General features: G+C 42.6%; 15 protein-coding genes and 1 long non-coding RNA gene across 119 annotated transcripts; 14 read left to right on the top strand and 2 right to left on the bottom strand.

The window, feature by feature from the left end:
- Positions 1-227: 227 nt before the first annotated feature.
- Positions 228-10,391, top strand: etf1a (eukaryotic translation termination factor 1a). Of its 3 annotated transcripts, none has more exons than XM_020046031.2 (11): positions 228-415; positions 826-939; positions 4,714-4,889; positions 5,076-5,215; positions 5,294-5,432; positions 5,530-5,720; positions 6,601-6,730; positions 6,978-7,181; positions 8,150-8,214; positions 8,326-8,473; positions 9,669-10,391. In XM_020046031.2, exons 2-11 carry the CDS (start codon positions 854-856, stop codon positions 9,749-9,751), a joined length of 1,362 nt encoding a protein of 453 aa, XP_019901590.1. In that variant the 5' UTR covers positions 228-415; positions 826-853; the 3' UTR covers positions 9,752-10,391. The 3 variants fall into 3 exon arrangements, with proteins under 3 accessions (XP_019901590.1, XP_010895771.1, XP_019901591.1); XM_010897469.3 differs by having other exon boundaries at positions 230-415; positions 6,978-7,151; XM_020046032.2 differs by lacking the exon at positions 228-415 and adding an exon at positions 422-709.
- Positions 10,392-11,063: 672 nt separating this feature from the next.
- fbxw11a (F-box and WD repeat domain containing 11a) lies at positions 11,064-26,381 on the top strand. Of its 6 annotated transcripts, none has more exons than XM_029119295.2 (14): positions 11,064-11,212; positions 13,487-13,591; positions 14,867-14,938; positions 15,061-15,283; positions 15,376-15,562; positions 15,653-15,743; positions 16,129-16,266; positions 16,853-16,971; positions 21,575-21,824; positions 22,009-22,127; positions 24,156-24,266; positions 25,359-25,437; positions 25,547-25,738; positions 25,960-26,028. In XM_029119295.2, the coding sequence occupies exons 1-13, from the start codon at positions 11,174-11,176 to the stop codon at positions 25,706-25,708; spliced, it is 1,695 nt and encodes a 564-aa protein (XP_028975128.1). In that variant the 5' UTR covers positions 11,064-11,173; the 3' UTR covers positions 25,709-25,738; positions 25,960-26,028. The 6 variants fall into 6 exon arrangements, with proteins under 6 accessions (XP_028975128.1, XP_012989050.2, XP_028975129.1 ...); XM_029119296.2 differs by lacking the exons at positions 11,064-11,212; positions 13,487-13,591 and adding exons at positions 11,407-11,639; positions 14,661-14,712; XM_013133596.4 differs by lacking the exon at positions 13,487-13,591 and having other exon boundaries at positions 11,066-11,212.
- A 1,890-nt stretch (positions 26,382-28,271) lies between these two features.
- On the bottom strand, positions 28,272-38,710 carry fgf18a (fibroblast growth factor 18a). 4 transcript variants are annotated; one of them, XM_010897476.3, is made up of 5 exons: positions 37,104-38,710; positions 32,762-32,801; positions 32,380-32,560; positions 31,000-31,106; positions 28,272-30,839 (listed from the first exon to the last, which is right to left on the bottom strand). In XM_010897476.3, exons 1-5 carry the CDS (start codon positions 37,133-37,135, stop codon positions 30,570-30,572), a joined length of 630 nt encoding a protein of 209 aa, XP_010895778.1. In that variant the 5' UTR covers positions 37,136-38,710; the 3' UTR covers positions 28,272-30,569. The 4 variants fall into 4 exon arrangements, with proteins under 4 accessions (XP_010895778.1, XP_010895779.1, XP_010895775.1 ...); XM_010897477.3 differs by having other exon boundaries at positions 32,380-32,557; XM_010897473.3 differs by having other exon boundaries at positions 38,452-38,710.
- Positions 38,711-80,808: 42,098 nt separating this feature from the next.
- On the top strand, positions 80,809-89,557 carry si:ch73-233f7.1 (protocadherin). The gene is made up of 4 exons (XM_010897478.5): positions 80,809-83,617; positions 86,842-86,900; positions 87,770-87,885; positions 88,070-89,557. The coding sequence occupies exons 1-4, from the start codon at positions 81,083-81,085 to the stop codon at positions 88,435-88,437; spliced, it is 3,078 nt and encodes a 1,025-aa protein (XP_010895780.4). The 5' UTR covers positions 80,809-81,082; the 3' UTR covers positions 88,438-89,557.
- A 1,940-nt stretch (positions 89,558-91,497) lies between these two features.
- Positions 91,498-105,003, bottom strand: LOC117594395. Of its 2 annotated transcripts, none has more exons than XR_004575690.1 (2): positions 104,931-105,003; positions 91,498-92,339 (listed from the first exon to the last, which is right to left on the bottom strand). It is a non-coding gene; the product is annotated as an uncharacterized LOC117594395 (long non-coding RNA). The 2 variants fall into 2 exon arrangements; XR_004575691.1 differs by lacking the exon at positions 104,931-105,003 and adding an exon at positions 102,033-102,108.
- Positions 93,318-122,888, top strand: LOC105026181 (protocadherin alpha-C2). 13 transcript variants are annotated; one of them, XM_034291735.1, is made up of 3 exons: positions 93,318-95,861; positions 120,546-120,594; positions 121,304-122,888. In XM_034291735.1, exons 1-2 carry the CDS (start codon positions 93,414-93,416, stop codon positions 120,558-120,560), a joined length of 2,463 nt encoding a protein of 820 aa, XP_034147626.1. In that variant the 5' UTR covers positions 93,318-93,413; the 3' UTR covers positions 120,561-120,594; positions 121,304-122,888. The 13 variants fall into 13 exon arrangements, 10 of the variants coding, with proteins under 10 accessions (XP_034147626.1, XP_034147627.1, XP_034147622.1 ...); XM_034291736.1 differs by lacking the exon at positions 120,546-120,594 and adding an exon at positions 119,989-120,024; XM_034291732.1 differs by lacking the exon at positions 93,318-95,861 and adding an exon at positions 97,708-100,791.
- Positions 122,889-134,990: 12,102 nt separating this feature from the next.
- Positions 134,991-325,964, top strand: LOC106024220 (protocadherin alpha-C2). Of its 32 annotated transcripts, none has more exons than XM_029119234.2 (5): positions 134,991-137,498; positions 225,425-225,502; positions 303,397-303,455; positions 310,639-310,727; positions 322,845-325,964. In XM_029119234.2, the coding sequence occupies exons 1-5, from the start codon at positions 135,150-135,152 to the stop codon at positions 323,144-323,146; spliced, it is 2,877 nt and encodes a 958-aa protein (XP_028975067.2). In that variant the 5' UTR covers positions 134,991-135,149; the 3' UTR covers positions 323,147-325,964. The 32 variants fall into 32 exon arrangements, with proteins under 32 accessions (XP_028975067.2, XP_028975055.1, XP_028975060.1 ...); XM_029119222.2 differs by lacking the exon at positions 134,991-137,498 and adding an exon at positions 138,194-140,673; XM_029119227.2 differs by lacking the exon at positions 134,991-137,498 and adding an exon at positions 150,604-153,097.
- On the top strand, positions 142,463-143,621 carry LOC117594420 (protocadherin beta-4-like). The gene has a single exon (XM_034291962.1). The coding sequence runs from the start codon at positions 142,527-142,529 to the stop codon at positions 143,619-143,621; it is 1,095 nt and encodes a 364-aa protein (XP_034147853.1). The 5' UTR covers positions 142,463-142,526.
- Positions 158,969-162,372, top strand: LOC117594419 (protocadherin alpha-13-like). The gene is made up of 2 exons (XM_034291961.1): positions 158,969-161,421; positions 162,355-162,372. Exons 1-2 carry the CDS (start codon positions 159,070-159,072, stop codon positions 162,370-162,372), a joined length of 2,370 nt encoding a protein of 789 aa, XP_034147852.1. The 5' UTR covers positions 158,969-159,069.
- On the top strand, positions 186,534-189,070 carry LOC117594418 (protocadherin alpha-3-like). Its single transcript, XM_034291960.1, has one exon. The coding sequence runs from the start codon at positions 186,689-186,691 to the stop codon at positions 189,068-189,070; it is 2,382 nt and encodes a 793-aa protein (XP_034147851.1). The 5' UTR covers positions 186,534-186,688.
- A 9,009-nt stretch (positions 325,965-334,973) lies between the features above and the next one.
- On the top strand, positions 334,974-548,997 carry LOC106024272 (protocadherin gamma-A3). Of its 50 annotated transcripts, none has more exons than XM_034291822.1 (6): positions 453,278-455,731; positions 511,638-511,691; positions 541,094-541,152; positions 542,432-542,485; positions 544,435-544,532; positions 546,878-548,997. In XM_034291822.1, exons 1-6 carry the CDS (start codon positions 453,293-453,295, stop codon positions 547,177-547,179), a joined length of 3,006 nt encoding a protein of 1,001 aa, XP_034147713.1. In that variant the 5' UTR covers positions 453,278-453,292; the 3' UTR covers positions 547,180-548,997. The 50 variants fall into 50 exon arrangements, with proteins under 50 accessions (XP_034147727.1, XP_034147729.1, XP_034147728.1 ...); XM_034291820.1 differs by lacking the exons at positions 453,278-455,731; positions 511,638-511,691 and adding exons at positions 471,220-473,892; positions 510,176-510,322; XM_034291821.1 differs by lacking the exons at positions 453,278-455,731; positions 511,638-511,691 and adding exons at positions 471,273-473,892; positions 510,176-510,322 and having other exon boundaries at positions 546,881-548,997.
- LOC117594417 (protocadherin gamma-A11-like) lies at positions 344,342-347,364 on the top strand. The gene is made up of 2 exons (XM_034291959.1): positions 344,342-346,810; positions 347,335-347,364. The coding sequence occupies exons 1-2, from the start codon at positions 344,411-344,413 to the stop codon at positions 347,362-347,364; spliced, it is 2,430 nt and encodes an 809-aa protein (XP_034147850.1). The 5' UTR covers positions 344,342-344,410.
- LOC117594405 (protocadherin gamma-A11-like) lies at positions 429,621-432,322 on the top strand. Its single transcript, XM_034291859.1, has one exon. It carries the CDS (start codon positions 429,881-429,883, stop codon positions 431,510-431,512), a length of 1,632 nt encoding a protein of 543 aa, XP_034147750.1. The 5' UTR covers positions 429,621-429,880; the 3' UTR covers positions 431,513-432,322.
- LOC117594416 (protocadherin gamma-A11-like) lies at positions 434,147-437,079 on the top strand. Its single transcript, XM_034291958.1, has 2 exons — positions 434,147-436,846; positions 437,068-437,079. Exons 1-2 carry the CDS (start codon positions 434,408-434,410, stop codon positions 437,077-437,079), a joined length of 2,451 nt encoding a protein of 816 aa, XP_034147849.1. The 5' UTR covers positions 434,147-434,407.
- LOC117594404 (protocadherin gamma-A2-like) lies at positions 445,469-446,874 on the top strand. Its single transcript, XM_034291858.1, has one exon. It carries the CDS (start codon positions 445,639-445,641, stop codon positions 446,782-446,784), a length of 1,146 nt encoding a protein of 381 aa, XP_034147749.1. The 5' UTR covers positions 445,469-445,638; the 3' UTR covers positions 446,785-446,874.
- Positions 512,622-529,476, top strand: LOC114839117 (fat-like cadherin-related tumor suppressor homolog). Its single transcript, XM_029119507.2, has 5 exons — positions 512,622-515,515; positions 519,042-519,081; positions 524,727-525,748; positions 527,335-527,458; positions 528,443-529,476. The coding sequence occupies exons 1-5, from the start codon at positions 513,065-513,067 to the stop codon at positions 529,474-529,476; spliced, it is 4,671 nt and encodes a 1,556-aa protein (XP_028975340.2). The 5' UTR covers positions 512,622-513,064.
- Positions 548,998-561,702: the final 12,705 nt, after the last annotated feature.

The raw sequence follows: 561,702 nt of genomic DNA, 5'->3' as shown, positions 1-561,702 counted from the left end.
ATATATTTAACTACACATACACACACACACACACACACACACACATATATTATGTTATTATGTATATATGTATACACACACACACACACACACACACACACACACACACAAAGCTATATATCCCCGCCCATTTTCGAATAACTATTTCATTACTCCAATCACCGTGCAGATTTCCATGAGGTACTTGGAGTTTTGACCAACCAAAAATGTAACTCACATTGTAATCCGTTTCCAGGAAGTTAGAACAGCCAAAATCACCTCCCACATGTGAGCCCCGTCGTACCCCCGTGGTCTCACCGCGCGAAGTCTTTGGAAGAGAGGAACCGGCAGCAGAGGCAGCGTCATTTCACCGTCGACCGATCCAGCTAGCGCGGCAGCCGTAGCGCAGAGACCGGAGCGGCGTTGCCCGAAGCAGGTGCGGTGTGGTCGGTTGTGTTTGTAGATAAATGGAAGGGTTTGACAGATGTCTAATGTTTACGTTTTCGCGAGGAAGCGATGTAAATAAGGTCAGTTTGCAACACTATTTTGCTGACGATTGATGAATATGGTGGACTCTAGGGCCCAGCTGGGGTACGTAGTAGGCCTAGTTTTTCCGCGCACTTTACTGACACAGCAGCGGGGGTACAGTCTTTTTCCTGCCGGTCGGTCCACCAGTGCCTGGTCAGGTCCCTCTCGGAGACCGGCTTCTAACTAGACAACAGCCCCCCTGGTAACCAAAAACATTGTTCTTAGGCGGTGTCTTGCTAGTTAACTACATATTCTCATTTATGTTGACGGCCGATTCAACGTTAGCCAACTAGCTAGCTGATGTTCTTCTCTTTTAAGTGCTGAAGCGATTACAGCAGCAGGAAAGATGGCGGACGACCCTAACGCGGCGGACAGGAACGTGGAGATATGGAAAATCAAGAAGCTGATTAAAAGCTTGGAAGCTGCCCGTGGGTAAGTGGTTGAATACCGGCGTGGACATAACGTTGAAATGTGTCTGACCGGATGTAGTTATGCCAACGTTTTTTTGTAACAGCTGGATGAGTGAGGCCGAATTTGGGAGTGGTAACATTCGCTATGCTAGCCGGTTAGCTTGCTTAAAGCCAACAGCTAAATAACGTTAGTTCCCACCAACGGAATTCGATTTTGAGTGTTTTTTGTGTTGTAGGTAGATCACTAACTCAATGGAATTTGTGTGTTGATGACTATGTTAGCAAATTAGCTAGAAAAATATTTGCTTTCTGAAAACACCGGCTTCGTGGTGATTGGGATCTTTGATAAAACAGCGGGTTGGTGGGGTTACTGTATCAGTCTGACGCTGTGTTTCCATATGCTGCGTTTGAATCTGCAGTTGGTAGTTAGCTATGTTGGCTTGAGGTCGAGATGTATCGTTAAGCTTGTCTTGTGTTTCGGAGTGGTAGGGTAAAAGCTATGCTCATTTATAGTCGCTTTAGAGACAATTGTGTGTAATTACAATCGCTAGAGGTCATCAAGTAGTTTATATAGAGCATGTTACGTGGCTTACTCGCATGTGTGTATGGGCAAAGTAGCCCTTAACTATTCTAGTTGTTCACTGTCCCTGGAATCAACTGTCTGCTGCTGCATGCATGAACTGCTGACCATTTACCTTTTCAAAAGCCTGTGAGTATAGAGTCAGCGCATGTTGCTGGTTTTAATTTCAAGGGTACAATGTTGAACAGTGGTACTTCATGGGTGTCCTTGGTGTCAAGGCCGGTTTGTTCTGTCTGGCAACAGTTTGCCCCCACCCATAGAGTGGCCAGAGGGAAAGTAATGTTTGGTGACGTGGTGTCAGACTGTCATAATGTTCATCTATGTATGACAGATAAATACAGGTCAGGAAATATAACTGCTGTTTTGTGGAAGCGCATTAATTCCTTTATTTATTTTTTTAGATTGAGAAGTGACTAACAGTGTTATTTACATAAATACAGTGAATGTGTATGTAAGTGTTGTTCCCGTCACTTTTTTCTGTTTCCCCTTTACACAAATCTCTTTACACACAACAATGAACTCCACCATACAACCATCTGAGGACTTCAGTAGTATATGGTCATGAGAGATGTTGAACCCAGGACAAAAGTAAACAATGTTGTATGTCAGACCAGCACATTCTGGAACTTTGGCCTGAAACGCCTTTTTTTGTGGGGGGGGGGGGGGCACCAGAATTAGATTAGTTTATAAATGACCCAAAGTGCATCATGTCAACTCCGTACATGTCTGCCATGCCTGCCACAGAATGCACAAGATACATAGAAAAGATTAAATTTGGTCCATCTTAAATCATGTCCCTTCAGTCTCCCAGCATCAAACTGGTGCAATAACCCCCCTCTATGGCCAGAGGTATCCTACCCAGACATCTATTTCTACATTGAGTCTCTTGTTGGTGCGACAAACTACTCAGCAACTCTTCGGCATAACAAACATTATGAATTTAAGGCGGCTGGTTTATCCTGTTTATGCTGTGGTGGTCTACAAGGCATGCAGGTTTTGGTTTCCCCCCCAAAAAAGGGCCTACTCTGGATGACGTATTAATGGTCTGTGTCGTTGGCAAGAAATCAGGATTTAAAAGTGCTTGAGTGGATGAGTGGAAAGCAAACTGAGCTAGAAGGAGGCATGGACTGTCTAGAAAAGTCAAATCCAGGATGCTTACATCTGGCAGAGTGCTTTGCGTGTTGTACAGCATTGTAGTACATTGTGTTCTGTGGACTTGCTATGTCACAGTGTGTTGGAAAGGGAACATGGCCATGGAGGGGAAAGAATAACCAAGAAAGACCTTGCTAAAACTGCATGGTTCTCAAATGTGACTTACTGCAAACTAAAACGGATGATGATGGACAATAATACAAACACTTCAACTGTAATGCCCCACAACAGCAGTTTCAGTGACAGGTCTTTGTTTAGTATGAAAAAACCCATAGTGAAATGCTCAATTTAGCAAAAATTATTGCAATGAACTAAGCAGCAGTGTTTTTTTTCCACAAAGAAACAAAGTATATATATTTTCCATTAAATGTTTGATTTTCTTAATTTGGTTTCCTTGTGTAACTTTTACACAGAGATCATATGTTTCCTGTAGTTCTTGAACAGGTTTGCACACACTGCAGCAGGGATTTTGGCCCACTCCTCCATTCAGACCTTCTCCAGATCCTTCAGGTTTCGGGGCTGTCGCTGGGCAATACGGGCTTTCAGCTCCCTCCAAAGATTTTCTATTGGGTTCAGGTCTGGAGACTGGCTAGGCCACTCCAGGACCTTGAGATGCTTCTTTCGGAGCCACTCCTTAGTTGCCCTGGCTGTGTGTTTCGGGTCGTTGTCATGCTGGAAGAACCAGCCACAACCCATCTTCAATGCTCTTACTGAGGGAAGGAGGTTGTTGGCCAAGATCTCGCGATACATGGCCCCATCCATCCTCCCCTCAATACGGTGCAGTCGTCCTGTCCCCTTTGCAGAAAAGCATCCCCAAAGAATGATGTTTCCACCTCCATGCTTCATGGTTGGGATGGTGTTCTTGGGGTTGTACTCATCCTTCTTCTTCCTCCAAACACGGAGAGTGGAGTTTAGACCAAAAAGCTTTATTTTTGTCTCATCAGACCACATGACCTTCTCCCATTCCTCCTCTGGTCATTGGCAAACTTCAGACGGGCCTGGACATGCGCTGGCTTGAGCCGGGGGACCTTGCGTGCGCTGCAGGATTTTAATCCATGACGGCGTAGTGTGTTACTAATGGTTTTCTTTGAGTCTGTGGTCCCAGCTCTCAGGTCATTGACCAGGTCCTGCTGTGTAGTTCTGGGCTGATTCCTCACCTTCCTCATGATCATTGATACTCCACGAGGTGAGATCTTACATGGAGCCCCAGGCCGAGGGAGATTGACCGTCATCTTGAACTTCTTCCATTTTCTAATAATTGCACCAACAGTTGTGGCCTTCTCACCAAACTGCTTGCCTGTTGTCCTGTAGCCCATCCCAGCCTTGTGCACGTCTACAATTTTATCCCTGATGTCCTTACACAGCTCTCTGGTCTTGGCCATTGTGGAGAGGTTGGAGTCTGTTTGTTTGAATGTGTGGACAGGTGTCTTTTATACAGGTAACAAGTTCAAACAGGTGCAGTTAATTTAGGGAATGAGTGGCGAACAGGAGGGCTTCTTAAAGAAAAACTAACAGGTCTGTGAGAGCTGGAATTCTTACTGGTTGGTGGGTGATCAAATACTTATGTCATGCAATAAAATGCTAATTAATTATTTAAAAAGAATACAATGTGATTTTCTGGATTTATGTTTTAGATTCCGTCTTTCACAGTTGAAGTGTACCTATGACAAACAAACCTGCTAAATCGGCAGTGTATCAAATACTTGTTCTCCCCACTGTAAATGCTGGGTGATAATTAGTCCCAAAACAGCTTCTGCACCCCCTGATGAGATTTGGAAATTCACTTTTTAGTCTGTCTGACCCAATGGGGGTATATAGTCAGTCAGTCGGGGAGAAGTGTGTCACTTTGGTTAGTGGAAGGACACGTGTCGCCTGCCTGTTTGGTACCGCTACGCGTCACAACCAGTATCTACAACCATGATCTAAATATTGCCAACTTGGGCTATTATTTAATGTACGACTCTACTCATAAGTGTCTAACTGTCTCTCTCTGTCTCTATTTCCCTTTTATCTTTCTGTCTCTTTTTCTTTCTCTCTCTGTCCTCATATCTGTCTTTCTGTTAGCAATGGCACCAGTATGATCTCTCTGATCATTCCCCCTAAGGACCAGATCTCCAGAGTGGCCAAGATGTTGGCTGATGAGTTTGGCACGGCTTCTAACATCAAGAGCAGAGTCAACAGGCTCTCTGTGCTTGGGGCCATCACCTCTGTACAGCAGAGGCTAAAGCTATACAATAAGGGTGAGGATGTTGTGTATTCAAATGGTTCTGTGTGTATGAGGGTACACCTGTGCTAGGGGCCTTAACCTCCTTATAGAGGAGTTCAAGGTGCAACAAGGATGTTTGCCTGTTTCTTGTTTGTTATTCCTTATGAGTCACTAAGTCTTACTGCTGCTGAGTTTGAAGTCTTGTCTCTCTCTCCTGCAGTGCCCCCTAATGGCCTGGTGGTGTACTGTGGAACCATTGTGACCGATGAAGGCAAAGAGAAGAAAGTCAACATAGACTTTGAGCCTTTTAAACCCATCAACACCTCGCTGTACCTCTGTGACAACAAGTTCCACACCGAGGTAGGTGTTCAACACATGTGAATGGCGTGTGTGTGTGTCCTCTATGGTGGTTAGTTTAATGTCTCTCTCTGTTTCCAGGCGCTGACGGCCCTGCTTTCTGATGACAGTAAGTTTGGCTTCATTGTGATAGATGGTAGTGGGGCTCTATTTGGCACGCTCCAGGGGAATACCAGAGAGGTGCTGCACAAGTTTACTGTGGACCTGCCCAAAAAACACGGTACGCTCCATTCAACACACACACACACACACACACACACACACACAAGAGCATGAACATAAGCAATATTGTGACTTTTTCCTATTCAATCTGTCAGGCAGAGGAGGTCAGTCTGCTCTGCGTTTTGCCCGTCTGCGGATGGAGAAGAGACACAACTATGTGAGGAAGGTAGCTGAGACTGCTGTCCAACTCTACGTGTCCAACGATAAGGTCAATGTAGCCGGAATGGTCCTAGCAGGGTCTGCCGACTTCAAGACTGAACTGAGCCAGTCGGACATGTTTGACCCTGTAAGTGTGTGTGTGTTAGGTCTAACTATACAAATGGCCCCATGAGTATAGTAAAACCAGATAAAATTGGACTCATGGGGACCTTTTGCTGGTCCCCATGGAGCAAAAGTCAATTTCCAGCTCAGGACATAGGGTCAAACTTACAATTCATTTTAGGGTTTCTTTATGGTCCAGGCATTGTTGGTTGAGGTTAGGCATAAATGTTACTTAATTGAGGTTAGGTTTAGATTAGGGTTAAGATTAGGGCACGTGTTGCATGCAATTTCTCTCTGTGTGTGGGTGTGTGTGGGTTAGGTCTTACTGAATGAATGGGGACCAAATGTCCCAATGAGTATAGTAAAACCAGAAAAAATGTACTTAATTGGGACTTTTGCCTCAGTCCCCGTGAGGCAAAAGTCAATTTCCGGCTCAGGGTTTAGGTTTAGGGTCAAACTTACAATTGATTTTATAGTTAGAATTGGGGTTTCTTTAAGGTCCAGGCGTTGTTGGTTAAGTTTAGGGTTAAGGTTAGGGTGTGTGTGTGTGTGTGTGTGTGTGTGTGTGTGTGTGTGTGTGTGTGTGTGTGTGTGTGTGTGTGTGTGTGTGTGTGTGTGTGTGTGTGTGTGTGTGTGTGTGTGTGTGTGTGTGTGTGTGTGTGTGTGTGTGTGTGTGTGTGTGTGTGTGTGTGTGTGTGTGTGTGTGTGTGTGTGTGTGTGTGTGTGTGTGTGTGTGTGTGTGTGTGTGTGTGTGTGTGTGTGTGTGTGTGTGTGTGTGTGTGTGTGTGTGTGTGTGTGTGTGTGTGGCTAATCCTTTGTAGAACGGATGCTTTTGGTCAAATTCCTTCCAATGACTTGGTGCTTGAAGTTCCAACCCAATAACCTCTGTCTTCCTGCCTCCTCAGAGGTTACAGGCCAAGATTCTGAAGCTGGTGGACATCTCGTACGGAGGAGAGAATGGTTTCAATCAGGCCATCGAGTTGTCAGCAGAAGTCCTCTCGAATGTCAAGTTCATCCAGGAAAAGAAGCTGATAGGTGTGTGTTTGTGGCACATGTTGAGGTTAGATTTTAGGTTATCCCAGTGAGTGTCTGTCTGTTTTTGTTAGGGTTACTGATTATTGTGTCCTGGTGAATGGGAATGTTGATTAGTATGATTTTGATTGCTTCCCTTTCTCTATCTCCCAATTTCTCACCTCTTTTATTCTCTATCCCCCAATCACTCACCTCTTTTATTCTTGACCCCCCCCCCCCCCCCCCCGCCCCCCTTTGTTCTCCCCCACAGGGCGGTACTTTGATGAGATCAGCCAGGACACAGGGAAGTACTGTTTTGGGGTGGAGGACACACTCAAAGCCCTAGAGATGGGAGCTGTGGAGATACTCATAGTCTATGAGAACCTAGACACCATGCGCTACATCCTCCGTCTGCATGGGGCTGAGAGCATCGAAACAGAGAATGGTATTCATACACGTAGGGCTCGACACCCAGGTACATTAGCCAGTGGCATTACGTTGCTGGGCCAGTGACATCCCGAATGAGGGGAGGGAGACTGGCCCGGGTCAAGATCTGATGGGAACGCGAATGATGCGTGCATAATTTCAAAGCAGGTGGTTTTTATCTTTCCTTTGGGGGGGTTGAGCACGTAGCCTGCCGGTATCCGTGGTTCATACAGACATTAGCGTTTCCAAGGACCTTTAAAGACTTTCCCATGCTTAACTTTGACGTTGCCTACATTTGCAATACTACAAATAAGGCATTTTTTGAGTACCGTGAACTTTGCTTGACTGAATCGCGTGCATGTACCGGTAGACTGGGTGCTCCTGACACTAACATACTAATGAACTTTGTCTGTGTTGTCGCTGTTCTGTCTCACTGTAGAAATGGGGTTATGGGGGGTGTTACATGTGAAATGAGATGGGGACCCCCATCCAGGCTCTTTGTAATGGAACAGGAACACTTTGAACTGACTTCAAGGAACAAATAGCCTGGTGTTGCTTGCTGCACACTGTCTCTCTCCATACTGAGTCAGACAGGACCAGCCTGGAGAGTTTCTTCCTGGACATTTATCATGTGTGTGTGTCCTTTTATGTATGATCAGTGTAATTAACAGCATGATTAACACTGACTGGTCAGCAGGCCTCGGGTTTGCAAAACTGTATCCTCCACGTACACGCTCTCCATGCCTAAAGGCTGGTTTAATGGGGCATGCACACATTCCCTGTGTGCAATTTATCCTCTGGAACCAAGAAGTAGAACAACTAGACAAAGAACGCTAAATACACACCACACAACTACAGGTGTATTTATTCAGCCAAAACTAAATGTTTTGGTTTTACAAGGGGAAAAAAATAGTTCATTTTGCTTGAATTGAACTTCACGTTTTGCATGCAAAACGTGAAGTTTAATGACATTTTAAGTCATGTTTTCTTAAGTCTTCATCTGCCTATGTGTTTCAGATGAGAAGACTCTATATTTAACACCAGAGCAGGAGAAAGACAAGTCCCACTTCACAGACAAGGAGGTAAGACCTGTTCCCTTTCCCTTGTGTACACAGAGTTTACACACACTGTCTGTGATACCGTTCAGGCGGTTGACTTGAAGTAAGTTATTTACTCTCTGTTTGTTTACGTAGACGGGGCAGGACCACGAGCTGATTGAAAGCATGCCTCTGCTGGAATGGTTCGCCAACAATTACAAGAAGTTTGGAGCCACGCTGGAGATCGTCACTGACAAGAGTCAGGAGGGCTCTCAATTTGTCAAGGGCTTTGGAGGCATCGGAGGTGAGTCCACACCAGCCATGTTTTAATGGTGCTAGTAGGCTTGAGGGATATATGGTGCCTTGCAAATGTTATTACTGATTTAAAGATAGTACATTGACCTTTTTGTTCTGTTTGTATAATTTTAAAACCGTTACATTCAATGTATTGTATAATTTCTTGTTGTTGAGACAGTTGATCCCATAGGTAAAGGCCGCAAAAGTGTTTAATGTTGTTAAGAATGTTGGAAAATATTTTTAAGAAAATAAAAAAGAAATATGTCGCTTGCAGTATTTGAAACCTGTGCTGTGGAAGTTTACACAGATTACAGAAATTACCCGACACACTTACCTTACTATTAGTCTCTGCATTCTACAAGTTAGAGACAAATACAGATGCATGGATTAGGAAAAGGAAATGAAATTACATCCAAGCATTTGGATATCTCAGGGAGCAGTTTGGTCAGAGAGTGGAAGCCGCATCTTAACACCCAAGAAAAGCCTGTCGGTCACACCCAAGAAAAGCCTGTCTATCAAAACTCAACATTCCTACAAGACTTGTAAAAGAAGACACAGGGGTCAAGATTCACTTTGATGGAAATAAAGTTAATTATCTGCGAGTGATGTAGTGGTGTGCTAGTAACTCATCAAGAGCTGTGCATAACACTGGCCTCTATGGAAGAAAGCTGTGACTCAAGCTGTAAACACTTGGATTTGGGTGAAGTCCTCCCAAGCTTTGTCAGATTGGTTTCAGAGCAATATGGTTCAAGAACATACTTTGCCTGGTCCACACAAGGACAAGTGCTTTGGGTTGATGTTGTGCTGCTTGATCTTCACCTAAGTCTTGAGCGTCTGTGTGTTCTGGGTCAGATTTCTTTCAAGCATCTGTTTTATTTTCTTTGTTCCCTTCTTAGTTTAGCCAGACAGCCGGCTGTAGGAAGTCTTGATGGTTCTTAACCTCTTCTATTTCACATTGATTGAACCCACTGTGCTCATGGGAATGTTCAATGCTTTAGCATTTTATTATAACCTTCCAAAATGTGGAATTTGCTCACGTGGTGCCAATACTAATGTTTCTGCACTTCAGTGGTTGACATTAGCGATCTACATTTCCTGGTTGTACCGCTATGGTGCATAATTGTCTGAGAAACCTATATTACAGCTTTCAGCCAATCAGCATACAGGATCCAAATGAATTAATTCCCTTCTCTCTTCCTCAGGGATCTTGCGGTACAGGGTGGATTTCCAGGCCATCGATTACCAGGCAGAGGACGACGAGTTTTTCGACTTGGATGACTACTAGGTAGTCTGGGACTGAATTGGGAAGAAAAGGAAGAAAACAAAAAGCGAAAGAATGAAGAAATAACGAAAGAAAAAATGTCACCTCTATTTTGCAGCCAGTGTGAGGGGGGAGTGAAATCGACCACATTTAATTTAAAACACATAAATATACACACATTCTTCCACTAACGCTCACATAGCTGAATGAGGAGTACAATTTTTCTTTCAGTCCAGAGGGAGAAAACCCTTCCTGAATGAATCCCTGCCTTAGAGTGCTGGTTCCTTCCCCCGTTTGGATGGACTTGACTCAAATCAATTTTGTTTCATTTATTTTTCTCCCCTCCATTTTGAAAGAACACAACAGCAAGTTCCCAGCAATCCTCGCTCGCTGACCCTCCAACCCCACACCGCTCTGGTGTGATGAAGACTTTGGACTCACTCCTCGCATATAGAATATATATATTTTTCTTTCTTCCCCTCATCTTGTCCTCGCCCCTTCCCCCTTCAATCCCCCTTTCGAGTTTTATTTTTGTGCATTTTTTTTATTGGTAATTGCTGCTGTTGTATTTTATGAGAGTGGGGGATTTTTTTTACCTGGGTTTCTGTAGAGAAAGGGGGGAAGTATTAAATTTGAACTGCTGAAAACCATTGCTACCTCCTTATACGCTGTGGTCTCAATCCTGTGGATCCTGTGTCTGTCCTTACCTCTCTCTTTGCCAATAAGCACCACCGAGTGAGGTTGTACTGTGTGTGAGTTGTGTTGATGCAGTGATTGCCATGGGTTTATTTCCCATACTGGGCATCCATTTTATTTAATGTGAAAAGGAATGATACTTAACTCTAATCCATAAGGACCTTCAAGTTGCTTTATCACTGCACTCTGTTTGAACAAAAAGGAATACAGGAGACACATTTTATGAATATTTGCTTACACACATTTACTGCATTAATCTTAAACCCAGCTATTCATTCAAAAAAAAGTTACACTAGTTATAGAAGTACTGTGAAATGTGGTCTGCTTGTTTGCTCATCATATCCTTTCCTGTAAAACGTTTATATCGTGAAGTCCTAGTAATCTCTGAGGCAGAGAGGATATGTGGTATTATAAGTGGTGACTGATATAGCTTTGATGTTTTTTCGTTTTTTTTTAGTATGGCAACATCAACCATCTGCCTTTCTTTTGGGGGGATGGACCGGGGAAAGCCTTTGGTAGCACCACAAGCCAATCAATATGGGGCAAGCCCATTAAGACACTCCTCTTGAGCAGAGCTTGGCCAATCAGTGAGTTGGACACATAAGGGAGCCCCACCCCCATCCAGGCCCCTACCAAACACAGCCCTGCCAAGCTGTAGTTGAGCTAAGCGAATGACGTCTCTGCATTTGCAGGCCGCCGACGCAGGGTTGGGTTTCCATTTTCTCAAACGAGTTTCGGGGGAACAATAACATGGAGCCGGAGGTGGAGGACAAAACGTTGGAATTAATGGTAAGATTTGTTGAGCTTCGCTCGATCCTCGGGTATGTAATTGGGCCAGAGAAAGCACCGTAGAGGCTTGAGTAGAAGGCTGAACCAGGTACCAATCAACCAGGACCGACGGTCTGGAGAGGTGGATGGAAAAGGAGGGGGAACTAGTCTAGAAATAGAGGGAGGGCCTGAAAGATCGATCTTTATCATTTGGGAATCCTGTCACTGCGACTGACTAGGTCGTCGATACCTATTTTTCAGAGTGACTCTTCGCAAAATCCAAACTGATTCAGACAGTAATGTAAAATGGACAAAAGATACTGAAAGTCGACCGCTGAAGAAAGAACATTTTCGGGTTAGCGTTTCACTGCGGTGACGCTGCGCCACTCGGCCCAGTGTGTCATTAGCCAACTCGCCTGTTGTGGTGGCTAGCTGGTCTGGACACAACGTATGAGTTACAGTTACCTTCATAAGTGTATATTAGTCACATTGACCGAGTATAATGTTTGCCCACTGCTTAAATCCGAATGTTCATGTCGTTAATATCCGTGCGAGTTCATGTTTATAAAGCTGCGTAGTTGGAAGTGGTCATCAACATTTGTGAATGTCTAACGACGCTGGCTAACTGCTGTAGCTCGCGAGAAAAGAAAAAAATACTAACTAAGCAAGCAAACTACACTGCTCCTGTACTTAGTTGGCGAACTATTGTTAACCTTGGTAGGTCAGATAATCCGCAAGCTGTTGTGGTGCATCGTTTCAATTGACACTCCAGTTAATTTCGACCGCTGACTTTCGTAGCAGGCTATCTTGCTAACGCGCATTACGCATGTGTTGTTGTATTTGGTTTTGTATCTTGTGGTCTTCACTTTTACAGTCAGAGGTCTCTAACTCGTTAGTTAGTTACAGTACGGTGTCATTGGTAGCTGATTAGATGACTACTGTCTGAGCTGAACGTGCCGTCCAGCTAACTAGATGTCTCCCCATACTTGTAGTTTTGTGCTAGTTGTTGGCCGGATATACTTTTTGGTAGAGGACATGTGCCTGTTGGAAGACTGGGTATTGGCTACCGTCAGAATAGTATTAGTGTTAGTTGTTAACTCCTATCAACTCTAAACAAACCTTTTATAATTACGCGACATTAAAATGGTCTGATCCGAAAGTCACCGATTCGTTTCTAGCCTAGCAAGAGCCACCGGACTAGCGGTTTGTTTTGGAAAAGTAAGTCCACCTCGATCAAGACTCGAGCTTCGCGCTGCTGCAATGATGACACTGATTTAACATAAATCGGAAATGAGTAATAATCTCTGTAGGGGATGTTGTGACACCAGGCCCCTCTTAAAATATATGAAATCATTGCTAAACTAACTGGAAGTCATTGTGGGGAATTGACTATTGTCAACACAACTACAAAATGAGGCCTACTAGTATAGATAACCTACTTGCTGAATTGTGCCAATGGCCAAGTACATGTGTGTTGGGTTTGTTCTAAATAATGTTTTGTGTGTGTGTTCGTGTTTGTTGTCCCTTTGTAAATCACTAACCACTTCCATAGTGTGAGGAAAGGCAGAGCAGAGGGCGGGGCATTAGCAAAACACTAAGAGCTGAAAATTGACAAATATGTGTATTGCAGTGTTGCCCCTCCCACTCCTTATCCTGTCCCCCAACTTCATATCTAATATTGCTTAGTGTCTGTCTTGTCTATGCCGTGCGTGTGTGCGTGTGTGCGTGCACGTGTGTGTGCATTTCTGCACTCACTGTGCAAATGTGCCTGTAGCTCTAATACTGGTTTTTCCTCTCACTACCCTCCACCTTTTCTCTTTCCCTTTATCCTCACAAACACTGGTTTGGTTTTTACATCGCTCTCTTCCCAACACGCCTCGCTCTCTTCCCAACACGCCTCGCTCTCTTCCCAACACGCCTCGCTCTCTTCCCAACACGCCTCGCTCTCTTCCCAACACGCCTCGCTCTCTTCCCAACACGCCTCGCTCTCTTCCCAACACGCCTCGCTCTCTTCCCAACACGCCTCGCTCTCTTCCCAACACGCCTCGCTCTCTTCCCAACACTCATTTCTCCTGCTCTTCTCCTCATGGCCTCTGCACCTCCTCATTATCTTTCTCCTCTGTTCTCTCAATCTTGTCTTGATTCTTTCATCTTGTCGTCCTTCCCCACCTTGTCTCATTCCTCTTATCCCCTCTCCTTTTATTTCTCCCCCTCTCCCTCCCTGTTGTTCCCACTCTCTCTCTCTTTCTCTCCCCTCCCTCGATGTCTCTCTCTCTCTCTCTCTCTCTTACACAGTGCTCTGTGCCTCGCTCTCTCTGGCTGGGCTGCTCCTCGGTGGCAGAGAGTTTGTGTGCACTCAGGTGCCTGCAGAGCATCCCCTCCACCCGGGCACACAACCAGGTTCTGCTACTCTCTCCTCTTAATTCTGACCCCCCCCCCACCCTGCCGTGTACTGTGTCCTCCACCCTCCCTGCCAAAAGCAAACTCCTCTGGCATCTTCAGTTGATGTGGGGATCCAGCTAACAGGAGTCTTGTGGTCTCAGGTTGTGTCCCCTCCTAGACGAGGCGTGTCCTTCTGACACCGCAAACCGGAAGTGGAGAAAACCGCCGCGGACAGAGTGGGCGTACATATGAATCACAAGAGCAGGGGGTTTTAACACGCATGGATGCACCTTATCATAGTGAAAGTTTGAACTAGCGTTCAGATGGGCCGTGCCTCCCCCGTGCTACTCGAAAAAGGAAGTGTTTGTGATTCTTGAAGACTAACCACATTGTGTTTTGGGGTGTTATTGACCCATGTTCACTCCACAAGATGTCTTGTTTTGTGATTGGAGTTTTCTAGTGTATTCAGAATAAGCGGAGCTGAGTTGGGCTGCTGCTAGTTGGGGTGGTACGGAGAGATGACGAGCAGGTTGTCTGGGGTGCAGTGCTAGGTTGCCTGGGTGTGTGTGTGTGGGGGGGGGGGGGGCGGAGTTAGGAACTGTCTGCCCTATCTGTTTCAGGGCCTTCATGTGGTATGCTCACTGGCTGACTGTATAGCTGTCTGTCTGTCCATTTGTCTGTTTGCTCTGTACGGCACTGCTGCATGAACACTAGTGTCTGCATCCACCTTGACCCCCTGACCTGTCTGTCTGTGTACCTGTCTGTCTGAGTACCGATCTGCCTGACCTGTTACCATTGGCCTAAAATGATCCACTGCGATATCACTTTCATATTTGCAGATTAAATAAGAGAGATGCTACAGTAGGCCATCTGAAAAGATGCTTTCTGCTCTGGTTCCATTTGGGCTGGGGTGGGGCTGTCGGTGATCTGGGATGGGTCAAATGGAGTGTGCGCCTCACTGGTGCATATCTCTCTCCGTCTCCGTCTGTGTCTGGGCCGGGGTCCATCAGATTAGAGTTTCATTACTGCAGGGTTTCTCTAACAGCCAGCGACAGACCCCCATACTCCTGTTTCATTTCCTGTCCAGACTGAACTTCGCAAGCAGAGGAGATGGAGATCTGCTTCTTATAATACCTAGGGTGTGTGTGCGAGTGTGTGCGTGTGTATGCGTGCTTACACGCATGTCCCATTGTACTCCGCACATTCTGCTACCGTTCTGCTTATCTTTAGACTTGCGCGCACACCCCGAATAACTGTAACCGTTCAACTGCAACCCATGTTGTCTCCGTACAGAACACAGCAGTCATGGAGTCCCAGAACCTGGTAGACGACCTCTCGCCAAAGAAGACCACAGTTCTCACCAAGGTGTGCCATTTGTCGGTTGTCCCTGACAAAGCACTTCAAGACTCGCAGCTGTTGGGAAATGAGCCATTGGAAAGGAACTCGCACGGCTGTGTGTTTAACCCCTCTGTCCTGCTTCCTCTCAGCTCAGTAATGGCCCTTTGATGACGGGCTCCCGCAAGCGCCCGTCAGAGGGGAACTACGACCGGGAGAAGGAGCAGTGTATGGCCCTATTTGACCAGTGGTCTGAGGCGGACCAGGTGGAGTTTGTAGAACACCTTATCTCGCGCATGTGTCACTACCAACACGGTCACATCAACTCTTACCTCAAGCCCATGCTGCAGAGAGACTTCATCACAGCCCTGCCAGGTAACACTGTCTCTCTCTGTCTCTCTCGCGCACACACATTCTGACTCTTTCACACAGTTTGCCTACACAAACACAGCTCTCTGTCTCTCCAGCCCAGGGCCTGGACCACATAGCGGAGAACATCCTGTCGTTCCTGGATGCACGGTCTTTGTGCTCGGCGGAGCTGGTCTGTAAGGAGTGGCAGAGGGTCATCTCAGAGGGCATGCTCTGGAAGAAACTCATAGAACGCATGGTCCGCACAGATCCCCTGTGGAAAGGCTTGTCGGAACGGCACCAATGGTGAAGACCAACCTCACGCATGCACACAATGGAAACTCCAGTTCTAAAGCTTGAGTTCTTATTGGCTTGTTGTTCTGTCCTTCATCTCAGGGAGAAATATCTGTTCAAAAACCGCACAACAGAAGTCCCGCCCAACTCCTACTACCACTCCCTCTACCCCAAGATCATCCAGGACATAGAGGTAGGTCTGTTGTCTCTGTCCACAGACGACCCTTACCCTTATTGGTTTAAGGTTCTGCCTCCGTTGTCACCAGATGAAGTGACTTCTGATTTGGGCCCAAAGGGTCCTTGTCAAACGTAGTGTGCTCTATGGGGAATAGTGTGCTTGAAATAACTGAATGTTGATTGAATGAGCTTGATGGGGAAACAAATTAGATTGATTAATGGGCTTGATGGAGACGATCTATTTTATGTCTGCCACATAACATTAGTATTTCTCCCACTGTATCTTTTTCCTCACACACACACACACACACACACGTACCCATTCCTTGCCTGTTGGTCTGTCTCTCCCTGTTGGCCTGTTCCCACATTCACTGGTCTCTCCCCCCGTCCTCTTTCTGTAGACTATAGAGGCAAACTGGCGGTGTGGTAGACACAACCTGCAGAGGATCCAGTGTCGCTCGGAGAACAGTAAAGGAGTCTACTGCCTCCAGTACGACGATGAGAAGATCATCAGTGGACTTAGAGACAACTCAATAAAGGTGTGTCTGTGTGGCTACTTCAGTGTCTTTGTCCTGAAAAGATTCAGGGATCACCATGTTATTATAGTGTAATACAGACTTTTTCTTTGAAGTGAAACAGCGGCTTGTTTGCCTCTGAGAACAGACATTAATTAAAAGATGAAGGGAGTCATTTTCACCATTTTGTGTGTGTTCCACTCCGGCTGTGTCCTGGCGGGGGGGTGGGGGTGGTTTATCTTGTTGTTTTAGTGAGGGACACTGTCTAACTGATGGGGGCCCAAAGAAAAGGGCTAGCTCGCCCACGTAGAGCACCGCTATATCTCCAGCCCAGCTCCAGTACACAGTGATCCAGCCACACTGCAGGGAAATGGGGCATGAACAATTCTGAGTTACTGCTCATTCTAAACCTGACCCAAATCTGTTCCTGGCTGCCTTCTCTCGCTTTCTCATCATTAGTACCACCAACTCTAATCTACTGTCTCTCTCCCTGTCTGTCTCTCTCCCTGTCTGTCTCTCTCCCTGTCTGTCTCTCTCCCTGTCTGTCTCTCTCCCTGTCTGTCTCTCTCCCTGTCTGTCTCTCTCCCTGTCTGTCTCTCTCTCCCTATAGATCTGGGACAAGCAGTCTCTGGAGTGTCTGAAGATCCTGACTGGTCACACGGGCTCAGTGTTGTGTCTTCAGTACGATGAGAGGGTCATTGTCACCGGCTCCTCGGACTCCACTGTTAGGTAACACACTGACCACCAGAAGGTTTGACCAGGACCCACAGGGTGCTCTTGGACAACTTTGCGCTATGTATTCATTCATACAGTCTAATGATGCTTTGCCCTTCAGGAATGTCCAAGTATTTCCTATATGCCTCCTGCAAACTGATTAGTGGGGTGGGAAAAGTGATATGTTGCATATCCTGATATTTAATTTTGGACAATACGGTTATATTTGCTTGTTTGCTAAACCAGCACCAAATATCTTGTTCCCTGTTGATTTTCTAAATGGGGAGTCGTCTGGTGTTCTGGGCTGTCAATGCTCCCAGAGGACCCGTGACCAGGTTAGGGATGAGGTCAAAAATAATGCTCCGTATAGGAAATAGTGGGATGCAATTTTGTGACCCAATTCCTTAACCTCTCCTGGGACCACTGGCCCTTTCACAGTATTGTTAAAGCCCTCACCAATCTCACCAATGACAGCGTTTTGCTCCTTGAGTTCTCCCCGTTGAATTTATTTCTTGTCATTCCTCAAATTAAGTTGACATCCATTCTACTGGAACCGGTGTTGGCTTGTCTGGCATTCAGCCTATAGCAACGTGTCTTCATTCAGTTTCCACAGAAATGGATCACATCTGTCGAGGGCCAAGCATGCCAAAGATGTTACAGTGGCGAGTCCTTTCCCGACAGTCTTACACATTTGGCCATTGGTGCCAGAGTGATCCGAGTCATCAGAGCTGTAGCTCTTTCCGATTTTTCCGTGTATGCTGATTTCAACAAGAATCAGTTGTAAATTCAGTCTAACACAATATGTGGAGAAAGTGGTGGGGTCTGAACAGTTTCCGATGGTGCTGTATGTATGAACCCAGTCATCCCTTCTGCATCATGTATTTATAGCTTGTTGAGGAGTGCCACCATGCTAGTCAGTGGGCCCAGACATGTCTTTTCCCTGGATACAGGAGCTATCCCTGATCTGTAAATGCCATTCTCTCTTTACTACGCTTCAGATTATAGTTAGAGATCTCTGTAGTGACTCTGATTTGTGAAGAGTGCATTTCTCCAGTGTGAAAGTGGCTTTCGAAGACGGAGCGTTTGCCCACTGAATTTGGTTACAATTCCAATTTTCAGTTCGGTCAAGACCCTGGTGAGGACAACAAGCATTCAGTAGAGCTTCGCTGCGATGGTTTTTGGTTGTACAAACCCACAGTTTAATCAGCTGTCCAGGTCAGTTTAATGTTCTCAGTATCATCTGGCAACCGCTCTGCTGGGCATTCCTGCAGGCGCCATGCTGGTCATATGCTCCCTCAACCTGAGAGATTTGTGGCATTTTGTTGTGTAAGAGCTGCACATGTTACAGTAGTAATGTCATTAGCGCGATGTGCACCTGTGTAAAGATAGTGTCTTGATATGCGACACACCCCTCAGTCTTGACAATGGAGAAATTCTCCATAACAGTGATGTGAACAATTCTGTGCACGGACCTTCAGAGAAATAAGCTCTTTTTGTGTATGGACAATTCTAACCCCTGATAGGGTGGTGGATTTCAGCACAGCCTTCACCATGGACTAACACACTTACAGGTCTGCCCAAAATGCTGTTTCCTGTTGAACCTTGGAGAAAATTGAAAAAAAATGACTGGACAACATGTACACAAAAATACTGTCGTTTTTTTTTTTTTGTGGTCACGCCCCTGGAAATTGTGACCAGCATCCTGTCTTCAAGGTCTTGCGGAGAACAGTGTAATGGACTTGAAGAACACCGCTCTTTATCCTCCCGGATTATGGCTAACCATTTTCCATTTTCAACGTGATCCTTCCCTCTTTTTGTTACCCTGCCCAGACAGAGTGATTCCTTTTTCTTTCCCTCTGACATATCAAGGTCAGTTTTGAGTGAATGCGGGACTTTTTCTGCTATCAAGTTACGTTGTTGGAGAAGAAAGGAAAAAGTACATGGCCAGCTGAGACACGACCAACCAGACCTTCAGGTTGGACTGATTTGGTGACCCAGATGGTCACCTCTTTCTGCAGCTTTTCTTCCAGATCCATGCCTGGCATTTGCAGTGGTCTGTGGGACTCTGTTTTTCAGTGCTAGCCTCATTAATTCGACCTGGCAATGTAGTAATTTCAGACTGTAGCTTGCGAATCCACCCAGGGTCCCAGCAAGAAGAGTACAATGAAGGAGAAAATATCAACTGGAAGCCTGGACTTGCGCTATCTGGATGATTGCACACTTTTGGAGTGCAGAAGTAAACCTGATGCTGGGTTTTACATCCAGCCACCAGTGGAACGCATGTCTCAGATGTCCTGGTGCCAACTCTCCCTGCGGTTGCAGAGGTGAGGTCTGTACTTTTATACCCTGTCGAACCACATTCTTGAAACACAAAATCTATGTGCTGTCTGAAGTTTCCCTTCATGTCTGTTCATTTGTTTCCATCCAAAGTGGATCATCAGAATGAACAGCTTGAGAGCATAAAGGGGGCCTGTTTTGTGGTGCCAACCTTTTTTGGAATAGGTGTCTTCAGTCCTCTTTGTTCTAAAGAAAGATGGTGGATGTGGATTGTGTGTGGACTACAGAAAGGTTAATGCCATTACAGGAAGTGAACCGTAAGGCCTACCAAACATGAATTACATACAAAGTTCTTTGACAGTTGCCTCCATTATAATTCAGATATAGCAGGGCATAAATGGATCCGACCAGCCGGGACATGACTTCCCGCATCACTTACTTCGTGCCTTTGGGTTTGCAGAATGCTCCAGCCGCCATCCCACGGCTGATGGAGACGTGACTGGAAACAATTGTCTTTGACAGACTGCCGGCTGCCGGTTTGACTTGGGAAAAGTGTAATTTCTGCTTGACTGAACTCAACTTCCTGGTTCGTGTAGTCAATGCAGAGGGTATTCATGCCTTTCCAGCCAAGTTGCAGGAGTTTCCGATTCCCACCTCCCTGAAGGCTGCTCAGAATTTATTGGGTGTGGCTGGAAGTACCGCAGGTTTGTTCCTGACTTTTCAATCGTTCAGATTAAAGTGTCGGAGTGCATTTGGAACACTGAAAATGTTTCATCACTTGCCTGTACTTGATCATCCTAGCCTTAATTATCCTTTTATATTGTACATCTATGCAAGTCCAACGTAACTGAGCAGTTGTGACTCAACAAATAGAACCTGAAATGAATGTTTGTTTTTTGCCGGATTAAGTTATTTACAGACTGAACAAGAGCGCCTTGCTGTGGTCTGGGCTGTTGAGAAATGGAGCTATGAATTTTGAGGTCAAAGGTCTTGTGAACCAAGAGAACCACCTGACCCAGAGGGTATACTGGACCCTGAATGGGATGGTGACACCATTTATCTTCTAACACCACTGCAAAAAGCTGAATTCCAGGCAGAAGCAGTAGCTATAGGAACTATTTATTTGGAGGACCATGGCAACTCTGTTTTCCCTTTTTGATGTCTTTTTTTTATAGTAGTAGTAACTAAGTATTCCCAAACCCCTGCATCATAAAAAAACGAAACAACTTGTTTCTCCAGGTTTTGTGGCGCAATGTGGCCCCATTGGGCATTTAGCCTTAACAGTGCACTGCCGCTTTAAGAATTGGATGTGATTGTAAATGCCGCTCACTAGACAGCAGTTTCTGAATATGTACAACTCATTACGGAAAGTTGTATTTCTGTGTGGCTGAACACCCCCAATGAAGTTAGATCATCTCTGTTACTGCTCGACTCCTGGCATCTTTGGTACTGGTTGTGTCTGTGAAGCCCTTTAATTCCCCTGGATTTACTGTCACCATTGCTGTGGAGCTCTTGGCAAATGGAAGAACCAACTAACCAAACAACCGAAGTGTGTGGCGCATGGGCATGCATTTCAACAAGCTGTTGAAGCACTGTTCTTGACCTTTGTCTGAAGGGAGTTTCTGTTTTAATATTAGTTTTTAGGATTCAACTTTGAACCGAATATTAGAGATTTGTGACACGCCCTTTAAGGCTATTTTGGTTGTAGACTCCGCGCACAAAAGCCCCACACGCACAACTGTCAACGATACAGGTTATTGTGAGTCAGCTGACATTCCTGGAATGTGTTTCTTTTATTGTCTATTGCCTTTAAGTGGTTTCTGAGTTGTACCCCAACTTATTGTTAGAGCTGTTCTTGGTACACTACTGTAAATTAAATGTGAAACGTGTTTAAAAGGAAAAGGATCGGTTTCCAAAAGTTTTGTGGGCCGTGTAAAGGAGTTCTGGACGCGTAGTGTTCGTCAGTATGGTTCTCCAACATGTTTATACGCCACTTCTGAAGTGTGTCGTAACAGTGGCTACAGCTGACAGAAGCTCAACCCTCCCATGCTCGTTACTTCACACTCTCTCTGGGAGGTGTCCAAGGAAAATGTGACTTCACCTTCTCGGCGAAGGCTTGATGAGCCCTGCTTGTGTGTGGGTTTGGAGTGTCAGCTTTTCCAGTCTGTGAGCGTATTATCCCCTTCCCTGTCTAACCGCTGAACTCCGTAATAACGTCACAGAGGTGTGATGGGCCCCCGTTCGCTGTGCTTTCGCTAATATTTTCGGGAAATGTTTTTCTCCGGTCTCTCTCCTTGAATCTTACGACAGTCACCGTTTCCCCTCCCTCCCTCCGCCCCAGGGTTTGGGACGTGACCTCGGGTGAGGTGTTGAACACTCTGATCCACCACAACGAGGCCGTGCTCCACCTGCGTTTCTGTAACGGCCTGATGGTGACGTGTTCCAAAGACCGCTCCATCGCCGTGTGGGACATGGCCTCACCCACCGACATCAGCCTTCGCCGGGTCCTGGTGGGGCACCGCGCCGCCGTCAACGTGGTCGACTTCGACGACAAATACATTGTGTCCGCGTCGGGCGACCGCACCATCAAGGTGAGCAGTGCGTGCGAAGGTGGGGGGTGGGGGGGGGGGCTGGGTAGTGTGTGTGTGGGGGGGGGGGGGGGGTTGGGTAGTGTGGGGGGGGGGGGGCGGGTGCCAATGCCTGTACTGTGGTTGGTGTTAGAGTTGCTTCATGGTCATGGAGGTTCATTGTATTTGTCTCTGGCGCTCCCTGCAGGTGTGGAGCACCAGTACGTGTGAGTTTGTGCGCACGCTGAACGGGCATAAGAGAGGCATCGCCTGCCTGCAGTACAGAGACCGGCTGGTGGTCAGCGGCTCCTCAGACAATACCATACGGTAGGAGGTGTGTGTGTCCCCACTGTGTGTGTGTCCCCGCTGTGTGTGTGTCCCCGCTGTGTGTGTGTCCCCGCTGTGTGTGTGTCCCCGCTGTGTGTGTGTCCCCGCTGTGTGTGTGTCCCCGCTGTGTGTGTGTCCCCGCTGTGTGTGTGTCCCCGCTGTGTGTGTGTCCCCGCTGTGTGTGTGTCCCCGCTGTGTGTGTGTCCCCGCTGTGTGTGTGTCCCCGCTGTGTGTGTGTCCCCGCTGTGTGTGTGTCCCCGCTGTGTGTGTGTCCCCCCCCGCTGTGTGTGTGTCCCCCCCCCGCTGTGTGTGTGTCCCCCCCCCCCGCTGTGTGTGTGTCCCCCCCCCGCTGTGTGTGTGTCCCCCCCCCCGCTGTGTGTGTGTCCCCCCCCCCGCTGTGTGTGTGTCCCCCCCCCGCTGTGTGTGTGTCCCCCCCCCGCTGTGTGTGTGTCCCCCCCCCGCTGTGTGTGTGTCCCCCCCCCGCTGTGTGTGTGTCCCCCCCCCGCTGTGTGTGTGTCCCCCCCCCGCTGTGTGTGTGTCCCCCCCCCGCTGTGTGTGTGTCCCCCCCCCCGCTGTGTGTGTGTCCCCCCCCCGCTGTGTGTGTGTCCCCCCCCCCCCTGTGTGTGTGTCCCCCCCCCGCTGTGTGTGTGTCCCCCCCCCCGCTGTGTGTGTGTCCCCCCCCCCGCTGTGTGTGTGTCCCCCCCCCGCTGTGTGTGTGTCCCCCCCCCGCTGTGTGTGTGTCCCCCCCCCGCTGTGTGTGTGTGTGTCCCCCCCCCGCTGTGTGTGTGTCCCCCCCCGCTGTGTGTGTGTCCCCCCCCCCGCTGTGTGTGTGTCCCCCCCCCCGCTGTGTGTGTGTCCCCCCCCCCCTGTGTGTGTGTCCCCCCCCCGCTGTGTGTGTGTCCCCCCCCGCTGTGTGTGTGTCCCCCCCCGCTGTGTGTGTGTCCCCCCCCGCTGTGTGTGTGTCCCCCCCCGCTGTGTGTGTGTCCCCCCCCGCTGTGTGTGTGTCCCCCCCCGCTGTGTGTGTGTCCCCCCCCGCTGTGTGTGTGTCCCCCCCCGCTGTGTGTGTGTCCCCCCCCGCTGTGTGTGTGCCCCCCCCTGCTGTGTGTGTGTCCCCCCCCCGCTGTGTGTGTGTCCCCCCCCCGCTGTGTGTGTGTCCCCCCCCCCGCTGTGTGTGTGTCCCCCCCCCCCGCTGTGTGTGTGTCCCCCCCCCCGCTGTGTGTGTGTCCCCCCCCCGCTGTGTGTGTGTCCCCCCCCGCTGTGTGTGTGTCCCCCCCCGCTGTGTGTGTGTCCCCCCCCGCTGTGTGTGTGTCCCCCCCCGCTGTGTGTGTGTCCCCCCCCGCTGTGTGTGTGTGTCCCCCCCCGCTGTGTGTGTGTCCCCCCCCCGCTGTGTGTGTGTCCCCCCCCCCGCTGTGTGTGTGTCCCCCCCCCCGCTGTGTGTGTGTCCCCCCCCCCGCTGTGTGTGTGTCCCCCCCCCCGCTGTGTGTGTGTCCCCCCCCCCGGTGTGTGTGTGTCCCCCCCCCCGCTGTGTGTGTGTCCCCCCCCCCGCTGTGTGTGTCCCCCCCCCCCCGCTGTGTGTGTGTCCCCCCCCCCGCTGTGTGTGTGTCCCCCCCCCCGCTGTGTGTGTGTCCCCCCCCGCTGTGTGTGTGTCCCCCCCCGCTGTGTGTGTGTCCCCCCCCGCTGTGTGTGTGTCCCCCCCCGCTGTGTGTGTGTCCCCCCCCGCTGTGTGTGTGTCCCCCCCCGCTGTGTGTGTGTCCCCCCCCGCTGTGTGTGTGTCCCCCCCCGCTGTGTGTGTGTGTGTCCCCCCCCGCTGTGTGTGTGTGTGTGTCCCCCCGCTGTGTGTGTGTGTGTGTCCCCCCGCTGTGTGTGTGTGTGTGTCCCCCCCCGCTGTGTGTGTGTGTGTCCCCCCCCGCTGTGTGTGTGTGTGTCCCCCCCCGCTGTGTGTGTGTGTGTCCCCCCCCCGCTGTGTGTGTGTGTCCCCCCCCGCTGTGTGTGTGTGTGTGTGTGTGTTAATCTATTGTTTTTCTCCAGGTTATGGGATATTGAATGTGGAGCATGTTTGCGAGTGTTGGAGGGTCATGAGGAGCTGGTCCGTTGCATTCGCTTCGACAACAAAAGGATTGTCAGTGGAGCTTATGATGGGTGAGACGCACGCACGCACGCGCAATCATATGTGTTCTTTAAAATTCAGGGAAAACAATTTACACTAAGGAAAAATATAAACGCCATGTATAACAATTTCAAAGTCCTGGCAGAATTGCACCTCTTTTATAAGGAACTCCATAGAATGAAATATTAGTTCCTAGTCTATGGATGGAGGCCATGAAAGAATTGGGACATTTTCAGCCTCAGGATTGGTGAACAGACCCTTGTGACCTGGGGCCATTTGTTGTCCTGCTGAGACATGAAGCCACGGAGGTGGATGAATTGGCACATCATTTGGCCTTGATCTCCATTGTGCTTAAATTCTTCAGTTGTCTAAACGCCCTGGTGTTCTCTGCTGTCCGGGTATCTGCTCTCAGACGAACCAGCCGTTAAAGAAGCCAAATCCTCTGTCGGTTGTGCTTTATGGTAGAGAAGTAAACAGTCAATACTCAGGCAACAGCTCTGGGGGACATTCCTGCTGTCAGCATGCCCATTATACACTCCCTTAAAATAAGAGACAGTGGCTCATGTTTACAGTGGCTTGTTATTGTCCACAGCACAGGATGTGTAACGGTCATGCTGTTTAATCAGCTGCTTGAAATGCCCCACCTGTCAGATGGTGGATTATCTTCGATAAAGGCAAATGATCACTAACAGGGATTGAAACGAATGTGTGCCCCAAATGTGAGTGGGTTAAGCCTTTTTGTGCATTTGATAATGGGTTGGACCTTTTACTTCAGCTCCTGAAAAACGGGACGAACACTGGATGTTACATGCCAGGAAGAATTGGCAAATCACCTAAATTCAGACTAAATCTACACCCATCATTCCAAACCTTAATTCTGACCTTAATCCCAAACCTACAAAATCGTACTGTTCCTTTTTGATAGACATTCAAGTGTTACACACACACACAGTTTAATACCACTTAAAAAATTTTTTTTACTTAACCTTCATGCCTAACTCTGATCTTAACCCCATGATGAAGCTTCTAGTTAAAATGAGGAGCAGCAAAGATAAAGATTAGGATGTGGGACCAAATATCCTCGTACTCACACACTGTGCTCCCCATGCTTCCTCTGTCTGAAGTAAGATAAAGGTGTGGGACCTCCAGGCTGCCCTTGACCCCCGAGCCCCAGCCAGCACCTTGTGTCTCCGCACACTGGTGGTGAGTTTCTCCCTCATCTTTCTCTCCCTCATCTTTCTCTCCCTCCTCTGTCTCTCTGTCTCTCCATCAAGGTTTTAATGCGTGCCCTGGCCATGTGTTTTCTTTCCAGGAGCATTCGGGGCGCGTGTTCCGGCTGCAGTTTGACGAGTTCCAGATCATCAGCAGTTCCCATGATGACACTATCCTCATCTGGGACTTCCTGAACGTGTCGACCAATGGACAGTCAGAGGGCCGGTCCCCCTCACGCACCTACACCTACATCTCCAGATAGCAGGTGAAACCTGTAGGTTTTACTAGGAAAGTGAGTACTGGCAATTTAGTACCATTCAGTTATGTTTTTGTTACTTCATCTGATCTGAACCCCAAGTCAAATCTTTTTGTGAATGTGGAGCCTGGCCAAATGTACTCTGTGTGTTTTTCCTTGTTTACTATTATAGGACTCCGATAGTAAAACAAGAACGCACTTGCGCACACACACACACTGGCTGAAACTCTGGTTTTTGATCTCTCTCTCTCCTCCAGGTGGCGCCATCTGCTGCAGCGAGTCCAGGCGGAGCGGAGGTCTGATTGGCTGACGGAGTCTGTGTTACAGAAAGGAGCTCTACTGGTCCTTTTGTTCTTCCTCATCCCTCTGTCCATACCCCGTTCTGACAAGGACTGAACTCGACCACCACACCCTTGAAAAACATGCCGCTACTCTTTCCACTGTAAAACCCTCATCCGCAGTCATATTCTGGCGCTGACTTCAGGTCTTCTATCTACACCGACTGGCCACAGTAAACCTGAGCCTGCTTATCCTTAGCCAACCACTTACTCTAACAAGGCTTAACTTCAGTTCACCTCACCCCCGACCCACCTTACCTGGCTAGACTCTCTCTCTCTCTCTCACACGCGCACGCACGCGCGCGCACGCTTGGATGGATGGACAGACAGAGAATGCCCGGGGGGGGGGGGGGGGGGGGAGAATGAGCGCTGGAGAAAAGAACCCCTACTTGTTTGGATCGTGTGTGTGCATGCGTGTGTGTGTGCGCGCGGACTTTCGAAATGCGGCGTAGAGGAAGAAAGATCGGAGCGTATCGCTCAGCTGCCGTGGTGACAGACTTGCATGTTGAGGTTTGCTGGGGCTAATGTTCGGGCCTCCTCAGCTCTTTTCTTTTGACTTTCTTATGTTTATTTTTTTATTTTTATTGTTTTGTAATTTTATTTCACATTTTGTTCTTCGTTAAATCATACTAAGCCCTCTAGATGTCTCTCTCCTCGCTTTTTAAATCACTCACTTTGTTTCCTCCATCTGTCTGTCCCCGTCCATCCATCACTCTCTGATCATCAATGTGCTTGCTTTGGTTATGAGAGAAGCTGGAACTCTGAGCTCAATGTAGCTGTAAACTCAGTTGTCTTGTCCAAAAAATTGTGTTGTATATTAAAATGATTTTTTTAAAGAGAATATGACATTATTGTGAATAAAGTACTTGACATTGGTGGGGTGTTGAGCCGACTGTAATGTGAATCACTGTGTGTCTTGTCTGTCCCTACTGTCCAGAAACTGTGTGACTCCTTTGACCAAGTAACTGCTAATATGCTTTTTGGCCGCAATGAGACGATTTAAGTCGTTTGTGTGCTATTGAACAGATCAATTCTAGAAGACGCTGATGCACTGCTCCAGAATCTCATTAATTTGAATGGGTAGAGATCTGGTGACTGAGTGGTCATTTTCACTGAAGGTTCTGCCAACTGTGCTGTAACAATCACCTCTTTAGAAATCACCACAACCAACCCTGTGGCAAAAATCATAGGAAAATGGGCATGACTCATTCTAATGCATGATGGGCTGCTAATTTCACACCTTTCAATGTACTGTGTGTTTCTCAAATCAGGTTAGTCCTATATTTGCCTCTTTCTGGTTGCCCTCCTTTACGTCGCTTGTTTGTGAATGTATACTCAATGTTTTTCCACTAGGTGGAGCACTGACCCCTGTTTATCAGCCTGCCAGGGTGGTAAACTCGGCTTAACCGTTCAGTTTACTTGCTTCTAACCCATTGAACCTTGTCCTTGCACATGACCCACTGCTGAACAGGAGAAGCAATCGTGTACAGACAGGAGTCAATCTTCCTAGCAACAACACTGGGTATGGGAGCTGTGATGGGTTTAAAACCTTCAGTGGCTGTTATATATTTCATATACCAGTTTGTGCTGTAGTTTCTGCTGTCACAATGTGTGTTGCTAGGATGTGTCCCAAATGACAACCTATTCCCCATGGGCCCTGGTTCAAAGTGGTGCACTGTGTAGGGAATTGTGTTCTGTTTGGAACACAGACCATCTCTTTTCTCATGGCCGGGATAGCTGAGACATGAGTTAACGTACTGTACAAACAGACCATATCGGTAGCCTTTATCCTTCACCGTTAGTTAGGTGGGTTTAACTTGTTATTGTAAGTCTTTTGGTGTGTGTGTGTGTGTGCGCATGTGAGAGAAGAGGAATGGGTCTATTTTGTAGGATATGTGTGTGTAATTTTAGCATAACGCTGAGTGTGAATAAATTGGTGTCGTATGGATTTGTGTGTGTGCGTGTGTGGGGTGTAAGTGCAGTTGTGTGTATGTGTGAGTCTGTCTGTGAGTTCAGTATGGGTGTGTGTGCTTCCTCTGGGTCTGTGGGATTTTGGCCCATAATTCCTGCAAGCTCTCAGGTCACCGCTCCATTCTCACGCACATATTTGGCATTCTTTCCCCAACATGATTACCATACACCTTCCACTCTGGGTTTGGCTTTGTAGAATATTTCCATCATTCCGAATGGAACTGCAGCGATGTTCCAGAACCCCCCCCCCCACACACACACACACAGTTCGGATTCCTCGCTCTCCTGCCCCTGTCTCGGAATCCTCGGATACAGCCCTTTTTCCCTCTGAGTCAGCTCGGATCTGCCGTCTGTGGATGTGATTGGTTCATTTGGCAGCAACATCTCTTCACTGATCTGTTTTGTGGGGTGGGTTTGAGGGGGTTCCCTTAATATCAAACTTCTGAAACTAAGGAGATTGAGTGACTGTTAGGAGGCCAAAGGAAAGAGGGACGTAGGAGGCTGAAGTATAGAACCCAAGAGGAACAAGTCAAGTGGACTCTTACAGTCACAGCCGTACTGGAGTGACAGTACGGTGAAACCTTGCGGGAGTGCTGAACTGTTGGTGTGGTTACGGCAGGTGTAGGCATGTCATGGGATTGAGCGCAGGAATGACCACTGGGATTCTGCAGCTTTGCAGAAGCATAGCGGGCCTACGGCCTGACATATTGGTTGGTAGAGTAGGAAATATTGTCTTTGTTCAGGAAATTGGGGCATATATGTTGTCATTAATACATTTCCAAAAAAGGAAGCTTTGCCGCCCCAAAGAAAATATAACATCTGAGAAGGGGAAGAACTGACCTGTCCTGGAAAATAATTAGCAAAATGGCAGATGATAAGGAAGCATAAGTAAATATTTTTGAGTGATGGTCACGAAGGGTGATTTAACTGTGTATGGACAGTTTAAATGACACAGGAGACATGATTCTGTAAGATTTACTGACTTTAGAAAGACCGCTGCACACAGATCTGAAATAAATAAGTGAAATAATTTTATAATAACAACAATTATAGTAACAATCATAGTAAGATCGCTATTTTCGTTTTTTTGTCATCTTTATATATATAACTTTTAATAAATTGTTCCCTTTAATATTTTGTGTATGAGACTTTGGTTTACCACTGAATGTCCTGGTAGCAGCATTCTGTATCCATGGATTCGCACAGGAGCATCATCCCCTGGGTCGTTTCTATAGCAATGCTAATATGAAGAGAAGGCAACCTCCCACACGTCATCACCCTCTGGCCCTATAAGAAGAGAGTATTTTGTCCTGGGGGTGGGATTTAGGGAGGTGTCATGTCACTGGTCTCCAGTTGTCTTTGGTGCTTGTTAGATTTGTTTTTTGGTGCAGCTTTTTACATTCCAGTTCTTAAAGCTTCAGTCCTTTGAGTGAGATGTTGGGGGATGTTATAGAGTGCTAACTGAGGCCTCTAGTCTCTCTCCACATTCCCCCTAAACAGCTTCACAAATGGTCTTTGGTACTCTAAACACACACATACACACATATACTGTACATACATTCACATTCTTTCAATTAATTCATTTAACCCGGGCCTCGCAGATTCTCCTTGCCAAACGGCTGAGACAGAGAAGTGTGTCAAAGCAGTGAGTCTGTTCTGCTGGTGTTCCTGTGGCTTGACTCCACCACTAACGTCCTGTGGCTATCCTGTTCCACCACGTGTTGCACCACGCTCTCGCGTGGTTCCTCCGTCCCCCTGCCTGTCCATCCTCTCCCTGTCCTTTCGTCGATTAGTGGGTATAGTCTAGTTCTGGACAGTGCCAGTTAGCTACCGTCCGAGCCTGTGAGACTTAAGCAGTAGCTACATGCTAACACTCAAAATTAGTTCACACGTTTAGTTCCAGGAAAACATGACAAATTTTTTCTTTTAACATATTCGTCAGGTTTACTTTAACACAGTTGTTTGCACTAAACCAGCCATGTGCCTGGTTTTTGTAGGTTTTTCTAAAGCAGAGCTTAACTGGCCAAGTCTAAGAGATAGTGCAATCGAACCATTAAGTTCAAGCTTGGGGATTGAAAGGGAAAAAAAGGCCCACACGAGGTGGAAAGCCTGAAAGCTACTTTTCAAGGCCTTGTTATAGAGTTGGCCAGGTCGACAGGCTAGCTGTGATATCAGAGTTAGGGTTGAGCTAGTTGCCTTCAGTCAGTGGACAGAGGAGCTGGAGCGTGGGGCAGTGACAGCCAGCCAGGCCAAATGTAAAATGAGTTGGTGTAACCGCGGCACTATCCCAGTTAGTTGGCCCACCAGTCAGAGTCCAGAGGACAGTACATATTTTCTCAGTAGTGGGAAGCGTTAGTTTGGGCCTGTCGGTCAAAATTGTGGGTGTAGCACTCGTCCAATATGGAATGACTTCAGATACAGTTGCAGTGGATGGGTCCAATGGCACTAATTGGCCACTTGGCCAGTTAGTTGTTTTAAAGTCCAGAGGAAGGACTTCCATCAGAGGTTAGTCGGTAAGCAGGTACAGCGGGCAGTGGATGGAGGGTTAGAAGTAGCTGCTAGCGGGGTCCGGTGGCACGGACCCTCTTGCTCCTCTTGTTGACAGTTGTAAAGCGGAACGGTGTGGTTTCGGGGTACTCCCCAGGCGGGAAGCGCTTCATAAAGTGGACGTCCTGCTGATTGGGCAATGTGTGGGGGCCTCGGCGAGGCCGCCCCCGCTTAGTGAAGCCCACGTACCAGCCAGAATAGCGTGCCGACATCAGCGCTGTGTAGTGGTTCTCCAGAACCTTCTCCACAAACACGCAATCTTCACTTTTATTACTGGCCTTCTGAGAAAACGGAGGTATGAACACACACAGACAAAGAAAGGAGGGAAGAGAAACAGGTCAGCAATCCATTTGAACCCAGTTATTCTTAACTCAGTTATTCTCAATGAACACTTCAAAACTGCCTATGAGCTGTAATTGTTTGAGGGATCAGTAGTCTCACCTTTCCCACCAGCTTGCCACGGCGATTCATGCACAGGTAGAAGTTGGTCTCTTTGCCGCGGATTCTCACCTGGCTACCAAAGGTGTCAGCCTCCACTACGAGCTGGGCTTGTGAAGGGACAGACAAAGGGACAGACAGACATTAGAGCCACAGACACAGACAGGCCGAGTTGAAAAACGGATTGAATCGACAGAAGACCTACAGCGTCAATTCATCTTACAGACAAATCACAGACAAGGCGAAGGGCATGCCGAAATTTGGGTGAGCAGATGGTTGGAAGTCAGTGAGCACCGTCATTACAAATGGGGCTGGTAAAAAAAGACACACGGACAGCCTGACATGCCACAGCTAGCACAAAGAACAACTAGTAGAGGAATATGTAGAGAGAAGACCACAGGACTGTTGTTTGAACATTGTGAGGTGTGTGTTCATTATTGAACACAGAAAAATCTGATTCAGTGTGTATTATAATCCTTCTCCTGCAATAACACTGCCCTGACTCCATGTCTTCAGAGAGCGCTTGTGCCCGTTTAAAAAATAAATCCCTAAAATGGTTCCTACATGACCTTAGTCAACAAAGGGGTCACAAGAAATCAATATTCCCCCCTCTCTTTCTCCTTTTGACTCTTCCATCCTCTCTCTCTCTCCCCACATTTACACCTCCAGCCCTCCCTTGGTTCCCTGTTCTCCCCCTTTTTCTCTGTTGGCAGTAAAGGGTCTCACAATGCTTGACTGCCTTTGCCCCCCCCCCCCCCCCCCCCCTTACAGAACCATTTGTCTTGAACAGCTCTGCCCCTGGAGCAGCAGCGATGCTGGCTGGAGGTGCTGTGTTTGGGAATAGCATGGTTGTGAATGGGAGGGCTGCTGACATGAACCCCGGTCGTCTACACAGAGGAATATGAACACCCGCGTTAATACTGGCCCTTTTTTTTTCTTGCATTGATCCTCTGTAGTTTAAGAATGGGTTAGGCATCATTGCAGACAGAGAGAGGGGGAAGGGAGGGAGGGATGGGGGAGGGATGGGGGAGGGCGGGCGGGAGAGCCTGCTGTTTTAAACCCGGAGGAGACAACAGGGAGGATGACGAATCAATAGATAGATCGATGGAGGGGATGAGTTTCTAACACTCTACCTGCTATGCCCTTCCCTCGCTCCCCTCTCTTTCTTTTCTCTCTCTCTCCTTCTCTATTTTCTTTCTCTCCCTCTTTCTTTTCTCACCATGTCTCTCTGGTGAATCATTGAGTCAGTAGTCAGTCGATGAGGTCTTTGTGCTCCTGTGACAAGCCCTGTGGCCCCCCGCCAAGGCCCGAGAACTGAGTGAGTGTGTGTGTGTGTCTGTCTGTCTCCATGTGTGTGTGTGTGTGTGTGTGTTTGTGTCTTACCATATTTGTCTCCATCCTCTCCGCGGGCGCTGATGCGTCTTCCCAGCACTTGGACGTGTTTGCCGCTGGTACGGCTATAGAGCTGGTAGACCCGGTGTTGCCGCCGGCTCATAGCGTCTCTCACCCGGGTCTGGTTCTCCACGTGCACGCTGAAGTTAACCCCATCCATGGCGAAGACCTGCTGCGCACACACACAGGGCCAACCGACATCCATAAGCACACGCCAACAGACACTGAACTAGGACCATATTTAAAATACACATGGACTACGTTTCCTGTTGTTCCCCCGTCTTCATGCCTGGGTGAATGATAGGGGAAGGACCACAATGGGCCATCTCAAATGGGCCATCTATGCCTTACTCTGCATACACCTTGTACTCACCTGCAGTGGATTACACATCACCAGCAACATCTGGATACATCTGGAGAGAAACAACATGTTCAGGTTAAAGGGCATCCGCATGTCTCTGAGTGATTCTTTCCTTCCATCTGCCTGGTCTTTCCTACAACACTGAGACATGTTCTAGCACTATCACAGAGCTTCTTTGGTCTTCGGGGGTCAAACAAATTCACAAAGCTCCCTCACCGTTCCATTCTGTTTTAATGGAATGTCACAACCCCGGCCACAGAAAAGAGCCAGCAAGTCACTGGATTCCGAAAATTAAATCATCCTTGCTCTGAGACCAGCTGAACCACCAGCCTTGACCCTTGACCTCGGAAGGGGTTTATCAGCAGCATCATCTTGTGGAGGCATGGAAAGCATTACCTTCTGACATCATTTGTTTTATGCAGTATCTTTAAAAGTAAAGGTTGCTTGTATTTAGCCTTGTGTAGTTAACTGATTGGGACCTCTCTCTGAATTGGTCTTGTTCATAGTTCTCCTTCTGTATTTCGAAAGGATGATGTAAATCGTCAAGATGTAAATCAGTAACCTTCAGTTGACTGAATTATTGGAGCCACCATGCAACCCATTGAGGTTCTGTGGTCTTTCATCTCTGTTCCTGGGTGCCCTCTGTCTGATCATAGCCCAGTCCAGTAGGCCTGTTTCCACTGACAACTGTCCCTTACACTCATTACACTGGCTGTAGATGTTTCCTGTCACTGGCGATGTGTACGACATTCATCCACCTCTGTCTCTAAAGGCACCTGTATTCTACAGGTCCTCTGTCAGAAAAACTGCACACGTCCAATTGCTCTTCAATTTCCCCCTAACTTTGGCCACAGCTCCTCCTCATCCCACCAAGTTTGGCCACACCTCCTCCTTTTCCCCCTAAGGTTGGCCACACATCCTCCTTATCCCCCTAAGGTTGGCCACACCTCCTCCTTATCGACTTAAGGTTAGCCACACCTTCTACTTATCCACCTAAGGTTGGCCACACCTTCTCCTTATTAACCTAAGGTTAGCCACACCCCCCACTTATCTACCTTCGGTTGGCCACACCTCCTCCTTATCGACTTAAGGTTAGCCACACCCCCCACTTATCCACCTAAGGTTGGCCACACCTCCTCCTTATCGACTTAAGGTTAGCCACACCTCCTCCTTCTCCACCTAAGGTTGGCCACACCTTTGGATGAGGAACATTCAACCCCAGGTACAGTATTTGTTACACATTTCAGGATGTCTTCATCTTTCTCTTTGGATTCAAGGAACTAGATATGATTCATTACACTGCTCAGAGCCTCAGACTCTAGCTTTTGTTCTCTCTCTTCCCCTTAAGATCATTCTCTCTCCCACTCTCTGTCTCTTGTGCTCACTTTCTCTCTCCATCTCTCTCTCTCTGGGGGGGTGATTAGTCACAGAACAGGGTGTTGTTGGCCCGGCGACATGCCAGACAGACGTCCAGGGAGAGGTAGAAACGACAGCCCTAGAGCCTCCATGTGTTCCTCCACCAGCGATCCTTCAAAGCCAGAAGCCGGGAAACACTCTGCCCACATCTTTCACTCAAACACCTCTTGACCCCTACATGACTGGACTGTGCCATGGTGGAAGAAGCCAGAAGATGACGTGTGTGTGTGTCCGTGTGTGTGTGTGCATGTGTGTGTGCATGTGTGTGGAGGCTGTCAGCTGAGCAGATGCCAAATGGTGTGGCTGTAGACGGATGTTATGGAGAAGTAGAACACACACACACGTGTTCTCCTCTCTCTCCATCTTCCTCTCTCTCTCCATCTTCCTCTCTCTCTCCTTCTCCCTTTCTCTCCATCTCTCCCTCTCCTCATCTCTCTCCCTCCCTCGCTCTATACACACACTATGGCGGTGAGGCGAACTTAAGTGAAGTGCTGACAAACTGACATTTACATTTAAAATTTCAGTAAATTAGCGAATGCTCTTATCAAGACCGACTTAATATTGAAGTTAATATCTGTTGCTCTGTTTGTCCTGCCAAATCTCTCATCCTAGATCCGTCCTATCAATCTCTCCACTCCCCTGCTCTGTGTGTAGGGACAGAGGGGACTCCCCCACATTGGCATGGCCTCTCACACACACAGATGTGCAGATGTATGCCAGGTGTGTGTATAATGTGTGTGTGTGTGTGCATGTGTGTGTGTGCACCTAACTCTAACTCTGCAGTTGACACCTGGAGTAAAACAAAGACAGATGCACTGTGGGGAGAGTAAAAAGGAGAGAGTGTGTGGGAAAAGAGGAGGTGAAAACGAAAACAGAGATAGAAGCCTGGTACTCCAACTAGGCATACACTGTGGCTGGGTGTCTGTTCCTACTTCCTGAGGCAGAAACTGTTTCACAGACAGAACGAAGAGGATTCTGGCCGCCCATCCACCAATGCATTCTCTTACACATGTACCTCACTCTTCACTCACTCAGGCCACATTCAACAAACCACACCAAACCAAACACACACAAAGCCAAACACACACCAAACCAAACATACACCAAGCCAAACTACTCCAGTACTGATGATCTTTCCCCTCGCTGGTTTATCTTCTCATAGGGACCTCTAATAGATGCAGACACCAGGGGAACCAAAGCTGCATTCTGCCTGCACAGCTCAAAAACTGGTGGTGTCTGGGCATTGTGAGGACTCTCAGCTGTTAAAACATCACTACTGCGGAGGAGAAAGTGCTTCGTTTCTGGATTCTACCTCTCTTCCTAGACCACAGACACACTCGGTACGCCAGCAGCAGACAGAAGAGTTAGAGGAGAGAGGGACAGAGGAGAGAAAGGAGGGACAGAGGAGAGAGGAAGGGAGAGAGGGAAGAAACAGGCAGAGAGGAGAGAGGAGAAAGCGGAGAAAGGGAGAGAGGAGAAAGGGGAGAAAGGGAGAGAGGAGAAAGCGGAGAAAGGGAGAGAGGAGAACGCGGAGAAATTGAGAGAGGAGAACGCGGAGAAATTGAGAGAGGAGAAAATGAGAATAACAAAACTAGAGAGTAAAAGAGAGATGAGAGGGAGGTTTCGTTTTAGAAGAGGTACAGAGGGAAAGCCTGGTTACCCTTTGGACCTTCGCCAAAACAAGCATGAAGCTGACATCATAAACCAGCGTATATGAAGGTCTCCCATGTGAAGGAGACCTTAAGGAATAATGGGCTTCAGGCCGAAGCACCAGCGTGGAGCAGTAGTCTAGGATGTGGGTCCCAGAATTGAGCAGTGGTTGAGTTAGAGGGCCTCCGTGTTGAGCATTGGTTATGGTGGTAGGCCTCATCGTGCAGCAGTAGGCCTCAGAGCGGAGTTGTGGTTTAAAAAGCAGACAAGTAAGTCTCAGTGGTGGTTAAAGTAGTAATAGGCCCCAGTGTGGAGCAGTGGTTAGAGTGGCAGCGGGCTGCTGTATGGAGCAGCGCCACAGTATAGGCCTGGCTGTTGAACTGTGGTCAGAGATGAACTAGGCTCCAGCATGGAGCAGTAGCTCAGAGTCTAGACCATTGAACCTATGTCTGTGTTAGTGTAGAGCAGGAAATAGCCAGGCAAGCTAATATCCTAATGATCGTAGGTGTAACGTGTGTAGGAGGCTGGGGTCTCAGCGAGGGATGGGACATTTAAAGCAGAGACTGGATAGCAGAGGAGAAGATAATGTCAAGGAGGGGTTGGAGAGTTGCATAGAATAGTCTCTTCATCTCAAACTAATTGTTGGCATATTTCCCTCTCCCAAGGAGACGGGGGGGGGGATAAGAAAAAGAAAGCGACAGAGAGAGGAACCACATACTCTGTACAGGTTGTCTGAACTGAGGAATGAGAAGTATCTGGAGAGATGACTGCCATCTGGGAAAAGTATAGCCGACACAAAGAAAGACAAATAAATCCATGGCTTTTAAACAGGACACACCTCAAATAGCCAACCTCAGGCCCTTTCATTCCGTATCCTTTCACATAGCTACAGTCGGCAAGCCTCTCAGCATTTTCCTACTCCATTAGATATTGTTGAAGACAAAGATCCAATGAAAGTTTGTGATAGTGTATATAGTGTATGATTCAATGCAATTGCTGTGTTGTAAGGAGGTCCATTTGAATTGATCAACATCAACAACACCAGCAATAATAAGCAAACCCTGCCCCAATGACCTGAATAAGGGTCCCATCACTACCTGATTTTACTTGAGTTGTTTCTATGGTGACAAATGAGGAAAGATGAGACCTTAAAATATTATCTTAAACAACTGCCTTGACTACATGTTCAGAGACTAAATAAGACAATACAAATGCTAGAGGAATCAAACATATGTTGTCCTAAATTATCAATTACATTCTTGATAAATTAGTTGTTAAACGAACTTACAAGACAGCCAGCGTGGAGAAAAGGGACCGCATCGCTTCCCTTCTCCACTACAGAACTTCGCCCAGAGTCAGTCCCCTTGCTCGATCAGAGCCGGTCCGACAGTCCGGATAGTTCACTTGTGTGTTTATAATCCGCTGTTCTGGATGAAAGGTCAAAGAGTCAGCGGGCACTCCCGTTGGCATCGGCGGTGTGCCCCGGTTCCCCCGGAGGGGGCGGGTATTATGGTGCGGTCAAGGCGGGATGTGGGGCTGAGTGGCCGTGCCACTGGCACCTGAGTGCTACCTCTCAGCTGTCACAGCGGCCCGTGCAGCGTAGAGGGCCGGAACGCCGTGAGAGGTTAGGACATCAAACAGCTGCGCGCCTCCAGGCTGAAGAGGAACAGGTGAAAGCGCGTTCACGTTTCAACGAGACTCCACTTCAATCGACAGCCCCGCCACGTTTCAATTGCGAAACCACTCCAAACTATTTGAATGGTGATGCTTTCTCCTTGTAGTCTTTTGCGTAATCCACGTTGATGCTGTTGTTTTGATGCTACAGTAGAGCTTATAGGCCGACTTTGTCAACTTTTTTGAGAGAATTCCACATTACAGACGAATTTCAATGAGACAGGAACACGGATGGCAAAAGAAGAATGGGAGGCGCGATAGTCCGAACGGACGTTGGAGCACGGGTAAGGTCACTAGTTTCTGCGAGGCAAGGTCAGGCGCTGCGGGAGGCGGAGTACCTGGGTGGGCTGAAAGTGAGGTCGGCGTGTCGAAGGGGGCTCCGCGGGCGCCGGCTGCTGTAGGGCGGGCTCGGTCATGGCTGCGAACCCACGATGGGTCACGAAATATCTGGTGCGGGGGACACCGAACAACAGTGTCCAATAGAGTGGTGGACAGCCCGGAGTGGTCCAGCTCAGAGAGAGATGGAGAGAGTTGAATGAAAGCGAGGAGGGGAAAGGGAGAGAGGGAGGGGGGTTTAGAGAGGATGGGAACAGCTGTGACTGGGTGGCGGACCCAGCCACCCGCGACAGCACGGAAATGACAGCCGCTCTCTGCACCTGATTTCCCGGACTTCCCCAGCCGTCTTAGCCGCTGGTTGCCTGGTTGCTGTTCTCCAAGAACACCGACACAATACCAGCCAAAACACAGGACGATGACATCACCTCTAAAATGTTTAAAGGAAAAAAATGCAATCCGATCTTTTTTGTTTATTTTTTTAAGTAGAAAGTTAGCAGTTTCCCCGAAAAGGCACCAAAGTGTGGATGTCTGAAAGGACTGAGGGTTGCAATCAGGAAGAACTGATCTACTTGTCCTGTTTTTGTAAAGAAATAAAAGTGAAATTGTGCACTTTAAACAGCGTTTACCTAATCACATTGACAGATCGAACCCCGAACCTGCACCGTCTATCCATTCTCTCTCCATGACTTCGTTTTTCATTCAGTTGCGGGAGGAAACAGGAGAAAACAAAAAGAACACAGCTGCGCCTTTCTCCAGCTCCAACGTGTACGTAGGTCCTCGCTTTTTAAAAAATGAAAAGGTTTTCCTTCCAAAAAAAGCTCGTCTTTACCGTGGATGTGAGTGCTGTACGGGAGAGGCGAGTCAGTCGGCAAGCACAAACCTCACTCCAAGAAAAAAAAAAGAAAAAAATGTTTAACAGCCGTGGATCAATCCACCCCTCCCACCCCAACACCAGCCGCCCCCTTCTGCTGCTGCTGCTGCTCTCTCTCTCTCCCTCTCTCTCACTCCCCAGCTCCCCGTTTCCTCCTCTCTCCCCCACTTGCACACACGCACACACACTTATTGGATCAAAATGAGATTAGTCAGTCGCTATGTGATGCCGACCAACTACACTAGCGGCAAAACCGTGTTGCTAATGTCACTATCTGCAACAAAAGTGCTAACGGGAAACCAATCACTGTTGTCATATCTTCTTGCAAGTAGAACAATCTGTAACAGCAACAAAAACGGTTAAATGTGCTGGTTCGCTGCGCTTCCCTCTACAACACCTTGGGGAATAAGGGGTGCGAGTCACTTTTGCCCTCCGATTATTCTATTTTTCGCCTCAGTGAAAAAGAAACCTGACCACTGGCACCTCCACCCAGGACCCATAGGTATGTTTGTGGTGCGGTGGGGGTACACGATTAGCAGAGCATGCCCTCCAAGTGAAGAAATTACCTCTGTGAAAAGTAATGTATTTTGACTCTTGGTTTCATAACTTGTAAGAGGGGAAAATGAAACAGAGATTGAGAGACAGTCCGCTTGAAAAGCGGGAGAGCGGTATGTAAGCATGGGACTCTGATCCAAAACGAACATTTCTCAGGGATTTCGGCAGCAACGCCCGCTCTGCGCTCCCAACCCTCCCTCTCACCGCCACGGAACCGCAGACGGTCAGCCAAGCCAACACAACACTCCTTCCATACCTTTCATACACACACACACACACTCACTTGTGTCTGTTGGAAATAGAAGGGGATTGGCCTAGTACATCAGGGACAAATATCTTGGCTTTGCCTGCAATAGGATTGTCAACTTTATTCTACACACACACACATACACACACATGCACGCACATTCACACACACACGCACACACACACACACTTTTGACAGCGGCTACGTGGCTTTGTTGGGCTGGGTAGGGGTACTGTGGTTGAATGGCTTTTAAGTCATGCTCAATTGAAGAGCTCCTGGGCCTCCTTTCCTACTGGCCCTATTCCCCTCCCTGCACCTGCCTGGCCACAGCCTGCTCTTCCTGTCCAGCTAGCCCGGCCAGGGCAGGAGGGCACTTCTTATAAACCACCTGGCCAACCACAGCCCGCTTGACCACAGGCTCAGACACACACACACACACACAGACACACACAGTAGCTCCAGGTGTTCCACATGGCATCCATTTGCCCCAGCATGCCCCTGATCCTTGGTGTTAGGTCAACACCATCTCCATCCAACTGACTATGAGAACTGCAGAAAGGGCCCTTCAGAACCAGGGACTCGAGGGGAGTTCATTTCGCTGGCTCTTTTTCCTGGCTGATGAATAACCCTACAGTGACATGGTCAACTGAAATAGAAGAGCTAATAAATGTGCTTATTTCTTTACCTTGCATTTTCTACTTTTTCTTTTTTTCCCCCTCCTCTGTCACACAAGTCTTTCTCTCTTCCCCATCAGCCTCTTTATCCCCCTCTCCTTTATCACATCCCTTTCTCCGTCTCTCTCTCTTTTCTCTCTGCAGCGAGGCGATGTATTGATTGGCCATGTCTTTTCCTCTGCAGCTTCTGGCTATTGATCTTCAGCTAAGACGTTTTAAATACACACTCGCGGGCGCGCGGGCGCACACACACTTGTCCTCTCATCCAACTCACATAGATGTATATGTCTCTCTCTCTCTCACACACACACACACACCAATTATGTCCATAAATCTAAATCTCCACCACCAAAACCCACTCGCAGACTTGTCAAACAAAGGGACACACTCCGGCGTTCATTTTGAATATGCCCTTTTTCTCATTTGAATAAACTTGGCATTGATGGACGTCGTGCCTTTGTGTTTCTCTCTCTACTCTTTGAAGTGAATGAGAGTGTGTGTTTGTGCGTCAGTGCGTGGACTTTGTGTGTGTGTGTGTAAGGCACAGTGGCTCCTGCATGCTGAGTTGTTTCAGGTCCTACTTTGCCTCTTCCTCTCCTTTCAGGGATGACGATGATGTCCTGCTAACCAACCATCCAGGTCTGTTGGCTGCTGCCTCCTCTGAGACCCGTCAATATGGCCATTCTGTCTAGCAATTAACATCGATCAGCGCTCGTCAATACTGCCAGAGCCTAGACAAAGACCCAGGGTGCATTGCGTGAGCCTGCCCTTTCTCTATCATACTAGAAGAAATCCCTGAACAGCGCACTCATTATCTAAGGGCATTCTGCCCTGACCCCAAGGTCACTGAGGAGGTTAGAACACTAGAGAGGAGTTTTTTCCTGTCAACGTGACCTGGCCTGAAAAACTCACTGTCCTAAATATAGAGCCTGGAGTATTTCCTTGGCAGATCCTAAGATGATGAAAAATGACTTTTCCTGGCTGAGTTCAGGGGTTAGAGTACATTTGGAGGGTAAATGGTTTAGATTGGAAGGTGAAGTGTTTCATTTGGAAGAGAAGTCTTTGGTTTTTGAAGGCGATGAGTTGAGGATTGTTTTGGTTAGGGTGCAGGTTGGAAAGTGAAACCTAAGGGTTAATCTAGTTTGGTTGATTCCTAGTGGTTGGTGAGTGTACATGAGAGGTATGGATTTAGATGGGACACCTTGAAATTAACTACGATATTACAGTAAAAATGAGGTACCTGAAACAGGCCGCCTACAGTAACCCCCCTGCCCGTGGCAGCGTATCGTAATTGTTTGCAATCGGACCTTTCCCAATCTTATCACAGAGCCTTCTTCCCCATCAGTGCATATACATCATTTTTAAGACATTGTCAGGCCACCTGTCTGTGGTCTCTGGCAACAGAGCTCAACTGGCACAGACATGATATAAAATCACCCTTCAGGGTTGCTAGTTCAAGGGCCCATCTGATCCTCCACAGTTGGTAAAAACACATTGCAATCCAACATGGAGTTGGGAATTTGTTGTTCTTGTATACAGGCTTATACATTTAACTTTCAAAGGCTGTTGGTTAAGAGAGTGGGTTCTCTTTTAGGGGCTTGGGGAGCAGTGGCGTTATTGCTGTGTGTCTGTCTATCCCTGTGTGTGTGTGTGTTTGTGTGTGTGTGTGTGTGTGTGTTTGTGTGTGTGTGTGTGTTTGTGTGTGTGTGTGTGTGTGTTTGTGTGTGTGTGTGTGTGTGTGTGCTTGTTGTACTATTCTTGTGAGGAAAGTCTGGCGAAGTGAGAACATTTGGGCAGTTCTCAATTCACCAATGTTAATGTTAGGGTTAGAGTTATTGTGTGTAGGTGGGTGTTTTCTTGCTTGTGTGCAAGCGGGTGTGTAGGCGTACGCGTGAGTTCGAAAGATCTTCAGACAACTTGGTGTGTGGTTTTTATTAATACCTGAACCTATGGTCAGATGGTGCGATATCGGCCTAACATGAGTTCCCGGGATAGATATCAACGCTCTGTTAATCATGAGCCAAGTCTTAACCGTTCCCCGAAGTGCAAATGTATGAGACACTTAATAAAGCGTCTTTGATGACAGGGGCTCTACTTACGAAACATTTTCATACATTTCACTTGTGGAATGTCTATAACACCGCGGCTTTGAAATGGGAACCTGTTCGCCACTTGTCTGGAAGATCAGAGCTCTGACAGCTGTGACTGTGTGGCACCAGGAATTAATTAACACAGGCCGTTAGTGCAATACTGCGCCGCCAGAGATGAAGAGAAATGAGAAATATTGTTTTTATTAACAGCGATGTTGGTGGCACACGGCCGGGGTCTGGTTCCCCTCCTCTCCTTCAGATTAATCCTGTGAATATTGAACATTTGCGCTCCGCGTCCGGGAATTCGTCGCAGCTGCTGTTGGAAAAGTATCTAAGCACACACCAGCTGAGCACTAGAATAACTTTTCTTTGACACTTTCAAGCTGAAGTGTTTAATGCTTGATTGGAATCGTGTCTGCGGGGTTCTTCTGGCCCAGCCCCAGGTCTTTGGCCCACTCTATTGTCACTGTCGTATCAGACATTGTTTGGCATGAAAATTCAAGGCCTCTTCGTGGTTAGTTTGTGATCTCCCTTCCCACAGTCAGCCGTCCCCTGATACTGAGGCAGTTGTAGGTAGACCTTCCCATATAAGGCCCGATCATGCAGCCCTCAGTGAAATATTAGAGGTATTTAATAGTGAATGAGATATCAGGCTCTGGTATCCGTTGGCTCTCAGATGCTGTAACAGGGAGTTTCAGGGGAAGGCCAGTCGCTGATGGCTTCTGGGTGGATGTACCAAACCGTGTCAGGCTGAACTGGGTTCTTGGACGTAGTCTGTTACTGTGTACGAGGCGCGTGGCTGCTCTATGTGTATAAGGCGTGGACCGGGGTGTGTTTGTGTGAGTGAGTGTGTGTGTGTGTGTGTGTCTGTGACTCGTGGCTCTGCATGTGGTTGTGGGATTGTGTAATGCTTTTGTCTCTCACTCTGTGGTGTGTGTGAGGTTGTAAAGCTGTGTGAGTGTAAGGCTTGTGTGAGTGTGTGTCTGTTCTTCTGCAGTCTGTTAATGGTGATGTGAATAGCAGCTGTGGTTTATGTTGGACACCGATCCTGGTTGTTGTTTTTTCATCTTGTTTCATGTTCTGACTGCGTTGGAATCTATGGGCCTCTACGACCAAGCTTCTCCCCTCTCTCCTCGTCCTTCTCTTGCTCTTTTATTTTTGCGTTCTCTCAACTCTGCCACCGTCTTTCTGCCCTGTGTCATTCTGTCCATTTCTCTGGCTCTCCCTGCCCCCTCAGTCCTGCCACCGGGTAAAGGAGGAACTGTAATGTTTATGAAGCCCTTTAATGTGCTATGTAATTACCCTGGCAACACCTTCCATCATTACTCACGCCAATAAAGAACCTCTGAATTGACAGAGAGATGGGGTGGATATAGCAAACATACTTTCCACCTTCTTTAAATCTAACCCGCTCCTCCATTGTCTTTCCTCTTTCTCTCCATTTGTTCATCTCTCATTGTTTCCTTCATTCTTTCCAGCCACTGCATCTCTTTACCTCCTTCTGCATATCCCCTTCACTTCCTCTCTCTCACCCTCTCTCTCCCTCTCTCTCCCCCTCTCCCCCCCCCCCTCTCTCTCTCTCCCTGTGCCATTCCTTTCTCAGGCTGACTCAAACCAAATGCCCAGCTGGTAGTCAATTGCAGCAGCATTTATTTCTGGAAAAACAAAGGCATTCTTTAGCCTGGTCCAGAGAGACTATTTTCTGGAAGGTTTGTCTGTTTGCTGGAGAATGAAGTATGAATGAAGGTACCAGGCACGACAAATGGAGAGAGAAAGATGGAAAGAGAGGTTGAGAGAAAGAGACAGGAGGGAGGTAGAACTCACAAAAACAGCTTTCCCTTCAGATGAAACTCTGATAGTCCATAGGACAGAGGGCCAAACATACTTTTTCACTTCCTGTGGCATAGTCTAATAACGATGAACCTTTAGGTGTAGGTTATATTTTCATATGACAGCACTTCTATCTGATGTTGATGTGATATTACGGCACTGTATAGGACTGGGTGAAAATGCGCTTTTTTACTGACATTAGTTCCCTATGTTTTGATAATATACACGTTTCATTTATTCTTTCAGGCTGCAAAAAGCTGAATCAACATGACAAGCCAATTAAATTAAGTGTCATTAAAACGTTTTTGAAAATAATAATTTAGTTAATGCTCAGTACACCATTGACATTCCACACAGGTACACATTTGTTTATGAGAAATCTTAAAAAAGAAAGAAATTCAAATAATAATGAAAATGGAATACTCTTGGATTTGAGATGAAATATTTCAATATCCACAGGAAACTGGCCTCCTATGTAAATGAGTACCAAATCATTAAATTAATTGATGATAGCTATATAGATATATTTGGATCATAGATTTATTAAACAAATATCTACATTATAGGTTTAGTTTGACCCTTGAACCTATGAAAATATAAATCTTTGAATAATCACGAAGAAATCTTCTCAACTAAGGTAAATTATTTGTTATAAGCTTCATAATATTATGCATATTAAGTTATGAAACAACTGGAATGCTAATCTCTCCTTTTTGACCCCATCTTGAGGGGTGAAAAGCATGCCCATATTGATACAGAATGGACAGTTTTGGGATACACTATATTATCACATGATATTTTAGTTGTACTATATTTCTCACAGAACAGCATATGGAGTTGCTTTTAGCAAAGCAGGTAGCAGGTTACCAAAGTTTTATAGCAGGGCTGCCAAACCCTGTTCCTGGAGATCTACTGTCCTGTGGGTTTTCTCTCCAACTCTAATATAGCACACCTGATTCTAATAATTAGCTGGATGAAAAGCTTAACTTGGTTAGTCAAAAGTGGGGTTGAACAGAAACCTACAGGAACCCTCCCAGAACAGGGTTGGGTAGCCCTGGGTTTGAATATCTGACCAGGAACCAGAAAGTTGCTACATCAAATTACTGAGAATGCAAGGTGACAAAACAATTGTTATGTTCCTGAACAAAAACTCCCCAGGATGTTGTTCTGAAGGAAAATGTGTAAAATCAGGGTAATGTGGTGAAATCAGGGTAAACAATGCAATGAAAAAAACATTTTCCAATATGGCTGCTATCCACTACCATTGGTTTTAATTGAGTTGGCCTGAGCAGTGTAATAAGGTGTGCCTCAGAAGAAACATCTGATCTTTGACTCTCTGCTCTCCAGAGTTAGTAAATTCTAACAATGTTCCCTAATTTATATATTTTATTTTTTAAAGGTATTTTTCCTTTATTTCCAACAGAAAGGAAAACAGATCAGGAGGAGAGACGTATTAGGAGGACAGAGACGGTCAGGAGGAGAGACAGATCAGGAAGAGAGGCTTGCGGTTGGTGGGTGTCCCTTTGGTTGATGCCTGGCACTGTGGATTGATTTCCTGCCTGTTGGGCCCTGTCCGGGGCCTCCCCCGGGTAGGGCCACAGTGTCGCCGGACCCCCCGTCTCAGTTCCCTAGGTGTTACGCTGCTATATTATTGTGCTTGGGCATATGAGGAATGTACTTTCTAACTTTTCTCAGTCTCCTCCAGTTTTACATTTTAGGAGGAGATGAGGTCCTGGTCCACACCTGCGGAGTACCTGGTTTGGGGGGCCCATTGCTGTCCCTATCCTTGTCCACCTGGTCATAATTTGACCTAGTCTAAAATCAAATAGACTATATTTAGCCCAGAGAAATGTATAAATTATTTCAATTGGACTCTTAATATCTCACCCGGCACAGCCAGAAGAGCCTCTCTAGGTTTCTTCCTCAAATTCGGCCTTCTTAGGGAGTTTTTCCTAGCCACTGAAATCCAACACTACTGTTGTTTGCTCCTTGGGGTTTAAGGCTGGGTGTCTCTGTAAAGCACTTTGTGACAACTGTTGTAAAAAGGGCTTTATAAATACATTTGATTGTTTGATTGAGAGGCATACTAGAAGGTGAGAGTAGGTCAGGAGGAGAGACAGAGCAGGAAGAAAGACATACTAGAAGGTGAGAGTAGGTCAGGAGGAGAGACAGAGCAGGAAGAAAGACATACTAGGAGGTGAGAGCAGGCCAGGAGGAACAGGAGGAGAGACTAGGATGAGAGAGCTTGTAAGGAGGAGAGACGGAGAAGGAGGAGAGATTAGGACGAGAGAGGAGATCAGGAGGAGAGACAGAGCAGGAGGCAATATTAGGACGAGAGAGGAGATCAGGAGGAGAGACAGAGGAGGAGGCGAGATTAGGATGAGAGAGGAAATCAGGAGGAGAGGGCAGGTGGTCAGGATTCCATACTAATGTGTGTAGACAAACAGACCATGTTAATGCATTTAATATTCAAAAACAAATCTCCCTGGCCTTCAACCACGTGTAATACACTGAGTTACAACATGACATTCCAACAAATCTCTTGATGCATCAGCGTACATAGCTGGTCAAGAATTATTTGAAAATGTTCTTAGCAGATGGTCTTATCCAGAACAACTTACAGGAGCAGTTAGTATCAACTGTCTTGCTCAAGGACAAAACAACACATTTTCCATCTTGTTGGCTTGGTGATTTTAGTCAACATTCTTTTGAAGAAAGCAACTTACACATTATCTGAAGTTATTCGGCATCTAACTGAAAATAGTCAATATTTCGAATGTGTTTTGGCTGTTTCAGCAATATTTCAGTTACTAAAAGTCTCGATTCTTTCAAATCTTTTGCACAATTCATTTGAAACAAAACTGACTTAATGGCAACAGCATCATTAGGTAACCTATTTCCTCTGCTAACTTGTAAGGTTAAAGGTCAGAGACGATCATTTAAAATCATGATTGTGAGGGACGAAAGAGAATCACCAGCCTTTTTAAAAATCTGTTGACTTAAATTGTGATACTTCACTACTCAATAAATGTATATACAACAGGCTATTATAGAGGTCAGCAGATAAATCAATATGCTACCAGATTTGGACTAATTAGACTTTTTCAGACTAATTTCTCTTTAAGTTCTGAATTTTGTTTACTATTTGTGACAGTGTTTTATTGATAAAACTGCAGTGGCAGGTTGTGTAGATGTCTGAACAATAAGGGAATAATTGCTAGGATTGCAGTAGGAAAGTGAAACAACTGTTCGTCTTTCCCTGAGGAAGGCTGTAAACCCTAACTGTTCATTGTGGCAGTTCCTCGCACCTCTCAAATTAAAACATTTTGGGTCAAATGTGGAACACGTATCATGGATTTAAGAGTCAGCCAATAGATGGATCCATTCTTGTAATTTTCAATGAGCTTGTGAACATTCCGGTTTGTCATATCATAATTTTATCTGTCTGAAAACATTCTAACATTCATCAAACCTTTCTACCTCCAAATGGACACATTTTAAACTTGCGAAAGTCAACACTCTGGTCTCTTGTCAAAGCTTCTGGCGCTACCTCCACCGTTAATGCTAACCCCAAACGAAGTATCGCCTTAGTATCGTCTTTGCTCATCTGGGGTCTAAAACCCCTCATCCTCCTCTCTCTCTCTCTCTCTCTCTCTCTCTCTGCAAAAGCCCTCGTTTGTAAGACAAATATTATAACAAATTAAGCAGCAAAACAATGGCCGGGCGTCAGCCTGACGTCAGCCTGCATTTCATTAGCAGTGCTAGGCTAACGCGTTCCATATGGAGGAGCAGCCTGCGGCGAATTAGCTAGCCCCCCGCTGCCCGGGCCAGACCACCTCAGCTCAGACGGGCTCAGCTGCCCCAGGCCCCTGCCTCTACTGGCCCCCAGGCGGCCCCCAGACCAACAGGCCCCCACCATTATGTCATCTTTAATTTGGTCTTGTCACACATCACCTGACACCTACCCCGTCATGCCATAACCTTTTGTCCTGTTGGAGCAAAAAAAAAAGACTCTAGAGGTTTTCACTCCTTTTCTCTCTTCTCTTCTTTCTCTCTTTCCTTCATCTGCATCGGTTTTTCCCTCTCTCTTCTTCTGTTTACCCTTTTTCTCTCACTGTCTCAGCCTGTCGGTGACTGTTTCAATGACTTCGGCTTCCTCCTTGCCTCTCCTCACCTCCTTCCATCTCCATACTCCACCTCTGCCCTTTGTTATTTTAAAAGATGAAGAGTTCAGGAAAACAACAGAAAAGAATAGCTTCCGATGGTACCTTCTCCTTCTTTCTTCCACCTATTCCATCTTTACTCCACCACTCCATTCCTCTCTCCTCCATCTCGCCTCTCTTCTGTCACTGGCTCTCTTTTTCCATGACCTGGCTAAGGGGCAAACAGCGCTCTGACAGACTTATGGAATGACAGTGAAATGTAAAAAGTTACAGATGACAGTGAAATGTAAAATGTTACAGATGATAGTGACAGCTTTCTGGAATGGGACAAAAATATAGAATGTGACAATAGGTCTGGAATGGGATGGTGATTGGGAGGAAATCACAATGTGGGGCAAGATTTTGAAGTGTGGCAAGGCTATAGAATGTGACATGACTATGGAATGTGACAGAATTCTGGAATGTGATAAAAGCTTTGAATCTGATGGTGGAGAGAGGGAAAGGTACAGAGAAAAGAGTGACAGCAGAGAGTAACATGAGCAGAAATATGTGGATAGCCTAGAAGAGAAGAATGGGTCTTGATAAAAGATGTGTTGACAGCTGCTGCTGTGTGTGCGTGTGTGTGTGTGTGCATACCTATGTGTGTTTGTGAGTGTGTAGGTGTATACGTGCTTCTATGTGTGTGCATGTGTGTGTCTGATTTGGGGTGTGTGTGTCTTTGTGGGGGGGTGTTGCTTGTGTCTCTGTTAGGCGTCCCTCATCGCTGTTTTCCCCAGGTTTACAGTGTTGGCTGGGCCTGTTGGCTCCAACTGGGGCCTGCGAGCACTGCACTAGGTTGTATGTGTGTGTGTGTGTTTGTGTCTGTGTGTAGCTAATCGGATCTACCAATATAACAGTTAGTGGCAGAGCAGTTTAATAGCACTGAAAATCTAACAAAAACCCTTGTTTCCACTTAATTTGTTGATTTACGTTGTAGAATATGACCAATTTCTCAAAAAGCTCTTTATTCTATTCCAAAAGGAGCATGTCTGCCTTAGCCATCTGACTAGTGATATTGGACTGATACAAACCTTCCTTCCTCATAAAAGAAAGGGCTTTGTTTATACTGAACAGTGTATTAGCCCATGTTTATAGCACATACAGGAGGTTGGGTGATAGTGTGGTGAATTCCATTGTGAATACCACAGTATTAGTGTTTATTAGCATCTACATTAGCTGTCGTGAAAGCAAGTCTTCCAGGGATCCATACAAAACATAAAATGTTCTATACATACTGATGAACTCAGTAGAATGGAGTGTTCAATAACTTGGTGTGTTCAGAAGATTGGAGTGTTCAGTATAATGGAGTGTTCAATTGAGTGAATTGTTCACTAGAGTGGAGTGTTCAGTAGTGTTCGTTTGCGTGGGGTGTTGAGGATGATGGTTTTGAGTATTGTGGAGTTTTCAGTAGCAAAGTGTTCAGTTTTGTTGAGTGTTCAGTAGCATGCTGTTCAGTATTGTTGGGTGTTCAGTAACATGCTGTTCAGTATTGTTGGGTGTTCAGTAACATGGTGTTGAGTATTGTTGGGTGTTCAGTAACATGGTGTTGAGTATTGTTGGGTGTTCAGTAGCATGCTGTTCAGTAATGTTGGGTGTTCAGTAACATGGTGTTCAGTATTGTTGGGTGTTCAGTAACATGGTGTTCAGAATTGTTGGGTGTTCAATATTGTAGAGTGTTCAGTAGCATGGTGTTCAGTAGTGAGAACTATTCAGCGGCGTGGTGCTTTAGGATTGTGGTATTTGTGTGTGTTGGTAATCCGAGGGGTTGTCGGTTCTGCTGGTTGAACGTTTATGGTAATTATTTTCTGGCTTTACCTGACTGCTTGTCGAAATATTCCCACATTCAACATAACACACACACCCACACACAGAGTGTTGTTGTTGGTATAGTATGGTAGATGTGCATGTAACAACACAGTTTCTGAGATCCAATGATGTCAGATTAATTCTGTGGTTTTTCTCACCACCTCTGACTGAGCCAGGAGACAAAACAGCATGTGGTGACAGTGATGGGTGTAACCAGTAGGGGCAGCAGTAAGCTGCATGGGGATGGGGGTTATCGTTCTAACTCCAACCAGAGGGTCACGTGTTCAATTCCCATCCCACTCATATGTATGTGTTTTTATTCTTTCCCAATGGGTTACCTGTACACACAATTACAGTAAAGGAAACATGAACTGGCTTGGACCCAGAACAGCTAATAGGAGCAGGAGCCTATCTCCTGTTTCTGTAGTGGGAGATTTAGCAGATCATCCCTGGACCGGATGCTTGTCCGTCACACTTTACGCTCAGTCTATCTTCATAATGCTGTGTCAAGCAGAGATGCACTGGTTCCTGTTTTAGTGGTTGGGAGGACATGGTGGGGGATCAAAGACCAACCTTCCAATCTCAGTGCTGACTCCCTAATCACAAGGCCTTTGAGTTAATACTTGGAAATGCAGCTGTAAAGGTTCATTCTGGGATTTCGGACCAGTGGTTGTAAAAGTGGCTCTGTTGAGGTAAAAAAAAGTCCCCGGAAATTGTGTTCCAGAGTATGTTGTGTATGTGCCAGTATGTCCTCCATATCAATCAAACTTTCAAACTTTCAAGGATTTCTTGCCTAACTGAAGTATAACACTGATCTTAATAACAGTATCTGCACATATAAACAACAAACACCGATCAACCATAACATTATGACCACCTGCGTTAGCAGCAGATCCTTTAAGTCCTGTAAGCTGCGAGGTGGGGCCTCCATGGATCGGACCTGTTTGTCCAGCACATCCCACAGATGCTCGATTGGATTGAGATCTGGGGAATTTGGAGGCCAAGTGAACACCTTGAACTCATTGTTGTGTTCCTCAAACCATCCTGAACCATTTTTGCTTTGTGGCAGGGCGTATTTTCCTGCTGACAGAGACCAACGCCATCAGGGAATACCATTGAAACGGTGCACATGGTCAACAATGCTCAGGTAGGTGGTACGTGTCAGAGTAACATCCACATAAATGGGAGGACCCAGGGTTTCCCAGCAGAACATTGCCCAAACCATCACACTGCCTATGCCGGCTTGCCTTCTTTCCATAGTGCATCCTGGTGCCATGTGTTCTCCAGGTAAGCAGCATGCACCCGGGCCATCCACGTGATGTAAAAGAAAACTTGATTCATCTGACCAGGCCACTTTCTTCCATTGCTCCGTGGTCCAGTTCTGATGGTCATGTGCCCATTCTGTGCCCATTCAGTACCAGCATTAACTTTTTCAGCAATTTCAGCTACAGTAGCTCGAACCAGAAAAGGCAAACCTTCGCTCCCCACATGAATCAATGTGCCTTGGCTGCCCATGACCCTGTCGCCGGTTCACCGCTTTGCCTTCCTTGGACCACTTTTGATAGGTACTGACCACTGCAGACTGGGAACACCCCACAAGGGCTGCAGTTTTGGAGATGCTCTGACCCAGTCGTCTAGCCATCACGATCTGGCCCTTGTCAAAGTCGCTCAGATCCTTACGTTTGTTAATTCTTCCTGCTTCTAACACATCAACTTTGAGGACAGAATGTTCACTTGCTGCCTACAGGTGCTGGTCATATAATTAGAATATAATCAAAAAGTTGATTTTTTTAAGTAAATCCATTCAAAAAAGTGAAACTTGCATAATGTATATATTCATTCTACACAGACTGATATATTTCAAGTTTTTATTTCTTTTAATTGTGATGATTATAACTGACAACTAATGAAAACCCCAAATTTAGTATCTCAGAATATTTGAATATTGTGAAAAGGTTCAATATTGAAGACACCTTATGCCACACTCTAATCAGCTAATTAACTCAAAACACCTGCAAAGGCCTTTAAATGGTCTCTCAGTCTAGTTCTGTAGGCAACACAATCATGGGGAAGACTGCTGACTTGACAGCTGTCCAAAAGACGACCATTGACACCTTGCACAAGGAGGGCAAGACACAAAAGGTCATTGCTAAAGAGGCTGGCTGTTCACAGAGCTCTGTGTCCAAGCACATTAATAGAGAGGCGAAGGGAAGGAAAATATGTGGTAGAGAAAAAGTGTACAAGCAATAGGGATAACTGCACCCTGGAGTGGATTGTGAAGCAAAACCCATACAAAAATGTGGGGGAGATTCACAAAGAGTGGACTGCAGCTGGAGTCAGTGCTTCAAGAACCACCACGCACAGACGTATGCAAGACATGGGTTTCAGCTGTCGCATTCCTTGTGTCAAGCCACTCCTGAACAAGACACAGCGTCAGAAGCGTCTCGTCTGGGCTAAAAAGGACTGGACTGCTGCTGAGTGGTCCAAAGTTATGTTCTCTGATGAAAGTACATTTTGCATTTCCTTTGGAAATCAAGGTCCCAGAGTCTGGAGGAAGAGAGGAGAGGCACAGAATCCACGTTGCTTGAAGTCCAGTGTAAAGCTTCCACAGTCAATGATCGTTTGGGGTGCCATGTCATCTGCTGGTGTTGGTCCACTGTGTTTTCTGAGGTTCAAGGTGCTGGCCAACTTTATGGAGATGCAGATTTCATTTTCCAACAGGACTTGGCTCCTGCATACAGTGCCAAAGCTACCAGTACCTGGTTTAAGGACTATTGTATCCCTGTTCTTAATTGGCCAGCAAACTCGCCTGACCTTAACCCTATAGAAAATCTATGGGGTATTGTGAAGAGGAAGATGTGATACGTCAGACCCAACAATGTAGAAGAGCTGGAGGCTACTATCAGAGCAACCTGGGCTCTCACAACACCTGAGCAGTGCCACAGACTGATTGACTCCATGCCACGCCGCATTGCTGCAGTAATTCAGGCAAAAGGAGCCCCAACTAAGTATTGAGTGCTGTACATGCTCATACTTTTCATGTTCATACTTTTCAGTTGGCCAACATTTCTAAAAATCAATTTTTTGTATTGGTCTTAAGTAATATTCAAATTTTCAGAGATACTGAATTTGGGATGTTCATTAGTTGTCAGTTATAATCATCACAATTAAAATAAATAAACATTTGAAATACACTCACCTAAAGGATTATTAGGAACACCATACTAATACTGTGTTTGAACCCCTTTCGCCTTCAGAACTGCCTTAATTCTACGTGGCATTGATTCAACAAGGTGCTGAAAGCATTCTTTAGAAATGTTGGCCCATATTGATAGGATAGCATCTTGCAGTTGATGGAGATTTGTGGGATGCACATCCAGGGCACAAAGCTCCCGTTCCACCATATACCAAAGATGCTCTATTGGGTTGAGATCTGGTGACTGTGGGGGCCATTTCAGTACAGTGAACTCATTGTCATGTTCAAGAACCAATTTGAAATGATTCGAGCTTTGTGACATGGTGCATTATCCTGCTGGAAGTAGCCATCAGAGGATGGGTACATGGTGGTCATAAAGGGATGGACATGGTCAGAAACAATGCTCTGGTAGGCTGTGGCATTTAAACAATGCCCAATTGGCACTAAGGGGCCTAAAGTGTGCCAAAAAAACATCCCCTACACCATTACACCACCACCAGCCTGCACAGTGGTAACAAGGCATGATGGATCCATGTTCTCATTCTGTTTACGCCAAATTCTGACTCTACCATCTGAATGTCTCAACAGAAATCGAGACTCATCAGACCAGGCAACATTCTTCCAGTCTTTAACTGTCCATTTTTGGTGAGCTTGTGCAAATTGTAGCCTCTTTTTCCTATTTGTAGTGGAGATGAGTGGTACCCGGTGGGGTCTTCTGCTGTTGTAGCCCATCCGCCTCAAGGTTATGCGTGTTGTGGCTTCACAAATGCTTTGCTGCATACCTCGGTTGTAACTAGTGGTTATTTCTGTCAAAGTTGCTCTTCTATCAGCTTGAATCAGTCGGCCCATTCTCCTCTGACCTCTAGCATCAACAAGGCATTTTTGCCCACAGGACAGCTGCATACTGGATGTTTTGCCCTTTTCACACCATTCTTTGTAAACCCTAGAAATGGTTGTGTGTGAATATCCCAGTAACTGAGCAGACTGTGAAATACTCAGACCGGCTCGCCTGGCACCAACAACCATGCCGCGCTCAAAATTGCTTAAATCACCTTTCTTTCCCATTCTGACATTCAGTTTGGAGTTCAGGAGATTGTCTTGACCAGGACCACACCCCTAAATGCATTGAAGCAACTGCCATGTGATTGGTTGATTAGATAATTGCATTAATGAGAAATTGAACAGGTGTTCCTAATAATCCTTTAGGTGAGTGGAATGAATGAATATAATATACAAGTTCCACTTTTTGAATGGAATTACTGACATAAATCACCTTTTTGATGATATTCTAATTATATGACCAGCACCTGTAATATATCCCACCCACTGACAGGTGCCATGATAAGATTACCAGTGTTATTCACTTCACATGCCAGTGGTCATAATGTTATGGCTGGTCAGTGTATTACACATGAAGAACTAAATTGAACTTTGTTTTTGTTATTTGAAAAAATCCCTGACTGCATATTTAACCTAAACCAATTCCATGTTTTTTCTGTATTTTGCTGTGGTATTGTTTTGATATTGAATATGGTGATAATAGTCCTGGCATTAGAATCAAAGTCAACATTGTGATGTGTGACACACTATCACGCTGATGCTCATATGAACATTAATGAAAGCTGGAGTCATCAGCGTGTTCTGACAGGCGTAACATTGTATGTGCAGTACATACCTTCAAACCATTGGCACACATACCTACATACACGTATACTGAGAAACACACGCACCTTCACCGCAAAAGTCATTTATTGCGCTCCAGCTGGTGTCCCAGCTGCAGTGATGTCATCGCTTGCTGCCACTTTGCTGATTGTGAGTCTTATTGAAAGCAGAGCACTTTGATTCAGCTTCAAAAGTGGTGCAAGAGCACACACACACACACACACACACACACACACGCACACACACACTGACAAACACAGCACAAAACTACACATTACACTCACATACACACACAGCACACACACTGACAGCCAAATGCCACCCCCCCCCCCCACACACACATACACAAACATACTCTTTTTCAAAGATACAATTCACTAGAGAAAAGTGGTTATGCCAAAGTGTTCATATGGGACAGAGCTTTTGTGTCTGGGCTTTTGTGTGTGTCTTTGAACTGTGCTGTGTTTATGTGTTTACTATGTGTGTGTGTGTGTGTGTGTGCGTACAATAAATATGTTTGTGTGTCTATACTGTAGGTTTGTGTCTATTTGTGTGTGTGTGTGTGTGTGTGTGTGTATTTGTATGCTTGAAAGAGAGCCCTGAAGGTCTGTTACAAGAGGAGATAAGAGATACTGTGGGAATATCTCCCATGAGTCCCTCAAACTCAACACTATCCCCAAATACATCTTTCATCTCTTTTACTTTCTCTCTCTCTCTCTCTTACATACACACACACACACACACACGCACACACATGCGCACATGTACAGCAGAGCCAAGTACTTATCACAAATTAAATTCAAGACATACTTCTCTCTTTCTCACTCTTTTACACACACACAAACACACACACACACACACACACACTTGCAAGCCGACGCATGTGGATGACTCCTGCGCAGATGACAGAATCAGTTACAGGACTCTGTTAAAGCACTGCCAGAGTAAAAAACCTGCAGACACATGAGCACAGGCCTGTTTCCCCATGTTCTAGTCCATCTGGAGCAGCCCAAGTCCCCACTCAGTCCTCCCCCTCCCCGGCTCCTCCCCACTCAGTCCTCCCCCTCCCCGGTTCCTCCCCACTCAGTCCTCCCCCTTCCCGGCTCCTCCCCACTCAGTCCTCCCCCTCCCCGGCTCCTCCCAGCTCTGTCCTCACTGCCACTGCCACTAGCATTGTCCTGTGTTCCTGAATTTGTCCCCATTTCCCCATATCCCCCATGTCCCCCTCTCCCCATGTCCCCTACTCCCCATGTCCCCCTCTCCCCATATCCCCCATGTCCCCCACACCCCATGTCCCCCTCTCCCAATGTCCTCCATGTCCCCCACTCCCCATGTCCCCCTCTCCCCATGTCCCCCAGTCCCCATGTCCCCCACTCCCCATGTTCCCCACTCCCCATGTCCCCCTCTCCCCATGTCCCCCAGTCCCCATGTCCCCCACTCCCCATGTCCCCCGGTCCCCATGTCCCCCATGTCCCCATCTCCCCATATCCCCCATGTCCCCCTCTCCCCATGTCCCCCAATCCCCATGTCCCCCATCTCCCCATCTCCCCAAATCCCCCATGTCCCCCTCTCCCCATGTCCCCTACTCCCCATGTCCCCCTCTCCCCATATCCCCCATGTCCCCCACACCCCATGTCCCCCTCTCCCAATGTCCCCCATGTCCCCCTCTCCTCATGTCTCCCATGTCTCCCACTCCCCATGTCCCCATGTCCCCCACTCCCCATGTCCCCCTCTCCCCATGTCCCCCAGTCCCCATGTCCCCCACTCCCCATGTTCCCCACTCCCCATGTCCCCCTCTCCCCATGTCCCCCAGTCCCCATGTCCCCCACTCCCCATGTCCCCCGGTCCCCATGTCCCCCATGTCCCCATCTCCCCATATCCCCCATGTCCCCCTCTCCCCATGTCCCCCAATCCCCATGTCCCCCATCTCCCCATCTCCCCATATCCCCCATGTCCCCCTCTCCCCATGTCCCCTACTCCCCATGTCCCCCTCTCCCCATATCCCCCATGTCCCCCACACCCCATGTCCCCCTCTCCCAATGTCCCCCATGTCCCCCTCTCCTCATGTCTCCCATGTCTCCCACTCCCCATGTCCCCATGTCCCCTTCTTCCCATGTCCCCCTCTCCCCATGTCCCACTCTTCCCATTTCCACCTGGCCCTCTCCTCGTCTCCCCAATACGCCTGCTTCTGTCCCCCTCACCCGCTGTCCTCCAGCCCCTAACCCTTCTGTCCCACTCTCGTGCCTCCCCTCTCTCACTTTCCCATACTCTTCTCTCCCCCAGCCCCTTGTCCCTCTGTTCCCCTGTCTTCCAGCCCCTGCCCACCATCCTCTGTCCCCTTGTCTCTCTGTCCTGTCCCACAACCACCTCTACATCCTTCAGCCATGTCTCTCTTCCCCTCGCTCCTTTTTATATTCCTTTGCCCTGCCTCCCTCCCTCTGCGTTGTATACTCTCGTCTGTTGGCATTTCTTCGGTCTTTCCAGGCTTTGAAGACAATTCAGACTCCTAATAAAAGACAGGTCCCCACCACAACAGAAGGGCCCAGCAGCATTGACTTTGAATAAACAGTTTGCCCCCCCTCCACTCTTCTTTCTCGCTCTCCGTCTATACTTTTTTTACTCATGGCTTGGGGAGAAATATGTGCACTTGCTATGTTTTTTCCATGTGATCACAATGCTCTGGGATAGATTAACAGAAGAGTGGAGGGGGGGGGGGGGACAAGTGCTAAAGAGAGACTGAGGGAGACACAGAGAGAGAGAAAGACAGCAAGAGTGTTTGGGACTTAATAACGGGACAAACATTTCCCTAAACTGTGGTTAAATCAGAAAAAGGTAACTAACGGTGACATTTCTCCTGTCCATATTAAAAAAAGGGATTTTGTTACAATAGGTTTAGTTAAGATTATCCCTAAATTAACCATAAATTAACCCTTATGTTTGGGTTACAATTAGGGTTAGGTTTAAGGTGAGGCTTTATCGGTTTGGTTTAGGGTTAGGCATTACAGCTAGGTTCAGTTTTGGCATAAACGTTAGGCTATTGCTGTTAAGGTTAGGGTTTGATTGTTTCTGTGTATATTCATTTGTGTATATGCATATGTATGAGGGAGAGAGAGAGAGAGGGAGAGAGAGAGAGAGTGGGAGAGAGAGAGTGGTACTTGATGTCCACGGATCTCTGGCAGCAGCACACTTACCTGAACCATCTAACCTTTCTAAGGTCCTATCCTCAGTGTAGCTGAATTAACCAGACAGACACAGACTCTCTGAGAGCTAAAGAGAACAGCCAGTCTGGCAGGACAGAATACACTCCCCAGCCCAGCCCTGTTCAGACTAGACCAGCCGACCGCAACCCACAACCATACCACAACAGCACCGCAACCACCAACAACCTGTCTCTCAATCTGTGCCTTTCCTTCTTCTTCTGTCCCTCTACCCTAACTCTCCCATTCTCCTTATTGTGTACTCTCTCTCTCTCTCTCGTATTTTCCTCCTCTCTCTGGTACTGGCAGGGAGGGTTACCGCAGCCTCAGAGCTCAAAGTAAATAAATGGTCGGTTTTCGGTCTCTTTCTCCTCGAGAAGAATAACAGCGACTGGAGCATATACTTTATATGCGTTTGTGTATGTGTGCATGTTGATGTGTGTGTGTGTGTGTTTGTGTGTGTGTGTGAAGTTGCAAACCACAGGCTTATTGGAGCTATTAGAGTGCCTGCCGAGCAGCCCAGCTTAGTAGCACCAGATGGATAACACACATATATACATTCACATATACACACACACACACACACACATTTAGACACAAATATACACACACACATTTAGACACAAATACATACGCATATACACACACACTAGTAACAAACAGGCAAGCAAACACACACACCTACACACATATAACACACACACACACACACACACACAGAGCATCAGCTCTCCTTCACCTCTGAGCATGATGCCACACCCTTTCTCAGACGATGATGAGGAGTGAGGGAAGAAGAGTGACATGAGAGCACCCCTTCATCTCTGTCAGAGTTAATCCTCCGCTCTTCTCCTCCATGACATCACCTTTCCTGCCACCTCCTCCTCCCAGTGCTCTGTGCGTCAGTCGTCTGCTCTTCTCCCCCTTCTTTCTGTCCATCTCACGTCTCTCCCTCTCTCCCCTCTTTTACAGTTCGGATCTATGAAAGACATTCAGGTTTTCACAATTAACTGTTGGTTTTTCTATGACAAAGCCATTCAGATTGTCATACCAAATGTCTGTCTGTTTCTCTGCCTGTGTGTCTGTCTGTCTGTCTACCTATTTTATAGTTTTTTTCTGCCTGTCTGTCTCACTGTCTGTGTGTGTGTGTATATGGCTCTGAGCATGATGTGAATCCCAGACCATATTATGATGTTTCTTTCGGTTTCTGTCTTGCAATCAGGATCATCCTATCAATATTGCCGTAGCGTTTGAGAGATGCTCCACAGCTTTTGTATACATGTGACCACTAAATTGGAAAGTGGTGCTCATGAGCCAAAAACGGTCCCTGTTTCTTGTCTACCGCATCATCCGTTTTGAGTATGTTGCATCATGCAAAAAAGTGTAATCTTGGACTGCATATTTGAGTGCAATTTTTAGATGTGATCAGATGAACAGAGAAGAGTGATGGCAGAATGTCACCAGACATCAACGGGCACTGACATTCCAATGCTGCCACAGTAGATTGTATTCCTCTAAACGTCTTACCAACATTGTATCCCGTGTCATTCTTCATGGCCGAAAGGTTGTACGGCAGCATTGCAGTAGCGTTCCCGTGGCGTGGATGCGGCTGACAGTGCGTTCTTGGGGTTGCAGTGAAACAAGCATTTAATGACACCCCCACTCACCACAGCAAAAGGGCTTCGCGTCACCAGCGCTAACCCAGGAAATGCTTTGGTTGGCCACCAGTGCTAACCCAGGAAATGCTTTGGTTGGCCACAGGGTAATTGGGACTGTCCCGGGTAATTTGGGCGGAGAGGCATTTTGGCCGGCGCTGCAGTCTTGCACTTGTCTCTCTGGCTGCTGGACAACCACACACTACCACAGAAACAACCAAGGACAGAAGAGGGTATACTAGATAAAGAGAGATGGAAAACGAAGAAGAGAGGAGAACATAGATAATGGATAAGCTGACCGGAGTGAAAGGATGTGGACAGGAGTGAGGAGTGAGAGAAAGAGGGTTAGGGAGTGACTGAAATAGTAGTAAGTAGTGATTGTATGAGGAATGAGGAGTGACAGAAACAGGAGAGCAATGAAAAGAGGAGAGGGCTGAGGAGTAACAGTAAGAGGATTTAGGAGTGACACCATAAGGAGTGAGGAGTGACAGTAAGGAGAGAAGAGAGGCAGTAAGGAGAGTGAGTAGTGACAGTCAGGGGACTGAGCAGTGTCAAGTATCAGTAAGAGGAGTGACAAGTGAAATTAAGGGGAGTGAGAAATTACAGTAAGAGGAGTGAGGAGTTACAGTAAGTGGAGTGTGGATTTACAGTAAGTGGAGTGAGGAGTGATAGTAAAGAGAGTGAGAAGTGAACATGAGAGCAGTGAGGAGTGACAGTAAACAGAATGAGGAATGACAGTAAAGAGAGTGAGGAGTGAATGTGAGAGGAGTTAAGAGTAACAGTAAGGTGAGTGAGGAGTGACAGTAAAGGGAGTGAGGAGTGAATGTGAGAGCAGTGAGGAGTGACAGTAAACAGAGTGAGGAGTGACAGTAAAGAGAGTGAGGAGTGAATGTGAGAGGAGTTAAGAGTAACAGTAAGGTGAGTGAGGAGTGACAGTAAAGGGAGTGAGAAGTGAATGTGAGGAGTGATCATAAAGGGAGTGAGGAGTGACAGTAAAGGAGGTGAGAAGTGAATGTGAGAGGAGTGAGGGGTGACAGAAAGTGGAGTGTGTTGTGTTGGGTATTCCTTTTCCCAGGTTCTTCCTAGCTGAGGCAGATGGAAAATAAGAAATGGGAGCTGGGTAGAAATCCAGCTTACTCAGGTCTTCTGTTCTAGCAGTGTACTCATCTCAATGTGTGTGTGTACTCATCTCAATGTGTGTGTACTCATTGCAATGTGTGTGTGTACTCATCTCAATGTGTGTGTGTACTCATCTCAATGTGTGTGTGTACTCATCTCAATGTGTGTGTGTACTCATCTCAATGTGTGTGTGTACTCATCTCAATGTGTGTGTGTACTCATCTCAATGTGTGTACTCATCTCAATGTGTGTGTGTTTTCTCTGTCTGTCAAAACCTCTTCTTTAGTGGTTCTTACACTAAGTGGGGCAGACAGATGGAAGACCAAAGAGGACTTTGTACTGAAGCCTAGACCACAGGTGTGTGCGTGTGACTAGCTGGGTATCAAGTGTTTGAATGTTACACTGGTGTGTTGTACGTGTGTACAGAATCCTACTGTGTGCATCCATACACTTGTGCCTATGTACGTGCATGTCTCTCTGTGTGTGTGTGTGTGTGTGGGTTTGGGAGGGGGTTGTCGGCGGGTTATTCGATTGTGTAGTTTTTGTGTGAGTGTAGACTGTGTAATGCTTGACAGTGTGTGGATTAGTGGTGTTAGTAGATGTATTCTGCCAGTCCGGGTTTGTGTTTGAGAATGTGTGTTCTGTCTGCGTCTGTGTTTTTCTTTATGCGGACGTGTGTGTTACATGTGTATAATGTCTACGTGTGTGTTACATGTGTGTATTATCCACGTCTGTGTTATGTGTGTAATGTCTACGTGTGTTACATGTGTGTAATGTCTATGTGTGTGTTACATGTGTATAATGTCTACGTGTGTGTTACATGTGTATAATGTCTATGTGTGTGTTACATGTGTGTAATGTCTATGTGTGTGTTACATGTGTATAATGTCTACGTGTGTGTTACATGTGTATAATGTCTATGTGTGTGTTACATGTGTATAATATCTATGTGTGTGTTACATGTGTATAATGTCTATGTGTGTGTTACACTTGTATAATGTCTACGTGTGTGTTACATGTGTATAATGTCTACGTGTGTGTTACATGTGTGTAATGTCTACGTGTGTGTTACATGTGTATAATGTCTACGTGTGTGTTACTTGTGTATAATGTCTACGTGTGTGTTACTTGTGTATAATGTCTACGTGTGTGTTACATGTGTGTAATGTCTATGTGTGTGTTACATGTGTGTAATGTCTACGTGTGTGTTACATGTGTATAATGTCTACGTGTGTGTTACATGTGTATAATGTCTACGTGTGTGTTACATGTGTATAATGTCTATGTGTGTGTTACATGTGTATAATGTCTACGTGTGTGTTACATGTGTGTAATGTCTACGTGTGTGTTACATGTGTATAATGTGTACGTGTATATTATATTTGTTATGTGTATGTGTGTGTTATGTATGTTATGTCTATGTGTGTTATGTGTGTTATGTCTATGTGTGTGTTATGTGTGTAATGTCTATGTGTGTGTTATATATGTTATGTCTATGTGTATGTTATGTATGTTATGTCTATGTGTGTGTTATGTATGTTATGTCTATGTGTGTGTTATGTATGTTATGTCTATGTGTGTGTTATGTATGTTATGTCTAAGTGTGTGTTATGTGTGTAATGTCTATGTGTGTGTTATGTATGTTATGTCTATGTGTATGTTATGTATGTTATGTCTGTGTATGTTATGTATGTTATGTCTATGTGTGTGTTATGTATGTTATGTCTATGTGTGTGTTATGTATGTAATGTCTATGTGTGTGTTATGTATGTTATGTCTATGTGTGTGTTATGTGTGTAATGTCTATGTGTGTGTTATGTATGTTATATCTATGTGTGTATTTTATATGTTATGTTTATGTGTGTGTTATGTTTATTATGTCTCTGTGTGTGTTAAGTATGTTATGTTTATATGTGTGTATTATGTATATTATGTCTATGTGTGTGTTATATATGTTATGTCTATGTATACGTATGTGTGTATGTCTATGTGTGTGTTAAGTCTGTGTCTGTTTTCTGTTTACAGTATGTGTGTGTGTGTGTGTGTGTGTGTGTGTGTGTGGATTATGTCTATGTATGTGTTATGACTGTGTATGTGTTCTTTATATGTGTGTGTTCTTTATATGTGTGTGTGTATCTGTGTGAGTGAGTGTGCTATGTCTGTGTCTGTGTGTGTTCTGGGGTCATCTGCAGGTCTCCGGCCCAGACCAGTTGAGCGGTCTCAGACCTGGGATCCAGGACGTGGCCTTGGGCTGTGACTAAATGAAAAATGAAACTGTGTGTAGCACTGAACTCTAAACATTTGCAAACCTGAGCTCCGCTAAATCCCATCAACACAAAAACACACAGACTGTAAACAGATCTCCCTTAACAACAACACAGCATTGCCTTGTTACTGTTAAAGCTCGATGACCAACACTCCAGAAACAGAATAACAGTGTTTATTTTGTATTTATCAAGCGCCTTCCAAATATGACCCTCTGACATGCTAGTGACATGTGGCCTAAACAGTGTCAGCTCTTGCTGTTTGTGGTCCATAATGGAGACATATGTTTCCCTCTGGCTTTAATTGCATCTTAGGGGTGAATGTGAATAACTTCAGGCAGCCCACCACAACTGAATGGACTCATAGCTTCAATAAACAAAATAGCAAGTGTTGTTGTTTTCGCACCAGATTCTTACGCAACTGCAATATATTTAACGAAACACACATGCAGTATCTGCCTCGAGACACCGTTCACTCAAAATGAGAGGGAGTACTCAGACAGAGAGGGAGGGAGAGAGAGAGAGAAAGAGAGCGGCGGAGGATTAAAATCCCCCCAACAGACCTACCTGAAACCAAGACCTGAGCTTGGTTAGCCCAGGGCTAGTTTTCACCATGTTTGACTACAGCTATTGTTAGCACAACGCTAACCTTTTGGATTAGCACCATGTTCTTGGGTGACATTTTAACTCTGCTCAGCAACATACCTGGCTCACAAGCAGGTCTATCATGGCTCTGGCTGAGCTTAGGTCATCGTGTCGGGGGGGGAGAGAAGGAGAGAAAGAAAGAGGGGGCATCGTAAAAACAAGGGAGAGGGGAGAAGGCTATGAGAGGATCAGATACAAGCATAGAGGATGGAACGTTATAGGGAAGAAGGACAAGAAAGCGAGAGAAAAAGGTGGGTTGTCCTGCACACAGAGAAGGGTGGAAGTACCACTGCCCCTCACAGAACACTCCTTCATCCGTTCATCCCTCCATCAACCCTCTGTCCACCCATCCTCCATCCATCATTTATTCATCCACCCATACAGGCCAACCTCGGATTTTCACTGCTCTCCTCCCATTCTCCTTGTTCGCTCCCTCGCTTTCTCATTCCCTGTCCTCCATAGCTTTAATCTCCGTCCAGACAGGACCAACTGCTGCCAATTAGCATTTCTCTCCCTCCCTTCTCTCTTTCTCTCCCTCTACTCTTTTACCCTCTTTTTCTCTGTGTTTGTTGTGTAAATTTGATTTGGGGGCTCTGGACAGATTCTGGCTGTTTCTCTCTGTCTCTCTTAGCATGGAGAAACCTGCTGGCAATTAAACATTTATGGGACTGGCATGCCACCCACTTTTCTCATCTCACACCGCTGCCCTCTCCCTCAACATCTCTATAACTACCCCTAGCCCTTCCTCCCTATCAGTCTACCTCCATCCCCACTCCCCCCCTCTCTCATTCTACCTCCATCCCCACTCCCCCCCTCTCTCAGTCTACCTCCATCCCCACTCCCCCCCTCTCTCAGTCTACCTCCATCCCCACTCCCCCTCTCTCTCTGTCCCTCTGTCTATCGCTATCCCTCCATCCATTCATCTCTAACCTGGTTTATTCCCTCCTCCCTTTATTGAGCCTCTCCCCCGTTCTCCCCCTTTAACACTTGGTGCCTTACGCTAAGTCACTTTCCCTGTCACCACCTGCTCACAAGGTTTCCTAACCTCTGACCTTTCCTTCTATACTTCCCTGTCCCACCCCTCACTATCTGTTTTTCCTGTCCCTCGTTCTCTCCCTCTCTCTCTCGCCCCCCCCCCCCCCCCCGCACCCCCCCCACCCCTCTGGGTGGAATAGGGAAATGATTAGTGAGAACACATTCAGATTTTCCTTCCATGTGTCGAGCCAATGAAACGCCCGTGTGCCCGCAGCACTAAGGACAGCTGTGCCAGGGAAGAAGTAGTGTGTGTGTGTGTGTGTGTGTGTGTGATGATGATGAGAGGGAGAGTACGGGAAGAGGTACAGTAACAGAGTGTGAGACAATGTACCACCGTTGCATTCGGTGTGGAGTGTGGGTTGTGTGTAGCTGAGGGCACGCACGTCCCCACGGGCTTGTGTTTTCATTTGTGTGTGTTCCGAGAGGAGCTGAGACGATTATTTGTTGTTATTGGTTGTGTTGCCGTGATTTGTGTGGGGGGGGTGGGGGGGGGGTGGTAGTCGTGGGAACTCTAATTCCATCCGCCCAGATGTGTTGTATGGTGCAGTGAAACCAGACCCACACCTTGCCCCCACACTTCACCCCCCCCCCTGCCCAGACCCCAGCAACCCGCCCAGAACCCTGCGTAAAGTCACATGTGGAAACAATTCAGTCGATGCACTGAGAAGGGTAGCCCTCACACACACGCACACACCCACACACACACATTATCTACAACACGATTACACAAACACGCTCCCTTGCTAACGCTTTACACAACCCCCCCACCACCACCACACGCCCTTAGACACACATGCTACTCGCATCGGACCCCTGTTAAGGTGCTTCGCTGCCTGGCGTTTGACACTCTGTTAACTCTGTGGTGTTTCTTAGCCGCCGTCGGGGTGTCTGCACCCTATCACTTACTTATTTGTCCTTTAAGGTGAGGAGGTGGTCAGGTTTACTCGTACGGCGTGTCCGGTAATGTGAGGGCGTAGTTAGGTGTAGCGGTTTTTGGTGTCACACAGGCATCTGAGCCCAGCCGATTCACAACAAATCGACGTATATTTCAGACGTTCGTCTGGGAGGGGGAGAAGTCTATATTTAATTTGAAAACTGGCTACAAGGGGCAATCGTGACTACTATTTCAACAGATGGTTCAGTACAAAGATTGGCAGAAAGTGCTACTCCCAAAGAAATCCCAGATCACACTTGTAGGCGATTTCATGGCCATGTTTTCTGGCTAAGCTCATGCATGGAAAGACATCAAGTCTAACTAAACATATGCAGGCATCATATTACAAGACACTTCTTTGAAATGGAGTTGCTTTTGACAAAAATGAAAACCAGTCAGTTCGTCACCTTGACACGGTTGAAGTAATGGCAGTTTCAGCTACATAGTGAAAAACAAATGTAGATTTTACATTTCGATTAGATTGTGAAACGTCAAAGTTTGATTGTCCTCTCTGGTGATGGTGCATCTCTGAGGGTTTAAGCTGCAGACTGACAAAAAGAATTGTGAGTTTGAGTCCACTTTCAAATTAAGCATAGTTGTACAATTCAAAATGTCTTATTTAATGCCTTTCCTAAACACCAACCTCTAACCATCTGGACTGTGTACCTGAGACCAATATTTCTATCCCTCTTGGGTTTTAACCTCACAACTAATCTCACCCCTGGACAAACATTGAAGACTGACGTCAGACTGTGAGACCTTCTTGCTGCGCCCCCCCCCACTGGTGGTGAGAGTCCTTGTTGTTCTGTAACATTCAGGAACTCCCTAAGAGATGCCCAGAACCCAGCTAGATCAGTCAGAGAGGTTTTCTGAGGTATATGTGTGTGTTTTTGTATACAAGAGAGTCTGCCTTTGAATGTTACGAAATGTGTGTGTGTGGTGGGTGGGGGTGGGGGGGTATGGTGGGGGGGGGGTGTTTTTGATGTAGCCAAAGTGCAGAAACAAGCCCATTTGTGTAATTTAATATTTCACTGGCCTCACATCTGGAGCAGTATGTAAAAATGGAAAATAGAGGGGTGCTCTGGAAGACTGACATGGAGAGCCGGAGAAAGAAAGAGTACAAGAGAGAAAATACACCCTCTTCTCCTGAATACACATTCTTAGCCTTCACTCACACACACACTTTAAAAATGAACAGACTCATGCTCCTCCGGAGACACACTTCTCTACTACACACAAACACGCTTCAAGTACATGAATACACAGTCATTATGCATTCCTTCTCTCTTGCTCTTGCTCTATTCACCGCTCTGTTTTTCTCTCTCTCTCTCTGTCTCACTGGCTTCCTCAAACACGCGCATGGGCGCCCAGTGCTGGGTGAATGGTGCTGCACGTTGGCGTGAGTGTGGAGGTGATCTGTGTTTGATTAGTGTTTGGCTCTCTGACAGCTCTGATGATGACATTCAGCGCTTTGAGCTCTTCTGGCCTGGGCCTACTCCAAACATAACCAGGCACTACACTACACCACACACACACACACACAGGCATGCACAAGCGCATTCATTTACACACACAAACACACCTGCATGTGTGCGTGCACACACACACACACACACACACACACTAGGCCCCACAAATACACAAGCATACAGCCAGGGTAGGAGAGATCATACCTCATGTACATATGGATAGGCAAGCTAGCCTTTACTTCCACAGATGTTCCGAATACAGTACATGGTGTACCTCCACATTACCAAATATTTATCACCTGTCTGTCTACCTGTCTGCCTGCCTGTCTGCTTGTCTATCTGTCTGTCTGTCTCGGTCACAGAATCGGTATGTTATATTTACTAACACATTCTGTTACATACATGGAGGACATTGTTTTTGGGGCCCCTAGCTTGAGGCAAAACATTGAAGTACCCCCCCACACACACCTTAAGGCAGATAGAAATGTTTGTAGTAAAGTTCATTTCCTGCATTTCAACATATTTTGCCAAAGGGCCCAGACACGTTCCTTCAGTTTTAAATATGCATGTCTATTTCTTTTTTCACTGGGCAGACAAACATTCAACTTTACAGGTAATGAATTTGCAATTCAAAATATTTTGCCGTGGGGCGGAGAAAATTGTTAAATACATGTCTAATTTTCACTAATTTTGAAATAGGCGATAAAGAAAAGTATTGAATCTGTACAGAAAATATTCTGTAGTTCAACCCACTTTGCCATGGGGTGAAAGCAAATGTAGTTTTAGGGCAAATTCTACTGAGGTCGCTATTTCCACATTAATATTCTACCTTGGTGAGAATGACTAACAAAGTCATGGTGGTTCCCCAGGAGGTCAGGGTCCTTATGCCCATGCCCAGCGGGCCGGTTCGATTTTCCTCCATTACAACAAGTATGGATAACTGGCTAGACTATCGACTTAAATACTGTTAGCTGACACGGCTATTTGAATGACATAACCATGGAGAAATGGCTGATGCACAGCGTGAGAATGACGTGCTGTATTCTAGTACTCTCAAAAATAAGGTGAGACTCCACTGATTAACCCCAGTAAATACATCACTGGGGGGGGTTGGGGCCTCTATTCGACTTACGCAGCAGCCCGGCCATGCAAGCACATGCACATACACACACAAATACACACACACACACACACTATTCTCTAACTTGTGGGGCTGCTTGCCCAGATCGTGTTAATCCTTTCTGTCCTCCACGCATTTTGCTGCTCCCATCAGCGTCAACGCTGCTTTGATGAACTAACACAGTTGCACACGCACGCGCACACACACACACACACACACACCACACTCCAATCATTATCATTGTGTCAGCTGGAGAAGAGTCAGGGTTTTGTTAGTAATTACAGGGGTTTCAAATAAAAGTTCTCAAGAAGAGAGAATGGATGGATGAAGGAAGATAGAAAGAAAAAGAAAGACAGAAAGACAGAGACAAAGACAGAAGAAAACACAACTGTGTCTGTGACATATTAGTCATTTTTTACCGTAATTGTTTTTCAACCCCATACCAAAAAAAACAGGGCTTTGGGAATGTGCTTTTCAGTGGACTCGTTCCAAGGCTCTTAGTCTTTGTCTGCTGAAGTAAAGGGCAAAGGGTTTCTGGGCGGCGGGTAAGGCTTGAGAAAGCAGTGTACTCATGGAAAGAAAGAGGCCTGTTATGTTGCTAGGCCTGGGGCTGGAGTTAGGGTTGACCCCCAGCGAAGAGGATTGTTTTGTGCCTTCACACTTTGCCGTGTCTGCCATGTTCACGGTGGCACTGTCCCAGGAGATGGGTTTTTGGGAGACAAGCTGCTGACGCACTGATAAGAAAATCCAGATCCTTTTGGTTGATTGATTGATTATTCGACTCACTGATTGAGTGATCGGGTTGTCATCTGTCAGCAGTAGGACGCCCATGTCAGTCAGAAGCATGTCAGAGACCTTTTGACCTCGCCATAGAAATGTACTATGCAAACCCACAGCCTGACAACAGGCAACACACAGTCATCTCCAGCCATGCTTCGCTGTCTCTTGGGGCTCGTAAAACAAAACGCTTGTTAAACCAACCACTGTGAAAAACACTCTGAGGTCAGGATAAGGTTGTCATACACTGTCACATTAAAGAGCGAGAACTCAGAATTCCCCCTCCTCTGCATCCTTTCATTCTGGGAGCGTTTTGTGTTTTAATATTTCTGATCTCTGCATCTGGAGGACTCATCCCTCCCTCTCTCCCTCTCTCCCTCTCTCCCCCTCTCCCCCTCTCCCTCTCTCCCTCTCTCTTGCTTTCATCCTGTTGTTTCCCTGTCTCTCGGGGATTGACAAGTAAACAGAAACGTTCCTTTGAATACACACGAGGAAATAAAAGGATCTCTGCTTCACCTGTTTTGTGCAGAGTCAGACAACCATTTTCATGTGCTACTCGGAACAGAAAGAGAAACAGACAATCTGGTCCACTCAGACTGATGTGTATGAACACCCAGACACACGATGCTGAGGGGAGTCAGTATGACCCGAGTTCCTCCTCCGCTCACTCCCTGGGTTGCCCAATAGGGAGTGTTTGTGTGGTATCCAGGGGCGACCACAGGGGAGGCAGATGCATGGAGGTAGAGCAGCAGCCTTGCTTTCACTCCACTCTGTTTGCGTGCCTGATTGCAGTGTGTGTGTGTGTGTCTGTGTGTGTGTGTCGGTGTGTATCTGTGTGTGTGTGTCGGTGTGTCTGTGTGTTTGTGTGTGTGTCTGTGTGTCTGTTTTTGTGTGTGTGTGTCTGTGTCTGTGTGTGTGTGTCTTTGTGTGTGTGTGTCTGTGTCTGTGTGTGTGTGTCTGTGTCTGTGTGTGTGTGTCTGTGTGTCTGTGTGTGTGTGTCTTTGTGTGTGTGTGTGTGTGTCTGTGTGTCTGTTTTTGTGTGTGTGTGTCTGTGTGTCTGTGTGTGTGTGTCTTTGTGTGTGTGTGTGGAGAGTGTTGTTGTTTAAAGGCTAAATGTTACTGACATGCACACACTGACTCCTGAAGTCTAAAAGTGAAATGCACTCCCTGCTCTCCTCTCCTCTCTCTCCAGAGGCTTTCCCTCTCTCATACTCTTTTTGTTCCTCTCTCTGTCAAACTCCCCTGCTTTTTCTCATCCTCCGTCTGCCCTTTACACTCCCTCTCTTTTTCTCTTTCTCCCGCTGCCTTTTTGTCTGATGGTTTTTGCAGAGGTGTGACTCATTGGGCATAGAGCCATACTGTCAGGTACAGAGGGTAGGGGAAGGTGGGAGGAAAAGGGAGAGGGGTCGGGGGGGGGGCAAAGTGGGGGGTGGACAGAGAAAAGGGGAGGGCGGGAGGGATGACAAAAAGAAGGGGAGGGAGAGGGGGAAAGTTGGAGGGAGAGGGAAGGACAGTGGGGAGAGGAGAGGACAGAGACAAGGGGAGGGAGGGGACAAAGGGGGGAGGGAAAGGGGAGGACAGAGGGAATGGGGAGACTTTGGGGAGGATAGGGCATGAAAGCAGGGAAACAGAGAGAGAGTATCAGAGAGAAAAAGAGAGGGAGTAAAAAGACAAAGACAGAAAGAGAGAAGACGGGATTGCAGGAGGAAAAGGGCACAAAGTGAGGAAAACATAAAAAAGAGGGAAATGAATCATTTCTGCAAGCAGTCCATGAGTCCTCCTTCCTCTACGTTTCCCTTTTCACTGGCTGCTCATGTTCTGGCCACGCGCTGTAAAATGACAGACCGACCAACGTGTTTATGTGCAACCCTGTTCATGTGCAAACCTGTGTTTATGGCTTCTTCTGCTTTAAAGAATCTAATTACCCAGTTTCCCTGGGGGGCAATAAGGTGCCCACTGTAGGCACACACACGTTTGTTTTTCTATCCTTATGGGGACCTGAGAACTAACCCAAGCGTCCTTATAAGAAGCGTCATGCCTAAACTTCACCTAGCCATAACACCTAATCCTGACTGGTAAAGTGGCAAACTCTGTAGATTTTGACACCTGAGTCCAAATGGCATTTTCCTTGTTGGGGACCAGGCAAAAAATCCTGGTGGTGGACACTTTTTCAGGTTTTTCTATCTGTGTAACGACATCTGGCCTCCACACAAACCTGTGCGGGTACATGTGCAGTTAGGCCTGGAAACACACACACACACACGCGCACACACACACACACACACCATGGGGGTTGGGTAAGGGATGGAGGAATTAATCTGGGAATGGCAGTGGGTGGGACTTGATGAATCATAGTGTCTGCCGTCAATCATCTATATCACTAACCCTAAGGCAGGGGTTCTCCACACTCATTTCAGCCTTGGCACATACACACATACAAACACACGCACACACACACACACACACACACCCGATATTATACGCGCGCACACACACACACACACCGACTGTTACAAAATACACAGACGCACACACAATCTTGGCTGAGATTAGGGAGATTCTGATATTTTTCCCTGTGATGTGACATTGTACTGAGTGATTTGCTGTAATGTGCCCTAAAGATTAGGTCAGTCTGAGGACACGCACACACACGCACGCACACACGCATGCACACACACACACACACAGATTTTGAACTGGAACCTGTGTCTTCAGTGATCTGCCAGAGAACACTGGGTCAGTCTGAGCACACACACACACACACACACACACACACATTTTGAACCGGGACCCTGTCACTAGGTCAGTCCCTCCTCCTTCACCTTCCTTCCTCTTATTCCTGCTTGTCTTTCCTGGCGGGGGGGTAATGAAGTACAAATTCCAAGGAATATGATAATGACGAAGACAAGGAGAGTTATGGTTTAAGGTGACGATGAGGACGATCGGAGTGATGATGTAGACAGTTAACGTTGAACAGAGAAGAGCTGTAGCATGTTTGGGTCATGGTTTGAATGGGTACCGTATTTTCGCTGAGCGAGAATGTAGTGAAGGGACCTTTGGCTGTGTTATCCGAGTCCTCACAGGTGCAGCCTAGTGGCCAAAAGCCCCGCTCGATGATGCCACCTTCAGGACAGAAGCCATCATTGACAATGAAAAGTGTCAGGGTAAAACATGTGAACACATTCCGTGGCTTGTTACGACTGAAGTCTTGCCATGGTAAAGCTATCGGTAGCCTGTCAACAAGACATGACAATGATTCTGATGGTAAAGGTTTCCATTCAATAGCTCATAGTTATACACGTGATACTGATAGGCCTGCATTGTCCAGTACCTTTAAATTCACACCTGGACCCCAACGTCCGTTCCACTGCTTTACCTCACGCGTCCCCTGTATTCAGGGACTGGGTTAGACCTAGGAGAGCAGGGGGTGCAATTCAGTGTCAGGTGGAATAGCCCACCAGCTGTACCTTTTATGGTAAGGTTTGAATTCCACTGGTCTAGTAGAAAAGAACCACACCCATACTCTGACCAGACCTTGCCGGACTTTAACACAGAGCAAAGTCAGACCTATAGATCTATAAATTGTTCTATTGGATGTATTTCTGTGATGGTGACGGTAGAGCACGCCTGATCTATTGGGTGTACATCTGTATTGGTGGAAGTCGAAACGTCAAATCAATTGGGTCTATCCCCATGTTGGTGACATGAGTGATATATCTGATCTTATGTACGCACATCCAGCTAGGATCAAATACTCTTGATACATCTTTCTGATTTTGCCCACCTGTTCTATCTGCTTTGTCCTGTCCTCACAGCAGATGTGACAGCTACATCAATAAGGTTTACGTACTACTACTGGGTTGTGTGGTTGCCCTAATGTGCAATCTTCAGATGTGCACACTGTGTATGTGTGTGTGTGTGTGCGTGTGTGTAGTCTGTTTCAACACGTCTGTGTAACTTGGGGGAATCTTATAATGTGGAGCAGGACTATGTGCTCATGTCTGTGTCTGTCAGGCCCCGCTCCACCCTCTCACTCCTTCCCTCTCACTCCTTCCCTCTCACTCCTTCCCTCTCACTCCACCCTCTCACTCCTTCCCTCTCACTCCACCCTCTCACTCCTTCCCTCTCACTCCTTCCCTCTCACTCCTTCCCTCTTGCTCCACCCTCTCACTCCTTCCCTCTCACTCCTTCCCTCTCACTCCACCCTCTCACTCCTTCCCTCTCACTCCTTCCCTCTTGCTCCACCCTCTCACTCCTTCCCTCTCACTCCTTCCCTCTCACTCCACCCTCTCACTCCTTCCCTCTCACTCCTTCCCTCTCACTCCTTCCCTCTCGCTCCTTCCCTCTCACTCCTTCCCTCTCACTCCTTCCCTCTCCTGCTCCCTGTTTTTTTGACAGCTCTAATAAGTTCAGTAGATCAGGTTACTCCACTTTATCCATGCCAACTTCTCCCCGTTTTTTCGGTTCTTTCTATGTCCCCCATTTCTTTATTTTCTCTACCTCTGTTCTCTCACCCTCTTTCTGTCCCCCTTGGCCACTCTCATGTAAATACATACTCTCTCTCACCAACACACACTCTCACCAACACACACTCTCACCAACATGCAGTCTCACACACACAGACACTGTCTCTCCAGTGCTCTCAGGTTGCTGACATTTTCCATTTTTGCGCGTATAAAGTAATAATGATAATATTAGCGGGTGTGACAGAGCTGGGCTCCACGGGCCGACCCTGCCAGGACTCCAAGAACTATCAGCCCTTTTCTGGGGGAATCCGAGACGCAGCATAGACCTGCAGTTTACACAGCTGAGTAGCATGTGGAATAAACTCGGCCTTCTCTCTCTCACGTCCCCCTCCCCTCCCCTCTCCTTTTTCTCCTGTGTTCATTTCATCCTTCTCCAATTCCGGCAGTATCATTCCTCCTCTCGGCCCAGACACAGGGAGCTCGCTACTGTTCACTGTCTTGTCGGTATCTCCTCCACACCCGCCTCACCCTCCCATTTCTCTATTATCTCTCTCTCTCTCTCTCTCTCTCAGTCTCTACCACTCTCTCTTCCGCGTGGATGTTGTGGGGGTCACCTGCTGTGGTGGGATACGGCCAGACAAGGTCTGCTTGTGGTACTGAGGTGAGGAGAAGAGCAGAGCTCCGCCTCTATTATGCATCCTCATCTAGTTTCCTTCCTTCCCTCATTCTTAAAATACATGTCTCTCTCTTCCTCTTCTTTATTCGTCTCTTTCTGTCTGTCTCCTTGTTACAGGTTTTCCCCTCTCCCTGTTTTCTCCTCAACATCTGCTGGAGCAATCAAATGTTATCTCTCCATAGGGACCATGCATGCACACTCCAGGCCACACAAACATACAGTCAAGGTCGGGGGGGGGGTTCTCCCAATATTACAGATAGGTCAATCTGACCCACTCAAAGAGTGAATATTTGTTGACCCTGACCCTCCCCCACCCAAAATGCAACACAAACCTACGCCCTTGACTTGGACACATATAAGCACTCCTACGTCTGTGAGCACATAAAGCAGGGAGACAGTGTCTGAGTTATGCATGAAACGTGTGTCGAACTGTAAGTGAAATAGGTTCTGATTGTGCCTGTATTATTATGTATGCGAGTATCATGCTAGCTTATCAACGCTGCTGAGTTTAATGGTCTCTGTGTCCCTCTACTGGACATAGATCGTAGGCACAACAACATGACGAAAAGAATTCCAGGGCTGCCGGGAAGCTATGGCGACGTACCAGACGCTTTGTAACACAGATTGTAACGCGGAACATTACCACTAAGGGATGTCAACAGACCGGGGCTATTGGAGCTTTCTCTCAGTATGATGTTTGTTCAGCCCAAATCATTTGTTAATAAAGAGTTCGTAGCCGAACTCGGTGGCTGCCCCAGGTCAGTTGCGTTGGAAAGTATTACATGCACTTCAGAACCCACCCTACGATAGGACACAGAAATGCCATTGATTGGTCGTGACCTAAGCCTAATATATATAGCTTATAGAAGGAAAAAACTAAAAAACACAATATACTTTTTCAATTGAAGCCTAAAATCACAGCGCAACAGCTGGTAGTTCTATGAACTTCCTTATGGATATCTGTGACGTATATTCCGTTCACAAACTAAAAGTTCGTCGTGTCTGTTGAGTGTGGAGTAATCCGGTGTCGTAGTCGGCTCTGGCTTAGTTTTGTGGTTGTTTCACGTTTTATTAAAAATGTTTGTCGCAACCCTACCGGGCTGTGGTACGAACCACGGGCCATGTCTAGCGTTTTTCTTCATCAAATATTTGTTGATTAACAACTATTCAGAATAAACATATATTGATTAAATTGGAAGAAGTTAAACTCGCGTTATGAGTTTAACAGACAACGTAACCTGCATTCACACGTCGTATGTTACGACTTAGGCTGTTTGCGAAAACTTATCAGACACTGTTTAACTATAAAAATAATAGTACTATAGTCAACTTAACAAGAAATAAAAACTTAGCAGTAGCCTACAACTCAAATCTTTCTCCGTGCGGTAGTTTATCTCTGCGAACGTCTCAGATCGATATCTCAGTTCACTTCTATTTTAAACAAATATATTGGTCATATCATTTAAAGTTATATTGAATTGGTTTTATTGGTGTAAAATAAATATAAAAAAAGATTAGGATTCTAGTATACAACACAATTATCCCAAACATGGTGCGCTAGGAAAAAAGCCTATTCAGATTCCCAAACTAAACACAATGCTTCTGCTGTAGTTAAACATTTCGAGATTTTTACAAATCAAATATATCCACGACACTTACACTTACAAAAATGCCTGTCGTGTAGCCTACACCTTTATAGTTAAAACTCATTCTGCTGGCGGGGACGACAGGCGCTGGTTTAGCTCAGTGGGTTACTTCTTTGAAAAAGTTAGTTCGTGGTCTGCAGGCCAGAGGTACGACCCCGGGCGCTGTCCTGTGCTTTTTTTTTTTTTAATGGAAGCTTTGCAAACGCGAAATGTTTCACAAAACAAATCCCCACACTTGCAAAAATGCCTGTCGTGTAGCCTACACCTTTATAGTTAAAACTCATTCTGCTGGCGGGGAAGACAGGCGCTGGTTTAGCTCAGTGGGTTACTTCCTCGTAAAAGTTATTTCATGGTCTGCAGGCTAGAAGTACGACCCCGGGCGCTGTCCAGTGCTTTTTTTTTTTATGGAAGCTTTGCAAACGCGAAAGGTTTCCAAACAAATCCCCACACTTGCAAAAATTGCCTGTCGTGTAGCCTACACCTTTATAGTTAAAACTAATTCTGCTGGGATTGACGTCAGTTGCTGGTTTAGCTCAGTGGGTTACTTCTTTGCAAAAGTTATTTCGTGGTCTGCGGGCCAGAGGTGTGACCCCGGGCGCTGTCCAGTGCTTTTTTTTCTTTATGGAAGCTTTGCAAACGCGAAATGTTTCCAAACAAATCCCCACACTTGCAAAAATGCCTGTCGTGTAGCCTACACCTTTATAGTTAAAACTCATTCTGCTGGCTGGGACGACAGGCGCTGGTTTAGCTCAGTGGGTTACTTCCATTTGGCGTAAAAATTATTTCCTGGTCTGCAGGCCGGAGGTACGACCCCGGGCGCTGTCCGGTGCTTTTTCTTACTTTTTATGGAAGTTTTGCAAACGCGACATCTTTCCAAATAAAAATACAAAATGCATGTTGTGTACCCTACGCCTTCATAGTTACAAATAATTCTGCCGACTGATGTAGACATATCTAATGCTGGTTTAACTTAGTGGTTACTCTTTCATTCACAGGCTACTCTTTTATGAGCCGCAGGCTAGAGGTATGACCAGGACGCTGGCCAATGTTTTTATTTTTTATTGAAGCTTTGCAAACGCGGAACATTCTCAAACATCCCGCACTTCAAATATGCGTGTCGTGTAGCCTAAGCCTTTTCTAGTAGAGTTGTTCAGACGGCTGCATTAGCCTACTTTGCAATGGTTTAGCTCAGTGTTTCCCAAACGCGAAAAGTTTCCAAACAACGGTTGATAAACTGCTATTTAGAAATGAACTTTTCACCAAACTGGAATAAATAAAACGCACATCAAGAAAAAATGGCTGTCACAATGTCCACATCTTGAACGCCAAAACTCGTTTTGCTGCATGTTGCTGCAGTCGCTGGTTTAGCTCAGTGGTTACTTCAGTCACAACACCTTAATGATTTGTGGGACCAGAGGTTCAACTCCGATCGCGGCTAGGCTTTTTTTATTTTGTATTATTATTGAAAGGTCAGCCAAAAACAGATAAAGCCTGTGCAATTCCCATTTAACGTGGACATTCCCATTCCCATTTAATTTGTTAGTACTCTCTAAACCAGTTCCACTTTTAATTAACGGAAAATTATGGACACGTTTCAATTGAATCTAGGCCTGTAATCTATTTCGGAATCGACAAATGACGACGTCAATTCAAAGTGGTTTGTTTTGAATCGGCTTATGCTTTGCCATTTTAATTACATACGTTACAAGAAGTTTATTATTTAAAAAAAATATATATTAAGTCGTTGTAGTCTTCATGACCGCGTCCTTTCTATCAGGTAGATGGCGCTCTAGGACTAATAACAGAAGGGAATAACTTGATGTGAGAATAATATAATAATATTAATAATATATAATAATGATCTATAGAGTAAATTTAAAACAATTATACAAACACTATTTTTGCTAAACCTTCTGAATTAAGACAGCAAAGAATTAACAACAGCAATTTACATTTCTGAATTTGATCCACGAAATTTTGGATCAAATTAAACAATAAGAAAAGTAATCATAATCGACAAATGTTGTACTTGCATAGGCTACTTTCTTTCAGTAAACTTTTGTTAGCTGGGAACCTGCAATTAAAGTGCGTCATAGCCTGTTAAACGGAGGTCATTCAGACCAGTCTCTCACCACAGCTCAGCGGTTGCTACCGTTGCTTCAGATGTGAAAGTAAGGAAATGTCCTCATATGGGCCCGGTTATGACTCCTGGACACTGTCCAGTGTTTATGTATGAAAAATCTATTTTTGTTTTATATTCTACATTTCAAACCTTATTTTTTATACATGTATTATTAGCCTAATTAAATGTTCAAATTATTGGTTGTTTTAAAATGTTAGAACGCTACAATGTGGCATTTTTACCATTTCACTTGTATTTTAAACATACATATTTAAGATGGTGATATAAAGTAGTCGTTTTTTGTTGAGCTTTACTGTTTTCGTCTGTCCTGTGATGCAATACCATAATCCGGTAGATGGCGCTCCAGGATCACGAATAAAATATGGATGTGTCAGACCGGGCCTACTAGGATAAACTGGGGTCCCAGTCTCTACATATGGCTTGATCTACTCCATTTCGATTTTCAATTCAGGAACTATTTGAGTTAATGTAGGAGTAGCATTAGAAGACCTTCAGATTTTTCAGTTAATACTATATATTAACTGAAATGTATATTATATTATATATATATACTTTTATATTTACATAGAATAGTTTATAACAAATGGCACACATTACAAAAGTATCTTCAGGTTCATGTCATGTTTTCAAGAGCATAGTTCCAGTAACCGATTTAAGACTGTGCACAGGCTTTGACCTTTGAAGCCATTGCACGTCTTGCCTCTATGTCCACATCGAACCGTGGTGGAGAAGAACAGTTCAACCATTGGCCACTTATCTCTCAGTTTAGTTCATCAAGCTTGTGATTCCCTGACAAGAAATGTTATATGACCCATAAGTAATCGTCCACCTCTCACAGTTTTCTTTCATATCCGTTTCTCGTGCTTTCCGTATGAGTGTGTTTTTGTGTGTGAAAATAAGAGAGAAAAGGAAAGGAAGCATCGAAATGACTTCTATAGGCTCTGCCGGGTCATGGTCAGGTAATTGTTGTTGAGCGTCAGCAAGAGCAGTTCAGAGAAAACGTTCGGACAATGCAGTGGGGGTGCGAGGAGCGACGAAGGGCGGGTGAAACGAGCTTAATGCTCCGTGTAATGCATGTTAATGTAACAGGCACCAGGGGACTGTCGGTACATCCAACGGAGTGCTTTGGGATTATTTATCACAAAACATTTGTTGTATTCTTCTGTTGGGGAACGGTTGATCCCGGATAGCTACACACTAATCCTCCACTCCGTTAATTAAAAAGACGAGGAAACGAATGGAAATGGTGTTTTTTTTCCAGAAATGTAATCATTTCTGAAGAAGCTTAACCATCTGCTAGAGGTTAAGTCTGTGAGCAGATTGTGTTTTCTGGTTATTTAAACCTGCATATTTTACTTTTTTTACGAGAAGACGGGATGGGTGGAGATTTTCTGCGGGTGCGGAAGGGGAGGGGAAAGGATGTCTTTTGCTAAGGGGAAAACTTTTTTTAGTCTTCCTGGCTGTGTTGTCAGCTGAAGTGGAGAAATTTGATCTTGAGCCATGGCGTTTAATTAGAATGCGACTCAAGTCTGGCCGACAGCGCCAAGGGATTCTTTAGTGTGTGGGTATGTGTGTGAGTGTATTTTGATGTCTGTCTGACTGACCAGGATTTATAAGGAAAAGATTAGATTTGAACAAACATGTGCCGCACACTTAAAAGACCCGGGTTGTTCTCTTAGTCTTATCCGAGCTAGAACCGCAAGCTACATAATCTCATAAAGTTATTCCTCCATACTTACATCTGTTGAAATTTCTTAGGATATTTTGGCTTGTCTTTAGTAGGCCTTTAGCAACCTCTGCCTTTTGTTATGTTTTCTCATTATCTACGTAAACTGATCGCATTTATCCCTGTAAATAATAGTAAAATGTGAGTGAAATAGGAATAATCCTAACAATAATTCCTTCCTTTGATTAAACGGTGTGATTATGGTCTTATGAAGTTGCTTTTATGTTGATTGTGTTGATACATGATCAGTTCCGCTTATACAAGAAAAGCCGTTGTAATACGTGTTTGTATCAGACTATCCAATATCAGTACCTCTTTTGATGATTGTCATTATTTTTTGTTTGGAAAATAGATGCTCACAAACAACCTTTAAAATGAAATAACCCATTAAGGATTATTTTTTGTAGAAATCCCAAATTCGCTGTGATGATGAATCAGTGGGGTCATTTGGGTATTACTTTTCAAAGAAGCTATTTGAGGCACTATTTCCAATCCCATCTTGGCCTTGTCGCCAGTAGCTATGAAACACGAAGAGCTTTTTCGTGTCTTTCATATTTTTATTCCCAACGCAGAGTCGTTAGTAAGTGTTTTATTGAAAGGCCTGAAGGACAACGTGCAGAGAAATCTTTAAATCTGCGTCAGATCCGCAGCAAATACATAGAAAATGACACCCTCATTTGAAAAGAAAGTTTGCCCTAAACCCAGTCTCCGCCTGATGTGACGACAGAAAGTTAGACTTCTTTGGCGCACCTAAGGCACGGAGTAATTGCACAAGAGAAAGGGTTAACCGTGCTACAGTAATTATAGTCGCTGCTCTCACGTCGTTCTTCTCCCATACGGTGCTGCGCGCAGCCACGGACCCCTCCTTTTCTTTGACACACACACATACACACACATAGAGAGAGAGAGAGAGGGAGAGAGAGAAAGAGAGAAAGAGAGAGAGAGAGATACAGAAAACACACACACACCCACCAGCACATCTGAAAGAAATGCACTGGAAAATCGGAGCGCGAGCCTCCCCCGCTCACACACTGCTGGTACTGCGCGCGGGGAGCACAACACACATAGCAATTCACTCCTCTCCTTTCAGTTTATATTGTAGTTTTTTTTATCATTCTAAAGCGCAATAATGCATTCTAAGCGTACTTAAGTTTCCTACACCCATTGGAAACAATATGCACGTGCTTTGATGATGTACAATGTCAATGATTGGTAAACCTAGCTGTTTTCACTGTTTTTTAGGCGCGTAGTTGACATGGAGCACATGATGTTGAGCACCCGGTGGACACCGTTAACTGGGATGGTGGTATGCCTCCTGGTGTGCGCGTGTGTGGTGGATCTGGTTTTGGCACAAATTCGATACTCCATTCCCGAGGAGTTAGAGCACGGGGCTTTTGTCGGTAACATTGCGGAGGACCTGGGCTTGGATGTGGCCAAACTCTCCTCCCGTCGATTTAGGATAGTCTCCGGTGCCAAGAAACAGTATTTAGAGGTGAATCTGGAAAACGGTATTTTATTCGTTAACGAGAAGATCGACCGCGAGGAGCTGTGTGAACGGAGTCCGACTTGTTTCTTACACTTGCAAGTGGTGATCGAGAATCCGTTAGAACTATATAGAGTGGAGGTAGAGATTTTGGATGTAAACGACAACTCTCCCAGCTTCCCATGGAGCGAGTTCAATTTGGAGATTACTGAGTCTGCAGCGCCCGGTTCCCGGTTCCCGTTGGAAAGTGCGCAGGATCAGGACGTCGGCACCAACTCGCTCCGTTCATACCAGCTGAGCACCAATAAACACTTTGTGCTGAACATACAGACGCGTAATGACGGGAGCAAGTTTGCTGAGCTCATACTGGAGACCCCGCTGGACCGGGAGCAGCAGAAGACGCATGAGATGGTGCTCACTGCGGTTGACGGTGGGTCGCCCGAGCGCTCTGGAACGGCTCTCATCACAATCACGGTGCTGGATGCTAACGACAACGTGCCCGTTTTTGACCGGTCTGTTTATCGCGCGAGTCTGGTAGAAAACGCACCCAGGGGGACTTTAGTGTTGAAATTAAATGCTACCGATTTGGACGAGGGTGCCAACGGGGAGGTCTCATACGCGTTCAGTGGCCACGCACCGCTCAAAGTGCGTGAGCTATTCAGCGTGGACCAGTACACTGGTGAGATCCGAGTTAAAGGGATTGTGGACTACGAAAAAGCGAGTGTTTATGAGCTTTACGTTCAGGCTAAAGACAGGGGTGCTTCGGCCGTGGCTGTACACAGTAAAGTACTGGTGGATATCTTAGATGTGAATGACAACGCGCCAGAAGTCATCCTGACCTCTGTATCCACACCTGTCCAGGAGGACGCGCCACCGGGTACAGTGATAGCAGTTATAAGCGTCATGGACAGAGACTCAGGTGAGAACGGGAATGTGGACTGCCAAATCCCGAGCAACGTGCCCTTCCAGCTCCACTCATCTTTTAAGAACTACTACACTCTGGTTACTAGTGAGTTTCTAGACAGAGAAGCCGTCTCTGAGTACAACATCACCCTCACGGCCCGGGACCTGGGCTCCCCGTCGCTATCCACTAGGAAAACAATTCTTGTCCAAGTATCTGATATTAACGACAACCCCCCGCGCTTCACCCAGCCATCATACACAGTTTATGTGACCGAGAATAATGCCCCAGGTGCATCCATTTGCTCAGTCACTGCTTTCGACCCCGATTCTAATCAGAACGCTTATCTATCCTACTCGATTCTGGAGGGTCAGATCCAGGGAATGCCCGTGTCCACTTACGTCTCCATCAACTCGGACAATGGAAACATTTACGCGCTGCGATCCTTCGACTACGAGCAGTTAAGGAACTTTCAAATACGGGTTCAGGCGCAGGACGCCGGATTTCCCCCTCTTAGCAGCAATGTCACGGTGAATGTGTTCGTTTTGGACCAGAACGATAACGCTCCAGTCATAGTGTCCCCCTTGCCCAAGAACGGGACCGTGGCGACCGAAGTAGTCCCGAGGTCAGTGGATGCGGGGTACCTAGTGGCCAAGATCACTGCGCTAGACGCAGACGCAGGGCAGAACTCCCGACTCTCTTATCAGGTCCTCCAGGCTACGGACCCGGGGCTGTTCAGTGTCGCCCTCTACACGGGAGAAATCAGGACGATTCGCCGGTTGGTTGATAAGGACGCTACCAGGCAAAGACTTGTCATCCTGGTCAAGGACAATGGCCAGCCACCTCTCTCCGCCACCGTCTCCATCCTCCTCTCGGTGGTCGACAACGTGCCGGAGTCTCTGTCAGATTTCGGCGACCTCACTCTGAGCCCGCCGCCCCCCTCCAACCTTGCTCTCTACTTGATCGTGTCACTGAGCACCATCTCGCTAATCTTCCTGGTGGCTATTATCGTGCTAGCTACAATCAAGTGTTACAAGGACAGAGAGACTCTCAGTGGGTATAACCTCCCCCCCCTTGCCTGCTGCTGCTGCGGGGGATTTCAGCCAGAGCCACCCTCAGAGGTTTTTAAGAAATCTAACCTGAACCTGCAGATCTCCACCGGGGCGAAGGTTCCCACCAACTGCATGGAGGTGAACGGAAATAACGGCACTCTGTCCCAAGCCTACTGCTATAAAGTGTGTTTGACCCCTGAGTCATCTAAAAGTGACTTTATGTTCCTGAAACCGTGCAGCCCCAGCAACACCCCGAGGAACAACGAGGCAAAAGGGGCTGACAACTTGGCTTGGAGCGCTCACAACAGATGCGCGTCGGTGAATAATCACTCCGGAGCCACCACGCCGAATGAGGTAACGTGAGAGTAAATGTGTTGGCATTCATATACAATTCATTTTACCCCGTTCGATTAGCCTCTGTGTGAAATTTGAGTTCGGTTTTTAAAATCAAGTACATGACATTCTAATGAAGGTCAAATCATACATGCCGTCATGATTATGTCTGACTGAACTTGAGCGACACAATAATCACGCCTCAAACATCAGGCGTCAGGCAAACTCCTAATATAAAAACCAACAAATACAGTTACGTTGACATTTCTGTTGTTATTTACATATAATTAACTTAAACGTTAGTGAAATAATTAAAATGTATAGTTTATTTTCAAAGGCTATAGAGAATATTACCAAGTATACCACAGTTACACTGAACATGTTTTGTGGAGCTGTTCTTCTCTCCCCCGCAGAGAACGTCTGCCAGATGTATTGGTTTCACAAAGAAACAGAAAATAATAAACCTTTCACCTTCATCTTTCAGCTTCAATGCTGGTACTTCGTCTTGGCCGTCTATTTTTAGTTATACATCTATTTATGTCATATTTTACCATCTGGTAATTGTTCATTTGTAAATATTTTCGCCGTTGGGTAATTGAGGAATTCCGTTACGTTTTTGTGAGTGTAATTGTGGCAAAATGGTATTGTCTGTTTCTTTCGATACGAGACAGACATTCAGTCTACACCATAAATCAATCCCCAGTTTTTCATTGATTTCTAATATTGTTTTTACAGTGAGTAAGCCTACAAGGTGAACGGCTGACAGACAAGGTGAATCTCTGTACCATGAACTCCACTCATCAGGGGCTGGCTTGCGCCACCGTTCTGGGGACTCGTGCACCTCTTTATTTTGTAACTACGGGTTTGACAGATGACCCCACTAACTATGCCTCAAGGGCATAGACACGGCCGAAGATATATACGGCACACAAAGTGATGCATACGCGAGGGGGTCACGTTCAGTATTAATGAAAAATGACAAAGGGGCAAGGACTGGTTTTTGAAGGAACTGTGCATGTGGGGGGAGGGGGGTGCCAAGGACCTGGCTGGTACGTGGCGCGCCTGTAGATTGCCCCGGCGTTGTCCTCGCCGAATGCGTGAGGAGAGCGATGTGGATCCGTTTTTACTCGGAGTTCTGTCCGCAGGAATAATAAAAGAGAAGGATTAGGAGAGATAGGCATATAGACAACAAGAGAAAGAGAGAAGATGTCGACCCCGCTGTTTTCGGAGTCACTAGATGGGACCAGTAGACCGTTAATGTACGCGCATTGCCCATTGTCATTTCTGTAATCTGATATAGAATGTAGACAAAGGACCACACATTCCCTCGAATACCTCCATGTTCGTATAGACTGAAGACTAAAAATGTCAGTCCAATTCATAGCAGTAACACCTCTGGACATTAAAAAATCCGGTTTCGAGGTCATGATGATTGTTCTGCTCGCAGCAATGTCCCTCTAGGGGCTTGGTGTCCTTGATGACGTTAATTGGTTCCCTTAAATCACCCCTGCGTTCCCCGAGAGTCAATCTTCCACGTGAGTCATATTGAATGGGTCCACAACATGACACTACAAAACCTCAAAGATTTACTAATTAAACAGTAGAATATTTACAGAGCGTACTTGTCAACCAAAACGATTATTTATGGCTTGCACTTTAAGTGTAGCTGGATTTCACCGGGCAGATGAAAATATACATACAGTAAAAGTCAACGGTTGGACACACGTACTCATTTAAGGGTATTTATTTTATTTTATTATTTTCCACATTGCACAATAATAGTGAAGACCTCAAAACTATGAAATAATACATATGGAATCATTTAGGATCCAAAAACTGTTAAACCGATCAAAAGACATAGTAGTAGCCATTCTTTGCCTTGAGGGCAGATTTGCACACTCTGCATTCTCTCAACTAGCTTCAAAAACGTATTAACTCTCTTATTAAGTGCAGTAGAAATGATCATCAAGCACTATGATATCTCCCATGAGGACCACCACAGGAAAGGAAGACCCAAGTAATCAAGCCTCCGTGGTCCAATTGCTGCAAAGAAGCCACTACTGAAGGACACCAAAAAGAAAAGACTTGCTTGGGCAAAGAAACATGAGAAATGGACATTAGACCAGTGTAAATTTGTCCTTTGATCTGATAAATTGAAATGTACGATTTTTGGTTCCTACGGTCTTGGGTGAACGGATGATCTCCGCATGTTGTTCCCACAATGAAGCGTGGAGGAGGAGGTGTGATGGTGTGGGGTTGGTTTGCTGGTGACACTGTCAGTGACTTAGGTAGAATTCAAGCCACATTCAATCTGCATGGTTACAACAGCATGATATGCCATCCCATCTGGTTTGTGCTTAGTGGGAATATTATTTGTTTTTCAACAGAATGTAAATTATACATTTTAGAATAATCTGAATCTAAAGGTTTTTTGTGTTTGGTTAACACTTTTTTGGTTACTACGTTATGTCATATACGTTATTTCATAGTTTTGATATCTTCACTATTATTATACGATGTGGAAAATGGCCAAAATAAAGAAATATCCTAAAATAAGTAGGTGTGTCCAAACATTTCACTGCTGCAGTACATTGAAGGTGAAAAAGTAAAGAGAATTATATAGGCCTTTCATAAAAGTGGTCTGTAAACGTGGTGTGTAACTGATCAGATGAAATGACCCATTTAAGTGAGTAAAGCTGCAAGGACCGCACAACTTATACACCTCAGCAAGACGGTAATTAAAAACATGTTCTCAGAGCATCAGAGCAATGTTAATATAAAAATGATGCCTACATTCCAAAAAACAATTACGTGTATAATTTTCCTAATTTCCTTAGTGGCACAGTTTCCTTTGAAGATTAGAATCGTGTTTTCGATTAGAATCGTGCTGCGTTCTGAAATAACGCCACTTGGGGGCACTCAAGCTCCGTGAAAAATAAAATAGAAATTCACTCGAAATTGCTTGAATCATCTTTAATACAATGTGTGTGTGTGTGTGTGTGTGTGTGTGTGTGTGTGGGGGGGGGGGGGGGGGTGGGGGGGGGGGGGGGGGGGGGGGCGCTTTTGGATGTTTAGACAAATTGTTCAGTAATTATTTTTATCAAAGTCCATCTCTAAAGATATTGAACAATTTCTTCAAGGTGGTCAGAGCATCTGCAGTCTGGCTATGACGGCTGGATGATTTGAGAAAGGTGTTTTTAAAGACAGGACTTGTTTCAACATTATGTTTTCCTGTTTATCAACAGCTCAAGCAACCAAACACTGACTGGACTCTCACAAAAAACCAGAACACCTCTCTGAAAAGGTAACAATCACTTTTTGCTTCACACACAACTACCTCAGCATACCAGTATGTTCCAAATAATGTCTGAATGGACACTGTGATGCAAGTACCGGAGTGTAGCAGTGGGAAAGCTGCTCTTGATGACCATCAGGTCCCTGTTTTCAGCCCGTCGAGAACAGAAGCCTAGTAATGTAGTGGCATACTATGTGCATGGAGTATTCCAGAGACTAACATTCCATAAAGAAGTCCTATTTTTTCCTCTGGATTCAAATGTTCACCTGAATGTCAGAATATTTTGATGAATGATGTGTCCTTGAAAGGTCATCATCTGTTAAGAGGTAGAAAACATGGCTTATTAGTAACACTACAGACCAGAACCTAGGGGAGGTTTACAATAGATGGTCATGTGTAGCTCTACTGCATGGCACCGGCCATGCTAGGGTCGTGGGGTCAATTCCCATAGGGTCTGGTTATAAAATGCACATCTCACTAATACCAAATAATCTGTCCGTGCACTCCGTAAAGACAATCATATAAATCAACTTCTGATAGGCATTAGAAGACACTGATGTGGTCCTCTGTTCAGATGGAGGTGCTGGACGAGCTAAACATCTTCAGACAATCAGAGGCTGCACGATTAATGCATGGACAGGCAGTCACCAGTTGATTGGCTCAGACAAGGGCCTGATGCCTAGTCAATATCTCCTCATGCCTTATATTATCATCAGCCTCAAATTAACAACTAGCTTTTGACTAATAAAATGGGCATTTTCAGTTTAGGTTTAACAACAAAAAAGGGGAAACATCTTGGGAGGCCCATAGAGAGGTTTATTGAACCCTGGCGTAGAACATTATTTGATATAATCTGGATTTCTGTCTTTCCTTTCCAGCTATAACTCCATCAACATGGACGGCACCCTGATGAGGAAAGCCATGCATGCAGACCCAGAGAACTACATGGCCCCCGCGGCTGGCCAGTACTGGACCTGGGGCACCCACATGCGGGGTATGTGAAGCCCTGGACTACGGGCAAACACACACACACACACAACACACGTCTCCCTGGACGAAATAAGCAGAGCTACCACTTCCACAGCATTTGTGTCTGGCCGTAAAATCTGCCTTAGCTTGATTACAGTCATTCTGTACCACAGACCAATGTAACGGGCCTCATTGCTCTCCTTCCACAGACTATAAGATGTCTCCTCCGGCCACAGGCCCTCCTCCTCCTCGCTCCTGGACCCCCCGGTGCACCCCTCCCCCCCCGCCGCCGCCCCAACCACAGCCGCAGCAACTTCCGCCACACCCCCACCCTCACCCCCACCCTCACCCCCACCCTCACCCCCACCCGCCTCCAGACTATCAGCACAATGTGTACATCCCAGGAACGCCGTCCGCCTTGTGCACCCTGAGGCCGGCAGCCGCCCACCACCGCAGCGAGTTGGACGTCCACAACTCCTTCTCCACCTTCGGCAAGAAGAGACGACTCATCCACAACTACGAGCCCCAGGCGGACACGGCGGCGGCCGTCATAAACAATGACCTGTACAATGATTAATGAAAGGGCTCTGAAGGAGGCAGTCGATGAGCGGAGGAATGGGTCAGTGGGTGGGTGAATGGAGGGAATGTGTTTCTTCTGTGGTATGACTGAACGTATGTATAGGAAACACACTACAGGCAGAGAGTTGAATCAGAAGGAGTGAATTCCCTGACTGAATGTGAGCATAGGAAACACACTACAGGCAGAGAGTTGAATCAGAAGGAGTGAATTCCCTGACTGAATGTGAGCATAGGAAACACACTACAGGCAGAGAGTTGAATCAGAAGGAGTGAATTCCCTGACTGAATGTGAGCATAGGAAACACACTACAGGCAGAGAGTTGAATCAGAAGGAGTGAATTCCCTGACTGAATGTGAGCATAGGAAACACACTACAGGCAGAGAGTTGAATCAGAAGGAGTGAATTCCCTGACTGAATGTGAGCATAGGAAACACACTACAGGCAGAGAGTTGAATCAGAAGGAGTGAATTCCCTGACTGAATGTGAGCATAGGAAACACAGTACAGGCAGAGAGTTGAATCAGAAGGAGTGAATTCCCTGACTGAAGGTTTGAAATAAGCATACAAACTATGGAGATAATTAGGGAACCTTGGACTTCTACACACATGAGAGAGGGAGATGGACTCTTATGGAGAAGATGAATGGATGAGCCTAAGTGGAATGATCTTACACCCTTTTTTAATATGTGCTACTTTTGGCCATTGTTCTTTTAGACACATTACTGCTACATGTTTCCCACTGTCTGTTTTTCAATTGATTATGCATTTTATTTTCCAGCCTATTATTATTGTAATTATTATTTTGACAATCAGCCTGGAGCAACATTTTGATGAGAAACTTCCAAATAGCCTAAGATTGGACTGCGCTTTGCACATTGTTATAAATATGAATTCTATTTTTGAATCAAAATAAACACTAATTGCTGGGTTGCGTTCATTCACCTGAAACGGTTAAAAAGATGTGGTTCTGTCTAGATCTTTTGTGAATATGTATGATGAATATACTTGTAGATATGCAAACTGCATTTGCGATCCAGGCGTTCCACAACGGCAAAAAGACCCCCCAACACATATACTGTATATACATTTCTGAGAATAAAGTATTTTTTCTCACATAATTTTCTTCCTCATGTATTAATTATGAAGCTGGCTCGGTTTAGCCTATTAGGCTCATGCCCTTGTCATCACCAGCTATTCCCCAACTGGCCTGAAGAAGGGAACGGTTTAATTCTAAGGATGGATTAAATTGATTGAGACACGTTTTCAAAGTTTAATCAGCTTGAGTCACACATCCACTTTAAAGTTCGGAAATTGTTTTTGGGTGAAAAAGTTCCCCGGCACACTAATGCCAGAACAAGCTTTCTGCCACGGTAAGCTGTTTACCCTGGCGAGGAATAAACATGGTAAAATGCTAACATATGCTAATTGGAGTGCCTGCATTTCCATTCGCCCGCAGAGAATAGTCGAGGTTCATTAACTGAACAAACAGAATATCCCAACGAAATATCATTTTAATTAAAAGACGTCGGGACTGGGAAACCAGCAGCAGACTGGGAGCTTCCATCCCAAATGCCACACCTGGACACGATGCGTCAAACCTTCTGGCCCTTCTCTCTGTGCCCTTTTCATTTCAATATCCCAGGGATATTTTATGAGACGGTTAGTCTATGAGGTGTCCTACACAATTCAAAACATCTTGAAATGAACACTGTCATGTGATTGCAAACCTCATAACCCAACATACATGTTTCACCACCATAGTAAAGCACTAATTATATTTGCTGCTTTGACAAAACATTTCAGTGAATACGAATTCATTGTTGTCCGTCCCTTTTTTTAAGCCACATTGTCATTTTACTGTGTGGAAAGTATTTCTTTAAAGTGTTTTGTTTTAAAAGAAACATTAGTCAAATCATTATCATGGTATTTTATGCCAAGCAGGTTGAATGTAAAACTAAACTTACTCATAGATATAAACTACATGATTTGACAATAAGCATATTTTATATGGACATTCCATTTCTTCTGCCTGTGTGTAGTACTTTTATTTGACCTGTATGAATAGGAAAAAAAACATTTTTAATGAAAGAATACTACAATTATGTTTCAAAAATAAATAAAAAAAAACGTCTTGACCGAGGTGAAAAGGTACCATAATGGGTGAGATTGAAAATAGTGAAGTTAATAAGAAACTGGTCTCCATGGAAGACAATACGGATGATTCTGAATTAAGGTATAATCATCCCTCTGGCTGGGGGAGAAAAAGAGCCATAGACATGGACAGTATAGCAGAGCAGACATTATTTAGGTCAGTTAGATGTCATGCAATTTAATGGGAAACAATATTGCATGTGGACTTTTGGTATCTACTTTATACAGAGGCTTATTTAACATAAACTATAGTCTGGTACTATATCCTAACAGTCTGTTCAATTTCATTGCATGGATTTATCTGCAGCAGAGGCGAGTTACACTGATATATGACCAAAAAGGCACTTTTATCATTATCATTAGCTAAGGACCAAATGACTAGAGTTCATTCATTCAGGAATCCACCCAAACCCTCTCCCTTAGAGCTTACTAAGGCCTAGTCAGGCCTCTTTTCCCATCTCGTTGATTCATGAGTGTCATACTGCCCAGCACAATGTTCCTACCTTCACCTTCCTTTGCCCACACATATTCTGCCCCGAGACAGCATCCCCTTTCCTTTCAATTGATCAATTAAAGTCTTTGAAAGTCTTTGAAAAACAGAGGCCAGCACACGGAAAAGAAAACACTTATACAGGCCTAGAGTCCACGCAAACAAAGAAATGCTCTCATAAACATGCCAACATGGCTCATTATGAGTTAAAACTGGGACAATGAACTGATTAAAATAGGACTAAATGATACTGGGTCTATGGTATCAAAACATACAGAGATTAGACATTAGATTGGTAGTGTAGACACAAAGTCCCACCGCTGTTTCTCCACCAGGAGGCATCACTCAGTCACAAACAGAGGAAGATAATGAAAAGGACCACATGCCGAACATATAAAAAAGCAATTGGAGAGCTTCTTTAGATTTGAAAAGAAACATTTAATGAAGTAAAGTACTCAGTTATCTTGATGTGTTCAACATAATGAAAGGAAAGATCACACAACAAAGGATATTAACATAAACAGAAGCCAAGGATCTCCCCTCAGTATGTAGTCTCTGTGGTCAGTTCATTACATTGGCTCTTAAAGTTATTCACCTCGTTGGACTTTTTCACATAATGTTTTGTTACAACATAAAATCCAAATGGTATTAATTGCCACTGATTAACTTAAAGTAAGGTGAAAAATAAAAACAACAAACTGTTTGAAAATAATGACTGTGGGACATGACCGGAGTGTTGAACCTGAAATAATGTCAAACACCTTGACTGCACATTCATTTAATGACTTCTACACAAACTTAGTTGCCTCAGATCTCATTCAATAATTTTAATAATTTACTAATTATGCAATCAAATATGTTCTGGATTATTTTTGTAATTAATAACAAAAATGATTTCAAATTTATTTCATTTTCTAACACAGTCCAATTTGTGATTACTTCTATGGTTTCTGATGCAGCTGAAATTGTTTAGACTGCCTTTTACAGGTTGCCCAGATGTATTCTTTATTCACTCACTGGTTTTAACACTAAACTGGCACACCTGATTTCAACAGTAAAATAATCATATAGCCTTTGGCTAATATTAGTACATATTAAGGGATAAAACATAAATGTTAAACATTTTGGGTGAGTCAAGAAGTTTGTGAATATGGATGTTGTGTTGGCTGAATGGTCCAGGCAGGTTCCAGACTTGTCTTTGCTGAAGCATATTCATTCCACCAGAGGATTCGCAGCCTTGGCTAGAGAAGACGCCCAATCTGTAGGTAGGTACAGCACACAAAACTCATTTGTAAGGTGAAGTAATACCAACTGCCATTTCAAACATTCTACATGCACTTCATACTGTGTATCCAATTTCTATACACTGTTTTGGAAAGGGTCCAAAATCTAACAATTTACTGCAATGGGATGTTAAGACATACAGGGAAATGAGTGAGGCTTTCCAACTCAGTCAGACGCCCAGGCAGGGAAAGAAGAGCGCAAACTCATTAAACACCAGGTCCAGCATACAACATCATCCATAGCATGAAAGACAGTAAAAAAAAAAGGGGAAACGTTTTAGCTCTGTTATTAGTGACCATTTGGTTCTTGATCACCTTCCTGACTAAGGCCCTTTTTGTTTGGTTACTTAGTTCAGCACCAGGAAGAATGTTGTTTGTTCTAAATATTTTTTATTTCACAATGATGGAGCCTGTGCTCCTGGGAGAGAATACTTAGGAGATGATACTTATGTACATTAGGTATTTCCGTTTCTCATTTTCAATTAATTGCCATTGTCATTATGGGGTATTGTGTGTTAATTAATGGCTAACTAAAGATATAATCAATTATGAATCACTTTACTATCACAATCAAATGTGGAGAAATTGAAGGGGTCTGAACACTAATACCAATAATGTTAATGCTCTTAACCTGTATTGATCAGATAACAATTAGTTTAGTTGATTTTGTCAGTCAAGTCCTGTAATATACTCTTTGAGACTGTTCAGAACCAGAGGGGGACGGAAATCCCCTCCTAATAAATTATATCTAGACCAATATAAAAATCGTACAATTTAACATGTCCTTGAATATGAATGGGAAAAAAGCATCATAAGACTACGCATTCTGTAAGTAGACTACGAACATTCATTTTTACAGCCTGACTCCCGTCCTGCATTAACCACACCATGTCGCTGTTCACCAGTGAATGTCTCAGCTCTGTTCAGAGGAAGCCATTACATTCTCATCCACCCTTGCTATAGGACAGACCTCACAGCTTAAAGAAATATCCCTATACTGCTCTGAACACCTGGCTACTATATATATATATTTATTGTGTAATATCCTCCATGTACTTGCATAACGAGTTTTTTTTTTCTATTTTCTTAATGGAAATCAAAGGCGGAATGCACCCACAGAGACGCTGTTTCTCGGGGCTCTTTGTTTTCTGTGCGTTATGGAGCAAGGCGTTGTCGGTGACGAGGTACTCAATACCAGAGGAGATGGAAAGGGGGTCTGTTGTGGCGAATTTAGCTGCAGATTTGGGACTGGAACTTGCAGGACTGTCTCATCGCGAGGTAAAACTTGATATTTTCCATAGCAAAAAATATCTGGAGTTCAACAAAAAAACTGGCGAGCTTTATATAGTTGAAAAGATGGACAGAGAATATCTCTGTCCAACTAAAACGACATCCTGTTTTCTCAAATTAGACGTTATCATTGAAAACCCATTGAGGATATTTAATATAGAATTGGGAATAACAGACATCAATGATAACGCTCCTCATTTTCGTAGGGACAGAATAGAGCTTCACGTTTCGGAATCGGCAACACCGGGTGAGAGATTCTCCCTACCTAATGCAGTGGATCCGGATGTTGGTATAAATACTGTAAAAAACTATCATCTTAGCGCCAGTGAGCATTTTACTATAGAAATTCAGACTGGGAGCGATGGGACTAAATACGTTGACTTGGTTTTAACAAAGGATTTAGACCGGGAGACGCACTCAGTTCATAATCTAATTTTGACGGCAGTAGATGGAGGGATCACCGCGCGCTCAGGTACAGCTAATATAATCGTTAAGGTTCTGGACACAAATGACAACGCCCCTATGTTTGACCGTCCTGTTTATTCTATTAATATGACAGAGAACTCCTCACCTGGAACGCTGGTATTGGAGATGAACGCCACTGATCAAGACGAAGGGCCGAATGCAGACATTACATATTCATTCACGCTTTACACGTCGGAGAAAACACAAGAAGTATTTGCCCTTAATCCGAAATCAGGAGAAATAACCGTAAAGGGCACTATTGACTATGAAGACATGAAATTTTACGAAATGCACGTTGAAGCTAAGGACAAAGGAGATCCTCCTTTATTAGGCTTGTGTAAAATTGTAGTGCATGTTACAGATATGAACGACAACTATCCAGAAATTGCAGTGAAATCATATAAGAGCACTGTTAATGAAAACATTCCGGTAGGGTCAGTCATAGCGCTGGTAGGCATAAGTGATAGGGACACAGGTGAAAATGGCAAAGTAAGCTTATCAATAAACCAACCCGTGCCATTTATTTTGAACAAGTCATCGGACCTCCTTTATGAGCTCATAGTGTCAGAACCATTAGACAGAGAGAAAGTTCCAGAATTTGACATTACTCTCGTTGTAGCGGATGGAGGAATACCTTCCTTATCTGATAATGAAACAATAAATGTACACTTATTGGACGTGAATGATAACGCACCACTATTCCCCCAGTCATTCTACACTATTTCAGTTGTGGAGAATAACGCACCTGGAGCCTTGCTAAGTTCCCTCACTGCGTTTGATCCAGACCTCCATGAAAACCAGTATTTGGTTTATTTCATCATAGAAAAGGAGATCGTGAACACCTCCATGTCCATGCTGTTCTCCATCAATCCGGAAAACGGCAATCTTTATGCACTGAAGACGTTTGATTATGAGATAGAGAAGGAGTTCCTTTTCCACATTGAAGCCAGAGACTCTGGTATTCCTCCACTCAGTAGTAACGTGACAGTCCACATCATTATTATGGACCAGAATGACAACGCACCTGTCATTGTCTCTCCGTGGCGTGCGCATGGCTCTGTGGTGGAGGAAAAGATCCCCAGATCCACCGAAAAGGGATCCGTGGTCTCCAAGGTGATAGCCATAGACACGGACTCAGTCCAGAACTCTCGTATTACATACCAGTTTCTACAGGTAACTGACGCAACTTTATTCAGTCTGGACCAATACAATGGAGAGATCCGGACTATGAGAATGTTCAGTTACAGAGACCAGCGTTATCAACGGATGGTTGTCATCGCCAAGGACAACGGAGACCCGGCTCTCTCTGCTACAGTTACTATCAAGCTGTCAACAGTGGAGACTGACGTTAAAGCCTTCTCTGACCTGACTGAAGTCCCACTAGAATATGATATCTTCACAGACTTAAACCTGTATTTGGTGATCGGCCTGGGCTCTGTGTCCTTCCTGTTATTGATCACCATACTGGTCACCTGTGTTCTGAAGTGTCAGACAACGAAACCAAGCAAAGCGGCTCCTCCCAGTAGGAACAGTGTGATCAGTGAGAGGAATTCCACCATCGCGGATTCTACTCTGGTCTCCAACGATGCCTACTGGTACAGTCTGTTTCTAGCGGAGACCAGGAAAGGAAAGCTGGTTGTCAGACAGCCGGTGCCAAAGGCCGGTTCCAGATACATCGTGTCCAGTATACCAAGGAGCACAGGCCTGACAGAGACCAGCGAATCAGCAGCTTCAACACTTCAGGTAAGACAAGCATGTTTATTGGCAACCTTAAAAATTATGTTGGCAACACTTTTGTTCAAGGCTTCAACATATAGTTATTAAAGAGTGTCAGGGTAGCCTGGTGAGTAGAGCATCTGACCAATAACTGAAATACTGCTTCAAAGTTTGGTAGATTAAATCCATAAAAGTAAAAATCTATGTTGTTTGTTTCCTGAGCAACCCTAATTGCTTCCAGGTCATTTTAGAAAATGTATATGTATCTGACAAGTCACAGTTAATGGTGGATGAATTTGTTTAATGTAGCAACTTTGTGTCAAAGTATAACATCTATTTTTCCGTAAAGCTAGGACAGCATAAACCATGCATATCTTCTGAAGCCCTACCAATTCAATGAATATCTAGAAAAAGTGAAAATAACATAATTGCAAAGAGGCATACAGCTGCTCATTGTAACTTCTTGATTTGAAGGCTCTCTTTGGTCACCTTGTGTACAAAACCACTTTCTAAAACTAGCAAACACTATTTTCTCTAGTCCTATCTGGAGTAATGTATGGCCTATACTTTCACCATGGTTTTTCACCTCATAATATCTTACAATGGATGACTTGAAACCATTTGAGAGTTTGTTATGCCTTGATGGCTAAGCGACGTTTAGTTTACAAACAGCCTTGACCTTGTAAACACAGAGAAAGAGCAATACCCAAAAGTTTCTGCAGCTTATTTAAAGGGCACAGCCTTCCCCCAATGTGGTAATGTCTATTCTTGGGTCATTCTAGCAGTGCACACTCTATCAAAGACTTATGGTTCGGGGACAAAATACACCCCAGGACCTGTGCCTTATGACTGGGCTGATCCTTTTCTCTGTTCATCTTGATGCTAGCATCACCCATCCTCTGCAACACCTTGTCAACGAGCAGAAGGTGGTACTCCTAAGAGCCACCTGTTGAAATCTGACAGTCCTATATAAACACTGTGACATCTCTCGGGTACAATTTCTTTTGACCAGCATGTCTGTTACTCCACCACTAAAAATACATGGGAAGTTGGGTAAAGGCCAGAATCAACAAGGATACCAAAAAAAAAACATTACACAATGTCCATCACAAAAAGCCAACAAGGAAGAAAGGATGGGTATTAACCTGACTTAGCAGTGTAGCTGGGTTAGCAACAAGCCGTTTAACCATCAGATGCACTCTATTCACATTTTGATCATTTAAATTTAACATTTAGATAATTGAGCAGATGCTGTCATTGATATCAACCAACAGTACTGACATGTTACATTTTCATACATTATATACAGTGATGCCCCTGAATATCAAACCCATATTGTGAATGCCATTCTCTATTAACTCAGCTAACATAAGTGCCATGGATGGTCCACAACCCGCTGGAACAAGATAGATGGAAATATAAGAGATGTGGTTAAAACATCTGACCTTTCCATTAGGCTCATACCCCTAAAAGTCCATTCAGTGTTACCCAGTACTGAAAGTGGATAGCTCCTGGTGCTGAAACATTAACAAGCACATTATTTTGCTCTGCCCTTCCTAAAATGCTAAATTAGTTGCCATTTTAAGATATTTTCGTTTCCTCGTTCACCTTGTTTTTGACCTGCTGCCTCCACAGTAACCAGAACCTAGAAATATAACTGTACAGGTACATTTCAGTGCACAATGCTGGTAAAGATATGTCTCGGTCTGTCTGCTTTTTTTTTTACTGCGGGTCTGAATATAGATTCCACCTGCCGTCACTTACTATCTAGTACTGACGAAATGGGGGAAAGCTCCGTTGTTGCGAAGTTTTCTGTTGATTTGGGTCTGGATGAAGAAATGCTGTGTAAAATGAAGAACAGCCTGATCAGTTACTTAGAGGAACTCGACCATCGCAAATTCAGTTCTGGTCTCCAACGACGTCGACTGGTATTGTCTGTTTCTAGCGCGTACCAGAAAAGGTAAGCAGCTGGTCAGACAGCCTGTTCCAAAGGTCCTTCCCGGTACACTAAGGAGCACAAACTTGATTTTGATTTGGCAGTATTTGCTTTGCAAGTAAAACCTAAATCTCCATCTAATTTAACAAAACATAGCTTTGACGATCAGTGGCCAGATTTCTGTGCGTAAAAGTAATGTGTGGTTAATTTCTTTGCAAACACCAACAAGGGCGGTTAACAAAATAGTATAACATCCTGGAATTACAAATAAAAAAAGGTCGACCTATAGTTAATACTATAAGAATTACACTAATTTACAGATACCTGAAAAGGTTGAAATATAAAGGTGTTTTCTTTTTGTGAAATGCACAGTGTCGCTGCTCACCAATAAAACGCACGGTTCTGTGACGTAATAATCGCCATCACAGTTTGTCACAGTAAAGAAAGCAAATCAATTCATACGGAAAGCTCTCTGGTTCTGAAACCATCACTGTAAAATGAAGACCTAAAATACGTATTGTTACAACGGGCGTGTGGTTTGGCTTCTAATATCACCATCCAAACATGTTGTTTTCAGCATTGCACTGCGCTATAGGATCAAAACAAACAATGGATGCTCAATGTCTCCTTCAATCCTGGAAAAGGTACGTGTTGGTCTCGCTTCTTCTCTCTGCCACCCTTAACACGGTGTCTCCGGTTACCCACTATTCTATTCCGGAGGAAATGGAAGAAGGATCAGTAGTCGCCAATTTAGCAACGGATTTAGGGCTTGATGTCAAATCATTAAGTAGACGGAAAATAAGAGTAGACGTTGTTGGAAATAAGAAGTATTTGCAGATTAACAAGGAAACTGGGGAACTCTACATTTTAGAGAAGATAGACAGAGAATTTCTTTGTCCCAGTAAAACGACGACATGCTTTCTTAAATTAGATGCGTCCATTGAAAATCCAATAAGAATGTTTAACATCGAACTGGAAATTATGGACATCAATGACAATACGCCAAATTTCCGAAGGGACACAATGCACCTGGATGTATCCGAATCTTCTCCAGTTGGAGAAAGATTTTCTTTGAACAATGCGGTTGACCCCGATGTAGGTATGAATTCAGTTAAAACATATCATCTAAGCTCAAGTGATCATTTTGATATAGAAATTCAGGCTGGACGAGACGGGTCAAAGTTTGCTGACTTGATCCTGAAAAAGGCTTTAGACCGAGAGGAGCAAGCCGTCCATAATCTAATACTCACTGCTGTAGATGGTGGAGTCCCATCACGCACAGGCACTGTAAATATCATTGTTCGTGTGTTGGACACAAATGACAACGCCCCTAAATTTGACAAAGAAAGCTACAATATTAACATAATGGAAAACTCTCCAATTGGAAGTCTTGTAGTTAAACTGAATGCAACTGACTCAGACGAAGGAACCAATTCAGAAATAATATATTCATATAGTTTATATACAGCAGAGAAAACGCAAGAAATGTTCAGTTTAAACCCAACTAGCGGTGAAATCAGAGTTAAAGAAATGATTAATTATGAAGATTTTAGAATATATGATATGGAAGTCATTGCAACAGACAACGGAGTCAATTCATTGTCAGGTCAATGTAAATTAACTATTTTAGTGACAGATATGAATGATAATCATCCAGAAATATCTATTAAATCATTTCAAAGTCCTATAAAGGAGGATATAGCAGTAGACACGGTAATAGCAGTGGTTAGTGTAAGTGATAAAGATTCAGGTGATAATGGAAAAGTTGATATTTACATTCAATATAATTTACCCTTTGCGTTAAGAGAATCTTCTCTAGATAATTATTATGAGTTAATAGTTTCAAAACATTTAGACCGCGAGATGGTCCCGGAATATGACATCACTTTTACCGTGACAGACAGAGGTTCACCTCCGCTATCTGACAATGAAACTGTGACTTTGGAACTTCTTGATGTTAACGACAACGTTCCACAGTTCCCTCAGTCGTTCTACAATATACCCGTAATGGAGAATAACGCACCTGGAGCCTTGCTAAGTTCACTCACTGCGTTTGATCCAGACCTCCATGAAAACCAGTATTTGGTTTATTTCATCATAGAAAAGGAGATCGTGAACACCTCCATGTCCATGCTGTTCTCCATCAATCCGGAAAACGGTAATCTTTATGCACTGAAGACGTTTGATTATGAGATAGAGAAGGAGTTCCTTTTCCACATTGAAGCCAGAGACTCTGGTATTCCTCCACTCAGTAGTAACGTGACAGTCCACATCATTATTATGGACCAGAATGACAACGCACCGGTCATTGTCTCTCCGTGGCGCGCGCATGGCTCTGTGGTGGAGGAAAAGATCCCCAGATCCACTGAAAAGGGATCCGTGGTCTCCAAGGTGATAGCCTTAGACACGGACTCAGTCCAGAACTCTCGTATTACATACCAGTTTCTACAGGTAACTGACGCAACTTTATTCAGTCTGGACCAATACAATGGAGAGATCCGGACTATGAGAATGTTCAGTTACAGAGACCAGCGTTATCAACGAATGGTTGTCATCGCCAAGGACAACGGAGACCCTGCTCTCTCTGCTACAGTTACTATCAAGCTGTCAACAGTGGAGACTGACGTTAAAGCCTTCTCTGACCTGACTGAGGTCCCACTAGAATATGATATATTCTCAGACTTAAACCTGTATTTGGTGATCGGCCTGGGCTCTGTGTCCTTCCTGTTATTGATCACCATACTGGTCACCTGTGTTCTGAAGTGTCAGACAACGAAACCAAGCAAAGCGGCTCCTCCCAGTAGGAACAGTGTGATCAGTGAGAGGAACTCGACCATAGCTGATTCTACCCTGGTCTCCAACGATGCCTACTGGTACAGTCTGTTTCTAGCAGAGACCAGGAAAGGAAAGCTGGTAGTCAGGCAGCCTGTGCCAAAGGCCGGTTCCAGATACATCGTCTCCAGTATACCAAGGAGTACGGGACTAACAGAGACCAGTGACTCAGCAGCTTCTACGCTACAGGTAAGAGAAGATGATACATTTTAGATTAGATAACAATATTTTTTGTTATATGATCTCATTCCTCTCCGACATCCGTAGCTTACCCGTGCAAACAATTTCAATGTATTTCATGTAATGAAACATTTCACTGATGATATGAAACATGCCAATTAAATGGCTATTTTATTCAAAGGATATCAATGTCTTGAATTGTATCACTTAGTTTGGGCCAATTATATTATTTACATATATTAAAACCTAATTTCCGCGGTTTTATCAGTGCAACGTGAAGTTATATGGGTCACATAGATACAGGATATCTCAAATGTGAAGTTACAGCTGTGCAAATATGTTTCATACGCAAAGGGTCGCTGTTGATTAGCAAAAAGCATGTATTTCTGACGCCATAATCGCCATGACAGTTCGTCACCATAAGGAAAGCGTTGAATATGCGAAGTGAACAGTTTCTTTGTGCGTGAAAAAATATCATTAAAGGGAATCGTTTTTCTCTACCAATTTTCACTTCAATTTTAAATGGACTAGGATTATAAACCGTTACTATCGTCTCATGCATTTTTCTTATCTGTATTGAATGCGTTGCTCCTATACCAATCCCATGCAAAAATGGAGTCGTACGTAACTGGAAAACCAGTGAAAAGGTACGTCTCTGTCTTGCTTTTTTTCTTTGCTGCCATGTACACTGCCTCCGCTGTTACTCAATATTCTATTGCAGAGGAAATGAAAGAGGGTTCGGTTGTTGCCAATCTTGCAACGGATTTGGGTATTGATGTCAAAACTCTGAGTAAAAGGAAGATGAGGCTAGACATTATAGCCAACAAAAAATATCTAGACGTGAACAAAGAAACGGGAGAACTGTATATTGTAGAGAAGATTGACAGAGAGTATCTTTGTCTTGCGAAGACATCTTGCTATCTCAAAATGGAGGCAATTTTGGAAAACCCATTACGTATTTTTAACATAGAATTAGAAATTTTAGATATGAACGACAATGCGCCACAATTTCGAAGGGATGCAATACATTTAGATATATCGGAGGCCACTCCCATAGGAGAGAGATTCTCACTTAGTAATGCAGTAGACTCTGATGTTGGTGTGAATTCAGTTAAAGCATACTATCTCAGTAAAAGCGATCATTTCAATATTGAAGTTCAGAAAGGAAGAGATGGGTCACAGTTTGCTGATTTGATTTTGAAAAAGGCTTTAGACCGAGAGGAGCAAGCTGTGCATAATCTAATACTCACCGCTGTTGATGGCGGATTACCTACGCACTCCGGCACAGCCAGCATCATTGTTCGCGTGCTTGACACCAATGATAACGCCCCTATGTTTGATAATGATAGCTACAAAATTTATGTAATTGAAAACTCTCCAATTGGCAGTCTTGTTGTTAAACTGAAAGCAACAGACTTAGATGAGGGCACTAATTCAGAACTAATTTATTCATATAGTTTATACACGTCAGAGAAAAGCCAGGACACGTTCAGTTTGAACCCCAGCAATGGAGAAATAACAGTGAAGGAGTTAATAAATTATGAAGACTTCCGGATATATGACATGGAAGTCATAGCAACAGACAAGGGTCCCAATTCACTGTCTGGCCAGTGTAAATTAACTATTTTAGTCACCGATATGAATGACAATCATCCCGAAATCTCCATCAAGTCATTTCAAAGTCCACTCAATGAGGATATAGCAGTAGATACAGTAATAGCAGTTGTTAGTGTTAGTGACAAAGATTCAGGTGACAATGGAATAGTGGATGTTCACATTCCTCACCAATTGCCTTTTACACTAAGGGAGTCTTCAGATAATTATTATGAGTTGGTAATATCAGAACCTCTCGACCGTGAGAAGATCCCAGAATATGACATCACTTTTACCGTAACAGACAGGGGTTCCCCTCCACTATCAGACAACGAAACTGTGACTTTAGAACTGCTAGATGTTAACGACAACGTTCCACAGTTCCCCCAGTCATTCTACACTATACCCGTTATAGAGAATAACGCACCTGGAGCCTTGCTAAGTTCCCTCACTGCGTTTGATCCAGACCTCCATGAAAACCAGTATCTAGTTTATTTCATCATAGAAAAGGAGATCGTGAACACCTCCATGTCCATGCTGTTCTCCATCAATCCGGAGAACGGTAATCTTTACGCACTAAAGACGTTTGACTATGAGATAGAGAAGGAGTTCAGTTTCCACATTGAGGCCAGAGACTCTGGTATTCCTCCACTCAGTAGTAACGTGACAGTCCACATCAATATTGTTGACCAGAACGACAACGCACCGGTCATTGTCTCTCCGTGGCGCGCGCATGGCTCTGTGGTGGAGGAAAAGATCCCCAGATCCACCGAAAAGGGATCCGTGGTCTCCAAGGTGATAGCCTTAGACAAGGACTCTGTCCAGAACTCTCGTATTACATACCAGTTTCTACAGGTAACTGACGCCACTTTATTCAGTCTGGACCAATACAATGGAGAGATCCGGACAATGAGAATGTTCAGTTACAGAGACCAGCGTTATCAACGGATGGTTGTCATCGCCAAGGACAACGGAGACCCGGCTCTCTCTGCTACAGTTACTATCAAGCTGTCAACAGTGGAGACTGACGTTAAAGCCTTCTCTGACCTGACTGAAGTCCCACTAGAATATGATATCTTCTCAGACTTAAACCTGTATTTGGTGATCGGCCTGGGCTCGGTGTCCTTCCTGTTATTGATCACCATATTGGTCACCTGTGTTCTGAAATGTCAGTCAACGAAGCCAAGCAAAGCGGCTCCTCCCAGTAGGAACAGTGTGATTAGCGAAAGGAACTCGACAATTGCGGATTCTACTCTGGTCTCCAACGATGCCTACTGGTACAGTCTGTTTCTAGCGGAGACCAGAAAAGGAAAGCTGGTAGTTAGACAGCCAGTGCCAAAGGCCGGTTCCAGATACTTCGTCTCCAGTTTACCAAGGAGCACAGGCCTGACAGAGACAAGCGACTCAGCAGCCTCTACTCTGCAGGTAAGACTATTCATATCTTATATGGGCTAGCGAAATGGTCGTTAATCGCTTTACCAATCTCCGTCATTTCTAGAAAAGTAGCGCCTTATTTGCAGGGTTACACTTTCATGCATATAGGCCTTCATATCGGTTGCGAACCAAGAAGTAAAACATTCGAACACATCCGGAAAAAAACATTTAGAACTTGTATTTATTTTATTTATTTTAATCAATTGAACTTGCATATATATGGGTTAAATTCAAGGGTGTGCATACTGGAACAATGCGCAAAGTGTCGCTGCTCACTAGTAAAACCAACTTCTTTATGTGATGTAACAGTCGCCATGACAGTCCAAACTGCAAACGTGGACAGCTCCCTAGCCCTGAATACTGCGCCGTAAAAAGATTGTATGAATAAGTCTCAGTATAACGGACGACTTGTATGCTTCTAATTACACCACAAAAGGTACATTATTCTATATTGAATTGTGCACGGACCAAAACAATCAAACGATGGAAGCCCAATTTCTCGTTCAACCTTGGAGAAGGTACGTCTCGGTCTTTATTTTATTTTGTTCCACCATGAACACATTGTCTGCCGTAACCCATTATTCTATTCCCGAAGAAATGGAAGAAGGATCGGTTGTTGCCAATTTAGCCGCGGATTTGGGACTTGACGTAAAGACACTAAGTAAAAGGAAAATGCGTTTAGATGTCATCGCCAACAATAAATATCTGGATGTGAACAAAGAAACAGGAGAGCTATATATTGTAGAGAGGATAGACAGGGAAAATATATGTGCATCTAAAACGACTTGTTTTCTTAAAATGGATGCAACATTAGAGAATCCAATCAGAATATTTAACATCGAACTTGAAATAATGGATATCAACGATAATGCGCCCCATTTTCGAAGAGATTCCATACATTTAGACATTTCCGAATCTGCCCCGGTGGGAGAAAGATTCTCACTGAACAACGCTGTTGACCCTGACGTTAGTACCAATTCAATTAAAACATACTATCTTAGTGAAAGCGACAATTTTGATATTGAAATACAAAGTGGCCGAGACGGGTCTAAATTTACTAACTTGATCCTGAAAAAGACTTTAGACCGAGAGGAACAGGCGGTTCACAATTTAATACTCACCGCTGTGGACGGTGGAGTTCCCACCCGCTCAGGCACAGCCAGCATTATTGTTCGGGTTCTGGACACAAATGACAACGCCCCTAAGTTTGACAAAGATGCTTACAAAATATATATAATGGAAAACACTCCCACTGGAAGTCTTGTGATTCAATTAAATGCAACTGACATAGATGAGGGGTCAAATTCGGAAGTAGTGTATTCATATAGTCTATATACATCCGAGAAAACACAAGACACGTTCAGTTTAAACCCTAACAATGGAGAAATAACTGTAAAAGAAATGATAAATTATGAAGATTTTAAGATTTATGATATGGAAGTTATAGCAACAGATAAAGGGACGAATTCCTTGTCTGGCCATTGTAAATTAACAATTTTAGTCACCGATATGAATGACAATCATCCAGAAATATCAATAAAATCTTTTCAAAGTCCAATCAAGGAAGATATACTCGTAGATACGGTGATAGCTGTTGTTAGTGTCAGTGATAAAGACTCGGGTGAAAACGGGATTGTAAATATTCATATTGCTCATCACTTACCTTTTAAACTAAGAGAATCTTCTGATAACTTTTATGAGTTAGTCGTTTCAGAACCTCTTGACCGTGAGAAAGTCCAAGAGTATGACATCACTTTTACAGTAACAGACAGGGGTTCCCCTCCACTATCAGACAACGAGACAATGACTTTAGAACTACTTGACGTTAACGACAACGTTCCACAGTTCCCCCAGTCGTTCTACACTATACCCGTTATAGAGAATAACGCACCTGGAGCCTTGCTAAGTTCCCTCACTGCGTTTGATCCAGACCTTCATGAAAACCAGTATTTAGTTTATTTCATCATAGAAAAGGAGATCGTGAACACCTCCATGTCCATGCTGTTCTCCATCAATCCGGAGAACGGTAATCTTTATGCACTAAAGACGTTTGACTATGAGATAGAGAAGGAGTTCCTTTTCCACATTGAAGCCAGAGACTCTGGTGTTCCCCCACTAAGTAGTAACGTGACAGTCCACATCATTATTGTGGACCAGAATGACAACGCACCTGTCATTGTCTCTCCTTGGCGCGCGCATGGCTCTGTGGTGGAGGAAAAGATCCCCAGATCCACCGATAAAGGATCTATGGTCTCCAAAGTGATAGCCATAGACAATGACTCTGTCCAGAACTCTCGTATCACATACCAGTTTCTACAGGTTACTGACGCCACTTTATTCAGTCTGGATCAATACAATGGAGAGATCCGGACAATGAGAATGTTCAGTTACAGAGACCAGCGGTATCAACGGATGGTTGTCATCGCCAAGGACAACGGAGACCCTGCTCTCTCTGCTACAGTTACTATCAAGCTGTCAACAGTGGAAACTGACGTTAAAGCCTTCTCTGACCTGACTGAAGTCCCACTAGAATATGACATATTCTCAGACTTAAACCTGTATTTGGTGATCGGCCTGGGCTCGGTGTCCTTCCTGTTATTGATCACCATATTGGTCACCTGTGTTCTGAAGTGTCAGTCAACGAAGCCAAGCAAAGCGGCTCCTCCCAGTAGGAACAGTGTGATCAGTGAGAGGAACTCGACCATAGCTGATTCTACCCTGGTCTCCAACGATGCCTACTGGTACAGTCTGTTTCTAGCGGAGACCAGAAAAGGAAAGTTGGTAGTCAGACAGCCTGTGCCAAAGGCCGGCTCTAGATACATTGTGTCCAGTATACCAAGGAGCACAGGCCTGACAGAGACCAGCGACTCAGCAGCCTCTACTTTGCAGGTAAGACTTAGCGATATATAATTTTACTAAATTAACTGCAATGCACTATAGCTCGGATGTGTCTGTTTCGTTTCCCTTTCAGTGCGTCAACACAGTGGGAGTCATGACCAAAAATTGCAATACACTTCTTTCCTACACTTAATAATTCAACGTGTGTTCAATGCAGCTGGCAGTGCTAAAAATGAATTCTGTTTGACGACTGCCATAGTTACAAATCATATTAAAATAACATATTTTATTATTTTTATAGGATAGCTAGAAATTCAGGTTCGATGTAATGCCTCTTCAAACATGGAGATTACGTTATTGAAGACGTTGTTGTATTACAACCTACTCTGAATTGTACAGTCTGGTACAATACACAAAGAGTCGCTGTTCACCAATAAAACCATTCGCTTTAGAGTTAATAGACGCCATGACAGTTCTTCGTCATAGGGAGAAAAGAGGAGCATCCAGATCTGGACAGCTCCGAGGTGCTGAATTTACCGATTTGCAAGAATATTTTGAACTTCACTGTGATACACTGTTGAAACAGACGCTGTTCTGTTGTTGTTGTTGCTTTTTAAAACGTCGATATTTAAAAACTAAAAACGTTTTGTCTGTATTATGGTATGAATAGCACACCAGCTAACAATGGAATCGCAATTCTGCACCAAGTCTTGGAGAAGGTACGTCTGGGTTTTGTTTATTTTTTCTGTAGCCCAGAACACCGTGGGGGCCGTTACCCATTATTCTATCCCTGAAGAAATGGAGGAAGGCTCCGTTGTGGCTAATCTAGCAGCTGATTTAGGACTGGACGTGAAAACACTGAATAGACGAAAAATGCGAATAGACGTGGTTGCCAATAAGAAATACCTAGATGTGAACACAGAGACTGGAGAATTATACATATTCGAAAAGATGGACAGGGAATATCTTTGTCCCACTAAAATGACAACATCAAATTGTTTCCTAAAATTAGATGTTACAATCGAAAACCCAATAAGAATGTTTAACATTGAACTCGAAATAATGGACATAAATGACAATGCACCTCATTTTAGAAGAGACACAATGCATTTGGATATATCCGAGTCGACCTCCTTGGGTGAAAGATTCTCACTGAATAATGCTGTTGACCCGGACATAGGTACGAATTCTGTAAAAAGCTATCATTTAAGCGAAAGTGAACATTTTGCTATCGAAATACAAACAGGAAGAGACGGATCAAAGTTTGCAGATTTGATTTTGAAAAAAGCTTTAGACCGAGAGGAACAGGCGGTTCATAATCTAATACTCACCGCTGTAGACGGTGGAGTACCCACGCGCTCAGGCACAGCCAGCGTTGTTGTACGTGTGCTGGATATAAATGACAACGCCCCAAAGTTTGACAAAGACAGCTATAAAATAGACATATTAGAAAACTCTCCAATTGGAAGTCGTGTTGTTAATTTGAATGTAACAGATTTAGATGAGGGTACAAATTCTGAGATTGTCTATTCTTTTAGTTTGTATACATCAGAGAAAACGCAAGAAACATTCAGTTTAAACCCCCAAAATGGTGAAATCAGGGTGAAAGAAATGATTAATTATGAAGATTTTAAAATCTATGCTATGGAAGTCATTGCAACAGATAACGGTGTCAATTCATTGTCAGGTCAATGTAAATTAACTATTTTAGTGACAGATATGAATGATAATCATCCCGAAATATCGATTAAATCATTTCAAAGTCCCGTGAAGGAAAATATAGCAATAGACACGGTGATTGCAGTCGTTAGTGTCAGTGATAAAGATTCAGGTGAAAATGGAATAGTTGATCTTCGTATTGACGAAGACATACCCTTTGTATTAAGAGAGTCTTCTGATAACTATTATGAGTTGGTGGTTTCAAAACCTCTCGACCGTGAGAAGGTCCCAGAATATTACATAACCTTTACGGTAACAGACAGGGGTTCCCCTCCGCTATCTGACAACGAAACTAGGACTTTAGAACTACTTGACGTTAACGACAACGTTCCACAGTTCCCCCAGTCATTCTACACTATACCCGTTATAGAGAATAACGCACCTGGAGCCTTGCTAAGTTCCCTCACTGCGTTTGATCCAGACCTTCATGAAAACCAGTATTTAGTTTATTTCATCATAGAAAAAGAGATCGTGAACACCTCCATGTCCATGCTGTTCTCCATCAATCCGGAAAACGGTAATCTTTATGCACTGAAGACGTTTGATTATGAGATAGAGAAGGAGTTCCTTTTCCACATTGAAGCCAGAGACTCTGGTGTTCCTCCACTAAGTAGTAACGTGACAGTCCACATCATTATTGTGGACCAAAATGACAATGCACCTGTCATTGTCTCTCCATGGCGTGCGCATGGCTCTGTGGTGGAGGAAAAGATCCCCAGATCCACTGAAAAGGGATCCGTGGTCTCCAAGGTGATAGCCATTGACACGGACTCAGTCCAGAACTCTCGTATCACATACCAGTTTCTACAGGTTACTGACGCAACTTTATTCAGTCTGGACCAATACAATGGAGAGATCCGGACTATGAGAATGTTCAGTTACAGAGACCAGCGTTATCAACGGATGGTTGTCATCGCCAAGGACAACGGAGACCCGGCTCTCTCTGCTACAGTTACTATCAAGCTGTCAACAGTGGAGACTGACGTTAAAGCCTTCTCTGACCTGACTGAAGTCCCACTAGAATATGACATATTCACAGACTTAAACCTGTATTTGGTGATCGGCCTGGGCTCGGTGTCCTTCCTGTTATTGATCACCATATTGGTCACCTGTGTTCTGAAATGTCAGTCAACGAAGCCAAGCAAAGCGGCTCCTCCCAGTAGGAACAGTGTGATTAGTGAGAGGAATTCCACCATCGCGGATTCTACCCTGGTCTCCAACGATGCCTACTGGTACAGTCTGTTTCTAGCGGAGACCAGAAAAGGAAAGCTTGTAGTCAGACAGCCGGTGCCAAAGGCCGGCTCCAGATACATCGTGTCCAGTATACCAAGGAGCACAGGCCTGACAGAGACCAGCGACTCCGCAGCATCTACTCTACAGGTAAGACAAAATATCTCACTCAACCAAAAGTTGCTTCGAAAATAAGTTCTTTTTTGAAAAGCCAGAGCTCCAAATGAAGGAATGATAAGACAACGTGAATATGAAATGTGAGTAGTTGGGAACATCTATGATTAACTAACCAGACCTAGGCTACTCCTTGTTCCATTATAACTATTTTATTCAGTTAAACGTGTCTGTAAGTTTTAAATTCATAGTTGTCAATGCTGCTAAATGGATGCGCAAAGGGTCGCTGCTCACTAACAAAACGCAGTTTTATTTGACGTAATAGTCGCCATGACAGTCGGTCCCGGTGAAGTCAGCGGAAACAAGTATGAGAACACATCCCTGGTAATGAATCCATCGCAGTTAAATAATTATGTAAAATACATCTAAGTACTCCAGTTGACTCGTTAGGATCATTTAAATCACCAGAAAAAGTTGCCGTATATGTATTTCATTACGCACAGATCAAAACAAACGATGGAGTTTAATTGCCTTATTCAGTCGTGGAAAAGGTACGTCTTTGTCTTTTTCCTTCTCTCTGCGGTACTAAGGGTGTCTTCGGTTACTCACTATTCTATTCCAGAGGAAATGGAAGAAGGCTCGATTGTGGCTAATCTAGCAGCTGATTTAGGGCTGGACGTGAAAACACTGAATCGACGAAGGATGCGGTTAGATGTTATCGCTAATAAGAAATACCTAGAGGTTAACAAAGAAACAGGGGAGCTGTACATTGTAGAGAAGATGGACAGGGAATACCTGTGTAGTACATCAAAAACAGCGTGTTTTCTCAAGATGGATGCTACTTTAGAGAATCCAATAAGAATATTCAACATAGAACTAGAAATCATGGATATTAACGATAATGCACCTGATTTCAGAAGAGATTCGATCCATTTGGACATTTCTGAATCAGCGCCGACGGGAGAAAGATTCTCTTTGAACAATGCTGTTGATCCTGACGTTGGAACGAATTCAATAAAAACATATTATCTAAGTGAAAGCGAGAATTTTGATATCGAAATCCAGAGTGGTCGCGACGGGTATAAATTTACTAATTTGATTCTCAAAAAGGCTTTAGACCGAGAGGAGCACGCAGTCCATAATTTAATACTCACCGCTGTAGATGGAGGAGTGCCTACGCGTTCTGGTACAGCCAGCATCATTGTTCGCGTTCTAGACACGAATGATAACGCGCCTAAATTTGATAAAGAAACCTACAATATCGATATAACGGAAAACTCTCCAATTGGAAGCCTTGTGGTTAAACTGAACGCAAGCGACTCAGATGAAGGGACAAATTCGGAAATCGTATATTCTTTTAGCTTATATACATCAGAGAAAACACAACAGACATTCCATTTAAACCCTTCTACCGGAGAGATCACGGTAAAAGAAATGATAAATTATGAAGATTTCAAGATTTATGACATGGAGGTAATAGCCACGGACAAAGGGCCCAATTCCTTGTCGGGTCAGTGTAAATTAAAAATTTTAGTAACAGACATGAATGACAATCATCCCGAAGTATCCATCAAATCATTTCAAAGTCCACTCAAGGAGGATATAGCAATAGATACAGTAATAGCGGTACTTAGTGTTAATGACAAGGATTCAGGTGACAATGGAATAGTGGATGTTTACATTCCTCACCAAATACCTTTTATACTAAGGAAGTCTTCTGATAACTATTATGAGTTGGTAGTATCAGAACCTCTCGACCGGGAGAAGGTCCCAGAATATGACATCACTTTTACCGTAACAGACAGGGGTACCCCTCCACTATCTGACAACGAAACTATGACATTAGAACTGCTAGACGTTAACGACAACGTTCCACAGTTCCCCCAGTCGTTCTACACTATACCCGTTATAGAGAATAACGCACCTGGAGCCTTGCTAAGTTCCCTCACTGCGTTTGATCCAGACCTCCATGAAAACCAGTATCTAGTTTATTTCATCATCGAAAAGGAGATCGTGAACACCTCCATGTCCATGCTGTTCTCCATCAATCCAGAGAACGGTAATCTTTACGCACTAAAGACGTTTGATTATGAGATAGAGAAGGAGTTCCTTTTCCACATTGAGGCCAGAGACTCTGGTATTCCTCCACTCAGTAGTAACGTGACAGTCCACATCATTATTGTGGACCAGAATGACAACGCACCTGTTATTGTTTCTCCGTGGCGCGCGCATGGCTCTGTGGTGGAGGAAAAAATCCCCAGATCCACTGAAAAAGGATCCATTGTCTCCAAGGTGATAGCCTTAGATACGGACTCGGTCCAGAACTCTCGTATTACATATCAGTTTCTACAGGTTACTGATGCAACTTTATTCAGTCTGGACCAATACAATGGAGAGATCCGGACAATGAGAATGTTCAGTTACAGAGACCAGCGGTATCAACGGATGGTTGTCATCGCCAAGGACAACGGAGACCCTGCTCTCTCTGCTACAGTTACTATCAAGCTGTCAACAGTGGAGACTGACGTTAAAGCCTTCTCTGACCTGACTGAAGTCCCACTAGAATATGACATATTCTCAGACTTAAACCTGTATTTGGTGATCGGCCTGGGCTCTGTGTCCTTCCTGTTACTGATCACCATATTGGTCACCTGTGTTCTGAAGTGTCAGACAACGAAACCAAGCAAAGCGGCTCCTCCCAGTAGGAACAGTGTGATTAGCGAAAGGAACTCGACAATTGCGGATTCTACCCTGGTCTCCAACGATGCCTACTGGTACAGTCTGTTTCTAGCAGAGACCAGGAAAGGAAAGCTGGTAGTCAGACAGCCTGTGCCCAAGGCAGGTTCCAGATACATCGTGTCCAGTATACCAAGGAGCACGGGCCTAACAGAGACCAGTGACTCAGCAGCCTCTACTCTGCAGGTGAGACAGAACTCTTTTTCTGATTTAACCAATTTACGTACAATGGCATGAAGAATCGAGTTCTCTATTACTGTGCGTAAAAGTAGAGCCTTTAAGTTATTGCCGAGTTACAGAGCATGTCAGCATTGTTTGTGAAAAAAACTATAACTAAACTTGAAACAATAAAAAAATCACGTATAACTCTTAATAAAAATAGTTTTTAACTAAATTAAATTCGCCAGAAAAGTATTAATGTCAAGTTGCGCATACTGATGAAATGCGCAAAGTGTCGCTGCTCACCAGTAAAACAAATGAATTTGTGATGTAACAGCCGCCATGACAGTTTGTCACAGTGAAGAACACAAAGCAATGCATGTGGAAACTCCCTGGTTCCTAAACACTTCGCTGTAAAACGATTATCTAAATTACTGCCCAGTACAACGTTCGACTCCTCTGGGCTCTCTTACCACTACCGACACAGAAGGTAACGTTTCTTTTTTACTTACCGCACGAATCAAAACATGAAGGAACGCTGTCCAGTTCAACCTTGGAGAAGGTACGTCTCTGTGTTTTTATTATTATCTACCACCGTGGAAACAGTGTCTGCGGTAACCCATTATTCTATACCCGAAGAAATGGAGGAAGGATCGATCGTTGCGAATTTGGCTACTGATTTGGGACTGGATGTGAAAACACTGAATAAGCGCAAAATGCGTTTGGACGTTGTGGCCAACAAAAAATATCTGGACGTTAATAAAGAAACAGGGGAGCTATTCATATTACAAACAATTGACAGAGAAAATCTTTGCAGCTCTAAAACGAATTGCTTTCTAAAACTGGACGCAACAATTGAAAACCCTTTACGAATGTTCAATATTGAGCTTGAAATATTGGATATAAACGACAATGTACCTTATTTTCGAAGAGACGAAATGCATTTGGATATATCCGAATCAACTGCTGTGGGGGAGCGGTTCTCTTTAAACAATGCAGTGGACCCTGACGTTGGTACAAATTCTGTGAAAACGTACCATCTAAGTGAAAGTGAACATTTCAATATAGAAATTCAGTCCGGACGAGACGGGTCAAAGTTTGCTGATTTGATTCTGAAAAAGGCTTTAGATCGAGAGCAACAAGCAGTCCATAATCTAATACTCACCGCTGTAGACGGTGGAGTCCCTGCGCGTTCAGGTACAGCCAGCATCATTGTTCGTGTGCTGGATATAAATGACAACGCCCCTAAGTTTGATGAAGACCATTACAAAATCGATATTACTGAAAACTCTCCAATTGGAAGTATTGTTATTAAATTGAATGCAACCGATTTAGATGAGGGTGCAAATTCGGAAATAGTGTATTCATACAGCTTGTACACGTCTGAGAAAACACAAGACACTTTCAATTTAAACCCTAACAATGGAGAAATTACAGTAAAAGAAATGATCAATTATGAAGATTTCAGGATTTATCATATGGAAGTAAAAGCAACAGATAAGGGATCAAATTCCTTGTCAGGACAGTGCAAAGTAACTATTTTAGTCACAGATATGAACGACAATCATCCAGAAATATCCATCAAGTCATTTCAAAGTCCAGTCAAGGAGGATATAGCAGTAGACACGGTAATAGCGGTTATAAGTGTTAGTGACAAAGACTCAGGTGAAAATGGAATAGTCGAGATACACATTGATGATAAATTACCTTTTACACTAAAAGAGTCTTCTGATAATTATTATGAGTTGGTATTATCAGAACCTCTCGACCGTGAGAAGGTCCCAGAATATGACATAACCTTCACGATAACAGACAGGGGTTCCCCTCCGCTATCTGACAACGACACTAGGACTTTAGAACTACTTGACGTTAACGACAACGTTCCACAGTTCCCCCAGTCGTTCTACACTATACCCGTTATTGAGAATAACGCACCTGGAGCCTTGCTAAGTTCCCTCACTGCGTTTGATCCAGACCTCCATGAAAACCAGTATCTAGTTTATTTCATCATCGAAAAGGAGATCGTGAACACCTCCATGTCCATGCTGTTCTCCATCAATCCGGAGAACGGTAATCTTTATGCACTGAAGACGTTTGATTATGAGATAGAGAAGGAGTTCCTTTTCCACATTGAAGCCAGAGACTCTGGTATTCCTCCACTCAGTAGTAACGTGACAGTCCACATCATTATTGTGGACCAGAATGACAACGCACCTGTCATTGTTTCTCCGTGGTGCGTGCATGGCTCAGTGGTGGAGGAAAAGATCCCCAGATCCACCGATAAAGGATCCATGGTTTCCAAGGTGATAGCCATAGACACGGACTCAGTCCAGAACTCTCGTATTACATACCAGTTTCTACAGGTAACTGACGCCACTTTATTCAGTCTGGACCAATACAATGGAGAGATCCGGACAATGAGAATGTTCAGTTACAGAGACCAGCGGTATCAACGGATGGTTGTCATCGCCAAGGACAACGGAGACCCGGCTCTCTCTGCTACAGTTACTATCAAGCTGTCAACAGTGGAGACTGATGTTAAAGCCTTCTCTGACCTGACTGAAGTCCCACTAGAATATGATATCTTCTCAGACTTAAACCTGTATTTGGTGATCGGCCTGGGCTCGGTGTCCTTCCTGTTATTGATCACCATATTGGTCACCTGTGTTCTGAAATGTCAGACAACGAAGCCAAGCAAAGCGGCTCCTCCCAGTAGGAACAGTGTGATCAGTGAGAGGAATTCCACCATCGCGGATTCTACCCTGGTCTCCAACGATGCCTACTGGTACAGTCTGTTTCTAGCAGAGACCAGGAAAGGAAAGCTTGTAGTTAGACAGCCAGTGCCAAAGGCCGGCTCCAGATACATCGTGTCCAGTATACCAAGGAGCACAGGCCTGACAGAGACCAGCGAATCAGCAGCCTCTACGCTGCAGGTGAGAGAAGACAAAACACTTTTTTCATAACATCAACGGCCTATTTTCCTACACCAAAATGTGTGATGCGGTTTCATGCTGCCTGAAAAAGGAAGCCCCATGCAGTTACACATAATAAATAAATACGCACGGATTGAAAAAACTCTACTATAGGACTCTATTGTAAATTCATGTCTTGGTGATTTTAGTTCTACAATTTGCACGTAGTGATAGCCTTGTCCATCTACAGCAGGCTTTTAATAGTAGAGTTTACAGAATATAATGCAGTTTTAATAGAGTTTTAATAGACTCTTACTTGCAATTAGGACACCTTTGCACTTCCCTGAAATAATTCTAGCTCTCAAGTGATGAACATTTGAGATACATGACCAGAAAAACCTTGGTTTAAAAGAAGTATTTCACTAGCGTTGAATAGGAACATGAAATCTCTAGAGATTGGCTGGGCTGTTAAAAAGGGCAAGGGGGCTAATCTGTTTTTTTGGCTATTTTTCAATAGGGTTTTTAAAACTTAAACTGGGGGGCGGAAAATACAATTGAGGGGGCTAAGCCCCCTCTTGCCCCTTGGTGGCACCGGGTCTGAGGCAGGGACAGGTTGGGACCTAAAAAGACCGTTAGACTTTGAGCCACACCAGCCTAAGGCTAGCGACATTCATTACCTGGCAGCAAGCACCATGGTAGCTAGCGAACTCTTGTTCATTACCTAGCTAGCTTATATTTATAGCCCGTAGTAGGTAGTAGTAGCAGTAGTCCCCAATCGACTGTGTTCTCCTTTCGCCTTTTGTTAGTGTTTGACCTGTGTCAGGCGCTGCGGCATCCTTGTGTCTATAGTGGGTTACTGTACAGTTCTAGCAATAGCAATAGTACAGCCTTGTCTCCATAGGGGGTCGCTGTACAGACCAGCAGCAGCAGTATAGCACCACTACTGAATTAATCGGTTATTTTTGTTGTTGCATAGGGACTTTACTTTTCTGTGCCGTGGATTCTCAGCCAAAGATTATAATTTTTTTGCCTGTTCTTTCTCTGTACTACTCATTCGTCAAATCGACTTTCCCGTCACAGTCAGCATGTGTTGGCGAAAAGGCGGGCTGGCATTGAGACATCAATCCTTGCCCCAATGAAACGATGTAGGCAGAGCCCAAAAAAAACACAGTTTTATATCAGGCTGGTGGCCCACCAGCCAAAAGGTTAACAGGCTCACTGGGAATTCTAAAACTTTTAGCCCTTCTTTGTGTGGCTTCTCATTATTATAACTTGTATTCACCCTGGTAAAATTTCCAAATCATTTTACAACTCACATACTAGGATATGGTCACATCAGGTTAAACTTGAGAGGAAATGCCTCATATCCCATGAAAACATATAGACTCAGAGTTTGGGTCCTCGGCATGGACTCTGTCCTTGGTAGTGGTAATCATCCTTTTATTCAAAGATAGTGATTACCAAGGTTTTTTGAAACCTTCTTGGCTTGTGTTGAGAAATGGTTCATTATTTAAAGCTGAAGTATGTAAGTTTTTTGCATTAGCACATCGCTATTCTGTTAATCTGGATTGTGGATGAATTCCTACCATATCAGATGGTCCCAGGCCCGCATCTGAAAAACCTCTGTATACAGTAAAATGCTCCTGAGGACAAAAGTGGTCGGCACTCGTAGTGGCGGGAAATGTTATCCGGCACAAAGGAAGTGATTCATTTGACATATTTAACAAAGAGCTGAGGCTGGACAAAATAAGGAAGTGGCTACACTTATTTAGTGTATGAAACAGCGAGAGACGCTAGCCAATTTTATAAAGTTTATAGAAGTTATAGAAGTTCAGAGTGTAACGGTACCTAAAAAAATAAGGTTTGGATCAAAAGAAAGCAAATCTGGTTAAAGAGAGGCTGATAGATGCCATTCGGCAACAACATGGGTGCAGCTGCCTATCCACGATGGATGGAACTCATGGAGCAAAACGCATTTAACTTCAATGGTGATGTGGCAATTCTTCTGTTAAATAAGTAAGTGAGGTTAGCTAAAACGCTAGCTACCTAGCTAACCTAACACTGATGTTCATTGCCCTATTGGTGTTAATGTGGCTAGCTATACAGACAGAGCAGACATGGCTATAGTTGCTGACAGTACGTCCATCCAGTAGACATTGTTCGCAGCTTTTGCCACTACTACCAGCTTCTCATAACGTCAGCTTGCCAGCAAGGACAATGTTAGCTGCCTAGAATAACCTCATACTGTTGTTAGTAATTGGCTATAACTAATAACCAGGCAAAATCGATTGGCCAATTTGGTTAACTAGCTAACTTTCTGTGGATAAAGAGGCGAGCTGCCGTCTGTACATGCTGTTTGCTCTGTAATCGTAAAAACATTACCAGGGCGAGTTTAGACAAGTAGCTGTCTATTCTCACGTTTCCTATGTATGCTACATCAGATACATTTCAGAAGCTCACCGCCTGTAGCCGCCTGTCCCTGATGTCTGCTTTGTTTACTAGCCCAGCTAGTAGTACTGTATTCAGAAAACATTACTAAGGTGAGTGTAGACTAGTAGCTGGCTGTTCTCATGTATGCTTCATCAGATACACTTTGTGTTTATTTAATTATGTTTATTTTTTTAGATGAGCTGAATAAAGTGCACAGATAATGTGTGGGGCTTTAAGAGTGACCTGACATCGCACCATCGACAGCTGAGATTTCTGGGAAAATGAGGCCTAAATGCTTCCTGTTTTGAAAGTTACGTCCTTCGGCTTAAAGCATGTGAACACGGAGCACGGTAGTGACATCTGCTGGTCAGATATAATGGCGGGTTTGATGTTTATATATCCAGTGACTCCCAAGGTGCATGCCATGCCCACAGAGGACAACATGCTTTACTGATGCCTTGTTTCTGTGAGCAGTGACAGAATGTTCCGGTGGTGGGTGTTCCACATTTATTAAAGAAGGGACAGCGCATACTGTCAAGTATCAGTGGCATCCAGTGAAGATGACGACATGACAGAGGAGATTTACTGAACATTATATATCCCAATGTTTAGTTACTAGAACCGTTGTAAGCCTGTTATTGTAGCTGTTTTAGAACTAGTTGCAGGACCCAGGTCCGGTGGCAGTGAGATACGGTGTGGGGAATTCAGTGCTTACAGCAGTTTGTAGGGTTGTATTATAACCAACGTCAATCACTGCATCAGCTAAGCACTTTATCCTTATGTTCATATATATAATATAAATATCACCTCATATGGTGAGCAACAATACACCTTATCTATCTGTATTCATCACTTTCTGTGGTGTAATCTACTGGCGTAACATCTAGATCTTTTGCCTTTTGTTCTCATTTGTATTTGAGTTACTAAGTGGTGTCTTGCAATTGCCATGCTTTTGGCCAAGTAGTCAGTGTAAATGGCAATTCAGCTCACCTGGCTAAAGAAAGGTGAAATAATACACGCACACAGAAATATAATTAATGATCATTTCATTTATACAGTGTGTAAATCTATCATAAGCAGAATGGCCAGCTGTGACGTTTCCGCTCCCCACCACATTACCATTCTAAAAACAGGTCACACGGAGTTGTCAGGGAATCCTCACCACAAGCCCAGTTCCTCACCCTCTGAAATGCGTTCACCCGGTATTTATTCACACGTTCTCCCCCAAGCAACTCGTCAAACAGCTGCACCGCCTGCTGCGAAACAGAGCCTCCGTAATTCGGTCTGACAGGTTGAGTGGCATGTTGCTACGCCGTATAGGGTGCTTCACTGCGCCAACTGTGAATGCATATTCTGCAGGCTTGGAGAGCTGACACGCAGTGACTGAGATGATGCAGCGATGGGGGTGACCCCCTACTGGCAGCAGTATTACTTATGTACGGTTCCGCCTGCTAGAAGGACACAGAAAGCCCACGGGTTGGGGTTTTACATGGCTGCAGAGGCTTTCTACTTCATCTGCTAGGAAGAAAACAGGAAGAGGTTGTTTTGCTACTAGACACTTTGAATGCACACCTTACTGGGCACTGGCAGTTATTAACATCTACATGTTCCGCTGTACGTTATTAATCTTTTACGCATTCATTCCAATGTATATATTTTCCTTAAACAAGGCAGGTTTCTGTGAAAAGGTAAGTATTGGCCAAATACGTGATTGTGTGACCTTGTGTGACCATGCATTGCTAAAACTGTTATTTTCCTAACCAACTCACATTTCTGCTTATAGGCTGACATGCAATCTATCCTGCTATGCTGTCATTTCTGTTTTGGGCTGTGGGCTAATTTATGTTTGAAGACATTTTCCCTGACTTCTGATATTGTTTTTACTACGAAAGTAAGAATACAAATATTTTGGGGCTTTTTATTCAGCCATATGCCGCAACCATGCATACTGGATATACAGAAAGGATTCCACTTCATGTTTTTCTTTGCAATGTCTGTCTTGACCATTGAAATGCTTGTTTCTCTTCTCTCTGTTCTGAAGTATCCTAAGTGAGGGAAGGCCACTGTGCAGCTGGAGGTATGCAGCAGTCTCATTCCCTCGCCCGGAACCCCCTTTTTAATCACCTTACAGGAATGATGTGTTTCTGTTTCTGTGTCTGTTTTTGTTGCTGTGGAGTTCTTCTCTTGCCCTCGTTTTGGTTCCTTCTCGGAGGAGGAGCTAGGCAGTTACTACTGGCCCGTTCCCCATGGTTTGATCCAGACTGAATCTGGCTTGGACCAAACTTTTGCCCCTTTTTAACACATCCAAACAATAGCCTGCTCCTATAACGCCCCCAGGTTCTCAGCTCTGATTACAGCATAGCATTATAATCTATCAACGCTACTGTTCTGATGTTGATATCTAGGTCTTAATATCCTACGTTCCAAATCTACAGGACATTAGGTCTTTCTGCTCTGCCAGAACAGGGACTTTTTGTTTCCTACCAGGGAAACAAACGAATGGCAGTGACTGACTTTAGATAACCTCAGACAAACTAATAAAGCTAATGCTTCTGATCATATTAATATTAACATTAACATCTGTGGTCTATTTGGCAGAAGCTCTGGCTTTAGTGCTAATCCAGATTAAGGAAGGGGGTAGATGAAGGTATGACCTCTCTCCAATGATTGCCTTCTGTTTGGCACACACCTGACCTGACTGCTTCCAGTCAGTGAGCCTTGTGCCTGCACCTGACACTGAGGCTGCACAATGGCAGTAAAACACATAATGAAAGACTGACTGCTGCATCCTACAGTCTCTTACAGTACCCCCCCCCACGCCCCCCCAATCATAGATGCTTTAGACAATATAACGATGCAGTTCAGCTAGTATGCTTTCCTACAAACCTCTGCATGTAATATTAATCTTTGTTCATCTTCAGTCCCTTCACTAATGCAGATCAGGCACATATTATCCTGCACTACAGTCTGTTTGTTGGGTGGATTGAACGGTACTGTTTTTGGTGTGATTGTTTGACTGACTATTAATGTATTCACAACACAATGATCATTGTGATTTCCCGTTCACTATGATGTGAAATGACCTACTTCTTTGTGCAGAGCCGATTGAAATGAAACATGTCACCTAGTTACTTAGCAACCACTGTCCCTGACGCAATCGTGGAGCATGGCATTCATGATAGCCCCCCACTTTCACTACATGTCCCAGAATCCCCCACTATGTCATTCTGCCTGATTCCTTGTCTGACTTACAGAACTTGGCTGCATGACACATGTTAGAGGGAGTCTGGCCAATCACAAGGTTGATTGTCCCGCATCCTTCCCCCTTTCATCTAATTATTTCCTCTCATTCACAGGGATCTACCACCACCGGCAGCAGTTCCTCGTAAAGCCTCATCCCCATTGGTCCACCGAAGTCACATCAGGAGGTACCCCCACTTCAACTGAAGAAAATCATTGTCCTTACTATTCTCAGACCCCGCCCTTAATCGCCCAGCCACAAGTGACATTCAACCTGCACCCTCTTGGCCCCACAAGACCCCTTGCCACTCCAAAGACCTAAAGGACACTATGGTGCAACCCCCTCCCCTGTAAAAAAAACCTATTTCTCGCTAGCCCTAATCAACTGTCGCCTTTCAACATCCATTCAACTCGCATGTTTCTGCATGGATCACTGAAGCACTTCGTGTTTCCCTCAAAACACAGTGAAGAGAGGAGACACTGGAGCTCTTCATGTTTCCCTCAAAACACAGTGAAGAGAGGAGACACTGGAGCTCTTCATGTTTCCCCCAAAACACAGTGAAGAGAGGAGACACTGGAGCTATTCATGTTTCCCCCAAAACACAGTGAAGAGAGGAGACATTGGAGTTCTTCATGTTTCCCCCAAAACACAGTGAAGAGAGGAGACACTGGAGTCCCGGAATGCACAAGGAGAGGTACAACAAGCTTGAGTTAACAACAGCCACTATGAACTTACACAGATGGACATGGGACTGTGGAATGGCCTTCATAGACTGTACCCCCCCCCCCCCCAAAAAAAAGAAAAACCTTGGATGTTACGTTCTCACTTGAGTATTTCTTCTTGCTCTATCAGATTATAGGTGTTCAAATGTATATTCAAACAAGCAGAAAAACAGAAAAAAACAAATATGTCCAATACAAAGCTATAGAGGATGTACTGTAGAGGACCTAAGGGAATCAGTGTTGTGTGATGTGATGTAGTAGCTTCTGTAGTATACCAATACCATATATTATGTGTGACAGAGGATCTAGTTCAGAAAACAATTTCTCAAACAAGATAGAGTGAGGCCTTTTTTTTTTTTTATCAATAATGTATATGTACGTACTATATCAGCCTATTTATTCATTTGCATGGAGATTTCAATTTAAGTGCTTTGTTTGGAATAGTGTTACATTTGATCCAGAATATTCTGGGTGGCTCAAATTATCTACCAAGCACTCAGTGTTCATTCACAGTTTTTTCATAAGTTTCATAAACAGTAATATTATGTATCTAGTGCACCTTTGTTTATTCATATGAGTATACAATTCTGATATGAGTTAATTGCTTTAGAACAGCTGCTTTTCTGCCAGTGTATTACTTTACAATGAATGTATTAATATATCATACATACATTATCATTAGTTTGTTTTGGATAATGCATTTAGACAATGTACAAGTATAGATTCCATGATAGTGTTGGAATGTGTTTCCCCCTCTTCGGTTCTGATGCTTGTTCTCTCCTGGTTCCCTCTGGCCTTTAAGGAGACATGGTGCTAGGAGTGTGGAGTGGGTCTGGAGAACGTTCCAACATTTCACCTACTGGGAGGGAGAGTGTTATTGGGTGACCGAGGAGGAGAAAGGGGGCGTCTGTAAATGTTTTGTATACAAAGAGTGTCTTTCAACTCACACCTCATAAAGTAAACATCTTTAAACTCAAATCTAAATCATGGTCTCTTTTATGTAACCAATACGTTGAAAGTAAGTTGATATATAAAACTTTTTATCAATGAAGGCACAATTATACCTCACTGAAGAAGTCACAATAACAGACACCATTAGGACATTTCACAGAGGCTGCTAGGCTGTGTTTCAAAATGAACACTTCTGTACTGTCATTAGCAGGGCTATTCAATTCCGGTCCTCAAGGGCCGATACATTTCTGGCTTTTATTCTCTACTATTAATATGGGACTGATTCATACCTCTGAGATGCCAGGTAAAGGAAATCAACTTGCAGGTAGAACAAAAAAGCAGAAATGTTTCGGCCCTTCATGACCTGATTTGAATAGCCCTGGTCTTGAGCATATGGCAAGTACTGAATTCATTTTGCAACAATGTCAGATTGAAAGTACATACTTAGCTTACCAGAGTTTATGGAATTAAAGCATGCATCAAAGCACACTTCTTCAGGTATTTTGTCCCCAGTCTTAACTGCACATTTCAAGGTTGCAGAAGGAACTGAGACCCAAGAACTTCATCGGTTGCTCACTTGTCATTCATCATCATTGAAAAAGTGAATGTCAGATGAAGCATCGTTTATATGTACATTATATTTTTGAATAAAAAATAAGTAGAAGAACTTGTCATTTTGCATTTTGAAACACAGCTCTGGTCTGGAGCAGGGGTCAAAGGTCAATGCTCTACGCTTTCTCCATGTACAGATTCAATCCTCCCCTCCTCCATTCCCTAGCTGAGCAGACTGCAAATAGTTCCATCCTGCATGACCTATCCTATCCTATGGTTAGGATAAGTAATTGATTATGTGGCCTTATGTTGAATCAGGCCCTACGGCAAATATAATCTATATATGCAGTAACATGGACATTTCAGTGTAATTCACTGTAGCCAATAAGACTGCAGCAAATAGGATTCTAGTAATAGGATTGTGGTGTCATCACAGAGGTCTCCTCAAAGAAACTTGGTCCTCACAAGTTTTGTTTTAGCTTTTCCCCCTAGAAGAAAAAGGCTATTTCCGCCATAGACGTTAGGTTCATGGTAAAACAAACAATTTGGGTTAGTCTTAGAACAATGATTTGTTTCAGGCTTAGGGTTAGGCAATAGGGTTAGGTAGATATAATATTTACATTAGATAAAAAAATGTGTTACTGGGTTTAAGTTTGGAGTTAAATCAGATAAGGTTAAGGTTAGGATTATGAGATAGGGAAAATAGGGAGCCCTTTTTCTGGGCCCAACTAGGATAGAAACACAGACGAGTGTGTCCTACATGGCCAAGAGGAGCCCCGCAGGCAGAGGGGATACAGAAAAACTTGCTGTGATGGTCCTGTCTTCCCCTAACTGTGTACTACAGTCATTCAGTGAAATCATTGCTGACGGCACTACGACTCAGGACAGCATTCTCCCCACGGCCCCCTGGCCTCCTGCTCAGGACAGCGTTCTCCTCACGGGCCCCCTGGCCTCCTGCTCAGAACAGCGTTCTCCTCAGGGCCCCCCGGCCTCCTGCTGGTGCAAAGTGCTGACAGTAGGGCGTCCCTTTATGTGGGTCATTTTCACTCATTTTACCGGTTGCTTACGGTACATCCATTTATTAATGTCTTCAAAAAGACCTGCAACTGGGAGGAACAGAACTGTGGCTGCTATTAGTAACTCAATCTTTCATTTCTCAGGCAGTACAGGACAAAATCTGAGTTGCTAAGTGTGTGACTGTGTGCGTGCAATTATGTGATGTGCAAGGGAGTGTCTGTCTGTGTTTTCCACATTTGGATGAGTACTGCTCTGATTCTTGTAGTAACAGCTTTTAATGCCCAGTTAGCCAAGGTAGCATGCTCGCTAATCTGCTCTCCCCTGACGGCTGCAGAGGCAATGGTCTCTGCCTCAGCATGAATTAAAACACCACACCTGAGGCCCGCCTTGTGAGGAAAGCTAGTTTAACACTGAATGCTCCAGCTGTTAACATATCTGTGCATTCCAGGTACTTTTTTACATATGAGGAATAAAACATGCAAAATAACCTGCAACCAGTGTCTTCATCCTTTGGGCTTACAGTTAAAATAAGAGCCCCCTAACCAGTGGCATGTAATCGGGGTCTTTTCATATACTGTATATGCCGCATTCATATTTATTTTGTGCTGTTATTGAGACAATGATAATTTCATAGGCTAACATAAAATGAGTGGTCTAAGTAAGAACTAAGAAGCAATGTACATGGAAAGATTGTGATGTGATGCTATGCCAAATGCCTAATTACGGAGGGTATTTAAAATAAGATGAGCAATATCAATCTGAACTCTCGCAAACTGTGTCTCTATACAATGTCATGGTAAACTATTACATTGTTAATAATAGTTTTCATTGTTGTCTTTTTTAACTGTCATAATTGGTTTGATGAGCATAGCTTGAGAAGGTTAACACTGCAATGTTCCACAGCAATCCGGAAACATAACACCTCTTTTTACCCTGACTAGAGGGGACACTCCAGTTCCCCCAGGCCCACAGGGCTGTGATGTTGGCTATGATCCAGTAACATGCTGACAACACACAACCGGGAGCAAAGCTCACAGGCTTGATGCATCATTTATATATATATATATATATATACATATATATATATATATATATATATATATATATATATATATATATATATATATAAACTATTTATTTTCACACTAAAGCACAAACGAGAGAAACGGTGTAAACCGATGTCTTGTGTGAGGCTAGATATGGATTGCAGGGGTAGATTAGGATGGTTGTATACGGTTTAATTTTAATACATGCAAGAAAAGACGTTCCTGACACACAGGCCTGCACTGAAACGATGTATTGAGTTACATCAACACAAATGTATCTTCCCATAGCCAAACAGCTAAAAGCAGATGGAAGAGGAAGGACAGAAGTCTTACATGACCCTTGTAATATAAATGTGGACTAATGAGGAGTCGCAAAAAATATATATTAGATGTGCTTGTCTACACAGCACACACACACACACACACACACACACACACACACAGAGAGAGAGAGAGACACACGAGGCGAAGTGCCAACCCTCCCCCCTCTCGCTTCCTTTCTTCCTCTACGCATGCTTTATTTCAGCACTCTGGACAGCGGTCGGCCTCGGCAAGCTCTGTTGCCACGGCAACGCGCTGCCTGCTGGCAGGGGCTGTCAAGGCAGCCTTCAATTTAGTATTTTGAGAAACCCCTTGGCTTGCCGTACTGCATTCGGGAAACGCACACATCGTCTGAAAATACTTCAGTTAAGAGATTTTACATTCAGCAAACGTTGCGAAAAAATCTGACGTTCACAAGATACAGCTGACATGCGTGTACGTGTGTGTTTTGTGTGCTTGTGTGTTGTGTGGGTGGATGGATGCAGCTTGTCTATCTATAATTATAGTTTAGGGAGTTAAGTCTGTCATGTTTTTGTCATTATTATCTGTTCCGACATGCTGCCATATATCCTACAATAAAACATTTGACAAGAAAGTAAATACCATTCACTGTATGAACTTACTACTGTCAGCCATAGGGTGACGCTGCATACCTTTGCAGTATCAGGAAATGACAGGCGGCGCTATAAACCAAAGGACCTGAGTCAGTGGTGAAATTAAATTAAAAGCATGGAATCTCCGTAAACCTAGGGCTATTTTTCCAAATAAAAGATTACCTATGTATAAACCCAACCAGTCCTGATTTTTCATCAAATTTTCAAACAGCCACATCACAATGCGTTGCAGTTGGTTACACGCGACAATGGCAAAAGGTTCTTGGCATCAATAATCATACCATGGGCAAACTCGCATTACCCGTCTTTCCAATTCTAATGTTCTCTTTGACAAAACCAAACCCCTTGACTGTCTTCATGTTTCATAAATTGAGTTGCAGCCACATTATTCGCTGTTTGGCCATTTGCGTTAACGAGCAAGTATACCTAATAAAGTGGCCGGTGAGTGTATACAACACCGTATTTAGACGCAAACTACTGATTTCTATATCATACACAAACTTCTAATTTTTATTTTGTATTCGTCATTGTACAGTAGCAGTAGTTTTCTACTGATAAAATACTAACGTATTTGCATTATTTTATCCTGCAAAATGATCAAGCAAAATCAATCAAAATCAATCAATAAATATAGAAGAAAATGCACTCCACTACAATGTTAATAAACCAATTTTAGCCGTTTTATTGTTTCTTTACAGCAACAGCCTGATTTACTAATGTTTTGCATTTCTAAATGTTATATGCCAGGATCTATTTTAGCTCATTTTCACTGACACTAGCAACTCAAGCATCTACTAGGCATTTCCAGCATCCATCGGCAGTTGATAGCGCACCTATTGACCGCTATTGATTTAAATCAATTCACAGCTATTTTAAAAAGAAGCAAAAGATGCTTTAAGATATAAACATGCCTGTTATATATTATTTAAGTTATTACTTTCTATACAGTCTGTGTTTGCTCTTAGAGCGAATGTGCGGCGGTTTAGGCTGATATTTTATATGCCCACTATTTATTTTGACCGGAGGTCACACCGGACATTACCGGTTGACAGTTACCCCTTTCTAGACATACAGAAAGGAAAGACAGGTTAGTAGAAAGACATGCGAAATTATTGAATGTTAATATTGTGACGCACTGGATACATTGTTCTCTCAGATCACCCAACAGATATTCAATTGGATTCAGGTCTGGGCTCTGGCTGGGCCGTTCCAAAACTATGTAATCTTCTTCTGGTGAAGCCATGCTTTTGTGGATTTGGATGTGTGCTTTGGGTCGTGTGCTTTGGGTCGAAAGGTGAACTTACTCTTCAGCTTTCTAACGGACGCCTGAAGGTTTTGTGCCAAAATTGCCTGGTATTTGGAACTGTTCATAATTTGCTCCAACCTGACTAAGGCCCCGGTTCCAGCTGAAGAAACAGCCCCAAAGCTGCCACCACCATGCTCTACTGTGGGTATGGTGTTTTTTGGGTGATATGCAGTGTTGTTTTTGCACCAAACATACCTTTTGGAATTATGGCCAAAAAGTTCAACCTTGGTTTAATCAGACCATAACACATTTTCCCACATGCTTTTGGGGGACTTGATGTTTGTTTTTGCAGACGTCAGCAGGGCTTGGATGTTTTTCTTTTGTAAGAAAAGGCTTCCGTCTTGCCACACTACCCCATAGCCCAGACATGGGCAAACTATGGCCCGCGGGCCACATCCGGCCCTTTTTACCTCCCTGTCCGGCCTGTGTGAGGCCAATCATAAATTATAGGGATGCACCAAAAATTTGGGCACCGGATAATTGACACAACCTTTTCTTTCAGTGTTTCGGTTTTCGGCCTTTAGAACATTTATTTTGAAAAGCTTGTAGTACTTACGTATGGCCGGATGGACGTATATGCGTGCGTGAGCTGAGAGTGAAGGTGAACAGCGACAAGTGACGCTAGCCAGGTTACCCTAAAGATGTCGGCTCACGCTAAGAAAAGAAAAGTTGATAACGAATGCCGTGTTTTCAACAAGACAGGGACTGCCAAGTATTTCTTTACAGAAATTAAAGGTAAAGCCGTTTGCTTAATCTGTGGTACACAGGTCGCTGTGTTAAATTATTATAATTTGAATCGCCACAACACGACCAAGCATGAGGATAAATACAGAAATCTGTCTGATGAAGAGAGCGTGTGGGAGTCTGATGCGTTACTAGTAAAACTGCCATGTTAGAAGCACTGCATGCAGAGTTTGAGGTGATTTCAAGATTTGTAAACTCTTGAGAGTGAAATGCACATGGTTTCTTCTCCCTTCAACTGCAGTGTGGATAATGCACCAAGTGATGTTCAGATGGAACTCATTGACCTGCAGTCTGACACACTTCTGGCAGAGCACTTCAGGTCAGTCTCACTGCTGGACTTTTACTCCTCCCTCAAAGAGGAGAACTTTCCACACCTGAGGAGGCATGCTCAGAGGATTCTAGTCCTCTTTGGATCTACCTATGTACGTGAACAGACATTCTCAGTGATGAAGTTCAACAAATCCAAAAAAAGATCCTCTATCACTGATGACCACCTCTCAGCTGTCCTTCGCATAGCCCCCTAAGACATTCAGCCAGATTTCCATGCCCTTGTTCAAGCCCAGAACAGACTGGATTATTCTCACTGAAGAGGTAAATGAGGTGGAAAACATTACAAGTTATTGTTTGTTGTATTGCTGTATTTCTATAAACTTGTTAAGTTGTTTGTTGTTTTTCATTGTTTATGGAGATTAACAAGTTTAAAGAAATATTGCACTGATTCAATAATTGCTTTTGTTTTCTTATTTGACCTTTACACCACAATTTCACATTGCCGAATATAAATATTTACAGAATTGTTTTATTCTTCCGATTATCAGTACCAGCTTTTCAAAATATATAATTTAGTGCATTTTACAATGGAAGAAAGTTGAGCAGAATTAAGTTCATGTTATCGTTGGTGTGGCACTCTGACACAATTCAGGTTTCTCATGTGGCCCCTTGTAAAAATTAATTGCCCACCCCTGCCATAGCCCATTCATATGAAGAATACAGGAGATTGTTGTCACAGGAAGCACACAGCCAGTACTTGCCAGATATTCCTGCAGTTTCTGTCTCTGTTGTGCCATATTTTCTCCCCTTGATGATGACTGTCTTCACTGTGTTCCATGGTATATCTAATGTTTTGGAAATTCATTTGTACCCTTCTCTTGACTGATATCTTTCAACAATGAGATCCCTCTGATGCTTTGGAAGCTCTCCATGGCTTTTGCTCTGAGATGCAACTAAGAAAATGTCGGGAAAATCATACTAGAACAGCAGAATTTTATTTGTGATTAATCAGAGTCACTTTAAATGATGGCAGGTGTGTAATGACTTCTATTTAACATGAGTTTGAATGTGATTGGTTAATTCTGAACACAGCCAGATCCCCAGTTATAAGAGGGTGTGCACACTTATGCAACCAGGTTATTGTAAGTTTTTTTTTTTTTTCATTTTACCCCCTTTGAAGATTTCAGTTTGTTTTTCAATTGAATTGTTCACATTATAGGTCACATTAAAAGTGGAAAAAGTTCTGACCTGATTTATCTTTGTCACATTCTTTTACATCACAAAAACCTGGCATTTTCACAGGGGTGTGTAGACTTTTTATATCCACTATACGCATGGAATGCCGATCCTGGGGTCTGACTGCAATAACCACATAGAAACACACAATAAAAAATGACCAAAAAAAATGTTTATACAGGTCAAGCATGGGCCACCCAACCACTGCAGGCCCTGGTGCAGCCACACCCCCGATAGCTATGCCAGTGGGGACAAATACGTTTCTGCTAATGCCCATGGTTCTGGAATGGGATGGCCAGCAAGCTCATATAGGCGTGATGGTCAGGTATCCACATACTTTTGGCCATATGATGTATGTGCACTATGGTGGACACAACATCTCATTGATTCTGCTAGAGAATAAACACAGAAAATACAGCCTTCAGCCATTTCATTTTAATATTACTTATTACTGTCTATGATGTTTGCTCTTAGTGAAGAACTACTACACACCTCGGTATTTCAATGTGTGTGGCTGATATAACATGACCTGCATGTACATTTTGCATGCACTGTACTTGAATTTCACAACCTCGCCTCCCAAGCTCCACCACAACTCTCATGCGTGACTACACTGGTTGACTCAACATCCTTCTGTTTCTGCTAATAAATATGAACATTCAAGTCAAGGTCTTAAAGATCAAACATTAACATCAGGTTCTGCAGGCGTCACTGTAGATTAAGTTGTGCATGTATGTCATATTCTGTCCTGCTTTTTAGCAGGATCAGACAGCCAGGGAGAAAAGATTAACCATGGAGCTGAGGTGAAATGTCTTTAAAGGTGGATAACTCAAAACAGATTTGTTTGTTATAATGTCTAGCCCATAACTTGAATGTTCATATAATGTTACATGTAATGTTCATATAATGTAACAATGTTACATATAATGTTAGCCAACCTTTCAAGAGATCAACTATTAAGCTAGTTTGTTAGCTAGCTATATCTTCTAATGTCTCATAGCTAGCTAGCTGTAGCACTCAATTTGTCTTTGCATAAAAATAATCTATAACTTCAGGCTTTTCTTGGCTGGTGTCATATCGATGCTAGCTGTGAGTGAGGTGAACCAAGAGTAATGTAGACTATTTGCTAGCTAGCGAACTATCGTTCATATATAACGTTATCATAACTACACCACAACAATTTTAGAAAAACACTCTGATAAGAAAAATATCTACCTCATTCATATGTAAGGGGAGGTAATTAGGTAGAGGTAATGTCAGCTAGGTTACCAGACTCTCCTCAGCCAGAGTTCACAGTACCTAGTAGCAACGGTAGCCTCTACTCTACTACGGCAACCAGACCAGCAACTACCAATATAACGGCAATAGGAAGATATTCAAGAATCTGAATGCCAGCAGCGTCCGGATTCCAGTAGCATTCAGATTATTTTTCATTTAAACGATGGAAATAAAAAAGAATAACAGTGAGATCCTGTGAAACTGAATGTGTATGCATTCAGATAGCAGTTCTGCGCAATAAACATCTTTATCTCAAACAATGACGATACAAATAATAAAAAGACGATGGCTAGGAGGATGGACATTTCATTATTTCGCTTTTATTTTGTTTAATTATAAAGCAATATCTGGACAGATACGCTACTCAGTTCAAGAAGAAGTTAAAGCCGGAACAGCAATTGGGAATTTAGCCAAAGACCTAGGATTCGACACATGGACAATAGCGGATCGGAATCTTCGCATCGTGTCTGGAAGAAAGAAGGACCTTTTCCAGGTTAGCCAAGACGATGGCACGTTGTTAGTGTACCACAGAGTAGATCGAGAAGAACTGTGCGTAAAAATCCTGCCTTGTTTCGTCAACCTGAAAGTGGTGATAGAAAATCCACTAGAAATGCACCAGGTCATAGTAGAGATAATAGATGTAAACGATAACTCTCCAACATTTCCTGAAGAAACGTTTCATTTGGAAATAGGCGAGTCCGCAATGACCGGTACTAGACCGCTATCTCAACTCTTTGCCATATCACATTTTCTCATATCTAGAGAATATTTACGAATACTGGATGTGGAACCACATGGTGTCAGGGCAATACATGGTTACTCTTTTGTAGATAAGGCCCTGCCCATTTCAGGGCGGTTTTGTTCCACACAGAGAGCGGTGCGGACATCAGAAAAAGATGTGTGGTTAGAGTTCGTGAATAACTAGTTTATTTTTTATTATTGGAATCAGTACGGATAAAAATGAGTAATCTTTAGGATTCTATATTTTTATCAAGGATTGTGCACGGTGTTTTGTTTCATGATGCGATACCGAGGACAAAGACACAGATGGGAGTACTGGTGTGTTGCTCTGCGTTTCTCTCTGCTGCTGTGCCTCCGAGAGCAGGTTTCTGCACAGATAAGATATTCAATTCCAGAGGAGGTTACTGAGGGATATATTGTTGGGAATGTTTCTAAAGATTTGGGACTTGACGTTAATACTTTAATGGAAAAGCGGTTTCGTATCGTTTCTGGATCGAATGATGCTCTTTTTCAGGTAAATCAAAACAATGGCGTTTTGTTTGTTGAGAAGAAAGTTGACAGAGAGGAGATTTGTGATGGGAACAACGCATGCTTTATAAACCTCAAAATGGTTCTTGAAAACCCTTTAGAAATCCATTATGTAGGTGTAGAAATTACCGATGTGAATGACAATTATCCTAGCTTCCCAGAGGAGGAGAAAAGACTTGAGATAGCAGAGACTACAATGACTGGAACACGTTTTCAGATGCCAGCAGCCCTTGACCCTGATGTAGGAGTAAATTTCGTCAAAATGAACATTTTCGGTTACAAATACGGGACAGGGCAGATGACAAAATTCCGTTTTTAGTTTTACAGAAATCTTTAGACAGAGAGCAAAAATCCGAGCACAAGTTAGTGTTGACGGCGATAGATGGGGGAAATCCACCAAAATCAGGAACTCTAAATATCACCATCACGGTTCTGGATTCAAACGACAACCACCCAGTGTTCACACAAGAGGTTTACTCGGTGACATTGCATGAAAATGTCAAAATTGGACATATTGTGATTACAGTCAACGCCACTGACATCGATGAAGGCCCAAACGGAGATATTAAATATCACTTCGGTAGTGACTTAAAACCTAAAATATATGATGTATTTTCTTTAGATAGTATGAACGGTGAAATCAGAGTTAAGGGGAATTTGGATTTCGAAGACATTGATGTTTACAAATTAGATGTCAAAGCTTCTGATAAAGGAAATCCTCCACTAACTGTCGAATGTAGAGTAATCGTTAAGATGATAGACGTAAACGATAACCAACCAGAAATAGATGTTACATCGTTAACTAATTTAATTCCCGAAGATTCAAAACCTGGTACTGTTGTTTCTCTCATTAGTGTGTCAGATAAAGACTCGGGTGTTAATGGTAAAGTATTGTGCAGTCTATCAGAAAATTCCCCTTTTGAATTAAAACCTTCATTTCAGGACAACATGTACTCTTTACTGACGAAGGACCGTTTAGACAGAGAACTCGTGTCCCATTATGAGATTACAATAAACGCCACTGACTGTGGTCAACCTCCTTTCTCCACATTCAAATCCATTAGCGTTCAAATATCAGATGTAAACGATAACAGTCCAGAATTCTCCCAAACCTCCATTGAGATGTACTTAGTAGAAAATAACGCTCCAGGTGCGTCTATATTCTCAGTACGAGCCTCTGATAAAGACTTGAATGAAAATGCTGCGATTTCATACCACATCATTAGAGGCGAAGGGTCACATAATGATATGGCTCCTTTCCTGAATATCAATTCTGAAAATGGAGATATTTCAGCCCAAAAAAGCTTTGACTTTGAAACCATGAAAAGGTCTACATTCCAAGTTGTAGCTACTGACTCTGGAACTCCGTCACTAAGCAGCAATGTCACAGTGAACGTGTTCATTCTGGATCAGAACGACAACGCTCCAGTGATCTTGTATCCAGTCAGTACTAACGGTTCCGTTGAAGGTGTGGAGGAGATTCCCCGTAATGTGAACGCAGGCCATTTGGTGACTAAAGTGAGAGCCTATGACGCTGATATTGGGTATAACGGCTGGTTATTATTCTCACTTCAGGAAGTTACTGACCACAGTCTCTTTGCTTTGGACCGTTATACAGGACAGATAAGGACACTTCGGTCATTCACAGAGACAGACGAGGCTGAGCATAAACTGGTCATACTGGTAAAAGACAATGGGAATGTTTCACTTTCAGCAACAGCCACCGTGATTATCAACGCTGTGGAGCCCAAAGAAGCTTTTGCAGCTTCTGATGTTAAAAGTGCAGTAAAAGACGAAGAGGAAAACAGCATTACATTTTATTTGATCATTACTTTGGGATTAGTTTCAGCTCTTTTTCTCATCAGTATCATCGTGTTGATTGCAATGCAGTGCTCCAAAGACCCAGACTATTCCTCCAAGTCCTTACAAGATGTTAATTACGACGGGACACTGTGCCACAGCATCCAGTACAGATCCGGAGACAAACGATACATGTTAGTTGGACCCAGAATGAGTATAGGTTCCACTATAGTCCCGGGCAGCAATGGGAATACTATAGTTTTACCCGATCACAGGAGGAGAGAATCTAGAGAGGTAAGAGCTGTTTGTTCACATACTTTGTCTGTGCATAATCGTGGAGCGCAAAACGTATGGTGCTGAATGTCACGTTTGTGGTTCCTGGTAGGGTTCTGGATCTTTAACTGACTTCCACAGTTCATTATGTTCCTAGTTATCTAACCTATTCATCCTTCTTAATCAATTGCACTCGTTCTGTGGCGGCCAATTTACTGTAATTTCCTATAAATGTTTGTTAACTTATAAAACGCAACCGTTAACAAAACTATCCTTGCTCAAAGTCGAGGATGGTAATAAGAATGTTGGACCATTTGGTGTCAGTATAATACAGAGTGATGGTCTACTCCATTGTAGACCAGTCCCTGCAGTTCTCAGAGTTATTTCTCTCCACATACAGAGAGCGGTGCCTGCCGAACAACGAGGTATGATAGTCAACTATACGCAATTAGAATTTTCGCAGTTGAAACACTGGATTCGTCATGAATGATTTGGAAATGGTCAAGTGAACATTAGGAGCACATTTTTCCGTTAGGGATTGCGTTTATTTTCCTGTTTAAAGATGGGAGACGGGGGACAAAGGCGAATATGCAGGTTGGTTGCGCTGTGTTTATATTTGCTGCTGTGTTTCGGGGACCAGGTTTCCGCACAATTAAGATACTCTGTTTCAGAAGAGGTGAAAGATGGATCCGTTATTGGAAATATTGCAAAGGATTTGAGTCTTGACGTCAGCACTTTAGTGGAAAGGCGATTCCGTATCGTTTCTGGATCTAAAGACGCTCTTTTCCAGGTAAATCAGAACAATGGGATCTTGTATGTTCAGAAGAATATCGACAGAGAGAAGCTATGTGATGATAATAGTGCGTGTTTGCTGAATCTGAAGATTATTGTTGAGAACCCTCTAGAAATACACTATGTTCAATTGGAAATCAAAGATGTCAATGATCATTCACCTATATTCTCAGAAAATGAGCAGCATTTTGAAATATCAGAACATGTCCCCTCGGGAACTCGTTTCCAAATCCCGGCCGCTCGTGATCCGGACATAGGGGTTAACTCTGTACGTTTATACAAATTAAGCAAGAATGATAATTTCGATATCGAAATAAAAGACGAGGAGAAAATTCCATTTTTAATATTACAAAAATCTTTGGATAGGGAGCAAATAAGCAATCATTCACTTATTTTAACAGCAATCGATGGAGGTAATCCGCCAAGATCTGGATCTCTTAACATTACGGTTACTGTTCTGGACGTAAATGACAACAAGCCTGTTTTTAGTCAAGACACATATTCAATAACCTTACAAGAAAACGCCCCAATCGGTACCATAGTTGTTCAAGTACATGCTACTGATCTAGATGAAGGTCTAAATAGTGTTATTGAATATACCCTTGTCAGAAACCTTAAGCGGAAAGTGTATGATGATTTTGAATTGGACAGCATTACTGGGGAAATTCGCGTTAAAGCTCAGCTAGACTTTGAAGACACCGAAATTTACAAATTAAGTGTACAAGCATCGGACAAAGGTCAGCCTCCATGGGCTGATGAATGCCGGGTCATCATAAAAATACTTGATGCTAATGATAACAAACCCGACATCGAGGTAACATCTCTGTATAATATGGTATCTGAAGATTCTAAACCAGGAACTGTAATTTCTCTCATTAGCGTTAATGATAAAGACTCCGGCCTCAACGGTAAAGTGATATGTAGTCTGTCAGGGGATGTGCCTTTTGAGTTAAAACCTTCCTTTCAGGATAACATGTATTCTTTAGTGACCAACCAACGATTAGATCGAGAGTTTGTGTCCCATTATGACGTCACTATAACCGCCACTGACTGTGGTCAGCCTCCTCTTTTCACCTTCAAAAATATGAGTTTCCAAATATCGGATGTGAACGATAACAGCCCAGAATTCTCACAAAACCCCATACAGCTGTACTTATTCGAAAATAATGCTCCCGGTGCGTCCATATTCTCTGTAAGTGCCTCTGATAAAGATCTGAATGAAAATGCTGTGATTTCATACCACATCATTAGAGGTGAAGGGTCACAAAATGATATGTCATCATTCCTGAATATCAATTCTGATACTGGAGATATGTTCGCGCTAAAAAGCTTTGACTTTGAAACCTTGAAAACATTCACATTCCAAGTTGTAGCTACAGACTCTGGAACTCCGCCACTAAGCAGCAACGTAACAGTGAACGTGTTCATTCTGGATCAGAACGACAACGCTCCAGTGATCTTGTATCCAGTCAGCGCAAACGGTTCTGCTGAAGGTGTGGAGGAGATTCCCCGTAATGTGAACGCAGGCCATTTGGTGACTAAAGTTAGAGCCTATGACGCTGATATAGGATATAACGGCTGGTTATTATTTTCACTGCACAAAGTTACTGACCACAGTCTCTTTGCTTTGGACCGCTATACTGGACAGATAAGGACACTTCGGTCTTTCACAGAGACAGACGAGGCTGAGCATAAACTGGTCATACTGGTAAAAGACAATGGTAACGTTTCACTCTCAGCAACAGCCACCGTGATTATCAACACCGTGGAGCCCAAAGAGGCGTTCGCAGCTTCTGATGTCAAAAGTATAGTAGAAGACCAGGAGGAAAACAGCGTTACATTTTATTTAATAATTACTCTGGGATCAGTTTCAGTGCTTTTTCTCATCAGTATCATCGTGTTGACTGTAATGCAGTGCTCCAAAGACCCAGACTATTCCTCCAAGTCCTTACAAGATGTGAATTACGACGGGACACTGTGCCACAGCATCCAGTACAGATCTGGAGACAAACGGTACATGTTAGTGGGACCGAGAATGAGTATAGGTTCCACTATAGACCCGGGCAGCAATGGGAATACTTTAGTGTTACCCGAACACAGGAGAACAACTTCAGGAGAGGTAAGACATAAAAAGGGCTTTGCATTATATTCATTATCGTAGAGCCATGCAATGATTTACTGATTTGTTTGTTACTTTTTTTCTCTCCATAACAAGCAATCACACATATGTCCAATGTGGCAAAAAATGTTGGTACTGACGTCTTGAACTCGAGAATTTCCCGCTCGTCACATGGGATGCTGACCCAGAGGATGAGGGTATTATGACAATTTAGTAAAAAGAGAAGAGACACGCTACTGGGCACATTGATTCTAACAGTTATTTTGCTATGTACTCCCCCAGCCTCTACTTACATTATGATGGTTCTTTGATGGTTACTTAGCTGGAATATCCATCATATACAACTCCGGTAAGAATTAAGAGACCACTGCACCTTTTTCGAAACGGAAGGTTTTGAGTGAGAAACAGAAGGGTTAAAATGAAGAGACCACTGCAAATTGAACGCTTCTGTTCCTCACACAAAACTTTCCTTTTCAACTTTTTTGGAAAAGAAAGAAAAAGGTGCAGCGGTCTCTTAATTTGTTCCGGAGCTGTATTTCTGTTGAATTAAATGCAACACCGTATTGTGCAAAACTGAATCCGCGACCACGTGGTGTCAGTGTAACACAAGGAGACGTTTTAGATTAGGCCCTGCCCTTATCATGCCTTTTAGTTTCACACGTAAATGCAAACTGAACAGCCATCCGAACAAGACCTGCTACGATTTCGGAAATTAAGGATTGGATGCAGTATGGATCGTTAAGAGTTAGTCTACTTGTCATTAAGGCAGTATTTTTTAATTGAAGAGTGTGTTTGTTTCATGTACTGCTCCAACATGGGAGACGGAGGACAAAGGCGCAGATTGGAGTACTGGTGTGTTTTTCTGCGATTCTCTCTGCTACTGTTCTTCGGGGAGCAGGTTTCGGCACAGATAAGGTACTCTATTCCAGAGGAGGTGAAGAAAGGATTCGTTGTGGGAAATGTTGCAAAGGATTTGGGTCTTGACGTTAGTAATCTAGTGGAGAGGCGTTTTCGCATTGTTTCTGAATCTAGTAACGCTCTATTCCAGGTCAATCAGAACAATGGCGTCTTATATGTTCATGACACTATCGACAGAGAGGAGATTTGTGTCGGAAATGTTGCTTGCATGGCAGATCTCAAGATCGTCGTCGAACACCCGTTAGAAGTCCATTACGTAGGAGTAGAGATAATAGATATAAATGACCATTCACCCAGCTTCTCAGAAAAAAATATACACTTACAAATAGCTGAGAATAAAGTACCAGGGGCTCGTTTTGAAATTCAGACGGCGCGTGATTTTGATTCCGGAATAAATTCGGTTCGTTCCTATAAATTAAATCAAAATGAGCATTTCGATTTAGAGCTACGAGATAGCGGGGAAGGGTATAAAATTCCCTTTTTAGTCTTACAAAAAGCTTTAGATAGGGAGCAGAAGACCAAACATGTATTACAGTTGACAGCACTCGATGGGGGAAATCCACCTAGATCTGGTACTTTGACCGTTACTGTCACAGTCCTTGACACAAATGACAATCAACCAGTCTGTAGCCAAGACGTCTACTCAGTGACATTGCAGGAAAATGCTGATATAGGTACAACTATACTTACAATCAACGCAACAGATGCAGACTATGGATCAAATGGAGAAATTGAATATACACTCGGTAGGAATTTGAAAAGAGCGGTGTACGAACTATTTGAACTAGATGGCGTTTCTGGACAAATTCGAGTCAAAGGCCCAGTCGATTTCGAGGAACATGATTTGTATAGGATAAATATAGAGGCGTCTGATAAAGGCCAGCCTCCGCAGACTGTTGATTGTGGAGTGATTATAAAGATAACTGATGTCAACGATAATCACCCATTTATAGGTATAACGTCACTGTCTAACACAGTGTCCGAAGATTCTAAACCAGGAACTGTTATTTCTCTTATCAGTGTGACAGATAAAGATTCCGGTATTAATGGTAAAGTACTTGCTAGTATATCAAAAGACGTCCCATTTGAGTTAAAGACATCATATAAAGAAAACGTTTATTCCATTGTCACAAAGGAGCATTTAGACAGAGAACTCGTGTCCCATTATGACATTACTATAACAGCCACTGACTGTGGTCAGCCACCTCTGTCCACATTCAAAACTCTGATCGTTCATATATCCGATGTGAACGATAACAGTCCAGAATTCTCCCAAAACCCAATTCAGCTGTACATAGCAGAAAATAACACTCCTGGTGCGTTCATATGCTCCGTAAGCGCCTCTGATAAAGATTTGAATGAAAATGCTGTGATTTCATACCAAATCATAAGAAGCGAAGGGTCACAGAATGATATGGCTCCTTTCTTGAATATTAATTCTGATAATGGAGACATTTTCGCTTTAAAAATATTTGATTTTGAAACCCTGAAAACATTTACATTCCAAGTTATGGCTACAGATTCTGGAACCCCGTCAACGAGTAGTAACGTGACAGTGAACGTGTTCCTTCTGGATCAGAACGACAACGCTCCAGTGATCTTGTATCCAGTTAGTACTAACGGATCCGCTGAAGGTGCGGTAGAGATTCCCCGTAATGTGGACGCAGGCCATTTGGTGACGAAACTGAGAGTGTATGACGCTGATATTGGATATAACGGCTGGTTACTATTTTCACTGCAGGAAGTTACTGACCACAGTCTCTTTGCTTTGGACCGCTATACAGGACAGATAAGGACACTTCGGTCATTTACAGAGACAGACGAGGCTGAGCATAAACTGGTCATACTGGTAAAAGACAATGGGAACGTTTCACTCTCAGCAACAGCTACTGTGATTATCAACGCTGTTGAGCCCAAAGAGGCTTTTTCAGTGTCTGATGTTAAAAATGCAATACAAGACGTGGAGGAAAACAGCGCTACATTTTATTTGATTATTACTTTGGGATCGGTCTCGACGCTTTTTCTCATCAGTATTGTTGTCTTGATTCTAATGCAATGCTCCAAAGGTCAAGACTATTCCTCGAAATATTTACAAGATGTGAATTACGACGGAACACTGTGTCACAGCATTCAGTACAGATCCGGAGACAAACGGTACATGTTAGTTGGACCCAGAATGAGTATAGGTTCTACAATAGTCCCGGGCAGCAATGGGAATACTCTAGTGTTACCCGAACACAGAAGAGGTTCAGGAGAGGTAAGAGCTGTTTATATCCATCTGTGCCCTTTAAGTTATATAAAGGTAACTGTTTTGAGGGACGTTTGTCTTTTAATAGCATTTTCTGTTTGTGTTCAAAGTCCAAATAAGCCATATCGGTGTGTATTTCTCTGTCCATGGTGCTGAACCACATGTTCACTTCTTAGGCTTAGCTCTTGTGAGCATTCTCCGCTATTATCTCATTGTCTTATCTGTTCTCTTAGTACGCCGCCGTTTCTACCTCTCCTTCCCCGCTCAAACTAAGCTTTAATGGTTCTTTAATGGTTAGTTCGGTCTGAAATCAGTCAGTTAATCGTTTTTTACGCGAAACGTGTAGGCGACATTGATAACTATTTTCGCTTTAGTGGATACCAGAACCTTGGTCCGCAGGGTGTCAGTGTAATACAAGGAAACTCGCTGGTGTGTTATAGATCAGGCCCCGCCTCGCAGTGGGCTCTTTTATTCCCCGCAGTTGTACGGACATTAAAATAAGACATGCCATGTTAGTCAGAAACACTTTATTCATTTTCGTGGTAAAGCATTATATGTGGTATGGATCACTTGAAGTTCTTCACCTGATAATTGGGATTTCATTTTTTTTTTATTAAGCATTGTGGATTTTTTTCTATTTGAAAATGGGAGACAGAGGACAAAGGCGTAGATGGGAGTACTGGTTTGTTGCACTGCGTTTCTATCTGATGGTGTGCGTTGGAGAGCAGGTTTCAGCACAGATAAGGTACTCTATTCCAGAGGAGGTCAAAGAGGGAACCGCTGTTGGAAATACTGCTAAGGATTTCGGACTTGACATCAGTACTTTAGTGGACAGGCGATTTCGTATCGTTTCTGGATCGAATGATGTTCTTTTCCAGGTAAATCAGAGCAATGGTGTCTTATATGTTAATAAGAAAATCGACAGAGAGGAGCTCTGTGATGACAATAGCGCATGCTTGATTAATCTGAAACTAGTTGTTGAAAACCCACTAGAAATCCATCATGTAGGGGTAGAGGTAACCGACATAAATGACAATTCACCCAGCTTTTCGGAGAAAGAACAACATTTAGAAATAGCTGAATCTACTCTTCCAGGTACGGGTTTCCAGTTACAGGCAGCACGCGATCCCGATTCCGGAATACATTCTGTTCGTTTATATAAATTAAGCCACACTGAATGTTTTGATCTGGAGCTACGGGACACTGGAGAAGAAGGAAAAATACCAATTTTGAAATTAAATAAATTTCTTGATAGGGAACATGAAAGCAAACATAATTTGCTTCTAACGGCCATCGACGGCGGTAACCCACCAAGATCAGGGCATGTCAACATATCAGTTACTGTTCTTGATAATAATGACAATAGACCTGTTTGCAGCCAGGATGTTTATTCTGTTGCAATACAGGAAAACGTTGCTGTTGGAACAGTTGTTGCTAAAGTTAATGCAATCGATTTGGATGACGGTGTTTATTCAGAAATTGTCTATTCATTTGTTAAAAACCTAAAAAAAAAGGTATATGATACTTTTAGCTTAAATTCCAATACTGGTGAAATATCAGTGAAGGATAATATTGATTTTGAAGATTCTGAAGTTTATAGAGCTGACGTGGTGGCATCAGATAAAGGACACCCCCCTATGACGACAGAATGTAGGGTAGTTATCAAAATACAGGATGTAAATGATAATAAACCAGAAATAGAGGTGACATCTCTTTCTAATATGGTCTCAGAAGATTCAGCACCAGGGACTGTTATTTCTCTAATAAGTGTAACAGACAAAGACTCCGGCATTAACGGTAAAGTGTTATGCAGGTTGTCAGAAGATGTACCTTTTGTGTTAAAACCTTCATTTCAAGACAACATGTACTCTTTAGTGACGAATCAACGTTTAGATCGAGAACTCGTGTCGAATTATGATATAATAATAAAAGCCACTGACTGTGGTCAACCCCCACTGTCTGCATTCAAAACTCTGATTGTCCAGATATCAGATGTGAACGACAACAGTCCAGAATTCCCCCAAAACCCGATTCAGCTGTACATAGCAGAAAATAACACTCCGGATGCGTTCATATGCTCCGTAAGCGCCTCTGATAAAGATTTAAATGAAAATTCTGCGATATCATACAGCATAGTAAGAGAAGGGATACAGAATAATGTGATATCTTTCCTGAATATCCACTCTGATAATGGACATATTTCTGCGCTGAAAAGCTTTGACTTTGAAACCTTGAAAACATTTAAATTCCAAGTTGTAGCTACAGACTCTGGAACTCCGTCTCTAAGCAGCAACGTCACAGTGAACGTGTTCATTCTGGATCAGAACGACAACGCTCCAGTGATCTTGTATCCAGTCAGTAGTAACGGTTCGGCTGAAGGTGTGGAGGAGATTCCCCGTAATGTGGACGCAGGATATTTGGTGACTAAAGTTAGAGCCTATGACGCTGATATTGGATATAATGGCTGGTTATTATTTTCAATTCAGAAAGTCACTGACCACAGTCTCTTTGCTTTGGACCGCTATACAGGACAGATAAGGACACTTCGGTCATTCACAGAGACAGACGAGGCTGAGCATAAACTGGTCATACTGGTAAAAGACAATGGAAATGTTTCACTCTCAGCAACAGTTAATGTGATTATCAACGCTGTGGAGCCCAAAGAGGCGTTCGCAGCTACTGATTTTAAAGGTACAGTAAAAGACGAGGAGGAAAACAGCGTTTACATTTTATTTGATCATTACTTTGGGATCAGTTTCAGTGCTTTTTCTCATCAGTATCATCGTGTTGATTGTAATGCAGTGCTCCAAAGATCCAGACCATTCCCCCAAGTCTTTACAAGATGTGAATTACGACGGGACACTGTGCCACAGCATCCAATACAGATCCGGAGACAGGCGGTACATGTTAGTTGGACCCAGAATGAGTATAGGTTCTACTATAGTCCCGGGCAGTAATGGGAATACTCTAGTGTTACCAGAACACGGAAGAAGAGAATCCGGAGAGGTAAGAGCTGTTTTATAATATTAATCTCATCAGTTGCATAAATCAAGTGTGATTAAATTTTTTATTTACCATGTTCGAATGTTTCGGTATTGTCAGTGCATAATTGTATTCCCGTTTGATGAGGGTATCTACTAAGGCACATTTGGACTACATGGGCTAAGATGCATCCTGGGAACGATGTCCCCCTCCCTAGTTCTTAAAGAAGTCCATATTTGTTTAATTTTATTTCCGATCACTAGACATGAGAAACTAAAAATAGTAATTATGTCAGATTGACGGTCACTTAAATTGTTCAAATGTTTTGTGGTTTAAGGCAGTTCTGAAGGCGAAAAGGCGAAATACTGTCAAACACAGTATTAGTATGGTGTTCCTAATAATCTTTTAGGTGAGTGTATACGGGAGAACAAGTATTTGATACACTGCCGATTTTGCAGGTTTTCCCACTTACAAAGCATGTAGAAGTCTGTAATTTTTATCATAGATATTCTTCAGCTGTGAGTGACGGAATCTAAAACCAAAAAACAGAAAATCACATTGTATGATTTTTAAGTAATTCATTTGCACTGTATTGCATGAAATAAGTATTCGATACATCAGAAAAGCAGAACTTAATATTTGGTACAGAAACCTTTGTATGCAATTACAGAGATCATTCCTTTCCTGTAGTTCTTGACCAGGTTTGCACACACTGCAGCAGGGATTTCGGCTCACTCCTCCATACAGACCTTCTCCAGATCCTTCAGGTTTCGGGGCTCTCAATGGGGAATACAGACTTTCAGGTCCCTCCAAAGATTTTCTATTGGGTTCAGGTCTGGAGACTGGCTAGGCCACTCCAGGACCATGAGATGCTTTTTACGGAGCCACTCCTTAGTTGCCCTAGCTGTGTGTTTCGGGTCGTTGTCATGCTGGAAGACCCAGGCACAACCCATCTTCAATGCTCTTACTGAGGGAAGGAGGTGGTTGGCCAAGGTCTCAGCGAACATGGCGCCATCCATACTCTCCCTAATACGATGCAGTCGTCCTGTCCCCTTTGCAGAAAAGCATCCCCAAAGAATAACGTTTCCACCTCCATGCTTCATGGTTGGGATGGTGTTCTTTGGGTTGTACTCATCCTTCTTCTTCCTCCCAACACGGCGAGTGGAGTTTAGACCAAAAAGCTCGATTTTTGTCTCAACAGACCACATGACCATCTCTCATTCCTCCTCTGGATCATCCAGATGGTCATTGGCAAACTTCAGACGGGCCTGGACATGTGTTGGCTTAAGCAGGGGGACCTTGCGTGCGCTGCAGGATTTTTATCCATGACGGTGTAGTGTGTAACTAATGGTTTTCTTTGAGACTGTGGTCCCAGCTCTCTTCAGGTCATTGACCAGGTCCTGCCATGTAGTTCTGGGCTGATCCCTCACCTTCCTCATGATCATTGATGCCCCACAAGGTGAGATCTTGCATGGAGCCCCAGAGCGAGGGAGGTTGACCGTCATCTTGAACTTCTTCCATTTTCTAATACTTGCGCCAATAGTTGTTGCCTTCTCACCAAGCTGCTTGCCTATTGTCATGTAGCCCATCCCAGCCTTGTGCAGGACTACAATTTTATCCCTGATGTCCTTACACAGCTCTCTGGTCTTGGCCATTGTGGAGAGGTTGGAGTCTGTTTGATTGAGTGTGTGGACAGGTGTCTTTTATACAGGTAACGAGTTCAAACAGGTGCTGTCAATACAGGTAATGAGTGGAGAACAGGAGGGCTTCTTAAACAAAAACTAACAGGTCTGTGAGAGCCGGAATTCTTACTGGTTGGTAGGTGATCAAATACTTATGTCATGCAATAAAATGCAAATTAATTATTTAAAAATCATACAATGTGATTTTCTGGATTTTTGTTTTAGATTCTGTCTCTCACAGTTGAAGTGTACCTATAATAAAAAATTGCAGACCTCTACATGCTTTTTAAGTAGGAAACCTGCAAAAATCGCCAGTGTATCAAATACTAGTTCTCCCCACTGTAGATAGATGTAGGGAAGCCATAAGATAATTCATCCACCTGTTCAGAGAGAAAATAAGTTAATGTTTTATTTTTTCTTGTAAAGTAGTATTATGGTTGGTTACTATGTTGGGGGCAAGATCCCACTGGCTAAGCTGCAACTTGATGACTGATTATTTGTTTCTAGCTGGATAAGATGATTGTTTTAGATTTGGACGAAAGTAGCAAATATAGAGTCTTGATTTAAGGGTTAATACAACATTTATTATATAACAGATCTGGGTCGTTCTAGCAGTGCCAGTGAATGCTGCTTGCTCAGGACAGATTCTCAAAAAGAGAATTGGTGAACTTATATAGAGTGGTCATAAAATGGTGTCCTGAACATCTGACATAGATTGATGGGAGAGACACGAGGCCTCCATTCACACGATGAGCACCCCAAGGTATCGATTACATATGGAAAACATATTCCAGTGCTAACATTAGTCACGAGTTGGGCCTCTATGCACAAGATGTCTATGAAATGATACATTGTGTGACATCCTATGGAACTTTCCTCACATCATAGCTGTAATTTAGATACTGTCCAGCCCAGTAGCCCAAACCAAAAAAAGTATTATACTTAAGTATTATTTTGAAACCACTTAAGTTTTACTTTAGTACACTAAATCTTTTTAATAGTATGAAATTCATATTAAGTAATATTATTTTATTTTTAATATCACGTACAAGTAAACCTATGTGTGTTACTATTATTTCATACTTTATTATACACATGATTGGAAATAGCATTTTAGTCCACTTAAAAAAATACCCCTAATTTATATCAAATCTTTGAACCAAAATGCAATATTCAAATTAAGGGGGTTGCCAGATATACATTGGCTTTCAGTTTTATGAAGCACTGAAAACTTTTTGGGGCTATTTTTCGATAGGGTATTTAAAACCTAAACTGGAAGAGGGTGGGCAGAAAATACAACTGAGGAGGCTAAGCCCCCACGTGGCCCACTCGCCCCCTCGTGGCGCCGGGTCTGGCTAAGCATTGCCAACTCCAGACACATTTTGCCATTGTGCCTGTTAACATCACTTTTGCTTTACAGGTAGCCCGCAGCCCTTGATATCGTGCTGTTTTATCTTGTATTTTTTCTTCCACCTATTCAATCTGTTAGCGTAATGTAAGGTATTTATCAGTAAAACGTCTTACGTGTAGCACTACTCGTTTTGAAAATACATGTTGTTTTTTTTTAAACGAATCAAGTGATCAAAACCAGCATTCTGATCCACAGGGTGTCAGTGTAATGCACCGAGACTTACCATTCGCTTGTAGGGTCCGGACGTGCCTGACTCTAGTACGTGTTGGTGCGCACAAACAGAGAGAGCAGTACGGACATCCGAACAAGACCTGTTATGATATATTGTATTCCCTTCTAGCGCTGAATGATAGCCATGGACCATTGTGAGCTGGTCATTTGATCACTAGGAATGCAATTATTTCATTGAGGACTGCGGTTTGTTGTGTGCTTGACAATGGGAGACCGAGGACAAAGGCGCAGATGGGAGTACTGGTGTGTTGCTCTGCGTTTCTCTCTGCTGCTGTGCTTCGGAGAGACGGTTTTTGCACAGATAAGGTACTCTATTCCAGAGGAAGTAAAAGATGGGATCGGTGTTGGAAATGTTGCAAAGGATTTGGGTCTTGACATCAGTACCTTGGCGGAGAGACGGTTTCGTATTGTTTCTGAATCTAACGAGGCTCTTTTCCAGGGTAAATGACAACAATGGGGTCCTGTATGTGTATACGAAAAATCGGACAGAGAGAAGCTTTGTGATAGCAATGGCGCGTGCATGATGTACCTAAAAATCGTTGTTGAAAACCCACTGGAGGTCCATTATATAGGTGTGGAAATCACGGATGTAAATGATAATTCTCCGAAGTTCCTAGTTAAAGAACAGTTTATAGATATTTTTGAAAACACTCGATCAGGCACGTTTCGAACTTCAGGACCGCACGTGATCCAGATTTGGGAATCAATTCCGTTCGTTTATACAAACTTAGTCAAAATTCCCCATTTTGATTTGCAGTTACGAGATAGTGGAGAGGGGGATACAATTCCATTCTTAACCCTCCAGAAGCCTCTTGACAGGGAACAGAACGTAAAACACAACTTGATATTAACTGCAACTGATGGCGGTAATCCTTCGAAGTCTGGAACGCTTGAACGTAACAGTCACGGTTTTGGATACAAATGATAATCATCCGGTATTTAGTCAGGATATTTACAAAGTTTCGTTAGAAGAAAATGCCCCTTTGGGTACAATTGTAATTACAGTTAACGCTACTGATTTAGACGATGGTCCAAATGGAGAAGTTGAGTATAGTCTTGGCAAAACAATGAAGCGTAAAGTCTATAATATTTTTCATCTGGATAATGTTACTGGAGCAATTTCCGTGAAAGACAAAATAGACTTCGAGGAGGACGAGGTTTATACATTAAATATTCAGGCTTCAGACAAGGGGCATCCCCCAACAAGTGTAGACTGTAGAGTTATTGTAAAGATTGTTGATGTCAATGATAATAAACCAGAGATTGACGTGACATCACTGTCTAACACAGTGTCTGAAGATTCAAAACCAGGAACTGTTATTTCTCTCGTCAGTGTTAAAGATAAAGACTCTGGTGTTAATGGAAAAAGTTATGTTAGTCTGTCGGATATTTTCCTTTTGAATTAAAACCATCGTATACAGAAAACGTGTATTCTATAGTCACAAAAGGACGTTTAGATCGGGAACTAGTGTCTTATTATGACATTACTATCAAAGCCATTGACTGTGGTCTGCCTCCTCTCTCCACTTTCACAACTCGGATTGTCCAGATATCAGATGTGAACGATAACAGTCCAGAATTCTCTCAGAATCCTCTTGATCTCTACCTAATGGAAAGTAATGCCCCTGGTGCATCCATATTCTCTGTAAGCGCCTCTGATAAAGACTTAAATGAAAATGCCGCAATTTCATATCACATAATTAGAGAGGGAACACAGAATGATATGACATCTTTCCTGAATATCCATTCTGACAGTGGAGCAATTTTCGCTCTAAAAAGCTTTGACTTTGAAACCTTGAAAACATTCAAATTCCAGGTTGTAGCTACAGACTCTGGAACTCCGTCACTAAGCAGCAACGTAACAGTGAACGTGTTCATTCTGGATCAGAACGACAACGCTCCAGTGATCTTGTATCCAGTCAGTAGTAACGGTTCCGCTGAAGGTGTGGAGGAGATTCCCCGTAATGTGGACGCAGGCCATTTGGTGACTAAAGTGAGAGCCTATGACGCTGATATTGGATATAACGGCTGGTTATTATTCTCACTTCAGGAAGTTACTGACCACAGCCTCTTTGCTTTGGACCGCTATACAGGACAGATAAGGACACTTAGGTCATTTACAGAGACAGACGAGGCTGAGCATAAACTAGTCTTACTGGTAAAAGACAATGGAAATGTTTCACTCTCAGCAACAGCTACTGTGATTATCAACACCGTAGAGCCCAAAGATGCATTTGCAGCTTCTGATGTTAAAAGCGCAGTAAATGAGGAGGAGGAGAACAGCATTACATTTTATTTGATCATTACTTTGGGATCAGTTTCAGTGCTTTTTCTCGCCAGCATCATCGTGTTGATTGCAATGCAGTGCTCTAAAGACCCAGACGATTCCTCCAAGTCCTTACAAGATGTGAATTACGACGGGACACTGTGCCACAGCATCCAATACAGATCTGGAGACAAACGGTACATGTTAGTTGGACCCAGAATGAGTATAGGTTCCACTATAGTCCCAGGAAGCAATGGGAATACTCTAGTGTTACCCGAACGCTGGAGGGGAGAATCTGGAGAGGTAAGACCCTTTAGCAAGCATTTCATTTGGAAAGCCGATTGATAGTATTGTGACTAATCATTTTATGTAATGAAATTCACCCTGATGGTGCCAAATTGGTGTCTAGACTTGTTTTTGGTTTTTAAGTGCTGACCTATGGCCAAATATCATGTTCCAACATTACTTAATAGTGTAATTCCCATTTGTCTGTGCTGTGTGTTGCACTGAACACACAAATGCGGATGCTATCCACTGTTGTGGTGTTGAATTAATGTACCCTTTTTGCAATCGGGGTGTACACTGATCAGCCATAACATTATGAGCACTGACAGTTGAAGTAAATACCACGGATTTGCTCGTTATCATGGCACCTGTCAAAAGTGAATGCTGGTACTGATAGAAAGGTATCACACAGTGCATGGTAATTTGTTGTGTAAGGGGCTGCGTTGCTGCAGACCAGTCATGGTGCCCAGGCTGACCCCTGTCCACTGCCAAAAGCTTCTAGAATGGGCATGTGAGCATCAGAACTGGACCACGGAGCAATGGAAGAAGGTGGCCTGTTCTGATGAATCAAGTTTTCTTTTACATCACATGGATGGCCAGGTGCGTGTCGCTTACCTGGAGAACTCATGGCACCAGGATGCACTATGGGAGGCAAGCCGGTGGAGGCAGTGTGATGCTTTGGGCAATGTTCTGCTGGGAAACCTTGGGTCCTGCCATTCATGTGGATGTAAATTTGACATGTACCACCTACCTGACCATTTTTGCAGACCATCTGCACCCTTTCATGGCAATGGTATTCCCTGATGGCATTGGCCTCTTTCAGCAGGTAGTATGTCCTTTACATCTCTAGTTGTCAGCATCAATTTAGGCCCATTTCCATGCTCTTAATTATAATTTGACGCTAGTCCTGTTGATGACATTAATACAGAAAGGTGTAATAATTTTAGGCTCTATGCAGCCATGTTCTGCGAAACCTCGGTCCGCGTGGTGTCAGTGTAACACAAGGAGACAGACTGCTGTTTGGATAAGGCCCTACCCATCTCTTGGGTTGTTTCCCTCTCCGCAGATGCACGAAGTATGTGGTGCGGACATCTGTTCAATAGGTGATATTTTAGACTGAAACTCTTTTGTTGTTTTTCGATATTGAAGTGTTCGGTTCAATGAGGACTATTACAACGTAATTTCCAACTAGGAACTGTGTTTTATCGTGTAACGATGGAAGGCGGAGGACAAAAGCGCAGACTTGAGTACTGGTGTGTTGCTCTGCGTTTCTCTCTGTTGCTGTATGTCGGCAATGAGGTTTCAGCACAGATAAGATACTCTATTCCAGAAGAGGTAAAACAGGGATACGCCGTTGGAAATATAGCTAAAGATTTAGGACTTGACATCAGTGCTTTGGGGGAGAGAGGGTTTCGTATTGTTTCTGGAGCGGAAGACGCTTTTTTCCAGGTAAATCAAAACAATGGCATCTTATATGTTCATAAAATTATTGATAGAGAGGAGCTCTGCGATGGTGATCGCGCTTGTTTCATAAACCTAAAAATTGTTGTAGAAAACCCGTTGGAAATCCATTATGTAAGTGTAGAAATTACGGATATAAATGATAATTCTCCGATTTTTCCAGAGAAAGAGCAGCAACTGGAAATAGCTGAGCACACCCCTACGGGAACGAGGTTTCAAATCCATGCAGCGCGTGACCCGGATTTAGGGATAAATTCTATTCGGGCTTACAAAGTAACATCAAACGATCATTTTGAAATTGATGTTAGACAAAGCGATGAGGACAAAACACCCTTTTTGGTTTTAAAGACGTCGCTGGACAGGGAACAAAAAATAAAACACAACGTTGTCCTAACAGCGTTAGATGGAGGTATTCCTGAAAGATCAGGAACTCTAAATATTACAATAATTGTCCTTGATATTAACGATAATCGCCCTGTTTTCAAACAGGACACATATAACATTAGGATCCAAGAAAATGTTTCTATAGGGACCGTTGTGATTGTAATAAATGCGACTGATACAGATGAGGGGAGTAATAGTGAAGTTGAATACAGCCTTGGTAAAACCCAAAGAAGTAAAGTATATGATATTTTTGAACTGGTTAGCCTAACTGGAGAGATTCGAGTTAAAGGCGAGGTAGACTTTGAGGATACTGAAATGTATAAACTAGATGTACAGGCTTCAGACAAAGGACAACCCCCTCTGACTGCACAATGTAGAGTGATCATAAAGATAATAGACGTCAACGACAACAAACCACACATCGAAGTGACGTCATTGTCTAATTTAGTTTCAGAAGATTCCAAACCAGGAACCGTTATTTCTCTAATAAGCGTTAGTGACAGGGACTCAGGCATGAACGGAAAAGTATTGTGTAGTCTTGCAGGACACTTACCTTTTGAGCTGAAACCGTCATTTCAAGATAACATGTATTCTTTAGTAACAAAGCAGCATTTAAATCGTGAGCTCGTGTCAGAATATGACATCACGATTACAGCAACTGATTGTGGTGAGCCTCCTCTGTCCACATTAAAAAGTCTTAGCGTCCAGATATCAGATGTGAACGATAACAGCCCAGAATTCTCCCAAAATCCATTTGAACTCTACTTAGTGGAAAATAACGCTCCCGGTGCGTCCATATTCTCTGTAAGCGCCTCTGATAAAGACCTTAATGAAAATGCTGCGATTTCATACCGCATCATAAGAGGTAAGGGATCCCAGAGTGACATGGCATCATTCCTGAATATTAATTCTGATAATGGAGATATTTCAGCACTAAAAAGTTTTGACTTTGAAACCTTGAAAACATTCCAATTCCAAGTTGTAGCTACTGACTCTGGATCTCCGTCACTAAGCAGCAACGTTACAGTGAACGTGTTCATTCTGGATCAAAACGACAACGCTCCAGCGATCTTGTATCCAGTCAGTACTAACGGTTCCGCTGAAGGTGTGGAGGAGATTCCCCGTAATGTGAACGCAGGCCATTTGGTGACTAAAGTGAGAGCCTATGACGCTGATATTGGATATAACGGCTGGTTATTATTCTCACTTCAGGAAGTTACTGACCACAATCTCTTTGCTTTGGACCGCTATACAGGACAGATAAGGACACTTCGGTCTTTCACAGAGACAGACGAGGCTGAGCATAAACTGGTCATACTGGTAAAAGACAATGGGAACGTTTCACTCTCAGCAACAGCTACTGTGATTATCAACGCTGTGGAGCCAAAAGAGGCGTTTGCAGCATCTGATGTTAAAAGCGCAGTAAAAGATGAAGAGGAAAACAGCGTTACATTTTATTTGATCATTACTTTGGGGTCAGTTTCAGCGCTGTTTCTCATCAGTATCATCGTGTTGATTGTAATGCAGTGCTCCAAAGACCCAGAATATTCCTCCAAGTCTTTACAAGATGTGAATTACGACGGGACACTGTGCCACAGCATCCAATACAGATCCGGAGACAAACGGTACATGTTAGTTGGACCCAGAATGAGTATAGGTTCTACTATAGTTCCGGGCAGCAATGGGAATACTTTAGTGTTACCTGAACACAGGCGTCGAGCGTCTGGAGAGGTAAGAGCTATATTTGAAATTCTCCATTGTATCAATATAAACTCACCGAAGTGGTCTTCCGTTTCTGCTTTAGTATGTTGCAATTTCTTGTCTCGTTGTACGGGAGACCGTGAAGTCGTTGAAAGTGTCTCTGTCCAGCCATTAATTGTGCTGAAATACAGTCTCCGCTATTTGTTGCTGACAGCCAAGGATTCTGTGTCCTACATCTACTTTAGTCCTTTAACCAGTTGAGAAGTTCAGTAGAACAGGGTTAATAATAAACATTCAGTCCACATAGTCGCTTGGTTCAATATAAAAATGAGAAAGGGACTATCGTTTGTTTCTTCATTAAACCTCCGTTTGTTTGTAATTATATCCTATCAAACTTTATGATAGTCTGTGTTTGACGTTTTCCGTTTTTTAACAGCAAATTACTGAAACTTTGCTAAAATGTTCAGTTAGATATGGTCATTCATTTCTTTAATGTGTAAAAAAATATTTAACTAATGTAAATCATGTTTTGGAATTGGGAATGTAATACTTCCTTTACCTAACACTTGATCTTCCGTTATTAACGAAAATCAATAATTAAAAAAACAAATCCACGTTCGGAATTTCTTATCGAAAGCACTTAATGTTAAGAGTATAATATCTAGCACATAGTTTTTTTAATGGATACAGTGCCTTTTAAATGTTCATTTGAACATTAGTGACCTGTAACTGAATTACACAAGCTTGTGCTATACGTTTAAGTACTATGCAATCAGACAGGTCTACACAAGGTCAACTCAACATTAAACGAGAATGAGATATCCGCAACTCAGAAATATGCTGAAATTCTGGTTAACATAATGCTCAGAATTATTATCAATGAATTACATCGGTCCCGATGTGTGCTATACAAAAATGCTTTACTATGGATGTCACCATTCCCTTCAAGGTGATGTATCCTGAATCAAACGTTGACATTAGAGTGCACAATTAGAGTGCACAATTCATTGCGTGTTTAGCCAATTTTCGACACACTGGTAAGTATTCCAATGAGCTCCGCCTCTAACAAAAACCAAATGTATAGGCTACATGTCGACGTTTCACAGTTTTGGACATCGCAGTACACCTTCGAATACATTTAGGTAAAGCATGATATCGTACATTACAGTGGAGTTTCGGGCGAAATGTAGCCCTACAGTAGAGGTCAGTACAATACAGTAGAGTTTACTTTGGTGCAGTGTAGTTCAGTACCAAATATACAGGAATAAAAAAATGCACGTTTTGGTTAGCCTGCTGGTCAGATGCTCTAACCATTAGGCCACATATCACCGTCGTAAACAAATAAATAGTTATGCACTAAGGATTAACCAACTGTGCATATTCCGTTTGAGGGCGGCCTGAGTTTTGCAATGGATTCATCAATTCATGCGTCTGACATGTAATTGTGTTGAAGGGATTATTATTTTTTTTTAATCCTGATCCACATGGTGTCAGTGTAACACAGGGAGACCTCTAGACTTTTACGTTCTCTGGGCGGTTTAGTTGCACACTGACATAGCGTGGTACGGACATCCGATCAAGACGTGGTATGATACTCATAAAAATGTTTACTCTTTCTGGCGTTTAATAATTGGGCTCACAATGGATCATTACGAACGACTGGTTTGATCAACAAAATTGACATACGTATTTAATTAAGGACACTGTTTTTGTTTATTTAATTATGGCGCACCGGAGACAAAGACGTAGATGGGAGTATGCGTGTGTTCTGCGTTTTTTTCTGCTGATGTGCTTCGTGGAGCGGGCTTCAGCACAGATAAGGTACTCGATTCCAGAGGAAATCAAAGATGGATCCGTGGTTGGAAATGTTGCTAAGGATTTGGGAATTGATGTCAGTACGTTGGTGGAGAGGCGATTTCGAATCGTTTCTGGAACTAAAGACGCTCTTTTTCAGGTTAATCATAACAATGGCGTGTTGTATGTTCATAAGGAAATCGACAGGGAGGAGCTGTGTAATGGCAATAGCGCCTGTTTGATAAGTCTCAAAGTTGTTGTTGAAAACCCCTTAGAAATTCATTATGTAGGTGTCGAAATAACTGATGTGAATGACCACTCTCCTGTATTTCTTGAAAAGGAGCAGCATTTGGAAATAGCGGAACAAACCATGTTAGGAACACGCTTCCAAATCCAGGCTGCGCGGGATCCAGATGCAGGCTTGAACTCAGTCCGTTTGTATAAATTAAGTCAAAATCATCATTTCGAAATTGAGATTAGAGACGATGAGGACAAAATACCTTTCTTAGTTTTGAAAAAAGCTTTGGACAGGGAAGACAAACCCAAACACAGATTGATTGTTACAGCAGTTGATGGAGGCAGTCCACAAAGATCAGGGACTGTCAATGTGACTATTACAGTGCTTGACTCGAACGATAACCGCCCAGTGTGTAGTCAAGACACATATTCAGTGAGACTACGGGAAAATGCCACACTCGGTACATTGGTTGTAAAGGTAAATGCCACTGATCTAGATGAGGGTTCGAATGGTCAGTTGGAGTATAGTTTAGGTAGAAACATGAAGAATAAGGTATATGAGATTTTTGAACTAGATAGCCTAACTGGAGAGATTCGAGTTAAAGGTGCTGTTGACTTTGAGGACACAGACGTCTATAAACTAGATGTACAGGCTTCAGACAAAGGGCAACCCCCTTTAACTGTGGAATGCAGAGCAATAATAAAGATAATTGATGTTAATGATAACCCACCAGTGATAGAGGTGACATCACTATCCAGTGTGATTTCAGAAGATTCTAAATCAGGAACTGTGATTTCTCTCATTAGTGTGGCGGATAAAGACTCTGGAATTAATGGTAAAGTGTTGTGTAGTATCTCCAATAATGTACCGTTTGATTTAAAACCGTCATACCAAGATAATATGTATTCATTAGTGACAAAACAGCGTTTAGACAGAGAGATAGTGTCAAGCTATGACATCATAATTACAGCAACTGACTGTGGTCATCCTCCTCTGTCCGCATTCAAAACTCTTACCGTCCAGATATCAGATGTGAATGATAACAGTCCAGAATTTTCCCAAAACCCCATTGAGCTTTACTTAGTTGAAAATAACACTCCTGGTGTGTTTATTTTCTCTGTAAGCGCCACTGATAAAGACTCTAATGAAAATGCTGCGATTTCATACCACATAGTAAGAGAAGCGACACAGAATGACATGGCATCTTTTCTGAATATCAATTCTGACAATGGACATATTTCTGCACTAAAAAGCTTTGACTTTGAATCTCTGAAAACATTCCAGTTCCAAGTTGTAGCTACAGACTCTGGAACTCCGTCACTAAGCAGCAACGTTACAGTGAACGTGTTCATTCTGGATCAGAACGACAACGCTCCAGTGATCTTGTATCCAGTCAGTAGTAACGGTTCCGCTGAAGGTGTGGAGGAGATTCCCCGTAATGTGAACGCAGGCCATCTGGTGACTAAAGTGAGAGCCTATGACGCTGATATTGGATATAACGGGTGGTTATTGTTTTCACTGCAGGAAGTTACTGACCACAGCCTCTTTGCTTTGGACCGCTATACTGGACAGATAAGGACACTTCGGTCATTTACAGAGACAGATGAGGCTGAGCATAAACTGGTCATACTGGTAAAAGACAATGGGAACATTTCGCTCTCAGCAACAGCTACTGTGATTATCAACGCTGTGGAGCCCAAAGAGGCGTTTGCAGCTTCTGATGTTAAGAGCGCAGTAAAAGAGGAGGAGGAAAACAGCCTTATATTTTATTTGATTATAACTTTGGGGTCAGTCTCAACACTTTTTATAATCAGTATAATCTTTTTAATTGTAATGCAGTTCTCCAGAGACCCAGACTATTCCACAAAGACTTTACAAGATGTGAATTACGACGGGACACTGTGCCACAGCATCCAATACAGATCTGGAGACAAACGGTACATGTTAGTTGGACCCAGAATGAGTATAGGTTCTACTATAGTCCCGGGAAGCAATGGGAATACTCTAGTGTTACCAGAACACGGAAGGAGAGAATCTGGAGAGGTAAGAGCTAAATACATACAGTACAGACCAAAAGTTTAGACACACCTTCTCATTCAATGTGTTTTCTTTATTTTCATGACTATTTACATTGTAGATTCTCACTGAAGGCATAACAACTATGAATGAACACATATGGAATTATGTACTTAACAAAAAAGTGTGAAATAACTGAAAACATGTCTTATATTTTTGATTCCTCAAAGTAGCCACCCTCTGCTTTTTTGATAGCGCTGCAAACCCTTGGTGTTCTCTGAATGAGCTTCATGAGGTAGTCACCTGAAATGGTTTTCACTTCACAGGTTTGCCTTGTCAGGGTTAATTAGTGGAATTTTTCCCCTTATTAATGGGGTTGGGACCATCAGTTGTGTTGTGCAAAGTCAGGTTGATACACAGCCAACAGCCCTATTGGACAACTGTTAGAATTCATATTATGGCAAGAACCAATCAGCTAAGAAAAGAGAAACGAGTGGCCATCATTACTTTAACAAATGAAGGTCAGTCAGTCCGGAAAGTAGCAGCTACTTGACCATGAAGGCCTGAGTCTCTTCTTAACAGTTGCTCTAGAGATGTGTCTGCTGCTAGAACTCTGTGTGGCATTCAGCTGGACTCTAATCTGAGCTGCTGTTAACCTGCGATTTCTGGGGCTGGTGACTCAGATTAACTTATCCTCAGCAGCAGAGGTGACTCTTGGTCTTCCTCTCCTGGGCCGGTCCTCATGTGAGACAGTTTCGTTGTAGTGCTTGATGGTTTTTGCGACTGCACTTGGGGACACATTCAAAGTTCTCGCAATTTTCCGGACTGACTCACCTGCATTTGTTAAAGTAATGATGGCCACTAGTCTTTTCTTAGCTGATTGGTTCTTGCCATAATATGAATTCTAACAGTTGTCCAATAGGGCTGTCGGCAGTGTATCAACCTGACTTCTGCACAACACAACTGATGGTCCCAACCCCATTAATAAGGGAAATAATTCCACTAATTAACCCTGACAAGGCACACCTGTGAAGTGAAAACCATTTCAGGTGACTACCTCATGAAGCTCATTCAGAGAACACCAAGGGTTTGCAGCACTATCAAAAAAGCAGAGGGTGGCTACTTTGAGGAATCAAAACTAAAATACATGTTTTCAGTTATTTCACACTTTTTTGTTAAGTACATAATTCCATATGTGTTCATTCATAGTTGTTATGCCTTCAGTGAGAATCTACAATGTAAATAGTCATGAAAATAAAGAAAACGCATTGAATGAGAAGGTGTGTCCAAACTTTTGGCCTGTACTGTACAGTATATAGGCCTATATAAAATATCCAGTGGTCTCCATCTTCTCCATAAGAGGTCTTTATTTTTTACCAATTTGGCCTGTTTGGTTGTATTTGCTCTGCATTATGTGTTGTGTGTTGCGTTGTGTAAAATTGCTGAATGTTTGCTGTCCATTAATTATTATGCTAAACACAGTCTGTGTCAAAAACCTAGTAGAAAGCTATCCTACATGCTTAAACGGGTCGGTTTGAATTTATTTTAGCATAACTATTCTTTATTCCCACTCATTAAACTCTCCCTCCTGCAGCTCCTTTTCTCAATTCTAAACTGTTTTGCAAATCATGTATTTTCTGTCCAACCTACATGCACCCCTGTTGAAGGGCAATGATTCTAAGATAATATCGTTATGGAAACCATAACGTTAGTCCACGTGGGGTCAGTACAATACAGCAAGACTGTCTGGTACTTTGGAAATTAGGCCATGCCCCTTTCACACACATACAGTGATTTGAGCGGACATGGAAAATACTGGTTTTATGACAGTGATATAATAATGTTATATTTTTCGTCGTTGATGAATTCGACTCTTCATGGATCATTCCGAGTTGGTCTACTGATAGATTGGATTATTCTTTTCCCTTAAAAATTTTGGTTATTTTACTGTTTCATGATGGGAGACGGAGGACAAAGGCACATATGGGTGGCTCTGTGTTTTTATCTGCTGATTTGCGTCGGAAAGAAGGTTTCAGCACAGTTACGGTACTCAATTCCAGAAGAGGTAAAAGAGGGATCAATTGTAGGAAATGTTGCAAAGGATTTGGGTCTTGATGTCAGTACTTTGGTTGACAGGCGGTTCCGTATCGTTTCTGAATCCATAGACGCTCTTTTCCAGATAAATCTGAACAATGGGGTCTTGTATGTTCGTAAGAATATCGACAGAGAGGAGCTATGTGGTAGTAACAGCGCATGCTTGTTGGACATAAAATGTATTGCTGAAACTCCACTAGAGGTCCACTACGTATCTGTGGAAATAATAGATGTAAATGATCACTTTCCTAGTTTCCCTGAAAAAGATCTGTATCTTGAAATTGCGGAGAACACACTCCCAGGGACGCGATTCGAACTTCAGACAGCGCGAGATCCAGACGTCGGAATTAACTCTGTTCGTATCTATAAATTATTTCACAATGCTCATTTCGAATTGGAAGTGAAAGATAGCGGCGAAGGGGACAAAATACCATTTTTAATTTTACAGAAGCCACTTGACAGAGAGAAAAATATAAAACATAGTTTACTGATGACAGCACTGGATGGAGGGAATCCCGCGAGATCCGGCTCGTTGAATGTTACTATAACAGTTCTTGACGTAAACGATAACCGTCCTGTTTGCAACCAAGATGTATATTCAGTAACATTGTTAGAAAATGCTGAAAATGGAACAATAGTCCTTAGAGTTAATGCGACAGATGCAGACGATGGGCCAAATGGAGAGGTTGAGTATTCCTTGGGTAGAACAAATAAACGCAAAATACATGATACATTTGAACTGGATCAACTTACTGGTGAAATTCGAGTTAAAGGACCCGTTGATTATGAGGACACTGATGTTTACAGGTTAAATGTACAGGCTTCTGATAAAGGACAACCTCATACAAGTGTTGATTGTAGAGTTATTATAAAGATAGCAGATGTAAATGATAATAAACCAGAGATTGATGTGACATCCCTCTCTAACACAGTATCTGAAGATTCAAAACCCGGAACGGTCATATCATTAATTAGTGTAAAAGATAAAGACTCCGGTGTAAATGGTAAAGTAATTTCTACTATATCAGATAATGTCCCGTTTGAGTTGAAACCGTCATATAAGGAAAACGTTTATTCAATCGTCACAAAGGGATTCTTAGACAGAGAACTAGTGCCCCATTATGAAATCAAAATAACAGCAACTGACTGTGGTCAGCCTCCTCTGTCCGCATTCAAAACTCTTACCGTCCAGATATCAGATGTGAATGATAACAGTCCAGAATTTTCCCAAAACCCTATTGAGCTTTACTTAGTTGAAAACAACACTCCTGGTGTGTTTATTTTCTCTGTAAGCGCCACTGATAAAGACTCTAATGAAAATGCTGCGATTTCATACCACATAGTAAGAGAAGCAACACAGAATGACATGGCATCTTTTCTGAATATCAATTCTGACAATGGACATATTTCTGCACTAAAAAGCTTTGACTTTGAATCTCTGAAAACATTCCAGTTCCAAGTTGTAGCTACAGACTCTGGAACTCCGTCTCTAAGCAGCAATGTCACAGTTAACGTGTTCATTCTGGATCAGAACGACAACGCTCCAGTGATCTTGTATCCAATCAGTACTAACGGTTCCGCTGAAGGTGTGGAGGAGATTCCCCGTAATGTGAACGCAGGCCATCTGGTGACTAAAGTTAGAGCCTATGACGCTGATATTGGATATAACGGGTGGTTATTATTTTCAATTCAGGATGTTACTGACCACAGTCTCTTTGCTTTGGACCGCTATACAGGACAGATAAGGACACTTCGGCCTTTAACAGAGACAGACGAGGCTGAGCATAAACTGGTCATACTGGTAAAAGACAATGGGAACGTTTCACTCTCAGCAACAGCTACTGTGATTATCAACGCTGTGGAGCCCAAAGAGGCGTTTGCAGCATCTGATGTTAAAAGCGCAGTAAAAGACGAGGAGGAAAACAGTGTTACATTATATTTGATCATTACTTTGGGGTCAGTTTCAGCGCTGTTTCTCATCAGTATCATCGTGTTGATTGTAATGCAGTGCTCTAAAGACCCAGACTATTCCTCCAAGTCTTTACAAGATGTGAATTACGACGGGACACTGTGCCACAGCATCCAATACAGATCCGGAGACAAGCGGTACATGTTAGTTGGACCCAGAATGAGTATAGGTTCTACTATAGTCCCGGGTAGCAATGGGAATACTTTAGTGTTACCCGACCACAGGAGGGGAGAATCAGGAGAGGTAAGAACTGTTTTTAAACATTTTAACAATTTATGCAGCATCTTATAGGCCACGTAAGTATGCTGTTGATTATCTGATTGTACTTTGTGGTTCAGTCTTTAGCGTACACAATTGTAGGAAGATTGCTGAAATGGTCGCTGTCCAGCTCAGTAGTCCTGAATTTCAAGTCCAAGTCGACCTCTTTTCCATTTTCTCATTCACTGATCATCACGGATAGCTTTTAATCTAGATAGAATATAATGAACTGTTAAAATTGGTATTCAAACCAAAACCCATAACCACAGGGTGTCGGTATTAGAACACTACGGTTTTTTAGTTTAGGCCCTTCCCCTCTTTTGGTTGTTCTATGCATTCAAGTGCAGTACCGACGTATACAAGCTGGAGCTGTTCGATTGGGAATATAATAATATCTCTCCTTTCGACGCTGAAACATTTTATACAATATGACCTGCTACGAGTCGATCAACTGATCGTTCGGATTGCATTTTTTAATTGAGAGCTGTTTTTTTGTTCTGTTTTTAACCATGGTACCCGGAGGACAAAGGCGCAGATGGGAGTACTGGTGGGTTGCTCTATGTTTCTCTCTGCTGCTGTGCTTCGGGAAGAAGGTTTTGGCACAGATAAGGTACTCTATTCCAGAGGAAGTAAAAGAGGGATCAGTTGTTGGAAATGTTGCAAAGGATTTGGGTCTAGACGTCAGTACTTTGGTTGAGAGACGGTTTCGTATTGTTTCGGGATCCGAGGACACGTTTTTCCAGCTAAACCAGAACAATGGCGTTTTGTATGTTCATAAGAGTATCGATAGAGAAGAGACGTGTGGTGGCAATAGCGCTTGTTTGATAAACCTTAAAATAGTTGTTGAAAACCCCTTAGAAATCCATTATGTAGGTGTCGAGATAACAGACATAAATGATAATTTCCCCCGTTTCTCAGACGCCCATTTATATATAAAGGTAGCAGAAAATAAACTTCCAGGGGCTCGTTTTGAACTCCAGACTGCGCGTGATATGGACTCCGGAATAAATGCTGTACGATTGTATACATTGAATCAAAATCAGCACTTTGAATTGGAGCTTCGGGATAGTGGTGAGGGGGACAAGATCCCATTCTTAGTTTTACAGAAAGCTTTAGATAGGGAACAGAAGGCACAACATGAATTACTCTTAACCGCGCTAGATGGGGGCAATCCACCCAAATCAGGGACCCTGAACGTAACAGTTACAGTCTTGGACTCAAATGATAATCAGCCGGTATGTGGTCAGGAGGTCTATTCAGTGATATTAGAAGAGAATTCTGATAAGGGTAGGTTTGTAGTTAGAATTAACGCAACGGATGCAGATGATGGATTAAATGGGGAAATTGAATATACACTCGGCAGAAATCTAAAGCGGAGAGTATATGACATATTTCAGTTGGATAGCATTACTGGAGAAATTCGAGTAAAAGGCCAGGTAGATTATGAAGACAATGATATTTACAGATTAAATGTGCAGGCGTCTGATAAAGGCCATCCACCACTGACTGTCGACTGTAGAGTTATTATTAAGATAGTAGATGTTAATGATAATAAACCAGCGATTGATGTTACATCATTGTCTAACAAAGTGTCTGAAGATTCGAAACCAGGAACTGTAATCTCTCTTATTAGTGTAACAGACAAAGATTCAGATGTTAATGGTAAAGTAATTGCTAGTTTATCCGAAGACGTGCCATTTGAGCTAAAACCTTCATTTCAAGATAATGTATATTCTGTTGTCACAAAGGAGGGTTTAGACAGAGAACTCATGGCACATTATGACATCAGAATAACAGCCACTGACTGTGGTCAGCCTCCTCTGTCCACATTCAAAACTCTGAGTGTCCAGATTTCAGATGTGAACGATAACAGCCCTAAATTCTCCCAAAGCCACCTTGACCTATACCTAGTGGAAAATAACAGTCCTGGTGCATCCATATTCTCTGTAACCGCCTCTGATAAAGATTTAAATGAAAATGCTGTGATTTTATATCACATTATCAGAGAAGGAGCACAAAATGTAATGGCCTCTTTGTTGAGTATCAATTCTGAAAGTGGGGATATTTCTGCACTAAAAAGCTTTGACTTTGAAACCTTGAAAACATTCAAATTCCAGGTTGTAGCTACAGACTCTGGAACTCCGTCTCTAAGCAGCAACGTTACAGTGAACGTGTTCATTCTGGATCAGAACGACAACGCTCCAGTGATTTTGTATCCAGTCAGTACTAACGGTTCTGCTGAGGGTGTGGAGGAGATTCCCCGTAATGTGAACGCAGGCCATCTGGTGACTAAAGTTAGAGCCTATGACGCTGATATTGGATATAACGGCTGGTTATTATTTTCAATTCAGGAAGTTACTGACCACAGTCTCTTTGCTTTGGACCGCTATACTGGACAGATAAGGACACTTCGGTCATTCACAGAGACAGACGAGGCTGAGCATAAACTGGTCATACTAGTAAAAGACAATGGAAACGTTTCACTCTCAGCTACAGCTACAGTGACTATCAAGGTTGTGGAGCCCAAAGAGGCGTTTGCATCTTCTGATGTTAAAAGCGCAGAAAAAGATGAGGAGGAAAACAGCCTTACATTTTATTTGATCATTACTTTGGGATCAGTTTCAGTGCTTTTTTTCATCAGTATCATTATGTTGATATTAATGCAGTGCTCCAAAGACCCAGAATATTCCTCCAAGTCTTTGCAAGATGTGAATTACGACGGGACACTGTGCCACAGCATTCAGTACAGATCCGGAGACAAACGGTACATGTTAGTTGGACCCAGAATGAGTATAGGTTCTACTGTAGTCCCGGGCAGCAATGGGAATACTCTAGTGCTACCTGAACACAGGAGGAGAGAATCTGGAGAGGTAAGAAATATGCCTTTTTGAAATTGTATAAAATTCGCGTGTAGTTTATTATCGGAATCATTTTCAAAATGCCGTCAGAACTATGAGGTGGGTCTTACAAGTATTTTTTTCAACCCACTCTCTTCCCTTTGCGTACATATAACATGGGTTTACACTTCACAATTTCGTGCTATGCATACGCCAAAGCACTTTTGCACGTGCAGTTCAGACGCGATCTCCTCCAATTAAGAACAATGGTGAATAAATGCGATAGCCTATTAAAGGTTTACCTTTACCCTTTTACGTTCTTTCAATAAAAAAGTTAATATACGGCTTTTAAACGATTAGTCACACTTCGGGAAATCCGTGCCTCGATGATGGTGACGTCAAATAGGTTTCAGTTGGTGCGTGTCAATGAAACGATTTTATTGACAACCATTATTATTAATGGGAGGAGATCGCGTCTCAACTGCACGCAAAAAAGGACTTTGGCGTATGCATAGCACGACATTGTGTGAACCCGTGTTATATGTACGCAAAAGGAAGATAGTGGGTTGATTTTTTTACATGGTAAAATATTCTCATTGAATTAAGTGCCTCAGGCAGGTGCAGACTGTGATATCTATAAATGCAAACCGTCGAAGTGATCCTACATTGTCCCATTTATAATTTGTACTTAAAACCAAATCTTCGTTTGCAATCTAGAACTTGTCAGATGGAAGCATATTTTAGATGGAGTATCTTGTGACTGCTGTTCGTGATCAGCTTTTTGTTGACGTGTGCTAGAAGTATGGTTTAGTATAAGTTGTTGCAGTTCTGCTCATGGTGTCGCTGCTCTACAGTGCTAGAAACATGTATTTTGTTTAAATCCCTCCCTATCTTTGTCAGTATATGGGTTGAGAAAACGGGCACCGGCGTATTGGAAGGGAGAAAACCGTTCTCGTTTGAATGGATGTCGTTGACAGCCTTGGCGTTTTGACATTTCTAAATAAAGCGGACTTCAAGTGATGCTGACAAACTAACACGACTAAAATGGTAGACAGACAGAGAAGAATGGCACCTCTCGGAGCAATATTATGGTTTGTATTTCTGCAGTGCTTTTGCGGTGGAGCTTATTGCGAAATGCGTTATTCCATCGCTGAGGAATCGAAGGAAGGTATTTATGTAGGAGACATAGCAAAGGATTTGGGCTTCAACGTGGATAAACTTGCGGAGCGGAGGTTTCGGATTGTATCTGGCAATTACGAAGATATTTTCCAGATCAACCAAGACAATGGCGCGCTTTATGTGAAAAAAAACATCGACAGGGAGGAGCTGTGCGAGAAAAGCGCTGTGTGCTTGATCAACCTAAAAACCATAGCTGAAAATCCTTTGGAAATACATTATGTTGAGGTAGAAATCACAGATATTAATGACCATTCTCCTAATTTCCCGGATGAGGTGAAATATTTGGAAATATCTGAGAGCGTTATGCTCCAGGGTACGCGCTTTCCTCTGGACGCTGCGCGTGACCCTGATGTTGGAGCTAATAGTCTTCGTAGGTACATTCTCAGTCCAAACGAGCACTTTGAGTTAGATGTTAAAAATCGAGGTGATGATAAAATTCCTTTTCTAATATTAAAAAAACCGCTAGACAGAGAGCAGAAGCCAGAGATAGTGTTAACTTTAAATGCATTTGATGGTGGTAAGCCAGTGAGATCTGGTACAGTCAATATAACAATAACTGTGATTGATGTAAATGACAACACACCAATATTTGACCGACAGGTGTATACAGTAACGTTAGAGGAAAATTCTCCCTTAGGAACTTCAGTTTTACGGCTTCACGCGTCTGATTTAGATGATGGCGCAAATGGAGATATTACGTACACATTTGACAACAGCCTAAAAAGCAAAGCTTTTGATTTATTCAAGATAGATTCTTCTACAGGTGAGATAACGGTAAAAGGATTAATAGACTTTGAGGAGCAGAGCGTGTATGAAATTGATGTGCAGGCATCAGACAAAGGCTCAGTAACTTTGACTGGTCACTGCAGTGTAGTCATCAACCTGAAAGATGTAAATGACAACGCACCAAAAATGGACGTTACCTCTCTGTCAAGCCAAGTACCAGAGGACGCTCGACCTGGGACAGCTGTAGCTTTAATAAGCGTGTCTGACATGGACTCTGGTGAAAATGGTTTAGTTGTATGTACAATCTCAGACAACACCCCATTCGAATTAAAACCGTCATTTAAAAAAAATATGTATTCTTTGAACACTAAAAGTAGATTGGATAGAGAGTCCGAGCACGTTTACTCAGTGACTATAACTGCTACGGATAAAGGAGACCCATCACTGTCCTCCTATAAAACCATCACGGTATATATCTCAGATGTTAACGATAACAGCCCAGAGTTCTCACAGAGTCCTTACACTTTTTATATCCCAGAAAACAATGCACCAGGCGCGTATGTGTTTTCCATTAGTGCATCAGATCAAGACAAGGATGAAAACGCGCATGTGTCTTACAATATTTGGAAAGGCGACGGAGTAACAGCTCTTGTTTCCTATCTAAATATAAATTCTGATGATGGTAGCATTTATGCGCTAAAAAGTTTTGACTTTGAAGCGTTAAAAACATTTAATTTCGAAGTTGTAGCTACAGACTCCGGAACTCCGTCACTAAGCAGCAACGTAACAGTGAACGTGTTCATTCTGGATCAGAACGACAACGCTCCAGTGATCTTGTATCCAGTCAGTACAAACGGTTCCGCTGAAGGTGTGGAGGAGATTCCCCGTAATGTGAACGCAGGCCATCTGGTGACTAAAGTGAGAGCCTATGACGCTGATATTGGATATAATGGCTGGTTATTATTTTCAATTCAGGAAGTTACTGACCACAGTCTCTTTGCTTTGGACCGCTATACTGGACAGATAAGGACACTTCGGCCATTCACAGAGACAGACGAGGCTGAGCATAAACTGGTCATACTAGTAAAAGACAATGGGAACGTTTCACTCTCAGCAACAGCTACTGTGATTATCAACGCTGTGGAGCCCAAAGAGGCTTTTGCGGCTTCTGATGTTAAAAGCCCAGTAAAAGACGAAGAGGAGAACAGCATCACATTTTATCTGATAATTACCTTGGGGACAGTTTCCACTCTTTTTCTCGTCAGTATTATCGTGCTGATTGTAATCCAGTGCTCAAAAACCCCAGGCGTTTCTTCAAATTCTTTACAAGATGTGAATTACGACGGGACACTGTGCCACAGCATCCAGTACAGATCTGGAGACAAACGGTACATGTTAGTTGGGCCCAGAATGAGTATAGGTTCTACTATAGTCCCTGGCAGTAATGGAAATACTCTAGTGCAATCCGAACACAAAAGGAGAGAATCTGGAGAGGTAAGAAGGTGTATAAGTTACATGCTGCATACAGCCTGTGATTTTCTTAAACTGTGTAAACCATTTTTTTGTTTATTTTAGTTCTGTTGTCTATCGCAGCTCGTAGGCAATTGCCTTGAATTGAATATTTAAATGTCATTTCAAAACCACATATTTGCTTCTGAATTTGATATGCAGGAAGTATATCTTCAATTTGTCGCTTTGGAGCTCTGAGTTCTATTGCCACATTTTATCGAGCTATGAGTTTTTGTGACTTTATGTACTGGTGCTAGGTCGCTGACAGAGTTGAAACGTTCTGATTTCTTGTGACTGTGCAGGAGGAAAATACAATTAATTAAACTAGGCGCTTTATTGTATCTTATAATAAATCCATACGTTGTTTGAAGATTATATTAGTCTAACGCACAAAAAGTCAACACAGTTTAAGTACATAATTGTTCGTCTGTTTTATGCGAAAGTGGTCACAGTGTCCTGTACACAACCATGCAATGTGTGATGGAATCGCATGGTGTCAGTGGTTAATCAGAATAACGCTCTTGAAGTCTTTCATTGCGTCATGTTTGAGTCCTCCCCCGTGGTTGGTAAGTAATATATCTGCTAGCAGACAACAGTCGTGAGCTGCGAGAAAATAATTTGAACGCTACCAAAAATATTTTTTGTTTAGATTAACAAGCAGTTTTGTTCTTTTGGGAACATAATGGTTAAGGTGTCATTGATGAAAGAGGCATAGGTTGCCGTGTTTTGGATTATTGTTGGACTAAATATCAGAAACATGGAACAAAGAGGAGACGGGGCATGGAAGCGACGGACGCGTTGGATCTTGGTTGCTTTAGTTATCTTTATGAGCACGGCTTCAGCTCAGATAAGATACGCCACTTTTGAAGAACTCAAAGAAGGATCTTTTGTGGGGAATATAGCAAAGGATTTGGGAATAGATATGAATAATTTGAAGGAAAGGGGATTTCGAATCGTGTCTGGCTCAACCGAGCCCCTTTTTCGGGTAAATCAGAAAGACGGCATATTGTATGTAAACCACAAAATAGATAGAGAGGAGGTGTGCGACCGGAGCAGCGTGTGTTTGATCAACCTGAAAACCGTTATAGAGAACCCGCTAGAGATCCATTATGTTACGGTGGAGGTGTTAGATGTAAACGACCATTCGCCCAGCTTTGCGGAAAAAGAAAAACGTTTTGAAATATCGGAGTCTGTTATACCAGGGGCGCGATTTCAGCTTCAACCAGCGAGCGACCCAGATGGTGGCATATACTCTGTCCAACAATATAAACTCAGTCACAATGATCATTTCCGTTTAGAAGTAAAAGACCGCGGAAAAGACGGAAAATTACCTATTCTAAATCTACAAAAACCATTAGATAGAGAAGCTACACAAAGTCATTCATTACTACTCACAGCCATTGATGGAGGAAAGCCTCCCAGGTCTGGAACCATAGAAATAGCGGTGTGTGTGTTAGATGTAAATGATAATATACCTTTTTTCGCAAACGAGTCATACTCCGTGACTATAAATGAAAATACTCCTATTGGCACAACCGTTGTACAGGTTAAAGCTACCGATGTAGACGAGGGTTCAAACGGTGAAGTAGTTTATTCGTTTGGTAGTAACGTGAATAGTAAGGTGCGTAACATTTTTGCTGTTGATACCAATTCAGGTGAAATAATTGTCAAAGAACATATCGACTTTGAAATTGAAGACAGTTATGAGATTGATATACAGGCATCCGATAAAGGATCTGCTCCTTTAACAGCAGACAAAAGCGTAACAGTAAAGATAGTTGACCTGAATGACAATGCACCTGAGATAGAGGTGACATCCTTTTCTAACGCAGTCCCAGAAAATTGTAGACCAGGAACCACTGTAGCACTGATTAGTGTTAATGATTTAGACTCCGGTCTAAATGGGAAAGTTATCTGCTCTCTAAGCGAAAACACTGCATTCACGTTAACGCCGTCTTTACAGGATAACATGTACTCTGTAGTCACCAAGTCACCACTTGATAGAGAAAAACAATTTCAATATGATCTAAGAATAGTAGCCAAGGACGCAGGTCAGCCTTCCTTGTCATCTGTAAAGACTATAAGGGTTGTTGTGTCAGATGTAAATGATAACAGTCCTGATTTTTCACTGAGCCCCTATACTTTCTATGTTACTGAGAATAACGACCCAGGCGCTTCAGTATTTTCAGTGAGTGCGTCAGATCGTGACATAAATGAAAATGCAGTTATTTCATATCATATTCTGAGAGAAGGTGGTGACGGGAACAAATTGGAATCTTTTCTCAACATAAATCCTGAAAATGGAAACATTTTTGCTCTAAAAAGCTTCGACTTTGAAACTTTAAAAACATTCTCATTCCACGTTGTAGCAACAGATTCTGGAACTCCGTCACTAAGTAACAATGTTACAGTGAACGTGTTCATTCTGGATCAGAACGACAACGCTCCAGTGATCTTGTATCCAGCCAGCGCTAACCGTTCTGCTGAAGGTGTGGAGGAGATTCCCCGTAATGTGAACGCAGGCCATCTGGTGACTAAAGTGAGAGCCTATGACGCTGATATTGGATATAACGGCTGGTTATTATTTTCATTACAGGAAGTCACTGACCACAGTCTCTTTGCTTTGGACCGCTATACAGGACAGATAAGGACACTTAGGTCATTCACAGAGACAGACGAGGCTGAGCATAAACTGGTCATACTGGTAAAAGACAACGGGAACGTTTCACTCTCGGCAACAGCTACTGTGATTATCAACGCTGTGGAGCCCAAAGAGGCTTTTGCGGCTTCTGATGTAAAAAGCGCAGTAAAAGACGAGGAGGAAAACGGTGTTACCCTGTATTTGATCATTACTTTGGGGTCAGTTTCAGCACTTTTTCTGCTCAGTATCATCGTGTTGATTATAATGCAGTGCTCCAAAGACCCAGACTATCCCTCCAAGTCTCTACAGGATGTGAATTATGACGGGACACTGTGCCATAGCATTCAATACAGATCTGGAGACAAACGGTACATGTTAGTCGGACCCAGAATGAGTATAGGATCTAGTGTAGTCCCAGCCAGCAATGGGAATACTTTAGTGTTACCCGAACACAGGAGATCTTCGGGAGAGGTAAGACTTTTCAAATTTTCTCCTATTTCACAATTCTTAACATTTCCATGGGCATTGAGAGAGCGTATGCATTTCGAAAACTGTCTAGAAGGATCATATCGTGTTTTTTTGCCTTTCCGTTTGTTTTCAGTTAAAGGTCGATTGCTATGCTCCTTTGGATGGCTTCGTTGCTTCCACGATTCACACTCGTGGCAGTGGGCTCACCCAAAATTCCGGAAATGTGTTTCAAAACGTCTGCACAAGAAGTCTTTGTGGGATGTACACACGTCATAATTAAATAACCTGGCAAGGTCAAGCGTTACAAGCATAGAAGTTTATTTTATCTAAAACTGTATAACTTGAACTGTCCAAAACAAGGAATATCCAAGAAGTACACAGGTCGGACATTTCAGATTATACACGTGTGCTGGCAATTATTTGTTTTAATATATAGCCTACTGCTTTTTACAGAGCCTTCAGAAAGTATTCAAACCCTTTCACTTTCTCAAAATGATATATATTTTGCGATCAATCTACACAGAGTACACCATAATGAAAAAAACAACAACTCATTTTTAGATTTCACAGTTTCGAGACTTCTTGGTTATGCCTCTCATATAATAATTCGGGCATTTTCTCTGATTCTTCCTTGTAAATTCTCTCAGGTTCTGTGAGATTGAATGGGGAGCCTTAGTCTGCTATAGATGCCTATAGATGCTCAATAAGGTTCAAGTCCAGGCTTTGGCTGGGCCACTTAAGTATGTTCCCAGGTTTATCCCCGAGCCACTCCAGCTTTGTCATTACTGTGTGCTTCGGTCGTTGTTATTCCTAAATATGTATCTTTGCCCTGGTCTGAGGTTTTGTACGCTCTGGATCAGTTTTTTTCTTGAAGTACCTCTCTGTTTTTTCCTACGTTGTTCCTTCCATCTGTTCGGTTATCATGAACTGGTCGCTGTCCACCACTGTAGTGCTGGAAAACCGTCCAAGTTGTGTATTCTTTGAACGTATTAAGGCTTGTCAAAAGGAGAATATATATCAACTGCAAATGTTTGGAAATATAATATTTTTATCATTTTTATTTCCTGGAGGCAAAGTTGTTAAATACTATATGCTAGTGGTTACTATATGGGCACAAAAAGACTAATCGTAAACTGTTTGGTCTGAACCCTTGATGCTGATTGGCTAAAAACCATTGTTATGACAAAAAATATGTTTAACACTTCTAATTACATTAGTTAACAGTTTATCATAGCGGGTTCTAAGGTTTCTAGTATTTATACTAAACAGCCCTTAGATCTTTGTAAATCGTCCATTTACCACGTATTGCTTAACTGTACATTAGGGTTTGTGAATTGTACACCGGTGTATAGTCTGGTGAAAAACATTTATACACCCAGAAGATTGTGCAATCTGAGGTAGAATCGCATGGTGTCAGCACCCGTCTATAATAACGCTTCTGGCAGACTTACTCTAGTCCTACTTTTGAGACCGGCCCCTTTTGAGTCCGTTTTAGTCTTACTGATTCAGTAGAATATTGCTAGAGGAATACAGTTGCGCAGCTTCGTGGAGAGAATAAGATCTAATACTGTCTTTTTAAAACATTATTGGATGTTGGACACTGATCATGAAATTGAATACAATTGATAGACAACTGTCACAAATGGTTGTATAGAGGAGATCGTTTGGATTATTTTCTACTTGTCTAGAAAACATGGAACAAAGAGGATGCAAGACATGGCGAAGGCGACGACAATGGGTCGTCTTTGTGGTTGTTTTAATTATTTTTTGTAGCGGAACATCTGCACAGATAAGATACTCAATTTCTGAAGAGATTAAAGAAGGAACGGTCGTGGGAAATATAGCTAAGGATTTGGGAATAGATTTTAGTATTTTAAAGGATAGGGGATTTCGAATCGTGCCTGGCTCGACGGAGACCCTATTCCAGCTAAATCAGGATGACGGCATCTTATACGTAAAACAGAAAATAGACAGAGAAGAGGTGTGTGAACGAAGCAGCGCGTGTTTGATCAACCTGAAAACCGTTCTAGAGAACCCGCTGGAGATTCATTATGTCACAGTGGAGGTGTTAGATGTTAACGACCATTCACCCAGCTTTCCAGAGAAAGAGAAACGGTTAGAGATTTCTGAATCCGCTTTACCAGGAGCAAAATTTCAACTTCAAGCAGCGCGTGATTCTGACAGTGGAGTGTATTCAGTTCAGCAATATAAATTGAGTCATAATGAGCATTTTCGTTTGGAGGTTAAAGACCGAGGTGAAGACCGCAAAACCCCAAGCCTTATTTTACAGAAAACACTAGATCGAGAAGCTGTAAAAAGTCACAGCTTATTACTGACAGCCTTCGACGGAGGGAAACCTCCTAAATCCGGAGATATGAAAATAACTATAGATGTATCAGATGTCAATGACAATCCTCCTGTCTTTACTAAAGATGCGTACTCTGTGTTATTGAATGAAAATGCTCCTTTAGGAACCACTGTGTTGCAGGTAAATGCCACTGATTTGGACGAAGGTTCTAATGGTGAAGTAATTTATTCTTTTGGTAATGATGTAGACAGGAAGGCACTGGAATGCCTTGATTTAGACCCGATTACTGGCGAAATAATTGTAACAGGTCGTATTGATTTCGAAGAAAAAAACAAATACGAACTCGATATACAAGTATCAGACAAAGGCGCGGCTACTTTGACTTCAGACAAAATAGTGATTATTAATATTGTTGACGTAAACGATAATGCACCACATATTGAAGTGACATCTTTCTCTAACTCAATCCCAGAGGATTCTAGACCTGGTACCACGGTGGCACTAATCAGTATTAATGATTTGGACTCTGGTCTCAATGGCAAAGTTCTCTGCTCTATACTTGAAGTCATCCCTTTCACGTTAACACCATCTTTACAAGATAACATGTACTCTGTAGCCACCAAGTCGCCACTGGACAGAGAGAAACAATCTGAATATGATATAACAATAGTAGCCAAAGACGCAGGTCAGCCTTCCTTGTCATCTGTAAAGACTATCAGGGTTGTTGTGTCAGATGTGAATGATAACAGTCCTGAGTTTTCACAGAGCCCCTACACTTTCTATGTTACTGAGAATAACCACCCAGGCGCTTCGGTGTTTTACGTGAATGCCTCAGATCGTGATATAAATGAAAACGCGTATATTTCATATCACATTCTGAGAGATGCTGGTAACGAGAACAAATTGGCATCTTTTCTGAACATAAATTCGGAAAACGGAAACATTCTGGCGCTCAAAAGCTTTGACTTTGAAACATTAAAAACATTCACATTCCAAGTTGTAGCTACAGACTCTGGAACTCCGCCACTAAGCAGCAACGTAACAGTGAACGTGTTCATTCTGGATCAGAACGACAACGCTCCAGTGATCTTGTATCCAGTCAGTACTAACAGTTCCGCTGAAGGTGTGGAGGAGATTCCGCGTAACGTGAACGCGGGCCATTTGGTGACTAAAGTGAGAGCCTATGACGCTGATATTGGATATAATGGCTGGTTATTATTCTCACTTCAGGAAGTTACTGACCACAGCCTCTTTGCTTTGGACCGCTATACAGGACAGATAAGGACACTTCGGTCATTCACAGAGACAGACGAGGCTGAGCATAAACTGGTCATACTAGTGAAAGACAATGGGAACGTTTCACTCTCAGCAACAGCTACTGTGATTATCAACGCTGTGGAGCCCAAAGATGCGTTTGCAGCATCTGATGTTAAAAGCGCAGTAAAAGACGAGGAGGAAAACAGCGTTACATTTTATTTGATCATTACTCTGGGGTCAGTTTCAGCCCTGTTTCTCATCAGTATCATCGTGTTGATTGCAATGCAGTGCTCCAAAGACCCAGACAATTCCTCCAAGTCTTTACAAGATGTGAATTATGACGGGACACTGTGCCACAGCATTCAGTACAGATCTGGAGACAAACGGTACATGTTAGTTGGACCCAGAATAAGTATAGGTTCTACTATAGTCCCGGGCAGCAATGGGAATACTCTAGTGCTTCCCGACCACAGGAGGAGAGAATCTGGAGAGGTAAGAAAATTAATACGTCCCATACATCCTATGATTTTCTTAAACTATGCAAACTATTATTCTGAGTGTGTTTGTTTCAGTTACGTTGCATACAAGAGATTGTATGTAATTGCCTTAAATTGTTTTGAGTATTTATTCTATTTAATTTAAATACCACATATTTGCTTCAGATTTTGATGTGTAGTTTGACTGACTACATGTACCTAACACACACGAGTAAATACCAATATTTCAATTGGTAATTTCAAGTCACATTAGTAAACAGAACTAACAATGTTAAAAAGGCTACACAAAAAATATTTTGATTTAATTTACTTCCTGAAATGACTGGATTTAAATGGAATTGGCCCAATACCTGGTGCGGTAATATGAATAACTAAATCGCACGATAACATACCATTCATCATCAATGTTCAAAATTATATTACATAATGTCAGATGTGCGTTGGTTATAAAGTTGCATTGAAGCATAGCATTAAAATGTCAAAATAATGTTACATTTAAGACCTTGCATTTCAACCCTGTTCTCCTATGCGAGAAAATCCCATGAAGCACACATGGGAAGGACGCTTGAATCTTGTCCGAAAAAATGTACATGCCATGTAACACAATTCCACATATCAAATAGGCTTTTAATTTCACTTGTCAAAAAATATTATAGAATGTTGCATGTTGGAAATGTTCGTGGCACGCCGCAAGCGAAGTGCCACTACTGCGTTCAATGGCACTGACGAAACTGTAAAAATGGTCTGCAAAAAAGCAAGCATAAGCTCTAGACAGATTTGTTTTTGATACTGTGTAAGCCATGATCTGTTAAACCAAATGGGAAAACGTCTTTCAGCATTTAAAATGAGAGAGGCATTGCTGAATTTGGAACCTGCATCTTGTGGCTGCACCAATTCAGAAAAATAAGTATGAGTTAGTTCATGTCATTCTTTTTAGTTTAGTAGGAATACATTGAAACTATAGCTCTACCTTTAACATTCAGCCAATGTAGAAATGCTTGCAATGGAGCATGATGAAATGGCAACCCTATTTAGCAATAGTGAGAGTTTATTTAGTGTGTTATTCAACAGCGGTGAGAGAAGTGCATAGCTTTTTTGCATATCTTAACGGGAAAAAAGTTATTTATTTTGTAATGTTGCCATGATGAAAAAAAGCTGCTCTTGAAATATCTTTAATATGTAAGTCAAAAGAGAGATCAGCGTCCATAGTCACACACAGGGACATCGCTAGTCCTATTTTAGGGTGGCTTTACCTTGTATTTTTGCAGATACTTGTTTAATATTTATGTACAGATAATTGTAAACGGTATAATTAAAACTTTTACAAATGGTTTGCAAATGGTTGGACCTAATAAACAGTTAACCACATTTTGGTTGGCAATACATTTGGTGGTGATATGTGTGAGACAGTTTGACATCAGTTTTTGAGAATAGTTGTTCTGAAAGGGGGTTGGCCCTTTGAATTGTGTAGTCATGTGACTGTTGATCCCCTTTCATCAGTTCCACATATTTTCAACATTATTTTGGATGTTTCTTTATACTGAAATAAGTCTATGGTGAAATACAAAATTGAAATACATGATTTTGTTTTCTTTTAACAACCACTTACAGTTGTGCTCATAGGTTTGCATACCCTTGCAGAAATTGTGATATTTTGGCACTGATTTTGAAAAAAGAAATGCTCATATGCCCTGTTTATATCCATTCTTTTTAGCTAGCAGTGATTAAGGTAATGGCTCTACCATCACAGGTTTATAGTTAATCTTGGCCCTAAGTAACTTTCAAATTTCTGAACGATCTAACAAGTTTAAAAAAAAATGAAATTCTACTTGCATAATGCTTTCACTAGTTGCTGCCCACGGCAGTAGTGCTGTAACGATTATATAATTTCAATTACTGTTCCTCTTCAACTTGCGAAGGTGAGACAAAAATGTCTTGTAATTGGGCGAATATAGTCAGTGTAATTTTTTAGGCCAATCCAGGTCTATCTTAACTTTCCTAATCCACACAACCATTTTATTTATTTATTTTCAATAATGTATTGTGTAAAGATATGCATCGTTCAGTAGTATTTCAATGGAATGGATATCAGGACAAAATGACCATGCAATTTTAAATAAAGGCGTTTGGTGTCAGTATCTAACCAGAATAACGCTCCTAATAGATACGCTCTCGTCATACTTTCGAGTCAACCCTTTGCTGGTTTGCAAGCGTGTATTCAATTGCTCGAGGAACAGTCGACAGCTTTGTTTCAGAAATAAGAGCTACAATTTAAATTCTTAACTACGTATTGAATAATGGTAAGATAATGATAATGGATAGAAAACTGTAAGCAATTAAGGAATAGAGAAAGTGCTTATAATCAAATTATGGAACAAAGAAGATGCGCGGCTTGGCGAGAGCAACGGAAGTGGGTGGTCTTCATGGCTGTTTTGTTTTTCCTTTGGAACGAAGCCTCTGCACAGATACGATATTCCATCTCTGAAGAGCAGAAAGAGGAAACCGTTGTGGGGAATATAGCTAAGGATTTGGGAATAGATTTGAGCACCTTGAAGGATAGGGGATTTCGAATCGTTTCTGGTTCGACCGAGCCCCATTTCCAGGTAAACCAGAACGACGGTATCTTGTATGTAAATCACAAAATAGACAGAGAGGAGGTGTGTGAACGGAGCAACGTGTGTTTGATCAACCTCAAAACCGTTCTGGAGAACCCGTTGGAGATACATTATGTCACCGTGGAGGTGTTAGATGTTAACGATCATTCACCCAGCTTTCCCGAGAAAGAGAAACGGTTAGAGATTTCAGAGTCTGCGTTACCAGGGGCGCGATTTCAGCTGCAAGCTGCACGCGATCCAGACGGTGGGGTATATTCGGTTCAGCAGTATAAACTGAGCCCCAATGATCATTTCCGTTTAGAGGTTATGGACCGAGATGAGGATGGTAAAATTCCCATTCTAAATCTCCAGAAACCGCTAGATAAAGAAGCTACGAGGACCCATAGATTACTGTTAACAGCAACTGATGGAGGTAAACCTCCTAGATCTGGAACCATCAACATAATTGTCAACGTTTTAGATGTTAATGATAATATGCCCGTTTTCACTAAAGAATCATACTCTGTTATACTGAATGAAAATTCCCCAATTGGCACAACAGTTGTACAGGTTAACGCCACAGATCTTGACGACGGTTTGAACGGTGAAGTTATTTACTCCTTTGGTAATAATGTGAATAGTAAGTTACGCAAGCTTTTTGATGTAGACACCCATACTGGCGAAATAATTGTTAAAGGGCTGATTGATTTTGAGTTAAAAGATCGCTATGAAATAGATATACAGGCATCTGACCGAGGAGCCGTTCCTCTGACAACTGACAAAAGCGTAAAAATAAAAATAATTGACCTCAACGACAACCCACCTGAGATAGAAATAACATCGTTTTCTAACGCAATCCCCGAAGATTCAAGACTCGGTACCACCGTGGCGTTAATTAGTGTTAATGATTTGGATTCTGGACTCAATGGGAAAGTTATCTGCTCCGTATTGGAAGACGTTCCATTCACATTAATGCCGTCTTTACAGGATAACATGTACTCTCTTGTCACCAAGTCACCACTGGACAGAGAGAAACAATCTGAATATGATTTAACAATAGTAGCCAAAGATGCAGGTCAGCCTTCCTTGTCATCTGTAAAGACTATAAGGGTTGTTGTGTCAGATGTGAATGATAACAGTCCTGAGTTTTCACTGAGTCCCTATACTTACTATGTTACTGAGAATAACGACCCAGGCGCCTCAGTGTTTTACGTGAGTGCCTCAGATCATGATATCAATGAAAACGCACTCATTTCATATCATATTCTGAGAGGTGGTGGCAACGACAATCAATGGGCATCTTTTCTGAACATAAATTCAGAAAATGGAAACATTCTAGCGCTAAAAGCCTTCGACTTTGAAACTTTGAAAACTTTCCAATTCCAAGTTGTTGCTACAGACTCTGGAACTCCGTCACTAAGCAGCAACGTAACAGTGAACGTGTTCATTCTGGATCAGAACGACAACGCTCCAGTGATCTTGTATCCAGTCAGTACTAACGGTTCCGCTGAAGGTGTGGAGGAGATTCCCCGTAATGTGAACGCAGGCCATCTGGTGACTAAAGTGAGAGCCTATGACGCTGATATTGGATACAACGGCTGGTTATTATTTTCACTTCAGGAAGTTACTGACCACAGTCTCTTTGCTTTGGACCGCTATACAGGACAGATAAGGACACTTCGGTCATTCACAGAGACAGACGAGGCTGAGCATAAACTGGTCATACTGGTAAAAGACAATGGGAACGTTTCACTCTCAGCAACAACTACTGTGATTATTAACGCTGTTGAGCCCAAAGAGGCGTTTGCAGCTTCTGATGTTAAAAGCGCAGTAAAAGACGAGGAGGAAAACAGCATCACATTTTATTTGATCATTACTTTGGGATCAGTTTCAGCTCTTTTTCTGATCAGTATCGTCGTGTTGATTGTAATGCAGTGTTCCAAAGACCCAGACTATTCCTCCAAGTCTTTACAAGATGCAAATTACGACGGGACACTTTGCCACAGCATTCAGTACAGATCCGGAGACAAACGGTACATGTTAGTTGGACCCAGAATGAGTATAGGTTCTACTATAGTCCCGGGCAGCAATGGGAATACTCTAGTGCTACCCGAACACAGGAGATCTTCCGGAGAGGTAAGAAGTTGAAACAACCTTGTATTTCCCAATTCTGCAACTGACCATGTACATAATGAGTGTATGGAGTTTTAAAACGACACCACCACATCTCATTGAATAAAGGTGTATTAATGACCTTGTTGACAGTCCAGCTTCGCTTATATAACTCAGGACGTGTAGCTGTCCACCGCAATGGTGCTGAAACAGAGTTTAGTTGGACTTGGGTTATTTAACCTTTGTTGTTTGGAAAGTGAGTATATTTAAATGCTTGTGAAGTTGATGTTGTTTTCGCCTTGGTGGCATATTTACTTGATGACCTTAATGTGGGTATAAGATATCTTAAGGCTCATACTGGTCTGTGAAGTCTATCCGACCGTTACAGCTTTGTCAGTAAAACTGTCTAGAATTGCTTTCCCACCCATTAGTAAACATAAACAGCAGTGCAATGTGGCGTTGAATCGCATGGTGTCAGCAACAAACTAGAATAACGCTCCTGTTAGAAATATTGTAGTCATCTTTTGGAGATCGCCCCCTAGCTGTATTTTATTCAGTCGCTGAAAGAGTACGGTCGTTCAGCTTCGTGCACGGAATAAGATATACAATTGACGTTCTTAAAACAATTTTGGACATTTAACATTCATGATGAAGTTGATTATACTTGATAGACATCTGATACCAGTAGAGGAATAGTAGAAGAGCTGTGGATTATTGCTTTGTCTTCAAACATGGAACAAAGAGGTTGCGGGGCATGGCGAGAGCAACGGCAGTGGGTCGTCTTGGTGGTGGATCTATTTCTCTTTTGGAGTGGAACTTCTGCACAGATAAGATACACAATTTCCGAAGAACTTAAGGAAGAAACTGTCGTAGGGAATATAGCTAAGGATTTGGGAATAGATATGAGCACCTTGAAGGATAGGGGATTTCGAATTGTTTCTGGCTCGATGGAGCCCCTTTTCCAGGTAAACCAGAATGACGGCGCCTTGTATGTGCACAGCAAAATAGATCGAGAGGAGGTGTGTGAGCGGAGCAACGTGTGTTTGATCAATCTCAAAACCGTTCTGGAGAACCCGTTGGAGATCCATTATGTCACGGTGGAGGTGTTAGATGTTAACGACCATTCACCCAGCTTTCCCGAGAAAGAGAAACGGTTGGAGATTTCAGAGTCTGCAGTACCAGGGGCTCGATTTCAGTTGAATGCTGCGCGTGATAGAGATGGAGGCATTAATTCTATTCAGCAGTATAAACTGAGCACAAATGATCATTTTCGTTTGGAAGTAAAAGATCGAGGTGAGGACCGCAAAACACCTACTTTGATTTTGCAGAAGTCATTAGACAGAGAGACAGTAAGGAGTCATACATTACTGCTTACCGCAATTGATGGAGGAAAACCTCCGAGATCTGGAGACATGAGAATAACTGTAGATGTATTAGATGTAAACGACAACACCCCTATTTTTAGTAAGGACGTATATTCGGTACTGCTAAATGAAAATGCACCTTTTGGCACGACAGTAATACACATTAATGCTACGGATTTGGACGAAGGTTTAAATGGTGAAGTGATGTATTCTTTCGCAAACGACGTAGGTGGTATGGTACGGAAACGTTTTAATTTAGACGCAATAACCGGGGAAATAACAGTGACAGGTATTGTTAATTTTGAGGAAAGCCACAGCTTCGAAATTGATGTACAGGCATCAGACAAAGGGACAGCTCCTTTGACAACAGACAAAACAATTATTATTAATATTGTTGATGTTAATGACAATGCACCTGAGATAGAGATAACATCATTCTCCAATGCCATCCCCGAGGACTCCAGACTCTGAACCACTGTAGCTTTAATCAGTGTTAATGATTTGGACTCAGGTGTCAATGGTAAGGTTGTATGCTCTATAAGTGAAGACGTCCCTTATAAACTGATTAGATCTTTACAGGATAACATGTACTCTGTAGTCACCAGGTTCCCGCTGGACAGAGAGAAACAATCTGAATATGATCTAACTATAGTAGCCAACGACGCAGGTCAGCCTTCCTTGTCATCTGTAAAGACAATAAGGGTTGTTGTATCAGATGTGAATGATAACAGCCCTGAGTTTTCACTGAGCCCCTATACTTTCTATGTTACTGAGAATAATGACCCAGGCGCCTCAGTATTTTCCGTGAGTGCCTCAGATCTTGACATGAATGAAAACGCACTAATTTCATATCATATTCTGAGAGAGGTTGGCAACGAGAACAAATTGGCATCTTTTCTGAACATAAATTCGGAAAACGGAAACATTCTGGCGCTGAAAAGCTTTGACTTTGAAACATTAAAAACATTCACATTCCAAGTTGTAGCTACAGACTCTGGAACTCCGTCTCTAAGCAGCAACGTAACAGTGAACGTGTTCATTCTGGATCAGAACGACAACGCTCCAGTGATCTTGTATCCAGTCAGTACTAACGGTTCCGCTGAAGGTGTGGAGGAGATTCCGCGTAATGTGAACGCAGGCCATTTAGTGACTAAAGTGAGAGCCTATGACGCTGATATTGGATATAACGGCTGGTTATTATTTTCACTGCAGGAAGTTACTGACCACAGTCTCTTTGCTTTGGACCGCTATACAGGACAGATAAGGACACTTCGGTCATTTACAGAGACAGACGAGGCTGAGCATAAACTGGTCATACTGGTAAAGGACAATGGAAACGTTTCACTCTCAGCAACAGCTACTGTGATTATCAACACCGTAGAGCCCAAAGATGCGTTTGCAGCTTCTGATGTTAAAAGCGTAGTGAAAAACGAAGAGGAGAACAGCATTACATTTTATTTGATAATTTCCTTGGGTTCAGTTTCAGTGCTTTTTCTCATCAGTATTATCGTGTTGATTGTAATACAGTGTTCCAAAGACTCAGACGATTCCTCCAAGTCTTTACAAGATGTGAATTACGACGGGACACTGTGCCACAGCATCCAATACAGATCTGGAGACAAGCGGTACATGTTAGTTGGACCCAGAATGAGTATAGGTTCTACTATAGTCCCGGGAAGCAATGGGAATACTCTAGTGTTACCCGAATACAGGAGAACACCTGGAGAGGTAATGTCATAAGTATACCATTTAACCTGCTGCCATTGCACTGTTTGATAATTGTGTTTATCATTCTGTTTGTGTTTGCAAATTCAGACTGACAATTAAACTGGCTTAAATATTTCTATAAATGCAGGAGACTGATTTACAGCCACTGTCTTCTGGCTTGTTGCATTCCACAAGAAGTAGTGCTGAATGTTATGTTCAAAACTAGTGAATATGTTTCAGAAACGGATGAGAAGTAACTTTATAAGTAAACGGTCTACTTCACTTTCTCTTACTACTATTTAGATTTTGAACACGTGTACCTTACTTGAGTATGAAACAATACATACGCTGTGTTTGCATGAGATTATTTGTAAATGTGACGTGAATTCTAACTGTAACTGAAACCAATCTATGAAACCAACCCACTCTCTTCCCTTTGCGTACGGTTGATGAAACACAGAAGTAAATCAAACGTTATGTGGTCAGCCGTCCATGGGAGGTTCATATGCCTTCTAACGGGTTGACCGTAAGGTTGATAACTAATATCTATTGTCGGTATGCCACTAAAAACGTATAGGAAATGGTAATGTGAAGTACAATCGCATGGTGTCAGTACCCAACTAATAATGCTGGTACACATCCTCTCGTCATATTTTGAGGTCCGCCCATCGTTGGTCTTTTTTAGTTTAGTCGCTGGAGTAACAGTACAGTTTCGAGGAGAGAATACACAGTAAATGTTACATTCTGAAAAGATTATCGGATGTTGATCTTACGTCAATTTTGGTAATATAATGGATATAGATAACTGAACGCAATGGATGACTAGTGGACGCACCTATGCTTTTGGTGAATAAATCTAAAACATGGAACAAAGAAAATGCGGGGCATCATGGCAAGACCAAAGAAGATGGGTTGTCTTCATGGTTTTTGTAGTTTTGATTTGGAACGGAGCATCAGCGCAGATAAGATACTCCATCTTCGAAGAGCTTAAGGAAGGAACTATTGTGGGGAATATTGCTAAAGATCTAGGAATTGATCCCAGCACCTTGAGGGATAGGGGATTTCGAATCGTGTCTGGCTCGACCCAGCCGCTTTTCCAGGTGAATCAGAAAGACTGCATCTTGTATGTGAACCGCAAAATAGACAGAGAAGAGGTGTGTGAAAGGAGCAGCGTTTGCCTGATCAACCTGAAATTTGTTGTAGAGAACCCGCTGGAGATTCATTATGTCACGGTGGAGGTGTTAGACGTTAACGACCACGCACCCAACTTCATCGAGAAGGAAAGGAGGTTAGAGATTTCCGAATCCGCTTTGCAAGGAGTACGATTTCAACTGCAAACTGCGCACGATGCAGATAGTGGTATGTTATCCGTAAAACAGTATAAACTAAGCCACAATGATAATTTCCGTTTGGAAGTAAAGGACCGCGGTGAAGACCGCAAAACGCCTATTTTGATTTTACAGAAGCAGTTAGATAGAGAGGCTATAAGGAGCCATCGACTACTGCTCACCGCTTTTGACGGAGGAACACCTCCAAAATCTGGAGAGATGACAATAACTGTAGATGTGTTGGATATAAACGACAATCCGCCTGTTTTTACAAAGGACGTATATTCAGTAATGCTGAATGAAAATGCGGTTTTAGGCACAACAGTCATACAAGTAAACGCCACGGATTTAGACGAGGGTTCAAACGCTGAAGTGATCTACTCTTTTGGTAAAGACCTGGATGGACGTGTGCGCGAACGCCTGAATTTGAACCCAATTACTGGGGAAATAATTGTAACAGGACTTATTGATTATGAAGAAAAAAAAATGTACGAGATTGATATACAGGCATCGGACAAAGGGGCGGCTCCTTTGACAACAGAAAAAAATGTAATAATTAAAATAGTTGACGTCAATGACAATGCACCTGAGATAGAGATAACATCATTCTCCAATGCCATCCCCGAGGACTGTAGAATTGGAACCACTGTAGCTTTAATCAGTGTTAATGATTTAGACTCTGGTGTCAATGGTGAAGTTGTATGCACTATAAGTGAAGATGTCCCTTTCAAACTAATGCCGTCATTACAGGATAACATGTTCTCTGTTGTCACCAAGTCACCACTGGATAGAGAGAAACTATCTGAATACGATTTAACAATAGTAGCCAAGGACGCAGGTCAGCCCTCTTTGTCATCTGTAAATACTATAAGGGTTGTTGTATCAGATGTGAACGATAACAGCCCTGAGTTTTTACTGAGCCCCTATACTTTCTATATCATAGAAAATAACGACCCCGGCACCTCGGTATTTTCTGTTAGTGCGTCAGATCGTGACACAAATGAAAATGCTCTCATTTCATATCATATTCTTAGAGACGGAGGAGAGGAGAACAAATTGACATCGTTTTTAAACATGAATCCTGAAAATGGCGATATATTGGCGTTAAAATGCTTCGACTTTGAAATGTTGAAAACATTCACATTTAAAGTTGTAGCTACAGACTCTGGAACTCCGTCACTAAGCAGCAACGTTACAGTGAACGTGTTCATACTGGATCAGAACGACAACGCTCCAGTGATCTTGTATCCAGTCAGAACTAACGGTTCCGCTGAAGGTGTGGAGGAGATTCCGCGTAATGTGAACGCAGGCCATTTAGTGACTAAAGTAAGAGCCTATGACGCTGATATTGGATATAACGGCTGGTTATTATTTTCACTTCAGGAAGTTACTGACCACAGTCTCTTTGCTTTGGACCGCTATACAGGACAGATAAGGACACTTCGGTCATTTACAGAGACAGACGAGGCTGAGCATAAACTGGTCATACTGGTAAAAGACAATGGAAACATTTCACTCTCAGCAACAGCTACTGTGATTATCAACACTGTGGAACCCAAAGAGGCTTCTGCAGCATCTGATGTTAAAAGCGCAGTAGAATACGAGGAGAACAGCATTACTTTTTATTTGATCATTACTCTGGGGTCAGTTTCAGTGCTTTTTCTCATCAGTATTATCGTGTTGATTGTAATGCAGTGCTCTAAAGACCCAGACTATTCCTCCAAGTCTTTACAAGATGTGAATTATGACGGAACACTGTGCCACAGCATCCAGTACAGATCTGGAGACAAACGTTACATGTTAGTTGGACCCAGAATGAGTATAGGTTCTACTATAGTCCCGGGAAGCAATGGGAATACTCTAGTGTTACCCGAACACAGGAGAGCTTCTGGAGAGGTAAGAAAATGGTGGGGGGTGAAATATTATTTTCAAATAATTCAGTATCCAATATTGACCGTGGGCCTAATACCAACCGTATACTTTTTATTTGTTTGCGTTTGAAAATGTCATAGACTGAAAACGCACACATTCTTTTTGTTTATAAGCATTGCAGGATACATTCATGAATGCTTTCTTCGGATTGTAACAAAGTCACAGCTTCACTGATAAAGTCACTTCTCCCTGAACCGGTCCACGTCCATGCTGTGCACGTTGTTAGTGCTGATACGTAGTTCAGACATATGTATGCCTACTGTCTCTTTGGTGAACGTAGTTAAAACGGGATGACGTAAAGAGGATTTTTTATACTTCCTGATAATTTTTACTAGTGTTATATACTTGTAAATGTTGATTTTCGTTTTTAAGGCGCATTTATGCTCGTATGTATGTATTCTGATTTTCTATCTCCATACAACATTTTTATTATGACTTTTCTTTGACAATAACATTATGTCGTATGTTGGGTCCATATAACCTATCAATAATAATCTTTAAAGATAGTTATAGTGCAATGTAAGGATAAATCGCACGGTGTCAGTAGAATAACGGCACTGGTTGAAATCGTTGTAGTCGTTATTATGAGTCCACCCCTTGCTCATTTCCTTATTCTGTCCGGGTAGTTTAACCCGAGAGCTTCGTCGCGAGACAACTATATCTTATAGTTAAATCTGAAAACGCCATTGGACAATGAAATTTCGTCATATTTGCTCATTTAATGTAGATAGACAGCTGAATACAGTGGAATTATAGCGGATGTACTCATGATTATTATTATTTATTTGAAAACATGGAACAAAGAGAATGCAGAGCTTTGCCCGGGGAGCGACGGCAGTGGATCGTGTTCGTTGTTGCTTTGGCTCTGTCTTGGAGCGGAGCTTCAGCACAGATAAGATACTCAATCTCTGAAGAGCTTAAGGAAGGAACTGTCGTTGGGAATATCGCTAAGGATTTGGGAATAGATATGAGCACGTTGAAGGATAGGGAGTTTCGTATCGTGTCTGGTTCAAGTGAGCCCTCCCTTTTCCAAGTGAATTTGAATGACGGTATCTTGTATGTGAACCAAAAAATAGACCGAGAGAAGGTGTGCGAACGGAGCAGTTTGTGTTTGATCAACTTGAAAACAGTTATAGAGAATCCGCTGGAGATCCATTATGTCACGGTGGAGGTTCTAGATGTTAATGACCATTCTCCTAGATTCCCCAACAAAGAGAAACGCTTAGCGGTTTATGAGTCAGCGTTACCAGGGGCACGATATCAGCTGCAAGCTGCGACCGACCTTGATGGTGGACTTCTTTCTGTTCAGCAGTATAAGCTCAGTCACAATGAGCATTTCCGTTTGGAAGTTAAAGACCGTGGTGAGGATGGCAAAATTCCAATATTAATACTACAAAAACCGTTGGATAGAGAGGCTATCTGGAGCCATAGATTACTGCTTACAGCCTTCGATGGAGGAAAACCTCCAAAATCTGGAGACATGACAATTACTGTGGATGTATTGGATATAAATGATAACCCACCTGTGTTTACAAAGGATGCGTACTCAGTAAGTGTTTATGAAAACGCGATTGTTGGCACGACAATTGCACAGGTCAACGCGACCGATTTGGACGAGGGGCCAAACGGGGAGGTAATGTACTCTTTTGGTAATAGCGTGACTAGTAAATTACGCCAGCTCTTTGATCTGAACCCAGTTACAGGTGAAATAACTGTGACAGGACTGATAGATTTTGAAGAAAAAGACAAATATGAGATCGATATACAGGCCTCGGATAAAGGACTTGCGCCAATGACATCAGATAAAAGCGTAGTGATACAAATCGTTGATGTCAACGACAATGCACCTGAGATTGAGGTGACATCCTTTTCCCGAGCAATCACGGAGGATTCTAGACTGGGAACCACTGTCGCACTAATTAGTGTTAATGATTTTGATTCCGGCCTCAATGGGAAAGTTATTTGTTCTGTGTTGGAAGAAACACCTTTCAAACTAATACCTTCTCAACAGGAAAATATTTACTCTGTTGTCACAATGTCACCATTGGATAGGGAAAAATATTCCGAATATAACGTCACAATAGCAGCCAAAGACGCAGGTCAGCCTTCCTTGTCATCTGTAAAGACTATAAGGGTTGTTGTTTCAGATGTGAATGATAATAGTCCTGAGTTTTCACTGAGCCCCTATACTTTCTATGTTACTGAGAATAACCACCCAGGTGCCTCAGTATTTTCCGTTAGTGCCTCAGATCGTGACATGAATGAAAACTCTCTTATCGCCTATCATATTATGAGAAATGGTGGTGACGACAACAGCTGGGTGTCATTTCTGAACATAAATTCGGAAAATGGAAACATTTTGGCGCTAAAAAGCTTTGACTTTGAAACTTTGAAAACATTTACATTTCAAGTTGTCGCCACTGACTCTGGAACTCCATCATTAAGCAGCAACGTTACAGTGAACGTGTTCATTCTGGATCAGAACGACAACGCTCCAGTGATCTTGTATCCAGTCAGTACTAACGGTTCCGCCGAAGTTGTGGAGGAGATTCCGCGTAATGTGAACGCAGGCCATTTGGTGACTAAAGTGAGAGCCTATGACGCTGATATTGGATATAACGGCTGGTTATTATTTTCAATGCAGGAAGTTACTGACCACAGTCTCTTTGCTTTGGACCGCTATACAGGACAGATAAGGACACTTCGGTCATTCACAGAGACAGACGAGGCTGAGCATAAACTGGTCATACTGGTAAAAGACAATGGAAACGTTTCACTCTCAGCAACAGCTACTGTGATTATCAACGCTGTGGAGCCCAAAGAGGCTTTCGCATCTTCTGATGTTAAAAGCCCAGTAAAAGATGAGGAGGCGAACAGCGTTACATTTTATTTGATCATTACTTTGGGATCAGTTTCGGTGCTTTTTCTCATCAGTATCCTCGTGTTGATTGTAATGCAGTGTTCCCAAAACCCAGACGATTCTTCAAAGTCTTTACAAGATGTGAATTACGACGGGACACTGTGCCACAGCATCCAATACAGATCTGGAGATAAACGGTACATGTTAGTTGGACCCAGAATGAGTATAGGTTCTACTATAGTCCCGGGCAGCAATGGGAATACTCTAGTGTTACCCGAACACAGGAGGAGAGAATCTGGAGAGGTAAGATGTTGAAAACAACATTGTAGGTATTAGCTAGTTTTTTGTTGCTGAACGTTATATAAGCTTATAGAAAAGTTCATTACAATCAAACCTACAACTAGACAAAAACACATTTGCCATCAACAAAAGCATGTGTGACCTCTATGGATTCAATTGCAAGTAAAAAAACATATTTTTCACGATTTCACTCAACCCGTCATCTGCACTCACAGTTTGAATCAAGATGAATGACTGCTTTCTTAGTTTCCCTATTTCAGATTTTTTTCTCCACTATTTAGTTGATAACAGGAACAAACCATGGATGTTAAGTAGAGTCCATAGAGATTATACATATAGGGTATTTGTAGATTACATGTGTTTCTGCCCAGCCCAACGCCGATCCCTGAAGTTGATGCAATTACATTTTCTGTAAACCGATGTAACGTTCAGCAACTATTAATATCTAGCTACTTCATTTGCTGTCAAAGCAACACTGGTTGCTGCGTTGTCCAGGACATTGACGCTTACACATGTAAAGTGCCTATCCCTTATTTTCGAATGGGCCTACATCTTTCTCAATCCTTGGTGTACTGGTATTGCATTCTTGATTGACGCTTCACTTCACGAAATCGCTACATTGTATCATGTGTATCCAGATTATAATCTACGTGTGGTAAATTTTGCGTTTGAAGAAAACGACTTTAAATACCGCTAGAGTAACACGACTATGGGTAGGTTTTAGTGCAGTGTGAGGTAGGATCGCAAGGTGTCAGTATCGCAACTAGAATAATGCTCCTTAAAATGTGTCATACTTTAGAGTCCACCCCTTGCTTGGGTCCTTGCTAAATTAATCTGTCTGCGAAGAACACTGTCTTGCTGCAATGGGAAGATAATAATAATTCGAACTGTCAGTCTTTAAACGCTATTGAATAATGAGCAGTGATCCTTTTTTGAATTTGATGTATAGGAAGACCTTGCATATAGAGGAAAACTTGATGTGCTGTGGAATTATTTCATTCATCTGAAAACATGGAACAAAGGGGATACGGGGCTTGGAGGAAGCGACAGCAGTGGGTCGTTTTCATGGTTGCTTTGGTTCTGATTTGGAGCGGAGCTTCTGCACAGATACGATACCCCATATCTGAAGAGCTTAAGGAAGGTACTGTCGTGGGAAATATTGCTAAGGATTTGGGAATAAACCCGAGTACCTTGAAGAATAGAGGATTTCGAATCGTGTCTAGTTTGACCGATACGCTTTTCCAGGTAAATCAGAATGACGGCATATTATATGTGAACCACAAAATAGACAGAGAGAAAGTGTGCGAACGGAGTAACGTGTGTTTGATAAACCTGAAAACCGTTCTGGAGAACCCACTGGAGATCCATTATGTTGTGGTGGAGGTGTTGGATGTTAACGACCATTCACCCAGCTTTCCCGAGAAAGAGAAACGGTTAGAGATTTCCGAATCTGCGTCCGCAGGCGTTCGGTTTCAGTTAAAGGCTGCGCGCGACCCAGATAGTGGCATATATTCTGTCCATCAATATAAACTAAATCACAACGATCATTTCAGCTTAGAAGTTAAGGACCGTGGTGAAGACGGTAAAATTCCTATATTGATTTTACAGAAACCGCTTGACAGGGAAGCTTTACAAACCCATAAGTTACTGCTCACAGCCTTCGATGGCGGAAAGCCTCCAAGATCCGGGGATATGACAATACACATAGACGTACTGGATGTAAACGATAATACGCCTGTTTTCATTAAGGATATTTACTCCGTATTGCTAAATGAGAATTCTCCTTTAGGTACAGTTGTAATGCAGCTAAACGCTACAGATTTGGATGAAGGTCCGAATGGAGATGTAATATACTCGTTTGGCAATAGCGTTAATGAAAAATTATTTACACTTTTTGAAATAAATGAGTTAACTGGTGAAATAACGGTGAAAGGACTGATAGATTTTGAAGAGAAAGACAAATATGAAATTGACATACAGGCATCTGATAAAGGAACTGCCCCTCTTACATCAGATAGAAGTGTTATTATAAAAATAGTTGATGTGAATGATAATGCGCCTGAAATTGAAATAACATCATTTTCCAAAGCCATCCCGGAGGATTCTAGAACAGGCACAACTGTAGCGTTAATTAGCGTAAACGATTTGGACTCAGGTGTCAATGGTAAAGTTGAATGTTCTCTAAGTGAAGATGTCATTTTTAAACTAATACGGTCTTTACAGGATAACATGTACGCTGTAGTCACGAAGTCACCACTAGATAGAGAGAAGCAATCTGAATATGATCTAACAATAGTAGCCAAAGACGCAGGTCAGCCTTCCTTGTCATCTGTAAATACAATTAAGGTTGTTGTATCAGATGTGAATGATAACAGCCCGGAGTTTTCACTGAACCCCTATACTTTCTATGTTACTGAGAATAACGACCCAGGCGCCTCAGTATTTTCGGTGAGTGCATCAGATCATGATATCAATGAAAACGCACTAATTTCATATCATATTCTTAGAGGTGGTGGCAACGACAACCAATGGGCATCTTTTCTAAACATAAATTCAGAAAATGGAAACATTTTAGCGCTAAAAGCCTTCGACTTTGAAACTTTGAAAACTTTCCAATTCCAAGTTGTAGCTACAGACTCTGGAACTCCGTCACTAAGCAGCAACGTTACAGTGAACGTGTTCATCCTGGATCAGAACGACAACGCTCCAGTGATCTTGTATCCAGTCAGTACTAACGGTTCCGCTGAAGGTGTGGAGGAGATTCCACGTAATGTGAACGCGGGCCACTTGGTGACTAAAGTGAGAGCCTTTGACGCTGACATAGGATATAACGGCTGGTTATTGTTTTCACTTCAGGAAGTTACTGACCACAGCCTCTTTGCTTTGGACCGCTATACGGGACAAATAAGAACACTTCGGTCCTTCACAGAGACAGACGAGGCTGAGCATAAACTGGTTATACTGGTAAAAGACAATGGGAACGTTTCACTTTTAGCAACAGCTACGGTGATTATCAACGCTGTGGAGCCCAAAGAAGCATTCGCATCTTCTGATGTTAAAAGCGCAGTAAAAGACGAGGAGGAAAACAGCGTTATATTTTATTTGATTATTACTTTGGGGTCAGTTTCAGTGCTTTTTCTTATCAGTATCATTATTTTGATTGTAATGCAGTGCTACAAAGCTCCAGACCATTCTTCTAATTCTTTACAAGATGTGAATTACGACGGGACACTGTGCCACAGCATCCAATACAGATCTGGAGACAAACGGTACATGTTAGTTGGACCCAGAATGAGTATAGGTTCTACTATAGTCCCGGGCAGCAATGGGAATACTCTAGTGTTACCCGAACACAAGAGGATAGAAATTGGAGAGGTAAGCAGCACGTTTGCAATTTACTTGTCCCTTGCTTATACCTTGCTGATATTAAGCACTGTATATTTGTTTTATTGATCATAGTTTCAGATTTGAAATACATTTTGGACAAATAATTCAAACTTGCAGTTTTCACAAAATATTTAGGGTTTTGTCTGCATTAACTTGAAATGGAAAAGTTCATCGCTTGTTTTCAACGTTTCAGATAATATTTTCTACTTTACAACCTTCAAAGAGAAAATTATCAAAATTGTATGGATTTTTGCATAGACATAAATGCTAACAAGTGCTTCATCTAGATTTCATTTCGAATAGATAAAAATCAAATCCATCCATCTACATACAATACCCCATAATGGAAAAGCGAAAGATAACTTCTAGAAATGTGTGTCAATTTATTCAAAATGAAAAAAAGAAATATTTAATATAATTTAGACCCTTTATTCAGTACTTGGTATTGCTTTAGGCAGCAAACACAGCTTTTAGTATTTATAGGTATGCATCTAGCAGCTTTGCACACCAGGATTATGTCACATTATTCCTTTCTTCCTTGTTGATTCTCTCTAGCTCTGTCAGATTGGGTGGAGAGCATCTGGCTGGGTGCCTCATGTTGTTGTCATGCTGAAAGATGCGTCTTTATCACAGTCTGAGGATCTGTGCGCTCTGGATCAGGTTTTCTTCAAGGACCTCTCTGTATTTTATTCCGTTCATCCTTCACTCAATCCAGACCAGTCTGCCAGGCCCTGATGCTGTGAAACATTGCCAAACCATAATACTCCCACAACCAAGCTTAACTATACACATGATATTAGCCAGGTGAAGAGTGGTACCTTGTTTTCACCACGGTCACAATCCATGTTGTTTATGCTGTGTTGTGTTGTGTGGTGTGGGTGTGTGAGTGGCGGTTCGTGTGGTGAGTGGCTGTTTGTTCACATGTGCTCTCAGAGTCCTTCAGGCAGCATTGTCATATTTTACACAGTAGTGACTCTGTAGCCAATCTACCATATAGGCCTAACTGGTGGTGTGCAGAAGAGATGGTTGTCCTTCTGGCAGTGTGTGCCTTTGTAAATCATATCCAACCAATGGAATTTGCCATAGATGGACTCCAGTCAAGTTCTAGAGATGATCCCAAGGTTGATCAATGGACCCAGAATACATCAGAGCTCAGTTTGAAGTGTTATGGCAACGTGCCTCCTAGCTTATGTACCTGAGATATTTCAGTTTTTCATTTTCAATGAATTTGCACCAATGTCCCAAAGCATGTTTTTGCTTAGTTATTATGGGCTATTGTGTGTAGATTGATCAAAAACTATATATTCAATCAATTATAAATAAAGTCTAGAACAAAACAAAATGTGGACAAAGTAAAAAGGATTGAATACTTTCCAAAAGATTATAATTTAGATATGGACTTCGTTTCCCAGATCATTCATAGAAAAAGATAATCAAAATGACTTTTGTACTGTGTTTATTAAGCTACACACAACATTTCCCAATGAGCCTTCATTATAATGTGGTTCTTAAAAACCTTCACATTTATATGATTAATCCAGAGTTTCTGTCCAACAGAACAAGCATTTATTCAAAATGTTTTGTGTGAATGGAAATGATCATGATAACATTTTAATTTGGATAACGCAAGTGATGTAATAATAAAAATATAGAATTACTTTTAGCAACAGACCACCTATTATTCAGAACACCTGGAATAAAACATAATTAATTAAATGTCAACTTGTTAACAGTGAACAGAGACTTGTGGTTCTCAAACATAGCCATCCTTGCAATTAGTTAGTGTATATATGTTTGCATTTTCTGTAAAAGCTGACACAGCAACAAATACACAATAAATGTGCTATTTTAGAGCCCCTTATATGAGAAGATTTTGACTCTGGTCAAGCTTGTGTCTCCCTCAATCAGGGCACCAACCCACTGCAAGGTTTGCTCTTAGTGCTGATGAGGTGCAGCTTTCAACTATTTTGTGCCTTTCAGCATTGATAAGGCTGACAGAAAGACACTTTACTCCTCGTCAATGGAGATGAACATGTTATGGCTGCTCTGCATGTACAGTATCTCACCAAAGTGAGTACAACCCTCACATTTTTGCAAATATTTGATTATATCTTTTCATGTGACAACACTGAGGAAAGGACACTTTACTATAATGTAAAGTAGTGAGTGTACAGCTTGTATAACAGTGTACATTTGCCATCCCCTCAAAATAACTTGACACACAGCCATTAATGTCTAAAAGTGAGTACACCCCTAAGTGAAAATGTCCAAATTGAGCCAAATTAGCCATTTTCCCTGCCTGGTGTCATCAGTCTCAGGTGTGAATGGGGAACAAATGTGTTAAATTTTGTGTTTTCACTCTCTCACACTCCTTCATACTGGTCACTGGAAGTTCAACATGGCACCTCATGGCAAAGAACTCTCTGAGGATCTGAAAAAAAGAATTGTTGCTCTACATAAAGATGGCCTAAACTATAAGAAGATTGCCAAGACCCTGAAACTGAGCTGCAGCACGGTGGCCAGGACCATACAGCGGTTTAACAGGACAGGTTCCACTCAGAACAGGCCTCGCCATGGTCGACCAAAGAAGTTGAGTGCACATGCCTAGCGTCATATCCAGAGGTTGTCTTAGGGAAATAGATGTATGAGTGCTGCCAGCATTGCTGCAAAGGTTGAAGGGGTGGGGGGTCAGCCTGTCAGTGCTCAGACCATACGCCCGCACACTGCATCAAATTGGTCTGCATGGCTGTCGTCCCAGAAGGAAGCCTCTTCTAAAGATGATGCACAACAAAGCCCCAAACAGTTTTCTGAAGACAAGCAGACTAAGGACATGGATTACTGGAACCATATCCTGTGGTCTGATGAGATCAAGATAAACGTATTTGGTTCAGATGGTGTCAAGCATGTGTGGCGGCAACCAGGTGAGGAGTACAAAGACAACTGTGTCTTGCCTACAGTCAAGCATGGTGGTGGCACTGGGGAGCTACAGTTCATTGAGGGGACCATGAATGCCAACATCTACTGTGACATACTGAAGCAGAGCATGATCCCCTCCCTTCGGAGACTGGGCCGCAGGGCAGTATTCCAACATGTTAACGACCCCAAACACACCTCCAAGACGACCACTGCCTTGCTAAAGAAGCTGAGGGTAAAGGTGATGGACTGGCCAAGCATGTCTCCAGATCTAAATCCTTTTGAGCATCTGCGGGCCATCCTCAAACGTAAGGTGGAGGAGCGCAAGGTCTCTAACATCCACCAGCTCTGTGACTCCAGTGGCAACCTGTGAAGCTCTGGTGAACTCCATGGCCAAGAAGGTTAAGGCAGTGCTGGAAAATAATGGTGGCCACACAAAATATTGACACTTTGGGCCCAATTTGGCCATTTTCACTTAGGGGTGTACTCACTTTTGTTGCCAGCGGTTTAGACATTAACGGCTGTGTTGTGTAATTTTGAGGTGACAGCAAATTTACACTCTCATTACTTTACAGCCAAGTGTCATTTCTTCAGTGTTGTCACATGAAAAGATATAATAAAATATTTCCAAAAATGTGAGGGTTGTGCTCACTTTTGTGAGATATTGTATGCGTGGCTGGGCAACTCATCACCCTGAGTGTTGACCAAACTCCCCAGCTGCTGTCTACTCTCTGCTGTTGTCCCCAGCATATCAAGCATCTCAACATGGATTAGGCATGGTGGAGAGAGGGTGACCCTCTTGCGACTCCCTCTTTCTGACATTTTATTTTATTAAACTAGAAAAACCCTTCGTCTGTTTGCTTATGTTTACTGAAAAAAGTAAACAATTAGAACCATTTAATTCTGAAATGGGACAAAATGCCATTTTGACTACAATAAGCAAAAGAAGGTTGTTATGTTTTTGCAAACTAATTCTAGTTTCAAAGAGACAATTATTTGAAGTATTCATAAATAATTTATTAATCAGTTACTGTACATATTTTTATAATGGTTTCGCAATGTTGAAAATCCAGAAACGTGTGTTGCAATGTCAGTTTCAAGGTATTTTTGTAGAAATAAGTCATCACAGAAAAATAGTGCAAGGGGGCTTGTTTATTTGGCCACATCTGAGTCTTTGTTTTTTTAAAATGTTATTTATTAGAGTTATGTTGGATGTAACATGACCTAAGGTTTTATTTTAAAAGTTACCACGGCTCCTTCACAGAGCAACCTTCTGCTCTAACCGGCTGCTGTCCTTCACTGCAGTGCTGAAACTTATGCATAGCCTCAACAGCCTCTTTGAGGGAAAGTTTTCCAATTAATGAATTCAAGACATTCAACGTGTTGCTATCCTTTTTTATTTAAAAGTTTTCTCAATATCTTGATTAATTTAGTTATGTAACACGTATTGAATACTTCAGTGATTGTATTTATTGTCAATATTCATCTTAGTTCAAGCCCAGTCATATCTATGTTTATTTTTCTTAGACAACCTTTGAACTCTCCGAGATTTATTCTGTCAAGTCATCATTCAGACATGGAATACTACATTTGTCAGGCTTAAATAATAGTGCAATCTGAGGAAGAATCGCATGGTGCCAGCACTAATCTAGAATAACGCTCAGGGTAGACATCCCCCTGAGAGAAGGTTGCAATTTCAGACCGCCCCCTTTAGAATCCGCTATAGTATTGCAGGTTTGGTAGCTTCAATTCAGTCGTTAGAGGATTACATCTTTTTTGGAGAAAATACTCTGTAACAGGTAACAGGTAGTGATAATTTAACATAACCGTGAATATAGACAACTGTCACCAATGGACGAATAGTGGAAATAGTGGATTGTTGTTAATTATCTGAAAACATGGAACAAAGAGGACGCGGGGCATGGCGGGAGCGACCGCAATGGGTTGTCTTCATGGTTTATTTGTTTGTTATTTGGAGAGAATCTTCCGCGCAGATAAGATATTCCATCTCTGAAGAGATTAAGAACGGAACTCTTGTGGGGAATATTGCTAAGGATTTGGGAATAGATCTGAGTACTTTGAAGGAACGGGGATTTCGAATCGTGCCTGGCTCGACCGAGCCACTTCTCCGGGTAAACCAGAATGACGGCATCTTGTATGTGAACAACAAAATAGACAGAGAGGAGGTGTGTGAACGAAGCATCGTTTGTTTGATCAACCTGAAAACCGTTCTAGAGAACCCGCTGGAGATTCATTATGTCACGGTGGAGGTGTTAGATGTCAACGACCATTCGCCCAGCTTTCCCGAAAAAGAAAAACTGTTAGAGATTTCAGAGTCCGTTTTACCCGGCGTGCGATTTCAGCTACCAGCTGCCCGCGACCCCGATGTTGGCCAGTATTCGGTTAAAGAATATAAACTCAGTCAAAATGAGCATTTCCGCTTGGAAATTAAGGACCGTGGAAAAGATGGTAAAATACCAATCCTACATCTTCTGAAAGCGCTAGATAGAGAAGACAAGAAGAGCCATACATTACTACTCACAGCCATAGATGGAGGAAAACCTCCTAGATCTGGGTCTGTGGAAATATTCGTCGACGTGTTAGATATAAATGATAATATGCCTGTTTTCACAAAAGAGACTTATAGCGTAAAATTAAATGAAAATTCTCCCATTGGCACAAAAGTCGTACAGGTAAATGCAACAGATTTAGACGAAGGCTCAAATGGCGAGATAATTTACTCCTTTGGTAATAATGTGAATACTAAATTACGAGCTCTTTTCGACGTAGATATGAACACCGGTGAGATAACTGTGAAAGGATTGGTTGATTTTGAGGTTGAAGACAGCTATGAGATTGATGTACAGGCGTCTGATAAGGGTTCAGCTTCGTTAAAAACGGACAAAAGTGTTATTGTAAATATAGTTGATCTCAACGACAATGCACCTGAGATAGAGGTAACATCATTTTCTAATGCAGTCCCCGAGGACTCTAGACCTGGAACCACTGTTTCACTCATAAGTGTTAATGACTTGGATTCTGGTCTCAATGGCAAAGTATTTTGTTTTATAAGCGAGGAAGTGCCGTTTACTCTAACCCCGTCATTACAGGATAACATGTACTCGGTAGTCACCAAGTCACCACTGGACAGAGAGAAACAATCTGAATATGATTTAACAATAGTTGCCAACGACGAAGGTCAGCCTTCCTTGTCATCTGTAAAGACTATCAGGGTTGTTGTATCAGATGTGAATGATAACAGTCCTGAGTTTTCACTGAGTCCCTATACTTTCTATGTTACTGAGAACAACAACCCAGGCGCCTCAGTGTTTTCAGTGAGTGCCTCGGATCCTGACCTAAATGAAAACGCTCTAATTTCCTATCATACAGTCGTCAGCGGTGGTAACGAGAACAAATGGGCATCTTTTCTGAACATAAATTCTGAAAATGGAAACATTTTGGCACTAAAAAGCTTTGACTTTGAAACTTTAAAAACATTCACTTTCCAAGTTGTAGCTACAGACTCTGGAATTCCGTCACTAAGCAGCAACGTTACAGTGAACGTGTTCATCCTGGATCAGAACGACAACGCTCCAGTGATCTTGTATCCAGTCAGTACTAACGGTTCCTCTGAAGGTGTGGAGGAGATTCCGCGTAATGTGAACGCAGGCCATCTGGTGACTAAAGTGAGAGCCTATGACGCTGATATTGGATATAACGGCTGGTTATTATTTTCATTACAGGAAGTTACTGACCACAGTCTCTTTGCTTTGGACCGCTATACTGGACAGATACGGACACTTCGGTCCTTCACAGAGACAGACGAGGCTGAGCATAAACTGGTCATACTGGTAAAAGACAATGGGAATGTTTCACTCTCGGCTACAGCTACTGTGATTATCAACGCTGTGGAGCCCAAAGAGGCTTTTGCAGCATCTGATGTTAAAAGCCCAGTAAAATACGAGGAGGAAAACAGCGTTACATTTTATTTGATCATTACTTTGGGATCAGTTTCAGTGCTTTTTCTCATCAGTATTATCGTGTTGATTGTAATGCAGTGCTCTAAAGACCCAGACTATTCCTCCACGTCTTTACAAGATGTGAATTACGACGGGACACTGTGCCACAGCATCCAATACAGATCCGGAGACAAACGGTACATGTTAGTCGGACCCAGAATGAGTATAGGTTCTACTATAGTCCCGGGCAGCAATGGGAATACTCTAGTGTTACCCGAACACAGGAGGGGAGAATCTGGAGAGGTAAGAAGATGTACACGTTACATGTCCCATTTTCTTTAACTATGCAAACTCTTTTTCGGAGTGTGTTGTTTTGGTTATTTTGTCTACAAGAGCTTGAATGTAATTGCTTTGAATTGTTTTGAATTACACGATCGTCCATTTCACCATACCGATGATACGCCAAAGTTAATAGATAGCATTGACTCTTATCGTTGTGCATTTCAAGCTGAAATGATATAGATCATATAAGTGTTACATATAAATTCCTATTTAAAGCTGTATATGCTATAACATGTGGTTATTACTCTGACTGCACAGACTTACGCAGTCTCTATATGATATTTGGGTGGTTCAAGGTTTTTGCGGTAACATGCCCTCTCAGACAGGTGTTCTGTTCCAAGTAACCCACCCATTCTCCATGACTGTAACGGTGAAACGTTGACTTGACAATGTGGTGAAGGTCTGCCAAAAAGTAAAACCAGAAAATGCTTATAACGTATAGCTTAACTATACCCCTTACATCGTTCTCATAATTTTTTTTGCTTCTCCGACATTTATTGCAAACTGAAGTGTTGATTGTTTTTATTATAAAATGCTCTATAGGCAAATTACAAATTATTACGTTTCAACTGGCTTTCATTACGAAGCAAATCATAATGTACCACAGTTAATAACTAGGTATCTGGGCTCCTCCCTTTCACATAAATCACAAAACGTGTAAATATACAAATATAGCATTCCGTGTTGTAGTAATAATGCAAGGTTTTAATGGTAGTGAATTCTTGGGTAGAATCACATGGTGTCAGTAACGGACTAGAAATATATTTCTTTCAGTGATAATGTTTTTCTTTGAGTCCGCCCCTTTGATAGCTTTGCAGCTTTTCTGTAGCTGCAAAACAATCTTGAGCTTTGTGGAGAGAAACAGCTGCAACTGCTCTCACACAGTATTGGATAATGAGTAGTGGTAGTCTTCGGAATGTAAATGATATGCCGCTCTCGCCATCAGAGAAATAGTGGAATAGCTGGATTTTTTTTAAAACCCGGTAAACATGGAACAAAGAAGATACTTGGTTTTGAGGGCGCAAATGCAGTACGTCGCCTACATGGTTGCTTTGGTCATTCTATTGAGCGGAGCTTCGGCTCAGATACGATACTCCATCTCTGAAGAGGTAAAGGACGGAACTGTTGTGGGAAATATTGCTAAGGATTTAGAATTAGATCTGAGCAACTTAAAGAACAGAGGATTTCGAATCGTGCCTGGCTCAACCGAGACGCTTTTTCAGGTAAATCAGAACAACGGCAACTTATATGTGAACCAAAAAATAGACAGAGAGGACGTATGTGAACGGAGCAGCGTGTGTTTGATCAACCTGAAAACCATTCTAGAGAACCCGCTGGAGATCCATTATGTCACGGTGGAGGTGTTAGATGTTAACGACAATTCTCCTAATTTCCCAGAGAAAGAAAAACGCCTAGCAATTTATGAGTCAGCGTTACCAGGAACAAGATATCCGTTGCAAGCTGCACGCGACCCAGACAGTGGACAGTTTTCCATTCAACAATATAAACTTAGTCCCAATGAGCATTTTAATTTAGATGTTAAAGATAGAGGTGAAGATCGTAAAATACCGTATTTGATATTACAAAAATCTTTAGACAGAGAGGCTGTAAAGAGTCATCGTTTATTGCTTACAGCCATGGACGGTGGAAAACCACCGAGATCTGGCACAAGCGAAATAAATATTGAGGTCCTGGATGTCAACGACAACTCACCAATATTTAACAAAGGCCTGTACTCTGTTATGCTGAAAGAAAATGCTCCACTTGGCTCAATAGTTATTCAGATTAACGCAACTGATTTGGATGAAGGTTCGAATGGTGATGTTATATATTCATTTGGTAATGAAATAGATCCAAAGTTACATGAGCTGTTTGGCTTGGATCGCATTACTGGTCAAATAACTGTGAAAGGTCTGATCGATTTCGAGGAGAATAACAATTATGAGATTGATATACAGGCATCGGACAAAGGGTCTGCCCCTCTAACAGCAGACAAAGTTATAAACATAAAAATAGTAGACCTGAATGATAATTCGCCCGAGATAGAGGTGACATCATTTTCTAACGCCATTCCCGAGAATTCTAGACTCGGAACCACAGTTGCCCTTATTAGTGTTAATGATTTGGACTCTGGTCTCAATGGGAAAGTTATTTGTTCGTTAATTGAAGACCTACCTTTCAAAGTAATGCGGTCTTTACAGGATAACATGTACTCTGTAGTCACTAAGTCAGAACTGGACAGAGAGAAACATTCTGAATATGATTTAACAATAGTCGCTAAAGATGCAGGTCAGCCTTCCTTGTCATCTGTAAAGACTATCAGGGTTGTTGTATCAGATGTGAATGATAACAGTCCTGAGTTTTCACAGAGCCCCTACACTTTCTATGTTACTGAGAATAACGATCCAGGCGCCTCAGTGTTTTCCGTGAGTTCTTTAGATAATGACATAAATGAAAACGCACTTATTTCATATCACATTCTGAGAGATGGTGAAAATGACAACAAATGGGCATCTTTTCTGAACATAAATTCGGAAAATGGAAACATTTTGGCACTAAAAAGCTTTGACTTTGAAACTTTGAAAACTTTCCAATTCCAAGTTGTAGCTACAGACTCTGGAACTCCGTCACTAAGCAGCAACGTAACAGTGAACGTGTTCATTCTGGATCAGAACGACAACGCTCCAGTGATCTTGTATCCAATCAGTACTAACGGTTCCGCTGAAGGTGTGGAGGAGATTCCGCGTAATGTGAACGCAGGCCACCTGGTGACTAAAGTAAGAGCCTATGACGCTGATATTGGATATAATGGCTGGTTATTATTTTCACTGCAGAAAATTACTGACCACAGTCTCTTTGCTTTGGACCGCTATACAGGACAGTTAAGGACACTTCGGTCATTCACAGAGACAGACGAGGCTGAGCATAAACTGGTCATACTGGTAAAAGACAACGGGAACGTTTCACTCTCAGCAACAGCTACTGTGATAATCAACGCTGTGGAGCCCAAAGAGGCGTTCGCAGCTTCTGATGTTAAAAGCGCAGCAAAAGATGAGGAGGAAAACAGCGTTACATTCTATTTAATCATTTCTTTGGGATTAGTCTCCGCACTTTTTCTCGTCAGTATCCTCGTGTTGATTTTAATGCAGTGTTCCAAAGATCCGGACAATTCCTCCAAGTCTTTACAAGATGTGAATTACGACGGGACACTGTGCCACAGCATCCAATACAGATCCGGAGACAAACGGTACATGTTAGTTGGACCCAGAATGAGTATAGGTTCTACTATAGTCCCGGGCAGCAATGGGAATACTCTAGTGTTACCCGAACACAGGGGGAGAAAATCTGGAGAGGTAAGAAGTTCAAAACAACCTTTCCTTTGACTTGTGATAAGTAATTTGTATTGTCCTAGCTGAAGTTTATTCCATGGGTTTTAATAAACGCAACGACAATTCTCAGATTACAGGTAATGTGTGATAGTGTTAACTATATGTTTGATTATTTTACACTAGATGTAGTTGCAAGAAGAGGCTGGTTGATGGATTTCAAGCTTTAAGAACTATTGACCGGTGAAAGTTTGCCAGAACTGTATGACATTCCATGTAAAGTGATGCTTCATTTTTCGTTCTTATTTCCCCGTAACACAACTGTTGGCTACTTGAGTATGTAGGCTACATTTAGATTAACGGAACCACAATTCCTTTACAGTATGATTTCTCAATTCAAACGTCAAAGGAAACTCAACATTGACCTTTTAAATCAATGCTAAACTGATATGGAGTATAGTCTATTCTGGTATGTATCTTGTCAAGACTAATAATAAGGTGCAAAGATCGTGTAATGTGAGATAGAATCGCATGGTGTCAGTAACCAGCTAGAATAACTCTCATATTTTCCATTCTCGTCATGCTTTTGAGTCCGCCTCCTTGTTTTTGGTAGCTTATTCAGTCGTAGGAGTAATGCAGTCTGGACCTTCGTACGGAGACAATACATTCTGTTTTACATTATGAAAAAACAACGAACAATGTGCTTTTGTCAAATGTGGTAATATAATGACGATATCTGTAAAAAACGTTATTAGAGCTTTGTTTTGTTGAAATTTATCTTAAAAACATGGAACAAAGAGGATTCGGGGCACGGCGGGAGCAATGGAAGTGGGTCGCATTGGTTGCTGTTTTGATTCTCTCTTGGAGTGGAGCTACTGCACAAATAATATACTCAATCTCTGAAGAGATAAAAGAAGGAACTATCGTGGGAAATATTGCTAAGGATTTGGGAATAGATCTGAGTACCTTAAAGCATAGGGGATTTCGAATCGTTTCTGGCTCAACCGAGACCCTTTTCCAGGTAAACCAGAATGACGGCATCTTGTATGTGGCCCACAAAATAGACAGAGAGGAGGTGTGCGAACGGAGCAGCGTGTGTCTGCTCAACCTGAAAACCCTTCTAGAAAACCCGCTGGAAATCCATTATGTTTCGGTGGAGGTGATAGATGTTAATGACCACTCACCCAGCTTTCCCGAAAAAGAAAAACGGTTTGAAATATCAGAGTCAGTTTTGCCAGGAGCGCGATTTCAGCTACCACCCGCGCGAGACCCAGATGGAAGTTTATATTCTGTTCAACAATACAAACTTAGTCATAACGATTATTTCCGTTTGGAGGTTAAGGACCGAGGAGAGGACGGTAAAATCCCCGTGTTAAATTTACAGAAACCATTAGATCGGGAAGCTGCGATAAGACATACATTACTTCTCACAGCCCTTGATGGAGGAAAACCTCCCAGGTCTGGTACAATTGAAATAATTGTGGACGTTTTAGATATAAATGATAACATACCTGTTTTTACTAAGGAATCCTACTCAGTAATGCTAACAGAAAATGCACCTATTGGCACGACAGTCGTCACGGTAAATGCCACCGACGTCGACGAGGGTTCAAACGGTGAGGTTTTTTACTCATTTGGCAGCAATGTTGATAGCAAGTTGCGTCAACTTTTCGATGTCAATGCCAATAGTGGAGAAATAATAGTGAAAGGACGAATAGATTTTGAGGTCAAAGATAACTACGAGATTGATATTCAGGCATCCGATAAAGGATCTGCGCCCTTGACAACAGACAAAAGCATAAGAGTAAAGATAATTGACCAAAATGATAATGCCCCCGAGATCGAGGTAACATCGTTTTCAAACGCAATTCCCGAAGATTCCAGGACAGGAACAACTGTAGCACTCATAAGTGTTAATGATTTGGACTCAGGTCTCAATGGTAAAGTCGAATGCTTTTTAAGTGAAGACGTCCCTTTTAAATTGATTCCGTCCTTACAGAACAACATGCACTCTGTAGTCACTAAGTCACCACTGGACAGAGAGAAACAATCTAAATATGATATAACAATAGTAGCCAAAGATGCAGGTCAGCCTTCCTTGTCATCTGTAAAGACTATAAGGGTTGTTGTATCAGATGTGAATGATAACAGTCCTGAGTTTTCACAGAGCCCCTATACTTTCTATGTTACTGAGAATAACGACCCAGGCGCCTCAGTGTTTTCCGTGACTGCCTCAGATAGTGACATAAATGACAACGCAGTCATTTCTTATCATATTCTAAGAGATGTTGGTAACGAGAACAAATGGGCATCTTTTCTGAACATAAATTCTGAAAATGGAAACATTTTGGCACTAAAAAGCTTTGACTTTGAAACTTTGAAAACTTTCCAATTCCAAGTTGTAGCTACAGACTCTGGAACTCCGTCTCTAAGCAGCAACGTAACAGTGAACGTGTTCATCCTGGATCAGAACGACAACGCTCCAGTGATCTTGTATCCAGTCAGTACTAACGGTTCCGCTGAAGGTGTGGAGGAGATTCCCCGTAATGTGAACGCAGGCCATCTGGTGACTAAAGTGAGAGCCTATGACGCTGATATTGGATATAATGGCTGGTTATTATTTTCAATTCAGGAAGTGACTGACCACAGTCTCTTTGCTTTGGACCGCTATACTGGACAGATACGGACACTTCGGTCCTTCACAGAGACAGACGAGGCTGAGCATAAACTGGTCATACTGCTAAAAGATAATGGGAACGTTTCACTCTCAGCAACAGCTACTGTGATTATCAACGCTGTGGAGCCAAAAGAGGCTTTTGCAGCGTCTGATGTTAAAAGTGCAGTAGAAGACGAGGAGGAAAACAGCGTTACATTTTATTTGATAATTATTTTGGTTTCAGTTTCAGGTCTCTTTCTGGTCAGTATTATCGTGTTGATTGTAATGCAGTGCTCTAAAGACCCAGACAATTCCTCCAAGTCTTTACAAGATGTGAATTACGACGGGACACTGTGCCACAGCATTCAGTACAGATCTGGAGACAAACGGTACATGTTAGTTGGACCCAGAATGAGTATAGGTTCTACTATAGTCCCGGGCAGCAATGGGAATACTCTAGTGCTTCCCGACCACAGGAATCGTGCGTCTGGAGAGGTAAGAAGTTGAACAAATGCCATAAGTAACAACTTTTTTGGGGGATGCTTAAAGGATTCCTACGGTAGTGTCTGAATGCATAAGTATGGAAAATAAATAGCCGATTGTCCGCAGTGTCAGTTGGAAGTTGACATGCATAACGTTATTAGCAGCGCTAGTGGAGAAGTACCACTTTTGTACCTTGGTGGGCGCTGTCTCACGTTTTGGCCTTGCTTGCTTTTCGATGTAAGCGTTGTCTATGGTACTGAAACCTTGCCGAGATAATTTTGCGCCTGCTAAAATGAACATGATAAAAAAAAAATATATGGATTTGATTAAATGGTCTATACATGTTGTAAACGTTAAGACATTAAGACACCCTAACGTCTCACACATTCCCCATGTATTTTCCATCTTTGCCTAACCAGAACAATATTATGTGAAGTATTCGTTTTTTGATCAGGGATTTGTTTCTGAAATAGAACTATTTGATTATTAATACGAAAATGTATGATTACCTCGCACAATCCTGCATTGTGAAGTTGATACGCATGGTGTCAGTGCGCAAGTGAAAGAGAGATTATGAAATAACTATTGGGTCGTGGTTCTGTGTCTGCCCTGTGATTTGGTATTTCGTCCCTAAGAGGCTACAGTCGTGAGCTTCGAGAAAACACTGTGATTTAATATCTTAAATCTCAGCATATTGGACAACAGGAAAATGGAAATACATTTTGCATTGTAATGGAATCAACGACGTAACAATGGAGGCATAGTGGGAAATGTTGTGTATTTTTCTTTAACCTTACAAACATGGAACAAAGAGGATACGGGTCATGGCGGGAGCGACGTTTGTGGGTCGTCTTCGTGGTTTATTTGGTTCTATTTTGGAGCGGAGCTACTGCTCAAATAAGATATTCCATCTTTGAAGATCTAAAGGAAGGAACTGTCGTGGGTAATATCGCGAAAGATTTAGGGATAGATTTGAGCACCTTGAGGGATAGGGGATTTCGAATCGTGTCTGGCTCGACCGAGCCCCTTCTCCAGTTAAATCAGGATGACGGCATCTTGTATGTCAACCATAACATAGACAGAGAGGAAGTATGTGAACGAAGTAGCGTGTGTTTGATCAACTTGAAAACTGTTCTAGAGAACCCGCTCGAAATCCATTATGTCACGGTGGAGGTGTTAGACGTTAATGACCATACACCCACCTTTCCCGAGAGAGAGAAACGGTTAGAGATTTCGGAGTCCCGGTTACCTGGTGCGCGATTTCAGCTGCAAGCTGCAGAAGACCTAGATGAAGGTTTATTTTCCGTTCAGCAATACAAATTGAGTCCCAATGAATATTTTCGTTTAGAGGTGAAAGATCGTGGCGAGGATGGCAAAATGCCGTTTTTGGTTTTACAGAAGCCACTAGATAGAGAAGCTATAAGAAGTTATACATTACTGCTCATCGCCATTGACGGGGGAAAACCGCAAAGATCTGGAACTCTCGAAGTGATTGTGGATGTACTGGATGTTAATGACAATACGCCGGTGTTCACTAATGACGAATATTCTGTAAGTTTAAATGAAAACGCTCCTTTGGGAACAATGGTCATACGCGTAAATGCCACAGATTCGGACAGTGGCCAAAATGGGAATGTAATTTACTCATTCGGAAATGATATGAATAGCAAGTTAAGGAAACTTTTTGATGTTGACAACCTTACAGGTGAAGTAACTGTAAAAGGACTATTAGATTATGAAGAAAAGGATAGCTATCTGATAGATATACAAGCATCAGATCAGGGACATATACCACTGACAACAGACAAAAGCATAAAAATAAAAATTATTGACCTAAACGACAACGCACCTGAGATAGAGGTGACATCGTTTTCTAATGCAGTCCCTGAAAATTCAAGACTCGGTGCCACGGTGGCGTTAATTAGTGTTAATGATATGGATTCTGGACTCAATGGGAAAGTTACCTGCTCCGTATTGGAAGACCTCCCATTCACATTAATACCGTCGTTACAGGAAAACTTGTACTCTGTTGTCACCAAGTCATCATTGGATAGAGAGAAACAATCTGAATATGATATAACTATAGTAGCCAAAGACGCAGGTCAGCCTTCCTTGTCATCCGTAAAAACTATAAGGGTTGTTGTATCAGATGTGAATGATAACAGTCCTGAGTTTTCACAGAGCCCCTATACTTTCTATGTTACTGAGAATAACGACCCAGGCGCCTCAGTGTTTTCCGTGACTGCCTCAGATAGTGACATAAATGACAACGCAGTCATTTCTTATCATATTCTAAGAGATGTTGGTAACGAGAACAAATGGGCATCTTTTCTGAACATAAATTCTGAAAATGGAAACATTTTAGCACTAAAAAGCTTTGACTTTGAAACTTTGAAAACTTTCCAATTCCAAGTTGTAGCTACAGACTCTGGAACTCCGTCACTAAGCAGCAACGTAACAGTGAACGTGTTCATTCTGGATCAGAACGACAACGCTCCAGTGATCTTGTATCCAGTCAGTACTAACAGTTCCGCTGAAGGTGTGGAGGAGATTCCCCGTAATGTGAACGCAGGCCATCTGGTGACTAAAGTGAGAGCCTATGACGCTGATATTGGATATAACGGCTGGTTATTATTTTCATTACAGGAAGTTACTGACCACAGTCTCTTTGCTTTGGACCGCTATACTGGACAGATACGGACACTTCGGTCCTTCACAGAGACTGACGAGGCTGAGCATAAACTGGTCGTACTGGTAAAAGATAATGGGAATGTTTCACTCTCAGCAACAGCTACTGTGATTATCAACGCTGTGGAGCCCAAAGAGGCTTTTGCATCGTCTGATGTTAAAAGCACAGTAAAATACGAGGAGGAAAACAGCGTTACATTTTATTTGATCATTACTTTGGGATCAGTTTCAGTGCTTTTTCTCATCAGTATCCTCGTGTTGATTGTAATGCAGTGTTCCCAAAACCCAGACGATTCTTCCAAGTCTTTACAAGATGTGAATTACGACGGGACACTGTGCCACAGCATCCAGTACAGATCTGGAGACAAACGGTACATGTTAGTTGGACCCAGAATGAGTATAGGTTCTACTATAGTCCCGGGCAGCAATGGGAATACTCTAGTGTTACCCGAACACAGGAGGAGAGAATCTGGAGAGGTAAGAAGGTCGTTAATCTAAAATAGCAAATGTTATACTTCTATGGATGCCTCAATTAGCTGACTTTAATTGAATGGAAAGGCTTTGTATTGGAGGTAGAGCTAGCCAGCAGTAACATGGTAATGATGAAATTCTAGTCAGAAACCTAGGCTTCAATATCAGTGGAGAGACATATTTCCGGTCAGCCCTAGGACAGTCCATACATCAAAAGCACACATATAAAACCCGATGGATCTGTGAGAGGGGGTTCTGAAATGTTGTGCTGATCCTACGCGGTTCCAGTCTGACTGTTTGGGAGGGTCAGCCTTAACATTGTAAAATGTTGACCGTCATGCAGTGGTCAAACAAGGGAACAGATCCAAATGATACCTAAACATGGATCAGTAAACATGTTCAGGCCAATATGCCAATAAAGACATTGACTATTACAAAGTAAAACATGAAGCTGACAGACCAGTGAAAAGGAAAGTTTCAAGTGAGGAACAGATGCACTCAATTTGCAGTGGTCTCTTAATTTTAACCCTTCTGTTCCTCACTCAAAACCTTCCTTTTTGACTTTTTTGGAAAGGAAAGAAAAAGGTGCAGTGGAGCTGTGTATATTCACAGGGCCTTGTTTAGCCTTATTCACATGGCCATGTTCAGTTAAGGTTGTGGTCTTGAAAGGATCCATTTAAACAATTATAGGCTTTGCACAATCTTTAACTGTGGGGGTATGCCCACTCATGAAGAGAGACTATTCAAGACTGAATGTAACTTTAAAACCAATATGGATAATGCAGCCGAATAAGAGCAGTGGCGTGCGTGTGTGCGCGCCCGCTTGCTCCATGTTGGTATAATAATAATGATGATGCCAGCCATTCCCTCTAGAGATTGTAGTTAGGAGAGAAGGGCCGCCTAGCCCACTGGGTTTAGGGGGACGGCACTGTTCACCTAGCCCACTGGGTTTAGGGCGGTCGGCATGGTTTGGCTAGCCTAGTGGGTTTAGGGCGGTTGGCACTGTTTGGCTAGCCCAGTGGGTTTAGGGGGGTCGGCACTGCTTGGCTTCACAAGGGAGAAGCCATTCCATATTTCCAATGTTCTTGGAACGCAACCAGCAAAACACTTTTCTTTCCCCGTTCCCTCTCTCTGTTTGTATTCTAATAACACAAGGGGTTTATAATGAGGGTCAGAGATCTGGCGCGGTTGTCTTGCTTTTCAAAAATGTCCTCATGTATGTTGTTGGCTAACCAGGGGTGTTTCATCAGCTATGAGAGTGGCTGCATGGGCCCGACTCTAACTGATGATGTTGTTTCCCTAGCAACACTGGCAGAATTACCTCTCTTTATTTGCAGGCGCTCCATTTCCACCGCATGCTGGTGAACCTTTCATGGTGCAGTTGTCTCTGTGCAACTGGAGAGAAGGAAAGGGAGAGGGAATGAGGAGGGGGAGGGGACGCTGTGTCTTTTTTATGGCAATACCTACTCTCTCTGTATTTAATGAAAATGGGTTAATTGTTTTAATTGAAACACATGGATTATGTCAGCAAAATCATCATTGTAATTTGGTCAACAGATGGCATCAACAGAGGAGCAACAGTAAATAGAAAATAGATCAACATGTTAAATATATTGCATTATGATTTATTTTTTACCCAACTAGGTCACTACAGATTTCACACTACGATAATTCCATTGGCTACTAACAATGCAAGGCGGGGTTGGCAGTGCAGAACTCGGTTCTTAATATTGAGGCCCGACAGTGCCAGCAATTCTTAAAATGACTGAGAGGAATGTAAAAAGTGAATAAGGAAAATATGGTGAGAGAGCGTAATGGATAAAGGCAGAGAGAGACAGACTCCAAAGGCTGAAATGGGGGAGAAACCAGTGGTGGCTGAGTAAAGAGATGGAGGATAGAGAATGTGGCTACGGCCAACAGGAGACGTTACAGAAGCCTTCCCGTGTGTAGAGGGGGGTGATATCTCCGTTAAATGTCTGATGCGGTCGCTTGCTGAGTTTGTGTGTGTGTTTTATCTGTTAAAAAATTACTTTACTTCATTTTCAAATCCTTATTTAATCATCATTATTTATAACATGATCAGTCATGCAGCAGTATTTTGTGGGTTCACTGGCTAATAATACCCCTCCCTCACATTTCCCTATGGGGATCTATCCTAGATCATTTTCATAAGGGTATCTATCCTAGATCCAAAATCATTTCCCTAAGGGGATCTATCCTAGATCATTTCCCTAAGGGGATCTATCCTAGATCCTAGATCATTTCCCTAAGGGGATCTACTCAAGGTGAACAGATCTTGTTGGTAGAGGAGTGTGTGGAGCAGACGCAGAAGTAGAAGCCAGACGTCCAGTAAAAGGTCTAGTAAGAATACAGCTATATGTTTTCACTGTGCCCCATTGTGCTCCATGCAGCCCCAGTCAGACTGATTGAGGAGTATACATGTATCTGCTGGAGACTGATTGGAACATTCTTGTGCAATTTTGAAATGTGAGCAACGTTCCATCTATGTTTTGGGTTACTGATCAAATGTCTGTTTCTGTGAGCAGAAATGTTAAAGTTCCGAATATTCTGTGCAACTTTGGGGCGTAGAATTACAGTGAACACTGAGGCTTTACCCACTTTAAGTTACAGTTTCAGGCAATAGCATATATTGTGGCTGTTTGAGCATAATGCAATGGAAGCAAATACAACGACATTTTCACATAGAAGTAGCTATTGATTAACATTTTGTTGCATACAGTAGCACTAATGTGATGTTCAATGCAAGCAATTATTAATTTTTTTTACCTTATTTCCTGCCGTTATTCATGACTTTGTAATACCATGGCCCACCACTTTTGAATAAACTGACATGCATCATTATTAGAGAATTAGACAATGTAAGCTACCCTCTGCCTACTTATTTACAGTATATGAATCAAGCCTTACTTCAAATGCATCCCTGTCCCTATAAATTGAAACAGAATTTACAGCATTTACAGATATAAGTATATAAATAGCACTATTTTATACCAACCTTATGCAAAAAGTTGGGACTAAACATTCCATGGCAGAATAGATTGATGCAGATCCATACATTATTAATATAATTCACCAATAAAATGCTTGGTAGTAAAACAAAAAATAGGCACAGGCTGTAAATTAAAGACTGGTACATCGTTTGGTACTTACAACTATTTAGGATTATGCACTGTTTCTATTTAAATTACTCAGTTGTTTGCTAAATTAAAATAAGGCTGGAAATGTCAACCCAATCAAACAAGCGAGGGAGTGATGATCATATGTCAGTAATAACCAGTGTGTTTGGAGCTAGCTAGCTGTTAAAAAACCGAGGCTAGCAACTTGCAAGAAAGATGCCATTTAGATTAGCTACTTTTCCCCGTATTTCCTTCGGTGGCTATAGCTCTGCGGTAGCTTCTACGCTCCTGGAACAAGTAGGGGTCATTTGGTTTACTACGTAAGTACAGAAAGTTGAATAACTGATCTTGCTCATTGCATTCAGTACTGTATCTCTCGCGTCAATCAAACATTTATCAAATATGCGCCGAGGTCAGACAGGCAAGTTCCCATTGTCGTAGTAGGCTATTTGCTTTCTTTACGAACGTTCATTGATAGTGAAATTCGAAGGCCAACTTGAACATCTGAACTTTTTAGAGGGCTAATTTATTGTTCCCTAGTTAGATTTAAACTAATCGGTCTGGCTTGTGGGTGTTCCTGTGTTGTTGATTGACGCTAGAGAGCCTACCTGTACATGTTAGGACTGGCATGTGTAAGAGGACTTCCGTGGTACGTTACAGAAGTGAAACGTTATGGGAACGTTTGTGGCTTCAACAAACTTTTTTTTAGCTAGGTAATTAAATAAAGTTGCGCTCTGGGTTGGGTTCTGATACAATGTTGATTTAATCAATGGCTTGTATTTGCTATACCTAGTTCAAATTAATCGAGCAAGTTCCCTGAGGTTTAGTTTTGTGTCTGTGCAGTTGGCATGCCGTCTGTGCGTTAGTGGGGGAGGAGGGGCGCACGTGAACATTTTAGAGGCATTCGAGTAACCTTGCCGAATTGAACACAGTGTGACTGGAGAATACTTTCTCGTTGAAGATTGTGCAGTATAGAACAATGTTTAATAGATTTTACACTGTAAACGTATTAAACATAAACACTGTGAGTGCATAACACTGTAAGACATGGAATTTCTGGTTTCACTAATTTTCACTAATTGTTATCATGCTGGTACTAATATATTTTTTTAAACATCTATGTAGATAACAGGAACACATTCTAACCCCTGGATGGTAACTAAAGTATGTCAGAGTATGTGTCAGAAACAATACAGAAACAGCAATGAGTATCACACGGAGATACTAATATGCAGCAATGTGTACTACGGCTTGACATTAAAGCTTTTAATCAGTTTTGTACCTCATTCTAACAGGATGAGAATTGACCATATTCTAGAAGGCTGCTGCCTGCCTTTTCCCAGAGCCCCCTTCATGTTCTATGGGTCTTCTTCTCTCCCATTTCTCACTCAACCTTAGAGTCTTTTTCTTCATCCCTGTTTTATTTTTACCCACCCCCTTTTGTGTCTGTGCCCTCATTTTTGTTTTCTGCAATCAGTTCTCCTGTGAATCACCTCCCTTTTAAACCTCCTTTCGTTTCCTTTTTCTCTTTGGTTTCTATTTCTTTCTCCTGCTGCTCTTCTTTGATTTTTCTATGGTTGTAAAACAATGGTTTAGCCGTTCTGCTTGATCGCTCCATTGTGTTCTGTACACCCCCTCACATTAGGGCCTCTGATTTGTACATTAAACCCTGACATTGGTTCCTCTCTGTTTTGTACATTAAACCCTCACATTAGTTCCTCTGTTTTGTAGACTAAACTCTTACATTAGCTCAGCTTTCCTGCAACCGCCAACCCTCTCATTTTTTCTGCTCTTTTTCTTGGTCTGTAACCTACCATTTATCCATCTCTCTCCCCTCCCCCACTACTCATCATATCTTCCCCTCTTTCACTACTCCTCATTTCTGTCCCCTCCCTTACTCCCTCTCATCTCTCTTCCTCCCTCTCCACTACTCCTTAATTATCTCCCCTCCCTCACTCCCATTCTCTGTTTCCATGTTTCCCAACCCTCCTCTATCGCCAGGTGTTGTTTCTCTCCTCTCACTCCCATCTCTCGCCCCTCCTTTCTTACTCCCTCTCGTCTCCCTCCCCTCCCTCACTACCACTCGCTGTCTCCATGTTTCCCTTCTCCCCTCCATCGTCCACGTGCGGTTTCTCCTCCCGTCCCCTCCCCCTGCCCTCTCAGCTCTGTCTGTGTGACAGTGGTTGTTGCTGTGTGTGTGGGTGCTGTGTGTCAGTGGGCCACATGCTATGTGCTCCCGTCACACTTCCAGGTCAGAGCTGTGATAGTAATCTGATTTACACACGCACAGCCTTCCCAGAGCAGTGAGAGGCAAACACAAACCTGCCTGATGTTGTTTACACATACACACAAACATGCGAACGCACGCACGCAAGCACGCGTGCGCACACACTGTCAGAAATGCTTTTACAATGGTTAGGGTAATCTAATTCATGGACAAGCGCTCACACCATGCATCCCAGAGGGGCACACACACACAGCCCCCCCCCCCCCCCCGCCCCCCCCCCACACACACACACACAGACACACACACAGATGACTGGGTCACCACCATCACTTTCTCCGTTATTCAGTGTGGCACCAGAGAACCTATCTTAACTAATGACAGTGAGTGCCTCTGAGACAACCCACAGAGATGGCTAGTTACTCATGCACCTCCCCTGCAAAATCAACACAATTTCAGCTGCCATGAATATCCCCCTCGCCTCCTCAATCCTTCCGGACAGAAGAGGAGGAGGGGCGAGGTCTGACTGAATCTGATTACACAGTGGAGCTGCCTCATAGTAGAATGAGGAATGTGTATTCCTCCTTCTCCTCACATATCAGTGGATTCTGCACCAACTCTCTCTGCAGGATGCTCTTCTCCTATGCTGTGGCATCACTCTTTTCTCTCCTGCTTTCTTCAGTCTAAGACTGTCTCCATCACTGTCTCACTGCCTCGCTTTTCACCTCTCTGCCTCTCTGTCTACCTCTCTGCCTACCTCTCTGCCTGTCTGTCTACCTCTCTACCTCTCTGCCTCTCTGTCTACCTCTCTACCTCTCTGCCTCTCTCTCTACCTCTCTCTCTGTCCCTCTCTCTCTACATCTCTCTCTGTCCCTCTCTCTACCTCTCTCTCTGTCCCTCTCTCTACCCCTCTCTCTTGATCTATCAATCGAAGGCATCCCTCTGTCTCACCTCTCTCTGCCTCCCCACCTCTTTTTGTCCCTTTCTCTACCTCTCTCTGTTCCTCTCGACCCCTCTCTCTACCTCTTTATCCCTCTCTTCCTCTCACATCTGTGACTGCTGTGACTTTTTAAGAACACCGACCCAGCGCATCCCACAGTGTGTATCTACCACAGTTGGTATCATAAGGCCAGTATCTCTGGGTGGTTGTGCGTCTGTGAGAGTGCCCGGACCTGGAGTCAAGCCAGACCTGAATGAACAGAGAGTTCTCAGTGTCCCCTGGCTGCCTCTCTCAGCATATAATGGGGTCTATCCAGGTGATGTGGGCATCAGTGAATCAGTGGGCTGTAGTCGAGTCAACGTCAGCAGGCCTTGGTCGACACTGCGGCAGACTTAGGTGTTGGTCCCTTGGCCAAGTGCGTGTGTGTGTTGTCATGGCAGAGGCGGGCGACCAGTAGGCCGATTACAGAGGCATTTGTCTTTCTTGTGATCACAGAGCCGGGTGCAGTAACAGCCGTGTTACTTACAGTCACTCAGTATGTGAAGACTGACATTGCCATTGCAGTGACACTGACTCAGCATTAGCATTGAAGCTAAGTGCCAATGAAGGAGTCTGTTTACTACCACTTTATTATGTTTGTAATGAAAGTAGTCCAGCTAATCAGTTAAATGGTTTTGTCCTTGTTATTTAACCAGGTCAATTGAGAACCAATTCTCATCTTCATTTATCAGACAGCAACTTGGTCAGTTTGTTTTGAAGGGGTTATGTGTGAGGAAAGTGTAACATTTTGCCATGGAGAACTGAATTGAATGACTGCCAAAGGAAGTGCAGGCTTTGTGACGGGCCCGTGTGAGACAAGGTACCCTGTGTATGTATTGGGACATGGAAGAATTCAATAGAACGCTGAGTATCTAAACTTAACGTCATAGTTTGAAATTCAAATGTTTGCAGTAAAGACCCAAAAGGACAAAACATTCTTCAGTGTCCAAATACTTATTCTGTGGTATATGTGCCACTCTGGTAGGTTACTATTGTAATGTGTTGAATGGTGAGCTGAGGTAGAGAGTGGAGTTGTTTAGGATGGTCTTTACTAATTAGCCTGTTAACCAGTGTAGAGCTCACAGTTATCGGGGCATGGATCTGTGTGGCAAATAACATATATTTTTTATTGAGGAACATTTTATTGGCCAGACTGTAAACTTTGTTGTCATTTTATTGGCAGAAGTGTCCTTCTTAAAAGGGTGTACTTGGCAGCGTAGGTGAAGGATGCCTCATTGTGGAACATGGAATGAAAAACTGATTTAACTTCAGTCTGAATGTGCGTGATACAGGTATGGATTGAGATGGAGCAGTCCGTCCATGTAGCAACGTATCATATCATCGAATATGGATGATTTTCGTGGTCCCTGTTTTGCTGCGCTTTCAGCACCTTGTTCACCTTTAGCCAAAAGGAAAAATGGGAAGGGAGTGGGTAGTCTGAGAAAGAATCCTACGAGAGACGGGAGCAGATATGCTGTCAGTGGGAGTGGGTGTGGCTGATTCAAATGTAGCCAGCCATGACAAAGGAGTTGTAGGAAATATCCACCATTCTAGCTTTGTCAAAGGTGTCTGTGTTCCTAAATTTGTGTAGTTTTCATTCTAGGGATTTTTCTCTGTTCCAGTAAATGTTGGGTAAGAAACACAAGCAGTCAAAATACTCCTTACTTATTATTTGAGTCCAATGATCTCTTATATCTCTGATGAGCTTGCAGAGGCAATAGCTTTGCGCCAGAGTTTATAACATTAGCTTTGCTGTCGTTCAGGGTCTGTTGCTTTAATCCAGGTATTTGCTGATTCTATATGGCCCCGTTGGTTCTTTTACGATGGTTCTTTTTTTTTCTTTCTCACTTCTTTCTTTCTCACTTTGATTTGTAAATATTTATTTCCCTGATCGTACCGTCCCTATCGCTCCTGTCTGTCTTTCTGATATGTTTTAGCTTCCATGTCCATTTCTCTTTTCTGTCTCACCAGTTTGAATCGATCTACGTCTTATCTTTTGTTCTCACACCATTATTATCTTTGGATTTTTGTCTTGTTTTCAACTTTCATCCATGATTCGTCTGATTCTCTGTCTTTCATCCACTCATCCTCTCCTTATCCAACTTCTATTCTCCTCTCTCCCATACAACCTCTGTGTTCGTCAGATCTCCGTCACGTGTGTATGTGTGTGGTAATGTGGAGGACTTCTGTAATGTTCCTGCCTCTGTCTCCACGACAGCGGAACCAGGATGCAGGCTGACAAGGCCCCTCTGAACCCACTTTGTGTCCAGTCTGTGTGTTGAATTATAGTAATGCTTCCTTTGTGAATGTATGAATGTTTCTTCTGTGTCTGCGTACATAATCGCATGCAGGATTGTTAGGGAGAACCATGTGGGTCAGGTGGTGGAGCGCAAACACGGCCAACGCCAGGGCTGTGTGTTTCATTCCCAAGGCAGGACCAATATCAGAATGGGATCCTCTATTGTTATTCACTTTGGATATGAGGTTCTGTTGGATGATGTCAGTGTAGTACTACTTCCTGTTATGGCCCTATTCCTTTGCCAACGGAGAGTAAATACATTCGCAGAGGTCTTCAACCCAAGTAAACTTTGTTTATTGTCTATTTTCAGTATGGGAAAAAGGAAGCAACTGCCTTGTGGCACAACTTTATCATAATCTTTGAATTGAGGTCATGAAAATGTTTGTGAAACATTGCAAAACATTTAAGCGTCTTGAACGTAGCCCTTTTAAGCTGCTCGCTGATACACATTGTGATCATGATTGCCCAGTGCAGGCTGGGTGGATGAACTGTAGAAGTAGCCTAAACCGCAATCTGGCGACATGTTTTTTTCTGCCTGGAATACAGAATGTCTTTGGAATACAGAATTTCTTTGGAACTGAGAATGTCTTGGGAAAGGACAATGCTTCTGGAATTTAGGATGTCTTTCTTGCAGAGTAGAGAGCAGAGTCCCCAGCTGCAGATTGTTGATTCTCCTGTGGCAATTTGCCCCTTCTGGTGCCTTATTCACCCTGGTTAATGTTGGGCCTGTTAAGGGAGGATTCAGCTGCATGGTCATTTTTAATGTCCCTAGTGGGTTAGGGTCCTTGTATGATCACCCACACACAGACACACATACACAGCTTTAAACAAATAGAAACATATACCCTTGACCCCACCCCCAACACAATCACATACTCAGCTTTAAACACATAGAAACATATACCCTTGACCCCACCCCCAACACAATCACATACTCAGCTTTAAACACATAGAAACATATACCCCTGACCCCTGACCCCACCCCCAACACAATTACACAGCTTTAAACACATAGAAACATATACCCCTAACCCCACCCCCAACACAATCACATACACAGCCTTAAACACATAGAAACATATACCCTTGACCCCACCCCCAACACAATCACATACACAGCCTTAAACACATAGAAACATATACCCTTGACCCCACCCCCAACACAATCACATACACAGCCTTAAACACATAGAAACATATACCCCTGACCCCACCCCCAACACAATCACACAGCTTTAAACACATAGAAACATATACCCCTAACCCCACCCCCAACACAATCACACAGCTTTAAACACATAGAAACATATACCCCTGACCCCACCCCCAACACAATCACACAGCTTTAAACACATAGAAACAAATACCCCTAACCCCACCCCCAACACAATCACATACACATGCATGCACTGTAATTATCTGTTCAGGCAAATGGAACAGAGAGAGAATACAGTAACCTGAGTTGGAGCCCATTCTCATATTAGAAGATGCGAGATTTCTAAATTACACAGGCCAGGTATTACAAACACATGAACAACCTGCGTGTGTGTGTGTGTGTGTGTATGTGGGTGGGTATGGGTGTGCGCGTCATGCTTGACCTGATAAATTCACAGGTTACTAGGGGAACAACATTACAATGTTTGCCTGTCTGTATCTTTCTTAATTTGCCTGCGTTACAAAATGTCTCTGTTTGATACATTCTCAGATTATTTTTCCTAAAAATAGCTGCTCACGACTCCTGGCCTGGACATAATGAGTGAGTCATCTATCCCACATGTAGCTACTTATTTTCCTTTATGTCTTGTCTGTGGGCAGTTGTTTGGTAAATATTTTGTTTGTTATAATAAAGATATTTTACAGTAAAACGTCAGCTAGACAACCATTTTTGTTGACTGTCAAACCTATTTATCTACCATTCTATCTCCCACTCTAGGGCATGTCTGTGTCTGTCTGTTTCTTTGTATGTGTGCGGTCTGGCTAGTGCTTCCGTCAGTGAATGCTGTATCCATCTTTCCCTCCATCCCTACCTAGTAGCTGTCCTGTGTGAATTACAGTTTTTTCTTTGGCTCATTTCTTGAAACAGTGTTATCATTCCCAAAGCTCTTGGTGCATTTGTCAAAACAGCTTATATGATACAGCACAACACCATCGCTCACCTGCAAAAGTTCAAAACTCACCCAGAACATCTAACTCATGCTTCAAATCTAAGTTATTGTCTCACCTGTGTTTGCAATGGTGGTCAAAATGTTTAGATGTTTTGTCAGTATGCCAGTGGACCTTGTATGTGTATGTATATATATATATATATATATATATATATATATATATATATATTCCTTATATCCACATTTCAGTCTCTTTTTTCATTGGCACTGAGTGTTTAATGTACTAGAATGTTATTTTTGTCTAGCTAACTGAATGCTATTGTGTATCAAACTGAATACTTTTGAGATGCTGATTTCAACAGTACACGGTTTTACGTTACACATTGCACTCACATTTCCATGGATATTTTTCCAGTGCTGGTATTTACCTAAAATAACTGTCTTAAACCACAGTAAACACAAACGTACACAGCAAAATATAATACTTTTTTGTGTTGATGTATTTTTGTAAAATAATGTATAGCAGAAAACTGTAAAGCTGGATTGCTAAACTAAAGATTCCACCTCACTGGATGTTCTGTGGATCAACATAGCACCTGATATTTTCCCTTGCTATGCAACTGGGGAAAATCTTCTTGTATTCTGTAACCATCCCCTGAAATGTTCTGCTTTGATCAATTTAGCGGACATTACAAAAAATCCATATTACTGTAACAATATTCATGGTATACGTGCCTGACAGATTGTGACAATAGAATGGACTAGACACAATTAAATAATTCATAGATGTTTTGGAGAGTGCAACTATTCGACTGAGAAGTAAGAATCAGTTTTGATCAGCAAGATGTATTCAATTGGTAATAGTGCAAATTGTAGACAATTGTACTTACTAAATTGCATAGATGTGCGAAAACATTTGCAATTCGTTTAAAAGAATGAGAAATTAAAATCCGTTGTGAACAATTGCCCATTGGTTTGGAGGTTTGCACACGTTGTTTTGAAAATATTCATTATCATATGAGAATTGTGCCAAAGCAATTTAAATAAACTGTAACAGTGGGACATGGATGTAGTGGGGGAGTTTTACACGTTGAGACTCTCTCCCTCATGCCTTATTAAAACAGCCATGGTCTTTCTTAGCCTCTGTTTCTGGCTGCCCTTCTGTTTTCATTTTGTTCCATCCCTTCTCCACACATCTTTTCATTCACTTGTCGTTTTCCCTCTCCATTTTGCACAGCTGATCTTGTTCTCTGGACCTCCTCCCACACAGCCTATTTCTCCCTCATCGTTCTCTCTCTCTTTCTCTCTCTCACACCCGCTCTGTGTCCTAGTGTGAGTGCAGCCTGAAATAAAATGGCTGACGTCTTTCTCTCTCTGCTTGCTCTATTGGATGGATCCTCTTCTCCCACACTGGCTCCTTTTCATTTATCCTTATTTAGTTGTTTGTTCATCTTAACTCATTCTTCTCCCATTTTGTCTCAACTATTATACCTCCATTTGCTTTCCTCTCCATTGTCTTTTCCTTTCATCATCTCCTCTCTCTTCTTTGCTACCTGAAGTCAATCGGTCTCTTTATTTATATGAGAAGTCCTCACCTCATTCCAAACCTCTCTGCACTAATCGCTCACTCTTTCCAGCTCTCTGTCTGTCTCTCAGCCACTCTCTGTCTGACTGACCTAATTTGCTGTGTTCCGCCTTGTCTCTGTCTCTCTTCTCCACATCCTTGTCACATGTCTGGTCTATGTAGATTGGGGCTGGGAGCGAGGTTAAATATTCCAGTATGTTGTTCCCTGTCACCCGTGTGTGTTTGTGAGGCGGACAGTGGAAGGGAAGATTTACTGCCTCACCCTCTGCCTCAGAAGTCTCAGGCTTCTAAACGTTGCGCTGCGTCTGTGTGGGGAGTTCCTGGGTGTCACTGTGTTTTGTTCTGAATGAGTTCAGACAGCTGACTGGTTTTGAAAGTTATGGTAGTGTTGATGACATGGTTTGTGAGGGTTGAAGGTGTGTGTTACTGCCTCTGTGTTTACCTACAGCACTTTTCTTTGCAGTTTGTCTCTGTTGCTGCTGCTTGTAGGGCTGTGGGTTTATGATAACTACAGTGTTTGTGTAAGTCTGTGCACATAATGTCCATGTTTGCGCGTCATTAGGGTTAAGTACATGTAGGGTTCACTGCACATCCACAGCACTAAACTGCAGGCCCCTGTTTATCCTCTCAGTCCTGTGTCATACGGCGCTCTGATGAGATGCTTCTCTTAGTCCTGTGTCATACAGCGCTCTGATGAGATGCTCCTCTCAGTCTTATGTCATACGGCGCTCTGATGAGATGCTTCTTTTAGTCCTGTGTCATACTGTGTTCTGGTGAGATGCTTCTCTTGGTCCTATGTCATACAGCATTCTGATGAGATGCTCCTCTCAGTCTTATGTAATACAGCATTCTGATGAGATGCTCCTCTGAGTCTTATGTCATACAGTGCTCTGATGAGATGCTCCTATTAGTCCTCTGTCATATTGCGTTCTGTTGAGATGCTCCTCTTTGTCCTGTGTCATACAGCGCTCTGATGAGATGCTTCTCTTTGTCCTGTGTCATACAGTGCTTTGATGAGATGCCCCTCTTTGTCCTGTGTCATACAGCGCTCTGATGAGATGCTTCTCTTAGTCCTGTGTCATACAGCGTTCTGATGAGATGCCCCTCTTTGTCCTGTGTCATACAGCGTTCTGATGAGATGCTCCTCTCAGTCTTATGTAATACAGGAATTCTGATGAGATGCTTCTCTTAGTCCTGTGTCATACAGCGTTCTGATGAGATGCCCCTCTTTGTTCTGTGTCATACAGCGTTCTGATGAGATGCCCCTCTTTGTCCTGTGTCATACGGCGCTCTGATGAGATGCTCCTCTTAGTCCTGTGTCATACAGCGTTCTGATGATAAGCTCTTCTCAGTCCTGTGACATAAAGTGTTCTGATGAGACAATCCTCTCAGTCCTGTCTCATACAGCGTTCTGATGAGTAGCTCCTCTCAGTCCTGTGTCATACAGCATTCTGACATGGATGAATAATATGGGTAGCAGCAGCGTGTCACTGCCAGTAAAGAGATGATGGAGGATAGCGGGTTTAGTGATCCCCATGTGTCATCATACTAGATCAGCTGCTCTGATAGAGTGAGACAGATTCCATGTTATCCACAATGCCTCACACTGGATAACAAAACTAAAAGTCTTACCCGCATAACAGTCATATACTATTTTCAAACAAAAAACTGAAATTCTGCTTCCTTCTAGGCTGTTTGTGATTGGAGGAGAGAGTTCAGTGGCATGGTCATGTAGTTGGTCTGTTAATCTCCCGGTTACTTCCTGTGTCCTCTAACATAGTTCCATGGTTCTGTAGCAAGGTTTTTGTGCAACTTGTTTTGTTGGACTTCCTCTGACCTCGTCGAGATCCTGCTACAAACACACAATGACAGTGTCATGGTTGATTCTGGTTCCCGTTAATACTTCCATACCCTGGTTGCTGTCAGTATTCCGGGTTTTCCAGGATTAGGGCGTCCGTTAACAGTGTGTGAGTGATAATTCCACTTTGGGGTTTGTGTAATGCGATTAGAGGGAATCATCTTAATGTTGCCATGAAGAGTGGATTTATAAAAGTAGAGCAGATACATACAGAACAAAGTGGGCCTCTGTCACTCTCTGAGGAGATGTTTGCTGTTGCCTATTCTTCGACCTCTACTCCAGCTCCTTCTCTTCCTCGTTCTTTGCTTAGGCCTGTCTTTTTCCTTTAGTGTTTTTTCCTTTGTGGGTTAATTGTTTAACTTTCTTACTGTGTTGTCAGTTATCAGTTTTTCTCACAGCATTGTCAGTTATCAAACTTTCTCACAGATTTGTCCATCTTCCTAACTATGTTGTAGGTCTTTGTAATAGCAGTGTCAGTCTTTCTGTCCTCCTGTAATCTTCATCTTTCCACCTCCTTCTTTACTTGTTCTCTATCTTCTTTCTCTCTCACACCTTTCTCCCCTCTCCCCTCTCCCTTCTCCCTTCTTTCTCCCACAGTCTCTCTGAAAGGTACAGGCGACACAAGTTTCACTGCTCCAATGGCACAACTAAATGTTAAAAACAGTCAAGATTAACTGGGTTTTAGGTCCTATAGGGTTGCACTCACAAACTAAGTTAAGAAAAACTTTAAAAGGAGGCATCACTTCTGATCGTGAACCTCCAAACTGTACTCATCAGATGACCAGAAGCCAGCTGGGGAGACGTCTGTTTAGGCGATAAGGTTTTGAATGTTGAATGTGGAGGGTGTTTTCAGAGAAGAACCGATGAGAGACCTAGTGTGGAGAACCATTTACTCATTATTTCATGAATTCCCTTTTTTTTGCGGGGGAGGGGAAAGTGGAGCAGGCCGAGGAACCATTTCAAATGGCACCTGACGACTCTCAGCAGACCTCTGCCCCAATGCATTATTAAGTGTGTTATCTGAGGAAGTGGGTCAAGGCCTCGTGGGCTACGGATGGACCTGCCCTGCACTCACAGCCCACTGCCAGCATACCTCCTAGTTGGTATGAAAGAGGCTGGTGTTAGCGAATACATCAGGTGTGCACTGCTGTCCCGTAATCTGTCAGACGGGGGGGGGCAACATGGCTGCCACGTCCATGATTAGATTGTCGGCCGGGAACCCAATGGGCTCGGGTTGTGTTTGCTGTGAACATCCTGATGTGCTCGGTATCTGCTGCCAGCGGTGGTGTTTGATGAGAATCTCGTCAAGAGCTTGCTGAGTGTTGTTGGGCAGGCGTGCGGATCGGTTTGTCTTTTTTCATTTCCGCAGGAGAGAGAGGGAGATGGCGGCATGGCAACGTCCCAGGCAGGTTTAATAACTGTGTACTTTATGTGACGTGTGTCTGAGTGAGAATGTTTTCGTCAGGTAATATGCTGATTCGTGTGTGCGGGTGAGTGAGTGTGTGTCTGCATGGAGAATCTAATCATGTCACTTCCAGGAGAGATACAGGATGTAGCACGAACAAAGGAGCTCAAGGAAAAATCTCCCTCTGCTGGTTGAAGGCTGAACTGTCATGATCGCTGTCTGTGTTCAATGATTTACTCTGAGTGTGTTCAGAGCTGTATTATTGCCTGTTGCCAGTGTGTTTGTGTGTCTTTATTGATTAGCTACATGGTGGTTCTGATCATTCATTTCAGTGTGTGTGTGTATTGGGGGTGGGGGGTGCATGTGTAACAACAGCAAATGGTTTGGGAATTTCACCAGTATTCTTTTCAGTACCATGTAAAGTTCGGACAGCGACTGCCATCTTGGAACCTCATATGTTTGCATTTTTCCCTGTGAGCCTTGGAGACGGCGGTCGGCAGATGGTAATGTTTGTGCCTTCAGATGTTGATTGTGTTTCTCTTTTGGATACAGATGAGAAGTGATACATTAAGGCAAGACCCACGAAGTCGCCCCCAGTCTCTCTCACACACACAACCCAGAAAGCTAACGGTACGGTAAACCCCTGATTCTACCTGTCTCTGTGTTAGCTAGATATACATGTGGTCCCAGTCTGTTGTCTTCAGCGTCTCCCTAGAAGTGTGTTGCTGGTGTGTCACTGTGTCACTGACACACCCACAGTGTGTTTATATGATCGGTGCCCAGTCTGTCCTTGTGGGGTCCCTGTCCTTGGTGCATGGTAGTTCCCATGGGGATAGGCGGGTGGGTGGGAGCATGTGTGTCAGTGGGGTTAAAGGGTAAAGGGTGTTGGCGGGGGGTAGAGGATTTATTATGCTGTGGGGAGCTTACTCTTCATGGGGTGGTCCGAGGGGGAATGCAAATCCATTGGACACCACCTGTGACCACATTCCACCCCCCCCAGCCTGTGCCAACCTGACAACCAATCAATGGGCCTGTTCTAGGCATGTGCTGATGTTTGTTTTGCTTCGGATAGCCAATGCACTGGTAAATGCTAGCCTTGGTTTTAATGGCCTGGCTGTTTTCCTTCAGCACAGGGCCCAGGCCTCTGTCTAATAATGCTATAGCAATCTATTTCATGGATTGCATATATGGCTTGTACGAAACTCCTGATACAAAGTATTGCCACAGAGTTGCGCACACAAACAGACACACACACACACACACAGACACACACAGACACAAAACGCACAAAAACATGGTCTAGTCGGCAGGTGTCTAGTCCGACTGCTCTCTCCTGCCTGTGATAGTTTTTGTTGGCTTGTTTATGTTCCAAATCCTCTCCATGCTTCCTTCCCTGCAGCCAAACTGCAAACCCAGTCACTGCCGTGCTGAATGCCAATGAGATTCAGCTCTGCAGCTACAACCACACATTGCTGTCTGTTGACTTTAATAAATCCATTCTTGTTTGGCCTCCACGTGGTTGCGTTTCCTAATGGATGGTTAATCGCCATGGACACCGAGGGCTACGGCGTGACGTTTGTGTCTTTCTATTGTAACGCACATGACCCCTGGAACCCAGGTGGACACGTGTGGGGTTTTAGCCACGGGTACAGTGCTAGGTGTTACTGTCACAGTGTAGTAGCCAATGATGTGCGCTGGAGGCTTTGTGGGCATTAGGACGTTTATTTTCCATGTGAGTGAGTGTTGTGTTTGGCCACTCCGTCAGTAGTGGTATCTTCGGGGTGTGTGAGCACGCTCCATATTGCTGTGTCCTGATTTTCATCTTGTTCCCCTTCCTGGTCCCGCCCCTGTCCTACTTACTCCAGGAACCAGGGGAAAGCGGGGCAGATTTGGAAATGAATGATTGAGTGCGAGTTGGATTAAATACAGGGAGCAATTCATCCCTCATAGATGATGTGTGTGTTTGGTGTCTTATGTTTATGTGTGTCTGTGAGGTTTAGGAACTCCTAAAATGTCTATCTGTATGAACAATTTGTGGTTATGAAAAATTAATGAAAAGAGTAGGTCATCTGCCCGGTGATATAATCAGACCTAGTGGTTAAGTCTGTGTGATGTCATTACATTTCTCCATCGCCTTCTTCTCTTCTGCCTCTGTTTTGCCCTTTCTGCTCTCCTTTATTTTATCTGCCCCTGTTTTGTTTCTCTCCCCATGATTATTTCTCTCCCTCTTGGCCCTTAACCTCCTCCCCCTCTCGCTGTCTCCCCCTCTCTCTGCCTTCTTCCCGTTCTCTCTCCCTTCCTGGTGTGGTACTGTGCTTATCATTAACATTATCCTGCAGTAGGGTGTGGCTATGCCGACTACGCTGTTAGAGCACCTCCCTGCTCCATAGGCTGGCGTCTCCGTAGCTCCCCCTCTTGCTGCAGGACGGGGACACATCAAGGAGGCCTAGAACTCTGGAAGGCTGGTCTCTATGAGTTGCACTGATAGTGTTCCTTCCAGGTGTTGTGAGAATCAGTGAGTCAGCAGTCTGTATTATGTCGTGGTCAGCAGGGCTTCACAGACACTGCAGCAGAGCTATGCGTTGGTCTGGTATGTCTTCCTGTGATCTGCTGGGAGGTCTGGTGCTACAAAAGCCCGTACAGGTGAACCGACGTACTGGACCTGTGCAGCGGTACAATGACGTGTGTCTGGATGAGCATCTCTCCCCATTAAGGGATGTAGCGACACTGTGTGTGGATAGGGGGAGATCCCTGGAGCCTGGGCCCAGTGAGGGTGTAGCGAGCCGGGCAGGCTGAGGGAGTGAAGGTCAGCCTGCCTCTGGGGGTGTGGAGGTCAGATGGGGAGCTGCTAGCTGCTGCTGTCACAGTGAATACGTCGCTGCAGAGATCCATTACCAGTGCGTGAGGAGGCCAGCAACAGCCATGTGTGCACGTGTGTGTGAGTGTTGGTGTTTGTTTAGAACTCACATAATGAAGGGGGTGAGTATGCTTTGTGCTGGGAGGTAACAGGGCAGTGTGAAGGAGAAATTAACATGTTGGGAGGTCCCTTTGTACTAGAGTGTAGAGTAGATTGGAGGAGATCCTTAAGGTGTTGTGTTATCAATCATACTATCAACTGCCTCCAGCTTAGTGTGTGTGTGTGTGTGTGCGTGTGTGTTCTGGAGTGTGTGTGTGCGCATGTCCTCAGCCCCCGCTCCCTCATGGTGAGATGTGGTTGCCATGGCGACCAGAGAGCTGCACAGAAGGAAAGAGGAGGGAGACCCGCCCGTTTCTCGATCACCCTTCCCCCTTCCACCCTCGATGTGCTACACACACTCACACACTCACACGCACACACGCACACACACACACACGGACACACACACGGACACACACACACTCACACACACACACACACACACTCACACACACGGACACTCACGCACCAAACATGTAGCATGAGCACTCAACCTGTGCTCCTCCTAAACACGCCCTAATTGCCAGACACACTTGCCCAGCCAAAACCCTGGTTGTTGGTGTGCAACCTCTCTCACTCCCTCTTCTGGTTGATAACACACAGACAGGCAAACAGGCAGATCGGTAGGTAGGCAGGCAGAGATTGAAATAATGATGTTGTTTTTTTTATTTAAACAAAGAATGATGTCAGAATTAACGCCATTACCTTTTTCATGCATGCTTAGAGGTAAGCATGCATGAAACTTATATCTGTGGTTAACAGCATCCTGTACTTCATTAAGTATCAGGACATTTGGCACTGCGTGTTGATCGTCCAGCAAAACTGTACAGAGATTGTTAATTGACAAAACATTTTTTATTTAAAACATTTTAGAAAAAAGGGATGGTTGTGAGGGATGAAAACATGTCTCACAAAGGGATGGTTGTGAGGGATGAGAAAGTGTCAATGACATTTAATCAAACAAAACCTCCATCTGTAAGTTATTGTGTTAGACTGAAATGCTGCTTTGCCATTGTCTTGTAAGCATACTGAAGAAGGCCTTGAAACTAAAATGTTTGTGTGGCAATAAAAACGCTGCTTTCCTATTTTGTTTTACTGAAATATTAATATCTATATCATGGGTTCCAATACTTGGAGGTGACTGTATGTGTGCATTTGTTTGGGGAGGTTGTTGTGTTTTAACTTGTGTTTATGCCTCAGGTTGTGTGTGTGTGTGTGTTTGTACATGCTCACAGGATTGTATTGCTAAATGTTTTCACTGATCTCTCTGTGGATCCTCTATGGCCCAGCCTATCAGCAGTAAAGTGGATGTGTTTGCATTGCTCTGTGACATCAGCATATTTCATATCTCAGCAGACAAATCACTCATCATGCTCTGTTTGAGGTTTACAGTTTAGACATTTAGCAGACGTTCTCATCCAAACCCACCCAACCTACTGTTATTGCATATATTTTAAGAAGATACATGGATCCCATAACTCAGTAGTATTAAATACACTACTCAGTTATCAGCAAAAGTTAGTGCTGGGAAGAAAACCACACAAATAATAAACATAGCATGCATTACTTCAGAAAGGCAACTGTACTGGTGGCTGTGGTTATTTTAGGATACGGGGTCAGATAGCATTGAGTTTACTGTAGTGCATTGATTGGTATGTGCAGGCATGTGTCATCCTTTAGCTGGCGAACAACACAGGACTGTTGACTGATCAATATTCGCTGCGTTGATGAGCTGACATCCAGTTACCATGGTAAACTGCTACAAATGCAAGCACTATTATCAGTCAGGAGGCACTATTGATTTGTCCACTGTGCATCTTAAAGTGTGAGATGTAAAGGCAACACTACTGCTTTAAAACATACGTTTTAGAGAGTATAGTTCAGCTTTCTGTTTGTAGTTCTGTTTGGTTTTAGCTGTGTGTTTGTAGTTGTGTTTGGCTTTCGCTGTGTGTTTGTAGTTCTATGTGTTTGTAGTTCTGTTTTGCGTTCACTGTGTGTTTGTAGTTCTGTTTGGCTTTAGCTGTGTGATTGTAGTTCAGTTTGACTCAGCTAGATAGATCAGGGCTCAACAAGATGTTCATTAGAATATGACACAAAGTTATCCCCAAATCAGTGCACTGTGCTGTCTAAAAGTATGTGTGTTTGTTTCTGTGATATTGGCATGCTTGTACGTAGGTTTTAAGGTTACGTTTGGGGTGAGGGTAGGGATTAAGGTTATGTTTAGGGCTCAGAAATAGGAAAATCCTGGATTTCTGGATCAAGGTCTCCGGTCACCAAAGAACAGAAAGGCAAACATTTGTATGTATGTATGTATGTGTGTGTGTGTGTGTGTGTGTGTGTGTGTGTGTGTGTGTGTAACTGAAAATGTGTATGTGCGTGCAAGAAGGATTCATTCCTGTGCATGTAGGCCTATACTCTGTTTGCTCCTGTCACTACTAATGTGACCCATACATTTTCTGATCAGGTCAGAGCCGCCCACCAAGCTATTATTGTTATTGGACACTGGTGGAAGACGATTATAACTGAGAATATTATGATGATTAATATTTCATGTTCTCCACTGAACGGTTCTGGGACAGGAGCCCCTGCAACCAGGGCCTAATCCTAGGATTACACACGATGAAGCGCCCGTAAGCACCTAACCGTTCTCTCCGTGGAGATACAAGGGTAACACAGAGAAAACACACCACAATACCCAGAAATCTGTGGAGAGCAAAGCACAGCTGGCCCGGCATCAATGAGGAGAGCAACACAACCCAGGCATCATGGCCCAGTTATGCCCTTCAGGGGTTTGTGTGTGTGTGTGCGTGTGCGTGTGTGTGTGTGCGTGTGTGTGTGCGTGTGTGCGTGCGCGTGTGTGCGCGTGTGTGCGCGTGTGTGCGTGTGTGTGTGTGTGTGTGAGCAGGAGAGAGGAAGAAAGAAAACACAAAAAGACAAAGAGGGGGGAGGTGGAGAGGGGGTGAGAGGGGGTGAGAGGGGGTGAGAGGGGGTGAGAGGGGTGAGAGGGGGTGAGAGGGGATGAGAGGGGTGAGAGGGGGTGAGAGGGGTGGATTGATGGGCGATGAGCTTGTTGGTTTTTTTTTATTTCATTTTTTCCAACTTTTCTCCACTGACACACATTACCAGACTAAGGTCTGGACCCACACATTCACTTTTGACTGATGCTGTATATGTTGTCAATTCAAACCATAGCGAGGTAGACCCATATACACTGAATTATTAAACAGCCCTCCTTCATCGAATGATGCAGAGATGCTGCAAAAGTAAGTAATGGTCAGGGTTCTAGGAAACATTTCCAGAGAGATGGTCGACATGGACTTTTAAATCACTGTTCATTAGTCATCCATGAGGGTTTTCTATGGGCTGTGGTGTAGACTCATTTTGCAATCACTGAATCGGAATAAAAGCTTTTTGTGTGAACACATACAAGCGCAGTCACAAACACCTTGATGTTTTTTCTCTGATGCAGCATGGATTAATTCTGGCGCTGTCCGCAGTGCTGAAAGACACTGTTACCTCCCCACCCCTCCATTCAGATATTCACATTCACTATCGCGATTTGTTCACACAACAGAAATGCTTTTATTCCGATTCAATGGGAGCAAAATGAGTACCTCTAGCACATCTCATCTGCTGGGTTTTACTGCCACTTTACACCACTTGGCGTCACTGTTGACCGTTAATGTGAGGAATGTTCATGGGGGTTTGTGGGCCCCTCCTGGTTTCAGGGGCTGAGGAAATATCTTGTGGCTTTGTTACAAAGAGACGCAGAATGGCAAGACAGAGAATCATCGGAGCTTACATCAGGGTTTGTACCTTCTTCAAATGGCACAGGATTTATCGGATACAATCTTGAAAACCTCCCACGTTTTACGGATATGTTCATATTTGGATCTGTAGTTGTCTTATTCGGTGGAATTATGGCTGCACGGAATAGAAGGAGCTCTATTGTGACGTATTTAGTGCTGGTGTCGCTGGGATGTTGCTGGGAAGCGGTGTCGGGTCAGCTCTCCTACTCTGTCTCAGAGGAGGTAAACCCCGGGACCTCTGTGGGAAACATCGCCAAGGATCTTAACCTAAATGTCCTGGATTTGGAGTCCCGTATGTTTCAGATTGTCACCGGCTCGAAGAGAAAGTATTTCGAGGTAAATCTAAAGACTGGTGTTTTGTATGTGAATGAGAGGATAGACAGAGAGGAGCTCTGTGCGAAGGCTCCTAAATGTACAGTCAGTGTGGAGGCCGTTATCAATAATCCGTTGAAGCTTTACCGTGTTGATGTTAATATTCTAGATGTTAATGATAATGCCCCCTCTTTTTTGACCTCGTCACAGGATCTAAATATAACTGAAAACACTTCACCGGGTGTTCGATTTTCGTTGCTAGAAGCCACTGATTTGGATGTCGGCAAGAATGGCATTAATACATACAAACTTAGTTCTAATGATTTTTTTTCATTAGCGGGGCATACAGGAAGAGAAGGTGTTTCTGCTGAGTTGGTGCTGCAGAAAGCTTTAGACCGAGAGAAACAGCCCGTTATCCAGCTCACACTGACCGCTGTAGATGGTGGAAATCCTGCGAAGTCTGGCAGTATGGCCATAATAGTAAATGTTTTAGATATTAATGATAATCCTCCTGTTTTCAGTACCTCTTTGTATAAAGCAAGTATTTATGAAAACGTCCCCATTGGAAGCTCGATAATAACCTTGAATGCTACGGATTTAGACGCAGGTGTAAATGGGGAAATTACTTTTTCTTTCAGAAGGCTTGGCCAAGAAAATGTATTGAGCATTTTTTGGATTGATCCAAAGACGGGTACAATTACCACTAAAGGAATTGTTGACTTTGAAACGACTAAAGCTTTTGAGATCCGTGCTGAAGTTAACGATGGAGCACAGCCACCAATGACATCTCATTCAAAGGTATTGATAGAGGTTTTGGACGTAAACGACAACGCCCCTGACATCACTGTGACGTCACTTTTAGACACTGTGAAGGAGGACACTAAGACTGGCACTGCCATTGCTCTGGTGTCAGTCCTCGATAAAGATGGTGGGGAAAATGGAGTAGTGAAGTGTAATATCTCGAATAACCTCCCCTTTCGACTGGAAACAAATTATAAAAACTATTATTCCTTAGTGGTAGACGGGCCCCTAGACAGAGAGAGTGTTTCTCAGTACAATGTCACCATCACAGCTACGGATCAAGGGACCCCGCCTCTCTCCAGCACCAGCATTATTACTGTACACGTTTCTGATGTGAATGACAACCCTCCTCGCTTCTCAGAACCTGTGATTAATGTTTATGTGAAAGAAAACAGTCGTGTAGGAGAGATACTCATATCTGTGTGTGCACTCGATGCTGACAGTAATGAGCATGGACAAGTGTCCTACTCATTATTAGAAAGCACCAGCAACTCAGCACCGCTGTCTACAATGGTCACTATAAACTCATTGACTGGAGATATAATCAGCCTTCAGTCTTTTAACTACGAGGAGATAAAAACGTTCCAGTTTAAAGTTCAGGCTACGGACTCTGGTGTTCCTCCACTCAGCAGCAACGTGACTGTGAACGTTTTTATCCTGGATGAGAATGACAACAGTCCTGGGTTTCTCTCGCCCCATTCTGATCACGGCTCTGTTATCACTGAGAACATTCCCTATTCTGCTGAAGCGGGCTACTTTGTGGCTAAGATCAGGGCTGTGGACGCCGACTCTGGCTACAATGCTCTGCTTTCTTATCACATTACTGAACCCAAGGGAACTAACCTCTTCCGAATCGGAACCAGCACCGGGGAACTAAGGACTAAGAGACGAATGAGTGACAATGACCTGAAAACTCATCCGCTGGTCGTGTTGGTTTCTGATAACGGAGAACCCTCACTGTCCGCAACGGTGTCTATTGATGTAGTTGTAGTTGAAAGTACCAGTGAAATCCAGACTCAAATCAGAAATGTGCAGAGAAAAGGACAAAGCTTCTCTGATTTAAACCTGTATTTGTTGATCTCTATTGCCTCTGTGTCAGTGATATTTTTACTGAGCCTCATCAGTTTAATAGCTGTAAAATGTCATAGGACGGAAGACAGTTTCAGAAGGTACAGCGCTCCAATGATCACCACCCACCCAGACGGGAGCTGGTCTTACTCTAAATCTACACATCAGTACGACGTGTGTTTCAGCTCAGACACACTGAAGAGTGACGTAGTGGTTTTCCCAGCATCGTGTCCCCCAGCAGATGATGAACTGATCTGTATTAATGAAAATGACACGTTTAACAGGACTCAGACATTACCCAACAAAGAGAAGGTAAATCATATTTTCACCTAAATATTTTTGTTTCATTGGTTTGCTTTTGCCAACTATCTATTCTGCTTTTGTGCTTCTTAATTTGTTGGCGTTGTCTTTGGCTGTTTAACCAAAGTGAATTTGACTTGAAATAGGCTAATGTATGTACAGACTTTTTAAATTGTAGAACTTGCTTGCCCATGTTGAAAAATAAACGTAAACGCGCTGTTTATATGCCTGACAAACATCAGTCAAATTTCTCTGGTGTTTGAACAATAACTTTGAAGGCAAATGTAATTGCCTTCGTACCTGTACCATATGTATTCTGATGTTCAGCATGATTCGTTTGTCAGACATAATGATTATCTCCTATAGTTTGTGTCTGCGTGTTGTGGGAGATGTAGTTTGTTGATTTTAGCATATTGCCCACGTGGGGTCACTGTTGACCGTGGCATGGAGGTATGGTTTTATATTCTCTAGGTCCCTCCCAGTTTCTGAGAGTGAAGCTGACATTTCTCTTTGCTTTGTTACACTGAAACGTTAGACCAGCGATAGAGTGTACCGTAGCAACATCAGCGCTTACCGTATATAAATGATTCTGAAAATGTACATGATTCTTCTCTATTGATGGACGCAAATTGATTTTCGGATATTGGTAAATTTGGACATTTGCTTTTCTTACGTTCGACGGAATTATGTCTTTACGGAATGGAAGGAGCTCGATTGTGACGTATTTGCTGATTGTGCTGCTGGAGTGTTTCTGGGAAGAGGTGTCCGGTCAGCTTTCCTACTCTGTCTCAGAGGAAGTAAACATAGGGTCTTTTGTAGGAAATATTGCAAAGGATCTTAACCTCAACGTCCAGGAGTTGGAGTCGCGTATGTTTCAGATTGTCACCGGCTCGAAGAGAAAGTATTTCGAGGTAAATCTTAAGACTGGTGTTCTATACGTGAATGAGAGAATAGACAGAGAGGAGCTCTGTGCAAAAGCTCCTAAATGTACAGTCAGTGTGGAGGCCGTTATCAACAACCCGTTGAAGCTTTACCGTGTTGATATTAATATTCAAGATGTAAATGATAATGCCCCATCTTTCCGTGCGAAATCCCAAACAATAGACATTGCTGAAAGCACTTTTCCGGGGGTACGATTTCCGTTATTAGACGCGTCGGATGTTGACGTTGGAAAGAATGCTCTTAATACATACAAACTTAGTCCTACTGATTATTTTTCATTAGCAGTCAACAAAGGTGGCGACAGCGTGTCTGCTGAATTGGTGCTGCAGAAAGCTTTGGACCGAGAGAAACAGCCCGTTATCCAGCTCACACTGACCGCTGTAGATGGAGGAAATCCTCCGAGGTCAGGTACACTGGGTGTCATTGTTAATGTAATGGATAATAATGACAATGCTCCAGTTTTCACTGCGTCACTGTATAAGACGCGAATTATAGAAAATGCACTTGAAGGAACGGCAGTCATAACTTTAAATGCGACCGATTTGGATCAGGGTACGAATAGTGAAGTTATTTACTCAATCAGCAAAAATGAGAAGGATCACATCCTCGAAATGTTCGATATTGATCCAAACACGGGAACAATAACAGTTAAAGGTAAAATTGACTTTGAAGAATATCCTGCATTTGAGATTCGTGTACAGGCAAGTGACCGAGGCCAGCCTCCGATGGCAGCTCACTGTAAAGTGTTGGTTGAAGTGGTGGACCTAAACGACAATGTACCTGAGATCGCTGTGACGTCACTTTTAGACACAGTGAAGGAGGACGCTAAAGTGGGCACTGCCATTGCTCTGGTGTCAGTCCTCGATAAAGATGGTGGCAAAAACGGCAAGGTACGTTGTGAAATAATAAATAATGTTCCTTTTAAATTGGAGATGAACTATAAAAACTATTATTCTCTAGTTGTAGACGGGCCTCTAGACAGAGAGAGTGTTTCTCAGTACAATGTCACCATCACAGCTACGGATGAAGGGACCCCGCCTCTCTCCAGCACCAGCATTATTACTGTACATGTTTCTGATGTGAATGACAACCCTCCTCGCTTCTCAGAACCAGTGATTAATGTTTATGTGAAAGAGAACAGTCCTGTAGGCGAAATAATCAAAACTGTAACTGCACTTGATGCGGACATGAGAGAAAATGGACATGTGACCTATTCATTCTTAGAGAATAATAGCAACTCAGCACCGCTGTCTACAATGGTCACTATAAACCCATTGACTGGAGATATAATCAGCCTTCAGTCTTTTAACTGTGAGGAGGTAAAAATGTTCCAGTTTAAAGTTCAGGCTACAGACTCTGGTGTTCCTCCTCTCAAGAGCAATGTGTCTGTTAACATTTTTATCCTGGATGAGAATGACAACAGCCCGGGGATTCTCGCGCCTTATTCGGAGTACGGTTCTGTCAACACTGAGAACGTTCCTTATTCTGCTGAAGCGGGCTACTTTGTGGCCAAGATCAGGGCTGTGGATGCTGACTCTGGTTACAATGCACTACTTTCTTATCACATATCTGAGCCTAAGGGAACCAATCTTTTCCGAATCGGAACCAGCACCGGGGAACTGAGGACTAAGAGACGGATGAATGACAACGACCTGAAAACTCACCATTTGGTTGTGTTGGTATCTGATAACGGAGAACCTTCACTGTCAGCGACTGTGTCTATTGATGTAGTGGTGGTTGAAAGTACCGGCGAAATCCAGACTCAATTCAGACATGTGCCGAGAATAGAGGAGGGCTTCTCTGATTTACACTTGTACTTGGTGATCGCCATTGCCTCGGTGTCATCGATATTTTTACTGAGTTTCATCAGTTTGTTTGCAGTAAAATGCCACAGGACAGAGGACAGTTTCAGGAGGTACAGCGCTCCAATGATCACCACTCACCCTGACGGGAGCTGGTCTTATTCGAAATCTACTCAGCAGTATGACGTGTGTTTCAGTTCAGACACGCTTAAGAGTGACGTAGTGGTTTACCCTACGCCATATCCACCTGCAGATGTGGAACTGATCAGTATTAATGGAAATGACACGTTTAACGGGACTCAAACATTACCGGACCAAGAAAAGGTAAGACAGTTTATTTTCACCTCACAAAGAAATTAGGTTCCCTCAGGACCCTTAGTAAACCATGTTCATACATTAGTGTGCTTTACATTGTTTTTGCAATTCGTTTTTCTTCGCCTTTCTAATTCACGTGAAAGGTCAGTGATACAATTACCTTTCAAATGCTTGAAAGCGTTGCTTTTCGCTCTCTGTCAAGAGGAGCATAGGTGAACTGTCCATGGTGCTGAATTTCACCACATTCGTGCGCTGACTGCGTTTTTTAGGAGGTTTAGCCAAATAGCAACTTAATCCCAGTCCAAACGTACACGGGTATTTTTTTTAATGGAGTTTTCTGGTTTAAAAAAAAAATCCCTTACATACAAGCACTGTTTAAAAAAAAATCTCATCCCACATTAAAATGCAAAAACACGCTGTCTAGCATTGACAAAGAGCATGACAAACCAACTGACAACGATTTAACCCTAACCTCAAAGACATGTTGGCCAATCAGAAGCCTGAACATTTTTATTACGGGTTCCGGTAGGCGAATAACAATGGTGCTAGTGTTGAACGTAGCAGTGATCTCCATAGCACATTCTGACTCCTTTGTTTATTAATATAGTGGGAGAGTAACCGTACATTTGTGCAAACATGTAGGCCTAAAAAGTCTAGTAAAACCAGCACTATTTTGGCTACGTCCGCCATTACACAAAACCGCCTCATGTAAACACAGAAGATAAGTGTGCACAATTACGTTACAATCCAAAGTATCAGTTTTCCATACTTAAAACGGAGTTTCTGAATACCTTCACCCTGGAAGTAGTTTTTCAAAATGTCCGTTTTCAGTGACCTAAAACGCAGTTTGCGTGTGGACGGAAGGCCAAAACGCATGGAAAACCATGCTTTTAAAAATATCCGTGTACGTGTGGACTAGGCGTCAGTCAGGCTCTTTAGTCTCTGAGTATTAGGCCTATAGTGTGATTTTTTTGTTGTTGTATGCCCTTACATTCCCCACATGGCGTCACTCCTGACCGTGGCTTTGGGATATTTTATACGTCTCAAGGCCCCTCCCAGTTTCTGAGGGTGGGATTTATTTGGGCTTTGTTAGAAAGAGACGCAGGGCAAGCGAGACGGTAGTCGGTTGTGATATACCTTTTTATTGTGTTCAAATTGTGCGACGTTTACTGTCTTTATTTTCCAAGGATTCTCTGAAGGATTTTCTTCTCTTTGGATTAATTTTTTTACGTTAGATGGAACTATGTATTTACCGAATATAAGGAGCTCTAATGTGAGATATTTACTGATTGTGCTGCTGGAGTGCTACTTGGAAGCGGTGTCCGGTCAGCTCTCCTACTCCGTATCAGAGGAGGTAAACCCGCGGACGTCTGTGGCAAACATCGCCAAGGATCTTAACCTTAATATGCAGGATTTGGAATCGCGTATGTTCCAGATTGTAACCGGCTCAAAGATAAAGTATTTCGAGGTAAATCTAAAGACTGGTATTCTATATGTGAATGAGAGAATAGACAGAGAGGAGCTCTGTGCTAAGGCCCCTAAATGTACGGTCAGCGTGGAAACCGTTATCAACAATCCGTTGAAACTTTACCGTTTGGAAATTAATATTTTGGATGTGAATGATAATGCTCCATCGTTTACTGAGAAATCACAAACAATAGACATTGCTGAGAGTACCTCACCCGGAGCAAAGTTCGCTCTTCTAGAAGCGATTGATGCTGACGTTGGAAAGAATACTGTAAATACATACAAGCTTAGTGCTAATGAATACTTCACTCTTGATATCCACAAAGGAGAGAGTGTATCTGCTGAGTTGGTGCTGCAGAAAGCTTTAGACCGAGAGAAACAGCCCGTTATCCAGCTCACACTGACCGCTGTAGATGGAGGAAATCCACCGAAGTCTGGCACGTCAGAAATCAAAATTAATGTTTTAGATATTAATGATAACCGTCCTTTATTTAGCAGATCTTTGTATAAGACTCGTATTTTCGAAAACACTCCTTCAGGGACAACGCTAATCATGTTGAATGCTACGGATATGGACGAAGGCACAAATAGTGAAATAGTGTATTCCTTTAGAACTAAAGGACAAGATCAAATATTAGATGTTTTTGAAATCGATCCAAAAACGGGAACCATTACAGTAAAAAGCAATGTTGATTTTGAGGAGAGCACTGCTTTTGAGATTCATGCGCAAGCTAGTGATAGAGGCCAGCCCCCGATGGCAGCTCACTGTAAGGTGTTGGTTGAAGTTCTGGACCTAAACGACAATATCCCTGACGTCACTGTGACGTCACTTTTTGACACAGTGAAGGAGGACGCTAAAGTGGGCACTGCCATTGCTCTGGTGTCAGTCGTCGATAAAGATGGTGGCAAAAATGGAGTTGTACATTGTGAGGTTATGAATAAGGTCCCTTTTAAACTGGAAACGAACTACAGAAACTATTATTCTTTAATTGTTGACGGGCCTCTTGACAGAGAGAGTGTTTCTCAGTACAATGTCACCATCACAGCTACGGATGAAGGGACCCCGCCTCTCTCCAGCACCAGCATTATTACTGTACACGTTTCTGATGTGAATGACAACCCTCCTCGCTTCTCAGAACCAGTGATTAATGTTTATGTGAAAGAAAACAGTCCTGTAGGCGAAATAATGCAAACTGTGTCTGCACTTGATGCCGATATCAATGAAAATGCACATGTAACCTACTCATTCATAGAGAATAACAGCAATTCAGCACTGCTGTCTTCAGTGGTGAATATAAACTCAGTGACTGGAGATGTAATCAGTCTGCAGTCTTTTAACTACGAGGAGATAAAAACGTTCCAGTTTAAAGTTCAGGCTACGGACTCTGGTGTTCCTCCACTCAGCAGCAACGTGACTGTGAACGTTTTTATTCTGGACGAGAATGACAACAGTCCTGGGTTTCTCTCGCCCTATTCTGATCACGGTTCTGTTAACACTGAGAACATTCCCTATTCTGCTGAAGCTGGCTACTTTGTGGCGAAGATCAGGGCTGTGGACGCCGACTCTGGCTACAATGCGCTGCTTTCTTATCACATTACTGAACCCAAAGCAACCAATCTTTTCCGAATCGGAACCAGCACCGGGGAACTAAGAACTAAGAGACGAATGAGTGACAATGACTATAAAACTCACCCGTTGGTCGTGTTGGTTTCTGATAATGGTGAACCCTCACTGTCAGCAACTGTGTCAATTGATGTAGTTGTAGTTGAGAGTACCGGAGAAATCCAGACAGAGTTCAGAAATGTGCCGAGAAAAGAGGAGGGCTTCTCTGATTTAAACCTTTATTTGCTGATCGCAATTGCCTCGGTGTCAGTGATATTTTTACTGAGCCTCATCAGTTTAATAGCTGTAAAATGCCACAGGACAGACGACAGACTTAGGAGGTACAGCGCTCCAATGATCACCACCCACCCTGACGGGAGCTGGTCTTATTCTAAATCTACTCAGCAGTATGACGTGTGTTTCAGCTCAGACACGCTGAAGAGTGACGTAGTGTTTTACCCCACGCAATATCCACCTGCAGATGCGGAACTGATCAGTATTAATGGAAATGACACGGTTAACGGGACACAGACATTACCGAACAAAAAGAAGGTAAGACAGTTCATTTTAACTTCATACAGAAATCCGTTTTCATCAGGTCCCTTAGAAAACCATGTGTATACATTAGTGGGCTTTTCATCGTTTTTGCAATTCGTTTTTTTCCGCTTTTTACGACTCAGGTGAATGGTCAGTAATGTGATAACCTTCCAAATACTTGAAAATGTTGCAGAAATATATTCTCGCCCTCTGTCAAGAGGAGCATAGGTGAACTGTCTGTGGATCCGAATCTCACCACTAAGGTTCCCAGTCTGCTATTCTTAGATGGTTTAGCCAAATAGCAACTTAGTAATGCTGTTACAGTCTGACTTTCATATATTATATTGTGATTTTGTTGTTGTTGTAAGCCCTTACATTCCCCACATGGCGTCACTCCTGACCGTGACACTGGCATTTTTTATACGTCTCAAGGCCCCTCCCAGTTTCTGAGGGTGGGATTTATTTTGGCTTTGTTAGAAAGAGACGCAGGGCAAGCGAGACGGTAGTCGGTTGCAATATATCTTTTCATTGTGTTCATATTGTGGGACATTTACTGTGTTTATTTTCCGAGGATTCTCTGAAGGATTTTCTTCTCTTTGGATTCATGTTTTTTTTTTTACGTTGGATGGAACTATGTATTTACCGAATATAAGGAGCTCTAATGTGAGATATTTACTGATTGTGCTGCTGGAGTGCTACTTGGAAGCGGTGTCCGGTCAGCTCTCCTACTCCGTATCAGAGGAGGTAAACCCGCGGACGTCTGTGGCAAACATCGCTAAGGATCTTAACCTTAATATGCAGGAATTGGAATCGCGTATGTTCCAGATTGTAACCGGCTCAAAGATAAAGTATTTCGAGGTAAATCTAAAGACTGGTGTTCTATATGTGAATGAGAGGATAGACAGAGAGGAGCTCTGTGCTAAGGCCCCTAAATGTACGGTCAGTGTGGAGGCCGTTATAAACAATCCGTTGAAGCTTTACCGTTTAGAAATGAATATTTTGGATGTGAACGATAATGCTCCATATTTTCCCGAAAAATCACAAACAATAGACATTGCTGAGAGTACTTTACCGGGAGCAAAATTCGCTCTTTTAGAAGCAACTGATGTCGACGTTGGAAAGAATACTGTAAATACATACAAGCTTAGTGCTAATGAATACTTCACTCTTGATATCCACAAAGGAGCAGATAGTGTGTCTGCTGAGTTAGTGCTGCAGAAAGCTTTAGACCGAGAAAAACAGCCCTTTCTCCAGCTCACACTGACGGCTCTGGATGGAGGAACTCCACCGAAGTCTGGCACGTCAGAAATCAAAATTATTGTTTTAGATAATAATGATAATCGTCCTGTATTTAGTAGTTCTTTGTATAAGACTCGAGTTTTCGAAAACGTTCCCAAAGGAACAATGTTAATCACGTTGAATGCTACGGATATCGACGAGGGCACAAATAGTGAAATAGTGTATTCCCTTAGAACTAAAGGACAAGATCAAATATTAGATGTTTTTGAAATTGATGCTAAAACAGGAACCATTGTAGTAAAAAACAATGTTGATTTTGAGGAGAGCACTGCCTTTGAGATTCATGCGCAAGCTAGTGATAGAGGCCAGCCTCCGATGGCAGCTCACTGTAAAGTGTTGGTAGAAGTGGTGGACCTAAACGACAATGCCCCTGAGATTGCTGTGACGTCACTTTTAGACACAGTGAATGAGGACGCTAAATCGGGCACTGCCATTGCTCTGGTGTCAATCCTCGATAAAGATGGTGGCAAAAATGGGATTGTACGTTGTGAAATAAAAAATAAAGTTCCTTTTAAATTGGAGATGAACTATAAAAACTATTATTCTCTAGTGGTAGACGGGCCTCTAGACAGAGAGAGTGTTTCTCAGTACAATGTCACCATCACAGCTACGGATGAAGGGACCCCGCCTCTTTCCAGCACCAGCATTATTACTGTACACGTTTCTGATGTGAATGACAACCCTCCTCGCTTCTCAGAACCAGTGATTCATGTTTATGTGAAAGAGAACAGTCCTTTAGGCGAGATAATCAAAACTGTGTCTGCACTTGATGCCGATATCAATGAAAATGGACATGTGACCTACTCATTATTAGATAGTAACAGCAACTCTGTACCGTTGTCTTCAGTGGTCAATATAAACTCAGTGACTGGAGATGTAATCAGTCTGCAGTCTTTCAATTATGAAGTGACAAAAACGTTCCAGTTTAAAGTTCAGGCTACAGACTCTGGTGTTCCTCCACTCAGCAGCAACGTGACTGTGAACGTTTTTATCCTGGATGAGAATGACAACCGTCCTGGTTTTCTCGCTCCATATTCCGATCACGGTTCTGTTAACACTGAGAACATTCCCTATTCTGCTGAAGCTGGCTACTTTGTGGCCAAGATCAGGGCTGTGGATGCCGACTCCGGCTACAATGCTCTGCTTTCTTATCACATTACTGAACCCAAGGGAACTAACCTCTTCCGAATCGGAACCAGCACCGGGGAACTAAGGACTAAGAGACGAATGAGTGACAATGACCTGAAAACGCATTCGTTGGTCGTGTTGGTTTCTGATAACGGAGAACCCCCACTTTCCGCAACTGTGTCTATTGATGTAGTGGTGGTTGAAAGTACCGGCGAAATCCAGACTCAATTCAGACATGTGCCGAGAATAGAGGAGGGCTTCTCTGATTTACACTTGTACTTGCTTATCGCCATTGCCTCGGTGTCAGTGATATTTTTACTGAGTTTCATCAGTTTGTTTGCTGTAAAATGCCACAGGACAGAGGACAGTTTCAGGAGGTACAGCGCTCCAATGATCACCACTCACCCTGACGGGAGCTGGTCTTATTCGAAATCTACTCAGCAGTATGACGTATGTTTCAGTTCAGACACTCTGAAGAGTGACGTGGTGGTTTTCCCCGCGCCATATCCACCAGCAGATGCGGAATTGATTAGTATTAATGGAAATGATACATTTAACGGGACTCAAACCTTACCGAACCAAGAAAAGGTAAGACATTTATTTTAACTTCACACAGAAATCTATTTCCCTCCCATCCATTTCTGAACCATGTTTATGCATTAGTGAGACTTTTAGTGTTGTTGCAGCATGTTTGTCTTCGCTTTTTAAGTCTGAAGTGATGCAGTGATGTAATTAGCTTCTAAGTGCTTAAAACCTTTGCAAAATATACCTTGTCAAAAGGAACAGCAGTGTGTTGTCCATGGTGCTGAATCTTACCACAGTGGTGCGCTGTCTGGCTCTTTTAAAGGAGTCAGGCTCTTTTAGTATCCGTTTTTTTTCGTTGTAAACCCTAACATTACCCACATGGCGTCACTCCTGACCGTGCCATTGGGATGTTGTATTCAAGTATCAAGGCCCCTCCCAGTTTCAGAGGGTGGGATTTATTTGGTCTTTGTTAGAAAGGGGCCATGGGCAAGCGAGAGACGGTATTCGGATGCGATATCAATGTTTGCCGTGTTGAAATGTTGGTGGGTTTACTCTCTTTATTTTCCAAGGATTCTTTGAAGGATTTTCGTTTCTTTAGATTCATGTTTTCTTTTTTTTTTAACATCAGACGGAACTATGCATTTACCGAATAGAAGCTCTATTGTGGTATATTTACTGATTGTGCTGCTGGAGTGTTACTGGGAAGCGGTGTCTGGTCAGCTCTCCTACTCGGTTTCAGAGGAGGTAAACCCACGGACTTCTGTGGGAAATATCGCCTCTGATTTAAACCTCAGTGCCCTGGATTTAGAGTCGCGGATGTTTCAAATTGTCAGCGGCTCCAAGAGAAAGTATTTCGAGGTAAATCTAAAGACTGGTGTTCTATATGTGAATGAGAGGATAGACAGAGAGGAGCTCTGTGCGAAGGCTCCTAAATGTATAGTCACTTTGGAGGCCGTTATAAACAATCCGTTGAAGCTTTACCGTGTAGAAATTAATATTTTGGATGCGAATGATAATTCACCATCTTTTCATACGGTGTTACAACACATCAATGTAACTGAAAACACACCCTCGGGGGCTAGGTTTCCCCTACAATCCGCTGAAGATGCGGATGTTGGTAAGAATACTATAAACACATACAAGCTTAGCCAGAATGAATACTTTTTTCTTGCTACCAACAAAGGAGGAGAGAGTGTGTCTGCCGAGTTGGTGCTGCAGAAAGCTTTAGACCGAGAGAAACAGCCCGTTATCCAGCTCACACTGACCGCTGTAGATGGAGGAAATCCTCCGAAGTCAGGCAATATGGCTGTTACTGTTAATGTGTTAGACATTAACGACAACCCCCCGATTTTTAGTAAATCTTTATATAAAGCCAGTGTTTATGAAAACGTACCTATAGGAACGTCGATAATAACACTGAACGCTACAGATTCAGATGCCGGTCCGAATGGGGAAGTTTTTTTTTCCTTTAGTACTCTTGGCCAAGGGAACGTCAACAATGTTTTTGTAGTAGACACCAAAACTGGAACTGTAACAAACACAGGAATTATAGATTTTGAAGACAATCAATCTTTTGAAATCCGACTTCAAGCTCATGACGGTGCCCATTCACCAATGACAGCTCACTCCAAATTGTTGATTCAAGTATTGGACTTGAACGATAATGCGCCTGAAATTACAGTGACGTCACTGCTAAACACGGTGTTAGAGGACGCTAAGATGGGCACTGCCATTGCTCTGGTGTCAATTCTCGATAAAGATGGTGGCAAAAACGGAGTAGTACATTGTGAGGTTAAGAATAGTGTCCCTTTTAAATTGGAAACAAACTATAAAAACTATTATTCCTTAGTGGTAGACGGGCCTCTAGACAGAGAGAGTGTTTCTCAGTACAATGTCACCATCACAGCTACGGATGAAGGGACCCCGCCTCTCTCCAGCACCAGCATTATTACTGTACACGTTTCTGATGTGAATGACAACCCTCCTCGCTTCTCAGAACCAGTGATTCATGTTTATGTGAAAGAGAACAGTCCTTTAGGCGAGATAATCAAAACTGTGTCTGCACTCGATGCCGATATCAATGAAAATGGACATGTGACCTACTCATTATTAGATAGTAACAGCAACTCTGTACCGTTGTCTTCAGTGGTCAATATAAACTCAGTGACTGGAGATGTAATCAGTCTGCAGTCTTTCAATTATGAAGTGACAAAAACGTTCCAGTTTAAAGTTCAGGCTACGGACTCTGGTGTTCCTCCACTCAGCAGCAACGTGACTGTGAACGTTTTTATTCTGGACGAGAATGACAACCGTCCTGGTTTTCTCGCTCCATATTCCGATCACGGTTCTGTTAACACTGAGAACATTCCCTATTCTGCTGAAGCGGGCTACTTTGTGGCCAAGATCAGGGCGGTGGACGCAGACTCTGGCTACAATGCTCTGCTTTCTTATCACATTACTGAACCCAAGGGAACTAACCTCTTTCGAATCGGAACCGGCACCGGGGAACTAAGGACTAAGAGACGAATGAGTGACAATGACCTGAAAACGCATTCGTTGGTCGTGTTGGTTTCTGATAACGGAGAACCCTCACTGTCAGCGACTGTGTCTATTGATGTAGTGGTGGTTGAAACTACAGATGAAATCGAAACTCATATCAGAAATATACCGAGAAAGGAGGATAGTTTCTCTTATTTGAACTTGTATTTGTTGATCGCCATTGCCTCGGTGTCAGTGATATTTTTTCTGAGTCTCATCAGTTTAATAGCTGTAAAATGCCACAGGACGGAGGACAGCTTCAGAAGGTACAGCGCTCCAATGATCACCACTCACCCTGACGGGAGCTGGTCTTACTCTAAATCTACTCAGCAGTATGACGTGTGTTTCAACTCTGACACACTAAAGAGTGACGTAGTGGTTTTCCCAGCATCGTGTCCACCTGTGGATGCAGAACTGATCAGTATTAATGGAAATGACTCGTTAACCAGGACCCAAACATTACCCAACAAAGAGAAGGTAAGAGTAATATGCTTCATGAATGTAAAAATCTGTTTTAAACGCCAGCAAAGTTCGGTGTTTCTGTTTCTTTCAAAAAGGCAAGCATTTGTGGAAACTGTAATTGTATCCTGGCTTTATGACACATATTTGCACATAAGTACTTTTATTTTTCATATCGTATGATAATATAATATGACAATTCACATTAATAACGTCTTTAGACATGTACGTTTAACACAGTTCTTTGGTTACCTTATTAAAATAATTCAGTTGATAAAATGCAGACAAGTTGAACATTCCTGAGAGACACAATACAATCTTGCATACAGAACTGAAGCGTGTTCACTATGTTATACAACTCAAACCCTTGTGCAGGGCAACACAATGATCAGAAGATCTTATCGGGAAGTTAATGGGGTGGAGTGGTGAGAAATTGATGCGTGAACACTACACACTGCTATAAAATTATTTCTAACAGATGGAAAATGTGTTTATAGCACTGAGTTCTTAATATTGTCATACAACAGTTACTACTACATAGAAAGCCCTTGGTCTAAAGAGACATCCACTGGGTCTAAAGAGACATCCACTGGGTCTAAAGAGACACCCACTGGGTCTAAAGAGACACCCACTGGGTCTAAAGAGACATCCACTGGGTCTAAAGAGACACCCACTGGGTCTAAAGAGACATCCACTGGGTCTAAAGAGACATCCACTGGGTCTAAAGAGACATCCACTGGGTCTAAAGAGATACACTTCGGTCAAAAGAGGTGTGCTGTGTAGTGTTCTACATTATGATTTGGCTTAGGACCTGTATGCAATGAAATGTTTAAATAAAATGACAGTGTAGTTGTATGTTGGAATTTGCTTAAAAGGTGATGTTAGGCCATTAAAACATGTTTCACAGTATATCCTAAACCATATATTGGTATTTTTTGCGAGGACATTGTGCAAAATAACCTGAGAAGGCAAGGTTTGGAGCGTGAGATGGCTGCCTATGAGCATGGTTTGTAGGGTCAGAGGCCGATTTATACGAATGCTTTTCATTGGTGAATGTTGAGTAAGCTCAAGTAAACAAATGTAGCAAGGCGATTTGAACATTACATTTTAGCTTTTGGTTTTGTGTTGCTAATGAACATTCCACCTTGCAGTTTTAAAAGTAAGAATCAAACAAGCTACTGGATCTGTTTTTGTGAGTTCCCAGTGACTGTTATTATTATAGCCTCAAGTTTATCAAGGCTATTGCAATGACATGATGGTCAATTGAATATTTCTTATTGCTTGTAATTTTAAATTTATCCAGATCACCTATATTCAATCGACTCGATTTAGACTTGATTTAGTTTTAAAACAACATTTGTCAAATAAAGTCATACTGGCTTAATTCTTTCCCAATATGTGAGTGATATAAAATAAAATTACCCTTTTCCAAACCAGATGGTGTCGTTATAGACCACGAATAGGATATGACTCGTCTCTAAGACTCCTCCTTTAAACATAAGGCTTTGTAATGAGAATTGCTCAAATGGTGCTTAGACGGAAAGAGCTGCGTTGTGTGGATTTATAATAGCCTACTACAAAATGCTGTGCTTTTAATGGATATGTGACATTCACTTCGGAAATATTTTTTTAATGAAAGCAGCAATGGGTCATCGAAGACAAAGAGAAAGCTTTTGGGTTCACTGCATCGCGCTGCTTTCTTTATTTGACTGGTCTGCTGCGCAGATCTCTTACTCCGTTTCGGAGGAGGTGGATAAAGGCACATTTGTGGGTAACCTCGCGAAGGATTTAAACCTTAACGTTCTTGAACTGGAGTCGAACGGACTAAAGGTTGTATCGGGACATAGTAAGAAGTATTTTGAGGCGAATTTGAAAACCGGGATGTTATTTGTTAACGAGAGAATAGACCGAGAGGATCTTTGTCCGAATACGGTGAAGTGTTGTTTAAATATACAGGCCATATTGAGCGATCCTATGCAGCTTCATCGAATTGAGGTGGAAATACTAGATATAAATGACAATGCACCTTCATTTCTTGAAAAATATAATGTATTTAATATTTCTGAGTCTTCTTCTTCCGGAGAAAAATATCCTCTACCGATTGCGTATGACGCAGATACGGGCAGTAACTCTGTAAAGAGCTACAAGCTGAGCCCGAATGAACACTTCTCCCTGGATGTACAGAGCGGTGGAGATCAGAGTGTGTCTGCTGAGTTGGTGCTGCAGAAAGCTTTAGATCGAGAGAAACAGCCGGTTATCCAGCTCACACTAACCGCTGTAGATGGAGGAAAACCTCCTCGATCCGGGAAATTGCTAGTAATTGTTAATGTTATTGATGTTAATGACAATTCACCAGTTTTTAATAAAACGCTGTATAAAGTTCGTGTTAATGAAAATGTTGCGTTCGGAACCAGAGTAACTCACCTCAATGCCACAGATTTAGACGAGGGGCTTAACGGTAAAGTTACATTTTCCTTTATCAAACGAGGTACCATGAAATCCTCTGATATGTTTAATATAAATTCAGATACTGGTGAAATTACAGTTTCGGGAAAGTTAGATTATGAGGAAAGTCCTGCATATGAACTGCGAGTACAAGCAACAGATCAGGGCTCCTCGCCCCGCAGTGGTTATTCTAAAGTGTTAGTTGAAGTTGGTGATGAAAATGACAATGCTCCAGAAATTGCAGTGACATCTCTAATGAGCCCAGTGAGAGAAAATGCTGAAGTAGGGACAGTGGTCGCTTTGGTGACAGTTACAGATAAAGATGGAGGTAGTAATGGACTCGTCAAATGTAAACTTATTGGATATTTTCCTTTTAAACTTAAGTCAAACTACAAAAATGATTTTTCTTTGGTGGTTGGCGGACTTCTTGACAGAGAGAATGTTTCTCAGTACAATGTCACCATCACAGCTACGGATGAAGGGACCCCGCCTCTCTCCAGCACCAGCATTATTACTGTACACGTTTCTGATGTGAATGACAACCCTCCTCGCTTCTCAGAACCAGTGATTAATGTTTATTTAAAAGAGAACAGTCCTGTAGGTAACGTGATTTACGAGATATCTGCTTTGGATTCAGATTCAGAGGTAAATGCTAAGATTGCATATGGATTATTGGATAAAAGAGTTTCAATATCATCATATATAAATATCAACTCAGACACTGGGGATATAATCAGCCTGCAGTCTTTTAACCATGAGGAGATAAAAACGTTTCAGTTTAAAATTCAGGCTACGGATTCTGGTGTTCCCCCTCTCAGCAGCAACGTGACTGTGAACGTTTTTATCCTGGATGAAAATGATAACAGTCCTGGGTTTCTCCCGCCATATTCTGATCACGGGTCTGTTATCACGGAGAACATTCCCTATTCTGCTGAAGCTGGCTACTTTGTGGCGAAGATCCGGGCTGTGGATGCAGACTCTGGCTACAATGCTCTGCTTTCTTATCACATATCTGAACCCAAGGTAACCAACCTCTTCCGAATCGGAACCAGCACCGGGGAATTGAGGACTAAGAGACGAATGAGTGACTATGACGTGAAAACTCATCCGCTGGTCGTGGTAGTTTCTGATAACGGAGAACCATCACTCTCTGCAACTGTGACTATTGATGTAGTGGTAGTTGAAAGTACCGGTGAAATCTTGACTCAGTTCAGAAATATGCCGAGAAGAGAGGAGGGCTTCTCTGATTTAAACCTATATTTGCTGATCGCGATTGCCTCGGTGTCAGTGATATTTTTACTGAGCCTCATCAGTTTAATAGCTGTAAAATGCCACAGGACAGACGACAGTTTCAGAAGGTACAGCGCTCCAATGATCACCACCCACCCTGACGGGAGCTGGTCTTACTCTAAATCTACACAGCAGTACGACGTGTGTTTCAGCTCAGACACATTGAAGAGTGACGTAGTGGTTTACCCCACGCCGCCTCCACCTGTTGATACCGAATTAATCAGTATTAATGGAAATGACACGTTTAACAGGACTCAAACATTACCCAACCAAGTAAAGGTAAGAAATTGAATTTTCACTTTATTTTCTGTCCAGTCCGTTAGCCAAAATAGTTATGCTTTTATATGCTTCTCGATTTCTTTGTAGACATTTTGTCTTTGGTTTTCCTGTCTCGTTTGACTGATCAGTGTTGAAACTGGTTTCTTTCAGCTTCTGTAAAACATGTGCTCCCTATAACCAGTGTCAAGAGAAACATGTGTGCTGTCCACGGTGCTGAACAGCACCACGGTCTTTGGCCTGGGGTGGACCAGCGTTCTACGCCGCTGCCTCGGTCTTTCACCACTTTCCTACGAAATATTAAAACTCTTGAAAATAAAATGTATAGGCTATACATTTATACATTTATATATATATATAGGCTATACATTTTATTTCGGAACCAGAGTAACTCACCTCAATGCCACAGATTTAGACGAGGGGCTTAACGGTAAAGTTACATTTTCCTTTATCAAACGAGGTACCATGAAATCCTCTGATATGTTTAATATAAATTCAGATACTGGTGAAATTGCAGTTTCAGGAAAGTTAGATTATGAGGAAAGTCCTGCATATGAACTGTGAGTACAAGCAACAGATCAGGGCTCCTCGCCCCGCAGTGGTTATTCTAAAGTGTTAGTTGAAGTTGGTGATGAAAATGACAATGCTCCAGAAATTGCAGTGACATCTCTATAATCACAATAGTTTTGCGCGGCCTGCTGTTGATAGGAGTTTGAGCTTACTGATTTTTTTTTGTCCTGATTATTTATTGTACCTTAAAGTAAGCATAACATTTGTACTGATATAGCAAGCTCATCTGGTTTATGTTGTTTCCCTGGTTCTTGAGTTATAATTATATTTTGTTGGTGTACGTTCTTGCACTCCCCACGTGTCGTCACTGTTGACCGTGGCTTTGAGATATTTTACTCTTGGCCCCTCCCAGTTTCAGAGGGTAGGGAGATTTCTCCAGGCTTTGTTAGAAAGTGCAGCAGGACCAAAGAGAAACGAGGATCTGATGAAACGTCATTGTTTACCGTGTTGATATTCTGCTAGTTTTGCGGTCTTTTCTAGAGGATTCTTTTACGGATATTCTTCTCTTTTGGATTAATGCTTGTTTTACTTTCGATGGAATTATGACTTTACGGAATAGGAGCTCTATTGTGACGTATTTAGTGCTCGTGCTGCTGGAGTGTCACTGGGAAGCGGTGTCCGGGCAGCTCTCCTACTCTGTCTCAGAGGAAGTAAACCCGGGGACGTCTGTGGGAAATATCGCTAAAGATTTAAACCTCAGTGTCCTGGATTTGGAGTCGCGTATGTTTCAAATTGTCACCGGCTCTAAGAGAAAATATTTCGACGTAAATCTAAAGACTGGTGTTCTATATGTTTGTGAGAGAATAGACAGAGAGGAGCTCTGTGCTAAGGCTCCTAAATGTACAGTCAGTGTTGAAGCCGTTATTAACAACCCGTTGAAGCTTTACCGGGTAGAAATGTATATTATAGATGTAAATGACAATTCGCCAATCTTTAATGCAAAATCGCAAACTAAAGAAATTGCTGAGAATATGTTGCCAGGGGTTCGATTCCCCCTGTTATTGGCTTACGATGCTGATGTTGGGAAAAACGGTATTAATATGTACAAGCTTAATGCGAATGAACATTTTTCTTTAGACGTGCACAAAGGAGAGAGTGTGTCTGCTGAGTTAGTGTTACAGAAGGCTTTAGATCGAGAAAAACAACCCGTTATCCAGCTCACACTGACCGCTGTAGATGGAGGAAATCCACCGAAGTCTGGTACGTCGGAAATTACTATTTTTGTGTTGGATATAAATGACAACACACCCATTTTTCCAAAATCATTGTATAAGACTCGCATTTCAGAAAATGTATTGATTGGGACAACATTAATTACTATAAATGCAACAGACGCGGATGTAGGAACAAACGGTGAGATTATATATTCTCTAAACAAAGACGATCAGGACCGTGTTTTAGATGTCTTCCATATTGACCCAAACACAGGGTCAATAACAATTAAAGGCATTATAGATTTTGAAGAACACCCTGCGTTTGAGATTCGTGCGCAGGCAAGTGACAAAGGCCAACCTCCTATGGCAGCTCACTGTAAAGTGTTGGTTGAAGTGGTGGACCTAAACGACAATGCCCCTGAGATCGCTGTGACGTCACTTTTAGACACAGTGAAGGAGGACGCTAAGGTGGGCACTGCCATTGCTCTGGTGTCAGTCGTCGATAAAGATGGTGGCAAAAACGGAAAGGTACGTTGTGAGCTCGAGACTAAAGTCCCATTTAAAATAGAGACAAATTATGAAAATTATTATTCCTTAGTGGTAGACGGGCCTCTAGACAGAGAGAGTGTTTCTCAGTACAATGTCACCATCACAGCTACGGATGAAGGAACCCCGCCTCTCTCCAGCACCAGCATTATTACTGTACACGTTTCTGATGTGAATGACAACCCTCCTCGCTTCTCAGATCCAGTGATTAATGTTTATGTAAAAGAAAACAGTCCTGTAGGCGAGATTATCAAAACTGTGTCTGCACTTGATGCGGACATAAATGAAAATGGACATGTGACCTACTCAATATTAGAGAGCAAAAGCAACTCTGTGCCGCAGTCTAAAATGTTCAAAATAAACTCAATGACTGGAGATGTAATCAGTCTTCTGTCTTTTAACTACGAGGAAATGAAAACGGTCCAATTTAAAGTTCAGGCTACGGACTCTGGTGTTCCTCCGCTCAAAAGCAACGTGACTGTGAATATTTTTATCCTGGATGAGAATGACAACAGCCCTGGAATTCTCGCGCCCTATTCGGAATATGTCTCGACGGAGAACATTCCCTATTCTGCTGAAGCGGGCTACTTTGTGGCCAAGATCAGGGCTGTGGATGCCGACTCTGGTTACAATGCACTGCTTTCTTATCAAATATCTGAACCCAAGGGAACCAACCTCTTCCGAATCGGAACCAGCACCGGGGAACTAAGGACTAAGAGACGAATGAGTGACAATGACCTGAAAACTCACCCGTTAAAGGTGTTGGTTTCTGATAACGGAGAACCATCACTTTCAGTTACTGTGTCTATTGACGTAGTGGTCGTTGAAAGTACCGATGAAATCCAAACTAAATTCAGAAATGTGTCGAGAAAAGAGGAGAGCTTCTCTGATTTAAATCTATATTTGCTGATCGCTATTGCCTCGGTGTCAGTGATATTTTTACTGAGCCTCATCAGTTTAATAGCTGTAAAATGTCATAGGACAGAAGACAGTTTCAGCAGGTATAGCGTTCCAATGATCACCACCCACCCTGACGGGAGCTGGTCTTACTCTAAATCTACTCAGCAGTATGACGTGTGTTTCAGCTCAGACACACTGAAGAGTGACGTGGTGGTTTTCCCCGCCCCCTATTCACCTGCAGATGCGGAACTGATCAGTATTAACGGAAATGACACCTTTAAGACTCAAACACTGCCTAACAAGAAGGTAAGAGTAATCTCTTCCAAGCGTTTTTGGTTTGTCAAACCTGAGCATTGTTGCATTTGTCGTGATGATTACTGGAATTTAGTTAATTGCTTTTGTACCCTATCTTTCTAATTATTTCATTTTAATAATTCTAAAATAATTTTCATCTATCAGACATCCCTGTTGCCTATCCTTTTCATAACTTCCTCTTAAACGCCTGTTGTTTCATTTTACTCACACACTGTTTCTAACTGGTAGGATTGGGATAGTAGGGGGTAACCAGCCCCCTAGGGTAATATGCCCCCCCATGTAATTCACAAAAATCCCACAAGGTGTGACCAAAGTATTAGCCCAACACTCTCCATGTCTTCCACTGATCTTGCTTAACTGAAAATGTTCTCTGTATTACCCCATCTTACCCTACTGATCCTCTCATTTTGGTAGTTGTCCTTGGTGTGTATAAATGCATTTAAGTATTTTTTATCATGTTCTAATCCATAGGGATGAGGTACATTATTGATTAGATACATTTGTTAACTATAATATTGAACAGTTTTCTTTTGGTGACGGGAGTAGAGTTATGAGCCAAAAGGAAGCTAGGCATGATTATGTGGCTATGAATTGCGGGCACGTTGCCAGTTGTTGCGTTTATCATTTGCACATGTTTTGATTTTACATAATATTTGTAGGCTTTCAGTTGATGTTGTTGTTCTTTTTCCACAATCAACGCATTCACTTTTTACTCAGATCAGCAATTTGTATTTTAAACTTTTTTGTAACAAAACGTGGGGTGTCCTAAGTGAGGAAAGATAACGTATAAACCCCGGTTAAATACTTATATGGGGATGTAGAACGGTAGACACGGGAAATAAATCCACGTGGAACATATAGAATGGTAGATATGACAGTATAGTGTAGTGACAGACATACTACTGTGTCATAAGCAACACACGGTGTCGCTGTAGACCATATATATGAAATTAATCGGTGATATTCGATCACTCCTCTCTGAATCCTAAAAGGAAAGCGTCATCATTTCCGTGCGCTTTGTCAGGACAAACACTCAGATGGTGGTGAGACGAAGAGGACAGGGTATAGGTCGTATACAGGATCTCGGAAATACAACCATCATTTATGGGTCCTTGTTTTATAATTTGTTTTGTATAAATTTTTGTACCAGCAGCAATGGTTTGTCGAAGACAAAGAGAAATAGTTTGGATTCAGTGCGTCGCGGTTCTTTGTGTATTTCATTGGTCTGCAGCGCAGATCTCTTACTCGGTATCGGAGGAGGTGGACAAAGGCACATTTGTGGGGAATCTCGCGAAAGATTTAAACCTAAATCTACAAGAATTGGAGTCAAGGGGTTTAAGGATTGTATCTGGATACAGTAAGAAGTATTTTGACGCGAATTTGAAAACGGGCGTCTTGTTTGTTAAGGAGAGAATAGACAGAGAGGATCTTTGTCCGAATAAGGTAAAGTGTTTGCTTAACATACAGGCCATATTAAGCCATCCGATGCTTCTCCACCGTATCGAAGTTAATATTATAGACATAAATGATAATGCGCCGTGTTTTCTTGAAGAAGTGCACATGCTGAATATAACCGAGTTAACACACGCTGGAGAGAGATACCCTTTACCCACAGCAAATGACGCAGACACGGGAAGCAACTCCGTAAAGAGCTACAAGCTGAGCCCGAATGAACACTTCTCCATGGATGTACAGAGCGGTGGAGATCAGAGTGTTTCTGCTGAGTTGGTGCTGCAGAAAGCTTTAGATCGAGAGAAACAGCCCGTTATCCAGCTCACACTGACCGCTGTAGATGGAGGAAAACCTCCTCGATCCGGAACATTACAGATAATTGTTCATGTAATAGATGGCAATGACAATACGCCAACCTTCAGTAAACCCCTCTACAAGGTGCGTGTCAATGAGAATGTATCTTTTGGGACTCAAATATTGAAGCTGGAGGCTACTGATTTAGACGAGGGTGCAAACGCTGACATTGAATATTCTTTTCTGAAGCGTGGAAATGTGAACTCTGGTGACATTTTCTCAATAGATGCACGAAGTGGTGTGATTTCTGTGAAACAGAATATAGATTATGAAGAAAATTCTGCATTCGAAATTCGAGTTCAGGCGACAGATCAAGGATCCTCGCCCCGAAGTGGTTATTGTAAAGTATTAGTAGAAGTTGTTGATGTGAATGACAATGCTCCTGAAATATCAGTGACGTCACTAATGAGTCCTGTTAAAGAGGACTCTGAAAAAGGGACAGTAGTCGCATTACTGACAATCACAGATAAAGACGGGGGAAAAAATGGCCTCACTAACACTCAACTTGCTAGATCTGTCCCTTTTAAACTTAAGTCAAACTACAAAAACGATTATTCCTTAGTGGTAGACGGGCCTCTAGACAGAGAGAGTGTTTCTCAGTACAATGTCACCATCACAGCTACGGATGAAGGGACCCCGCCTCTCTCCAGCACCAGCATTATTACTGTACACGTTTCGGATGTGAATGACAACCCTCCTCGCTTCTCAGAACCAGTGATTAATGTTTATGTGAAAGAGAACAGTCCTGTAGGAGATGTCATCTATACGATATCTGCTTTGGATCCAGATTCTGAAGAAAATTCAAAAATTACTTTTTCATTGTTAGATAAAACAATTACAGTATCCTCGGCTGTAAATATTAACTCGGATACTGGGGATATAGTCAGCCTGCAGTCTTTTAACTACGAGGAGATAAAAACATTCCAGTTTAAAGTTCAGGCTACAGACTCTGGTGTTCCTCCACTCAGCAGCAACGTGACTGTGAACGTTTTTATCCTGGATGAGAATGACAACCGTCCTGGGATTCTCGCGCCATATTCTGATCACGGGTCTGTTATCACTGAGAACATTCCCTACTCTGCTGAAGCGGGCTACTTTGTGGCCAAGATCAGGGTTGTGGACGCAGACTCTGGCTACAATGCGCTGCTTTCTTATCAAATATCTGAACCCAAGGGAACTAACCTCTTCCGAATCGGAACCAGCACCGGGGAACTAAGGACTAAGAGACGAATGAGTGACAATGACCTGAAAACACACCCGTTGGTCGTGTTGGTTTCTGATAACGGAGAACCCTCACTGTCAGCAACTGTGTCAATTGATGTAGTGGTGGTTGAACGTACCGGCGAAATCCAGACTCAATTAAAAAATGAACCGAGAACAGAGGAGAGCTTGTCTGATTTAAACCTATATTTGCTGATCGCTATTGCCTCGGTGTCAATTATATTTTTTCTGAGTCTCATCAGTTTAATAGCTGTAAAATGCCACAGGACGGAGGACAGTTTCAGAATGTACAGCGCTCCAATGATCACCACCCACCCTGACGGGAGCTGGTCTTACTCTAAATCTACTCAGCAGTACGACGTGTGTTTCAGCTCAGACACACTGAAGAGTGACGTGGTGGTTTACCCCACGCCGTTTCCACCTGCAGATGCAGAATTGATCAGTATTAATGGAAATGACACGTTTGACAGCACTCAAACATTACCCAACCAAGGCAAGGTAAGTGCCTAATATCCCATTGTTTTTGTGTTTTGACAAAATTCTAAACCGTTCTAAACTATCAGTGGGTAGGGTTCTACTTGGAACTTGGAACTGGTTTTTGGCTGGAACCAAAAGATTCAGGGTTAAACCTGGAGCCCAAGGGTTATTTATTTCTGAACGCAGTATTGCGAAGTATGCGGATATGCTTATAGATCATGACACGGCATATACGTAAATAATGCCTGTAGGCAACTAGAGATTTCTTGTGTATTCAAGTATACAATGAATTCTTGTTTCAAAAGGACTTCGTTCATCAAGCAGCAAAACGGTAGTGTTTTCTGTTCGTTGTGTTGAAGCAGTTTGTTCCTAAAGGCGGACGCTTGCGACAGGTGTTTTAGAATAAGGGTACTTGCAACTGGTTAAGCTGAATGAAGAGTGTGTGATGTGCTTATTTGCTTTTGAGAGTTGCCTCTGCAGTCTCGAAATCATTAGAATGTCAACCCCTGATCTTCCTATTAAGTAAACCTTAAGTGTTTTTATTTTATTCGTTTCGAAGCATTTTTTTCCACTTAAATAAAGTACTGGAACAAAATAACACTTGTCATTATACTCCAAATATCCTCATTATAAGTATGTTCCAATGCAGCCAGCCTAATATACAGTTGTGCTCAAAAGTTTGCATACCCCTGGAGAATATACACAGGTGTGGCATATCAAGATGCTGATTAGACAGCATGATTATTGCACAGGTGTGCCTTAGGATGGACACAATAAAAGGCCACTCTAAAATGTGCATTTCCATCACACAGCACAATGCCACAGATGTCACAAGTTTTTGAGGGTATGGTATGGGTAGGCGTGTGTTATGGACAACGAACACAGGTGCATTTTATTGATGGCATTTTGAATGCACAGCGATACCATGACGAGATCCTGAGGCCCATTGTTGTGCCATTCATCCACGACTATCACCTCATGTTGCAGCATGAGAATGCACAGCCCAATGTTGCAAGGATCTGTACACAATTCCTGGAAGCTGAAAACATCCCAGTTCTTGCATGGCCAGTATACTCACCGGACATGTCACCCATTGAGCATGTTTGGGATGCTCTGGATCGGCGTATATGACAGCGTGTTCCAGGTCTTGCCAATATCCAGCAACTTTGCACAGCCATTGAAGAGGAGTGGATCAACATTCCACAGGTCACAATCAACAATCTGATCAATTCTATGTGAAGGAGATGTGTTGCACTGGCTGAGGCAAATGGTGGTCACACCAGGTTTTCAGACCCCCCCAATACAGTGAAACTGCACATTTTAGAGTGGCCTTTTATTGTGTCCATCCTAAGGCAATAATCTAAGGCAATAATCTTGCTGTCTAATCAGCATCTTGATATGGCACACCTGTGAGGTGGATGGAATATCTCGGCAAAGGAGAAGTGCTCACTAACACAGATTTAGACAGACTTGTGAACAATATTTGAGAGGCCTTTTGTGTACACAGAGAAAGTCTTAGATCTTTGAGTTCAGCTCCTGACCCCTGTTCAAAAGTCTGCATACCCTTAGTTCTTAATACTGTGTATTACCCCCTTAGCATCAATGACAGCGTGCAGTCTTTTGTAATAGTATGAGGCGCCACATTCTTGTAGGTTGTATAGCTGCCCATTTGTCTTGGCAAAATGCCTCTAGGTCAGTCTTTGGTCATCTTGCAGGAACCACACATTTGAGATCTCCCCATAGTGGCTCGACAGTGGCGATGGTATTCTGTTCACTACTGACCCCTTGTTGACCCCTTTCCAAACATAGCGCTTACGGTTGTGACCATAAAGCTCTATTTTGGTCTTGTCACTTCAAATTACAGTGTGCCAGAGGCTGTGAGGCGGGTCAAGGTATATATATCAGATATATTATAACTGGGCTTTTTTGAAGCATTGACGCAGTAAAGGCTTCTTTCTGGCAAGTCGACCATGCAGCTAATTTCTTTTCCCAGACCAGCCTGTATTTCTCCTGAGGTTACCTGTGGGGTTTTCTTTGTATCCTGAACAATTCTTCTGAAATCTTTCTTGGTCTACCTGATCTCGGCTTGGTATCAAGAGATCCCTGAATTTAAGTGATTGAACCGTACTGACTGCCATTTGCAAGGCTTTGGATATCTTTTTATATCCTTTTCCATGTTTATAAAGTTACATTACCTTGTTAAACAGGTCTTTTGACAGTTATTTTCTGCTCCCTATGGCTCAGTATCTATCTACATATATATCTTTTATATATCAATCTCACACACACACACACACACACACACACAGATCAGCCATAACATTATGACCACTGACAGGTGAAGTTGATGTGTTAGAAGCAGGACAAATGGGCAAGTGTAAGGATCTGAGCGATTTTGACCGGTGAACGGGCGACAGGGTCATGGGCCAACCTGGTCTCAGAGTGATGATGTAGACTATTTTACATAAATTGTAGGCAGGGGATTTCGTAAGATATATTATGTGCAGTAAAAGAACGTTAAAGTAGAAAGAAAAAAACAGTAACAATGGTTCAAACCAGCAACCTTCTGCATCTAATGCAGGCGTGCTACCCACTGCTCCACCAGAGAACCTGTTCTTTGCCCTGGCAAGTGGTGTTTTCACATCATAAGTTTGAAGTGATTTTCTTTGTAATCCTAACCCAAACCATAACCCTACCCTGTGCTGTGATACCTAACGTCAATGTAATGTTGACAATAAGATGCTTTTATAACATACTAGTGACCTTGCTATTGCTGTTACTCATCCTAAATCCCCATGTCTTGTGTGGGGCAGTGGCAAAGGCAGCTGCCATTTAATTCACAGGTCTAACAATCTGTCAAAAAATCATCTTTCATAGCGTTCGTAAAATATAATACGTTTGTCTGGGGTTCGTATTCTATTTTACATTTTAATAGCATTCGTAAGAAATCTTACGTTTCAATAATTTCGTAATGTATCATACGTTTTGGTGGCGCATTGTAATGTAACCTCACATAACGTCACATATCATACGAAATGCCATGGATTTTCGTAAAATTGTCTACGTAGGTTCCTGAGACCAGGTTGCAACGGCGGCCAAGGCTCACTGATGCACATGGGGAGCAAAGGCTGGCCTGTGGGGTCCGATCCAACAGACGAGCTACTGTAGCACAAATTGCAGAAAAAGGTAATGCTGGTAATAATAGAACGGTGTCAGAACACACAGTGCCTCGCAGTTTGTTGCGTACGGGACTGCGTGGCCGCAGACCAGTCAGGGTGCCCATACTGACCCCTTAAGAAGGTGGCCTGGTCTGATGAATCATGTTTTCTTGTACTTCACATGGATGTCCGGGTGCGTGTGCGTTGCATACCTGGAGAAAACATGGCACCAGGTTGCACTATGGGAAGAAGGCAAGCCGGCAGAGGCAGTGTGATGGTTTGGGCAATGTTCTGCTGGGGAACCTTGGGTCCTGCCATTCATGTGTATGTTACTTTGATGGGTACCACCTACCTGAGCATTGTTGCAGACCATCTGCACCCTTTCATGGCAGTGGTATTCCCTGTTGGCATTGGCCTCTTTCAGCAGGATAATGTGCCCTGCCACAAAGCAAAATTGGTTCAGGAATGGTTTGAGAAACAACATGGCCTCCAAATTTCCCAGATCTTAATGCAATCAAGCATCTGTGGGATGTGGACAAATTGGACAAACAGGTCCAATCCATGGAGGCCCCACCTTGCAACTTACTGGACCTAAAGGATCTGCTGCTAACATGTTGGTGCCAGATACCACAGCACACCTTCAGAGGTCTAGTGGAGTCCATGCCTCAACGGAACAGGGCTGTTTTGGCGGCAAAAGGAGTTCCTACACAATATTAGGCAGGTGGTCATAATGATCGGTGTGTGTGTGTGTGTGTGTGAGAGAGAGATAGATACATAATACACACACACACACACAGTCTCTCACAAAAGTGAGTACAACCCTCACATTTGTGTAAACATTTGATTATATCTTTTCATGTGACAACACTGAAGAAATGACACTTTGCTACAATGTAAAGTATTGAGTGTATAACAGTGTAAATTTGCTGTCCCCTCAAAATAACACAACACACAGCCATTAATGTCTAAACCACTGGCAACAAAGTACAACCCTAAGTGAAAATCTCCAAATTGGGCCCAAAGTCTCAATATTCTGTGTGGCCACTTAATTTTCCAGCACTGCATTAACCATCTTGGGCATGTAGTTCACCAGAGCTTCACAAGTTGAACAGTCCTCCTCCATGATGACATCTTGGAGCTGGTGGATGTTCGAGACCTTGTGCTCCTCCACCTTCCGTTTGAGGATGCCCCACAGATGCTCAATAGGCTTGACACCATCTGAACCAAATATGTTTATCTTGACCTCATCAGACCACAGCACATGGTTTCGGTAATCCATGTCCTAAGTCCGCTTGTCTTCAGCAAACTGTTTGTGGGCTTTCTCGTGCATCATCTTTAGAAGAGGCTTCCTTCTGGGACGACCAATTTGATGCAGTGTGTGACGAATGGTCTGAGCACTTCAGCCTCTGCAGCCTCTGCATATATATATATATATATATATATATATATATATATATATATATATGTGTGTGTGTGTGTGTGTGTGTGTATGTGTGTGTGTGTGTGTGTGTGTAGTCCTTCCTCTAAATCATAGGTGGATCGTTTAACTGAATTAATTCATCATCGATGATTTGGACATGAATTGGAAAATGCTAATATCATCCCAGTAACATTGCATGGATTTTGACCTACACATTCACTTAGTAGTTACAACTTTGTTAAATTTGATGTTTTCTTACTAAGCAATCGATTATGTATTCATAGCCAGCCTTGTTGATATATGCAAAAATGCATTGACCTAACTTGGATTAAATAAATAGCTAAAAAAATATGAAATCCATGTCCCCTCAATCGTTATGTTGGAGTGACTTAATAAATTGAGAAGAGACGGTTTACGGTATATATAGTTTAGTTTAGGATGACCAGCAACATCAAGAGAAAGTGTTTAATATTGATTTGTGTAACATAGCGGTTTGTGTGCGAATTACCCGTGCAGTGCGTTTACCCGAAACAACCCTGATTTGTGTGTATAGCACCGCATTAAATATGCAGATGTAATAACACCATGGCACGTGACAGATTTTTATACTGCCAGTAGAAATATTAGCCTAAGGTCGCATTTTGTATACATGTACTACCTGGGATACTTGTTTTGAAAATAACTGCATCAAGCAGTAAAATTCTAGCGGGCGCTGTCCATGGTTCTGAAGCTGTGTTTGCTCTGCTTTCGCTGTGTAATGGTGTTTGTGGACTAATGTCTATGCAACTTGCTGCTGGTAATGTGAAATGCATGTTTTCCCTGAGCTGTGTTAGGAGTGTCTTGAGCACTGTCGGCTTTGATAGTAACACATGGTGTCGCTATTAGACCACGGATATAAGAAGTAGCAGACTCCTCCTCTCTGAAAAAAATAAAATAAATGCTTTGTTTAGAGAAACACTCGAAAGGTGAAGATATGGAAAGGACTGGCGTGTACAGCATCGCTGCTACGTATAACGGATTGTTTCATTATTTGAAGGACTTTTAATTGTGGCGTCATTCGTGTTGTATAAGCAAACATGGGTCTTCGAGGACAAAAGAAAAGCCTCTGGATTAAATGCTTCGCGTTGCTTTGTTTTTTGGATTGGTCGGCAGCGCAGATATCATACTCCGTTTCAGAGGAGGTGGGAAAAGGCACTTTTGTGGGTAATCTCGCTAAAGATTTAAACCTTAAGGTTCAGGAACTAGAAGCAAGAGGTCTAAGGATTGTACCCGGAAATGCTAAAAAATATTTCGAGGTAAATTTGAAAACAGGGATTCTGTTTGTTAACGAAATGATAGACAGAGAGGAGCTTTGTTCGTATAAGGAAAAGTGCGCTTTAAATATAGAAGCTGTATTGAGCAACCCTATGTTGCTCCACCGCATTGAAGTGAACATTTTTGACGTTAATGATCATGCGCCGTCTTTCCCCGAAAGATATCATACATTCAACATTTCAGAGTCTTCCTCAGCCGGTGATAGATACCCTCTACCAATAGCAAGTGACGCAGATACAGGCAGCAACTCAGTAAAAGCCTACAAGCTGAGCCCGAATGAACACTTCTCCGTGGATGTACAGAGCGGTGGAGAGCAGAGTGTGTCTGCTGAGTTGGTGCTGCAGAAAGCTTTAGACCGAGAGAAACAGCCCGTTATCCAGCTCACACTAACCGCTGTAGATGGAGGAAAACCTCCAAGATCTGGCACGTTACAAATTGTTGTAAACGTTATAGATGTTAATGATAACACGCCAACATTTGCTCAACCACTTTATAAGGTCCGGGTTAATGAAAATAGTGTTTTCGGAACAAAAATATTGAAACTAAATGCTTCTGATTTAGACGATGGTGTAAATGGTGAACTTCTCTATTCATTTATCAAACGGGGAAATATGAACTCGGCTGATATGTTCGCTATTGATTCGCAAACCGGTGAAATAACGGTGAAAGGAAAATTGGATTATGAAGAAAAAGCAGCATATGAAATACGTGTGCAAGCTACGGACCAGGGTCATTCACCTCGCAGTGGTTATTCTAAAGTATTAGTAGAAGTTGTTGATGTGAATGACAATGCTCCTGAAATTGCAGTGACGTCTCTAATGAGTCCTGTGAAAGAGGATGCTGAAAAAGGGACAGTGGTCGCTTTGTTGACAATTACTGATAAAGACGGCGGAAAAAATGGCGTCAATAACTGTAAACTTGTTGGTTCTGTTCCATTTAAATTAATGTCAAACTATAAAAACTACTATTCTCTAGTGGTAGACGGGTCTCTAGACAGAGAGAGTGTTTCTCAGTACAATGTCACCATCACAGCTACGGATGAAGGAACGCCGCCTCTCTCCAGCACCAGCGTTATTACTGTACACGTTTCTGATGTGAATGACAACCCTCCTCGCTTCTCAGAACCAGTGATTAATGTTTATGTGAAAGAGAACAGTCCTGTAGGTCACATAATTTATTCGATATCTGCGTTTGATCCAGATTCAGATGTAAACGCAAAGATTTCATATTCAGTTGTAGATAAAACGGTTGCAGTGTCCTCGGCTGTAAATATAAACTCGGATACTGGAGATATAGTCAGCCTGCAGTCTTTTAACTACGAGGAGATAAAAACGTTTCAGTTTAAAGTTCAGGCTACGGACTCTGGTGTTCCTCCACTCAGCAGCAACGTGACTGTGAACGTTTTTATCCTGGATGAGAATGATAACAGTCCTGGGTTTCTCTCGCCATATTCTGATCACGGCTCTGTTAACACTGAGAACATTCCCTATTCTGCTGAAGCGGGCTTCTTTGTGGCCAAGATCAGGGCGGTGGACGCAGACTCTGGCTACAATGCTCTGCTTTCTTATCACATTACTGAACCCAAGGGAACCAACCTCTTCCGAATCGGAACCAGCACCGGGGAACTAAGGACTAAGAGGCGAATGAGTGACAATGACTTGAAAACTCATCCGTTGGTCGTGTTGGTTTCAGATAACGGAGAACCATCGTTGTCAGCGACAGTATCTGTTGATGTAGTGGTGATTGAAAGTGCGGATGAAATCCAGACTCAATTCAGAAATGTGCGGAGAAAAGAGGACCGCTTTTCTGATATAAACCTATATTTGTTCATCGCTGTTGCCACAGTGTCAGTGATATTTGTACTTAGTCTCATCAGTTTAATAGCTGTAAAATGTCACAGGACCGAAGACAGTTTCAGAAGGTACAGCGCTCCAATGATCACCACCCACCCAGACGGGAGCTGGTCTTACGCTAAATCTGCTCAACAGTATGACGTGTGTTTCAGCTCGGACACACTTAAGAGTGACGTAGTGGTTTTCCCCACGCAATATCCACCTGCAGATGCTGAACTGATCAGTATTAACGGAGATGACACGTTTAACCGGACTCAAACTTTATCCAACAATGATAAGGTAAGATGTATATTTAACCAGACGGTTTTATTTTGATTTATGTCTTCATCACTACGCTGAACTACTCACAGACTAATATTATTATTTCCGAAGATTGTCTTCGCAAATGGCCATCTTTTCCAGATGTATAAGGTTGGATTTGCAGATACGTTGTGCTCGTGGCCTCATGTCTAGTTGGAGCGAGCGTTGCTGTCCGAGGTTCAGAACGTTTTCAGAACCTCATGAACTGAAGGACCGCGAATCACTGAGATATGAGTGGCTTTCAATTACGTTGTACAATTGTTTTGCAATGATTTCAGAATGATTTAGATATTGGCAAATGTGGAAATCTCCAGCAACGTTTTATGTATTTTAACTAGGATAGAGAGAGAAACCGGCATCCGCTAGCACATACTATTAATGGGAAATAAACTGACAAATGTTGCAGATAAATCTTTTGAAATGCAGATATGTTCATCAAGTGGTGAAATTGTAACGACTGCTGTTCATGATGCTAAAACTATCTTTAGCGCTGTTAAACTGGAGTAGTTTCTTTTAGATCAGTGTTCATTGTTTGCTTCACTAGCGTCATTGTTTGGTATAGGTTATGAAACTGTCATACGATGAAACTAGAAAATTATTTTTCAAGTATATGAGGTTTATTATAATACAATATATTATAAAATATAATAAACCTTATATAATTTCACCACCTCAGATGACCCCTCATGTTTGCAATAGACATTTAGACAAGATTGGTGATGTTACAAAAAATTAAATAGGTTCCAAAACCTCTGAGCCGAACCATTAATGATAAAAATAAAAAGGTTGTATGTCTATTCAACATATGCAAACACTAAAACACTATATACTACTATATAACAAGCGAAGTGGTCGAAATGTGAATGGTTAGAGCAAATGGCCGAATGACCTCCCGAAACCAGAATCTCGGAAACACTGGCTGGAGTATGTAACTCGAAAGGCTTTTCTGTGATTGGACAACACAAGGTTGTCGTTTTAATAATCTCAGTATTCTGACAAGTGAGGTAATATACACCTTTTTACATTAATAATAGGCAATATAAAACACAAGGTGTCGCTAAAGACCACAGAAAGGAATGTTGTCGCTGTCTGGTTCCTTCTTTGAATGAAAATTAAAGAAGCGTCACCAGTTCAGAGTGCTATGTGTAGAGAATCAGCCGAATTGTGGTGAGACGGAGACGGTAGGAGTGTCTACAGGACCATCGTAAATGTCCATTTAGGTTTAATTTAGATGTGATTTTGATTAATGTATTTATTTTAAACGATGGGTCGTCGAAGACAATGTGAAATTGTTTGGTTTCATTGCGTAACGTTGATTTCTTTATTTAAATGTTCTGAAGCGCAGATTTCTTATTCTGTTTCCGAGGAGGTGAACAAAGGCACGTTTGTGGGTAATCTCGCTAAGGATTTAAATCTCGCTAAAGATTTAAACCTTGACGTTCAGCAACTGGATTCAAGGGGTCTGAGGATTGTCTCGGGACATAGTAGGAGGTATTTCGATTACAATTTGAAAACAGGGATTTTATTTGTTAACAACAGAATTGACCGAGAGGAGATTTGTCCGAATATGGTGAAGTGCTCTTTAAATATTGAGGCGACATTGAGTCATCCTATTATTCTTTACCGCATTGAAGTGCTTATTTTAGATATCAACGATAACTCACCGTCTTTCCTCGAAAAATATAATGTATTTAATATATCAGAGTCATCATCATCCGGTGACAGATTTCCTTTACCCATAGCGACTGACGCAGATACAGGTAGTAACTCGGTAAAGATATACAAACTGAGCCCGAATGAACATTTCTCCCTGGATGTACAGAGTGGTGGGGATCAGAGTGTGTCTGCTGAGTTAGTGCTGCAGAAAGCTTTAGACCGAGAGAAACAGCCCGTTATCCAGCTCACACTGACCGCTGTAGATGGAGGCAAACCTCCAAGATCTGGAACATCACAGATCGTCGTGAATGTAATCGATGTGAATGATAATACTCCAACATTTGGGAAACAACTATATAAGGTCAGTGTTAATGAAAATGCTTCCATTGGGACCAAAATATTAAAGTTAAATGCAGCCGATTCAGACGAGGGTCTCAATGGTGAACTTGTTTACTCCTTTAGTAAACGGGGTAGTGTTAACTCTGCAGATGTGTTCTCTATAGATTCTCAAAGTGGTGTTATTACTGTAAAAGGGAAATTAGACCACGAGGATGACGCTGCCTATGAAATACGGGTTCAAGCAACAGACCAAGGCTCCTCGCCCCGCAGTGGTTATTCTAAAGTTTTAGTGGAAGTTATCGATGTGAATGACAATGCCCCTGAAATCTTAGTGACGTCACTTATGAGTCCGGTCAAAGAGGATTCTGTGATAGGGACAGTTGTTGCCTTGCTGACAGTCACTGATAGAGATGGAAGTAAAAATGGCCTCACCAACTGTAAAATTATTGAGTTTGTTCCTTTTAAACTGAAAACAAACTACAAAAACTATTATTCCTTAGTGATAGACGGGCCTCTAGACAGAGAGAGTGTTTCTCAGTACAATGTCACCATCACAGCTACGGATGGAGGGACCCCGCCTCTCTCCAGCACCAGCATTATTACTGTACACGTTTCGGATGTGAATGACAACCCTCCTCGCTTCTCAGAACCAGTGATTAATGTTTATGTGAAAGAGAACAGTCCTGTAGGAGATGTCATCTATACGATCTCTGCTTTCGACCTAGATTTAAATGAAAATGCAAAGGTTACATATTCCATTTTAGATCAAACAATTGCTGTATCATCCGCTGTTAATATAAACTCCGACACTGGAGATATAGTCAGTCTGCAATCTTTTAACTATGAAGAGATTAAAACGTTCCAGTTTAAGGTTCAGGCTACAGACTCTGGTGTTCCTCCACTCAACAGTAACGTGACTGTAAACATTTTTATCCTAGATGAGAATGACAACAGTCCAGGGATTCTCGTGCCATATTCTGATCACGGGTCTGTAAACACTGAGGACATTCCCCTTTCTGCTGAAGCGGGCTACTTTGTGGCAAAGATCAGGGCTGTGGATGCCGATTCTGGCTACAATGCGTTGCTTTCTTATCACATATTTGAGCCCAAGGGAACCAATCTTTTCCGGATCGGAACCAGCACCGGGGAGTTAAGGACCAAGAGGCGAATGAGTGACCATGACCTAAGAATTCACCCGTTAACGGTGTTGGTTACTGATAATGGAGAACCGTCTCTGTCAGCGACTGTGTCTATTGATGTAGTGGTGGTTGAACGTACTGGCGAAATCCAAACTCAGTTCAGAAATGAACCAAGAAAAGAAGAGGACTTGTCCGATTTAAACTTGTATTTGCTGATCGCAATTGCCTCGGTGTCCGTTATATTTTTACTGAGCCTCATCAGTTTAATTGCTGTAAAATGCCACAGGACAGACGACAGACTTAGGAGGTACAGCGCTCCAATGATCACCACCCACCCTGACGGGAGCTGGTCTTATTCTAAATCTACTCAGCAGTATGACGTGTGTTTCAGCTCAGACACACTTAAGAGTGACGTAGTGGTTTTCCCCACCTCACACCCGCCTCCAGATGCGGAACTGATCAGTATTAATGGAAATGACACGTTCAACCGGACTCAGACATTGCTCCAAAATGACAAGGTAAGAGCAATACTTAAACGGAAATTGTTTTCTTCTGAATTATTATAATAAATACTTCTTTGAACTCGCAGTAAGTTATTATTTATTAGTTTTCGTCTCACTTGTGTAATCCATCGACTAAACAGTTGTAACATAGGCTTTGTTTTGCAATGTGCGTGTAGTGTCCTTGCGTTACAGACAGTTATGTTTTCAATGGTACTGAAATCTCATCAGTGGCGTAGCGTGATGCCGCCGGACGGTGGTGTAACCTGTCCTTACAGCCCCAGCGTCTCAAACCCCAGACAAACTGTTAACCTGTGTGTAGGATGTTGTGAGAGAATAGGCATTCATGTTTTTACAATATATAGGAATTATGCAGACATATCATTGTAAGATTTACAATACAGTCTACAAAATATCCCTCCACCATGAGGCTAAATGTTTGTTGTTTTCTTGATCCATTTTAATCGGTTACAGGCCTAACCCCTTTCAATGGTTTATGCGAAGGTGACTTTGTATTATTGTCGAATCCGGTCCATGGATCTGATACGTTCATGCGCTGTGTTGATTTTATGATGGCTGTCACTTTTTACTAGTGTAATGAAGGGCGTGGAAATTCAGGTTTATGAATAGTGTTTGTCCCCTTGAGAGCATCCCACTCTAACCTTGCGATTTGCAAATCAGTGTGTGTATTTTTACGTCCTTTATGATCATTGCTTCGGCAGTTTAATCGGAACGTCAATATTTTAACGTTATGGGGTTCTCTTAAATACTTTCCCTGTGTTTTCAATTGAGCAAAACGTTTGTCCTAAATATTTTCGCTTTTCAGATAGTGATCGTCAATGCAGTGCTCTCTGCTGGTGTTCGTCTTAATATTATACAATACTTGTAAATTAAACTAGCAAAATAAATGAAATTCATTTTACGTAAGTGGAACGCTGTTTGTAACGGTAACACGCGGTGTCACTATAGACCACAGAAATGAATGTAGTCTGTAATATTCAAACTCCTCCTCTGAATGAGAGAAGCGTCACCAGTACCAAGCGCTTTGTGAAAGAAAATGAGAATGGTGGTGAGGAGGTGCCAGGCTGGGCTATTTAGGATCTCTCGGATATGTAGTTGATGTTGTGGATATACCACTATATTCTGTTGGATTAATTTGCTTTGTTTAAGCAGCAATGGGTCTTCGAAGAAAAAGAGAGAGCTTTTGGATTCGGTGTATTGCTTTGCTTTGTTTTTTTGACTGGACTGCTGCGCAGATCTCTTACTCGGTTTCCGAGGAGGTGGACAAAGGCACGTATGTCGGGAATCTCGCGAAGGATTTAAACCTTAATATTCAGGAATTGGAGTCGAGGGGACTAAGGATTGTATCTGGCCATAGTAAAATATATTTCGATGCCAATTTAAAAACAGGGATTTTATTTGTGAACGAGAGAATAGACCGGGAGGAACTCTGTCCGAAAACGGTGAAGTGCTCTTTAAACATAGAGGCCATACTGAGCCAACCTATGATTCTGTATCGTATTGAAGTTAACATTTTAGACATCAACGATAACTCTCCTTCTTTTATAAAAAAGGTTGCTACTTTTAACATTTCTGAATCTTCATATCCTGGTGAGAGATATCCTCTACCAATTGCAAATGACGCAGATACGGGAAGTTCTTCCGTAAAGAGCTACAAGCTTAGCCCGAATGAATACTTCGCTCTGGATGTACAAAGCGGTACGGAACAGAGTGTTTCTGCTGAGTTAGTGTTGCAGAAAGCTTTAGACCGAGAGAAACAGCCCGTTATCCAGCTCACATTGACCGCTGTGGATGGAGGAAAACCTCCGAGATCAGGGACATTGCATATTACTGTTAATGTAATTGATGTTAATGATAATTCACCCACATTTAGCAAGCCTCTTTATAAGGTCAGTGTGCCGGAGAATGTGATGTTAGGTACTACAGTGTTAACACTCAGTGCTACTGATTTAGATGAAGGGATAAACAGCAAACTTGTGTATTCAATTATTGAGCGTGGTAATCTGCATCCTGCCGATATGTTTGTTCTGAATTCGAATACAGGTGAAATTACTGTGAAAGGACATTTGGATCACGAGTTAAACGCTGCATATGATATACGAGTGCAAGCGACAGATCAAGGCTCCTCGCCTCGGAGTGGTTATTCTAAAGTTTTAGTTGAAGTTATCGATGTAAATGACAATGCACCTTTAATATCAATAACGTCATTAATTAGCCCAGTAAAAGAAGATAGTGACATAGGCACGGTAGTCGCGTTGGTAACAGTGCTGGATAAAGACTCAGATAAAAATAGTCAAACTACATGTAAACTTGAGGGTTCTGTTCCTTTTAAATTAAAGTCTAATTATAATAATTATTATTATGTTGTTGTCGACCAGCCTCTAGACAGAGAGAGTGTTTCTCAGTACAATATCACCATCACAGCTACGGATGAAGGGACCCCGCCTCTTTCCAGCACCAGCATTATTACTGTACACGTTTCTGATGTGAATGACAACCCTCCTCGCTTCTCAGAACCAGTGATTCATGTTTATGTAAAAGAGAACAGTCCTGTAGGCGAAATAATCAAAACTGTGTCTGCACTTGATGCCGATATCAATGAAAATGGACATGTGACCTACTCATTATTAGATAGTAACAGCAACTCTGTACCGTTGTCTTCAGTGGTCAATATAAACTCAGTGACTGGAGATGTAATCAGTCTGCAGTCTTTCAATTATGAAGTGACTAAAACGTTCCAGTTTAAAGTTCAGGCTACGGACTCTGGTGTTCCTCCACTCAGCAGCAACGTGACTGTGAACGTTTTTATCCTGGATGAGAATGACAACCGTCCTGGTTTTCTCGCTCCATATTCCGATCACGGTTCTGTCAACACTGAGAACATTCCTTATTCTGCTGAAGCGGGCTACTTTGTGGCCAAGATCAGGGCTGTGGACGCCGACTCCGGCTACAATGCTCTGCTTTCTTATCACATTACTGAACCCAAGGGAACTAACCTCTTCCGAATCGGAACCAGCACCGGGGAACTAAGGACTAAGAGACGAATGAGTGACAATGACCTGAAAACGCATTCGTTGGTCGTGTTGGTTTCTGATAACGGAGAACCTTCACTGTCAGCTACGGTGTCTATTGATGTAGTGGTGGTTGAAAGTATCGATGAAATCCAAACTCAACTCAGAAATGTGCCGAGAATAGAGGAGAGCTTCTCTGATTTAAACCTTTATTTGCTGATCGCAATTGCCTCGGTGTCAGTGATATTTTTACTGAGCCTCATCAGTTTAATTGCTGTAAAATGCCACAGGACAGACGACAGACTTAGGAGGTACAGCGCTCCAATGATCACCACCCACCCTGACGGGAGCTGGTCTTATTCTAAATCTACTCAGCAGTATGACGTGTGTTTCAGCTCTGACACACTGAAGAGTGACGTAGTGGTTTTCTCCACGCCATACCCGCCCGCAGATGCAGAACTGATCAGTATTAATGGAAATGACACGTTTAACAGTACTCAAACATTACCCAACAAAGAGAAGGTAAGACTAACTCTCCTCCGCAAATAATGTTCAGTTTGTAATAATTGTCGAAATCCACGCGGCTGCTATCCATGGTACTGAAAGCGTTTGTACGTTGTCCTTAGGCTGTGACATTTCAGAGCAGTGATTCCCAACACCTGAAATCCCCCCAACGGCACATATTTTTGTGGAATCCACTGACAAAGATAATCAAATTTACAGAGTGCCAGATGTACAAGTTGAATCAGTTGTGTTTCTCCAGTGATACAGTTCGTGTGTGTAGCCTACTTAATCCCCGGAGTCACAGAACACTGTTGTAGATGTGCAGATCTACAGGCTACTTACAATTGGTGGAATGGAATATGTGTGTAACCTAGTAAATCGATGTGGTGATTTGTCTTAGCATTTCTGAAGCATCACTGTGTTCACCCTTTGAGCCGTCTGTATCTGTTCTCTGTCTGGTTCTCCCGGCTACTTGTCATCAATGGTAATCATTTATCTTAGTTAATATATAATTATATCAGCATTCTTTTCTGGTTATGTTACTAAACAATTTCAGCCATTTTCTCTCTGCATCTTCACAGAGCATTTTTAATAATAATTTCACCTTTTAGTGAGTTAATTACTAACTTCACTCATTATGTAATTTCTGTAAACTGTTATAAAATGTACGTGAGTAATGTGTATTCAAGTAACGCACGGTGTCGCTGTAGACCACGGATTGTAAGTTGTGACTGACAATCCAAGACTCCTCCTCTCTGAATGACGAACAGAAAAGCGTCACCAGAACAGAACGCTTTGTGAACACTCGAAAGATAATGAGACGGAGATGGATAGGCTGTGTACAGTATCTCTGATATATTTTTTTTATCGGACCGGCTCGTGGTTTCATGGATATGTGACTTCAGTTTTGAATTGAATTTGTTTAAACAAGCAGCGATGGGTGGTCAAAGACAAAGAGAGAGCGTTTGGTTTCAATGCTTCGCGTTGGTGTTTTTATTTGACCGGTCCGCAGCACAGATCTCTTACTCAGTTTCCGAGGAGGTGGACAAAGGCACGTTTGTGGGCAATCTCGCGAAGGATTTAAACCTTAACGTTAAGGAATTGGAATCAAGGGGACTACGCATTGTGTCGGGATATAGAAAGAGGTATTTCGAAGCAAATTTGAAGACCGGGATTATTTACGTTAACGAGAGGATAGATAGGGAGGATCTTTGCCCGAATACGGTAAAGTGCTCGTTAAATATAGAGGCTATACTGAGCCATCCCACCCAGCTCCAACGTATTGAAGTTACTATTTTAGACATAAATGATTTTACACCTTCATTTCACGAGAAAGTACATATAATTAATATTACAGAGGCTGCATTTCCGGGTGAAAGATATCCACTACCGATAGCCAATGATGCAGATACGGGCAGTAACTCAGTAAAGAGCTACAAGCTGAGTTCGAATGAACACTTCTCCCTGGATGTACAGAGCGGAGGAGAGCAGAGTGTTTCTGCTGAGTTGGTGCTGCAGAAAGCGTTAGACCGAGAGAAACAGCCCGTTATCCAGCTTACTCTGACCGCTGTAGATGGAGGAAAACCTCCTAGGTCTGGAACGTCAATTATCACAATTAATGTGGAAGATGTTAACGATAATACGCCTTCATTTAGCCAACCACTTTATAAAGTAAGTGTTCCTGAAAATGTGTCACCTGGTACAGCAATAATATCAGTCACGGCAACGGATCTTGACGAAGGGGTTAACGGTGAGATTGTGTACTCACTAATAGGGCGAGGTAGTTTAAGCAGCTCCGATACGTTTTCAATAAATTCAGACACGGGCAGACTAACTGTTAAGAAGAATTTGGACCATGAAGAAACTAGTGCGTATGAAATTCGCGTTGAGGCGATGGACCGCGGGCACTCCTCACGGAAAACGTATTGCAAAGTATTAGTGGAAGTTACTGATATCAATGACAATGCTCCTGAGGTTTCTGTGACCTCACTTATGAGCCCACTGAAAGAGGATGCTGAAATTGGGACAGTGGTTGCCTTGGTGACTGTCACAGACAAAGATGGAGGTAAATATGGCCTCACTAGCTGTACGCTTTTTGGGTCTGTTCCGTTTAAACTAAAGTCGAACTACAAAAACTATTATTCCTTAGTGGTAGACGGGCCTCTAGACAGAGAGAGTGTTTCTCAGTACAATGTCACCATCACAGCTACGGATCAAGGAACCCCGCCTCTCTCCAGCACCAGCATTATTACTGTACACGTTTCTGATGTGAATGACAACCCTCCTCGCTTCTCAGAACCAGTGATTAATGTTTATGTGAAAGAGAACAGTCCTGTAGGAGATGTCATTCATACGATATCTGCTTTGGATCCAGATTCTGAAGAAAATTCAAAAATTACTTTTTCATTGTTAGATAAAACAATTACAGTATCATCGGCTGTAAATATTAACTCGGATACTGGAGATATAGTCAGCCTGCAATCTTTTAACTACGAGGAGATAAAAACGTTTCAGTTTAAAGTTCAGGCTACAGACTCTGGTGTTCCTCCACTCAGCAGCAACGTGACTGTGAACGTTTTTATCCTGGATGAGAATGACAACCGTCCTGGGTTTCTCTCGCCCCATTCTGATCACGGGTCTGTCAACACTGAGAACATTCCCTATTCTGCTGAAGCGGGCTACTTTGTGGCTAAGATCAGGGCGGTGGACGCAGACTCTGGCTACAATGCACTTCTTTCTTATCACATTACTGAACCCAAGGGAACTAACCTCTTCCGAATCGGAACCAGCACCGGGGAACTAAGGACTAAGAGACGAATGAGTGACAATGACCTGAAAATTCATCCGTTGGTCGTGTTGGTTTCTGATAACGGAGAACCCTCACTGTCCGCGACTGTGTCAATTGATGTAGTGGTGGTTGAAAATACAGATGAAATCCAAACTCAATTAAGAATTCTGCCGAGAAAAGAGGAGGGCTTCTCTGATTTAAACCTTTATTTGCTGATCGCGATTGCCTCGGTGTCAGTGATATTTTTACTGTGTCTCATCAGTTTAATAGCAGTAAAATGCAATCGAACAGAAGAGAGTTTCAGGAGGTACAGCGCTCCAATGATCACCACCCACCCTGATGGGAGCTGGTCTTACTCTAAATCTACTCAGCAGTATGACGTGTGTTTCGACTCAGACACATTGAAAAGTGAAGTGGTGGTTTTCCCAACGCCGTATCCACCTGTTGATGCAGAACTGATCAGTATTAATGAAGCGGACTCGGGTAACAGGACTCATACATTACCGAACAAGGTAAGATTTACAGTTCACTTGACACTGTAATCCCCTTCTTCAGATACCTAGTTTCTCGCTGTGTTGCTTCTCTTTCTACGCCACTCTGTCATTCGAATGAAGCACGTTAGCACCTTTACCAGTAGTTACATTGTCTCACTGTTTACATTCTCTGAAAAGTACAACGTTGTCGCTGACCATGGTGATGAAACGGGACATGGCCTTTAGCGTCGAGTTCAGAGAGGAGAGAAAAGATTTGCATTTATTGAGTTATCCATTTTAGGTTTTTCTATGCTAATTTTTATTAAGTCAAAGTAAACAGATATTATAGTAATTCTGTATATGTTTTGTGGTATTTGCCTCGTTGGCATTTGAATGATTTATGTTTTTGGTCTTCAGTTCCACGAACAAGGGTGTAGCACAAAATTCTGGGCCCTGTACATTTTCTTAGTACCCATTTTGCCCCGGTCCGACGCCACTGTCCACGATTGCATATAATGCAGGGACACCGAAAGGAATACCAGGGCCCGGGACATAATTGAACGTTTAGGACCTAAACCAAGGGCCAACAAATAAATAAATAGTAATTATAATACTGTAAAAACAGGTCATAAACGTTTTATTAAAATTTAAATTCATAACTAGGCCACATTTAAATCCCTTTGTTTTCAACACAGGAAATTAATTATATCACATCTTTTCAATTCATAACCTACGCAATACCAATCAGCCACTTACATGTCTGTGCTCCTAGTTTTGGTTGCAAGGTGCCAATGTTTAACCAGATAGCTACAGTATTGTAGTTAGACAAATTTATGTTGGTTAAATTGAACAGTTTTTAAGCTGCAATAGGTAAGATTTTTCAGTAAAAAAACAAACAATTACAGCACTTTGCAGTTACTCACCAGTCAGAAAGTGGTTCCTCCACAATAGAGAATGACGTTCAGAATAAGAATAGGAAAAATCTAATTACTGTTCCAAAAAACAGCGCTAACTCAGAATTCGACGTTCTTCTTAGCCTAGCTAACGTTAGCTTAGGGTTCCTGGTAACTAGCTATACAGAGAGTTGGTCTTAGTTTTCTTTAGCGTTTTTTTCCGTTTTCGTAGTGTGTGCTGTAGTACACAAGGGAGGAATTGACAGTTTTTCGTCCTGGTCTCTAGCTGCCATTATAGTTTCTGACAGTAAGCTAACTTCGCTCCCTATGGCATACTTATGCTATATATTTCGTCCAGGTAAAACGCGTGTACACAAAAGAAGCCGAGGAGGAAAGCTCGCCTCACCCAATGCGATTAGCTGGAACAGAGTAGGCTAGGAAGTAGCGGCATGCTCCAAAAATTATTAATTTACATTGAACTTTTTGCTGAAGAACCCAGTGCAGCTTTAACAAAGTTGTGTTGGCGCTGGTGTTAGGGTATCACTCTGATTGGCTGTTGGTGATGGGTATCACTCTGATTGGCTGTAGGTGTTAGGGTATCATTGATTGGCTGTTGGTAAAACAAACCATTTTCACAGAAAAAGGTTTAATCACAACGCTGTATGGGAAAAAAAATGCAGAGAGAAAAATATGAATCCCTTCATCGATGCAATTATTCTGTGTAACTTTCATTATAACTGTGTAACTTTCTTAATAGGTCTGAAAACTAACATTGACTGACTAATTAATAATTGTATTTAAGCCAACCCGGGACAACGTTCACGGTTGCTGTTGTTGTCCCCCTTGTCGGCGTCACTGATATAATGGGCCAACGTTTTCCCCGCAGATATCCACATGGTGTCGGTATCGGTCCACCCAGTTCTTATCCCCGCTATGTGTGGGAGGATCCTCCCTATTCAGGAGCAGCGGTCGATGTCGGGAAAAGGCTTTGTTCGCACAAGCAGCGGAATATCGTGGCTCTCGTCTTTTCTGTTTTGGAAATTGTTTCATTATCGTCTACATAAGCAGTGATGTGGACCATAATGAGCATTGACGTTTTTCATTGAAGGTTTTTGTTTACGGAATACGGATACAATGAATGCCAACATAGTTTTTTCCCCTTCATGGATCTACTATATGCTACCGTTATTTCATCTTTGGGGTATCACGTCGGCACAGATTTTCTATTCAATATCCGAGGAATCTAACCCAGGCGTTGTTGTTGGACCTTTAGCGAAGGATTTGCACCTTGACGTGCAGCAACTGGAAAACAGACAGTTTCAAATTGCAGGACCCAATAAGAGGTATTTCGATGTAAATACAAAGAACGGAGTTCTGACTGTAAGGGAGAGAATAGACAGAGACGAGCTTTGCGCTCGGGGTACCAAGTGTTCGTTAGAACTGGAAGCCGTTGTGAATTCGCCGTTGAATCTATACAGATTTGAGGTACATATTTTGGATATAAATGACAACTCACCATACTTCAGGTCGTCTAAGACGTATTTGAATATATCAGAATCTGCATTTCCAGGCGAGAGATTCCCCTTGGATAGCGCCTACGACGCAGATATAGGAGCCAACTCAGTAAAGAGCTACAAGCTGAGCCCGAATGAACACTTCTCCCTGGATGTACAGAGCGGTGGAGAGCAGAGTGTGTCTGCTGAGTTGGTGCTGCAGAAAGCTTTAGATCGAGAGAAACAGCCCGTTATCCAGCTCACACTGACCGCTGTAGATGGAGGAAAACCTCCTCGATCTGGGACATCACTTATTATAATAAATGTAGAGGATGTTAACGACAACATTCCTGTTTTCTCAAAGCCTCTTTACAAAGCTCGTATTTCTGAAAATATGCCCGAAGGTAGCTTTGTTATAAAGGTTCAAGCGAACGACTTAGACGATGGCCTAAACGGAGAAATTGTCTACAGTTTTATTAACCAAAACAGTGATTATAGCATTAATGCATTTGCAATTAATTCAGTTACTGGAGAAATCACTGTGAAAGGTACGGTGGATCATGAAACTAACAATGCTGTTGAAATCCGTGTCCAAGCTAAAGATAAGGGCCACAAACCGAGAGCATCTCACTGTAAGGTGCTGATTGAAATTACGGACGTAAATGACAATCCACCAGAGATCTCGGTCACGTCTTTGGTTAACGTTGTGAAAGAGGACGCGTTAGTAGGAACAATGGTTGGCCTGATAACTGTAAAAGACAATGACGCAGGAATAAATGGTGCTGTGCAGGTAAAAATACTTGGCTCTGTGCCATTCTCGATTAGGAACTCCTATAAGAATCATTATTCTCTAGTTGTAGACGGGCCTCTAGACAGAGAGAGTGTTTCTCAGTACAATGTCACCATCACAGCTACGGATGAAGGGACCCCGCCTCTCTCCAGCACCAGCATTATTACTGTACACGTTTCTGATGTGAATGACAACCCTCCTCGCTTCTCAGAACCAGTGATTAATGTTTATGTGAAAGAGAACAGTCCTGTAGGAGATGTCATCCAAACGATATCTGCTTTGGATCCAGATTCAGATGAAAATTCTAAAATTACTTTTTCATTGTTAGATAAAACAATTACAGTGTCTTCGGCGGTGAATATTAACTCGGATACTGGGGATATAGTCAGCCTGCAGTCTTTCAACTGCGAAGAGATAAAAACGTTCCAGTTTAAAGTTCAGGCTACGGACTCTGGTGTTCCTCCGCTCAGCAGCAACGCGACTGTGAACGTTTTTATCCTGGATGAGAATGACAACAGTCCTGCATTTCTCACGACCTATTCTGAATATGGTTCTGTCAACACTGAGAACATTCCTTATTCTGCTGAAGCGGGCTACTTTGTGGCCAAGATCAGGGCTGTGGACGCCGATTCTGGCTACAATGCTCTGCTTTCTTATCACATATCTGAACCCAAGGGAACCAACCTCTTCCGAATCGGAACCAGCACCGGGGAACTAAGGACTAAGAGGCGAATGAGTGACAATGACCTGAAAACTCACAATTTGGTCGTGTTGGTTTCTGATAACGGAGAACCTTCACTGTCAGCTACTGTGTCTATTGATGTAGTGGTGGTTGAAAGTATCGATGAAATCCAAACTCAATTGCGCAATGTACCGAGAAAAGAAGATAACTTCTCTGATTTAAACATGTATTTGCTTATAGCTATTGCCTCGGTCTCAGTGATATTTTTACTGAGCCTCATCAGTTTAATAGCTGTAAAATGTCACAGGACAGAAGACAGTTTCAGAAGGTACAGCGCTCCAATGATCACCACAAACCCTGACGGGAGCTGGTCTTACTCTAAATCTACTCAGCAGTATGACGTGTGTTTCAGCTCTGACACACTGAAGAGTGACGTTGTGGTTTTCCCCGCTCCGTTTCCACCTGCGGATACAGAATTGATAAGTATTAATGGAAATGACACGTTAAACAGGACCCAAACTCTTCCCAATACTGTAAAGGTAAGCTTACTAAATAAAGGATCTCTTTCCTAATATAATACAGCTCACATTTCTAATTTGATCTCGCTGCAGTCAATAGCAAGACGTTTCACCTTACTCTTACTCAAACAACTTCCTCTTTCCTCGAGAGTTGATGCATTTTGTTTTTTATACTGTGCGAATGGCCCTCCGTTTTAATAGAGCCAGTTGCTGTCCATGGTGCTAAGTGCTCGCCAAACATTCAGAAGTTGAGATTGGCTTTAATAGGAATCGCCATTATGGCGTACGTGTTTCAGGTAACTTTTGTTTTTCTTTCTATTTACCATGAATATTTTTTCATTTATTTTTACAGTTTTCAGTAGTACAGTTGTTCATAGGGGCAAATGTTGTACCTAATGACACCAGAGTCATAACGTGAGCTGTAGCTGTTTGGTGAATTAGTGGAAACCACCTTTTCTATAAAACAACCTATACTTTTACATGATCGATTCCTATTTACTTGACATGTTGAGCTTTTAAACTCTTTCCCAAAATGCTATCTCCTTAGGCATGTGACATCTCAGTGCATTCTGACTGACTTACTCATTGCAAATATGCTCCTCTGTCAGTCAGCCAGGCTCTCATCCACCCACAAACCCATTCATTTAGGGTAATTGCCTGTAGTTGAATCTTTCACAAACCTCCTTTGCTGTTCATTGATATAGCAGAACAAACAGCCCAAACCATACTGTAGAATGAGGCCTGTGTGTTTTAGTGTGTGGGTAAACTGGCATTGTGGGGGGGGGGGGTCTGAGTCACCTGGTTGTGTGAGGATGACCGGATAGTTCTCTTTCTTACGTGGTGTCCTTTCCACAGCTTCAACAAGTATGTGTGTTGCAATCCTTTCTTCACTTCTGGTTGCATGAGTAATCTTACCTCCTCAATCTTTTGCCTCCTCTTTTTGATCCATTCCTCGGTCTCTCCGGCCTGCTTTAGCTTTCCACATATCTCAGACTCACCGTGTCCTCCTTTTAATCTCGTGGTCTCTCTTCTTTCTCGTGTTCCCAACCCTTACTATCAATCTCCCTATCCTTCCACTCTTCTATCTGTCCCTCTATCCTTCCACTCTTCTATCTGTCCCTCTATCCTTCCACTCTTCTATCTGTCCCTCTATCCTTCCACTCTTCTATCTGTCCCTCTATCCTTCCACTCTTCTATCTGTCCCTCTATCCTTCCAATCTTCTATCTGTCCCTCTATCCTTCCACTCTTCTATCTGTCCCTCTATCCTTCTACTCTTCTATCTGTCCCTCTATCCTTCCACTCTTCTATCTGTCCCTCTATCCTTCCACTCTTCTATCTGTCCCTCTATCCTTCCAATCTTCTATCTGTCCCTCTATCCTTCCACTCTTCTATCTGTCCCTCTATCCTTCCACTCTTCTATCTGTCCCTCTATCCTTCCCCTTTCCCCTCTGCTCTCTTTCCCCAGTTTACAGGGGCTGTCTCCTACCCCTGGTTGGATTCTGTCCAGGTTTGATCCATGAACAAAATAAATGCAACCGGAAGTCAGGGGACTTTAACCCTCCATCTCTTTTAATTTTTCTCTCCAATAGTTACAGAGGCAACGCAGTCTTTTATGCCAGGATACATAGGAGGTGGTCAGTGGTCATAACCAACCATCACACAGTCAAATACCCTCCAACAGGAAAGGTTTATCCTACAAAAGACCCTGGTATGATATGTTCCAACCTATGGTCAATGGGCCTGTCCATAGAGCCTATGACAGTCACATGGGCAACTCCTAGCAGGAGGTATGGACAAGATGTGTGGGGCCCATCAGTAACAGGCAACGAGTCCTATGGTCCTTTCTTCAGAGTTAGTCAGCACATCTATGTTGTGTTAAGTTTCTCATGCCCAATTCCTCTCACCCTGTATCTCTCCTTCTGTCTTTTTACATTTCCCCTTGGTTTTATCTTTTGCTGTCATCCTCCTGAATATGAATTCCAGTCTATTTCCCCTTGCCTCCTTATCTCCACTCTTCCCTTGTTCCTTCAGTCCATCAGTGTGTCTGAGTATCAGCTGAGAGGAATAATGGTAAATTAGCATGTGCTGGCTGTAAACACGATTCTACCTATTTCCATTAACACGCACAATGTGTGTCAGGTTCCGATCAGCTCAGCATGCAGCTGCTCTGAGACTTTTATTTGACTACACAGACTGTGCAGTTCAGCCATAAACCATATTGTCTATGGATTGTGTAGTTATTTGGTTATTTATAGTTGCACTCTTTGTATCCTGTGAGATTTTAATGCTTTTGAAACATGTGTCCTCAAATCTCGGAGGCTCGAATGTGGCTCTGTCCTCTTTGGTTGGTCAAGATAAAATATACATTCAAAAACATGCATCATGTTGATGTGGTTGTTTTAGAATGTTTTTTTTCTTTCTACGGTCTGCTTTGGGGCACTGTGATCAAAAAGGTGTTCTGAATATTGCAGTGCTGTCTATGTGCATAAGTGGGTCAGTGTGTGTTTATAAGGTTGAAGGAATCTGAATGCGTTCACTGGGTGCCTAGAGTCACACATTTTATTCTCTATAGTGGCACGCTGTCTGCTTTCTCTGCTGCTCTTGGCCCAGTATGCATCCATTAAGAATGCCTGAGGCTGTCTCTATGCATTCGAGTGGTTCAGTATGTGTGCTGTGGATTGCTGCTGTGTATGTGTGTGTGTGTGTGAGAGCGAGAGAGAGAGAGGGAGAGTGAGAGAGTCTGAGGGGGAAGTAGAGAGAGATAGGAAGAGGAGGGGGAGGGGCCGGTAATTTTCCGCTCTGCGCTGCAGCAGCAGGGAGCTCTCAGGGCCTTGGCGAGCTGCAGCCTGGGCTGAGCTGGGCGGGGCTGAAATCACCAGCATCAACCCAGCTGTCAATCACAGGTACACACCGACGAGGCGGGACAAAAGGCTGGACAGAGGAATGAGGGGCTTAAGCTGACAGCCCTCAGGTCTCCATCACGTGAATGTGTGAGGGGGCGTTTATCTGTGTTCTTGAGGTCATAGTCAGTCTAATAGCATCAGCTGCATGCCGACGTATTCCAGAGAATTGCAATCTGTGTTGTTAGCAATGCAGTGTGTGTAGTCATGTATTCAGCTGAGTGTGTGTTCTTAAATAAGTCAGAGAGACTGTGTGTTAAGTGAGTTAGGGCTAAAAGCCTCACAGTGACTGTGTGAACTTGGATTTGGCTAAAAGCCACTCCCTTCATTCTGCTGGCCCCAGTGTTGCAAAACAGCATTACATTATTGATTCACTAAGTACATTATTCTGGGTGAGGTAGCCAGCTAAGTGCTTTACATTTTAACTGGATTGTATTTCTACGGCAGGCTATTCATTCAGGTACTAGAAGTCATTTTGTTTCAGTGACTGTCCAGATGGGATCAAACATTGTGACCCAGGAACCTAACCTGAGATGGTTCTCTCCACCCCCATCTCCAGCTCAGTTGTTTTCTAATGGGATTGGATTAATGATAATAAGCCACATTGGACTGTCTACACCTCGCCCTGGCTATGTCCCAGCCTCCTTTGTCTAACACCTACACAAATGTGTTAATGGCACTTCCTGTTTTCCTCCTTCCTGGGTGTGGCTCTCGTCTAGGGAATGAGAGCTCAGCTGAGGTTGCCATGGAGATGATCCTCATTACCCACAGTGCGCCTGGTTGTTTTTAAGCTAGAGAACGTCCACCCCCATCAGACACTTTCTCCTTTACCACATTCAGCCGTGGTAGAAAGACACACATCAATGGTGAAATATAGAAGAGTGTGAGAAAGAGAGGATACAAAGACAGGTATGAGAAAAGACAGCAATGTAGATTGGATCAGGTACATTTAGAGAAGAGAGAGGAAAGATGGCCAGGACAAGGCAGAAAAGAAATAATGAATAATTGTTTTCAGCTAAGCTGAAATACTAGAGGCTGAGAGCTGGTCACAGATAAAATAAGACTGGATAAACATACGCATGCACATACAGTACGGACACACACACACACACACACACACACACACACACACACACACAGTGCACGCACGCACAGTACACACATGCCCTCCCTTTGTTGCATTAGGCTGTTGTTGCAGTCATTAGATTAGCTTAGTCATGCACCATCCAGCATGGATACAATGCCTGGGATGTTAAAGGAGAGGACAGACGAGGGATAAGAGTCTGTCTGCTGTCTCAGATACATTTGTTCACCACAACAGCAATCTGCTTGTTCAGGCAGAAAGGGAACAGACCGCACGCTCTTTAACCCTACCAGGACGCCAGGGGAGAGATTTGGGCCCTGTTGCGTAGGGATCCCTAAGCCCAACACCCTGTGCCCTTATGGCGATCTGACATGTAAGCAGTGGGGCAATAGCGCCACCCTGGCTGGCTGTTATGTTCGCCGTATTACGTATACCCATCAAATCCTCACCAATTTCCACAAGTGTGTAGGCTGCATGGCTTAGGGATCCATTTGGGATACGGGCTGTCATTGACGGTTGGTGCCATTTACACTGAAACAAAGATACACTGAGAAAGACGTTATCAAACGCACCCAGGACAGTCCCTCCATCCAAACCCTTTGCTCTGAAAGGGGATTTCACCCGGCAAGGAATCACCCAAAGATCCCAAAAATAATTATTCCCAACTCATCCTTTATACATGGGGAAGTTATCGTATCTGAGATGAAAAGGTTCTTAAACATGTTATTCGTTAGTTTAAATGCACAGGGGCAAACTCACACACCACTAAATTGGGCCTTAGATTCTTCAGACTAGATGCAGATTGTTGGTAGAAACATGTGCAGTTTTTAATAATACACAGTGTTTAAAAATGAATGTGCTGATCCTTCTAGAATTTTATAATGTCATCAATCAGATATGATGCAATACAGTGGAGATTTTTGTTGACAAATTGTAGCTTTTGATCTCTGTGCACTGGGCTTATTAATAGGAGATAGGTAATATGTTGCCTATGTCTGGTTTTGATATAATGGTGTGGTTTGTTTCTTTTTCTTAAGTGCTATTATCTATCTCCCAGATTACTTTGGTGTGATTGACTGGTAATGTGTGGTTGCAGGGAAATCCCAAGGAAAGTTTAGTATGCAGACCAAGTTTGTGCAGATCATTAAATCAAAGGCACGTGTGCAATTTAAAGTGTTTTGGGCAAAAAGGAAGGTTTTCCGTTTACAACTTTCATGTAGTTGTGTTGATGAGAGTTTCAGCTATCTAAGACAGTGGTTTCAATCTTGGATGCGTTTTTCACTGCTCTTGTAGACTTTTGAAATCCCAGTCTGGGTCTTTGCAGTCTGCTCAATGCATCATTACAGGAATTACGCACCTGTGTAACTATTTTGTATTTATGTTCAGTATGAACATATCAGCCGTTATATTACCTTCCATATCAACACATCCCAGTGTTATTGGTCCTTAATGACTTGTGATTACATTCAAGGTTGAGAAGTGCTGTTTACTGCTGGGGGCAGTTATGAACATATTCATGGTTAAGTAGAGTGGTGGGCAGGCATGTGGTGTTAGGATGTGGTGGGCAGGCATTTCCGAAGCTGACTTTCAGTCCAATGGTTCTGAGTTCAATTCCAGCGAGATGCAAGAATGTTTTTTGTCATGGTTTTGTGTTTATGACCTTACACTTCCTTCTGACCTGACCTTTCTTCCTCCTGACCTGACTTGACCTATCCCTAACCTCTGAAACTGTCTCCACTGGATGGGGGCGCGGTCCTAATGCTGTCTCTTCTGGTTGGGGGTGTGTCTCTAACACGGTCTTCTCTGGACAGGGGCGTGGCTCTGACATTGTCCCTTCTGGGCGGGGGCAGTGCTGCCGTTGCTTTAGTGAGCGAGGTCAGTGTGAGTGTATGTCATTGATTGGAGGCCATGCTTAATCCACCGTCCTGCAGTACATTTATCCACCAACAGAGGTCCCAGCATCACTATCTCTGTCATCCTGTCCTGGCTGCTCTCTGCAGTAAGCATTCTTGGCTCTGAGACAAAATACCACCGCCCGTTTGATTATTTTCATTTTTTCACTCTCTGTGTCGATGTTCCTAATACGCTTACTTCCTGAAAAACATCTCTCCCTCCTGTTCCACACGACATGGCAGATATTGTAGCAAAAATTGATTAATCTCTGTTGCTGAGGACATTTTTATTTATGGGACTCTTCTTCCAGAATGTGATTTGGTTGAATGCTTATGCAATCCTCAAACATCCTTGATGTTCTGAAAAACACTTTTGGTTCAGTAGCTAGGTGATCAGCAATTTCAGTCTATTTATTTCAGGATTTGTCAGCCTGTCTTGCTATATCCTACATCAGTCTCTCTGTGGAAATGTTTTGTCATTTTCTGTCTGTTGATCACTTTGGCATGTTCTCCTGGCAACAGAGATTCTGTGATTACTGTCCTCCTACACAACAGCCTGCAGGCACGTTCAGATGTGAGACTATTCGATTTTGGATGGAGAGAAGTGTGTATGTTTTTATCATTGTTTTTTTTAATGTAGTGACACCATCTCCCGACGTCCTGGTGATGTTCTAATGCCTCATTCTGGTTTTTGGGGTGAAGACTATGGGACGATCTCGTGGACACTGTCCTGTGTCTATGAAACCGGCCCTATATCATCTACAGTATATTAAGATGATAGTTGAAGAGCACTGTGTGATTACCAGCTGTTTGTCTGAATGACAGCACAATGGGTGGCTCTGCACATGGATGAAGTCATCACTAATTGCCCTTAGCACACTCGACGAGACAGCAGCTGATGATAACAAAGAGTCACTCTCAGAGATGGAGACAGAGGGAGGCCAGACATTCATTCAGCCCTAGAGTCAGTACCGATCCCAGTCTTGTGCATGATAGCAAAACAGGCCTGATTCAGGTGTCACTGGTCGTGACACGTGTGTCTGTGGAGCTCATCGCCAGGTGGGACGTCTGATTCCCGTACGTAAAGCTTCCCCGTGACATTACAGACACTTAGGGAGTGAAGGGATGGCTTTTAAACCAGGACGATTACAGTGGAATAATAGAAAGAGTGTTACTGGAGAGCCTGTTATTAATAAGGCCCCCATCTTGCATAATTGATGGAGAACAGGTCGTTAATATTCTACCAGTCAGAGTGGCTCCTCTGGTTCCCAATAAAGAATACAGGGCAGAGCCATCTGGGTCAAAGATGGGTCAGATTTGGTGTCCAAATGACAAGAGTATGTACATAAGCACTAGGTTATGGCTAAACGCTTCCAACTCATGGGAGTATTTATTATGAGTGATTGAGATTTTGAGTTTTTCAGCTAAAATTGCAAAAATTAATTTATTCGAAGTAACTATCTGCGCATGAAAATGTAATTAAAACTGATCCTCCAAAAAATACTAGTTTACTAAAAATAGGATTCTCAAAGGTTTATAACTTGACCTTTTCAGTCATCGTTGCACTATGGTGCCACACATATTGTGTCTTATGGTACAATAGATGTGCATAATAAGCCAAGTTGCCTGTTGATTTAGTTCAGTATTGGCTCCTTTTATGGTATATATGTCTCCTTTTCAGGGCATGGAGTTGATTGATTTATTAATGATAAATTAATGTATAATTTTTGTATATGAGTATATATACACCTTTGGCAGCAATTACACAAGACAAGTCAATTTGGATTTGAATGTCTCTACTGGCTTGGCACTTGTGGTCACAGCAGTGTTTGCCTACTCTTCTTTGTAATACTGCTCAAGCTCAGTCAAGTTAGGGACCTTTGGTGAACTGCAAATGTCAAATCCATCTTCCAGGTCCCAGGTCTCTTGCAGACTTCAGGAGGGTTTTCTTCCAGGATTTCTCTGTACTTTACTGCATCAATTTAGCCCTTTACCTTCACAGGCCCAGATGCAGAGAGTTATCCCCATACCTCGGTGCTGCTGCCACCTCTTGGTAGAGATGGTGTTCTCAGGACGATGTGCAGTGCTAGGCTTGCGCCAAACACAGTGATTAGCTAAATGTTCTATTTTGGTCTCATTACACCATATATTCTTCTTTCACTTGGTTTCAGAGTCTCCAACATGCCGTCTAACGAACTCTAGCCAAGCTGATCTTAGCAAAAAGGAAGACTATAGCTCCTTTACAGTTGTGTTAGGCCTTTTGTTAGCTCCTCTGACTTGTGACTTTTTGCCTGCATACTTAGTTTTTGAGGACAGCCTGTCCTTGATCAACTGTTATGCCATATTCTTTTTTTGGGGGGGGGGGGGGGGGCTTTTACCGTGCTTGTGTGTTATTCAATGCCTTGGAAATGTTTTTAATTGGGAGTTTTTTAAGAACTTTATTCTGGATTGGCTTTGGTTGTTCCTTCATCTTCATCTTCATGTTATAGTTTTTGTTAGGAAGGAAGATGTAATTAACTTGAAATCATGTGACATAACCTGCATAACAAATAGGAAAAGTACAAGGAGGGTAAATACTTTTGAGAGCCATTGTTTATAAACAATTCCGTATTTTCTATGACTGTGGGCTTGTCCACAGAAATTGAGTAATGCTGAGACCTAACTTTTCCTCTAAAATGCATGCCATACTAAAATAATAGTTCAAAATTAAAGAAATCAAAGTGAACATTTAACACTATAAATCAGTCAAATGTATTTATAAAGCCCTTTTTACATCAGCAGTTGTCACAAAGTGCTTTTACAAAACACCCAGCCTGAAACCCCAAGGAGCATGCAACATCAGTGTTGAAGCACAGTGGCTAGGAAAAACTCCTTAAAAGGGGCCAACATTTAGGAAGATATCTAGAGAGGAACCAGGCTCTACCATTATACTAAAACAATTGTGGGAAATGTGCAGGTTTGCACAATTTGGCAACAGATTGAGAAAGACATATGACTACATTTTCCCAGAACCTTTAATAGTAATTTTCTGATTTAAGAGCAGATGTATGCATAGAGCGCCAACAATTATATGATATCTTAAGCTAGATTTTTTTTACATTTATTTTGGTTGTTGAACTACCAAACAAAGTGAAATACTGTATATCAACACAGTTACAGCATGATGTCATTTTGATCTTGTTAGATATATTTGTGTACCGTAGAGTAGATATAGTTGAGTACAGTAGAGTAGATGCTTTTTAAAATAGCCATAAGACTGTACTTTCCTTTACTTTATGCTAATATGCTATACTGTACTTCAGTAAACTGTCTGCCATCTTCTTTGGGGGCATTGGTGCAATGTTGATGCAGCAAAAGGAGACGCTTTTGCGCGCCAGTAGACAAAATGTAAGATTCTATTGTTCGATAAAAATAACCAAATAGGGTATTTTACTAAAGCTTGGATCTGCACAGTTCTTCAACAAAATCTATCATATGTTTTTTTAAACAGTGTGGTATTTATTCAGCATACTAGTATTCGTCATACATTTTAAAGTGAAACAAATTAGTTTCTGTGTAATTTTGTTCGTGTCATATACACATGGTGCCATTTAAAAATGTAGTTATGCATCTGCAGCTCTTTTCAATTACTTAATTATCCATGTTGTTGAATTATTTGAAAGACATTATGGCTAACTATATTAGATAGGTCACCAGTCTAGCCATAACTTTCAGGGGGTCCCCAATTTTATGTGTTAGTCATTCTCACTTATCATATTAATGACATAGGCCAGGGCAAAATATAAATAATTAAATATTCCTGTATTTCATTTGCACCTGCCAACTTGCACCTTCAAATTGCCTTCCTTGCACATTTAGGACTGCCACTGTACTTGCATTTTCAATTGTTACATACACATCTACCTCTGGAACCTCATTGCTGCTGTCCCTGCATTTCAGTTGCACATGCTACCCTTCTCCTTCAATTTGCCTCAATTGTAAATTCGGAATGCCATTGAGAATTGCCACTTATACCCACACAACTATTTATCCCACTTCTACAAACATTATACTTAATACCTGTACATACACTCACCTAAAGGATTATAAGGAACACCTGTTCAATTTCTCATTAATGCAATTATCTAATCAACCAATCACTAGGCAGTTGCTTCAATGCATTTAGGGGTGTGGTCCTGGTCAAGACAATCTCCTGAACTCCAAACTGAATGTCAGAATGGGAAAGAAAGGTGATTTAAGCAATTTTGAGCGTGGCATGGTTGTTGGTGCCAGACGGGCCGGTCTGAGTATTTCACAATCTGCTCAGTTACTGGGATTTTCACGCACAACCATTTCTAGGGTTTACAAAGAATGGTGTGAAAAGGGCAAAACATCCAGTATGCGGCCGTCCTGTGGGCAAAAATGCCTTGTTGATGCTAGAGGTCAGAGAAGAATGGGCCGACTGATTCAAGCTGATAGAAGAGCAACTTTGACTGAAATAACCACTCGTTACAACCGAGGTATGCAGCAAAGCATTTGTGAAGCCACAACATGCACAACCTTGAGGCGGATGGGCTACAACAGCAGAAGACCCCGCCGGGTACCACTCATAGGAAAGAGAGGCTACAATTTGCACAAGCTCACCAAAACTGCACGAATGTTGCCTGGTCTGATGAGTCTCGATTTCTGTTGAGACATTCAGATGGTAGAGTCAGAATTTGGCGTAAACAGAATGAGAACATGGATCCATCATGCCTTGTTACCACTGTGGTGGTGGTGTAATGGTGTGGGGGATGTTTTCTTGGCACACTTTAGGCCCCTTAGTGCCAATTGGGCATTGTTTAAATGCCACGGCCTACCTGAGCATTGTTTCTGACCATGTCCATCCCTTTATGACCATCCTCTGATGGCTACTTCCAGCAGGATAATGCACCATGTCACAAAGCTGGAATCATTTCAAATTGGTTTCTTGAACATGACAATGAGTTCACTGTACTGAAATGGCCCCCACAGTCACCAGATCTCAACCCAATAGAGCATCTTTGGGATGTGGTGGAACGGGAGCTTCGTGCCCTGGATGTGCATCCCACAAATCTCCATCAACTGCAAGATGCTATCCTATCAATATGGGCCAACATTTAACCCAACTGTTTTAAGAGGGAAGTGTTGGAGAGACATGGGCCCCGCTGCCGTGGAGACATGGGCCCCGCTGCCGTGGAGACATGGGCCCCGCTGCCGTGGAGACATGGGCCCCGCTGCCGTGGAGACATGGGTCACGCTGCCGTGGAGACATGGGCCCCGCTGCCGTGGAGACATGGGCCCCGCTGCCGTGGAGACATGGGCCCCGCTGCCGTGGAGACATGGGCCCCGCTGCCGTGGAGACATGGGCCCCGCTGCCGTGGAGACATGGGCCCCGCTGCCGTGGAGACATGGGCCCCGCTGCCGTGGAGACATGGGCCCCGCTGCCGTGGAGACATCAGCTCCTGTGTTTACACTTCAGACTCTCCAGTGCCCCGGGGCCACAGCTCTCCCATTTGGAGCAGCCGATGTCACAGACACAGCACAGCTGAAACTTAGCCCAGAAAGAGGGGAGACTGGAGATGGAGGGAGTGCGTGAGGGTAATGTGAGAGGAGGGATGGTTAAGAATGGGTGAGGTACAGATTAAAGTGAGTTGAGAGTGATGGAGTCACCCTTCAGTCAGTGGACTGTGTTTTTTCAGGCGAGACACGTCGGTTTCTCTTCCGCAGAAAAAATTAAGATAACTCAATCTCAGGCCCCTTGAGTAAAATGAAATAATTCACCGTTCTGTGGCACACAATTAACTGTGGAACAGATGGGTGGGATTCTAACAGGTATAGAGAAAGACATGTTAGTTACCGGTGTAGGCTACAGCGCAATAAACAGAGAGAGAGAGAGAGCGAGAGAGAGAGAGAAGCTGAAAATGAGAAGGGCAGACAACAGAGCGAGGTGGAAAAGGCCAGGTGTAAATCCGGCGGCGTGATGTGTAATTGACGAGATAACAGTCGCCTCTTTTCATCTCCATCTCAAATTGCCGTAAACACGGAGCTTGCCCACCCCACCGGGAGAATCTGGTAAATGTCAGGGATAGTGATGCTGTTCGGATCCCTGTGAGACCCACGGACTGACACAAGACCCCTACTTTTTCATCTCCATTGCTCAGCTAAATTGAGGTTAGTAGAGAAAAAAGGATAGCGGATGCGTAGAAACGATGCATCTGGGTGGCGCGAAGATTTTAGACACTGCATTGCAGTGACAGTGCCAACCACAGCCTGTGTTATCTAACCTTGACTGTGTCACTGGCGGGCATGTGGCCAGCAATCCCATGGGGCAGAGCATTTTGGGCAAGTTACTGCAAGTTACTTGAGGTAGATGTTTCGAATGTGACTTTTTACCCGCTGATCCTGTGAATGTCCTGGTTGGATGAGCCGTGTAGAAGAGAAGAAGGGCATGGCATATCGCAATCTTCAACTCTCCTGAGCCTGTCGGAAGATACTGCAGTGAGACAAGGTCTTAAACAGAATTTCATGAAATTGGGCAGAAAAGGAGGTAATGCAATTTCAAAGAAGAACCAATCCAAACATCCATCTCTGGTCTCTTCCGTTCCACCTCTCCAGATTCTCAGTTTGCCACCCCCTCTGCCCTTGTTTTGGAGTGTGAAGAAGAGTCACTCAGCTATCTCTCTGTCTACTTGTAGCATCGCAGTGACTCACAGCTGAGCTGTTGTCTAGCGAGCTGCCAGCGGCTGTCATGGCCGTGGGCCGATGGGTCAGCGGATGAGAGCTGGAGCCACAACAGGAGAGGGAAGAGTTGTGTGGGTGCTCACAGTGGCCCGGTGGCCAGTTGAACCAAACCGCCATTCCCAAATAAACACAGAAAAACTGGTTGATGCTCAGTCTACCATTGCTCAGCCTGGTTGTAAAACTCTTTGGCAATGACATGGATTCAGACTTACCCAGGGATCGTTATGCATGGCATGAGTAACCACTGGTATTCATCTGAGACAATACTGTAATTCGGTGGTTCCCCTTCATTTTTCACTGCGCAGTTGAAAGATATGGGCGGTACCTGAGCTGATCAAACCAGTGAAAAATGGATCTACCAATATTTTTTCTAATTTTATACACTGCAGTGGTCTTGTAAACTTTCTTTCATCTTTCATTTTTACTGGTAAGCAAATTTTTTGCTCATAGTCAGCACGTTTTTGTTTTATTGTTTTCAAGGCTAAACAGTGTATTAACAAACTCCATGACCCACTAATGGTCTGGGGTCTGATGGTTGGGAAACTGTTAGAATTGAATACAAAAACGGTTTTCAAGACAATTTGTAAAACTATGCTAATGGGTCAAAGACTCATGACTGAGTAAATAAATAATGTGATTAATTAAATTGTTTGACTGGTGTGAATGCCGATTGTCTAACCTATTGGTACCTGTCTGACTGTTATTTAACGGTAGAGAGCACTTTCAGGCTTACCCTTTTTTCATTATGAGCCCCAGCCGCTGGTGTAGAAATGAAATTAGGCAATGTTGAAAGATCCTCCCCCTCACTATGTCGTCCTGATCGCGTTAGAAGTAGAGGCCCCTCCAAATTGAATTGAATCCTGTTTTAATTGGATTTTAATAGAGGTACATGGGTTCAGACTGTACTAATTATGAGGAAAGTCTGAGCTGGTCGGATGATTTAGACATTTAACACTGCTATACCAGACCACCTGTGGCCAAACATGCGCAGTAAACCACCTTGTGTCCAGGTGTTGGATCAACCCATGTGACAAATAGTCACATTTACATTTGGAAAAAGCAGTCCTACTACAATTTATTTTAATGATCTAAATTACATATCCATATATCTAAGTTGGTTGTGGAAGATACTTGTTCATTTCTAATCGATTGTCTGTGTGTATTAATTATACGTCCTGTGTGATAATTCAACACATACTTTCTAAGAAATGTTTAGGCCTACACATTACGCGTGCACGATCGTAACTTCCCACTTTTTATAGATCAATTAAAATGTATCAAGGCGCCAGAAGCCACGGCAGTGTGCGTATATTCATCTCTGCTGGGCTATTAAATTACCATTGCTTGGTGTGAACTGCCCCAAAGCAATCTCTGAAACTGTGGAGTTATGTTTGTAAAAGTCTTCCCAGCATTCTAAAATAGGATTTAATTGAGTAAACTGTGGATTGTTTTTTACATAATTGTTGGCCTTTTACACCAGATTCAATTATTTTAATTCTAATATAAAAGGAGGATAAGCCTGTTGTTTGGGAAAGTGATAACTCCTCCAAAGCAAATGCAAAATCTTGAAACTAAGCTACATTCTGCTATATGCATGCACTTGAGCATTTGTGTCTGACAGGAGAGACATTGCTAGTGTGTTTTGACAGATGTGATGAGGGGACATGTCCCGAGCATCTTGTTGGTGACCTGGTTCGTTTCGACCGCTCACTCGGAGTGAACATGTCTCCCATGACAACGCCTAAAGGGTTGATCCTGTGTGCTGCGAGAAATATGACGTGAAATTGAAGCGGCAGCCAAGTACCCCTGTAATCTTAGTCTATGATCATCCCAGCTGTCAGTCTCCCGGCTGGAGCAACAAAATGTCCTTTTCAGCACTTGATTTGCATTGTCCAGTTGGTTGTGTGCTTTTCTCAATACTGAATTAGTGCATTCTAAATTTAATCAACACATGGAGCTTCTTCGTTTACTTGCTTTATTGTCCGAACACGACTATTAAAGACACATGCCGTCAGGCTACCCCGGTACGTTACTCTCTCGTTCCTGTTTATGAGACATGTGACCTCTCTAATTCAATATATGACACTGTTGAACGTGTCGATTCATTTCAAGGACAGGTCTTCACTGAAATAATGCAAATGGTACAATAAACGTATGAACTATACTAACAAGAAACGACTCATTTAATGATAACAGCTGAACAAATAAAATGACGCATTTTTATATGTAGCCCATAAATGTATATATTTGCTTATGCGTTTATCTATCCATTAATTTGTCTTTTTATTCGATTAAGTATCAGTTTCCTTTTATATTTACATTTCTTCGTTTTGTTACTCTTACTGAGCTTTAGTGTAATTGCAGGTTTGGATCAATGAAAATAGAGCAGTAATCGCCTGGGCGTACCGATAAAGCAGATCAGCAATGTATCCCAGCACACAATGAAAAGGGCGGTGGCACTAGCTCGTTCTCTCTTCCTCTTATAAAAAAACGGACTGTGCTCGAATACACTCTCTGAGAATGACCAAAAACGGTCGACGACTGAAAATATTGATATATTGATTGAGATTTATAAAAAGTATTATTGGTAATCCCCAAGGTAAGACTGTTTTTTTTTTTTTTTTCATTTGACGCTGTTTTCTATCGAATGTGCTGAAATACAGCCTGTACGGTTTGAGAGCACGGTTCCCCCTCCCCCGCTGCCCACAGACACCATCGCACAGAGAGTAAGAGAGGGAGGGGGAAGGAGAGAGAGGACAGAGAGAAAGAGAGAGAGAGCGAGATAGAGAGAGAAGAGAGCGTTAGGCAGCACCCGTGAGAGGGAAACAAGAGACTGCCGCGCGGAGGAGAGAGAAGAGAAAAAGCAGCCGCCGAACGGACAAAGGAAAACATGGATGTAACTGGAAAATGTCATTTTAAACTAGCACCTATACCGGAGAGGATGCTTTGGTCGTCCTGCACATAGTAGGGGGTAACGCACGAACTCTTCCCCCCATTTTAATGTGTCGGGTGGGGACGCACGGCAAGCTAAAAAGGCGGAAAGCTATCTCTAATCCGTCTGCGGACCCTGCCTGCTTGCGATGGCTGTGGCAGGGCGATGCTGTTACAGCATAACGCAGAATGTGCCTTTTACTTTTTATTTTGTGATTTTTGTACTCAGTGGCCTTTCAAATGCACAAATACGATACACCATTCAGGAGGAGCAGGAGAATGGGGCTGCGGTCGGCGACATTGTTCGAGATTTGGGTCTGGACCTGAGAAAGCTTTCCTCGCGACGCATCAGAATCACCTCGGACAGTGCACGAAGATATTTCAACATAAATCATAAAAATGGAAAGCTGACGGTGAGTGACCGCATAGACCGAGAGACGCTGTGTGAAATCAGTGGCACCTGTTTCCTTAACCTAGAGGTGGTGGTTGAGAACCCGCTCGAGGTGCACAACGTGGAGGTGGAGATTCTGGATGTGAATGACAACTCGCCACAGTTCCCCAGGGATGAGTACCAGCTGGAGATCTCAGAGTCGGCACTAACGGGTGCTCGGTTCCCCATCGAGGGCGCGCAGGATGCAGACGACGGCTCCAACTCGGTTCGGCTGTATCGGCTCAGCAACAACGAGCACCTCGCACTGGACTCCAACAAGCCCTCCGCAAATAGCAAGCACATAGAGCTCGTGCTTAAAAAGCCATTTGACCGCGAGCATACACCGTCTCATCAGTTGATACTGACAGCTGTCGACGGCGGTGCGCCAGCGCGCACCGGGACAGCCAAAATAAATGTGCGTGTTCTGGATTCCAACGACAACGTTCCAGCATTCGACAATTCCGTATACAAAGTGAAACTGTCAGAGAACTCTCCTAAGGGTGCTCTAGTCATAAAGTTGAATGCCACGGATCCAGATGAAGGCACAAACGGGGACGTGTTTTACTCTTTTAGCAGCTATACCCCAGAGAGAGTGAGACAAATGTTCTCATTGGATACAGATACAGGAGAGATCAGAGTGAAGCACAACATAGACTATGAGGAGACCAACTCCTATGAAATGTACATACAAGCTATGGACAGAGGCCCTTCCGCGGTGGCCGTCCACTGTAAAGTGGTGGTGGAGGTTCTGGACATGAACGACAACATTCCTGAAATCGTGCTGTCGTCTCTGTCCAGCCCTGTCCGTGAGGATGCAAGGGCCGACACGGTGGTGGCTCTGATCAGCGTTAACGACCGGGACTCCACCCAGAACAAACAGGTGACCCTGGAGATCCAGCCCGGACTCCCTTTTAAGATCAAGTCTTTCCGGAACCACTACACCTTAGTCACTTCTGCCTTCCTTGACCGAGAGACCATCTCCACCTACAACGTCACAGTAACGGCCGTTGATGGGGGGAGCCCGGCCCTCTCCTCACACATGACCATTAAGGTGGACGTGGCGGATGTCAATGACAACCCTCCCCGCTTTGAGCAGACGTCCTACACTGTATACATGACGGAGAACAATGCGCCCGGCGCTTCCATGTGTGTGGTGAAGGCTCTGGACGCCGACACCGGGGAGAACGCTCGTATCACCTACACCGTCCTGAATGACAACAACCATGGCATCCCGGTGGCGAGCTACGTCAGCATCAAACCCGACACGGGGGAGGCCTACGCCCTGCGGTCCTTCGACTTTGAGAAGCTCCGAGAGTTCCACTTCCAGGTGAAAGCCCAGGATGGAGGCGTGCCGCCCCTCAGCCGCGTGGCCACCGTCTATGTTTACATCATGGACCAGAATGACCACTCCCCCAGGATAGTCCACCCTCCAGCCAATGGGACGCGGACCACCGAGACGCTGATGAAGAACGCGGAGGCGGGGGCACTGGTGACCAAAGTGGTCGCGTGGGACGGGGACGCGGGTCAGAATGCCTGGCTGGTCTATGCCCTGGATCAGACCACTTCTGACCTGGACCTGTTTAAAGTCCACGAGCACACGGGGGAGATACGCACCACGCGGCGGGTCAGTGAGGAGAACTCCACCTCCTTCCTGTTGACTGTCTTGGTCCGTGACCATGGCCTCCCGCCACTCTCCTCCACCGCTATTGTCAACGTGCACGTCATGGAGCTGCCGCCCAAGCTGACCCCTGACCCCAAGCGCATCATCAGGCCTCACAGCACACAGCTGTTCTCGAACGTGACCCTCTACCTGATCGTGGCCCTGAGCGCCACCACCTTCGTGTTCCTGGTGACCGTGGTGGTGCTGGCCATCGTCCGCTGCCACGCCTACTGCACCCAGCCCGGGTCCTGCTCTCCCTGCTGCGTGTCCCAGAAGAGCGTCCCCGAGGGGGGCGCCTCGGCGGGCGGCGGCGGAGGGTCAGGCGGCGGCGGCGGCGGAGGCGGCGGGGCAGGTGGTCAGGGTCAACCCAACAACAACGTGGCTCTGCGCCGAGACCTGAAGGTGGAGCCGCACTACATCGAGGTGCGGGGGAACGGCTCCATGACCAAGACGTACTGCTACAAGACGTGCATGACAGCCACGTCGGGGAGCGACACCTTCATGTTCTACAACACTGGCCGGCCCCACAGCGGCACCTGGGGCTCGGGGGGGTACGTCACCAGCCAGAGCGGACAGAGCCAGATGTTTGTGCGCCGGCTCAGCATGCCAGACGCCACCGCCATACAGGTGTGTGTGTCTGTCTGTGTGTGTGTGTGTGTGTGTGCGTGCGTGTTCCGTCCTCCCGTTCCGGGAAGACGCACTGTCAGAAGCATACCGAGAAGCTATTTCATGCACCGCTTTGTGAAAATCTGTTGTATTTAGTTGTTGTTCGGTTCGCCTTCTGAAGCGGTGTGCTGTGGAACACTGGTGTTTGTAGTTAGGATTCCAAAGCAGACGCGCTCTTATCTGCAAATCAAAAAGCGTAAAACGCCAGTGCCACTCCCAGTCCTGGTATGTGTGTTGTTTGTTTTAGTCAGAAGGTTCTAGCGAGGACCGATCGCTTTGTGTTGCAACAGCAGCCCATGTCCACACTCTCTGATGAGGTCCCTGGCTACACCCGGAACAGGCACTTCCCTATGACGTGTTCTCTGAGTTCTGCTGTGCTTTGGTTGTGTGCTGACATTTCAGCTGTGCGTGGTGAAGCCTGGATTCTGAGACTGTCTTTGTGGGAGCTGTGGGTTTGTGTGTGTGTCTGTGTGTAGTACTCCCGAGCCTGCAGAGAGTTGCTGTTTGTTTCTGATGATTCAGGGTATCAAAGGTTTCGTCGCTGCACTCCTCCGCCGTCGTTTAGAGAGCTGTCATCAGAATATTTTTCATCATGGATATTCAGGGAAAACATCTCTCTCTATTTCTGTCTCCATTCTGCAAATTTCTTCTTCACTAGTTAGTGTACTCCACTGCTGCATCCATAGCCAGTAGAACTGGGATCAACAGAGAACTCCAATAGCATCTTGGTGAGGATGGTGATCGTTGTGTAATGTTGGGTCTCCCCAGGTCGTTAACAATGTGTCCTTAGCCAACCCAACCTGGTGAAAGAAAGAATACGTATGGGGTTTAAGGTCTGACCGATTTATTTTCTGAAGCGGGATTGCTTTCTTTCTAGAACATGTCTGTACAGTATAACGCATTGCTGGAAACCTCATTCAGCCAATCGGATTGGTTTACTAGATTTGGTCCATTGAACATAGACTAGTCAGCTGCGGTCATCTCTGGATATGGAGACATTCTGGGCATTAGTGTTGGTCTGTACAGTTTAAAGAGTCAAGGTCAAGTCATACTGCATAAAAAAAAAAAACAGTGGGACAGTTGTGCTCAGGGCATCAAACAGTTGAGTGTGGTTTGGTGGGCTGGAGATGACTGGAGAGACTGACTCTGAGCTGGACTTTCTTCTCATATTCAGTTCAGTGAGTGTTCTAATTGATTTTTTTTGTCACATTAACGAAGCAGGGAGATATATACACAGCAAAGCCCAGAAGTATTCATACCCATGCCAAATTCTGAGCCGTGGTGAATTTCTATTTGATCAATTGGTTTCTTCTGGCCGGAAATGACATAAACAAGTGACGAGACATGGTAAGACACTGTGCTGGAAATGCAAATGAATAACGTAGATTTGTTCATCACTCTCAGTCGTGAATTGGAAAACGGATCACAGTTGCCTGGCTGACGGTTTCTAGGAAACATTCATATTGCCGTGGAGATCACAGCAGAAAAAAAGGAAAACTAGAGGTACAGATTTGGACATGATCAACACAATCAACATTTAAGGTATTAATGTCTACATATCTAGATGGCCTAGTGACCATTACAGTTGGCCCCAGCAGATACATGGGCGGTCCAGGCGAAGGAAATGATTGAAGAGGAAAAGAGGAGGGGGTGTAAAGGGAGATGAAAAGAGAGAAATAAAGCAATGTTTAGGTAATTGCTCTGCTCTCCCCCGGCGTTCTTTCCTCATTAAATGCCAGGCGTGTTTGTTCTCTCTGTGTAATTAACTGGCGGCTGCACGTTTCTCGATTGCGTGGTGAGATTGGTTGGTTCGATAAGGAATGGGCCCGGGGAAGCAAGAGTGATTGGACGAGGCGTTGTTGGCGAAGGGGCCAGCTCTGTATGCCTGCCAGAGGTATCCACTCAGAGAGAAAAAGGTGACCCGGTTTGGTGTCCACACACCTATAGAACATGATGGGAGGGAGGACACAGGAAACCAATAGGGATGAATGGAATCCCTCTCCCTCTCTTTGTCACTCATGGTCATCCTCTCCATTTCTCATTCCCTCCCTCTCTCTCGCTCTCCTGTTCTCTCTCTTTCTCTGTCTTCTCTGTTTATGTCTGCTGATATACAGTACTTTAGATAAACCCTTGTTAAACTCCATATTTAGTCCAGACATACGTCAAGCCAGATTTTTCCCATGTGTGTCTTTTTGTGTCTGTCTGTGTGCGTGTGCGTGTGTGTGTCGGTTCATATGTGTGTTTGTGTGTGTGTGTGTGTGTGTGTGTCTTGTGCAAGTGCGTCAGACTGAGGACATATTTGGAGTCCAGATGCTTGTCTCTAACCTGCAGTGTTGGTATGTCTGTTCTTATTTACATAAACACATGCCATTAGGACACTCCCCCGTCGGTCATTGGTCTATTACAACAGGTTAGATGCTTAATGGAGGCATTAGAATTCATAGATAATTTGTAATGAAGGATTGTGGACTATGAAGTCTGTCTCACTGCTGTTCATGTCACTGTGTGTTGAAACGTGCCTTGTATCTGGTCTATTTTGTCATCTGTTGTATCTTTCATTCTTTACATGCTAAACCAGTGTCCACCACGCCTCCATAAATGTGATTGTGGATATTCAGGGATATACTGTAGTGTTATACTGTCTGTGTCTATGTGTTGGTTTGTGTGTGTGTGTAGCCGTGGAGCATTGAGAAGTCTGTTTCCCTGTGGATGATATGATGGGCTGTCTGAATGGGTCCTGCAAGGATACCAGGTCTTTCTCATTAGGGCCACATATTGGATTTCAGGGTGATGAATGGGCTGCGTGGAGGGACTACGATTGATCCTCCATCTCCAGGATGTTAACATCGGTCTTGTGAACAGCACAGGAAATGGGTCACCACATTGGAGAAGGCATGGATTGCACCTAGCACTGTTTCCAAAACAGATACCATCGTTTTGACACTGTAATGGGGAAGGTTTGGGAATGGGTTATCCGGCTATAAGGGAAGCTCATCTCATACAGTCACTGGCTGATGTCTATGGCATTGTGTTAGCTGAACTTAGTTGTTAGCTAGATGTTTGTTAGCTGAACTCATTGTGTTAGCTGAACTCATTGTGTCAGGCTAGATGTGTTTGTTAGCTGAACTCATTGTGTTAGCTGAACTCATTGTGTTAGCTAGAGTCATCGTGTTGACTGAAATTATCATGTTAGCTAGACTCAACATGTTAGCTACACTGATCGTGTTACCTGGACCTTCTAACTACCCAAGGCTTGATGGAAGTGAAGTTACATTCTTTAGTCCTATATTTGTGTTTCCTTGCTGGTACTTGGAAAGGTACCAGTAAAGATGTCCTTCAAAACAGCCACTGAATTATCCTCCTCTCCATCTCCCTTTTAAGGTGAACTTGTAGGTCCATGACTAGCTCTCCAGGTGTTGAGTGGTATTCATAGTTCACCCCATGATGTCACCACACTATAATGTGATGTGCCTGCAGACAGAGGTTATAACCATTTCATGCACCACTTCTACAGCGCTGTTGCAATGGCGATGTCACATTTATTCTCTGTCCAGGTAACAGGCCTGAGGTGGATATACTGATATCGCTTCTCTTTCGTCTCCCCCATTGCCTCCCCTCGCTTCCCTTCCTCCACCTGTGACCTTGACTGCGGGGAGATGAGGAGGATGTGGTAGGAGAGGGGGTTTCACGTGGTTACCGTGATAAGGCCCGTGGGACCTGTTCATGCTTATTCTGTGACAGTGACAGTCAAGGTTTTGATCAGTGAGGAAAATAGAGATGGAGGATGAAGGAGGAGGAGGACAGAGATGGAGGACAGAGATGAAAGAGAGATTGGAATGCTACATAGAAAACAGAGAGAACTTGTACTAATGAGATGTATAAAAAAATATAGCCTCAGGGAAAAAATATATTTTGTTAATAGCATTGATCCGAGCATAGTTAGCATATGACATAACAGAAAGAAAGTAGTCATTTGTTAAGGAGATCTCAAACTGAGATTTAGAGGAGGATGAGAAATGAAATAAAGGTGGACAGCTGCAGCTCTGGTGGAGTCCATCAGCATAAACAGAGATGTGAGAACTCTGCTGGGTCTCCATGGAAACTGCATGGTTGGACTCAGGGTGGGGTTGGCCTGAGGTTCTGTTGCAGTCAGGGGCCTGGTCTGGTTGGGGCACTCTGTAAACAGTAACATCTCTCAAAGTCACCACTCTCACAGAGGACAGGGAGGAGGAGGGGGGAGGAGAAGGAGGGGAGGAGGAGGGGAGGAGGAGGGGAGAAGAGGAACCTGGAGCTCCAGAGCAACTCATCATTCATTTCTCTCCACAGGCAGAGGCAAGCTGTCACCATAATGGTGTGTGTGTGTGTGTGTGTATGTGTGTGTAGGTGCAGGTGCATGCGCATACTTGTGGTTCATACCATGACTTATTAATGAGACGATATTGGATTTTGCCTGCCTGATCTCTTGCAGTGCTTAAGACTCAATACCTTTTTCTGTCTCTCTTGCAGCCCAAGGCACCCAATTCAGACTGGCGTTACTCAGCCTCACTTAGAGCTGGCATGCAGAGGTAAGCACACCTCCCCTCCTACCATTCCTTTTATTCATTTCCAATGTCCATATTAAAGGAGAATTTAACTCTTCTGGAATCTGATGATGGATGGTTCCTCACCCAGAGGAGTCTGAAAGGTCCACATTTGTACATTTGGATCCTCATAAGATTGAGACCAAAGGTTGTCTTCCTGGGTCGGCAAATAGAAATGGTTACCCAGGATACATTTTCTTTAAACAACCCTTACAAACCTTTAACTCATTTTATTCACCAGTAGCTAAAAATCGCAGAGTAGCACAGTAGGACAACCACGCAACCCAGTAATAGTAAGTACAACTTAATTAAATCTATTAGCAAAGTCAGTGCTAGAAGGAAGAGGAAAAAACAATCCCCATATACCAATGACACCACTATGTAATATTGTAAAGAGATGAATAATCCTATTCAACCACAGACAAATAGGCTTCCCAGCCAACACTGAGCACCCGTTGTACAGTCCGTGGCTCCATGCTTGGCTATTAGCAGATGGATGGAGAGCCCAGGGAAATCACAGGGTCAGTGCTCACTGAGGGGGAGTGGATGGGAGGGGCAGTCAGGTGGAAATATGTCCCGGCGGGGCATTGGGGATGCACAGTGCAGAGCAGGGATCACATTACCCATAAGCTACTAGGCCACTTGCTGCTCCGGGTTGGTCTGGGCCTGACTCAAACCGGGGTCTAATGAGAGGGAGGGTTCAAGTTAACGAGCAGAGCCAGGCTTAACAAGCCTGGGGTGGTCAGGCGGACCAACCATTCGGCCTGCTGCGTTGTGGCCAGGCCATCTCATAGTACCCCCATCTACTCCTGGACAGAGGATGACTGGACCAGTCCCTCCATCCAGAAAAAAAAAAACAGAAGTAGGTCATCTGCCACTGCCCTTTCACATACAGACATACACCCACACACATCCCGCCCACACAGACACTCACAAACAGACACACACACAGATGTCTGTCCCTCCGGCCATTGGTGGACAGCATTGCGACAGTGTTGAGGGACAAGAGAGATGACAGAACAGACAGCGCTTTCACAGCTCCCAGTAAACAGTCGGTCGGTCTGTCTGTCTGCCTTGTCTGTCTGACAGAGACATGGTTCATCTGTGTATATCTGTCTGTCTGACAGAGATAGGGTTTATCAGTGTATATCTGTCTGTCTGACAGAGATATGGTTTATCAGTGTGAGCCTGTTTTTCTTTCTCTTTGTTTTGGTTTATCATTTATTATTTTGTGTCTGTCTATATGGCTCGTTTGATGAGTTTGTGTGCGTGTGCGCGTGTGTGTGTGTGTGGTTATGAGAGAGATTAATATGAGTGTAACATCTGAGTGTCATTAGTGTTACACAGATTCCCTCATAATTACAGCAGGGTTTAATGAGAGTTAATGTGCTTGAGCAAATCATTCTAATGCATTAAATCACTCTCGTCACTTTTACATGGAGCTTTTTATCCCTTTGCCACCCTCTCTTCCTCAATCTGATGCTGAGCTGGTGACTTATCTAGTCATACTCTAGTCAAGTGAGATTACAGTTTGTTTGGAACATTTGTACAGATTTTGAATATACCCTAAACACAGTTTTCACTTTTGTAGCGGTTTTGACCTAGTTAATTCTACAGCCCTACATCTATGTAATGTTAATCTTAGGCCCTGCTAGCCAGAGGCTGATGTGGGTTTATAGTCACTGCAATGATTGTTCCTATGACAGAAACAAGTGTGATAAACCTACCGATAGGATGACATAACAGACAGAGCAACTGACTACTGTTTAAGAAGACAAGGTAAGATTTATGAGGGGAAATTGAGACAATGAGATACAGCAGAAAGGACATGTTTTTGGTCCAGTATTCCTCATTAATAATTGATTAGTGAATCTGGATGACTCTAGCTCTGCACAGCACTTAAAATGGCCTCCATACCAAATCTCTGTTCATCTCCTTAGAAAGACAGGAGGAGCTACAAAACACACACACATCAATGTAGCAAATGAAATAGAGATGGGTGGTCGGTGAGAGAGAGGGAGATTGGGGGATAGGTGAATAAAGAGAAAATGGGGGAAGGGAGAGAGAAGGAATCAGATAGGAGAGGAGCGAGGAGAGGACGGGGACCGAGCTGTGATTGTCTGACCTTGGACGTGTGCACCCACACATACAGATGATTTGTAGCTAAAATAGTGACTGTACTGCAGCCTTTAGTCCTCCTACACTCTTCCCCATACACGCATGCACACACCCACACATATGCATGTACACACACACACATATACACACACACTTACATATACATTTAGTAAAATGTAAGAATCTTGGGGCAACTAAGAAAATTGTCAAAAGACCGAACAGTAAGTGTTTTTGTCCTTGAACAAAACACTATGAAATCAGAATAAATATAAATAAAACCCATTTTATATACAACAAGTACATTTCTTATTTCTTATTTTTCATTTCTTGTGAAATGGCATTTTCCCTAAACCTCTCCTTAGCTAAATGCAGTGGAAGACCTTAAGAGCTGACTGCATCTCACAAACACTACTTAAATGTCACTTCCTTCAATCGATCAAATGTATTTATAAAGCCCTTTTTACATCAGCACAAAGTGCTTTTTACAAAACATTGTTGAAGCACATTTGGCTAGGGAAAACTCCCTAAAAGGGGCCGAAATTTAGGAAGAAACCTAGAGAGGTATCAGGCTCGGAGGGAGGACCAGTCCTCTTCTGGCTGTGCCGGGTGAACATTTTATTAGTACAAGTTGTAATAATTAATAAATGGATGTGGGCTGTGTCTAGAGTTTATAAAACCTAATCCAGGTCAGAAGCACGACCAGATGGACAAGGACAGGGACAACCTGGGGGGGAACAGTCAGCAGAGTGGCAGCTGGAATCGTCAGGTATTTTCTTGATTTGCAACACAACCAGGAGGACTTTGGACCAGGACAGCAACAAGTCTTTCCAGCTTGGTACTCCAGAGGTGTGGGCCAAGACCTCACGTCCTCCAAAGTTAAAACGGAACAGAAGACAAGAAACATTCAGAGAGCGCATTCCTTAGATTTGCAAGGATTTACAATGGAGAAGAGAACTGACTACTACACCGGCACAATAATATAGCAGCGGAAAACCTTGGGGCTGAGACGGGGGTCCAGTGACACTGTGGCGCTATTGCCAGCCGAGTTCACTCCAATTACTCGAGGGGCGCAAGGAGAGACAACAGCAAGCCAGTGACTCCGCCCCCGAATGGCATTGGAGAGAAGGCACTACCTTGAGTGAGGAGGGCACTTCCTTAAAGAACTGAAGGAAATCTAGTGAGATGAGTGCTGATTTGGCAGTTTCATCTGGCAATAAAATACACACTTGGACCATGAAGATGTCTTACAAGAAATGGCCATCTGACTGATAGGCAGCTAAGAAACAATTTTTGCATAAAGACAACAAGCAGAAAGAGACTGGAGTATGTGAAAGACCATGAAGCATGGAGTGACAACTATTGGCAGAAAGTCTCATGGAGTGATGATCTTAAGTTATGCTGTCACGGCCTCATGGTCTGTGATTGTCGGGAATAGTTTTAGGGCATTTTGTCACAATAAATGAAATTATTCATCCTGAGAAATCTAAACAGATTTTGATTCATTGTGCTGTACCTTTGGGAAAAAGTCTGATTGGCAATAACATTATCTTTCAGCGAGATAATGACCCAAACCATTCTCCAAACACAATTAAGACACAGCAAAAGTCTGCAGATGGGACACCATTCGATTGACCACCACTGCTTTTGTGCAGTAACAACAAAGAACATTTTATTAATGTTTCTTTGTATTTACTTCAACATTATATACATAGATTTTTAAAAAAAACACCTTATACTGAAATAGAAACAGTGATTTATTTTGTCTCTGAAGGCATAGTATATACAGTATACTTTACATACTCTGCTCCAATAATTTCAATAATACCCTATGGAGAAAATATCCTTGTTGGAAACAAATAAGGGTTTTTGAGTACAAACATAGAGTTGAAAACACTGTGGTATGGTCTCTAGTAGTCAATTTCCACACTATGCACTTCCAACTGCATGTGAGAGAGAGAGAGAAAACTACAGCTAATGAGAAGTGGGCAAATGCGTTCAACCAACCTGACCTCAGTGAGTCTTTAAACTTTGTAAGACCTACTTTATCAGGCAGGGACATGGGGCCGCAGAGGAGAGGGAGATTAAAAATGGAACACTAGCCTCGCAGGGGGATTTAGAGATGGAGAGCACCGCCTTAAACCCATATTCACTGGTTCATCATTATCAAAGTATTCACACACACAACACGGACGACACAGGCACACACAGACACACACAGCAGCTCAGCCAGTATGTTAGTGACCCTGGTTCGATTTTTTTTTTGTTGTTGTTGTAAAATAGTAAATAGAATGCCCAGAAAGTCTCTATAATCCTCAGTTATTTTACTAATGTTAAAAAATGTGCTGCTCTCATGTGATCCCAAGTACTGGAACATGTGAGCCCTCATATAATTTCACCTCATAATCATTTTTCTTAGTTTGAATAGAGGATGTTCATGTTTGGCTGAATCTGTTCTCATAGCTGTGGTGTTGGTCTGCTTTATATAATGGTCTGGATCTGCCATATTCTGGCTGCTCTTTTAGTTTGCATTATAGTGTGTGTGTGTGTGTGTGTGTGTGTGTGTGTGGGGAGGGGGGGGGGGGGGCTGAAATCACCCTGGTGGGTGTGAAAATGTTACAGCACCATCTGTAATCCCTAATCCAGAGAGTAGTGTGACTATGTAGGGGGACTGCTGTTTAATCCTAATCCAGGGGCCTGTTTGACTTCCTGAGATGGAATTGGCTGACCCCCTCCTGAGACCCACATCACTGTTCCCACACACAGACGCACACAAACCCTGTGGTTTTCTGCCATGCCTGTAGTTAGTCATACTCCATATTATAGGAAATATGTAAAGCCAGAGAGGATTGAGTCTACAGAAGCTTATTTGCTGCTGCCATGTGAATGCGCCTATTACCGACTTCACCCGGGGCGTGATTTGTCAGACAGTCAAAAGGTGTGTTGTGTGGATGTATTAGAGAACAGCTCTCAGTGTATACCTTCTGAAAGTTTGCATTCTATTCTGTTACTACTTTGATGAATCGATTAATCAGATAGAAAATACCCCCCATCATTTTTTAAATTTAAAATAAATTGAAGTTTTCTGTGTTTTTTTCTTATCCTTTTACAATGCCTTCATTAAAACCACTGTAGGCAGTAGTTATAAAACAAATAAAAACATCTGCAAAAACTGAAGGGTCACCATAATGATTTCCAAGACTGTTGGAAAAGAATTCCAGGGTATCATGAAGCTGGTGGAGATACTTTTGGCTGATACTGTAAATGTTATTGGACATTGTAATGGATTTAAACGCCTCAACGTTTCTCTTGTGAAGAAATAGAACTCGCCAACTTTGACACTAATGGGTTAATTACGTCGTGAATGTTTAGCTAGCCCGAGCTGCTCAGCTATACCCAAACTCAACGTGCTCGAGTAGGTCACAGGTTTGTTGGTGAAACACTGGACCTTTACGTTAACTCGGCCATGTATTCCAGATGAACTTTTTCTCAATGAATAAGGTAACTCCACGAATGCAAATTATAATGAATGACAAATTTGTATTATATTAACTTGCAGTGCTGGGCACTATTCATCTTCGGTCATCACTGCTACAGCGAGTTTTACTTCGGATGTTCATGCATTAGAACCATGCTCCCGCGGCAATAGCGTTCTGCTTTGCAAATTCGTCAACAAACTGTTTTCGTAGAATTATTAAAGGTGCCTGCACACGGGCCGCGGTGGCGGTTAAGGTCTCAACTTTCAATTGAAGTAGGAGGTGCTCGATCCCGTGAGCGGTGCCGCTTTCTGTGCACGCTTGCTCGCTGGTGGAATATATTGAATATCAATCGTCATGTGTAATTTTGTTTTTATATTATAACAATATAGCTTAGTAATTATAACAATAATATTGCACAAGGATGAGAATTGCAAATAATCTGCTTACCTAGACAAATTACCGATTTAAAATGAACCCAGAAAAAATATTTAATTTGCTTGGCTTTCATTTTTATTTAATTTACAAAAACATACAACATCTTTAAAGTAGGCGAACTTAGACGACAGAGCATTGTTGTTAATATGGTAATCGACGCAAATTCAGCCATCGTGTTGTGTGTACACCCCCGCATGGGAATACATACGGTTTTGCTTGCGGTGCAGAAGTCGCTTACCGCCGCCCGTCCGCAAAGTGCTCCAGTACTTCAGAAGTTTTTGTTTGTATGCGGTGGAGCATCCGACATCTTTCAAAATTGTTTTTTTTCTGCCTCTCGTGTAGACCCAAATAATCCTCAATAACATTGTAAATTTTTTTTATTATCGACGTTATCGGTTTTGATCGATTAGTTGTTCCAACCCTATTCTATTGTATATGACACCTGAGTGTCTTCTATTTCTCTGTAGTATACAATATCTGAGCGTAAGTTATCGTCGCCTTTATTGATAGTTATTGTATAAATGTAAGTCATGAAAAAAGTATGTTATTTTGCCATGAATTTTTTATTTTTTTTTATGCCATGAAATGAATAGCTTTGCCAGACTGGCTAGCAATTGCTCAATTCTTATGACTATTCCAGTAAGTTAGTAGATACCGGTAAAGCTTATTACTAGGCTAATACGCTGTTAAAACGGCCAGTGGCGAACGGCATACATAGACGCTATTTGTGGTGGAGGTAAACTTAGTGAGAAAAGTTAGTCAGTTTAACGGTATCAATGTCATTCATGAATGGCCAATTAACTATTAAAACGGCCAGTGGCAAAAGAGGATTTGTGCAGGATAGGGACGAGGCTATACTGACACCCGGTCTTACAAATGTACAGATCCGTGGTGTAGTGGTTAACAACGCAGCCTTTCACGTGGATGGCAACACTTTTTATTGAGGGGCCGTCTGAACTAGGCTTGTCTGGTTTCACGTCATTAGAGAGTGTGTGTGTGTGTGTGTGTGTTATATTTCTGTGTAAACCTCGAGTGTTTTCTACTTCTCTATAGTGTATAACATTATTGTGTCCCCTTTCACTCCAGTTTATTCCATGTGAGCCTGTGTGTTTTGATGTGTTTCCTGTGTTGTGTTCCAGCTCAGTGCACATGGAGGAGTCCTCGGTGATGCAGGGAGCCCAGGGGGTTCTGGTCCAGAACTGGCCGACCGTGTCTAGTGCCGCCGGAGGTAAGAGCCATGACCCCCCCCCCAACACCGGCCCAGTCTGACCCTGACCAAACCAGACCGCAGCAAGAGACACCAGTCTAAGACTCGAATCAGCCCTAAACAGAAGAAAAACGATCAAAGCCCTAGACCTGATCAGATATAGCAGGCTAAGACCAAGCTAAACCGACGCAGAGGAAACAGCCAGATTCTCCCATTGCCCTGACTCCTACTCACCTGCCTTAGCCACTCTGAGAGGAAATCACGCCTATTCTTCAGTAACAAGAAGAGAGGGATCCACAGAAGGAGAGAGATATAAATAGATGTAAAGGGAGAGACCCATCCAGAGGCTTGGAGAGCTGAGCCTCAGACCTCATCTCTATCTTATAGCTACACTCTCTTTCTTTATACCGTTGCCCAAATGTAATGCAGTAAGATACATATGAACGCTGATGGGGTGTGTGTTTGAAAGATAGGGGTGAAAGTTTAAAGGTGGAGGGTAAAGAGAGGAATTGTACAGGAATATATTGATGAGTATATAGAGATGAAGAAATAGTGTCAGATAGATGGATGGACACAGTACGAGAGAGAGAGAGAGAGAGAGAGTGAGAGAGTCAGGGTGGGGATGACAGTGGAATTACTGAGTAGATAGAAAGGTGATTTGTTGTAATTAAGGATGGAGGGTGACCTGACTGTCTCTTATAGACAGCCGGTGTTTGGCTGCCTGATTAACTGCCCACACACACCTCTCCTCCTGAGACACACACTCTCCTCTTTCCTGAGACACGCGCAGTGCCTCCCCCGCCGCCCCTCAACTCTTCGATCGATTCCATGCCAAAGCTGAGGAGTTGCAGCCTTCACCGCCGTGATTGGAGGGAGCTGCCAGTTTCAGTGGTTAATGTTGGCCGGAGTCAACTAAGGGGTTGTAAAAGGCGGTGACACGACAGAATGAATTGAGCAGTTCTGTCTGGGCGTGAAGCTCAGAGGCTTCGGAATAGTGCCTGTGATGGGAGTTGAGGAATACAGTTTTGCGTTGTACAGTGATTTGACCGCCCAGATTATAAGATGTGAGGACACTGTATTGGTGATGATGGATTTGAATGAATGGTATGCCGTTCTAGTGATCATCAGATCTGTTAGTCAGTCGGCGCGTCTCTTGGTTCTGTCCAGAAGTGGCTGTGATGTATTGCTGCGGAACACAACAGGCCTGTAGTGTTGTTTGTCTTGGGAGTCTGGTTACTGCAGGGTGGGTAAGCGTTTGTTGTCAGTCTATTTTCGTTAGATGTGTGATGAAGAGCCACAGCAGCAGACGACGCCCCTGTTTCCTCCCCCCGTGTTTTTGCCGGGGTGGTTTCGGTGTGTGCGATGATTGGGGGACGTGTGATTGGGTGTGCGTGCGCTTGGCTCCCTGCTTGGTGTGCAGCTCTTGGTGTGACAGATGGAGCACAGCCTACGCCCAGATTAACAAACTCACATTAATGAAATCAGGTTTCTGCATTCTGGCTAACTCCCCTTCTCAGTGCTCTTCAACTCCCCCTCTCCTCCCTGGTTTTCATCCCTCCGTTTTCCAGCTCTGTCTCTGAATAGGGTGCACGCACAGGGAATCACACGGGGCTATGCGGGGTCTCAGCCGTATCCCGGTCAGAATGGGAGAGAGGAAGAGAGGAGATTTAAAGAGCATTGTGAAGTAAGATTGAGTTCGTGGGGAGGCAGGGAGGGAAGATGGGAAGGTAGGAGGGTGGAGTGGGAGAGGGTGACTGGAAGAGTTTGACAATGACTTACAAAAAATAGACAGACAGACACACAGGGGCAGGGAGTAAAAACGAGAGAACGAGCGAGGGTGGGGGAAGTGAAAGGAGGGAGGGCGTATGAGGCTGCTGTTGCTAGGGGAGAGCGAGCGAAAGAGAGGGGGAGAGAGAGCTTGCAGCGTTATTCTCCATCAGCATCAGCAGTGTCGCCGTGACGCCCAAGTCCTACCGCTTCACTGGAGGATGCAGTTTCCACGGCAACCATTCATAGCCCTGAACTAAGTGTTGAGAGAGAATGAGAGATGGAGAGATAGAGACAGAAGAGGAGATGGGTACAGAATCATAAATAAAGAGTAGGGACAGAGAGAGGAGGAGAGGTGGAGAAAGATGGAGAAGTAGAGAGAGACTGAGGTGGAGAAAGATGGAGAGACATGGAGGGGGAAGGAAAGAGAGATAGTATAATGAGGGTGTTGGAAGAGAGATGGAGAGACAGGACGTGAGTGGGTGGAGGTTAAAGTCTTGCCAGTGAACAGAGACAAATTGGGAGTTGGCGATTAGTGAAACAATGGGGGAGGGAATAAAGATCAGTCGAGAAACGTTGTAGCTACAACTGTTCAATGCCGACCACAACTGCTGGCATTGTTTGCAGAAAACGGTTTCCTCCATTGTAGCTAAAGGGAGTATGGTGCTTTTTGCTGTTAATATTTTTAAATATTCAGTATAATTTCTTTGCAAAAAAATGAGTTTTGGCAAAAATTGCCGCACAAGGTTGGTGGCAGAACATAGACTTCTCATGTTGCTTATAAATGCGTTTAATTTTACCTTTTGATTATATTCAGATTTCTTCGGGCTTGTAGGAATGTTCTGCTTAGCATAATGTTTGAGTCCTTATCTCAAGTTATTAGCATTGTAACAATGTCAGCTTCAACCAGTAAAATAGGTATGTGGCTAACTTTTACTATAGCAATGTCCAGAGTATTCAGCTCCTACCCTACAAGGTCCGGAGCCTGGTCGTTTTCTGTTCTACCTTGTGATTAATTGCACCACCTTACTGTCCCAGGTCTAAATAAGTATCTGATTAGAGGGTTGTTATTAATTAATGGAGTGGAACTGGCTTTGAGGGCCAGAAATTAACACCCCTAGCAGGTCAACTGCTTTTACAATCCTAGTCAACACTAACTGCATCCAAAATAGGTGTTTTCTAAATATGACAACCAAATATAATCCTAGCTACAATACAGCCATCAAAACAACATCAATAAGAACCACACCCTTTAGAAATAATAATTTTGTGTATCTTGGATATGTTCATTGGGGGCTGATGGGATGGCCAGTCTTTCTGTCACCGCAATTCGAAAGTATGACTGACATCAGTGTGTCATACACTATAACTGCATCTGTTCTGCCAAAGAGAAGAAGATATAAGGATAATCTAGTTGAGTGGAAGCTTGCCGTAACTTTGTCAGCATTCAGCTTGATTTCTTGGTGAGACAATCTTAGACTCTCCTGTACCTGCTGTGGATTTGCCAGGACGAGGCAAGGCCATAATCAGATTTGGTATGGGATAAAAATTGGAAAATAAAGAATACATTTAAAAAAACGTTTTGGACAGCATGTTAATGTCCATTCACAAATGTTTATTTGAAAATGTAAATGTATTTCCACAGAGACCACTTTTTGTCTCTCAAATCCATTGTTACAGTTATTAGCTATAAAGGCACTAGGAAATGAGTCAAAACACCTCAGAACTTTACAAGGCATCAATAATAGTTACAAAGTGCTAAAAAGAGTTACACATCCTCTCCCTTAACTTAAATTTCACTATTGTATCGTCGCAGGAATTAATTGTCATGTGATCAGTGGTAAGTAGATAAAATCAATTTGAAAGGTGGTTTTTTTTATAGAGGAATACAGTCCTTAGAGGGGGAAAGATGTGGAGTAACTGGGAGTGTGTGTGTGTGTGTGTGTGGGGGGGGGGGGGTTGAGGGAGTGAGGGTGAGAATGATGGGTGAGAGGGAGTTAGGGGGAGAGGGAGTGAGGGCAAGAGTGGGAGTGATGGGTGAGAGGGAGTGTAAGGGAGGAAGGGAGAAGGAGTGAGGGAGTGAGAGGGAGAGAGACTGACCTACATACACAGGAATCTGCTGTACTGCAGAGGTAGGAGGCAGGTTCAGTGCAGAGGTAGGAGGCAGGTTTAGTGCAGAGGTAGGAGGCAGGTTTAGTGCAGAGGTAGGAGGCAGGTTTAGTGCAGAGGTAGAGGCAGGTTTAGTGCAGAGGTAGGAGGCAGGTTTAGTGCAGAGGTAGGAGGCAGGTTTAGTGCAGAGGTAGGAGGCAGGTTCAGTGCAGAGGTAGGAGGCAGGTTCAGTGCAGAGGTAGGAGGCAGGTTCAGTGCAGAGGTAGGAGACAGGTTTAGTGCAGAGGTAGGAGGCAGGTTTAGTGCAGAGGTAGGAGGCAGGTTTAGTGCAGAGGTAGGAGGCAGGTTTAGTGCAGAGGTAGGAGGCAGGTTTAGTGCAGAGGTAGGAGGCAGGTTTAGTGCAGATCTCTCCATCCTTTTTTGCATCACTGCTGTATTTGATGACACACACACACACACACACATGCAGACACTTACAAACACACATAAACAGACACATACACACAAACACATTGAGGAAGAGTGGTGGGTTGGATTGAGGGAGAGTGATGGGTTAGATTGGGGGAGGGTGATAGGTTTGATTGGGGGATGGTGATGGGTTAGATTGGGGGAGGGTGATGGGTTAGATTGGGGGAGAGTGCTGGGTTAGATTGGGGGAGAGTGCTGGGTTAGATTGGGGGAGAGTGCTAGGTTAGATAGGGGGAGAGTGCTGGGTTAGATTGGGGGAGAGTGCTGGGTTAGATTGGGGGAGAGTGCTGGGTTAGATTGGGGGAGAGTGCTAGGTTAGATAGGGGGAGAGTGCTGGGTTAGATTGGGGGAGAGTGCTGGGTTAGATTGGGGGAGAGTGCTGGGTTAGATTGGGGGAGAGTGCTAGGTTAGATAGGGGGAGAGTGCTGGGTTAGATTAGGGGAGAGTGCTGGGTTAGATTAGGGGAGAGTGCTGGGTCTTCTAGCTGCTCAGACAGAGGTTATGTGGTGAATGTTATGGTCTGTAGGACAGAACTCTCTGGAACCTGCCTGGGGCATAACGCTCAGGATGGGAGGCCTGGACCAAGCTGTTCCTATATACTCTCCAAACCTCTTTTCTTACCTACATTTTCCTCCGGTCATTTCTGACTTCTATCTCTGTCTTCCTTTTCTATTTAATTTCTGCTCCATCTTATTGTTTCACATTCTCCCTTTAACACCCCTCCAAACATCATCCCCCTTCCTCCCTATCGTCCTGTGCCCCAGTCTGAAAGCTTTCCTGTCATCCCCCTTTCTTCTCTCTGTTCTACTGAGAATACATTTGTTCCTTCTAGTCTGCTATTTAGTCATGTCACTATTAATGACTATATCATCTTCATTAGAAGCCTTGCTCTCATTAATATGAACACACACACACACACAAACACACACATACGTTGACACACATACACACAAACACGTACAGGCACATATACATACTTGGATGTGGCTTCTCTTTGAGAGGGTTTTTAAGAGTGTCTCTTGGGAGAGCTTGTCTCCACCATCTGTCACATGATCCATCTGGGCCTCACACTTCAAGGTATGCGTGCGCGCACACGCGCACGCACGCACGCACACACATACGCACACACACTCACACACGGAGTGAAACACAAACATGCAATCGCTCTAACCAACACAGTCTAATTGCTCATATAAAACCTAACCAGTAGCCATCATTTTACTTCGACACATACATCCACCAGTTAGGGGAATGTATGATAATTCATGCAGACACACACACTCTCATCACCACTCTGGCACAGGCAGCAGAACACAGATGCATGAATAACAATTAGGTTTTGAGGAGATGGCAGTATTACTTAGTATTTGGAGACATAGTCTGTCATGATCCACACTGGCTCCCAGTGCGCAGGTGTTTTCACAGAGAAGGGCGTGGTCCCAGGCCAGAGTGATTGCAACGAAGCCGGTATCCTTCAGCACTGCGGTGACTGGGAAAAAAATCTGCACTTTCAGGATTTTTTTTCCCTAGCAGCTTTTCTGCCTTTTGGTTGGATGGCATTTCGTACCCGCATCCTTACACCTCCTCTCCTCTTCCTCTATCTGCTCTTCCTCTCTTGCCTCCTCCTATTATGTAACGCTGCACTGCGCTCCACTGCAATTCTGCCCAAGCGCCCGATGGATGTTGGGTGAGAGGAGGGGATGAATAAAGTATACCTGGCAACATGGACCTCCTGGAAGAGAACCTTAGGCAGAGCGATGAGAGGGGCACTCACAAGGACAGACAGACGGACAGAAGAAGAGTTAGGCCACAGTAGTAGAGTGTATGGCTCTATCAAAACACCTGCGCAGTGTGTGCGACTGTGTGTTTGTATTATGTACATGTCATGAAATGCCGTGTGAGAGTGTCCGACTAGGATTTTTCTTTTATAAAAGCAGCAAATGATAGGATGATACTGAAATGTGTAGAGATCTACTGTTTGAGAGATACTTGGTCACAGAATTAGAAAATTTGACAGAGATACTGTGATGCCGATAGTCTGGTAGAGATACTCTGACACAAGGAGACATTCTCTGATAGATACTCTGACACAAGGAGACATTCTCTGATGGATACTCTGACACAAGGAGACATTCTCTGATAGATACTCTGACACAAGGAGACATTCTCTGATAGATACTCTGACACAAGGAGACATTCTCTGATGGATACTCTGACACAAGGAGACATTCTCTGATAGATACTCTGACACAAGGAGACATTCTCTGATAGATACTCTGACACAAGGAGACATTCTCTGATAGATACTCTGACACAAGGAGACATTCTCTGATAGATACTCTGACACAAGGAGACATTCTCTGATAGATACTCTGACACAAGGAGACATTCTCTGATAGATACTCTGACACAAGGAGAGGTATTCTGATAGAGGAAGAGCGTCACACGCCACTTAAGTGCAGTTTAGATAAAATAACATTTCTTTATACATTTCTTTAGCCACGCTGGCACATGCGGTCCTGTCTCTGTGTTAGGCTGTGGGGTTGTCTCAGTGAAAAACAAACAGGTCTCCTCACTGATGTGCCTCTTAGTGATCACTGATGGACAGACTGTTTCATTTCCAATCCCACTGACGTTTCCATAATAGTGATAGGCCCTATTAACGCTCTATCAATAACTGGAAGGAACCAGTGTTTGCTGGACCAGGCTTCACACTAGATTAGACGAAAGGTCAGAAGAAATTAGAGTCATAGAGAGGGAGGGAGGGAGCAGGGGAAGGAGGGAGGGAGCAGGGGAAGGAGGGAGGGAGGGAGGGAGCAGGGGAAGGAGGGAGGGAGGGAGCAGGGGAAGGAGGGAGGGAGGGAGGGAGCAGGGGAAGGAGGGAGGGAGGGAGGGAGCAGGGGAAGGAGGGAGGGGAGTGAGTGTATTTTTTTTTTTGCACTGCAACAGCCATCGACAAATCAGATAGTTGCTGTGTGGATCTGTGCTGGGCGAGGCTTGGGCCTTTGTTGCCATCCTGATTGGGGAAGAGGGATAGAGACATGGTGGGGAGGGGGACTGGAGGAAGAATGTTAAAGAAGGTTAGATGGGGAGGAAGAGATGCTGGAAGGGAGGAAAAAGAATCAGAGAAAATGACAGACTCCATTTCAGTTTTGTCTCTGTTTAATCTTTTTCTCCATTTCAGTTTTGTGTCTGTTTAATCTTTTTCTCCATTTCAGCTCTGTCTCGGTTTCAGTTCTGTCTCCGTTTAATCTCAGTCTCCAATTCAGCTATGTCTTCGTTTGGTCTCCGTTTCATCTCTGTCTCCGTTTCAGTTTTGTCATCATTTCAGTTGTCTCCTTTTCAGTCTCAGTTTTAGTATTATGTCTAACCCAAATCACAGAGGAGGTGCTAGGTGAGTATTCCCAAAACCATGGAAGTGGATAGAAAGATGAAGACAAAACTGTAGCATTACTAATGGCTTCAGACTGAATGGAGGGGGGGGGGGGTGGATGGATCTATGTGGAACAAGATTTGACATGCAGTCAGACCCAGTCAAGAAGCTTTCTGATTGGTCATGATATGTCAGAGACCATCATAAGGTCATTGTAGCCAGCCATAATGTTGTTGACCCTGTCTTGCTCTGTCTAGTCCTGTTGCATTTGTCTGCCCTCTCTTATAGTGACTCATCCCTCTCTCAGGGTCCTCTTTGTTTGTGATGTTTATATCAGGGGCAAGGGTGTCTCATCATCTGCCTCCACCATTCGACTGAAAAATTGTCATTTTTGAATGAATACCATGCTACTTTCTAGAATGGCTGTCTTGGGTTTTTCCCATGGTTCCTCTTATGTTGTTTTCTTCAGATAAAGAGCAAAATGGGATCACATTGTTGGCTGGAAGTCAGATAAGGGCATTCAGTTGAAGTTGATGCAAAGGGAGAAAGGGTTCTCTCAAGGCGAATTCGTCTAACTCTCACTGTTTTCGAGTCTGAGAGAAAGAAAGAGAGAGGAATGAAGAAAGCAGAAAAAGAAAGAAAGGGATGAGAGCAAAAATAAAAAGGGAGGAATGGAAAAGAAGAGCAGCGACTGTTGTCCTCCTACTCTACTCCTACTCTTGTCCTCATCCTCTGTCTTTCTGTCTGTCTGGCCCACTCTGTCTATTCGCACATCTCCCGGCTCTGATGTCACAACCAGTTGTGACCAGATAGCACTCCTGGCTTGAATAGGAAGTGAAAGGTAGAACTCAGAGTTAGAGTCTATGGGCCAGGCTAGTCTGTGGTATATGCCTTCCCATAGACAAGGCAAAATGACCACTGGGAGTGAGAATGTGCTCTATAATAATACCACCAACCCAGTTCTCCATCGTTCTACCAACGCTTTCACAGTTCACTGCTCTTCACACCAGAAGCATTGGGTTGGTTTAAGCATATATTAGTTAGAAAGAGTTGCCTCCATATTTTAACAATGAGGTATAATAGTAGTGTCTCATTAGAATGGTGGAAGTTGAGGGTGAATTGTACAATGTCTCATGATAATGGTGAACAGTAGGGTTGAATAAGACAATGTCTCATGATAATGGTGAACAGTAGGGTTGAATAAGACAATGTCTCATGATAATGGTGAACAGTAGGGTTGAATAAGACAATGTCTCATGATAATGGTGAACAGTAGGGTTGAATAAGACAATGTCTCATGATAATGGTGAACAGTAGGGTTGAATAAGACTGTCTCATGATAATGGTGAACAGTAGGGTTGAATAAGACAATGTCTCATGATAATGGTGAACAGTAGGGTTGAATAAGACAATGTCTCATGATAATGGTGAACAGTAGGGTTGAATAAGACAATGTCTCATGATAATGGTGAACAGTAGAGTTGAATAAGACAATGTCTCATGATAATGGTGAACAGTAGGGTTGAATAAGACTGTCTCATGATAATGGTGAACAGTAGGGTTGAATAAGACAATGTCTCATGATAATGGTGAACAGTAGGGTTGAATAAGACAATGTCTCATGATAATGGTGAACAGTAGAGTTGAATAAGACAATGTCTCATGATAATGGTGAACAGTAGGGTTGAATAAGACAATGTCTCATGATAATGGTGAACAGTAGGGTTGAATAAGACAATGTCTCATGATAATGGTGAACAGTAGGGTTGAATAAGACAATGTCTCATGATAATGGTGAACAGTATGGTTGAATAAGACAATGTCTCATGATAATGGTGAACAGTAGGGTTGAATAAGACTGTCTCATGATAATGGTGAACAGTAGGGTTGAATAAGACTGTCTCATGATAATGGTGAACAGTAGGGTTGAATAAGACTGTCTCATGATAATGGTGAACAGTAGGGTTGAATAAGACAACGTCTCATGATAATGGTGAACAGTAGGGTTGAATAAGACAATGTCTCATCAGAACGGTGAAGGTCAGTGGTGTATCAGACAATGTTTCATCAGTCAGAAAAGCTTACTGCAGTGTTCGACTCCACGTTAGAGATTAGGACTGTTTGCATTGCAGGGGACGTCACACTCCTTCCGCAACCTGCTGGGATTTACTCCCCATCCATCACTATGAACAGCTCCAGCAGAAAGCCTGGGACCGGACAGGAATGAGCAAGAGGGGACAAATGTTGGCTTCGGTGTTGCCAAGAGGAGGGGAGGAGAGCGAGGTGGGGAGGAGAGAGCAAAGTCAGATAGAAAAAGGGTGGGGGAGGAATGGAAATGGAGAAGAGATGAAAATTGAATCTGGTAGGGAGTAAGTGGTGGGGGCAAGAGTGGATGGGGGTTAGAGCATTTCACAAACACCATCATATTCCATGGTTTTAATCATTTTAATGGTCATTCATTGTCAGAATGTGTTTTTGTTGATTCCGTTTACTATTGTGGATAGGACTCACAAATGCTTTGGGCTAAAACGAACTATTTCAGTCCCCTTTGAATTCTGAGACGAAGTGAGGAAACGGAGAGAAGTGGTGCATTGTTAGAATAGAACATAACTGTTCTAGTTCTGTCTTGTAGTCATGAGCTCGGCTTGTTTGCTGTTGAGGTGAAGTGGATCTGTGTTTGTGTTCTTTTGAAGCTGTGTGAGAATGTCTCCACTTGGCCACTTCAATCACCACCTGCTCTGTGAGCCATGTAATGCCTGATCACTACTGACTCCCTGAACTGTTGCCCTGTCCCAAAGGATGGCCTTCTTTTCCACTGGGTAATCCTTAAAACTTGGTTCTCCCAGCCCACTGTACACTTTGCCTGTGTACAAGGTGTTTAGACGGCCTTTAATCCAGTTGTCAAGACAAGGGTTGATGTGAATGTGAGCTGAAAGTTCTTTGACTTTCCGTGAGCTGCATGGTCTGGAAATGACAGACTAACTGTCCCATAGCGCCCGGGTCCTTCCATACCCTGGGTGTTATGAGGCCAGCCCTCCCTCTTCCAGACACTTCCTTCTGCATGGATTAACTCAGTTTGGTTAATGTCCCCTTGGAAGGAAGTCAACAAGTGAGGTAGAAGAAAGAGGAGGAATATGGTAAGGAATGACAACAAGTAGGTCATAGGTCATAGTGAGGAACCAGAAAAAGTGACATGGCATGTTTTTTCCAAGGTGGAGGGTGGGTGGTTTTGTGTGTGTAGGAGACTGAGACAACAGGGCCATGTAGTTAGAACAGTCTTCTCTGGATCCCTGGGCTGTAGAGTTGGGAGCTGTGTTGCAAACCATGGGTCCCCAACCCCCACACAATTTGAATTTAGCAGAGTCACAGTGTTTGACCGACCGGGCACCTCTGCCAGCCCATCCCCTTTAATAAGGAGTTATTTGTGTGAGTGCCCCCGCACCTTTAATGGTGTTACTTATGTGTGCGGAGGAGCCCTCTCTCTCCCTGGGCAGACTGATTAGTTCGGGTGGGCACGGGTAGAGCTAAAAGCTCAGCCAAGAGCAACTGTGCTGCAGTGAGTCACACTGTGTGTCTGGAGACTGAGGTGACAGGATAGAGAGGCTGTTTCACACCTGCCTGTCTGAAAGCACTGAGCCCAGCCTCTTTTAACTAACCATAGACCATTTCCAGTGCTGAGTATTGGACCGGGTTTTGGTTCACTGTTGATGAGACCACACACTGACACATCCTACGCACGCACACATAATTTTACTGAGTATACTCTAGAGTCTTCAGCCTGTAGCCCTTTTAAACCAATCCACCATCAGTGTTGGCCCTTCCAGAGTCATCTGTGATTAAAGTTGAAGTGCGGTCGTCTCCCAGAACATGCGCTCAGCGTGGAAACCGTTTGCTCTCCTTTAAGTGACGTCTTTATTCCCTGACCTTCCCCGCCTCTCTGCGTGATGGCGTGCTTCATGTCTAATCGCACAGCACCAACCGGGGGACTTTAGATTTGGCAAGGAGAGGCGGGGACAGGCGCTTTGATTCTGTGCAGTGGTTTATCAGTGCAACGTTTGAGGCTTGCATTTCAAGTCGCCGCCACCTTTAAGATGGGGGGTTAGGGCTGTTTCTGTGGATTAGTGATGTCACAGTAGAGGTCAGGGCGATAGGAGAACTCCTGTGGTGGGCGTTTCCGTGAGGCTGTGGGCTACGGTGCTACCCCAGTGGATGCCACGAAGGGGGGGTGGGGGGGGGCACGGCTTTAGGTGGCCGACATCTTTCCTGCTTCCGTAACCGCGACGATGACGACAGCCAGCCCACTGACAATAACACACAGTGTCTACGTGGTGTCATTGGACCATAACTGTCTGGCAGCACGTCGGCGATGACGATAGGGGCTACTACAACCACATTCATACCCCTTCTTCTTGTGTCTTTAGATGCTGAGGGTGGAGAGGTGTCTCCTCCCATGGGAGCCGGAGTGGACAGCAACAGCTGGCACTTCCGCTATGGCGCCGGCGGCCCTGGAGCGCCCCCGCAGCACCTGAAGCCCGGGGAGGTGCCTCCAGAAGCCTTCATCATCCCTGGATCTCCCGCCATCATCTCCATCCGCCAGCAGGGAGGAGAGGACGACAAGAGCGACTTCATCACCTTCGGAAAGAAGGAGGAGGCCAAGAAGAAGAAAAAGAAGAAGAAGGAGAAGAAGGATAAGAAGGATAAAGGGAAGGATGATGATGAGTAGTGGAGGAAGAACAGGAGGAGGAAGAGGACCGGAGGGAGTTGATAAAACAGAGATACCAACCAAGTCCGCTGGGAATCAAAACATTGTCTCTGTTTAAAAAAATATATATGTCCTCACCAAGATTACTGTCACCACCACATCCCTTACTGAGGTAATTGATAAATCATACCTTGGTGAGGAAAACAAATGTATTCCATGCCCACAGTGGCCTATAAACCCTGAGCCAAACAAGACCTTCTCAGCCAGGGGATTAGAGCTAGTATCCCCCCAACCCTCTGCTTTTTACCCGTGGACAGGTTGGCAGCTCTGTCTTATGCGTCCCCTCCCACCACGTTGTAAACTCACATCTCTTTAAGAGGAAACAAACATCCAACGAAAAGATGAACACAGCTCTGTGCCAGCCTTGTAAAAAGAGCAAAAAAGAAAAAAAACAGGAAAGGTCAAGACGAACCAATAGGAAGTAAACGAACGATGACACGCAGTTTAATGTTTGTGATGTAGAGCTGGACACTCACACTTGTAAATAGCACCGGAGAGAGTGACTGAAGCTGAGGTTAAAGGTCAACTGGACACTGCTGCTGCTTCCTGTCATGTTCTCTGTCTATCAGTGTTCCCGAGACAGCAAGGAAAACATGACTGTCAATGACACACACACACACACATACAGTAACAACATGGAAACTGAGAACACCTGAGACCTGGAGAGAGGTGCATAACAGCCAATAAAACAACAATGTAATGAACACACAACACAAGTTGTAGAGAATGCAAGCTCCTCCCCAGCAGCACGGTCACCAAAGCAGTACACAGTAGTTCTACTCTCTCAGGGTCGACAGGGAAGTTTTTCCTGGTTGGTTCGCTCTTTCGGGACAATGACATTCCTTCTCTCTCAGAGCAGCCAACAGCTGAACGCAAACAGGGAGATACAGTGAATGCCAAAAAGGATGAACACTCATCGGATTTTCTTGAGAACGAAAGAGGGACGAGTCCAGTTGGCCTGATGTTGAGAGGTTTGGATCTGGAGTCTTGCAGAACAACAGGAGTGTCTCGAGCTTGGTGAGCTCTTCTCCTCTCCCCTGCCACTTAGCAAAAGCCTGACGCTTTCTGCTCTGAATGTTTGGTAGCAACCATCCCTCACCTGATAACCAACATCCTCCGCTCCAAGCACCCCCACACCCACCCTCAACGCCACCCTTTCCCCAACCACAGACTGCTTCTTCACATGATGATGATGATGATAAATTGTGAAGTTTTTCTCTTTTTATTTGTTCTTGGAGAAGAGCCGCAATTTCCTAGTCAGTTATTTATTTATTTTTTTGCATTAACTGACCTGCAGTCAGTGCTTCTGCTTGTCCACCCCCCTCGCCATGTCCTCTGTCTCTCCATGGACTCTGCCTCCAACTCCCTGTTCGTTCATGGTGAACTGGGAAGGCCTATTCTGAACATTGTGGTGTGCTGGAGACAGCATGGAGTAATGTGAACGAGGCCTGAGGAACCCGGTCGGGGCCAGGAGTGTATTATTCTGTGAGCTAATGTCAGATGTCTCTAAGTGCAAAACGGTTCAGTGCTTTTAACTTGTTAATACTACGCTGTCCATTCCTATTTGTGGTCCTTGGCAAGAGGAGATGAGGTGGGATGGAGACAGGGAATGGGGTGGAGGGCTGAACAGGGTATCAAGGGCTAGCCCTGTCCTCCATGTTCCCAGGTAAACATGTGTTATTATAAAATTCATTATGATTGGTGAATCCAAACAGTTGGCCACTCATTGGCTTTTATGCACATGATAAAAGTAGAGTTAGATTTGCTATTCATATATAACCTCGGCATTAATAAATGCAATGTATAGCCTAATTATACAACTTTTAATGAATAAGTAAGGGAATCTTAGGATTCCAACCCCACAGCTCTATCCCACCAATCCTCTCTTCACGAGGTTTTATAAAGGGGCGGAGACATGCTTCAGCCCTGCTTCTATTGGTCCCCCCTTCCTCTGCCTGTAAGTTGTTGCCACGCCCCTCATGTTTTGCGGCTCAGTATGACGTCACTCCACAAAAGAGGCTGCTGCATGTAATTTTCAAAGGAAACACATATTATATAGAGAAATATATATATAGAAATAGATGGCTATGATTTTATTATTTTCTATTATCATTTTACTTCATGACTCGCACAGGAGATATTTGTATGTACCGTCTCTGCCAAGCATCTTCTACATATTACACCTCCGCACTCCACAAGACAGTGGTGTTGTACGACGTTAACTAATCCTCTTAGATATTTGTAAATGCTACAGTGTGATGCCCTTGAACGCAACTTTGTTTGATTTCATTTGATCGAAGTATTGTTTTTGTTTTCGAGAACAAGTAAAGAAAAGAAAATGGAGAAAAAAAAATATTTGTGTCTGGCTTTGACATTATGATCTAACTAACAGTGTAATATTGTAACTGAAATATGTATGATCCTACAATGAGCTTTTTGCCTCCCTTTCACCCCCTTTCAACAGAAAAAAAGGAAAAACTATGAAAAAAATGTATTCCAATGTAAAAAAATGGTATATGTATTGTATGCTTGTATTTAGTGAGCGTTCACGCTGTCATTCTTTATCAGTGTATGGTGGTGACCAATGGTGGCGCTGTACTGTCCCACTGGTCAGTACAGATCTGTTGTAAAACCTTTTTTGTACACCTGCTCATCTACTGTGATGGTGAAGTAGTGAAATTTCATTTATTTCTGTTTTTTTATTTTACCTAAATGGATACAGTGGTAATGTGTTTTGTTTATAAATCACTAAATAAAGTTTTCTTTCATAAAAATGAGACTGAGGTTGGAGCTTGTTTGGAAACGGGCATTCATGCTTTTATGTTCTCTCCCTGTGTGTAGAAACAGCAAATGTGCAATTAGTAGATTTACCTCACAGTGAGACCTTGTTGCTAGGGAGAGTAAGTGAGGCGGCTGGAGAGAGAGAGAAAGAGTTTCTCTTCAAATCAAAGATGGAGAGAGGCAGAGCGAGAGAAGACATTGACCACATCAGTCTGATGATGACAGACAGATGTACTTCCAGGTCTCTCTTCCCTACAACCTCCATCATGACACCCAGGACTCATCTCGTCGGTTTTCTGCTACAGTCATGGTCAGAGTTGGTCCTAATCAACAACACCTTTTATATCAAACCTTAATTAAATTATTCAAATTGTTTACTGACTATGGATGCTAAAAATCTTCAATCAATTACATTTGCATTATATTTTAGTCATTTAGCAGGGACTCTTATCCCAAGCGGCTTACAGTAAGTGCGCATGTATTTTGAAAGAGCTAGTTGAAACAACCACAGGTAAGTAGTAAGTGCGTTCTAATCAGTTAATTAGTTCATTGGTAGTTTTAGCAGCACAATGGAAGGGTGTAAATGAAACGACAAACAGTATATTGGAGCAATACAGCAACATAACGATAAACATCTTAATAAAGGCCTTGAATTAGGCAAATGCATGTTTTAAGAGTATCCTCTCTATGGGCTTTTAATGTGTGTAAATATATTTTTTAAATCCAGTAATTTCAGTAGGAATATTTTAATTTCATAATCAGGCATCTGAAGACATCCATATGAACTGTATGGATCTCCAAGTAATGTACAGACGGCCCCTTCAACACCACCCAATGAGCTTTGAATTGTCGGAATTGTCCAACCGACTGTTAACCACTGACAAGGTTTCCTGACTTCCAGTGTGTTAATTATATGGTTGATTGTGGAGTACTTAAGTGCTTCAGCACATTGATGGTACATGGTTGTTTATCTAGTAGGATTATTTAAATGATCAGAGAGCTCTTGTATCTTTTCTTATGTCTCTTTTATCTACTGCCTCTCATTTGTGTTGTAGAGCTTTATGATGCTTGTTTCTGTTCCCCACTCTCAGTTTCTCTCCGTCTCTCTCTCTCTCTCTCTCTGCATTTTGGAGAGACCAGCTGCAGGAAGACGACAGTAGAGAGAGTTCAAGGGTTCACATGGTAATTCTGCCAGCCACCGCCCCCCACTCCCACCCCCTCTCTCCCTGTGGGAGCCAGACAAGGAGGTTTCTATGGTTACCACCAGCAGGGTACAGGTCTCCATGGCAACAACCTCCTGATAAACTTGAAGCGCAGAGGTGGAGGGTGGAATCGGTGGGAGAGCAGAAATACAGGACTGGAGGGGGTCCCTTCTATCTGACACACCCCTATGTTATGGTTTCAAAAGACGGAGATCTGACACAAACACAAATACTAACCTTTTATTTCCGCTGGTGTCAACTTCAGTTAAATTAGGTGATTCCATTGAGTCTCCCACCAATCACAGCACTGGTACACTGTCAAGACGAACTGCAGCTGCACTGAACTGCCACACCCTGTCTTCCAGACACACGAACAAACAAACACATGTCCTGGTCTGGCTGTGTGGGAACACATCTTACCTCTCCCCAGAGCATTCACCAGGCATCCTACCCTTTGTATTTCCTGATTTTTGTTTACTTTCTACTCAGTAATGTATACAAACAAACAAAACAAAATATGTGTGTGTGGGGGTGGGGGGGGGGGGTGTAGCCAGCAGCATTTGGTCTGTAGAATAATGGCTCCAGTTAATAAATATGAATATGCATTGTGGCAGAACAAACAGACCCTCGGCACTGCTAGCAACAGGCTGGTTCTCTAACAGGGATGTATGCTCTCACATCTATGCTGTCACGATCTACTCATATGTCGTCCACAGGAAGTAAGTAGGAGACAATATATCCTACAATGACTGGTACAATGACTCCAAGCCGTTAGCTAAACAGCAAAATATACTTAATTATCCCCTTAATTCAGGAGAGTGATTGATTGTGGAGAGGCAAGTGAAAGAATGCTGGCGTGAAGCTCTGGATGAAAGAAATGCAAAAATCAGGTGAACTGAGCACTTAAAATATAAATGGCAAAAGCTCACTGCTGTTGATTTTTTTGAGGTAGGAGTTCAGGGGTGTCGGGCTCTGTGGTGGGGGTTGTCACGTGCGCCCTGCAACTCTCCAGCCACACTGACTCAGCGTAAACACCTCCTACCGAGAGAAGCAAACAGGCCGCGTCAGAGACTTGACCGGAGCGCAAAAGCAGACAGGGAGATTAATGTCTCTAATAAATCCACTTTGCGGCAGCAGGAGCCGCACAAAACCTCAGCGGAGAAAAAACCAGAGTGCCTAAGAGAGTGTGAGAGAGATAATGAATGAGAGGAAGACAAGAAAGACTGGAAATTAAGTGACTGACGAAAAAAATCCCGTCGGGGTCTGGGGCGAGGGAGCAGGCAAGGACAGAGAGGCAAAAACACTGGAGAGAGTTGAGAGGAAAACGTCACCATGATCACAGCCCACACACAGTGCGAAGTCGGACCCATGATGTTTGATTCAATACAGATACCGTTGCATCTGCCATTTGCAGCCAGAGACGATATTTGTCATTCCTCACATTGAACCCTTGCAGAATACTCCCAGCAGTTAGTATGGTTTTGTGGCTGGCTCACAGAGCTGACATTCACACCTGCCTTAGAGGATATGCCAGAAACTATATGTCCCCACCCTGCCCGCTCCGCACAAAGCAGGCTACACAACATCGCCCGGCTCAACGTCCAACCAACTGTCACTATCACATTCACAGCGCAGAGGTCATCTGATTTGTGTGTGTTTGTTTGTGTGTGTATGTGTGTGTGTGCGTGGTATGTGTTTGAGAGGATAGGTGTGTGTGTGCGTATTTGTGTGTCTCATATTTCCCGCTTGAGGCTGTGTGCCGGGAGCAAAGCCGTGACTGGACAATCAGAAGAGCAGGGGCTTGCTGAACAAGACACAGGGGAGGTCTTAATAAAAGAGTCTGGATAGACTAACAAAATGGCTGCTGATGCTATCTTGGCCACAGTGGCTGTCAGACTGGTCTAACAAGGAGCCCAGAGCAGGGCTGAAGTTGATCAAATTTGACCATGTTTAATTTCGCTCTGTTCTCTTTTTTGTTCTCTCTCTCTCTCTCTCTCTCTCTCTCTCTCCCTCTCTCGCAAATGCATAACATATTCTTCTCTATAACAGTCACAACAGGATTTCTCAGTGTTGCTTCACAGACCTGAATAATTTTGGCTACATGCCAGATCAGTGCTTGTGGTGGATTGATATATGTGCATGTGTTTTCATTGGCTGTATTTGTTAATATTTTCAATAATTTTGAGGTAGCCTAATATTCAATAAGAGGAACAGGAGCTCAATCAGTATAACATTTCAGGTGCCGGTAAGCTCTAGTAAGCTCCTGCCCAAGTCAAGCGTCAGATGTAATGACAATCGGCCTGCCACCCCTTCCTTGCCTTGGAAAATGCCCAGACTACACGCCCCATGATGCAACGGGCGGTTGTCTCCCCGGGATTAACATTTTATCATCACACATAAACAGAGAACGTACAGACTGATCAAACCAGTCTGAATTTCTGTGTTGAATTGAGATATGCTTTACTTATACCAAGAATATGACATCTTGAAGAGCTGTTAGTAGGGCGGTATTGGTGTATCGCCTTCGTGTTTTTCCCATCACACAATTGTCTTGCTGTCGCGCGATGTGAGGGAAAGGCGCTATCTGCTGGATAAACTCTACACCTTCAGACCCGTACAGATCTGAATGGGTCCAAGTGCTTTTCTCTACAACAGATTACAAATTATGAATGAACAATTTTTTTCAATCTTTGTAGTACGTTTCCCACCATTGTCAGAATGTTTTCTAAAAGGCTGTAAGTCTGCAATTTATCAGTCTGCTTTGTCATAGTCCCTCCTCTCCACGCAGCGGGTTCTTTAAAACATCCCGCGGTAGAGGGGATACTGCTAGGTTGCATTTTTTGCAATAAGACAGAAAGTGGCTTTTCGTCATGATTTGAATGATTCAATTTTGGAAGTGATAATACATTGTGATATTGAACCATACATGTCTGAACCGGAGTAGGTTACTGTAGAATTAATTGGAAAGACATTGTTAGCTGGATGTTATTGGGATTTTCCTGGCCTGTGAAAAACTTCAAATATGGATTGAAGAATGTACTTACAAATGGCTTTTGGACCACAACAGTTGAACAGCATCAAAGCAGCAGCAAGGTAAGTTAATTATATTGATTTCTGCCTTGCTTCTTGCCACAAACAGCTGACATTTACTGATTATTAAACCTAAGTTTGGTAGCGTAAAGAGTAACCGACCTGAAATGTTCCAGGCTTGAAAGACCTGTTGCTGTCCAAAGTCCTCCTGGGTGTGTTGCAGATCAAGATGATACCTGACGATTTCAGCTGCCACTGTGTTGACACCTCCCCCCTCCCCCGTGTTGTCCCTGGCCTTGTCCATCTGGTCATGCTTCTGACCTGGACTAAGTTTAAATAGACTCTGGACTCAGCCCACATGCATTTATTAATTATTACAATTTGTACTCTTAATATGTTCACCCGGCACTGCCGGAAGAGGATTGGTCACCCCTCTGAGGCTGGTTCCTCTCTAGGTTTCTTCCTAAATTCAGCATTCTTAGGGAGTTTTTCCTAGCCACTGAAATTCACCACTACTCAATCAAATGTATTTTCAATCAATCAAATGTATTTATAAAGCCCTTTTTACAACCGCAGTAGTCACAAAGTGCTTTACAGAGACACCCGGCCTTAAACCCCAAGGAGCAAACTACAGTAGTGTTGGATTTCAGTGGCTAAGAAAAACTCCCTAAGAAGGCCGAATTTTAGGAAGAAACCTAGAGCGGACCCAGGCTCAGAGGGGTGACCAGTCCTCTTCTGGCTGTGCTGGGTGAGATATTAAGAGTCCAATTAGAATAATAAATACATTTCTCTGGGCTAAATCCAGAGTCTATTTGATTCTAGACTAGGTCAAAAGTATGACCAGGTGGACAAGGACAGGGACAGCAACGGACCCCCCAAACCCCATCTCCTCCTAAAATTTTAAACTGGAGGAGACTGAGAAAAGTTAGAAAGTGCATTTCTAGCCTTAATTGGCAGATCATTCCACAGTAGTGGAGCTCTATGAGAAAAGGCCCTGCCGCTGTTGTTTGGTCCTTGGGGTTTAAGGTTGGGTGTTTTGTAAAAGCACTTTGTGACAACTGGTGATGTAAAAGTGCTTTATAAATAAATGTGATTGATTGATAAGCCGTTGTGTAGCCCTCAAACAGTAACTCCCTTCAAAGCTATATGAAAGGGAAGCACAAAAAATTTCAAATCAAATGTATTTTATGATGCCCTTTTTACATCCGCAGTTGACACAATGTGCGTTTACATATTTTACAGATATGTAAAACATTAGAAACAAAACAAATATTATATAATATAGAAAACCAATAAACAAGAGTTAATGTAAATAGTGTCATGTAGAATATACTGAAGAAATGTGAGATTATTGTCTCACAGTTTGAAAACGCAATATAGGCTACCGACTGTATCAAAGAAAACCTAAGCACTCAGGACTACACTTTTACTACCTGATCCCTAAGGACTATCTTCGCCAGCATCTATAGGTTTAACCTTAAGGAGTGATATACTGATGATGATGGTAATATGGTAATTCAAAGAAGTAAAAGTACAAGGAAAAGTCGTAGCCAGTGCTGCAGTACTCCAGACCCTGCATTGGGGTGCATTGCCCCCCAGCGAGAATGCTTTACCCCCCAAAAATTGTTTGGATAAGATGCTTCCCAATACTGTACTTAACTAATTACTTTTGGGAATATATCTCTCTTGCATCTGCAAACACGACTTTGACTTTACTTGGTTATTTATTACGTGATGTGATCACTAAGCTACAAAGTATGTGTAACTACTGCAGTTACTAAATGTTTTTCGAATTTGATTGACAGGGTATTTTACTATTATATAGCTTCGGTAAGCCATGCTTGTTAAAATTTGCTTTCAGTCCCTCGTTACTATTCTACCATAGTAAGGATAAACTTGCCCACCCGTGAAAATCAAATGCTGTCCTACACGTCCACATTGCACCAGTAGATGGCCAGTTTAACTATCTTATATTTCAGATGTTTACTGCTAGATTGAAATAGCAGATGTAAATTGTTATACTAATATACTTTAGTGGGAAAGAGTAATGTAATCCTTTTGATGCTGCCCTAGACAAATCTTAGATAGGCCTATTTGTCAACATTCCCCTATGAATATTGTGTCTTCATTTTTTATGTTGGGCGTCCAGATCTAATTTTGTTCAGTGGGGAAGCTAGGTTGTTGGTGCACTGCTTACACAATTTTTTTCATCTATGGAGACAAATCACTGCGACCATAGACCATAAGTGCAGGCCTACCCGACGGAGAACACGTTCGGTCCGGCTCATTGTTTAGCCTACATGGATAGCGGATATCTGTGTAGCTGAAAAATGGCGTTTCTAATTTCTCCCTTGACATTTTGTATTATGTAGCCTACAGGCTAAAGAGAAAATTGGTCAAACAGCAAAGTAGTCGCTATCCCTTGTCCTGAAACTTTGCAACGATAAATGTAGCCTTAGCGGATGTGGAGTAAACGGCAATTTACAACGGCTTTGTTTCGTCAACAAAAAGACCTATTGGATACGCAAATATTACTGTCTTAATATGTGTACTTATTGTTTCATTTACAAATGTTAAACCATGCAACGGTAATGTGTAATATCTTGAGGTTGCATAAAGTGTCGCTGTTCACATTTTGGAGCTCATTGTTCGCCACTGATGCAGCAAACCGTAAATCTTCCTGTTCTGCAATCTATTAGTATATATTTTATATTCATATCCAAATTAGGTCGCGCTAAATCTCAGAATTTGGAATAGGATCGTTTCTTCGAATTATCTAAGTATACGTGGATTTATGCTGCGCAAATTTCTAAGAATAGGCTACAAAGAATTCTCTATGACCGGCCTGGTCTACGGATTCGCTTTTTTTCTTCTTTTGCTACACTCCGCCAAAGGAGACGTGAGCTACTCTTTTCCAGAGGAGTTGAAACGCGGAACTATAATAGGAAATATAACTAATGGTCTTGGGCTGGATGAGAGCACACTGTCTGATCGTAAGGCCAATATTGCCACCGATGGAAACAAAAAACGTTTCTCTTACATTAATCTTAGAAGTGGAGATTTGATCGTTGCAGAGAGGATTGACAGGGAGGGGCTTTGTGGCAAGAAGTCTTAAAAAAAAAAGTGCGTTTTAAAACAGGAACTTGTTTTGGAGAATCCTTTGGAACTGCGTTGTATTAGTCTTCTTGTTCAAGATATTAATGACAACTCAGCGCAATTTAAGGAGGACTTGATTACATTTGAAATAGCAGAATCAGCAGTCAAGGGGGCTGTTTTTTTACTCGATGAGGCCTGTGATGCGGATATTGGAAAGTACATTGTTTACAATCTCTGACTAACCCCATACCTGAAAACGCGTCACCTGGTACAGAGGTGGGTATCATTAACGTACAGGATAGAGACTCTGGGAATAATCGAATGGTCCTGCTGCTCCATTCAGCAAGACATTCCTTTTATGTTGGTGCCATCTATCAAAAACGACTATTCTCTGGTGACCAAGGGCGAGCTGGATCGTGAACTGGTAATCATTCTGAGACCAGGTTAACACGGCTACGGCTGACGACAATCCACCTGCGTTTGAGGAAAAGACCTATAGCGCCCTCGTTACTGAAAATAACAAACCTGGTTCCTCCGTGTGTTTTGTTGCGGTAATCCACGCTGTTAGGTTGTTCGATTATGAACAGTTCAGGAGCTTTCAAGTCTAGGTGATGGTCTGAGACAACGGTTCTCCTCCACTCACCAGCAGCGTCACGGTCATCATTACTGATGTGAATGACAACTCTCCTCAGATACTATACCCCGCCCCGGAGGTGAACTCCTTCATGACCGAGCTTTTCCCCAAAGCTGCACACGGGGCTCTCTTGTTTCCAAGGTGATAGCGGTGGACGCAGACTCTGGTCAGAACGCCTGGTTGTCCTATCATATAGTTAAATCCACTGATCCGGGACGTTTCACTATTGTTCTCCACAGCAGAGAGATCAGGACACAGCGGGACATTTCTGAATCTGACACCATGAAACAGAACCTTATTGTATTAGTGAAAGATAACGGACAGCCGTCTCTCTCTGACACTTGTGCCATGTATTTACTGATTTGCTGATTTGCCATGTATTTACTGTCTGTCACAACTTTTTTCTTTACCTTCATTATTATTATCCTGGCCGTGAGGTTTTGCCAGGAGGAAGCCAAGATTGTTGTTTGACGGAGCAGTCGCCATCCCCAGCACGTATCTCCCTCCCAACTACGCAGAGGTGGATGGCACAGAACTCGGGTAAGCCCCGAATGTATTGCGATCCTAGCGTCGCCCCTGGTGTCTTTAAAACCACTTAAATCGGGAATGAGTTTTCCGTAAACAGAGCGATGTCGCTGTCCGTGGTGCTGAAACCCTTCGTCTCCTCTGTATTTCTGTAACGCATTCGGTCTGTCTTGGTGTTTAAGATTTTATGTGTCCATTTCATGTTTTTGCCTCAAAACGTAACCAAGTATTCTATACAACCTATGTGTTCATATTTTGTGAATGAATGCATGTCATATTTAAAGGGTGCTCGCAGTGTCGCTGTTCACCAGCTGAGCAAGGATAGCTTTTACCTCTCCACCCACTTGATGTTGAGACATATAAAACTCTGCATTTGTCACTGGCGCTGCAGAAACCCACGGGGGTAGACCATTTGTCATTGTTTTCTCTGCTTTAGATTTAATCTGTACCTTCACATTTAGGTAATATGAATTAGCATATTTTTCTGAATTGATACACGTAACAGCAACCATATATTATACATGTCGTTTTGTGTGGCAATGGGACACAAAGGATGTTTCATGAGGGGTATTTTCTGTGATATTGCTTTCTTTCTTCTATCACTGCAAACCGCCTATGGAGACGTGAGCTATTCTTTACCGGAGGAGTTGAAACGCGGATATATTATTGGGAATTTAGCCAATGATCTTGGCCTGGAGACAAGAAGACTGTCTGCTCGTAAGGCCCGTATTGATACAGATGGAAACCACAAACATTACTGCGACATTAAACTAAGTAGCGGGGATTTGATAATTGCTGAAAGGATTGACAGGGAGAGTCTTTGTGGAGAAATGCTTTCTTGTCTGCTCAAATTCGATTTAGTCCTCGAAGGCCCATTGGAGCTGCATCGAATATCTCTTCAAATCCAGGACATAAACGATAATTCACCCATATTTCCGAAGGATATAATAAAGATAGAAATTAGAGAATCAGCTACCAAAGGGGCTCGCTATCGTGTAAACGCAGCTAACGATGCAGATGTTGGACAAAACGGTGTTCAAAGCTACATTTTACAAAGGAATAATAACTTTGCATTAAGCGTACAAACGAATAATGTTGGGAGTAAATATGGCGAGTTAGTATTGGAGAAAGAATTAGACCGCGAGGAACAGCAAGAGTTAAAATTGCTCCTCACTGCTGTAGACGGGGGAACTCCGCAGAGATCAGGTACTGTAGTCATTCACGTTACTGTCCTGGATGCTAACGATAATGCCCCAGTGTTTAGCCAGGCGGTCTATAAAGCCAGTTTGCCTGAAAACTCTACTGTTGGTAATGTAGTGGTTACAGTGAGTGCTACGGATGCAGATGAAGGAGTTAATGGAGAAATAACGTATGCATTTATTCGTATATCTGATACAGCAAGGAACATTTTTGTTCTTAATCCGAATACTGGGGAGGTCAGAGTGATAGGAGAATTAGATTATGAAGAAGAGTCAAAATATGAAATGCTTATAGAAGGTAAAGATGGGTATGGCCTTTCATCGGACTCTAAAGTCATTATTGACGTCACAGACATTAATGACAATGCCCCAGTGGTATATGTAAACTCCCTGACAAACCCCATACCTGAGAACGCGTCACCTGATACAGAGGTGGGCATCGTTAACGTGCAGGATAGAGACTCTGGGAATAATCGACAGGTCCACTGCATCATTCTACAAAACGTTCCTTTTAAGCTGGTGCCATCTATCAAAAACTATTATTCTCTGGTGACGACGTCCGAACTGGATCGTGAACTAGTGTCTGATTACAACATTACAATCACTGCCACCGACGAGGGCTCTCCGCCTCTGTCCTCTTTTAAAACTATTCAGTTGTCTGTATCTGACGTTAATGACAACCCCCCTATGTTTGAGTTGCAAACCTATCGCGTCCACGTGATTGAAAATAACAAACCCGGTTCTTCATTGTCTTCTGTTGCGGCTCGAGACCCAGACTGGAGACAGAACGGTACTGTTACATATTCTCTTTTACCTGATGATGTGAATGGTGTCCCGGTGACCTCGTTGTTATCCATTGATGGAGAAACGGGGGTAATCCACGCTGTTAAGTCGTTTGATTATGAACAATTCAGAAGCTTTCAAGTCCAGGTGATGGCCAGAGACAACGGTTCTCCTCCACTTAGCAGCAACGTCACTGTGAGTGTGTCCATAACGGATTTCAATGACAACTCTCCTCAGATACTTTACCCCGCCCCGGAAAAGAACTCCTTCATGACCGAGCTTGTCCCCAAAGGTGCGAACGCGGGCTCTTTGGTTTCCAAGGTGATTGCGGTGGACGCCGACTCCGGTCAGAATGCCTGGCTGTCCTATCATATAGTTAAATCTACTGATCCGGGACTTTTCACTATTGGTCTGCACAGCGGAGAGATCAGGACACAGAGGGACATTTCTGAATCTGACAGCATGAAACAGAACCTTATTGTATTAGTGAGAGATAACGGACAGCCGTCTCTCTCTGCCACTTGTGCCATGTATTTACTGATTTCTGATAACTTGGCTGAAGTTCCAGAACTGAAAGATCTATCTTCTGATGATCGCAATTCTAAACTCACCTCTTATCTGATCATCGCGCTGGTATCCGTTTCCACCTTTTTTCTCACGTTCATTATTGTCATCGTGGCCGTGAGGTTTTGCTTCAGAAGAAAGCCCAGACTTTTGGTTGACGGAGCAGTCGCCATTTCCAGCTCCTATCTCCCTCCCAACTACGCAGAGGTGGATGCGGCAGGAACTCTCCGCACTACTTACAATTTCGACACGTACCTGACAACCGGCTCACGCACCAGTGACTTCAAGTTCGTCAGATCTTACAATGACAGCACATTGCCCCCGGAACAGACTCTAAGAAAATCTCCATCAGACTTTGCCGAAGAACTTGATGTTTCCGAAGTGTCCCCACAGGTTTGTCTTTACTTCTATTCCATTAGATGTTTATTTACATTTTTTATTTAATACCCTAACCAGCGACAAGCTAATGAAGGCTTTGTATTTAATAGGTCTTAAAAGTAAAATGCTTTGCACAATACGTATAATTATTTAATATTATTATTTGGAAGGTAATGTTACTGTTTCAGAGAAATTGGCCATCGTCTGAGACTTGTTTGTAGTTATCAGATAAGTAATTTGAGAGTATTTCAAGTTAAGTGGCATCCGTCCCTGGGTTCCTGTCCATGGTATCAACATTTCTAACATTTTCATGCTAGAATATAAATAGCTGTTGTACTTTCAACACCTTACTCTTTACCATATGGTCTGTGTTGTGTGTTAAACTAATGAGTCTCGTGACTGAAAGACCAAAGCCATAAAATCTGATATTTGCAATTCAGGACTGCAGGAATAACTTAATTATTTCCTACAACCTGATGAACTCACGAAAGTAGCATGAGAATTGGTTTACTGTCAATGATGTGGGTTTTATATATACTCAGGGCCAAAAATCTGATATCAGGTTTGGAGGGTACAATTACATAAAATGTTCCCATGCCTGCACTGTACCTGTACGATGTCCCACTGCTGATGGCTGGGGGGCAGTGGCTCAAACCATTGTGCGGAAAAGGGCGGGGGTGTCGGCATTTTTTGAAACTTCAAAACGTGCTATTATTTGTCTATAATCAGCACAAGTGCTTTCATTGCGTCTTATTAATAATACTGAAATTACATAGTAATGTTTATTAAAATAAGTTATTAATGCATATGAATTCTCATTATATATGTAGCTTGCTATGATGATTTATATATTTAGAAAAATGCGTTTGTTAACGTGTAATTTCTGCTAAGTACACAAAGTGTCGCTGTCCACCAGCTTTGTTTGGAAAAATCCAGTTATCTATGAGTGTTGATAGAGGAGTGGGGTTATCAAATGATATTCAACTGCGGTGACCATTGGATATACAATGGTATAGCATGGACATTTGGAGGTTACTATTTTGCATGCGCGTCATATGTGTTGATTATTATTTTATTACTGTTTAGTATATTGGCTATAAGGTGGATTGTATTCATACCAGGATGGGACACAAAGGAATCTCGGTGACAGGCCTGATATGTGGCGTTGCTTTCTTTCTTCTAATGCTAAATTCGTCCTATGGAGACATGAGCTATTCTTTTCCAGAGGAGATGAAACTGGGATCGGTGATTGGAAATATAGCCAAGAATCTTGGACAAGAGGCGAGCAAACTGTCAGCTCGTAAACCTCGTATTGATACTGATGGAAACAGCAAGCGGTATTGTGACATTAATCTGACTACCGGAGATTTGATTGTAGCTGAAAGGATTGACAGAGAGGGGCTCTGTGGAAAAAAGGTTTCATGCGTTTTAAAACAGGAACTTGTACTGGAGAATCCGTTGGAACTGCATCGTATCAGTCTTCATGTTGAAGATATAAATGATAACTCTCCACAATTTAATGAAGACATGATAAATATGGAAATAAGCGAATCGGCAGATAAAGGTGCTCGCTTCTTATTGGGAGAGGCCCATGACGCAGATATTGGACCGAACTCAATCCAAAGATACATGCTAGAAAATAATGACAATTTCGTTTTGATCGTTGATAGTAATACTGTTGTGCTTGTTCTAGAGAAAGAGCTCGATCGAGAACAAAGGCAGGATCTGAAGTTATTACTGACATCGGTAGATGGTGGCACTCCGCAGAGATCAGGTACTGTTGTCATACACGTCACTGTCCTGGATGCTAACGACAATTCCCCTGTATTTAGCCAGGCCGTCTATAAAGCCAGCATGCTGGAAAACTCTCCCTTAGATACTATAGTGGTTAGAGTGAGTGCTACAGATGTAGATGAGGGAATACATGGAGTGGTGACGTATGATTTCGATCATGTTTCGGATGAGGATAAAAAAATATTTAACATAGACCCTAAAGCAGGAGTGATAAAACTTATCGGTGCTATTGACTTTGAAGAGGTTCCATCATTTGAACTGCGCATTAAAGCAAAGGATGGTTTGGGGTTAGCATCATATGCCAAAGTGATCGTAGACATTACTGATGTAAATGACAACGCCCCAGTGATATATCTGAAGTCTCTGACTAACTCCATACCTGAGAACGCATTCCCTGGTACAGAGGTGGGCATCATTAACGTACAAGATAGAGACTCTGGGAATAACCGACAGGTCCACTGCGCCATTCAGCTAAACGTTCCTTTTAAGCTGGTGCCATCCATCAAAAACTACTATTCTCTGGTGACCACGGGCGAACTGGACCGTGAACTAGTGTCTGATTACAACATTACAATCACTGCCACCGACGAGGGCTCTCCGTCGCTGTCCTCTTCAAAAACTGTTAAGTTGTCTGTATCTGACGTCAACGATAACCCACCTATGTTTGAGGAAAAAATGTATAGCGCCCACGTCACTGAAAATAACAATCCCGGTTACTCCGTGAGCTCCGTTACTGCTCGAGACCCAGACTGGAGACAGAACGGCACCGTAATTTATTCTCTCTTACCTGGTGAGGTGAACGGTGTCTCAGTGTCCTCGTTTTTATCCGTTAACGGAGACACGGGAGTGATCCAGGCTTTGAGGCCGTTTGATTATGAACAGTTCAAGAGCTTTGAAGTCCAGGTGGTGGCCAGAGACAACGGTTCTCCTCCGCTCAGCAGCAACGTCACAGTCATTGTGTTCATAACAGATGTGAATGACAACTCTCCTCAAATACTATACCCCGCCCCGGAGGTGAACTCATTCTTGACTGAGCTTGTCCCCAAAGCTGCTCTTAGGGGCTCTCTTGTTTCCAAGGTGATAGCGGTGGACGCGGACTCCGGACAGAATGCCTGGCTGTCCTATCATATAGTCAAATCCACTGATCCGGGACTTTTCACTATTGGTCTGCACAGTGGAGAGATCAGTACACAGCGGGACATTTCTGAATCTGATAGCATGAAACAGAACCTTGTTGTATTAGTTAAAGATAACGGACAGCCCGCTCTCTCTGCCACTTGTGCCATGTATTTACTGATTTCTGATAACTTGGCTGAAGTTCCAGAACTGAAAGATCTATCTTCTAATGAAGTCAATTCAAAACTCACCTCGTATCTGATCATCGCGCTGGTGTCCGTGTCGTCGTTTTTCCTCACCTTCATTATTGTCACCCTGGCCGTGAGGTTTTGCAGCAGGAGGAAGCCCACATTGTTATTTGACGGAGCAGTCGCCATCCCAAGTGCTTATCTTCCTCCTAACTACGCAGAGGTGGATTGCGCGGGAACTCTCCGGAGCACTTGTAATTACGACACATACCTCACGACGGGTTCACGCACCAGTGACTTCAAGTTCGTTAGATCTTACAATGACAATATATTTGGTGCGGACCAGACTCCAAGAAATACTCCAGTAGACTTCGCTGATGGACTTGACGATTCCCCGGGCTCATCAGAGGTATTGGCCAAACACACTTCACTTGTTAACTTCATTGTACATTTTATATAAGATGCTTTGCAGAAAAATTACATCTAAAGGTAGAGCATCATGTCTTATCAAATGTGTTTTTCTTTCATTTTTACGGCAGTACAATTAGTTGTCAATTTTGGTATTTGTTTTTGTGCTACATCTTCTGTTATTTGCTATGAGTCAGTTGGATTATTTCCACTATGTTGGATTGAGACATATTGAAGAGTTTATATAGGCTATAGTACGGTAGGTAGTGTATATATATAGCTCAAGCGTTTGAGGAGTGATGACGTTAATGATTGGGCAAACGTTTTTAATTATTTAATCTCAATTTTTAAGTAATAGAAATGCGGTTAAATATTCGTAGTTGCTGTTTTTGGAAAGAGCTTAGAAAGGAGAAATGGCGTCTATGGAATAGCTGTGTGGTAAGTTTGCCCTATAGAAGTGCACATTGTGCCTTCCAGTTTCGCTGTCAATGGTGCTGAGAATGAAAAAAACATTGAGGCGTTGCTATGATCACAATACATTCTGGGCTTATATATATATTTCATATATATCGCTTTTTGACTTGGCCCATTTTATTATCCTGCTGCGTTTAGCCAGCACAACAATGAAGACAAGTGAGCCGGTTTAGGCAACAGCCATGCATGCCCAAGCCATAACACTACCTCCTTGATGTTTCACAGATGAGGTGGTATACTTTCTATATCTTGGGCAATTCTGTTTTTTTCACCACCTTTTCCTATTTTAGTAATTAGGGAACACGCTAACCTTAATCTTATCCATCCTTAAGATTAAGAATTTATTCCAGAACGCCACATGCCCTTCTGGACGCAGTAGTCTTTGACACATAGCCTGCTTGACTTGCCTGCTTGACTTTGCCTGCTTGACTTGCGTTGATAGATCTTTCGTCCTCATGTTGTCAGACAACATCAACAGGCCCCAAAAAATGATTAGACCCTATGTGCCGGTTTCACAGACACAGATTAAGCCTAGGACAAAGAAATCAAGGTCAATAGAAAACCCATTGAGCTTGTTTTTTTAGTCCTAGGCTATAGGCTTAATCTGTGTCTGTGAAACTGACTGAAAAAATGTTTCCTAAATTATACGGGTCATGTATGATCTTGTTTGTTCACAGGAAAGGTTCAGGTGAATAATATCTCATGTGGTGAAGCAGAAACAAGCCTACCAAGGCACAAAGGATGCTGTATGATTTTCATGATCCATTTTACATGTGTTAAGGTTTTTAATAATTTTGTTAGGGTAACCCAGTTAAGGTTTCGTCAGGTCTCATCCAGCCCAGAGAGGAAGAAAAAGTGTTTTAGTAATTTATCATCTAAGGGGAAATTTTACCCACTAACATATAAAATGTACATAAATTATTAACATCACATATGAGTTACGAACCATGTTACTAAAAAAGTATCTTAAAAACATACTGGCCATACTAAAGTTCCATTGCACAGAGACACTGGGAAATAAGGATCAGACACCAGATACACTGTTAAAGATAATATTTAATGCTATATTAGATGGAATTTGAAACATTCTACTGTTTTTAGAAGCTTAAACAAAAGAAAGAACGAGAAGGTTTTTAGCAACTGCTAAATAACTCAACTGTAAACTGTAAACTGATTAACTTTTTGCCTATTTCGGTAGAGCTCCCAGTCCCACCAAGCAGTTTGAAAATATTGTTACAGTGTTGATACAATATACTAAGCAGTGGGTCAATACATCAGCAATGTAAGGGCTTTGTCTGCTATAGATTTGTGCTAGTTTTGGTTTTTATATGCAGGTATGGGCAGTATTTATGATACATGTATTTAAAATATGTATTTCAAATACAAAATAAGATTTTGTAATTAGTATTTGATAGGATTGATGACAATGGCTTCGTATTTTGCATCTTGTTTTGTATTTTGTAGTTTAAAAATAGTTTGTGAGAGGTCTACATGATAACATCATAAAAATGCTATCTCGGATTGGTGCCTACTCAGTAATTTGACCATCCTCAGCTCCAATAGAGAATTTATTTTGACAACATCGAAATGCCACACTTTTGAAAAGTTAGTTGTGCTTAAAAACATCAGTATCTAAAGAGACCCCTACAATGTATGCCACAGGGCCCACACACTCATTCCCGTCTCTCACACAAACCCACACACTCACTCAATCACAGCTTACTTTCTCACCTATGCACACTCACATAAGTTTGACTGTTTTTGGTAGAACTTTTGAACTGCTTTGGAATACCTGGTCTGTAGTATTCTCTATTGTAGTATTCTCTATTGTAGTATTCTCTATTGTAGTTTAAGTTCATGTTCTTACTACACTATTAATGTTTATGTGTCCTCCGTACCTATATTCAATAATTGTTGGCAAAGTGCTAAAATGATTGTTTTCAACCTCCAAATAGGTGTCCAATGATTTATAAATAGATAATTGATTGCTAAATGATTGTACCCTAATTGAAGTAGCTGTTTAGTAAGATCATGATTTTGCATACCATTGCATGAATGACTGCCTGACACATAATTTATTATAATATTTATGATTAACAATCAAATGATTAATTACTTAGAAACTAGTTGCTGTGAATAAAGGTGACATCAGTTGTCTTCTTATGAATTACTTGTTTGTCGTTGAGTCAGTGTTACTGATGCGAAGTAAGCTCTTCATCACCAGACACTTGTAACTAAATTAGGATAAAATTATGAGTCATTAGCAAACTGTTAGTTAAACATTAAACTGTTGGTTACTTTAAAAGAAAACCATCATCTGTGTGATCACAGTGATAGGTGAATATTTGATCTGTTAACTGGTTACATATGTCAGATTCATCACATGACTCGTTAGGCAGAGAAAGCTGCTGCTATCAAACATTGTCTACAACTGAGTCAATGTACTGGTGAAGGGATAGATAAAATAGACTGATAGATGGAATCAACTGAGACAGTGTACTGCATGGTGAAGGGACAGATCAGGCCAATAGACGGGAGGTTTGCTGAGGGATTTCATGCTCCCTTGTAAAATATATTTAAAATACTAAAATACAGTAGTTTATTTTGATACATGGTGTGGCTGCTGTATTCCATCGTTTATTTTAATACATTTAAGGTATTTGGTATCTTATTTTAAAATGCACTTGGATGTGTCTTTGCCCATCTCCGTTTATAAGCCTAATCTTCACTCAAAACAGTTAGCATGTTTTTGTTAATGTTATTACGATTTAGCTGAGTTGAGGTGAAATTATTTTAGTAAACATTAATTAAAAAGAGTGCTGAAATATAGAATTAGAAGAATTTACTGTATGTCGTATCGTGTAATTGCCAAAAATGACTCACTGTGTCGCTGTTCACCAGCGGTGTTTGGATAGATCCTGTTCTCCACCCACTTGTGTTTTCATACGATTTAGCTGCAATTTGCAGGAAAGATTAGATTAGATTTTGGGGTCATGTTTGGTATTTTAAGTCCATGAGACTTCTGGTTGGGGTATTGCCTTTTTTGACTAAGGATGGAGTGCAAAATATTATCGGTAATGAGCCTGGCCGTCGGCCTTGCTTTTTCATTTCTCTCGTTACACCCTGCTTATGGAGATGTAAGCTATTCTTTTCCGGAGGAGATGAAACAAGGATCTGTAATCGGAAATATAGCCAAGGATCTCGGACTGGAGGTGAACAGATTTTTCGCTCGTAAGGCACGTATTGCTACCGACGGGGGCCGTAAAGGTTATTGTGATATTAATCTGAATACCGGAGATTTGGTTGTGGCTGAAAGGATTGACAGGGAAGTGCTTTGTGGAGAAAAGCCATCGTGTGCTCTTAAATTCGAGTTCGTTTTAGAGAATCCATTAGAATTGCATCTTATCACAATTCAAATCCAGGATATAAATGACAATGCACCTATTTTTCAGAAGGATTCCATTAACTTGGATATCATAGAATCTGCTGAAAAAGGAGCTCGTTTTCGCGTGAACGCTGCGCGTGACGCGGATATTGGACACAATGCTGTCCAAAGCTACACACTACAAAGAAATTCACATTTTGTATTTAGTGTTCAAACCAGTACTGCTGGCAGTAAATACGGTGAGTTAGTTTTAGACAAAAAGCTAGACCGTGAAGAACAGCAAGATATAGCATTGCTTCTCACTGCTTTAGATGGAGGCACTCCACAGAGATCCGGTACTGTAGTCATTCACGTCAAAGTCCTCGATGCTAACGATAATGCCCCTGTGTTTAGCCAGGCGGTCTATCAAGCCAGTCTGCCTGAAAACTCTCCTTTAAATACTCTAGTTGTGACAGTGAGTGCTACCGATGCAGATGAAGGCGTGAATGGAGAGGTGGAATATGAATTTGGTCTCATGTCGGATAAAGCAAGGGAACTTTTTTCAATTAATCGCAAAACTGGGGATATTATATTAACCGGGATATTAGACTATGAAGAGGAATCCAAGTATGACATGTTTGTAGAGGGGAGAGATGGCAACGGTCTCTCCACAGACACTAAAGTGATCATAGAAATAACGGACATAAATGACAACGCCCCTACGATACATGTCCAGTCTCTGACTAGTCACATACCTGAGAACGCGTCACCAGGTACAGAGGTGGGCATCATTAACGTGCAGGATAGAGACTCTGAGAATAATCGACGGGTCCGCTGCTCCATTCCGGAAAACGTGCCTTTCCTTTTGGTGCCATCCATCAAAAACTACTATTCTCTGATGACAGTGGTCGAACTGGACCGCGAACTAGTGTCTGATTACAACATTACAATCACTGCCACCGACGAGGGCTCTCCTCCTCTATCCTCATTTAAAACGATTCAATTATCTGTATCTGACGTCAACGACAACCCACCTGTGTTTGAGGAACAATTCTATAGCGCATACCTGACTGAAAATAACAAACCGGGTTCCTCTGTGTGTTCAGTTACTGCTCGAGACCTAGACTGGAGACAGAACGGCACAGTGATTTATTCACTTTTACCAGGTGACGTGAACGGTGTCTCGGTGTCTTCTTTGTTATCGGTTAACGGAGACACAGGGGTGATCCACGCTGTGAGGTCGTTTGATTATGAACAGTTCAGGAGCTTTAAAGTCCACGTGCAGGCCAGAGACAACGGTTCTCCTCCACTCAGCAGCAACGTCACCGTGAGTGTGTCCATAACGGATTTCAATGACAACTCTCCTCAGATACTTTACCCCGCCCCGGAAAAGAACTCCTTCATGACCGAGCTTGTCCCCAAAGGTGCGAACGCGGGCTCTTTGGTTTCCAAGGTGATAGCCGTGGACGCGGATTCCGGTCAGAACGCTTGGCTGTCCTATCATATAGTTAAATCTACTGATCCGGGACTTTTCACTATTGGTCTGCACAGCGGAGAGATCAGGACCCGGCGGGACATTTCTGAATCTGACAACATGAAACAGAACCTTATCGTAGCAGTGAAAGATAACGGACAGCCCTCTCTTTCTGCAACATGTGCCATGTTTTTACTTATTTCTGATAACTTGGCTGAAGTTCCAGAACTGAAAGATCTATCTTCTGATGAGAGTAATTCCAAACTCACGTTTTATCTAATTATTGCTCTAGTGTCCGTATCCACCTTTTTCCTCACCTTCATTATTGTTATCGTGGCGGTGAGGTTTTGCTGCAGGAGAAAACCCAGACTTTTGTTTGACGGAGCTGTTGCAATTCCCAGCGCTTATCTACCTAGCAATTACGCAGAAGTAAATGGCTCAGGAACTCTCCGCAGCACTTACAATTATGATACATACTTGACGACGGGTTCGCACACAAGTGACTTTAAGTTCGTCAGTTCTTACAACGACAACACCTTTCCCACAGACCAGACCCTGAAGAAAACTCCCACAGATTTTGCTGAGGATTTTCATGCCTCTGATGATTCTCCAGAGGTAGGCCTTAGTTTTTATTATTACATAATCATTATTTTTATTATTACACGTTTTTAATTCAATAGGCTCTGTAGCGGGGTTTTCTACTTGCAGTTTAGCTGTTAATAATGTGATTAGATACCGTGATTCATCATCCCAGAAGACTTGTGTTTTTTTCCAATTTTCATGTATGCTATTTTCTGTTTCACATTTCTGTTTTCTAAATTAAGTTATGCTCATAGAAATGTGTTGTATTCAAAATAACTATGTCAAGGCAGATGTCACAAAATATATTATGTTAGAGTTGATCTACATCTTTAGTTGAGACTGGCTGAGACCTAAATAAACGAAGTATTTTCCCACATTCTGCACAATTTTAAGTTTGCAGAACACAGTGTTATTGCCTAGTTTCGTTCGGAACTTTTTGACTGCCTACAGTAGAAGCTGTCCATGTTGCTGGTGCTGAATTTACCCGATTTTTGTGAAGCCTTTATAGTTATTATTGACTGCCAGTAGCTGTAGCCTATGTCTATCCTCACTTCCAGTTCTACTCGTTGGGTTTGCGCTTTTCCTAGCACTGGTCAGTTAATACGGAATAAAAAGTATATCCGCTTTGTATCCCTCTTGTCAGCAGGTAGGTTCAGCTACCTGTAATCTAGTATTTTTTCTGCACATTACAATGTATGGTACTGGAGACTATAATATAACTAGATAAAAAGTTTGATTACTAGTCTGTATTGAGCATTGACGGTTAAATAAATCCAATCTATCCCTGCTTGGTTTTAGACAGAACTTCTAATTGTCATATTACACGGGATGTCTTGAGGAAAATGAGAAATAGATAAGTTATTCAACTGTTCTAGACCTGAGAAAATAGGAAAAGCAATATTTTGAGAAAATACAAATGGGTGAGTAAATTATAAATGGAAGAGTAGTATATATAATATAGGAAAAGGAAATTATTAAATACGTTTTTATATTTCACTAACCTTTTTAATAAATAGTTTACTCATCAAATAACATTTTACTGATGTTTGTCATTCATGGGGTTCCATACAAGTTTGCATTTCCTGTGTACAGGAAAAGTCCTAAACTAACAGGATGATTAGGTTATATTAAAATATGGCGTCTGCAGTAACACTTGTCTAGATCTTACAATTTATACAGATACGGTAGTATAAGTAAGGACGTTTCCAAAGTGGTGTGGAGATCCCTAGGGTGGTTCAGAGGTCCCTATATTGGCGTAGAGGTCCCCTAGGTTAGTTAAAAGGTCCTAGGTTGCGTATGCTTTTTTCCACAAATCTGACCCACTGCTCTTCAGTAAATTAAGTTAATTGTTTAGCATTCAGAATAATAGACATCTGTACATCTAAGAAAATTGGCAGATTTTATCATTTGAAAACCAGAATAAAACAGTTGTATAATGCTTTCATTTGGTTTGATTTATGATCGCGTTATATTCTCTTTGAGATTTCTCATTTGACTGCATTTCTTAGTAAATTCCCCCGAATTTTGGAATACATTTGACTTACTAGGGATTAATGAAATGAGCATTAAAAATATGATTCCGTGGTTGAATTTGACACTGGAATGTGATAACACAAACTTAATACTGTACTTAAAGACATATTTCAGAAATAATAATGAATGGATTTTTGCTTTATTATTCATCTCTACTAACATCAGCGTCCGGTTTCACATTGTCGCTTTCCAAGGTGCTGAAATGTAAAGAAAATGGGTTTTGGATTAAACAGACTATTTATTGGCGTTCTCATTGTGACTTTTTGTGAAAAATAGATAGAGAACAAATATTGCATTAGTATGTGCAATATTTGTTGATTACTCACAGTGTCGCTGTTCACCATATGTTTGGATAGATCTAGTTCTCCACCCACTGGTGTTGTTACTGCTGCCATTTAGCTGCCGAAAATATATAAAACGGTCAGATTCATAACTCATTTTGTGGACTTTATTTTCATCATATCCCAAATATTTGTTCAATAGGATTTGTTTACATTGTAATATCTTGGCTCTATGGTGTCTTGATGTTTAATACCAGAATGGAACACAACGGAGTATCGGTAACCCGTCTGGTGTGCGGCTTTGCTTTCTTTCTTTTGCTTCATTCCGCCTATGGAGACGTGAGCTATGCTGTTCCCGAGGAAATGAAACGCGGACATGTGATTGGAAATATTGCCAAGGATCTCGGACTGGAAGTGGGAAAACTGTCTGTTCGTAAGGCCCGCATTGATGGCGAAGGGAACCGTAAACGTTATTGTGACTTAGATATGAATACTGGAGATTTAATTGTTACCGAAAGGATTGATCGGGAAGGTCTTTGTGGAGAAAAGGTTTCTTGTCTCCTAAGGTTCGAACTGGTCCTGGAAGGTCCATTGGAATTGCATGGGATATCACTTCAAATACAAGACATCAATGATAATGCGCCTATATTTCCCAAAGATGTAATCAAGATAGACATCAGAGAATCTGCTGTCAAAGGAGCTCGTTTTCGTGTGAACGAGGCCCATGATGCAGACATAGGACAAAATGCAGTGCAAAGCTATACATTACAGAGGAATGAGCATTTTGTTCTGAACGTACTTTCAAATGCAGACGGTGGGAAAAATGGAGAATTAGTGTTAGAAAGAGAGCTAGATCGCGAGGAGCAGAACGAGTTGAGACTATTACTGACAGCTGTAGATGGAGGCACTCCGCAGAGATCAGGTACAGTAATCATACACGTTGCTGTCCTGGATGCTAACGATAATGCCCCAGTATTTAGCCAGGCGGTTTATAAAGCCAGTCTGCCTGAAAACTCTCCTTTAGATACAGTAGTGGTTACGGTGAGGGCAACAGATGCAGACGAGGGAGCAAATGGGAAAGTGATGTATGAATTCAGTCGTATTTCTGATTTAGCCAGACATATATTCGATCTAAGCCAGATAACCGGAGAAATAAAGCTTAATGGCCCTTTAGACTTTGAGGAAGAACACACGTATGAAATGCGCGTAGAAGCAAAAGATGGATATGGACTTACATCTGATGCCAAAGTCATTATAGACATCACAGATGTAAATGACAACGCACCTATGATATATATTAAGTCTCTGACTAACCCCACCCCTGAGAACGCGTCTCCCGGTACAGAGGTGGGCATCATTAACGTGCAGGATAGAGACTCCGACAATAACCGACAGGTTAACTGCTTCATTCAGCAAAATGTTCCTTTTAAGCTGGTGCCATCTATCAAAAACTACTATTCTCTGGTGACCACGGGCGAACTGGACCGTGAGCTTGTGTCTGACTACAATATTACAATCACTGCCAATGACAAGGGCTCTCCGTCTCTGTCCTCCTCTAAAACTGTCCAGATATCTGTGTCTGACGTTAACGACAACCCACCTGTATTTGAGGCACAATCATATAGCGCCCACCTGAAAGAAAATAATAAACCTGGCCTCTCCGTGTGTTCGGTTACAGCTCAGGACCTAGACTGGAAACAGAACGGCACAGTGATTTATTCGCTTTTACCAGGTGACGTGAACGGTATCTCTGTGTCTTCTTTGCTATCTGTTAACGGAGACACAGGGGTGATCCACGCTGTCAGGTCGTTTGATTACGAACAGTTCAGAAGCTTTAAAGTCCACGTGCAGGCCAGAGACAACGGTTCTCCTCCACTCAGCAGCAACGTCACTGTCAGTGTTTTAATATCGGATGTGAATGACAACTCTCCTCAGATACTTTACCCCGCCCCAGATGGGAACTCCTTCATGACCGAGCTTGTCCCCAAAGCTGCACACGGAGGCTCTCTTGTGTCCAAGGTGATAGCCGTGGACGCGGATTCCGGTCAGAACGCCTGGCTGTCCTATCATATAGTCAAATCCACTGACCCCGGACTTTTCACTATTGGTCTTCACAGCGGAGAGATCAGGACCCGGCGGGACATTTCTGAATCTGACAACATGAAACAGAACCTTATCGTAGCAGTGAAAGATAACGGACAGCCCTCTCTTTCTGCAACATGTGCCATGTTTTTACTTATTTCTGATAACTTGGCTGAAGTTCCAGAACTGAAAGATCTATCTTCTGATGAGAGTAATTCCAAACTCACGTTTTATCTAATTATTGCTCTGGTGTCCGTATCCACCTTTTTCCTCACCTTCATTATTGTTATCGTGGCGGTGAGGTTTTGCTGCAGGAGAAAACCCAGACTTTTGTTTGACGGAGCTGTTGCAATTCCCAGCGCTTATCTACCTAGCAATTACGCAGAAGTAAATGGCTCAGGAACTCTCCGCAGCACTTACAATTATGATACATACTTGACGACGGGTTCGCACACAAGTGACTTTAAGTTCGTCAGTTCTTACAACGACAACACCCTTCCCACAGACCAGACCCTGAAGAAAACTCCCACAGATTTTGCTGAGGATTTTCATGCCTCTGATGATTCTCCAGAGGTAGGCCTTAGTTGTTTTTACATGGTTTCAACTCAACAGGCTCTGTAGCGGGGTTTTCTGCTTGCCGTTTAAATTGTTTATTGCTGTTAATTATGTGATTAGATACCGTGATTCATCATCCCAGAAGACTTGTGTTTTTTTCCAATTTTCATGTATGCTATTTTCTGTTTCACATTTCTGTTTTCTAAATGCAGCTATGCTCATAGAAATGTGTTGTATTCAAATAACTATGTTAAGACAGATGTCACAAAATATATTATGTTAGAGTTGATCTACATCTTTAGTTGAGACTGGCTGAGACCAGGGGCGGAGCCCAGACGATATAAACATTCGGGGCTTAGCCAAACCTAGTGGGGTCCGGGGACATGCTCCCTTCGGTGGAATTTTTTTCTCCCAATTACGTCAACTAAATGCACTATTTTTCAGGCTGTTTGAGATAATAGAATGCCTAAGATTTTATACACTATCTGGGAAAATTATGATAGTTAAAATTAATAAAACAAAATCACCCAGTAGAACCTACAACCTATTTTGTATTTAATTGTTCTCCAGCTGTAGGGAATCCAAAACACCAAAAAGTTTAAGGATGACTCATTTTCACCCCTGGCAACTAAAAAGAGGCAACCATTATCTGAATATTTTTAAGTTAGCCTACATAAGTAAATTTGCTACATCAGAATCCATGAAATGGAAAAAATAACAATTGAAGCTTTAACTCCACAACAAGGTTTATCGTGTATTTTTAAACAATACACAAGTAATAATTATGTAATATAATAAAACAATAAAAATCTGTTTTAAAACAAGAACAATTTATTAATTCATGCATTTCAATTTATACAAAAATTATCCTTAACAGGAAAAATAGAAACTTAGAAAGAAAGCAATACAGGTGAGGATGAAGGCCAGGTGAGGAGGGTAGTGATGGTGTGGAGTGGAAGAAGAGCGACAGCACTTCTGATAATCCTGCAAGAAATTATAAGCACAAATCAATCAGAGGCAAAACATACAACTAATAATCAAACAAACCTAACCTAACACCTTTTTAAAGGAAATGTTTTGGCCTATGGTATCCACCATTATTCACGGAAGACTGGCACGGACATTTGCAAATGGAATGTGTCTGGCTTCCGATGTCATCCGCTTAGTTATTTCTAGCTGTACAAAAAAGCTTGTTATGCTTCTTGATATTGGAAACTGGTATGTTTATACCCTACCATATTATTTTGTAGTATTGAATTTGTCATAATTGTAAACACTAGCACAAATCATATCATTAATAGCACTTTGTTATTGATTTCGTTATTTCCCTATGAACCGGAAGTCTCACACATTCACAGAAAAATTGCTTACTTAGCTTCAAAGTTGAAAAATAAGGTGGATATACTGATTGCATGTTGTGTGGCATGAATGGATATGCATATGGACTATATGAGGGGTGTGGGGAAAAATCGATTCACATATGAATTACGATTCCATCATCTGCGGATTCGAACCGATTCACAAATTTCAAAAATCGATCTAAATGTTTAATAATGTGATGATGCATTATGAATGAAGCTTATACTTGACTACCGAAGTTCATATCAATATCTTAACAAATAGAAATCGTCTTAAATAATGTTTAGTTTAGTCAAGCACACGTCAAGCATTTCTTATGATCTTTCCTTGTACATGTAGGCTACTTTAGTTTTTACATACAAGAAACACATTCAACATGGACATGCATGCGGATTTCTGTGGTGACGAACAAATACCATTACCCGCCTATAAAGAGAATGAACATGTCCTGTTTCAGAGGCTAAATTAATAAATATTGAGAAGGCAATGGCCTGTATTCTATATCTCTGACTCCAAATAATCGGCCACTGATCAGGGCTGCATTTCCCGAAAGCATTGTAACCTTAAATTGATTATAGAACAATTACCACAATGGTCTTTACGATCTATTTAGGCTTACGATGCTTTTGGGAAACGCAACCCAGATCCTGATAGTCAGTTCCTTCCATAGATATGTGTGTCGACTTGATGCTCTAAAATTATAATACATTTGTACTGGAGTTTTGATTTACATGAGCTGTAAACCCTTATCATCAAGATTAAAACAATAAAAAGCTTGAAATATTTTACTTTTTATGTAACGAATGTAGAATATATTAAAGATTTACTTTTAAATTAAAGTATGGGTGGGGGGGGAATCACTTTTCCAGTGATATTGATGCATCTGTACTTGGAATTGTTGTCATCAGGAGGAGGAAATAACTTTGTGGTGTTGCCGAGGTCCCCAGGGTGGTGTGGAGATCCCTAGGGTGGTTCAGAGGTCCCTATATTGGCGTAGAGGTCCCTAGGTTAGTTAAATGGTCCCTAGGTTGCTTATGTTTTTTTCCACAAATCTGACCCACTGCTCTTTCAGTAAATTAAGTTAATTGTTTAGCATTCAGAATAATAGACATCTGTACATCTAAGAAAATTGACAGATTTTATCATTTGAAAACCAGAATAAAACAGTTGTATAATGCTTTCATTTGGTTTGATTTATGATCGCGTTATATTCTCTTTGAGATTTCTCATTTGACTGCATTTCTTAGTAAATTCCCCCGAATTTTGGAATACATTTGACTTACTAGGGATTAATGAAATGAGCATTAAAAATATGATTCCGTGGTTGAATTTGACACTGGAATGTGATAACACAAACTTATACTGTACTTAAAGACATATTTCAGAAATAATAATGAATGGATTTTTGCTTTATTATTCATCTCTACTAACATCAGCGCCCGGTTTCACATTGTCGCTTTCCATGGTGCTGAAATGTAAAGAAAATGGGTTTTGGATTAAACAGACTATTTATTGACGTTCTCATTGTGACTTTTTGTGAAAAATAGATATAGAACAAATATTGCATTAGTATGTGCAATATTTGTTGATTACTCACAGTGTCGCTGTTCACCATATGTTTGGATAGATCTAGTTCTCCACCCACTGGTGTTGTTACTGCTGCCATTAAGCTGCCGAAAATATATAAAACGGTCAGATTCATAGCTCATTTTGTGGACTTTATTTTCGTCATATTCCAAATATTTGTTCAATAGGATTTGTTTACATTGTAATATCTTGGCTCTATGGTGTCTTGATGTTTAATACCAGAATGGAACACAACGGAGTATCGGTAACCCGTCTGGTGTGCGGCTTTGCTTTCTTTCTTTTGCTTCATTCCGCCTATGGAGACGTGAGCTATGCTGTTCCCGAGGAAATGAAACGCGGACATGTGATTGGAAATATTGCCAAGGATCTCGGACTGGAAGTGGGAAAACTGTCTGTTCGTAAGGCCCGCATTGATGGCGAAGGGAACCGTAAACGTTATTGTGACTTAGATATGAATACTGGAGATTTAATTGTTGCCGAAAGGATTGATCGCGAAGGTCTTTGTGGAGAAAAGGTTTCCTGTCTATTAAGGTTCGAACTGGTCCTGGAAGGTCCATTGGAATTGCATGGGATATTACTTCAAATACAAGACATCAATGATAATGCGCCTATATTTCCCAAAGATGTAATCAAGATAGACATTACAGAATCTGCTGACAAAGGAGCTCGTTTTCGTGTGAACGAGGCCCATGATGAAGACATAGGACAAAATGCAGTGCAAAGCTATACATTACAGAGGAATAAGCATTTTGTTCTGAACGTACTTTCAAATGCAGACGGTGGGAAAAATGGAGAATTAGTGTTAGAAAGAGAGCTAGATCGCGAGGAGCAGAACGAGTTGAGACTATTACTGACAGCTGTAGATGGAGGCACTCCGCAGAGATCAGGTACAGTAATCATACACGTTACTGTCCTGGATGCTAACGATAATGCCCCAGTATTTAGCCAGGCGGTTTATAAAGCCAGTCTGCCTGAAAACTCTCCTTTAGATACAGTAGTGGTTACGGTGAGGGCAACGGATGCAGACGAGGGAGCAAATGGGAAAGTGATGTATGAATTCAGTCGTATTTCTGATTCAGCCAGACATATATTCGATCTAAGCCAGATAACCGGAGAAATAAAGCTTAATGGCCCTTTAGACTTTGAGGAAGAACACACGTATGAAATGCGCGTAGAAGCAAAAGATGGATATGGACTTACATCTGATGCCAAAGTCATTATAGACATCACAGATGTAAATGACAACGCACCTATGATATATATTAAGTCTCTGACTAACCCCACCCCTGAGAACGCGTCTCCCGGTACAGAGGTGGGCATCATTAATGTGCAGGATAGAGACTCCGACAATAACCGACAAGTGCGCTGCTTCCTTCAGCAAAATGTTCCTTTTAAGCTGGTGCCATCTATCAAAAACTACTATTCTCTGGTGACCTCGGGTGAACTGGATCGTGAACTAATATCTGATTACAACATTACAGTCACAGCCACCGACGAGGGCTCTCCTCCTCTGTCCTCCTCTAAAACAGTTCAGTTATCTGTGTCTGACGTTAACGACAACCCACCTGTGTTTGAGGCACAATTATATAGCGCCCACCTGAAAGAAAATAATAAACCTGGCCTCTCCGTGTGTTCGGTTACAGCTCTGGACCTAGACTGGAGACAGAACGGCACAGTGATTTATTCGCTTTTACCAGGTGACGTGAACGGTGTCTCGGTGTCCTCTTTGCTATCTGTTAACGGAGACACAGGGGCGATCCACGCTGTGAGGTCGTTTGATTATGAACAGGTCAGGAGCTTTAAAGTCCACGTGCAGGCCAGAGACAATGGTTCTCCTCCACTCAGCAGCAACGTCACTGTCAGTGTTTTAATATCGGATGTGAATGACAACTCTCCTCAGATACTTTACCCCGCCCCAGATGGGAACTCCTTCATGACCGAGCTTGTCCCTAAAGCTGCACACGGAGGCTCTCTTGTGTCCAAGGTGATAGCCGTGGACGCGGATTCCGGTCAGAACGCCTGGCTGTCCTATCATATAGTCAAATCCACTGACCCTGGACTTTTCACTATTGGTCTTCACAGCGGAGAGATCAGGACCCGGCGGGACATTTCTGAATCTGACAACATGAAACAGAACCTTGTCGTAGCAGTGAAAGATAACGGACAGCCCTCTCTCTCTGCAACATGTGCCTTGTTTTTACTTATTTCTGATAACTTGGCTGAAGTTCCAGAACTGAAAGATCTATCTTCTGATGAGAGTAATTCCAAACTCACGTTTTATCTAATTATTGCTCTGGTGTCCGTATCCACCTTTTTCCTCACCTTCATTATTGTCATCGTGGCGGTGAGGTTTTGCCGCAGGAGAAAACCCAGACTTTTGTTTGACGGAGCTGTTGCAATTCCCAGCGCTTATCTACCTAGCAATTACGGAGAAGTAAATGGCTCAGGAACTCTCCGCAGCACTTACAATTATGATACATACTTGACGACGGGTTCGCACACAAGTGACTTTAAGTTCGTCAGTTCTTACAACGACAACACCTTTCCCACAGACCAGACCCTGAAGAAAACTCCCACAGACTTTGCTGAGGATTTTCATGCCTCTGATGATTCTCCAGAGGTAGGCCTTTGTTGTTTTTACATGGTTTCAACTCAACAGGCTCTGTAGCGGGGTTTTCTGCTTGCCGTTTAAATTATTTGTAACTGTTAATTGTGTGATTAGATATCGTGATTCATCATCCCAGTAGACTTGTGTCTTTTCCGATTTTCAAGTATGCTACTTTCAGTTCCACAATTATGTTTTCTAAATGCAATTATGCTCATTGAAATGTGTTGTATTTAAAATAACTATCTCCAGGCAGATGTAGCAGTATGTATTATGTTAGAATTGGTCAACATATTGGTTGTGACTGGTTGAGACCTAAATAAACGTATTTTCCTACATTCTGCACAATTGTTATTTTGCAGAACGCAGTGTTATTGCCTAGTTTTTTTTCGGAACTGTTTAAAAGCCTACAGTAGCATCTGTCCATATAGCTGGTGCTGATATTACCCGTTTTTTGTGATGCCGTTGTAGATATTATTAACTGCCAGTAGCTTTAGCCTATGTATGTCCAACTTCCAGTTCTACTCGTTGGCATTGGGCATTTCCTAGCACTGTTCAGTTAATACAGGAAAAAAAGTATATCCGCTTTGTCTATCCCTCTCTGTCCGAAATTTAGGTTCAGCTACCTTCGTGTAATATTAGTAGTATTTATTCAACATCTCACAATGGATTGTACCCAATGTATTGTGCGAATGATTTTCGTTAAATTATTTGTATTTTTTTAGTTACATCCGGTACATATTTATACTCATTAGCAGAGGTTTCAGTTGGAATAGTCTCCAACTTTTTTTCATTAATCGTGTGTAGTATCTACCTTTATAGTATTTCGAGTACTGCGGTCATGCATGCTGTTAGTTGTGTAATGTCTGTAGGATACTCGCTGTGTCGCTGTTCACCAGCTGAGTTAAGATATCGAGCTATCCACCCACTGGTGTTGTGCTTGGCTCGCGGGCGGGAAAGATAGACGGTCAGGCTTGCAAATTGTACTAATAAGAATTTCATTAAACATTATACTTTTTTGAATACATTTTGAATCTAACGATACGTTGTTCCGCCGTCTAAAACCCACGATGGTACACAGAGGAATCTTGGTGACTGGCCTAGTCTACGTCTTTGTTTTCTCTCTTCAATCCGCCTATGCAGACGTGAGCTTTTCTTTTCCGGAGGAGATGAAACGCGGATCTGTGATTGGAAATATAGCCAAGGATCTCGGGCTGGAGGTGAATGTACTGTCTTTTCGTAAAGCCCGCATTGACGCGGAAGGAAATCAAAAACGGTATTGTGACATTAATCTGAGTACCGGGGAATTGATTGTGGCTGAAAGGATTGACCGGGATGGGCTATGTGGCAAGAGGGCTTCGTGCGTTTTGAAACAGGAACTTGTATTAGAGAATCCGTTGGAACTACAACATATCAGCCTTAATGTTCAAGATATAAACGATAACTCGCCTCAGTTTAAAGAAGATATTATTAATATGGACATAGGGGAATCAGCAGGAAAAGGGTCTCGTTTTTCTCTAGATGAGGCCCATGATGCGGATATTGGACTGTACACAGTGCAAAGCTATACACTGGAAAGAAATGACCATTTCGTTTTGGATGTTAAAACAAAATCGGGAGGACGCAAATATGGGGAGTTAGTTCTAAACAGAGAGTTAGATCGTGAAAAGGATCAAGATTTCAGTTTAATACTAATTGCATCTGATGGTGGCACTCCACAGAGATCAGGTACTGTAATCATACACGTCACTGTCCTGGATGCTAACGATAATGCCCCAGTGTTCAGCCAAGCAATCTATAAAGCCAGTCTGCCTGAAAACTCTCCTTTAGATACTGTAGTGGTTACGGTGAGGGCTACAGATGCAGATGATGGAGCAAACGGTGAAGTGACGTATGACTTTGACCATGCTTCAGATGAGGATGTTAAACTTTTCTCTATTAACGCTAAAACAGGTGAAATTAAAGTTATTGGAGCAGTTGATTATGAGGAGGAGTCCACATATGAATTACAAGTTAGAGCCAAGGATGGGCCAGGCCTAACTTCATATTCTTCATTAGTTGTAGAAATATCTGACTTAAATGACAATCCCCCATTGATATATATAAAGTCTCTGACTAACCCCATACCTGAGAACACATCACCTGGTACAGAGGTGGGCATCATTAATGTTCAGGATAGAGACTCTGGGAACAACCGACAGGTCCGCTGCTCTGTCCTGCAAAACGTTCCTTTTAAGCTAGTGCCATCTATCAAAAACTACTATTCTCTGGTGACCACTGGCGAACTGGACCGTGAACTAGTGTCTGATTACAACATTACAATCACTGCCACCGACGAGGGCTCTCCTCCTCTGTCCTCTTCAAAAACTGTTCACTTATATATATCTGACATCAACGACAACCCACCTGTGTTCATGGAAACGTCTTATGGTGCACATGTTACTGAAAATAACAAGGCTGGTTTCTCTGTGTGTTCAGTTACTGCTCGAGACCCAGACTGGAGACAGAACGGGACAGTGATTTATTCGCTTTTACCAGGTGAGGTGAACGGTGTCTCCGTGTCTTCTTTGTTATCCGTTAACGGAGACACAGGGGTGATCCACGCTGTCAGGTCGTTTGATTACGAACAGTTCAGAAGCTTTAAAGTCCACGTGCAGGCCAGAGACAACGGTTCTCCTCCACTCAGCAGCAACGTCACAATCAATGTCTTCATAACCGATGTGAATGACAACTCCCCTCAGATACTGTACCCCGCTCCGGAGGTGAACTCCTTCATGACTGAGCTTGTGCCCAAATTTGCACACGGGGGCTCTCTTGTTTCCAAGGTGATAGCGGTGGATGCGGACTCCGGCCAGAACGCCTGGCTGTCCTATCATATAGTCAAATCCACTGACCCTGGACTTTTCACTATTGGTCTCCACAGCGGAGAGATCAGGACACAGCGGGACATTTCTGAATCTGACAACATGAAACAGAACCTTGTCGTAGCAGTGAAAGATAACGGACAGCCCTCTCTCTCTGCAACATGTGCCATGTATTTACTGATTTCTGATAACTTGGCTGAAGTTCCAGAACTGAAAGATCTATCTTCTGATGAGAGTAATTCCAAACTCACCTCTTATCTGATCATAGCGCTGGTGTCCGTTTCTACCTTTTTCCTGACTTTCATTATTGTCATCCTGGCTGTGAGGTATTGCCGCATGAGAAAACCCAGACTTTTGTTTGAGGGAGCGGTCACCATCCCCAGCGCGTATCTCCCTCCCAACTATGCAGAGATGGACGTCTCAGGAACTCTCCGTAGCACCTGCAATTATGACACTTACCTGACAACCGGTTCACGCACCAGTGACTTTAAGTTTGTCAGGTCTTACAATGACAACACATTTCCCACTGACCAGACTCTGAGAAACATTTCGACCAACTTGTCTGAAGAACTTGAGGATTCCAACCGGTCCTTAGAGGTAGGCATTTGATGTATGACAATTATGAGATTCGGTCTCTCTTTTATCATAGAATGTAAGCCAACCCTAACTCTTTAAAATGCTTTGTCTAACAAAACCCTGGAGTGCAACAGGCTTGTTTGAACCAGATTGATTTATTTTGAGTTGGGACCGTCTTTTAAATGGACACCATGTTCGCTCCTTTGAGTATGACGAACAGAACAGAACCATGATTTCTGTGAACTGCTATTGATCAGTATTGCACAAGGGGTCTAATATTGCTGGGTTAAGGTTAGTTGCTGTCATTTAGGCACAGTCAATATAACTGATCTAACAAAGTGGGTGACTCCTTAAATCCGTCATGATTTATTTCTGTTATATTAACAGGCCTCAAAACATGTTTGATTTGATGGTCTTCACTGGATAACAGTCCGAAATGTTCCTTTTCAGGTTTCAGTGCTAGCTTCACCTTACTTGCACTGGTAGTGGATAAGTCCCTTTTAGCTGTAATGCTGTTCATTGGTTGGATGACATGAACAAACAGTACTGTACAAACATACAGTACACGTTGACATCCACACCAGCAGCATGCATACGTTCTTACATAAACATAATGTGATATACACATCAGACAAGTTTGTTCACTCTCTTTCAGGCAGTTGACCAATGCACTTTGGCCTTAGTTGTTGTGAGAGGCCTATAGGTGCCTTGATGTTACCCTGGGGTTCTTAAGGCTATGAGCCTGTTTCGGTTAGCTCTTAGACTGAATTTGGTGGGACAACCTGTCCGGTGTAGATTGCCAGGTGGTCTGAAATCATCTCCATTTGTTGATGTTCTGTTTGATGGTGGAATGGTGTGCTGTGAATTGCTTAATAATGGTGTAATGGTGTAATGATCTTTCTTCTTAGGGCCTAGGGTACTTATTTTGATCATGGCATGATGTGTTTCCTCACATCCTATGATTAAGACAAAACCATATCACATTTCTAATCCTAATGTAAGTCTGGACCTTCCTGAACAACTCTCTAATGACTGAATAATAATTTCAACCTGTTTTGATGCATGTGATTCTAATTTTAGCCTATTTATGTTATGGGTGAAAATACTTTTTTCCTTACAATTAAATTAGATTTCAATAGATTTTTATTGCATAAATGGTTTTAGAGATTAATGCATGTTTAATTACTAGATTCTTAAAGAAATAAATTAAATTATTGATATCTGTGGAATATGGTTTTTAGGGGAAATAAATATTACATTCTATTTGGCTATATTTCATTCCTAATGTAGAGAAGAGATTACTTTTAAAACAAAACATAGTTTTTGTAGCTTAATGACTTTATAACAATGTAAATAAATGATGTAGTTGTGCAACCGGTAAGAATAGATGAATTAATTTTATACAGATTCGCACAACTGGAATACTGTATTCCTGTGAAAAAAAGTTATGTTTCATTAGGGCAAAACAATTCTAAAATTTGAAAGGGGAAATGACAACATTTAGAAGTCTTTCTATACCTTGAAGACACAGCATGTTTGCACTTCCTGTGTACAGGAAAAAATATAAAACAGCAGGATGATTAGGCTATATTAAAATATGGCATCTGCAATGACACCAGTGATCTTACAAATAATTATACAGCTATACAGCTGTGCTCATAAGTTTGCATACCCTGGCAGAAATTGTGACATCATGCAAAAAAAGTGTATTTTGTTTAAGGATAGTGATCATATGAAGCCATTTATCATCACATAGTTGTTTGGCTCCTTTTTAAATCATAATGATGACAGAAATCACCCAAATGGCCCTGATCAAAAGTTTACATACCCTTGAATGTTTGGCCTTGTTACAGACACACAAGGTGACACCCACAGTTGAAAGTGGCAATTAAAGGTCAATTTCCCACACCTGTGGCTTTTTAAATTGTTATTTGTGTCTGTGTATAAATAGTAAATTAGTTTGTTGGCTGTCATGTGGATGCACTGAGCAGGCTAGATACTGAGCCATGGGGAGCAGAAAAGAACTGTCAAAAGACCTGTGTAACAAGGTAATGACATTTTATGAAGATGGAAAATGATATATAAAAAGAGATCCAAAGCCTTGCAAATGCCAGTCAGTACAGTTCAATCACTTATTAAGAAGTGGAAAATTCGGGGATCTCTTGATACCAAGCTAAGTCAGCTGGACCAAGAAAGATTTCAGCCATAACTGCCAGAAGAATTGTTCGGGATGCAAAGAAAAACCCACAGGTAACCTCAGGAGAAATACAGGCTGCTCTGGAAAAAGACGGAGTGGTTGTTTCAACGAGCACAATACAAAAATGAACTGCATGGTTGAGTTGCCAAAATGAAGCTTACTGCGCCAATGCCACAAAAAACCCTGGTTACAATATGCCCAACAATACCTTGACGCGCCTCAGTTTCTGGCACACTGTAGTCTGGAGTGACGAGACCAAAATAGAGCTTTATGGTCACAACCATAAGCGCTATGTTTGGAGAAGGGTCAACAAGGCCTATAGTGAACGAAATACCATCCCCACTTTGAAGCATGGTGGTGACTCACTGATGTTTTGGGGGTGTATGAGCTTTAAAGGCACAGGGAATCAAACAAGATGAATGTAGCATTTTATCAGAAAATACTGGCTGACACTTTGCATTCTTCTGCACGAAAGCTGTGCACGGGACGCTCTTGGACTTTCCAGCACGACTATGACCCTAAGCACAAGGCCAAGTTGACCCTCCAGTGGTTACAGCAGAAAAAGGTGAAGGTCCTGGAGTGGCCATCACAGTCTCCTAACCTTATTATAATCAAGCCACTCTGGGGGAGATCTCAAACGTGTGGTTCATGCAAGACGACCAAAGACTTTGCATGACCTGGAGGCATTTTGCCAAGACGAATGGGCAGCTATACCACCTGCAAGAATTCTGGAATGGGCAGCTATACCAACTGCAAGAAAACTATTACAAAAGACTGCACATTATCATTGATGCTAAAGGGTGCAATACACTGTATTAGGTACTAAGGGTTTGCAGACTTTTGAACAGGGGTAATTTCATTATTTTCTTTGTTGCCATGTTTTGTTTTATGATTGTGCCATTCTGTTATAACCTACAGTTGAATATGAATCCCATAAGAAATAAAATGTGTTTTGCCTTCTCGCTCATGTTTTCTTTACAAATTGTACTTATATTAACAATTCTCCAAGAGTATGCAAACTTTTGAGCACAACTGTAGTAGCCTAAATTAGGATTGTCCAAAAGTTGTGGAAGCCAAAAATGCTCAAATCCCCATTTAAAATAATAATACTCCTGGCCTAGAGTGGTGTAGAGGTCTAGAGGTCCATTGGGTGGGGCAGAGGCCCCTAGGTTGATGTAAATGTCCCTAGGCTGGTGTAGAGGCCCCTAGGTTGATGTAGATGTCCCTAGGGTGGTGCAGAGACCCATAGGTTGATGTAGATGTCCCTAGGATGCTGCAGAGGTCCCTAGGTGTGTGTGTGTTGGCTCCAATCTGGCCCACTGCTCTTTCAGCAAGAACTCTATCCTAGATCTTTTACTACTTTCCTGTCCAATAAGGCATGAAATGCTGAACATGTATATATTAAATTATAATCATTTAGTCATTGCTATTTTAATAATTTTATTATTTTGCTTCTCAAATAATAGGTATCTATAAATTTAAGACAATGGACTAGCTTTAACCATTGGAAAACAAGAATGAGACAATCGAAAATGCTTTCTGGTGGTTTGATTTGTAATTGCGTTATATTCTGTTTGAGATTTCTCAAATGTCTTTGTCAATTTCCCCAAATTTTGGAACACATTTGATTTATAATTATATTGTTTTTCACAAAACATTTACTTTACATTTTCAAATACATTAAGGCATAATAAAATACTTACTCATTAAAGATTAGCTATCAAATAATCAATCAGCAGTGCAGACCACTCACTGAGAGATGGCAAGCCAAATTCTTTAACTGACACTTTGCTTATTTTAATTTGATTAACTGGAGGATAAGAGTAATTAGCATAGAAAAAGCATTATCCTGTGAATCAATTTGACAGTGGAATGTGATAACACCGAATAAAACTTCATGTTAAAAAAATTTAGAAATAATAATGGAATGTTGCTATGTTATTAATCTCAGCTGTTTTTAGCACCCGATCTTCACATTGTTGCTTTTTGTAAAGAATAACGGTTTTGGATCAGATGGTATAGTTCGTTTTAATGTTCCATTCTTGCGAGACACATTCACTGGTGTGTAGACCAACTTTGCTCTATTTGAGTAATTTCACTGTGTAAGGGTCTACAATCTAGCAATGAAACAGACTTCGTCATCCTTCTCATGGTAACCTTTGAAAAAAGATAGTAGTATTGATTTAGTATATGTGTTGTCACACTTTTCATTCTTGCCAGTATTTCTCAACACCAGTAAATTACAGAGTACTCATTTCAGTATTGGTCCAAAGTTTAAGGTCTTGGATATGAGTCAATATCACTTATCAGAATGACATGTTTTAACATGAAGTAATGAGCCATGAAGTATATATATTATATAATTGTCGTTGTAATATTCCAATGAGATGTGCAACAAGAAATTATGATTTATTTTTTTACCTAGAGATACCAAATAATTCTACATGTTTTTAACACAATTTGTAATGTGTTAATCTATATAGTTTTTGTGCTATGTGTTTAAATCCCATTGTGTTTAATTGGATGTTTATTAACAGAATCCACAGCCAGGCATAGAAATATTAAGGCTTTTTAAAAAGCAAAACATTATCCATCAGTCCAGAAAACTGTCTGAAACAGTAACTATAAAATGATAGCAAATCTTTTATTAAATTGTGTGTGTAGGTTTGTTTGTAATTTTGTGTTTGTGAAAGTAATCTTATTTAATCTTAGTCAGAATCACAGTTTTGACATTTGTAATTAGATAAGCCGTAGGGGTGCACTTTGTGTACCCAATTCTTGCATATAATGCACTTCAGCCATGTTTCTTTGGGTCCGCTGTTAGAAAAGGGCCCTGCCACAGTGTGACAGCCAGCCCCATCTGAACTCTTGAGCTAGAAACCACATGGCTTGACCTAGCATCTGATAAATATACTGAAACTATAGATATGCTAAAAGTACAAAGTTACAGAAGACATTTTATACAAAATTATATGTACTTTTACCCATCAAAATGAGAAATGATTCCCTTACACCAAGATTTTTAGCTCTCTATACAAAGTGACAATATAAGAGGTCACATTTGATGAGAAATATTTTACATAGTGCCCCTTAGTTTGGCGTAATAAGCTCTGTGACAACCAACCCCCAGTCTCCCGTACAAAACTGCCTAAAAAATATATAACTACAAAATCATAAACGTTCAATACATAGTGGCAGCAAGTGGTTCGGTTGATCACCCAGTCCTTTACTGGCGTCTTGACGATGTAGAACTGTCTAGTCCGTCCTCAGAGCTCTTAGTTCCGGCGTCCGTTCAGTTCGGGGAAATGGTAGCTCCTGCGAAAATCCTTTTCAGTCTGGGTATGCTGGGATGTGGGATAACGTGCCTAGGCGAGAGCGAATAGAAGTGGTATGAATAACAATTTAACCAACGTGTCATCTCTGCTAGTAGACTAAATCTCCTCTGTCAAAGATAGCACTTCCCTCTAGGAAGATGCTGGTGCTGGATCCTGGTCAATTCTGCCCATACGTTTTTATTAAATACATACACAAAAAAATCCACACATAAAAACCTCAAAGTATAAAAACACCAGTAACACTGCACACCAAATCCCAAATGTACAACCCCCATTAATTATAGGCTAAAACTGAGTGTGGCACCTTTGACATGTGTAATATTTGTTGATTACTCAGTGTCGCTGTTCACCATATGTTTGGATAGATCTAGTTCTCCACCCAGTGGTGTATTACTGCTGCGGAAAATATTTTAAAGGTCAGATTCATCGCTCATTTTGTCTGTTCGTAAGGCCCGCATTGATGGCGAAGGGAACCGTAAACGTTATTGTGACTTAGATATGAATACTGGAGATTTGATTGTTGCCGAAAGGATTGATCGCAAAGGTCTTTGTGGAGAAAAGGTTTCTGGAAGGACCATTAGAGTTGCATGGGATATCACTTAAAATACAAGACATCAATGATAATGCGCCTATATTTCCCAAAGATGTAATCAAGACATCAGAGAATCTGCTGACAAAGGAGCTTGTTTTCGTGTGAACGAGGCCAATGATGCAGACATAGGACAAAATGCAGTGCAAAGCCATACATTATAGAGGAATGAGCATTTTGTTCTGAATGTACTTTCAAATGCAGACGGTGGGAAAAATGGAGAATTAGTGTTAGATAGAGAGCCAGATCGCGAGGAACAGAACGAGTTGAGACTATTACTGACAGCTGTAGATGGAGGCACTCCGCAGAGATCAGGTACAGTAATCATACACGTTACTGTCCTGGATGCTAACGATAATGCCCCAGTATTTAGCCAGGCGGTTTATAAAGCCAGTCTGCCTGAAAACTCTCCTTTAGATACAGTAGTGGTTACGGTGAGGGCAACAGATGCAGACGAGGGAGCAAATGGGAAAGTGATGTATGAATTCAGTCGTATTTCTGATTCAGCCAGACATATATTCGATCTAAGCCAGATAACCGGAGAAATAAAGCTTAATGGCCCTTTAGACTTTGAGGAAGAACACACGTATGAAATGCGCGTAGAAGCAAAAGATGGATATGGACTTACATCTGATGCCAAAGTCACTTATAGACATCACAGATGTAAATGACAACGCACCTATGATATATATTAAGTCTCTGACTAACCCCACCCCTGAGAACGCGTCTCCCCGGTACAGAGGTGGGCATCATTAATGTGCAGGATAGAGGACTCCGACAATAACCGACAAGTGCGCTGCTTCCCTTCAGCAAAATGTTCCTTTTAAGCTGGTGCCATCTATCAAAAACTACTATTCTCTGGTGACCAAGGGCGAACTGAATTGTGAACTAGTGTTCTGATTACAAACATTACAATCACTGCCACTGACGAGGGCTCTCCTCCTCTGTCCTCCTCTAAAACTATTCAGTTATCTGTGTCTGACGTTAACCACAACCCAGGTGCTGATCCCTCACCTTCCTCATGATCATTGATGCCCCACAAGGTGAGCTCATGCATGGAGCCCCAGACCGAGGGAGATTGACCGTCATCTTGAACTTCTTCCATTTTCTAATAATTGCACCAACAGTTGTTTCCTTCTCACCAAGCTGCTTGCCTATTGTCCTGTAGCCCATCACGGCCTTGTGCAGGTCTACAATTGTATCCCTGATGTCCTTACACAGCCCTCTGGTCTTGGCCATTGTGGAGCAGTTGGAGTCTGTTTGATGGAGTGTGTGGACAGGTGTCTTTTATACAGGTAACGAGTTCAAACAGGTACAGTTAATACAGGTAATGAGTGGAGAACAGGAGGGCCAACAGGTCAGTGAGAACCGGAATTCTTACTGGTTTGTAGGTGATCAAATACTTATGTAATGCAATAAAAAGCAAATTAATTATTTGAAAATCATACAATGTGATTTTCTGGATTTTTGTTTTAGATTCTGTCTCTCACAGTTGAATTGTACCAATCATAAAAATTATAGACATGCTTTGTAAGTAGGAAAACCTGCATTATCGGCAGTGTATCAAATACTTGTTCTCCCCACTGTATATAAATAGGAATACACGAAATTATATATATACACTCACCTAAAGGATTATTAGGAACACCTGTTCAGTTTCTCATTAATGCAATCATCTAATCAACCAATCACATGGCAGTTGCTTCAATGCATTTAGGGGTGTGGTCCTGGTCAAGACAATCTCCTGAACTCCAAACTGAATGTCAGAATGGGAAAGAAAGGTGATTTAACCAATTTTGAGCGTGACATGGTTGTTGGTGCCAGACGGGCCGGTCTGAGTATTTCACAATCTGCTCAGTTACTGGGATTTTCACGCACAACCATTTCTAGGGTTTACAAAGAATGGTGTGAAAAGGGAAAAACATCCAGTATGCGGCAGTCCTGTGGGCGAAAATGCCTTGTTGATGCTAGAGGTCAGAGAAGAATGGGCCGACTGATTCAAGCTGATAGAAGAGCAACTTTGACTGAAATAACCACTCGTTACAACCGAGGTATGCAGCAAAACATTTGTGAAGCCACAACACGCACAACCTTGAGGCGGATGGGCTACAACAGCAGATGACCCCACCGGGTACCACTCATCTCCACTACAAATAGGAAAAAGAGGCTACAATTTGCACGAGCTCACCAAAATTGGACAGTTGAAGACTGGACGAATGTTGCCTGGTCTGATGAGTCTCGATTTCTGTTGAGACATTCAGATGGTAGAGTCAGAATTTGGCGTAAACAGAATGAGAACATGGATCCATCATGCCTTGTTACCATTGTGCAGGCTAGTGGTGGTGCTGTAATGGTGTGGGGGATGTTTTCTTGAAACACTTTAGGCCCCTTAGTGCCAATTGGGCATCGTTTAAATGCCACGGCCTATCTGAGCATTGTTTCTGACCATGTCCATCCCTTTATGACCACCATGTACCCATCCTCTGATGGCTACTTCCAGCAGGATAATGCACCATGTCACAAAGCTGGAATCATTTCAAATTGGTTTCTTGAACATTACAATGAGTTCACTGTACTGAAATGGCCCCCACAGTCACCAGATGCCCTGGATGTGCATCCCACAAATCTCCATCAACTGCAAGATGCTATCCTATCAATATGGGCCAACATTTCTAAAGAATGCTTTCAGCACCTTGTTGAATCAATGCCGCATAGAATTAAGGCAGTTCTGTAGGCGAAAGGGGGTCAAACACAGTATTAGTATGGTGTTCCTAATAATCCTTTAGGTGAGTGTGTGTATGTATGTATGTATATATGGAATCATTCATTTTTTTATGTCTGATTTATTGTCAGGACTCACTGTGTGGCTGTTCACCTGTGTTTTTATAGATTGTTATCCACCCACTTAGTTTTGTTTCAGGGCTCCTGAGCTAGGTTGCCATTGAGCTTCAGAAAACATTTGAAACGGTCAACATATTAGGTTTAGCCTATATAATTTTAATCATGCGCCTCATATTTTTGGATTTACTATTTATATACTATAGTTTACATTCCTGTAGTTTGCTTGTACATACCAAGCATGGGGGTGACATGCACTCTGTGAATGACTTAGGGCTTGGTTTACTTCTAAGGTTTATTAAGCATTTGGAGACGTGAGCGATTCTTTTCCCGAGGAGATGAAACGAGGATCTATGCTTGGAAATGTACCAAAGAAGCTAGTTCGATCGCTCAATAGGCTATAAGGGAACGGAAAAGGTTATTGTGACTTTTGTATGCGTACTGAGGATTAGGTTGTTTCGGACAGGATTGTCAGGGACGAGTAATGGGAAGACAATGTTTCGTGTATTCTTAAATTCCACATGGTTATTTCCGATATTTCATAGGTGCATTGTATATAACTCGTGTTTGAGGATGTCAGTGATAGCTCATCCATTTTGCCCAAGGATTCAATTAAATAGGAAATTAGTGAGTTGGCAGACAGAAGAAACCTTTCCGATTTCTCGTTACGACTTAAGTGAACAAAATAATATGGTTCTCTGTACGTTGTCTTGCGTGATTTCTAGAATGTACTCGCCGTGTCGCTGTTCACCAGCTATGTTTGGTCAGTCCAGTTCTACGCCCACTTTTTGTTTTAATAGCACTCCGATTTCCGGGTGCCATTTAGCTGCCCGTAATATTGGTCACGGCCAGTTTGCCTTGTAGGTCTTTAAGGCTACATTTTGTTGATTCCATTTCCTTTAAACAACTCGCTTCCATGTGGAATATTACCAACTCTTTCTTTATATGTTACAATATACGTAAATAGTCTCTGATTCTGAAACATTATGGGACACAAAGGATTTTTTGAGATCTGCGGCTTTGCTTTCTTTCTTCTTATGCTGCATTCGGTCTATGGAGACTTGAGCTACTCTTTTCCGGAGGAGATGAAACGCGGATATGTGATTGGAAATGTAGCCAAGGATCTCGGACTGGAAGCGAGCAGACTGTCCGCGCGTAAGGCCCGTGTTGATACTGAGGAATATAGCAAATCTCTTTGTGATATTAATCTGAATAACGGGGATCTCATTGTTGCGGAAAGAATTGACCGGGAGGAGCTTTGTGGAGAAAAAGCTTCTTGTATTCTTAGAATCGAATTGGTCCTAGAAAGTCCATTAGAGTTGCATAGTATATCACTTAAAATCGAGGACATTAACGATAATTCACCAATTTTCCTCAAAGATTCTATAACATTTGAAATTCAAGAATCTGCAGTCAAAGGGGCTCGATATCGTGTAAATGCTGCTCATGACGCAGATATTGGACAAAATCGAGTTCAAAGCTACACATTACAAAATAATGACCATTTTGTTTTGAGTGTTCAAACAAATACGGTTGGAAGTAAATACAGTGAGTTAGTGCTAGACAAGGAACTGGACCGTGAACAAAAGGAGGAAATACAATTATTTCTTACAGCTGTAGACGGAGGCACTCCAAGAAGATCAGGTGCTGTAGTCATACACGTCACTGTCCTGGATGTTAACGATAATGCCCCAGTGTTTAGCCAGGCGGTGTATAAAGCCAGTCTACCTGAAAACTCTCCTTTAGATACTGTAGTGTTGACAGTGAGTGCTACCGATGCAGACAAGGGAGGGAATGGCGATGTGAAGTATGAATTCAGTCGAATTTCTGACAGAGCTAGGAAAATATTTAATTTGGATCCAAAAACTGGACACGTGTGGGTAGTTGGAGATATAGATTACGAAAAGGAGTCAAGATATGAAATGCTTATAGAGGGAAAAGATGGATTTGGCCTATCTTCCGATACTACATTAATTATAGACATCACTGACGTAAATGACAACGCTCCAGTGATATATCTGAAATCTTTGACTAACCCCATACCTGAGAATTCATTCCCTGGTACAGAGGTGGGCATCATTAACGTGCAGGATAGAGACTCTGGGAATAACAGACAGGTCCGCTGCTCCATTCAGCAAAATATTCCTTTTAAGCTGGTACCATCTGTCAACAACTACTATTCTCTGGTGACCACGGGAGACCTGGACCGTGAGCTTGTGTCTGACTACAACATTACAATCACTGCCACCGACGAGGGCTCTCCGCCTCTGTCCTCCTCTAAACTTGTTCAGTTGTCTGTATCTGATGTCAACGACAACCCACCTGTGTTTGACGAACAATTTTATAACGCCCACCTGACTGAAAATAACAAACCTGGTTCCTCCGTGTGTTCAGTTGCTGCTCGAGACCCAGACTGGAGAGAAAACGGCACAGTGATTTATTCGCTTTTACCAGGTGACGTGAACGGCATGTCAGTGTCCTCTTTGGTATCAGTTAACGGAGAAACAGGGGTGATCAGGGCTGTGAGGTCGTTTGATTATGAACAGTTCAGGAACTTTCAAGTCCGTGTGATGGCCAGAGACAACGGTTCTCCTCCACTCAGCAGCAACGTCACCGTCAGTGTGTTAATAAAAGATGTAAATGACAACTCTCCTCAGATACTATACCCCGCCCCGGAGGTGAACTCCTTCATGACTGAACTGGTCCCTAAAGCTGCGCTCCTGGGATGTCTGGTTTCCAAGGTGATAGCGGTGGACGCGGACTCCGGCCAGAATGCTTGGCTGTCCTATCATATAGTTAAATCCACTGATCCGGGACTTTTCACTATTGGTCTCCACAGCGGAGAGATCAGGACACAGCGGGACATTTCTGAATCTGACTTCATGAAACAGAATCTTATTGTATTAGTGAGAGATAACGGACAGCCCTCTCTCTCTGCCACCTGTGCCATTTATTTACTGATTTCTGATAACTTGGCTGAAGTTCCAGAACTGAAAGATCTATCTTCTAATGAAGTCGACTCAAAACTCACCTCTTATCTGATCATCGCGCTGGTGTCGGTTTCTACCTTTTTCCTGACTTTCATTATTGTCATCCTGGCTGTGAGGTATTGCCGCATGAGAAAACCCAGACTTTTGTTTGAGGGAGCGGTCACCATCCCCAGCGCGTATCTCCCTCCCAACTATGCAGAGATGGACGTCTCAGGAACTCTTCGTAGCACTTACAATTATGACACATACCTGACAACCGGTTCACGCACGAGTGACTTTAAGTTTGCCAGATCTTACAATGACCACTCATTTCCCGCTGACCAGACTCTGAGAAAAACTCCAGCCGACTTTGCTGAAGAACATGGCGATTCCATGGACTCCCCAGAGGTGCGGCTGTGTTTTCTATGGTCATGAGGTTGATATATTTTTGGTTTGATTAATCTCACCATGATTCAGATGTAGTGTGTGTCAGTGCGTTAGGCGCGATTGTATTTGAACAGGCCGATAATTTAGGCGGAAGGACTATAATAGTTGTTGTAACGTAGCGTTCATAATGTCCAGTAGGTATTCACCTCCCAGTTGCCCATAGATCGATGAGGTGGCAATTTCCTTAGCACATATTTATAAAGCATAACCTTGGACTGTGTCACGCACCAGTGAATTCAATTTCGTATTATTTTCCAATAACAACCCATTGCTCGTTGACAAGTTTAGAAAAAACAAAAAAAACTAATACTGACTCATTTGAAGAACTTCAAGATTCTGAGAACGTAGATTTAGGTCATTATTGTAACTCACAATTAACTTTAGAGTGTTACCTGTGAGTGTTTTAGATCCCTGCAATTCGCTTTTTTAGCGTAATTTTGTTCATGATATCCCTATTCCCAAGGCAATATCCATAATTGTGTTTCCTCTTCTTAAAACAAATATTGTCCAAATATATATTTTTCCCATTCAAAAGCCTCATATTACATGGATATCTCTAATAATATAATACTTAGTTTGAAATCTAGTATTTTGGGGATGTTTTTTGCAGAATTGCGTTCTTTACAGTTTTGATGTAACAAAAATATTTTAAATAGGTTTGCCGGCATAGTTAGATGTCATTTCACATGAAAAGGCAGAGTTTCGCTGTCCGTGGTGCTGAGATGTCCGCATCCTAATCGCAGCAAGGACTTTTCCTTAATAATACATAATATGACTATACTTGTTGGTCGGAGGTCTTTCCATTACAATAGTCAGTTTTAATGATTTATATTTAGTAATCTAGCAGAAGTTCCTATATAGCGATGACCTAGTAAATGCATACATCTTAAGATAGCTGTGTCAACCGCAGCTCAATAGGATCCGCTTAAAGTTTAAGATCCGCTTCCTCAGTGCAAATATCCTGTCCTTTTTATATAAAATGTAGGCGTAAAGATACATATTTTGTAATGTCATTTTACAAAATCCACTTTATCAGTTGTTGTGTACTTACTTTTATTCAACTGTTGTCATCCAGAAAGCTCTGGTGCCAATTAAACAGCTACATTTCCCATTAGTTGTTTTTCGACATCTAGTGTTGTTATAATTATAATCATTTTGTGCAATAGCAATTTTCAATCAAATATTTAGAGGAGTTTGACTGTTCAATCAAATATTTTATAAGGAGTTTGACTGTTGGAAATATGAGGCACTAATGATTATCAATGACAGATATGGGATGTACAATGTAATTTAACTATGTACTAGTGAATGGAGGGAGGATTAGCCCTGAAGCTACATACTTATTTTACATAAACTATATCGACTTCAAACGGGTCTCTTTGAGCCCGCGAACCTACTAAGACAAATGAACACATTATTTACTTATCCAAAACATAATTGAATATGCAATACATATTATCTAAAATTATAACAACCACATCATATTGTTATAGAAGAATTACCATTAATTTGAATATCTTGTAAAAGAGATGTTTTCTTTTCCTTTATAATTCCGTTTTTAGAATTGTGAAGACTATATTTAATGTGTAAAGTTTGTGGTGATAAAGACTGGACTTACGACTTAACCCATCGTGTAATGCCTGCTTTTTTTTAACCCGATACATATGCCTAGACCCGATTAGACTATGTTTGTTTTTATACTACTGAGTTAAAATACAATATAAGTTTAGACTTAAATCCCTTAAAAACCAAAAGAAACACATTAGGTATTTCGTTAACCAATCATTTCACTGGTGTATTAAACTTATTTTCACATGGTAAAGCAGATGTCAACGCCTAATATGCCTGTACATAATGAAACATTTGAGGAGAAACAAAATAACTAGTACCACAAACATTAATTAAACAACTGCTTTTAGGCCAACAATATACCGAAGTTTACATTATGTATCAGACCCCTACACAAGCGCTTAGGTTACATGAGTTGGAACCCGTGAATCGTTGATGCACATTACCAAAAGAATAGCTTTGGAACGGGAAGGGTTTGCCAAGGCCAGGCTCCATGTATCCGGTGGCCAACGGTTATACCAACTTTAAACAGAATAACTGATAATCGTTTTATGCCTGCGTCATTTTATAACTGTGACTTCTATCTCCACTGAAACCTAAGTTCAAAGAGCGAATGCATTTACATTTTTACGAGAGAATTCTGCATTGCAGTTGAATAGTTCAGTGGTTCCCAACCAGGGGTACAAGGACCCCTGGGGGTACTTGGCATCTCCACATGGGGTACTTGAAAACACTCATGACACCATAGACTTACTAGTGAAATTAACATGAGAGGGTACTTCAGGGTTTTTTTGTTTTAAAAAAAAAACTTTTGCAGTAACCGCAAAAGGTTGGGGGCCAATGGTGTAGTTGAATAAAATACAGCACATGCAGCTCCGGAAAAATTTAAGAGACCACTGCACCGTTTCACAAAATGTTGATAATGAACGTTTTGAGTGAGGAAGATAAGAGTTCAATTTGAAGTGGTCTCTTAATTTTAACCCTCCTGTTCCTCAATCAAAACCTTCCTTTTCAACTTTTTTGGAAAGGAAAGGAAAAGGTGCAGTGGTCTCTTAATTTTTTTCGGAGCTGTATACCATTGGGAGATTTTGTATATTTAATGTGCGGTTACTTTGGTTAATAATAACGGTCATATGTAACTTGACGGTCTATGCTGCGACTACGTGTGGCGTTCTGTTGTGTGCTTATGGTTGCATTACTGGATACTGGATTCTGACTATATGACTTAGATGTTTTTTTTTCATTTAATCAATGAGCTTCGCTTGAAAGTGTGCTTTGCATTTCATCAAATACAAAATGGGTCAGTATTTATTGTGATACCATTTGAAACATGCAATTTCTTAAGCGTACTCATAGTGACGCTGTTCACCGGCAGAACAAGGATACATTCCTCTCCACCCACTTTATGTTGACGAACTAAAAACTCTAAATCCCTCCCTGGGCTGTAGAAACCAATGGAGACCATTCGTATCCCGGTTTGCAGTTATGTTTAATTGAAAACCATACATTTCATTCTAAATGCTTATAACCTAGTGATGCACATCACGGCAGCCTGATTTCTACACAGTTCTTATCATGGCGTACAAAGGATTTTCTTCGACAGGCCTGGTCTGCGGCTTTGCTTTTTTTCTTCTGTTGCACTCCGCCTTTGGAGACGTGAGCTATTCTATTCCGGAGGAGATGAAACCCGGAATTGTGATTGGAAATATAGCCAAAGATCTAGGAATGGAGGCGAGCAGATTGTCCGCTCGTAATGCCCGTATTGATACAACAGGAAACCGTAAACGTTATTGTGACGTAAAACTGAGTACGGGAGAATTAATTGCAGCTGAAAGGATTGACAGAGAGGGGCTCTGTGGGAAGAAGGCTTCGTGCGTTTTAAAACAAGAACTTGTATTGGAGAATCCTTTGGAGCTACATCGTATCAGTCTTCATGTTCAAGATATTAATGACAATTCGCCGCAATTTAATGAGGATATGATAGATATAGAAATACGAGAATCGGCCGATGAAGGTGCTCGTTTCCGATTAGGGGAGGCTCATGATGCGGACATCGGACAGCACTCAGTCCAAAAATATACACTAGAAAGGAATGACAATTTTGTTTTGATTGTTGACAAGGATAATGTAGAGCTAGTTCTAGATAAAGAGCTTGATCGAGAACAAAGGCATGATCTTAAATTATTACTGACAGCTTTAGACGGAGGCACTCCACAGAGATCAGGTACAGTAGTCATACATGTCACTGTCCTGGATGCTAATGACAATGCCCCAGTGTTTAGCCAGGCGACCTATAAAGCCAGTCTGCCTGAAAACTCTCCTTTAGATACTAAAGTTGTGACTGTGAGCGCTACAGATGCAGACGAAGGAGTGAATGGAGAAGTAACATTTGACTTCGGCCATGTTTCAGAGGAGATGAAGAAAATATTTTCTATCGACCGTAAATCTGGAGATATAAGAGTAATTGGAAATATAGATTATGAAGAAGTGTCCATATTTGAAATGCGCATCAAAGCAAAGGATGGTTTAGGTTTAGCCTCATACGCAGACGTCGTAATTGGCATCACAGATATAAATGACAACGCCCCTGAGATATATCTAAAGTCTCTGACTAACCCGATACCTGAGAATGCGTCCCCTGGTACAGAAGTGGGCATCATTAACGTGCAGGATATGGACTCTGAGAATAACCAACAGGTCCGCTGCTCCATTCTGCAAAACGTTCCTTTTAAGCTGGTGCCATCTATCAAAAACTACTATTCTCTGGTAACCACGGGCGAACTGGACCGTGAGCTTGTGTCTGACTACAACATTACAATCACTGCCACCGACGAGGGCTCTCCACCTCTGTCCTCCTCTAAAATTGTTCAGTTGTCTGTATCTGATGTCAACGACAACCCACCTGTGTTTGAGGAACAATCTTATAGTGCCCACATGACTGAAAATAACAAACCTGGTTCCTCCATGTGTTCAGTTACTGCTCAAGACCCAGACTGGAGACAGAACGGCACAGTGATTTATTCGCTTTTACCAGGTGACGTGAACGGTGTCTCTGTGTCTTCTTTGCTATCTGTTAACGGAGACACAGGGGTGATCCACGCTGTCAGGTCGTTTGATTACGAACAGTTCAGAAGCTTTAAAGTCCACGTGCAGGCCAGAGACAATGGTTCTCCTCCACTCAGCAGCAACGTCACAATCAATGTCTTCATAGCGGATGTGAATGACAACTCCCCTCAGATACTGTACCCCGCTCCGGAGCTGAACTCCTTCATGACGGAGCTTGTCCCCAAAGCAGCTTACGGAGGCTCTCTGATTTCCAAGGTAGTTGCAGTGGACGCGGACTCTGGCCAGAATGCTTGGCTGTCCTATCATATAGTTAAATCCATTGATCCGGGACTTTTCACTATTGGTCTCCACAGCGGAGAGATCAGGACACAGCGGGACATTTCTGAATCTGATAGCATGAAACAGAACCTTATTGTGGCAGTGAAAGATAACGGACGACCGTCTCTCTCTGCCACCTGTTCCATTTATTTACTAATTTCCGATAACTTAGCTGAAGTTCCAGAACTAAAAGATATATCTTCTGGTGAGAATAATTCCAGACTCACCTCTTATCTGATCATCGCCCTGGTGTCGGTCTCTACCTTTTTCCTCACCTTCATTATTGTCATCCTGGCGTTGAGGTTCTGCCGCAGGCGGAAGCCCAGACTGTTGTTTGATGGAGCGGTCGCCATCCCCAGCGCATATCTCCCTCCTAATTACGCTGACGTGGATGGCGCGGGAACTCTCCGTAGCGGTTACAACTATGACGCTTACCTGACGACCGGTTCGCGAACTAGCGACTTTAAGTTTGTCAGATCTTACAACGACAACACGTTTCCTGCAGACCAAACATTAACAAAATATCCAACGGACTTAGCTGAAGAACTTCACCATTCCGATGGCTTCTCAGAGGTAGGCTTGTATAAAATTATAATAGATTAAACTCATCAGGTTATTTAATTGCAGTTAATTTATTTTAGACTTCATTAAATGATGTGATTCACGTTGAAATCTCTTAGATATTCGCGCAGGACCAGTGTTTTTTAGAATGTCCATTTATTATAAAGTAGGCCTACTAATTAATAAAATATATGACTTGGTTATCATGTTTTGAGATGGGGACATAAACGGGATGATTCCCAATAAACTGTACAGTTTAAATTTGGAAAGAAAACGTTTTTTTTTTTTTACTGCTTGGTATTTTAAGAGCATTGAATAATAACTATGTATAATGTTATTTAAACAATAATTAGAAAGGTATTCGATGCTTTGGCTGAATGATGGTGGATTACCCCCGCTTCCATGTAGCTCCTGAAAGAATTAAGAAAGCACTGCAGCCTTTTCTCTCCATTCCAAAAAAGTCGAAAAGGAACGTTTTGAGTGAGGAACAGAAGCGTTCAATTTGCAGTGGTCTCTTAATTTTAACCCTTCTGTTCCTCACTCAAAACCTTCCTTTTCGACTTTTTGGAAAGGAGAGAAAAAGGTGCAGTCATTTTTTTAATAGAAAGTAGGCCTAGTATTCAGTGGCTTTGTGTAATTGACTGACAAGTAGTTTGTACATGGATCCATTCATTATTTTCCAGGGGGGACACATTGACCTGCCTGTCATGACCCCGTCCCCCTAATTCTACATCCCGGCTTTCATGTACCTGCTTGGTAATTCCCCAATAATAGTATTTTAGGCGGAATAACTTCCACTGTTTTATCATATTCTGCATATATTTCACGGTTTTTAGTTATCCTGCTTTTACATGTCCATTACAAAAACCGCAGTATTTTTTGATTATATTTCTTTGGTTGAATCGGGGAGACCAGGACACAAAGCTACACTGGTTACAATGTAATGACAAACTACATAGAAAACTGTTATTCAACGTTTTAATGTTTCCTTTGAATGAGTCCATGCAGTATTTTTGTTATTGTTGTTGTCCTACCTATTCCTTGATAAATAACTTGAGAACCATATCCCCTCGGTATTTTTATCAGTTAGACTGTCTTTTGACTTGTTTGGTCGACAACATAAATAATGGCTGTATGTTCTCACCACACGTGTTACCAACCTCTTACTTACGTTTCTATAGTATTGAGAATTATGTTTAAACACATTCCCATAACTATGTAACATTTATTTTCTTGCCATGTCATACTATCTTTACTTTAAATAGAATACATTGGGTTTAATAGTTTTTAGACTAGCATTATCTTGTTTATCACGCTTTCAGGTACGCTGGCTTAAACAATGTTGTGTCTTTCATTTGTGGTTTTCATTGGAGTAGGCTGTGCAAACTGTTTTCATAGAACTATTGAAATGTTGTTTGGGAGGGAAGTTTTGGGTCCCCTGCTGGAGCTGCTGTCCCCGCGACCCGATACCGGATATGCGGATGAAGATGAGATGAGAGATATTGAAATGTTGTGTTTTTGAAATCTCCTTTCCTATTTTATTTGGCCTATATTAATAAACTGATCTGTTTAGATTATTTTTAGTAATAATAACCAATAAAGGAGCCCTAGTGAAAGCTCTAAGAATAAGATATAAAATAAGCAATTTTAAAATTAGGTTTTATCTACATATCTAGAGGTAGATTAAAACGAGGTTTTTAGCCCTAGGACCATTGACTAACTATAGCGTCAGGATTTGTACTGGTGGCAGAAAATATTTGCTACTAGTCACTGTGCTTACTATGTAGTACTGGCTCCAGAATGACCTCTAAAAAATGTATCCACCAGTTTTACATGACTCACAGGAAGTATATACAACCCATAATTATCAAAATGACGAAGTACACCGTGACATTTTAGGACATTGTTCGATAAGTAGCTTTGCTTTTAATGTGTAGTTTCTGATTCTATGCTCAGTGTGTCGCTGTATACCAGACGTTTTTGGATATATTCCTCCACCCACTGGTTTTGCCGTAAGGCCCTGGTGCTCCGTGCCATTTAACTACAGAAAAGATTCAGATAGCTTACACATTTGTTGTTATTATTTATATTCAACTTAATCATTTATGGAACACTGCATGTTTAATTTTGCAATCTAACGTTATAGCTGGGATGGGAAACAAAGGATTATTGGTGACCGGCCTGATCTGCGGCGTAGCTGTCTTTCTTGTTAGACTGCACGGTGCCTACGGAGACGTGAGCTACTCTATTCCCGAAGAGATGAAGAGCGGATCTGTTATTGGAAATATAGCCAAAGATCTCGGTTTGGAGACGAAGAGACTGTCCCGTCGTAACGCGCGTATTGATACTGATGGATATGATAAACGGTATTGTGACATTAATCTGAGTACTGGAGATGTGATTGTTGCTGAAAGGATTGACAGAGAGGGGCTTTGTGGCAAGAAGGCTTCGTGCGTTTTAAAACAAGAACTTGTAATGGAGAATCCGTTGGAGCTGCATCATATCACCCTTCACATCCAAGATATTAATGACAATTCTCCACAGTTTAACGAAGATATGATAGATATAGAAATACGAGAATCGGCAGTTAAAGGTGCGCGTTTCCTATTAGAGGAGGCTCATGACGCGGACATAGGACAGAATTCAGTCCAAAGATACACCCTAGAAAGGAATGACAATTTCGTGGTGACAGTAAATAGTAATACCATCGAGCTTGTTCTAGAGAAAGAGCTTGATCGCGAACAACAGCAGGACTTGAAGTTATTGCTTGCAGCCATAGATGGAGGCACACCACAGAGATCAGGTACTGTAGTCATACACGTCACTGTCCTGGATGCTAACGATAATGCCCCAGTGTTTAGCCAGGCGATCTATAAAGCCAGTCTGCCCGAAAACTCTCCTTCAGATACTGCAGTGGTTACAGTGAGTGCTACGGACGCAGATGACGGATTAAATGGGGTGGTGACGTATGACTTCGGCCATGTTTCGGAAGATGTTAAGAACACATTTTCTATAGACCGAAAGACAGGAGAAATTAAAGTTATAGGCAACATTGATTTTGAAGTGATTTCTTCATTCGAGTTGCGTATCAAAGCAAAGGATGGTTTAGGATTGGCCTCATATGCCACTGTGATCATAGACATAATTGACGTAAATGACAACGCCCCAGTGATAAATCTGAAATCTCTGACTAACTCCATACCTGAGAACGCATCACCTGGTACAGAAGTGGGTATCATGAACGTGCAAGATAAAGACTCTGAGAATAACCGACAGGCCCGCTGCTCAATTCAGCAAAACGTTCCTTTTAAGCTGGTGCCATCTATCAAAAACTACTATTCTCTGGTGACCACGGGCGAACTGGACCGTGAACTTGTGTCTGATTACAACATTACAATCACTGCCACCGACGAGGGCTCTCCTCCTCTGTCCTCCTCTAAAACTGTTCAGTTATCCGTGTCTGACGTCAACGACAACCCGCCTGCATTTGTGGAAGGATCTTACAGCGCTCACGTTACTGAAAATAACAAACCCGGTTCCTCTGTGTGTTCAGTTGCTGCTCGAGACCCAGACTGGAGACAGAACGGCACAGTGATTTATTCGCTTTTACCAGGTGAGGTAGAAGGTGTCTCGGTTTCCTCATTGTTATCCATTAATGGAGACACGGGAGTGATCCACTCCGTACGGTCGTTTGATTATGAACAGTTTAGGAGCTTTAAAGTCCATGTGATGGCCAGAGACAATGGTTCTCCTCCACTCAGCAGCAACGTCACGGTCAGCGTGTTCATAACTGATGTAAATGACAACTCTCCTCAGATACTATACCCCGCCCCGGAGGTGAACTCATTCTTGACTGAGCTTGTCCCCAAAGCTGCTCTTGGGGGATCTCTTGTTTCCAAGGTGATAGCGGTGGATGCGGACTCCGGTCAGAACGCCTGGCTGTCCTATCATATAGTTAAATCCACTGACCCTGGACTTTTCACTATTGGTCTACACAGCGGAGAGATCAGGACCCGGCGGGACATTTCTGAATCTGACAGCATGAAACAGAACCTTATTGTAGCAGTGAAAGATAACGGACAGCCCTCTCTCTCTGCAACATGTGCCATGTATTTACTGATTTCTGATAACTTGGCTGAAGTTCCAGAACTGAAAGATCTATCTTCTAATGAAGTCGACTCAAAACTAACCTCTTATTTGATCATTGCGCTGGTGTCCGTCACTTCTTTTTTCTTAATATTCATCATTGTCATCCTGGCCGTGAAGTTTTGTGGCAGGAGGAATCCCAGACTATTGTTTGACGGTCCAGTCACTATCCCAAGCGCTTATCTCCCCCCCAACTACGCAGAAGTGGATGCGACAGGAACTCTCCGCAGCACTTACAATTATGACGCTTACCTGACAACCGGTTCTCGCACCAGCGACTTTAAGTTTGTCAGATCTTACAATGACAACACGCTTCCTGCTGACCAGACCCTGAGAAAAACACCAACTGACTTTGCCGAAGCCCTTCAGAATTCGCATGCTTCCTCAGAGGTAGGCCTCTGTATTCCATAATAATCTCGTTGATATGTTTGTACTCAGTGGTGTTTCTATGAATTTCAAAATGGTGGTGCCGTATGAGGGCAGTAATCAACATCTGCATGAAGGGTCCAGTAACAGGTCTTGGGGGAGGGGTATGGCTTTCTTTTTTTTTGTCCACTATAAAGGTTAAGTGAAGAGAAAAAGTGTCATCTTATCTATCTGCATACATAGAGTTGTGTTGCTCACCATGAAAACATTTTGCTGGTTGAATTCTCCTCCCAATGCAAACGATATTGTGTGTCATGCTGCAAATGAAGTCGTTGCTGTGTTTGACATTGTTTGACAGCTTCTGTTGCTGTGTTTGAAAGTTGCCAGGTGAGATTGTTTATGTGTGACACTGAATTGTTGTTTATAGTGATGAGGATGAAGTGCATGCCTGCAGCATCAGCTGAAATGTCATCAAAGGCAGAAATGTGGGTTTATTATTTGGTAAAGTTTACCGGACTACTAGCCTTCTGAAATGTAAAAGTTCCTGATAAACACTATCTGTAGCTTCCGCTTGAAAATCACCTGAGTAATTATAAGAATTAACAATGTTCAATGCAAGGGACGTCGCTAGTTCTATTTTAGAGGGGATTTAGCCTCATTCGTGTTGGTTTCGGTTTGAAGTTAAGGTATTGCAACGTATTCTGTTCAGAGGAATGGTGATCCAGTTGTTAGATGTTTCTTTTAATTATGATGAATTTATTTATGAGATGAGTTATTCCGAGATGATTGGGCTAATGACTAAATCTGTTTTTGAAATGATTCAGAGAAATCTCGTTTAGAAACAGAATATACTGTATGCAGATGCTCATTTACTAATAACCATAGTTGACAAAAGTATTTTGGCTACACATTATAGCCGTTTTTCTGACTTTTGTTGGTGTTGGGTGGATGAAAACAGAGTGGACTTAAATTTCTTTATTTAGATTGAATTTAAGTCATATTAGATCAGTGTCTAACACAAACTGAGGCATGAGTCTATGAGGTAGACCTTTAGCCAACCTTGACGTAAAATATTATTTTTATAGATTTTACACTCACTGTTACTCTAAAAATACATGATGAAAAGATGTTTTGGGGAGTATGCCCAGACCTCCCAAAACGAGCCTTAGCTCCCCCATCCATGATTCTTTAGTGACGTCCCTGTTCAGTACATTTCTACCACAGTTTCCAGTGAGACAGTATTATTTCTGGATTATGGGTCTAGGAAATGTGCACAGTTTAGGCATATGGTTAAAATTGGGGTCATTTTGTGGTGTAGTCAAGGCACTACAAGTTAGGTATTAGGGTTTGGTTAAGTTTAGGCATGACGGTGTTGAGGTTAAGGGTGAGGTTAGGTTTAGGTCAAGGTTAGGTCTCAGGTCCCCACAAGAATAAAGTACAAGTGTATGTACGTACTGAGTAAACACAAAGCGAGCGTAAAAATACAGAAACCCACAGATAACCTGAAAATAGAGTCTCCATAAAAAGTAACATTCTTGATTACATAGAATAGGGATAAAGAGTACATCTCCCAGTTACTCCATAATGACGGTGTTGATGGAATTGAGCACATATTAAAGGTTTACTCACAAATTCTGTGCTCTATCCATGTATGATTTTTCATGTTCTCTAAAGCAACCATCTTAACACAAGGCTTCATCCAGTGACAGTACACAGACTCAAAGGAATTTGGAGAAACAATGGGAAGGGAAAAGTGACTGCATGCTTAATAAGAATTACTACCTGGGGATTGTCTCTGTACAATCAGGCAATATATACCCTTCCCCTATTCCCTTTCTTACTAAGGAGGATCTTGACGTGATCATTCCCTTTTGATATTAGATTCTAACTATGACTTGATGGTTTTCGATGTTTTTTTTTTTCATTTAATCAATGAGCTTAGCTTGAAAGTCTGCTTTGCATCTTATCAAATGCTAAATGGGTCAGTATTTATTGTGATACCATTTGAAACATGCAATTTCTTAAGCGTACTCATAGTGACGCTGTTCACCGGCTGAACTAGGATACATTCCTCTCCACCCACTTTATGTTGACGAACTAAAATCTCTAAATCCCTCCCTGGGCTGCAGAAACCGATGGAGACCATTCGTATCCCGGGTTAGAATTATGTTTCATTGAAAACCATACGTTTGATTCTAAATGCTTATAACCTAGTGATTTACATCGCTGCAGTCTGATTTATACAGAGTTCTTATCATGGCATACAAAGGATTTTCTTCGAAAGGCCTGGTCTGCGGCTTTGCTTTCTTTCTTCTGTTGCACTCCGCCTTTGGAGACGTGAGCTATTCTATTCCGGAGGAGATGAAACCCGGAATTGTGATTGGAAATATAGCCAAAGATCTAGGAATGGAGGCGAGCAGATTGTCCGCTCGTAATGCCCGTATTGATACCACAAGGAACCGTAAACGTTATTGTGACGTAAAACTGAGTACGGGAGAATTAATTGCAGCTGAAAGGATTGACAGAGAGGGGCTCTGTGGGAAGAAGGCTTCGTGCGTTTTAAAACAAGAACTTGTATTGGAGAATCCTTTGGAGCTGCATCTTATCAGTCTTCATGTTCAAGATATTAATGACAATTCGCCGCAATTTAATGAGGATATGATAGATATAGAAATTCAAGAATCGGCAGTTAAAGGTGCTCGTTTCCGATTAGGGGAGGCTCATGATGCGGACATCGGACAGCACTCAGTCCAAAGATACACATTAGAAAGGAATGATCATTTTGTTTTGATTGTTGACAATGATAATGTAGAGCTAGTTCTAGATAAAGAGCTTGATCGAGAACAAAGGCATGATCTTAAATTATTACTGACAGCTTTAGACGGAGGCACTCCACAGAGATCAGGTACAGTAGTCATACATGTCACTGTCCTGGATGCTAATGATAATGCCCCAGTGTTTAGCCAGGCGACCTATAAAGCCAGTCTGCCTGAAAACTCTCCTTTTAATACTAAAGTTGTGACAGCGAGTGCTACAGATGCAGACGAAGGAGTGAATGGAGAAGTAACATTTGACTTCGGCCATGTTTCAGAGGAGGTGAAGAAAATATTTTCTATCGACCGTAAATCTGGAGATATAAGAGTAATTGGGAATATAGATTATGAAGAAGTGTCCATATTTGAAATGCGCATCAAAGCAAAGGATGGTTTAGGTTTAGCCTCATACGCAGACGTCGTAATTGGCATCACAGATATAAATGACAACGCCCCTGAGATATATCTAAAGTCTCTGACTAACCCAATACCTGAGAATGCGTCCCCTGGTACAGAAGTGGGCATCGTTAACGTGCAGGATATGGACTCTGAGAATAATCAACAGGTCCGCTGCTCCATTCCGCAAAACGTTCCTTTTAAGCTGGTGCCATCTATCAAAAACTACTATTCTTTGGTGACCACGGGCGAACTGGACCGTGAGCTTGTGTCTGACTACAACATTACAATCACTGCCACCGACGAGGGCTCTCCGCCTCTGTCTTCCTCTAAACTTGTTCAGTTGTCTGTATCTGATGTCAACGACAACCCACCTGTGTTTGAGGAACAATCTTATAGTGCCCACATGACTGAAAATAACAAACCTGGTTCCTCCATGTGTTCAGTTACTGCTCAAGACCCAGACTGGAGACAAAACGGCACAGTGATTTATTCGCTTTTACCAGGTGACGTGAACGGTGTCTCTGTGTCTTCTTTGCTATCTGTTAACGGAGACACAGGGGTGATCCACGCTGTCAGGTCGTTTGATTACGAACAGTTCAGAAGCTTTAAAGTCCACGTGCAGGCCAGAGACAATGGTTCTCCTCCACTCAGCAGCAACGTCACAATCAATGTCTTCATAGCGGATGTGAATGACAACTCCCCTCAGATACTGTACCCCGCTCCGGAGCTGAACTCCTTCATGACGGAGCTTGTCCCCAAAGCAGCTTACGGAGGCTCTCTGATTTCCAAGGTAGTTGCAGTGGATGCGGACTCTGGCCAGAATGCTTGGCTGTCCTATCATATAGTTAAATCCATTGATCCGGGACTTTTCACTATTGGTCTTCACAGCGGAGAGATCAGGACACAGCGGGACATTTCTGAATCTGATAGCATGAAACAGAACCTTATTGTGGCAGTGAAAGATAACGGACGACCGTCTCTCTCTGCCACCTGTTCCATTTATTTACTAATTTCCGATAACTTAGCTGAAGTTCCAGAACTAAAAGATATATCTTCTGGTGAGAATAATTCCAGACTCACCTCTTATCTGATCATCGCCCTGGTGTCGGTCTCTACCTTTTTCCTCACCTTCATTATTGTCATCCTGGCGTTGAGGTTCTGCCGCAGGCGGAAGCCCAGACTGTTGTTTGATGGAGCGGTCGCCATCCCCAGCGCATATCTCCCTCCTAATTACGCTGACGTGGATGGCGCGGGAACTCTCCGTAGCGGTTACAACTATGACGCTTACCTGACGACGGGTTCGCGAACTAGCGACTTTAAGTTTGTCAGATCTTACAACGACAACACGTTTCCTGCAGACCAAACATTAACAAAATATCCAACGGACTTAGCTGAAGAACTTCACCATTCCGATGTCTTCTCAGAGGTAGGCTTGTATAAAATTATAATAGATTAAACTCATCAGGTTATTTAATTGCAGTTCATTTATTTTAGACTTCATTAAATCATGTGATTCACCTTTGAAAGCACTTAAATATTCACACAGGGTCAATGTTTTTTAGAATGTCAATATATTTTTAACTAGGCCTACTAATTTAATTTCAGAGGCGTTTTAATTCTGATACACGTCTTTTATGCTTTTGAATCAACACTGCATATTACTTTTAAAGGCAGTCATGTATGATTGTAAAATATATGACTTGGTTATCATGTTTTGAGATGGGGACATAAACGGGATGATTTCTAATATACTATATATACTGTGGAAAGTATATATTAATATGGAAAGTAAATGTTTCATTGCCTGTTTTTAAAATAGCTTGGTGATATTAAAAAAAATATTGAATAATAACTATGTAGAAATATATTTAGACAATAATGAGTAACGTATTCAATGCTTTTACTGAATGATGGCGGACTTTCACTGGTCGAGTTGGTGAAACAGTCTTTTTTTTGTAATCGACAGTAGGCCTAGTATTCAGTGGCTTTGTGTAATTGACTGACAAGTAGTTTGTACATGGATCAATTCATTATTTTCCAGGGGTGACACATTGACTGTAACATTGACCTGCCTGTCATGACCCCCCGACTCCGTCCCCCTAATTCTACATCCCGGCTTTCATTGTCCTGCTTGGTAATTCCCCCAAAATAGTATTTAAAGGGCTGAATAACTTCCACTGTTTTAATCGTATTGTGCATATATCTCACAGTTTTTAGTTATCCTGCTTGTACATGTCCATTACAAAATCCGCAGTATTTTTCGATGATATTGCTTTGGTATTGAATCGGGGAGACAGGGCACAAAGTTTACACTGGTTACAATGTAAATACAAACGACATAGAAAGCTGTTTTAATGGTTGTTTTTAATGAATTCATGCAGTATTTTTGTTAATATTGTCGTCCCATCTCTTCCTTGATAATTAACTTAAAAACCATATCCCCTCGGTATTTACTCATGCATCGTTTTTATCGGTTACAGGATGTCTTTTGATTTGTTTTGGTCGACAAATAAATAATGGTTGTATGTTCTCACCACACGGGTTACCAACCTCTTACTTACGATTATGAGGTATTGAAAAGTCAATCAATCAAATGTATTTATAAAGCCCTTTTTACAACAGCAGTTGTCACAAAGTGCTTTACAGAGACAGAGAAAAGTATGTTTAAGCACATTCCCATAATAATTTAACATCGACATTCTTGCCATGTCATACTATCTTTATTTTAAGTTGAATTAACAGGGTTTGATAGCTGTTAGCATTCTCTTATTCGTTTATCCCTCTGTCTTTCTGGTATGTGGGCTTAAACAATGTTGTCTCTTTCATTGTGGTTTTCATTTGAGTAGGCGATGTAAAACTGTTAATAATACAACTTTTTGAAATGTTGTGGTTTTTGAAATGTCCTTTCCTATTTTGAAGAACCATGATGTGTTTTGATTATTATTGGTAATGACCAATAAAGAAGCCCAGTGGATAGCTCCATTCATAAAAAATATTTAGCATTTTTGCAATGAGGGTTTATCTACTTATCTAGACGTAGATTTAATTTAGGTTTTTAACTAGCCCTAGCGCAATTGACTAACTATAGCGCCAGGATATTTACTGGCGGCTGAAATAATTTGCTAATAGTCACTGTGCTTACAATGTAGGACTGGCTCCAGAATGACCTCTAAATTCCTTCATATTAGACCCAGAGACATTAAAAAAGTATCCACCAGTTTAACATGACTCTGAAAAAGTATGCAAAATGCATAATTATCAAAATCACCAAGTAGGTACACCTTCAAATTTTAGGAAATGTTTCGATAACTAGCTTTGCTATTAATGTGTACTTTCTGATGGTATGCTCAGTGTGTCGCTGTATACCGTAGGTTTTTGGATAAATTCCTCCACCCACTGGTTTTGCCGTAAGGCCCTGGTGCTTCGTGCCATTTAGCTACAGAAAAGATTCAGATAGCTTACACATTTGTTGTTATTATTTATATTCAACTTTTTGTGGAACACTGCATGTTTAATTTTGCAATCTAACGTTATAGCTGGGATGGGACACAAAGGATTATTGGTGACAGGCCTGATCTGCGGCGTAGCTGTCTTTCTTGTTAGACTGCACGGTGCCTACGGAGACGTAAGCTACTCTATTCCCGAGGAGATGAAGAGCGGATCTGTTATTGGAAATATAGCCAACGATCTCGGTTTGGAGACGAAGAGACTGTCCCGTCGTAACGCTCGTATTGATACGGATGGATATAATAAACGGTATTGTGACATTAATCTGAGTACTGGAGATGTGATTGTTGCTGAAAGGATTGACAGAGAGGGGCTTTGTGGCAAGAAGGCTTCGTGCGTTTTAAAACAAGAACTTGTTTTAGAGAATCCGTTGGAGTTGCATCATATCACCCTTCACATCCAAGATATTAATGACAATTCTCCACGGTTTAAAGAAGATATGATAGATATAGAAATACAAGAATCGGCAGATAAAGGTGCGCGTTTCCTATTGGAGGAGGCTCATGACGCGGACATAGGACAGAATTCAGTCCAAAGATACACCCTAGAAAGGAATGACAATTTCGTGGTGACAGTAAATAGTAATACTATCGAGCTTGTTCTAGAGAAAGAGCTTGATCGCGAACAACAGCAGGACTTGAAGTTATTGCTTGCAGCCATAGATGGAGGCACACCACAGAGATCAGGTACTGTAGTCATACACGTCACTGTCCTGGATGCTAACGATAATGCCCCAGTGTTTAGCCAGGCGGTCTATAAAGCCAGTCTGCCCGAAAACTCTCCTTCAGATACTGCAGTGGTTACAGTGAGTGCTACGGATGCAGATGACGGATTAAATGGGGTGGTGACGTATGACTTCGGCCATGTTTCGGAAGATGTTAAGAACACATTTTCTATAGACCGAAAGACAGGAGAAATTAAAGTTATAGGCAACATTGATTTTGAAGTGATTTCTTCATTCGAGTTGCGTATCAAAGCAAAGGATGGTTAGGATTGGCCTCATATGCCACTGTGATCATAGACATAATTGACGCAAATGACAACGCCCCAGTGATAAATCTGAAGTCTCTGACTAACTCCATACCTGAGAACGCATCACCTGGTACAGAAGTGGGCATCATGAACGTGCAAGATAAAGACTCTGAGAATAACCGACAGGTCCGCTGCGCCATTCAGCAAAACGTTCCTTTTAAGCTGGTGCCATCTATCAAAAACTACTATTCTCTGGTGACCACGGGCGAACTGGACCGTGAACTTGTGTCTGATTACAACATTACAATCACTGCCACCGACGAGGGCTCTCCTCCTCTGTCCTCCTCTAAAACTGTTCAGTTATCCGTGTCTGACGTCAACGACAACCCGCCTGCATTTGTGGAAGGATCTTACAGCGCTCACGTTACTGAAAATAACAAACCCGGTTCCTCTGTGTGTTCAGTTGCTGCTCGAGACCCAGACTGGAGACAGAACGGCACAGTGATTTATTCGCTTTTACCAGGTGAGGTAGAAGGTGTCTCGGTTTCCTCTTTGTTATCCATTAATGGAGACACAGGAGTGATCCACTCCATACGGTCGTTTGATTATGAACAGTTTAGGAGCTTTAAAGTCCATGTGATGGCCAGAGACAATGGTTCTCCTCCTCTCAGCAGCAACGTCACGGTCAGCGTGTTCATAACTGATGTAAATGACAACTCTCCTCAGATACTATACCCCGCCCCGGAGGTGAACTCATTCTTGACTGAGCTTGTCCCCAAAGCTGCTCTTGGGGGATCTCTTGTTTCCAAGGTGATAGCGGTGGACGCGGACTCCGGTCAGAACGCCTGGCTGTCCTATCATATTGTTAAATCCACTGATCCAGGACTTTTCACTATTGGTCTACACAGCGGAGAGATCAGGACCCGGCGGGACATTTCTGAATCTGACAGCATGAAACAGAACCTTATTGTAGCAGTGAAAGATAACGGACAGCCCTCTCTTTCTGCAACATGTGCCATGTATTTACTGATTTCTGATAACTTGGCTGAAGTTCCAGAACTGAAAGATCTATCTTCTAATGAAGTTGACTCAAAACTCACCTCTTATCTCATCATTGCGCTGGTGTCTGTCACTTCTTTGTTCTTCACATTCATCATTGTCATCCTGGCGGTGAAGTTTTGTGGCAGGAGGAAACCCAGACTATTGTTTGACGGTCCAGTCACCATCCCAAGCGCATATCTCCCTCCCAACTACGCAGAAGTGGATGCGACAGGAACTCTCCGCAGCACTTACAATTATGACGCTTACCTGACAACCGGTTCTCGCACCAGCGACTTTAAGTTTGTCAGATCTTACAATGACAACACGCTTCCTGCTGACCAGACCCTGAGAAAAACACCAACTGACTTTGCCGAAGCCCTTCAGAATTCACATGGTTCCTCAGAGGTAGGCCTCTGTATTCCATAATAATCTGTTTGATATGTTTGTACTCAGTGGTGTTTCTATGAATTGTGGTGCCGTATGAGGGCAGTAATCAACATGAAGGGTCCAGTAACAGGTTTTGGGGGAGGAGTATGGCTTTCAAAAACTCAAAATAATTAGGAAAAACAAATGTATTCCATTAACCAGAGGTGTTTTATTACATGGTCAGGAGCTTTTGTCCATTATAAAGGTTAAGTGAAGAGAAAAGGGTCCTCTTAAACAAATGAAATTTGACACAAGAGAATGACCCCATAAAGATAATTGATTACAAGAAAAATACTTCTAGCTTCTATACTTCTCCCCTGAAATGAAAGTTAAAAGTCCTAGTAAATGTTCTGCTCTAAGCGACAGAGTCAGTTTGTGTGAATTTCCTACATGTCATCAAAACTTCTATCTGCATACATAGAGTTGTGTTGCTCACCATGACCAGATGTTGCTGGTTGAATTCTCCTCCCAATGCAAACGATATTGTGTGTCATGCTGCAAATTAAGTTGTTGCTGTGTTTGACATTGTTTGACAGCTTCTGTTGCTGTGTTTGAAAGTTGCCAGGTGAGATTATTTATGTGTGACATTGAATTGTTGTTTATAGTGATGAGGATGAAGTGCATGCCTGCAGCATCAGCTGAAATGTCATCAAAGGCAGAAATGTGGGTTTATTATTTGGTAAAGTTTACCGGACTACTAGCCTTCTGAAATGTAAAAGTTCCTGATAAACACAATCTGTAGCTTCCTATTGAAAAATACCTGAGTAATTATAAGAATTAACAATGTTCAGTACATTTCTACCCCAGTTCCCACTGGGACAGTGGGATTTCTGTATTATGGGTCTATAAAATTGCACAATTTAGGCGTAGTGTTAGAATTGGGGTAATGTTGCAGTGTAGTCTATAGGCATTAGGATTTGGTTAAGTTTTGGCATAACAATGTTGAGGTTAAGGGTTCAGGTTAGATTTACGTCAAGGTTAGGTCTCAGATCCCCACAAGAATAAAATACAAGACTGTGTGTGTGTATGTACATAGTGAAAAAACACAAAGCGACCGTAAAAATACAGAAATCCACAGATTCCCTGAAAATAGTCCCCATAACATATAACATTCTTGATTACATAGAATAGAGATAAAGAGTACATCTCCTAAGGCAACCATTTTAACACAAGGTCACCATGGTGTGTGTGTTGTGGTTGGAGCTGTCCATGGTAGTTTTGTTTTTGATTGTGTGTCTGAATGTGTGTGTGTGTGTGTTGTGGTTGGAGCTGTCCATGGTAGTTTGGTTTTTGTGTGTGTGTGTGTGTTTGTGCTGTGGTGGGAGCTGTCCATGGTAGTTTTTTTTTTGATTGTGCGTCTGAATGTGTGTGTGTGTTGTGGTTGGAGCTGTCCATGGTAGTTTTGTTTTTGAATGTGCGTCTGAATGTGTGTGTTGTGGTTGGAGCTGTCCATGGTAGTTTGGTTTTTGTGTGTGTGTGTGTTTGTGCTGTGGTGGGAGCTGTCCATGGTAGGTTTGTTTGTGAGTGTGTGTGTGTGTGTGTATGTGTTTGTGCTGTGGTCGGCGCTGTCCATGGTAGTACATTTTTTTTATTGTGTATGCGTGTGGGTGGGTGTATATGTGTGTGTGGGTGGGTGTGTATTTGTGCACGCATCAAAGAAATGATGGTAATGTAGTTCCCCGTTTCCAAAACAGTTGGGACGCTGGGTAAAATGCTTAACAGCGTTCTTGTTTTACGCGAAACCCTTGACAAGCTATGACCTCTGTAATTAACCAGCAGGGTTATGTGCTCTACAATGTGTACAGGAGAGTTTACAGAAGCCTTCCAGTCTTCCCCGAGGCGTGTACCCCTACAAGCTACGCTAACATCAGCTGGTGTGAAACACTCCTGGAAGATAAGACTCATTCCTGTTCACTAACCCGTCGAAAGGGGACTTCCGTTTCTGGTCCTCTTTACTGTGAACATCGAAGACGAGCAGCACACCTGATGATGCACACTTAAACACACCTACTGTACATGGTATCAGCTAGTCTCAAGCCCGAGCACAGAGGAATTCCTTATGATGACAGTTCTTTCAATGTGTCAGTTATTTCTCTCTCTGTCTCTTTCCCTCAGGCCACATTTTAAATATTTAAACGGTGTTGCTCCTGGTAAAAACCGCGTGACTAATTGTGTGATGTGTCATAGGTATGTACACACACGCATGCACACACACAAGTACAGTGTGCTGAACAGAGACAATTCATTTAAAATATATATAGTGAGGAGGAACACTGCTCTGCAGGCCTGTGAAGGTCCGGCTTCATTTATGTTCCTGGTAGTTTTGTTTGTGAGTGTGTGTGTGTGTGCGTGTGTTTGTGCTGTGGTCGGCGCTGTCCAAGGTAGTTCAATTTATTATTGTGTGTGCGTGTGAGTGGGTGTGTATGTGTGTGTGGGTGGGTGTGTATTCGTGCACGCATCAAAGAAATGTGTTGAAATTATGGTAATGTAGGTTTTTTCTGGCTGTAAATGACATGAACAAGTGACAAAACACAGTAAGACATTGTGTCGGAGACAAATGAATAATGTAACTATTTCTATTTTTGTATGTTTTTAACAGCTGATCAGCTGTTCTTAATTTATTGGTGATTTTATTGGAATTACAAGATCATTTTAAATGGTATAGAAAGTTGCATTTTACCCAAGATTTGCAGCAATTTCAAGGGGTATGACTAATGTTGGACATGGCATTTTTTATAAAAATGTGAAAACAACAGAAATAGTTACGTTATTAATTTGTTTCTCCAGCACAATGTCTTACTGTGTTTTGTTGCATGTTTATGTCATTTCCAGCCAGAAGAAACCTATTGGTCAAATAAAACTTCACTATGGCTCAGAATTGGGCATGGGTATGAATACTTTAGGGCTTTACTGTATTTTTCCAGAAACAATAACATTTCCCAGTTTCAACATTTGAGATATTGTCTTTGTACTATTTTCTATTCAATAGGGTGTTATGATTTGCACATCATTGCATTCAGTTTTTTCTTACATTTTACACAGAGCCACATCTATTTTTGGAGACAGGGTTGCAGCCGGTGTAGTGTTAAATAATGTGTGCCTGATCATGGTTGATTTACTCAAAAACAAAACCATTGTGTGATTATCTGAATCTATGCTCTGTGCCTCAACCAGCAAGGTCATCGTCAACTCTGCTGTTTGATGGTCTGTGGCGCAGTCCGTCCTTTTGTCTGTACTGGTTTCTTTCAGGGATTCAAACAGTTTGCATGCATGGACACGTTTTGCTCAATAAGTGTTGATATCATGATGCAGCTGCAGTGATAATGTAACATCTCATTAACTACCAAAGGTGATTGTGGCAGAGGCCGTCCTCCATGGCCTAACAGAGCACCAGGGTTGTTGTGTGCTGGTGTTCTGAGTGATTACACAAATGGCTTGTATAGGGGTTGTGATCTAGCGGAAACGCCACGCTGAGGTTAAACTGGTATGTATTAAACATCAGACTGTGTGCGTGTTGCGCCTGTAAGTATGTGATCAACATCTGATGAACATCTCCAAAACAGATTGAACAGGGTACGAGACATTTGGACCGTAGAGTTTGGACCGTAGCTAGCCAAGAGAGATTGGATGAGCGTTTTCATGCAGTCCCAGTATGCTGTCTATTCTCAGAGAGATGGTCCAAAAGCTAAACTAAGTGTCTTACCAACTGTGTTCGACTTTAGTTCTGGAGTCAGCTGTTGTGTTCCCAGTGTACCGGTGTCCATGAATGTCCTGTATGTCTTGATAACAAACCTGTAGGTGTGAATGAGGCCCCCCCCTCTGCACGGACAGTAGTGCAGTCTGTTGTTCTGTCTCTTCAACAGGCCTCAATTACTGTACAGGTGTGTAGGTGTCCTGCTACACAGCCTGTTAGAATTGGTCCACAGAACACTGCTGTTTAAAATGCCTGGTCCAACATTTTTGGACAGTATCATTCCATCATTGCCTTGCTAACTCGTGTTTTTTTCGCCCTCTTCCCCCGCCTCACTCCCCCACCCCACATTGTTTCTGCCTCTTCCTCTGAATGGACCTCATCTACATGAATGCCAGGTAAGACACTTTCTATATGTGCTTGCAAAGCTCACCCACATTGAGTAACAGCTATTGTTCTCTCTCTCTGGTCTGTTCTCTCTCTCTCTTCCTCCTCTCTATTTCTCCTCTCTATTTCCCTCTCGCTCTCTTTCTCTCTTGCGATCTCCTGATCTCTCCTCTCGATTAAAAAAATGCTATTAGTTCAATTGAGACAAGTGTTTTTAATGGCGTGGGAAACATTTGTTTACAGTGGATGAACAAAGCATGACAAGACTTTGCTTATGTTTTGTTTGATTTGTTAGGCATTTAGGGTGTGCAGGCTGGCTGTTTTAATGGTTTGTTGTGTGGTAATTTGGTTAGAAGACAATTTGAAAGTGGCTCAGGATCTTGTGTTCACTTAGTAAATGGTGGTCTCTCTCCCTCTCTCACTCCCTCTATCTCTTTCTGTTTCATGTACTGCCTGGTAAATCGACAAAGAAGTGTGTATGAATCCAAACCCTATTATTTCTATGTGTATTTTCTAAATACAAAACCCAGCAAGGGAGGTTTCAATAACAAGCCTGTTTCCTCACAATAGTGTTCTTAGTTCAGGGTGTGCAGTGCGCTTCTGGACCTGCCTTCATCTGGCAATAAGAGGAATACCACTCACACATCCTGACGTGGAGCCACCAACAGAATAACGCACAGTCGTAATGTGGGGAGATCTGCGGTTTGTAGCTGCATAACACATTAATGCGTCTCTCTGTGGCATAGAAGAGCAGTGCAGGAGAGCTGCAGCCAAGGAGCTCGCCTGTGTGACCTGTAGATAACACACACACTAACTTGATGAGAGGATTTATCCTGTTGATATATAATAAAGAGATGGTTAGAGGACTCGTGGGCCGGTGTTCCAGCACTGACGTTTTGATATCATAAAATGGGTGGGACGTCTATCGTCATTGGCTGGTTTCTCCTGGAGTCCACCAGTAGGATGTTCTCTGTAAATTAAGTATACTGAGAAATGTTAACTTGAGGCTGGGCCTGAGTCGCTCGTCCACGCCGAAATAGAAGGGTTACTGGTACAGATGAGACCTCATTCCACCTCTATGGTCTACAGGAATCTCCATGGTGGCTTTGAGATCGGAGGGCAGTGTTGCAATTTGTTTTATGTCCATGTTGGAGTGTTTGGCTCTCTGCTGAATGATTTATCTTCTACTTCCGATGTAGGCCACTGGATTCGTCAGACTGGTTCCCGGGTCAGATTTCAGATTCATACAGGAATGACACACATTTTTCTCTGTGACAGTGTGTGTGCACATGTTTGTGACAACTTGCTGTGTTTAGATCTATGCCTGTTTTTTTTTTTATCATAGTTGCATGTACAAGTGTGTGCAAGGTGGATCATACAAGTCATTTGAGTTGGTGAAGTGAATTAGGAGTGAATTATCTACACTATAGGGAACAGTCAGGAACGGTCCTCACAGTGGTTGGGTTGGAACTGGTTTGGAAGATAACAGGTGTGAACAGGGATTGTTTAGTGAGTTCCTTTGCTCTGCTCATACACAGTGTCAGTGTAATGTGAATCAGTAGACTCATACACAGTGTCAGTGTAATGTGAATCAGTAGACTCATACACAGTGTCAGTGTAATGTGAATCAGTAGACTCATACACAGTGTCAGTGTAATGTGAATCAGTAGACTCATACACAGTGTCAGTGTAATGTGAATCAGTAGACTCATACACAGTGTCAGTGTAATGTGAATCAGTAGACTCATACACAGTGTCAGTGTAATGTGAATCAGTAGACTCATACACAGTGTCAGTGTAATGTGAATCAGTAGACTCATACACAGTGTCAGTGTAATGTGAATCAGTAGACTCATACAGTGTCAGTGTAATGTGAATCAGTAGACTCATACACAGTGTCAGTGTAATGTGAATCAGTAGACTATACTATGCTCTGCTCATACACAGTGTCAGTGTAATGTGAATCAGTAGACTCATACACAGTGTCAGTGTAATGTGAATCAGTAGACTATACTATGCTCTGCTCATACACAGTGTCAGTGTAATGTGAATCAGTACACTATACTATGGTTTTTCATTGCCCTCCAGTGGTGGCTGTTATTAAATAACAAACCAGCATGACAGTTTCACACTGGTGGATTAAGTAACCCATTGGATAACAGACCTCATAAGCTTTCATCTGACTAACATGTGAATGTTTTGCACATTTTTAAATGTGTTTTTAGACCGCAAGTTTAATAACATTTTAATAGCTCTGTATTATTTTCAAATGAGCATAGCACCTCCTGGAGTTTGACGCAGGCCATTGTCATTCAGAAAAGTGCTGATCGTGTTCATGTCTTCAGGCTATATTCTCATTAGCTCATGGTCTGATCAGTGTTACTACTATAACGTTTTCAAATCATGTTAACACTCAATTCAATTTGGTTTATTTGGTTTATTTGTATTTGTCCATTATTTAGCCAGGTCAGCCAATGGGCAACCAACCCTAAGTTTCATTCACATTGACATTCACTTGGTAAACAAAGCACAGAACCAAATAAATAGTGTGAAATATAACTTGCTTGACTTGAGTGAGAGCTGTCACTTATACCCTATAACTATACCTTATAACTTTACTGGTACTTGTCTTGTGCTGTCTAGTGTGTTTCACAGGTACCTTTTTCAATATAGAAATGGGGATTTGGCATTTATGTTGAGAGTCCTGTTTACTCGCCACTTGTCTCTGAGTCCTGTGTAACAGCGCGTTAGCACACATCCATTAAGACAGTGGATGCTCTGTTCCAAGTCATTGGTAATTGGAATCTCTCTCCATGCGTCCCACATCCCCATCTCCCTCCAAAAAACCCAGTGAATTAAAAGGCCCGTGGTGCCTCCCCTCTGAACCTCTTCCGCCACAGGTACCGATGCTGTGTGTTTGCAAATCCACTTTATTACACGTTGCTTGTAACCCTTGTCACATAACCTAAGTTATATTTACAAAGATAACTCGGGTGACATGAATGTTTAATGAGAGTCTGTAGTCGAGCCATATACCATGATATGTGTAGGTGTTGACATGCACTCTACCCTTCAGGACCAGGATGTTTGTGGGGGCTGTCAGGCAAAGGTATTCTCTGACTGAGGGTGTATGAGGGGGCTCATGATGTGGGGTTGTTGACCTAGCATTTAAAAACGATATAGTGTCATGACAAATATATTAACCAATGCTTTACAAATGTTACATTTTTGCAGTGTCATACGATAGGTAGAAATATTTTCACCCTGCATGCCGAATTAGAAGTGTCAGCCAATTGCAAACCAGTTCCCACGCTGTCAGAAGGGCATGGAAGGCAGCTATTAGCAACAACACTGAGTGGATATCTGGACGACTATATCTGGATGACTAACCGTATGGTTACACCATGGCTCAGTTTTTATCTTTTTATCATCTTGCCACTGTATGTGTTGGATCTGAACATATGAGCCTATGCTGTTGTTTCCTACACTCACTCTGAGTGGTGCTGTTGTCCAAGCGACTCTTTTCAGCTAAGCCCCTTTATAACAGCTTGTACCCAGCCTCCATACCTCAGTAAGGAGACCAAACATAGAGCAGTGCACATAACCCAATTAAGCTCTTTTAACGAAATGGCAACAATATCTTGAGGAAAATAAATTGGATTTTATAACGAATTTTCTTTCTTTTGTACTGGACGTCTGGATTGGATGGATAATTCTGTGAGAATGGGTGCCGGAGAGGCTATGAGAAAAGCAGGCTGTGGTTTTAGATGGCAAGTACAATTCTCCATTTTGCTTGTCTGCTTACTGAGTGCAGTGCAAGCACAGATTAGATATTCTATACCGGAGGAGATGAGAAAGGGATTGTTTGTCGGAGATGTGGCAAAAGACCTGGGTTTGGACGTTAAAAGATTGATTTCAGGCAAGGGGCGCTTAGTTACAGACGGCAATAACCTGTATGTAGAACTGAATCGGAACAAAGGCCATTTGGTTGTCAATGAAAGGATTGACAGGGAGAAATTATGCGGTCAAAAATCTCCATGTAGCTTCAGTTTAGAGATGATTCTCGAAAACCCACTTGAATTGTATTCGATTATCATCGAAATTGAAGATATTAATGACAACGCTCCAGTGTTTTCAAAAAAAGATATTAGTCTCGAAATTAGCGAGTCTTCTCTGATAGGAACAGTTTTCCTTTTAGATGGCGCAGCTGACCCTGACGTAGGTCAGAATGCCTTGCAGAGCTATACTCTTAAACCGGCCGATCATTTTATTCTTAAGCAGTATAGTCGAGCCGATGGAAGTAAATACGCAGAGATGGTGTTACAAACTGGATTGGACCGAGAAAAAAAGAGCGAGCACTACCTGGTATTAACTGCTGTTGATGGCGGAGAACCGCAGAGATCTGGAACCGTTAAGATACACATCACTGTTCTGGATGCGAACGACAACGCCCCTGTATTCACTGAATCTTTGTACAAAGCCACTGTTTTAGAAAACGCGTTGCAAGGCACGGTCATAGCCAAAGTAAGCGCCATCGATGCAGACCAGGGGCTTAATGGGAATGTGACGTATTCATTTACGCACTTGGAGGAGGGTACCCTACCCACGTTCCAGATTGATCCACATTCTGGTGAGATAAAGCTAACTGGTGCAATAGATTTCGAAACCATTCAGAATTATGAAATAAACCTTCAAGCCAAAGACCCCGCCGGTATGTCTGGTGCTAGTAAACTGATTGTTGAGATCCTAGACATTAACGATAACAGACCAACAATAAGTATGCCTTCATTTTCCGCAAAAATCCAAGAAGATAGTTTACCTGGGACAGTTATAGCATTGATAAGTGTTCAGGATGTAGACTCGGGTAAAAACGGACAGGTGCGTTTAAAGATCGACGAACATCTTCCTTTTAAAATAAAGACATCACTGAGGAACTACTACACGTTAGTAACTGAGAAGAGCTTAGATAGGGAAAAGGTTCATAGCTACAATATTACACTTACTGCAACCGATGAAGGGGTACCCCCGTTATCAAGTATGACAACTGTTGTTTTAGACATCACTGATGTTAATGATAATGCACCAGCTTTCAGTCAAACCCTTTATACCACGCATGTTACGGAAAACAATTCTCCCGGCGTTTCTGTGCTAGCAATCAAAGCGACGGATCCAGATATGGGCCAAAACGCACGCATTGCGTATTATTTAATTGACGGTGAGTTAAACGGAAATCATATCTCCACTTATTTCTCTGTTAACTCTGAGAACGGTGTCGTTCACTCAGTGCGCTCGCTTGACTATGAGCAAGTTAAGGAATTCAAAATACACGTCAAAGCGCTAGACGGAGGCTCCCCGCCTCATAGTAGTAATGCAACGGTTTTAATTTACGTACAAGATCAGAACGACAACTCGCCTCAGATTTTGTATCCAGTCCAGACTAGCAGCTCTCTGGTGACTGAAATTGTGCCTCGTTCAGCAGACGTGAGCTATCTTGTCACTAAAGTGGTTGCTGTTGATGTGGACTCTGGGCAGAATGCTTGGCTCACCTATAAACTACAGAAACAGACAGAGAGGGCGCTCTTTGAAGTGGGCTTACAGAATGGAGAAATAAGAACTATACGTCAAGTCACTGATAAAGATGCTGTGAAACAAAGGCTCACTATTGTAGTGGAGGACAACGGAAACCCCTCTCGTTCAGCTACAGTCAATGTTAACGTGGCGGTGGCGGACAGTTTCCCTGAAGTTCTCTCGGAGTTCACTGACTTTACGCACGACAAGGAGTACAATGACAACCTGACATTTTACTTAGTCTTGGCTTTGGCTGTAGTCTCGTTTCTGTTCATCACTTGTTTAGTTGTTATTATATCAGTAAAAATATACAGATGGAGACAGTCGCGAATTCTCTATCATTCCAATCTTCCGGTTATTCCGTATTATCCACCCCGTTACGCAGACACTTTGGGAACCGGAACTCTACAACACGTGTACAATTACGAGGTGTGCAGGACGACTGATTCCAGAAAGAGTGACTGTAAGTTCTCCAGACCCGGTAGTCAAAACGTTCTGATAATGGACCCCAGTTCTACAGGGACGATGCAGCGGATGCAGAGTGGAAAGAACATCCTGGATGAACAGGACTCACCTCTTGAGGTACGTTGAGTTAAATTCAGTTTTGAGATTTTTTTTTTTTTTACCAATCTGCCACTTGTAGCACATTTCCATACACGAATGACGTTACCGGGTTTTACCCCATAGGCTCAGACTTTTCTGTTTCTTTCTACTTCGGCCATAGCTCCGACAGACCAACTCTTACCTAAGACCATATACTTGAACACCTTCTCACAAAGCACAGTTATCTTGAATCAATCAATCAATCAAATGTATTTATAAAGCCCTTTTTACAACAGCAGTTGTCACAAAGTGCTTTTACAGAGACACCCGGTCTTAAACCCCAAGGAGCAAACAACAGTAGTGTTGAATTTCAGTGGCTGGGAAAAACACCCTAAGAAGGCCAAATTTTAGGAAGAAACCTAGAGAGGTCCCAGCCTTAGAGGGGTGACCAGCCCTGTGCCTGGTGAATGATGCAGAGGTGATTGATTCTGTTCACTAAACTCCAGATTGTAATAATTTGTTAAAACAAAACACTGTCGGTTTGTGTGGAAGTCTATAGAAAAGTTAATGGTGTCAGCCTGATCAGTCCATGGTGCTGAAACACTAGTGTTTCAATGTTACACAATGTTGCCTTTACTCCTGTACCGACGCCGATGTTTTCCTCCGTTGTCTTAGATCTGGTTCTGCTACCAACACGCCTACTGATACTACAAGGATTATCATTAATTGTTATCAATACTAATTCCAGTTAATGGCATGAATGGGAGCGTAAAATAGTGTGGAGTGGATTCAGCGTAGAAACTGGTGAAACCCTTTTGTATGTGTTTACGTTCGTTATTATACTTTATTTTATATTTATTTTTTTGTAGTTGTTTATTTTTCATCACAGATGTGTTTATGCTCCTAACTCGTACATGTTAATTTTGCATTGCTCCCACGGTGGTTCACACCCTGCTAGTCTCCTTAGTGAACTCTGAGCGCCGCTGTGGGGTAGCGTTCGCACTAGGGAAAATTATTCAGCCAAACGCAGAAATTGAGGATTTAATCTTTTTGTCTGTGGATATAAAGGTGAAAATCATTTAGGTTCTGTGTCTAGTCCCGACTAGCAGTTCTCTGGTGGCTGAAATGGTGCGTCGCTTACAGAATGGAGAAATAAGAACTATACGTCAAGTTACTACGTCAAGTCATGGTTGTAGTGGAGGACAGGTGGTGGATGGTGTGTACTGAGAGTGCTTGCCTGACACTTGATGAGTTTCATTATTTAGTTTTTTTTTATTATAGATATGCGTGAATTGTTTCTTTTTATTGAAGCAAATTATACTTGCTTTACTTTTCCATTTCTGGTTTTGCTATGATATCTATTGTTGCCACAGGTGTCAATTACGTATGGCAAGGTATGGCAGCGAAGTCACTTGTATCGCCTTAAAAAATATTATTTGTGCTCAACAAATATTAAATGTTCGTAGCTAATGTACTATTCATTATTCATATTTACTATTAATATTGCACATTTTGAGTGCACGTATGTGTTTGTGGCGCGTTACGTACGTAGATAACTGATAAACATAATTCCAGGCGGGAATACACATCAGATGCTGTAGCTAGTTTGAATTAAACAGAACAATGAAATGCAAAAATAAATCAATTGATGGATTCTTCTCAAAATGTAGGCCTAAAGATGCATCTGAAATGCAGTCAAGTGGGGCGATGTTGCAAGCTGTTGCTCCTGAGCAGCTGCCAGTGTCCCCTCAGTCCGGCCATGCAGCTACAACAGAGCCTGCATCTGTAGCTTCTGATAGCCGAGCAACCGCAGTTGCGCTGAGGCACATATCTCCACTTAAAACTGACTCGACAACTCAATCTCGCCTTGGCCAATACCCCTCGAGGAACGGCAGACGATTTGACAGCATTTATTATGACCAACACTAGTGGATTGAGTATTCGGTGTCTACGGATCGGTGTCTACGGATTGAGTATTCGGTGTCTACGGATTGAGTATTAGCGGACTATATTTTCTGTTTCGCTTACCGCCACTTTGGAGGTGCTTCAACTAGTTCAGGAATGGGGCACATGCCTTAATTGATAGTGGATTTTCCTGTTGGATGAAAATACAAACTCTGATCAGAGGACATGCACTCAGTTAACTTCACATGGGTGCTGAAATAGCAAAGGCTATTTTTAATACTTTAGTGTTGTTCTTTTTTAACCAATATGGAAAAAAAAATTACCAATATATGTTTGCTATTAATTGCTATTTGCATTCATTAGAAAAAATAAAATAATATGCTTACCTTTACAAGTTACAAATGAATTACACAATGACGTAGTCGTTGACATTTTATTTCGAAGGTTTCCTCATTTCGTGACAATTATGACATCGGTAGTGTAGCTGTCAGAATGCTAGTAATAGGTATTACTGTTAGTAATAGGCTAGTTTAATGCATTTATTTTATTTCTGTGAACAGTTTGAACAAATGACTAATGATAAGACCTACCCTCTTTGTCCATGGTGCGGAAATATGCCGTCATGCGACACTGCCATACCTTGGCCTTTGATGAAACAACGCCCCTGATTGTTGCATTACGTTATTGATGTTTTGTGAGTTTCTGTGTGGTGCATTTGGATACATGTCGCGTAGTTACTATAGTGCGTTTGCAGTGTTTGTACTCTGAGTGCCGCTGTTGATCAATGATATGCAGTACATGGAAATTCTCACTCTGTGTGGCGCAGCGTCCCCTCCTACATTCTCCCTTTTACTGACCCACTCAAACAAACACACACAATCTCTAACGAACCAAGAGATTTAGGATCAAAATCCTCACGGCTTAATAACCGGATTCGTTTCTCTGGGAAATACCGTCGATTGCTTGTCATCGTTTTGATGTACAGATGAGCCCTATTCTCTGACAAAAGGATTACAAAATATTTGTTTTCTGCTTCATTCGTTGGAATGGGTGACTGGTGTACAACAGACCGCAGAGGCGGATGGCAAGTACTGACTTTTATTCTTTGTCTGTGCGCTCTAGATTCCGTGACTGGGCAGGCACGATATTCCATACCAGAAGAGCAAGCGGAGGCTTCGATAGTTGGAAACATAGGTAGAGATTTGGGCTTAGAGGTCAAGAGGCTAGTTTCCGGTAAAGCTCGCATTGTAACGAAGGGATCACGACAGTATGTAGAGCTAAACCGAGACAAAGGACTCCTTGTTGTTAAGGAGAGAATCGACCGAGAGGAGCTCTGTGGACAGACTACGCCTTGTAGCTTTAGCTTTGAGCTTATCATAGAAAATCCCATCCAATTATTTCGTATCACTGTCGAGGTTCGTGACATTAACGATAACCCGCCATCCTTTCCAAAAGATGAAATACATTTCAAAATTAGTGAATCAGCCGTGTCCGGTGCACGTTTTTCATTGGAGAGTGCGGTGGACCCTGACGTTAGTGTTAACGGTATACAGAATTATTCTCTGAAACCAGCAGATCATTTCAAATTGCAGGTACACAGCCAACCTGACGGGAGTAGATACATAGATATGATTTTGCAAAACCCACTAGACAGAGAAACCCAAGAGACTATGTCTCTTCTTCTTACTGCAATTGACGGAGGCGAGCCTCAGAAATCTGGCACTGTCCGCATCTATATTACCGTGTTAGATGCCAATGACAATGCGCCTGTATGTGGTAAGCCAGTTTATAACGCGAATGTGATTGAGAATTCTCCGGTAGGTACTTTGGTAACTACCGTTAGCGCAAATGACGCAGACCAAGGGATAAACGGAGAGGTCACTTTCTCGATCCCTCATGTTGCTAAAGAGGCAAAGGATCTCTTTGAGCTTAACGTGGCTAATGGCGAGATCAAATTGGTAGGGAAACTGGATTTTGAAAAGACAAAATATTATCAATTAAATGTTTTCGCACAAGACAGTGGTGGCCTCACTGATACATGTAAGGTTGTCGTACAAATTATTGATGAAAACGATAATGTCCCCACAATACAGCTGATGTCCTTTTCAAACTTGATTCCAGAGAACTCTCCCCCCGGTAGCACTGTAGCTGTTATTAATGTAGAGGATGAAGACTCGGAAGGCAACGGTGTCGTTCAGTGCTCTATTAACGGCGATATTCCTTTCAAAATAGAGGCATCTTTAACGGATTATTATACAATAATTACAGAAAGCCCCCTGGATAGAGAAACTGTGTCTGAGTATAATATCACAATAACAGTATCAGATAACGGCTCTCCGTCTCTGTCCAGCAATAAGAACATCACAGTTAAAATATCAGATGTCAACGATAACCCACCAGAGTTTTATAAACCTAAATTTACTAAGTCTATTCAGGAAAACAACTCACCAGGTGTGTCTATATTCGCGGTGAGAGCGCGTGATGCTGACTGGGGACAAAATGCTCGAATCTCCTACTTTCTCGATGACAAACAGATAAACGGAGCAGCCGTGTCCTCTTACTTCTCAGTAAATTCAGAAAACGGGGAAATCCATGCTCTTCAGTCATTCGATTACGAACAAATCAGGTCGTTTGAATTTAACGTCAGTGCCCGTGACGGGGGATCTCCACCTCTCACTTCAGTTACTACGGTTACAATACTAATCCAGGACCAGAATGACAACCCTCCTCAGATTCTGTACCCAGTCCAGACTAGTGGCTCTCTGGTGGCTGAAATGGTGCCTCGTTCAGCAGATGTGGGCTATCTTGTCACTAAAGTGGTGGCCGTTGATGTGGACTCTGGACAGAATGCCTGGCTCTCGTATAAACTTCACAAAACGACAGACAGGGCGTTGTTTGAAGTGGGCTTACAAAATGGAGAAGTAAGAACTATACGCCAAGTCACTGATAAAGATGCTGTGAAACAAAGACTCACTGTTGTAGTGGAGGACAACGGACAGCCCTCTCGTTCAGCTACAGTCAATGTTAACGTGGCGGTGGCGGACAGTTTCCCTGAAGTGCTCTCGGAGTTCACTGACTTTACGCACGAGAAGGAGTACAATGACACCCTGACTTTTTATTTAGTCTTGGCTTTGGCTGTAGTCTCATTTCTGTTCATCTCTTGTTTAGTTGTTATTATATCAGTGAAAATATACAGATGGAGACAGTCCCGCATTCTGTATCATTCCAGTCTCCCGGTTATTCCGTATTATCCACCGCGTTACGCAGACACTTTGGGGACAGGAACTCTACAACACGTGTACAATTACGAGGTGTGCAGGACGACTGACTCCAGAAAGAGTGACTGTAAGTTCTCCAGACCCGGTAGTCAGAACGTTCTGATAATGGACCCCAGTTCTGCAGGGACGATGCAGCGGATGCAGAGTGAAAAGAACATCCTGGATGAACAAGACTCTCCGACAGAGGTCTGTTATTTTTCAGTTTTAATTTACGTTTTCAAAACATGCTTTGTTTGAGTTAGGCCTTCTTTCATATAAGAAAATATGTTCATCCCCTTGTTACGGCACTTTCAGCACCACGGTCAGCAATGCGTTGCACTACTCATTTATTATAATATGTGTTGCATATTGACGTTCATGACATTATACGCCAGTCTTATGAAGAGGAAGGTTGACGGATTATGTGTATTTAATGCACATTATTACATTTATTTATTTTTCTACTTAAAGTTAGTTGTCTTTGGTTACCATTAGCGAGTTAACGACAAACGTGTTAGACCTAAACCTATTCATAAATGTTTTGAACTTGCTGACAATTGTTTAAAAAAAATGGTCTACTTAGATTATGAATTAATATGAAATATATCCATCTCATATTTTTCATTTTGATAAATATTATGTATTTTCTTCATAGACATTCTCATCCATACTGCAGTGCAACGTATCATGGCAGATCCCGCTTGTTTTTTTGTATTTAGTTTAAGTCCATTTGTGTGTAGTTCTATTAAATAAACTCAGAGAGACGCTGTTGGTCAGTGTGTTGTAGTTTTGGATCTGATTAGCAGCAGTACCTCCCCCATCATCTCGATATATTATGCTGAGAAAGAGCCGTATGCATAGAAAATAGTCCGGGTTACGGGAAACAATAAACACGGAGACACCGAGCTCTGATTTCTTCATTATTTCATTGTTTCAGAACAGTGAATAACTAATGTTTTAAACTGGAAACCATTGGATTATTACTTACGTTCAAATGGAGTATTATATTATTGTTATTTCATGGTGAAAGGAAAATGTCGGCCAGAAGAATGATACGGCAAGTAGTGATTTTTATATCGGTCCTCTGCCTCGGTTCAGTGGACGGACAGGTCAGTTATTCCATTCCCGAGGAAATGGCGAAAGGCTCTATAGTCGGAAACATAGCGCAGGATTTGGGTTTGGATATCAAAAGACTTAAATCAGGTAAAGCTCGTATTTATTCTGGAGAAAGTGCGGAATACATCGAACTGAATAAAGAAAGGGGAGTTCTCCTTATCAAAGAGAGAATAGACCGTGAAGCTCTCTGTGGACAAATGACGCCTTGCGCACTGCATTTTCAGATTATTCTGGATAACCCAATAGAATTCCATCGCGTTTCAGTTGAAATTACAGATATAAATGACAATGCTCCACTTTTCAAAAAGAGTGAAATACATTTTGAGATTAGCGAATCAGCTGCTACAGGGTCTAAATTCATCCTTGAAAAAGCTTTTGATTCGGATGTGGGAGTAAATGACCTTCGAAGCTATACTCTTCATCCTAGCGAAGATTTTATATTGAGATTGCAAACTCAGGCTGACGGGAGTAAAAAGGTAGAGATGGTTTTACAGAAACCTCTAGATCGAGAGAAAAAAGAGAAGATGTCGTTAGTACTTACCGCTCTGGATGGAGGGGAGATTCAGATGTCTGGAACTGTGCAGATACGCATTACTGTTTTAGATGCAAATGACAATGCTCCTGTTTTTACACAGGAGATTTACAAGGCAAGCATAGTCGAAAATTCCCCAAAAGGCACCTTAATTACCACAGTCGGTGCTAAAGATGATGACAAGGGATCCAATGGACAAATTACATATTCCATATCAAGTAGCAACGAGGGAGTATTTGAACGATTTGAAATAGATGAGATTAATGGAGAAGTCCGTTTGCTTGGTACGTTAGATTTCGAAAAAGCTCAACACTATCAGATTGACGTCGAGGCGAAAGACAAGGGTGGTCTCTCCGATTCATCTAAAATTGTAGTTGATGTTGTCGATGTTAATGACAATAGTCCTATAATTAACTTCATGACAACATCTAAGTCAGTACCGGAGGATTCCCCTAGTGGAACAGTAATAGCTGTACTGAACGTCCAAGACCCGGACTCAGACCAAAACGGTCAGGTGCATTGCGAAATTAATGAGAATATACCCTATGCAATTAAATCGACATTAAATGGATTCTATAGCCTAGAAACAGACAGTGAGTTAGACCGTGAGAGAGCCTCTGAGCACAACATCAGTGTGACGTGCTCTGATGAGGGAGTGCCCTCACTCTCCAGCGGCATCACTCTTACCTTACAGGTATCAGATGTCAATGACAACGCGCCTGTCTTTGAGAAAAGCTCATATGAGGTCTGCATTCTAGAAAACAATACGCCAAGCCTCTCTATATTCACAGTGAAAGCCATAGACGCTGACTGGATTCAGAATGCCCGTGTTTCGTACATGCTGGAGGACTCCTCCGTTAACGGAGTGCCGGTCTCCACGTACGTGTCTGTTAGTGCTGATAGTGGAGTCATCCATGCTGTGCGATCCTTCGACTACGAGCAGATCAAGGAGTTTCCGTTCCGCATAATAGCGCAGGATGGAGGCTCCCCTCCCCTCAAAAGTAATGTAACTGTGAAAATAATGATCCAGGACCAGAACGATAACGCGCCTCAGGTTTTGTATCCAGTTCAGACCAGCAGCTCTCCTGTGGCTGAAATGGTGCCTCGTTCAGCAGATGTGGGCTATCTTGTCACTAAAGTGGTTGCTGTTGATGTGGACTCTGGACAGAATGCCTGGCTCTCGTATAAACTGCACAAAGCGACAGAGAGGGCGTTGTTTGAAGTAGGTCTACAGAATGGAGAAATAAGAACTATACGTCAAGTTACTGATAAAGATGCTGTGAAACAAAGGCTCACAGTTGTAGTGGAGGACAACGGACAACCCTCTCGTTCAGCTACAGTCAATGTTAACGTGGCGGTGGCGGACAGTTTCCCTGAAGTGCTCTCGGAGTTCACTGACTTTACGCACGAGAAGGAGTACAATGACAACCTGACTTTTTACTTAGTTTTAGCTTTGGCTGTAGTCTCATTTCTGTTCATCACGTGTTTAGTAGTTATTATATCAGTGAAAATATACAGATGGAGACAGTCTCGCATTCTGTATCATTCCAATCTCCCGGTCATTCCGTATTATCCACCGCGTTACGCAGACACTTTGGGGACAGGAACTCTACAACACGTGTACAATTACGAGGTGTGCAGGACGACTGACTCCAGAAAGAGTGACTGTAAGTTCTCCAGACCCGGTAGTCAGAACGTACTGATAATGGACCCCAGTTCTACAGGGACGATGCAGCGGATGCAGAGTGGAAAGGACATCCTGGATGAACCAGACTCGCCGTTGGAGGTGAGTCTGCTGGAGATCCAATAATTTGAGGCCTTTGACTCTAAAGCACATTATAAATATACTGCCTTATAAAATGTAAAAGATAGAAACTCACGACATGAGACGTTTCACCAATCTGAAATAATTTCACTATTGTAAGACCTTTATTCATTTTTTACACAAAAATATTATCTGTCCTATTAGTATGAATCGGAATGAATGAAAAACTCAAAATAAAATTATATTACATTTAATTAATTCGTTAGGTAGTATGCGTTTTTGTTACCAACTGAGCCAGAAGGTTCATTTAGCAACTTTCCATCAAAATGAATGTCTTCTTGTGACTGAAATCAGCGAGCCCAGCATGGTTTTTGTATTTGAACGGGTGGAGAGCTGGGCTACACGTTCATATGAGTTAACGTTTTAATAATTCAATAATATTATGTGGGCTGAATATAAGACGTGTTGGGTTAAGCTGTTCCATGAGCAAATGCCTGCTGAGTTTTTTGGTATGCTACTAGTAATGCGATTTCAGCATCCTTAGATGTGGACAGCAACAGTTATTTCATTTTGGGAACTAGCAGCTCATTAGCTCATTTCTACATTGTATGCTCTCAATGTTTCCAACAGTTTTCTTTTGAAACATCAATATGGAGTTTCTTTACTAGTTTTACTCGGGCTTTTGCTTCTAACTTGTTCACGCACAAATGACTCAATATACTTCCCTTGGCATATTCGTTTTGGACTGAGGTGTCACTGAATGATTTTGTACATGATTCAAACTAAATATGAGAGGACATGATACGAAATGAAAACTTTTTATCCTTCTGGTCAACAAATTATAGTAATTGTTAGTAACTTTGCAATGGTTTTAATAGCAGTGTGTCGTCCTATCTAACATGATTGAGAGAAAGTAGTCCTGAAAAGTTTTCCTTCATATGTATGTTTTTATCTAATAAAATCAGTTGTTCATGTTTTGTACTCTGAGTGACGCTATAGTTCAGCGAAATAATTTCTTCCTGGTGTTGTCAAGCCCATGGAGTCCACTCCCCTATCTCTGCTTTCTACCGGAGTAGAGCGAGATACTCCGGACTTCATATTAGCTGGGGTGCGACAGTGAAACACTCGATCTGGTGCTTATGTATTGATGGCACGGTTACAATAGCCTGGATTAAAATTGACTTCTACTTTTCTTTCCGTTTGAGAATACTGAACTAAGGTTCTTGGTTTTTTGTTTTTTTAGTTATGGCATTGGAAGGAATCGTTATACCTAAATGTCTGAAAATGCGATTATTTTATGGACTGCAATGGCAAGTACTACCCTTTTATTTGTATCTCGGTCATATTGTAAGTGGCCAAATCCGTTATTCCATTCCGGAGGAGATGAAGAAAGGCGCTGTTATCGGTAACGTAGCTCAAGACCTGGGGTTGGATTTGAAACGACTCCGAGCGGGCCGGGCCCGTATCGTGACCGGGGAAAGCGTTCAGTACACAGAGCTGAGGACAGACAAAGGGATTCTAGTCGTGGGTGAGAGGATAGACAGAGAGCAGATTTGTGGCGACGTAACACCGTGTAGCTTCACTTTTGAAATAATTCTAGAAAATCCAATCGAATTGCATCGCGTTGTTGTTGAAATTCTTGATGTGAATGACCATGCCCCTACTTTCCAAAATAGTGCCATCAAATTAGAAATAAGTGAGGCTGCAACAATCGGTGCTCGCTTTCTATTAGATAGCGCAGAAGACCCTGACGTAGGCTTAAACGATTTACAGAAATACGTTTTGACAACCAATGACAATTTTGTTTTAAAACAACTTGCTAATCCAGACGGTAGTAAATATGCGGAGATGATTCTCCAGAAGCCATTAGACAGGGAGGACAATCCTCGTCTCTTTTTAAAGCTAATCGCTGTAGACGGTGGAAGTCCGCAGAGATCTGGCACAGTCAACGTAGAGATCACAGTCCTCGATGCTAATGACAACACGCCTGTGTTTAACCAGTCAGTGTACAGGGCGACTGTGATGGAAAACTCTCCAAAGGGAACGTATATTATCACCGTTAATGCCAGCGATGCTGACAGTGGTTCAAATGGACAAATTATGTACAGTTTCTCTAAGCTGAAGGGAAGCATAGCTGAAATATTTGTTATTGATAAGGACACAGGAGTTATATCAGTTTTGGGAATTATCGATTATGAAAAAGATAAGAAATATGAGATTAGAGTAGAAGCCAAAGACCAGGGAGGGTTTACAGACACCAGCCAAATTATAATAGAAGTCATTGATGTTAATGATAACGCACCTGTTATAAACGTTATGTCTTTCTCTAGCCCTGTTTCTGAAGATGCTTCCCATGGATCCACGATAGCTGTTATAAATGTGAAAGACGCTGATTCAGAGAAAAACGGGCAGATTACATGTACTATTGGTACTAACCGTCTGTTTAAGATGGAATCGTCCTTGACCAGTTATTACAATTTGATCTCTGATGTCGTGTTTGACAGAGAAACAACACCAGAATACAATATTACCATAATAGCGACAGATTCTGGTTCGCCTCCTCTCTCTAGCTCCAGGATATTACATCTTAGAATATCTGATGTAAATGACAATGCCCCATTATTTAATCAGAGCTCATACTCTGCCTACGTCAGAGAGAATAACTCTCCTGGATTGTCCATATTTTCTGTCAGTGCACGGGACTCTGACTGGAATCAAAACGCTAGAATTTCGTACCACTTGGAAGACACGCAGATCAATGGAACTCCAGTCTCTGCTTATGTATCCATTAACTCTGAAACCGGAGTTTTACATGCAATTCGCTCCTTTGATTATGAACAAACAAAACAGCTGAACCTCGTGGTTAAGGCGAAAGACGGAGGCTCTCCTCCACTCAGTAGCAACGTCAGTGTCAAAATCTTCATCCAAGATCAGAACGACAATGCGCCTCAGGTTTTGTACCCAGTCCAGACTAGCAGCTCTCTGGTGGCTGAAATGGTGCCTCGTTCAGCAGATGTGGGTTATCTTGTCACTAAAGTGGTGGCCGTTGATGTGGACTCTGGACAGAATGCCTGGCTTTCGTATAAGCTACAGAAAGCGACAGATAGGGCGTTGTTTGAAGTAGGCTTACAGAATGGAGAAATAAGAACTATACGTCAAGTCACTGATAAAGATGCTGTGAAACAAAGGCTCACTGTTGTAGTGGAGGACAACGGACAGCCCTCTCGTTCAGCTACAGTCAATGTTAACGTGGCGGTGGCGGACAGTTTCCCTGAAGTGCTCTCGGAGTTCACTGACTTTACGCACGACAAGGAGTACAATGACAACCTGACATTTTACTTAGTCTTGGCTTTGGCTGTAGTCTCGTTTCTGTTCATCACGTGTTTAGTTGTTATTATATCAGTGAAAATATACAGATGGAGACAGTCCCGCATTCTGTATCATTCCAGTCTCCCGGTTATTCCGTATTATCCACCGCGTTACGCAGACACTTTGGGGACAGGAACTCTACAACACGTGTACAATTACGAGGTGTGCAGGACGACCGACTCCAGAAAGAGTGACTGTAAGTTCCCCAGACCCGGTAGTCAGAACGTTCTTATAATGGACCCCAGATCTACAGGGACGATGCCAAATGAAAAGAACCTCCTGGATGAACCAGACTTTCACCCTGAGGTAAGTCTATAGTAGATATAATGGTAGTTTTAATTTGGTTGGAAAACCTTTTTACTATATGTTCTTTGTAAAAATGTTGGATGGCCATGCTAAGGTTGATGTCATCAGTATTTCTCTACAGTTAAATGTTAATGGCCATGTTACCTGGCTGGTTGCACTTAGGGACAGTTTTGAGTTTGGTGTGCGTTGTTCAAACATAAAGGAGGACTGAGTTAAGTTTCGCTTTTGTTTGGAGATTGGTTTTCTCAAAGCACTAATATGAGCATGTTTGATTTGACAGAAATGAAAATGTCAGTCAGTTATGTAGAAAAAGGGCTGATCTGAATATTCAACAATTATCATGGGTTTTTATTATGGCTAGAAGTCTAACTTCATTTACTGGATATTTGCACATTGAGGAAAATAATGACATGATGACGTTTTCATAAAATCATTGCTTCTCTATCGGACTATTTTGGCTAGGCTATTTTGAAACAAAGATGATATATTACAGATTTTAACCTATTACATTTAGAAGGGCACTGTATAGAATCCTGGATCTATCCTATACAAGACTGAAATCAAATAATAACCCCACGTGTCGCCGACTCTTTTCCCATCTAACCAGACCGGATTAGTAAGAGTTAATCGCAGTAGGCTACATGTCAATACAAACCCATAAATGGACCAGCGTCAAAGTTTAAATGGAGAATATCTCAGACACTCGGAGCAATTATGTAGAAAACATGTTTGCAACATTAACCTAAAACAGGAACTGCAGATGTCTTCTGGTCATTTATCCTAGTATTACAGTACATTTGGCCTCTGTATAGAAAGTCTTTTCGCACATTGTAAGTTAGGTGACGTGTTTGAGAAATGCCCTTTTCTCTCTCTAGTTGACTTGAACGAACCAGTGCATCGATTTTTCTCGAGAGCGTCAAGCCTCTAGACATTGCTTTAAGTGTCTTGTATTATATTTGTGTGACTATACTCGGATTGGGCAAATCAAAGAAATTTTAACAAGTACAACGTGTGTTGGCTAATCTTTCAGTTGGGAGTTGAAATTTCATATTCAAACGATTGTGGGACGTTATCAACAACACGTTAAGCGTAAACAATTTGTACAATAGCCTATTCTGCAATTTCATAGCCTATTCCGCGCGGACAGCGTCACTTCTGTCGGAGGACTGCTCTGTTTTCTCGCACTGTCTTGTATGTTCCAACTACTGTATGTTCCAAAATATTTTTATTAAGTCTATATGAAGTCACCAGAGTCATGTTAGCTGTGTTAACTGTTTGTCACGTGACGAATAACGCTCAACATAGCTACCTGTAGTCCTGTAGTGGTTTTTATGGTTGGTGGATGTAAATATACTTTGACAGAGAATAATTTTGCTTATTTTAGTATCAGATTATTTATATTTGTTCTGCCGTTTTGGATTGCATCTAGATGCTTAAAACTATTAATGACAATAGGGTTGCATGTTTTAATATGGTATTATTGCCGTTGGTCCTGCTTCTATAGATGATAACTAGCTCAGCGTTCACCTAGCTGTGTTCATCTCACGGTTCATCGCAATGTTAATCTAGCTCAGCGTTCATCTCATCTTTCATTTTAGCGTTCCTCTCAGTGTTTATCTAATTCAGTGTTCATCTAGTTTAATGTTCATCTAGCTATTTGCCTTTTTTTTGGTAGGAGACTACACTGCTCTAAAGTGTGATTCATATTGACATTATTATCCAATGGAATCTGTTGTTCATATGTTGCACTCTGAGTGACGCTGTTGGTCAGAGAAACAATTCCTGTCCAGTGTTATCAGTCGAGTATCAGTAGAGTCCATCCCCTTTCATTGCGCTCAACCAAAAGAGAGTTAAACAGGGCGTTTCATACGAGGTGTCGGTAACAGAAATATACTCGCTGTCCACAGTATGTTGATTACATACAACCAAAGGTCCAATATATTAGATTGCTATTATACTTCGACAGGCAGTATTGTATTTTCCTTTTGAGAATACAGTAAGGAATATTCGTGTGGCATTTGTTTTCTTGACTATGGAATCGGACGGTTTCCTTCTACCTAATTCCATAAAATGGCGTGTGTGTGGACTACGATTGCAAGCAATTACTTTCCTCTTGTATTTCTGTCAACATGTGAGTGGACAAATCCGGTATTCAATTCCAGAAGAGATGAAGAAAGGCTCTCTAATCGGTAACGTAGCTCAAGACCTGGGGTTGGATTTAAAAAGGCTCCGAGTTGGCCGAGCCCGTATCGTGACCGGGGAAAGCGTTCAGTACACAGAGCTGAAGACAGACAAAGGGATTCTAGTCGTGAGTGAGAGAATAGACCGAGAGCAGCTTTGTGGCGATGTAACACCATGTAGCTTCAGCTTGGAAATAATTCTCGAAAATCCAATTGAACTGCACCGTGTTACATTTGAGATATTAGATGTAAATGATCATGCCCCTGCTTTCACAATTAAGGATATCAAATTTGAAATCGGTGAATCAGCCACTGTTGGGTCGAGATTCCCACTTGAGAGTGCAGTGGATCCCGATGTGGGAATTAACGCCCTACAGAATTATGTTTTAACTCCCAATGATAATTTTATTTTAAAACAACATTCAAATCCGGACGGCAGTAAATACGCAGAGATGGTGCTGCAGAAGCCGTTAGACCGAGAGGAGTATCCCCGTCTTTCTTTGAAGCTGATCGCTGTAGACGGTGGAAATCCGCAGAGATCTGGCACAGTAAATATAGAGATCACTGTTCTTGACGCCAACGACAACGCGCCTGTGTTTAACCAGTCAGTGTACAGGGCTACTGTGTTGGAAAACGCAGTGAAAGGCACATATATTACAACGGTTAATGCCAGCGATGCCGATAGTGGATCAAATGGACATATTTCGTACTATTTTTCTAAGTTGAAAGGGAACACAGTTGACGTATTTATTATTGATATTTCGACTGGCATTATTTCGGTTTCCGGTGAGATAGATTATGAGAAAGACAAAAAATATGAAGTAAGAGTAGAGGCTAAAGACCAGGGTGGTTTAACAGACACAAGCAAAGTTGTAATAGAAGTTATTGATGCTAATGACAACCCACCAGTTATAAACGTAATGTCTTTCTCCAGCCCAGTTTCTGAAGATGCTCCGCCTGGTACCACTGTAGCTATAATTAACGTGAAAGACGGTGATTCGGAGAAAAACGGAAAGATTACATGTTCTATAAATGGTAACCTCCCCTTTAAAATTCAGTCTTCATTAAGTAGTTATTATACTTTGATTTCAGATGTAGCTTTTGACAGGGAAACAACACCAGAATACAACATAACCATAACAGCGACAGATTCTGGTTCGCCTCCCCTCTCTAGCTCCAGGACATTACATCTTAGAATATCTGATGTAAATGACAATGCCCCATTATTTCATCAGAGTTCATTCTCTGCCTTCGTCAAAGAGAATAACTCTCCTGGAATGTCCATATTTACTGTCAGTGCGCGGGACTCTGACTGGAATCAAAACGCTAGAATTTCGTACCTCTTGGAAGAAACACAAATCAGTGGAACTCCAGTCTCTGCTTATGTATCCATTAACTCTGAAACCGGAGTTTTACATGCAATTCGCTCCTTTGATTATGAACAAACAAAACAACTGAATCTCGTGGTTAAGGCGCAAGACGGAGGCTCTCCTCCACTCAGTAGCAATGTGACTGTGAAAGTAATTGTTCAGGACCAGAACGATAACGCGCCTCAGGTTCTGTATCCAGTTCAGACTAGCAGCTCTCCGGTGGCTGAAATTGTGCCTCGTTCTGCTGACGTGGGCTATCTTGTCACTAAAGTGGTGGCTGTTGATGTAGACTCAGGACAGAATGCCTGGCTCTCCTATAAACTACAGAAAGCGACAGACAGGGCGTTGTTTGAAGTTGGCTTACAGAATGGAGAAATAAGAACTATACGTCAAGTTACTGATAAAGATGCTGTGAAACAAAGGCTCACTGTTGTAGTGGAGGACAACGGGCAGCCCTCTCGTTCAGCTACAGTCAATGTTAACGTGGCGGTGGCGGACAGTTTCCCTGAAGTGCTCTCGGAGTTCACTGACTTTACGCACGAGAAGGAGTACAATGACAGCCTGACTTTCTACTTAGTATTGGCTTTGGCTGTAGTCTCGTTTCTGTTCATCACGTGTTTAGTTGCTATTATATCAGTGAAAATATACAGATGGAGACAGTCCCGCATTCTCTATCATTCCAATCTCCCAGTTATTCCGTATTATCCACCGCGTTACGCAGACACTTTGGGAACCGGAACTCTACAACACGTGTACAATTACGAGGTGTGCAGGACGACTGACTCCAGAAAGAGTGACTGTAAGTTCTCCAGACCCGGTAGTCAGAACGTTCTGATAATGGACCCCAGTTCTACAGGAACGATGCCGCGGATGCAGAGTGAAAAGAATATCCTGGATGAACGAGACTCGCCTGTGGAGGTGAGTTTAGTCATGTTTTGTATTACTTTAAAGTAGATTGTACTCTCTCTTTACGTTTATAAAGTGGTACAAGAACAAGGCTCTATAGCATTGGACATATCAGCACCTCTCAAACAGGACAGCGCCACTACTAGTGAGCAACAGGTGATTTCCCTCTCACACAGTGATATCTGTCCCATGTTTTGTACGGAATTTTTGCCACCAGCCATTATAGACGTTTTCACCGCACAGCTTTTGCAAACAGATGACACTTGGGTATTTACTGTTTTTTCTATTCGATTCGCAGAATCGAATGGAAGGGATATTGTTGCATTTGAAAATATAAAGTGATTATCAACCCTGCTGGTCATATTATATAATTTATTGCGTTTAGTGTGAATATCATAGATTTCTTTGTTTTCAATATTTAGAATTGAGAACTGCAAAAACTGTTCATTTATAAATATCTTAAGTTATATTTACATATAATCTGCAATTTATGTTTTGAACTCTGAGGGACGCTGTTGATTAGTAAAATTACTTCTGTCCAGTTTTGTTAGTCAGTGAAGTCCCCTCCTCTATCAGTGCGCACTACCAGAGAAGCAAATATTCTGTAGTTCGTAATAGGTGGGGCTCAACATAGATATTTCCTCTGAGCATATACTCGGAGTGGTTGGATAAAAATAGCGTTGATTGAAATAGTCCATTAACTAATTGGCTTATACCTTTCTTTCCTCGACGTTTTAAGGACATAATTACAGGAATATTCGTATCGGATATGTTTCCCTTTTTGTTGGCTATGGTGTTCAAAGGATTTCTTGAAGGCAACTGCGTAAAATGGCGTTTGTTTTGCGGAGTAGGATGGCAAGTGTTAATTTCTTTGCTGTGTTTTGGTCACATTGTGCTTGGTCAAATCCGGTATTCTATTCCAGAAGAGTTGAAGAAAGGCTCTCTTATCGGTAATGTAGCTCAAGACCTGGGGTTGGATTTGAAACGACTGCGGGTGGGCCGTGCCCGTATTGTGACCGGAGAAAGCGTTCAGTACACAGAGCTGAACTCAGACAAAGGGATTCTTGTCGTGAGTGAGAGAATTGACCGAGAGCAGCTTTGTGGGGATGTCACTCCGTGTAGCTTTAGCTTCGAAATTATTCTCGAAAATCCAATTGAACTACATCGTATTACGGTAGAAATATTAGATGTTAATGATCACGCACCTGCGTTTCCAAATAAAGATATACAACTCGAAATCAGTGAATCAATATCTATAGGTTCACGATTTCTCCTTGAGGGAGCCGATGATCCCGATGTAGGGCATAACTCACTACAGAATTATATTTTAACGCCAAATGACAACTTTATTTTGAAACAACAAGCAAATCCAGACGGTAGCAAATACACTGATATGATACTTCAGAAACCTTTGGACCGAGAGGAGCATTCGAGTCTCTCTTTAAAGCTAATTGCTGTGGACGGTGGAAATCCGCAAAGGTCTGGCACAGTAAATATCAAAATCACTGTCTTAGATGCCAACGACAATCCACCATTGTTTAACCAGTCGCTTTACAGGGCTACTGTGATGGAAAACGCACCGAAAGGTACTTATATCACAACTGTCAATGCAAGTGATGTAGACAGTGGCTCTAACGGTCACATATCATTCTATTTCTCCAAGTTAAAAGGGAATGTAGTCGACATATTTGCCATCGATATAGCGACAGGCATAATTTCTGTTACTGGTCAAGTAGATTATGAGAAAGATAAAAAATACGAACTCAGAGTAGAGGCTAAAGACCAGGGAGGTTTAACAGACTCCAGCAAAGTTATAATTGAAGTTATTGATGTTAATGACAACGCACCAGTTATAAACGTCATGTCTTTCTCTAGCCCCGTTTCTGAAGATGCTCCTCCAGGCACCACTATAGCTGTAATAAATGTTAAAGACGCTGATTCAGACAGAAACGGGCAGATTAGCTGTTCTGTAGACAGAAACCTTCCATTTCAGATCAAATCCTCCTTGACTTATTATTATAATTTGATCACTGACTCATATTTTGATCGGGAAAAATATTCTGAATATAACATAACGATTAAAGTGACTGATTCTGGTTCGCCTCCTCTTTCTAGCGCCAGGACATTACATCTTAGTATCTCTGATGTAAATGACAATGCCCCATTTTTCGATAAAAGTATTTACTCTGCCTACGTCACAGAGAACAACTCTCCTGGAATTCCCATATTTACTGTCAGCGCGCTGGACTCTGACTGGAATCAAAACGCTAAAATCTCGTACCACTTGGAGGACACGCAGATCAATGGAACTCCAGTCTCAACATATATATCCATTAACTCTGAAACCGGAGTTTTACATGCCGGTCGTTCTTTCGATTATGAACAAACAAAACAACTCAAACTCGTTGTTAAGGCGCAAGACGGTGGCTCTCCTCCACTCAGTAGCAATGTGAGTGTTTATATCCTCATCCAGGATGAGAATGACAACGCACCGCAGGTTCTTTATCCAGTCCAGACTAGGAGCTCTCTGGTGGCTGAAATTGTGCCTCGTTCAGCAGATGTTGGCTATCTTGTCACTAAAGTGGTGGCTGTTGATGTGGACTCTGGACAGAATGCCTGGCTGTCATATAAGCTGCAGAAATCGACAGACAGGGCGTTGTTTGAAGTGGGCTTACAGAATGGAGAAATAAGAACTATACGTCAAGTCACTGATAAAGATGCTGTTAAACAAAGGCTCACAGTTGTAGTGGAGGATAACGGGCAACCCTCTCGTTCAGCTACAGTCAATGTTAACGTGGCGGTGGCGGACAGTTTCCCTGAAATGCTCTCAGAATTAACTGACGTTACGCACGAGAAGGAGTACAATGCCAACCTGACATTTTATTTAGTTTTGGCTTTGGTTGTAGTCTCCTTTCTGTTCATCACTTGTTTAGGTGTTATTATATCAGTGAAAATATACAGATGGAGACAATCGCGCATTCTCTATCATTCTAATCTCCCAGTTATTCCGTATTATCCACCGCCTTACGCAGACACTTTGGGTACAGGACCGCGACAGCACGTGTACAATTATGAAGTTTGCAGAACGACTGACTCCAGAAAGAGTGACTGTAAGTTCTCCAGACCCGGTAGTCAGAACGTACTGATAATGGACCCCAGTTCTACAGGGACGATGCAGCGGATGCAGAGTGAAAGAATTATCCTGGATGAAACTGACTTCTCAACGGAGGTGAGTCTTCTCAATTTGTGGTTGTATTGGGTAGGAATACATGTTTCCAAATGTATTTTGTAAACCCAGCTATGGTTAAGGTCGTCAATATTTCTGTACAGTTAAAAATAAACCGATAATGTTGATTGCTGATAGGAACAACAGTCGGTGGGCTGTAAGTGTTGTTCAACCATAGGTGCAAAAATAAAATCCGTTCTTCCCTATTTTTTTCATTAAATTCTCTTTACTATATATTTTATGCTTTATTTCTTTATTTAGTTTGATATGTTGATAAGCATTTATATGCTTTACATTATAAGACATGTTTATACATTTGGCTTGGCGCAAATGTTCCAAAAAGCCAAAGTGAGAAAACATCTTGGTCAAGCATTGCATCAGTGAGCGCGTGTTTGCAGGACATGAATGAAAATATAAGTTTTGATATAGATAGAGTAATCGACGATAGCTTTAAGTGTCTTGTATTACAGTACGTGTATTTGTCAGACTAGACTCGACAAATCAAAATATTTTCAACTAGTAAAATAGTGTGACGGCTTGTCTTTCATTTGGGAGTTGATATGTAACTTTCAAACTATTCTAGGTCCTGATACAAAACCTTCAAGCATAACATTTTATTTTTGTCTGACCAGTGGGTCATCGGGATGCTGTCATGAGTAGCTTCTAGGTGGTGTGATCTTTTGTGGGAAATTGTTTATATTTGTCATTTAATAATTTAATAGTTGACAGATTTTACTGGCTTTGGAATTCGTGTTAGCACATTAAGAGGTATCATATGGGATATTTCTGTTTTTGCTGCGTTTTGGCTTTGGTGTTCATAGTACTCTGCTAGTTCATTGATTATTTTGTACAATAGCCCATTCGGACACTTCAGAACCACTGTCTACGGACAGCTCCTAATACTGACAGAATACTGCTCTACTTTCTTGGACAGCTCTTCTATGTTCCAACTGCTGCACATAAATATTTTTGATATAATTCCGGAATGAATCCCCAATTTTTTGGGGGGATTAATTCCGTATGGAGTCACCAAAGAGTCATGCAAGCAGTTTTAGCTGGCTGTCATATGACAAATTACTGTCAGCATAGGTAGCTGCTGTGTTGTTCTGTAATGGTTTGTATGGCTGATCGATGTAAATATTTTAAATCAATTATTTGACAGAGAATAGGGTTGCATAATTAAGTATCAGATTATTGATATGTATCCTGTCGTTTCGGATTGCATCTTCACTGACATTACACACAACAAGATTTTTCTCGGTGTTCATCTAACTATTTGCAATTGTTTTGGTAGGAAAGTACAGTGCTGTAAATTGTGAATCATATTGACTTTATTATCAAATATAATGTGATGTTCATATTGTGGGCTCTGAGTGACGCTGTTGATCAGTGAAATACTTTTTGTCCAGTGTTGTCATTCAGTGGAGTCACCTCGCCCTGACTGCGCTCTACCAGAGGAGAGTTAAAGACCGCGTAGGTGTCGGTAACAGAGATATCCTTACTGTCCACAGAATGTAGATTACAAACAACAGGCGGATGGTTCAATATTCTGGATTAATATTATACATCGACTCTCAGTATCCTACTTTCCGTTTGAGGATTCTGTCGAAATTGTTTGCTTCGCTATGGAATTGGAAGGTTTCCTACAAACCAAATGCCTAAAATGGCGTGTGCGCGGACTGCAATTGCAAGTACTTATTTTCCTCCTTTATTTATGTCTGCTTGTTGTGAGTGGACAAATCCGATATTCCATTCCTGAGGAGATGAAGAAAGGGTCCCTTATTGGTAATGTAGCCCAAGACCTGGGTTTGGATTTGAAACGACTCAGATCGGGCCGAGCCCGTATCGTGACTGGGGAAAGCGTTCAGTACACAGAGCTGAAGACAGACAAAGGGATTCTTGTTGTGAGTGAGAGAATAGACCGAGAGCAAATTTGTGGAGATGTAACCCCGTGTAGCTTCAGCTTTGAAATCATCTTAGAGAATCCAATGGAACTGCATCACATCACCATAGAAATATTGGACGTGAATGATAATGCACCAACATTCCAACAAAAAGATATGAAATTGACAATAGGAGAATCAGCCTCTCCGGGCGCTCGCTTTATTTTAGCAACTGCTGATGATCCGGATGTTGGTGTAAATGGTTTACATGATTATATATTGTCTCCAAATGATAATTTTGTACTAAAACAACATTCGAACGCGGATGGAAGTACATACGCAGAGATGGTGCTCCAGAAACCATTAGATAGAGAAGAGCATCCTCGTCTCTCTTTAAAGCTAATCGCTATAGACGGTGGAAATCCGCAGAAATCTGGAACAGTAAATATAGAGATCACTGTCTTAGATGTTAATGACAACGCGCCTGTGTTTAACCAGTCAGTATACAGGGCTACTGTATCGGAAAACTCTGCAAAGGGAACGTATATTACATATGTTAATGCCACGGATGCAGACAGTGGATCGAATGGTTTGATATACTATTCTCTTTCAAACATGCAAGGTCAATTAGCCAGATTGTTTAGTATTGACCAGAGTACTGGATTGATAACGCTTTTGGAACGATTAGATTACGAAAAAGAAAAGAAATATGAAATAAGAATTGAAGCTACTGACCAGGGAGCGCTAACCGACTCAAGTAAGGTTATTGTTGATGTAACTGATGAAAACGACAACGAGCCTGTAATAAGTGTTACATCATTCACTAGCCCTGTATCGGAGGATTCGCCAGTTGGTACAACCGTCGGTATTATCAACGTTAAAGACCTTGACTCTGGTGCAAACGGACAGGTGATATGTAGTTTAGACCAAAACATTCCTTTTAAAATAAAATCAAATGTCAGAAATTACTATACGTTGCTAACGGACGCGTTTTTAGACCGCGAGAGCGTGTCAGAATATAACATCACTGTAGTCGCCACTGATTCAGGCTTGCGTCCTCTGTCAAGTAAGAGGACCTTTCACCTGAAAGTGTCTGACGTCAACGATAATGCCCCAATGTTTACACAGAGCTTGTACAACTCCTATATCGCAGAGAATAACTCTCCTGGTCAATCTATAGTTACTGTTAGAGCTACAGACTCCGACTCCAATCAAAATGCCCGTATTTCCTATATTCTAGAGGATAGTGACGTAACCGGAATACCTTTGTCTGCATATGTTTCCGTAAACGCTGAGAGTGGTCTTATACAAGCGGCACTTTCTTTTGATTATGAGCAGATCAAACAGCTGCAATTCGTTGTTAAAGCGCAAGACGGAGGCTCTCCTCCGCTCAGTAGCAATGTGACTGTCAACATATTCATCCAAGATCAGAATGACAACGCACCTCAGATTTTGTACCCAGTTCAGATAAGCATCTCTCCTGTGGCTGAAATGGTGCCTCGTTCAGCAGATGTGGGCTATCTTGTCACTAAAGTGGTCGCTGTTGATGTGGACTCTGGACAGAATGCCTGGCTCTCGTATAAACTTCAGAAAGTTACAGACAGGGCGTTGTTTGAAGTGGGTTTACAGAATGGAGAAATAAGAACTATACGTCAAGTCACTGATAAAGATGCTGTTAAACAAAGGCTCACCGTTGTAGTGGAGGACAACGGACAGCCCTCTCGTTCAGCTACAGTCAATGTTAACGTGGCGGTGGCGGACAGTTTCCCTGAAGTGCTCTCGGAGTTCACTGACTTTACGCACGAGAAGGAGTTCAATGACAACCTGACTTTCTACTTAGTATTGGCTTTGACTGTAGTCTCATTTCTGTTCATCACATGTTTAGTTGTTATTATATCAGTAAAAATATACAGATGGAGACAGTCTCGCATTCTGTATCATTCCAATCTCCCGGTCATTCCGTATTATCCACCGCGTTACGCAGACACTTTGGGGACAGGAACTCTACAACACGTGTACAATTACGAGGTGTGCAGGACGACCGACTCCAGAAAGAGTGACTGTAAGTTCTCCAGACCCGGTAGTCAGAACGTACTGATTATGGACCCCAGTTCTACAGGGACGATGCAGCGGATGCAGAGTGAAAAGACCATCCTGGATGAACCAGACTCGCCATCAGAGGTCTGTTATATTTCAGTCATTATTATATTTTACTATAACTATTTTGTTCGTCTGTCTGAATGCATCGCGCAATATTCGTTGTTTTTTGTGCCTCATCTGGGAAGTGTTCATACCCAGACCCACTCTTTATTATACTTATTTCACTTACCTTTATTTTCCTGTAGATGTCTGTTATATTTTAGTCATTGGAGTATCCCCAAAACGACATTGTCATTTGTATATCAAAATAATTCAATATATCGATTTGTATCATTTTGAATTGAATTTGTATGTGTACCTAGAGCAACATTCCATAATGATTCATACTTCTATATGTTAATATTGTGCCATTTAGACAAATGCCATTCAGTGATAGTATTTGCAAAAGTGTATTTCTCTGCATAGCCAATAACCGCCCCCCCCCCCTCACCGCCCACATAGTTTACGCATCTTGTGTTCTTTAAGATCTTGTTCGTCCATTTCTTATTGGCAACTGTTCCATAATTGTAGACATTTTTTCATGTTCTGTAGTTCAGCGCACTGAACTCTGCGGGACGCTGTTGATCGGTGTTTCGCTGCTGTAGAGCAGATTAGCTGCAGTACACCCCCCTCATACTCAAATCATACATAGAGATTCTTTAAGAGAGCACTAATCACGGAGAGACAATGCGGCGATTCTTCAGTTCCAAGATGTTGTGATTTCGAAAAAAATTATACATTTGACTTTCAAGTTGGAATATTTAATGTATTTTCTGGATTATATCGAGCTTGGTTTTTGGTGAAGGGGAAATTCTCGGCTCGAACAATGGCACGGCAAGTACTTTTGTTTTTCTCGGTCCTCTCTCTCAGTTTAGTGAACGGACAGGTCAGTTACTCAATTCCCGAGGAAATGGCGGAAGGTTCTTTAGTCGGAAATATAGTACAGGATTTGGGTTTAGGAATTAAACGACTAAAATCAGGTAAAGCTCGTATTTATACTGGAGACAACGCAGAATACATCGAGCTGAATAAAGAAAGGGGAGTTCTCCTTATCAAAGAGAGAATAGACCGTGAAGCTCTCTGTGGGCAGACAACGCCTTGTGCTCTACATCTTCAGATCATTCTAGAGAACCCAATGGAATTTTACACCGTTACTGTTGAGGTAACAGATGTTAACGATAATAGTCCCTCTTTTGAGAAAAATGAAGTAGCATTCAAAATTAGTGAGTCTGCAGTTAGTGGATCAAAATTTATACTGGAGGGAGCAATGGATCTTGATGTTGGTGTCAATGGTCTCCAAAACTATGTGCTGAAAACTACCGATAATTTTGCTCTTAGACTACATAATCAAGCGGATGGCAGTAGAAATGTAGAAATGGTTTTACAGAAGCCCTTGGACCGAGAGAAACAGGAGAGAATTTCACTGATATTAATTGCCGTAGATGGAGGAGAGCCTCAGCTATCAGGGTCAATGGAGATACTCATCACCGTACTGGACGTGAATGACAATGCACCGGTTTTTATGCAGCATGAGTATAAAGCTAGCGTAATGGAGAATGCCCCAAAAGGCACACTTGTAACCTCAGTCAGTGCATCTGACGCAGATGATGGATTGAACAGCAAAATAATGTACACAATTACAAACACTTTGTTTGATGTACGTGACATTTTTGTAATTAACGAAGAAAAAGGAGAAATTAGATTGATAGGAAATATTGATTTTGAAAAGACAAGAAGTTTTATGATTAACCTTCGGGCAAGCGATGAGGGAGGGCTGACTGACTCATGTAAAGTGATAGTGGATGTAATTGACTCCAATGACAATGCGCCTAATATTAATATTATGTCTAAATCAACCATAATTTCTGAAGATGCCAAACCCAGTACAGTCGTCACTATGATCAATGTTAAAGATCCAGATTCCGGCGATAATGGTGAAGTTCAGTGCTCCATAAATGAAAACATTCCATTTGCAATGAAATCAACATCAAATCATTTCTTTACTGTAGTAACTGATAGTCCGTTGGACCGAGAGAGCGTCTCTGAGTATAACATCAGTGTCATGTGCTCTGATAAGGGAGTGCCCTCACTGTCAAGCCGCATCACTCTCACCTTACAGATATCAGATGTAAATGACAACGCGCCTGTCTTTGAGAGGAGCTCATATCAAGCCAAAATGCTAGAAAACAACACTCCAGGCTTTGCAATATTCACAGTGAAAGCCAGGGACTATGACTGGAACCAGAATGCTCGTGTTTCTTTCATTTTGGAGGACTCCTCGTTTAACGGAGTTCCGGTCTCCTCATATGTATCCGTTAGTGCTGATAGTGGAGTCATCCATGCAGTGCGCTCTTTTGACTACGAGCAGATCAAGGATTTTCAGTTCAACGTAAAAGCGCAGGATGGAGGCTCCCCTCCACTCAGTAGCAATGTGACTGTGAAAATAATGATCCAGGACCAGAATGACAATGCCCCTCAGATTTTGTACCCAGTTCAAACTAGCATCTCTCCTGTGGCTGAAATGGTGCCTCGTTCAGCAGATGTGGGCTATCTTGTCACTAAGGTTGTGGCCGTTGATGTGGACTCTGGACAGAATGCCTGGCTCTCGTATAAACTGCAGAAAACGACAGACAGGGCGTTATTTGAAGTGGGCTTACAGAATGGAGAAATAAGGACTATACGTCAAGTCACTGATAAAGATGCTGTGAAACAAAGGATCACTGTTGTAGTGGAGGACAACGGACAGCCCTCCCGTTCAGCAACAGTCAATGTTAACGTGGCGGTGGCGGACAGTTTCCCTGAAGTTCTTTTGGAGTTCACTGAGTTTACGCACGAGAAGGAATACAATGACACCCTGACCTTTTACTTAGTTTTAGCTTTGGCTGTAGTCTCGTTTCTGTTCATCACGTGTTTAGTTGTTATTATATCAGTGAAATTATATAGATGGAGACAGTCTCGCGTCCTTTATCATTCCAATCTTCCGGTTATTCCGTATTATCCACCGCGTTACGCAGACACTTTGGGGACAGGAACTCTGCAACACGTGTACAATTATGAGGTGTGCAGGACCACCGACTCCAGAAAGAGTGACTGTAAGTTATCCAGACCCGGTAGTCAGAACGTACTGATAATGGACCCAAGTTCTACAGGGACCGTGCATCACATGCGGAGTGAAATGAACGTATTGGATGAACCTGACTCTCCACTTGAGGTGAGTTTGGGGGAAATTAATCATTTTGGATCGTTATGTTTAAATACGTCTCCGGAACTAGTCCCATGTTTCCTCGTTCAACTAATGTGCTCTGTTTCATGACTTATTTTCTAATTTGGCTCCCTCTCTTCTTACCTTGTTTTAGTTACATCAATTCATACCCGTTCGTCAAATGCGTTTCTACATGAGCATGCATTTTCTGTTACATGATATGTGGGCTTCTTTCCTTTAGGGCCATTTCAGCGTTACTCTTTCTGCTTAGCACGCTCTTGAAAAATGCGTGTTGGGCTATTGCAACGGCTATCAAAAACGGTTAAGGATCATTATATCATTATTATTTACCCTTTCAATTGTTACCCTTCGCCAATAGAAAAACTGTTCATTTAGGTTTTTGCCGTCTTTTTCTGCAAATGTTTCCCACTTACGGAAAGTCACAATATTATTTTTACGTTGCATTTATGTGTAATAAGTAGTGCTGGGAAGTTTTGGTCAACATTATGGTGTTCATGCTTTGGACTCTGAGGGACGCTGTTGATCAGTGAAATTATTTATAAGGTGGTGTCAGTTTAGTTCCCTCCCTTTTAACAGCACATTACCAGAAGAGAGATTCTGTCCTTCATACGATCTGGTGCAGGAGTGAGATACGCTTATATGGACCGATACTTGTAACCGAAAGGGAAAATCACAACATTTTCTTTTTTGTAAGGATATACAGAGCAAGGACTTATATCTATACTTTGTTTATTTGATGACAATGGCATTGGAAGGATTTATTCGATCTAGAAACGTAAAATGGCTTTTGTATTATGGACTGCGATGGAAAGTGCTATTTTTCATCATTTATTTCAGTCGAGTGAGTGGACAAATCCGGTATTCCATTCCAGAGGAGATGAAGAAAGGCTCTATTATCGGTAACGTAGCTCAAGACCTGGGGTTGGATTTGAAACGCCTCCGAGCAGGCCGGGCCCGTATCGTCACCGGGGAAAGCGTTCAGTACACAGAGCTGAAGACAGACAAAGGGATTCTAGTCGTGAGTGAGAGAATAGACCGAGAGCAGCTTTGTGGTGACGTAACACCATGTAGCTTCAGCTTCGAAATTATTCTAGAAAATCCGATGGAGTTACATCGAGTGACGGTGGAAATTATAGATGTGAATGATCATCCTCCTATTTTTCCAAAGAATGATATAAAATTTGAAATAAGTGAGTCTGCAACCTTGGGATCTCGTTTTACCTTAGAGAGTGCAGATGATCCAGATGTAGGATTGAATGCATTACAGAATTATGTTTTAACTCCCAATTATAATTTTGTTCTGAAATTGTATGTCAATCCGGACGGCAGTAAATACGCAGAGATGGTGCTCCAGAAACCGTTAGACCGAGAGGAGCATCCTCGTCTCTCTTTAAAGCTAATCGCTATAGATGGCGGAAATCCGCAGAGATCTGGAACTGTAAATATAGAGATCACTGTCTTAGATGTTAATGACAACGCGCCTGTGTTTAACCAGTCAGTGTACAGTGCTACTGTGATGGAAAACGCACCGAAAGGCACCTATATTACCACGGTTAATGCCAGCGATGCTGACAGTGGATCTAATGGTCTTGTTACTTATTTTTTTTCGAATCTAAAAAGAAATGTAGCTGATATATTCAAAATAGACGAAACCACAGGTATAATATGTCTTGCTGGAGGAATAGATTATGAGAAAGATAAGAAGTACGAAGTTAGAGTAGAGGCTAAAGACCAGGGAGGTTTAACAGACACCAGTAAAGTTGTAATTGAAGTTACTGATGTTAATGACAACGCTCCACTTATGAACGTAATGTCTTTCTCCAGCCCTCTTTCCGAAAATTCTCCCCCTGGTACCACTGTAGCTATAATAAATATTAAAGATGCAGATTCGGAGAGGAACGGACAGATCACATGCTCAGTAAATATTAACCTCCCGTTTAAGATCAAATCATCGTTAAGTAGTTATTATACTTTGATTTCAGATGTAGCTTTTGACAGGGAAACAACACCAGAATACAACATAACCATAACAGCAACAGATTCTGGTTCGCCTCCTCTCTCTAGCTCCAGGACATTACATCTTAGAATATCTGATGTAAATGACAATGCCCCATTATTTAATCAGAGCTCATACTCTGCCTACGTCATAGAGAATAACTCTCCTGGAATGTCCATATTTACTGTCAGTGCGCGGGACTCTGACTGGAATCAAAACGCTAAAATCTCGTACCACTTGGAGGACACTCAGATCAGTGGAACTTCAGTCCCTACGTACATATCCATTAACTCTGAAACCGGAGTTTTACATGCGTTGCGCTCCTTTGATTTTGAACAAATCAAGCAGCTAAATCTTGTGGTTAAGGCATAAGACGGAGGCTCTCCTCCACTCAGTAGCAATGTGAGTGTCAGCATCTTCATTCAAGATCAGAACGACAATGCGCCTCAGGTTTTGTATCCAGTCCAGACTAGCAGCTCTTTGGTGGCTGAAATTGTGCCTCGTTCAGCTGATGTGGGCTATCTTGTCACTAAAGTGGTGTCTGTTGATGTGGACTCTGGACAGAATGCCTGGCTCTCGTACAAAATGCAGAAAACGACAGACAGGGCGTTGTTTGAAGTGGGCTTACAGAATGGAGAAATAAGAACTATACGTCAAGTTACTGATAAAGATGCTGTGAAACAAAGGCTCACCGTTGTAGTGGAGGACAACGGGCAGCCCTCTCGTTCAGCTACAGTCAATGTTAACGTGGCGGTGGCGGACAGTTTCCCTGAAGTGCTCTCGGAGTTCACTGACTTTACACACGAGAAGGAGTACAATGACAACCTGACTTTCTACTTAGTCTTGGCTTTGGCTGTAGTCTCGTTTCTGTTCATCACTTGTTTAGTAGTTATAATATCAGTCAAAATATACAGATGGAGACAGTCCCGCATCCTCTATCATTCCAGTCTCCCGGTCATTCCGTATTATCCACCGCGTTACGCAGACACTTTGGGGACAGGAACTCTACAACACGTGTACAATTACGAGGTGTGCAGGACGACTGACTCCAGAAAGAGTGACTGTAAGTTCTCCAGACCCGGTAGTCAGAACATACTGATAATGGACCCCAGTTCTACAGGGACGATGCAGCGGATGCAGAGTGGAAAGAACATCCTGGATGAACCAGACTCACCAATAGAGGTGAGATTATTGGAATATCTGATATTAAATTTAATTAAGGACTAGAAATAGCAATAATGTAGTTTCTACATAAGTTTATCCACCGCCTTTGTTTACACAAGCCTAAATGTGTCAGCGCAGACAGAGCCTGAGTTATTTCAAGAGTATTCTTTATAGGCAAATATTGCATTATCCAAGTAAGCACATGACTTAAAGATTTACCCAACAACGTTCATTAACAGTGGTTAAGTACAGCTGCAACACTGCGATCAGATATTCCAAACCTGTTCGAGACCCTGTTATTATTTGGGGTATGTGGTGTTGGTGTCAGATGTGGGTTGGCTTGTCTCGTTGAATTCTTGATCATGTGGGATACCTTTGAGTACTTCCTGGTTGAGGGAATATTGTGATTAGAATCAAAATGGCATTACAAGTTGTCCTTCCAGAGGATGTGTCTCAGTACTCGAATCTCCCAAGCCTGCCGTGGGATGCTCTGTTGTGGAGAGAACCTATGAATTGGACTTAAAATATGTTATATTTGGTAGAAACAACACAACAATAAAATAACGGTAAAGTCAATTATGTAATCTCTGCCATGGGTGTTTGTAGTATATTCCCAACAGTGGAAGGTTGAGTGTTTTGTTAGTTTTTTACATTCAAATATTAAATTAAATTTATTTCAGTGCCATTTTGGAAGTGAGCAAAGTATTTGAAATCTAAGTCTGGTGATTGTTTTTCACATGACATAAAACATCGATAGAGACATCAATATCCTGTATCTGCAATGTGTGAGGGAATGTTTTTTCTGGTCCCCACCTTCCTTAGTCTTGTCCAGGCCAATATGCGGAACCCACTGAAGCATGTTCCCCCCAATCTGCAGTGACACACCCTGGGGTTGTCCACTGGGTGTATTGGCCTTAGAGGGCGAGACCTCCGGGGAGGCTACACTGTACACACTCAAAAATAGGAGTACCGGGGTGTATTTAAAAGGGTACAAATGCTTGTCGCTGGGGGACGGCACCTTTTTGTGAGACAATTGTGTACACTTTAGTGTTCTTTCTTTTGTTATAATTCACTTTGTACCCTTTTCTGTTAGTGAAAAGGTGCTATTCTGTCTCCATAATGCCCAAAATTGTACCTTTGAGAAAACATTCTTCAAAAGTGTACCTATAAGTAAAGAACTGTTCTTGTGTTGTACCTCCATTTTTCAGTATGTATGCATTTCAACTGTTATGTTTGGATGCATGACTTTTGTTAGAATGGCTCCATCTTTGCTCAACTTTTGAATGCGGAAAAAAATCTATTTTGCCTTCTTTCTTGTTACGATTAGCTTGTGTATACTTGTTCAGCCGTTTGTAAAATTGATTTTAACATGAACATAATTGCTAATTGTCAGAACAGTAAGGTTGTAATGTTGTTCGGCAGTTTCAGCACCATTCGCTGTGGACAGCGTCACTAGCAGAGGCCTGCTTCCTCTCACACAGAATGCAGCCCTTGAAAAACCTCTCTATATTAATCATACACGTTATAGACCTTGATGTTTCTTTTGCATATATTGCCAAAATCATCTCAATAATAATGTTTTTAAATAATTATTTTGACAGCAGATGAAAGTTTTAGATACGATCGCAACTAGTGCTGGAACAAAAAATGCTATCATGTTTTACCCAAAACCTAGTATAGGCCGAGGCATTTCTTATTGTTGGTTGCATGTATGTGGATTACAAATTATTGTCAACTATTTGTAAATGTATTGAAAAAAGTAGTCCTTCGAAGGGTTGCATTTTATCTGATGTGCATATTCTGAACTGTGAGGGACGCTGTTGATCAGTGAAATAATTTCTGTCCTGTGCTGTCAATCAGTAGAGTTCCCTCCCCTTTCACTGCACTTCCAGAGGAGGGAGAGAATCTAAGCTTCAGTCTGAGGCAGGTACGAGAGACACACTCGTTCCAAACCATACCCTAGTTTTTACAGATATGCCTAACAGAAAGAAGCGGTGAACATTGCCTGAATTTCAGTACTACGTGGAATATCACAATTCTATTTTTGTACCGATTCGAGACACGGAATAACCAATATTTGTTTGAATTCATATTTTTTGAGCTATGGAAGTGGAAGGACTTTGTCAACCAGAATATGTAAGACGCAATATGTGTTTTGGATCCCGAGGGCAATTACTCGTTTTTCTCCTGTATTTCAGTTATGTTGTTAGTGGTCAAATCCGTTATTCCATTCCAGAGGAGATGAAGAAAGGCTCTATTATCGGTAACGTAGCTCAAGACCTGGGGTTGGATTTAAAAAGGCTCCGACTGGGCCGTGCCCGTATCGTGACCGGGGAAAGCGTTCAGTACACAGAGCTGAAGACAGACAAAGGGATTCTAGTCGTGAGTGAGAGAATAGACCGAGAGCAGCTTTGTGGCGACGTAACGCCATGTAGTTTCAGCTTCGAAATTATACTAGAAAATCCGATGGAACTCCATCGAGTAACTGTAGAAATTCTAGATGTAAATGACCATTCGCCTGCTTTTTCGAGGAAAGATATACAGTTTGAAATTAGCGAGTCTGCTACATTAGGTTCCCGTTTTATGTTAGCAAGTGCGGAGGATCCTGATGTAGGAGTTAATGGTCTACAGAATTATATTTTAACACCCAATTATAATTTCGTTCTAAAACAGCATGCGAAACCCGACGGTAGTAAATATGCTGAAATGATTCTTCAGAAACAGTTAGATAGAGAGGAACATCCTAGTTTTTCTTTTAAGCTTATTGCTTTAGACGGTGGAAATCCGCAGAGATCTGGTACAGTAAATATAGAGATCACTGTCTTAGATGTTAATGACAACGCGCCTGTGTTTAACCAGTCAGTGTACAGGGCGACTGTGATGGAAAACGCTGTGAAAGGCACTTATATTACCACAGTCAATGCCAGCGATGCTGATGGTGGATCAAACGGTGTTGTAACATATTCATTTTCCAACCTAAAACAAAGTGTTGCTGACATTTTTAGCATAGACGAAACAACAGGAACTATATCAGTTGACGGAGGAATAGATTATGAGAAGAATAAAAAATACGAAATCAGAGTGGAGGTAAAGGATCAGGGTGGTTTAACAGACTCAAGTGAAATTGTAATTGAAGTTATTGATGTTAATGACAACGCACCAGTTATGAACGTAATGTCTTTCTCCAGCTCTGTTTCTGAAGATGCTCCCCTGGGCACAACCATAGCTATTATAAATGTGAAAGATGCTGATTCAGAGAAAAATGGACAGATTACATGTTCTATAAACAGTAACCTCCCGTTTAAGATCAGATCTTCGTTAAGTAGTTATTATACGTTAATCTCAGATGTGGCGTTTGACAGAGAAACAACACCAGAATATAACATAACCATAACAGCGACAGACTCTGGTTCGCCTCCTCTCTCCAGTGCCAGAACGTTACACCTTAGAATCTCTGACGTAAATGATAATGCCCCATTATTTAATCAGAGTTCGTTCGCGGCCTACGTCAAAGAGAATAACTCTCCTGGAATGTCCATATTTACTGTCAGCGCACGGGACACTGACTGGAATCAAAACGCTAAAATCTCGTACCACTTGGAAGACACGCAGATCAGTGGAACTTCAGTCACTACGTACATATCCATTAACTCTGAAACCGGAGTTTTACATGCACTACGTTCCTTTGATTTTGAACAAATCAAACAGCTAAATCTCGTGGTTAAGGCGCAAGACGGAGGCTCTCCTCCACTAAGTAGCAATATTAGTGTGAACATCTTCATCCAAGATCAGAACGACAATGCGCCTCAGGTTTTGTACCCAGTCCAGACTAGCACCTCTCTGGTGGCTGAAATGGTGCCTCGTTCAGCAGATGTGGGCTATCTTGTCACTAAAGTGGTGGCTGTTGATGTGGACTCTGGGCAGAATGCCTGGCTCTCGTATAAACTTCAGAAACCGACAGACAGGGCGTTGTTCGAAGTGGATTTACAGAATGGAGAAATAAGAACTATACGTCAAGTCACTGATAAAGATGCTGTGAAACAAAGGCTCACTGTTGTAGTGGAGGACAACGGGCAGCCCTCTCGTTCAGCTACAGTCAATGTTAACGTGGCGGTGGCGGATAGTTTCCCTGAAGTGCTATCGGAGTTCACTGACTTTACGCACGAGAAGGAATACAATGACAACCTGACTTTTTACTTAGTCTTGGCTTTGGCTGTAGTCTCATTTCTTTTCATTACGTGTTTGGTAGTTATTATATCGGTTAAAATATACAGATGGAGACAGTCCCGCATCCTCTATCATTCCAGTCTCCCGGTCATTCCGTATTATCCACCCCGTTACGCAGACACTTTGGGAACCGGAACTTTACAACACGTGTACAATTACGAGGTGTGCAGGACGACTGACTCCAGAAAGAGTGACTGTATGTTCGCCAGACCCGATAGCCAGAACGTACTGATAATGGACCCCACTTCTACAGAGAAGATGCAGCGTATGCAGAGTGAAAAGCATATCATGGATGAACCAGACTCACCTATAGAGGTACGTGTTTGCGTTAAAATAATGTTGCTCATTGTATTAAGGTTCACCTCTAAAAAATCCTTTAATAGCCAAACATTTCAGCTATACCCCTTAAGTTCTATTTGATCAACATTGCTCTCATCAACAGTATATTCAACAAACTCTGTTATGTTTTGTTGTAGCATCGGCTTTTATCGTGTGTTTTTATTAACGGGGTTTCTAGACTGTGGGGTGGTTCGTAGTTCCGGAGTTAGCAAAACGGTCTGTGTAGAGACAGTTACGTGTTCGCTATATTTTTATTTTTACAAACAATATACACTTCTGGGCCCACTGATATTTTTTTTGAAAAGCATCTTTATTTATGTCAGCACCGCTATATGTGGACAGTACTATTTCTGTTATGTCAGCAGGGGTCTGGTATTGCACTACTGTCTCTGTCTCTCTCGGTCCAACTACAATGTATTGTTTTTTGGCTGTAGTCTGATTCATGGCGTGTTTCGTAGTTGTTATATCCGTTAAAATATACAGATGGAGAACGTCTCGGATCCTCTAACATTCAAATCTCCCTATTATTCCGTATTATCCACCACGTAACGCAGACACTTTGGGGACAGGAACACTAAAGCACATGTACAGTATGATTATAAGGTATGAAATTCAACTCAGTGTTTTACTGAGACCGTGTTTTATTTACTGAGTCCAGAAACAGTGTTTTACTGAGACCGTTACACGGATGAACCAGAGTTGCTTTTAGAATTATGTAAAATATTTGTCATATATATCGAAATTAAGGAATGTACATATAACTTAAATATCTGAGTTAAAATGGTCTCAAACATATACCTGGCCAATTTATAATAATAACTATAAATGAGAACTTTCTCTCTTTAGACATTTTCTTAATTGAGTGTTTGATTGCTAATCGACTTCAGTGATTTCAATTGGATAGATTGAATTGGGATCTTTAACATAGAAATGGGTGCATATTCTAAATTTGCTACGATCTTTATCAAGCCCTGCCGGGAATTTTTTTATGTAAGAAATCTCACTTGTGCAATGATCTGCCCTATTGTGTTTCCAATAGTGCACTCTGTTTTCTGCTTATTATTCCAGAGTTCGTCATATTCTGGTAACCTGATGTGTCTTGAATAAATATGCATTGATGTTCATGTTGTAAATCGTAACCATTATATGTGTGTTAAATTGTTTATTTCATTTTCTGATTTCAAAAGTATGTGTGCAGTTCACCTAATTGAACTCAGAGAGACGCTGTTGGTCAGTGCGTTATAGTTTTAAAGCACATGATCCGCAGTACATCCCCCATCATCCCGATATAAATTAGAGAAAGAGCCGTACCGAGAACGCACAGTCGGGTTTACTGAGAACACTCAACACACACGCTGTGAGACGATTCTATTGATCCGGAGGTCCGGAATGTTGGTACAAATGTGTTTTCTTTGCTGGAATCTAAAGGATTAATACGCTTTCATAACGAAGTGTATGGTTTTTGTTCAAAGCTGAGGAGGAATATATCGACCTGAACAATGACACGGCAAGTACTGTTGTTTATATCGGTCCTTTCTCTCTGTTCAGTGAACGGGCAGGTCAGTTACTCCATTCCCGAGGAAATGGCGAAAGGTTCTTTAGTCGGAAATATAGCGAAGGATTTGGGTTTGGATATCAAAAGACTGAAGTCAGGCAGAGCCCGTATACATGTTGGAAATAGTGTGGAATATATCGAGCTGAATAAAGACAGGGGAGTTCTCCTTATCAAAGAGCGGATAGACCGTGAAGCACTATGTGAAGAGACGACGCCTTGTGCTCTACATTTTCAAATTATCATGGAGAACCCGATAGAATTTTATCGTGTAACAATTGAGATCACCGATATAAATGATAATTCTCCATATTTCCAAAGAGATTCTATAAAATTCGAAATAAGTGAGTCAGCTTTGATCGGAGCAAAATTTGTGCTGGAAAGAGCGTTTGATTCTGACATTGGAGTAAATGGACTCCAAAGTTACACTCTTAATCCAACCGATAATTTTAGTTTAAAATTACACATTCAAGAGGATGGCAGTAAAAAGGTAGAGATGGTTTTGCAGAAACCTCTTGATCGAGAGAAACATGAGCAGCTATATTTAGTGTTAACTGCCGTAGATGGAGGAGATCCTAAGATGTCTGGAACCGTGCAAATACACGTTACTGTACTGGATGTGAACGACAATGCGCCTGTTTTTACGAAAGACGTGTATAAGGCCAGTTTGGTAGAAAATTCATTGAGGGGTACTTTATTAACCACAGTGAGTGCAAATGATATAGATCAAGGATTAAATGGTTTAGTCACTTATTCAATATCAAGTAGCAAAGTTGGTATTTTAGACTTATTTCAGGTTGACGAGAATAATGGGAAAGTTCGTCTGATAGGCAAGGTTGACTATGAAACAGCTAAATATTATCAAATTGACATAGAAGCAAAAGATCAAGGAGGTCTTTCTGATTCTAGTAAATTGGTCGTTGACATTGTGGATGTTAACGACAATAACCCTTTGATTGACATGATGTCCATATCCAAATCCGTACCAGAAAACTCCCCTGCTCAGACAATTATCGCTGTGATGAGTGTCCATGACCCTGACTCGGATATTAACGGAGTGGTAAATTGTGTTTTAGGTGAAAATATCCCTTTTACAATTCAATCCACCTCTAACGGTTTCTATAGCTTAGTAACTGACAGTGAGTTGGACAGAGAGAAAGCCTCTGAGTATAACATCAGTGTGACGTGCTCTGATGAGGGAGTGCCTTCACTCTCCAGCAGCGTCACTCTCACCATACAGGTATCAGATGTGAATGACAACGCGCCTGTCTTTGAGCGAATCTCATATGAGGCCTACATTATAGAAAACAATACACCAGGCCTCTCTATATTCACAGTGAAAGCCACAGATGCTGATTGGAACCAGAACGCCCGTGTTTCTTACATACTGGAGGACTCCTCGATTAACGGAGTTCAGGTCTCCTCATATGTGTCCGTAAGTGCTGATAGTGGCGTCATACATGCATTGCGCTCTTTTGACTACGAGCAGATCAAGGATTTTCAGTTCCGCGTAAAAGCGCAGGATGGAGGTTCCCCTCCACTCAGTAGCAATGTGACTGTGAAAATAATGATCCAGGACCAGAACGACAACGCGCCTCAGGTTTTGTATCCAGTCCATACTAGCAGCTCTCTGGTGGCTGAAATTGTGCCTCGTTCAGCTGATGTGGGCTATCTTGTCACTAAAGTGGTGGCTGTTGATGTGGACTCTGGACAAAACGCCTGGCTCTCGTACAAAATGCAGAAAACGACAGAGAGGGCGTTGTTTGAAGTAGGCTTACAGAATGGAGAAATAAGAACTATACGTCAAGTCACTGATAAAGATGCTGTGAAACAAAGGCTCACTGTTGTAGTGGAGGACAACGGACAGCCCTCTCGTTCAGCTACAGTCAATGTTAACGTGGCGGTGGCGGACAGTTTCCCTGAAGTGCTCTCGGAGTTCACTGACTTTACGCACGAGAAGGAGTACAATGACAACCTGACATTTTACTTAGTCTTGGCTTTGGCTGTAGTCTCGTTTTTGTTTATCACGTGTTTAGTTGTTATTATATCAGTGAAAATATACAGATGGAGACAGTCCCGCATTCTCTATCATTCCAATCTCCCTGTTATTCCGTATTATCCACCGCGTTACGCAGACACTTTGGGGACAGGAACTCTACAGCGTGTGTACAATTACGAGGTGTGCAGGACGACCGACTCCAGAAAGAGTGACTGTAAGTTCTCCAGACCCGGTAGTCAGAACATTCTTATAATGGACCCCAGTTCTACAGGGACGATGCAGCGGATGCAGAATGAAAAGAACATCCTGGATGAACCAGACTCACCATCAGAGGTCTGTTTAAATATTAAATATTTTCACTAAAATTATATTTTCCATATTTTAATGCTACGTTTTATAATACATGTCTGACAACGAAAATATAGACGTTGGAACTTTACAAGATCAGAAATACTTTTCCACTGATATTTGACAGTTGTTCAGAACTATAGTCATGGACAGCGGCCCTTTTTGAGGCGGCAGAAAGGGTGTTTCTCAATGAATCGAACATTTCCGAAGAGTAGATGCAATTACAATAGCCTCATAGCTGAAAAGATAAATAAAACCTTCTCTGTAAAAAAAAATAATTAATACGTAGATATATTAATAATGTCCTATTTAGGCTATATAGTTTGCTGCAATATCTATTTTGTTTGACATATTTTATTTAACTTGATCTACCATATTGATTTGCATTCATAATGAGTTAATTTAATTATTTGTGTTGATAAGGTACATGATCTTGGCTGGTTTTACTTGGTGGTTTTAAATGAAGTTTCAGACCTCCCCAAATATGTTGGAATATATTTACGCAATTGTATAGGTGCAGTTGTGTGGACTGAACTCAGAGGGACGCTGTTGGTCAGTTTGTTGTAGTTGTATAGCAGATAATCTGCAGTACCTCCCCCATCATCTCTATATATTACAGAGAGAAAGACTGGCAGAGCGCTCAGTTCTTGTTAGAGAATGTTAAACACGTATACAACGAGCTGTGATTCTTTTGTTCCGGAGATACGGGTTGCCTGTAGAAAACAGAGTTGTTTTCTGGAATCAAGTCGGAGAACTCTATTTTCAAAAGGGATTATTGCATGCTTTTTCTTTGTGGTGAAAAGAAATTCTGGGCTCGAACAATGACACAGCAAGTACTGTTGATTATATCGGTCCTCTATCTCAGTTCAGTGGACGGACATGTCAGTTATTTCATTCCCGAGGAAATGGCGATAGGTTCTTTAGTGGGTAACATAGCGCAAGATTTGGGTTTGGATATCAAAAGATTGAAATCGGGTAAAGCTCGTATTTATACTGGTGATAGCGCAGAATACATCGAGATGAATAAAGAAAGGGGAGTTCTCCTTATCAAAGAGAGAATAGACCGTGAAGCTCTCTGCGGACAGACGACGCCTTGTGCACTCCATGTTCAGATTATTTTAGAGAACCCAATGGAATTTTACACCGTTACTGTTGAGATAACTGATGTGAATGATAATCCACCTACATTTGAAAGGAGGGAAATTCATTTTGAAATCAGTGAGTCTGCAATAGTAGGAGCCAGATTCGTTTTGGATAGAGCAATTGATAACGACGTTTCCGCTAATGGCCTACAAAGCTACTCACTTAAACCCACTGATAATTTTGTACTAAAAACACGAAGTCGGTCGGATGGAGTTAAAAACGTAGAAATGATTTTACAGAAGCCTTTAGACCGAGAGCAACAGGAGGAGATATCTCTGATATTAACAGCAGTAGATGGAGGTGAGCCCCAGCTATCAGGGTCGATGCAGATACGCGTCACTGTATTGGACATTAATGATAATGCGCCGGTCTGTTCTCAGGCAGAGTATAAAGCAGGTATCTCAGAAGGGGCTCCAAAAGGCACGGTTTTAACCACAGTCAGCGCATCTGACGCCGATGAAGGCTCTAATGGGATAATTTCATATTCTATTGCAAAATCTGGAGCCGATAATTTGTTTGAAGTTGATAAAGATAAGGGCGTCGTGAAATTAATTGGCCATATTGATTACGAAAAAACTAAACAATATCAGATTGATGTTCAAGCTAGAGATCAGGGAGGTCTAGCAGATTCATGTAAAGTTATTATTGAGGTGACTGATACAAATGATAACGTTCCAGCTATTAATATTATGTCTAAATCAAATGTCATATCCGAAGATGCCAAACCCGCTACAGTCGTAACAATGATTAATATTCAAGATCCAGATTCCGGTGAAAATGGCAGGGTCCAGTGCACAATTAATGAAAACATTCCCTTTTCCATGAAGCCTACGTCACATACTTTTTTTAGCTTAGTAACTGATAGTGAATTGGACCGAGAGAGAGACTCTGAGTATAACATTACTGTTACCTGCACTGATGAGGGAGTGCCCTCGCTTTCCAGAAGCGTCACTCTCAACTTACATATATCAGATGTGAATGACAACGCCCCTGTCTTTGAGAGAAGCTCATATGAGGCCTACATTCTAGAAAACAACACACCAGGCCTCTCTCTATTCACAGTGAAAGCCAGAGACGCTGACTGGAACCAGAATGCCCGTGTTTCTTATATCCTGGAGGACTCCTCGATTAACGGAGTTCCGGTCTCCTCATATGTGTCAGTTAGTGCTGATAATGGAGTCATTCAGGCAGTTCGCTCTTTTGACTACGAGCAGATCAAGGATTTTCAGTTCCGCGTAAAAGCACAGGATGGAGGCTCCCCTCCTCTCAGTAGCAATGTGAATGTGAAAATAATGATCCAGGACCAGAACGACAACGCACCTCAGGTTCTGTATCCAGTTCAGACTAGCCTCTCTCTGGTGGCTGAAATGGTGCCTCGTTCAGCAGATGTGGGCTATCTTGTCACTAAAGTGGTGGCTGTTGATGTGGACTCTGGCCAGAACGCCTGGCTCTCGTATAAACTTCAGAAACCGACAGACAGGGCGTTGTTTGAAGTGGGCTTACAGAATGGAGAAATAAGAACTATACGTCAAGTCACTGATAAAGATGCTGTGAAACAAAGGCTCACTGTTGTAGTGGAGGACAACGGGCAGCCCTCTCGTTCAGCTACAGTCAATGTTAACGTGGCGGTGGCGGACAGTTTCCCTGAAGTGCTCTCGGAGTTCACTGACTTTACGCACGAGAAGGAGTACAATGACAACCTGACATTTTACTTAGTCTTGGCTTTGGCTGTAGTCTCGTTTTCTGTTTCATCACGTGTTTAGTTGTTATTATATCAGTGAAAATATACAGATGGAGACAGTCCCGCATTCTCTATCATTCCAATCTCCCGGTTATTCCGTATTATCCACCGCGTTACGCAGACACTTTGGGGACAGGAACTCTACAGCGTGTGTACAATTACGAGGTGTGCAGGACGACCGACTCCAGAAAGAGTGACTGTAAGTTCTCCAGACCCGGTAGTCAGAACGTACTGATAATGGACCCCAGTTCTACAGGGACGATGCTGCGGATGCAGAGTGAAAAGAACATCCTGGATGGACCAGACTCACCAATAGAGGTCTGTTATATTTTTGTAATATTTCCTCGATGACATATTTTTCATGTATTTCTTTCAGGGCAGTTACATTACCTGTTCGTCCTGCTCATTCCGTTTTTTCTTCGTTACATTTGTCCACATTACTTTTAATTACGTATACATATGTAGATGGCAGATTCCCTTGTGATTCAACCATTACCAGAGCTGACAACACTGTCCTTCCACCGCACTATGAACCGCAGCGTATTGTAGAATATGTTTGTACTATGTATCTACAGTATAGGATCAGGGGGTCGGATAGACCCTCAATGAAATGAGAGGGATACTATTCTTTCTCCTCTGAGTTTATAAAGTTTGCTCGTAGCCAACAGTGTTGTTAACACGTTTATTTTCTGTAATATCCTTTACAATGGAAACATGCTATGAAAAAAATAGTATTTCATCCTCATTTCAGCAGGGAAGGTTGTATGTCAACATTTCGATAGAACGTGAAGCCAAACTGTACGTTTGATTCTAAATGGTAGACAATAAATACAGTATTTGACTTCATTGGCGGATTTTCGTAATATTGTCGTCATGAGGTTGATTGACCTATTTTATTTATTTGATCTAATGACCTGAACAATTATCATTCTTAGCAATGAGCCTAAATATATATTAATTCGTGTGATTTTCAACAAAAACACTTCTAATATTCCCTATAGTTATTTTATTATTGTACTTGTCCCCGGTATTCAATACAACATAATATAAGGTGCGCCATTAACATGTTAACTTATTTAATTTACTTAAACGACATTAAGTATAATACATCTGGCTAAATAACAATAGGGAAAATTAGTAAAAATGTGTTACATCAATGTGAATACATTGTTATTTCTGTTACATTTTTGTTTGACACCTGCGGATTATATAAAACACTTTTGTAACAAATACTTAACTAGTCTTCTGACTGGATACTTTTTTATTCTCATTTGAGTAGTTTCTTAAGAGGGTTTCTTTTTCACGAGTAAATTACAATCAGAAGGACTGTTCTTTTATTCAAGTAAAGCGATTTAGTACTAAACCCATCCTATACCTTAATGCATGGTGCACTTTCTTTGGAGAAATCATGTTTCAGAAATGCTTTTCAATGTTTTTTCAGACATATGGCATTTTCAGAACGATATTCATGGCCAGCGGTGGTTGGCAATGAGTCTGTATTTCAGTTTGTACCTTGTAAATTCCCATAGTAGTAGTTTCATTTAATGGATATTTATTTTGGTATTGTTTCTTGTCACTCTGATACATTCAGTTTTTTTGGTAAAATAGCATAATAGTGCCGCATTGGTTTTTCCATGGATACATAAACCCTCCGATTTTTTTTTTTGTACATTTATTTTTCTGTACTTCGGTGGATTGAACTCAGAGGGACGCTGTTGGTCAGTGCTTTAGTTTTCGAGTAAACTGGCCCCAGTACCTCCCACATTACATCGATATATTACAAAGAGTAAAAGCCGCACGCGGAGAGCAGTCGGTGTTTGATAACCGAAAGCACGGAGACAAGAGGTGTGATTCCTTTGTTACAGACATACGGATTATTGCTACAAATTTGGAACAGAGTGTTCGTTTCCAGAATTCGATATAACGGAGTACGTCACAATTCATGAGGGATTATATGATTTTTGTCGTTCCGTGGTGAAGGTAAAATGTCGGACAGAAAAATTATATGGCAAGTACTATTGTTTATGTCGGTCCTTTCTTATGTTCCAATACAAGGGCAGGTTATTTACTCAATTACCGAGGAATTGGAGATGGGCTCTTTAGTTGGTAACATACTACAAGATTTGGGTTTGAATATGAAAAGACTGAAATCGGGTAAAGCTCGTATTTATACTGGAGACAACGCAGAATATATCGAGCTGAATAAAGAAAGGGGAGTTCTCTTTATCAAAAAGAGAATAGACCGTGAAACGCTTTGCGGCCAGACTACGCCTTGCGCACTGCATTTTCGCCTGATTCTAGAGGATCCGATGGAATTATACAGCATAACTGTTGAGGTAACAGATATAAACGATAATGCTCCGGTGTTCAAAAAGAGTGAAATGAAATTCAGAATTAGTGAGTCTGCTGTTACTGGAGCCAAATTCGTGTTAGAGAGTGCGATGGATCTTGATGTGGGTGTTAATGGCCTCCAAGGATATTCTTTGAAACCGACTGATAATTTTATATTAAAAATACAAAACCAACCTGATGGTGGAAAGACAGTAGAAATGGTTTTACAGAAACCGTTAGATCGAGAGAAAAATGACCATGTATCCTTAGTATTAACCGCAATAGATGGAGGTGAGCCTCAAATGTCTGGAACTGTCCAGATTGAAATAACAGTACTTGACGCGAATGATAATGCACCTATTTTTACTCAGGATGTTTATAAAGCTACAATAAGAGAGAACTCCGCTAAAGGCACCGTTGTTATATCGGTCAGTGCCTCAGATGCTGATCTAAGTTCTTATGGCAAAGTAACCTATTCCATTTCCAATTCACTCGATGATGTCTCTGAATTGTTTGAAATTAATGGGGATAAGGGTGAGGTAAAAGTAATAGAGAATATTGATTATGAAAAGGCACGACAATATCAAATACACGTACAGGCCAGTGATGATGGGGGGCTTACAGACTCCTGTAAAATAATGGTCGAAGTCATTGATACAAATGACAATGTACCATCTATTGATGTTTTGTCGAAGTCTGCTGTCATATCTGAGGACATTAAACCTGGTACTGTTGTGACTATGATGAATATTCAAGACCCAGACTTCTGGGGAAAACGGTCAAGTTCAGTGCTCAATTAACGAAAACATTCCGTTTGTAATGAAATCCACATTGAATCATTTATTTACGGTAGTAACTGATAATGAGTTGGACCGAGAGAGAGTCTCTGAGTATAACATCAGTGTGACGTGCTCTGATGAGGGAGTGCCCTCGCTCTCCAGCAGCGTAACTCTCACTTTACAGATATCAGATGTGAACGACAACGCGCCTGTCTTTGAGAGAAGCTCATATGAGGCCTACATTCTAGAAAACAACAGCCCAGGTCTCTCTATATTCACAGTAAAAGCCAGAGATGCTGACTGGAAACAGAATGCCCGTGTTTCTTACATACTGGAAGACTCCTCGATTAACGGAGTTCCGGTCTCCTCATATGTGTCCGTTAGTGCTGATAGTGGAGTCATCCATGCAGTGCGCTCTTTTGACTACGAGCAGATCAAGGATTTCCTTTTCCGTGTAAAAGCGCAGGATGGAGGTTCCCCTCCACTCAGTAGCAATGTGACTGTGAAAATAATGATCCAGGACCAGAACGACAATGTTCCACAGGTTTTGTATCCAGTTCAGACTAGCAGCTCTCTGGTGGCTGAAATGGTGCCTCGTTCAGCTGATGTTGGCTACCTTGTCACTAAAGTGGTGGCTGTTGATGTGGACTCTGGACAGAACGCCTGGCTCTCGTATAAACTGCAAAAATCGACAGACAGGGCGTTGTTTGAGGTTGGCTTACAAAATGGAGAAATAAGAACTATACGTCAAGTCACTGATAAAGATGCTGTGAAACAAAGGCTCACTGTTGTAGTGGAGGACAACGGACAGCCCTCTCGTTCAGCTACAGTCAATGTTAACGTGGCGGTGGCGGACAGTTTCCCTGAAGTGCTCTCGGAGTTCACTGACTTTACGCACGAGAAGGAGTACAATGACAACCTGACCCTTTACTTAGTCTTGGCTTTGGCTGTAGTCTCATTTCTGTTCATCACTTGTTTGGTAGTTATTATATCCGTTAAAATATACAGATGGAGACAGTCCCGCATCCTCTATCATTCCAATCTCCCGGTTATTCCGTATTATCCACCGCGTTACGCAGACACTTTGGGGACAGGAACTCTACAGCACGTGTACAATTACGAGGTGTGCAGGACGACCGACTCCAGAAAGAGTGACTGTAAGTTCTCCAGACCCGGTAGTCAGAACGTACTGATAATGGACCCCAGTTCTACAGGGACGATGCAGCGGATACAGAGTGGAAAGAACATCCTTGATGAACCAGACTCGCCAATAGAGGTCTGTTATTTTTGAGTAATTTTATTACCCTTGAAAATATATTTTTCATGTTATTCTTTGTGGGCAGTAATGTCTTACAGTAACACTTAATATTTACTAAAGCCTTTTTTTTTAACTCATACTTCTCTTGTATCTATCTGTGGGTTGTACATGTACATCTTGCTCACATATTTTCGGGAAGTGACGTACTGGTTTACTTCGTTACATTTGACCAAATTACTAAATGTTTAACCATTGTGTATATACAGTATAGTTAAATTACATATACATATGTAGATAGCAGATTCCATTGTACGAACCCTTTTTTGCCACGTCATCCATACCAGATCTGACAATTGGCCTGTCAAAGCAATGTTAACTGCCGCAAATTGAAAAACATTTTTGGCCTAGTTGTTTAAAGGGTCAAGGGGAGTTTGATTCTTGTTTAAAAGAAGCGCCTCTAAAGGTTAGTGAAGGAGATCGAATATATCTGAAAGGAGAGATTATTTTTGTCCTCTGAATTAAAAGAAGTTTGCTTATAGGCAACCATGTTGTCAATAAATTATGTTGATGTAACTTCCATTACTTTGCAAAATACTGCCTTTTTACAACATGTACGAAAGTCTATTTGACACACCCTTAAGCCAGGCCCAGTCGTTGGGTAATTGACCCATGTCAGCTGGGTCGTTTAACAGGGATACCTGATTGGAAATATGAAAACCGTTTAGTTAAACACAATTTGAAACCAGAAATGTAAGTTTGATTTTAGGGGAGAATAAATGGAACAGTAATTGACTTAAGGTTTTGACTTAATAATCCTTTTTTCAGTATGTATTATTACCTTTTTTTAATATAGTTCTTCTAATCACTGGAACAATTCTCATTGTTAGCAGTGGGATTAAATACAGATTAACTTGTGTTCTTGTCAGCAAGAAAACGTCGGCATTCCCCATATTTATTTTATTATTCAAATATTTCCCAATGTGCAATTGTATTATTTCAAAACAATATATAATGTGCGCGGTCAACCAGTGTAGGTAATTTAAACAAAATAATACATCTGGCAATGATTTAAAAAATGGACATTCCAATGGCAATACGTGGTTTGCTGCTTGAGTCAAGTTGTTAAGTATAGTTCTTTGACTGGTTAATATTTTACTATTATGAGTAATTGTAAGAGGGCTTTATATTCATACGAGTAAATTACTATCTAAATAAGATTACTTTGATTTCAGTAGAGATTTTCAATACTCTGCCCACAGTATCTTGTGTTGTCATGCATTTTACAATGTTTCGGGGAAATCAGATCTGTAAGAAATGGTTTTCAATCCAATGATATGTTGCCTTTTCAGCACCATAGATGCATGGATAGCGGTGCTTTTGAATAATCCTGTATTTCAATGGGTATGTTGGAATCTCTCATTTGTTGCAGTTACACGCAATGTGTATTTCGTTTGACATTGTTATTCCTCGTCACTAATAAATTGCATTTATGTGTTGATGATAATAATGTAGAGTATGTTCCAATGTCTGGGATGGAGACTAAAACCATCCCAAATATGTTTTCATTTAATGTATTTTCTGTAGTACAGTGGAATGAACTCAGAGGGACGCTGTTGGTCAGTGTGTTGCAGATTAGCTGCAGTACCTCCCCCATGATCTCGATATATTACAAAGAGAAAGAGCCACACGCAGAGCGCACAGTCCTGGTTACAGAGAACACTTCGCACGGCAATGTGTGATTCTTTTGTTAAGGAGATACGGATTGTTACATACTTGGCGCAAATTTGAATTCCTTTCCCGAATTCGTTCTAACGGAATATTGGACATTTTATTACGGAGTATGTATTGATTGTTGTTTCATGGTCAAGGAAAAATGTCGACCAGAACAATGACAGAGCAAGTACTGTTGTTTATCTCGGCCCTCTCTCTCAGTTCAGTGCTCGGGCAGGTCAGTTACTCCATTCCGGAGGAAATGGTCAAAGGCTCTATAGTCGGTAATATACTTCAGGATTTGGGTTTGGATCTCAAAAGACTGAAATCAGGTAAAGCAAGTATTTTTACTGGAGACAGTGGAGAATACATCGAGCTGAGTAAAGAAAGGGGAGTTCTCCTTATCAAAGAGAGAATAGATCGTGAAGAGCTCTGCGGACAGACCACACCATGTGCCCTCCACTTTCAGCTTATTCTAGAGGATCCGATGGAATTTTACAGCATAACCGTTGAGGTAACAGATATAAACGATAATGCTCCAGTGTTCAAAAAGAGTGAAATGAAATTTAGAATTAGTGAGTCTGCTGTTACTGGAGCCAAATTCGTGTTAGAGAGGGCGATGGATCTTGATGTGGGTGTTAATGGCCTCCAACGATATAATTTGAAACCGACAGATAATTTTATAATAAATGTACAAAACCAACCTGATGGTGGAAAGACAGTAGAAATGGTTTTACAAAAACCTTTAGATCGAGAGAAAAATGATCATTTGTCCTTAGTTTTAACCGCAATAGACGGAGGCGAGCCTCAAATGTCTGGAACTGTCCAGATTGAAATAACAGTACTTGACGCGAATGATAATGCACCTATTTTTACACAGGATGTTTATAAAGCTACAATAAGAGAGAACTCCGCTAAAGGCGCCGTTGTTATATCGGTGAGTGCCTCAGATTCTGACCAAGGTGCTTATGGAAAGGTAACCTATTCCATTTCCAATTCACTCGATGATGTCTCCGAATTGTTTGAAATCAATGGGGATAAGGGTGAGGTGAAAGTGATAGGAAATATTGATTATGAAAAGGCCCGACAATATCAAATACACGTACAGGCCAGTGATGATGGGGGGCTTACAAACTCGTGTAAAGTAATGGTCGAAGTCATTGATACAAATGACAATGTACCATCTATTAATGTAATGTCGAAGTCTGCTGTCATATCTGAGGACATTAAACCTGGTACTGTTGTGACTATGATGAATATTCAAGACCCAGATTCTGGGGAAAACGGTAAAGTTCAGTGCTCAATTGACGAAAACATTCCTTTTGTAATGAAATCCTCATCAAATAATTTCTTTACGGTTGTAACTGATAGTGAGTTGGACCGAGAGAGAGTCTCTGAGTATAACATAAATGTGACGTGCTCTGATGAGGGAGTGCCATCGCTCTCAAGCAGCGTAACTCTCACCTTACAGGTATCCGATGTGAATGATAACGCGCCTGTCTTTGAGAGAAGCTCATATGAGGCCTACATTCTAGAAAACAACAGCCCAGGTCTCTCTATATTCACAGTAAAAGCCAGAGATGCTGACTGGAAACAGAATGCCCGTGTTTCTTACATACTGGATGACTCCACGATTAACGGAGTTCCGGTCTCCTCATATGTGTCTGTTAGTGCTGATAATGGAGTCATTCAGGCAGTGCGCTCTTTTGACTACGAGCAGATCAAGGAGTTTCAGTTCCGCGTAAAAGCGCAGGATGGAGGCTCCCCTCCACTCAGTAGCAATGTGACTGTGAAAATAATGATCCAGGACCAGAACGACAACGCACCTCAGGTTTTGTATCCAGTCCAGACTAGCAGCTCTCTGGTGGCTGAAATGGTGCCTCGTTCAGCTGATGTGGGCTATCTTGTCACTAAAGTGGTGGCTGTTGATGTGGACTCTGGACAGAATGCCTGGCTCTCGTACAAAATGCAGAAAACGACAGACAGGGCGTTGTTTGAAGTGGGCTTACAGAATGGAGAAATAAGAACTATACGTCAAGTCACTGATAAAGATGTTGTGAAACAAAGGCTCACTGTTGTAGTGGAGGACAACGGGCAACCCTCTCGTTCAGCTACAGTCAATGTTAACGTGGCGGTGGCGGACAGTTTCCCTGAAGTGCTCTCGGAGTTCACTGACTTTACGCACGAGAAGGAGTACAATGACAACCTGACTTTTTACTTAGTCTTGGCTTTGGCTGTAGTCTCGTTTCTTTTCATCACTTGTTTAGTTGTTATAATATCAGTGAAAATATACAGATGGAGACAGTCCCGCATCCTCTATCATTCCAATCTCCCGGTCATTCCGTATTATCCACCGCGTTACGCAGACACTTTGGGGACAGGAACTCTACAGCACGCGTACAATTACGAGGTGTGCAGGACGACTGACTCCAGAAAGAGTGACTGTAAGTTCTCCAGACCCGGTAGTCAGAACGTACTGATAATGGACCCCAGTACTACAGGGACGATGCAGCGGATGCAAAGTGGAAAGAACATCCTGGATGAACCAGACTCACCAATAGAGGTAAATTAGTTTTTATTGTGTTAGAGTTAATCTCAGCAATATGTCTTATTCATGAGATATGGGGGTGGTGGTGAGGCGGGGGTAGTTTCTCTATGCTTTTTAAGGTAATGTGGAAGTATTTCAAACTGAGCAGAAATCCTAAGCACCAATATGGTATGGCTGTATCAATGCAAAACCCTTTCAGCACCACGATATATGGACAGCGCCACTTTTAGTGAGAAACCATAGACATGGATAAAGGTCTCCCTCTGTGTTCCTGCCTTGAAAGTGTTTGTTCCAGTATGGAAAACGCATTTGAGGCTACTTTGTTGTTTAGAGTATTTACTTACTCTATGACGGATGGGATAATCCCTCATAGGGATAACCTGGTTGGAGGATCAGATAGTGACGGACGACTTGCCCTATTGACTACTTCAAAATGGTGGATGCCTTCAATGGCGATGTCCATGTTACAACAACTGCGTTCTGAAATTACAACTGGCGATTCAGAGTAACTTATAAAACGTCACAGTGACGATTGTGGTCTAGTCTTTGACGTCACGCCATGCAGTCTTCTAACTGGAACATGCGGTTTTATACAGTTTATGATGTTGACTGACATTTCATGTCATTCACTAAATTTTTTTCAGACTTACTCTTTTTTCATTTGTGACACTTTAGAAAGAAATTCTTGTTGGAAAGTGCAGGAAAATATCTGGGATTCATGTTTTGGACTGTGAGGGACGCTGTTGATCAGTGAACATTTTTTGTCCAGTGTTGTCAGTCAGTGAAGTCCCCTCCCTTTTCACCGGGCTCTGCAAGATGAAAGGGAGGGAGTGCTGAGGACGGACACGAGAGATACACACTTGTTTGTATAGCGTATACACTGGAAAAGGGAAATTACAGTAGCCTGGATGGGAATATAGCCTATATCGACTGTAAGACTACTCCTTCATTTGCTCCCCTTTTCCGAATATATAAAATCAGGAACAATTCTTTGTGATTCACGTTTTTTGACCATGGCACTGGAGGGACTTGTTCAACCCAAATCTATAAGATGGTGTTTATGTTATGGATTTCGTTGGCTTGTGCTTTTATTCTTTTTGTATTTTAGTCACAGTGTTAGTGGCCAAATCCGGTATTCCATCCCTGAGGAGTTGAAGAAAGGCTCTCTTATCGGTAACGTAGCTCAAGACCTGGGCTTGGATTTAAAACGGCTCCGAGCAGGCGGAGCCCGTATCGTGACTGGGGAAAGCGTTCAGTACACAGAGCTGAAGACAGACAAAGGGATTCTAGTCGTGAGTGAGAGAATTGATCGCGAGCAGCTTTGTGGCGACGTAACACCGTGTAGCTTCAGCTTCGAAATTATTCTAGAAAATCCGATGGAGCTGCATCACATAACAATAGAAATAGTGGATGTAAATGATCATCCTCCAATATTTAAAAAAAACGATGTTCTATTGGAAATAAGCGAGTCAGCTATCCTCGGTGCACGCTTTGTCCTAGAAAATGCAGAAGATCCCGACGTAGGTGTTAACGGTCTACAAAATTATGTTTTAACCCCAAATGATCATTTTTCCCTCAAGCAACATGCAAATCCGGACGGTAGTAAATATGCTGAAATCATTTTACGGAAACCTTTAGATCGAGAAGAGAATCCTCGTATCTGGCTAAAACTAATCGCTGTAGATGGCGGAAATCCGCAGAGATCTGGAACAGTTAATATAGAGATCACTGTCTTAGATGTTAATGACAACGCGCCTGTGTTTAACCAGTCAGTATACAGGGCGACTGTGATGGAAAACGCACCGAAAGGCACCTATATCACAACGGTAAACGCAACGGATGCGGACAGTGGTTCTAATAGTCATATTACGTATTCTCTATCCAACCTAAAAGCCAATGTAGCAGATATATTGACCATAAATGAGAACACTGGGATACTGTCTGTATCAGGCGAGATAGATTATGAAAAAGACAAAAAATATGAATTAAGGATCGAAGCTAAAGACCAGGGAGGTTTAACGGACTCCACTAAAGTTATTGTTGAGGTAACTGACGTAAACGACAATGCACCTTTCATAAGTGTTATGTCCTTCACGAGTCCCATTTCAGAAGGCTCTCTTCCTGGTACAAGCATCGGTATTATCAACATAAAAGATGTTGATTCGGGTGAACACGGACAGGTAAGCTGCATAGTAGATCAAAATATTCCTTTTAAAATTAAGTCCAATTTAAGAAATTACTACACCATAGTAACAGACGCTGTTTTAGACCGCGAGAGCGTGTCAGAATATAACATCACTGTAGTCGCCACTGACGCAGGGTCGCCTCCTCTCTCAAGTAAGAAAACATTTCAATTGAAGGTGTCTGACATCAACGACAATGCCCCAGTGTTTACACAGAGCATGTACAATTCGTATATTACAGAGAATCTTTTTCCGAGCGTGTCTATTCTTAGTCTCCGAGCTGAAGATGCAGACTCTAATCAAAATGCCCGTATTTCCTATATTCTAGAGAATAGAGACGTAGGCGGAACTCCTATGTCTGCGTATGTTTCCGTAAACGCCGATAGTGGTCTTGTACAAGCGGTGCAATCGTTTGATTATGAGCAGATCAAACAGCTGCAATTCGTTGTTAAAGCACAAGACGGTGGCTCTCCTCCACTCAGTAGCAATGTGACTGTTAACATATTTATCCAAGATCAGAATGATAACGCACCTCAGGTTCTATACCCAGTTCAGACTAGCAGCTCTCTGGTGGCTGAAATGGTGCCTCGTTCAGCAGATGTGGGCTATCTTGTCACTAAAGTGGTGGCTGTTGATGTGGACTCTGGACAGAATGCGTGGCTCTCGTATAAACTGCAGAAAACGACAGACAGGGCGTTGTTTGAAGTGGGCTTACAAAATGGAGAAATAAGAACTATACGTCAAGTCACTGATAAAGATGCTGTGAAACAAAGGCTCACTGTTGTAGTGGAGGACAACGGACAGCCCTCTCGTTCAGCTACAGTCAATGTTAACGTGGCGGTGGCGGACAGTTTCCCTGAAGTGCTCTCAGAATTCACTGACTTTACGCACAAGAAGGAGTACAATGACAACCTGACTTTCTACTTAGTCTTGGCTTTGGCTGTAGTCTCGTTTCTTTTCATCACTTGTTTAGTTGTTATTATATCAGTGAAAATATACAGATGGAGACAGTCCCGCATCCTCTATCATTCCAATCTCCCGGTCATTCCGTATTATCCACCGCGTTACGCAGACACTTTGGGGACAGGAACTCTACAACACGTGTACAATTACGAGGTGTGCAGGACGACCGACTCCAGAAAGAGTGACTGTAAGTTCTCCAGACCCGGTAGTCAGAACGTTGTTATTATGGACCCCAGTTCTACAGGGACGATGCAGCGGATGCAGAGTGGAAAGACCATCCTGGATGAACCAGACTCACCAATAGAGGTCTGTCTGTTTTTGTCGTTGTATTTTCCATACAAAAATACACCTCTTAATTTATAGCATAATAACTGTTTGATAATGGATCAATATACACTCACCTAAAGGATTATTCGGAACACCTGTTCAATTTCTCATTAATGCAATTATCTAATCAACCAATCACATGAAGAATGTTGCCTGGTCTGATGAGTCTCGATTTCTGTTGAGACATTCAGATGGTAGAGTCAGAATTTGGCATAAACAGAATGAGAACACCTTGTTACCACTGTGCAGGCTGGTGATGGTGGTGTAATGGTGTGGGGGATGTTTTCTTGGCCCCTTCGTGCCAATTGGGCATCGTTTAAATGCCACAGCCTACCTGAGCATTGTTTCTGACCATGTCCATCCCTTTATGACCACCATGTACCCATCCTCTGATGGCTACTTCCAGCAGGATAATGCACCATGTCACAAAGCTCGAATCATTTCAAATTGGTTTCTTGAACACGACAATGAGTTCACTGTACTGAAATGGCCCCCACAGTCACCAGATCTCAACCCAATAGAACATCTTTGGCATGTGGTGGAACAGGAGCTTCGTGCCCTGGATGTGCATCCCACAAATCTCCATCAACTGCAAGATGCTATCCTATCAATATGGGCCAACATTTCTAAAGAATGCTTTCAGCACCTTGTTGAATCAATGCCACGTAGAATTAAGGCAGTTCTGAAGGGGGTCAAACACAGTATTAGTATGGTGTTCCTAATACATTTTTTAGGTGAGTGTACATTCCCTTTCTGTACTTTGTGCCTTTGACAGTGATCTCATTTGAAACAATGGTGTTGTCAGATTTGAAGTAAATTCAGCTACTGAATTCTCAATCTTCTTGTTGTAATCATTGCCCTAAAAGTCAGTTCCCTTTTCTACTTGATTGGGAAGCGGAAATAAACTGCCAGGACTTAAAAAGGCTTGAAACAACTGGTGTCTTTCTGCTAGATTCCCACAAAGATTCTTAAAGTTGTGCAAATTTTGTGCACTTTGCTTGAAGTATGCTTACTATCAAACCTCAAAGTCAATAGACGAATAAGAGGGCCAAACTTAACAATAAGCTCAGGGTACTGGCAAACATAATGGTGCTTCGGGTTGAGAGGTTTTTCAGGAAAAGTAGCAGTTCTGATATGGATGTATTCCTCAATAAGGACTTGAAGATATGCCACTTAGTCAGCAGTAATGGCTGGAGCACATACATATCCAAAAATGTGTCTTAGGAGAAAAATTAACTGCCATACACCACTATCTGGAGCATTCTTTATTCAATCTCCTACTAAGAGAGGGAGTACTCTCAGCATGACCAAGGCAAGGAGGATATCCAGGCTGGCAAACCTGGAAGTATTTAAGCTCATTAAACAGAGAATCAAATTTGACACCGAAAGCACTGTCTTTGTCATTACCTTGTATGTACTGTACAGTAGGGAGAACAAGTCTTTGATACACTGCCGATTTTGCAGGTTTTCCCACTTACAAAGCATGTAGAAGTCTGTTATTTTTATCATCGGTAGTCTTCAACTGTGAGTGACAGAATCTAAAACAAAAATCCAGAAAATCACATTGTATGATTTTTAAGTAATTAATTTGCATTTTATTGCATGACATAAGTATTTGATACATCAGAAAAGCAGAACTTAATATTTGGTACAGAAACCTTTGTTTGCAATTACAGAGATTATACGTTTCCTGTAGTTCTTGACCAGGTTTGCACACACTGCAGCAGGGATTTTGGCCCACTACTCCATACAGACCTTCTCCAGATCCTTCAGGTTTCAGGGCTGTCGCTGGGCAATACGGACTTTCAGCTCCCTCCAAAGATTTTCTATTGGGTTCAGGTCCGGAGACTGGCTAGGCCACTCCTTAGTTGCCTTGGCTGTGTGTTTCGGGTTGTTGTCATACTGGAAGACCCAGCCACGACCCATCTTCAATGCTCTTACTGAGGGAAGGAGGTTGTTGGCCAAGATCTCGCGATGCATGGCCCCATCCATCCTCCCCCCAATACGGTGCAGTCGTCCTGTCCCCTTTGCAGAAAAGCATCCCCAAAGAATGATGTTTCCACCTCCATGCTTCCCGGTTGGGATGGTGTTCTTGGGGTTGTACTCATCCTTCTTCTTCCTCCAAACACGGCGAGTGGAATTTAGACCAAAAAGCTCTATTCTTTGTCTCATCAGACCAAATGACCTTCTCCCATTCCTCCTCTGGATCATCCAGATGGTCACTGGCAAACTTCAGACAGGCCTGTACATGCGCTGGATTGAGCAGGGGGACTGCAGGATTTTAATCCATGACAGTGTAGTGTGTTACTAATGGTTTTCTTTGAGACTGTGGTCCCAGCTCTCTTCAGGTCATTGACCAGGTCCTGCCGTGTAGTTCTGGGCTGATCCCTCACCTTCCTCATGATCATTGATGCCCCACGAGGTGAGATCTTGCATGGAGCCCCAGACCGAGGTAGATTGACCGTAATCTTGAACTTCTTCCATTTTCTAACAGTTGTTGCCTTCTCACCAAGCTGCTTGCCTATTGTCCTGTAGCCCATCCCAGCCTTGGTCAGGTCTACATTTTTATCCCTGATGTCCTTACACAGCTCTCTGGTCTTGTCCATTGTGAAGAGGTTGGAGTCTGTTTGATTGAGTGTGTGGACAGGTGTCTTTTATACAGGTAACAAGTTCAAACAGGTGCAATTAATACTGGTAATGAGTGGAGAACAGGAGGGCTTCTTAAAGAAAACAGGTCAGTGAGAGGCGGAATTCTTACTGGATGGTAGGTGATCAAATACTTATGTCATGCAATAAAATGCAAATTAATTATAAGAAAATCATACAATGTGATTTTCTGGAGAAATAAAATGTGATTCCGTGTCTCACAGTTTAAGTGTACCTATGATAAAAATTACAGACCTCTACATTCTTTGTAAGTAGGAAAACCTGCAAAATCGGCAGTGTATCAAATACTTGTTCTCCCCACTGTACATGTTCTTTATAGGACTGGGCAGTTCTTGTTGAACCAGCATAGAGTGGATTAGACTCAAATGTTGCTCTATCAATGTCACAATATTGACAGAAATATGTACTCCGACTGAAATTCTTCACAAAACCCCCAATACTGTGAGATCCCAGGTTGTCTCCAACTATTGCACACAAAGCAACTCTCAACACACGACCATCTGCTAAAACAATACCCCATATCCTCTAGCTCCTTAAGATCTTTTATCAGTTGGTTCAGAACTAACTCCTGTCCAAAATGCTTAAGTTCTTCTCTGCTCTCTGCATAGAAGAATTGCATGTGATCAATATTTAACCTGTTATAACGTAAAATGTCACCAAGGGTCAGATAGAAAGCAAGCACCTTGTGTTTCTTTTTCCCTGATCCTAAAGGATTTACAACCTCAAATCCCTCTTGATACAGTATTAAAGCTAAAGTTAATGTTTCTTTTTTAAATAAAGCATTTACTGCAATATTTTGTCCATCCCAAATATCTCTAAAGACATCCTTATTAGAGATGTGAGCATGCACTTTCTCATACTGTGTCTTGAATGTCTCTGACTCAAAAAGGGCAACAAGTGTTTTTTTTATAGAAACATACTGGGCAAAGCACTCTTTTCCAGATGTATTAGTGCCTAAATACAAGGGCACAGGTTCAACATAATTGAATGTGTTTTTATAGACAGTTCTTTGACATTGATCTGTTCTAAAAGAACGATTACAGGCCTTGAGAAGATCCTCCTTTTGGAGCTCTTCAATTACCTTATTCATATCATTCTCAGTAATGCCCAGAACACCAAACCGCTCTTTGATCTTTGAAAGAAGATGTGATTGGCGAATGTCATGATTATCTTGAAATTCTTCAAGAATAGACTGAATGACAGAGGCAGGTAACAGGAACTTTGCTTGAAGCTTAAAATAAAACAGTGTTAGATTTCTTTAAAAAGAGAAGTCCATCACCATTGTCCATGGGGACTCCTTGCTCTATCTCCTCAGTGTTTGAGAAGTCCATCACCATTGTCCATGGGGACTCCTTGCTCTATCTCCTCAGTGTTTGAGAAGTCCATCACCATTGTCCATGGGGACTCCTTCCTCAATCTCCTCAGTGTTTGAGAAGTCCATCACCATTGTCCATGGGGACTCCTTCCTCTATCTCCTCAGTGTTTGAGAAGTCCATCACCATTGTCCATGGGGACTCCTTCCTCAATCTCCTCAGTGTTTGAGAAGTCCATCACCATTGTCCATGGGGACTCCTTCCTCTATCTCCTCAGTGTTTGAGAAGTCCATCACCATTGTCCATGGGGACTCCTTCCTCTATCTCCTCAGTGTTTGAGAAGTCCATCACCATTGTCCATGGGGACTCCTTCCTCTATCTCTTTATAAATGTTATTCTCTGTAGACACATCAGGAGTCTCAGTAACATTGTCAATTTGTGTTTCCAACACTGTCTCATATGCACGTTTGATAGAACTTCTTTTGTGTGTTCTTCATATATGAGACACAAATGTAGATTTAACAGCATATGTTTTTTCACGTCCCATAAAAGGGAAACTCATTGCTCTGCCCTCTTGCAAATGACCCTTCAAATTAGAAATAAATTCAGTCAAATGTGAACATCTGAAATTGCATATGTCAATTTGGCAAATCAAAAGTTTGTCCGTCAGTTTAAAGTGCTCACTCTTCACAGACCTTGGATATCCCTTGTGGTCTCTGTATAAGTGAGACTTAAAGCCAGTAAATTGTCGGAATGCACAGGAACAAATGGGTACGCCACATTTAAAAAAGCAATTGGGTGCATTTCGTTGAAGTTTAATGTGCTGTATAAATGATAGTAATTTGTTAGATTCATGCATACAGGACTTACACTGAAACATTTTAGCTTATTAGTTTAATTCTGGATAATTAAAACAATTACAAATCAGCTGAGTTGTAGCTACTTATTTCTTGTACCTAATTCAGAACGTTGTAAGCAGTGAATCTACAATGAGTATAGCCAGATAGTTCTGAAGACAATTGTGCTGAGGATACGATGGGTATTCTCTTCTAATTTTCCTACTGATTTAAGACGTTTAGGAGGTTCATATTACTTTTTCTTTTGTAAAACTGACTACACGCAGTTGCTTCAATGCAGAATCAAAAGCTAGCTAGCTAATGTTTGGGTCTGAAAATAATTCACCCTATCATCTCTACTTAGAACATCAAACCATTGCGTACGTATCATAGCTAGCTACAGTACTTAGCTAGCTACACTAGCTATTCATCTTTAAAAAAACATTTCAGTATTTAGCTACGGGTTATGGAACAATAAAAAAATTGGGAAAACTAGCAATAGGCAATTACTGCAGCTAAGTATACTAGTTTTAGCTGAGACACTTTACATTTTCTAACCGTTTTTCAGTGGGGATGCAAATTTCCTCTTAACTGCTTCCAAGCTACTGACAGCAGGTATGCGCTTACATCACGTAATGCCCAGACACGTTGAAGCCACAAGGTGCAAATGGCTCTAGGTAGCTAGCTGTATCTTTACAATACCTTAGGCTGTGAATCAGTAGTTTCCGTTGCCCTGACAGTCTTAGATCATTAAAGAACCTCAAACACTACATTTAATGAACCTACAGTGAACGAGTTAAATGTTCTTTGTAAGCTATTATAAACGCATACTGTAACTAGCAGGGGCGTAGCACAAGATCCTGGGCCCTATGCATAGACAGTCCTGATGGGCCCCCGCCCATTATTTTTTTATTTTATAATTATAATAATAATCAGGCCTCTGTACACATGAATCTGTAGGCCTAGATGTTTATAGGGTAATAACTATTAACTGTACTGCTTAGAGTAGCCTGATAATTTCTCTACACACATTTCAAACCTTTCCCAACATTCTCTAACCTACTTTACTCTGCCTACTCTCCAGTTCCTCATCTCATTTCCACACTGTGCTCCCCGCTGTCTTCACTCCCATCATCCTCAATCACATCTTCTCTATCATCTTTCTCTATGAAGGATACATTTGATATTAACCTCTTATCCTAATTGTAATGTTATATAATAAAATACATTAAGATATTAGTGTTACTTAACACAGTCAAAATGGCTAAACATGGTTTGTTTTAATATTGATATAAGCTCACCTTGTATCAAATCCAAAGAGGAGGCTGAGGGGTCTGTTGCTACTCCAGTCCCTGCTGTGACAGTTTCTGATACTGAGGGCCATGTGTTCAACAATGTTAACATCTGCTTCTACTGAATCTGACATAACTATAATGTTGACATGATATGTACGCACTGATTAGCTACCAAGCTACCTATGACACTGATTAGCCTATTATTGCTAATTATAGACATTATAGCCTATTAATTTAAAATGAAACATGTTTCAAATTAGGCTATTACACTCACCTAAAGGATTATTAGGAACACCTGTTCAATTTCTCATTAATGCAATTATCTAATCAACCAATCACCTGGCAGTTGCTTCAATGCATTTAGGGGTGTGGTCCTGGTCAAGACAATCTCCTGAACTCCAAACTGAATGTCAGAATGGGAAAGAAAGGTGATTTAAGCAATTTTGAGCGTGGCATGGTTGTTGGTGCCAGACGGGCCGGTCTGAGTATTTCACAATCTGCTCAGTTACTGGAATTTTCATGCACAACCATTTCTAGGGTTTACAAAGAATGGTGTGAAAAGGGAAAAACATCCAGTATGCGGCAGTCCTGTGGGCGAAAATGCCTTGTTAATGTTAGAGGTCAGAGGAGAATGGGCCGACTGATTCAAGCTGATAGAAGAGCAACTTTGACTGAAATAACCACTCGTTACCACCGAGGTATTCAGCAAAGCATTTGTGAAGCCACAACACGCACAACCTTGAAAAGGTGCAAAACCTTCCTTTTCCACTACAAATAGGAAAAAGAGGCTACAATTTGCACGAGCTCACCAAAATTGGACAGTTGAAGACTGGAAGAATGTTGCCTGGTCTGTTGAGTCTCGATTTCTGTTGAGACATTCAGATGGTAGAGTCAGAATTTGGCGTAAACAGAATGAGAACATGGATCCATCATGCCTTGTTACCGCTGTGCAGGCTGGTGGTGGTGGTGTAATGGTGTGGGGGATGTTTTCTTGGCACACTTTAGTCCCCTTAGTGCCAATTGGGCATCGTTTAAATGTCACGGCCTACCTGAGCATTGTTTCTGACCATGTCCATCCCTTTATGACCACCATGTACCCATCCTCTGATGGCTACTTCCAGCAGGATAATGCACCATGTCACAAAGCTCGAATCATTTCAAATTGGTTTCTTGAACATGACAATGAGTTCACTGTACTGAAATGGCCCCCACAGTCACCAGATCTCAACCCAATAGAGCATCTTTGGCATGTGGTGGTACGGGAGCTTCGTGCCCTGGATGTTCATCCCACAAATCTCCATCAACTGCAAGATGCTATCCTATCAATACGGGCCAACATTTCTAAAGAATGCTTTCAGCACCTTGTTGAATCAATGCCATGTAGAATTAAGGCAGTTCTGAAGGCGAAAGGGGGTCAAACACAGTATTTGTACAGTGTTCCTAATAATCCTTTAGGTGAGTGTATAATGGTGTGTTGTATGCAAACAGCATTGTTGGTGTAGTTGATTTATTTAGCCTTTACTTCAGATTACACGTATAACCAAATTATCATTTGAAAGTGTATGTTCTGCTCTTCATATGGGTTGTCTCAGTCACGTTAAGGTGGCAGTTCATTCTGTTAGTCTTTTTCAGTCCTGTCACCCTTCAAATGAGTTACAAGACTGAAAGTTACAGGACTGAGTTTTTAGCATAACATTTGGAAATACATGAAATGTAGCCACATGGCATCAATGACAATATAATAAGAACACTTAGCACATTCAAGTGGTTTACCAAAGCTATCTTTAAAAAAACTTAGTAACATCAAATAAATAATTGAGGGAAAAGGACTGAACGTTGAGATTCATATTCTCAGTCATACTTACAATATGATAATAAAATATAGAAAAAAGAGTGTGAGAACTAACTTTTGGTTTTCTCATGGCCTTCAGGAGACTCAAATGATGCTACTTCCTCTTGCTCATGTGACTTGTGGAATGTCCCATATTTTCAAAAGGGGGGGATGTGTCAGGCTAACATGACTGAGTGAAAACCTGGGTAACTGACACATTTGTTTTATTATTTTAGCTAACATATTGTGAATTTCCGATGAGAAAATGTTTTGTATGTCTAAACTGGAAATAGAGTCACACAATAATACCAAACAAATACAAGTTCTGAAGGATTCTAATCATTATATTTCATGGTGAAGTGTACTGTCAGAGTGGGGACGGGCTAAAATCCTATTTTTTTCAGTGTTCTAGGTAGTCGTTATTAAGGTTTTACATGATGTATCATCAAATTGCAATTAGGACAAAGTGCAGGATACTGATTGATTATATAATGTATTAAACAGATTTAATGGATATTCATGCATGTAATGTCCTGTGGACGGAAAAGGCACCGATTTGGCGGAATGGCCCAACATATTCTAAAAGAAATTACATGTGTTGGTTCATTTTAACATTTTTAGGGAATAAGTTATTTTTCTTATTTTGGTTGCTACGGAAACGACCCTGTCGGTCATTCAATTCCTTCTAGGCTGTATTGATATAGACCTATAGATCAAATAGACTTAACGACGGAGTCGCGTGGAAAAAGCATAGATCCATTAATCAAATATGTGTAGCCTATATAAACCCAAACAGTAATATAATGGTAAATGTTTGCTTATGCTGTTGTTTTTGTACTGTGGTATAAACACCTCTTCACATTATAGTTAATCACAGAACGCTGGTGTTTATAGTGCTTTTTTCGTAATGCTGAAAGTTGCTTTTTATCGGGTGTAGGAAAAACTTTGAGGCAACCTCGATTTTCTTTGACATTTCCAGATCTCTTCATTTGCAGTTTAGCGAAATTCATTATCTTATATACTTATTTATGTTCCACTTGACGGGTTGGGTTAAGCTTTCTAGCACAGTATTAGTATTCTATGGAAACAAGTCTTTCCAAATACTGAATGTTGATATGTCTGTGCCTAACTCTCTGTATCTGAAGTTCCGTAGATTGAACTCTGAGAGACGCTGTTGGTTAATGTTTTTTAGTTGTAGAGCAGAACCTCCCCCATCATCTCGATTCATCATTGAGAGAAAGAACCACATGAACAGTACGGCTTAGAGAAAACACTAAACACCGAGCAGTAATTCAGTTGTTCCAGGGATACGGATTATTGGAAGACTATTGACTTATTTTTAGGAATCATATCAAATGGCATCAATTTGTTTTTCATAAGGGATTTAATTGTATTTGTTATTTCATGGTGACGGGAACATGACGGATAGAACAATGGCACGGCAAGTACTGTTTTTTATCTCGGTTTTCTCTATCAGTTCAGTGCACGGGCAGGTGAGTTACTCCATTCCCGAAGAAATGATGAAAGGCTCGTTAGTCGGTAACATAGCGCAGGATTTGGGTTTAGATATAAAAAGATTAAAATCCGGTAAAGCTCGTATTTATTCTGGTGATAGCACCGAATACATCGAACTGAATAAAGAAATGGGAGTTCTGCTTATCAAAGAGAGAATAGACCGGGAAACGTTATGCGGTGAGACGACGCCTTGTGCACTGCATTTCCAGATAATTCTGGAGAACCCGATGGAATTTTTTAGCATTACTGTTGAAATAACGGATATGAATGATAATGCCCCTTTTTTTGAGAAAAATGAAATGAAATTCACAATCATCGAATCTGCTACGATTGGAGCCAAATTCGATTTACATCCTGCAGTCGACACAGATGTTGGCTTAAACGGTCTTCAGAGCTACTCTCTCAAACCAACAGACAATTTTGATTTGAAATTGCATACTCAGGTTGATGGTAGCAAAAACGTTGAGATGGTTTTACTGAAACCTCTTGATCGTGAGAAGACGGAACATATTAATTTAGTATTGACGGCAATGGATGGGGGTGATCCACAAATGTCTGGTACAGCAATGATACATATCACTGTGCTGGATGCAAATGATAATGCCCCTGTCTTTACGCAGAGTATTTACAAAGCCTCCATTCTAGAGAACTCACCAAAAGGCACAGTGGTGACTTCAGTTGGTGCATCGGATTCCGATCTGGGACCACATGGTAAAATATCATATTCGATTTCAAACACTAACCCTGAAGAAATCCTAAAAATGTTCTCAATAAATAAAGATGACGGTGAAGTACAGTTGATTGGAAATGTTGATTATGAAAAAGCACGTCATTATCAGATACGTATCCAAGCGAATGATCAAGGTGGACTAACTGATGCGTGTAAAGTCATGATCGAGGTTATTGATACAAATGACAACAAACCAGTCATTAACATTATGTCCAAGACTAATTTTGTTTCTGAGGACATCACACCTGGTACGGTTGTGACAATGATAAACATTCAAGACCCAGACTCTGGTGATAATGGAAAGGTCCAGTGCACAATAAACGAAAACATTCCTTTTAAAATGAAATCGACTTCGAATAATTTTTTTACTTTAGTAACTGACGGCAATTTGGACCGGGAGTGCGCATCTGAATATAACATAAGTGTCACGTGCTCGGATGAGGGAGTGCCCTCGCTCTCCAGAAGCGTCACCCTCAACTTACAGATATCAGATGTGAATGACAATGCGCCTGTCTTTGAGAGGGGCTCATATGAGACCTACATTCTAGAAAACAACAGACCAGGTCTCTCTATATTCACAGTGAACGCCGGAGATGCTGACTGGAACCAGAATGCCCGTGTTTCTTACATACTGGAGGACTCCTCGATTAAAGGAGTTCCGGTTTCCTCGTATGTGTCCGTTAGTGCTGATAGTGGAGTCATCCATGCAGTGCGCTCTTTTGACTACGAGCAAATCAAGGAGTTTCAGTTCCGCGTAAAAGCGCAGGATGGAGGCTCCCCTCCACTCAGTAGCAATGTGACTGTGAAAATAATTATCCAGGATCAGAATGACAACGCGCCTCAGGTTTTGTACCCAGTCCAGACTAGCATCTCTCTGGTGGCTGAAATGGTGCCTCGTTCAGCTGATATTGGTTATCTTGTCACTAAAGTGGTGGCTGTTGATGTGGACTCTGGACAGAATGCCTGGCTCTCGTACAAAATGCAGAAAACGACAGAGAGAGCGTTGTTTGAAGTGGGTTTACAAAATGGAGAAATAAGGACTATACGCCAAGTAACGGATAAAGATACTGTGAAACAAAGGATCATTGTTGTAGTGGAGGACAACGGACAGCCCTCTCGTTCATCTACAGTCAATGTTAATGTTGCGGTGGCGGACAGTTTCCCTGAAGTGCTCTCGGAGTTCACTGACTTTACGCACGAGAAGGAATACAATGACAACCTGACTTTTTACTTAGTCTTGGCTTTGACTGTAGTCTCATTTCTGTTCATCACGTGTTTAGTAGTTATTATAGCAGTTAAAATATACAGATGGAGACAGTCCCGCATTCTGTATCATTCCAATCTCCCGGTCATTCCGTATTATCCACCGCGTTACGCAGACACTTTGGGGACAGGAACTCTACAACACGTGTACAATTACGAGGTGTGCAGGACGACTGACTCCAGAAAGAGTGACTGTAAGTTCTCCAGACCCGGTAGTCAGAACGTACTGATAATGGACCACAGTTCTACAGGGACGATGCAGCGGATGCAGAGTGGAATTAACATCATGGATGAACCAGACTCACCAATAGAGGTCTGTTATATTTGAATAATTAAATGTTTCCTTAGAAAGTAATATTTTATGTGCATCCTGTGTCTAAATGCATTATGCATTTCTTTTGCAGTTCACTTTGTCATATCTTTTCTTATGGTCCTTTACAATGGTGATACCTTTTTCAATTCTAGACTTGTAGTAGCATTTTCAGCAACTTGTATTTCACTCTGTTGCTTGTTTACACCCCTCCCAGATAAATATTTTCATTTGTCCTTAATATATTTGCCAGCATTGATTCAAATCATTCACGTTTTAATATTTAGTTTTTTTGTAATTCAGTCCATTGACCTCAGAGAGACGCTGTTGGTCAGTGTCTTGCAGTTTTAGTGCAGATTTACAACGGTACCTCCCCCATCATCTTATTATCTTAGAGAGAGCCGCACGCAGAGAGCATTGTTCCGTTACAGAGAAAGCTGAGTACACAGATGCTGATAAAGAATTATTTTGTTCTAGAGCTACGAATTGTTGACGCATTTGTATTTTTTAAGGGACTATAATCACACACAAAAAAATAATTTTCTCATAACGGATTACATTTGTTGGCTACATCAGAAGAAAATGTCGGACAGAACAATGACACGGCAAGTACTGTTGTTAATATCGGTCCTTTCTCTGGGTTCGGTGCTCGCGCAGGTCAGTTACTCCATCCCAGAAGAAATGTCGAAAGGCTCTTTAGTAGGTAACATAGCGCATGATTTGGGTTTGGATATCAAAAGACTGAAATCAGGTAAAGCTCGCACACACGTTGGAAACCATGCAGAATACATCGAACTGAATAAAGAAAGGGGAGTTCTCCTTATAAAAGAGAGAATAGACCGTGAAGCTCTCTGCAGACAGACGTCGCCTTGCGCGTTGCATTTTCAGATTATTCTGGATAATCCTATAGAATTTTATCCAGTCACAATTGAGATCACGGATATCAATGATAATACTCCTATTTTCCGAAAAGATTCCATGAAATTCGAAATTAGCGAATCGGCGATGAGCGGGGCTAAATTTGTGCTAGAGCGAGCTTTTGATTCTGATATAGGAGCAAATGGACTTCAAAGCTACTCCCTCCACCCAACTGATAATTTCGTCCTAAAACTACACGGTCAAGCTGATGGAAGTAAGAAGGTAGAGATGATTTTACAGAAGCCTCTTGATAGGGAGAAACAGGACGAGCTATCCTTAGTATTAACAGCTGTGGATGGAGGCGAACCTCAGTTGTCTGGGACAGTGCAAATACACGTTACGGTGTTAGATGCAAATGACAATGCTCCGGTCTTTACTCAGGCGATGTACAAGGCGAGTGTTGTAGAAAACTCACCAAAGGGTACTCTGTTAACTACAGTTAGTGCAACTGATATAGATCAGGGATCAAATGGTTTTGTTACATATTCTATATCGAGCAGCACAATTGGTATTTTGGATCTATTTAAAATCGATGAAAGTAATGGCGAAGTTCGTTTGATAGGAACGGTAGACTATGAAACGGATAAACATTACCAAATTGACATAGAAGCAAAAGATCAAGGAGGCCTTTCTGATTCTAGTAAATTAGACGTTGACATTATAGACATTAACGACAATAACCCTGTGATTGACATGATGTCCACTTCCAAATCATTACCAGAAAATTCCGCTTATCACACGGTAATTGCTGTTATGACAGTCCATGACCCTGATTCAGTTTCCAACGGAGAGGTAAACTGTGTTTTAAATGAAAACATTCCGTTCACCATTAAATCATCGAATGGATTTTATAGCGTAGTAACAGATAGTAAATTGGACCGAGAGAGAGCCTCTGAGTATAACATCAGTGTGACGTGTTCGGATGAGGGAGTGCCCTCACTCTCCAGCAGCGTAACTCTCACCTTGCATATATCAGATGTGAACGACAACGCACCGGTCTTTGAGAGGAGCTCATATGAGACCTACATTCTAGAAAACAACACACCAAGCCTATCTATATTCACAGTGAAAGCCAGAGACGCTGACTGGAAACAGAATGCCCGTGTTTCTTACATACTGGAGGACTCCATGATTAACGGAGTCCCCGTCTCCACGTACGTGTCCGTTAGTGCTGATAGTGGAGTCATCCATGCAGTGCGCTCTTTTGACTACGAGCAGATCAAGGAGTTTCAGTTAAGCGTAAAAGCGCAGGATGGAGGCTCCCCTCCACTCAGTAGCAATGTGACTGTGAAAATAATGATCCAGGATCAGAATGACAACGCGCCTCAGGTTTTGTACCCAGTCCAGACTAGCATCTCTCTGGTGGCTGAAATGGTGCCTCGTTCAGCTGATGTTGGCTATCTTGTCACTAAAGTGGTGGCTGTTGATGTGGACTCTGGACAGAATGCCTGGCTCTCGTTTAAAATGCAGAAATCATCAGACAGGGCATTATTTGAAGTGGGCTTACAGAATGGAGAAATAAGAACTATACGCCAAGTCACTGATAAAGATGCTGTGAAACAAAGGTTCACTGTTGTAGTGGAGGACAACGGGCAGCCCTCTCGTTCAGCTACAGTCAATGTTAACGTGGCGGTGGCGGACAGTTTCCCTGAAGTGCTCTCGGAGTTCACTGACTTTACGCACGAGAAGGAGTACAATGACAACCTGACCCTTTACTTAGTCTTGGCTTTGGTTGTAGTCTCGTTTCTGTTCATCACGTGTTTAGTTGTTATTATATCAGTTAAAATATACAGATGGAGACAGTCCCGCATCCTCTATAATTCAAATCTACCGGTTATTCCGTATTATCCACCGCGTTACGCAGACACTTTGGGGACAGGAACTCTACAACACGTGTACAATTACGAGGTGTGCAGGACGACTGACTCCAGAAAGAGTGACTGTAAATTCTCCAGACCCGGTAGTCAGAACGTACTGATAATGGACCCCAGTTTTACAGGAACGATGCAGCGGATACCGAGTGGAAAGACCATCCTGGATGAACCAGACTCACCAATAGAGGTCTGTTGAATATTTGAGTAATATTTTCACCAACAAATATATTTTATTTGTAATGCGTTTTGTAATCTTTCTACACTTTATTTGCATTAAGTCTATACGTTTTGGAAACTGTTGATTATGTGAACAATTCAGCCAATCGACAATGGCTCTTTGAATAGAGACCTCTTCCTATCTTTATATCTGCGAAAAAAATATATTGGCAGTACAGAAACCCATGCTACAATAGTACATGTTTTCCGGAGGCAGTGGCTTAGATGTGTAAAGGATTTTGGTCAGCTCCCTCACAATGTTCTTGTTCCAACTCTTGTACTTTGTAGAAGTCACTGTGTGAAATGTCAAATTACTCTCTACATAACCATTTTATTATTTTAATTTTTTTGTAATTATTTGGAATAAGAATCAATGGAAATGTTAACGCACGTCTTTTACTAATATGGTAGGTTGCTTGTTTTAGTATTATATAAATTGCTATTTTTCCATGCAATACCTTTTATAATAGTTACTAAACATTGAGTTATGTGTAGATTGTACAATGCACAATGTTTACATACGTATTTAAAATAAAATTGGGAGAAGGCAGTGCAATCGTTTTGAATTTAATTCTGCGTCTCCTCGGTTAGAGCGCAGTTTATATAATTTGAAGTATTTTTTGATGTTCATGTGTTGGACTCTACGGGCCGCTGTTGATCAGTGATTCTTTTTCCGTGCAGTGATGTCAGTCACTGGAGTAACCTCCCCATCACGGAACTGTACCAAAGGACAGGGAGAGATTCTTTACGACTCATAAGAGGAGGGGCATGAGAGAGAAACTGTCGCTCTGCTTCATGTTGAATACTTATAAGTAATGGGAAACGTTAAAATAGCCAGGATTAAAGTAAAACGACACATGTGACTCTTCTCTGTGCTCAGCGATTCTGAGGATACAGATTTGGGAATTTTCCTGTGCGATTTATTCTTTGTTCGCTATTGCAATGGATGGATTCCTTCAACCAAAATGCTTAAGATTGCTTTTCTGTCGTGGACTTCGATGGCACGTACTGATATTCCTGTGTTTCAATGGTATTGTCAGTGGCCAAATCAGGTATTCCATTCCGGAGGAGATGAAGAAAGGCTCTCTTGTCGGTAACGTAGCTCAAGACCTGGGGTTGGATTTGATACGACTCAGATCGGGCCGGGCCCGTATCGTTACCGGGGAAAGCGTTCAATACGTAGAGCTGAAGACAGACAAAGGGATTCTAGTCGTGAGTGAGAGAATAGACCGAGAGCAGCTTTGTGGCGACGTAACACCGTGTAGCTTCAGCTTCGAAATTATCCTAGAAAATCCAATCGAACTGCATCGTGTTACAGTAGAAATTTTAGATGTGAATGACCATGCACCTATTTTTAAGAATAATCATATCAAACTTGAAATCAGAGAATCAGCTATTTTAGGTTCTCGTTTTGTGTTGGAGAGTGCTGAGGATCCGGATGTGGGAGTAAACGGTCTTCATGGTTATGTTTTAAACCAAAATGATAACTTCATTCTGAAACAACATGCAAATCCTGATGGTAGCAAATTTGCCGAAATGATTTTACAGAAGCCGTTAGACAGAGAGGAGCATCCTCATCTCTCTTTAAAACTAATTGCTCTAGACGGTGGAAATCCGCAGAGATCTGGTACAGTAAATATAGAGATCACTGTCCTCGATTCTAATGACAACGCGCCTGTGTTTAACCAGTCAGTGTACAGGGCTACTGTGATGGAAAACGCTCCGAAAGGCACTTATATTACCACACTTAATGCCAGTGATGCTGACAGTGGTTCAAACGCAATGGTGACTTATTATTTTTCTAATTTAAAAGGGAACTTGGCCGATATATTTGAAATTGATGAGTTTACTGGCAAGATATCCGTGGCTGGAAAAATCGATTTTGAAAAAGATAAAAAATACGAAATTAGAGTTGAGGCGAAAGATCAAGGTGGTCTGACAGACCTCGGTAAAGTTGTCTTAGAAATTGTTGACATAAATGACAATGCCCCAATAATAAATGTAATGTCTTTCTCCAGTCCGGTGTCTGAAGATGCTCCTGTAGGAACCACGATAGCTGTTATAAATGTTAAAGACGCGGATTCTGAGAAAAACGGACAGATTACCTGCTCTGTAAATAGTAAACTTCCATTTAAGATCCGAACATCGTTAAGTAGTTATTATACGTTGATCTCTGATGCAGCTTTTGACAGGGAAACAACATCAGAATATAACATAACCATAACCGCGACAGATTCTGGTTCGCCTCCCCTCTCTAGCTCCAGGACATTACATCTTAGAATATCTGATGTAAATGACAATGCCCCATTATTTAATCAGAGCTCATACTCTGTTTACGTTACAGAGAATAACTCTCCTGGAATGTCCATATTTACTGTCAGTGCGCGGGACTCTGACTGGAATCAAAACGCTAAACTCTCGTACCACTTGGAAGACACACAAATCAGTGGAACTCCAGTCTCTACTTATGTATCCATTAACTCTGATAACGGAGTTTTACATGTGGTGCGCTCCTTTGATTATGAACAAATTAAACAGCTGTACATTGTGGTAAAGGCGCAAGACGGAGGCTCTCCTCCGCTCAGTAGCAATGTAACTGTGAAAATAATGATCCAGGACCAGAATGACAATGCACCTCAAGTTCTGTATCCAGTCCAGACTAGTAGCTCTGTTGTGGCTGAAATGGTGCCTCGTTCAGCTGATGTTGGCTATCTTGTCACTAAAGTGGTGGCTGTTGACGTAGACTCTGGACAGAATGCCTGGCTGTCGTATAAACTGCTGAAAACGACAGACAGGGCGTTGTTTGAAGTAGGCTTACAGAATGGAGAAATAAGAACTATACGTCAAGTCACTGATAAAGATGCTGTGAAACAAAAGCTCACTGTTGTAGTGGAGGACAACGGGCAGCCCTCTCGTTCAGCTACAGTCAATGTTAACGTGGCGGTGGCGGACAGTTTCCCTGAAGTGCTCTCGGAGTTCACTGACTTTACGCACGAGAAGGAGTACAATGACAACCTGACTTTTTACCTAGTCTTGGCTTTGGCTGCAGTCTCATTTCTGTTTATCTCTTGTTTAGTTGTTATAATATCAGTGAAAATATACAGATGGAGACAGTCTCGCATCCTCTATAATTCCAACCTCCCGGTTATTCCGTATTATCCACCGCGTTACGCAGACACTTTGGGGACAGGAACTCTGCAACACGTGTACAATTACGAGGTGTGCAGGACGACCGACTCCAGAAAGAGTGACTGTAAGTTCTCCAGACCCGGTAGTCAGAACGTACTGATAATGGACCCCAGTTCTACAGGGACGATGCAATGGACGCAGAGTGAAAAGAACATCTTGGATGGACCAGACTCACCAATAGAGGTCTGCTATATTTCAGTTGTCATCCATTCCGCCCAAACTATTTTCCGTTGTTTGTAAGACCAGCCTGCAATTTTGCAGGTTTGAATCTTCTATATTTACATGGAATATCTCATGGTCAGACATGCACTACATCGCTGGTGTAGCGGTTTCATAATCACAGTCTCGGACATTAATTGGGACATTAATGAATTTGCCTATGGGTTGATATATTATAGTACTGCATTTTATTTCATAGTGACTCAATCCATGACACATATGTTTGATTTTTTTAATCGTTTTCCGTAGTTCTATGGATTGAACTCAGAGGTACGCTGTTGGTCAGTGTGTTGCAGATTAGCAGCAGTACCTCCCCCACCATCTCTATGTATCACAGAGAGAAAAGACGCACGCAGATCGCTCAATCCGGGATACTAATTACCCAGGAAATGAACTGTGATTGTTTTGTTCAAAAGATGCAGATTATTGGGGTAGCATTGTGTTCTTTTCTGTAATTAACTCTTATCACTTAATCTTCTTTCATAAAGGTTTATGATTTGCTTTTTCTTTCATTTTGAAGGGAAATTCTGTCCCAGAACAATGACACGGCAAGTAGTGTTGTTTATCTCGATCCTCTGTCTCAGATCCGCGAACGGACAGCAAAGTTACTCCATTCCCAAGGAAATGGCTAAAGGTTTTTTAGTCGGTAACATAGCGCAGGATTTGGGTTTGGATCCCAAAAGACGGAATTCAGGTAAAGCTCGTATTTTTACTAGAGACAGTGTAGAATACATAGAGCTGAATGTAGAAACAGAAGTTCTTCACACTAAAGAGAGAATTGACCGTGAATCTCTTTGTGGACAGACGACGCCTTGTGCGCTGCATTTTCAGAAGTGCTCTCTGAGTTCATAGACTTTACGCACGAGAAGGAGTACAATGACAACCTGACCCTTTACTTAGTATTGGCTCTGGCTGTAGTATCGTTTCTGTTCATCACGTGTTTAGTTGTTATTATATCCGTTAAAATATACAGATGGAGACAGTCCTGCATCCTCTATCTTTCCAATCTCCCGGTTATCCCGTATTATCCACCGCGTTACGCAGAAACTTTGGGGACAGGAACTGTGCAAGACGTGTACAATTACGAGGTGTGCTGGACGACTGACTCCAGAAAGAGTGACTGTAAGTTCAAAAGATCCTGTAGTCAGAACGTGTTGCACGAACATCTTGGATGAACAAGACTAGCAAGTAATTTTGGAGTCATTCTTTCCTAATTGATAATTTTCAATTATGTTATTCAAACCGCGTTTTAAACCCGTTTTGTGTTTCTGTGTTACTAGAAATGTACTCTAAACTGCAATGAATCTTCTATGATCTGAGATGATTTCATCCCAACTGATTTAATTGCAATTTCAGCACCAAGTATCGTGGACAGCGGGACTTTGCAAAGACGTTGCATTTCAATGGGTAGCCTCAGTTTTCTGCCGTAGCAGTTTCTGTCAACATGCTTTAGACCAGGTTCATTCACAGCATGCTGATATATTTGTTTATATGTTTTATTTATACATTGTTTTCATTTAATTTGATTACTGGGCATATTCATATGGAGATTTAAAACTTCCCAAACAAAGATATTTTTCCAGTAATGTGTAGTTCAGTGCATTGAACTCCGAGTGACGCTGTTCGTCAGTATGTTGTAGTTTTTGAATGGATTTACATCAGTACCTCCCCCATCATGTTAATATATTTCAGAGAAAGAGCCGCACGCAGAGTGAACACATCGGGTTACAGAGAACACTAAGTAAGAAGGCATCCAGCTACGATTCTTTTGTTCCAGCATCTGGGAATTTTACATTTGTTCGTGTTATATTTTGCACTGGAAACAAATGGAATATTAACGATTCATCTGTGAATCCTAAAGTATACTGTGGTTAGATGTCGTAGAGAAAATGTCGGACAGAACAATGACACGGCAAGTACTCTTGTTTTCCTGGTTCCTCTCGCTTTGTTTAGTGCACGGGCAAATAAATTACTCCATTCCCGAGGAAATGGAGAAAGGTACTTTAGTCGGTAACATTTTGCAAGATTTGGGTTTAGATATTGAAAGACTGAGGTCAGGAAAAGCTAGTATTTACACTGGGGACAGTACAGAATATATCGAACTAAATAAAGAAAGGGGAGTTCTGCTTGTCAAGGAGAGAATAGACCGTGAAGCTCTCTGCGGACAGACGACGCCTTGTGCTCTGCATTTTCAGATTATTTTAGAAAATCCCATGGAATTCTTCCAGGTTACTGTTGAGGTAACAGATGTAAACGATAATGCTCCTGGTTTTAAAAAGAACGAGAGACATTTTGAAATTAGTGAATCCGCTGTTAGTGGCTCTACATTTATGCTGGAGAGGGCAATGGATCCAGACGTTGGTCTTAACGGTCTTAAGAGTTACACCCTTAAACCCACTGACAATTTTCAATTAAAATTAAAAAATCAACCTGACGGAAGTAAAAAGGTAGAAATGGTTTTACAGAAGCCGTTAGATCGGGAGAAACAGGAGCATATATCATTAGTCTTAACTGCCCTCGATGGAGGGGAGCCTCAGCTTTCTGGAACAGTTCAGATACTTGTCACTGTATTAGACGTGAACGATAACGCGCCAGTTTTTACGCAGGAGATTTACAAAGCAATGGTTGTTGAAAATTCACCTAAAGGGACTTTATTGACTTCAGTAAGTGCCTCTGATCAGGATAAAGGGTCTAACAGTCTCGTTAGCTATTCGTTGTCCAGCAGTACGGATATGTTTGAGTTAGACAGTGTCAGTGGTGAAATTAGATTAATCGGTCAGATAGATTATGAAAAGGCAAAATATTATCAGATGTTTATAGAGGCAATGGATGAGGGAGGATTATCTGATTCTAGTAAAATAATAGTTGATGTTGTTGATGTCAATGACAACAAACCCGTTATTAATATAATGTCTAAATCTAATTCAATACCTGAGGACTCCAGCCTTAGTACGGTTGTAGCTATGATCAATGTTAACGATGTAGACGCAGACAGCAACGGTCTGGTGCACTGTAGCATTAATGAAAACATACCGTTTGTAATTAAATCCACATCTAACAAATTCTATAGTTTATTAACTGACACTAATTTGGACCGAGAGAGCGCATCTGAATATAACATCAGCGTGACGTGCTCTGATGAGGGAGTGCCCTCGCTCTCCAGCAGTGTTACTCTGACCTTACAGTTATCTGACGTGAACGACAACGCTCCTGTCTTTGAAAAGAGCTTATATGAGGCCTACATCCTAGAAAACAACACACCAGGCCTCTCTATATTCACAGTGAAAGCCAGAGATGCTGACTGGAACCAGAATGCCCGTGTTTCCTACGTACTGAAGGACTCCACGATTAACGGAGTTCCGGTCTCCTCATATGTGTCCGTTAGTGCTGATAGTGGAGTCATCCATGCAGTGCGCTCTTTTGACTACGAGCAGATCAAGGAGTTTCAGTTCTGTGTAAAAGCTTTGGATGGAGGCTCCCCTCCACTCAGTAGCAATGTGACTGTGAAAATAATGATCCATGACCAGAACGACAACGCCCCTCAGGTTCTGTATCCAGTCCAGACTAGCAGCTCTCTGGTGGCTGAAATGGTGCCTCGTTCAGCAGATGTGGGCTATCTTGTCACTAAGGTTGTGGCCGTTGATGTGGACTCTGGACAGAATGCCTGGCTTTCGTATAAACTTCAGAAAGTTACAGACAGGGCGTTGTTTGAAGTGGGTTTACAGAATGGAGAAATAAGAACTATACGTCAAGTCACTGATAAAGATGCTGTGAAACAAAGGCTCACTGTTGTAGTGGAGGACAACGGGCAGCCCTCTCGTTCAGCTACAGTCAATGTTAACGTGGCGGTGGCGGACAGTTTCCCTGAAGTGCTCTCGGAGTTCACTGACTTTACGCACGAGAAGGAGTACAATGACAACCTGACTTTTTACTTAGTCTTGGCTTTGGCTATTGTCTCCTTTCTTTTCATTACGTGTTTAGTTGTTATTATATCAGTGAAAATATACAGATGGAGACAGTCGCGAATCCTCTATCATTCCAATCTTCCGGTTATTCCGTATTATCCACCGCGTTACGCAGACACTTTGGGGACAGGAACTCTACAACACGTGTACAATTACGAGGTGTGCAGGACGACCGACTCCAGAAAGAGTGACTGTAAGTTCTCCAGACCCGGTAGTCAGAACGTTCTGATTGTGGACCCCAGTTCTACAGGGACGATGCAGCGACAGCGGAGGGAAAACATCCTCCTGGATGAACCTGAATCACCATTAGAGGTCTGTTATCTGAATCAATTTTTATTGTATTTATCTGTGTATTTGTGACATGAATTACATAGGTGTAGTAAGATCTCTATACCATTGGTATGACACTTCCGTTATCACGGTCATGGACAGCAACGCTTTGCAAATGCGTGACTGGCATTGCCACTAATTCACTTCGGATGCTAAAGGCAATTTTTTGGTATATCAAGACAACACAACTTTAACTTCATGGCATTCACATTTATGCTCCGTTTATCTCATTCACAGCACAGTATTCCAGTGATTTCAGTCTTTTCCTAGACGACCATTGTGTTTTGCTGCTGTTTTGTTCAGTGCCAAGTGTGTGGTGTAGCCTGTGCCATTCTTTGTCTGGACACTTAATCTATACTTGTCCTACATACAGTGAATTCGATTATTAATGAATCTCGCCATGTTTGGCTTAGTACTCTCATGGACCCCGATACCCTTAAATTCATAGTAAATTCACTCTGTGCATTTCGATGTTCTAAACTCAGAGGGACGCTTTCGTTCAGTGTGATGCAGTTTTAGAATAGATCTGAAGCTTTACCTCCCCCACTGTTAGTATATGTTACAGAAATAATCCTGTGCAGAAAGCACGGTCCGGGTTGTAGCAAAGTTGAAAAAACAATATCCACTGAAAATTGAGCTGAGATTTTTGTCTGTTTAAATTCATAATCTCTATTTAATTTGTCTTTTTCGAATTATATACAGAAATTTTTTCCAAATAGATGATCTGACATTTCGAAAGTTGTGATGGAATCTATTACCATCTTCTGGGAATTCCACCAGGCTTGTCAGAACGTCTTTGCATTTAAAATGGCTGTTTTTTTAGCACCACGTACATAGGTTGAGGCCGTTCCTTGTAGTAATAATGTGTTAAGAGTATCACGATGTCAACTTTTGTTAATTCAATCAAATATTTCTTTGTTAGTAACAAATATTGCATCCCTCATAACTTTTGCTGAGGCATAATGATTGTAATGTGCATATTACAAAACATTTACCATGATTATATTTCCAGTCTTCCTTCTTCCTCACAAATGTTTTTTGATGCAACATTTAATATTTTACTGTTTTATTCTCTACATGTTATTCAGATTTGTTCTTTTCTACTGCATGAATTAACAATATCAGTCTGTTGTGTGATGTAATCGTAAAACTATAATAAGGTCACGTCAATAAGTCCCTATTTCATAAGTATTATTTCTTATTTGGCCAATCGATTTATTCGTTTGTAGTTCAGTGCATTGGACTCATAGGGACGCTGTTGGTCACTGTTTTTGTTTCAGAGCAGATTAGCCGCAGTACCTCCCCCATTACTTTGGTATATAACTGGGAAAGAGGTGCGTGCAGGGCGCACAGTCCGGGTTACAGGCAACACTCAGAACGGATATAGCCAACACTTCTTTTGTTCCGGAGTGGCGGATTTGGAGCAGTTATTCCTTTGCACTTTTTCTGCATATGAGCGAATGGAATATCAGAGGCTTCTTTACGGATTATATCTATACAATTTGATATTTTAAAAAATACCTCGGATGAAACAATGACACGGCAAGTACTGTTGTTCATCTTGGTTCTTTCTCTCAGTTCAGTGAACGGGCAGGTCAGTTACTCCATTCCCGAGGAAATGGTGAAAGGCACATTGGTTGGTAACATAGCGCAGGATTTGGGTTTGGATATTAAAAGACTGAAATCAGGTAAAGCTCGTATTTATACTGGAGACAACGCCGAATACATTGAACTGAATAAAGAACGGGGAGTTCTCCTTATCAAAGAGAGAATAGACCGTGAAACCTTATGCAGTGAGACGACGCCTTGTGCACTGCATTTCCAGCTTATTCTGGAGAACCCGATGCAGTTATTCCGGGTAACAGTCGAGATTACTGATATTAATGATAATGCTCCCAGTTTTACTAATATTGAGAAACGTCTTGAAATCAGCGAGTCGGCTGTGACGGGAGCTAAATTCGTGTTAGACAAGGCAATCGACCCAGATATAGATTTAAATGGTCTGAAAAGCTACTCACTGAAACCCACAGATAATTTTGTCCTGCAACTTGAAAATCAACCTGATGGAAGTAAAAAGGTGGAGATGGTTTTACAGAAACCTCTAGATCGAGAAACACAGGAGGAAATATCTTTAGTGCTAACGGCTTTGGATGGAGGAGACCCTCCGATGTCTGGAACGTTGAATGTACTTGTTACGGTATTGGATGCTAACGATAATGCACCTGTTTTTACACAATCACTTTATAAGGCTACTGTAACAGAAAATTCGCCTAAAGGAACGCGTGTAACGCGAGTAAGTGCGACAGACGTAGACAAAGGCACAAATGGAGAAGTTTCGTATCTCATCTCCAACAGTAAACATCGTCTAAGGGAACTATTTCAGATGGATAAACATAATGGCGAAGTAATTTTATTAGGTAATATTGATTATGAAAAAGTCAAGCAGTTCCAAATAGACATTGAAGCTGTTGATAGCGGTGGGCTTTCTGATTCCAGTAAGATAATCGTTGATGTCATGGATGTAAATGATAACGCCCCTCTTATAAATTTGATTTCAAAATCTGATTTCATAACCGAAGACTCCCCTCCAAAAACAGTTATAGCCTTGATGAACATAAACGATGCAGATTCTGATAATAATGGTCACGTCCTTTGTGGAATAAATGATAACATTCCGTTTACTATAATTTCTACATTAAACGGTTTTTACAGTCTTGAAACGGAAATGGCTTTAGATAGAGAGGGAGAGTCTCATTATAACATCAGTGTTACGTGCTCTGATGAGGGAGTGCCCTCGCTCTCCAGCAGTGTCACTCTGACCTTACAGTTATCCGACGTGAACGACAACGCTCCTGTCTTTGAAAAGAGCTCATATGAGGCCTACATCCTAGAAAACAACACACCAGGCCTCTCTATATTCACAGTGAAAGCCAGAGATGCTGACTGGAACCAGAATGCCCGTGTTTCCTACATACTGAAGGACTCCACGATTAACGGAGTTCCGGTCTCCTCATATGTGTCTGTTAGTGCTGATAGTGGAGTCATCCATGGAGTGCGCTCCTTTGACTACGAGCAGATCAAGGAGTTTCAGTTCTGCGTAAAAGCGCAGGATGGAGGCTCCCCTCCACTCAGTAGCAATGTTACTGTGAAAATAATTATCCAGGACCAGAACGACAACGCACCTCAGGTTCTGTATCCAGTCCAGACCAGCAGCTCTCTGGTGGCTGAAATTGTGCCTCGTTCAGCAGATGTGGGCTATCTTGTCACTAAAGTGGTGGCTGTTGATGTGGACTCTGGACAGAATGCCTGGCTCTCGTATAAACTTCAGAAAGTTACAGACAGGGCGTTGTTTGAAGTGGGTTTACAGAATGGAGAAATAAGAACTATACGTCAAGTCACTGATAAAGATGCTGTGAAACAAAAGCTCACTGTTATAGTGGAGGACAACGGGCAGCCCTCTCGTTCAGCTACAGTCAATGTTAACGTGGCGGTGGCGGACAGTTTCCCTGAAGTGCTCTCGGAGTTCACAGACTTTACGCACGAGAAGGAGTACAATGACAACCTGACTTTTTACTTAGTATTGGCTTTGGCTGTAGTCTCGTTTCTGTTCATCACTTGTTTAGTAGTTATTATATCCGTTAAAATATACAGATGGAGAGAGTCCCGAATCCTCTATCATTCAAATCTCCCGGTTATTCCGTATTATCCACCGCGTTACGCAGACACTTTGGGGACAGGAACTCTACAACACGTGTACAATTACGAGGTGTGCAGGACGACTGACTCCAGAAAGAATGACTGTAAGTTCTCCAGACCCGGTAGTCAGAACGTACTGATAATGGACCCCAGTTCTACAGGGACGATGCAGCGGATGCAGAGTGAAAAGACCATCCTGGATGAACCAGACTCGCCACTAGAGGTCTGTTAAATTTGCATATATTATCTAGTATTGATTTTTCTATGTCTATGTGTCTTTATATGCATAAGTCGAATAATATCTCGTCATGGCATTTGGTATGGCACATCCAGCACGGAGGTCATGGACTACGGCGCTTATCAAGTGGGTTAGTTTAATTATCTTTTACTCAGTGTGTATGGTAGACCGTGCGTCAGAAAATCAAGCAAACATTTCAGTTGTGTCTGTTAACATTCATTTTTAAACGTTTGTCAATTTTACGCTTCCAGCCATTTACGTTTTTTTGTTTAGTCTTTCCATGCAGTGTGTGTGTGTTTGTGTGTGTTTTGGGGTACCCTCAGCCAGTGTTTCTCCGGCATCTTAATAGTATTTCCGTGAGTTTGATTTTATTTATCTTGCCGATGGTTGCCTTTAAACTTTGTCCTAAGGACACCATAGTACTTTCACATCCCCAGTAGTTTAATTCTTATGTTTTTCCTATCATGCTCAGTGTGTGCATTTCGATCGTCTAAACTCAGAGGGACGCTGTTGGTCAGTGTGTTGCAGTTTTGGATCACAGTTGAATCCGTACCTCCCCCATCATCTGTATATAGCCTATTAGAGAACTATTTGCACACAGAACGCGAAGTCCGGGTTGCGGAGAAGACTAATCCCGAAACATTGAGCTGCGCTTCCTTTGTTCGATCATTTTGAATGGTGGAATCATTTACCTTGGATATTTTTCGTTGAAAACGAATGGAATATATCGTAATGGATAATGTGTGTGTTGTTTTATGAACGGAAAATGTCGGACAGAACAATGATACTGCAGGTACTGTTGTTTATCTCGGTCCTTCCTCTCGGTTCAGTGCACGGACAGGTCAGTTATTCAATTCCTGAGGAAATGGCGAAAGGTTCGTTAATCGGTAACATAGTTCAGGATTTGGGTTTGGAAATCAAACGACTCAAATCAGGTAACGCGCGTATTTATACTGGAGACAGCGCAGAATACATTGAGCTGAATAAAGAAAGGGGAGTGCTCTTTATCATAGAGAAAATAGATCGTGAAAAATTATGCGGCCAGACGACGCCTTGCGCTTTAAATGTTCAAATCATTCTTGAAAGTCCTTTGGAATTTTATAGCATTACAATTGAAATTACAGATATTAATGATAATTCACCGTGCTTCAAAAGGAAAGAAATTACATTCGAAATAAGTGAGTCAGCTCAGCCTGGTGCTCGGTTTGCCTTGGACAGAGCCGTTGATAATGACGTTGAGGTAAATAGTCTTCAGAGCTATTCTCTGAAACCAACTGAACATTTTCAACTGAGAGTCCAAAATCTACCAGATGGTGATACAAATATAGAAATGGTTTTACAAAAGTCTCTAGACCGCGAGAAACAGGAGCAGATATCTCTGATATTAACAGCAGTTGATGGAGGAGAGCCTCAGCTATCAGGGTCGATGCTGATACTCATCAATGTACTAGACGCAAACGATAATGCACCAATTTGTTCCCAGGCAGCCCATAAGGTCAGTGTAACAGAGAACTCAGCCCAAGGAACTATTGTAACTACCGTTAGCGCGTCCGACGCAGATCAAGGTTTAAACGGAAAAGTTACATACTCTATATCCCACACTGCCGAAGGCGGGGGTGACATATTTGAAGTTGATATGGATGACGGCAGTGTCAGATTAATGGGCAACATTGATTACGAAAGGGTTAAAAAATATGAAATAAATATTCAGGCCAGAGATATAGGAGGACTCACAGATTCTTGTAAGATTATTGTAGAAGTTACTGATTTAAATGATAATAAACCAATTCTCAATATAATGTCAAAAACAAACGCAATATCAGAAGATTCTGTTTCTGGCACTGTTGTAACAATTATAAATGTCCAAGACACCGACTCTGGTGAAAACGGCAAAATACAATGCATGATAAATGATAATGTTCCATTTACAATTAAATCCACAACGAATAATTTCTATAGCTTAGTGACGGATAGTGAGTTGGACAGAGAGAATACCTCTGAGTACAACATCAGTGTGACGTGCTCTGATGAGGGAGTGCCCTCGCTCTCCAGCAGTGTCACCCTCACCTTACAGATATCAGATGTGAATGACAACGCGCCTGTCTTTGAAAGGAGCTCATATGAGGACTACATTCTAGAAAACAACACGCCAGGCCTCTCTATATTCACAGTGAAAGCCAGAGACGCTGACTGGAACCAGAATGCCCGTGTTTCCTACGTACTGGAGGATTCCACGATTAACGGAGTTCCGGTCTCCGCATATGTGTCCGTTAGTGCTGATAGTGGAATCATCAATGCAGTGCGCTCTTTTGACTACGAGCAGATCAAGGAGCTTCAGTTCTGCGTAAAAGCGCAAGATGGAGGCTCCCCTCCACTCAGTAGCAATGTGACTGTGAAAATAATGATCCAGGATCAGAATGACAACATGCCTCAGATTCTGTACCCAGTCCAGACTAGCAGCTCTCTGGTGGCTGAAATTGTGCCTCGTTCAGCTGATGTGGGCTATCTTGTCACAAAAGTGGTGGCTGTTGATGTGGACTCTGGGCAAAATGCCTGGCTCTCATATAAACTGCTGAAAGTGACAGAGAGGGCGTTATTTGAAGTGGGTTTACAGAATGGAGAAATAAGAACTATACGGCAAGTTACTGATAAAGATGCTGTGAAACAAAGGCTCACTGTTGTAGTGGAGGACAACGGGCAGCCCTCTCGTTCAGCTACAGTCAATGTTAACGTGGCGGTGGCGGACAGTTTCCCTGAAGTGCTCTCGGAGTTCACAGACTTTACGCACGAGAAGGAGTACAATGACAACATTACATTTTACTTAGTCTTGGCTTTGGCTGTAGTCTCGTTTTTGTTCATCACGTGTTTAGTTGTTATTATATCCGTTAAAATATACCGATGGAGACAATCCCGCATCCTTTATCATTCCAACCTCCCGGTTATTCCGTATTATCCACCGCGTTACGCAGACACTTTGGGGACCGGAACTCTACAGCACGTGTACAATTACGAGGTGTGCAGGACGTCTGACTCCAGAAAGAGTGACTGTAAGTTCTCCAGACCGGGTAGTCAGAACGTACTGATAATGGACCCCAGTTCTACAGGGACGATGCAGCGGATGCAGAGTGAAAAGAACATCCTGGATGAACCTGACTCATCAGTAGAGGTCTGATATAGTTACTTGTTCATCTCTTGTTGTTTTTGTCCCTTTCGACTCATGTGTACTGTTGTGCAGGAATAGTACTACAATAATATCATATCGTGATATCACACCCATCTGATGTGTTTTGTTCACCTTTTTCAGCAACGATGCTAAATATTTTTATGTAGACAGCAAATATAAATTTAGGAAGTTGTGACTGACTTAAATAAATAAAAAAATCTGGAGATTCCACAATGTTGGGATGAAATTCTCGCGTTCAAATTAGTAGCGTTTCAGCACCATGGACAGAGGAAGTACCTCAATGTCACATTTAGTAAGGGAAATCAAACATTCCTTTGTAAATAACTAATATATTGCATTTAACATAATTTAGGCGAATTTATCATAATTTCAAAGCTTTCATTATCGCCCATGATTGTATGTCCAATCTTACTTTTCCCTCACATATATTTATTGATGACACATAGAATTGTATTTGCGTTTTTTATTCCACCTCTTCAAAAAAAATTAAATATAATTTACTGCCAATATCAATATGTAGTGCACCGTTATCCTAGATATATAACAAGGTAATTAAGTGCCGATTTCATCAGTTTTGTTTCTCATTTGGCCAATGGAGCAATTTTCTGTAGTTCAGTGCGTTGGACTCATAGGGCCGCTGTTGGTCACTGTTTTTTTGTTTTAGAGCAGATTAGCAGCAGTACCTCCCCCCTCACATTGGTGTATTGAGGAGAGGAAGAGGTGCATGCAGAGCGCTCAGTCCGGGCAACAGAGAACATAATCACAGAGAAAGCGAACTATTTCTTTTGTTCCAGGGTGACGGACGTTGGGCGAGTCTTCCTTTTAACTTTTTCTGCACAGAATTCGATGGAATATTACATGCTTCTTTACGGACTATGTCGTATATGGTTTAAAATGTTTAAAAAAATGGCGGACAGAACAATGACACAGCAAGTATTGTTCTTTATTTCGGTTATTTCTCTCAGTTCAGTGAACGGACAGGTCAGTTACTCCATTCCCGAGGAAATGGGGAAAGGTTCTTTAGTCGGTAATGTAGCTCAGGATTTGGGTTTGGATGTCAAAAGATTGATATCGGGTAAAGCTCGGATTTATACTGGAGGCAGTACAGAATACATCGAGCTGAATAAAGAAAGAGGAGTTCTCCTTATCAAAGAGAGAATAGATCGTGAAACGCTCTGCCGACAGACGACGCCTTGTGCTCTGCATTTTCAGATTTCTCTTGAAAACCCAATCGAATTATACCCGGTAACTGTAGAGGTCACAGACATTAACGACAATTCTCCCAATTTTAAAAAGAACGACAGACTATTTGAAATTAGCGAATCTGCTGTAACTGGCTCTAAATTCGTGTTAGAGAAAGCAGTGGATTCAGACATAGGATTAAATGGTTTACAAAGCTACTCATTAAAACCTACTGACAATTTTGTTTTGAAATTGCATAACCAGGCCGATGGAAGTAAAAAAGTTGAGATGGTTTTACAGAAGCCTTTAGATCGTGAGAAACAGGAACATATATCCTTACAGTTAACCGCTTTAGATGGAGGTGAGCCTCAAATGTCGGGGACAATGCAGATTCAGGTAACTGTATTAGATGTAAACGACAACGCACCCGTTTTTACCAAACCGGTTTACAAGGCAACAATAATAGAGAATTCAGAAAGCGGAACAGTTGTCACGACAGTTAGTGCGTCTGATGCAGACAAAGGAACAAATGGAGAGGTGTCTTATCTAATTTCGAATATGGACAGTGTTGCGGAGTTATTTCATATAAATGAAGAAGGTGCTTTAATACTTGACGGACAAATTGATTATGAATTATTCAGAAATTATCAAATTGATATAGAAGCAGTAGACAATGGTGGCCTTTCAGACTCAAGTAAGATAATTATTGATGTAAGTGATGTGAATGACAATAGTCCTGTTATCAGTTTAATTTCCAAATCAGGTTCAATACCAGAGAATTCAAATCCCAATACCGTAGTTGCTATAATGAGTGTAAACGATCCAGATTCTGAAAACAATGGTAACATTTACTGTGGCATAAATGTGAACATTCCTTTTAAAATTAAATCATCATCTAACGCCTTTTACAGTCTGGTAAGTGATAGTGACTTGGACCGAGAGATAGCGTCTGAGTATAACATCAGCGTGACGTGCTCGGATGAGGGAGTGCCCTCGCTCTCCAGCAGTGTCACCCTCACCTTACAGATATCAGATGTGAATGACAACGCGCCTGTCTTTGAAAGGAGCTCATATGAGGACTATATTCTAGAAAACAACACGCCAGGCCTCTCTATATTCACAGTGAAAGCCAGAGACGCTGACTGGAACCAGAATGCACGTGTTTCCTACGTCCTGGAGGATTCCACGATTAACGGAGTTTCGGTCTCCTCATATGTGTCCGTTAGTGCTGATAGTGGAATCATCCATGCAGTGCGCTCTTTTGACTACGAGCAGATCAAGGAGTTTCAGTTCTGCGTAAAAGCGCAAGATGGAGGCTCCCCTCCACTCAGTAGCAATGTGACTGTCAAAATAATGATCCAGGATCAGAATGACAACATGCCACAGATTCTGTACCCAGTCCAGACTAGCAGCTCTCTGGTGGCTGAAATTGTGCCTCGTTCAGCTGATGTGGGCTATCTTGTCACTAAAGTGGTGGCTGTTGATGTAGACTCTGGACAAAATGCCTGGCTCTCGTATAAACTGCAGAAAACGACAGAGAGGGCGTTGTTTGAAGTGGGCTTACAGAATGGAGAAATAAGAACTATACGTCAAGTTAACGATAAAGAAGCTGTGAAACAAAGGCTCACTGTTGTAGTGGAGGACAACGGGCAGCCCTCTCGTTCAGCTACAGTCAATGTTAACGTGGCGGTGGCGGACAGTTTCCCTGAAGTGCTCTCGGAGTTCACTGACTTTACGCACGAGAAGGAGTACAATGAAAACCTGACTTTTTACTTAGTCTTGGCTTTGGCTGTAGTCTCGCTTCTGTTCATCACTTGTTTAGTAGTTATTATATCCGTTAAAATATACAGATGGAGAGAGTCCCGAAACCTCTATCATTCCAGTCTCCCGGTTATTCCGTATTATCCACCGCGTTACGCAGACACTTTGGGGACAGGAACTCTACAACACGTGTACAATTACGAGGTGTGCAGGACGACCGACTCCAGAAAGAGTGACTGTAAGTTCTCCAGACCCGGTAGTCAGAACGTACTGATAATGGACCCCAGTTCTACAGGGACGATGCAGCGGCAGCGGAGGGAAAACATCCTCCTGGATGAACCTGAATCACTATTAGAGGTCTGTTATCTGAATCTATTTTTCTTGTATTTATCTGTGTATTTGTGACAAGAATTACATAGGTGTAGTAAGATCTCTATACCATTGGTATGACTCTTCCATTGTCACGGTCATGGACAGCAGCGCTTAGCAAATGCGTGACTGGCATTACCACTAATTCACTTTGGATGCTAAAGGCAATTTTTTGGTATATCAAGACAACACAACTTTAACTTCATGGCATTCACAAGTATGCTCCGTTTATCTCATTCACACCATGGTTGGTTTAGTACTCTCATGGACCCAGATACCCTTAAATTCATAGTAACGTATTTTTTTCTAAGTTCACTCTGTGAATTTCGATGTTCTAAACTCAGAGGGACGCTTTCGGTCAGTGTGATGCAGTTTTAGATTAGATCTGAAGCTTTGCCTCCCCCACTGTTAGTATATGTTACAGAAATAATCCTGTGCAGAAAGCACAGTCCGGGTTGTAGCAAAGTTGAAAAAACAATATCCACTGAAAATTGAGCTGAGATTTTTTGTCTTTTATAATTAATAATCTCTATTTAATTTATCGTTTTCGATTAATATACAGATTTCTTTTCCAAATAGATGATCTGACATTTCGAAAGTTGTGATGCAATTTATTACAATTTTCTGGGAATTCCACCAGGCTTGTCAGAAAGTCTTTGCATTTAAATTGGCTGCTTTTTTAGCACCACGTACATAAGTTGAGGCCGTTCCTTGTAGCAATAATGTGTTACAGAGTTTTTTACTGTTTTATTCTCTACATGTAATTCAGATTTATTATTTTCTACTGCATGCATTAACATTATCAGTCTGTTGTGTAATGTAATCGCAAAACTATAACAAGATCACGTCAATAAGTCCCGATTTCATCAGTTTTATTTCTTATTTGGCCAATCGATTTATTCGTTTGTAGTTCAGTGCATTGGACTCATAGGGCCGCTGTTGGTCACTGTTTTTTGTTTTAGAGCAATTTAGCAGCAGTACCTCCCCCATCACTTCGGTATATTACAGAGAAAGTGCTGCGTGCAGGGCGCACAGTCCGGGTTACAGGCAACACTCAGAACGGATATAGCCAACACTTCTTTTGTTCCGGAGTGGCGGATTTGGGGCAGTTATTCCTTTGCACTTTTTCTGCATATGAGCGAATGGAATATCAGAGGCTTCTTTACGGATTATATCTATGCAATTTGATATTTTAGAGAATACCTCGGAAGAAACAATGACACGGCAAGTACTGTTGTTCATCTTGGTTCTTTCTCTCAGTTCAGTGAACGGGCAGGTCAGTTACTCCATTCCCGAGGAAATGGTGAAAGGCACATTGGTTGGTAACATAGCGCAGGATTTGGGTTTGGATATTAAAAGACTGAAATCAGGTAAAGCTCGTATTTATACTGGAGACAACGCCGAATACATTGAACTGAATAAAGAAAGGGGAGTTCTCCTTATCAAAGAGAGAATAGACCGTGAAACCTTATGCAGTGAGACGACGCCTTGTGCACTGCATTTCCAGCTTATTCTGGAGAACCCGATGCAGTTATTCCGGGTAACAGTCGAGATTACTGATATTAATGATAATGCTCCCAGTTTTACTAATATTGAGAAACGTCTTGAAATCAGCGAGTCGGCTGTGACGGGAGCTAAATTCGTGTTAGACATGGCAGTCGACCCAGACATAGATTTAAATGGTCTGAAAAGCTACTCACTGAAACCCACAGATAATTTTGTCCTGCAACTTGAAAATCAACATGATGGAAGTAAAAAGGTGGAGATAGTTTTACAGAAACCTCTAGATCGAGAAACACAGGAGGAAATATCTTTAGTGCTAACCGCTTTGGATGGAGGAGAGCCTCCGATGTCTGGAACGTTGAATGTACATGTTACGGTATTGGATGCTAACGATAATACACCTGTTTTTACACAATCACTGTATAAGGCTACTGTAACAGAAAATTCGCCTAAAGGAACGCGTGTAACGCGAGTAAGTGCGACAGACGTAGACAAAGGCAGATATGGAGAAGTTTCGTATCTCATTTCCAACAGTAAACATCGTGTAAGGGAACTATTTCAGATGGATAAACATAATGGCGAAGTAATTTTATTAGGTAATATTGATTATGAAAAAGTCAAGCAGTTCCAAATAGACATTGAAGCTGTTGATAGCGGTGGGCTTTCTGATTCTAGTAAGATACTCGTTGATGTCATTGATGTAAATGATAACGCCCCTCTTATAAATTTGATTTCAAAATCTGATTTCATAACCGAAGACTCCCCTCCAAAAACAGTTATAGCCTTGATGAACATAAATGATGCAGACTCTGATGATAATGGTCACGTCCTTTGTAGAATAAATGATAACATTCCGTTTACTATAATTTCTACATTAAACGGTTTTTACAGTCTTGAAACGGAAATGGCTTTAGATAGAGAGGGAGAGTCTCATTATAACATCAGTGTTACGTGCTCTGATGAGGGAGTGCCCTCGCTCTCCAGCAGTGTCACTCTGACCTTACAGTTATCCGACGTGAACGACAACGCTCCTGTCTTTGAAAAGAGCTCATATGAGGCCTACATCCTAGAAAACAACACACCAGGCCTATCTATATTCACAGTGAAAGCAAGAGACTATGACTGGAACCAGAATGCCCGTGTTTCTTACATACTGGAGGATTCCTTGATTAAAGGAGTTCCGGTCTCCTCATATGTGTCCGTTAGTGCTGATAGTGGAGTCATCCATGCAGTGCGCTCTTTTGACTACGAGCAGATCAAGGAGTTTCAGTTCTGCGTAAAAGCGCAGGATGGAGGCTCCCCTCCACTCAGTAGCAATGTGACTGTGAAAATAATGATCCAGGACCAGAACGACAACGCGCCTCAGGTTCTGTATCCAGTCCAGACTAGCAGCTCTCTGGTAGCTGAAATGGTGCCTCGTTCAGCAGATGTGGGCTATCTTGTCACTAAGGTTGTGGCCGTTGATGTGGACTCTGGACAGAATGCCTGGCTCTCGTATAAACTGCATAAAACGACAGACAGGGCGTTGTTTGAAGTTGGCTTACAGAATGGAGAAATAAGAACTATACGTCAAGTCACTGATAAAGATGCTGTGAAACAAAGGCTCACTGTTGTAGTGGAGGACAACGGACAGCCCTCTCGTTCAGCTACAGTCAATGTTAACGTGGCGGTGGCGGACAGTTTCCCTGAAGTGCTCTCGGAGTTCACTGACTTTACGCACGAGAAGGAATACAATGACAACCTGACTTTCTACTTAGTATTGGCTTTGGCCGTAGTCTCATTTCTTTTCATTACGTGTTTAGTTGTTATTATATCAGTGAAAATATACAGATGGAGCCAGTCCCGCATTCTGTATCATTCCAGTCTCCCGGTTATTCCGTATTATCCACCGCGTTACGCAGACACTTTGGGGACAGGAACTCTACAACACGTGTACAATTACGAGGTGTGCAGGACGACTGACTCCAGAAAGAGTGACTGTAAGTTCTCCAGACCCGGTAGTCAGAACGTACTGATAATGGACCCCAGTTCTACAGCGACGATGCAGCGGATGCAGAGTGGAAAGAACATCATGGATGAATCAGACTCGCCACTAGAGGTCTGTTATTTTAATATATGTTTTCCTCCCATAGGTAAATCTAAGTTTTTTGTCTTTAAATCCATAAGTCGAAATCTATTTATTCCAGTGTGTAGCACTTCTAGCACAACTGTCATGGACAGCAGCACTTTACAAATGGGTGACTTTCATTATCACTTACTCACTATGGGTGGTGAAGGCCAACCTTAGAAAGATCAAGCCCACAAATCATTTTTATTTCTTGGCATAATTAAGCTATGTATATCTAATTCACACTATTTCAGGAATTTCCGTTTTTTCTTTGTAGTGGACCATTGTGCTCTGCTGTAGTGTCGTTTGTGGTGTAACAGGTGTCATAGTTTGTCCGTCATCATCAACATTTGTCCTACATACCATGAACTAGGTTATTCATTGATCTCGCCATGTTTACCTTTGTGCTTACTTGACTCTAGTGCTCTTAGCAAAAGAAGAAACGCAAAACTGTTTTGTTTTGCGATTCTTGCCCTGCTCTCTCCTGATAATTAGCAAATTAACTACTTGCAATTTCGCGTAAAGGCCCAGGGACGATACTTCATCCAGGAACAGGAACTACATCTTGCCTCCTGTTCTCTATGCATCCCAGACTAGCAGCTCTCAGGTAGCTGAAATCGTTCCTCGATCTGTAGGCGTGGGCTAACTTGTCACTAAAGTGGTGGCTGTCGATGTGGACTCTGAACAGAACGCCGAGCTCGGGTATAAACTGCAGGAAGCGACACACAGGGCGTTGTTTGAAGTGGACTTAGAGATCTGAGAAAAAGATAACCTGACTCCAAGTTACTGATAAAGATGCTATGACAAAGCCTCACGGTTGTAGTGGAGGACAACGGGCAGCCCTCTCGTTCAGCTACAGTCAATGTTAACGTGGCGGTGGCGGACAGTTTCCCTGAGGTGCTCTCGGAGTTCACTGACTACACGCAACACATGGAGTACAATTGCCCCTTTATTTTGTATTGGTTTTGACTTTAATGTATTTCTCTTTATCGAGTCCATCATGCCATACAGAGGGACAATGTAATTTCAAACTGGCAAACCTCAATGACCGATCGATTCACATAACCTCAGAAAATGTAACTGTTTTGTTTCAAAACCATACTTCGACAATTTAAAATAAGTGATCTATATATTTATTTATTTTTAATTTCGAATGATATTATGTCTTCAAAGTTGGTTTTCTTCTGGCTTGTCTCAAATACTTTTATTGAATATGTTTTAGTTTTACAGCTTCCTTTCAAAGTCATGCCTTCTTTGGCATGTGTACCCAATGCCAGTGTATACCACACTGTTTGACCGTGGTAGGCAATACAAAATAACGAAAGCTCTAGTTTCCATTTCACTCCTGTTGCCTGCTCGCAACCAGAAAAATCAAATTTCAATTAATTTATTCAGGGATTGCCATCATGACAATTTATACTCTTATTTACTGCTGTTAAGGATTGGGATATATGTTTTCTTATGTCTTTTTGCACTTTTGGAGAGCATATACTGCATATTTAAAATGTAATGTTTGTAGTTAACATCTATGAACTCAGAGGGCCGCTGTTGGTCAGTTTGTTGTAGTTAAACAACAGATTATCAGCAGTACCTCCCCCATCAACTCATAATATTACTGAGGGAAAGAGCTGCATGCAGAGCGGACATTACTGGTTACAGACACTGCTAACCACGGAGAAATTAAGATCGGATTGCTTTGTTCCAATGTGGATGATTTAAGAAACATTTCGTTTTATGTTTTGTACTGGACATAAATGGAATATTAAATGCGTCTTTGTGGATTTTAACTTGTGTTGTTCTCAGAGAAAATATTGGACAGAACAATGACACGGCAAGTACTGTTGTTTATCACAGTCCTCTTTCTCAGTTCAGTGAACGGGCAGGTCAGTTACTCCATTCCCGAGGAAATGGCGAAAGGCTCACTAGTCGGTAACATAGCGCAAGATTTGGGTTTGGATATTAAAAGATTGAAAACAGGTAAAGCTCGTATTTTTACTGGAGACAGTGCAGAATACATCGATCTGGATAAAGAAAGGGGAGTTCTCCTTATCAAAGAGAGAATAGACCGTGAAACGCTCTGTGGACAGACGACACCATGCGCACTGCATTTTCAGATTTCTCTCGAAAGCCCAATGGAACTATACCCGGTAACTGTGGAGATCACGGATGTAAACGACAATTCTCCCACTTTTAAAAAGAATGAGAGAATATTTGAAATCAGCGAGTCAGCTGTAACTGGCTCTAAATTCGTGTTAGAGAAAGCAGTGGATTCAGACATAGGGTTAAATGGTCTCCAAAGCTACTCACTGAAACCCACTGATAATTTTGTTCTGAAATTGCATAATCAGGCGGATGGAATGAAAAAGGTAGAGATGATTTTACAGAAGCCTTTAGATCGTGAGAAACAAGAACATATATCCTTACTGTTAACCGCTTTAGATGGAGGTGAGCCTCAAATGTCGGGGACAATGCAGATTCAGGTAACCGTATTAGATGCTAACGACAACGCACCCGTTTTTACCAAACCAGTTTATAAGGCAACAATAATAGAGAATTCAGATAGGGGAACGGTTGTCACGACAGTTAGTGCGTCTGATCTAGACAAAGGCACAAATGGAGAGGTGTCTTATCTAATTTCGAATAGTATGGATATTGTTTCGGAGTTATTTCATGTAAATGAAGAAGGTGCTTTAATACTTGACGGACAAATTGATTATGAAAAACACAGACATTTTCAGATTGATATAGAAGCAGTAGACAATGGCGGCCTTTCTGACTCAAGTAAAATAATAATTGATGTAAGTGACGTAAATGATAATAGTCCTGTTATTACATTGATTTCAAAATCAGGATCAATACCAGAGAATTCAAATCCCAATACAGTAATTGCTATGATGAGCGTAAACGACCCTGATTCTGATAGTAATGGTAAAATTAACTGCGGCATAAATGAAAACATTCCCTTTCAAATTAAATCAGCATCTAACGCCATTTACAGCTTAGTGAGTGATAATGATTTGGACCGAGAGATAGCATCTGAATATAACATCAGTGTGACGTGCTCTGATGAGGGAGTGCCCTCGCTCTCCAGCAGCGTTACTCTCACTTTACAGATATCAGATGTGAATGATAACGCGCCTGTTTTTGAGAAACGCTCGTATGAGGCCTACATTCTAGAAAACAACACACCAGGTATCTCTGTATTCACAGTGAAAGCCAGAGACTATGACTGGAACCAGAATGCCCGTGTTTCCTACATACTGGAGGACTCCAACGTAAACGCTGTTCCAGTCTCCTCATATGTGTCGGTTAGTGCTGATAGTGGAGTCATCCATGCAGTGCGCTCTTTTGACTACGAGCAGATCAAGGAGTTTCAGTTCCGTGTGAAAGCGCTGGATGGAGGCTCCCCTCCACTCAGTAGCAATGTGACTGTGAAAATAATGATCCAGGACCAGAATGACAACGCGCCTCAGGTTTTGTACCCAGTTCAGACTAGCAACTCTCTGGTGGCTGAAATGGTGCCCCGTTCAGCAGATGTGGGCTATCTTGTCACTAAAGTGGTGGCTGTTGATGTGGACTCTGGACAGAATGCCTGGCTCTCGTATAAACTGCAGAAAGTGACAGACAGGGCGTTGTTTGAAGTGGGTTTACAGAATGGAGAAATAAGAACTTTACGTCAAGTCACTGATAAAGATGCTGTGAAACAAAGACTCACTGTTGTAGTGGAGGACAATGGACAGCCCTCTCGTTCAGCTACAGTCAATGTTAACGTGGCGGTGGCGGACAGTTTTCCTGAAGTGCTCTCGGAGTTCACCGATTTTACGCACGAGAAGGAGTACAATGACAACCTGACTTTCTATTTAGTCTTGGCTCTGACTGTAGTGTCGTTTCTCTTCATCGTGTCCATTATAGCCATAATGTCTGTGAAATGCTACAGATGGAGACGTGAACGCATGTTCTACAAATCTAACGGAAATCTCCCAGTTATTCCATATTACCCGCCCCTTTACGCAGACATAGGAGGTACGGGGACTCTGAGACACGTTTATAATTACGATGTGTGTGGAACCACTGATTCCAGAAACAGTGATATGAAGTACTTCAGACCTGAGAGTCAGAGCATCATTACTCTGGACAGAACTCAGACTCTTCCCCACGCACAGAGCGACAAACGGACCCCAGAGGATAGTGATCACCAGGTGAGCACAATTCGTCGGCTTTAAATCCCCTTTCACAGTCCCAGACGTTTATTTATTTCATATATTTAACTTTCAGTTGTTTTGCTTTTGGATTATTGTTTAAACATTTAATGGTTGTCTTCACTATTAAAGTTCTAAATGCTGTTTCCTATCAGCTTCTTTTCTCCAACAATCTGATTTGTATTGTAGTTAGGCCTACATGTTTCCGTTATAATCATTCATGTATTGTGTATTCATGTAGAGTACGTAATTTACTAATGGTGTGTACTGGCATTCAGTTCTTGTGTAATAATGATCAATTGCAGTGTTTTACAGAACCACTCAGAATACTGTTCATACAAATTAAATATTGTGCAATGCGTTTGGTTTACTAAATGCGTGTATTACGCATGGCTGGGAGATAAAATAATATGTAATGTCCATATTCCGTGTGTAGTTTTCACTTCTGAACTCACAGGGCCGCTGTTGTTCAGTGTCTTGTAGATTTACAACAGACTAGCAGCAACTCCCAATCATCTCGATATATAACCGAGAGAAAGAACCTGGGGCAAGGCGCTCAGTCCGGCTTACAGAGAACACGAAGCATGGAGATACCGACCTGATATTCTTTTGTTCCAGAAAAGGCCAGTGTTGGTCATTTTTTAACTTTTTGCACGATAACTGGTGGAATATATCTGGTTTCTTTAAGGGTCGTAACGTGCTGTTTGTTTAATTGTGAATGGAAATGCCGAATAGGACAATGACACGGCAAGTACTGTTGTTTATCTCAGCCTTCTCTCTCAGTTCAGTGCTCGGGCAGGTTAGTTACTCCATTCCCGAGGAAATGGCGAAAGGCTCTTTAGTCGGCAACGTGGTGCACGATTTAGGTTTAGATATCAAAAGACTGAAATCGGGTAAAGCTCGAATATATACAGGAGGCAATGTAGAATACGTCGAGCTGAATAAAGAGAAAGGAGCTCTCCTTATCAAAGAAAGAATAGACCGTGAAACACTCTGCGGACAGACTATTCCTTGCGCTCTGCATTTTCAGATTATTCTTGAAAACCCAATGGAATTTTACAGCATCACTGTTGAGATAACGGATGTAAACGATAACGCTCCTGCCTTCATAAACAGTGAAATGAAATTCAGAATTAGTGAATCGGCCATTACTGGTGCAAGATTTGCGTTAGAGAGGGCTATAGATCTGGATGTTGGTGTTAATGGCCTCAAAAGCTATTCATTAAAACCGACCGACAATTTCATCCTGAAATTACAAAACCAAGCTGATGGTGGAAATATTGTAGAAATGGTTTTACAGACAACTTTAGATCGAGAGAAAATGGAGCATTTGTCATTGATATTAACTGCAATTGACGGAGGTGTACCTCAAATGTCTGGGACCATGCAGATCGATATTACTGTTTTAGACGTTAATGATAATGCACCTGTTTTCACACAAGGTATCTATAAAGCTAGCGTTAGAGAGAACTCACCAAAGGGAACGATTTTAGCTAAAGTCAGCGCGTCAGATTCTGATCAAGGTTCCAATAGTGAAATACGTTATTCGATTTCTAATTCACGAGATGGTAATCACGAGTTATTTGAAATAAACGTGGATAATGGTGAGGTGAGAATAGTAGGAAACCTTGATTATGAAAAGTCACAAACATTTGACCTACAGGTACAGGCCAGTGATGACGGAGGTCTCACAGACACGTGTAAAATTATGGTCGAAGTCGTTGATACGAATGACAATGTACCATCTATTGATGTTATGTCGAAGTCTGGTGTCATATCTGAGGACATTAAACCTGGTACTCTTGTGATTATGATGAATATTCAAGACCCAGACTCCGGAGAAAATGGCAAAGTCCAGTGTGAGATGAACGAAGACATTCCGTTTGTAATTAAATCTACGTCTAATAATTTCTTTACTGTAGTAACTGATAGTCAGCTGGACCGAGAGGGAGCGTCTGAATATAACATCAGTGTGTCGTGTTCGGATCAGGGAGTGCCCTCACTCTCCAGCAGGGTCACTCTCTCCTTACAGATATCGGACGTAAATGACCACGCGCCTATTTTTGAGATGAGTTCATATAAGGCCTACATCCTAGAAAACAACACACCAGGCATCTCTATATTCACAGTGAAAGCCAGAGACGCTGACTGGAATCAGAATGCCCGTGTTTCTTACATACTGGAGGACTCCTCGATTAACGGAGTTCCGGTCTCCTCACATGTGTCTGTTAGTGCTGATAGTGGAGTCATCCATGCAGTGCGCTCTTTTGACTACGAGCAGATCAAGGAGTTTCAGTTCTGCGTAAAAGCGCAGGATGGAGGCTCCCCTTCACTCAGTAGCAACGTGACTGTGAAAATAATGATCCAGGATCAGAACGACAACGCGCCTCAGGTTCTGTATCCAGTCCAGACTAGCAGCTCTCTGGTGGCTGAAATTGTGCCTCGTTCAGCAAATGTGGGCTATCTTGTCACTAAAGTGGTGGCTGTTGATGTGGATTCTGGACAGAATGCCTGGCTCTCGTATAAACTTCAGAAAGCGAAAGAGAGGGCGTTGTTTGAAGTGGGTTTACAGAATGGAGAAATAAGAACTATACGTCAAATTAACGATAAAGATGCTGTGAAACAAAGACTCACTGTTGTAGTGGAGGACAACGGGCTGCCCTCTCGTTCAGCTACAGTCAATGTTAACGTGGCGGTGGCGGACAGTTTCCCTGAAGTTCTCTCGGAGTTCACTGACTTTACGCATGACAAGGAGTACAATGACAACCTGACTTTTTACTTAGTCTTGGCTTTGACTGTAGTCTCTTTTCTCTTTATCATGTCAATCATAGCCATAGTCTCCGTGAAATGCTACAGATGGAGGCGTGAACGCTTGTTTTACAAATCCAACGGAAATCTCCCAGTTATTCCATATTATCCACCCCTTTACGCAGACGTAGGAGGTACAGGGACGCTGAGACATATGTGTAATTACGAGGTGTGTGGAACCACGGATTCCAGAAAAAACGATGTGAAACACGTTAGAACTGACAGTCATAGTATCCTTAGTCTGGGCGGAACTCAGACCCTTCTGCACCTGCAGAGAGAAAAACTCGTCAATGATGTTGAAAACCAGGTAAGACTCTAATCATATCATCATTTGTTTTCAATTGCGCTAACAGTTGAGTTTATAGGATACTTAATCTCCTTGGCTTCTGCTGTTTCCACTATCAGATTTTTCATTATTCTATTTAGAAATTACATTTTTATACCATAAACATAAAAAACGTTTTTAAATAACAAACTGCCAGGAAGGTGGCATGATTTGTACATTTTATGTTTCATCATTTCCTTTCTGTCTTAAACTGATCATTACATATTTCTACAAATATTTTTCCCACATCAGTTCAGGCCTCTAAGCGCCGCTGTTGGTTAATGTGATGATAGCTAAGACCCATAGCGTATATACGCCCTGACACACTATTTTTTGCCTCAGAAGCACCATAGCGGACTGTTCAACCTAATTATTACATCTAATTAGGTGAACCAGCCCACACAGTCGAGAGGGACGTTTTGGGGTCACAATATTCCATATTGTGGAGCCATTTGGTATTTATCGTCGTTTTCTTTTCACGCTGAGTGGTCTGAATATGGACGTTCTTTGTTGTGGTGGTGGAGAGAAACACAGTTTACGGATATGGACATGGCAGCTATGGACGGGTCTGTTCGTTTGTCTTTGCTGCGCAGGAGTCGCGCAAGCCCAGGTCCGTTATTCCATCCCAGAGGAGATGGCGAAGGGTTCGGTCGTAGGAAATATCGTTCAGGATCTGGGTTTGGATGTAAAACGATTTAAAACTGGTCGAGCTCGGATCTTTACGGAGGACAGTAGTGGGTACATCGGTCTGAATTCAGATAAAGGGACGCTGGTGGTGAAAGAAAGGATAGATAGAGAGGAGCTGTGCGCTCAAAGATCTCCCTGCACACTGCATTTCCAGATAATCGTTGAAAATCCAATGGAGCTGCATCGGATTGATGTGGAAATATTAGATATTAACGACAATGCTCCCACCTTTGAGAGAAAGGAAATCAAATTTGAGATAAGTGAATCTGCAACTCCGGGTGCTCGATTCTCTTTAGATAGTGCTAAAGACACAGATGTGGACCTAAATACTCTCCAAACATACAAACTGAATCCAACCGATCACTTCAAATTGAATACCTTATCTCGTTCTGATGGAACAAAATATGTCGAAATGGTTTTGCAGACCCCACTTGATAGAGAAAAGCAGGAAGAGCACAAATTAACCTTAACTGCTTATGATGGGGGAAGCCCTCAGAGATCTGGCTGTGTCAAAATAAGTGTTATCGTGTTAGATGCAAACGACAATGCCCCTGTCTTTAGTCAGTCGGTGTATAGAGTAACCTTACCCGAAAATGCGTCGAAGGGCACCACTGTTTTGAGAGTCAGTGCAACTGATGCAGATAAAGGAACAAATGGCGAGGTGAGATATTCTTTTTCCCGAAGTACTGGTAGTTACTCATCAGACGTATTTATTATTGACAATTCATCTGGCGATATTTTAGTTAATGGTATGTTAGATTATGAGAAATTTCAAAATTATGAGATTGACGTGGAAGCGATAGACAAAGGAGGTTTAACAGATACTATTAAAGTCCTTATTGAAATGACTGACGTTAACGACAATACTCCTGTTATTAACATAATGTCATTCTCCAATCCCATTCCCGAGGACTCTGCCCCGGAGACAGTCATAGCTATGCTTAATATCAAAGATTTAGACTCAGGTAAAAACGGTCAGGTGAAGTGTTCAATAAATCCAGATTTCCCTTTTCGAATAAAATCATCCTCTACCAATTTCTACAGTTTAGTGTCTGATCAGGATTTGGACCGCGAAGTTCAGTCTGAATATAACATAACAATAACAGCCACAGACGAGGGATCTCCGTATTTCTCTACCAATAAGACATTTAGACTGAAAATATCAGACGTGAACGACAACGCACCCGTGTTTCAACGGCAGTTATATGTAGCTTATGTTATCGAGAATAACTCGCCTGGTGTGTCAGTCTTTTCTGTTAAGGCTAGTGACAAAGACTCTGGAAACAATGCGCGAATTTCATATTTTCTCGACGAAACTCAGGTGAACGGAGTGTCGTCGTCTGCGTACGTATCAGTAAATGCAGAGAGTGGGGTGATTCTTGCTGTGCATTCTTTCGATTATGAGCAAATTAAAGAGTTTATTATTTGCGTAAAAGCGCAAGATGGAGGCTCCCCTCCACTCAGTAGCAATGTGACTGTGAAAATAATGATCCAGGACCAGAATGACAACGCACCTCAGGTTTTGTATCCTGTGCAGACTAGCAACACTCTGGTGGCTGAAATGGTGCCTCGTTCAGCAGATGTGGGCTATCTTGTCACTAAAGTGGTGGCTGTTGATGTGGACTCTGGACAGAACGCCTGGCTCTCATATAAACTTCAGAAAACGACAGACAGGGCATTGTTTGAAGTGGGCTTACAGAATGGAGAAATAAGAACTATACGCCAAGTAACGGATAAAGATGCTGTGAAACAAAGGCTCACTGTTGTAGTGGAGGACAACGGACAGCCCTCTCGTTCAGCTACAGTCAATGTTAACGTGGCGGTGGCGGACAGTTTCCCTGAAGTGCTCTCGGAGTTCACTGACTTTACGCACGACAAGGAGTACAATGACAGCCTGACTTTCTACTTAGTCTTGGCTTTGAGTGTAGTCTCATTTCTCTTTATCCTGTCAATCATAGCCATCATTTCCGTGAAATGCTACAGATGGAGACGTGAACGCATGTTCTACAAATCTAACGGAAATCTCCCTGTTATTCCATATTATCCGCCCCTTTATGCAGATGTAGGGGGTACAGGGACTATGAGACATGTGTATAATTACGAGGTGTGTAGAACCACGGACTCCAGAAAGAGTGATACCAAATGCGTCAGACCTGACGATCAGAGCATTATTGGTTTGGAAGGAACTCAGACACTCCCACACGCGCGGAGGGAGGAACTGACCAATGACATGTCAGAAACACAGGTGAGCGCTAACTACCTGTGAATTCAACTACGAATATTTAACTGGCTAACAAGTACAGTTGGTTATCCTTAGTAATATAACACATTTATTTCAAATCTGAACGGTTTATTTAATCATATTTGGTGCTAAGTGCCACTACCGGGTCCAGTGTAGCCACGTTGGAAAGGCGTAGAGCTGACAACACCAGAGTTTAGCTTTTGTTTCCTTCTAAAGCAACCATTCCTCTCAAGAATTACGTCCATTAAGAACTAGTTCGTAAACTGCCACAACTTTTCAGTATGAACATAAATCGGTAGGCCTACACTTACGTTAGCTGTCTGCATATCCCCAGTGCAATTGGTCCTTAATGATGTTTATGTTGCTAATTAAATTTGGTTATGAACAATAAAAAACTTAGGGTTACGGTTAGACATGACGGTACTGGCGTAAAGGTTAAGAATATGGGTAGCGTTAGGTTAAGGTAAGGCATCACAGCATTGAGGTTTGGGTGAGGTTTGGGTGAGGTTACAAAAACAGAAAGATGTCTGTCTAAACAACACAATTCCAGATTTGTTTCACAACTTGCTGGAATCGAACTCGTAACCATGGGATTGAAAGTCATTTGTGGAAACGCCGCTCACAGCTACTCTATTTAACTATTATTAATACGTCTATAACTTAATCGCAACTCATTAAGGACCGATATCACTGGCATATGTTGATATTGAAAGTAATAGCACCGCTGATAAGTTCATTCTGAACGTAATCACGTTTTCCAAGTTAGTTAAATATGTAGGCCTACGCAATTCCTGCAATGCTACATTACCTATGTTATGTTGCGGAGGATAACCCCTGTTGCAACAAATGAAACATTTATTTCAGAAACCTCACATTTTGGGACAGCGTGCAAAGACGTATGGCTGTTCCAGTGAACGGGTCAATCACACAGAAGAAGGGCTGGGCTGTGGAGAGACATGCATCACTGCGGAGGGTTTTTTCTCTCACGCACACAGAGTACTATATATCACTGACCTAGATACCTCACCCTTCCATAAGCTGTCTATGAACTGCGGAGAGACAGAGGCACGGGTGGAGAGAGGAGACTGAGGACTGGTATGAAAGGAGAGGTGGAAGATTTGATGCAGAGAAAGTCTGAGGACACGGGGTGGGTGAGGCAGGAGCAGGCAGTCAGAGAAAGGAGGAGCACGCGGGGAGGGGAGGAGGAGATGTTCCTGCAAGCCTCATCCACCGTTCACAGCAGCACACGCTTCAGCGAGGCATGGCAGCCATTTTGAACCACGAGCTGCAGCGCTGGCAGAAGAATACCTATGAGGAGCTTATATGTGAAAAGAGTTGGAATAAACCACAAGACACAAAAATTAGAAATGCATAGAAAATGGGAATGAGATGGAGAGAGACAGGAAGCTGCAATATACGAAAGGCCAAAGGTTTGGGGGGGGGGGGATTCATTTTTACCGAAAGGAATGAGAGAAGGGGAAAAAAGGGAAGAAATATGATCATATATTTGTATATTTCTCCTTATGCTGTTAGTCACTCACTGTTTAGAGGAGCACTTTTCCAACCCTGCACTGCCCCCCCCCCAACTCCCCTAATGGAAAACATGTGGCTCCAAGGATCCTCAATGTTTCCCACGCGAGGGTGGAAATACCCTCCATATGGCCCTTTCATGCAGCCCATGCTACCACCCCCACTTCTCCGCAGTATACAGGAAGTAACCTGGACAACTCAGGAAATCCTAGGTGACAGTGACGCTTGGTCGGTGACCCTGTTGTGATGTCAGTGTGAGTAGCACACTGGTCCTCGTTGTGTTGGTGCGGTTGTCAGTGGGTCTGTGATGCCAGGGGTGCTGTTGGACACTTTTAGAGGGTCACATGCCTGCAGACAGGGGGTGCGGCCTAGTGACTGACACAGCATACACGTGAGGTGGTCAGTCCGGTGGGGGCATGCAAACGGTACCGACAATCCATGTGTTCATGTGCCGTTGTTTGTGTGTAGATGGAGCCAGTAATGTGGAGCACACTGCCTGGTAAACATCTGAGGCCACCCTGAACCACTTCCTATTCTATTCCCTCTCTCTGGAAACTGTCTGTCATCGTTATCACCCCACATCTGGGTCCGTTTAGTTCCCCCCTTTTAACCTCAGTTTAACTGCTGAATCCAGGTTCTCAGGCTCGTTGGTGAGGAAGGCTTTCACTGTTTTCCAGGAGCTCACTGTTTCTCTGTGTGGGGTCAGACTCCATTGACCCACATAGCCCCCAGTCCAGCCTCAGACTCCAATGTCCATTTGAATGGGAGTGGCTTGTCGGTGTACTTCAGCTACAGCCTCTTGTTTCTGGTTCTGTTTACAAAATGGATTACCTTTGAGCTGTATTGCAATGGTCTACTGACGTATGCTATATCAAGGCAGTAGCCCTCTGGAGAAGGATTTAGCAGTTCACTCCCTTGGAAGACAATTTGGATACCACACAGAGCCAAGGGGCCTATAGTTTCCTGACTGTGTGGCAGTCCACACTCATATTGGGAGAAGCTGCTTTCCTGCAGCCCCAAGCAGTTGTTTATACTGTACTTCCTTCCTAACCGGCCCTGCCGTCTGGTGAGCAGCTGTTTCTGTGGTGTGTTGCTTTGTCTGATGATCGACGTTGGATGCTGGGCTACACCAGGAGTGGTGGGTGTGTATGGGGATCCAGATGTGTTCCCGCTTTGTGCATTTGTGTGGGTTTTTGATCTTTTTATTCTTCTAGAAAGTGGAGTTTGACAGATGGTAAAATGTACAGTGCCTGGCTGAGGTACGAAGGGTCCTTGGTGGTTTTAATTATGGAAGGAAAAAGAAATGTGCCTGCAATGTCCTGTAACCCTGAGTCTTAAAATATTCACTCTCTGTTCCAGTCATGGCAGTAATCTCAGATCATCCATATGTCCAAGGAGCTGTGAGGATCTCATGATTTCTTTTCATAGTGTCCTGTTTCCCTGCATTGTCATTGGCTGATCCTCACTGTTCAAATACACCTTCCACTCTGTCACAATGGTTTAATACAGCTTTGTGTTTGTGTCTCAGTAGTCTAATACAGCTTCCCGTCTGTCTCAATAGTGTAATACTGCTTCCTGTCTGTCTCAATAATCTAATACAGATTCCTGTCTCTCAATAGTCTAATAGAGCACCCTGTCTGTCTCAGTAGTCTAAAACAGCTTCATGTCTGTCTCAATAGTTGAATACAGCTTCCTATCTGTCTCTGTAGTTTAATACAGCTTCTGCCTCAATAATCTAATAGTGCTTCCTGTCTGTATCGATAGTCTAATAGTGCTTCCTGTCTGTATCAATAGTCTAATAGTGCTTCCTGTCTGTATCAATAGTCTAATAGTGCTTCCTGTCTGTATCAATAGTCTAATAGTGCTTCCTGTCTGTATCGATAGTCTAACAGAGCTTCCTGTCTGTATTGATAGTCTAACAAAGATTCCTGTCTGTATCGATAGTCTAACAAAGCTTTCTGTCTGTCTCAATAGGCTAACAGGGCTTCTTGTCTGTCTCAATAGTCTAATAGAGCTTCCTTTCTAATGTCTTATTTGCTGCTTCTCATTCATTAGCTCATTATTATGTCAAAAAGGAGGCCATGCTAAGCATTGACTTTCAGTTTATAGGTCTGAAGTAATACGGTTTTGACTGTGATGTTGAGGTAGGTGTTCAAAGTGTTGTTGGCAGGATGAGTGGTTACCCAGCCAGGCCTATTGAACAATATTCAGGAAACTGGACACATCCCCATGTCCAATAGGATCACGTCCAGTAGGATCACGTCCAGTAGGAACACGTCCAGTAGGAACACGTCCAGTAGGAACACGTCCAGTAGGATCAGATCCTCTGTTCCCCAGATTGACTTGTGTGGAGCGTTTCCACTGGTCTTTGTGTGTGTGGAGCGTTTCCATTGGCCTTTGTGTGTGTGAAGTGTGTCCTAATGAGTGTGTACAGGCTAGTCCTCCAGGGCTGATTACCCCAGGGATTATACAGGGAAAGATGACCATGAAGGCCAGACTCATCTTATACACAACACCATACACACCAAGTCACAAACACGCAACGCATAGTGCACTGGATAGTGTCCATCTGGGGTCAGGCCTGATGTGTGCAGTGGTGTGTCAGGATAGGCAGAGTCACTGCAAGCCATTTTGCTGTGATCTGAAAGCAGGTCAAGGGATTCATTTGGTCAGAGCCTAAGGCTGAGCCCTAGCATAACAACGGCTGCATGAAGACGCTCTGCTCTATGACTATTGTATACTATGGTGATGACCAAAGGGCTATCGGATAGTGTCCAGGATTTGATTTATAATATATTTATATACTGTATACACGTCGCAAATGTCATTTAAAAAAACGAAATGTTATTGTCAGTAGTGTGAATGAAGCCGTCATTGTTGCGATCATCACCACCGATAATGTGAGCATATAAAGGCCATGATGATTGTAGTGAATATCATATTTATCCTATTTATACATTTATGTTTGCGGTGGAAGCAGGATTTATTGAAAGTGAGCCCTTTTCTCTATAAGGCATGCTGCATTTGTTGGTCCTCTCCTCTTTCTTCCGGCCCTAATTCCCCTCCCCCTCTCCAACTGCACTGCTTTGCTGCAGTGAATGAGATAGAGATGGAGGGGGATATTCTGGGCCACTCTGACCGCTGAGATAGAGAGATATAGAGATGGAGGCGTGAGAGTGGGGGATTTTCTCAGTCCAGGGCATTTGGTCTATAAAGTAATGTTGTGTACTAACATCCTACGTATAGCGTTTATCAGAAGAGCCATACCCGTTCTCCCTAACAGATCTTTTCATGTAACAAGTCATATTGATTTGGTGCTGTTTACAAGCCTAGTTTTTCTGTTAAATATGCCACTTGTATACATGGTGTTGTAAGATGTCTGTGATAAACATACAGGGCTGTTAGGTGGTTGTGGTCGCTCTACCACCTCCTCAGTCTCCCTTTCTGTCTGCCTCTCTCTATCCCCACATGCTGGTTTTCATTCTTCCCCTCCCCACTCAGGGAGAGAGCAGGGATGTGTTGCCGTAGCAACAAGCTATGTCACTGTCAGGACTGTACCAATGTAGTTTGTTCCACAGGGGGGCAGCAACAGGCGCATCATCTGGTGTCTGATAGGGTACGGCATCTGTGGGTTTAAGGAGGGCAGACACTCCCCTGTTTAAGTCACCGAGGTGTGGGGTCCTCCGGATTCAGGCTGGGGGCAGAAAGGGTGGGGTAGAGAGAGTGTGTGTGTTTATATGAAACAATGAGTATACTGTAAATCATAGTGATTTCATGTTAATACCATGATCATGGTCACGTATACACTTTGATATACATAAACAAGTAGTGGTTTTCTACAGAAGCTTTGTTATGCCTTGTCTGGAACACACAGCGTGAAAGTGCCTTATTAATAAAGCATCCTGCCTCCCTGGGCATCGCCTTGAGTCCACCTGCTGTTGCTGTGTAGGAAGTGTTTCAATGCAGCAGGGTAATGTTTCTCTGCACCGTGTTAATGTTCCTCTACATCGTGATAATGTTTCTCTACATTGTGATAATGTTCCTCTACACCGTGATAATGTTCCTCTAAACCGTGATAATGTTCCTCTGCAACGTGATAATGTTCCTCTACACCGTGATAATGTTCCTCTATATCATGATAATGTTCCTCCACACCGTGATAATGTTCCTCTACACCATGATAATGTTCCTCTGTAGCATGGCAGTTCTTAGAGGCAGTGTTTTGATTTGAATAAACGCCTAGTGAATGCATAGTTCAGGAGCGATATAACACCATCAGTGTAGTAATGTTCTTCTACATCATGATCATGTTTCTCTACACCATGGTAATGTTCCTCGGTAGCATGGTAATTCTTAGAGCCAGTGTTTTGATTTGAATGAACGCATTGTGAATGCATAGTCTAGCTGCGATACAAAACCAACAGCTCACCTGAGGATCACACGAGAGCTAACTAATATACATATGTCAGCTGGAATGTACCGCTCGTTAGCCAGTAATGTGTGACATGTGCACAGGTTAATCTTAGATGATATCAAGGTAGTTTTCAACCATAACACTGTAACACAACGTGACTTTGATTTATCAGAAACCCTTTATACTTCTTTGTTTATGTGCTTTGTAGACTTTGTAAAGGCCTGTTTTTTGTTTTTATACACTGTGTGGCAGCTTGTAGTTAGTTTATGAAACGCGGAATATAACGCGGAATATTTCAACTAAAGCTACTACAGTAGTGTTCCTCTGCAGCATAGTGATGTCATCCTGCAGGTCTGGGACATAACCTGTACTGCACTGGAGCCCTGGGTTCAAGACATCTGATATAGCTCAGTCAAAAATTAAGTACTAAATAAGGGGACCTTTAGGACACTCAATAAGTGCCCTTTAAGCATCCTAACTGGGACACTCAGTTGAGATTCTATAACATGGTGCTATTAGCATCCTGACTGGGACAGTCAGCTGAGATTCTATAACATAATGTTATCAGCATCCTGACTTGGACACTCAGTTGAGATTCTTTAACATGGTGCTATCAGCATCCTGACTGGGTCACACAGTTGAAATTCTATAACATAGTGTTATCAGCATCTTGACTGGGACACTCAGTTACTGCACTGCTCACACTCCTGTTCCAGAGGGTTCTGTCAATATGGGTGTTGGATTTCTGTTTTATTGCATCATCTTCACCCTATACCCAACCATGTGTTTCTCTCTCTTGCTCTTTCTCTCTACTCAATTCAATTGAAATGCAATCACATTCAAAGGCCTTTATTGGCCTCTTAAACATTTTTGTCAAAGCAAGTGGAAAAAAGGTCTGTATAGTAACCCAAGATACTGTATTATAACAAAGGTTAAAACAGAAAAGGAAAAAGCTCACAATGCGTGCTCTTTTTATTTTGCCTAACAGATATGGACGTTTATAAATGTTTGAGTTGGATTTAAATTACTGGGGGTCTGTGTGTTCTGAGGGTACAATATGTCTCTAATGTGGTCCTTCATTTGGCAGGTGTGTTAGAATGTGCAAATCTGTATCTACCTCTTTATGTGGGCAGGATGTACATAGCCTGTCTTCCCATTCCTATGGCAGCCTCTGTCCATAGCAAGGCCAGGCTCACGCACAAGACTATACGTAGTCAAGGTTTTTTGGGTTAATCGCAGTGGTCTGGTAGTCTGCCACTGTTTCTCTCTGTTTTAGGGCATGGTATAGCATTCCAACTTTCTTTTTTTCTTTTCTTGTGTGTGTTTTTTTGGTGTGTTAAATTGTTTTCATAGGCTCACTTATGAGCTCTGCTGTCTGTTCGGCTGTCTGTAGATGAGGGCTTTGTTGTGGCAGATTTGACAATCGCTTTCCTTCAGGTGTGAAACTGAAGGTCTATTTTCTGGAAGTTGATCATTTGTGGGGAGTGCTGTATTAGTGGTTCTCTCTCTTTGTGCTGTTCTCTCACTATCCCCCGTTCTCCTGTTTCCGTGCTCTCTGTGTCTGTCCCCAATTTCTCTGTCTTTCACTCAACAAATTAGCACAACATTTAGTATGAGTCACAACCAAGCACACACCATAATATGTGAATAGTGGTTTTGTTGAATTAGGTTTCGTTGTTTTTGGTACCCCACATTTTCTAACACAAGCCATTTAAAGAAGAAACAGCAGCAGATCCGCCTTTGGCACACTTACCTTTTTACCAAATATCTAATATGACATTCAATACAATGCAAATCAACACAATCACCAACTGTGGTACAACTCTGAGATTCACTACTATTGTGAGGAAATCGGTAAGTATCCAGGATGTTACTGTCTCAAGCCATCTGTTTGTATGCTGGACATTACTCAAATATCTCTGTTGTCTCTGTTTCTCTCTTTCATGTCTTTGTCTCCTGTGCTGCTGGTGTCTTCTGTTACCCCCCGTCTCTCCAATTAAGGTAAGGAACACATTCAGCAAAATATTCCCGTGTCACTACATATGTACTGTACACAACCATGACCTTACTGATGCTGCCTAAGACAAAGACACAACACACGTGGCAGGCTCAAGCCCAGAGGGACTGAGTGTTATAGGACTATCTTATGTTGGATGATTCAAATGATCGTATTATAAACGTAATGAATATATCTGTAATGTAAACTTTGTAACTTTTAGTTCCTCGGTAGGGTTTATATGTGGTCAGACACATCTTTATTATGTAAAAACAATATATAAGAAAAACATACACGGCAGTAACCGAAATCTCTGTAGCTAAGGGATGTTAATTAATGGGTGTTAATTTGACTGGCTCGATGAAAATCATGGTGTTCATTTTGTAAAGACTTTCGACATGAATTGAAAGAGACTAGGGCTGCAAACATTGTGTGTTTGTTGCTGAAAGGATGTACCAGTGATCTGAAAGCCACGATTCTGTCGCCCGGTCTTTCAGAAGCATGCAGCAGCGCGAGCTGGCCGCCTGTGTGGCGCTGTCCACTCACGTGGTGCTGAAATGTAATCTGGAGCTCAGTAGTAGACCACGTAATTCCTCGTATCTTCCTTTTCCTCTAATTTTTTCTGACAAGCTTGGAGTAACCTACTGCAAAGCATGCTTGTAATTTCTTCGTTATTTTATTGTAGTGTAGGCTACAGCGACTGTTTTTTTTTTCCGATGGAGGGATGGCTCTTTTTTCAATGCATGTGTAAATTATGCAGTCAGAAGTCGGTGTTGCTAGGCAGACTTGGAGGGATGACGTGTTTTCCCGTACTGTTTATATATCTCAGTATATAAGTCTCAGTTAGTTTGCAAACACTTTTTTAAACAAGATAATATTGATGTTATCACAAGAATTAGAACTCACTGTTTGTGTCTGTTTTTGTGTGTCCCTGTGCATGGTTTCGTGTGTTTGCATGCATTTGTGTGTTTGTGTATGAGATAGGATAAAAAGAGAGGCTGAAAGAGAGTTAGATAATCGCATAATCGCACTCCCGCTCCCCCTCCCTTTTCATTTGCTCTACAGACCTCCATACGGGTATTTTTAAACGTGCTGTGGGGAGTTTTATAGCGCTGAGCCGCATGGGTTGCTCTGATGACGTGCTCAGACTGCAATTGCTTTCTTTTACCACAGGACGGCAACAGAGAGCCTCTGTCACCCACACAGACACCAGAAAGCATTGATACGGTGGGAATTGAGAATAATCAGAGAATACTACATATAATTGAATAACCACCTTAAACCACCTTAAAACTTCTAATACTTATTTTTAGTTCTACAGTGATTATGGTGCAGCCCTTCTACTAATGTTTAATCTGTAATTAGATCACTACAGGCTACTAATTGGTAGTAATATAAATGGAACAGTAGTAGTAGTAGTAGTAGTAGTAGTAGTAGTAGTAGTAGTAGTAGAACCTAAATATAGACTAATGTTCTCATTTTGAATTCCTATGGTTCGCTCATCATTTTACTCTATGTTTAAGTGACGGCTAAATCCTGATTGGTTACTACTGTTGTGTGATATGGACCAATACAATTCGGAAGTGTACAGAGATCTTGTCACTCCCCCAGGCTCAGCATCGTAACCCTTACAATGCTCTGCACAAAGACAATAACTCCTGACTTTTAGAAATGAAAGCGATGAGGATTAAAGCTTTTGTAAGTCTGTCATTTCGCTTTTAGCTTTTAAATGTTGCCAGAAGTGAAAACAACATATGAACTATGTAACTCACATAATTGTAGTCCTCAGAGGTTGTGTAATGTTACTTGTAATTGGTGTTATGCATGACTTTCAGTCTGACTGGTTTATGGAAAGCTGAGTGTTTCAAGACCATGTACTGTATGCTTATGTGTGCGCGAATAATGTCTGACTGAGATTTTTAATATGCATTTAACACTGTCTGATTGATTGTAGCACAATTAATGTTTCATGTGAAATTCAGGATTTCACTTAATTAATACAGTAATGTCTCCTCAGAGTAATCTTGCAGCAATCAACATTTATTCCATAATGTCCTTTGACGGGGTGCTATTAGCTGGCCAACATTTTGCCTGAATATTTCAGCGCTCTGAATTTATGTTACTAATGTTTGTGTATCCTCTGCATTCCCAGTGGTGCTCGTGATTCAGGAAACATCAAAGCAGCTATAATCTTTTTTAATTTAGATTCCATATCTTTGCATTAGTATTATGTAGAACATTATCGCTCTCTATTGGACTGTCAGAATTGTGCTTGGCCAGAGGCAGGCTGAGGTAGCTTTAAGAAGTATTTTCCGTATTCCCCTTATTGGATGTTAGAGATGCGTGCTGTGCACCAATAGAATGTAGAACTGTACAAAGAGATCTCTTCCCTCCCCCAGCCTCAGCACCCTAACCCTTACAAAAGAGTTGATCGGGAGAGGGATGCGCTTTCATACGGGGGACATACAAAATAACTGAAACACCTTATTGTTTCCGTGATAGAAAATTAACAGGAAAATGCATTCTGGAGATGGATATTGATATGAAGGTCTTTGTTCTGTGCTCTATGTCGATAGAACTGGTTTTGTAAAGAATCAGGGATGACAAAGAGAATGGGATACCGAGACTGGAGATCGCTGCCTCTTTGGTGGCATCATTTCTTTCTGTTATGGATTACAATAGACGGACAGACTCGCTACACCATCCCGGAAGAACTGAAAAGGGGCTCTGTGGTAGGAAATCTTGCCAAAGATCTGGGATTGGGACTATCTGAGATTTTTGATCGTAAGCTTCGTGTTGCCTCTGATGCTGATGAACACTATTTCAGTGTGGAGGCGGGGAAGGGCGAGTTAGTCGTCAATGAGAGAATAGACAGGGAGACGTTATGCGAACAAGAAATCCGTTGTGTGTTGCCTTTGCAAGTGATCATCGACAGTCCGTTGCAATTATATCGCGTTGAAGTGGAAATACAGGATATAAATGATAACGGCCCAGTATTTGCAAAAACCGAGCATGTTTTAAATATAGCTGAATCCACAGTTGCTGGTAAGAGGTTTCCTCTAAAAAGTGCAGAGGATCCTGACGTAGGAACTAATGCATTAAAAAATTATAAACTTAATCAGAACGAGCACTTTATTTTGAATATCAAATCGAACAAAGACGGGGTCAAAATTCCAGAGTTAGTATTACAAAAAGGATTGGATAGAGAAAAACTTTCTGTTCATTATCTCGTTCTCACTGCTCTAGATGGGGGGAACCCAGTCCGCTCTGGAACAACAGAGATCACTGTTAATGTTCTCGATAATAACGATAATGCACCACAGTTTGAGAAAATGCTGTACGAAATGTCCGTTAGAGAAGATTCAGAAAAGGGTAAAGTGATTGTTAAGGTTAAAGCAATAGATATTGACGATGGGGAGAATGGTGAGGTGGTTTACTCGTTTGCGGAGGACACATCGAAAACGACACTAAACACCTTCCTGATCAATTCTGAAACTGGTGCGATATCTGTTAAGGATGTTTTGGACTACGAAAGATCTAAGAAATATGAATTTGACATTAGGGCCAATGACAAGGGAACACCCGTAATGGACAGCCATTGTACAGTGCATATTGATATTCAAGACATAAACGATAACTCTCCAGAAATCCTCCTCACCTCCGTATCCAGTCCGGTCAGGGAGGATTCACTTATAGGCACTGTAGTTGCATTAATCAGCGCTAAAGACATTGATTCTGGGAACAATGGTAAAACCAGTTTGACTTTATCTACGAGATGTCCCTTTAAATTAAAGCCATCTTTTTCTGATCATTATGCTCTGGTTACTGACTCCAAGCTCGACAGAGAGGAGAAAGCAGAGTATACAATTACAATATTAGCATCTGATGCGGGTTCCCCACCCCTCACAGCAGTTAAAGAAATCAGTGTTGGCATTTTAGACGTGAATGACAATCCACCAGTATTCTCTCAGCCTTCCTATACAGTGCATGTAAAGGAGAATTACGCACCAGGGATCATTTTATGTTCCGTATCAGCCACAGATCAAGACCTCATGGATAATGCTAAGATCTCCTACTCCATCCTTGACTCCAAAGTACAGGACGTGTCTGTGTCCTCCTACGTGTACATTAACTCTGATAACGGTACCATCTACAGCATGCACTCATTTGACTATGAGAAACTCAAAGTGTTTCAGATTCTCGTTCAGGCGATGGACCACGGCTCTCCCTCTCTGAGCAGCAACGTCACTGTCCATGTGTACATCTTGGACCAGAACGACAACACTCCGGCTGTTATTTACCCCTCCGCTGCCCTGGGCTCGCTCTCTCACCAGAGGATGCCACGCTTCGCTAAAGCAGGCCATCTGGTTACTAAGGTAACGGCCGTGGACGCAGACTCTGGCCATAACGCCTGGATCTCATATAAGCTAGTGGAGGCCACTGACTCGTCTCTCTTCAGTGTCAATCAATACACAGGAGAGGTGAGGACTAAACGCGCCTTGTCCGAGCAGGACGACTCATCTCAGAGGCTGCTTATTGAGATAAAGGACGACGGGGAGCCGATCCAGTCCGCCACAATTACAGTGGCCATACTGGTAGAGCACGGGCTCCAGGAACCCATATTGGACCTCCGACAAAAGGCGCCGGAGACTAGCAAGAAAAGTGGGAGAATCACCCTATATTTGATACTCTCTCTGGCCTCGGTTTCCGTTCTGTCTCTGCTGACTTTTGTCATTTTAGCCGTCAAGTGTGTAAGAAATGGCAGAAACGGTGGTAGTTGCTGCATGAGACTGGACGACATTGACAGCTACAAGAACCCAAACAGAAACCTTCAGATCCAGCTCAACACTGACGGCCCCATTAAGTACGTGGAGGTCCTGGGAGGGGACATGTTGTCCCAGAGTCAGTCCTTCAGGTCCTGTCTTTCTCCCATGTCAGAGTTCAGTGATTTCACTTTTGTTAAGCCCAGCAGCACCACTGACTTTAAGGAGATGATCAACGTCCTTGACGCGTCTTTACCGGATAGCGCCTGGACCTTTGAGAGCCAGCAGGTGAGCAGTTATGTATTGGTCTAGATGATTGTAACTTTATCTCCAATTTAGACATTTTGATGAAGTACTGAATAACGATAAACAAGCCTACAAAGTGCGTGTCTGCACGCACCCGTTTCTACTTTTGAATGAATTCATAATGTCATATTCATTAGGCTATCTTAATCGGTTTGCTATAATCCTCAGATACGATTTCATATCTATTTGTATTTAATGGGTGTTTTGCGTCAGTATTACTGTCAGACAAAAATAGGGAAAGCGGAATATTTCAAGACCATGGACAGCGACATCCCGCTTAATGAGCTGTGAATTTTTTTGTCCGTCAAAAATCGCTTACTGGAAAATTTATTTACAGATGTACTTTACATTATTTTCTGATTACAACTAAATCAATAATGTTGAATTATAGCACTTGTATTAATCCAGTATTGTCTCAGTAGAATAATGCAATAGTAATTTAAAGGTTTGTCCATAATGTTTCTCAATCAGTAGTAAGGCTATTACCTGTCCAGAAATTAGCAACATTTGAAGTTCTTTACTGTTAACATAGCCATATGTTAGTTCACATTTTGTTTGAAGTGATATGATGAAGTAATATCCTATGCATTTCCATTGAAGATGTTGATGCATTAGAATTCTCTGCTTAAAAAAATAATGGAAATATCGTACAGTTGCACACATTAAGAAAGAGGTATTGCTTTCCGTTGTTCTCTGTTAACAGGATGCTTTGATATTGGCAAGCTGTTGTAGCTTTAATAAATCCTTTCTGTGTTCCCCTTATTGGGTGTTGGAGCTGCGTGCTGTGCACCAATAGAAAACTGAACTGTACAAAGAGATCTCCTCCCTCCCCCTGCCTCAGCACCGTAAACCTTACAATTCTCAGAGCTGGAGGAGAGAGAGGAATGCACTCACATACCGGGAGATACAATACAATCTAAACAAAACGTCGTTTTGGATTTAGCCTACACAATGTATGGACACATGCTAAGTAGATTGTTATTCTTGATTTTTGTTGATATCGGGCTCATTGTTCTGGATGGTATTTAGATGGGATTGGTTTTGTAACGGATCAGGGATGACAAAGAGAATGGGTTACCGATGCTGGAGATCGCTGGCTCTTTGGTGGCATCATTTCTTCCTGTTATGGAGTACACTAGACGGACAGACTCGCTACACAATACCAGAGGAGCTCAAACAATATTCTGTTGTAGGAAATATAGCCAAAGATCTCGGATTGGGACTATCTGAGATTATTGACCGTAAACTGCGTGTCCTCTCTGAGGCTGGAAAACAGTATTTCAGTGTGGATGCGGGGAAGGGCGAGCTTGTCGTCAGCGAGAGAATAGACAGAGAGACTTTATGTGGAGTAAGCGTCAGTTGCGTTTTACCACTGCAGGTTGTCATTGAGAACCCTTTACAGTTGCATCGCATAGATGTAGAAATACGTGACATAAATGACAATTCACCCAATTTCCTCAAAAATGAGTTTACTTTAAAAATAGCTGAATCTACTGTTGCGAGCGTGCGTTTTCCTTTAGATAGCGCAGTGGACGCTGATGTTGGCAGTAATGGACTTAAGTCATACACCCTGAGTAAAGATGAATGCTTTGGTTTAAGAGTGAAGGATGTAGAAGACGGAAGAAAAATTCCAGAAATAGTTTTAGAAAAGCCCCTTGATAGAGAGAAGAAAAGTGTCCACCGTCTATTATTAACAGCTCTGGATGGAGGCCATCCAGTACGGTCAGGGACCGCACAGATAATCATTACTGTGCTTGATATAAATGACAACATTCCCGTATTTGGAAAATCCGTGTACAAAGTTTCAATTAGCGAGAATATCGCAAATGGTACATTTCTAATTAAAACGACAGCAAATGATGTAGATGAAGGATTGAATGGAAAAATTGAATATTCGTTCGGCGAGCACACATCGGAATCTGTCCTTTCAATTTTTGGGATTGAAACCTTTACAGGAGAGATCTTTCTAAAAGGAGATTTTGACTATGAGAATATTGCATCTTACCAGTTAGATATTCGGGCTAAAGATAAAGGCATTCCTGAAATGGAAGGACACTGTCGCGTGCAGATTGAACTAATAGACTTTAATGACAACGCTCCGGAAATCGTCCTGACCTCCCAAACTAGTCCGGTGCGCGAGGACGCGCCAAGTGGCACTGTAGTTGGTTTGATCAGTGCCCGGGACCTAGACTCCGGTGTTAACGGTAAAGTTAATTTACAGCTTCCGCAAGGTTTTCCATTTGCTTTACAACCGTCCTATTCTAATAATTACGCACTGGTCACCAGTGGTGTTTTAGACAGAGAGAGCTTCTCAGAGTATAAAATTGAGATAACAGCCACTGATTCTGGATCTCCTTCACTGACTACTAAGAAAACACTAACCCTCAGCATAATTGATGTAAATGACAATCCCCCTAAATTCACCCAGCCATCTTATAATGTTTATTTAAAAGAGAATGGAATTCCTGGCACCATTCTCTCAACAGTATCCGCATCTGACCTGGATTTCGGGGATAATGCTAAGATCTCCTACTCCATCCTTGACTCCAAAGTACAGGACGTGTCTGTGTCCTCCTACGTGTACATTAACTCCGATAACGGTACCATCTACAGCATGCACTCATTTGACTATGAGAAACTCAAAGTGTTTCAGATTGTGGTTCAGGCGATGGACCACGGCTCTCCCTCTCTGAGCAGCAACGTCACTGTCCATGTGTTTATTTTGGACCAGAATGACAACGCTCCGGTTGTTATTTACCCCTCCGCTGCCCTGGGCTCGCTATCTCACCAGAGGATGCCACGCTTCGCTAAAGCAGGCCATCTGGTTACTAAGGTAACGGCCGTGGACGCAGACTCTGGCCATAACGCCTGGATCTCATATAAGCTAGTGGAGGCCACTGACTCGTCTCTCTTCAGTGTCAATCAGTACACAGGGGAGGTGAGGACTAAACGCGCCTTGTCCGAGCAGGACGACTCATCTCAGAGGCTGCTTATTGAGATAAAGGACGACGGGGACTCGGTCCAGTCTGCCACAGTAACAGTGGCCATACTGATAGAGGACGGGATCCAGGAACCCATATTGGACCTCCGACAAAAGGCGCCAGAGGCAAGCAAGAAAAGTGGGAGAATCACCCTATACTTGGTACTCTCTCTGGCCTCGGTGTCAGTTCTGTCTCTGGTGACTTTTGTCATCTTAGTGGTCAAGTGCACGAGAAACAGCCGAAGCAGCGGAAGTTGCTGCATGAGACGTGATGACTTCGACGGCTACAAGAACCCCAACGGAAACCTTCAGATCCAGCTCAACACTGACGGCCCTATTAAGTACGTGGAGGTCCTGGGAGGGGACATATTGTCTCAGAGTCAGTCCTTCAGGTCCTGTCTTTCTCCCATGTCAGAGTTCAGTGATTTCACTTTCGTTAAGCCCAGCAGCACCACTGACTTTAAGGAGATGATCAACGTCCTTGACGCGTCTTTACCGGATAGCGCCTGGACCTTTGAGAGCCAGCAGGTGAGCAGTGCATTCTTAACTCTGATCTCAGTAGATAAAGGTCAATTTTTTACAATATATTCATGAAGTTAAAGCTGTCCACAAGGGTTAATGGTGAGCGCTATTACATATAAATAGGCTGGCCGTTTTGCCTTGCTAACTGGGATGGTGGATGAGATGGGTTATACCTAACTCTAACCTTAATATCTAATCATAATTATATTTTTGCATAGGCCATGCTAATCATCTTTGTATAATTCATTCTTTACGTGACCTACCGTGTATCTTTTTCAATTCACTTAAAATGTTTGTTTTCACTTTACCCTTATTCTATGGGAGGCGGAAATGTTGAAATAGTCTTACTTTGAACAGGCGTGTTGCTATTATGCTGTTGAAAACGAATGTATGGGTGTCATTTACAAGCAATATTGTTGCCGGTTATTTCACTTTGAAAAGGCGTAAATTGTCACAAAAACGTCTAGTACATTGACCAGCGATGAAAACACGTGTTATAATTGCTTTTCACATGTTTTTTTACACGTGTTACGTATGCTATCAAACATGCATTAAGAACGCCTGTAATGACCAGATCAAACCAGACAAAATTATATAAATACTTATATACTATATTCCGCAATCGATAATTTAACATTTCCTTCTGCAGAGGCCAAAAGGACCTAATATGCTGATGCCTAGCGGGTAGTTTAGAGACCGTTGTAAAAAAGTGCAATTCAGATGGTTTTGTATCAATCTTTCAATAACTTTATCTTGTTTTACAGTAGTTTACCAGCCAATGAACTACCGATCTACATACAAGTGTAGGTTCTTTGACTTTTCCCCTCGTTAGAGACAAGTGTGGTGGGTTCACCTTATGAACGTAATATTGTCATATTTTGTCACTAACGTACTTATTTTAAATTACTATCTCTGTCATCTAATTCACATTAAATATTAAATGACTTGTACTTCACTTACTGACTTACTGGTCCAGAGTTCACACAAGTATTTACACGTTATTTCCATCATTTTGTATGAATTCTCTGTTTAAATTTCCCAACAAGCCTGAAACATAATGATGTAGTAAATGAAAAACATTCAGGTAAACCTGTAAAAAGATAGGTTAAGAAACCCAGCACATTTGCCCATAGATCTAAAGCTCTTTGGATGACGAATCGATCTGTTGAAGGATATATTCGTGTTAATCAGGGAATTCAAAATCGATGATTTTATTGATGTTCTCTGGACAGTCCAAACGTTCCAAACTGTTCCTGGAGGTATATAATCTAAAGAAGAATCCATTGAAAAAGGAACCTGTAAGTGAACGAATTGATAGAGCCAATATTGGAAAAGTATTTGAATTAATTGGAAGGAACACATACACTTGTTTATACATCTCTGGCTCATTTTGGTAGTAAACACACAGTTAGACAGATATATAGTAGATATAGATATATAGATTGTGTGTGTGTGTGATATTAATTAATTACTACAGAACGTTTGACTTGATCTTAACACTGAGTTGGTATAGATGTAGCATATATGACTGCATTGTAATCCACTAATTTTATATATACATGTGTGTGTATATGTGTAGGTGTATATGTATGTATGTGTATATACAATATCTCACAAAAGTGAGTACACCCCTCACAGTTTTGTTAATATTTGATTATATCTTTTCATGTGACAACACTGAAGAAATGACACTTTGCTACAATATAAAGTAGTGAGTGTACAGCTTGTATAACAGTGTACATTTTCTGTCCCCTCAAAATAACACAACACACAGTCAATAATGTCTAAACCGCTGCCAACGGTTTGGGGTCGTTATCATGTTGGAATACTGCCCTGCGGCCCAGTCTCCAAAAGGAGGGGATCATGCTCTGCTTCAGTATGTCACAGTAACATGTTGGCATTCATGGTTCCCTCAATGAACTGTAGCTCCCCAGTGCCGGCAGCACTCATGCAGCCCCAGACCATGACACTCCCACCACCATGCTTGACTGTAGGCAAGACACACTTGTCTTTGTACTCCTCACCTGGTTGTCGCCACACACGCTTGACACCATCTGAAACAAATACGTTTATCTCAGGCTCATCAGACCACAGGACATGGTTCCAGTAATCGATGTCCTTAGTCTGCTTGTCTTTAGCAAACTGTTTGTGGGCTTTCTTGTGCATCATCATTAGAAGAGGCTTCCTTCTGGGACGACAGCCATGTAGACCAATTGGATGCAGTGTGCAGCTTATGGTCTGAGCACTGACAGGCTGACACCTCACCCCTTCAACCTCTGCAGCAATGCTGGCAGCACTCATACGTCTATTTCCCAAAGACAACCTCTGGATATGACGCTGGGCATGTGCACTCAACTTCTTTGGTCGACAATGGCGAGGCCTCTTCTGAGCAGAACCTGTCCTGTTAAACTGCTGTATGGTCTTGGCCACCGTGCTGCAGCTCAGTTTCAGGGTCTTGGCAATCTTCTTATAGCTTAGGCCATCTTTATGTAGAGCAACAATTATTTATTTCCGATCCTCAGAGAGTTCTTTGCCATGAGGTGCCATGTTGAACTTCCAGTGACCAGTATGAGGGAGTGTGAGAGCGATGACACCACATTTTACACACCTGCTCCCCATTCACACCTGAGACCTTGTAACACTAACGAGTCACATGACACCGGGGAGGGAAAATGGCAAATTGGGCCCAGTTTGGACATTTTCACTTAGGGGTGTACTCACTTTTGTTGCCAGTGGTTTAGACATTAATGGCTGTGTGTTGAGTTATTTTGAGGGGACAGCAAATTTACACTGTTAAAGAAGCTGTACACTCACTACTTTACATTGTAGCAAAGTGTCATTTCTTCAGTGTTGTCACATGAAAATATATAATCAAACATTTACAAAAATGTGAGGGGTGTACTCACTTTTGTGAAATACTGTGTATATATATGTATGTGTGTGTGTGTGTGTATGTGTGTATATATATATATATATATATATATATATATATATATATATATATATATATATATATATATATATATATATATATATATATATATATATATATATATACACAACAATTTACGTCATTGAATTAGATAGCACATGTTGAACTGCACAACACACGTTTGAAGCGCCTGTTTATTTCCACCACGCGTGATCAATATGTCATTACATGCGTTCTGAACCCGAGTTTGATGGGTCGTTGCAGGGTTTCTGAATGCATGTTTGGTAGCAGACTTTGCCCTTGTTGAAACTATCAATCATCACAAGCGTTTTCTCCACCTGGACAAATGTAAGATATGGATGATTCTGCACTGTATTCTGTTTTTCGAATATTTTGTTGATTCCAGCAATCGATGCGTTAATTTAGCATTTTGGAATGGATCACATTTTCGGGAGGATTTTATGACACGTTAATATAAAAATGACAAAATAATATATTTGGATGCATTTAAATGCATACATCTATTTATGTTTTTATTTCATATACATTTCCACAAGTAATTTACAAGCATTTATTATGTATGGGAACAAAATTGTGAAGCAGATCTAAATATAATATTTAACCTTTGGCATGGCCTCTAATTATTGATTTTTGTTGGCAATACCCAGAGAGTGAAACTATCAACAATACGTTGCTAGATTGCATTTAGATTGAATGCAATTAATTGTTTATTTAAACTACACATGTCAAAAATGCATTTTCTCCTTTGGGTTCTAAGTTAATAATGTTTTTTTAATGTTTTGTGTACACGAAAAGGGACTATGATTCTGGTGGTTTGTACATTACCCTATTTTAATCTTTCGACTATCAACTGGCCTTCCTATTATATATTTAATCCCGTTTTAAACCAAACGAATGGAATACCATTGTATTATTGTAAAATATAAATATTGTATCTTATCTTTGGGTTCTGATAGAGCAGTTGTTGAGTTTGCATAGCAAGGCTGCTGTAGCTTTAAGAAGTCTCTTCAAGTTCTCCCTTATTGGGTTGTACAGCTACGTGCTGTGCACCAATAGAATGAACAACTGTACAAAGAGATCTCCTCCCCCCAGCCTCAGTACCACAACCATTACAATACTCGGAGCTAAAAGAGAAGGAAGGATACGCTTTCACACACGGAGATATAATCTAAACACGACATCATACATAACGTTATGCCAAATGAATGGATAATGCTAAGTCGAAAATGCATTCTGGAGATATATATTGATATTAAGCTCTTTGTTCTAGGCAGCATTTCAATAGGAATGTTTCTTTGACGGACCAGGGTTGACAAAGAGGATGGGTTACCAATGCTGGAGATCACAGGCTCTTTGGTGGCATTTTTTCTTTCTCTTTTGGAGTACAATAAACGGACAGACTCGATACACCATCCCGGAGGAACTGAATCAGGGCACTGTGGTAGGCAATTTAGCCAAAGATCTCGGGTTGGGAATATCAGAGATTTTTGACCGTAAACTGCGTGTCGCCTCTGAGGCTGGTAAGTCGTTTTTCCGTGTAGATCCGGGGAAGGGTGAGTTGGTCGTTAATGAGAGAATAGACAGAGAAACTTTATGCGGACAAAGCATTAGCTGTCTGTTACCTTTGCAAGTGATAATTGAAAGTCCGTTGCAACTGTATCGCATCGAGGTGGAAATAAGAGACATAAATGACAATTCACCTAATTTCCTGTCAAAAGAGCGTGTTTTAAAAATGGCAGAATTGACTGCTGTAGGCACGCGTTTTCCTTTGGAGAGCGCCATAGACTTTGATGTAGGGAGTAATTCGCTGAAGTCCTACACACTAAGTAAAGACGAATGTTTTAGCTTGAAGTTAAAAGAACTTGCCGAAGGAAGGAAAGTCCCAGAGCTTGTATTGGAGAAGCCACTTGACAGAGAAAAACAAGTTATCCACGAGCTTTTATTGACAGCTTTGGATGGAGGCAATCCAGTCCGATCTGGGACCTCACATATAACTGTCACTGTCCTAGATAATAACGACAATGTCCCCATATTCAAAAAAGCTTTGTATAAAATAACTGTGAATGAGAATAGTGTTCTTGGCTCATCATTGATTAAACTTGAAGCTACGGACTCAGACGAGGGTATAAATGGAGAAATTGAATATACATTCGGTGACCACACACCAGATTCCATACTGTCTCAATTTCAACTTGATTCGTTGACAGGTGAAATGGTTTTGAAAGCGGAAATAGACTTTGAAAGTATTGCAACATATGAAATTGACGTTACTGCTAAAGACAAAGGTGTTCCTGAAATGAAAGGACACTGTCGTGTACAATTGGAGGTATTAGATGTTAATGACAACGCTCCTGAAATCGTTCTTACCTCTCAACCTAGCCCGGTGCGCGAGGACGCACCCAGTGGCACAGTAGTGGCTTTGATTAGTGCCCGGGACCTCGACTCCGGAAATAATGGTAAAGTTACGTTGCAGCTGCCGCAAGGTTTTCCTTTTCATTTAAAACCGTCCTTTTCTAATAATTACGCTCTGGTGACCAGTGGTATTTTAGACCGAGAGAGCTTTTCAGAATATAATATTGAGATAACAGCCACTGACTCCGGCTCCCCTCCCCTGACTACCAAAAAAACAATACCTGTTAGTATCAGTGATGTCAATGACAATCCCCCTAAATTCACACAGACATCGTATAATGTTTATTTAAAAGAGAATGGACTTCCTGGCACCATTCTCTCTTCAGTATTCGCATCTGACCTGGATTTCGGGGATAATGCTAAGATCTCCTACTCCATCATAGACTCCAAAGTACAGGACGTGTCTGTGTCCTCCTACGTGTACATTAACTCTGATAACGGTACCATCTACAGCATGCACTCATTTGACTATGAGAAACTCAAAGTGTTTCAGATTCTCGTTCAGGCGATGGACCACGGCTCTCCCTCTCTGAGCAGCAACGTCACTGTGCATGTGTTCATCTTGGACCAGAATGACAACGCTCCGGCTGTTATTTACCCCTCCGCTGCCCTGGGCTCGCTCTCTCACCAGAGGATGCCGCGTTCCGCTAAAGCAGGCCATCTGGTTACTAAAGTAACGGCCGTGGACGCAGACTCTGGCCATAACGCCTGGATCTCATATAAGCTAGTGGAGGCCACTGACTCGTCTCTCTTCAGTGTCAATCAATACACAGGAGAGGTGAGGACTAAACGCGCCTTGTCCGAGCAGGACGACTCATCTCAGAGGCTGCTTATTGAGATAAAGGACGACGGGGACTCGGTCCAGTCTGCCACAGTTACAGTGGCCATACTGATAGAGGACGGGATCCAGGAACCAATATTGGACCTCCGACAAAAGGCGCCAGAGGCAAGCAAGAAAAGTGGGAGAATCACCCTATACTTGATACTTTCTCTGGCCTCGGTGTCAGTTCTGTCTCTGTTGACTTTTGTCATCATAGTGGTAAAGTGTGTTAGGAACAGGAGAAGCAGCGGTAGTTGCTGCCTGACACCGGACGACTTTGACAGCTACAAGAACCCCAACAGAAACCTGCAAATCCAGCTCAACACTGACGGCCCTATTAAGTACGTGGAGGTCCTGGGAGGGGACATGTTGTCCCAGAGTCAGTCCTTCAGGTCCTGTCTTTCTCCCATGTCAGAGTTCAGTGATTTCACTTTCGTTAAGCCCAGCAGCACCACTGACTTTAAGGAGATGATCAACGTCCTTGACGCGTCTTTACCGGATAGCGCCTGGACCTTTGAGAGCCAGCAGGTGAGCAGTGACCTAATAACCTAGTTGGTTATAACTAGAAGTTGGACTGTTTTTTTTAAACAATTCTATTTTCGTCTTTCAACATTTCACTAATCAAAAGTTCATTATTTTTGTCTAATTATGTCTAATGTATGCGTGACGGGAAATGATAGTAATTCGCAAGAAACATTTATTGGTGAGATTTAGTAGAAGTTTGCAAATAAACAGTATATAACTGCGTCATTGAAGTGCCTCTGGAATTTAGGGAACCAGATTTCGGCGCCGATCAGGGTTTCATTTAACATGTAATTATCGAATGCATTCATTTTATTATATGAATTGTATGACTTTGTTGCTTGTAATCCTCAGAGGTGTGTAATCTTAATTTGTATTTGTAATGGCTGTTTTAAGTGAGTGTCCCTTTGTACTTTATGGGAAGCTAAGCATTTCAGAACCACGGACAGCTCCTCCTCTGACTCAACTGTCTGGTTTTGTTTACGCAATCAATGGCTGACTGAGAAATTAATTTACATATACTATGTTTTACACAACTTCTGATTTACATATTTTCTGATTGATTGGGAAGTTTGGCATTTAATTTAAACATAACGAATATTAATTAATGCACCCCGGTCTTAGTAGAATAATCCTGCAACAATAGTAGTGTAATGTATAATGCATGATGTTGCTTCATCAATGGTTAGCCTATTAGATGGGCAAAATCACGCTACCTAAAAAGTGCAAAATGGTCATTATTGCCACATGTTAGTGTGAATTGACTGCGCATGGATATAACTAACGAATCACATCTGCATTTCCTTTGGTGCTGGTGATGCACCGAAGAGATCTTGGCAACAAAACAAACCAAAATCATGATTCTACACATGTACACTATTATTTAGTAAAAAAAGGTATTCCTCTCCATTTCACTCTGTTAAGAGTAGTGCTTAGCCAGTGGCAGGCTGCTGTAGCTTTAAGAAGTCTGTTCCGTGTTCCTCTCATTGGGTGTTGGATCTGCACGCGGTGCACCAATAGAATGTATAACTGTATAAAGAGATCTCCTCCCTCCCCCAGCTTCAGCACCGTAACCCTTACTATACTCAAGGCTGGATGAGAGAGGCATGCTCTCACACACACACGGAGATACAATATAATCTAAATAAAACATACATTTTTTATTTATACCATTTATGAAAACATGCTAAGTGTAATGTTTTTTCTTGATATATTTTGTAATGGGACTCATTGTTCTGGACACTATTTAATGGTTTTGTAACGGATCAGGGATGACAAAGAAAATGGGATCCCGATGCTGGAGATCGTTGGCTTTTTGGTGGCACAATTTCTTTCTCTTGTGGAATACAATAGACGGACAGACTCGCTACACCATCCCGGAAGAGCTGAAACAAGGTTCTGTGGTAGGAAATCTAGCCAAAGATTTGGGGTTGGGACTAGCTGAGATTTATGACCGTAAACTGCGTGTGGCTTCTGAGGCTGATAGGCAGTATTTCAGTGTGGATGCGGGGAAAGGCGAGCTGGTCGTCAATGAGAGAATAGACAGAGAGTATTTATGTGGACACAGCCTAAGCTGCGTTTTACCTCTGCAGGTTGTCATCGAGAACCCGTTACAACTGTATCGCATAGAGGTGGAAATACGGGACATAAATGACAATTCGCCTAGTTTCTTCACGAAGGAACTAACATTGAAAATAGCGGAATCGACTGCCACAGGTGCACGATTTAGTTTGGAAAGCGGAGAGGATCCGGACGTGGGAAGCAATTCGCTTAAATCCTATACTATTAGTAAAGACGAGTGCTTTAGTTTAAAAGTGAAAGACCTAAATAATGGTAGGAAAGTCCCGGAGCTAGTGATAGAGAAACCGCTTGATCGAGAGAAGAAAGCTGTCCACCATCTATTATTAACAGCACTTGACGGGGGTAATCCAGTGAGATCTGGGACATCTCAAATAACCGTCGCGGTGCTTGATAATAATGACAACTTTCCCGTTTTTGATAAATCAGTATACAAAGTGTCCGTACAAGAAAATAGTTTAAAAGGAACATTTCTGGTTAAACTTAAAGCGAAAGATATTGACGATGGACAGAATGGTGAGGTAAAATACTCATTTGGTGAGCGCACACCTGATTCCGTGCGTTTCACGTTTGATATTGATTCTGACACCGGAGATTTTTTTTTAAAAGGAGAATTAGATCATGAAACTGATGCATATTATGAAATTGATATAACTGCTAAAGATAAAGGTAGTCCAGAAATGGAAGGGCAGTGTATCTTGCAGGTAGAAGTAATTGACCAAAACGACAACCCCCCCGAGATTTTACTGACCTCTCAACCTAGCCCGGTGCGCGAGGACGCATCCACTGGCACAGTAGTGGCTTTGATTAGTGCCCGGGATCTCGACTCCGGAAATAATGGTAAAGTAACTTTTCAGCTCCCGCGAGGGTTTCCTTTTACTTTAAAGCCGTCATTTTCTAATAATTACGCATTAGTCACCAGTGGTGTTTTAGACCGAGAGCGCTTTTCAGAGTATAATATTGAGATAACAGCCACTGACTCCGGCTCCCCTCCCCTGATTACCAAAAAAACGATACCTGTTAGTATCAGTGATGTCAATGACAATCCCCCTAAATTCACCCAGCCATCTTATAATGTCTATTTAAAAGAAAATGGACTTCCTGGCACCATTCTCTCATCAGTATCCGCATCTGACCTGGATTTCGGGGATAATGCTAAGATCTCCTACTCCATCCTTGACTCCAAAGTACAGGACGTGTCTGTGTCCTCCTACGTGTACATTAACTCTGATAACGGTACCATCTACAGCATGCACTCATTTGACTATGAGAAAATCAAGGTATTTAAGATTCTCGTTCAGGCGATGGACCACGGCTCTCCCTCTCTGAGCAGCAACGTCACTGTGCATGTGTTCATCTTGGACCAGAATGACAACGCTCCGGCTGTTATTTACCCCTCCGCTGCCCTGGGCTCGCTCTCTCACCAGAGGATGCCACGCTTCGCTAAAGCAGGCCATCTGGTTACTAAGGTAACGGCCGTGGACGCAGACTCTGGCCATAACGCCTGGATCTCATATAAGCTAGTGGAGGCCACTGACTCGTCTCTCTTCAGTGTCAATCAATACACAGGAGAGGTGAGGACTAAACGCGCCTTGTCCGAGCAGGACGACTCATCTCAGAGGCTGCTTATTGAGATAAAGGACGACGGGGACTCGGTCCAGTCTGCCACAGTAACAGTGGCCATACTGATAGAGGACGGGATCCAGGAACCCATATTGGACCTCCGACAAAAGGCGACAGAGGCAAGCAAGAAAAGTGGGAGAATCACCCTATACTTGGTACTCTCTCTGGCCTCGGTGTCAGTTCTGTCTCTGTTGACTTTTGTCATCTTAGTGGTAAAGTGTATTAGAAACAAGAGAAGCAGCGGTAGTTGCTGCTTTAGACTGGACGACTTTGACGGCTACAAGAACCCCAACAGAAACCTGCAAATCCAGCTCAACACTGACGGCCCTATTAAGTACGTGGAGGTCCTGGGAGGGGACGTGTTGTCTCAGAGTCATTCCTTCAGGTCCTGTCTTTCTCCCATGTCAGAGTTCAGTGATTTCACTTTCGTTAAGCCCAGCAGCACCACTGACTTTAAGGAGATGATCAACGTCCTAGATGCTTCTTTACCCGACAACGCGTGGACGTTTGAGAGTCAGCAGGTGAGCAGTTAACTAACATTGCGACAAAAAATGTCTAGTCTGTAGTCTTTTATTACGCATCATGATGTAGGCTACTGGTCACTATATTAATATTATCGATCCAATATGACGCAATAAATCATCGGAGTTAGCCAAATTGTGATTCTCATTCAATTGTGGCGTTTCAAATTACACGTCGCAAGATATCATGTGATAAAGTTGAAGTATTAGCGACAGAACATGACATTTTCACAGGAATACATGCTGTAAAGAAGTTATTGGAACGAAATAGAACACTGAAAGACGCCCCTAGTTGGGGAAAACGGTAGGACGCTGCCCCTGGCACAGTCATAAACTCTGACCCATATAACGAAGTGAATATTCGTCAATTACTTCGTTTTCTTTATTAAAATGTGCTTTATTTGGTTGGTTTTCATGTGGATGTGGTATTTTCATAACTGATAAAAGTGACTGATACGCAGTTCAAATAAGATTGTAGCATATATAGCGTAAATAAGTCGTTGGGTGGCGGAAAATCGTTTTAAGCCATAATGCAGTGTCATTTGTTAACATTTGTGAATATATATGCTGGTTGACATCCATAAAACTATCATACTAATGTTTACCTCAAAGTGTGAAATAAACTTATAAGCAACAGTTTACATGTAGGCTAATGTTTCTACAGTGTCAATAGGGGATGCGTTCGTTACTTCTAGACTAGATTACTGCAATGCTTTTCTTTCCCGTTACCTTTACAAATCAATAAATAAACTTCAATTGGTGCTGCACAGAGCTGCTAGAATCCTAGCTAGATTTTTATTTTTTTTAACACATTACTCCTGTACTAGCGTCCTGTTAGGGTTATTTTAAGGTTTTACTGTTAACCTATAAATCAATACATGGACTTACCTTGCTGAAATGATCCAGGCATACATACCTACACGTAACCTACGATCGCAAGATTCAGGCCTTTTAATTGTACCTAGAATTTATAAACAAACAGTTGGAGGCAGGGCCTTTTCTCAGAGCTCCACTACTGTGGAATGATCTGCCAATTAAGGTTAGAAATGCAAACTCAGTGCAATCGTTCAAGTGTCTACTAAAAACTCATCTCTACAGCACTGTTTATAATTAGGTGTAGCCTGGCCCGGGGCATGAAGGTGACCAGAAGGCTTGATACTGTCCACCCTTGCTGTCTTGCCAGGTGGGCTCTCGTCGCCACTGGGATGCCCTCCCTCCAGTAATTTTCAGGGGAACAGTCACTGGCTTGTTGTTGTCTCTCTGTTGCGCACTTGTGCAGTTGGGCTGTACTCTGCTGGCAATACTCGGCCCTCATTTAGGGTGGTTGTGATTTGTGGGTGTCCCTTTGGTTGATGCCTGGCAATGTGGGTGGATTGATTTCCTGCCTGTTGGGCCCTGTCTGGAGCCTCCCCCAGGTAGGGCCACAGTGTCGCCGGACCCACCCGTCTCAGTTCCAAGGTCTTACGCTGTGATACTATTGTGCTGGGGGATTGGGTCAGTTCTCCTTCCCCACTAAGTTCTACTTCTCCACTATAAATCGTTGTTGATATGAGGAATGCATTTTTTAATTTTCCCAGTCTCTTCCCGTTTTAAACTTTAGGAGGACATGAGGTCCTGGTCCACACCTGCAGAGTACCTAGTTTGGGGGGCCCGTTGCTGTCCCTTTATTGTACATCTGGTCATAAATTCTGACCTAGTCTAAATTTAAATAGACTCTGGATTTAGCCCACATGCATTTATTAATTATTCCAATTGGACTCTTAATATCTCACCCGGCACAGCCAGAAGAGGACTGGTCACCCCTCTGAGCCTGTGTCCTCTCTAGGTTTCTTCCTAAAATTCGGCCTTCTTAGGGAGTTTTTTCTGGCCACTGAAATTCAACACTACTGTTGTTTGCTCCTTGGGATTTAAGGCCGGGTGTTTCTGTAAAAGCACTTTGTGACAACTGCTGTTGTAAAAAGGGCTTTATAAATACATTTGATTGATTGATTGATTCACGTTTTCACCGCGACATCTTTGGACTGGAGTTCCATTAGGCTCTTTACCTCATGGTTTTCATTATGAGAATGCTTGATACCTGGATCTACAATGGTTTAGAATTATCTGAGAAAACTTAATCAGAAATAATTAATTAGTTATAATAATTAGTTATAGGCCTATATTCTACTCTTGTCGTCAATTTAACATTTTATATAAAATGTGATATTCTTAAATGTTATGTACAATTATTTAGTCATAAATCAATCACAGATTAATCTATAATTTACATAATTGAAATTATACTTAGTATAATGCACATTCAATCATTGAACATATTTGATTATTTAACTCGGGCTAACATTATATTTATTTATTCTGACTACAGTATTATTTCCCGGTTATGAAGGTAATATTACAAATATTGCAATTATTGCGGTTACATCATACTCATCATGTTGGTTATCAATGATATGGATGCCTCCATGCCAAGACCTATCTGTGTTTTACATATTGGCTTTTTCTTAATTTCATAATCCTCGTCAGAAAGTTCGAGCTCCCTCCACTCTTTCTCCTCCAATTGGTTTTGAAAAGGACAGGATTAGGTAAGAGGCGACGGGGGTTGAATTTAGATAGCGCCAAGTGTTATCCACGGTTCTGGGGAAGAAACACTTTGGAAACTGTGACGCCTAGCGGCTGAGTTTACCAGTGCAATTAATCCAATCCATCAGTTTGGCTTATTAGCGTAACTCTTTAATCAATGTAAGTAATTACGTTGATTCACATAGCAAAGCAATACGTACCATTGTGGATCATAACCACCATTCCGTTCTGTGTCTTATTGCTTTCCAATTGACTCATTTCTTGCAAATATGTTCCTAAATTAATGATTATTGCGCGTTATTTTGGCGTTCCGTTATGCATTCTGAGTTGTTTTCTTGGGAAAGTAATGTATTTAGCCTGTAACATTGTAACTCTGACTTGGTTGTTGGTTCAAAAGAAATGCCTCCGAAAAAGCTTTCACTTGCCCTCCTCTCTTGTGAGAAAGTTCTGTATGAAAAGTCCCGGTGTCTCGACCAATAAGAAACGTGCCTTTGTTTCTCTGTCCCCGCCCCTGAGAGAAGCGGAGCAGAGGAGACAGTGTGGATAGTTTTAGCAGAGCCTTCATGGAGTTTTACTTTTCCTCTATTTTATTTTCCATTTATAATAAGACTGTCATGATTACTTCTAAACTTCCCACCGCCCTATTTCTCAAACGGAAGTGTTTACCGATGGCCTGATACCGTCGTTTTCACGAAACTATGGATGAGTTAAGGTAAATAAGTACTGTTACTTTTTACATCCCCGGACCCCGCGGATCCCTCTCACAATGGAATCCAGACAGAGGAAACGTTGCGGAGGGTGGCCTGGGCTAGGGCTATGGTTTTCCCTCGCGTGCCTTACGGGCGCAACCGCCCAGCTCAGCTACTGGGTGTCAGAGGAGCTCAGACCGGGAGCTGTGGTTGCGAATATTGCAAAGGATTTGGGTCTTGCTGTTCAAATGATAATTCAGAGGAAATTGCGTGTGGTCTCGGATTCTAACACGCAGCACTTCGAGGTAAACGAGGCAAATGGGGATTTTGTTATTAGACAGACAATTGACAGGGAACACATGTGCGAATTAAGTTTAACATGTTCGCTGCATCTTCAGATTGTACTTGAGTACCCATTAGAAATACATCGGGTTGTTGTAAATATTGTGGATGTGAATGACAATGCGCCGCAATTTTCAACTAAGAACATTTCCTTGGAGATATCAGAAGCAGCGGCGCCGGGCACCCGGTTCCGACTGGACAGTGCTCATGACCCAGATGTGGGTATCAACTCTCTGCGCACTTATCTCCTTGCACCCAACGACTGCTTTGTTTTGAATGTGGAAATTAAAACTGACGGGAGTAAATTTCCGGAGTTAGTTTTGGAGAAGGCTTTGGATAGGGAGACGCAGGCCTCTTTTCGTCTGTTGCTCACTGCCGTGGACGGGGGGCAGCCTGAGAAGTCTGGCTCTACTATTCTACTCATAAAAATTATGGACGTCAATGACAATGCTCCCGTATTTGACGAGCCGTTGAAAAAAGTGAGTGTGTTTGAGAATGTTGAACCGGGCACTTTAGTGACAAAACTGAACGCGACCGACGCGGATTACGATCAGAACGGGGAGATCTCCTTCCTGTTTAGTAAATACACACCCGACCGGGTGCTCAAGCTCTTCAGCGTGGATTCTAAAACCGGTGAGATCCGTGTGAATGGTCACGTAGATTATGAGACCGCGAATGTATATCACATCACCGTGCAGGCCAGGGATGGGGGCACCCCTGCCATGGAGGGGTCCTGTAACATAATAGTTGACATCACTGACGTGAATGACAACTCACCGGAAGTGACATTGACGTCACTGACCAGTCCAATCCGAGAGGACTCTGCACAGGGGACAGTCATCGCCCTGATTAGCGCACGGGACCTGGACTCTGGTAAGAATGGAGAGGTGACCCTGAAGGTCCAGTCTGGACTGCCATTCAAACTCAACTCCGCCTTTGGAGAGCACTACAACCTCATCACCGATGGCAACCTGGATCGAGAGACCATGGCAGAATACACAGTGGTCATCATGGCAACCGACGCAGGCTCCCCTCCCCTGTCGTCACGCACAACCTTTGTGGTCAAGCTATCGGACGTGAACGACAACGCCCCTTCTTTCTCCCAGCCCTCCTATTCGGTGGATGTCCCAGAGAACAACACCCCCAGCTCACCCATCGCCATGGTGACGGCCTCGGACCCCGACTCAGGCGACAACGCCCGGGTCTCCTTCTCCATCCTGCCCAGCCTGATCCACGGGTCGCCCGTCTCCTCCTACGTCTACATTAACCCGGAGAGCGGGCAGATCTACACCATGCGTTCTCTGGATCACGAGACCCTCAAGGCCTTTCGCATCGAGGTGCAGGCCCGGGACGCCGGGGTCCCCCCGCAGACCTCCAACGTCACAGTGCACGTGTTCGTGGTGGATCTCAACGACAACGCCCCCGTGGTGGTGTACCCGCCGTTCCCCCAGGACACCGGGCTGCAGATCAGCGTGCCCCAGTCCACCGGGCCCGGTCAACTCATCACCAAGCTGGTCGGGGTGGACCCAGACAGCGGCCATAACGCCTGGCTGTTCTACTCCATCCAGCCCGGGCCGCATGCTGGGCTGTTCCGCATCACCCCACACACCGGCGAGCTCCGCGCAGCCCGCAAGCTTGCCGAGGAGGAGGGCGGCTCCGCCTTTGACATCACCGTGGTGGTCCAGGACAACGGGGAACCCCGTCTCTCCACCACCGTGGCCGTTACGGTAACCGTGGAGGAGAAGGGCGCCGGCGACATCGCCGCAGACAACCGTAAGACTTCGGTAATACCACGCACCGGGATGTCTGACATCACACTGTACCTCATCATCTCCCTGGCCTGCGTCTCAGCCTTGTCCTTCCTCACCTTCCTCATCCTCATCGTGCGATGCCTGCGCCAGCGTAGTGTCTACGGGGGGTCAGGCTGCTGTTACAGCCGCCACCGGCCAACCAGGCCTTATCACCAGAGACCCAGTAAGGACCTCCACCTGCAGCTCAACACCGATGGACCCATTCGCTATATGGAGGTGGTGGGGGGAGCCCAGGACCCCCCGGGGACACGGACCTACAGACCCTGCTACTCCACCATCTCTAGCCGCAGTGACTTTGTGTTTGTCAAGACACCCATGATGAGTCACAACAACACACTCAGCATGACGCTAAACAGGAAGCACCTAATGAACTCAGCCAATGAGGTGAGGGCAACAGAGGGGTGATGCTAGGGTATCGGTGGGATACCCTGAAATATAGCCAATAGAGTTATCAGAAAAAAGTCACTAGACCCATGAGATTGGGAGGTCTGTAAGTGCTATGTTATAAAGAGAACCTGAAGGACTTACCCCAAAATGGTTGTCTTTATTGACTAAGCTCACAAAATTGAATGGACTTTTCAAGCCATGGTAATGATACTATGTTTTATGTTCTGTCTTCAGCCTGCTGACCTAGATTGATTAAGTCACATAAAAATGTAGTGTGTTTTTGAAGCGTGTTTTTGGAGCCTCTGTTTTTCACTTTAGGACGTGGTGAAGGACCTGCTTTAATATTTCATCTGACCTGAGGCTAGGAAATGGCCGAACAAAATCAGCAGGGAAGAAGTGTTCTAAAAAAGAAATAGGAGGAATGGCTGGGGGGAGAGAAAGATACCGGGAGAGAGAGTAGGATTGTGGGAATGAAGGATAGAAAGGCATGGATAGAGAGACATGGATAGAGACAGGGGAATGGAGGTAGAGATTTAGATGCTGCATTACCAAAATCTTCCAGTTTTCTGTGGTTAGAAGAGTAACAACAGCTGAAAATAGATACTGGCAGTTAGACTAATAGAATAGTTATATAGGAAGTAGAGGGAAACCGGATGACAGAGAGGAAGAGAAGGAGCAAGGGGCTTGGAAAAATGGATGTGAAAGAGGATTGGGGGGTTTGGAACAGAAGGAAGGAAGAGAGGAGTGGGGGAGAATGAGTTGAAGAGTAAAGCGGTGACTGATAAACAGGAATTCCAAGGGGTCAGCGCTCAACCTCTCACTTCCTGTTGTCCTCTGAACCCTGATTGGTTCCATGCGTTTGCCACTGAGTCACATGGTGACCATGACCTCCCCCTTTATGGTTGCCTGTGTGCCACTGGCAACAGACATTTCCAAACCTCATTCCAAGAGCACTTGTTAGGGATACCATTCTACTCTGTGTTCCTGGGTGTGGACTGTGGATGGAAATATGTTCTGTAAAGACTGCTCACATGTAAGACATGGAGAGGACTCCTCCCTGTTTACTGACTATGTGGATCTGGGTTTCCAAAATGGCTGCCAGTGTTCTATTTCTGATGATTCATGAGGACAAGATTGCAAGACCGCTTTCTCCTTTTTAATTTGGCTGAATCCCTTTTTCATTTAGCCCAGATAGTGATTATAGTTGTAGTCCCTTTAGAATGAGATCAGTGGGTAGTGTTGTTGTCCCTTCAGAAGGAAGCCAGTAGGTAGTGTTTTAGTCCCTTTAGAAGGAGGCCAGTGGGTAGTGTTTTAGTCCCTTTAGAAGGAGGCCAGTGGGTAGTGTTGTAGTCCCTTCAGAAGGAGGCCAGTGGGTAGTGTTGTAGTCCCTTTAGAAGGAGGCCAGTGGGTAGTGTTGTAGTCCCTTTAGAAGGAGGCCAGTGGGTTGTGTTGTAGTCCCGTTAGAAGGAGGCCAGTGGGTAGTGTTGTAGTCCCTTTAGAAGGAGGCCAGTGGGTAGTGTTGTAGTCCCTTTAGAAGGAGGCCAGTGGGTAGTGTTGTAGTCCCTTTAGAAGGAGGCCTGTGGGTTGTGTTGTAGTCCCTTTAGAAGGAGGCCAGTGGGTAGTGTTGTAGTCCCTTTAGAAGGAGGCCAGTGGGTAGTGTTGTAGTCCCTTTAGAAGGAGGCCAGTGGGTAGTGTTGTAGTCCCTTTAGAAGGAGGCCAGTGGGTAGTTTTGAAGTCCCTTTAGAAGGAGGCCAGTGGGTAGTGTTGTAGTCCCTTCAGAAGGAGGCCAGTGGGTAGTGTTGTAGTCCCTTTAGAAGGAGGCCAGTGGGTTGTGTTGTAGTCCCTTTAGAAGGAGGCCAGTGGGTAGTGTTGTAGTCCCTTTAGAAGGAGGCCAGTGGGTAGTGTTGTAGTCCCTTTAGAAGGAGGCCTGTGGGTTGTGTTGTAGTCCCTTTAGAAGGAGGCCAGTGGGTAGTGTTGTAGTCCCTTTAGAAGGAGGCCAGTGGGTAGTGTTGAAGTCCCTTTAGAAGGAGGCCTGTGGGTTGTGTTGTAGTCCCTTTAGAAGGAGGCCAGTGGGTAGTGTTGTAGTCCCTTTAGAAGGAGGCCAGTGGGTAGTTTTGAAGTCCCTTTAGAAGGAGGCCAGTGGGTAGTGTTGTAGTCCCTTTAGAAGGAGGTCCCTTTTGGAGCAGGGTGTTTTCTGTTAATCAGATTTTCTATCATTCTGTTGTTTCTTTCATGACTGTCATGTTCATATTCCCCTCTCTCTCTCTCCCCCTCTCTCTCCCCCTCTCTGTCTCTCTGGGTTGTCCTGTCCCCTGGGTTGCCGTGCTACCATCTGTCTCCCTGCTCCAGTCACACGTGTAGAATGGAGATGAGAGGTGAAGGGAGAGAAATAAAGAACAGGGAGTGTGGCGCAGTGACAGACGGACTAGCCTTTAATGGACCAGAGCCATAGAGAGGCTCAGTCTGTGTGTGTGTGTGTATATGTGTATAGCCATGCCTTCCAAGCCCTACAGTGGTGTCTAATATTAGCAGGGACTTAGGTCCACATTGTCCAATAGTGAAAAAGAGACAATGAGTCCTGAGTGTCTGTGTGCCTGTTCTGCTCAATAGGACTGTGTGTATCTCCTCATCAAATATTCTCTGTGTGGAACGGTTGGAGTGTGTGCTTATATACCTAGTAATCAGTGTATAGTACAAATAGCCACATTCAGTATATGTGTGTATAGTGGTCTTGATGCTGCAGGGTGTTGGTGTGTGTGTGCGTGTGTGTGTTTGTGTGGTTCTGGCTGATGACTAGATATGAAGTGTTTTGTAAATAATCTGTTGTAACGGAGCTCGAGGCGGCACGTGTTTCCAATAGACCCGCACGGCCCAGTAAATCTGTCCTCTGCAGTGTCTTATGGGACATCTGTGGGTCCCTATGAAGGTCCATTGGGGTGTCTAGCTGGGGTCTTTGAATCCTGTTGGGTCTTCTGTTGTCTTCTGTCAAAACCGGGTCCACGTGGACCTTTAACATTCACATGTATCCTGATACGCTGAATTTCCCCTGTGCGCCGTAATCAACAATACCTTAGTGGACAATGGGAATGAAAAGCATCCATTGTGATAACATGGAGAATGTTCCGCGGGAGTTAGTGGGCTGGTGTCTCTGCGGGAAGACTGTTGGAAGGACTTCCCTTTTCAGGCAGAGAGCCAGGTGCAGTCTAGTCACCGTCTCTTCAATGCCAGGACCTGTGGGTGGGTGTGTGCGTGCGCGCTTTGGTATGTTTGTGTGTGGAAACTTCAACTTCCTCACACGATACACAGCACCAGATGGGCCTGTGGGAAGTTCGCCGGCTGAAGGTGTGTGTGTGTGTGTGTGTGTGTGTGTGTGTGTGTGTGTGTAGTAACTTTGGCGGATAAAGCATAGGAGGAATGGGGGGGGGGGGGGGGGGGGAGTTTCGGCGGGAAGCCTGCTGTGATTCTCCTCCATTCATCTAATTCTGGCCAGTGCTAAAATAGTTAACCTCCCACTGATCCACGGAACCAGATGTTTCTCGCACGCACGCGCTCACGGAGCTCGAGATCACACACACACACACACACCTGGTATGGAGACCATATGTTCATGTCCAGTGATTAGGTATTTTCCCTTGTCAGTCCAGAGCTGTGCTGTGTGCTGATCTTTCACACCAGATAAATCTGACAGGTTGTACCGTTGTTAGGTAGTGGTAGCTCATTGATATGACCAGGTTGGAAGACAGAACGTTGTCTAGCTACAGAACGATCCTGGTAACTAATCAAAGTCGTCTGGAGCATCAGAACAAGAAATCCATAATCCCCAGCCAAGCAGAGCAGGTATAGCTTCTGAGTTAGAAAGTTTGATCCACTCTGATCACTTTTTGGTTTCTGTCCTTGTAACGCACTCTGAATCAGGACCTAACACAACTATGATGGGTTGGTTTTTGATGAGAAAAACCAGAAAGCTGCACATAGAATCATATGACACGTGAATCAAAGACGTTTTTATGATGAACAGAATGTTGTGCTCGCTTGAGAATGTCACTTGACCCGTTAAATGCGTGAAGTGCTTGTGCTGTGAACATGACCCGTGTAGTACATTACCAGACCTGTGGGCTCAATTCACAGGGCCCTGCTGTCTGGTTCTGTTAGGCCTGTGGCCATACATGACCTTGGGAATAACCTCGGGAATGACGTGGATTGTGTGTGTGTGTGTGTGTGTGGCAGGGATTGTCACACCGCTAGAATGTTGTGTCTGTTGCACCCCCCCCCCCTTCCCACCAAAAACAAGTGGAGAGAAATTTGAGACCCAGTACCCACTAGATGAGTGTAGACCATTACGATTACACATCCTCATCCCTCCAGTCTTTTATTTAGGGCCATCGTAATTGTTCAAGGAACCACCAGTTCCTGTCGTTTCCTGTCATTGGCGTCTTTAACGACGCTATAATGATATCTTCACTAGACAGCTATCAGGCGCATGCAGAGCAACTGATGTGTGTTATTATATCACATGGGATGAAATCAGACACCCCTGAAATAAAACCCCTCAGTGGGTCATTTTGACACAGCTTGTAAATGTTGGTGGCAAAGGTGTTTTTGAAACGGGATAGCGTGTTTCTCCCCCTCTCTCACACCCTGGCCTCTTTGCCCCGCCGCTCCCCCTTTTCTGGCTCTCCCTCCTCTTCTCCTGCCCCTCCAGTTCTACGGCAGAATGGTTGTAATAATGCAGGCAGGCGACGGGCTGCTGGCTTCTCCCCGGGGAGCCTCTCTGTCCTCTCCGGTTCTCTCCTCCTGTGTCCATTAGGAGAGTCTGGAACACAGCCAAGTGTCTATTCACTGCCTCACTGCCCAGCCACAGAGAGAGAGGCAGCGGGAGACAGGGAGGGTGGAGGGGGGAGACCGAGTAAAAAGAGGAAGAGACATGGAATGGGATAGGAGTGAAGGAAGCGGGGAAAGGGGAGCGAGAGGTGGGGAAAACATCAGAGATGGAAGGAAAATGGATGAGTGGACAAGGATTTACAGTGGAAATATAGTGAGTGGTCTGGGTTAAAGAGATCGAGTGCAGAGAGAGACTTTCTTCATCTAAGGGAAAGACAGTGAATTTCCCCTTTTCCCCTCTGTCCTTCAAGATACTATATGTTTATATTAAAACAACAAACAGATGCTATATTCAGCTGCCGTTTATTTACTGAGTGCTCTCTCATCTCTCTCCCTCTCTGTAGATAAACACAATCAGGTCTTTATGAGTGGCCCATGAATTTCTCCTTCAGTCAATTAAATCCGCCATATCTCCCTCAGCCACCGCTGAGTGACTGTGTGATGAGGCCTTGGGTATTTATTCTTGGTCCTGGTGATTCTAGTAGCGTGGCAGGAGAGTCCTTAATGCTGTCAATTAGCCACAACACATTTTAGACTTGTGTTATATGTCCCACCTACTGTAGCGAATACATGTATCTTCAGTGGAGTCTCTGTGTTGTCTGGACCTCACCAAGACATTCCGATTTTTGAAGCTAGTAGATGCCTTATAAACACTGATGCTCTCATCTCCCCCATCCCTATCTTGGCCATCACATTTAGTCTCGTTATTGGCAGCGGAGTCACAGTCTTTCTGTTTGTGGTGTTCACTGACATTTTCTGAACAAAATGGCTGCCCCGTAAGTTGTATGCCCTTTATTCAGCCTCTTGACTGCAGACAGAAAGGGTCCACACACACACACACACAAACACACACACACACACACACAAACACACGGTCCCATGGTCATCTTGGTGAGTAAAAACAGGGGATTGATGTTCTATCTTGTTTTCTCTTCACAGCAAAAGCCTCCTAACACAGACTGGCGCTTTAACCAGGGCCAGAGACCTGGACCCAGTGGGTGAGTACACTGAGTCTCCTGCACGCGCACACACATGCGTGCACACACACACACAGACTCATGATGTGGAGCCTACTGTTTCCAGGGATATGACAGAGGTGAGAGCAGAGTCAGAGAGTATGGGATGGAAATGGAGAGATGGATAACATATTGGTAATGATTTTATTGACCCATGACTGTATTTGAATATAGAAGACATACATCAGTACACACACAGATAGATACATTGCCCTGAAACCACACAGTGCCCTGCCTTTGACCCCTTGAAAGGTTAACAGATTGGTATATATAGAGAGATGGGAGTGAGTGAGACAGAAGGGGGAGATAAAGAATGATGGGGAGAGAGAAGAGAGGGAGCGATAGGGGAGAACAGGGAAAGAGCGAGAGAAATGTAGAAATGCGGGAGGGGAGTGAGGAAGGGAAGCAGAAGGAGGAAATAATGATATTCCTACTGGCCCGGTTTGTACAACAGAGATGACATCTAGAAATTAGGCCCAGAGGCTCTGCAGATCAGATTAATCTGGGCCCTGTTTTTCAACAGGTATATGTTTTTGATTTCATCTGTTGGATTGGATTGGACGCATAGAAGTTAACAGCGTCAAATCCAAACTGATTTCTCAGTCCTATTCATTCTATTCCTATGCATTAAACCCTATCTAGTGGTTACAGTCAAAGACAGGTTCAGGTGAAGAACTGCACCCTAAAATTGTTTTGCCACACAAAATGGCTGTGGTTTCTCTCCACCTGTGCCATCAGTGCCTGTGTGCCATCACTCAGTACTGCTCATGAGACTAGGGGACCAGAGGGCAGGGAAGGTCAAATGTTTCCACAGTCAGAACTTCCTTATTGAAGCTCAGTGATTACTGGGCATGCTCCCATCTGGGTGATTGCTTTCAGTTGATCAATTGTGATTTGCTGTTGCGAGATCAATAACATGCTGTTTCAGGTGGTGGAGGTGGAAAGGCATCTACTGACACCAATGTGTGTCCGTGTGTGTGTGTTTGTGTGTCTGTGTGTGTGCGTCTCCTTCATGGATTACATAGTGTTTTTACCGGTAAGAAATGCCTGAACGCAGTCCATGTTGGATGCACAGCTTATGGATACAATGGTTATTATCCCTTTGGAAAACTAGACCTCCCTTTATATGGTTTCATGCATGTCTTAGACTCAACCAGCGTTTTCCACAGCCAACAGCATTTCTTGATCGGTTTCCAGACCATTTCCTGTAACTCCACATAGAGCAGAAAGAGAAGTCCTAAACCTCCTTTTATGTTTCCAGTCCCTACCATTACCATGGGGATCACATAAGATGGACGTCGAAGCGAGGCATAAGGTATCAACTTGTTTATGCGGGCCAAATTCTGCCCTGAACAACTCGTTCTAGGTAACTTTGGTTATCGCTGCTAAATAGGTGATGTTTGAGTTATGGGAGGAAATTATCTAAAATGAGTTGTCACGGGCAGAATGTAGCCTATGGATATGTAGGTAGAGCTTTGCAGGTCTTGTGTAGGTCTCCCTAACCCTTTAGCTGTAGCTTCCGTCCACTAGCCTGTGCCAAGCTGGGCAACCGGTCGCTGCCTTAAGCGCTTCCTAGGGTCCTGGACTGACCTCTAGTGCACTAGTGTGATGTGTTTTAGTCTGCGCACAGCGTGTATTTTGTGGTAGTTTTATTTTGCATGGACTGGTGATGCATGGTTTCTGCAATCCAAGACATGAGGTATAGTTGCCCATTTTCAGTTTCCGGGTGAAATATTTGGATTCCAAATTCAGATCTTAATCAGATGTTATTCCATTTGTAGCCATGCTATGACATTATCATCTGGCGGCCAAAGACAAATGGTTGGAAACCAGCCAAATCATACCAAAAGAAAGGTCCTCCTGGATTTCTGTCTGACATGCTACAGGAAGGAGGTGGGATAAGGTCCGATGATGGACTACAATCTGGTTCAGGTGGTGTACTGGTAAATCAGTTGCTTCACTCTACAGAAATAGGAACAACGACTGAACAGAAGAGTTTAGGAAGCGGTTTGAAAGTCCTATTTCATGCTCTGATACAGAACAGCTTTCACTGTCTTGATGGAATGACCCCTCTGGACATGACAAATCATTATCTCTGCAACAGGAAGACGTGATTATACGGACCACAGGAAGTGATAGGGCAGAGAGAAGCTAATTAGTGACAAACGAGGCATTCTCTTTATCTCTCTAGTCCACCAAAGTATACTACTCAAAATGGCCGCCCTACTGGCTTCACTGACCAAGCTTAAACATGGTCTGGTTCTCATTTAAAATTGTGGCACTTGCCAAAGACACAGGCTCTCAAAAGTTTTGGCACATTAGTAATAACAATTTTTTTTAAATTCCATAATATGTTGGCATGCTAGACTGCTCCACTTCATTTAAAAACAAAATATGAATCTCTCCATTTCCCTCTCTTTTTATTCTCTCCCTCCCTTCCTTTCTCCCTCTCACATCCTCTCCCTCCCGCCAGGTCTCTTTTTCCTGTTTGATATGCTTTTGCCCTATGAGTTTTTAATTGGTTCCAAGCTGGGACCAAATGAAGAGCCTTGGCTTACTTTTCCACTGCAGTACATAAAACACACAGACTTATCTGATTATAACTGCTGCTGGTATAAGTCAGGAAGCTGGACCCGAGACCCTCACATCCTTTTAACCCCTCGACTGCCATTCTGTTTCCTCCCTGGGGCTTCAAACAGGGCCACATCCATTACCCACAACCCCCTGGGACTAAGGAGCTACTGTTTTAGGCCATCAAACAGCTACTTAAATAGTTGGATCTCGCAGTGACTGATATTGTTTTAAAAGCATCAGTTGACTGCCCTGTACTTACAGAAACAGCCAGTAGCAATGTCCATGGATGTTGCCTGGGAGGTGTGTGTGTGTGTGTGTGTGGTATGTGTGTTTGTGTAAGCAGTTGAGTGTAATAGAGAACAGGTTTACTCCTTCCTTTGTTCCTCTTGATTTAGACAAACAACGCTTTGAAGATCAGTGCTTCACAGATGGAAACGTTCAGCTGTGTGTGCGTGTTAACTCCACAGTTCCTTTTTAATGTGGTACCAATAAGGTTTCATCATTACTACTGTACATGGTGTTGTGCTAATGGACATGCTAGGGAATGTGAATGTACTGAAAGGTGTGTGTGAGCCTGTGACTTCACATGGAAAAGCAGCGTGACGACAGGGACCAGCACAACAACAAGAGCAGAGTTTGAAAATGGCTGCCAGTTGTTGATGAATGTTGTCTGTCTGTCTTTCCCTGAAGAGCTGGAGGTCCCCCTGAGATGACCATGGGAACTGGACCCTGGCCCAACCCCCCCACTGAGGCTGAGCAGCTCCAAGCCCTGATGGCAGCAGCCAACGGTGAGTCCCACCCTTCTCCTCTATACCCTACCTACTGACCCTGTCTATCGCTCTATAACCTACCTACTGACCCTGTCTATCGCTCTCTTTATAACCTACCTACTGACCCTGTCTATCGCTCTATAACCTACCTACTGACCCTGTCTATCGCTCTCTTTATAACCTACCTACTGACCCTGTCTATCGCTCTCTTTATAACCTACCTACTGACCCTGTCTATCGCTCTATAACCTACCTACTGACCCTGTCTATCGCTCTCTTTATAACCTACTTACTGACCCTGTCTATCGCTCTCATTATAACCTACCTACTGACCCTGTCTATCGCTCTCTTTATAACCTACCTACTGACCCTGTCTATCGCTCTATAACCTACCTACTGACCCTGTCTATCGCTCTCTTTATAACCTACCTACTGACCCTGTCTATCGCTCTATAACCTACCTACTGACCCTGTCTATCGCTCTCTTTATAACCTACCTACTGACACTGTCTATCGCTCTCTTTATAACCTACCTACTGACCCTGTCTATCGCTCTCTTTATAACCTACTTACTGACCCTGTCTATCGCTCTCTTTATAACCTACCTACTGACCCTGTCTATCGCTCTCTTTATAACCTACCTACTGACCCTGTCTATCGCTCTCTTTATAACCTACCTACTGACCCTGTCTATCGCTCTCTTTATAACCTACCTACTGACCCTGTCTATCGCTCTCTTTATAACCTACCTACTGACCCTGTCTATCGCTCTCTTTATAACCTACTGACCACCCAGCCCCTTATCATACCACAACATCCCTATGCATCTAACATTCAGTGTGAATTCAGTCTCTCTGTAGTGTTATATAATGGAGGGGAGAGTGGGTCAGAGGAGGTTTTCTTTTCCTGTTTAGTTAGAGGGCACGTTGCCAGACTCATTGATGTTTCCATGCTCTGTCATACGGAAACACAAACACACACAAACACACACTCAAACTCCGGATATATACATATTGCTGAAACTTGTTTAATGCAATACCATAATAGTCCTTTGTGTTTTCATTATACACAGTGCCCACATGCACATCCACTAGCAGAAGGCAATCCACCCCCCCCCCGTGCGCACACACACACACACACACACACACACACCCCTTTGGCCCCTGCAGAGAAAACGATTCAGAGCTTGATGACATCACTGCCCTTCCCCTTAAGGTTTAAACATGTAAAGTAGCAAAAGTATTTGGTTGTATGTTGTAATGCTGATAAATGACAACTTTTGGAAGGTGGGACAATACAAATATTGTCGGGGCCAGTAAGTTTCAAACCAAAATTGTTAACGTTGAGCGCTGAGCATGGGTTCGATTCCCACCATTCTCTCCTCTATCTTCCCCTCTGTCTGTCCACCCACTAGGGGAGGATAAAATGTCCCAAAAAATACCTACTTTCCCAAACCCATAACCAAAACTTCTAACCCTCACTGTTAACTTCTCCCCTAAAACTGACCCCCATTGAGAAAATAGCATTCAACAAAGCCCATAAGTACAGTCAAACCTTTACACTGGCACATTGGCAATGTGGGTAGTTCGCCACAGTAAAATAAAAATGACCCCTCCGTCCATGTTCAGATAGAGCCAGAGCGTAGCTGGCAGAGGTCATGTTAACGAATGTAAACAGACGGATCAGCTTGTTGTAGCAGTGTCATTACTGCCAGCTAAGCCTTGGCCAATAACAAACAATGGTTGCACAACCAGTTGGAAGAGCATTTACAAAGCAGAAACAGACTATGGAAGAAGATATTGTGCCAGAATGTTTTTTCTTCTTCTGATTATCCTAGCTTGTGTGTTTGTTAGTGCATGAGACAGGGCATGCACGTTTGCTGCTGCCTGTTTAGTGAAAGCCAGAGAGCAGGGAATGGAGAGGGGGGAGGGGACGTGTGTGTCTCTGCAATGCAGGGGCTCGGAGAGAATAATGAGCTAGCAGCAACGTCACTTCACACACTGGAGAAGCACATACACACTTACTCACACACACAGCAATGAACAGAAACACATGTACACCATAAATGCACAGTATCCCCCGCTTCAACAAAATGGCAGCACAAAGCCATTTTGTAAAATGTCTACGCCCCTGCTCTCCTCCACCCCACCCCCCCCCCAACCCCAAGCGTCTGTTGGTTCACTTAGCTTAATTCAAATTAGCTTTTAAGAACTATGCTAAACGTTTTACCGAAGCAATTAGCCCTTAAGCGTATGTAGAAACGGCAATAGATATGTAAGAAACGGTATTGGTACAACTTATTAATATGTGCAAATCCCCCACCCACCCACCCCCGCACCCCGCTCTGTCCCTCTTCCCCCCAGAAGTGAGCGAGGCGACCGCCACCCTGGGGCCGGGCACCATGGGTCTCAGCACCCGCTACAGCCCCCAGTTCACCCTGCAGCACGTTCCCGACTACCGGCAGAACGTCTACATCCCCGGCAGCACCGCCACCCTGACCTCCAACCCCCAGCAGCAACAGCAGCAGCAGCAGCAGCAGCAGCAGATGGCAGCCCAACAGCAGGCCCTGCAGGCCCCGCCCGAGGCCTCCAGCCAGCCGGAAGCCCCCAAGGCCGCCCAGACCCCCGCCTCCAAGAAGAAGTCCACCAAGAAGGAGAAGAAGTAGAACGGCTCGGAAAAAACGACGGGATTGCGGAGAATACAACTAAAGCTGAAATTCAACTCCCCTCGCCCCCCACGTCGCCACCTAAAGCCTTCACTCCGGTCTGAGCTATTGTATTGGTCGCGCTCATATGATAATGCGATGTTTTGAGATTTTCTTTTTTGGAAGAAGGATCTTGCATCTGGAATGTGTTGAGGGTTTCAGTCTGAACAGTGTGGACATTTTGTTTTCCTTCTGAGGCGGACTAGAAAGGGTTGTTTTTGGAAAGCCTCTGTTCTACTCAGCAGAGAGGTTATTACTGGTATATGCTGTTAGGGAGGACTGGGGGGCTAAGGAGTGTTGGGTTTCAGTTCAAGTTGATGAATTTTGGATGCACCTCAGACACTAGATTGAGTGTTAAAAAAAAAAAAAATGGCTGGGATAACCACGTTTTGTCCGGTGATTCACAGGTGGAAATTTTAACAATGTTCCCTAGGATGTTTTGGGTTGGATTTACAATTCCTCATTTTCCTGAGAAGGAAAGTGGATCCTTGTTGACTGTACTAGATTGCCTTGATCAGATTCCTCTATAGGAGCAGCCTTATAGGATCCATGGCAGCTCTGAGGAACTCAAGGGTATTAACTCCACTGCTAGTATTTCACAACTCTGCATGTTGCTATAGGCTCAAACCACAGACCTAAAAGATCTAACTATGCATTTCATTAGAGTTGCAAAGAGGAAAGCCGCTTTATGACTCCTCGCCTAAAAAGAACAGTAAAAAAAAGTTGGACAAATGCACACATAGCATTTACTTGACGCAATAGCTAAAATAACAAATATTATTTCTTAAGCATAGTCATATAGTAAGATTTACATTCACGTTGATGTCATGATCTGAGCAGGAAGCCTATTAATGTAAGGACATGGGAAGCTCTTCTGCCCCCTGACATCAGCCCTATTGGCTGGTTAGGAGGGTGGTTATTGGCTTTTAAAACTCCCCAGATGGGCACTGAGACCACCTGCTGTTCACCCCTGTCCCCTTCTTTTATGGTTTGAGGGCCAAACCATGAGAGCCACTGGTCATGCTAAGGCGGCATGTAGGCTAAGCATCCATTCAGAGTTGGCGACAAGTAGAGATGTTTAATTTGTTAGAGGTGGGACACTGGGTTGGCAAACAGGTTGTAGATTAAGTATTCACCCTTTGCTGCCCTGAAATGCTGATCATTTTATGTCTCGATGTGAGAAGATAACTGTTTCAGATGACTCACTAGCGTAACAGTTGTTAAGTACACATGAAGTATGAAGTCTTTCCTTTGCCACCAGTCCGACCGCTGCCTGGACACCACTACATGGAAAGGCAGCTTGCAGGTGGGTTTTTACAGGGAGTGGAGAGGGGTCGGGTCAGGGGTGTGACTTTTGGGTTGGTACCATCAGATTGAGGAGAGGGGTGGGGCAATGGCCTTGGCTCTACTCACTGAATGTACAGAGGCACCACTGTTGACCCCCCCCCAACCCCCTGTAATGCACTGACCCAGATTAGAGGTCGACAAAGCCGAGCACATCCATCCATGTCATAGGAGGAGATACCACTTCAGAAGCAGGAGGGGCGACAGATCTTGCTAGCTACTTGCTGTCTTTCCCCTCAATGTACATCCTCAAAACTCAACCCTTGGCTCCAACCCTCCAGTCCCTGGTCCTGTGAAGGCTCTTCCCAACTGTAAATAAACACGAGTCCACGGTATGAGCCCAGTTGTTTGTATAGTATGGACCACGTCCAGGATTTTCAAATTAAAAGTCCCCCTCTCTCCACAAGACGTGGCTTACTACTGGAATGTGTTGCATTTGTTTTTCAAGAAAAATAAGAAAACCACTGCAAGAAAAAAAATATATATCTGAAATGTTCTTCAAAAGATTGTGTTGCAATGTGGAACTGAACACCGTGACGACGAACGACACTAACCATTCATTGTAAATAAAGACAACGATAACTTTAGATAAGTGAACAGTGACACTCACGTAGATTAGTCAACTTGTGATATGTTGCGCATATTTTTGTCTTCATTTTCTCTCTCTCTTTCTCTCTCTACAAATATATATTTTACCACCCTGTAAAGAAACGAAACAAAGAATATTGAAAAATGTTTCAATCCTTCTGTAACCTCTTTTTTTCTGTGATTTATCTTGTGCAAGAACGCTTCTCTGTCGATATGAACAAATAATTATAAATATTCTATATGTGTGTTTGTCCGTCCGCTGATTAATTAATCCTCTCCCTGCTGTAATATCTTTATGAAACGCTTAGACTCCTCCATGCTCCCCCAGTGTTATTTTCTTATTTTTTATGCTAATATTTATATTGCTGTTTTATTTTCTCTTGAACACTGACATTTCAAATAAAAGATTATGAAATCATTAAACCCCTGTAGTCAGGCTGAAGTCTTTTCTGCCACGGTGATATTGATTGATGAATAGAATACAGTAAAAGTAATGTCATTTTTTCCAATGGAACAGATGTGAAATCATTAAGTTTGAATGAAATCCCAATACACCACATTTCAGTACAATTCATTGCATAAAGATATCGTATTTAAGACATTTATTTAAGATGTGGCTTTGCAATTCCATCAGTGTATCTGAGACTTTTTCCTTTTTCACTTTCAAACTGAAATCAATGTACCTTTTACACATTCAATTCAAAAGACACAATGAATCCTCACCAATCCAGAATTGGCAATTTATAAGGTGGGATATCACCACTGCATATGACACAACACAGGCAATAAGCAGGCTTTTATGAATTTCTAAGGAAGCATTTCCTCTGTGGTTGATGGGTAATGGCAATGCCAGCTGTGATACAGCAGGGTCATTATAGTCAGAGATAGTACATGATCTTAAAGGCAGTCCTTGTTATTTTCTGCCAAGGCTGGGCCACTGATCACCTTATTGCCCCTCCCTAAGACATCTCGCTGGCTTGTTTCTTTCCAAACAAATGAGTTAATGAGATGTATAGTTCTACTGGAACCCTTCCACGGGTCTGGGCATATGAAAAGTCCACAGTGGCCCAGACAGGAGAAAATAAAACAGGGTCTTTGAGCAGGCATTCATGGATATTGTACTGTCTCCGTTTTACGTTTCTAGATATGCAGCACACACATTTCAGTACATCCTACTAATAGTTGTCCTGGCAGGAATTAATGTTACAGCTGTTTTAGTTTTGAAGATTTGAAGTTGTAATTCTGCATCAGTTGACAATGTTCTACTTGAATTTTGCTGAATTTACATAGTGTTCCTCAACTTTATCTGTGACCTACATATAGGCTTCACCAGCACATCACTATCCCACAATCCTCTGCTCCAAACAGCTTCCTCCCACGCCTGTTTGAAGTATCCTCTGTGGCATGACAACATGAGGAAAAGGGTTGAGGGGATGGGGGATGAAAGAAAAGAAACAATGTTTTCACCAGCACAAATGTGTAAAAACAGGCATCACATTTTAAGTAAATGCACATACATATAAGACTGTTTCTTTGCTTCAAATGAAACATATTTCAGGTTTGAAATATGTATGTGGCATTGAGTGAACATTGCTTAAGCACTTTAAAATGAATCCCAGCCTGTGGATTCTTACACCAGGTTTCATACTTGGCCAGACAACTGTAGGTACTTGGTTAAGTGATTTGGTATCACTTGCTGTGGGGATCATCCAGTGCCTACTACGCCTTCAGAGAAGGGCTAAGGATAAAATAAAATATAAATATATCTATATATGATCATTTACAATGTTGTATTATTTCATTTAATTGATTAAATCATTTTTGTTTTCATTTTAATGGCCTTCCAATTACATTTCTTCTGTTTCTGAGAATGGTTAACATTATTCTGAGTCTGTGGGAAAGCCCAGGCCTGAGCATGTTAGAGAAGGTAAACTGTCTTATTCCACCCAACAGCGCTTCTATGCCTTCAGACACTCAATGAGCAGGCCTTTCTGTGCCGGTGGTCAGCATTCATTTCCCGGCTCTGACGAAAACCATTCACTTCGTCGCTCCACATTTGCTCAATACATTAATAAAATGTTTTACATTACTTCTGTAAATATCTTCTGTAAGTAGGCTGAGATGAAGAACTCAACATGCATGTCGCAGGCTATGCCGTAATATAGAAAGGTGATGAAGGAAAGCGTGACTGTTTAAACTGTGAGTAATGAGTGAGTGTAAAAACTGTTTACCTTCTCTCACATACTCTGCCCTGTGCTTTGGGCAGCAAATATTGCAATCCTTAGCATAGGCATAGGCATAGAAGGCCCTGATGGGTTCCCACTGGATCAAAGTCAGATTCCTCATTAAAGGGATACCTCATCACGGCTTCCTCCGGGATGCCTTCACTGAGATCCTGGATTAAATTTGGACTCTTGAAGATCTTTGTTATAGGACATAAAAACATCCATGACAGTAGGTCACTTTGGAGAGAAGCATCTGAAAATAAAGCAATTGCCATCAATAGAACTCAACTCAGACTGAACATTCCAACATTGAGAAGGTAGTTTAGCGGTTAGACTTACCTGCAAGGTTAATCATTCAAATCCCAGTAGGTGTGAAACTGGTCATTCTTGCCATGTGCATCCAGTTAAACCTAACATCTCCGAGGTCACTGATTACATTGACAAGCTGCAAACATAAGGCTTCGAGTGTAGCCGACAACTTCATGGAGTCAATGTGCTGCATTCCAGATACGCCCAACACAGAAACATTGAATAAATATTTCCTATCAACGACAGCACCTCATTTAATACGCTGCACCAGAGCCTTTCACATGGCCAAGAATCTGATAAGCAGGCCTAATTTTGAACCTGACAGTAAATTGACAGATTAACGTAACAGATTGCCTCCTTAGAAATTGTGCTCAGTTCTTGTCCATAATCTAAATACAGTCACCGAAGATGGATGGGATCGGTTAACCATAAAAGTGCACTGGAATACACGGGACGTCTCAACTTTATAGCACACAAAAAAAAGTTGGGGCATTACCAGGATGAAATCCATGAGAGGAAAGAGGAGCACTTGTTTCTGTTCTTCTTCATAGCAATGGGGCCCATTTTCAATGGTTTCTGTTAACTTTAACAGCATGGAGATGAGATGTGTGCTGACAGGCAGACCGAGGTTTCAGGGCCCTACACAGTAACAGAAAAGCCATAAATATCCCATTGTATGTCACTGACCTAAACAAAGGGTCCTGACTCAGTGATGTTGCTGTAGGCTCATTTGAGCCTTGCTGGTGAATCACAGGTCGAGTCCATCTCCACGAGGACAGCTGACCCTGAAATTGGGATAATGCCTTTATCTATGCGCAGCAAAGACTGTAATGTGATTATGTAAGGAAGACACCCATCTGAACAGAATTCTAAATGGGATAGAAATATTTAACTTCCTAGGTATCCAGGATGTTATAACTAACTGCTAGATATATAGTTTCATATATTCAAATTTCTCAACTTTCAAAAGTTGTCAATTATCTTCTGTCCTGAATTCATCTCATACAGTGCAATGTAGTCAGACATAAGATTCTGCAGAAAAGGACATCTACAGTAATTGAGTCTCAATGGATCCACTCCTTAACACAAATTGTCTCTTCCCTGCTTTTCTTTTTACCTGCTTCCCTGCCTTTCTTTTTGCAAAGGGTAGCTCTGGCGGTGTGAGACGGCCCTGTTCAGTTCCCCAGCTTTATCATTAAACCCTCTGGTCGACATTGTTAGCTCAGCCCCATGGCATTCTGGGTCTGACGTAGCATATGGCCTCTGGAACACAAACAGATGGCGCTAATGCGTAGTCATCTGAGACATGGTGGAGGACGCCGTCCGGGAGACTGGGGGAGCCCTGTGTGAGGAGGAGTGTCTTGGTCCTCACCGTCTCTGGACTCCCCCGGCTACAAAGGAAGCACTGAGAGGGGAAGACACAGTCCTCGTGGTGTCCATGTGTTCAAGTCACAGACTTCCTGCTTCCTGTGGCGATAGCTTGGGGGGATGCAACAGAATGGGGGATTGTTATTATATGACCTCCACAGCCCATCTCCCACCATTACACACACACACCTCAGGCATGTATAGCTGGGTTGTCCATTGGAGAGTGTTAGGGGAAGCCCAGACCTAGCCAGGGACTGAAACCTTAACAATAGACTGTCTTTGTGCGGTAATAACGTTAGTCAGACGTTCTGGCCACATGACATCACACATTTCCTCATACCCTGAGTGACACACACATGTTCACACATCTCCTATGCTGTTAGACTTACACACAGAGATAAATAACGTAGGAGTCCTTCCCCCACCGAGCTGTCAGAAGACCAATGAGGAAATGGAGGCATAGGGAGATAGGATTCTGTTTCAGCCATCTGACCCATGGGAGGAAAGCAGGATGTGAAGTGTATGGCGGGACAGGACGTTTCTTTTTGTGCCTGTTTAAGCTCTTTATGCTGCCATTACAGTTTTGGGCCATACGTGGAGGGAGCAATCCCCTCTTGACCCAGCACTTCACCCACACATCACCTTCCGCCAGCTGTCCTACTGACACAGGACAGAGAACCACAGAGCTTTCATAGACTAATATAGATCAACACATGTTGGAATAGAAAGCAGAGCTCTGGTAAAACATGAGGATACTGTTGTTATATGTATAAAGGCAGTGTTTTGTCTGTGCTACAGCTCTGTCGCCTCCATCCCCATTAACAGCTGATCTAAACAGCAGTAAAGGAGAAATATGACTCCATGATATTTGTGTTATGATGAATCTAGCAGAGTTCTGTGACCGGTGGCAGAACACAGGGTTCTGAGCTCATCTCCACTACTGTCGGGGCACTAGCAGAAATAACAGATCCAGGAATGGCAGAAAGAGAAAAAGAGAAAAAGGGAAAAAGTGAGAAAGAGAAGGAAGAGAGAGGTTTTATGAAAAATTAGGTGGAAGATGGAACATCTGTTTTTCTGGCTTGTAAACTGGAGTGCAGGGGAGCAGTTTAGTGTTGGACAGTTCATATAGCAAGGAAGCACAACATCAGACAGACACACACACCACACAAACACACAGTCTTGACTGCGTGGATCGGGAGGTGGCTTCCCAAAGGCGTGGGACGACCAGGAGCCCAGATAAAGACGAACAAAAAACCTGTGTAAGGATGTAGGGTTTGAACATTGCAATATATATATATATATATTTTTTTTTTTTTTATTGCATCTTGATTTATCTTACCAGCTATTGGTTTACCCTGTCCCCCTTGTAATTATTAGAACAGTAAGGTTTTAATTTTGGCTTTATGTTTCAAAAGCTGTGATAAAAGAAAATATAAAGTTAAATGATAGATGCTGCTATTTTATATATAATATCAGGACACCAAGTGTATTGGTATGAAATCATATACATTAATAATGATAATAACCTTTATCTATATAACACCTTTCATACAGGGAATGCAGCGCAAAGTATTTAACATTAATAAAATCAAGTACAGTGAAAGACATAAAACAATAAAATCTGGCATTTGCATCAATATAAATAAAATTACCAAAATGATGTTGTTTCAGAATGTCTTGCCTATGGGGTAACCTAAAAGCTCATTTGGTTTCAGGAGATCTGCAGTGGAAGAAAACTGTGATGCCTCAAAGCAGTTGTGGAATATGATAAATAAGACAAGAAACTTGGCCCAAATGACCTGAAACCTCCTAACCCAACACGCCATTCCAGCAGGAATTCCCTGTCTGTTCCTGGCCTCTGCCACAGAGGCATTCCCCTTTTCAGCCTATATCAACTTGTGGTCGGACCTTCTCTAGTTAATTTGACAGCCTGCACTAGCCTGTATCAGCTTCCTTGTTATTCCTTGTATATTCACTAAATATACATATTTGGACTCCTGTCATCTTACGCATGTTTAGTATTTGGTTTCTTATCCTTTGCATGAAATAAGTCCCAAAAAATTTGTCACACAATTAAATTCCCTGGACACTGGGTATCTTATCAAGGGATGCCCAGCAAGCCATGTACAACAGCCGTCCTCATTGTTTTTTTCAAAATACATTTACTGTATACTTTTTTCTTACTTTAGCATTGTCATTTTTATTTAACAGACAAGAACCAAGTTGAGAAACGTTGACTGTTTTGGGGTAAAAACCATTCTTTAAGAGTCCACACACTGTGCTAGGCAATGAAATGTTGAATTGTCTCGTTTTTTTTCTCAGAGCAAACTAGCTAGCTTTCTTGAGAGTCATGAATAGTAAAGAGTGAGTACTATATATACATAATAAAAGGTGGAGCATGCTATGTTGGTAAATTATTAAATCAGACAAACATGTATCTTGCACTTGTAAGCGTTTATCTAGCAGGCGTTGGTAACAGGTGTAGGCGTTAATCTAACAGACGCAGGCGTTAATTTAGTAAGGAAGGCCAAGTGAGTCAAAAACATGACACATTACAGCATCCCACGTCGTCCAATGACATGCAAAATACGCCGTTCTCCAGTAAACCGCCGTCCAAAATGTCGTTACCCCAGTAAACCACCGTCCAAAACACTGTTTCCCCTATTCTACATGGTGTTTGTGATGCCGTAACTCAATAAGCGCCGTAATTTACGGCGTTCAGTATCAATTAACACCATTATTAACGTCTGTTTGGTTTCAATTCCTTAATGTGTCATGTTTTTGACTCACTTGGCCTTCCATATATACAAGTATACACGGTTGCATACGCATATAGCCGTATACACGGTCGCAAATGCGATGTTATGCACTTTAGGTCGTTTAAATAGCTTATTAAAGTCCCTTTTCACCTGCCATAAACATGCACACACACACACACACACACACACACACACACACAGGGTTTGCAATCAAGATGAGGACCTGCAATGTTGTACCTTCAAAATAACTATTTTATGTAATCCCAAACCCAAAGCATAAAAATAACCCTAACTTGAACCTCAATCACCTAACTTTCATGCCTAAGCAAACCCTAACTCATAAGCCTAACCATTAATGCCTAAATGTAACCCTAATTATAACTCTTCTAAACTTAACCCAGAGTCAAATAAAGCTTTGTGTTAAAGTTAGGACTGGCCGAAGGTCCATACTTCATGATTTTCTTGTGTGAAAGTGTTGTGGTCAGATGAGACCAAAATTGAGCTCTTTGGCATCAACTCAACTCGCTGTGTTTGGAGGTGCCTATGACCCCAAGAACACCATCCCCACCACAAAACACGGAAGTGGAAACATTATGCTTTGGGGGTGTTTTTCTGCTAAGGGGACAGGACAACTTCACCGCATCAAAGGGATGATGGATGGGGCCATGTAACGTCAAATCTTGGGTGAGAACCACAGTCAGCCAGGGCATTGAAAATGGGTCGTGGATGGGTATTTCAGCATGACAATGACCCAAAACACACAGCCAAGGCAACAAAGGAGTGGCTCAAGAAGAAGCACATTAAGGTCCTGGAGTGCCCTAGCCAGTCTCCAGAACTTAATCCCATAATCTGTGGAGGGAGCTGAAGGTTCGAGTTGCCAAACGTCAGCCTTGAAACCTTAATGATTTGGTTAAGATCTGCAAAGAGGAGTGGGACAAAATCCCTCCTGTGAAAAACCTGGTGGCCAACTACAAGAAATATCTGACATCTGTGATTGCCAACAAGGATTTTGCCACAAAGTACAAAGTCATGTTTTGCACAGGGGTCGAATATTTCACTCATTAAAATGCAAATCAATTTATATTTTTTGTTGTTGTTATTCTGTCTCTCACTGTTCAAATAAACATACCATTAAAATTATAGACTCTTTGTCAGTGGGCAAATGTACAAAATCAGCAGGGGATCAGATACCTTTTTCCCCTCACTGTACATATATAAAATACAACACATTCACAGACCGACACTCATACAGAGAGAAAGGTTTGAAGAAGCATATGCATCCAATTTGTAAATGTTTTTTTCCACTTCATTCACGAATGCATAGTAAGACTGAAGAGAAAATGTCTGGAAGGGCCTTTGACCTGGGGTGAAGTCAAGGAGGAAGCTATTCAGTAAAGTCACTGGTACATAGTCATTGCGTTGCTATGGCTAACTTCCCAGATTTAACGAGAGACTGTAAGGCTGTGATTGCTAACTCAGCTAAAGCAGAGAGATGTAGCCTAGTGTTGCACCATCCAATGGAAGGTTAGCACAATGCTCTCTTTCACTGTGGTAGAGGCTCTTTTCTTTCTGTCTGAAAAGCTCATCTACTGTGCCAAGAGTGCCTATGCCTGTTTTTTCAGCTGGGAGGAAATCAGACAGGGAGAGACAGAGACTGAGCAGACAGAGAGAGGGGAGTGAGAGAAAAGAGGAGGGCGATGGAGAACGAGGGATGGCTACATTAATCAACAGAGCTTAAAATGAGGGGATGAACAGGGAAGTGGATAAGGAAAAGTAACCTCACTCCATAATGTATGGAAAACCAAATTTAGCCTTACCAACAGCAGAAGTCAAAGGTTAAACATGAAACAGAAATATCTACCCAGGTCAAGTGCAGAACTTTGAGGAATAACTGCTCAAAGAGAAATAAATAATTCAGTAATACAGCAGATAATGAAAGCTTTAAATAGAGTTTTAAATATCAGTTCAGAATGAAATCGAATGGAGGGAATGACATTCATTAGTCATGATGAAAACAGTGACTCTTTTGTGCGATCAAAAGCCTCCATCTGGTGCTGTGATTTTCACAACCCCCCAGTTGAGCCCCTTTAACCCTCCCTGTAATCTTAATTCAACCATCCATGTCCCCAATCTCACTCACTCATTTCTCCCTCTTACTCCCCCCAAAAGCTGTCCCCCTCATCCCAGTCTCTCTCCCTGCTATAGCTGAGAAGCGCTAAAAACACCATCAGCACTTGGGATGGCACAAATCCATTTCCTCTGCCGTTGTCATGGAAACGATGCTATCCCCTCCCTGATGGAAGATGAGGAGGGGGGTAGGGGAAAATGAGCACAAAGAATACTGAGGAAGAGACACATAGGCATCCCCAGAAGAATGAGAAAAACTGGCTAATATCCCAGTGCTACTACATAACAGAATGTTCAGGAGACAGGCAAGTACATACACACTACTGTCTCCCACAACGCATACCAGCATCACCTGCTCAGTAGGAGTTGAAATATTAGTATGTATCCGCATGTGTCTCCACGTGAGTGAATGTGACGCGGTGTTCCTGTGTCAGAGTGTGTGAATGTGACATGGTGTTCTTGTGTCAGCATGTGACATGGTTTTATCTGTGTCAGAGTGTGCGAATGTGACATAGTGTTCCTGGGTCAGAGTGTGTGAATGTGACACGGTTTTCCTGTGTCAGTGTGTGTGAATGTGACATGGTGTTCCAGTGTCAGCGTGTGGGAATGTGACATGGTGTTCCTGTGTCAGCGTGTGGGAATGTGACACGGTTTTCCTGTGTCAGTGTGTGTGAATGTGACATGGTGTTCCAGTGTCAGCGTGTGGGAATGTGACATGGTGTTCCTGTGTCAGCGTGTGGGAATGTGACACGGTTTTCCTGTGTCAGTGTGTGTGAATGTGACATGGTGTTCCAGTGTCAGCGTGTGGGAATGTGACACGGTGTTCCAGTGTCAGCGTGTGGGAATGTGACACGGTTTTCCTGTGTCAGTGTGTGTGAATGTGACATGGTGTTCCAGTGTCAGCGTGTGGGAATGTGACACGGTTTTCCTGTGTCAGTGTGTGTGAATGTGACAAGGTTTTCCTGTGTCAGTGTGTGTGAATGTGACATGGTGTTCCTGTGTCAGCGTGTGGGAATGTGACACGGTTTTCCTGTGTCAGTGTGTGTGAATGTGACATGGTGTTCCTGTGTCAGTGTGTGGGAATGTGACATGGTGTTCCAGTGTCAGCGTGTGGGAATGTGACACGGTTTTCCTGTGTCAGTGTGTGTGAATGTGACACGGTGTTCCAGTGTCAGTGTGTGTAAATGTGACGTAGAGTTCTTGTGTCAGTGTGTATCAAGCTATAAGCAGGAAGGTGATGACAAGTGGATAAGGGTTTTGATGCATATTAATGTGCTTGTGTAATGGAGAAAATAGGTGTGTTTCCCACCAGCTTGAAGGCCCTTGAATGCAGAGCCCCTTAGACAAGCAGACATTGACATGAAGGCATGTCGAAATCGCAGCACCAAGGCGACAGGTGTTGCCGGGGAAATGGGGCAGCTGTTGCTTGGATATTTAGGGATAATAAGGATCTATTATATACCCCTCCCCTTCACCCCAAACTACAGCACCACTCTGTGGATCCCAGATTTCCGTGGAGAAACTAGTCCTCCACCATAGACATACTGTAGCAAGTAGCTCATAATCTTACATAATCCAAGACCTCTACAATTAGAACTAATTCATATTGGTATGTTACATTACCCAAGGCCTGAATAATAATTACAGTTAGACTGTGGGGAATAGTATGATAATAATACAAGTATTTTCAATAAAATGCCTGGAATAAAACAGGCTTGTGATAGCCTAAAGCCTTCCTTACAATAACAAACAAGACTTTGAAGGCTGATAAATACAAGCTACAAGGGAGGCTCAGGTTGATAAAATCAGATATTTATCCTGCTTCACCACATAATTCCTCCATCAGCCTTTCCCCTGATAACCAGGAAGGCCGACATCCCCAATATGTAACGATCACGCCCTTTCACCCCCTGCCCTTTCTAACAACCTCCATCTATTTATAGTTGACCCCTTGTTCCATCCGCTGCCTGGGTCTGGCCGGGTCAGGCAGGGAATTCCAGACCATCCTCAAACAGCTTAAACCAAACAGGGAGACACGCAGAGCTTTCGGCAGCACTCAGTCACTCTGCGAAGTGGTGGTATTTTTCGGCACCAAGGCCCATTAAATAATGTGCCCTTGATTGTAAAAATCAAAACAGAAGGACCAATCCCACAGACATTACAGAAAAGGAGACTTAATATCAACAAAAAAATAATACTTTGACAGATAATATCAACCACAGAAACAAAGATGAAAGCCAGTGAAATCGGAACATACATTTGGTGATTTCTCATAAAATTGCAAGACGGTGTTTACTCATGTAAATGTACACAATTAAATCTCAATTCACTGCCTTACGGATTGTATATGAATCATGGTAAGAGTCGCTTTGGCTGTTTGAGAGATTTCTGTCTGTTTGAGAGACAACCTGCTGAGGGGATTCATTAGAGGATGCTCAAGGATCTTCCAAACAGACAAAGGAACTAAAAAGAGAGAGAACAGCTCATCACCACCAAACCAGGCATCTCCCGTGCCCTAGTTCACTGGTCTCAAACACCAATATCACAGTGTGTTTCTCCAACTCCACCACCCAGCATGTTTCTTTAATTCCTTTCATCTTCTTTACATCCTGTTCTGACTGTCTCTATCCAAAGTTGTCTCAACATCTTTACATCCGGTTCTGACTGTCTCTATCCAAAGTCATCTCAACATCTTTATATCCTGCTCTGATTCGGTCTCTATCCATCTCATCCACTTCACCTTCTGCTCGGACCCTCTGTGTCTGCTTCCAACTCTTCCCCCTTCACCTTTTTAAACATTATGTTCTTCATCTTCCTCCATCTTCCTCCCCCAGATCAAATATGGTAGGTGAATGATTTCTACCAACATTTCTGTATTTCTTCAGTCTCATCTGCAGTGGGGAGAACAAGTATTTGATACACTGCCGATTTAGCAGGTTTTCCCACTTGCAGGGAATGTAGAAATCTGTAATTTTTATCATAGGTACTCTTCAACTGTGAGTGACGGAATCTAAAACAAAAATCAAAAAAAAAAAATGTAAGTAATTAATTGGCCTTTTGTTGCATGACATAAGTATTTGATACATCAGAAAAGCAGAACTTAATATTTGGTACAGAAACCTTTGTTTGCAATTACAGAGATTATACATTTCCTGTAGTTTTTGAACAGGTTTGCACACACTGCAGCAGGGATTTTGGCCCACTCCTCCATACAGACCTTCTCCAGATCCTTCAGGATTCGGGGCTGTCGCTGGGCAATACTGACTTTCAGCTCCCTCCAAAGATTTTCTATTGGGTTCAGGTCTGGAGACTGGCTAGGCCACTCCAGGACTTTGAGATGCTTCTTATGGATGACTGTGGTCCCAGCTCTCTTCAGGTCATTGACAATGTTCTGCCGTGTAGTTCATGATCACTGATGCCCCACAAGGTGAGAACCTGCATGGAGCCCCAGACCGAGGGAAATTGACTGTCATCTTGAATTTGTTCCATTTTCTAATAATTGCGCCAACAGTTGTTGCCTTCTCACCAAGCTGCTTGCCTATTGTCCTGTAGCCCATCCCAGCCTTGTGCAGGTCTACAATTTTATTCCTGATGTCCTTACACAGCTCTCTGGTCTTGGCCATCGTGGAGAGGTTGGAGTCTGTTTGATTGAGTATGTGGACAGGTGTTGTCATACAATAAAATGCAAATCAATTATTTAAAAATCATACAATGTGATTTTCGGGATTTTTTTATTGAGATCCCGTCTCTCACAGTTGAAGTGT

This window comes from Esox lucius, chromosome 4 (genome assembly GCF_011004845.1).
Source record: "Esox lucius isolate fEsoLuc1 chromosome 4, fEsoLuc1.pri, whole genome shotgun sequence".
Classification (NCBI taxonomy): Eukaryota; Metazoa; Chordata; class Actinopteri; order Esociformes; family Esocidae; genus Esox; species Esox lucius.
This window is presented reverse-complemented; position numbering and strand designations above follow the sequence as displayed.

Bases quoted from the DNA above. Each gene is read 5' to 3' on its own strand.
- LOC106024220 (XM_020045908.3), top strand. From the start codon at position 296,284: ATGGCTGTGGCAGGGCGATGCTGTTACAGCATAACGCAGAATGTGCCT. The intron at 298,852-303,396 runs GTGTGTGTGTCT...TCTCTCTTGCAG, and splicing joins CAGACGCCACCGCCATACAG to CCCAAGGCACCCAATTCAGA. The intron at 310,728-322,844 runs GTAAGAGCCATG...TTGTGTCTTTAG, and splicing joins CGTGTCTAGTGCCGCCGGAG to ATGCTGAGGGTGGAGAGGTG.
- LOC114839117 (XM_029119507.2), top strand. From the start codon at position 513,065: ATGACAAAGAGAATGGGATACCGAGACTGGAGATCGCTGCCTCTTTGG. The intron at 519,082-524,726 runs GTCAATTTTTTA...TTCTCTCTTCAG, and splicing joins TCTGATCTCAGTAGATAAAG to TATTCGCATCTGACCTGGAT. The intron at 525,749-527,334 runs GTGAGCAGTGAC...TTACCTCTGCAG, and splicing joins GGACCTTTGAGAGCCAGCAG to GTTGTCATCGAGAACCCGTT.
- LOC117594405 (XM_034291859.1), top strand. From the start codon at position 429,881: ATGACAATGGCATTGGAAGGATTTATTCGATCTAGAAACGTAAAATGG.
- LOC106024272 (XM_034291820.1), top strand. From the start codon at position 471,463: ATGGATGGATTCCTTCAACCAAAATGCTTAAGATTGCTTTTCTGTCGT. The intron at 541,153-542,431 runs GTGAGTACACTG...TTATGTTTCCAG, and splicing joins CAGAGACCTGGACCCAGTGG to TCCCTACCATTACCATGGGG. The intron at 542,486-544,434 runs GTATCAACTTGT...CTTTCCCTGAAG, and splicing joins ACGTCGAAGCGAGGCATAAG to AGCTGGAGGTCCCCCTGAGA.
- LOC117594419 (XM_034291961.1), top strand. From the start codon at position 159,070: ATGATGGGAGACGGAGGACAAAGGCACATATGGGTGGCTCTGTGTTTT.
- etf1a (XM_020046031.2), top strand. From the start codon at position 854: ATGGCGGACGACCCTAACGCGGCGGACAGGAACGTGGAGATATGGAAA. The intron at 940-4,713 runs GTAAGTGGTTGA...TCTTTCTGTTAG, and splicing joins AGCTTGGAAGCTGCCCGTGG to CAATGGCACCAGTATGATCT. The intron at 4,890-5,075 runs GTGAGGATGTTG...TCTCTCCTGCAG, and splicing joins GCTAAAGCTATACAATAAGG to TGCCCCCTAATGGCCTGGTG.
- LOC117594418 (XM_034291960.1), top strand. From the start codon at position 186,689: ATGGAACAAAGAGAATGCAGAGCTTTGCCCGGGGAGCGACGGCAGTGG.
- fgf18a (XM_010897473.3), bottom strand. From the start codon at position 38,498: ATGGATAGACGGTGCAGGTTCGGGGTTCGATCTGTCAATGTGATTAG. The intron at 32,802-38,451 runs GTAAACGCTGTT...GTTTCTCTCCAG, and splicing joins CGATCTGTCAATGTGATTAG to ATGTATCCAGATGTTGCTGG. The intron at 30,840-30,999 runs GTGAGACTACTG...CCGTTTTCTCAG, and splicing joins GTGGCAAGCTGGTGGGAAAG to AAGGCCAGTAATAAAAGTGA.
- LOC117594420 (XM_034291962.1), top strand. From the start codon at position 142,527: ATGTACTCTTTAGTGACGAATCAACGTTTAGATCGAGAACTCGTGTCG.
- LOC117594404 (XM_034291858.1), top strand. From the start codon at position 445,639: ATGTCGGACAGAAAAATTATATGGCAAGTACTATTGTTTATGTCGGTC.
- fbxw11a (XM_029119294.2), top strand. From the start codon at position 14,506: ATGGGTCAAATGGAGTGTGCGCCTCACTGGTGCATATCTCTCTCCGTC. The intron at 16,267-16,852 runs GTGTGTCTGTGT...CTCTCCCTATAG, and splicing joins TTAGAGACAACTCAATAAAG to ATCTGGGACAAGCAGTCTCT. The intron at 22,128-24,155 runs GTAGGAGGTGTG...GTTTTTCTCCAG, and splicing joins TCCTCAGACAATACCATACG to GTTATGGGATATTGAATGTG.
- LOC117594416 (XM_034291958.1), top strand. From the start codon at position 434,408: ATGGAAGTGGAAGGACTTTGTCAACCAGAATATGTAAGACGCAATATG.
- LOC105026181 (XM_034291730.1), top strand. From the start codon at position 98,335: ATGTTGTTTTCAGCATTGCACTGCGCTATAGGATCAAAACAAACAATG. The intron at 100,792-121,303 runs GTAAGAGAAGAT...TCTCATTCACAG, and splicing joins CAGCAGCTTCTACGCTACAG to GGATCTACCACCACCGGCAG.
- LOC117594417 (XM_034291959.1), top strand. From the start codon at position 344,411: ATGGAGTGCAAAATATTATCGGTAATGAGCCTGGCCGTCGGCCTTGCT. The intron at 346,811-347,334 runs GTAGGCCTTAGT...CCTCACTTCCAG, and splicing joins CCTCTGATGATTCTCCAGAG to TTCTACTCGTTGGGTTTGCG.
- si:ch73-233f7.1 (XM_010897478.5), top strand. From the start codon at position 81,083: ATGGAGCACATGATGTTGAGCACCCGGTGGACACCGTTAACTGGGATG. The intron at 83,618-86,841 runs GTAACGTGAGAG...GTTTATCAACAG, and splicing joins GAGCCACCACGCCGAATGAG to CTCAAGCAACCAAACACTGA. The intron at 86,901-87,769 runs GTAACAATCACT...TTTCCTTTCCAG, and splicing joins CAGAACACCTCTCTGAAAAG to CTATAACTCCATCAACATGG.